This window comes from Aricia agestis, chromosome 19 (genome assembly GCF_905147365.1).
Source record: "Aricia agestis chromosome 19, ilAriAges1.1, whole genome shotgun sequence".
Classification (NCBI taxonomy): Eukaryota; Metazoa; Arthropoda; class Insecta; order Lepidoptera; family Lycaenidae; genus Aricia; species Aricia agestis.
The window spans coordinates 9,172,947-9,749,662 of NC_056424.1; the positions used below are offsets into that span (position 1 = coordinate 9,172,947).

Sequence of the window (576,716 nt, forward strand, 5' to 3'; positions counted from 1 at the left end):
GGTTGTAGCTGGAGCGGGCTCAGGCTAGGGCCTGAGGCTGACCGTCTTCCGAGTGTGTGAACCGGTTGGAGCAGGCTCGCGCAGAGGTGCGGAGGCTTACTGTCGTCCAAAAACGTGGTGCGGGCTCGCGCCTTCGGTGGCGGAGTCTTACCGTCGACCAAAAACTTTAAAACACGGGTGCCACGGGTTCGTGATCCCTGGTCTAATTTTCTAGACTTTTTACGGGATCAAATTACATCCCACTTCTGACACCAATTTGTTTTGCAGCACCCTCTAAGTCAGTTTTTAAAAAAAACCCAAAAGTTCACCCTAAACTAATTTATTAACCCAAAATTAAATTAGTTACATTTAAGCTATGACTTCCCACACGTTACTTGCCCGGCTTCCAGAATCTAACTGCACGATAAATTGAAGTAGAATGAATACTAAACGAAAACTGCAACGCAAACGGAAAAATATCGAGGAATAATAGAAATGCTTATTAAACGGAATGTACTAACTAACTAGGGATGTAAACACAAATCAGAAATAAAACCGCCTTCGGAAAAAATACCAGTAAATTATTCCTTAAATTAATGATGGTGATTTTAATAAAGTTTTGAGCGTGGGCCGCGCTTGGAATATTAATCACTTTTTATTTTGATCGCATCCTGAATCAATAATGGTTTAGAGGTTGTACATGCCATCTATTTTAGTAGAAACACGTGAATAGGGTGTATGTGGGATGATAGCCTTGATATCAATAGGTAGATGAGTCTGTCTCTCTGTTACCTTTTTACGTAAAAATAGAATACATTCATACTAATTATATTATACATGTGAAAGTGTGTCTGTTTGTCTTTTACCTCTTCACGCCCAAACCGCTGAACTGATATTGCTGAAATTTGGTATGGAAATGCTTCGAGTACCGGGAAAGGACACAGGATAAGGATATACTGTACGCGATAAGTTATCTAGTAAAGATATATTTTGAATAATAAGAATATAGCGGTTCGTCGCGCATCATCTCCGTAATCTATATCTATATATATATATAAAACTCAAAGGTGACTGACTGACTGATTGACATAGTGATCTATCAACGCACAGCCCAAACCACTGGACGGATCGGGCTGAAATTTGGCATGCAGGTAGATGTTATAACGTAGGCATCCGCTAAGAAAGGATTTTGATAAATTCCAACCCCAAGGGGTTCAAATAGGGGATGAAAGTTTGTATATAATAATACTTCTTAACGCGAGCGAAGCCGCGGGCAAAAGCTCGTATTATGTAAAACTCGAAGGTGACTGACTGACATAGTGATCTATCAACGCATAGCCCAAACCACTGGACCGATGGGGCTTAAATTTGGCATGCAGGTAGATGATATGACGTAGGCATCCGCTAAGAAAGGATTTTAATCATTTCTACCTCCAAGGGGTTAAAATAGGGGATGGAAGTTTGTATGTAATAATACTGCTTAACGCGAGCGAAGCCGCGGGCAAAAGCTCGTATTATGTAAAACTCGAAGGTGACTGACTGACATAGTGATCTATCAACGCATAGCCCAAACCACTGGACCGATGGGGCTTAAATTTGGCATGCAGGTAGATGATATGACGTAGGCATCCGCTAAGAAAGGATTTTAATCAATTCTACCTCCAAGGGGTTAAAATAGGGGATGGAAGTTTGTATGTAATAATACTGCTTAACGCGAGCGAAGCCGCGGGCTAAAGTTTGTATGATAATAGATCTAATATGTCTACAGATGGTACAAGTACTAAAGAGGCAGTCACATGCTAGCTGCAAGACGTATGTTATGCTAATAAAATTTAACCCTCCGCTGCACGCTGGTGGACACAAAGAGTATATCTGACGAATATCCATAAAATACCCACGGAGGATTTTTTTATCTTTAAACGGCCTTTATAGTTATTATTATAAGGCCTCGTTATAATTAAGTGTTATAGTTAATTAGGCCGCATGTTTAAGTGCCAAAAAACAATAAGTTGCATTCCTGGAGTGCTAGCAAAAGCGGAAACGAAACATCAGGTTAAGCATACATTTCCGCCACACGATGGAAAGAGAGTTTTCTACTCTCCTTCCGTCTTAAGAATTTCGAAGACGTCATGTGACGCTTAAGGTGGCAAAAAAACTTTTCTTTTCAAAAGTGGAAAACATTTTAAAGAGAAACAATTTATCAGTTGAGTTTGCAGTAATGAAAAATAATATTTCTCCCCAATATGACCGACTGCATTTGCCGGTCGCATTTCTTACGGCACTCATTTGACAAAATCTACCTCGACATTAATAACCTTCGTTCGGTGTTAAATTTCGATTTTTCTTATTATAAACAATCACGCGAAAACCGACCCTATTCCCACTACAAAAAACACTTATTTACCTTTCAATACATTCGAGCTTTGTACTAGCTAATATGAGCCGTGGAAAGCAAACACTATATTCAGAAAAATGGCGCCGACACGCGAATATGCCCCTTACAATTAGCCGCATAAGAACGATTGTTACGTCGAGCTTCATAACAATTATAACGTAATCGAATTCGGACATTTGTGTTCGATGCACACATTTGCAATTTTTCCTCATCTCCCAATTATGATCATTGAAAAATGAGCTCTAAATTGAGGGAATACAGTTGAAAATTACGTAAAAGGAAAAATATACTGTAAATGTGACTTGTGAGACTGTTAGCGTGCATTCGCTTTCCCAGCTTACATTCTTAGGGTTGGAAAATCATACGAATTAGCGCTCCAAATTGATTCGTATTAGCTCACATTAGGGTCCAAATTCCATTGACGGTGTTAGCGGAGTTAGGTCGTGTCGGAGGTCACGGGGAGCGGCGGCCGAGGGCTCAAAGGGGTAGGGTAGGGGGAGGGGAGCGCGGGGCAGCTAAAGGCTTTCCAGGTCTACTACGTTAGTGGGACCGCGTCCGTCGAGTCGCCCGCACGTATGGCGCGCTATGGAACGCGCGGGCAAATTTCGATTTTTTTTAAGTATTATATTTATATACCCTAACACTACCCTTAAGACTCTGTGTGTGTGACTTGGACGTATTTGGGATTGGTAGCGGGAGGTAACACCCACGACTATTATGACCTAGTTATAACTTAGTTATAATGTAACTTATAAATATTGATACTATAGACGTTGTGAAGGCGCCGTATGCACAAATTGTATACGAAATTGCAGTTTTCGTATACGATTTGGTGTTTGTGCTTCTTATGTAATCGCAAAATATGTTTAAGTCCAAACACGTACAATTCTTTGAGACACACGTAAGCATACATTTCAGCTTACAAATGTTGATTTAAACCTGAATGTAACTTTATATTCGATTAAAATATTTTATTTAAAAAAAAAAACTTAAGGCTGTTTAGCATTATATGTTTGCATGTTAGGATTACTATTGTGAAAAAAAACATTTGGCGCGCGGCAAACCCCTGGTACACCAATGGCGGGAAAAGGTGTACGTATTAAAATTTCATTAAGCCTGTACTACCAACAAGATCCTTTATTATGAAACGGCTAACCTGAACTTAGAGCGTTGACCTATTAACATTAAATTTTATTTGGTAAAACGTAATGTCAACATAAGAATCGATTGAAGTTAAATTTAAGTTGTCTGGGATGAATGTTACATACGGGTTTTGGCGGTATACTGTAGGTATTTTAACAAGGATAAATAGATCTAAAAGAATCTGGTATATAACACTCTTATGTAACGGTTTTTGTTCAAACTCCTCCGAAACGGCTGGACTGATTTTAATGAAAGTTTGTGTGATTAGACTGGGTAGGTCTCAAAATCGACTAACATGTATTTTTCATACCCCAATACTCTATATAATATAAACCATTATGTGTTGAAGCGAATTATATAAAATAGCCAAGCAATGGATTATTAAAATCCCAAACTACCGAACAGTCTAGTTAGAGCAGAATATACATAGAATAATAAAGAATCCTAATGGAAATTCTTATTCGGAAAGTTGCAAACTTGTACAACGTAGATCTACGCTTAAGCACTCCCAACTAAAAAGATAACGGGAACAGGAATGCTGGCGCTAATTATGATTAATGAAATAAAATATCAATCTTTGCTGTGGGCTTCAATTCTAGTTTCAAAACTCAAATATGGGAGAACCGCGGTAAGTCCGCCATTTTTGTTAAAATTTACATATTTTTGTAATACTTTTATTTCTGTGCAAATAAAGTGTAATTAATAACTTTATCCTTTGACGAGTTTGAAGCTATGATGATCGATGTTTGCAATTTTGTTACATCGCAATTTGTTTATTGCAAAAAAATTTTCTGGGATAAAAACTATCCTACGTCTTTTCCCAGTATTTATTCATTAGGTTGGGAAAAAAATCGCATTTCTTCATTATAATCACTCATTTTAACAATAAGAAAAACAAATGAAATCTCATAATTTACCTAATTTGAATTTGGAATTGTCTTCTGTAAAATTAAAACTTTTTAATGATACCAAAATCAGCCAGATACAATTGGTATAGCCCAAGAGATTTTATGACAAGTTCATACATACTTTAATGCGAAAAGACTTTTCCCCAACCTATTAAAATATGTACAATATTTCGTCAAAGTCCGTTAAGCAGTTTAATCGTAAAGAGGTAATAGGCAGATGGAACTTGTCTATGTCCTTTCTCGGGACTCAAAGTATCTCCATACCAAATTTCAGGAAAATCGGTTCAGCGGTTTGGGCGTGAAGAGGTAACAAACAGACAGACAGACACATTTTCGTATTTATAATATTAGTATGGATGTTAATCTAGTTTATATAACACATTGTCGGCACAAATCGATGAGCAACAAAAGTTTGTTTGAGATTAAATCGAACTTGTTCTCAAAGGATAACGACTGCCGTTAAAATAATTGCATTCTAACGGTACAGCCTCTATAGCTCAGCTACTGGCGACTGGCGTGCTATATAATTGTTCTATAAAAACCAGATGAGATGAGAAAGCGCCTTCGTGGTCTAGTGGTATAGAGCGCGGCTCTTGACTCGGAGATCGTGGGTTCGATTCCCGCGTTGGAAACATGTTATTTTCAAGTTTGGTTAGAACAATGCAGGCTGAGCACCTGATTGTCTGACAAGTAAGATGATCCATGCGTCGGATGGGCATGTAAAAAGTCGGTCCTGCGCCTGATCTCTCGCCGGTCGTGTCGGTCTTCCGTCCCACTGGGTTATGAGAGTAAAGGAATAGAGAGTGCTCTTGTGTACTGCGCACACACTTGGGCACTATAAAATTACTCCTGCATAGCTGACCTGGTTTCAATGAAACGGGCCACCGTCACCGAAACCGGTGTGGGAGCTATTATTATTATTAAAAACCAGATCCAACTGTTTTTTATCAGTGGATTGTATAGCTACAAAAATTATCTGATAAAAACAGTTGGTTAAGCTGTTAGGTTATATTTTCAGTTAGTGCAAAATATGCAATTAGTATACAATATTTAGAGCCTGTTTCACCACTTCCTGATAAAGTGCCAGATAGGCTATCCACAACTTTTTTGACAGATTCTCCATACTCTAACTGTCAAAGTAATTGGTGGATAGCCTATTCGGCACTTATCAGGAAGTGGTGAAACAAGCCCTTATATTGTACATTATATTATGTACACCGACAGCCTACAATCCTAAAAGTAATAGTTATTATTCATCAAATCGAAAAAATAAACACGATCCAAATTAGGCCATACATTCTCGGGTACAAACGAGACAAAGATTTTTTTTTTTTATGAAATTAGGGGGCAAACGAGCAAACGGGTCACCTGATGGAAAGCAACTTCCGTCGCCCATGGACACTCGCAGCATCAGAAGAGCTGCAGGTGCGTTGCCGGCCTTTTAAGAGGGAATAAGTTAATAGGTAAGGGGAGGGTAGGGATGGGAAGGGAAGGGAATAGGGGAGGGTAGGGAAGGGAATAGGGTAGGGGATTGGGCATCCGGTAAACTCATTCACTCGGCGAAACACAGCGCAAGCGCTGTTTCACGCCGGTTTTCTGTGAGGACGTGGTATTTCTCCGGTCGAGCCGGCCCATTCGTGCCGGAGCATGGCTCTCCCACGTCAAAAGATTTGTTCTTTGATCCAGATTGTTCTTACTATCTGAAAATTTTATTAAAATGCAATTTTATACAATTTTAAAAATATGCAAAAAAGTCGCCAAAAATAGCTAGTTATTGCAAACTTCTACGATATTTCGTAGCTCGTAGCACTCGTAGCTATTCGTAGAGGCTCTACGCCGTAGCACCGTAGCTCTACGGGATGACGTAATAGTTGGTTTTCGTGATTTAATATGTCGAGCTGGCTAATATAAATGACAACTCGTATTTTTCCTTATACTATACTAAAATAAAATACTGCTTTCACTCGTTTTTAGTGACTTAATATTAATTGATTTTGAAAGTAATAAAATACATAACATTTCGAATTTATGACATAAAAAAATTGTAAGTATATTTTAGCAATTTTGTGAATTATCTTTTAGTTCTAAATGTGCCTCTAGAGTCTAGGACGATCAATTTTAATGTGCAACATCATTGAACAATTTATTTGACAATAAGATTGAAAGGCGGGCGTTCAATATTAACTGTAGACTGTCAATATTATTGCATAATACGTGATACTGCGCAATAAAATTGGTTGTCCAGGGCCCCGCTAAATCAATATTCTAAAATAAAACTGAAAAATCTTAGTAAAAGTTTCAATTATTACCAAACTAAAGTAAAAATTGATATTTTAACATTGGTTAAGTTAAAAATTGGAAATATATCTGTACTTTTTTATAACGTACACTACTGAATAACAATTTTACTATTCTATTGTTATTTAGCATTTAGGACCTGTTTCACCACTTTCTGATAAAATGCCTAATAGGTTATACACAACTTTTTTGACAGATTCTCCATACTTGACCTGTCAAGTTAATTGGTGGATAGCCTTATCAGGAAGTGGTGAAACAGGCCCTTAGTCTCACGTAATATTATTAGTGATAGCCAAGGGTAATATTGCACTGTAACGCAGGCTTTTTGTTCGGGTCTAGACCTGTCAGTATCCAGCTCAAATGTTCCCCAATTTCCCAAAGAAAAACGTCACTGATAAAACAACTGTGCTCCGAATTTGAGTGAATTTTTATTCTCACTATTATGACAGGAATGTAGGTTGCGTTAAATTTTTTATGAGCCCTCCTTTTGTATGATTCGAGCTTGTGTAGCGACGGAATAAATTTATAGTTATTTATATATCGCTTTATCAATCAGAACCTGCGTGACATAAAGTTTATTATCAAAGTTTCGAAATTAGATTTATGCTCGAGTATTAAAAAAAACTCAAGAAAAAGTTGTGATGAAACAAGAACATAAATTCTAATATTAAACAGATATAACAATATTGTAGCACTAATAATTCACTTTAATCCAAATTAATCGATAATAATATTATATATGTCGTAGGATGATTTGATAAATCGAATTTTCGCGAAAATTCTAGGGATTTCGCGAAAACACGGATTTATCAAATCATCCTACGACATATATATACGTAAGTGTGTCTGTCTGTCTGTTACCTCTTCACGCCCAAACGGGATGCTTTTTCGGTCCCAGGAACCGATTTTGCTCCAATTATTGACATCTAATAATTTCATTCTGATTAATTTTTCTAGTTGTTAAGTCTTACCAAATGCTGCATTGTGTTTTAATAATAATGTTGTGCATGTCTCTAATTGATATGAATGCTGTAAAAGGACCCAGTTGTTTGCCTAATAAATAAATAAAATAAATAAATTTGGTATGGAGGTACTTTGAGTCCCGGAAATGGACAATGGACATAGGATACTTTTTATCCCGAAAAAATGTACGATTCCCGTGTGATAAATGAGTTTTGGCGCAAAGGAGTTGCAGGCGTCATCTAGTATTTATCTATATATATGAAATTTAAAGGTGACTGACTGATTGACATAGTGATCTATCAACGCACAGCCCAAACCACTGGACGGATCGGGCTGAAATTTGGCATGCAGGTAGATGTTATGACGTAGGCATCCGCTAAGAAAGGATTTTGACAAATTCCAACCCCAAGGAGTTCAAATAGGGGATGAAAGTTTGTATATAATAATACTTTCTAACGCGAGCGAAGCCGCGGGCAAAAGCTCGTTTATCTATAAATGTCATTTATTTATACAAAGATCAAAACATATAACGTAAGAACTCTTTACTGCGAATTCTTTATTCAACGTTTAATGTTCTCCTTTTTCTATCTCGTTTGCGAGGGCTCTCTGTAAAGACGAACCCGATTCATCCGATCGAATTAAGCCACGACTTTAAACCTATTTCTCTAATGAGGTAAATAGAAGTATTGAATTTCTGTAAACTATCAAAGAGTCTGCGAGTGTATGCTTAGAAAGGGGTCAGGAAGTTTGCTTAGTGATATATCTATAGTGGTAATAAGTGTAGGTATAAATTGATATTTATAACTCAGGCCATATTATATTGAATTCATTTTCATTTTTTTTAAGTTTAAAAAAAATGAAAATGAATAAAATGTAGTTAAACTAGATGACGCCCGTAACTCCATTGCTCAGAAAGTCATAATATATCACGTGGAGACCGTAAATTCTAGGATAAATTGTCCTACGTCCTTTTCCGGGACTCAAAGTATCTCCATACCGAATTTCAGCAAAATCGGTTCAGCGGTATGGGCGTTAAGAGCTAACAGACATACAAACCAACAGATAGGGAGACAGGAACTTTCGCACTTATAATATTAGTATGAAATATCTATTCACCTCATTCAAAAATCTAGGCGCTACCGTTTAACAAACATACAGTAAAATTGATACATATTTCCATCCGACCTAAAATATTAAAGCATCGATAAACAATATACTGATGAAATTTTTCATTCATTTTAAAATAAACAGCAAGCATTATTGATAACAATCTATTCAAAACAGAGAAACGCTCCGTTTAGTGAAAAATGTTTAGTAAATACCAAATTCAGCAGTTCCAAATATTATGGAATATAGCCCAGAATATATTTTGAAAATATCCCAAACTTTTATCTAATGAAAGACGACCATTGGATGGAGTCCAAAAATAATTGGCTATGTGCTAGTTTCAAAACGCCGAGCGATGTAGTAAGCTCATAAGGTCCAGTTTATACTACTATCTATGTCTGTAATATGCATACGTGCAATAGGTCTACCAGAATCTCATGGCAAATTTAGATGGGAGATTTTCAAAAAATATGCTTAATCATTGGATATTTTTTTACATTTGCATGTATCACACACATAATCACCCGCTATAAGGAAAAAAAAGTATCAAACGTTTTGCTCCAATTTTCCCAGTATTGGTATTTGGTAGCGTCAAACTCCGTGGTGATATAATGTTACTATTGTGCGGGAACCGTACATTTTTCTGAGATAAAAAGTATCCTATGTCCTTTCCCGGGACTTAAAGTATCTCCATACCAAATTTCAGTCGTCGCTATTTGTGCGTGAAGAAGTTATAGTTGGACACACTGTCCCATTGTTAATATAAGTATGAATAGATCTTAAGCTCCCAATTATACCGAGTCAAGTCCTAAACTGAAATCGTAATTTATTTAGCTAGCTTGAGTTAAATCAATTAGCTAGTCCACTGACAAATGACGTCACGATGACAGTTGAAACGTGCGGGCCTGGCTCTAAACTGTGTGCTCGACATTAACAGCACAAAAGACGGCAAATAGCTCATTATCGTCATTGTTAGCGACACAAAGAAATGTGTTTCGTATCACTGTAGCGGGAACCCGCGACTAACCGTGTTTTTTACAAATAAATATTATAATGATAACAAACTTTATTCCCTTTTTGAAAACATTACACAACCATACTTAAAACAACAAAAAAAACTTAACAGGTGTCAAGGGACACCCGAATGGAACGAAGTTATTTGCTATGTTCAAAAAATAATATACATATTATACACTCAAAAAATAAATTAAATAATCTGCCAAGTGCGAGTCGTACTCGCGCACGAAGGGTTCCGTACTGTTATAAAGGAAAAATAGGCGAAAAATTGTGTTTTTGTATGGGAGCCCCCCTTATTTTTTATTTTATTTTAATATTATTCTTAAATATTGAAGTAGACATATAATTAAGGCCTTTTTGAAGATATCAAGTGCCTACCTATTGCCATTATTGATATCGAGCAAAAAAGGCCAAAAAAAATCATGTTTGTTATATGGGAGCCCCCTTTAAATATTAATTTTATTTTGTTTCTAGTATTTGTTGTTATAGCGGCAACCGATATACACAATCTGTGAAAATTTCAGAACTCTAGCTACAGCGGTTACATACAGCCTGGAGACAGACAGACGGACAAACAGACGGACAGACAGACAACGAAGTCTCATGAATAGGGTCCCGTTTTCACTCTTTGGGTGCGGAACCCTAAAAACGCCATCTATTGAGGCCCAGGAATACTAACAATGCGTCGCTGCTTATTTAAAAAAAATGCCATCTAGTTGACGTACAGGAATACTTGCTATCAACGCCCTCTGCCCCTAACATGCAGGTACTTATAAAAAAGTGTCGAGGTCAAATCAAGGTCAAATATCGTTCTATCTAGCCTTTAGATTTACGCCGCACACGCGATAAGGAACTTCGTTCCAGTAAAATTACAACTCAATAAAAAACAAAATAATAAATATTATACAGAAATTAAACAAACAAAAGAAATAATTAAAATAATAATAAAATATTTTTTTAATTTATGGCAGTGTAATGCCAATAATAGGTAAAGGGCGAATTACCCCACCTTTGGCAGTCATCCCGTTATTGGCACCTTAGATTTTAACAGGATTCTAAATGCATCATCCGATAAAAACTTTGGTGTATGCGAGGTGAAAAATACGACAGTAAGAGCAGGGTAAGATAAGAAGTTATGAACTTACACAGATAAACTTTTGCGGATTAATTCTATCTTATTTTGGAATATTTTGCGGCGCGAAAAGTTCATAGGAACAGCTTAATGAGGTTAATTTTAAACATAAACAAGGCTCTCCGTTGTTTAAATTCTAGGAATTTTATTTCAAACTTCGGTTTTTATTCAGTTTTAGATGCTCTTAAAATCTAACTTATATTTTATTTATATTTTTACTAATTTCATACCACGGCTGTAGGTACTTTTTTACCCTTTAAGGAGTGAGCACACTGAGACGGGCCGTGCCGGGGCTCAGCGTGCCGGGGCTCATCGCGAAAATCCGCCTCCATACAATTTGTATGGAAGCGGATGCGCGTATCGCACACTGTGTCGGGGCGCAGCGAATTTCCGCTTCCATACAAATTGTATGGAGGCGGATTTTTGCGATGAGCCCCGGCACGCTGAGCCCCGGCACGGCCCGTCTCAGTGTATTCACTCCTTTAGGGGTGTCAAATCACACAAGTTATCGAGAAATTACAACGGATCCAGATCTGACCAGTAAATTCATCCATCTACATAAAATATGAAAATGAATTCTTTTTAGTCTCTATAAAACTCAAGAATGTCTGAACTGATTTTGATAATTTTATTCTTGAAATATTTGTGGAAGTCCATTTTTTCAAGTTGGTTTAAAATGCGGTGCAAAAATTCAGATTTTAAGAAGTTAACGGGTCATCTAGTTACGTATTATATAGCTCTAACTGCCGCAGTCAGAGTGGAACATTGTTATTAATTCAAAATTTTGACATAAGCCCCATACATTATCTGTCAAATTCTTCATTAAATTCAAGGTTAATCGTAATTAAATGTCTCTGAGTACGGCGGATAGTCTCTATATTCCCCCATCAGCTAAGCTATAGAGTATAGACCATATTGTACGCGAGTGGTCTAAATATAAACCATTGATGTAGGACCCTCTAAGGTTAAAACTTAGTCATGAAAGAAAGGATAATGTCCAAAGTCAGCTTACTTTCAGCCTGGCGACAGATCAATGACTTATAAAAGACCATACCATAAATAGCGAAATGTCAAATCATGCCCACATTAGCGTGGTGCGTGTGTTGACCGGAAGTCGCCATATTTTATTAATAGCCGACGAAGGGGTTTGGCATATTGATATATTACCGGGAAGTGTAGAAACTAGGTTTAGGGAATTTGTATCGAAAATCTCGAAAAGCCTGCTGGAACAAAATGGCCAGAACATAAACCATACTTATATACTTAACATTATAAATGCGAAAGTGTGCCTGTCTGTCTGTTACCTCTTCACGCCCAAACCGCTGAACCGATTTTGCTGAAATCTGGTACTCTCCATACCAGATTTCAGCAAAATTGGTTCAGCGGTACTTTGAGTTCCGGGAAAGGACATAGAATATTCTTATCCCGGAAAAATAGACAGTTCCCGCGCAAAACTGAATTTTGGCGCAACGGAATTGCAAAATCTTGTATTTTATACTGTCGAATTGAGAAACCTCCCCTTTTTTGGAAGTTGGTTAAAAATAGAATTCTCTTTTTATGTAGCCTCGGCTTTGTTCCTGAATATTTAACTCGTGATCAAGTTTAGTGAGATTAATTATAAAATAATTCGATTTCGTCTGCCAGTAATTAAATTCGGGTTTGGCTGGAAGTGCCGACGTTGGCTAACTTGGTACTGTTAAATGCATGTTTTTACTCGCGATTTTACAATGAAAAAGCCAATCCATACTAACAATACGAATGTCTGTTTGTATTACCTCTTCGCGCCTAAACCGCTAAACCACTTGTGATAAATTCGGTATGGAAATAAAGTTACGGGAAAGAATATAATAAAGGGAAGGAACATTTTTGTATGGAGCCTGGCATCAATCTAGGCCGCCGCCATCTTGATTTTTTTCATTTTTTGAAAAAAAAACCAAGATGGCGGCAGCCTAGATATGCCATTAAGGTTCGTACCCCTTTGAAAAAAACAGCAAAGTGCGAGTCGAACGAAAGCAAAATAGGCCAAAATGTTTGTTTTTTCTATGGGTTTATATATTATGGTTTCCCTTAAATTTTAATTTAATTACCATCCAACGTGGCAATGCTGTCAGCTTGCTGGGCACTCTGCCAGATGGGGACGACTTGGGCAAGTTTTTTTTTTTATAGTTTTATATTTAAAGTTTGTATATATATCTGTATATATTTTAGATTGTATCTGTATATATTTTAGATTGTATTTTAGTGCTTAGATTTCTATCCTATTATTCTTAATATTTATTATTATGTTGTTCTCCAATAAACTTTTTATTTATTTTTAATTTTATTATTATTTATTAAAGTACACATGTAATTTAGAATTTTGTGAAATTTTGTAAGTGCCTATCTGTTGCCATTATTGACATAGAGCGAAAAAGGCCAGAAAATCCTTGAATATAAATATTATTTTGTTTTTAGTATTTGTTATAGCGGCAACAGATATACACAATCTGTGAAAATTTCAGAAGTCAAGCTATAGCTGTTCTTGAGATACAGCCTGCAGGAGACAAACAGACAGACAGACGGACAGACAACGAAGTCTCAGTAATAGGTTCCCGTTTTTATCCTTCGGAACCCTAAAAATACAAAAAAAACACTACCCTAAAAATACAAAAAAAAAACACTATAAAGCAAAGGAAACAAACCTCAGATTTGATTCGAATAAATTAATGTTTCGTAATAGCGTTATTCGAACATTGGATTTTTATCTCGTTGAAGAAAAAAGAATAATATAAAAGTCTTTATTGTTCTGGTTTTAATGAAATTTCCCCTAAAATTGAGGAAGTTTCGAGAACCGAAGTAATATACATTTTGAATGACGACAAAGTTAAATAGCGTATTAGCGAATTTGTTTAAGGCTTTCTTAGATTTTTGTATCTTTCATATTATTATTAATTATGTTAATATTTATTTAAAATACAATTTGGTTGAATTTGATGACATATTTGCCGGCATGGAACGGAGTTGCATTTAAACTTGAAGTTAGCAAAATGATCACTTTCTACGCATTTTTTATTATATTTTGGATTCTAACATAGGCTACATTTCATTACACTAATGTGTCAGTTCCAACATTTAGGTCTAAATAATAGTTTAAGTCAAGAGTACCAAGGTTTTAGAACCCTACTACTATAATTTAAGCTAGATTTTACATTTTAAAACTTATCTCGTGAGATCCAAATCTACTTAAGAGAGGTAAAAGAGTAATTACATTAATGTACAGAGGCGTCCAAGTCACATAATATTACACAAAGTCTACAGAGGGTACAAAGCATAATTTTTGTTTGTTTAGTTTTGTAGCTAGGAGTTATGTTTATAATTTGACCAGTTTGGAAATATACTAGAAAATATCATAAGAATTTTTAATTAAAAATATTTATAGCATATTTGGATAAGATTTTCAATGTTACAGTGTTTATGATTTGATATTCTAACTCCCTCATTATTGAGAAGATTAATACTGTGTAAGCTAACATAGTATAATCTACCCAACTAGGATAATAAAGTTATACAATGTTCTGTTTTAGTCTAATATGTTACAGAAGTGGCATTATAGACAAGGACAAAACGATCACAACTATAAAGTCAGGGCCCCGCTACCTTATGTGCAATGTGTGCAATGCACACGGGCGCCGTCCTCTTGGGGCGCCAAATCGCCATCATTAGGGGCGCCAAAACCAAGGGCCCAAAAAATTTTCCTTAGAAAGGGGCGCCAAAATTTTTTTTTTTGCACACGGGCGCCAGAAGCCCTTACGGGGGCCCTGTATAAAGTATACGTATACACAGCGTATATTTTAATTAGTAGATTACTAATAAATAATAATAATATTACACATCGTAATAGTGGTCTGGTAGTTGTTAAAATATGTCGAACGAAAATGCTCAGACTGGTCATTTTATTCTTGTTATACAAACCTGAAGTAATAAATTTCTATTACTTACCTTTTTTGTTATTGGTGGTAGTTATATGTAGTTAATTTTGTCCTCAGGCATAAATATTATTGAATATACAAGTTTTCGGTACACATACAAGTCAATTATGTAAACATATCATTAAACATAAGCGATAGATGAATAACGAAAATGACACGGGAATGGATGAACACTTTCTACGAGTGCCAAGAATGGGGGTGATCCTATCGATGCTTGGACTATGGGGGCTGCGGTGTCCGGTGCTGGGACTGTGGGGGTCGCGGAGTCCGATGGAAGGACTGTGGGGGTCGCGGAGTTCGATACGGGGACTGTGGAGGTTGTGGGGACTGTGGGGAGTGGGGCTGGGGCTGATGATGCTGGCGGTGGTGGAGGGGAGCGAGTTTCCTGAGCGGGAGTGCTGTGATCCTGTGTATCCACCGAATACAGCGACCACGGCGGCGGCGCCGGTCACCCATCCTGTCAGCAAGGTTTCAGGTATGTTGCTTAACTTTTTTGTAATATAGGGACCGTGCCCCACCGTTCAGACTATTGTTGCCAATCTTGTACTTGACCATTAGTGCCATCTTTAGTTTCTGCAATACCATTTGTTCATATTTTAGATACGCCTTTATTATTCTAAATATTAATGTTGTAAATATAAACATGTTGTTTTTTAAATTTCATTCTTAATATAATGTTAAAAATGTTGAGTTACATCTTCTTGTGACCTGAACTGGGCGACGGTAGTTGCTTACCATCAGGTGACCTGTCTGCTCGTTTGCCCCCTTATTTAATTTAAAAAAAAACTAAATATTTTAATTTGCGATGGCCGCGCCACAATTATTTTAAAATAACTCAGTGAATGTTTTTCGACAAATAAGTTTTTTGCAGTGTCTCTACAGTTTTTCTTCGAATATGTAAACACTTTATAAATTACCTGCGATTACTTCTTTAATATTAACCGACATTGTCAAAAAGTCAAAAATGCTTTATCATGCGCCTTTACCAAACAAATTGTACTTAATGAAGGCTGACATGGCACGGGGTTCACGCGTGTTGGGAATTTGACCCAAATCGGTGCTCACCACGTGGATAAAGACGACATTACCGACGGAAATTCATTAGCGATTTATTACTTACTAGCTATTTGACCGAGATTTGCTCGGTATTCGATAAAACACGAATTAAATGACATTTTCTAAAAATGATTCCTAGCTAGATCGACTTATCGCCCCCGAAACCCCCTATCTAAATTTCATGAAAATCGTTGGTGCCGATTCCGAGATTCCAATTATATATACAATAATTGCTCGTTTAAAGATATAAGATATAGTCATGAGCTATATGGATTAGAAATATTAAAATACGATAGCATAGAATGATCACTCTCAACTTGCATCATGACCTGCCCGAGTATGAGAGCTAAGAAAAAGTAGCTTTGGAGTGCATTTTGTGGAATCCTCAGTGGAATCATTATTTGACAATACAGTCTGTCAAGAAAGATTACACGCAATACAAAATTTTTTTGAAATAAGGGGGCTAACGAGCAAACGGGTCACCTGATGGAAAGCAACTTCCGTCGCCCATGAACACTCGCAGCATCAGAAGAGCTGCAAGTGCGTTGCCGGCCTTTTAATAGGAAATAGGTTAATAGGGGAGGGTAGGGAAGGAAATGGAATAGGGGAGGGTAGGGAAGGAAAGGGAATAGGGGAGGGTAGGGAAGGAAAGGGAATAGGGGAGGGTAGGGAAGGGAATAGGGTAGGGGATTGGGGCTCCGGTAAACTCACTCACTCGGCGAAACACAGCGCAAGCGATGTTTCACGCCGGTTTTCCGTGAGAACGTGGTATTTCTCCGGTCGAGCCGGCCCATTCGTGCCGAAGCATGGCTCTCCCACGTATAAAAATTCTAATCGTAATCACGCTCAAAATGTAGTTTCTTTTCTTTGTATTTCCATAGAGAACGCTTATACGCTTTAAATATTATCACCTTGCACATTTTTAACAAGCTTTGGTACACTGATGCCGTTTTCATAGGAATCGTCAGCTGACAAGCGTTCCATTGCATCCCACATGCAAAATGAAGTGAGTGTCAATTATCTATTTCTCAAGTGATATTTTACGTGCAAAACGAGCCTGTAGGTCTGTTTAGGGAAGATGAGTGTTATTTTTAAAAGAGGTGAGGAAACACAGGGTTAACTTCAATTTGGATGGTGCAAATCGGCCTTAATAATTTCATTACATTTCAATCAAAAAGTGATGAAACTTTTCGATCAATTTTCCAGCTCATAATCTGTATAATCCCAATTATCTAATCCATTTATATCAACATTAATCATAAAACAATAAACATTTGCGGACGATTCTCGTAATTACTGTAAAATTAACAGCAATAAAGCGACGGTCCGGTTAAAGTCCGGTTAAAAGTTAATTTTCATGGGGCGATTTGTTGGCGAATGACCCTTTAATGGCGTACGCCAAATTGCATACTGCACGTGCACATAATGGCGTTTACAAAGAAAACACAGATTAAATCTATTAATTTCAATGTTAGGACCTTGATGAATATAAAAAGTATTAATAAAGGCAAACGAGCAGATAAATCGCTAATTGTTAAAATGACGTCCTTTTATTTATTTTTATGATTGTAAACCTTTATTGCCACTTATTAACTGTCGATAAAAAATCCGACGAATTACAGCGGCCTATCCGAAAACCAGCGTAGAACATAAAGTTAATATACCTACGGACTAGAGGAACAAAGGCCTGAGCAAGAGAGATGTCACTATCAGTAACACTGCGTGGTAAAAAGAGACGTGTGATACATGACAGCAGCACTCTGTTTTTGACGTCCAATCGGCACGTGCCGCACGTTGACAACTTAATGTCATAGAAACCATGTTCAATCATGCTTGTGTAAGTGTATACGTACACATATTTTTACACACAGATGAAACCAATTTCGGTTACGTTTGACAGCTCGAGATTGTTGCTCTATTCCGCTAGGTATATTAACTTTATGGCGTAGAATCAATACGATTTTGTAATCTGCTGGGCAAGATTCTTATACGTAGAAAGTCACTTCGATTGCAGGCTGTGGATATGGCACTCATGTTTAAAGCTCATGAGACATCCTGCTGTCGCATCGACATTCGAGGTATGAGAATCCCCGGTAGGTATCAAAGTGTTCTCTTTTACTAGACGTTACCTATGGTGCTCCCACACCACCGTTAGAAAATGTTTACTAACATAAAAACATTTAATAACAAATGCTGTCAATTGTTACATTTTGTTAGGAACTATTACATGTTTTAAGTTCTCCTACACTAATAAAAAATGTTTACTAATGTTTACTAACACTTTATAACAATTTAAATCTGGTATTGGCTCACCGCATACCCCGTCGTCCTTTATAGAAGGTTTACAAACAAAAGATAACACAATATGTTTTATTTTGCTATAATTTGTTTTGCTATAATTTGTTAACATTTACGTTTACTAAACATTTTCTAACATGAAAACAATTTTTATCATTTTTTAACATTTGTGATTAAATGTTTGCTAACAAATGTTTACTAACGTTACAAAACATTTTCTAACTGCGGTGTGGGAGCACCATTACTTAGCGTTATTTCACACAGATTTTTGGGAAGACCGTATCTCTCCAGCTGTTTCCACTAGCACCTTTCCACGCTAAAATTCATGATATACTGCATTAAAATCATCAAATATTAACCAGAACAAAATTTCACAATTTCAATGCGTTCTTATGATGTTATAAAATAAAATGATGTTTTATAATGAGTTAACTGCTAGTGAATACAGCATAAGTACTGAATACTTATGCATTTATTTTGCATTTCCATTCTGCATAAAGTATTTCATTTTAAAATCGAAATTACCAACAATAACGCAACAATTCAAGTTTAAATTAGGTGTTTAAAGTATTTTTCTACTTTATTGAACTGTTTTAAAGTCATAATATTATGCATAAATAATAATAATTGTATTTTTTAACACGGAGAGCACCTGTGTTAATTTGGTATCTGTTACCACCATAAGATTGACTGATAGAGAAAATCCTATGGCTTCGTTACAGGCTTCAGCACTGCTACTTTCACAGTGATCTCTGCGAAATCTATGAAATAATGCCACGCTGTGCAAGGGACATAATATTATACACATCCTTAAGTGCTGTCACCTAATTTGCTACACCCTGTATACAAAATTGGTTTTTGAAGTAGGAACGTTATTTTACAAAAAAAAATGCAGAAATAAAATGATCTGTTGATTGTAGGTCGTGATTCGGCTAAGTTTTTGACCCAGTTGGGTAAGATGTGTCGAGTGCGCACCGCTCGTGTAACTTCGTAACGTCATATTATATTATGACCACTGAGATTATATTATATACATAATAAGTATAATTATTAATTATGTTATACTAGATTATTCCCGCGGCTTCGCCCATTCTAAGAACGACACAATTTCAGGAAAAAAAAATTGAGTATGTGAGAAAAATAAAATACATAATACATAAAAATAACTTTTTACACATAAAATAAAGCCTATGTCACTCAGGATACATTAGCTTTCTATCGGTGTTAAAATATTTGCAATCTAACCAGTAGTTTCAGAGTTTACCTCCTACAAACGAAAAACAAACTTTACCCCTTTATTATATTAGTGTAGAAATGTGTAGATCACGCGAGATATAAAAATAGTTAACAAATAATAAGCTTTAAAGACACAGGAAAAATATCTCATGTCTTAACTAATCAAAGTATCTCAATTTTAAATTTACCATTTATTAAAATTAGATCCGAACATTACAACAACACTTATAAACATCGAAGTAAAATGTAATTCTTATAGTGCCGCTACTTATAGCCCGGCCGCACATTGTCCGAAATTTCTTATCAGAAACAGTTGAACGTCCGCGCTGTCTCTTACATTTTGTACTGAGCCGAGTGAGCTTGAACTCGCCGGATATTTCGGATAGTGTGCGGGGTGGCGGTCCGGCGAAATTCAACTGATTCTGATCAGAATTTGGACAATGTGCGGCCGGACTTAAAGTGATCTATATATATAAGGGACAAATATACAACCTAAAGTATTATTTTTACTTTGTTATGGTGCAACAATACAATGAAGCGTGAAGGTTATTTTTTAGGTTGTGAAGAGAAAACATAGGTTAGTAAAAAATGGCAGATTATTTTAATGAACTGAAATAGGTCTAGTCAAAATGAAGCAAATTTAAAATGTTCATAGATTAAAATGTTATTTATGTTTCTTCTAGAAAATATCTTTATAAGCTTTAAGCTTTCGTTTAAGTCAAGTTTTCAAGCTTAATTAGTAACAAATTAAGCGCTATGTTGCTACTGAGAAAAAGCTTCTTGATATTAAAAGAAAATAGTATTTTAAATTGCACGTTTTAAAAAGGATTTTATCTAAATATTTTGTTTTTAAAGAAAAGTTTCAGTTATAACAGTATTTAAACATTTAATATCACTGCCTTAAATATAATAATTCTTGAAGTGGGTTTTCAAACATACATCTAGTATGTTATATTAATTATAATTATTATATAAATTGTATCGAATAGGCTCCACAACTCCTGGGCCGATTTTGATTAAATTTGGCATAAAATAATGGATATTGTACTAACTTAAACACGATTTATAACTCTATGTAGATTGTTATCCTCTGCACGCACCACAGTAATATTATAAATATGTGTGTATGTCTATCCGAATGTCTGTCTGTCACATCTTCACGTCCAAACCACTGAACCGATATTGCTGAAATTTGGTATGGAGATACTTTGAGTCCCGGGAAAGGACTCATTACCCCAAAAAAGTACGGTTCCCGCACGATAAACAAATTTTGGCTCAATAGAGTGGCGGGCATTATCTAGTTTAACATCAATTATTATGACACAGACTATAGAGTAAACAGTGTCACGGAGCTCACAGCAGCTCGTAGTTTTTCAACAATTTAACTCACAACAAAATAACACTAGTTTTTCTATTTTAAAATCAAGTCAAGTAGGGCAGTAAACGAGTTACAAACACTTTACAATGTCGTCGCCAACTTTATACCAATAACAAGACGGACGAACATTGCACTGTAGTTATAGGTCGTAAACTTGCAAAATTCTTATTACAGGTATAATAAGTACTCATAGCAATCACTAAATAAAAACAGTGGCTTGAGGTTCTTTAAATAATTTATATCGCCATCACATGGTATATCCAAATCCTGACATACAGGCAAGGGCTGTTAAGTATTGCCTTCTTCACTGCTGGCTAAAGGCTTATATTTGTAGATTTGAGGCTATAAAATATAAAAAATAATATTAATATACATTTTTGTTGTTTTGCAATTAAAAGGAAATTATGTGTTTTAGTATGTTTTAAAATGTTTTTTCTCCCCGACTTTTGCCCTTTACTTTATAAATCTGCTTGCAACTTCATAAAATTTGCCAAAGCAAATGAATACCTAGTACCTGGATGGCCGAGCTTTGCTCGGTATAGCAGACACTCATTGACTTCGTGTTACTTAATAACGCCATCTGCTGGTCGTTAAAACAATTAGTTGCTCACAAAATAGTATTATTATTCGCCAATAGATGTCAGGAAGAGTCATATTTTTCAGTTTATCGATTATCGATAAAACACGAATAAAAAGACATTTTCTGAAAATGATTCCTAGCTAGAGCGATTTATCGCCCCCGAAACCCCCTATATACTAAATTTCATGAAAATCGTTGGAGCCGATTCCGAGATTCCAATTATATACAGGGTGTAACAAAAGCAAGTGATAATACTTTAGGGTGTGTACGTGTTCCTTGTAGAGAGTTCACTGTGAAAGTAGCAGCTCTGAAAGACAAAATTCTAAGCTCTCTACGAGGAACACGTACACACCCTAAAGTATTATCACTTATTTTTGTTACATCCTGTATATATATTATATATATTATACAAGAATTGCTCGTTTAAAGATATAAAATAGAATAGCAAATAGATTCCTCGTATACTCTTAATTTAATTTAGAAATGTGTGTAAGTGAATTAAATTTATCTTTTCTGTAACATTAAAGAAATGTACTTTCATTCCGTGTTCAATAGCTCTTTCTTTCACTGCACTCATGTAAGTGAAAGGTTCGATCCTTTAATGTAATATGAGTTTAATCAAATTAAATTGGTATTACTTTTATACGTGGGAGAGCCATGCTTCGGCACGAATGGGCCGACTCGACCGGAGAAATATCACGTTCTCACAGAAAACCGGCGTGAAACAGCGCTTGCGCTGTGTTTCGTCGAGTGAGTGAGTTTACCAGAGGCCCAATTCCCTTCCCTATCCTCCCCTATTCCCTTCCCTTCCCATCCCTACCCTGCCCTATTACCCTGTTCCCTCTTAAAAGGCCGGCAACGCACCTGCAGCTCTTCTGATGCTGCGAGTATCCATGGGCGACGGAAGTTGCTTTCCATCAGGTGACCCGTTTGCTCGGTTGCCACTTCTTGCATTAAAAAAAAATTACTGATTTTGGTTGCTTTATACTATACTACTTTACTATAATATAATAAAGAGGTAAAGTCTGTTTTTTTGTTTTTAGGAGGTAGGTTATCTCTGGAACTACTGATATGATTGCAAAAATTTACCGCAAAATGTATTGCAAAAATCCGATTGAATGCTGGTGTATTCCTGAGTGACATAGGCTATATTTTATGTATCAAAAGTTATGTTTTCCTTTTTTGTGTCAGTTTAAGACGCCTGGCGCCGAATAAAACAGGACGTTTGGCATGTGGGTAGACTTAGATTAGGATGCACATTGCATATTATGTTTTTTTTTTCCTAAAATTATGTCGTTCTCAAAATCCCACGCGGGCGAAGCCGCGGGCAAAAGCTAGTTAGTTAAGATGTTATACTAAATTATTATTTATTTCTTTCTTTCTTTCACCATACAAGTTGGAAAGCCCAAGTGGCGTAGGCACAAAACAAATTAAAAATGTCTTTTGTATGAAATTATGTGCCTCGTTATTTCAATTTTAACAACATAATATAGCTCATGGTGAAAAAAACTCGCAAAATAGCATATCAATGATGATATATCAGGGTTCACCAATTAGTTTCGTTTGGGGTCCGTTTTAAGACATGAAATGACCTTCGCGGTCCACACATTTTATATAAAAAAAAAAATTAAACAAAGGTAGGTAATTACGAAAATTAGTTACAAACACTGACATAATATGTACTACGTAGTACTTACTACCTCAGTGGTTACAAAGGTATTTTTTAGATATCAATGAGAAAAGTAACCATTTTTGTAGCTAAATCTCTCTGAAGTTTGGAGTGAAATATTGGTGCAAGCTATAGATATTGACATTAAATCCTCGAGATGTTGAAGTCCTAAGATGAACGAAGATCATCTTCGAACATGCTTGGTCCGCACACAATGGGTCGGCAGTCCGGATGCGGACCGCCGTCCGCCATTTGGTGACCCCCGATATAGATAATGCCATGTATAAGGCTATTCCTGATCATCCAGCTTATGAATAATGAATATAGATGGACGGAATTATGCTGATACTTTGAGCTGCAATAAGCTAGTGAGGAGGCTATGGCGTATGATGTGGAATCTTGATGATAGTTGGCCACACAAGTCCTGCAGGTCCACGGGGCCAGACTGACGTGGTGTGAAGCGTCCATAGATATAATTTTAAACAAAAAAAAAGTCACTTATAATATTAGTATTAGTGACTTTTTTTTTATATCGACTAAGATGCTAAGGTAAATCTTATATCTTTAAACGAGCAATTCTTGTATATGTCGCAGGGAAAAGAAGATATCAGGGATATCCCGAAATCCCTAGGGATATCACGAAATCGCGGTAGATACCGAATATTCTTGTTTGTTACGTCTTCTTACCAAACAAATCTAGTGATATGTCATTTCACTAAACTAAATCTAGTGAAATGTCAGAAAAGCGAATATGGCCGAATAAAAATCGAGCTACGCATTTCTCTCGCTCGCTCTAATACCCTATCACTATCTTATGGGGGCTACTAACCCTAAATAGGGATGATGACAAGGTCAAAAATTAGCGAATTTTGTTAATAAAATAAAGAAATCACGGTAAAAAATAAGTGTTCCCAAAATTTCAGCTTTATAGCATTTGTATTTCTTTTGTTATGCACCTTTAAAGTTGGATATTCAAGTCGAATTTTTTTTCAATTAAATTTCATAATATTTGTATACAATTCGATAACTTATGCAATTAAAAGCAACTTTTGTTATGAAACCACTTTCATAAACGCAATATTTAATATACCTGTCGAACAAAGTTGTCTCCCGATGCGTACAAACTACGAAAGACTGACGTCAGTCTTTCGTAGCACTTTAGTATGGAGCGTTTCGGGCAGGTCTTTTTTATGAGATATTTGAATTGTCATATCTTGGTGAATTTTTAAGCTATCAGAGTCATTCTTTCAACGATGTTTCTATTTTTTAAGTGTCCTTTAATTACCGATAAGAAAAAAATAGTCATCATGCCTATTGACGATTTTATAATTCATTTTTATACTTGAAAATAAGCCCCGAATCGTTTCATTTTGTAGACATAGGTACTACATTATATTTCCGAGAATCAGACCTAGCAAAAACACGATATCTTAAAATTTTCTCGATCACAAAGATGCATCTAATTTTCACGAATTTTTCATATATTGCCATAACCGTGCATTAAACTAAGTTAATATTTTAACACATTGTATAAAATTCTATCATTGAGGAACTGACCTAGCGGATTTTTTAAATGTTACATATTTATCGAGTTATTAGGAAAAAAATAATTTTCTTTTTATTTAAATTAATCCGCGTCCTCCTTTTTCACCTGGCATATAAAAGACGGGCGTGAGTGTGAAGAGAGAAGGACGATTTTTTGCGTTAGTCGCCCTCTTAACGCGAATGGGGCATTATCAGCGTGAAGGGATCTTATTATCGGGATTGAGTTGTTAATATCCCCATAATATACATTTAACAGGCTATCGAACCATGCAAGTAACATGCGCGTAAGTCTGGAAAATATTAAAAAATGTTGAAACTCGAGAGTCGTAAAAGGTGATATTTAGAAAATCGCATTCAAACTTAACGTACACGTAATAATTTAACGACTAAAATCACACGAGCCGCGCCAGCTCGAGCGACGCATTTGTTTCACTCCCACTAGTGCCCGTGTGGGTATTAGAGCGAGCGAGAGAAATGCGTAGCTCGATTTTTATTCGGCCATATCCGCTTTTCTGACATTTCACTAGATTTAGTTTAGTGAAATGACATATCACTAGATTTGTTTAGTAAGAAGACGTAAGAAACAAGAATATTCGGTATCTACCGCGATTTCGTGATATCCCTAGGGATTTCGGGATATCCCTGATATCTTCTTTTCCCTGCGACATATATATATATATAATTGGAATCTCGGAATCGGCTCCAACGATTTTCATGAAATTTACTATAAGTATAGTAGTTTTCGGGGGCGATAAATTGATCTAGCTAGGAATCATTTTTAGAAAATGACATTTTATTCGTGTTTTATCGATTACCGAGCAAAGCTCAGTCAAATAGCTAGTATTAATTAAAGGAGAATTTATGAAATCCCAAATTTTAACGATTTTAATAAAAAAATTCACACATGTATAGAATACTTACAAAAAAGATATTGGTAATAACCTAACCTATACATTTATAGGTCCTACCTTCGAGAAAAAATAACTTTTCATACACGAAGTCTCCGACAAGTTATTAAAGTGCCATAAAAATTAAAAAATCTGAAATCCTATAAAGATAGTGCGAGGGTGAATCCTTTTAAAAATAGAATACCCTTTAACCTTGTTTCTTTTAAGTAACAGGGACCTTTATGCTGCAATAAACTTATAAAGAAAAGTGTGTAGGTTCCTGGCAGGTATTCAAATAATAATTCACGTGGTCTAGACCTAAGTTTTTTGTAGAACTAAAGGCTTCTTGCTTAAAATTAGTTTATTTGCTAAAAAACAACATCTTATATGTATATAAAATTCTCGTGTCACAATGTCAGGCCGCTTACTCCTCCGAAACGGCTTTACTGATTTTAACCAAATTGTATATGCATATTCCACTGAATATGCAAAAAAGTAACCAGTAGCCGATTCTCAGACCCACTGGTCTGAGAATCGGCTACTGGGTACTTTTATATTGATAAGTGCATTTGTTGAATAAATAATAGTAAATTATTACAACTCGAGACTGTTTGTGCGACGGGACAGCAGTGGACGTTGCCATGGTGACATACTTATTTAGTCACTTCAATAAAATAATACGGGCGAAATACTTTATAATATGGCAAAGAAACGTTTGCCAGGACAGCTAGTATTATCTGATAATCTTTAATTCCATACTAATATTGTTAATGCCGTCTGTCTCTCCGTCTGTCTGTTATTGTAACAATTTTGATGAAATGAAGTAAGTATATCATATCCCTTAGGATAGTTCTAATCTTATAACGAATTTTTATAGCCAGATTACAGCAGAGTGAAGTTGCAAATAATATCTAACATATAAAATTCTCGTGTCATTGTGTTTGTCACCAAACTCCTCCAAAACTGCTGGACCAATTTTGATAAAATTTTGTGTGCTGATCCTGTAGACTTGATAATCGTAAATTTTTCAAATACCAAAGTATATATTTAACACCCGAAATAACGTATACAGCCAGGGCCCCCGCTACCATATGTGCAATGTGTGCAATGCACACGGGCGCCATCCTCTAGGGGTATAAAATTGTCATCTTTAAGGGCGCCAACACCAAGGTCCCAAAATATTTGCCTAAAGGGGCGCCCTTTTTTTGCACACAGACGCCAGTTATAGCCCTTACGGGGGCCCTGTATACAGCCAAGAAACGTTTGCCACGTCATAGCAACTTTGTATGCCTTTAAAAATTAGGTTATTAACAAATTGCATTTTAATTAACATAATTCGCACAAAACCTCTCTCAAGGGAGGCTTAATTGTGGGGGAATAATGTTGAATTTCAAGTAGATAGACTTCCGCACATTACACATGCGACATTACGATGTTATTAAATTTTAACATGCGATAAATGTTCTATTAACTTCATAAGTTACCATCGCTTAAAACACCGGTTTCGGTGAGAAGGGTTCAACCAGAATACAGAGTTTTATATTGTCTAAGTATGTGCGCAGTACACAAGCTAACTCTCTTTGCCTCTGGGCAACAATGAGACCGATGATTGAGGCCACTGGCAAGAGATAAAACACATAGGACTGACCGTTCAATTTATGTCAATACGTTGGATTATTTAGTATTATTCATCTTTCTTGTCAGATATCTGTTGCATTATATCAAATCATTGCTATATTATCCTAACTAAACTTGGAAACATTTTTCCAACGCGGGAATCGAACAACCCACGTTCTAAGCCCCTAGAATACAGTGGCGTCAAAACCAATACCAAAAATCGATCGATTTTAAAAGGACAGTATTAAAAATGTAACGATTCGATTAAAAGTCAACAGAGGCCCATGGCATTTGCATCCCCTTGATCGCGTATGCCACACGATGCCTCCAACTTTACCTTTTAACTTTCACATCCTCAATATACATAACAAAACAGTTTAGTACGTGATACATAATATTATATTGAGCTGGCAAACGTTTTACTATAATTAATATTACACCATATTAATTATAGTAAAAGATTTTTTTGACGACCTCTGTGGCTCAGTGGTGAGCGCGTCGGTAGCTCAAGCCGGGGGTCGCGGGTTCGAATCCCGCCGACGGAACAAAAAGTTTTCAATGTTCCCGGGTCTGGATGTGTATTAAATATGTGTATCATATAATAAAAATCTTAAATATATGTATAGTATAAAAGTATTAAATATATTTCCGTTGTCTGGTACCTGTAACACAAGTCCTTTAGGTACTTAGCACGGGGCCACCGGGACTGACGTGGTGTGAAGCGTCCATAGATATTATATTATTATATTATTATTATATTATTATAATATACTGGATTTAATGATTAATTAATTAATATGATATACAATATACTAAAAAGTTCATCGTGCGAGTATCGTAAATTTTTTTTGCAGCAAAACCTATATTTTGGCCTTTCCCGTCCTTCAAAGTACTTTCGTAGTAGTTCGTAGTGATATAAAGTTTATAAAAGTATTGAAATGTTAATAAAACATAGAACAATTGTACTGCAATAGCTTTAAACAGCCTTCAGCGACCATAAAGAGTTAACACCACAAAATTCCCGTTTTAAAACTTGAGCGCTCGAAAAACAGTCCCGGAGGTTTTGTGCGGACATCTTTTAAGATTTAGATGCTGACTGTTAGTGGAATTACGGTGGAAGTCGGATCGACGAAATTGCTGGCGACCCCGACACGATGGAAATAAAAACCCCGCCTTACATACTCCTTTCAATTCTATACGTTAGGCTATTGGTGTAGAGAATGCTAGGCTACTTTTATAATATTAGGAGAGATTTGATAGGAATTAAAGTGGTGTATAACTGAAAAATGCGCGTTTTTCAGTTATTTACTGACACAATAGAAAATAATATATAAATCTCCTGTAAGCACTCCTTTCAATTCTATATTATGTTAGGTCATTGGTAAGGACTAAGCCAGAATGTTCTTCCTCTATTTACCTTTTGCCTTTGCACAAAATTTGAAGCGAAAAAATTGTAAAAACTAGTATGTATAAAATCACGATTATAAGAGACAGTTAGAAAAGATGCACATATTATTTTAAACCTTAACGTTAATTTATTAGTTTATTGATATTTAAATTCTAATTCTACTTTTAATTCTAAAACATTAACTTACGAATAAAATGTAAAGTTAAATGTTTAGTACCTGGATGACCGAGCTTTGCTCGGTATAGCATACACTCATTGACTTCATGTTACTTAACAACGCCATCTGCTGGAATAGCTTTAGCTGTTGTTGTGTCGTTAAAGTAATTACTTACTTACGAAATAGTATTATTATTCGCCAATAGATGTCAGGAAGAGTCATATTTTTCAGTTTATCGATTATCGATAAAAACACGAATGAAAATACATTTTCTAAAAATAATTCCAAGCTAGATCGATTTATCGCCCCCGAAACCCCCTATATACTAAAAATCCGAGATTCCAAATATATATATATATATATATATATATATATATATATATATATATATATATATATATATATATATATACAGTGTATAACAAAAATAAGTGATAATACTTTAGGGTGTGTACGTGTTCCTTGTAGAGAGTTCACTGTGAAAGTAGCAGCGCTGAAAGACGAACATTTTTTTCACTTTTCTATGGGCAGGGGCCCGAGCGTTCGAGTTTCTCCATACAAAAGTGAAAAAATTTTTTGATCTTTCAGCGGTGCTACTTTCACAGTGAATTCTCTGCAAGGAACACGTACACACCCTAAAGTATTATCATTTATTTTTGTTACGTTTTGTATGGGCAAGGGCCCGAGCGTCACGAGTTTCCCCATACAAAAGTGAAAAAAAAAGTTGGTCTTTCAGGGCTGCTACTTTCACAGTGAACTCTCTACAAGGAACACGTACGCATCCTAAAGTATTATCACTTGTTTTTGTTGCACCCTGTATATATATATTTATAAAAAGTTGGTTGAGACTTGAGATTCGAATTGGCAAAATAATTTAAATAATGGCACTCGAATAGTTGAACAGTCAATCATTGGCAGTCTGCCAGTAATTGGCACTCCACATAACGATATAAGATGCCAAAAATACAAATTTTGCCAGCAGTCGAGTAGATTAATTTGAATTATTTCAATGTCAAAAGTGTTTCGAGGATAAGTGGTTACTTTTGATATTGTTTTGTAATGTAGTGTCAATCCCTAAGTGTTGATCAAAATCAATATCATAAAATTTATACCAATATAAACATGTTTGAGAATGTAGAAGCTAATCTTTGGATCTATTGAACCAATTTTCAAAATTCTTTTATCAATAGTAAATCAAGTTATCTGTTACTGTAAGCAAAAGGCCATACAAATTTTGAAAAATTAATAATAACTAGAGATCGCCCAGTGGTCGAAATTCGAGCTTAGTTTCAACGACATTAGGGCTACTACCTATATTTTATAAAAAAATATTGACTTTATCATATTTTTTCAACTCTTGTCTCTGGGACTCAGCTGATCTCAGACTGGCTGTGTAAGCATTGTCTAATAGTATCTGAGATTCAATAAAAAAAACTAATAATGCATTTATAATTTGGCAACATGTTGTCAACAGACTTCAACCATAAATAAAAGAGTATAATTCGTATAGGTTTGTCACTCAAAAATCTGTCATCTTCTTGAGTGTGCGTATTGTAGTGTGTGTAATGTTTTATTTGTTAAAAAATCTATTATATCTTATATATATATATAAAACTCAAAGGTGACTGACTGACATCTCGATCTATCAATGCACAGCCCAAACCACTTGACCGATCGGGCTGAAATTTTGCATGAAGGTTGATGTTATGACGAAGGCACCCGCCAAGAAAAGATTTTAATAAATTCAAACCCCAAGGGGTTTAAATAGGGGATGAAAATTTGTATATAATAATACTTCTTAACGCGAGCGAAGCCGCGGGCAAAAGCTCGTAATATATAAAACTCAAAGGTGACTGATTGACATGGTGATCTATCAACGCACAGCCCAAACGACTGGACCGATCGGGCTGAAATTTGGCATGCATTATGTCGTAGGCATCCGCTAAGAAAGGATTTTGATCAATTCCACCTCCAAGGGGTTAAAATACGGGATGAAAGTTTGTATTTAATAATACTTCTTAACGCGAGCGAAGCCGCGGGCAAAAGCTCGTGTATAATAAAATATATATATATATATATATATATACAGGGTGTAACAAAAACAAGTGATAATACTTTAGGGTGTGTACGTGTTCCTTGTAGTGAGTTCACTGTGAAAGTAGCAGCGCTGAAAGACCAAAATTTTTTTTCACTTTTGTATGGGCAAGGGCCCGAGCGTCACGAGTTTCCCCATACAAAAGTGAAAAAAAAATTTGGTCTTTCAGCGCTGCTACTTTCACAGTGAACTCTCTACAGGGAACACGTACACACCCTAAATTATTATCACTTGTTTTTGTTACACCCTGTATATATATATATATATATATATATATATATATATATATATATATATATATTGTTACGGTACATGGTATACGGACACGTAGTGCCATCTAGCGACAAACCAGCGAAACTTACCGAGGGAGCACAGGCAACATAAATCCCCCTACTCAATACTAGATGGCATGAGGTGCGCAAGTACATACTCGAACCTTCTAGAAAGGTCCAATGTTTGTTTACGTGTTTACCGTTTATTTGTATGCGTGTTTACGTGTTTTAATTTAGACCTTATGACTGAGTCCATAAGGTCTAAATTAAATTTGCCAAAAAATTCAACTTACTGCACTTATCGTAAGGACGGCAGTTTTATTGTGGTACATGCTCGAGCCTCCTAGAAAGTTCCCATGGTTGTTTACTTGTTTACGTGAATCGGGAACTTTCTGGAATTCGTCTCGCCATATAAAAAGCCGCAGGCAGGCCCGGCGAGTTCAGTTTGTTTCGAGCTATCATCAAGGCGATTTCGGAGTGACAACAAGTGATCAATAGTGAACCAGTGAAACCTGCGACTTGGCTACGACCTAGGACAGTGATAGTGCTTAGTGATTTCACCTAGTGATTAGTGCTTGGACTTAGTACTAAGTGTTGTGACTTAGTGTTTAGTGCAGTATTAATAAAGTCTTCAAGAGAGTCACCAAGTCTTTCTCTCCAAATCCTCGAACCCTAGCACGTAACAATATGTATATATATTACTTTTGACTAGCTACGAAATATCATATGATATAATATAGCATTGACATACTGTATAAGAGGGCTAACCGATAAGGAAACACAGAAGTCGATATGTGGGATCAAATCGGTCGCAACGTGATGGTACACGATCCCTCCTACGTTCCACTTATTTATAGCGACCATGATAATTTCTCCTCGTCGTCATCATCACGTGTACGTTGATATTTAAAAAATATACCAATAATAAAAGATTTTTATTTCGGTAAGACTATAGCTAACTAGATAGCTTTTCAAATTCTCTTTACTTTACAATTGTCATTTAAAAAAAAAACGTTTTTATGGATCTTGGCAATTAAAACCTTTACCAGGACAATTGCAGGTGTTTTTACATGGAAAACAATTACTGAAAGCATTAAAACACTGCTTTCCCAAATATTCATTTTTAACCCCCGACAAAAAAGAGGGGTGTTATAAGTTTGACGTGTCTGTCTGTCGGACTGTCTGTCTGTATGTCTGTGGCATCGTAGCATCCAAACGGGTGGACCGATTTTGATCTAGTTTTTTTTGTTTGAAAGCTGACTCAATTGATTAATTTATTTTCTTAGAGTTTATTTAAAACTATTGTAAACGACGCCCGCAGATTCGTTGCGCAGAAGTTTGTTTATCGTGCGGGAACCGTACATTTTTCCGCAAAAAAACTATCCTATGTCCTTTCCCGGGACTCGAAGTAATTAGATACACAATTTCCCGGGACTCAAAGTATCTGGATACGCAATTTCCCGGGACTCGAAGTATTTGGATACGCAATTTTCCGGGACTCGAAGTATCTGGATACGCAATTTCCCGGGACTCGAAGTATCTGGATACACAATTTCCCGGGACTCAAAGTATCTGGATACGCAATTTCCCGGGACTCGAAGTATCTGGATATGCAATTTCCCGGGACTCAAAGTATCTGGATACGCAATTTCCCGGGACTCGAAGTATCTGGATATGCAATTTCCCGGGACTCGAAGTATCTGGATACGCAATTTCCCGGGACTCGAAGTATCTGGATACGCAATTTCCCGGGACTCAAAGTATCTGGATACGCAATTTCCCGGGACTCGAAGTATCTGGATATGCAATTTCCCGGGACTCAAAGTATCTGGATACGCAATTTCCCGGGACTCGAAGTATCTGGATATGCAATTTCCCGGGACTCGAAGTATCTGGATACGCAATTTCCCGGGACTCGAAGTATCTGGATACGCAATTTCCCGGGACTCGAAGTATCTGGATACGTAATTTCCCGGGACTCAAAGTATCTGGATACGCAATTTTCTCAATATCGGTTCAGCGGCTTAAGCGCGAAGATATAACAGACAGACAGAGAGACTGACGAACACACTTTTGCACTATTAGTATGGAATTATATTTTTTATCTTAATACAAGTCCTACTGAAATAGTCCAGTCGGAACCATGAACTAGCATAATAATAGTTCTAGCACAATCTGATATTTGCCCAGTGCAAGGATCACACGTTATTTGTTTAAACTTTCGCTAAACAAAACTTGGACGATTCCAACTATGCTGCGGTTAAGTAAAATGTTACTGTTTTTGGCAAGTTGCGTTTGTATTTTCAACGGTTCATTAAAATATAAGGGTATAGAGTATGAGTGTACAGTATAGTACAATACAGAATAGGAGCCTTAATAACATTTTTAATGGCACATTTTCAATGTAATATCAACAAAACTTGGTTGACTACGGAACTCTAAAACGGAAACCTAACCAGCTGATTTTTTGTATATTGGTAGGTTGATAGTTACTTATATAATTTAAGAGTAACATTGTCCTATAAAAAGAATAATCTATATTTTAGGACCATCAAATCAAAGTATGAAATCCTTTCTATCTCTGTTAGCTACCACTTCAAGATTTTTTGCAGATAAAATGATGTTTGTCTAACAAAATGAAGCTACTCACAAAAATTAGCTTGACAGTAATAAAAAAAATGTTCTAAGGCTCCCTGTACCACCTGCACCAAATTTTGGTGCAACGGGTTTGCGGGCGTCATCTAGCAGCCTTACAGCAGAACTACGAGGGGTATATTTTCGATTTGTCTGTCCGTATCTCTCAAAATTTTATCACTTTTCTACTAATCTCTTAAAGACCAATATACGGGGAGGCCGGTCAGACTGATCGCAGGTCTACCTGACTCGTACATACGCGAAAGTGCAAGAGACCGTTCAGTTCAGCCTGCGATTAGGCCAACCGGACCTTTCCGTATATGAAGGCTTTATAAAAAGGTTTGTCTGTCTCAGTTCAGTCACCTCAGGTCTCTGGACCGACGTCGAGGTGTGAAATTGACTTTTCCGCCCACTGGCTCGTCTGCCCTTCTGTGCAATGTGCACTATTTTGAAACAGTCCAGAGAACGAAATTTTACTACATCGAAAAGGGTATAGAGAATCGGTATAGTTGTTTGTAAAATTAAAACAGTTTAGCAATTCCAGTATTTCTAATAACTTTTTAGGGTTCCGTAGCCAAATGGCAAAAACGGAACCCTTATAGATTCGTCATGTCTGTCTGTCTGTCCGTCAGTATGTCACAGCCACTTTTCTCCGAAACTATAAGAGCTATACTATTGAAACTTGGTAAGTAGATGTAGTTTGTGAACCGCATTAAGATTTTGATACAAAAATGAAAAATTATTAAAAATTTTAGGGGTCCCCATAGGTACAACTGAAACAAAAAAAAATTTTTTTCATCTAACCTATGCGTGTGGGGTATCTATGGACAGGTCTTTAAAAATCATGTTTAGATTTCTAATATCATTTTTTTCTAACTTAAATAGTTTGCGAGGGAGACTAAAGTAGGGGCATGATAATTCTAAAAAAAATATATATAGTACATTACTATAAAAACTACCAACGAAAATTGGTTTGAACAAGATCTAGCCGGTAGTATTTTTATACGTCATAAATAGTAAACCTTAATTTAACTTTCATTAAATCAACTGAAATATAAAAATAAATCAAAAACCTTTTAATTTCATCATAGAAATAAACCTTATTGCTGCTGCGGAACCCTTCATGGGCGAGTCCAACTCGCACTTGGCCGGTTTTTTATAATTAGGCACTATACATGAGATATTAAAGTTATAATATTTTTCGTTATATTAAGAAATCAGTCACCACAGAAGACGGACCTACGTAATAGTAATTAGATTTAACATAACCCGACCAAATAACGGTCCATAATCTGCCAAATACCAATCAATCTATTTTTATGATCTGAAGGTCAACATGAAATGATAAAAATATCACCAGCCGCAAAAGGTAAGTAGGAACGTTGAGAAATCAATTTGCTATTATATGTGCCATTGGTTTCGATATAGACAAGGGTAAAAAATCCATTTACCATCGACCTACATCAATACAGAGCACTTCCAGTCTCGGGGCAAACGGGCGACCAACACGCAAGACGCACAGACATCTATACATCTATATATTAATACACAAGCGAAAAACTTTGTATCCCTTTTGACGAAAAATGCGGAAACGTAGGTGAATGAAATTTTGCACAGTTATAGTTTATATGGAGAAGGAGTGCATCGAGCTAATATTATTTTGAAATTATGCTTTTATAACACATTTTTTTAACAAATAAAACATTACACACACTACAACACACACACATGAGAAATGATAGATTTTTGAGTGACAAGCCTATACATACGAATTATTCTCTTTTATTTATGGTTGAAGTCTGTTGACAACAAGTTGACAAATTGAAAATGGATTATAGTTTTTTTTAATCTTAGATATTTAGAGATTAGACAATGCTTACATGGCCAATCTGAGATCAGCTGAGTCCCAGAGACGAGAGTTGAAAAAAAATAAGATAAAGTCAATATTTTTTTACAAATTAAACATAGTAAGTAGTCTTAATGTCGTTGAAACTGAGGTCGAATTTCCACCATTGGACGATCTCTACTATGAATAAAATTGGAGTTTCTGTTTGTAATATTTAAAGAACTTTTTTTACTACATGCATATTAATAAATACGGTACAGACACCAAAACAACATTTTTTAGAATTTTTGTCTGTCCGTATGTCTGTCTGTTTGTTCCGGCTAATCTCTGAAATGGCTAAAGCGATTTTGATGGAACTGTTTTTGGTAAGTAACTTAAGATAATTTTTGACCGACTTCCAAAATGGAGGAGGATATATTTAACTTTTTTATGTTTGTTCTTATATATAGCTCTGCCGTTAGTGGACCGTTTTTTATAATTATTTTTTGTTGTATAAAATATTTCAGTCATAATTTGGTGTTATGTTAGCAAAAGTGGTTTTGATGATCCGTTCTAATAGAATTCGAGGGATTGCATTAAAGTTTATATAGAAACATGAAGTGATTTTTTCTTTTTCTGGAGAATTTCAAGTGTATTCTACCAAAAACAAAAAATTGCACTGAAGTATACTTCAGTGCAATTTTTTGTTTTTGGCCAGAGTATACTCTGGCCCCGAAGTTGAAGTCTTTGAATTTTTTATTTTGTAGACGCGGACGAAGTCGCGGGCAACAGCTAGTATTATAATATATTCATAGATGTTCCCCACAACTTTGCGGAGATGTTCATTTGTCCTATCGTACGTTTTGTGTGATAAAATCGTAAGTACTTGACTAGGACGCATTATAAATAATTACGGTTTAGTGATTTAATAGACGAATAAAGAGACAGGCTGCCAAACACTTATTTTTTAACGGGCTTCGGGCCCACCACACATTCCCGCAGCTGTACCTCCTGTGTCGCCAGGATCGACAGCGGTATCCAACCACGAAAACCCTTTGATATGATCTCAGGGAGCCCGAGGGACATGCTAAAGCTGTCTTGGGACCCGCAACGAAATTAATCAGAAGAAAATAGGAGGAGTAGGAAGATTCCAGTTTCCCTCCCCATAAAAGCGGGAGACAGCACAAAGTTGCAATGACCGAAAGTCAAAGAACTTAAAAGAGAGCACCACGGAAATAAGGTTAATAATTGTGACTCCTAAGTTAGCTTAGCTAAGTTAGCTAAGCTAAGTAATTAATATTAGAATTTATTGTGTTTCACTGTTGCCAATAATAATTGTGACAAAAACGCTTGAAGTCACGGAAGTTCCTAGCGCTGTCCACGAGATCACCATATTAGTATGCGACTCCAGATGACAGAATAGGTTGTTTAGCATAGTAGTTCTTTCGACCTGCCAGAGACTGTACTCCCAGAGCACATGATGAGCTGTTTGTTCAAACATGTTACCTTCGGTCGAGCACTCGCACATAGGTGATGCTACTAGATTGAATCCGTAGAGTTTGGCCTTAAAATTTCCATGACCGGTCAGGAATTGAGAAACGCAGTGATCAATATCCATCCAATGTTTAGATAGCCGTTCACGAATATTAGGGAAAAAATTATAAAGATGACGCCCTTTGGTGGAACAGTCCCAACGCGACTGCCATTCGGAGATTAGGCTTTGCACACAGGTTCAAATAATCTTGCTATTTTAATTTTATCGCGAGCGATTGAACTCATTTATAATGGGCAAAATGAGCCAAACACATTTATAATAGTATTGATCAAATTATTCGCTATCAGTAAAAAAATCTACTAAAATTTGATGTTTTTTGACGTACTGCTATAAATAAATAACCAGCAGTTATCAAAACATAGTTTTAGCTAATTTAAAAAAACTCTTGACAATCGAAAATACAAATTAAAATAGTTGTTATGTAATTATCATAAAGTTACTACACCTAGCGGAATAGAGAAACAAAGGCCTGAGCAAGAGAGATGTCACTATCAGTAACACTGCGTGGTAAAAAGAGACGTGTACATAGCAGCAGCACTCTTTTTTGACGTCCATTCGGCACGTGCCGCACGTTGACACTTTAACCTCATAGAAATCATGTTCAGTCATGCTTGTGTAAGTGTATACGTACACATATTTTTACACACAGATGAAACCATTTCGGTTTCGTTTGACAGCTCGAAATTGTTGCTCTATTTCGCTAGGTATATTAACTTTATGGTAATTATTTAAAATGCTACTATTTTATAAAAGCTATTATTTCCTGTACTCGTAAATATAGGCAATCGAAGACGTTATGTCTTATTAAGCTAAAATAATCCCTACACCGTGAAACATAAAGTTAAAAATCATTTATTACTTTCTCAACTCATGTAACGGGACCCAAAAGTTTGTCCAGAAGTTAGATACGTTCATTATCATTAGCAAATTGCATTAACTGTCCAAGACGAGGCCCCGGGGGGCGTGTCAAGATTCCGATGGTAATTGGTCCTAAATCAACACTTTTTGACACTTCGTCTTACCACAATTTAGTGGCAGTTGGTAAGAGCCTCCGGAGATTTTTATAACAGTTTTTTTTTTTTTATTTAAGCTAAGCTTCTGCACAGAACTTTTATTTTTATTTTTTTTTTCTTTAGAAATAAGCAGTTCGTTTGTGTCGTCTCTCCATCTATTGTTTTAGATTAAGTTTCTTGTGTATAATAAATGTTAAAAAAAAGATTATCGTGCATATATAGTGAGCAGCAAAGTTGTAGCAATAGCGTAGATGGGTCGTAGCACGTCAATAACAAAATTGTAGGAATTCCGTAGTAAGTGAGTGGAACTGCTACGCCAACGCGTAGCAACATTGTACGTCCGTAAAAGACTACTAGCACGTGCTTAGAGGGTTCGTAGCACGTGGGTAGAAGAGTCGTAGCACGTGTGTAGAGGGCTCGTAGCATCTGCGTAGAGAGCTGGTAGCATGTGCGTAGAATGCTCGTAGCACGTGCGTAGAAAGTTCGTAGCACGTGCATTGAAGGCTCGTAGCACGTGCGTTGAAGGCTCGTAGCACGTGCGTTGAAGGCTCGTAGCACGTGCGTTGAAGGCTCGTAGCACGTGCGTTGAAGGCTCGTAGCACGTGCGTTGAAGGCTCGTAGCACGTGCATTGAAGGTTCGTAGCACGTACATTGAAGGCTCGTAGCACGTGCGTAGAGGGCTCGTAGCATGTGCGTATAGGGCTCTCAGGACGTGCATAGAGGGCTCGTAGCACGTGCGCAGGAAGCTGGCAGCATGTGGTTAGAAGACTCTTAGCACGTGCATAGGAGGCTCATAATATGTATGCAACAAGGATATAATATTATAATAAAGTAAGGTTGAATTATGTAATTTGTAATAATAATTAACATTTACTTAAAAGAACGGGACTGGGTTTGCCAAAATAATATTTTATTAAATATATGTATCATATATAATAAAAATCTTAAATATATGTATTAAATATATTTCCGTTGTCTGGTACCGTAACACAAGTCCTTCAGGTACTTAGCATGGGGCCAGACTGACGAGGTGTGAAGCGTCCATAGATATTATTATTATTATTCAACTTGCCTCGAGCTAAAATATACGTTGGTTTGAAATAACAAAATAAATAAAGTTTCATTTGATTTATGAATCAGATCTCAATCGATATGGAAGTTTGGGGTTCGAGTGACTTCTGTTGTTCCGTATAAGTGGTTTTTGTTGTTCTCTTATACTTCTAATATATTCTTCTCAAAGTTTTAGGTTAACTAAAGAGCCAGTTAAAGTTATACGATTTAAAGAATTTTAGTATGTTCTTTGAATAGTAATTTGTCTGTCAAGTCATATGTTGTGTTAATATCTTTATTAGTAAAAATTTTGACGTTGGAGAGCCATTGTTCGGCACGAATGGGCCGGCTCGACTAGAGAAATACCACGGGCTCACAGAAAACCGGCGTGAAACAGCGCTTGCACTGTGTTTCGCTGATTGAGTGAGTTTACCGGAGCCCAATCCCCTACCCTTTTTCCTTACCTACCCTCTCCTATTTCCTTCCCTACCCTCCCCTATTCCCTTCCCTAGTCTCCTCTATTACCCTATTTCCTCTTAAAAGGCCGGCAACGCACCTGCAGCTTTTCTGATGCTGTGAGTGTCCATAGGCGACGAAAGTTGCTTTCCATCAGGTAACCCGTTTGCTCGTTCGCCCCCTTATTTCATAAAAAAAATTCTTTGTCTCACTTTTCAGTCCCAGTGGGATTATGCATGTAAAAAAATTATAACATCAGTTGTTATAATAATAATTAATTTGTCACCGCTATCCGCTATATACCTACCAAGTATTAAATAGAATAAATCAATACACACCAATACAGAAAATGCATCCCAAACACTTTACAGACAATAAAATTAGTACTTCTTTCAACTTTACCATAGTACGAAATGATTTACCATTTTCTCGAACAACTCTGAAATACCTTACATAACCCTCGCGGGGTAATAATAACAAATTACCTGAAACTTGAAGGTAATGGACGATTTTATCCCAAGTCCGTGAAGTAAATTGGTTCCTAATAAGGACTTTGTACGGGTTAGAATGTGGACGACACAAGGTATTGTATAATGTTTGTGTAATGTTTTCATTCATTCATTCATTCATTCATTGGTCTTGTGACCTTTATGTGAATCGATAAATAGGTGGGGTTATGCTAAGATTTAATATATGAGGAAGAATTTACCTAAAGTAAGATCGTAATAATGTCACAAAATGTCAGGGAGATAGGCTGACATATTAGTTGGTTGGTGGTTGGCGGTGGTTTTTTAGATAATTTAGAATACATTTTTTTTTATAAAATAAGGGGGCAAACGAGCAAATCGGTCACCTGGAAAAGGTCACAATGGAAAGCAACTTTCGTCGCCCATGGACACTCGCAGCATCAGAAGAGCTGCAGGTGCGTTGCCGGCCTTTTAAGAGGGAATAGGGTAATAGGGGAGGGGATTGGGCCTTCGGTTAACTCACTCACTCGGCGAAACACAGCGCAAGCGCTGTTTCACGCCGGTTTTCTGTGAGAGCGTGGTATTTCTCCAGTCGAGCCGGCTCATTCGTGCCGAAGCATAGCTCTCCCACGTATAAGAAGAATTTGCAGTCTACATTCAAAATTTAACAAAAAAGAAAATTGTGGATTAGGACACAAATGCTTGCAGCGACCATTTAAACAATGTAAACTACGAAACCCTTAAAAAATTATATCTTCAAAGAAATTGAATTCTCATCACATCTATACTTCCATACTTACTAATATTATAAAGGCGAAAGTGTGTCTGTCCTCTTCACTCCCAAACCGCTGAACCAATAATGCTGCAATTTGGTATGAAAATTCTTTGAGTCCCAGGAAAGGACATAGAAAACTTTTTCTTCCGGAAAATGTCGCCGCGATAAATAAATTTTGGCTCAACAGAGTTACACGCGTAATATAGTATCTATCTTCTTATCTTATCTTATATATACTATATATATAAAACTCAAAGGTGACTGACTGATTGACACAGTGATCTATCAACGCACAGCCCAAACCACTGGACAGATCGGGCTGAAATTTGGCATGCAGGTTGATGTTATGACGTAGGCATCCGCTAAGAAAGGATTTTGATAAATTCCAACCCCATGGGGTTCAAATAGGGGATGAAAATTTGTATATAATAATACTTCATAACGCGAGCGAAGCCGCGGGCAAAAGCTGGTATTTTATAAATCTAAAGTGGGCAACATAACTTGGATTATAAATACGGAAGTTCCTTTTAGAGCTTTCCTCTGAAAAAGAACCAGTACAATATAACTCTACACTCCACAACAATAAAATTGTCATACCAAGATTTCCAATGCCCACACTCGACAATAAAGGCTCTATGTCATTAGCCTCTCAGCGACTATACCTGTCCCGCTCGCACTCACAATAACCCTATGTACAATAGGTAGTCCACTAGAGGGTACTTCTAAGAAAGGGTCTAAGATATTATCCGTATTCGAAGATTGGGTCTTACCTGACCACTCGAATATCGTTCCATGAATATATTTTGTCTTATTTTCCTATTATTGGAGTCTTGGAGTTGGAATTATGATCAAATGCAGAGCAATGAGTAGATAAGAGAAATATGTGTTTAGTTTCGCCTTAACATAATAATGGCTTATTTATAAAATACTGAGAATTTACGGAATATATTCGAAGTGAAAAAAGAAGCATATTTCATCTATAAGTTGAAAGTATTTTTGAAGGAAAAGTTTTCCTAAGATTCAAAAGACTTACCTTAATAATTATAAGGCGAATCTTATCTAAATTGATTCAGCGGCTGCAGCTTGAAAGAGTAAGAGAAAGTCAGACGCACTTTCACATTCAAAACATGAAGCATACCTCTATAACGTTTAACATTAGGTGTGAAGTGGGAAAGCCATGTTTCGGCACGAATGGGCCGGCTCGACCGGAGAAATACCACGGGCTCATAGGAAACCGGCGTGGAACAGCGCTTGCGCTGTGTTTCGCCGAGTGAGTGAGTTTACCGGAGGGCCAATCCCCAACCCTTTTCCCTTCCCTGCCCTTCTCTATTTCCTTCCCCATCCTCCCCTTTTCCCTTCCCAACTCTCCCCTATTACCCTATTCCCTCTTAAAAGGCCGGCGATGCACCTGCAGCTCTTCTGATGCTGCTAGTGTCCATGGGCGACGGAAGTTGCTTTCCATCAGGTGACCCGTTTGCTCGTTTGCCCCCTTATTTCATAAAAAAAGGCTATTAAAAATTATTATAAACTTGCAAGATCAAAACTTGCAAGTTTACACAAACTAAACATAAATCAATACTCGATACATTTGGGCACTTTTATCTATGGTAGTCTGTGGGGCCGATAAGTGTGGGCACCTAATGAAAGTGCCTCTAACAATCCCCCTGAGCCTGGGGCTCGTATTTCCTCTCAGCCGATTGCTAGACGATTTGAGCAAAGGCCGGGACACACATGCTTACTGGCTAGTACTCACATCATATTGTCTTCAATGCTTGGAGTTTTATACAATTTAAATTTAAACCTGTTTTTCTTGCAGAATATTCTTGAAATTTTTTCTAATGCCTAGTTTACATTATTCTTACCATTTAATAAAAACATTATAAAAATACCGTTATTGTAAATTCCTAAAACTATAAAAATATCAACGAAAATATTAGATTAACTTATTTCTATACGCTGAGAAAATTTACGCTTAACGTGAGGAAAATTATTTAAAACTACGTACGTTTTATGGAAAAGCTGTGAGCATACGGACGATATTATTAAACTATAGGCAGCAAAACTTTATAAAAGTGTTTCTTAAAAGCCGGTGTATTACAGTCTTAATGTCGATATATTTTTACAGCAAATATCGTCTGAAGTGGTCAGACGGACGACAGCGGTCAGTGAAAAAGCCACCAGTGACCGCCGGTCACTGGTGGCTTTTTCATAAAACGCAACAAAATATACAGACAGTTTATATATTACTAGATGACGCCCGCAACTCCGTTGCGCCAAAACGTATTTATCGCGTGGGAACCGTACATAATTCTGCGACAAAAAGTATTCTATGTCCTTTCCCGGGACTCAATTCATTTCATCAAGAATTTCAGCAAAATCGGTTCAGCGGTTTAAGCGTCAAGAGGTAACAGACAGACAGAGAGACACATTTTCACATTTATAATATTAGTATGGATAAATAAGATCTGTTTGTCCTGCAGGCACCATGTATTTTGCGGAGCCGATGTTTATTCATCCAGGATCTTTTTATGAAGTCATTCAATAGACTTTTAAATATTTCACTTTTTAATGTTCAAAACGCGCAAATTATAATTTTACGGTAATCGTATTGGTTTATCCATATATAAATGTGAAAGTGTGTATTTTTTATAAAATAAGTGGGCAAACGAGCAAACTGGTCACATGATGGAAAGCAACTACCGTCGCCCATGGACACTCGAAACATCAGAAGAGCCGCAGGTGCATTGCCGGCCTTTTAAGAGGGAACGCTCTCTTCTTGAAGGTTTGCAGGTCGTATAGGTCCGGAAATACTGCTGGTGATAGTTTGTTCCAGAGTTTTACAGTGCGCGGCAGAAAGTTACGCGAAAAACGCACAGTAGAAGACTGCCACTCATCAAGGTGATGAGAATGGTATATTTTTCGCGTGGAGCGATGGCGATCTTCTTTCCCGTAGTCTACTTTTTACCGGTGAAAAATTTCATTAAAATTAGTTCGGTAATTTCAGAGTCTATTTGATGAAAGAAACCAAGCTTTGTTCTTTAAAATATCAGGCCTAGTAGACAAGTGGCAAGCGATTAACGTAAACGCTAACAAAATGTATGCGATTTGACATAAGTCATCGCTTCGCTAGCGAATACTAATGTCAAATCCCATACATTTTGTGGCGTTGGCGTTTACGATAATCGCTTGTCGCTTGTCTAGGCCCTCAGGATCTATGAACTTTAGACATAATATTATTATACTCAATTCAGTATTTATTTTTGCCCCTACTATAAACTCACTGAACTTTAATCCTAAGCTTTTAGGGACATGATTCCATTTAATATTTTACGAAGTAAACTTATTACATGACCTCACCTAGCCTGACCCCTTCATTAGGGCAAATGTTTGTTCTAAAGAACGTGGAGGTCCCCTAAATGAGGCTTTGGCGTGCCCCAAACGCACTATACTCAACCTTGAACTTACAATAACTGGGACTTATTACTCAGACTAAGTACACTCGAGACAAAGTAATGATACACAGTAGTACAACTCTTTTTTCATTAAAAAAAACGTACATCTATGCAATAACAATTATTTAAGCTGATAAAATTAACTAGACGCCAATTAAAAGATTTTACAAATTACTTAAAGTAAAAATTTAACTCAACATACTACTAATAAGACACAAAAGAGCTAAATGGATTTGAATAATAAGTAAGCTAATCCTTCGGCAAAAACAAAAACACTTGTTCTTAAAATTTAATTTGTACAATTTGTATAACGTGTGCGTAACAAAAAAAAATTTTTGTTACGCACACGCCACGTGTAACTTTATTCTATCCCCTAAGTTACCCGAAATCTATATTATTACAATGTGTAGAGCGTACACTTGATCTCTATATTACAGAGTGGAGAGATGGTCTACTCCATGTAATATTTTGTACTGTGCTTGAGATATTATGACAAAACTTTAATAATTACTGGGTAACAGAGTTTGCAGCATACATCTAGTTTTATGTAAGTATTATTATATTTCCAACAGTCATAACACAAACACACATACATTTACTAACACAAAAGTAAACAACAAAAGTGACATGGATTCATATAATTAATAAAGTGACATGACTTACAAGTTACAGTATCCTATCAGTTTTACGGCGGTTCCCAATATTTGATCTATCTCTGGTTTGGCCCTACTAGAGATAGGAATAACTCACATTAGACATTAGAGACATATATTTTACGTCAATTGTGAGCTATTCCTATCTCTGGTAGGGCAAAACCAGAGATAGATCAAATATTGGGAACGGCCGTTAAAGGTTCGCAAATATTTACTTTTTCTTTCACGTCAACAAAATATCATAATATAGGTACTTATTAGCTTTAAAACCATAATCAAAAACTGTTTTCTTTCAATAAGTAACGTAGAAGTGACGTAGAACTCATGACTCATTTTATAAATATTATAATGTTTTGTACCAATTTAATATTTGATGCCTTATTCAAAAACTACTCATTATAAAGTGATTTTTATGGTTCTAATTTATTTTGATCCAAGGATAGAGTAATTTCGAAGAAAAAAGTTAGTTAGACCAGTCACCAGCCCAGCGGGCGCCGCGATCGATCATGTGTAATTACCTTTATGTTGTTTGGCCGCGTAAAAATTTGTAGCCATTTTATTACCGGCATGAACATTACCTGCCCTTTGTTGTGTGGCGTTACCTTAGTAATGCTAAATTAATTAAAGGTCAACGGGTCTGATATACAATATCTGGACGAGCCTCATAACTAATACTTATGTATAATTGCGAATGTCTGTATGGTGGTATAGAATTGTGAAACTATAATTAACAAGCTTTTGCCCGCGGCTTCGCTCGCGTTAAGAAGTATTACTATATACAAACTTTCATCCCCTATTTTAACCCCTTGGAGGTGGAATTCATCAAAATCCTTTCTTAGTGAATGCCTACGTCATAATATCTACCTGCATGCAAAATTTCAGCCCGATCGGTCCAATGGTTTGGGCTGTGCGTTGATAGATCACCATGTCAGTCAGTCACCTTTGAGTTTTATATATATAGATAATAACATTTATGTATTCAGATTAAAAATAAAGTCCTAATTTTTTTAATTTAAATTTTGTCTCTATTTGTCTGTCTGTCAGTCAGTTATAAACTTTAGGTTAAAACAGTTTCGCTTTGATTTAGATGTTTGCTATGGAGTTGTTTTAAGTCTCGGGAAAAGCAGTACGTTTTTATTCCGGCAAAAATGTACGGTTCTTGCGTTATTTCGGCCATTTATAAATATGTATCTATTAAATGAACCAAGTATAATTAAGTACTTACCTGTTTCCTTTGCAAAGACATTATTGTTACTGTACTGTAAATAAGAGTAAACGTTAATCGCTTATCCCGCAAAAACTCAACGAGTGACGAAAATATCAAAAATTCCTTTACAAACGAACATTATATTCCGCTTTCATAATACTCAAAATCCCTTTGTACGAGATAGGAGTTAAGGACGCTGCAGTTTCACACGGGATGTTTATTCGTGAATAAAATTTTAATATACACGCGCCAAGGTTTAGCCGTTTTTGTGAAAATACTTTTTGTACGTAATATGCGGTTAAACTTTATGTTTGTGAATAATACATCATAGATTTCTAAGCCTTAATAGCGTTTTTAAGGGTTCGTACCCGTAAAATAAAATAGAAAATAACCGCGCCATATTTTCAGTAAGGTTAAGGTAGACATGATGACGTCGGGGTTTCAAGGTGTGAAGAAAGGACCTCTAAAAAAATTTATATTACTTAAAAAATAGATATACATAGAATAGAAGCTGCACATAATTCTTACTTTAATAATATAAACGTGAACGTGTGTATGTCTATCTGTCTGTTACCCCTTAACGTTTCAACTGCTGCACAAATTTAGATAAAATTTTGTGTGAAGACAATTTGAATCCTGATAAAGGGCGTACTTACAATAGTTTATTATCACGAAAATATGTATATTAGCACAAAGAAGTTGCGGGCGACATTGTTAAATAAAATTGTGAGTTGCAATAAAATAGGCAGGCTTCTAATATAATTACAATGATTTTTTTTATGAAATAAGGGGGCAAACGAGCAAACGGGTCACCTGATGGAAAGCAACTTCCGTCGCCCATGGACACTCGCAGCATCAGAAGAGCTGCAGGTGTGTTGCCGGCCTTTTAAGAGGGAATAGGTAATAGGGGAGGGTAGGGCAGGGAGTAGCGGAGGGTACGGAAGGAAATAGAAGAGGGTAGGGAAGGGAAAAGTGTAGGGGATTGGGCCTTCGGTAAATACTCACTCGGCAAAACACAGTGCAAGTGCTGTTTCACGCGAGTTTTCTGTGAGCCCGTGGTATTTCTCCGATCGAGCCAGCCCATTCGTGCCAAAGCATGGCTCTCCCACGTCAAACATTTTACAAAAGTTTTACATTCTACACAGGACCAAACCAATTTAGTCAGTCTTTCTCTCTTTCTACCTCTGTCTACGAATCAAACAAACCACGTGCTAAACGACAAACGAAGAGTTTAAACTTCTCACGACACAGGTTATCCTACTGTGAGAACTACAGTTAATCTTTTGGTAATGTAAACAGCAAAAAATGTCACTGTAATGATTTTAGGAATTTTGTATGTTTTTGCTGAAATAAAGAATTTTATTTATTTATTTTATTATTTATTAAAAAAAAAAGCATTAGGTTCAGTTAGATGAGTAAAATGGCAATCTGCGCACTAATTTAATAGGAACAGACAAACGAGCGGATATTAGCAGATAGTGCAAGGCATAAGCGATAGCGATTTGAATTAAAGTTTCACGCTAAGGTGAAGTTAAGTAGCTTATCAGGTGTTGTCAGTAGTAAAGTTCCAGGAAATTCTGCATCTCAATTCTGTTCAACTTCTAATTAGTGTTGTCTGATTTTCAAACTTTTTTAATGCTTTTGGCTGACGTGTAAAACATCATCTAATTAATTAATCTGTTATCCTGTAAACTCCATTAAAAAAACCTCAGAATCCTGACGTAATTTTTTGTGTAAACGTTAACAAAATTCGATCATGTATATCGTGTAACTTATCGCTGCATCATTACACTTGTACCACACGTGGTCTAAGCGATATTGCTCCACGCCCTACATTCCATACGCTTCAGCCAACCTTGACTTTTCACTTTTATTTCTGGGTATAATATATACAGGAGTAGATTATGTTAGCATAGGTCAGTCTATACAATTTGCATATAAGGCAGATGAATTCATATAGACGTCTGTTGAAATGAAAATTTCCTTAGCGACATTGTGCGTTTTTGGGATTGGTGAAACCACGGTGAAAATCAAGTCTGGATACATTACCTGATCGAAAGTTCGTAATACGGAGGAAAAGTAGACCGTCGACGCGGCTTTGGAGAGGAAGTAAATATCCACCCTAGCACTTAGCCTATAAAACTTAACCCGAGGAGCATAAGTGTTATTTCTACTGAAAGTTCATAACTAAAAATTGGGTTTATATTAATTGTTACCTCTTAACGCAAAAACTACTGAACAGCTTTTAACCAAATTTGGTATGATAATAATTGATGCTTTGAGTTAAAACTTACACGCCATACTTTTTACATCTAAAAACTATAATGTTCCCGTGGGCATTTACTAGCTTTTTTAATCTTTCTAACTTAAATCTACTAAACTAAAAAAAGCTAATATAGTAGATGTAAAAACAGTCACTAAGCCAAACTTATTCCAACGCTTTCACAAATTCAAAATGGCCACCGTCCATAATATACCAGGGAAAATGAACCTTTTTATAACCACTTAAAGCAAGAAATAAGCTTTATTCAATCTTTATTAAATATTAAAAAACTCCCCATAAAAATAATTCCAACTTCTTACAAAGTAACATAAATTATTACCCCAGGTATTGCGTTATCGGAAAATCTTCCGACGGACAGGGGTTCTCAACCTTTTTAAGTCAAATTTAAATAATGCTTTTTTGTAACAACGCAGATTAATTTAATGACATCAATTAATAAAAGATAAAAGGTTAGAGCGAAATGGCGACTGGGAATATTGTGCGTTGGGCCATTTTATAAACTTGAAATGGCTATTTTGTCATCTGATGAGGATACTTAAATCATAATAATTGAGCTTAAATTTCGTTATGATATAATTTTAGTATTTTTTTACTAAAGCCTTCGTGGTCCAGTAGCTCAGAGCTTGACTTCCACGTTGAAAAAATGTTGTTTCCGTTTCAGACGCATTGTCGATTATATTATTACGTCATATTGTCTATTAAACTAAATATGAGCGAGTTTCCTACGCCTGTTCTTCTCGCCGGGTTAGTTCCCGAACCAGTGGTAGGCATCATGTAGACTTTCAGAGAAGATTTGCAAAAATTTATTCAGAAAAAAAAATTGAGTTTGAGTTTATGACGTAGACATTTTTAATACACGTGCCGCCGGTTGACAACGTCTGCCAGGAGGAGCGTACGAAGATGAAGTGGAGAAAGTTTTGATTCCAGCAAATAGATGTAACTTAGCATTACTTTATTTGTTTGTACCTGACATGAGGGCTCTCGGATTCATACATTTTCTTTGAGTATTTCAATGGTTGTTTTTATTATTTCCCGTGGCTCGGCTCGGTTTCTTCCGTCACGGTAAAATAAAATTATAGTGATATTAATAACTTAGCAAAAATAGATATTAGTATTTAAATGAATAATATTAAAAACCAACTAAAAGTGTAATAAATTCTTATTTTAATTATTTAAATGAATAGAATCCTTTAAAGTTGAAAGAAGCGACGATGGGAAACAATTTTATACGGTTTTCTGAGCACATTTTATACAAAAGTAAAAATAAACGTCGGATAGCTTTGTTCAAACAGATCCGCTCGTGTTGCGTAAAATACAAAACATCGGTTTTCGGCCCGAGGTGCCGGTAAATGGGAAATATCATATTGAAGCCTGTGACTTTACGCTGTGGAGTGCATTGACGGACCGTTTAAAAGACTTCCAAACGAAATGGAATACAAACATGATCGTTATCCAAATGATAAGATGCATTTCAAAGTTTGTATGGATATGACAGACTTCAATTGCCTGAGACGTCATGCAAGTCTGTCAATTCAATACAAATTTAGAAATGCATCTAGATGTCGCGTTACGGTCTAAACCATAGACATAATTACGACAGTATATATTATGTCTATGGTCTAAACCATAAAGTTAATATACCTAGCGGAATTGAGAAACAAAGGCCTGAACAAGAGAGATGTCACTATTAGTAACACTGCGTAGTAAAAAGAGACGTGTGATACATGACAGCAGCACTCTTTTTTGACGTCCAATCGGCACGTGCCGTACGTTGACAATTTAATCTCATAGAATTTATGTTCCATCATGCGTGTATACGTACACATATTTTTACACACAGATGAAATCACTTTCGGTTTCGTTTGACAGCTCGAGATTGTTGCTCTATTACGCTACGTATATTAACTTTATGGTCTAAGCTGACCAATAATGTACATTTCGTATCTCTTTGCTTCACTCTTCCATAGTATTTCACATACACAAGATGATTGTTCGCGTGTCAGTCGGTATCATTACTCACGCGATCCGCTGCCCCCTGCGGCGCATCGCTACGCGCGTCACGTCCTCCCCCGTTTTCAATATATCCTGACACATCCTGTCGGGTCTTGTTTAATGTGACACAGGATAAATCATACACAAGTGTCACGATACACCAAGGTATTACAAAAAATATATCTGGTTTTCTTGGTAGGCTTTTAACACGCTTATTAGCTTGGGCTGTATGTATGTAACGGAATCTTTGAGCACGATTTTACCTATCTCCAGTAGTCTAAATAACTCGAAACTTTGCATACGTATTAAGAGCCAATGACAATGCCATAATGGGTTAAAATTTTAGATTTTTTAAAAAGTTTTTTTTACTTTGATAACGATTCGTATTCATACATACATACAAGGCTGTTAAAAACATAGCTGATTCATGCTTGTAGGGTTAAATATCACAACCACTCTAAGCTTACTATATGAAACTAACGTATACCCTCTCTGATATATTATGAAATTGTCGTGTCGCTGTATTTATTACCAAGCTCTTCCAAAACGGCTGCATGGAATTTGATGAACTGTGCACTCATCGGGCATGTCTGATAAAAAGCCAACACCTATTTATCATCCTCGAAATAATGTTGGACCATACCAAACAGTGCACATGCACAATCCCCAATCATGGAATCAAAGTTTCTTAGAATTATTGACATTAACCACTACTCTAAGACAACGACAGAAATACTAAGAAATTTCCCAACACCGTTCATGACAAAACAACGTTTGCCGGCTCTATTTATTTTACAAAACATAGAACGCTGAACCCATTAAATGCAATTTTATTAACCCTCTGTCCACCTTTATAAATGTCCGCTGATGCAGCAATTCCTCAGATGACGTGCATTCCACAAAGGCGGGAAACAAGATTAAAGCAACAATGCATTTTATATTGTTTAGTGTCGCAGAGGTGAATGTATTGTGTTGGATGCTCAACGATTTTATATTACTACAAGTGAGGGGGATGGTGTTATCGATAAATTAGGTTTTTGTTTGTGGGTGGTGTAAAATGGTGTAAGATTTAAGATAATACATCGATTAAAAATTATTTTAATGCTACAATAGGGAAAAAACAGGTAAAATAAAATAATTTATTGTTAAATAAACCAAACGGATTAGTAAATAGAAACGTCTTGTCAAATAATGTCTAAACTGACTAAACTTCAAAAAAAATGTCTAAACTAATATTAATTAGAATAATAACAGCTGAAGATTTAGTTAAAGCTAGTAATGTACGTTTCCATTTCATTATCAATGAACATTTTAATAAAATATTATAATGAAATGGGAGCTAATCTTACTGCCTGCGATTTATACGGGCGAAATTGACAGCCTAATTGAAACAACGCAAGTACGCCATATCAGTAGTATCAAATGTAATCTGATGTAGCTTAGATTTCTGTGTTAGATTTCTTATTAAATCGCAAATCTTGCAGCAAATTCAGAGATTTATTGTTAGTTTTATAGTACAAAACAAATAATGAAACAAACAAAACATCGACAAACATCGCGCATCCCTCGCGGCGTGGAGAGCGCTGAAGTGCGCCTATGTACGTTTCATTTGTCTGAACCCGAGCACCTCGCACTGACACTCGCTACAGCTTATGAGGGACTCCAAATGAAGGAGAATGAGGGCTAGTTCTTTAGAGTTAGTAAGGACACGTAGGTTTCTTGCGCGAATACTGACTAATTTACTAGGACATTTTACTTCCAAAGATACAGACAGACAGGCCTACAAAGATATTGGCGCGTATTGGCTACACTCGCTACAGCTTATGAGGGACTCCAAATGAAGGAGAATGAGGGCTAGTTCTTTATTACGAGTAAGGACGCGTAGGTTTCATGCGCGAATACTGACTAATTTACTAGGACATATTATCACCGCATACACATCTACAAGGAATGAAGGCTTTGTCTTGGGGTGGATGCGAAGGCGTTATCATTTAAAAATTCTGCGCTAGTAATAATAGCCTTCTAAAGCTGTGTTTTTCCTGTCCGAAAGTGTAAAACAAGTGTCAAAGAATCGTAGTTGCGCCAGGTTTATGATTAAACTTTTGGAATTCTAATAATATTTTCTATTTCAAGTTATAATACCCAATACAAACTTACGTAAAAATGTTCAAACAAAATATGTACAAATGAGTTTTTTTAGTTAGTTAATATTTTACACATCGAAGATTAAAAGAGGTTGATATTTTCTTATTTTTCGTTTAAATATTTCGTAAGCGAGATTTCGAATTCTGAATCTCAGTCAAAGCGATTGCCTCATTACTGAATAAATCTCAAGACTTCAAACTAAAAAGTATAATCAAAATTTGGGTCACCTCTTAGACTATTTATTTCCTTGACGAATTCATGAAAAGTATAATAATTTAATGCTAAGCAGGTTCGTGCCATTGTGAATGCAATTGCGAGATTTTTATTACAGCGGAAATAATTTTTAGTTTTCCTTCGTTAGTTGTTATGCGAATATTAATCTGATTAACCTAGCCTGGCTTGTATCACAGCACTTCTAGCATATTATTCACAACATTGAAAGCATTTACCTAGACATTTACCTCTCATTTTCCTACACTCAAAAAAATCTAAAAACTATCTTGATTGATTCCTTTAGCCTATTTAATCTTGAATCTTGTGTCACGATGTTACTTGCCATACTCCTCTAAAACGACTGGGCAGAATTTGATTTTTTTATTAATTCTGGTATAAATAATCCCTAAGGGATTGTTTTAAATTACTACCAATTGTACCTAAGGTACAATTAGTAGCATTAAATTTAAAACAACATTATCAAATTCATTTCACTTGCTCTCAAAAATATTATATCAAAATATTTTCCCCTAAAACGCCCAAAATGGGAGTAAAATATGGCAACACTAGTAGTTATTACAAGTTATTGTGTCCACTCGCGTGGCAACACTAAGTGATTTTTGAAGCTGTTTACTCCAGTATGAAATGTTTGCGGTCACTTAGAGTACGTTGTTAAATGTTTTGCGAGCTCCGTGTAGTGGTATTATTTATTTTGAGGGTCCGTTAAGTGAATTTTGTCTTGGAGAATTGAGTGAACCTTTTGTTAAGTTCTCAGAATGAAATATAAAAAATATTAATTATGTACCACTATTCGATAAATTATAAAAACAATATATTGATTATAATATATTATGTAATATAGATAATAGATATACATTAATTGTATGTAATAAAGAATGGATAAAAATCCAAAATGTCCTTTGACGTCAAAACTAGTATTAAATATTTATGGCATAATTTAATCTCAACTCTGATTACTTTAATAAGATGGGGTTGTTCAAAGTAAGTTAATTACAAGCGCCGCCACTCGTCCCAATGACGTGATACCTCCCCCCCTCCCCCCGCCTCCCCTACACTCTCTAAGTACCCGCAGTATAATTGCGCCGGTGTTGCCGTGTGAAAAATTTTCCCCAAAATCGGAGAAGTTTTGTACATAATGTTATGTAATAGTATGTATAATATTTAATGCATAACGTTGTAGTTTTTAACAGTTGCCATTTTTTGCATTAATAAACAGGAATGTGAAGTAAGTTATTAAAAGTGTCCTTTGTGGTGAGAGTACCGACGAATCTTCTGTCGACTTTCGAGGCGCCGAAGTTCTTCCCGATGGATGTAGTCTATCGGAGGTTCCGAAGGAGACTCCGGAACGAAGCCAGTCGCGTCGCCGGCAAAATGTGACAGTGTTAGTTTATAAGTATATATAAAATATATTATGTGTTAGTTTTAAGGTTATATGGGCCTCTGATGCCCGAAATAAATGATTTGATTTGATTTGATGAAAAGAAATATAACAAATGTAGTACAATAATTATTTCCTGATAATTATTTAAAATTATTACACAGTTTCTGTATAATATAAATAAACAAGAAAACGACTTACCACTTATGCATATTTTTTTCATCCCAATACTTTTGCATTCGTCGATACCTGTAAGTAAACGAAATGATTTTGTTTGACATCTCAATCTGGCAAAAATAATTCATTGGCCGCAATTTATTTGCACAAAATTTTCCGCAGCCACTCTGCATTTCTCGGCGATAAGACCTATACTTTGGTATCATAGAATCTCCATACCTAACATGTCAACTCGTCCAGTGAAACATAAAGAGGTAACAACAACAGATAGATACACTTTCACATTAATATTAGTATGGACGTCGCATTAAATCGGCAGAATCGGCGAGTCCGTATCCAGCAATTTGGCAACACTCGATCGGGGTCTTATGCTGTGAACGTGTTTGGAATTAGAAAAAATCCTATTCACCTAAAATCCAGGGTAGGCGGGCATTCGGAGACAAATCGGACGTATTAAGTTAATGCCGTACAAAGCCGCCTTGAATAAAATCTTTCGATATACATTAACGCGCGCGGGTGAGGAATGTTGAGCGTATGTAATTACATTGGTAGCTTTTTGAAGAACCCGTAGGGGTATTCAAGGGTCCTATAATGTCGCTTCGAACAGAGGGTACGTCACTTGTACGTGAGACAGCATGTGTGCGTACGAGTGAGGCAGCCTGCACTCGAAGTGACGTGCAAGTCTTGGAAATAGGTCCCCAGAACTCCTAATCTAGATGGATTCGGAATTTACCGTGTAGATAATAGATACCTGTGACGCCGCGTTAAAGTAAAACCGTTTTGGATATGTTTTAGATTGTTTGTTTTCTTTTTGCTGTTCCATTGCTTGGAAACAAGCAATGGAACAGCAAAAAATGGAAAGGGCGTAAGCGACAAAACGGTTTTTGTCACGTAATTTAAAAACCATAAATACATTTCATATAAGCTATGGGCAAATTAAAGTGTATGCTTGAACCAATTTATGTACAAATTTTTGAAGCTTAAATCACTCTCCTCTGTTGGCAAAATAGGAATCCTTTTTTACAGAGGTATTTTCGATTGATTATTCTGGGTTATAAAAGTTAACCAATCGTGTTATGCTATGGGTAGTTCAAAGAAAAAGACATGATGAATACTGACAATGAACTATGATTTCTTAGCTTTAGTCATTGCTGAGAAAAATCGATATCGCTACAGCCAAATTATCAAGGTGTTGCCTTAACGATTAGGATTTGTTCACAATGCAACATGACGTGGCGATGCGATTTTGGGGTGCTGGGCTGCCTGTTGCTAATATGTCAATTCAAAGTGTTTTTGTGTATGAAATAAAATTCAGTTTTTGAATGACTTCCTTATAAATAAATCGCATTGCCTCATCACGTTGCATCGTCAAATATTAAGCTAACACATTTTTATCGGTTAAAATAATATATTTACATGAGAATATCTTCTTATGTACATACATACAAAACAGTAGCTTTGAGCCACAAAATTAACATTCACTAGTTAATATGATTCTCTTTACGTATTTACCGCGTACTTTACAAACATGAGCTGTTCCATACTAGGTCTCAAAGTTAAACAGCTTGTAAATTAACTAGTTAGTACTTTAGTCCTTTAACTGGATCTAGGTTAAATCTACAATGTTACACGTTTTCCTCTTAAGCCAAAGTATGAACGTTCTTTGAGGCGATGCAAAAATAGGGAGGTATTTTTCACTTATTACTGTATTTTGTCAGTAGCACTCATATATTGTAGCTCTTACGCGTCCTGTCCACGTTAGCCAGTGATGGACAAATACTACTGAAGTTTATCAGCCCGTCTGTTACCTCTTCACGCTAAAACCAATTTTGATGAAATTTGGTAGGCAGATATTTTATCTAGGTCCCGGGTAGTTTTTATCCCTAGAATATGTAATTGTAGAACACATTTCAAAATTATTACACCAATTTAATATTTTTCGAACAATAAACTGGGGTTATTAATTTCAGTAAGTTGCAGACGAAACCGCAACAAACAATCATTTTATTTTTTCTTCACCGCTACATATTTTTGCGTTATTGTTTTATAAGGGTTATTTTCCGTAATTTTATTCGCACTAAACGTTAAGTTTCTGTCCCACAAAAACCAATAATTTTGTTATCTTGATTGATAAAAGCCTTAATCCAAGGTGTCCCGTTCCAGTGTGTCTGACCCTGAGGATTAACATATTGATTTTCCAATTAATTACTTAGAAATTTCTGATTCAAAGAAGTCTCGAAACTTTGAGAAATAAAAGGAACATGATAGGGCTTAATAAAGTTCAGAAACTCAGCGGAGGTATTACACCGTCTTACAAAATTGTAATTAAAGATTATCATTACCTCAAGTTCGGTATGAGGTAAGCACACATTATGTCGGGATAAGCGGGCCGCATTTTTCATACACGTTTTATGACTTAGTGCGCGACTGGTCATGAAAAGTGTATGAAAAATGGGGCCCGCTTATTTGCACGCTGTCATAATCTGTCATAAAACCTTTAAAATTAACTTTCTTGACTTCCACATCATAGGACCTCTTCAAAATAGATTATAAAGTAGGTATTCTACATTTTTAACCGATTAAAAAAAGGGGGTTATCAATTCGTCCCGTACGTATGCAATATTTCCAGAATTGCCCAATTTTCATATATGTTAGTCTATATCAGCTTCTTAACAAATGTGTCAAATTTCAAAAGTGTATGTATACAGTATGTTTTTATGTTTATGTTCGCAATTCGCCGGAATTCTTGAAGTCGGTTTTTCTTTTTAAAATAAAATTATGGTAACATGAATTGACTCCTCGTCTCTTCGTCACTCATCTTGAGTTTCGAAACGTTATTTCAAAGTTTGGTTAGGACTTAGGTCTTAGGACAAGGCCGATAAACTAATTGTTAAAACAATAAAGGTACTTTATAGGAACGCCTACTTGATTCAAGTTATATAGATAAATAATTTTTAATGGTTTTCCATTTTTTAATTTATAAATTCAAGGAAACGTGAAATAGCCAAAGCTCCATATCATTTTGTTTTATCGTTATCTACATCGGCACGCTATTGGGTAAAGGTTTTTATGACTTAACTATAGGTAGCCTGAATAATTGAGATTGTTTTTAGAATTTTAACTTTTTAATCGCTTTTTGAATAGCTTCCGAGTGTGTTTTAATGTCATCTGACAGCCTTAGGTTCAGTTCACATTACAACTTTATTGACCTTTTTAGGCTCTAATTTGTAATTGGGTCATATAAAAATCATAAATCGCCTTGTCACGTTGCAATGTCAACGAATCCTTATATTGAATAGTGACTAAAAGCATATCCATGCCAAACATCCAAATCAGTTTAAAGACTTAAGAGAAACGAAATAGGTACAAATAAAGTTGAATGTATAGCCATACTGCTTTTAATAAAATTGGTCACAGAAATCATCATTTTAACCGACTTTCGAAAAAGGGCATCCTACGTAGCTTTTAACACCAAAGCATTTTGACTCAGACGAATTCCTTTGAACGTAACACATAGTTCAAGGCTATGAATTAATCAGGGCTTCGCAGGACGCATGTTAACATAATTCCTGATGTTTTATTCACAGACCCCCGACTCCTTTCCCGGGGATTCCCGGGAATGCAATATATTTGATATGAACACGTATAATCCGGTTAACTGGGATGCTTTCGGTTTGGCTAATTTACCGGTTACCAACGACCGGTGGTTTAGCGGGACGAGGTCGCAGTTTCGATTCTGGCAGAAAAAAATTATTAGGGAAGAGGGTTTTATGCCCTAGAACATGGAGACTTTTTGTAGCGATGCAATCGTACATTTACATTACCCTTAGAAAAGCAGGCTGAGAGTCTGATTGTCTTACAGGAATCCACGTATTGGATGGGCATTCAAAGAATCGGTCTTGTGCCTAGCCGTTTTCCCTTCTAAATTAAAAGACAAAATGAAAGAGTGAGATGTACAGCGTATAAAAAAATTATATAGAGATAGTCATGGTCAGACAAGTGACACTTTACAAAATGGTGACAAACATTGTAAGGCTCGATTTATATGTGTCCGCCCGAACGCACGGTTTAGCGGCTACAACGCGAGGTCATAAGCAATTACAGCGGCCGCGCTGCTATGTATATAATAATACGTGATCCAAAAACTTTGTATCTCTTTTAACAAAAATTAAATTAAGAAATTAAAAAAAAAAACCCCGCCAAACAACTTTAAAAAGTAATGAAATAATATTTTCTGCCTTTAAGTTCAAAATATAATTCCTAACTTGTGTAAAGTAATATTTTAGTCCATAATTGTTGTCACGGTGTGTCGGGGGACCGCCAAGTAAACAACAACCTACAACCGCCAAGTCGCTGATTGTCTCGATTCGGTTCGCTGTATCCTTAAACTATAATGTTATGTGAAATCAAACATCTACATTAACGGTCCCCCGACACACCTTGACAACAATTATGGACTAAAATATTACTTTACACAAGTTAGGAATTATATTTTTAACTTAAAGGCAGTAAATATTATTTCATTACTTTTTAAAGTTGTTTGGCGGGGGTTTTTTAAATTTCTTAATTTAATTTTATTTCATACTTTTTTAACTTGTGTTGGTTATAGTGCAGAATAATTCCTATCAATAGTATAATAATATTATTCTTATGATTACCATCTATCAATGTCCTTTTCGATGAGGCCGTTAATATGAGCATAAACATCAAAACCTCCACTTTGAGTTCATATGTACCTCGGTTCCTATAGAATTCAGGTGATGCTCTAGCAGCACCATGTAAATATTTACTGTCTATCTATTTCCTACTGGTTGTCGCAATTAAAATGAGCCCAAACACGAAACCTCTGCTCTAAGTTGGCGAGGAGTTGGATATCCTATTGAGTACCAGGTGATGCTGAAGCATCAGGTCAACTCTCCACTAATATGTGTATACGTATATTGTATATTCACAAATGTCACGTACTAGAATGAAATATAAAACCCCTCAGACGACTACAAGTTGCTAACGGCATTTCATGAATCAGATAATCCCTGATTGTCCAGCACTGAGCAGGCTGATGATGATGAATTATAGCTAAGAAAACTCTCGATCATATCAGCTTTCAAACAAAAAAACTAGATCAAAATCGGTCCACCCGTTTGAATGCTATGATGCCGCGGACAGATACACACACAGACAAACAGACAGACAGACAGACGTCAAACTTATTATAACACCCCTCTTTTTTGTCGGGGGTTAAAAAATGGGGAAACGCAGGTGAATGAAATTTTGCACAGTTATAGTTTATATGGTTTATTTAAATTTTATTATTAATTATTAAAGTATAAATACAGCTGAGTATTTTGTGTACATTTCCAGTGTCTACCTGTTGTCATCATTGATATCGAACAAAAAATGTTTGAAAAATCAAGTTTGCTGTATGGCACCCCCCTTAAATACTTAATTTATTTTGTTTTTAGTATTTGTTGTTATAGCGGCAACAGAAATACGTAATCTATAAAAATTTCAACTCTTTAACTATTACCGTTCTTGAGTTACAGCCTGGAGACAGACGGACAGACGGACAGACATCGAAGTCTCAGTAATAGGTCCCGTTTTTACCCTTTGGGTACGGAACACTAAAAAACGAGCCTCATAATGTTTGGCGCCATTTTGTCACTTGTCTGACCATGACAGTTTAATATAAATTTATTTTATGCGCTGTACATAATAGCACTCTTTCATTTTCTCTTTTAATTCGGTTCGTTCGGACGCATATAAATCCAGTTGACACTAAACATAGTCTAGTAATGGAATAAAAAGATTTAGAAGCGATAAAAATGAACCATCGAATAATTTGTCCAACTTGCGTCCCTGAACAGCTTTGTTTGAAAACTTGTTGTGCCTTCGGGGGTTTTACAAAAATGACACTTTGAGTACTTAATATAACATAAATCATTTTAACATTTTTATTTTATTTTACTTAGACTTCATACTCGTTAAGGTCGCACTTCACGTTGAGCCTATCTACCATGATTGTGGAAGTCTCTGTAGCTTGCACAATTGCAAAAATTTATATACGTGGGAGAGCCATGCTTTGGCATGAATGGACCGGCTCGACCGGAGAAATACCACGTTCTCACAGAAAACCGGCGTGAAACAGCGCTTGCGCTGTATTTCGCCGAGTGACTGAGTTTTCCGGAGGCCCAATCCCCTACCCTACTCCATCCCTTCCCTACCTTCCCCTATTACCCTATTCCCTCTTAAAAGGCCAGCAACGCACTTGCAGCTCTTCTGATGCTGAGCGACGAAAGTTGCTTTCCATCAGGTGACCCGTTTGCTCGTTTGCCCCCTTATTTCATTTAATAAAATCGGCGTTGGCTTTGAGCAGTCAAAAACAAATATGGCCGATGGCCATCTACACATTTGTATAGGTCTACCAGAGTCTAATGGCAAATTTTGACGGCAGATTTAAAAAAAATGTCCTTGATCATTGGATAAATTTTTATATTTGCGTGTTTCAGAGACAGAATCAGCCGCTATAAGGAATAACAGGATCAAAATATTTTATTCCAATTACCCCGGTATTGCTAGAGTCAATTTATTTTCTCACTTTTTGCCATCAGATTATGGTAGACCTATAAATATATAACTTCATGTAAATTTTCAATCATTTTATGTGAAAAAAGTCATTTGAATAGAAGAACTAGATGATGCACGTAACTCCGTTCTCTAAATTGGTTTATAGCGCAAGAACCATACCTCTTTCTGGGATAAAATGTATCATATTCCAGTACTTAAAGTATCTCTAAACCAAACTTCATCAAAATCAATTTAGTGGTTTATACCTGAAGAGGTAACTGACAGACAGATACGCTTTCACATTGGTAATATTAGTATGGATATAACATTATACTTTGTGATATAATTTTCGTACAAATTGGCAAGTTTTAAACTTCTTGTCATAACATTAAGTACTGAGTATGTAAATGATACGTAGGCGTCATCATTTGAACTTTCCAGAAGCATAAAACAAATGAAGTAATTTAATATGTACTCATAACCCAAGTTCAGAATATCTGGCTAATGAACTCTCACAAGTTTAGTATTTAAATCAGGTTTGGGAGCTTGCGAAGACAAAAATGTAGTCATTCTTCTTCATTCACTCTATCCATACTTCCATACTAATATTACAAATGCGAAAATGTGTCTGTCTGTTATCTCTTCACGATAAATCGCTGAACCTGCTTTGCTGAACCGATTTAGCTGAAATGTTGTATGAGGATACTTTGAGTCCCGCGAAAGGACATATTATGATACTTTCTATCTCGGAAAAATGTACGGTGCCCGCATGATAAACGGATTTCGACACAACAGAGTTGTCAAGAGTTAATATTATAATAGTTGTTTTTTGTTACTAACAAAAAGTTTCAGTTCGCACCATAAAATTTCTATTATCGTAGATTATATCATAATTGAGCATCCACCTTTTATTGTAAAAGTCCAAAGATTGAATCTTACTTGGCCTGAGACTTCAAACATTGCGTTTAACAAGTGTACTGTTTTTAGGGTTCCGTACCCAAAGTGTAAAAACGGAACCGTGTTACTAAGACTTCGTTGTTTGTCCGTCTGTCTGTTTTCAAGCTGTATCTCAAGACTTCTGAAATTTTCAGAGATTGTGTATATCTGTTGTCGCTATAACAACAGATACTGAAAACAAAATAAAACTAATATTTAAGAGGATTCCACACCGCCATTTTTTCCATACAAACGTTGTCCCCTGTTTCCTCCCTGGATAATGCTAGTAGAGTTATAATTTTTTTCCTGAATATCTACGGCCACTAATACAATGTCCGTATGTTTTCTTTTTTTTCATAATTTAATTATTAAATAAGATATAAACGTTCAAAAACCCAAAAAAATGGCCAGATTTTCCACTGTGTTCAAACGTCCAGAAAACAGATTTGGATAGATTATACAAAAAAAGCAAAACATAGGAACACAGCTCAAGCCTTTTTTTAATCTTTAATGAAAAAAGTACTTAAATCGGTTAAGTTTTGGAGAAGGAATTAGGGGACAACGAATCGTTGATTTTCTGGATTTTCTGCAGTTGTCTCTATCGCGTTCTGCGGTATAGGCTTGAGGTAAGGGAGACAGCTATAGATATTACACGTACTTTTTTTTCATTTCTCTAGCTGCTGTGGTATCCTCTTAAGGGGAACTCCCATACAATAAACGTGGTTTTTTCGGCCTTTTTCGCTCTATATCAATAATGGCAAGAGGTAGACACTTGAATTTTTTACACATTTTTTATATTTTATAGTTTCTCCAAACATAAAACAGAAATATCACAATAACGATGATGGATTATTTAAGCATTGTAAAATTTTACCGATTTTTACGAAATTTAAATATACTGTGTTAAAAGAACAATATTTTAATGATAGTTTAAAAGTATTAACCGAACACCCTGTAAGAACTCGAGCAGTCACACAAAACCGGCTCCTGACGACTCGAGCCTGCAATAGGTACGGCGAGCGAACTACTAGCTATATCGTTCCGCGCCTTATCAATGAGTTACCTAAAGATGTAACAAATAACTTAACTGAGAATAACATCAAATCTAAACAGCTAAAAACCTATTTTCTTCAAAGAAACATTTAAGTACCAAATATTTATCTATCTTGTTCCTAATTATTAACGTATAAAATAACTTTATAGTACCAACTGCTAATATAATATTTTGTAGTTTGTTTAACTTATACTTAACTTATATACCTGTGAATAGGACTGTATCGCAGCATTGCACAAACCTCATTGGTTTTTAATGCTGTTTAAATTAAGCTTAATTATTGTATGTCTTATTTGATAAATAAATAATAATAATATATGTTCTTTAATATTTAAAAATAATATAAAAATTTAAGGGAAACCATACAAAAAACACAATTTTTAGCTATTTTTGCTCTTTATCGGTACGGAACCCTTCGTGCGCGAGTCCGACTCGCACTTGGCCGATTATTATCCTGCCATGAAGTGCAAAACAGATTAGAATAAAACTTTATACCCAAAATCAGTAGCTTACAGTGACAAAATATACAACAACCGCATGTAGAAGAAACTAAAAGCTAGTAAATCATTTCACATTTCCAACAATCATCCCCCAAGATCTTATATAACACAACGCATTAATAAAGCAGTGAGCGTTGACGGGTGGCCGCACACTACACGGGCGGCTTAGGGTGGGCGCACACTACGGGATAAGGGTCAACGCACACAAGCTCATTTCGTGAATTATTTATCTCAAACTTCCACTCTGGTATATAACGCAAAATAGTTAATAGATTTGCGAACATATTTTAATAAGTGATGAAAAGCCGTGAAAAATTCATGCTTATTATAAAGTAGAATTGGTTGTATATTTAGTATTACGAATAAAATATAACATAATATTTATATAACTTAAGATATTAGCTCAGCTATATATTATAACGAGCTTTTGCCCGCGGCTTCGCTCGCGTTAAGAAGTACAAACTTTCCTTCCCTATTTTAACCCCTTGGGGTTGGAATTTATCAAAATCCTTTCTTAGCGGATGCCTACGTCATAACATCTACCTGCATGCAAAATTTCAGCCCGATCCGTCCAGTGGTTTGGACTGTGCGTTGATAGATCACCATGTCAGTCAGTCACCTTTGAGTTTTATATATAAAGAAGATAAAGCTAAGTAAATCAAAATTTGATGTTCTTTAAAAAAATTATCTGTCGTGAAAAAGACTTTATCACTTTTACGTCTGTACAATCAATGCACTCATCTCCATAACTCTTAATGGCGCCGCGTACACGCGTTTAATTATTTCAGCGGTCGTACACTACACCCGAAAAAATCTCAAAACCTTCACACGATCCTTTTGTGAAAAAAAAACCTTTAAATATTTTAATTTTGTTCTACAAAGTTTTCGTTAAATAGACGTTCGTACCACTTGTCAAATGTAGGTCAGGTCAAAACGCAGTAAAAATTGAAATATAGAAAAGAAAACGCTTTTTACTCACCTTTTTATATTGGCTTTTGTATTGTATTTTGCATTTTTTCTAAAACGTTTAGTTCTAGACCAAATCACTTAACATAAATGACGATATTCATTTACTGATAATAATTATAATAAAAAATATGTCGTTAAACCATTACTCTGAACAAAATACATTAATCTCTACGAAAAAAAATCCAAGAAGTCTTTATTCGTTCTCATAGTAGCTTCGTAGCCTGTGTTAACCGTCTCGTAGCTTGTTCGTAGCAGTCTCGTAGCACTTTCGTAGCAGCCTCGAAGCACTTTCGTAGCAGCCTCGTAGCAGTCTCGTAGCACTTTCGAAGCAGCCTCGTAGCAGTCTCGTAGCAGCCTCGCAGCACGTTCGTAGCAGCCTCGTAGCAGTCTCGTAGCACTTTCGTAGCAGCCTCGTAGCAGTCTCGTAGCACTTTCGTAGCAGCGTCGTAGCTTGTTCGTAGCAGTCTCGTAGCACTTTCGTAGCAGCGTCGTAGCTTGTTCGTAGCAGTCTCGTAGCAGTTCCGTAGCAGTCTCGTAGCAATTTCGTAGCAGCCTCGTAGCAGTCTCGTAGCACTTTCGTAGCAGCCTCGTAGCAGTCTCGTAGCACTTTCGTAGCAGCGTCGTAGCTTGTTCGTAGCAGTCTCGTAGCACTTTCATAGCAGCGTCGTAGCTTGTTCGTAGCAGTCTCCTAGCACTTTCGTAGCTTCTTGTTCGTAGCAGTCTCCTAGCACTTTCGTAGCTTCTTGTTCGTAGCAGTCTCCTAGCACTTTCGTAGCTTCTTGTTCGTAGCAGCCTCGTAGCACTTTCGTAGCAGTCTCGTAACTCTTGCGAAGCAGAATCGTAGAATGTTTGTAGCAGTCATTGGTTTTTCGTGGCAGCGCGTAGAAAGCTGCGTCATAACACGCGTTCGGCCTCCCCGTATATAAGGGCCTTAAAATGGGATTTGGGTTAATAAATGCTTATCTTTATAATATTTGTATTAGTCTAAATACTTACACTCATTAATAACATTTGTCTCGATATTCGGAATAAACGGGAAAAGTGCAGACGCGCTGAGAGCAGCGCCATCTTTTCGATAATCCATACACTACATAATATGAATACTAACAAGAAATAATAGTACAAAAAGGAAGCAAAGGAGCAAATTGACAACCAAACCACTGCTTATGGTTGTTAAATTTTGTTTAACAATGCACTTACAATCACTCCAGAGTAATTTAATTTTTTGCAGTTTGTAAAACAAGTAGCAAAATCAAATAAAAATATATTAAAGTTAATAAATATTATTTTAAAAACATAGCTAAAAAGACGACATAATTTCTAATAAATAATCCTTTAAACAACTCCATTAAATAACCTCAAAAACCAGATGTACGTAATAATATTTTAATTAGCTGTTAATGATATTTTGTTATGAATACGAAAAAAAAGGCTGACGAATCGATTTTAAATTTTATTACGTGGATACAGAATCTATATTGCTCCTAAAATGTTTTTAAGCCAAAGCCATGAAAACCCAATTTCAACTCTACGAATATATTACTAAGGCTTAATTTAACTAATCAACATCGCTAATGGGGTCTATACATAGTAACTTTAATATTATTGTCAACAACATTTATAATACTCAATGATGACTTACTTGATGAACTTTTAACTATAACACGTTGTAATAGAATTCAATTTCCTACAATGTTTTTAAGACAATTATTTAATTTGGACTCTATGTGTATATAACTAAGAGCTCATTTCAATAATAATGGTCCATCGTATCTACATATTGTGCATTTTACAGATTATATTATAAATTAATGATAATCACTGTTAAATTCTGATAAATCAACTTTAAGTTTTAATCCCTAGTAAAAAATAAATTTAGTCTCTACGTTTATATAATTAGAGTCTCATTTGTCTTATCATAGTTTATCTATAGGGTGTGCATTTGATAGCTAATATTTTAAATAATAAACCTCAATTTAAATCAATTTTGATAAGCACACTATCAATAATTAACTTTAAGCTTTGATGCCCAATATCTTCATTCAATCAACTTTAAACTTTGATCCATTGTAATAGAATCTAATTCTCCAAACACATTTCTAATCCTAACTTAGGATAATTAAATTTAGACTCTATCTGCATATAATTAGAGCCTCATTTCACTAATCATGGTCGATCATGGTGTATCTACATCGTGCGTATCAGGTAGTCGGATAAATATCTTAAGTGTGGCGTTGCGCGGTACCGGCCTCCTAGCGCAGTAGGGATACGTCCACAATGGTTTAAATTTAGAACATTTTAATTTTTTTTATTCGGAATTCAAAAATTTGCAGGGAGAGCATTTTTTTTTTCAAAATTGGAATTATATGTTTTGTTTTTTTTTCTATGGGACGCCTTTAGAAACTTCTATAGAGCATGAAACTAATTAAATATGATACAATATATTATATTTTATGAAAAAAAAGTTCAAAACAAGATTGGGCTTAAAATAAACAATAAACAATAAACATAACATAAACTATGTTTTATTCAATTTAGTATGCAATATCTCGCTTTAATCATTCTTATCTAATTTTATCCATCCATACAGCAAAAAAATTAACTCAAAGATATTAAAAATTGCATAGATTACTATAAAATCTTAAGAATACTGAAACTTCCCTTCGTACATAAAAATTCGATTGTGATTTTAAGTTCCAAAAGCTAATAACTCGTTTCCAACCGAAACCTTTCGATTCCTACCTATTGTATAAAATTTGGAATTATTTAAACAAAATTAAAAGGTTCTTCTAAGAATTTTCGCTTACACCTTTGATTCTTTTATTAAAAAAAAAAAAATATTAATTAACATATTTTGTATAGAATTGTGTGCACTTAATTTTGCTTCAACAAGCACTTTGTAGTATATCATCACAGTCCTAATTTCGTGTATATTTTTGAATATTCAGCAAGTAAAAATGCGTGTAATTTTATTTTATTCATTTAAGTTTTTACTCAGAGGAAATCGTTAGCAATTTGAGCCCTAATTTTACCTAAATGTAATTAAAAAAATGAGGGTTTCTTTTTATCCCTTCACTAAACTGTAAAAACCATAAGCAAAACTAGTACGAGTATGTGCGTTTTCATAAACAATCACAACCACTGATACCTACATAGCCCCAAAAAATAATAATTATACACCCTTACTCAAAATTTACAAGTATGTTATGAAGCGAGCCTCAACAAAAGTATATCACGGGTAACCACGGCTTAACAAAGTACGCATACGGCAGTCGACACTGCGCATGCTCTGTCATTCCGGACTATTTGTTTTGTCGTTACACTATCAAAACCCATTGGATTGCGGAAGGAACATCTTCCTGGTCTTCCACTGGCTTCCACCTTCATCCTCGGCCTGTGCCTCAGCTGGTGCAGTGGCAAAAAGCCCCGCTGCTACCTGTCAAGAGTTCGCGCCAAGTGTTGACATTGACGTGTTCCAAATTTGAACAGTTTTTGTGACGGTGACTTAGTTTCTAAGTGCAGTGCTTTGGTCGAACTTTGCTGTGTTTTGAACTTTGCTATCTTTAATAAGAAGGCGATAAGGAGACGTCAAGATGAATTTGACTTCGACGGATGGTAAGAGCTCCAATATTAAACAGTAGTATTATTCATATATCTAGTTATTACTCTTAATTATTACTACGTTTGAGAGCTAGAGGTACCTATACTGTTTAGGTTATGTAAAAGCACCTATTTTAGAGATACATTTTTCAAAAATATTCTGTACAGCATATGTTTCAATTAAAATTTATATACTAATTTCTGTTCCAAATAATGTATTAAATTGAGTATTTTAAAGCACATAACAAAGCCAAAATGTCAAACAAACACTAAAACAAATGTCCTGTGTATATAGCCTAAATCATACTAGATACGAATTTTTTTTAATAATATAGAGAAACATTTTAAACTCATCAACTATCCTGAAAATGAGATAAACTATGTTAATTTAAAACCAAATCACGGAAAAAATTTAGGTTAGTAACTCATTAATAAATAATAAAACTGCCCATTAGGTTCATAAGTATCTGCAATATGAAAACCGACTCGATTGCTTGCATTTCAAAGATGCGTACCATTGCGGACTTTATGGAGCGTTCGATATTAAACTCTATTACATCTGCGTAAGCTCCGAAATCCACTAGCAACCACTACCAAACCGTTACTGTAACGGTCAAGTGATTATGGACTTATTGGTGCTGAAATTTGGGTCCGTTTTTGAATGAACACTATTGTAATATAGTTCATGATGAGGTGTTAAACATGTTTTTCAGTGGTACCCGTATCTGAATACTAATGTCGGTGTGATGGGAGAATTTAACGGGATTTTGCATAATTGCTGCTTTTCAGTGACCAGTTATAAATCGTTAGTATCAGCGCTACTTTGCGACGTATTTCGTACAATGCGACTATCGATTATATTTTAATGTTTACTATCTATCCTTATAGTTACGGGCTATCTATTTGTACTAGAGATCGCCCAATGGTCGAAATTCGACCTTACTTGCAACGACATTAGGACTACTACCTATGTTTTGTAAAAAATATTGACTTCATCATAGTTTTTTCAATTCTTGTCTCTGGGACTCAGCTGATCTCAGACTGGCCGTTTAAGCATTGTCTAATAGTATCTAAAATTAAATAAAAAAAACAATAATCCATTTTCAATTTGTCAACTTGTTGTCAACAGACTTCAACCATAAATAAAAGAGTATAATTCGTATGTATAGGCTTGTCACTCAAAAATCTGTCATTTTTCCTAGTAGTAGTGTCGTAGTGTGTGTAACGTTTTATTTGTTAAAAATATACTCGTATATGATATAAAAGCATCATTTTAAAATTATATTAGCTCGATGCACTCCTTCACCATATAAACTATAACTGTGCGAAATTTCATGCACCTATGTTCCCCATTTTTCGTAAAAAGTTTACAAAGTTTTTCTCTCACGTATTAATATATACATATAAGAAACAAAAACCCTGAGTTAAGCCGAAATGTCACTTGATTGTAATTTGTATGTAACAGCCTAGGGCATTTGCATCTCTTTCCATCTAACTTTTTTTTAAATGAAATAAGGGGGCAAACAAGCAAACGGGTCACCTGATGGAAAACAACTTCCTTCGCCCATGGACACTCGCAGCATCAGAAAAGCTGCGGGTGCGTTGCCGGCCTTTTCTTAAAAGGAATAGGGTAATAGGCGAGGGTAGGGATGGGAAGGGAAGGGAATAGGGGAGGGTAGGGAAGGAAATAGGGTAGGGGATTGGGCCTCCGGTAAACTTACTCACTCGGCGAAACACAGCGCAAGCGCTGTTTCATGCCGGTTCTCTGTGAGAACGTGGTATTTCTCCGGTCGAGCCGGCCCATTCGTGCCGAAGCATGGCTCTCCCACGTATAAAATAACTGGATAACTGGATTAAAGTTAATATCAATAATGTTATTAAAACGAGGCTTATTCAAACTGGCAGTGATGTGGTATCCTATGATGAAAGTAATCGCCCTCGATGACTCCTCAGCTCATTTTTCTTATTATATAAAATCTTAATACAAAAATCATACACTATTGTTTGAAATAAAAGTCACTTAAAGCAGAGTAACCGCCATGCATTAATGGCTTAAGTTTTCGAAAATCACATCAAGATCCATGCATCCGTTTCTACTACGAAGACACTCTCATGTTACATACAGTGGTATATATTGAGTAAAAAGTTATAAAGTGACCTAATTGTGACCCTTGACCCTAAGGTCAGTTGGCCAAGCGACAGTTGGCATGACTGCAGGTGCTCTGCGACACTAACTTACTAATGAATTGACTAATTAAATGGCACAGGGTCGAGAATACTTCAAAATTCGATTTCATACGATTGTATTTAATCGTATCGTATCATTATTTTATTTTGCCATTTATATCAGATGGCTTGGACTACATAGAAAGTACCTTACGGACTAATAACTTAAAAATAATTATATACGTCTATACTAATATTATAAAGCGGAAGTGTTTGTTTGTTTGAACGCGCTAATCTCAGGAACTACTGGTCCGATTTGAAAAATTATTTCAGTGTTAGATAGCCCATTTATCGAGAAAGGCTATAAGCTATATTTTATCACGCTGAGATTAATAGGAGCGAAGAAATGGAGGAAAATGTGGAAAAACTGGAGATAATTATTTGAAAGGGCTTATTTAATCGCGTTAATCTCAGGAACTACTGGTCCGATTAGAAAACTTCTTTCAATGTTAGAATATATCCCATTTATTGAGGAAGGCTATAGATTATATTTTATCACACTATGACTAATGGAAGCGAATAAATAGAGGAAAATGTGGAAAAAAACGGGAGAAATTATTTGAATGTGCGATCTCTTGCGATTGTGACTGGGGGGAAAAAAATTGCTAAAGATCACAAATCGCGGTCGATCTGCTAAAGGTTTATTTGGCAGAAATAGATATGCCATAATATCCAAAGAGGGGTTAATTTTGGCAGTTGGTTTTTACTTTAGAATAACGAGCCTGAGCAATGAGAAAAACGCGACGAGGAGAAAGGAAGAAAGCTCTTCTATCTTCTGACGAGATGCTAGGACACGTCATAACGAATTTTCGATTGAAAATTCATTTTTTTTTTCTTAATATCACTTTTGAAGCTAAAACCCATGAGAGTAACAGAGAAAGGTGGTAAAATTGTATAAAAAATTTAGTCACTCATCTCGTTTTAACCACACGTTATTTTAATCAACATTTCAAAGGGTACATGGAGGCGGATATGTCAAGACCTTGACTCCACAGGTCAGGGTCACCGAACACGGTATATAAATATACCACCCATGTTTGACCTTTAGAACATTCTGCAATGATCCCTAAGTCCTTAAAATCCTCTGAATAACCTAAAAATATATTTGGGGGATATTCCATTCATGTTGAAAGGTCAATGAGGGTCAAATTGATTTCCAACGTTTAATTTTCATTATATTGAATAATGGTATAATTTTGTACCGAAAGGTCAGTAAGGCTAAATAGGTCACTACGAGAAAGTTCGAATCCTGAGGCTTAATATGATTAAAAAAAACTAGGTCTTTGCATCCGTTAGGGATGATTTATACAGTACTTTCAGAGCGTAATAACTACTCCTTAAATACTGTAGTGCCTGGGACAGGATTTAAATGGCCGTATGGTTTCCTCTAGAGGAAAGAACAGCTAGTAAATACGTCCGGGACCAACTATGTGCCGGTTTCCTCGCGATGTTTTCCTTCACCGTACGAGCGTCTGTATTATGTACTTGAGATCAAAAAATGACTCATTGGTACACCGCCTCCATCCGGGATCGAACTAGCACCATCTACGAGTGCGAACCAAAGAACCCATTAGGCCACGGACGCTCTTTGATATGACAAGAGACGGAGTAATTCCTTCTCCTATTTGCTTCTGAAAATTTTGGCTGGTCGAGGTCCCAAAACAGCAATAGCATAATGTTCTCGTGGTTGGTTACCGCTGTCGATCATGGTGTGTGTCAAGATGCAGTGGTGGGCATGTGTGGTGGGTGAATGCCTATTACTATGTCATATGGAAAAAATGCGCTAAGTGCGAGTTGGACTCGCGCGTGAAGTGTTCCGTACAAGACAGACAAACTTACAAGCACAGTTTTGCGTTTACAAAATTTACTAGATGACCCCTGCGTTGCGCAAAAAATCGTTTATCGCACGGGAACCATATTTTTTTACGGGATAAAAAGTATCCTATTTCCTTTCCCACAACTCAAAGTAACTTCATAGTTCATAGTTCTAACGCCTCCGTGGTCCAGTGGTATAGAGCGCGGCTCTTGACTCGGAGGCCGTGGGTTCAATTCCCGCGTTGGAAACATGTTATCTCCAAGTTTGGTTAGGACAATGCAGGCTGATCACCTGATTGTCTGACAAGTAAGATGATCCATGCGTCGGATGGGCATGTAAAAAGTCGGTCCTGCGCCTGCTCTCTCGCCAGTCGTGTCGGTCTTCCGTCCCACTGGGTTATGAGAGTAAAGGAATAGAGAGTGCTCTTGTGTACTGCGCACACACTTGGGCACTATAAAATTACTCCTGCGTAGCTGGCGGTTTCAATGAAATCGGCCACCGTCACCGAAACCGGTGTGGGAGCTATTATTATAGTTCATACTACATTAGAGCAAGATCGGTTCAGCGGTTTGGCCGTAAAAAGTCAAACACACTTTCACATTTATAATATTCATTCATTGATTGATTGATGATATTATTGAAATTAACAAAAACTTTTACAATCAACTAAAAATACTATATGACCTTTTTTATGAAATAAGGGGGCAAACGAGCAAACAGGTCACCTGATGGAAAGCAAATTCCGTCGCCAATGGACACTCGCAGCATCAGAAGAGCTGCAGTCGCGTTGCCGGCCTTTTAAGAGTGAATAAGGTAACAGGGGAGGGTAGGAATGGGAAGGGAAGGGAATAGGGGAGGGTAGAGAAGGGAATAGGGTAGGGGATTGGGCCTCCGGTAAATTCCCATTCGGCGAAACACAGCGCAAGCGCTGTTTCACGCCGGTTTTCTGTGAGAGGAGGTATTTCTCCAGTCGAGCCGGCCCAGTCGTGCTTCGGCACGAATGGGCCGGCTCGACCGGCCATTGCTCTTCCACGTATAAAACTATCACTTATCTCACTCTCTCTTTATTAAATCTCTACCAGAACTACATAATAACAAAATAATCACAAGATGAAGTTTCACAAATAGCCGCCAGGGGTCATTCTGACCACAGTAATTACAATTATAATCCTCTAAACTACTTTTAGGTTAATTTGCTAACGGGTTAACCCTCTAAGTTAGACCACAGTCAGTTTATTATGTAACTTCCCATTTAAGCTTATAACTCATAAAGTCTGCAGAACTTTTAACCTGGAACCATGAATTCACGAAAAACAACCCGGTTTTATGTAGGTTATAAACGTATAATGTTTTATCATAATAGAGTTTTATCCTAGGAATATTTTATTATATAATCTTATAAAAGAAAATTTATGTGTCGCGTTGTTCGTTGCTATAATCTTTCCGGAAGCAGCTGGACCGATTTTTAACAAATTTTGTGTAATTTTTGCTACCTCCACTACCAGTAAACTTTTAGGCCTTCAAAAACAAAAGTGTGTGGGTGCCAATAATGCGAAAAGATAATAAAAAAAATCTAAATTCTTAGGTTGGGTTGCATCAGACGCGTGGTTGAAGTTATGGTCAAAGTTATGCTTATAGTTAAGTTAATAATAAGTTAATTTAACTTTAACCTTAACTTTGACCACAGAATTTGACAGAAGACCGACAAGGCTTTATAAGAACGTAGGCAGGGGCGCTGCTGATAAAGGAGAACTGTCAAAAATGGCGTTTTTGTATGATGACAGCGTTAGTTTCTTTTTTCTCCACGTGCATTTAAAGCCTTATCGAACTCTATGGTAATCGTTAAATATGGCGTCTTGATGGCGTCCATTTTTACCTTTAACCAAAGATTTGACATTTAGCATTGTAGTTAAAGTTACAGTTATAGTTAAACTAAGTTGGTGCAACCAAATCTAAGTAAACTAATAAAAGCTTTAACGATAACAGTATACAGTTTACATCCCATCTGTAACACCAACGCTAGCCGAACCAATTGTTTTTCTACGCACAAATATTGAATGGGGAACAAACAAAAAATCAAAAATAATTGTCATACGACAAGATTTACATAAGTAATCGTACAAATCGTTTGAAGGGTGGTAGGAGGAGAGGGAAAGGGGGGAGGGGAAACAATGCCCTGACCTATATCCGGGTGTAAATATTTGATTCGCCCTCATACATGTCTCTTAGGGGCCTTCGATAAATATATTTAAATGTCCCCGATTATACCTTTTGTTGCAAAAGGCAACACTAATTCTAAAGGTAAGGTTCTGAGGTACTGATACAAGTATATTTCGCTTACATACAATATTAAGTAGCTAGGTACTAACTTACTAATGACAACTATCAGGAACTATAGAACAAACTCAGAATTTGGCAAATGAATTCCTTGTATTTTGTATATCCCACCGGCTAAGAATAGATTCTACCAAAATCTAGCCCTGAGGGATAAAAAGGGGGTTAAAAGTTTAAAAGGGGTAATATAAATTAATGTAAAACTTTAATTTTATATAATCCAAATAAGATGTTAAAAAACCGAACTATGTAAAAATATAATCTCAATTCGTTCACATCTCACACATCATGATCTATTACATAAATAATAACTTCATTTCGCTGTGTTTGATTTAACGCAACATTCCAACATAAACGAATGCCGCTGTATTATACCCAGGAGACCAGGCAAACAGAAAAAACTAGTCAAATTACTGGTAAATCATAACGCGCATATTATTATGTAGGTAAAATCCTAGGGGTAAAATGTAAAGGTGGAATGAACCAAAATATTTTTAACAAAGCTTTATTATTAGCATTAATTACAGGTTAACGATAATAATCCATACTAATACTAATATTATATATGTGAAAGCATGTCTGTCTGTCTATCTATCTGTTACCTTTTCACGGCCAAACCGATGGACCGATTTGGCTGTTTGATATGGAGATACTTTTAGTCCCAAAAAATGTAAAGATCCCGTGGGATTAACGGCTTTTCATTTAGTAGACCTATATTTAATGGTTATCTTCTGGCGACGATAAACTCTATTAACCGCCTTAATTTTCTTAAAAACACATCAATATCCGTGAACTAGGTAATAATTTTGGGGTCCCGGGAAATTGACAAGTTGGCAATTAGGCGGGCACATTTTAATACGGGGCCGGGTCTACACTCCACCCCAATTCACTTTACTCATAGATTATTAAGATCAGGACGCTTATCAAAATTTTATCGATGAAATTCTTGGACGAATTTCCTTGCGGGGACAAACTTGATTTAGTACTATTATCATCAGGACTTACGTGTCGCTTAGTGAAGTAACGCACTCAGATATATATTTAATTAAACTTCAATTTCATGAAGCATTTGACTTTAAATAATGTATGGGGCTTATGTCAAAATCTTCTACAGTTATGTTATCAGGGCGACCGATGTGAGCCCTAGTATCCCACAATCAGCCCTAGTAGACAAGTGGCAAGCGATTAACGTAAACGCTTACAATATATTGTATGCGATTTGACATAAGTCATCGCTTTGCTAGCGAATACTAATGTCAAATCCCATACATTTTGTGGCGTTGGCGTTGGTGTTTACGATAATGGCTTGCCGCTTGTCTAGGCCCTCTGCACATTTGTGGTACACTTTACGAAAAAACTATCACGCCTATTGATTTATGCTTTGCGATAGTAATTTTTATATGAAGATATGTGCAGCTATCATCAGTCAGTCAAGGTTTTTTATATATGTAGATGTGTAATCATCAGTAGTCAAGGTGTGACGACGCGAGCCCTCACAAAGCTCGGCGTTTAGCTTGTTAATATTCGTCTCTGAGTCGGCAGTTACCCAGAAGGAAGCAACGTATTTTTGCAACTACGTTTTAGTTATAACATGTCAAATGTATGGAAGCTCAAACTATTCATAAAAAGCCTTTTTAATAATGTCACTTGAACTGAACTACTATGTAAAGCCAAATTTGAAATTACCAATTTACAAGATAATAATCAGTTGAAGATTGTGCACTAAGCCCGTTGTTTATTGTTCTATAGAGCGTCTAGACATTTGACGTGGGAGAGCCATGCTTCGGCACGAATGGGCCGGCTCGACCGGAGAAATACCACGTCCTCACAGAAAACCGGCGTGAAACAGCGCTTGCGCTGTGTTTCGCCGAGTGAGTGAGTTTACCGGAGGCCCAATCCCCTACCCTATTCCTTTCCCTACCCTCCCTTATTCCGTTCCCTTTCCATCACTACCTTCCCCTATTACCCTATTCCCTCTTAAAAGGCCGGCAACGCACCTGCAGCTCTTCTGATGCTGCGAGTGTCCATGGGCGACGGAAGTTGCTTTCCATCAGGTGACCCGTTTGCTCGTTTGCCCCCTTATTTCATAAAAAAAAAAAAAAAAAAAAAAAAAAAAAAGACAATCTAGATAGTCTAGACATTGATGCCTAATGACACAAGTTCATAAACTAAGTTCATCATAAACTAAGAGCCTATATACACTATGTTTCAATTCGTTTTCATCTAAATGTAAAAAAAATAACCAAATGAATATACTATTTACTACCAACACAATCCTGAATTGCGCTATAGAAGTTTCTAAAATCGTCACCAACGTCTGAAATGATGATAGTCGGCCACATATTATTACGCCAAAACACACAGTGCATAAATGAAAATAAATAAATGAAACCTCTATTTCTACAAACTAATAAAATATAATATTTTATTATCGTTAGTAAAAACGTTTATAATATTAATGATGCGGCAGCCATCTTGTCCGAATTAATCTTACAACTCTTTGGAAATTCACTCATTAAAATGTATGTGTAAGTTGTTTTTTTTTTTTTTCGTTTCAGGTAAGTGCAGCCTCGGTACTCGCCGACTTAAATTTTAAAGTTTTGAAACTCCGCGAATTTATAGGTAAGTTTTAAATGTGTTGCATTTAAAATACCGTAATTGTTGGTAAAGATTTTGAGTGCGTTATATAATAGAAACAATCTAAATTATAGTATATTTTATTAAGCAGTTTCATTTAGACACTTTATTGTGTATTTCAGGGTCAGGTCAGTCCTAGACTAGTCCTTGTGTTCTCGGTGTGACGGGATCTTTTTAACATTCCGATGTGACATTGAAATCATAATTTAAATCCATACTAATATTATAAATGCGCAAGTGTGTTTGTATGTCTGTCTTTCTGTCTTTCTGTTACCTCTTCACGGCCAAACCGCTAAACCGCTTTTGCTGAAATTTGGCATGGATGGCTGAAATTTGCTGAACTTTGAGACCCGAGGAAGGACATAGGATACTTTTTATCCCGGAAAAATGTACGGTTCATGCGCAATAAACTCATTTTGGCGCAACGAAGTTGCGAGCGTCATCTAGTTAAAAATATTTTCGACACTGGCAATTTTTTTTTTCTAACAAAAAGACAACAATTACTACCACGAATCTCGATTCTTCCAATTTCAATATAGTTTTGATACAGTCTAGATTTTATTAAAAAGCATAATAGTATGCCTCCATACATCAAACAAATATCAATATTAATATATAATATATTCATTTTTCGAGTGATATTCATTTGACCAATCAAAAAACATTGTATTCCGAAATTCAACATTGTAATACAGTTCGAGTATACAGAACGAGCACAACTTTAATATGACTCAACATTTAGGTTTATTTTTACGTCTCTTTGGTGGGGCGAGGAATGTGTGGGGCGAGTAAGATTTGAAGTACCTGACATGACGCGTTACTGGTATTTATTAAATATGGTTCTATACCACATATCGTATCGATTGTGTCTCCAGTTTTATCGATCTAAAAGTTAGGCGCAGCCTTTTTGCAGTTTTATTACAATCAAAACCTAATCCAAGTAGTATTTTTTTATTTCCTACTTTTCTTTTGAAACTGTAGAATAGGGATATTTCGCCATAATGATTTTCCCATTTGTCATACAATTTGTGGGCAAAAAATTGCTTTGGGAGTTTAATTGTTTCGAGTGCTTGGTATTTGTGGGTGCATAAATAATGTTGGTTTAGCCGGCGGTCGCGAATTGTTTCCAATTCCCTAGCGTGATAAAATATTACTGTGACATGCTGGCTTATTACGGCGATGTGGATGTTAGGTAGTCTAAGGCCCTGTATTCCCAGAAACGGACGATTTTCAAGATTTAAAAGTGACAGAAGACATAAAAATATAGTAATTTAAATTCTGAAAAAAATATATGTGTCAGTTAAGGATCTAACACTGTGGAATTTATATTCCATCACACAATATCATTAACTTCACTCGATAGAAAAAAATCCCAAAGTAACCTCTTCTTTTAACGAAATTGCCATACTATGTCCAAATTATTTGAAATTTTCAGATAATTTTTGTACTGAATGAAAGACAAAGAATATATCTAGGGTGTTTCGTTTTTTTGATTCGATTTAATTGATGTATAAAAAAACGACGATCAAAAAACTATAAAATTGCAGGCGCAAAGTGTGTGACTGAAAGCGTACCGGCCGATCCTTATTTCATACATTTTATATTTTGTTCTATCAAAAGTCTTATTATAATAGCACCAACTTATTATAAACGTATCAAATTAAGCACCAAATGGTGGTTTTAAACGGCTTTAAATACAAGCCGTTTCAAATAATAACCATCGACATAAACGTTTAATTACTTTTAATTGTTATTACTTTCATTTGATGGTTTCAAGGATAACGGTGTTTACACAAACAGACTGTATAAAGAAGCTATGAAGCTAGAATTTTAATAAAGTAAAGCTATATTTAAATTAATCAAGACAACAATTCATGCTTGTTCAATCTTCGCATGCAAACATTTATTACACAAAGCAAACAAAACAATAATTCTCATTCCATTAGTCTACAAAAACCATAAATGCCAACCCTAATGATATATCTAAAATTAAGGGCACATGACATGCAAACTATAAATGCACGGCGCGGTGTATAATATAATATAAATGCTCGAAATATGACGTCATTGCTTGTAGGGCTGTGCCATCGAGAAATGAAAGAAAATTTGTCAAAACTGGTTTATCGAAAAGGCCTCTGTGTTAACTAAAATTTTAAACATGAAATAAATAATATCTTGTTTTAAGTTTATTTTTATTTTTATTTTTAAGGTATATTTTATATTATTGAAGAAGAATGTGAATGAATTTTGTGATGTTTTTATGGAGGGGGTCACTTTACATCAGGTAAAAGAAATTATAATTTAGAGTCAATTCAAAGATTCATTTCTAAATTTGCACTGAATTGACAGTTTTCAATTGCGTGAGACGTCTTGCAAATTTGTCAAATCCATACTTTAGAAATGCATCTACGCGTCACGTTGCGGTCTAAATTGACCTTTACTTTTGCATGCGTAAAAAGAACCAAAACCAGAACGGTAGATGTATGATATTTACGTTTCCTTATTATCGTATTTCCATTAGCAAGGTATAAAAATTCTTCGAAAGTAACGTCACGTTTACAGGGCTGTGCATTGTTAATAAAATTAAAGAGTAGCTATTTAGGTCAAACTAGCGCTTCAAGTTATAAATAGAAAATACGATTTCCATGAATAAAAATATACAATTTATTTTTTACTTCGTAACTAAAGGATAAAATTAATTACCTTTGCTGTGTTCCTGTTTTTTTTACAATTACTGTTTGCATAATTACTATAATAGGTCCACCAGAATCTGATGGCAAAAAGTGAGAAAATAAATTGACTCTGGCAATACCGGGGTAATTGTAATAAAACGTTTTGATCCTTTTTTTTCCTTATAGCTTTTTTATATTAGCATGTTTCACGCACAGAATCAGCATTATGTGTGTGAAATATGCAAATATAAAAATCTATTTAATGATCAAGGATATTTTTTGAAAATTTTCCATCCAAATTTGCCAACAGATCCTGGTTGACCTACAGATTTATATATTGACTTAAGTCAAAACATTATAGCCAGTAAAAAACGCAGTTGAATGATAAAGTCCGTCAAGACACTTGATCCAGAATTCTAGACAATGACAACTACAACACTGTAGTTTCTGCTCGTAGTTGACTATACCCGACGTAGACAAAAAGAGGTCCAATCTTTCGAATCAAAGTTTACTGATAAAACGAGTTTTTAAGTTTTTTAACGAAATCGCATCGATTTATTACGTCCTGTCGAGAGTTCGCAATATTAGATTAGGGTTGCCACATACAGAGAAAATAATCAAGATTCGATCAAAAGGCGTAGTGATAAGCCATGGTAGCAGTTTTGACAATGCCAATTTAAGAGGAAAAAGAAGTCATGTAGGTATTTTCAAAGTATATTTACTTCGATATTTTCGTTAGACATTAAAATTGTATTAACATTGTTAAAAAAATAATAATTTGGTATGACATTTTATGATGGCTCATAAGGAGTAAGGGTAAAGGAAGGTCATCTTGTACTGCATATATATATTTTTTTATGAAATAAGGGGGCAAATGAGCAAACGGGTCACCTGATGGAAAGCAACTTCCGTCGCCCATGGACACTCGCAGCATCAAAGAGCTGCAGCTGCGTTGCCGGCCTTTTAAGAAGGAATAGGGTAATAGGGGAGGGTAGGGATGGGAAGGGAAGGGAATAGGGGAAGGTAGTGATGGGAAGGGAAGAGAATAGGGGAAGGTAGGGATGGGAATATGGTAGGGGGTTGGGCCTCCGATAAATTAACTCACTCGGCGAAACACAGCGCAAGCGCTGTTTCACACCGGTTTTCTGTGAGAAAGTGGTATTTCTCCGGTCGAGCCAGCCCATTCGTGCCGAAGCATGGCTCTCCCACGTATAAACACAAAACTAAGTAGCTAGCCAGGTTTCAATGAAACCAGTAACCACTGTCACCGAATCCGCTGTGATAAGCATTGTAGCTCGCATTTCACTAGCACTTTCACCATCAGGCGATCCCGCCGCTCGTTTTCCACTGTGAACACCACCTTACTTCATTAATATGCTCCAAGGGAGCGAGGTCGGAGTATTTGACGGTATCCTGATTTATGTGCCGAGTCCGCTGGTAATGTAATGGGGAAAAATTGACTCTATAGATGGGGCTCGTTTGTAGGGATTTCGGTGTAATACCCCATATTGATGGCCAGCCAGGGTACTCGGTTAGAAAAGTCCCTTTCATAATCAAATCCTATTTTCTTTAGAATGTAGTCAAAGTACCTATAGTCAATTTATTTTCTTTAGAAAGTATGGTTGATTCCGTTGTCAGTCCTTATGAATACTGTCGGTGCTGACACCGAAATGTAAGAAATAACAGCGCAGTATCAACGCGACATTAAATAATCGGCCAAGTGCGAGTCGGACTCGCGCACGAAGGGTTCCGTACCGTTATAGAGGAAAAATAGGCGAAAAATTGTGTTTTTGTATGGGCTTTATATTTTTTTAGGCCTTTTTTTTGCTCTATATCAATAATGGCAACAGGAATTTTACAAAATCTTTAAATATATGTGTAATTTAATATTTTATAAATAAAATATTAAATTACACATAAACATAAATAAAATTTAAAAAATAAGGGGGGCTATTAATACAAGAAACACAATTTTATGGAACCTTTCTTCCATCCGACTTGGCAGATTATTTTAAAATTAAAAGAGTGATTGATTTAAAATTAAGGTTGTATGAATTTTACATACTGTATGATAATATTATGGAGAAAATATGTCCTTTTAGAGAGATAACTAATTCTCATCAGCATTAATCCCGTGAGAATCCGTGGCAGATAGCTAGTTCTTATAAACTTTACTTCCTAAATTGGAACTTACAATTTAAGAACAATTTTTCAAAGTCAGCGCCGTTCTACGCACTCCCCCGGCGCTTAATAATCCTATTAAAAAGTTCCTTATCGAAGGCTCTTGAGGTTAATATTGGTCATTTATTTCACCGTAATGGTAAAAAGGGTTATTAAGATTTTGGAAACCTTTAAATATAATAATAAAAAATAAAAAAATCGGCCAAGTACGAGTCGGACTCGCGCACTCGGGTTCCATACCGTCGTAGAACAAAAATAGCCCAAAAACTGTGATTTTTGTATGGGATGGGAGCCCCCCTTAAATATTTATTTTATTTTATTATTAATTATTAAAGTATAATTAATATAATTAAGAATTTTGTGAAAAATTCAAGTGCAGTATAGCTAGTATAGCCATTATTAAATATGGAGCAAAAAAATCTCGTTTGTTGTATGGGAGCCCCCTTAAATTTTAATTTTATTTTGTTTTTAGTGTTTGTTGTTATAGCGGCAACAGACATACACATTCTGTGAACATTTCAGAAGTATAGCCGTTCTTGAGATACAGCCTGGAGACAGACAGACATCGAAGTCTTTCTATACATATTATAAAACAAAGGCGCTTTTTTCCCTCATGTCCCTTTGTTCCCTTTAATCTTTAAAACTACGCAACGGATTTTGATGATTCTTTCAATATTAGATAGCTCATTTATCGAGAAAGGCTATAGGCTATATTTTATCAGGCTAAGACTAATAGGAGAATGTGGAAAAAACGGGGGAAATTATTTGAAAGGGCTTATCTCTCGAACTACTGGAGCAATAATTTGTATGTTATTTGGCACAGATAAGAAGTAGACCACGTGAAGGATCATAGGCTATCGATTTTAATATATTTTTTTAGTGTCTATATATTTTATACCGACGCGATGCCGGGGCGGGTCGCTAGTAGATTATAAAGGGACAACGGGACCCTTTAATAGGGTCCTATTTTTACCCTTTTGGTTTTTTTTTTAAAGAAGGCAGGTTGCTGTAGCCCTGACGTCACTGCGACCCGTTGGGTACGGAACCCTATTAAAAGGGTTATCAAGATTTTCGAAACCATAAAAAATATGAAAGGAATAGGTTATATAAAAGCTCATTTATAAAGGCTTGGCTGGAAATAATACATACTCAAGATATTAATATTTCCTTCGGCCGACCTTGCCTCGAGCTAAATCACACACAGATATCTCATCAATGGGTTTCTTAGGAGTTTTCAAATTGATTAAAACAGTTATTCAAAATTACAATTGCACACCTTTATCTAATATATTATAAAATTCTCGTGTCACAATATTAGGCCGCGTACTCCTCCGAAAAGGCTTTACTGATTTTAACCAAATTTTATATGCATATTCAGTGGGTCTGAGAATCGGCCACTGGCTACTTTTTATACTAATAAGTGCATTTGTTGAATAAATAATAGTAAATTATTACAACTCGAGACTGACGGCTACCATTGTTTGTGCGACGGGATAGCGATGGACGTTGCCATGGTGACATACATATTTAGTCACTTCAATAAAATAATACGGGCGAAATACTTTATATGGCAAAGAAACGTTTGCCGGGACAGCTAGTTATTATATAAGAATATAGTCTATAGTAGATCATAATTAATATACATAGTGGAAATTATTACAACTTTTATAATAAGCTATATTGTGTACTTTTAAAGTAGGTAAAGGCTTACAATACGAAATAGCTAAAATAATTTTAAAAATCCTATTCAGTACTTACCAAATCGGTTCAAGTACCTGAAAGAAAATAATGTACAATATAGTGAACATTTTTCATTAGTTTTCAGTCCATTACCCGTAAGAGTTAATAGCCAATGCGTGCACAGCTTATCACACGCGACTCAAGAGCCAATTGTTTTGAGGTCACTATAGTAAGCGATCAATATCTTTACTTTAAGAAATGTTGACTTTTTAATTTCGTTTTCGAGCGCATAAAAAATGTATTTTAATCCATCGAAATACAATAACGATAATTATATTCATTCATTCGTTTACAGCCGCTATCCCCAACCCGCGGCCCGCCGGAACTTTATTTGTGGCCCGCGAGATGTTAAACAATATTGAAATTCACGCCCACCGGCAAAATAACGTAAAGTCTACGTGATAGTCGTCAAATTTTTTCCACTTTGATGTCGTTAATTTTGAAGAATGTTATTTTTAACCCTAAAAAAAATTTGTTGCGGCCCGCGACACCAAGACCAAAACATGTTTGTGGCCCGCATAAAAAAAAGGTTGGGGACCACGGTTTAAAGCTTCAGTAACAACGGTAGCTAGAGAAACGTATGAGCAACCCCAGTATGACAACTGCAACCTGCTAAAAGTACACCTTCTTGCGCAAATCATAGATTTTTTTGACTTTACTCTTTCAAAGTGTCAACAAAAGAAGACGACACACTTTTCTTTGACTTTGACGACCTCTGTGGCTCAGTTGGTGGGCTGTTGGTATCTCAAGCCGGGGCTCACGGGTTCGAATCCCGCAGACGGAACAAAAAAGTTTACAAAGTTTCTGGGTCATGGATGTGTATTCAATATGTGTATCATGTAATAAAAATCTTAAATATATTATGTATAAAAGTATTAAATATATTTCCGTTGTCTGGTACCCGTAACACAAGTCCTTCAGGTACTTAGCACGGGGCCAGACTGACGTGGTGTGAAGCGTCCATAGATATTATTATTAGTATGTATGCAGTGCGAAACAATATAATTACTACTTACTCGTATTTTAGCATATGGCATACATTTAGCCAAAATATAATAAGCTATAATAGGTACACATTATAATTTATAAAGCTTTTCTATAGGCTTTATAAAGCCTATTGATATATTTTGTAAACAAAGATAAAATCGAATAAAATACTAGCAAATACACCCATTAAGTGCCACATAATATTTTGTGCCGGTTTTAAAATGAATATGTATTTCTGGTCCGACCGCAGCGTGCCTGTATTGAATTATATGTTGACCACATATGAGATCGTTTTCACGTTAACTTTTCACGTGTAAAGTTATTTTTATGGAAAAACAAACTACCAGACATTTTTTTTGACGACCTCTGTGGCTCAGTGGTGAGCGTGTTGGTAGCTCAAGCCGGGGGTCGCGGGTTCGAATCCCGCCGACGGAACAAAAAGTTTTCAATGTTCCCGGGTCTGGATGTGTATTAAATATGTGTATGATATAATCTTAAATATATGTATAGTATAAAAATATTAAATATATTTCCGTTTTCTAGTATCTGTAACACAAGTCCTTTAGGTACTTAGCACAGGGCCAGACTGACGTGGTGTGAAGCGTCCATAGATAGATTTTGCTAAAGGAAGGTCTAGTAGCCCTGATGCCACTGCGACCCTTGTACTCTAATGCGAAGGAGTCAGAATAGATCCTCTATTGTGACTCCTTCGCATTAGAGTACCGTCTCCAACCCAATACTGCTCATAAATTGAACGATGTGGTTGGGGTTGGTGCCACGAATTTCCTCGGTGGATGTGTATTCGTAGCAGCCAAGGTGCCTGTTCCTGCTCTGTAGTAGAGCAGGGCAGTCAAGGAGAAGGTGTATAGGTGTTTCATCCTCCTGCTCGCAGAATCTGCAAGTCATTAAGCTACTAACAAATACTACCAGACATACTATACCAGATATATAGAAAAGTTTGAAGTTGTTGGATGTTTTCACCATTTTTACCAAACTAGATGACCCGTAAACTTCGTATCACGTATCTCTATGTATGAACCTTCCATTTTTCAAGGAATTCCACGAATATTTCTAGACTACAATTAGCCATATCAGTTCAGCCGTTCTCGAGTTTTAGTAAAAAAAAAGTCTTAGATTTCACCATAGAACTGCCTAGTGGTTAGATTTTTTTATATCTATACAGGGTGTAACAAAAATAAGTGATAATACTTTGGGGTGTGTACGTGTTCCTTGTAGAGAGTTCACTGTGAAAGCAGCAGCGCTGAAAGACCAAAATCTTTTTTTTACTTTTGTATGGGGAAACTCGTGACGCTCGGGCCCTTGCCCATACAAAAGTGAAAAAAATTTTGGTCTCTCAGCGCTGCTACTTTCGCAGTGAACTCTCTACAAGGAACACGTACACACCCTAAAGTATTATCACTTATTTTTGTTACACACTGTATATTAATACGTGAGCCAAAAACTTTGTATCCCTTTTGACGAAAAATGGGGAAATGTAGGTGAATGAAATTTTGCACAGTTATAGTTTATATGGTGAAGGAGTGCATCGAGCTAATATTATTTTGAAATTATGCTTTTATCATACATTTTTTAACAAATAAAACATTACACACACTAGGAAAAATGACAGATTTTTGAGTGACAAGCCTATACATACGAATTATACTCTTTTATTTATGGTTGAAGTAACAGACAACGGTTGACCACAAGGTGACAATTTGAAAATGGATTATAGTTTTTTTTTATTAGACAATGCTTACACGGCCAGTCCGAGATCAGCTAAGTCCCAGAGACAAGAGTTGAAAAAAATATGATAGTCAATATTTTTTTTTTTACAAAATATAGGTACTTAGTAGTCCTAATGTCGTTGAAACTAAGGTCGAATTTCGACCATTGGGCGATCTCTAGTTCAATTAAATATGCCAAACAATAGATCTAATATGTGTCTTTCTCAAAGTTCATACCAATTAAAAATAACAAGTACTGTCGGCGAAGTTGATTCCTAGACAGATGGGGGACCTACGTAGTTTGGTCGCGTTACGTCAAACCCAGCCGACGGATCACAATTAACATTGAATTGACATAATCTGACCAAATGACGTTGGTCTATCAACTGCCTAGGAATCAATTTCCTCGATGGTACATAGGATATGCTAACGTTACGTTGACTGCTTCTAAAGTACTGCTCCTAAAGTTTTTCAAATAAACAAAAACTATTTTAATACTTCCTATGTATAAAAAATAATAGTTACTTATTAAACAAAACATTAATTAATTAACCTCAAAACAGTTAATAAGTATAAAGTACGTCGAATAGAAGTTAATGACTTATTACTTGTAATAGAAATATTGAAAGGAATCTTCTGAATAGATCCCCTGCAGTCCAAACAAAACCGATACGAACCAATAAAATATAGAGACTTATTGAAAACAAGAAAGGTAAAATAAATGAAAGGAAATATCGAAGAAAGATATAACTTAGCCCAGATAAGGGGAGTTACGTTATGATTTTATATAATAGCGGGTTTACGTTATTCCCATCCAGTAATCCAATGTAGCGCTGGATTGCTACTGGATAATGTACTGGAATGCACTGATTTGCAATCCGTGTTCAGTTACAATCCAGCTCTGGATTGGAATAATGTAAACCGGCCATAAACAATGTTGTCATTTTGGCACTAAGTTCCGTATCGCGCGTTGCGAAAGGGGGCTAGACGAAAAGTTGTAACGACACAAAAGTGTCGTATGTCGCGTGACGCGTCACACTCGAAAGTGTGTGCCGCGTATTCCTCTCTCAGCCTCTCTCTCTCTCTTTCTCTGGCATTTAACAGTGTGGTGTAGCGACGAATTTTGTTTTTGAGAGTATAGAGGTTTTTTACATAAGAAATAACTTCGTTCCATCATGGTTCCATCCCGGTGTCCCTTGACACCTCTCAAGTTTTTTTTCATTTTGACGGTTTTTATACTTATAGGTCTACTAGAGTGGCAAAAAATGGAAAAAAGAAATTGACGCTACCAATACTGGGGAAATTGGAGCAAAACGTTTGACACTTTTTTTTCCTTATAGCGGCTGATTATGTGTGTGATACATGCAAATGTAAAAAATATCCAATGATTGAGAATACTTTTTAAAAATCTCCCATCCTTGCCATGAGATTCTGGTAGACCTATACTTACCATCAGAGAAATTGATTATGTCATGTTGATGTCAAATGTGCTCCCAGGTCAGAGTAGACAGAATTATAGAGTATACCGACTTAGAACTGAGGTTGAATTTTTTAAGTTTGACGTATTATGACAAAAGTGGTCGCCAGGGTCGTTACCTACTAATTTAGTTGTTATTTATATTTTGGCACGTGCAAAGAAAACTGTCAGAATTCAATTTCAAAATCTTCATTTTAAAAATAAACTATATCAGCCAGCGCGCCAGCCCTTAACTTATCCTGGCGAAACCCGAAAGAAATGACAGGTTTTAATACACGTCCGTCTCTTAGCAGTTGAAGTACTGATAGTTATGTCTATTGTGGCCAGGTCGTGTCGCTATGAATACTTGAAATTTTTCATAGCACAAGGCCCTTTCGCATTTACGATATTTTAGTATGGACCATAAAGTTAATATACCTTATATAAACTTTATGGTATGGACATAGATTTTTCTGTTAAATAACCAAACCATCCATTTAAAACCCAAGAAACATTATCTTAATTCAATATATTCTACAAACAAAGCCCCTCACTTTTAAAAGAAGACGTACAAACAAAAAACAAAGAAAGTGAGAAGTACAGGATTCTGTTTTGTATTCATGACTTTCAATAAATAACGATTTTTGCACGAGAGGTACGGCCCTACCGTTGGTTTTCGATAAATCTTGGGATAAATTGTACTGCTTTTTTTCTCATATTTTATTAAAATTATAATATTATTCATTTATTATAAGTGGATATAATATAAATAGTAATCTAGAAATTGGAATTAAGGCAATGTAGTATTTATAAGTTTTACAATGAGTCATTACTCATTACCCACTAATAATAATGATTATCAATCTAGTCCAAAATAGATTATAATATATTATCATATGGACGCTTCACACCACGTCAGTCTGGCCCCGTGCTAAGTACCTGAAGGACTTGTGTTACGGGTACCAGACAACGGAAAAATATATTTAATAATTTTATACTATACATAATTATAAGGTATTTAAGATTTTTATTATATGACACACATATTTAATACACATCCATGACCGGGCGGGATTCGAACCCGTGACCCCCGGCTTGAGCTACCAACAGCCCACCAACTGAGCCACAGAGGTCGTCAAGAGATTAGGTAATTTATTTGGTACTAGATGACGCCCGCAACATCGTTGCGCCAAAATTCATTTGCCGCGCGGGAACCGTCCATTTTTTGTGACTCGAAGTAGGTATCGCCATACCGAATTTCAGCAAAATCGGTTCAGCGGTTTCGGCGTGACATACACACTCGCATTTATAATATTAGTATCGATTTAAATATCGGTTAATCTTTATCACTTCGCGTTAGGTTCTGATGGATTGCCATCATGATTGTGTAGATTTCTGTAGCGCAAGCAATCGCCATCGATCATCAGTAATCATTGACGGATATTCACTACTGCAGGTTCGTAACCGCTAGTATTGGTATATCATTCGCCATGAGAATGCCTCATTAAAAACATTGTAAGTGATATATACGTATTTAGTTTTCAACAAGATTTTAGACATTTTATATTTAGGCGCTTAGCGCGAGACCAGACACATGTAGTATAATATTTAATACTAGCTGTCCCGGCAAACGTTGTTTTGACATAAAATGATTTTACCTGTTTTCCTGCTTTTCTCTTGAAGTATTTTCTGATTATTTTTTCTATAGACCTCACGGAGCCTTTCCAACGAATGCAAAACCGTGGAAATCGGTTCGTGCGTTCTGGAGTTATAGCGTCAGAAAGGAAAACCCGACTTATTTTTATATATTAGATAACAAATATAATATGGACACAAACAAATAAGAATTCATTATTCCTCGCTAACAAGTTCTTCGAAACCTCGTCTCTAATCACGAATAGAGAACCCGTAGTAGGTCGTTATCGCGAAAAACATAAAATACTCGAGAATCGAGTTGTATAGTTTCAATACAATCGAACACAATGTGCTGTTATTATCTTATTTTGTAAGTTACTGAGTAACAAAAGACGCAGGAAGTCGATAAAGTTTTTCTCCGGTACGAGCAGAAAAGTAATATTTCTTTTATGAAAATTGAATGTGTTCAGTATTTAGTATCATTGAATATTTTTTGTTGATTTGATGATGACAACTGGTCTACTGGACGACGTTTCGGCACGAATAGTCCTACTATTACCATACACATCAATCCTGCTGCCACTTGGGGATTAATAATCTATTGTGTCTGCGACACCCACGATGGAGGTGCTACACAGCTCATGAAAACCAACATATTTTATAAATTATAACATACGTTTGGGCGTAAGGAGGTAACAGTCAGACACAACTTTCGCATTTATATAATATAAGTAAGTAATATTAGTTGCTAAGTAAGTATGGATATTCTAAAACCTTTTTAAATCACTCAATCAATTTTAACAAAAAGTGGTAAAACCTTAAACTGCGATCGATGAATTAAAAAGATTGTAAGCAACATTTGCTTAAAATATTAATATAGTATGTAATTAAATTAACAGCTTTTTTAGAGATGTAACAGCTTACCTTATCAGGCAAGCTGCTATCATGTAAGTTCTAAGCTCAAAAGCATCAGTATATCAACATTTTCACGTTGATAAGAGTGGCAAAGCTCGCGCTAGATTACTTTAGTAGGTCAGCGCTGAGAGGAACTATGGAATTATATAAACCCAGTCTATTTTATAATGATATTACCTGCGTTATAACCACAGCTAGCTCGTGTAGATTACGGATTAATCTTCCTAATATTAAGGGGAGATTAAAGTATAATATAATGTATACTAATATAAAAATTGTTACAGTTGTGCGAATGTGTAATAGACCAATTACCTGTTTTAAAATATATGTACTTTATTTTTTCTATAGAATTTATGTTTTGCCATATAAATTATTTCGCCTATATTATTTTACTGAAGTGGCAACGTCCATCGCTATCCCGTCGTACAAACAATGGTCGCCGTCAGTCTCGAGTTGTAGTAATTTACTACTATTTATTCAAAAAATGCACTTATCAATATAAAAAGTAGCCAATAGACGATTCTCAGATCTGATGAATATGCATATCTATATATATAAAACTCAAAGGTGACTGACTGACTGATTGACATAGTGATCTATCAACGCACAGCCCAAACCACTGGACGGATCGGGCTGAAATTTGGCATGCAGGTAGATGTTATAACGTAGGCATCCGCTAACAAAGGATTTTGATAAATTCCAACCCCAAGGGGTTCAAATAGGGGATGAAAGTTTGTATATAATAATACTTCTTAACGCGAGTTAAGCCGCGGGCAAAACCTCGTATGCATATATAATTTGGTAAAAATCAGTAAAGCCGTTTCAGAGGAGTACGGTAACTAACATTGTGACACGAGAATTTTATATATAAGATTAATTAAGAATATACCCACAAAATAAAAGGAATTTAATGACTTACCCGGAAGAGAGATCCGTTATCAATTATAATACAAACATAAAAATGTCATTAGAACAATTAATTGTTATTAATGACAACATTACGGTGACCTACTTCACCGTCATTATTTCGAGTTATATAATTAGATACGTTTTACCGCTTTTCTTTTATGAACGATTAACGAATATTTTAGTACCAAAATTCGATTACTTATTAAGATTACATTTATTAATTTCTGTACTAATTTTTCAATAATCTCTGCCAACAATGCAAAGATAATGTTACCTATATTGTCATGAATAAAGCAATATTTAATTTAATTTATTAAGAATCATAATATTGAATCTTAACACAAGCACTGTGCCAATTTTATTTTTTTAATTCAATGACTATTAAAAAATTATAATTATAATGGGTTACAAAATTAGATATTATCTAATTATTCTAAATAGTTAAATAAAATTAAAAGGTTCTAAAACAAGCAGTAACCCACGCATAAATTATTCGCTCTTTAGTTACTTAAACAACATTCCCTAAGGACAAACTTTTTATGTATTTTAATGATGTTATGTCTAGGAATTTGTTTTTCAAGATATATTTTTATATTTAATCAGTCATAATTCAAGGTAAACGTAGATTGGCCTTTCCGCACGTGTCGCAGAAGTTGGGAGCAAAACATTCGAAATTTGTTTTTCAAGATATGTTTTTATATTTAGTCAGTCATGATTCAAGGTAAACGTAGAATAGCTTTGTCCACACTGTGCCTTTTTCTGTTCGTCAAGGGCATGCGCTATAGCGCAGTCAACAGCGAACGTGAGGCATGCCCGTGACGCATGCCCTTTGACCGTATCTAAAACTTATAAAAAATTACAATATTGGCGTTGCATTCCTCGACGCATTCAATTATTGAATGCGCCAATATGAAAGTTGATGACGAAAATTGAAGATGAAAGTGCACAGTGTGGACATAGCTATTGGCCTCTCCGCACGTGTCGCAGAAGTTTTGAGCAAAACATTCGAAATTTCGGAATTGATTTTTTATGCAAGCTCGAACTACAGTAACATCAGTTAAAGATAGGCACTTTTTATTCGACTGGTACTTTATTATGACGGGATGCAGCGGAACAGGTTGCATTTCCCGTAGTTTGAAAACGCCTTTGGTCCAGTGGTTTAGAGCGCGGCTCTTGACTCGGAGGTTGGTGGGTTCGATGGGTATCGTGAAGCACTTGAGCACTACCTATTCAATTACTCCTGCGTACATGGCCCGGTTTCAATGAAACTGTACACCGTCACCGAAATCGGTGTGGGGCGTATTATAATTTATAATGGCCGAGTGCGCGATATGTCATGACAGGTATGAAAAAGCCGCCATGACATAATATGCGCGAACCTGCCTGCCTAGCATACTGCATACGCCAACGAGATATCTCACTCTCGAGATAATTAAAAACTACTCGTCTTATAATTTCAAAATCTTGACATTATCTCGACAAAACTCTAAAAAAATGTGTTATTTCGATGATAGACCTACGCGAGAAAAAATGTTTATCATTCCAGGGTCAATAGAGATGAAGAGACAAACCATCAAACATCGAGATAACATGTGGATAGAGATATGTCGTAGGCGTATGCTAGGCAGGCTGGAAAGCAGTAAAGATGAAGTAATAAATTATTTGGCCTTGCAAGTTGGTATTCACTGCCGTCAAAGTAACTGTTAATAGTAATTCTCGTTGCGTGCTTAACCTTGCAGCTTCCTGTGATGGACGATAAGATTGAGCCTCCACAAATCGATGGAGACTTTAATTATATGCTGTGTTCAGTTTATAATGTAGCACCACGCGTAGATCTTGATTCTTATATACAAGATGGACTAATATTATATATTATAGCTAAAGAGTAAAGGTATAACCTTCTTCATGAAAGACGCTTTAAAAATAAATAAATAATAATAATATCTAGGGACGCTTCACACCGCATAGTTTCATTTTCATAACTATTTTTAAGTAATATAATGACGACTTCTGTGGCTCAGTTGGTGGGCTGTTGGTAGCTCAAACCGGGGGTCGCGGGTTCGAATCCCGCCGACGGAACAAAAAGTTTTCAAAGTTCCTGGTTCATGATGTGTTTCATATAATAAAAATCTTAAATATATGTATAGTATAAAAGTACTAAATATATTTCCGTTGTCTGATACCCGTAACACAAGTCCTTCAGGTACTTAGCACGGGGTCAGACCGACGTGGTGTGAAGCATCCATAGATATTTATATATTATTATTATAAATATATGAAATAAATATTTTATGACTTTTAGTTTTTTGGCAGTTTCTATTTTCCGTGCAGACTACTAAAATCGAGTGTGGGCAACGATAACAATAAATAACTTTTAACATATTTTGTGGTACAGACACAGAGATATAGCGACAAAAGAATAAATATTATTTTGTGTTGTAAGTTTAATTAATTATTAAATAAATGTTTGCTCGTCATTTCACTACTACTTGACTAACTATAATACAACTAACTGGTACCTACTTTAAACAAACTCTTAATATTTTATCAGCCATTTTAAACTGCCTGAAGCTACTAAAAGAATCTTTAAACTGGCTTTTATCCTTTAGCTTATAGTTTAATTTATTTGATTTTTCACTTCGCTGAGATAATTATTCCTCACTAGCTTTTATGCTAGTTTTTCACAAAGTGCATCCTTTAGACTATTTTCAAAGCTGTAAAGCATTTAGCACACTTTAAATTGTTTTGTATTTAAAAGCATCTCAGTTTTTACTGTTTCTTTTTGTTTAAAATGAGACTCCAATAGAATAGTAACCATTTATTTAAAAAACAACAGATGGCAAAACAGCGGGTGTATGTACTATCGAGGGAAATGATTCCTAGGCAGTTGACGGGCCTACGTCATGTGGTCGGCTTATGTCAATTCAACGTTAGCTGTGATCGGTCGGATGGGTTTGACGTAACGCGACCAAATTACTTAGGTCCCTCATCTGCTTAGGAATCAACTTGTATGATAGTACTTTTATATGTACATTTTCACCGCGTGGTTGAAAAGAAGTTGGTGGTGGTGGGAAAATATTACTTTCAATTCTACGCCGTACCGGCGGTCTACTCTTCCTACTAAAGTTCACAATGGCGCCGCTAAAAAGTCAAAAGACTTGACACAGAGTGTGGCATTGCTCTTTTAAGTATTAAATAAATAAAATATATTAATACTAGCTAGCCCGGCAAACATTTATTTTTTTCATATAAATTATATTTAGTATCAATATAAAAAGTAGAAACCTATTCTCAGGCCCAGCCCAGGCCCAATATACCTACATACAAAATTATCTAAATACATTAAAATCGGTTGAGCTATTTTGGAAGAGTTCGCACACAAACACTGTGACACGAGAATTTAATATATTAGAAGCTACGAATAATAAAAACTAAGGAAAGTAAATCCGCCAAAAATATGTTCTAAAATACTTGTCAAAAATGTGTACCTGGTACACATTTCAATACATTTGTATTATTTAGGTGGCCTTGAGTGGTATCAGGCTGACATTACATGACAGATCGAAAGGAACCAAATTTAAAACGGGAGTTACGTTTCCTTAGTTTTTAGGGTTCCGTACCCAAAGGGTAAAAACGAGACCCTATTACTAAGACTTCATTGTCTGTCAGTCTGTCTGTCTGTAGCCTGCCTGTATCTCGTAGAACCGCTATAGCTAGACTTCTGAAATTTTCACAGATTGTGTATATCTGTTGCCGCTATAACAACAAATACTAAAAATAAAATAATATTAATATTTAAGTGGGGCTCCCATACAAAAAACATAATTTTTGGCTTATTTTTGCTCTATAACGGTACGGAACTCTCTACGGACTCGCAATTGGCCGATTTTTTTTATTATTCTTAGATTAAAATAATTCAAAAGTGAGAGTGTTTCCATACACAGTCTGTGGTCAATTTGTCGCTGGTGGATTTCTGAAACCTTTGAAAAGTTTATTGAAATGCAAAGTTATATTAAAAATTCACATCCCATTTTCTCACACAAACATACGAATAACGTACAAAATGTCCACCTTGGGACAACTTGTTGCATATTTATAACATATACTATCTGATTTCAGTATATTTGTACACAAATAATGATAATTCTATTGTATACCACGCACCTACCGTACACCGTTTTAGTAAAATTAAAATATATATTTTATTAATGTAGGTTCCGAATATACTAGTTAATTTTAATGAGTATATTGCAAAGATACTATAGGATTGGAATAGAAAGGTACGGACAATGTAGACTGATTATTTATTTTTTATTTCTATCAAGCAAATTTTTTGTGAGTAGCTATGATAAGACGGACAACAATTTTATTTGCGAAAAATATTGAAAGTGGTAGCTGACAGAGATAGAAAGGATTTCATACTTTGATTTGATGGTCCCAAAATATGGATAGTTCTATTTGTAGGATAATGTTTAAATTACATAACTATTAACCTATCAACTACGAATAATAAAAACTAAGGAAAAGTAACTCCGTCAAAAATCATGCTCCTCAATACTTGTCAAAAAAATGTATCTTAGGTACACATTTCAATACATTTGCAATATTTAGGTGACCTTGAGCGGTACTAGGCTGACGTTACATGACAGATCAAAAGGAACCAAATTTAAAACGGTAATAGCACAATAGACATATAATTCTGTCTACTCTGGTAATAGTATGGGAGTTAAAATTCTATAGTTTTTATTATTCGTAGCCTATCAACATACAAAAAATCACATGGTTAGGGTTTCGTTTTGGGTTTTAGGGTTCAACTAAGTTTTGTTAATTACAGAACCCTAAAACGGAACCCTAACGAGCTGATTTTTTGCATATTGATGGGTTAGGATCCATGCGTCAGAAGAGCAAGAAAGTTTTGCACCCGATCTCTCACAAGTCGGTTGGTTTTTAGAGTAAAAGAAGTGAGAGTGTTATTGTCAACTGCGCAAACACTTGGACAATAAATAAATCATTCCCCGGTGTCCGGTCTGGTTTTGATAAAACAGGCCAGCGTCACCAAAACCGGTGTGAGCGCCAGAAGGCAAAACGTATAATAAACTAAATGACGTCCGCAACTCTGTTATGTCAAAATTCGTTATTTTTTTTATGAAATAAGGGGGCAAACGAGCAAACTGGTCACCTGATGCAAAGCAATTTCCGTAACCCATGGACACTCGCAGCATCAGAAGAGCTGTAGGTGCGTTGCCGGCCTTTTAAGAGGGAATAGGGTAATAGGGGAGGGTAGAGAAGGGAATAGGGTAGGGGATTGGGCCTCCGGTAAACTCACTCGCTCGGCGAAACACAGCGCAAGCGCTGTTTCACACCGGTTTTCTGTGAGCCCGTGGTATTTCTCCGGTCAAGCCGGCCCATTCATGCCGAAGCATGGCTCTCCCAGGTCAAGTTATTGTCTATGTCCTTTCCCGAGACTCGAATTATCTTCATACCAAACAGCACAATCGGTTCAGTGGTTTGAGCGTGAAGAGGTTACAAACAGACACACTTTCGCATTTATAATATTAGTATGGATTGACACAAAAACACACTCTTTCAGTTCATGGGTAAAGTTTACATATTAAAACGTCTTCTCATTAGTGCCACCGGGACTCGCACGGTATAAAAAGACACCTCGTAAAATGTACACTCAACTTTCTACGGGGAAAGTTTGGGTGTGTTGCCAGGATGAGGCAGATTTCTACCATTTGTGGGAAAAATTAATAATATTTTTGCTGTGACAATTTTAGTTACTCAATAGAAAAGTAGACTTTGTTATAATAAATATTGAAGATCAGTTTTATTTTAAGGCAGTGTAACAGTGACATTTTTAAACAAAAAGGGGCCATCTTATTACAATGTCACACAAAATTTTTGAAATGGCCCTCTTTGTCGGTTTTTGGATAATGTATTGTCACATTTGGTATGACCCCCTTAAGCTGCGAAAGAAAATATTTTTACTTAAAAATTACATACAGTAATCAAAACTAGCTCGTACGTTGCGTTGAATAATGCCTCTGTATATTTGTTCATTCACAAACCAATGAGCGCAGCAAACAGGTTCGAACCTACGTTGAAATAGACTAAACATGGTAATAGTGTTGTTATTTCGCAAACAGATGAGATAGAGTAAGCTTAGCAAGACCATAATTTATTATTATATCTCAATTAACGAAGTCATTTTAATATTTTCTGCTGCTTATGTTTAAAAAGAAAAGAAAAAAAATCTGGTTTTGGTGACGACGCGGCAGTCGGTTTTATCAGAAGCGTATTTGTTAGCTGTGTACGAGTGATATTATAGCTCTCCAGCTTATTTGCAGTAATAGAGCACTCGACTTCTATTTTCATAACTCAGTGGGACGGATGACGCACACGACTGGCGAGAGATCAGGCGCAGGACAGATTTTTCACATGTCCATCCGACGCGACGGAAATAACACGTTTCCAACGCGAGAATCGAAGCCACCACCACCGAGTCGAGAACCACACTGTAAAATACATCATATAAACATTAAAAAACCACAGCCGAAAATCGAAGCTCCGTTTTGGAAGTCGATTAAAAAATTTTACCAGGTGAAATTGTAGTCGGCAAAACATTAGGTGATGCAAAAACAAAGTGACTTTTGTCACCACAACTGGACCGAAATTCCATCACAGGATAGAACGATGCGCAGTTTAGTTGAAAAAACGACAAAAAGTGCGTTAAAACGAAATAGATACGAACACCAAAACCTTTTATTGAGCGACGAACTTAGCATTTAATTTCTGTAGTTCAAAAACCTAACACGCGGGAACCGTATATATTTCTGTGACAAGAACTATCCTATGTTCTCCAACATGCAGCTTCACACCTTGTATCAAATCGGTTCAGCTGTTTAATCGTAAAGGGGTTGCAAAACACATTTTATTTTATTTTAAATACTTAAAAAGTGACTGTGGCATACGGACGAACAGACGGACAGACATGACGAATGTATAAGAATTCCGTTTTATCGCCATTTGACTACAAAATGTTAAAAATAATTTATCAACGTTAAAATTATAGTAAAAAGCAAAGTTAAATATTACACAATTAGCATTACTACTTGCTTTTAGAACGCTAACTTTACTTTGAAATCCTTTGTCTGATTAATACCAGTCTCTATTTACTCGCCTTGAATACAGCGGATTTAACGAGAACACAATACCTGTAATAGTATTCTTATTAGGAATCCTAGAGTAGCAACACAATCCATACTTTTTTTTTTATGAAATAAGGGGGCAAACGAGCAAACGGGTCACCTGATGGAAAGCAACTTCCGTCGCCGATGGACACTCGCAGCATCAGAAGAGCTGCAGGTGCGTTGCCGGCCTTTTAAAAGGGAATAAGATAGTAGGGGAGGGTAGGGACAGGAAGGGAAGGGAATAGGAGAGAATAGGGAAGGGAATAGGGTAGGGGATTGGGCCTCCGGTAAACTCACTCACTCGGCGAAACACAGCGCAAGCGATGTTTCACGCCGGTTTTCTGTGAGAACGTGGTATTTCTCCGGTCGAGCCGGCCCATTCGTGCCGAAGCATGGCTCTCCCACGTGGCTCTTCCATGCTTTACTAATATTATAAATGCGAAAGTGTGTCTGTCCGTCTGTCTGTCTGTCTGTTACCTCTTCACGCCCAAACCGCTGAACCCATTTTGCTGAAATTTAGCATGAAGATACTTTGAGTCCCGGGAAAGGATATAGGATACTTTTGGTCCCGGAAAAATGTACGGTTCCCGCGCACTAAATGATTTTTGGCGCAACGGAGTTGCGGGCGTCATCTAGTAATAATATATTTTTTTATTTTATTTAAAAGCTGTTTTATTAGCGTTTACGTGAATAATAAAGCAATTTAAAAACAATCCCCAATTCATAATTTTGAAGTATTACAGATAAAATCAAGAAGTTCAGTACTGAGCATGATGATGATGAACTTTAGCTAAAAACACTCTTGATAAAGTCAGCTTTCAAATAAAAATCGGCCAAGTGGGAGTCGGACTTGCGCACGAAGGGTTCCGTACCGTAATATAGAGCGAAAATATCCAAAAAATTGTGCTTTTTTTGTATGGGAGCCCCCCTTAATTATTTATTTTATTTTTAAATACTAAGGAACACATATAATTGAAGATTTTGTGAAAATTTCAAGTCTCTACATGGTGGCATTATGGATTACGAGCCAAATAGACCAAAAAAATCACGTTTGTTGTATGGGACCCCCCCTTAAATATTAATTTTATTTTGTTTTTAGTATATGTTGTTATAGCGGCAGTAGAAATACACAATCTGTGAAAATTTCAGAAGTTTAGCTATAGCGGTTCTCGAGATACGGACAGATGGAGAGACAGACGGACAGACATCGAAGTCTCAGTAATCCTCCTCCTCCAGTCGTGTTCCTCATGTCTGAAGGTGGTGACCTCCCCCTTCCATGACCTTCCTTCTAATGGTCTTACGCCAGCTGTTCCTATCCTCGGCCACTCGAAGAGCATCGTAGACGGTGGACTCAAGTGTGGTGCGGATTTGATCGGACCAACGCATGGGACTGCGACCTCGTGGTCTTTTTCACTCAACTTGCCAGTTACCATCAGTTTTTCAAGATTGTGCCTCAGTAATAGGATCCCGTTAATTTTACCATTTGGGTACGGAACCCTAAAAACTAAATACTAAAACTAGATGCTACGATGCACACACAGATAGACAGACAAACAGACAGACAGACACGTCAAACTTATCACACCCCTTTTTTAGGGGGTTAAAAAATGAAGGAGAAACGGCGTGCATGTCCATGACAGTACTAATGGTTGGATAAAGCATGGTTTTTTGACAAACTACTAACACACCAAGGCTCTGGCTTGGAAAACTTGGCACCACCTGCCTCACTACTGCCAACTTTAGAGTGATAATAACATTTTATAGTAGACGCTTTTTCCTTCCTTAAATGATAAACTTCTACAGATAATAGACACTAGGAAAAACGTAATATACAAAAAATCATATCGGAAATAAAAAAAGAGCAAAAAAAATACATTAATAATAATTTGCCACTCATAGGGGAGATTTCTAACAGTGGCAACACTGAGGTGCTCAAGCCGAGGACTGTAAGTAAGCAAGGACATGACACTTTTATGGAATGGCACAATAATGAGTTGGAATACACCCTGCGGGTTCATTACTTCTTACTCCTGTACAAAATACGACTGGGCCACTAGTCTTCTGGGGTATCTTTGGGGTACTTTTTACCCCCGACGAAAGAGGGAATCAGTTTGACGTGTTTCTCCGTATGTTCTTAATGTTTTTGGATACCTAAAAATACTATGATTGAAATAAACTGTTGCTTGTCTATTTTTACTCGACTGCGCGGGAAGTGGGTTGTTGCAGAGCATGTACGAGTAAGTATTTATGTTTATAATATAATGTACAAACATCTTAATATATATAAAATTCTCGTGTCACAATATTAGACCGCGCACTCCTCCGAAACGGCTTTACTGATTTTAACCAAATTTTATATGCATATTCAGTGGGTCTGAGAATCGGCTACTGGGTACTTATTATATTGATAAGTGCATTTGTTGAATAATTAATAGTAAATTATTACAACACAAGTCTGACGGCGACCATTGTTTGTGTGACGGGATAGCGATGGACGTTGTCATGGTAACATACTTATTTAGTCACTTCAATAAAATAATATGGGCGAAATACTTGATTTATATTATGGCAAAGCAACGTTTGCCGGGACAGCTAGTAAATACATAATAATGTATGTTTTATACACGTGAATATATGCAGCTTTAACGGCGGAATTTAAGCTTAAGAGATCTCGCAATATTCGTGTTTATCTATATCCTTTAGCCCAAACATTAATATGTGGTTTATTTCATGGTACTCTTCCAGTACATATAGACGAGTAAAAATTATTATTAATGGCTGCACAGTTTCTAAAACAGTAGCAAAAATAATTTAAAAACAGATGACATTTTAATCGTTCTAGGAAACAAGGTTGCAATAAGAATCTAACAATAGATTTCCACGTAAGCCACTAATGACCATAATGAATATTTCTTACACACGTGCATTCTGAAAATAAATTATTGCAGTTTTAATTTATTACGTTTTATAACATTGTGCGGTCCGGTCAGAGTTTTTCTACCTCAGAATTCACATGACAGTGAAACTTATGCCTTCGACATAAAGGTCCTCTAAATACATAGTTTAAGAATATGGCTCTACCCGGGGTGTTAAAAAAAATCGAGCTCGTAAGTCGTAACATTTTAAATTTATTATCATACAACAACACAGGTTAAAAATAATACTACGTGTTTCTAATATTGCTTTCAATTTCCATATATTTTCCTTTTAAAACCTTTTTTTAACATTTTGTTTAATACAACTTCTCAATAGCTACATACAAAAATATGGATCCTTTAATTTTTTTTTTTTTATGAAATAAGGGGGCAAACGAGCAAACGGGTCACCTGATGGAAAGCAACTTCCGTCGCCCATGGACAATCGCAGCATCAGAAGAGCTGCAGGTGCGTTGCCGGCCTTTTAAGAGGGAATAGGGTAATAGGGGAGGGTAGGGATGGGAAGGGAATAGGGGAGGGTAGGGAAGGGAATGGGGTAGGGGATTGGGCCTCCGGTAAACTCACTCACTCGGCGAAACACAGCGCTAGCGCTGTTTCACGCCGGTTTTCTGTGAGAACGTGGTATTTCTCCGGTCGAGCCGGCCCATTCGTGCCGAAGCATGGCTCTCCCACGTATAAAATTTTTTTTATAGATATGTAAATATCTTTGTTAGTAAAAGGGATATTATACGGAATTATAATAACAATATTTTGTCCTAATAGGTCAAGATTCGTAATACCTCGATCATGGGAATGGCAGACACAATACATTTTCAATTGTTATGCGGCAGCCGGGTGCCGCTTGGGGATAATGGGTTAAAAATGTATCAGACAAAGACGATCATAACTATTACTATAATTAACAGAGCGGTTTTCGTAGTAAGGACAAACTGCATTCGAACACAGTTTTATAGTACAAGATAGTTATCCTGCGACAAGATTTAAAGGTTATGCAAAAACAGATTATACAAATCGATATCTCTATAACCTTTCGTATAATGACGTCACCCCAACCTAGGTCAGCCCAGGCCACGCAACCGCACGAACCCTTATTTGTGAGGCGTTAGATAACTTTTCGAACGCCCCAACTTTTGATTAGTTTTGTTAGCATTTCGAGTGCTATTGTATAATGTTACTGGTGATTGCTTTGAATATACAAGTGTATACAGTGTTTGGATGTTGTTAAGGTGGGGAGATTCTTCGTCAATAATTTCAAATGCCCGTATGGTTGGACATACGACATTCTTGCAAAATTCTGGCCCCTTTGTCAAATTCATTCGCTAGTTACGTATGCGCCATGAATTGAGAGAATGCAGAATTCTTAGTCAAAATACATTCGACAATTTCTCTATTGAAGCAAGATGTAAAAAATGTATGGGATTTGACATAACGCATCGCAAGCACTATGACACTTACCGATGCATTATGTCAAATCTCACATTTTGACATATAACTTCGCCAACGAAACAAGTGAATGCCATATGACTAACAGAGCAATGAGCAGGTCCATACGTCTGGGACCAACCTTGTGCTGGTTTCCCCGCGTTGTTTTTCTTCACCGTACAACGTATTATGTACTTCAGGGCTTCCCAAACTTATTTGTACTGTGACGCCCTTGGGACTTTGCCATTTCTTTACGACGACGCCCTTCAACCCAACCCCCAAAAATACTTTCTAATTTTAGAACCAGCCTACATAGGTTATCATATAAACACTATTTGGATATTTATCAACAATTTATCAAAACATAAGCATAAAAATTATTTATAAAACATATTAAAGCCAGCAAGGCTGGATAATGTGAAGGCTGCGCTTGCTTTTCTGAGCATAGCTTCTGGAACCGGGGATTTAGGGCCGTTCTACACCGGATTAGCAGCGGCGAGGCGAATGGAACGAACGAATACATAGTATCGCTTGAGAAATCGCGGCCGCCAGCGGCCACGAGCGGCCACGAGCGGCCGTAGACTTCTCAAGCGTTACTATGTATTACAATAATGAAGATAAAGTAATCATATGGCACTGAAAGTGCTCGCCTCGCCACTGCAATTCCGGTGTGGTGCGGCCCTTAGACAGCCCGGGAATCCCGGGATGTATGATTGACATAATGCGCGCGGCGCTCACTCGATTTGGCTGTGTTGACATGCGACGCCCCTGGGACAGTGTCACGACGCACAGTTTGGGAAGTCCTGATGTACTTGATATCTGAAAATACCTCATTCGTAGCTCCTAGGGATCGATTATGCTGCACCCTCTCGAGTGCGAACCAAAGGTCTGTCCACTAGGCCACGGACGCTCCAAGCTCAATAAACTCAATAACTCATACAAAGCTCTTGGAGTACATCCAAACGGCCTCCGTCATATATCGCTAAGCTGTGCCAATCGTGATTCGTAATAAAACACATAAACTTTATAGGCTAAAAAATTCGAAATGGTTTATATTCTGTTCGTCATCGTAGAGTTAACCAAGTTTATGGTGTAACAAAACTAAGTTGTAATACGTGTTTAAAGTGTAAGTAGGATGTGTACGAGTTCCTTGTAGAGATTACACTGTGAAAGTAGCAGCGCTCAGAGGCCAATTTTTGGAACGAAGTTCCTTATCACGCGTTTAGCGTAGTAAGTAAGAAGGCTAGACAGAACGATATTTGACCTCGACACTTTTATTAGTACCTACATGGTAGGGGCAGAGGGCGTTGATAGTATTCCTGGGCGTCAATAGATGGCGTTTTTGAGAATAAAAAGTGACGCGTTGTTAGTATTCCTGGGCGGTAATAGAAGGCGTTTTAAATACATTTTTTGAGTGTTTAATATTATGTATACAGGGGTTTTGAACGAAATAACTTCCTTTCCATTCGGGTGTCCCTTGACAGCTCTCAAGTTTTTTATTTTACTTTTGTATGGGCAAGCGCCCCAATGTCATTCGGTCGGCTCAATCTGCCGCGGAGACGTAAAGCACAAATATGAACCTTTTTTTTCCCCATGAAAATAGAAAGTTAATGTTTGTGCCTCGATTCGCCGTTTGAACTCTAGCATTACCAATCATAGAACATAAAACATAGTATGCAGATATTGGGGTGAATGAATTAGTCCATTAGGAACGTGCCGAAGAGTCTATCCCTGACAAGAGTCCATATTCTGTCCATACTCATTTTACCCCTCACAAAACCTTTGTGTAAAGGACATAAAGACTATTATAGACGCATAAATAACTCCATAGTATACTGTGTGGGTATTCCATGAATTTGTATTTATTTATAGAGACATTCTGTATGGTTAAAAATAACTTGCCTATTGCTCTTAGAAATAGGGAAGTTATTATAAAGACAGAAATATAAGGATGATAGCCAATTTTGTAATTGAAATGTCATGGCCAGTTTTTTTTCTGATATTTTTATATAGGGTATTACAAAACAAAATGATACTTTAGGGTGTGTATGAGTCCTTTGTATAGAGTTGATTGTTAGAGTATTAGCGCTAAAAGAGTAAAAAAAATGTATGTATTTCTATTAGTCTTAATAGGTAGGCTCGAAAACTACGATTCCTAGTGGCGTATACCTTTTCCAGATCTTAATTCCGTTTTTATTCCATCAGTAGATTTTTGTATTTCAAAACAATCTATTCAGAATTATTTTACGCTGTTACAATATGGTTGAGCCTTATGTCGGTGGCATAAAGATCAAATGGAGGAAATAACTCTGAACGGATTGTAGTTAATGTACTGGCAATTTGCAACGAAATGCATTGTCATTAATTTAACTTCTAACCTTAAAAATAGCTAATATATTGAGATGAACAAATTGCTATAATTTATATTACTAACTAGCTGTCCCGGCAAACATTGTTTTGCCATATAAAGTATTTAGGCGAAAATCATAAAGGTTTATCGTCCGGGAACTGGCGCACTTTTGCAGACGTTTCCCATATTATATTTTGAAACAAAAATCCTTTCTATAAGTACATGTTTTAATAATTTCAACACTGATGATGATGAATATAAAATCCAATTCGTATTCCAGGAAAGTTGCGAATCCTCTCTTAGTCGAGTTAAAATATTATTCATAACAATACAAAGAAATAGAAAAAGAGTTTTGTTTTTCATTATATAACCAGCGTATTGATAAAAGAATAGAAAAAGAAATAAGTATAATCTTCATTCATTTTCATCAATCTATATGCTGATTTTATTAGGAAATATATTATCTCAGTTTATCTTTTTTCTATCTCGATTTTTCTTCACATTTCTCGGCAATCGGCATAGATAAGAAATTTATTAGGGCATGTAATTCTTAATAACTTATTATCTATTATTTTCATGATTAACGTATTATTATAGGTCAACTACACCGTACAATGTAAGTACGTACATTATATTAAGTGTTATGCACTTAACAAGATGTTCTTAGTAACTTTTTATATCTGTTATCGTTTTTTTTTTTTTTTCAAAAAGTTCAGTTCTAGCACGTTTGCAAATTTCGTTACAAAATAGTTGATGGTGACACCTATCTCCTAATACAGCCTTTCCCAAAGTGGGCGATAACGCCCCCTTGTGGGCGCTGAAGGTCTAAAGGCATTTTAAATTGAAACAATAGGGGTTCTAAAACATAATTTGTTCTCGAAGTGGGCAGTAGCTAAAATAAGTTTGGGAACCCCTATCCTAATATTTAAAAAAAAACACAACATATTATATGTCTATTTGTTATTTTGACGACCTCTGTGGCTCAGTGGTGAGCGCGTCGGTAGCTTAAGCCGGAGGTCGCGGGTTCGAATCCCGCCGATGGAACAAAAAGTTTTCAATGTTCCCGGGTCTGGATGTATATTAAATATGTGTATGATATAATAAAAATCTTAAATATATGTATAGTATAAAAGTATTAAATATATTTCCGTTGTCTGGTACCTGTAACACAAGTCCTTTAGGTACTTAGCACGGGGCCAGACTGACGCGGTGTGAAGCGTCCATAGATATTATTATTATTATTACTATTATGTTTTAAACAAACATAATATTCTGATAATTATAAGTTTTCGTATTAGCTGACTTAAACAAAACAACACAGTAATTATATTATTTGTAATACTATCCTAATTATTGGAATACAATCATGAAATTCCATAATCGAATTATCCAAAATATAAATGATACGCCATAATTACGATATCATTAGTGGAATAGCTATACCAATTATGTTTAATGTTTTACGTTTTGATCGTTTAGAATTTTAAATGCAATCATATGATCGATATAACGCTCTTAAGTGGGCGACTGACCCAAAATTGACGATTATATAATTCATTTTTACACTTGAAAATAAGCGCCGAATTGTTTCATTTTTTAAACATAGATACTACATTATATTTTCGAGGATCCGACCTAGCGAAAACACGATATATTTTAAAAAATTCTCGATAGAAAAACATCACAAATATGCATCTAATTTTCACGAATTTGCATTGCACGAACCGTGCATTACATCATCATCAAAGGTAGAGATCGTGTTTTGTGTCCTACACATACGCACTATATACAGGATGTAACAAATCTAAGTGATCATACTTTAAGGTGTGTACATGTTCCTCGTTGAGAGTTAACTGTGAAAGTAGCAGCGCCGAAAGATACAATTTCTTTTTCATTTTTGTATGGGGAAACCCGTGACACTTGCCCATATAAAAGTGAAAAAAAAATGGTCTTCCGTACAGTAAACTCTTTACAAGGAACACACACACGGATGGGCATGTAAAGTCGGTCCTGCGCCTGATCTCTCGCCAGTCGTGTCGGTCTTCCGTCCCACCGGGTTACAATTGTAAGGGTATAAATCGTGTTCTGTGTCCTACACATACGCACTATATACAGGGTGTAACAAAACTGAGTGATAATACTTTAGAGTGGGTGTGTTCCTCGTAGAGAGGAAACTGTGAAAGTAGCAGCGCCGAAAGACACAATTTCTTTTTCATTTTTGTATGGGGAAACCCGTGACGCTTGCCTATACAAAAGTGAAAAAAATGGTCTTTCGGTGCTGCTACTTTTACAGTAAACTCTTTACAAGGAACACACACACTTTAAAGTATTATCGCTTAGTTTTGTTAGTAATCATACCTGCGCCGGCCTAATTTATGAAAACGTCACTGAAACTCATAATATGGGAGGTGTTTATTATTGTCCTCTATTATTATTGTATTATAATATTGGTTTGACGTTTAACAAACGACGGGGGCGGGCGGGGTGATGTATGGGGCGATTACGACGGGGCTCAACACACGCTTGTCCCAAATTACCCAGTACTAACGATATTGTTACGTGCTAGGGTTCGAGGATTTGGAGAGAAAGACCTGGTGACTCTCTTGAAGACTTTATTAACACTGCACTAAACACTAGGTCACAACACTTAGCACTAAGTCCAAACACTAATCACTAGGTCCAATCACTAAGCACTATCACTGTCCTAGGTCGTAGCCAAGTCGCAGATTTCACTGGTTCACTCACTATTGATCACTTGATGTCGCCTTGAAGATCGCTCTGATTGAACTGACTAGCCGGGCCTGCCTGCGGCTCTTTTTATATGGCGAGACGAATTCCAGAAATTTCCCAATTCACGTAAACAAGTAAACAACCGTGGGAAATTTCTAGGAGGCTCGGGCATGTACTACAATAAAACTGCCGTCCTTGCGATAAGTGCAGTAAGTTGAATTTAATTTAGACCTTATGTACTCAGTCATAAGGTCTAAATTCAAACACGCTAACAAATAAAGGGTAAACACGTAAACAAACATTGGACCTTTTTAGAAGGTTCGAGTATGTACTTGCGTACCACGTGTCCGTATACCATGTACCGTAACAATATTTAGATTGAGTATTATATTAATCACTGATTTTATTGCGGGTTTGATTCCGACTAACGAACAAAATGTACTTGGCAGTTGGCTATATTGGCCGAGTTTAAATTGGACAAGCATGTACAAAGGAACGTCTAATATCAAAGTTCTAAATTCTCGTTTGTCTTTCTTCTTGCGTCTTCAAGCACAGAATATTGTTCAAAATTTAGAATTGTAAAGAAATATTTTTATTGGTGAGTATTTAAAATAAACATGTTATTTTTATTATTTGTATCTAAAAAGATAGCCTTTGCGCAGCTGTTAGGCACGATTGGCTAGCAATAATCACAAAAATTTATAAAATAAATAATGATCATCGCCATGAGCCATTACAATAAACGATACTTCTATTTCCAATGTAATTACTCGCTGGCTTCGTAGCTACAATTTATCAAGTGCTACGACTGCTACGGCGTAGCGCCTCTACGCCGTAGCAGGTGTCTACGAGATATAACCGTCAAACGGAAAACGGAGCGATAACCGTAAAAATTGAAGCACCGATAAAATCTTACGGTTATTGTTATTATTAACAATCACAAATTACGAAAACGCCGCCATTTTGTTAATTCTGAGTGCGTTTTAATGTATTGTAGACTTTGTATAGTTAGGGAGGCGAGGTAGCTAAATGGCGTAATTCAACGGCGCTGTCGAGACCTATTAAAATCGAAAGATAAAATAATTTCGAAAAGAAAAGCTCGTATGGTAAAAACCATTTTAGCGGTGGGTTTGGCGTGTACGGTTTTTCAAAAATGTTAAAAAAAACAGTTACTTGGGCATTCTCGAGCGCGTCAGATATTCATACTACGTATGCCCCAAGTGCCTCTGATAACATCGGTATACTAATCTGCCGGTTTGCGTGGAGGGGTAGGCATATAAAGTAGTCAAAAATGCAAAAAAAAATTACTCAAGCGCGTCAGATTTTCGGAAGGGGTGTTAAGTAGGCCCCAAGGAAGCTCCCTTTAAAAAAAACTGATGATTTCGGCGTGACGATAAGTTACGATGAATTTTTGAAAATGCAAAAAAAAAGTTTTTTTGAAATACTCGAGCGCGTCAGATTTTCGTAAGGGTGGTTTATCTCGGTATCCTGAAAGCATATTTTCTCAATCTGACAAAAATGTTGGTGGGTTCTCTTAATCTGACCGGAAAGGTTTTTTGGTTTCTTTTTTTTCCTTTCTTTCTCCTTGATAAAACGGGGAATTTAAGAATGACTGACTGATTACTGGTAGGACGGCATATTTCCGCGAAGCGCTCAGTCTGCCCAGAATTTGCCATAAACATGTATGTTTATGGCAAATTCCTCTTTTTGCTTCAATTCTTCACTTCGTTTTGCTTACGGTACGTCCAAAAAACAATTTGAGGATCAACAGGCTATTGAATAATATACATACATGAAACTGTACATGTTAATAATACTTTTGTATACAGATACGCGTAACTTTTTCCGAGTCCACGAAAATTGTCGAGAAGCTTTAGAAAAAAAAATTTGAGATACTTATAACAAAAGTCACATAATTTAATCATCGTTATTTCATATCAATTTTTTAACACCCTCAGTTTTCGAGATATATATTACTTATATTATACTCAAAAAACCGGGAGTTTGAGTTTTTATGATGCTCCAAGTCAAAAAGTTTGAACTTTGGACAAAAATGTAAAGTGACCTTTTTTGTGTAAAATAAAATTAAGTACCTTTTTTGTTTATTTAACCCTTTTTTTTGTAAAATGTATCGTTCGCGACTTATTTGCCGCAACGCGTTTTTCGGAAGACGAAATGGCTCCTCCACACTTCCGGTCATGAGGAAACCGGCAGATTTTGTATTTTTAGTAAGTTTTAGATTATATTCTTCAAAATAAAAAAAATAAAAATCGCGCTCGAGAATGCCGGATTAACGTTTTTTTTTACAAGTTTGCGACCTTATAACTCGGCGGCGTCAAGGACTTATCGTCAGATTAGTTAAATTTAGTCTTAAAACACTAAAATCAACCCCCAATATCTTAATCTGACGCGCTCGAGTATTTCAGACTATCGATTTTTTTTTTACTAATCTGATCGTCTATCCTAGGCGCGCGTCACTACATATAAAGCTAAATACTTTACAAGGTTGTTCTATTAGGGCCAAGGTATCTCTCATATCTTAAACTGCCACGCTCGAGTATTACCGAAAATTCCCCTATTCGCCTCCCTAACTAGGAGTCTGCTTTATAGTTCACACCCCCTTACTAGTATCTGTCGGGCACAATAGTAAAGTCACATGACAGACAAAAACAGCGGACGAAATAGCCATACGCTACATAAATTATTATGATTTAAGTTTGAAGTATAACTTAGGACCGGCTACTTTTTAACGTTTTATATTATAACTAGATAGAGCTTAAATTTTTTTTGTACATAATTTTTTTTATCACGTGGGACTGTACATTTTCTGTCGTAAAAATTATACTCTGTTTTTTTTTCGGGACTGAAAGTATCACCATGCTAAATCTTAACAAATGCACTTATCAATATAAAAAATAGCCAATCGCCGATTCTCAGACCTACTGAATATGCATATAAAATTTGGTAAAAATCAGTAAAGCCGTTTCGGAGGAGTACGGTGACTAACATTGTGACACGAGAATTTTATATATAAGATAAGATAACGTAATGTATCGTTATTTCATAAATATATGACTAACTTCACAGCTGTAATGTAGTAAATAATTCATATGACCTTCGCGATAAAAAGATTTATATCATACCCCCTCTCCTCCCTGGCTTTCCCCTCCCCCGTCTAGACGTAATCTAATATTAATTCCACATCTAATGTGACGTATGAGATCGGTTCAAAGACGTTACGAGTAGTTTTTATGTGAAGGTGTGAAATTGATCCATATTTTTATATCCATATTATTTTTGTTAAAGAATTTTGTGAATTTTTGTTCTTAACTGCTAAAACTAAATTTTGTACCATAACACTTTAAACCAATATTGCAAAACGCCAGATCTGTGTATGTTTGTTATTTCTTCACGAAAAAACTATTGAACAAATTATTAATGACAATATGGCATCAGTAGTTAAGGCGCTGGATATAAGTTTTTTAATGAAATAAGGGGGCAAACGAGCAAACGGGTCACCTGATGGAAAGCAACTTTCGTCGCCCATTGACACTCGCAGCATCAGAAGAGCTGCAGATGCGTTGCCGGCCTTTTAAGAGGGAATAGGGTAATAGGGGAGGGTAGGGATGGGAAGGGAATAGGGGAGGGTAGGGAAGGGAATAGGGTAGGGGATTGGGCCTCCGGTAAACTCACTCACTCGGCGTAACACAGCGCTAGCGCTGTTTCACGCCGGTTTTCTGTGAGAACGTGGTATTTCTCCGGTCGAGCCGGCCCATTCGTGCCGAAGCATGGCTCTCCTACATGGTTTCGTCGGGTAAAAACTAATTATATTAAGTAAAGGTGTATAGCTATGTCTCTATAATACCTCTTCACGATAAAATCTATGTATGCATTGTGTGTGTAAAAAAATTGATACTTCCTACTCCTCCTATATTCTGATCTGATTAATTCCTTTGCGGGACCCAAGACAGCTATAGCATGCAGTCCCTCGGGCTCCCTGAGATCATATCAAAGGGTTTTCGTGGTTGGATACCGCTGTCGATCCTGGCGGCACAGGAGATACAGTGGTGGGAATGTGTGGTGGACCAAAGCCCGTTTAAAAAAATGTATGTACCCGCGTTTTAAACTAACTTTAAATTAAACAACTTGCCGGCAACATTAAGCTACAATATATTTATGAAGGGTAGATGGAGGAGAACTATCTTATATGGGGGATATTTGAAAAAGTGTCCAGCTGTACGCAGTAAATAACAGTTGAAAAATCCTCCAAGAGTGGCGCTAGCTGCAGCAAACGGTATGGAATGAATGTAGCCGTTGGTGACAAAATATAAATTGAAGTTAGCCGAATATCCGAGTTACAGAATTACTGGGTTAATACCAATATATTTTGAAAAATATAACCTAAAATAGCTGAAATAAAAGCTGCTAATGATTTAAAATTTACCCTGTTGCTACTGTAGCGCCACCCTAATTTAACGCATTTCAGCGGACACTTTTTACATACAGTGATAGTTCTCCTCCATCTACACTCCATAAATATATTCGCGTAAGCGAGGTCAATAATTGATACAAACGTCACTGAATATGTTCAAACTCTTATTGATCTTACGTTTGCACGAAAACGTGCGTGACCTTTTTGTTTAGAGAAGTCGCAAGAAAAACACGTTCACCCCCATTTTCTTGGACTCTATTACGAGGACCGAAAAGGTTGTTATCGCATAACCGTTTAACCCGCATTGCGGCACAATTACATGTTTGACAAAGTTAATGGCTAAGTCGAAATATTGTTAAAAATGCTTTAAATAATCGTTTCTGGTATTTCTTCCTGGTTTGTTAATTATGTTGTACACCAGTATTGCTTACGGTGAAATAATATAAGGCTATATTATAATACCTGTATATATAATTAAATATAATATAAAAGTGATGTTAAAAGGTGCCCGTTTTCACCAAACGCACCTAACGTGTCCCTTAGCGGTCTTTAAAAGTCATGTATCAGACAATAAATATTTACCAACCCAAACTTTTGCGGACGCACAACTTTGAGTTTCCTACGATAAAATATGCTCTGGTGCAAACTTAAGAAATTACCACAGCACGCGAGAAAGAAGAGAGATATTGTTTTATGGGACTTACGCAATTTGGTCAGGGTATTTTAAGCCCAGCCGTCAGATCACGTGGACGGGACGCTGCTGGTAAAGGAGAACTGTCAAAAACATGTCAAAAATGGCATTTTTGTATGATGGCAGTGTTAGTTCCTCTTTTCGCCACGTTCATTTAAAGCCTAGTCGAGCTCTAATATTGACTTGACATAAACTTGCCAAATACCATAGATTCGCCATCAGCCTATGGGCATGATTATATCTACCGAGTAGAGTAAGACGGTGCCCTCGGCCGAGCACATCCATAATAAACATACTAGAATGCTTGGTCGAGAGTACTGTCTGCCACTATACTCGGTGGGTGTAATCAGACCCTATGATTAATTTTCTTTGGTGGTACCTTTACACGACTGTAATAATAATATAATAACTCCCACACCGATTTCGGTGACCGTGGCCGGTTTCATTGAAACCAGGCCAGTTACATAGGAGTAATTTTATAGTGTCCAAGTGTGTGCGCAGTACACAAGAGCACTCTCTATTCCTTTACTCTCATAACCCAGTGTGACGGAAGACAGAGACACTACTGGTGAGAGATCAGGCACAGGACCAACTTTTTACATGCCCATCCGCGCATCGATCATCTTACTTTTTTTTTAAACGGGCTTTGGCCCACCACACATTCCCACCACTGTATTTCCTATGTCGCCAGGATCGACAGCGGTATCCAACCACGAAAACCCTTTGATATGATCTCAGGGAGCCCGAGGGATATGCTAAAGCTGTCTTGGGACCCGCATCGAATTTAATCAGAAGAAGATAGGAGGAGTAGGAAGTATACATTTATCTTACTTGTCAGACAATGAGGTGATCAGCCTGCATTGTCCTAACCAAACTTGGAAATAACATGTTTCCAACGTGGAATTGGAAACCGCGCTTTAAACCACAGGACTGTTCTATAGTTCAGAGGCTGATGATGATGATGTCAATTACACGGTAACCGTTTTATCGAGCTGTAAATGTATGCATGGACTTGAAATCGAAAATCAATTGAATTCTGCCGGCGAAATTTTGGACACAAAAACTTTGTTTGGATTTCAGTTATGTCGCTAACGTGTGGTACGCTTTTCCTGCGATACAAATGGTGAAATACAACATTTCTTAGGTTTAACGAAATTCATAAATTATCATTCAAATCAGCTAAGCTTCAGAGATGTGAAAAAGAAACCAAGTTTCTATCTATACGGTGCTATTAATACAAGAGTTTTCATGAATATAACATAAGGCTTCGTCCACATTTGTATCATTTGCACGATCAGATCTCCGTCGCGTATCATCGAAGCGTATCAAAATGATACGCGTATCATGATACGCCCCGATCACTATTATCCGCGTATCTGATACGTGTCGTATCAAATACGCGCATGATCGGCAGAATGATCTAATAGGCGTCCACACTATGATACGCATACTTGATACGGCGCGATGATCGCGACGGAGATCTGATCGGAGATCTGATCGCGCAAATGATACAAATATGGACGAAGCCTTATGTTATATTCATGAAAACTCTTGTATTAATAGCACAGGGCCTCTATCATGAGCTCTTAAATCCATTCTTTTTACGTCCTTATCTGACTGTATAAGGACGTAAAGTGAATGGATTTAAGAGCTCATAATAGGGCTCCAGTATAGATAGAAGCTTGGTTTCTTTTTCACATCTCTGAAGCTTAGCCGATTTGAATGATAATTTATGAATTTGTGCCTCCACAAATGTGGAGGCACCTTAACATGTCTGGAGTGAAGCAATAATTTTAGTTTTATTAGTAGTTTGTATTTTGAATTGAAACGTCATAAAATCTCGTACTGCGTACAGCGTTTTAAATTGGTTTATCCATATTCCATACTAATATTATAAATGCGAAAGTGTGTTTGTTACCTCTTTACGCCCAAACCACTAAACCGATTTTGCTGAAATGTATGGATATACTTTAAGTGCCGTGAGAGGATGTAGGATGCTTTTTATTCCGGAAAAATGTACGGTTCCCCACGCGATAAATGAATTTTGTCATCTTGTATAAACGTGAATTTTATCTCCCTACAACATGAATCAGAAAATATGATGAAATCCATTCCAAGGTTCCGGGTTTTTTACACCCGGTTAAAACGGTTCCTGTAGACTTCCGCCGGATAATCGATGGCGGATTACCCGGTAATACCCGGTATTACAGCCGGGACTAGACGAATTAAAACAAGATTTTATCTTACGAGTAATAGAAATGTGATACTCGATGTTAAATAGGATTTACTTTTTATAAAAATTGAATAAATTTTAAGATATAAACGTGAATACTATTTTAATAATATGTAGATAATGGACCTACATAACCCGATCAGATTATGTTAACCGCAGTCAATAAATCAATTAAGGGTGGGTTGCACCAACTTACTTTAATTATAACTTTAACTTTAACCATAACAATATGTCAAATGAACTGTCAAATCTCTAGTAAAAGTCCATAATGGACGCCATATATTTTGACGATACCCTTAAGCTTAACTACGACTCTGGTGCAACCCACCCTTACTTGACATAATTGATTCAACCAAATTATTTAGCTCCACCATCTCGCTATGAATTATATTCTCACATACGCTGAAAAAAAAACTGCCAAACCTTACTTCCTTCTCTGCAATAGTGCGTCAAGAAAGTAAAGAAATTAAAAAGTGGCAACATCGTAGTGTCCTCCCTTTCAAATCAATCTAAGAAAAAGGGATAGCACTACGATGTTGCCACTTTTTAATTTATTCACTTTCTTGACAGACTATACGTCTTATATTCTGTCAAGAAAGTGACAGACTCATAGATAATACAATATGATATAGAGAGTCCACGAAGATGCGCCCCACTACTCCTCTTAATCGTTTATAGTGTGCAAGTTTTCGCCAATGTTTGAGTGTGCTACAGTAGTGCTACTTTCGCAGTGAACTGTATAAGGGACACATACGTCATACACACCCTTATTTTACTATCCTTGATAGTCTTTCTATAGAATGATGTAAAACATCAGAGTTCACCGCAGCGGCAAATCAACGCACCGCAGTGGGCTACCTATCAGACAGAGAGCGGTCACGCGTTCGAGCGTTCTACATTCGCATTCTACGTTCTGACCGCGTCAGAATTGCTCATGTGTGACTGACCATCACGCAGGAGCAATTCTGACGCGGTAGGAACGTCCCCTGTGTAAGTATATTTATTTAACGTAATACAACACAAAAAACGTAAAACTGACCCCTTGAACGCTTGACCGCGTAATCGCTCTCTCTCCCTGATAGGCCCCATAGCTACATGTGACTCGTTAAAATATAAAATGTCGTTAGTCTATGTACTAAATTATTCAGCAGCCACTAGTCAGTATCGACCCAGTATTTACGAGTTAATTGGTCTAAATTAACCGAAATTGTAATATTTGGGAGTGTAAAATTATTATAAAATACAATATGTTAATCGAATACCATTTATTTATCAGCAAATAATTTAAAAAATTAAGATATTAGACGTTATGTATTTTAGCTTCAACTATTGGAAAAATCAATACCGATCTTAATCAATACCAATCTTATCTTTAAACGAGCAATTCTTGTATTTCTTGTATACAGGGTGTAACAAAAATAAGTGATAATAATTTAGGGTGTGTACGTGTTCCTTGTAGAGAGCTTACTGTGAAAGTAGCAGCGCTGAAAGACCAATTTTTTTTTTCACTTTTGTATGGGCAAGCGCCCCAGCGTCACGAGTTTCTCCATACAAAAGTGAAAAAGATTGGTCTTATATATATATATATATATATATATATATATATATATATATATATATATATATATATATATATATATATATATATATATATATATATATCTTAATATATATATTTCTTGTGTGCGTGTGTATGTGACTGAACTCCTCCTAAACGACTGGACCAATTTTGATGAAATTTTTTGTGTGTGTTCGTGGAGATTCAAGAATGGTTTAGATTTACAGTTTGGTCTACTGGAAAATGTTTTTTCAATTAATTTCTTATTTATAAGGAGTTGTTGATTTTGGAATGTTTTACATTAGATCCGGCGGACGGCGCTATCATCGCATTCAATATTATTCTATTTCAATTTTAGTTTGTCCTGACAGATGGTGCTACGATTAATTTGAAAAAAATGTGCTGATTAAAATATTAAATAAATAACACATAGGCTACAATTTTAACCGACTTTCAAAATGGGGGAGGTGTTATGTTCGTTTTCTTATATTCAACGATTACTCCGCCGTTTGTTAACCGATTTTCAAAATTTTTCTTTTGGTATATAGGGTATCATCCCAATTTGGTATTATATTCAGAAAAGTGGTGATCTGATGAAGGATCCATAAGTAATCGAGGGAACTCCTCAAAACTTATAGGGAAACATATGGTGACTTCGGTTTCGTGAGAAGTATTCTAAGCATATGCTACCAACAAGTAAGATTTTGCACCGAGATATACCTGGTATACCGTGGTTCGGAAGGTGCTGAGAGAATTCCTGATTCTTTATAGATACAAGTTTGGGAGTTTCGGCGTTGTTTTAAGAACAGAAAGCATATGCTACTATGCAAATTACATTCTTCATCATCATCATCATCATCATCATCACTACCATATTATACCATTTCATAGTCTTTTAGATCGAGACTCGAGTTTGTCAAGCGATAATTAAAAAAAATATATATCTACCTAATATTATAAACCTGAAGAGTATGTTTGCTTGAACGCGTCAATCTCAGAAACTACAGGTCCGATTTAAAAACTTATCTCAGTGTTAGATAGATCATTTATCGAGTAAGACTCATCATTTATCGAGAAGGTTATATTATATTATTACTCTAAGACTAATACGACAGAAGAAACTCAGGAAAATGTGGGAAAAACGGGGGAAATATTTTTTATGGGAAAATGTACCTACGGATTCTGTAAAATTTCTAATTTACGCGGGCGAAGCCGCGCGGGACATCTAGTTATGATATAAAATTCTCGTGTCACAATGTTAGGCCGCGTACTCCTCCGAAACGGTTTACTGATTTTAGCCAAATTTTATATGCATATTCAGTGGCTCTGAGAATCGGCTACTGGGTACTTTTAATATTGATAAGTGCATTTGTTGAATAAATAATATTAGGTAGTAAATTATTACAACTCGAGACTGACGGCAACCATTGTTTGTGCGTGCCATATGGCAAAGAAACATTTGCCGGGACAGCTAGTATATATATATATATATATATATATATATATATATATATATATATATATGGAATATATGAATCTCGGAATCGGCTCCAACGATTTTTATGAAATTTAGTATACAGGGGGTTTCGGGGGCGATAATCGATCTAGCTAGGAATCAGTTTTAGAAAATATCATTTTATTCATGTTTTATTGAATACCGAGCAAAGCTCGGTCAAATAGCTAGTACTACTATAATACTACCAATTTAATCAAAGCAAAACTCTTTTATATTGAAATGAATAATCGGAAATTCTAATCAAAATATTTAACGTTATAATCCCACATAATTAGAAGTACGGACGATGCCACCTATACATTATCTTGCGCGTTATACTCTGATCTTCAGTTGGTGGGGTATTTATACAAGTCATCGACTGTACCCGAAGGGTCTTATCCTGGGAATTTCGTGATTTTTCCTACCTCCTGTTGATTATCTGTGGCCGGCTAATTCAGGGACAGCACACAAAAGGCGACGAAATTATACAATGTTTGATCAACATTTTTCGATCGAATAATGCTTGATGTTTCCCGCAATTTTTTGTGTAAAAAGATTCGTTTATCGCACAAGAACCGTAGCCTATGTCCTTCCCCGTAATCTAATCTACGTCTGTGTCAAATAAGATATAATACTGCAATGTTTTCACGCCAGACGGCAGCAACAGCACATACAGACAGTGAATTATAATGAAATTATATTCTGATAAGTTTTTTTTATGAAATAAGGGGGCAAATGAGCAAACGGGTCACCTGATGGTAAGCAACTACCCTCGCCCATGGACACTCACAACATCAGAAGAGCTGCAGGCGCGTTGCTGGCCTTTTAAGAGGGAATAGGATAATAGGGGAGGGTAGGGATGGGAAAGGAAGGGAAGGGAATAGGGGAGGGTAGGGAAGGGAATAGGGTAGGGGATTGGGCCTCCGGTAAACTCACTCACTCGGAGTAACACAGCGCAAGCGCTGTTTCACGCCAGTTTTCTGTGAGAACGTGGTATTTCTTCGGTCGAGCCGGCCTATTCGTGCCGAAGCATGGCTCTCCCACGTCTAATTACACGTCGGATTTTGGGTGGATTATTTACTGTATGTGCTAGTAACGCCCTCTGCGTAAGATTCCTTATTACAGAAAATTCTGTCCAAAAGTACCTGAGATTTACTTATTCAAACAAAGTCTTCAGCTTTATATTATTTAGTATACATTGTGCAACCTCTGCTCAAACTAAACGCCTGAAATGTACTACAACCCTCAACTATTTGCACCCTATTACTGTAATAAAGTGTTCAGTCGACTGTCGAGTCGAGTGATCATCGAAATTAGGGAACAGTGAGCATCGCAAATTCCACATAATGACGTCATGCCCCGTAGTGCTGGCCGGAATAGAGAACGCGGGACTATTCTGCCACGTTACGTAATACCGAGACAATGTCGCTCCAATATCGCAGTAAAAAACGTCGAAGTAGATGTAAATGGTGATTGGTGACACAGAAATTAGAGAATGGGCATGGCAGGCATTTGGCAGTCATATAGCATGAGCTCATGGTGGTAATTTAGCCATGTTTTTGATATCGAATTCTTTGAACACAGAGCATAAAGTTAATATACCTAGCGGAATAGAGAAACAAAGGCCTGGGCAAGAGAGATGTCACTATCAGTAACAACTGCGTGGTAAAAAGAGACGTGTGATACATGACAGCAGCACTCTTTTTTTGACGTCCAGTCAGCACGTGCCGCAAGTTGACAATTTGATCTCATAGAATTCATGTTCAATCAAGCTTGTGTAAGTGTATACGTACACATGTTTTTCACACAGATGAAAACCAATTTTGGTTACGTTGACAGCTCGAGATTGTTGCTCTATTCCGCTAGGTATATTAGCTTTATGACACAGAAACAAGTTTTACGAACAAGTGATACTGATGTTTTCTTTTATTAAGACGGGTGTCTAGTATAAAATTTGTCTGTGTCAGTGTTAAATTTTAAATTATGTGGTTCAAATAATACACGCTCAACTAAAAATTTATTTACTATACATTCCTCCTCATCTCGCCTATTATTACGCGGATATTTCAAAATAAACCTCCGAAATATTCAAGCGAATTAGAATATTCCAGAATAGCGGTTCGTCTTCAGCTGGCCCGGTCAAGTCGGGGCTTCCGATTGAGTTACAGCGCAGTTCTGACGCTCGGTGCTCGGCGGGATACAACAAATCCAATGTGGATTCTAACTTATTTTCATGTGTCAGAATAAGCACTTGTAAATGAAGAATATGTTTACGAGAAAATATGAATATGTGCATATTATGTGCGTATGACTTTTTAAATCAAAACTGATATAAATATAAAAGTATTCATGGGCCTCTCTGTTACCTCTTCGCTTAACAGATTTTGATGAAAGTTTGTGCGACAGTAAGACAGTTCCTACGCGATAAGGGAAGTTGCGGGCAATATCTTTGTTGCCAAACGTCCTCCAAAAAGGCTGGAAAGATTATGATAAAATTTGGATGCTTATCAAATGGTTCTTAAATTAGTCTTTTGTTTTACATACTCAAAATAACGTAAATGGCGAAATACGATTAATGGGTCGGCTAATATTATTGTATGTATGGTCAAGGTCGGGATGGGCTGCAATTTACTATTAGAAAAGAAGGCAGCAACGCACTTAAAACTACCCAAGTATTAGTACAGCCTTAAGAGGTCTTCTTGTTTGTAACGAATCAGGAGAAATCAGTGGAGCCGAGAGGGCAAACACAATCATCAAAAGACTAAAATGTTATCTCACATGGAAACACGAGAAAATTTTCTGAGAGAAACTATAGTCCAAATCATGAGATGAGTCTTAGAGTTGCATACTTGATTGTGATTTGACGTTTCCTTATCTTAAAAGTATAGGAATTACTAGCAACGTGAATAGAGAGATAGGAGAGCTCCATATCAGCTAGAAAGCTATATCTCTTTGTCAGTGTAGGGTGATTATACTATTTTACGACAGCAATAGAAGTTATGGAACATGTTGCATGAGTTTGACAGCATACATTGCATTCCAGACTGACTCATTGCAGGTCTACCTGTTGGGACTTGTTTAATACATTTCCCCATGTTTGAATCTAGTCAGGTCGGCCTGAGGTCAATGCGATCGGTCATTCGGCCTCACCGCGAGGCCTTAGGACATTGAAAAATATATAGATTATTTAATACTCAAATCATTATAAAATTTTACATTATGACGAATTACCAATGCTATTATTAATACGACAGGGAAAAGAAATAATTGCGTTTAAAATTCATTTCAAACATCCCCCGCGTTTGATAACTCACAAGCAACCAAATTCCTTCATAATAAAGTTCATTTTCGAGTACCACCGGATTATTGGTTTGACCCAAATACATTATTTTGCTTATTAATTACGTTAATTGTTTATTTCAATTATGATAATAAAAATGGAAACACTTCATTTTTCTTTTATTAAGGTAAAATGTCGACGATTGTTCCGATTGTAGGAAAACGGAAAACAAAGAGAAAAGGAAAATAAGAATAACCAAGGTGCTCTGAATCTTATTACCAAGGTAAGAAAGATCAAAATATACCAGACATATCCATGAACGAACCAAGTCACACCAAAACAGAACGAGATTATGATAATATAGTATGACAATCAAAATAATATTTTTTGTGATTTTGTGGGTTTCAAATAAAAAATAAATAAAAAAAATCACGTATAAAATATCAATACGTTTACGCCTCACGGTAGAAAGAGAGAGAATGTAAATTAATATCCTACGTCGCACAGCGATCTACTCTCTTTCGTCTTACGAATTTCCGATGAGGTCAAGTGTCCTGATCAGAAATTTAACATTTCTGTCTATCCCAAAAATTGCATAATGACGTTATAATCATGTTATCACTTCAAAAACTATAATTTTTACCTACACTCGATTATATTCACAAGCGAATCCGCAAGATATTATAATGTGAGGACTGTGCACATTAGCCCAGGTACAGGCAAAGTTTAGGATATCTAACATCCAGACCCTAAAATAGCCGTAAGTAGGTCGTGTCTGAGCTAGATATCTGGATGCTGCAATTTGGCCTCAGACCCAGACCAAGCTGGACTGATATAACTTTGTGGTACAAGTTATAGGGTAGAGCGGGTTTTATTAACATGATATTATGATACACATAGAAATAACGACATTTCTCTGCCGTTAAAATAATTGTTATTTTGCTATGCCAAGGAAAAGATTGTTGCCAAATGGATGGTTATAATTACCGACTGTAAGTACAGTGTTTATAGCCATATAAACTGTAGAGGTATATTTATGGCAAGCTCTAAACAAGAATTTAAAAAGCTGGGCGTATAGTGTTAGGTCTTTGAAGATAATATCATGCTGAGTAAGCACCTATTTGGTAAATTTGGTTTTAAATTGTTTTTTATTTCTTTAAACTTTTGTATTGTTTTTTGTATTTTGTTATAGTGGTGAAAGAAGTGCGACCCGTTATATCAGTGTGTTAAGTTAAAAATTTTTTTTGATGAAATAAGGAGGCAATCGAGCAAACGGGTCACCTGATGGAAAGCAACTTCCGTCGCCCATGGACACTCGCAGCATCAGAAGAGCTGCAGGTGCGTTGCCGGCCTTTTAAGAGGGATTAGGGTAATAGGGGAGGGTAGGGATGGGAAGGGAAGGGAATAAGGGAGGGTAGGGAAGGGAATAGGGTAGGGGATTGGGCCTCCGGTAAACTCACTCACTCGGCGAAACAAAGCGCAAGCGCTGTTTCACGCCAGTTTTCTGAGACAACGTGGTATTTCTTATATATAATATAATATCCGGTCGAGCCGGCCCATTCGTGCCGAAGCATGGCTCTCCCACGTATAAATCATAATATCATTTTAGCAACCCATTTTCACAAAACTCGTAAGTTCATAACTTGAACCAAACTAGCCCCATTGTGTACAAAATATGCTCAAATAGTAAAACTGAATTCATATTTTATTAACTACGGAAACTTCGTTCCTGAGCAAATAGAATAGAATTATATTCCACACTTGAATAAGGCTATTGTTACTTATAATAAACGCTAGAATAACTTTTGAATTCTAGACTTTCTAGCTACTTGTAGACGCATTCTTCTGATACGTAATATTATAACTCTTAAATTAAAAGGTTAAAGTTTTGTTAAACATTTGATAGGATAATCCCACTTTTTATAGTTCTAACCATTAAAGGTAAACCAAACCAAACCTTCAATGAGATCATATTATATTCCCTCTTAAATGCCGGGAACCTACTTTTTAATATAATATATATAAAGTAAGGAGGCAAACGAGCAAACGGGTCACCTGATGGAAAGCAACTACCGTCGCCCATGGATACCCGCAACATCAGAAGAGCTGCACGTGCGTTGCCGGCCTTTTAAGAGGGAATAGTGTAATAGGGTAGAGAAGGGTAGGGAAGGGGATTGGGCCTCCGGTAAACTCACTCAATCGGTTTTCTGCGAGCCCGTGGTATTTCTCCGGTCGAGCCGGCCCATTCGTGCCGAAGCATGGCTATCCCATTATAAGACTCTACTTGCAACTCTTCTGATATTGCGAATGTCCATGGGCGACTGTAGTTGCTTTCCATCAGGTGACTCATTTGCTTGATTGCCCCCTAATATAAAAAAGCAGTGACCATAGCAAAAATGCCTTGATCTAGATTATTTAGGCTAGATAGACTATAATATTATCGTACACATACATTTTATTCATTTATATTTTGTTAAGAAAAAGGATTTTTTTTTTTGTTATTTCATTTGTTTTCTTTATGTAAATTGTTTATTTTTGTTACTATTGTTGTTAGCCGCAATTCTTACACCTTGTACTCTTAATAAAACTCCCCCATAGGACAGGCCTCGCCTAGTTTGGGACCGTTACTTGTAAAAATGCTTGTAAACTTATATTTTATGGTCAATAAACTATTTCTATTTGTTGTATTTTTTGCACTGACCTCCATTATACAAGTACGCTGGACTGATGATACCCAGATATATTTTGTGCCTATTTGAAGCGGAATCAGCTCCCCCAATTTTCGGGAAGAGAACTACTTGTTGGGAAGAGTACTACTAACTAACTTGCAAATGGCCGCTCAATCGCTATTGGTTGTAGAAACTACAGATAATAGTATACCTCCATGGTAGAAACTAGTATTAGTTCCAAATACTCCCACTACTGCTATCAGCGCCAATATGGCGACTTTCAAACATCATTTTTACGTCAAATTTAGTTCTCTTCCCGAATATTGGGGGAGCTGATTCCGCTTCAAATAGGCACAGAAAATAGCTGTCATTTCAAAGGGTATCATTAGTCCATTGTACTTGTTTAATGGAGGTCAGTGATATTTTGTAATTAATAGCAAAGGCTAACTGACCATAATTACTGCCATATTGACGCAACAACGTTGAGGTCTTCCGAAGACGCAAAGTAGGTACCTAATAAATAAATAAATATTTTAGTCAATTGTATGTGTGTCTGCGTTAACCTGTTTTCACTTAAGAGGGCGACTAAACCAAAAATTCAAACATCGTCCTTCACTCTTCACACTCACGCCCGTCTTAAGCCAGGTGAAAAAGGACGACGCGGAATCATCGCCAAGTTAGTTTTACTATGAATAAAAGACGAACTATAATGATTATGAATAAAAGTATTTTGAGCAAATTTAGGTTTATGATTTTTAGATATTAAAAAATATTATAGAAAAGACAGCAAACTTCGAAGATCCAAGCAAAAATGTTCAAAAACAAAGTTTTTTGTAAAAAAAAAAAAAAACTACCGAGCAATTTTTAAGTAATCGTGTTTTCGTCTTGAGCATATATCTTCATAAACTGAAGTTACTTGTATAAAAAACAGTTTTCTAGACCTTACAGATTTTGAGATCTAGTTTTAATGTAGTCAAGTTAGGGTCAAATGCATTCTTAAGTATTTATTGCATCTAAATTGAGATTTGAGACATATGATCTTTTTAATTACTTATTACTTGATTAACACAGAAAGCATGTCCATACAGATTCTAAAGATTTGTTTACGTTTAAATTTAAAATTAGTTAAGGCGATGTATTATATAGAACCAAATACACCATTTTCATATTATGAAAGGACATACATAACTAAACAGTTGTTTAATTATTTTGTTTTGGGGGTAGAACGCCATAGAAAGATTCCTATCGAATAATATTTAATCGATGTCGCTCGGCCAATCGTCGGGAACAATCTTGTCTGAATTATTTATACAATCGATCTCCGTTTATAAACTGGTTAAATATCATTCCATATCGATTTTGTCTTTAAGGTCAGTACCAAGTAAGTATACGGGTATTTATGTAGTACAGAAGTAGTATTATAGGTATGTAAAGGTGCTTCCTCACCGGGAGCATTCGCTTGTAATGTATCGTTACAGAGTCGAGTATTACATCAGTAAGGGAGGAGAGCCGAGCATTACAATGCGCACCTTGTAATGATACAGCAACTACAACATCAACTAGCTATGGAATGCTCAAAGTCGAATGTTCCATTTAACATTACACACAAATGCTCGTCAGTCAGGGAGGTAGTACTGTAATATAATGCTCAAATGTCGAATGTCGAATCTACAATGTTATATTATAGTAGAGGAGGGGCGGTGCTATCTTTGTAGTCACTCGAGCGTCATGGAGACCTAGTAGGTTAGGTAAAGCTGATTAAAAAAAATAAGAGCGTTTTTTTTATTTTAGCGGTGGGTTCAGAAAATGCAGCCATTTTAAAGTTTTGAAAAAGAAAATATAGTTAGAAAATTGCTTATTTAGGTAAATTATAAATATATTTTAGACAACGAGGACTAAATCATTAAGTTTAGAACAAAATTAAATATCTGCGAAGCCACAGAAAATGGATATGGAAGCTTCTTTGGGGTATACTAAACATCCCCTATCTTAATCTGACAGATCCGACGACATTTCAATATTTAAAAAAAAAATTTTTTACCCATCACCTGAGAAATCTGATTTCTATACCATGATAACTAGACACATGTCGGAAGCCTATGCAAGCTTAATCTGACATGCTCGAGCTACTCCCGAAATCCCCTCTTCCCCTCCCCAACTATAAACGAATCTATAATGTTAATATATTACACGTGAATGCTCCCGGTGAGGAGGCAACTTAAGGACACACAGGTACTTTTATTTTACAGGAGTTTATCTATTGAACAGTGTTGTTGATTGGTTAATAGCCAAAAGAGCTAGTCAATAGATAAACTTAAGTAAAAAACCCTTTGAAACGAGTTGCGAGACATTCATGTCATGTACTTTTTACATCGAAATTATTTATTCGATATTAACCACTTTGCTTTAAACGTAAGGTATTCCTTGCTATATTATGATTTATGGGTGAACCAAAAAGAAACAGTTTTACGAGAATTGTGTTCGAAGCATAAAATTAATATACCTAGCGGAATAGAGCAACAATCTCGAGCTGTCAAACAAAACCGAAATTGGTTTCATATGTGTGTAAAAATATCTGTACGTATACACTTACACAAGCATGATTGAACATGATTTCTATGAGATTAAATTGTCAACGTGTGGCACGTGCCGACTGGGCGTCAAAAAAGGGTGCTGCTGTCATGTACCACACGTCTCTGTTTACCACGCAGTGTTACTGATAGTGACATCTCTCTTGCTCAGGCCTTTGTTTCTCTATTCCACTAGGTATATTAACTTTGTGGTTCGAAGCACGGACGTAAAAAAAATACGGACGGATCGCCATTAAGAAATGAGTGAAGCACCCTTAATTAGCCCAGGCGATCATATGTACACATCTTGCACAAACACTCGCACTGTAATAAGCCAATCGTACCGCCATTACGCAATTAGACTACATCGCGGTGACACGTCTTTGTCATTCATAAATAAAAATAAATATGCCATCTTGTGTTGTAAAATGGTGCAAGAACAATACAACCTTACACAAAAAACATCAAGGAATAATATTTCATAGGTAAGATAACATATTTTTAAAGTATTTTGATAAAATAATGTAAATATTAATTCAACTTCAACAGATCAGTAATGTCCATAACAAAGTGGGGAAATTTTCCCCAAACCGGGGAAAATTTTAAATTATTTTTAAATAATCAAATAATTAATTTTATTGTCTTTTATTAGTGTCATGTAAGTATTTAGCATACTATTGACCAGTAATTAGGCAGGAATACAATAATAGGGGTGTAGACAGTAAACGAAATCTAATACAAATTATTGTTTTTTTTGAGAGTTTGTATTATAGAATTACCGAAAATGGACATATTTTACTTAATAACTTTATAATATAACGTTGGTCTGTCAATTGCATAGGAATCAACTTCCTTGATGGTACATCTGTAAAATAAATATATTTCCTAAAAATAGTCTACACCCCTATTAATTTCTTAATTTACAAAAGTGGATATAATTGTTGTTTGACGACCTCTGTGGCTCAGTGGGTGGGCTGTCGGTAGCTCAAGCCGGGGGTCGCGGGTTCGAATCCTGCCGACGGAACAAAAAGTTTTCAAAGTTCCTGGGTCATGGGTGTGTATTAAATATGTGTATCATATAATAAAAATCTTAAATATATGTATAGTATAACAGTATTAAATATATTTCCGTTGTCTGGTACCCGTAACACAAGTCCTTCAGGTACTTAGCACGGGGTCAGACTGACGTGGTTTGAATCATCCATAGATAAAATTGTTGTCTTAGATTTCCTTCAGTAGTAGGGGAGGGAAGGTGCTATTGGTGTAGTCACCCGAGCGTCATTGAGACCTCGTAGGAATGAAAATATTGAATGGACCTCTAGACCAGGAATAAATTTAACACCATGTTTTTTATTATTGTAAATGTTTGTACATAATTATTATTACTAATAATGTTATGTAAATAACGTTTAATAAGTGTTTTTTTTCTATCTATAGTGTCATAAAAATAATATTTTCATTATGATATCTTTAACAACCGCTTACATTTCTGAAGCGAAAAAAACATAAAAATATGTTTAAGTATAAAAAATACATTTAACTTGTCTGAGTTTACAAAATTTAAAAAGTAGGGAAATTTATGATTTATATGGCAACCCTCATATCACGCACACGTCCTACACGGGCGGCCATAACTAGGCTTCACTCGTGATTAGAGAAGGTTACGTCCGTACTTTTTTTACGTCCGTGGTTCGAAGTATATTCGTCTTAAAATGGCCATTGTGCTTACTGTAAACTGCCGTAAGCATGGTGGCATTTACGGTTATCCAGCATGGTCTTAGTCTTAGTTAGAGGAGACGACTTAAAAAGGACGAAATAATTATAACCAAAAGATTCCCTGTACTAATCAAAATAAACACCACAAAAACGCTTTCAAATTTCAAGTCAAGAACAGTCAGTTGTTGTCATGTCAATTTGATCTTGATTTGATCTTTTAATAGACAATTTCTTTTTTTTTTAAGTTAGCGGCAAAAGAATCCATAAAAAGTTCAAACATGAAATCGTAAAGTCAATTCACAAGCAAATACCGAAAACCTCTGAGGTATAAGTTCTACGTACGTAGTACTTATATGTCAGTGCCGAAAACTGAGTAAAATTTTCGACAATTTACTTAGTAGTATACAAGAAATATTAAATTAAATCACAATACAAACCAAAAAAATAAGCACCCTCAGTAAAATGCGTAGAAAAAAGTATATTATATAATTATTGTTTGCATGAAATTGCCGTCTCTTAGTCTAATTTTAGTCCAAGATCCTCGGGAATGAAACAAGGGCCCTCGAGAAATAGGTTAAGAGCCCGCTGTATTATAGTTTCTTATGTCCTTTTTATTTTACATCCATGTCTCATTCGCATTTTGTCCTTTTATTGACGACGTAAAGGCGAAATGTTCATAAGGGTCCCGTTTGTGAATTTACGATCCAAATATATGTTTTGTATTTTTGGTAGCTTTGGTAGGTAATATGGTTGATTACTTTTAAATGTTACCTAAGTTTATATTTAAATCTCGTAAGAAACTTTACAATCCTAAAAGAATGTCTTGGTGTATGGTCGAAATTAGTACCAACACCGCCATCTTGTAAAGTCACTTTAAAAATAGCTATTTCATGTCATCCAAGTGGAATGCTTGTGAAAACTGACACCGCTAGTGTCAAGACAAATGTGCGATCAGCTTTATGCCCACGTCCTTACAACAATATCATTCATTGATCCCTGTATTTGTGTATTCTTTATTGACTTCTCATAATATTTTGTAAATGTACCAACACTCATAGGAGCCAGAGAACGCAGTATTGCTGAATTCTGATAACTTCCGCCATTTCCTGGTGTCATCCCAGACTTAAAGAGCGTCATACAAATCAGGAAACGCAACGGGACTGAAAACCTCATATTTTCTAGTATTTTCCATTTACTAGTTCTCGCCATTTTTGGTGTCATCCCAAAGGGCCTCATACGAGTTTTTTACTTCTAGGATGTTCTCATGATCGCCAATTTTGGTGTCATCTAATACCTTCAGTATTTAAAAATATTCCTGGTATTTCCCGCCTCCCGGTATTTTCCGTCCCCAGTTCTGGGATGTCACACAACGATGATGGAGTAAAACGATCTAATTACCGTGAGTGTTGGCGTCGAGCTACAATCAATAACTAATACATTACTGTGATTGATCTAGACTGGGACAAACATTTGGAGTACCGAAAGGGTGAAGTCAGGGAATGCTAAAGGTGCACTAGGCGTGATTGCATTGGATGCGGCACTTAAGGTACAATTACGCGCATCGCGATCGATCGCGGTCGCGCGCGGCCTACGACTGTTGTCGTCGGTGTGCCTGTCTGTGATCTATCTGTTACCTCTTTACGTGCAAAGCCTCTAAACCGATTTTGCTGGGTGTTCAGATACTTTGAGTCCCGGAAAAGGACATAGGATATTTTCTTACCCGTAAAAATGTACGGTTCCCGCGCGATAAACGAATCTTGGCGCAAAGGAGTTGCGGGCGTCATCTAGTAACACTATAATTTGCGATTGGACTCCCAAAGCCGACGATGCACATCTCTGGTGGAAACACAGACTTATTACGAAGTAATGTATTGATAGTAGACACAAATTAACTCATAACCACGGAGCCAGAGTAGACAGAATGATAGAGTATGCCGACTTAGAACTGATGTTGAAATTTTTAAATTTGACGTATTATGACGAAAATCGTCGCTAGGGTTGTTAACTTGTCACCTACGAATTCAAAACTATGACATATTCGCTGGACGTGTTCCTCATTGGTCGTATTGTTGTTTGTGTTTTGACATATGCGATTAAAATTGTCAGAGTCCAATTTTGAAATCTTTATTTTAAATATTTAAAAATAAATTATATCAGCCAGCGCAAGGCACATTCCGTTCATAATCCTAGTGAAACCCGACGAATTTGACAGATATTGAAACCTGTCCGTTTCTTTGCAGTCGAACTACTGGTAGTTATGTCTATTGTGACGGAGCTAACTCCGTGCTCACTTAAGGGGGCATTAATCACAAAGATGCATCTAATTTTCACGAATTTTTCATTTATTGCCATAACCGTGCATTGAACTAAGTTAATATTTTAATACATTGTATAAAATTCTATCATTGAGAGATCGACCTAGCGGATTTTTAAGGGTTGTATATTTATCGAGCTATTGAGAAAAAACTAATTTGGCGATGAATCCGAAGTGTGTGTGAAGAGAGAAGGACGATGTTTGATTTTTGGGGTTAGTCGCCCTCTTAAGACGCTTCGGAAAAACTTTGGATATCTACAACTGTCTACAAGGTCCAAGGATGCTTTGACATTTCGATGACATTGTCACGGGGTGTGGTTAGGAAGTTGTCATTCAAAATGACACCAGTGACCAGCCCCGCGTTCCATTTAGCGTTAAAAACTATCAAAACGCTAAAAATAGGAGGCATTTTTATCGTTTTTAACGCTAAATGGAACGCGGGGCAGCATTGGTTTATATTTGGGCCGCATGAAAATAGACATACTTACTTAAAAATACTACTTGGATGATTGGATGACATTGACAGGAAGGTCTCTCAAGTGTCATTTTACAATATGGCGGCATTAGATCTGATTTGGTCAAGCGGCAAAATAAAATCTCTAAATATAATATAATCATATTATATAGACTGTAAAAATCACAACCTTTCCTTCCAACTTCGCAGTAGGCAAATAAAACCAGCAGTTTAAATAACTCCACGGTTAAAAATAGTTTAAATCTGCCGATTAATTATTTCAATTCGACGATATTCTGATTCATTTCAGTTCAATCACCTTTTGAAATGTTTTAACAAAATCCGCCGAGCTCGCTTGTCAGCCAAATGAAAGCCTTATCAGATCAATCAAGCTAATGCATGCCTATTCACAGTATATAATAAAAATCAATGCCTCTAATACATACATACTTACCTGTTTTAGAAGGAAACATAAAAAGTAATAATGCAAAGAGGTGTATTGTATTTGTTTCTTGGAATTTTCTTGGGCCATTTGAACAGGAAATTCTTTATTTAAAAACATTTGAATTTGAATTGGGAATAAACGCAAAGAGCAAAGCAGAGGGCGCCACTAGCTCATAGTGTCGCATAGTGGTGCAATGCAATTACTTATTGTGTTATTTCCGATGTCGTCTACATTTTTTGCCCATCCTAAAAACTACTAAAAAGTGCACAATGACGCGCCCGCTTAAAATCTTCAAAAATAAATAGCTATCGACCGCAATCATAGATATTAATGATCACTTAACTTTAAGTACCTGGATGACCGAGCTTTGCTCGGTATAGCAAACACTCATTGACTTCGTGTTACTAAAAACGCCATCTGCTGGTCATTAAAACAATTAGTTGCTCACAAAACAGTATTATTATTCGCCAATAGATGTCAGGAAAGTCATATTTTTCAGTTTATCGATTATCGATAAAACACGAATAAAAATACATTTTTTGAAAATGATTCATAGCTAGATCGATTTATCGCCGCCGAAACGCCCCATATACTAAATTTCATGAAAATCGTTGGAGCCGATTCCGAGATTTCAATTATATATATATACAAGAATATTTTACAATATTTTATACGTGGGAGAGCCATGCTTCGGCACGAATGGGCCGGCTCGACCGGATAAATACCACGTTCTCACAGAAAACCGGCGTGAAACAGCGCTTGCGCTGTGTTTCGCCGAGTGAGTGAGTTTACCGGAGGCCCAATCCCCTAACCCCTACCCTATTCCCTTCCCTACCCTCAACTATTCCCTTCCCTTCCCTTCCCCTACCCTCCCCTATTACTCTATTCCCTCTTAAAAGGTCGGCAACGCACTTGCAGCTCTTCTGATGCTGCGAGTGTCCATGGGCGATGGAAGTTGCTTTCCATCAGGTGACCCGTTTGCTCGTTTGCCCCCTTATTTCATAAAAAAAAAAAAAAATGAAGGTTTGACATTAACTCTGTTTTGCCAAACTCATGTTAAATTATTATGGTAATCAATAAATGTCCCTGAGTAAGGCCACAAGAGTCAATGTGCGATATCCAGATTGAATAAAACCAGATAAAAGTATGACTTATTCAGTGGTTGATGCAAATTAAATAGAAATCCGTAATAAAAATCCAAGTGAGTTTTTGTGTCAACTTGTAATAAAGGAACGCTGCAGAGGCCGAGTGCTCTCGAGCCCGCTATAAGAAACTATATCTTTGACTAGGCTGTGCGTTGTAAAGATGACATTTTCTAGGCTTTTCCTTTATAACTGTTTATTATCTTCTAGAGTTTATTTAAAACAAATTATTATTTTAACATATAATAGCAATTTATGTGGTTAAAGCAGTTAATTACATAAGCACTCATAAAACAATTTATTTTAAGTTTTAAAATCTAAGGCAGGTCGAGTCTGCTAAGTTTAAAAATGTGATTTTGGTTCGGTTTTATTATAATCAAAATACGTTTTGGCATTCTTATGTCACGCCGATGTACAGACCGACAAGGCTTTAATGAACGTGACGAAAAAAGAAACTCACCGCCATCATACAAAATACCATTTTTGACATGTTTTTGACAGTTCTCCTTTGCCGGCAGCGCCCCCGCCCACGTTTATTTAAAGCCTTGTCGGTCTATAAAATGGGTTCTAAATTGGAACCTTACGTTAAGTTCTATAGTTTATCCTTTGTTTTACGTATATGAGAATACTAATTTCTTGTTGTAATAGCTAGTGTCCGCACTAAATCGAAACTATGCTAATGTCGGATTACGCTATCAAAATCTTTGTTTTAAATGCTATCAGCTTTCAGTGCTGAAAACTGGTCTATTTTCAGCTCGTTCTATTCAAAATAAACCCAGTAATTGCTTGAATGATTTTTAGTCACGTCGTCATGACGTAAATGGGACCAAACAGTGGTGGCTCGTCAAACATGGACTAATCACCTATTCGGACTAAAATACGAACGTCCCCAAAGGCCGCTCAATTTTGAATCTGATTGCAACTGGACGTGTGGTCGTGGGACGGAAATATCTGTGTTTAGCTATTTCTGAGGTATAAAAATGGGTTGGGATCAATGATGTTTTATTAAAGATGGCGTATGCTCATACAAAGCGGTCCTCAGAATTTGTTCCTGTACGACATATAAATACCTACCTCTGGTATATCTATAAATTACAACAATGAATGCGATATCTACCTTTTTTATAATAGAATATCATACGTTGGGATAATATGTATCTCCTCCTTTTTAAAATGTCAGTTAAAGAACCTTGAATATGCTAGTCTACTTGGATGATGCGCTAAAGTCCACGTTAGTTTTTCCTATGTCAATGGTTTTTCCTCATCTTTACAACGCCGTTCTAAAACCCGCTTGCGTATTGAAAAAGTGTTTGTAAGAATAATTAATAATTGTTTATTATTAAGATACTGCTACAAAAAAAAACTCACAAACAGAAAGCAGGGTAGACCGCGTCTATTTCAAATAGTTGCAAATAAAAAAAGGAAAGACGATAAACTCTTTTAACTTTTAAAAATCGCGCTGGCACATAAGAACAAAATTTAAATTTGAAAGCTGAACAATTTGAATTTTGAAATATTGCATTTATTTTCTTCGTTCTAGTAGGTCGTGGAATTTGGTTCGGAATTGTCGGGAGGAATTATAAGTTTTAATTGGCGCGATGAGGGAGATTGTACACATCCAGGCTGGCCAGTGCGGCAACCAGATTGGCGCTAAGGTATATTACTTGGTTTTCTTTTTAAATAAACATAGATTTTTTGGCAATGTACGTATGTATTGTATGTATGTTTTATTCTGTTAGGTCTTCACGCTTAAGCTGAACTTTAACTGAACTGATTTCAATGAAATCACTTGATGCTTTCAGTGTAGTTTTTATCACAAAAATATGAACGGTATCCAGGCAATAAGCCATATATTCCTATGTACTAGTATTAACAACTACATAATCGCATAAAATATTCTACCTATAATGTAAACGCGCTTCATACATTTTGAAGCTACATAACTAAGCACAGGCAATATTCCAATATTGGATGATCCACCCTAAGATGAGAGCGTACGTAACGTATTGCAGTAACATAAATCGCACATTTTCAGTTCTGGGAGGTAATATCGGATGAGCATGGCATCGATCCAACTGGCACCTACCACGGGGACTCCGATCTTCAGTTGGAGCGGATCAACGTGTATTACAACGAGGCCACGGGTGGGAAGTACGTGCCCAGGGCCGTGCTGGTCGACCTGGAGCCAGGGACGATGGACTCCGTCCGGTCCGGCCCCTTCGGACAGATATTCCGGCCGGACAACTTCGTGTTCGGACAGTCCGGTGCTGGCAACAACTGGGCGAAAGGACACTACACGGAGGGCGCGGAGTTGGTTGATTCGGTGCTCGATGTTGTTCGCAAGGAGGCGGAGGGCTGCGACTGTTTGCAGGGATTCCAGCTGACGCATTCGCTTGGAGGCGGCACCGGAGCTGGTTTAGGTACTTTGCTGATCTCCAAAATTAGGGAGGAGTATCCCGACCGCATCATGAATACGTTCAGCGTGGTTCCGTCTCCCAAGGTATCTGATACGGTCGTCGAGCCCTACAATGCGACGCTATCTGTCCACCAGCTCGTAGAGAATACTGATGAGTCTTACTGCATCGACAACGAAGCCCTCTACGACATCTGCTTCCGGACCCTCAAATTAACAACACCAACGTACGGTGACTTGAACCATTTAGTATCGGCGACCATGTCTGGAGTCACCACCTGTCTGCGATTCCCTGGTCAACTGAACGCTGATTTACGAAAACTGGCAGTCAACATGGTTCCATTCCCGCGTCTCCACTTCTTCATCCCCGGCTTCGCGCCGCTGACGTCGCGGGGCAGCCAGCAGTATAGAGCGTTGACGGTGCCCGAACTGACGCAGCAGATGTTCGACGCGAAGAACATGATGGCCGCCTGCGACCCTCGTCACGGGAGATACCTGACCGTGGCCGCCGTCTTCCGAGGCCGCATGTCCATGAAGGAGGTCGACGAGCAGATGATGAACATCCAGAATAAGAATTCTTCGTACTTCGTCGAGTGGATACCGAACAACGTCAAAACTGCCGTCTGTGACATTCCGCCCCGTGGGCTTAAAATGTCGGCGACCTTCATCGGGAATTCAACGGCCATCCAGGAGCTGTTCAAGCGCATCTCGGAGCAGTTCACGGCCATGTTCAGAAGGAAGGCCTTCCTCCACTGGTATACGGGGGAGGGGATGGATGAAATGGAGTTCACTGAGGCGGAGAGCAACATGAACGACCTGGTGTCGGAGTACCAGCAGTACCAAGACGCGACTGCAGAGGAGGAGGGAGAGTTTGATGAGGAGGAGGAAGGCGGAGACGAGGGGGATTAGCTCGTTTTATAAGACGTTTATAACTTTAATTTGTAATTTTGATTTAAATATATTTGGTTTTTTATACTTGGGTCTTTTAATTTTAATTAATATAATGTTGATACAGAGCTTTTATCAGATGAACCTCTGCTCATACTATTAGTATGTATTTAAATAGTCTTATCAGTAGGTATATTGGTATTATTGTTTATTTTACTTCGCTTACACGTATGTAATATTTTGTATCGTATCTCAATTTGTATCAAATCATAATTATTATCTATACTAATATTATAAAGCGGAAGAGTTTGTTAGTTTGTTTGTTTGTTTGAACGCGCTAATCTCAGGAACTACTAGTCCGATTTAAAAAATTATTTCACTGTTAGATAGCCCATTTATCGAGGAAGACTATAGGCTATATTTTATCACGCTAAAATTAATAGGAGCGAAGAAATAGAGGAAAGTGTGTAAAAAACGGGGGGAAATTATTTGAAAGGGCTTATTTGAATGCGCTAATCTCAGGAACTACTGGTCCGATTTGAAAAATTCTTTCAATGTTAGATAGCCCGTTTATTGAGAAAGACTATAAGCTATATTTTATCACGCTGAGTCTAATATACGCGAAGAAATAGAGGAAAGTGTGGGAAAAAACGGGGGAAATTATTTAAAAGGGCTTATTTGGACGCGTTTATCTCAGAAACTGCTGGTCCAATTTGAAAAATTATTTTAGTATTATTATAGCCCATTTATCAAAAGAGGCTATAAGCTATATTTTATTACGCTAAGACTAATAGAAGCGGAGAAATAGAGGAAAGTGTGGAAAAAACGGGGAAAATTATTTGAACGCGCTAATCTCAGGAACTAGTAACTACTGGTCCGATTTGAAAAATTATTTCAGTGTTAGATAGCCCATTTATCGAGAAAGGTTATATTTTATCACGCTAAGACTGATAAAAGCGAAGAAATAGAGGAAAGTATGGAAAAAACGGGGGAAATTATTTGAAAGGGCTTATCTCACGAACTACTGGAGCAATGTTTCGGTTATTTGGCACAGATAAGAAGTAGACCACGTGAAGGATCATAGGCTGTTTTTTGTGGACTAATTTGTCTGTGAAATATCTAATTAACGCGGGCGAAGCCGCGCGGAATGTTATATTTCGCGTGGTCACGACATCACGCGTAAACGGCTGGACCCGTTTTGCTAAAATTTGGTATAAAGATACTTTGAGTCCCGAAAAAGAACATAGTATATATTTTGTTCCGGAAAAATGTACGGTTACTGCACAATATACTTTTATGATTTGCGCGTAAACTATTTAATCTATTTTGATGAAATTTGGTATGGGGATACTTTGAGTTTCGGGAAAGGACAAGGAATACTAAATTTGTCCCGGAAAATGTACGATTTCCGCACAATAAACTTTAAGGTTTATCGCCTAAGCCCTAAACTATTTAATCTATTTTGATGAAATTCGGCATGGAGATTGGAGATACTAATTTGAATCTGGGACAAGGAATGCCTTTGTCCCGGAAAAATGTGCGGTTCCCACACAATATACTTTTCTGGTTTGCGCGTAAACGAATCAATCGATGTACGGGAACAACTATAAACTAAAGTCCACGCGGACGAAGTCGCGGGCAACAGCTAGTTGCTATTATAATCGTTGACTAAAATAATTCTCGGATAACCCTTCTATAATTTTAATTGACCGCAGATTTGATTTAAGGTTTCCACGCTTATTGGATTTGATTTCCTATGAATTATTGGTCTTAAAAGACTTTATTAGGTACTTTATTGAATAAGGGTGCTAAAACCTAATTATTTAAGCAAAATTATTGTTATTTTCATTTCAATTAAGTAGGTAACAAAACAGTGCAGAATAAAATATTTCATTGCAAAAATATGTAGGTAGGTATAACGTCGTTTTAAGGGTTCCGTACCCAAAGGGTAAAAACGGGACCCTATTACTGAGACTTCGTTGTCTATCCGTCTGTCCGTCTGTCCGTCTGTCTCCAGGCTGTAACTCAAGAACGGTAATAGCTTGAGAGTTAAAATTTTCTCAGATTAAGTATATTGTATTTCTGTTGCCGCTATAACAACAAATACTAAAAATAAAATAAATTAAATATTTAAGGGGGGCTCCCATACAAGAAATGTGATTTTTCAAACATTTTTTGCTCGGTATCAATGATGAAAACAGGTAGGCACAAAATGTGCCAAAATGAAATTTTCACAAAAGCCTTAATTATATGTGTACTTAAATAAAAATTTATGATAATATTTAAATAAAATAAAAATTTAAGGGGGATCCGATACAATTTTTGGTCTATTTTTGCTCTATAACGGTATGGAACCCTTCCTGCACGAGTCCGACTCGCACTTGGCCGATTTATTTGGAAAACTCTTTGTTATCGCATACCGTACTCGCAAATGTAATAATAATTAGAATCGTGAGATGAGTTTAAATTGTACGACTAGGCTCATTGTTTGGACCATAATATTATGTAAGTACCTAATCTAAGTTGTTACCTTATCATTAATTTAGTATCGTAGTTAAGTATATCCTGTAAGTTGTAACATTTTGTGCAATATCCGTTTAAAAATAGCAAGGCGAGATTCAGTATTGATCGCGGTGCATTTGAATATTGTACGAGCTGATTCGGCAGTCTGTCTGTACAGTTGTAAGAAAGAGATAAGTTACAGTTAATTGCACACTAAAGTTACTAAGCGTGGGTTGCAACAACTTACTTTAACTATAACTTTAACCTAAACTATAACAAAATGTCAAATGAACTGTCAAATCCCTAGTAACGCCATATTTGACGATAACCTCTTAACCTTAACTATAACTACGCCTCTGGTGCAACCCACCCTCAGAAATCGCCAACTACTCTAACCTTATTTAATTTAGTATATAGGGGGTTTTGGGGGCGATAAATCGATCTACCTAGGAATCATTTCTAGAAAATGTAATTTTCATCGGATACCGAGCAAAGCTCGGTCAAACAGCTAGTTAGTAATTAAGTAGTCAAAATTCACATAATTATATTCTTCAATTTTAATTCAGTAAGTATTATATATTTTTTATTTTATTTTACAATTTATGTAGTTGTACACACAAAATAAGGTTAACCAACCAGCTTAAAACTAGAAATGTGTTTTGTACAAAGGTATATTATTAATATCAATTGGTAAGTAATCAAAAATGTGTGTGTCAAAAAATAAAAAATAATACTATCACCTGCAACTACTTTTACATATAATCCATACTAATATTATAAATGCGAAAGTGTGTCTGTCTGTCTGTCTATCTGTTACCTCTTCACGCCTAAACCAAAGAATTCTATTTAAACTGAGGGCCTTAACGGCTACACCGATTGGGCTGAAATTTGGTACAGAGATACTTTGAGTCCCGGGAAAGGACATAGGATATTTTTTTATCCCGGAAAAATGTACGGTTCCCGCGCGATAAACGAATTTTGGCGCAACGGAGTTGCGGGCGTCATGTTGTATAATATAACGTACAGGAAATTATCTCTTTTTAAGTAGACAATATAATATTGTTGTAGTCTTCATTCATCGTAACTCATAAGTCTCATTATGTTAACTGGAATCTTATCTGACTAGTCCTTCTGTAAGACCAAATATTATCGTCAATATTTGAAATCTTCGCAACACATCCAACTTCGTGGATCCGTCGATAATCTCTTATACGGGGATCAAGTAACTCGGAAACTTCCAATATTACGTATCTCATTAGTTCTCCAAAGATTATTGGGAATCGCCACATGAATATTTGATGTACTCAAATATTGGATAGGTAATTATATGTTTTGTGTGAAAATGACTTCCGCCAAAAGAAAAAAGTCAAAGGCAATGCTACTGAGTATTCGCTGTGGAGCAATAAGGTACGCGCCCACTTTGTCGGCGCGTGCCGGGGCGTGTCGGGGCGGATCGGGGCTCAGCGCAGCGCAAAATGCGCTATAGCACACTATTGCCGGGTCGGGTCACATTGCATTGACGAATTTCGAGTAATTTGGATAGCTCCAGAGTGACCACTCTTAAATCACTCGTGACTCGATGTATCAAAAACGTCGATATATTTTCCATCAGGTGACCCGTTTGCTCGTTTGCCCCCTTATTTCATAAAAAAAATATTAAGCAATTGCCTAGGGCATCACGTCTGAGGAGGCACCAGAAGAGTAAAGGTTTAAATACCGATTCTAGTTGAGATACGGATAGGGGGCCCACAGGCATGGATTACTTAGGGCATCAAGTAGTCTTAATCCGTCACTGCAAGAATGTCAATGGAAGGGCGGGGCGGGGCCGGGCCGCGCATGTGTCCATATTTTGTATTGTTTGGTAGGATAACTTTCAGAGGCTATTTCTTAAAATTTTAGTACTGAGTGATTATAAAAGAAGAAATACGTGTATTTTTATTTTTAACTAGGATCAATATATCCAAATTTGGCAGGAAGGTTAAATTGCACCCTTTATACGCTGCCGTATGAAATACCAGCGCTGACCGCTACGCGTTATTCAAAAACGCTTCCTAGAATTTCGTACATCTCGAGCCATCAGCGCCGACGTGTGCGCGTGAGTTCGGCGTAAGACTCAAATCAGCCTGAAGGCTCCCCTATACGAGAGCCAATCGAATCCAATAAGACTGACACGCCGCAACGCAAGTGATTTCATCGGTTAAATATATTTTAACCGATGAAATCAAAGGAACGAAGTTTCTTATCGCGCGTTGCGAAAGGAGGCTAGACGGAATGACACTTGACCTCGACACTTTTTTTTAGTACTTACCTACGAAGTAGGAGCAGATGGTGTTGAAAAGTATATTGAGTGGTACTTAGTATTCCTATACGTCAACTAGATGGCGTTTTTAAGAATAAACAGCGACATCTACCGGACGTTTAAATAAACTTTATTACAATTCCACTAAATTGTCGCTGTTAGTATTCGTGGGCATCAATTGATAGCGTTTTTTTATATAACTTCGTTCCATCCGGATGTCCCTTTACACCTCTCAAGTTTTTTATATTCTGATTCCTGATTAGGAGTTTTGAATCGGGGGTTGTTTTTCTTTATAAGATCTAACTAAAGTATTTGTTCCAGGTCCAGGGCTGAAGGGCACGATGACGATTCTGAACTGCCTGATGGCGCGGCAGCTGTGCTTCGAGGATGCCTCCTGCTCCGCCATCCTCGAGATCATACCGCGCGTCTGTGGATCTGAACTTGGTGAGTGCATACACCACTATAAAAGGGGCAAAGTCCTACAGTGACTTTGGGCTGAAATATTGGGATTAGCGGATAGGACGTACTTGCTCGATGTGATCGTGTTGACTACAGAACAGCCATATCCAAAATATGCTCCGCGGAGCCGCGGCCCGCGGGCCTATGGTGCTCCGCAAAGTCTTTATAGAGTTCCGCGAGCGTAGACTCAAAATTCGTGATGAATATCCACTTTTTGCGACAGTAGGTTTTTTATTTTGGGGTTCAGTGGAGTGTTTTGCTATTCCAAAGGATTCCACCACCAAAAAATTTAAAGAGCCGCTGCTATAGAATTTCTTCCTCCACACTACAATTAAATTATTTGATTGCTTACACTGATATGAATATTACTACGACGGATTTACCGACGCTGGGTCCAGAAAGTGAATAAAAACGAAAAAAAGAGGCCAAACCAAGAGAGAGTATCCTTGTGTACTGTGCAGTGTGCATCATTTGGGCACTATAAAATTACTCATGCGAAGGTGGCCTGATGGTTTAGATGAAACTGGCACCCGTCACCAAAACCAGTTTGGAGAGCATTATATTACCTGTCAAAACTGGTACAGCAGTATACCAATACCCTCTAAAATACTACCCTCAAAAGCAAGCATGTAACCTTGACTGCAAAAGCAGCTGGTATCATCCAGGTCACGGGCATTGTCATTGTCAACTTTTAATTGCTTATTACCAACTCTTTGATATAATTCGTACATTTTTATATAACGAGCTGTTTGTTAGGAATACGAAATCATTTCTATTGTTAACCAGAAGCTATTATGCATGAGAGAATCTCGCTGGTACGGGCCGGCTGTTACACCGAACTGTAACAGAATAGTTATTAGATTTTTTTTTATTATCTTGCAGGTTGATTATTATTGATTGCAAAATATCTGCTGTTTAACTAATATTTCATATAAAAAGCTTCTGACAGACAGCACGTACTGTATAATTTTTGCTGTCTAATTACTGTCGCAAATTACATACTAGGCACCTGCACGTCAAAGATAGATTTTGACGTATTTTAATTGTATTTTAAAATTGATAGGAACATAACTTAGTATTTGCTTAAAAATACAAGAAGGTAGAGCTTATCTAATTTGCAATGACACACCGCACCACTTCACCATAGTTGATATAAATGAAAAATCGGTCAAGTGCGAGTCGTTCCGACGACCACGAAGGGTTCCGTACCGTTATAGAGCAAAAATAAGCCAAAAAATGTGTTTTTGTATCGGAGCCTCCTTAAATATTTATTTTATTTTAATATTATTTTTAATTATTGAAGTAGGTACACACATATAACTAAGGGCTTTATGATCATTTCAAGCGCCTCCCTGTTGTCATTATTGATTACGAGCAAAAAAGGCCAAAAAAATCACGTTTCTTATATGGGAGCCCCCCTTAAATATTAATCTTGTTTTATTTTTAGTATTTGTTGTTATAGCGACAACAGAAATACACAATCTGTGAAAATTTCAGAAGTCTAGCTATAGTGATTTTTGAGATACAGCCTGGAGACAGACAGACAGACGGACAGACATCGAAGTCTCGATAGTCGATACTATCCAAATAGGGTCCCGTTTTTACCTTTTGGGTACGGAACCCTAAAAATTTTGTACTGTGAATACGAGGGAGGGGCGTGTCATTTTAAGTCAGACAAGCCCTACGTTTAAATATTAATTGATTATTATATAAAATACAATGTGATATTAATTTATCAAAAGATATTACAGTTTGGACTTGTAATGGTTGACGAACAAAATACAAACATTTGGAAATCGGCACTTTATTTTTATTTTTGCAAGTTTTTAGTAATAATCGCATTTGAGTTTCGCCTTTATAGGGGATTTACATTATTTCTATCCAGTGATCGAATCCACCGCTGATTTATTCAAGTAGCAATCCAGCGCTATATTGGATCACTGGATAGAATTTTTGTAAATCGGTAATTACTTCCCTAATGAAACTTTCACAAAATATTGTCTAACTAAATTACGGTAACGGTGTAACAGGGTGATCCTCGATCTCTTATCACATTCATTTTAAATAGCAATAGTATAAAATATGAAAATGTGATATAAAAAATGTGGAGAGACAAACTAGAACCCTTGTAAGTGATGTGTTACGACTTACCGCGCCGGAGGAATTTGTCGCAAATCGTAACTGAATACGTTAGCATAATATGACAAAGCAGAAAAATGAAACAGTTTCCTGACTATAACAAAAGTGGTAACTTGCTTTCTAATAGAAATATTGATAAAGCGAATACTAGACATGGTCTGCTTGTATTTGTCTCGAATATTAAGAAATTCACACGGTGGACAAATACATCAGACTTTGTGTAGTTATGGCACGCTTCGAAAATAATATTGTCTTCATAAGTTAAAGAGGCATTGATAATATTGTTTGTAGATTTTTTAATATATATTTTTTAATATCGTTTGGCGGCTACGCCGCGAGATTACAAGCAAAAATGCGAAAATCTGTCTGTCTGTTACCTCTTCACGCCCAAAGCTCTAAACCGATTTTGCTGAAACTTGGTGTGGAGATACTTGAGTCCCGAGAAAGGATATAGGATACTTTTTATTCCGGATAAATGTACGGTTCCCGCGCAAAAGAGTTTTGGCGCAACGGAGTTGCGGGCGTCATCTAGTAATACTAAGTAATTATTACTAATACTATCGTCGTAATGAAGGTTCGCTCTGATTGAATCGGCGCTGGCCGCCTGCCAGACTACAGTGTTTGAGTTCTGCCCTTTTTATTTCACTAGCTCGGTCTAGCTCTTCTTGATACATTTTTATCATACGCTTATTGCTGCTGCTGGAAATTGAAGGATTTTATTAAACTTTTTCCAATTAACAGCGTTTTGAAATTGTTAGTATAGTAATAAAATTTTTGTTTTCCGCGTGGATGTGCTTGTGCATCTTCTTGCTAACTTTATACTCTCTGTCGCATATACAAAAGGACAGACTGAAAGAACCCTAAAAACTGTTGGTCTGTCTGTCTGTAACGTTTTTACGCCGAAACGGCTGAACCGATATAGATGAAATTTGGTAGGGGATACTTTGAAAGACGGGAAAAGTGGGATAGATATTGTTACGGAATAATGTACGATCTCAGGCTGAAAGAACCCTAAAAACTAATGGTCTGTCTGTCTGCAACGTTTTTCGCTGAATTGGCTGAACCGATTTAGATGAAATTTGGTAGAGGGATACTTTGAAAGACGGGAAAAGTGGGATAGATATTGTTACGGAATAATGTACGATCTCCAAACGATAAACGAAGTGTAACGCAACAGAATTGCAGCTTTTTTTTAAATTAATACGTGGGAGAGCCATGCTTCGGCACGAATGGGCCGGCTCGACCGGAGAAATACCACGTTCTCACAGAAAACCGGCGTGAAACAGCGCTTGCGCTGTGTTTCGCCGAGTGAGTGAGTTTACCGGAGGCCCAATCCCCTACCCTATTCCCTTCCCTACCCTCCCCTATTCCCTTCCCTACCCTCCCCTATTCCCTTCCCTTCCCATCCCTACCCTCCCCTATTACCCTATTCCCTCTTAAAAGGCCGGCAACGCACCTGCAGCTCTTCTGATGCTGTGAGTGTCCATGGGCGACGGAAGTTGCTTTCCACCAGGTGACCCGTTTGCTCGTTTGCCCCCTTCTTTCATAAAAAAAAATTGAATGTCAGCTAATAAGGACATACAAACACATTAACAGTATTACCATAGATTATCTTGAAAAAGTTTTCAATAAAGTCAGTAAGAAGGTTCGATAGCGTAATGGTCAAACCCAACTTCGGATAAAAACCACCACGATATATGAAAACTATAACAAGTAACACAACAAAAGGTCCCTAACAAAAGATGGCCCATATCGCAGGTGAAAATCGTTGACGCTTATCGCGAGGGCGTAGGGGCGACAATCGCACAGCACGTCGACCGTTTTAACAATAGGGTAAAAGGAGGTCACGGTAGCAATAAGTTTAGACACTTAAACTCGGAATCAAATATTGATTTTACAAGGCTTAGGGCCTGTTTCACCACTTCCTGATAAGTGTTGAATAGGCTATCCACCATTAACTTGACATATTATGAAGTATGGAGAATCTGTCAAAAAAGCTGTGAATAGCCAATAGGCTATTCACAGCTTTGTTGCCGAATATGGCACTTTATCAGAAAGTGGTAAAACAGGCCCTTAAGTGTGTTACATTAAGCGGATTTCGTTTCTTCAGATTTACGAAAATCTTTTGTTATCCTTACAGCATCTTACAGCATCGTGACAAAAAAAATGTGAAATTGTATCCCATATATTTATATTCCCATATAGTTTAGTGTAAAAGTTGAAGGAGTAACTTTTTTTAATTTGTATGGGCAAATCGCGACTGGGGAACTTCATAGAAACGTAGCTAAGTTAAAAGTGGTTCTTTTAGTTACCACTTTCACTGTGAACTCTACACAAGAGACATACACACCCTAAAGTATTACTTTGTTTTGTTACAAAGTAATACTTTAGGGTGTTTCCGGGTTTCGTGGGCGATAAATCGATCTAGCTAGGAATCATTTTTAGAAAATGTCATTTTATTCGTGTTTTATCGAATAACGAGCAAAGCTCGGTCAAATAGCCAGTATTATTAAAGCAACATTTTGACAAAGCGTGCCCTTTACCTGTCGAGACGAACACCTATAAGTACAGGAGCCCTAGAACATTTTTTTTTTGTGACTATTAAGCTAATTTTGTGTGAGTAGCTTCATTTTGATAAGACGACTTTTTATTTACGAAAAATCTCGAAAGTAGTAGCTAACAGAAATAGAAAAGATTTCATACTTTGACAACAAAACAGTCCATATTTTAGGACCATCAAGGTCCTAAAATATGGACTGTTTTATTTGTAGGACAATGTTACTCTTAAATTATAATATGACTATTAATCTAGCAATATACAAAAAATCAGCTAGTTAAGGTTCCGTTATAGGGTTCTCTAATCAACAAAATTTATTTAACTACTGAACCCTAAAACCAAACTAATAGTTATATAATTTCAGAGTAACATTGTCCTACAAATAGAATAATCCATATTTTAGGACCATCAAGATTCAAGTCAAAGTATGAAATCCTTTCTATCTCTGTTAACTACCACTTTCAAGATTATTCGCAGATAAAAATGTTGTTCGTCTTATCAAAATGAAGCTTCTCACAAAAAATTAGCTTCATAGTCAAATAAAAAAAAATGTTCTAGGACTCCCGTACTATATCGTCTAAACCACGACAGAAGTCAAAATTATCAAATTATGGCTCAATTCATGGCTTGTACCATACTTAACACCTAAAATATCTAACTCCTATCCAATGAATGTAACATAAATGAATGTAACATAATACATCTTGAGTGTAAAGGCCACATGCTCCGATGGTTACGCGGCCCCGAAAATGTTTGAGGACCCTCAACGCCCACTCAACGTGTCCTCAAATAAAGAGTCCTTAGGCCAGATTTGTCCATAGCCGCTATCAATATCTCTGAACTCGTGAAGCGGATATAAGATCACATTTTTTCGGGGCTTTTCAGTGCTACTAGCACAACATAGAGAGAATCTTTCGGTGTTTTGGATTTTGTTGGCGTTGAAACATAAAATGTTGGAGCTGGGTATGCCTGATTTGCGATCAAAGATGTTTCATATTAGGGTTCCGTACCCAAAGGGTAAAAACGGGACACTATTACTAAGACTTCGATGTCTGTCTGTCCGTCTGTCCGTCCGTTTGTCTGTCCAGGCTGTAACTCAAGAACCGCTATAGCTAGACTTCTGAAATTTTCACAGATTGTGTATGTCTGTTGCCGCTATAACAACAAACACTAAAAACAAAATCAATTAAATATTTATCCCATACAACAAACGTGATTTTTTGCTATTTTTTGCTCGATATCAATAACGGCACTTGAAATATTCACGAAATACTCAGTTTTATTTGTACTTTAATAATTTGTAATAAAATTTAAATAAATGAAATAAATAAGTGAGGCTCCCATACAAAAAACACAAATTTCAGCCTATTTTTGCTCTATTGTGATTTGTGGTACGGAACGCTTCGTGCGCGAGGCCATCTCGCACTTGTAATGTTTATTTTTCTCTATGGATGTTTCATATTGTGTCATGGATGGATGAGCAATAGGGATGATGACAAGGTCAAAGATTAGCGAATTTTGTTAATAAAATAAAGAAATCACGGTAAAAAATAAGTGTTCTCAAAATTTCAGCTTGATAGCTTTTGTATTTTTTTTGTTATGCGCCTTTAAAGTTGGATATTCAAGTCGAATTTTTTTTCAATTAAATTTCATAATATTTGTATACAATTCGATAACTTATGCAATTAAAAGCAACTTTTGTTATGAAATCACTTTCATAAACGCAATATTTGATATACCTGTCGAACAAAGTTGTCTCCCGACGCATACAAACTCAGTCAGTCTTTCGTAGCACTTTGTATGGAGCGTTTCGGGCAGGTCTTTTTTATGAGATATTTGAATTGTCATATCTTGGTGAATTTTTAAGCTATCAGAGTCATTCTTTCAACGATGTTTCTATTTTTTAAGGGTCTTTCAATTACCGATAAGAAAAAAAAATAGTCATCATGCCTATTGAGCATGTAAAATTGTCACGGAAACTCTACTTCGGATTTCGGAATTAATTATAATGTCCTACGTCTTTATCTAACTAAACCTTGAACTACTAACGCGCCCAATTATTATCAATTTTGGACATCTTTTTTATCTTTATTTAAATAAAGGGCTTTTGCCATATTATTACATAGTATGCTAGTCCCAATTTTCAATATCGATTTTTGAACTTAAAATATAATTACTTGGATAATAGATTTTCTAATGCGCATTTAATTGAGAGATTAATATTTGGTTTAGACAATATAATATTCTAGGTCTAGAATTAATTTAATAAGTTAAACCGTCAATTTTAGTTAAAATAACAGAATTAATTTCAAAACCGACTAAATAATTAGCAGGGCTTAATAGATAAAGGTTTGATCTGATTCAGTGGCGGATTTATTGGTAGGCCGAGTAGGCGGCAGATTTTAAGTGTCTAAAGAGTAAAGACACCATGCCGAAGTTCCGCGGCGGAAGTTTGGAGAAGTTTGACGACAAACAGCGCATCACGAGAATTTTTATTTGTAAGAAGCAGAAGCCTACAGGCGGTACAGTAAATCCGCCCCTGATCCGTTTTAATAATTAACGTCTTGAGTAATAAACGTGGTATTTAACTATTAAATTGAAACCCTTAATTCTATTAGTCTTTAGCTGGATTTAGTTTTTAACCGACTGCGATAACTTAAAGAATGAATAATTTTCGGGCAATAGGATATAACCAGCTCATATTGAAATGTTGATATAAAGATAGATAACTTTGGAAAGTCTGAAAAACAAACATAGACAATATTATGTAAAGATCGGAGCAGAGGGCGCTACTAACACATAACAAATAATAATCTATCAAAATCCAACAAGTTGCACATGTCATAATGTCAGCTTATTGACAGAAATGTCGAACGTCGAACGAAATTTTTTGTTTACTGCCTAGGCCGGTGCTGCCTTTAGCGTGAAAAAATTGCAGTAATAATATATCCTATTGTATATTCCAGTAGCAAATATTAACACTGTCTTGAAAAGTACCCTTAAATGGCCTTTAAATAGTTAATTTCAGTATCTCATCGCTGACAGTGATAAGTTGTCCAAACTTCACTAATTGTGATGGAGGAACAAGTATTGTTTCCCGCCCTTTTCGTTACAAAAGGACCTCTTAAACGGACATTATTAGGACACATACAAGTTTTGGAAAACTTCGCGCTTGTCGTTGAATGTACAATGGTACAGAATTATTCGATAATATCATTTTATTTGCGTCTTTAAAACTTTGTCAAACTGTCTTTGTAATTATTATGGTTTTATAGACTGTAATAAAAGAGGAGAAAAAGAAGGTTAAAATTAATTCATTATATATTTATATGGATACCGGCAGAAGCAGGGCCCAAGATGGCGATTTGGCGCCCCTAGAGGATAGCGCCCGTGTGCATTGCACACATTGCTCATAATATGGTAGTGACCCTGGGCCAGAAGTGCCAAGAATGTAAGTGTCCTGCCACCGGCCTTGTCTCCCTCAATCTTACGTATTTTTGATCAATTCACATGTCCTGACTTAAGTTTATTTTTTATACGTTTATTTATCAGATCTTGATATTGCATCGGTTTTACCTTTCATATAAGGAACTTGCGCAAAGAAGCTGCTACTATCTGGTTTCGTCAAACCGAAACTTGACTAAAACCTACCTATAGGCTTGTAAAAGTGTATAGTGTATACCGGGCCTTTTAAATGACAAAATGGCGGCGAACCTTCGTCCAAGATACCATTGTCCACAGTGACAAGCCTCACAAAGTCTCGAATCCTGATAAATTATAAATCGCTTGTTTGAGCCTCACAGATTTCGGTTAAAGATTCTCTCATTTATCTTATAATACTAGATGATACCCGCATTTCAGTTGCGTCAAAATTCGTTTATCGTACGACTATCGCATTTTTTCCATAAAAAAAACTATTCATATCTACCTGATCAAAGTATAACAATCATCCAAATTGGTTCAGTGGTTTAAGTATAAAGAAACAGACAGATTAGTTTGGATTTCTCAGTAAGAGCGCTTACAGACGAACGGCACGTGTCGGTGGCAGTCGGCGACAGTCAGCGACAGTCGACGGCAGCCGACGGCAGCCGTTGACAGTTTATGACGCTTGCAGGGGGCCTACCACGACCTTTCCTAAAACTATCATGTTTCCAGAACACCTTGTTGTAAGATTACAATAACATTACTGTACTCACTCTTAAACATTATTTTACTAAAAAACATTAAAAAACATTATTAAATCCGCTGGGAAATATCAACTTTTTTAAGATCGCTTACTTGACGTTAAAGTAATAAATGCTTATCTGACAAACGGTGTCGCTTAGTAGAGGTGGTGGTAGGCCCCCAGTTGTGACGTACCGCCTAAAGGTAAGCGCTCATTTTCATTGGTCGATAGGGCCCGCATGCGGGCTGCGGGAGATTTCTGTAACGCATGCCACAGGGCCCGCATTCGGGGAACCGTTTTCATTAGTCGATAGGGCCCGCATGCGGGGTGCGGGAGATTTCTGGAACGCGTGCCACAGGGCCCGCATCCGGGGAACCGTTTTCATTAGTCGATAGGGCCCGCAGGGCTAGGGAGAACCTCTGTGTTCGTCGCCAGTTACAGACGTTCTTGCCATGGAACAACAATTGATCTTACGCGGAGCAATCTTTCGAGCGGTGGGAGCCGCAGAATATTATACAACACTAGCTGTTGCCCGCGACTTCATCCGCGTGGACTATAGTTTATAGTTGTTCCCGTACATCGATTGAGTCGTTTACGCGCAAATCAGAAAGTATATTGTGTGGGAACCGCACATTTTTCCGGGACAAAAAACATTCCTTGTCTCAGATTCAAATTAGTATCTCCAATCTCCATGCGAAATTTCATCAAAATAGATTAAATAGTTTAGGCGAGAATCATAAAAGTTTATTGTGCGGGAACCGTATATTTTCCGGGATAAAAAGTATCCCTTGTCCTTTCCCGAGACTTAAAGTGTCTCCATACCAAATCTCCTTTGCAGTAGTATGGCGGCCATTGGGAACTGTCGGAAACGTGGCAACTCGCGTCCCGCAAGCTGTATATCGACCGATGAATTTCATTGGTCTATATCACGGTCGGTATAAAGCATGCGGGCAATCCCTGCAGGCGGTGTAACGAACACGTATCGACTTGTAACTTTCATTGGTCGTTATCTCGGCTGCGGGGACTGCCCGCATGCTGTATAACGAACGAGTTAACGACCAATGAAAATGAGCCATAAGGTTACAATCATTTTCATAAAAAGTATACAGTTCGTGGTTGAAACCTTAACATTTTAAAGGTAGGTAAAAACTACGAAATTATCAAAAACTATCGCAAATTGCATTATTAAGTCCAACTTCCCTCTGCATCACTACACGGGTTTTCCTTGGAACACTTCGGCAGTGTTGCCAACTCTTAAAAATATTTTTCCCTTTAACAACTTATTCTTTGAATCATATTTTTTGAAAATCACCTTAATATTAATATATCGACCCCTCTGGGTAGAAACGTCGTAAAAGCCATTTTGGCCAAAATGAGTTTTTGACGGTTTCTTACTCAGAATCGCGAGCTCTATCGATCTATATATTCGAAATGTTCAAATTCGCAAAAAAAATGGCTTTTACAGCATTTTTTAACTCATTATAAACCCAATTTTCTTCTTTGAAAATGTTGTAAAGCGCAATTTTTTCAATTAATTTTTAAAATTTATGTAGTAAGCGACATATTTATTATTTTTAATTTCGTGGTTAATACTACTATCAAACGTAATAATAATGTTACTGCAGTGATGAGTGAGTTGACTGAATAACAAATTACGTATGTCGTTTATTTTTTGTTGGTAAGTTTGTATACAATAGCCAAAAGATTTCCAAAGAAATTTCCAAAGATATCTTTAAAAACTTTCATGTTTTAGGGTTCCGTACCCAAGGGTTAGAACGGGACCCTATTACTATAAGACTTCGCTATCTGGTCGCCTGTCTGTCTCCAGGCTTTATCTTAAGAACCGCTCTAGCTAGACTTCTGAAATTTTCACAAATTGTGTATATCTGTTGCCGCTTTATTGATATGCGATTTTTTTGGCCTTTTTTGCTCGATATCAATAATGGCACTTGAAATTTTCAAAATGCCCTATTTACATGAGTAATTTAATAATTAATAATTTTTAAATAATAAGCTTTGAAGGGGGACTCCCAAACAAAAAAACACAATTTTTGCTCTATAACAGTACGGAACCCTTCGTGAGCGAGTCCAACTTATATTTGGCCGATTACTTTGATAATTTTATTAAAGTTTGTCGGAAAAGTACAATTATACATTAAAATAATGAAAAACTATAAAATAGTTTGATATTCGTCACTAATGTTTGTCGCATTTAATACACAAATTACACTTTCTTATTATTACACTTGTCTTTTAATTCAAAAAATACCTTCAATAAAAATTTGTTTTAAGTCTAATACAACCAAATGAATAAATGTTTATAGTCGTGAAGCAAAAAAAAATGTTTTAAAAGCCATTTACAACTAGATTTTTTGTAGTAAAAGCCATGCGATCTCTGAAACTATTGAATGTAGAATATTTTGAGTTTCTATATAGTAAACTACCCGAAAATCTAAGCTTAATGAGCTGTAGTGGTTTATTATAGCTTCAAAGAATAAAAAAATATGCGTGAAACAAAATTATGATTTTTGTTTTTTGGCTGTACTGTAAAATGGCTATTTGGCTTTTACGACGTTTCTACCCAGAGGGGTCGATATGTTACCTTCAGTAACATGTATGATGAAGTTAATTTTATGTTAAGTTAATTACAACAATATTAAACAAAGTGTTTGAACTTTGAACTGAAACTTTTATGTACTTTCAACATTAAGTAACCCCCGAAACCCCCTATATTATAAATTAATTTAACATATTTTTATGAATATATTATATATACAATAATTGCTCGTTTAAAGATATAAGATTTAATAGTGTGATATTATTGTAATTTATTATAAAGCTTATAATGAATTGCAATGGTATTACACTGTCAAAACTATTCAGTAAAATTATATTTAATTATATAAACTTTTAGTAAGTGTACCTATTGTAATATTGTTTTAATTTCTTATTTAGCCTAGACTTGCATGGTGAATGTCGCAACTTAAAAACATACTTATATAGGTATTGTCTTGATTTATCTGAAACTATTTTAAAGTATTATTTTAAAATAATTTAACTTTAACACTAATTATTTCTAATTAGCATAAGTTTTCTAAAACTAGCTATCAATGATACATAATATTATGTGCCATTGATGGCTGGTTTTAAGAAGATTTTTTTTTTTTTTTTTAATATGATATAAGGGGGCAAACGAGCAAACGGGTCACCTGATGGAAAGCAACTTCCGTCGCCCATAGACACTCGCAGCATCAGAAGAGCTGCAGGTGCGTTGCCGGCCTTTTAACAGGGAATATGGAAATATGAGAGGGTAGTAAAGGAAAGGGAAGGGAATAGGGGAGGGTATGGAAGGGAATAGGGTAGGGGATTGGGCCTCCGGTAAACTCACTAACTCGGCGAAACACAGCGCAAGCGCTGTTTCACGCCGGTTTTCTGTGAGGACGTGGTATTTCTCCGGTCGAGCCGGCCCATTCGTGCCGAAGCATGGCTCTCCCACGTACAAGATTTGTCTAAGAAAAGTAGTATTTAATTATAATAGTAGTTATATTTCTTAAAGGTTATTATATTATTATTTACAGTATATTTCATTTCACTTTAGATATTGTGTTAGTGGAAACTTATTATTGGCTGGCAGTTGTTTGGAATAGTAAGTTATCCTGTTAAATAGAGCTGTAAGTATTCTAAATAAATAAATAAAAATAAAAAAGAATAAGTTTGGATGCTACGATGCCACCAACAGACACACAGACAGATACATATGAAACTCCCATTCCACTTAATTTTTCCATTTTAGGGGCAAAACTCTAAGCTGGCAACACAGCACCGTGGAATAAAATTCATGACGTTTTTAGTAACACCCTTTACGGTCCCCTTTACTCGATAAAGAAGAGAATTTGCATGAAATGTGTAAAATGTGATACGGGAATTTGTTCCAGAATTTTCGTGTGTCACTGGCCTATGAATAAAGTTTATCGTGCGCCGTTAAATGTGACACTAAAAAGTGTAGAATTCACAGTGATGTTACTGAGTAAATAGGTTTTATTTACTTACAAACCACTGGTACTAAACACAGGGTCCCAAGTTTAAAAATAAAAACAATGGAAAGAAAAAACTGAAAAGGAAAATGCAGAAAAATCAGCCAAGTGTGAGTTGGACTCGCGCACGAAGGGTAGGGGTAGGTTTTTTTACCAATTTTGCTCTATAATGGTACGGAACCATTATAGAGCAAAATTGGTAAAAAATTGGTGTTTTTGTATGGCAGCCCCCTTAATAATTTATTTTATTTAAATTTTATTATTAATTATTAAATTATAAATAAAACTGAGTATTTTGTGAACATTTCAAGTACCTACCTATTGCCATTATTAATATGGACCAAAAAATAGCAAAAAAATTACGTTTGTTGTATGGCCCTTAAATATGTAATTTATTTTGTTTTTAGTATTTTTTGTTATAGCAGATATACACAATCTGTGAAAATTTCAGAAATCTAGCTATAGCGGTTCTTGAGATAAATATAAGTCTTATATAATATAAGTCTAAATAATAGAAGTCTTAGTAATAGGGTCCCGTTTTACCCTTTGGGAACCCTTAAAAGCATTTATTTTCAGCGCGTGGAAAGAAGTAAGTATTATAATTTTCCTCTTCTTCGCCGCACTGGCCTACTCTCCCTCTATCTTACGAATTTTCGATCAGCCGGCAGCCCTTAGGCTGCGTCCCCATCAGACACGGCACGGTGCCGCCACCGTGTTACGGCACGACGCTGCCACCGTGATACGGTACGGCGCCGCACCGTGACACGGTGCCGTGTACGGTGGCGGCGTCGTGCCGTTTCACGGTGCCGGCGCCGCGCCGTGTCTGATGGGGACAGAGCCTTACGCGACTTAACATTTTATAACCATTCCAAAAAACGCCACATGATAAGTTTTTACTTCAAAAAGCACAAAGTATAGTTATGTCTCTAACATAAGACAACTACATATATTATAGCCTTGATGCTCTGAACCTTAGATATCTTAAATTGCCCTTAAAGCGCTAACTTAACACCTAAACGTGATAATGATGACTCTTCAACGTTACCTAGGTAATTTATATGAGTTTTATTTCGACGAGATATCCAGATTTGGCTCTCAGTTTAACCCAGTTCTCCGTTTTTTCGTTTCTAACTGTTACTGAGTCGAAATATCGGCTATCCCAAACTTTAGCCTCGAGAATTCCGTTTGGACTATTTATTTTGCTAATGCTGTAATAAAAAAATGTTTCCCTATATATTTACATTTGTTAGATATTTCATAAAACTTTCCTAGATTTTTTAATTTCACGTGTAAGAATTATTTTCTGTCTAATCGTATTCATGTAAGCAGTAGATCGTATCGCAAAAAATTTCATACTTTTAACAATTTTTTATAAGTTTTGTGCGTCATCGTTAGAACTTTAAACAGCTAATGAACTATGTATATATAACTAAAAGTTAAAGCCCGTTAATTTTCGTAACGTAATTGTTATATTACTAGATGACGCCCGTAACTCCAAAAACCGTACATTTTTTTTTTTTGTTAGCCTATACTATCCCACTCTCACAGGGTCTTCCAATGTTCTCGCTCCAGCGCCACCGTTGGCTAGCCCGGCTGGTTCGCCTCCAGCTCATCGCGCTATCTTTTCCTAGGCCGACCACGGTTGCGTCTTCCATCTTCAGGTACCCACTCTGTCGATGTCTTTGCCAAGCGGTCTGAATGCATACGGCTAACGTGACCAGTCCATATTTATAATAGCAAAAAATATCCTATGTCCTTTCCCGGGACTTAAAGTATCTCCATGCCAAATTTCATCAAAATCGGTTCAGCGGTTTGGGCGTGAAGAGATAACATACAGACACGCTTTTGCATTTGTAATATTAGTACGGATGGATACTAACTTTTAACCCCATAATAAAGGCTTAAGAGGCCGGGTGCCATCGAAATTCTCATACAAAAAAATATGTTTAGTGTTTAAATATTTTGTAGTAAATTTACTATTTATTTTTATATATTTTAGTGTTTTAGTATATTTTTAGTATTTATATAATTTTGTGCAGGAACCTAGGTAATTACTATTTTAAGCTGAAACATGTCAAATATTTTCGTATGAGAAAATGATTTTGGTATTACGTATGTATGATAATTTCGATGGCACCCGGCCCCTTAACATTTTTAACGTGAAAAAGCACTTGGGGCGAAGGCCGATCACTTACGATGGAGTGTCCCACATCCATTGTCAAGCTTACACTATTATTTTCATATAAACTAGAATATAAAGTCTAAATCGATTTCCATTTTTCACGAACAATTCGTTCGAGCCTTTTGTTATTCGCTTCAAAGGCTGGATAGAAAAGTCTATTATTTCTCATAATACAGTTTGATTTAATGTACCTTGAGGTATAATCTTTATGTTTATATTTAGGTCAGCGTGAGAAATGTGCCTAAATGATAAAAAAATGTGTATAGATCGTACACAACTTTTAGATCGCTTGCAAGCGTCATGTCGCTTGGCGTTGTGTCGTCATCAAAGCGACTTAACTAAAGTTAAGTCGCTTTGATGACGGCACCTTTAACCTTAAGGCACGCTTATACGGGCAACTAAAATTGCTCCACTCCAGTCAATTTTCGTCGACTATGACGTCACGAGTACATCAAGCAATTTTCGGCAACAAGCAGCAATATTGCGCAATACAGCGCAATACAATTGAGCGATATGGCGCAACTTCATTAACTAGTTACTAGGCGACATTAAGCGATATGAAATATCTGGAGCAATATCGCCGAAATAATCGCCGCAATTTATTAAAATTGCTCCATATTGCTCCACTAATTGCTCCAGATCACTCCATTCGTGTCGCCGGGCAATTATTGCCCGTGTAAGCGCTTCTTAATATAGGCCTTCGCGTTCAATTGCGAACTTTACCTTTAAGAATTTGTAGTCCCAGATTTTTTACAATATACCTATATAATAGGAAGGGTTATGTTTTTAGCGCGTATCTTGTATGTATGAAATATTATTTATTACCTTGTTAAATGACTCAAACAAGGTGTAACAAAATCACTTTAGTTCTACTTTAGTTTTTACTTTAGGTTGTATATGAGTCTCCTTTAGGTTGTCTATGAGTCTCCTCTCCTCTGTATTGAGATTGTATATTGTGAGAGTAGCAGCGCCAAAAGAGCATTTTTTTTCCACTTTTGTATGGGGAAACTCGTAACGCTGCCCGCTGGGGCGCTTGCCCATACAAAAGAGAAAAAAAATGTTGCTTAGTTTTGTTACACCCTGTTTTAACAATAACAAAAAATTCCCCGCGTTTTATTTTTAAAGTAAAAATGTCTATATAAAATATAACTGTTTTGCATTACAACAAAACAATTATTATGTGCCAAATAAAACACAGTGTTGAGTTGAAGAAGCGATTCGTAATCTTAGCCTATATAAGTGTCTATGGATTAAAAACTTACCAAATAGTCTGTGGTTTCTCTTAGTTCACTGCTTTACTCACCAGCTGGCGCCCTCTTCTATGAGAATAGGCGCGACGTCATCTGTCAACTTCATAGTGTCTTCACTCACCAGCAAGACCTTGCTGCAACACTGTGTTTTATTTGGCACATAATAATTGTTTTGTTGTAATGCAAAACAGTTATATTATGTAGCCTTCCTAAAACACAGTGTTGAGTTGAAGACGTGTCTGATATCTGCTGGTGCATGAACGCTATGTGATAAATTGTTAAATTTGATACTACAAATATTCTCTATTACTTAAATTATTATTAACAACTGAAACTCACTCTTCTATAAGAAAAACTTTTATTCTGAATATTAAATTATTATTAATTAAAATTTAACTTGTAACAAACAAATAAAATTATATTTATTTATTTATTTATTTATTTATTTTTTTTTTTTAAACAAAACAAATCAAATTCTTATCTTAAAACATAACAAATTGTGAATAATATTGAATTATCAAAATGGCACATTACAAACTTATTCCTATAGGAACTCTAGGGAGATAGTAATTTAGCTCTATTCTAATAAATTACTCTGTGTGAGAGAGATCAATAATTTCTTATTAAACAAACAATTAAAAATATTATAAATTGTCAACTTGTTGCTACAAACAAGAAAAATTATTATGTAACAAATCAGCTGAAGTATTATTATCATTACTGCTTTGCACAGAGCGACAATAATATTTACTAAAAGTTTGAGCACTTTTCCAATTTCCCCTACTCAAAATTTCTTCTACAGGTCTATTTTCAAGCCATCCTCTTGAAGCAACGGCTGAACGGATGCTACCCGGAGAAGCTCTTATATCAATTTCTTTAAATATTGATTTGATCCATCCAGTAATCATGGTTCTTGATGCTGGCTTAATAGGTCCAGTTACAGATAAAAATAAATTAGTAAGATCCTGCTGCTGTGATCTTCTATTCTGAGATTTTGAAATAAGAGATTTTATATGTTTGACAGGGCAGATTTTTTCATCAGGATGCTGTAGAAGGCACCAACCAGATTGTCTATGTGTACCGGAATCAGTTTTGGAGCCAAATTTAGGAATTAATGTGATTTTATCCTCATCATTATGAAAATTATTTTGTGAAATATCCAGTAAAGTTAAATCGTGTATACGACGCCCAGATGCCAATAAAAGAATGAGAGATGTTCTCCGGGAAATGTCAAATAATGAATTATTGGAGCTAGTACTTTTGAGCCAATCGAACAGTATTTTTATGTCAAATATTGGAGGCTTAGGAGCTGGCGGTTTAGCGATGGATATAGCTCTCAAAACCTGAGTAACAAAAAAGTTTTTAGAAAAATTTTTCACAGATGTAGCACAAAATGTTGAAATTGCTGATTTGTGCAACAAGATAGTACTATAGGCTAATTTGTCTACTAAAAATAGCTTTGCCAAAAATCTTGCCACTGTGCTACCATCTGGTGTATTTGGGTTTATATTCTCAGACTCACACCACAACAGCCATCTATTGATAGGTGCTTTGTATGTAGTAAGGGTGGACTCCCGCCAGCTTTGTTTTAATAAGTTTTGTTCGTCTAAACTCCAGTGTCTCACTTTGTCTGCCCACCCCCAACCTTCCAGGCTAGAAGAGACAACTTGTCTATCTGTTCCGGCACTCTGCCTGTAGTCTGATCTATCAAGGTCTTCCGCAGATCCTTGATTATTATTGGCTCTCCGAGAGCCCTCGCCTGTAGGTCTGGATGCCAAAAGCACCGAGTCCAATGAGGTGCTATTAGAACATATGTTCCCCTCGCCTTGTTCAGATGGGCCAATACTCGTGGGATGAGGTTTGGGGGGGGAAACACCCAGGCCATCTGGTAATCCCACTGAAGGCTGAATGCGTCGCAGAAAGTTGCGCACCCATCTGTTGAATCCAATGTGGCGTAGCTTCGCACGACGGCGGTCTCTTTTGACGCGAACAGGTCTATATCTGGGACCCCCCACTCTTTGAATATGGCTTCCGTGGCCTGTGGAAGTAGGTGCCACTCTGGGACTGGGCGACCCCTCGAGAGACGATCTGCTATTCCGTTTAGCCTCCCTGGGAGGTAGCAGGCCGACAGCGTTATATTGAGCTGCTCGGTTAACTCTAGAACCCTGCCTGTCAGTTCTAATAGGGCTAGTGATCTTGTGCCCCCCTCGTTCCTTATGTATGCAACGAGAGTACGGTTGTCGGTCTGCAACAGTATGTGAGCTCCCTCTAGGCTCTCCTCTTGGCACTTTATTGCCGCATATACTGCATAAAGTTCTTTTAGATTTGAGTGCCACTTCTTTTGGTAAGGAGCCCATTTGCCTGATAGAAGTAGGCTGTTTAGATGTGCACCCCATCCCGCATCTGCTGCATCTGTTGTAAGAAAGTGTGTTACTTCTTTCTGATGTAATGGGGCCCTGCTGTTGTTTACAGCATTTAGCCACCAAGTCAAATCCTGACATACCGAAGGTGGTATTACTTTTTTGTCTCTGGGTCGGTTCTGATGAAATTTTTTCAAAAATATTTGCATCTTGCGGCAATGCAGACGTCCTTTTGGAATTGAGTAATTTGCAAAATTTAACATGCCTAATAGACTTTGCATCTCTTTCAGGGTGCAGCATCCTTTTTTTAGCAGACTTGATATGATATTCTTTATTTTCATTATTTTCATTTGGGGCAATGACAGGCAATTGATTTCGGTATTCCAGGTAAGTCCTAGGTATTCCAACTCGTGTGTTGGTATGAGACTGGACTTTTGATAGTTGACATGCCAACCTAGTGATTCTAGAACACTCAGCGTTTCCGCAACCTGAGTGACAAGTTTGGCACGATTCTGATGCGCCAGGAGGTAATCGTCTAGATATGCAAGCAGTCGCACCCCCTTTGTCCGTAGGATTTCCGCAACCCAATTGGACACCGCTGCAAATAAACGGGGGGCAGACGATAGGCCAAATGGTAGGTCAGTCAACTGTAGCACTTCGTTGTTGTATATCACCCTCAGAAAGCGCCGGTGTTTCTCGTCGATTGGCAGGTGAAAATATGCTTGGTGGAGGTCGATCTTGACCAACCAATCCCCATCCTGTAAGAAGGTTATCACATCTGCCTGTGAAATGAGCTGAAAGTGCTTTACGGCGACATGTGCGTTGAGGCCCCTGAGGTCGAAGATCGGGCGTATTCCTCCATCTGCTTTGGTTACAAGAAACATCTTTGAGTGGAAACCTGCATTGAGTACTGGAGGGTGTTCTAAAATTTTCTTTTCTTTCAGCTCTTTGATCACTGCTGACATCTTTGTAGTTACTCTTGTTGAGAACTTGTTTTGGATACTCTTGTTGGGGTAATGTAGAGGAGGTTTTGTTTTGAATGCTATTTTGCCATTGGATATAATTCTTAGGATGAACGGGTTGGCACCTAACTTCTTCCAAGCCTCTACATGTTCCCTCAAACATCCACCCCTGAACACCCTCGTTGGATTGTCACTTTTGTTTAGTGTGGGAACTTGTATTCTCTGCTTGGTTGTTTCGACGAAAGGGCCGGTTCTTTTTGGGCATAGTCTTTATTTTTCTCTCCTCTTTATAAGATCTAGTAGATGGAAATCTCTGTTTCTTATTTGAATGTTGATTAAATGGAGTACTAGACCTCTTTTCTTTTAAGTAACTTGGCGTATTCAACCAAGTCTGTGAACCACCTAATGACTGAATAATAGGCTGTAAGCCCTCTCGACTAAATAAGTATTCCGAGCTGGGTGGAACGTTTTGTAAAGTAGCTCTGAGGTTTGAATTTGCTATTTCTTTAAGAATGCGATCCCGCCTAACTTCAATGCACTCTGCCCTTTTTCCACAGATTATCTGCATGGACAGCTCAGAATTCTTTGATATACTAGATCCGGGACCAAATGTTGTTAAAAATCTCTCACAGAGAGAATTGGCATTAAGATTTTTTGCATCCGCTGAGGCCCAGTCAACAATCCCCCGCAGTCCTGTTTGCAGTAATTGTCTTTGTTCAAGTAAGACATGAGATAAGCTAGCTAATAGCTGCTCTGTAGATGCTAAATAGTCTTTATTTTTACTAAAATGACAAAGCTCTTCATTTATTTTAAGACCTATAAACCCAGGTGTTGCAGCATAAGACTGCATCGCTTTTTTATAGCGAATGCCCTTCCAGGCTTGAGTGTTGAATTTTTGGTACTTTACCAGCTCTAATAGGCGGTCTTTATCAGCAGAAGGTATAATCTTCTTGTCATCATAATCAATGTTTAATTCACCTAAAGTGAGGTTATTTGATGAAGTACATGGTCTTTTAAGGAAAGTTGACTCCAAATTACTAGACTGAACAGCGTGACTAGGGCCTGGTAAGCAATTATTTATGATCTGGTGAGTGTTGGTGTTATGCATTGTTTGACTAGTTAGTTCGGAAACGAAGTTTGAAATCCGACTTACTTGATCCATTAATACATCGACGCGTGGATCGGCATAAGGATTTTGTACATACCTACGACGACGCTTGTTAGGTGGTGGAGAAGCAAAGCCAGCCTCATCCTCCGAAGATGAGGAGCCTGCATCGGCCCCGCTGCTGTTACAAGCCTGTCCCTCGTCCGAGGCGACAGAACTTGCACATTGTGTATTTCTATCCACACTCATTTCACCTTGAAGCACTTTTCTAACACCAACACTAAACACTGTGTTTTATTTTAACAATAAAAAACACAAGAAAAATTTTTACGGCTTGCGCGGTAAAAATTTACGAACGCTATGAAGTTGACAGATGACGTCGCGCCTATTCTCATAGAAGAGGGCGCCAGCTGGTGAGTAAAGCAGTGAACTAAGAGAAACCACAGACTATTTGGTAAGTTTTTAATCCATAGACACTTATATAGGCTAAGATTACGAATCGCTTCTTCAACTCAACACTGTGTTTTAGGAAGGCTACATAATATTTAAGTTATGAATATTTTTCCAGAATATCGCGATAGTCTGTGGAGAGATGATGATTATAATTATACTACTTACATTAAATAAAACGGACTTGGGACTAATATTTTTATAGGCTTTATGATTCATGAAAAACTTAATTAAGCTGGACCTAATTAGAGCTAGAATTTTTAGCAGTCTGAATGCCTTGTTTTATTTCGTATATTAATGTAGGTTTAATTCTGATAAAGTTCTGTAAATAGAGATTACAAACCTACCTCGTCATATAACACGTCTAAACTTACTAATTTATAATATATGCGAATTGCGAATACTTTCCTGTCTGTCTGTCTATTGCATCTTCACGCTTAAAAGTCTGAATTCATTCAAATTAAATTTAGTAAGTTATATTAAAGTTTAAAATTTAAGCGTGTTAAAATAGGTTAATTCTACTCAAGCGTTAGGACTTACGGTGGACATTCACCATTTTTACATTATCAAAAAAGATTGGACCTCATGGACTTCAAGCCATAGTTGGTACAACTAATAATATGTATTCTGTGGCCATAGCTTAGTTTAGTTTGCATAAAAAAATATAAATGTCAAAATTGACAACTTGTCATGTTGGAGTTTTGCCGGGAATGTGAAAGAGTGCTGTTGTGAGTTGGGGTTCCGTACCCAAAGGGTAAAAACGGGACCCTATTACTAAGACTTCGATGTCTGTCTGTCCGTCTGTCCGTCCGTTTGTCTGTCCAGGCTGTATCTCAAGAACCGCTATAGCTAGACTTCTGAAATTTTCACAGGTTGCGTATATCTGTTGCCGCTATAATAACTATAAAAGGGGGCCTCCCATACAATAAACGTGATTTTTTTGGCCTTTTTTGCTGGTAATCAATAATGGTAGCAGGTTGGCACTTGAAATACTCACAATATTCTTAAATACTTATTTTGTACTTTAATAATTAATAATAAAATTTAAATAAAATAAATAATAATTCCCATACAAAAAACCACATTTTACCTATTTTGCGCTTTATAGCGCATCCGTACGGTTGGGTTTTTCATTTCATTGGTACGGAACCCTTTGTGCGCAAGTCCAACTCGCACTTGGACGATTTTTATTGTAATTATTATTTTCCTAAAATTGTGTTATTTGGGTTGTTAATGTGTAATATTAGTAGAATATTAACCATTAGATATTCGTTATCGTGCACAAGTGTAGGCAAATGCTGCTACTTCCAGAAACCTTGTTTTTTTATGTTCCCTCTAAAACTCCGTCGAAAGTTTCAGTAAAGCGTTTACCACTTTACTGAATTGACCGTCTTGACTCCTTGACTTTCACTTAGACTTTGACTAGACTTTAGACTTGACGATATAGTTAAACGATGATGAAAAATATTGTAAGAAGAATATTATTACCCTTGTATGTGGCAAAGTACACCCCCGGTGTCAGTGCCAAAAGCTGCCAAAAGCCAACAAAGAAAACTTGTCACGTTAGCGCCTTTTTTCTGTCACTTTTCGACATAGAGAAATATAAACTTCACAGATAGAGTATGGAGAATCTGTAATAAGTTGTGAATAGCCTATCCGGCACTTTATCAGGAAGTGGTGAAACAGGCCCTTAATGATTCTTCCATTCTTCCAGGAATATCTTTATTATATAAGTATAATATAATAATGAGGATCAGGTGGCGATGATGTATGGGCGGGTCACGTGACTAGCGCGTGGGCAGTGCCCATGCGTCGGGGATGATCAATTATTATACACTGTGTTGTGTTTTGTACTAAACAGTCGATAAGGTTGAAGTTACAAGGCGGCTTAAGGATGGCTTTGGAGTATTTTTCTTTACATGTACTATCGAAGTTGATTCCTAATCAGATGGGGGACCTACGTAGTTTGGTCGCGTTACGTCAAACCCAGCCGACAGATCTGAGATCACAGTTAACGTTGAATTGACATGATCCGACCAAATGATGTTGGTCTGTCATCTGCCTAGGAATCAATTTCCTCGATGGTACATTTCATGCTTGTAAGGTAATCGTTGTTATGTTTATGGTGTTTGTTATCCATACTAATACTATAAATGCGAAAGTGTGTCTGTCTATCTCTCTGTTACCTCTTCACGCTCGAACCGCTCAACCGATTTTGATGAAATTTGGTATAAAGAATACTTTGAGTCCCGGAAAAGGACATAGGATACTTTTCATCCCGGAAAATGTAGGATTCCAGCGATAAACAAATTTTGGCAAAACGGAGTTACAGACATGATCTAGTACCTATTACAAGAAGAAACATAAAATTTTCTTAGATTGATTTGAAAGGGATGACACTACGATGTTGCCACTTTTTAATTTCATGACTTTTTTGATAGACTGTATTTGAGTTTTACAAATCGTTGTTATCTTCACATTACATCATTTACGATTACATTTTGCGATGAGATCGGTGAACTAAAGTAATAGTCATGCTCCCTATGTCCGTCCCTAATGACAAAAACCAATTGTAATGATCTGCCCAATCAGGGAAATTGAGATCGAGGGTGGACAGGGCAGACCTAATCATTGATTTCGATTCTGTTGGACAAATGTGGAAAAGTCGGTGGGGTAGGACGAGATTTTTATGTTAATTTCGGAATAAAAAATATTAATAAGTTTAATATAATGAGATAAGCGAGTATATTACTTAATTTTTGGAATGAAGTTCCTTATCGCTCCTTCGGCGTAAAGGAGGCTAGACAGAACGATTGTCATCTTGTCTGTCGTCTTCTGTCTTGTCACGTCGCCTTCACGTCGATACAACGCATATGACGTGGTACACAATGCGTTATGCGAACGCACCACAACGGAAGCAATCTGACTTAGGTCTAATTTGTACAAACTATTTTCGTAGCCGGCAGGAAGCGAAAACCTTTCGCCTTTCATCTTTTGTTTGCTGAGGGAGCAGGACAAAGTGAATGGTACATTTTTCAAATTTCCATACACCTTTGATGTTCAAGGAGTTCGATTGGGGAGAGTGAAGTGTTGAGAAAGGAATTTAATACTAGGAATTGGCGAGGAATTGTGGTGCAAAATGTTAAGTATGTTCTGATTATTTTTCCTTAGAACTTGGGTACCTTACGAGTACTATTACTGGAGTCTCAAATATTATTATATTTCGTTTTAGAATGGAGTCTCAGAATCTTACTAAACAATAGTTAAATCATAGTAAAAGGAGGGCAAGTAAGTTATCTTCATACAAAGGCACCGCGCGCGGCTAGTATGTGTGCGCCATATTATCAATGCGTCGCCACGAACGACACACTCGGCCAGTTTAGCTTCGTGGCGTGGGTACCGCCGAGATTTTGTTGTATGCGGTACGTGGCAACGCATTGATACTATGCCGCACACATACAAGCCGCGCGCGGTGCCTTTGTATGAAGATAACTTACTTCCCCTTCTTTTACTATGGTTAAATTATAATTAAGGAATTGAGCGTCTTACTCAAAATGTCTTGTACAAAAAAACAATTATTGTGGAAAATTGTTCGACTCTATCCAATTTGAAATCCAACAAAAATTGTAGGCGACGGAGACATTATGTACTAAGTAATGCACGGTATTTTAGCTGGGTGTAAAAATCAGTGTGTCACCTGAGCCCGGTCCGGGACAATAAAAATTGTACTACAGAGAAAAACAAAAGGAGATTAACAAATTACATTGATAGCCTTGATAATTTGGCTGTAGCGATACCGATTTTTCTCAGCAATGACTAAAGCTAAAAAATTGAAGTTCATTGTCAGTATTCATGTATTCATCATGTCTTTGTCTTTGAATTACCCATAGCACAACATGATTGGTCAACTTTTATAACACAGAATAATCAATCAAAAATACCTCTGTAAAAAAAGGGATTTCTATTTCGCCAACAGAGGAGAGTGATTTAAGCTTCCAAAATTTGTACATAGATTGGTTCAAGCATACACTATAATTTGCCCATAGCTTATATGAAATATATTTATGGTTTTTAAATTACGCGACAAAAACCATTTTGTCGCTTACGCCCTTTCCATTTTTTGCTGTTCCATTGCTTGTTTTATCATGTGCTCATAGAAAACAAGCAATCTAAAACATATTCAACACGGTTTTTTACTTTAACGCGGCGTCACCTTAAATTAGATAAATACTATCAGAAAATTGATTCACAGACCGAGTTGCATCAATCACGTCTAATAATGACATGCAAAAATTAGGGGCGGCAAAATCGACTTATTCTGATCTTCCAACCTAGCCAATCCACCAACCATGAAAATTTTATTTCAAACATTTTACGCTCGTTTTAGTTGAAAGGTAACATTCGCATTTACGAATATTGAAGACAATTATTCGAATACGCATTCGCGTTGGCGAATGTGAAAAATCCAACAATCAACGTAGCATCCCCCAACAAAGCAAACTCTTAACTCATATGGTTTTCTGTATGTAAAGGGCGGCGAAAATAATCTTTGCTCGGAGAGGCTAAATATTTAGATCCCACAGACATAGATCAAGATAGATACCGCATGTGTAGCTCCATTTGTATGAAAACGAGCGTGCTACTTGTTTATAGCTACAGTGTGTCGTACCAATGATAAGAAAAGTGCCCATTATCTATGCCAACGTTTCGACTTGAATTTCTACAGCTCAATTATACGGCCCTATTAGGCATTAAAGCATTTTTAAAATTCCGATTGACGTCCGATTCCGATAGCAGACTAAAGAACAGACTTTCGAAAGACGAGCATTGCTCGTTGTTTGGGAGCGCGATATGGCACGCGAAGTACCATCGAGGAAGTTGATTCCTATGCAATTGACAGACCAACGTTATTTGGTCGAATATGTCAATTCAATGTTAATTGTGATCTGTCAGCTGGGTTTGATGTAACGCAACCCAAACTACTTAGGTCCCCGATTTGCATAGGAATCAACTGCTCTGATAGTACATACACATGCGGTATCTATCATGATCTATGTCTGTGTTAGGTCCCGATCTAACTATTTAGCCGCTCCGCCCCTGTGCATGTGAATCTACTTATCTGATATTATTTTTCTCTAAACTTGTCATCATCATTACCAACTCGTTGTTACAGTTGCCTGCTCGACCGTGACCGTGACGAAATGCCAAGCCGCCCTCCGCACTCTCCAAGCGTTCCCGTTCTTCAAGCCGACCTGCCTCTGTCGCGAGCCGAACGTCGATCCTGAATGTAACTCCTTCCGAGACTTCCTCTTCGACCATCCCTGCGTCTTCGTCATGAAGAAAGGTGAGAGAAAATAAACTCTTAATCAAGCTGCTAATAATAAAAACTAAGGAAACGTAACTCTCATATTTCAACCGTTTTGAATTTGGTTGCTTTACGCACACTAAAATACAATGAGTTTCTAAAATACTAGAGTAGCAATGTCTTACAAAAGATTCTCAGAAATGCGTAACCACTTTTTTGTTCAAAAGACAATGTCAATTCATATATTCGTTATGTCATTATGTATGTGAGATATGCCTGCAGGCATCTTCGAAGTGGTAAACTTCCAATCTAGTTACGTTAGTAACATAGAATATCATTGCTAAAATATGGCAATAGCAACTAAACACTAACACTCTTTACGAAATGAAGCCGTTGACATTAATTGTGACTTCTGTATTCACACAAGATTGTGTACCGAATACATGCATAAAGTATGTATGTATTCAAGTCACATTTTGTAGATTTGTGGACAATTTTTTTGATACAATTACTCTTCCTTAGTTTTTATTATTCGTAGTAATCAAGTAACAAGAAGTAACGAAAACTTATATTCGATACTCTTAACTTACCGTTCCGATAAACGAGACAAGCGATCGCGAACGACTAAAATTAAAAATGCCACTTTATGACGTCATGGGTTATCCACTATGGGTTTCATTTTTTACCGACCCGTGTCGCTGCAGCTGCTGAGACGCAGCAAAATGAAGAATTAGGCCCCTAGGTCACAAAGTGGCATTTTGTTTTTTTGTCGGTCGCAGTCACCAGCAAAGATCGGAGTGCTGCCTTTAGTGAGTGGTGATATCACTTTATGAGTACATAAGCTATCTCTGCGGTATCGAAACATCGAGCTTCACAGAATAAGTGACAAAAACTCATGTTAATCACTCAAATTCGCTAGCCGTTGTAGAGACATTAATTACTGAAAGTAAAGAAGAAAACCCTAGTCATTTTGTATGGTAAATAATCTTAACTTATTTGATGCCAAATGTTTATTTCTTCGAGACATCGTCGTCGTTGCGTTAAACATATCCGACGAAGCAACGCATCCGTGTTTCCGTTGCGGCATAGTAATAGGAGGGGAAGTAAGTTATCTTCATACAAAGACACCGCGCGCTGCTTGTATATGTGCGCCGTAGTATCAATGCGTCGCCACGTACGGCACACAACAAAATCTCGGCGAGATTGAGAGGCTGGTACCGCCGAGATTTTGTTGTGTCACTTGTGCCGTACGTGGTGACGCATTGATACTATGGCGCACACATACAAGCCGCGCGCGGTGCCTTTGCATGAAGATAACTTACTTCCCCTCCTTTTACTATTGTTGCGGTGCAACGCAATATGGTGTTACCTCTCATAGCCAAAAATTGTAGCATTAAATTATGTTAGATATCCATCAAATCCAATTTATTTTATTGTAATAATGTAATTAACAAAGGTATTAAAAATTAATCAAATAGCGTGATTGAAACACGAAATATTTTTGAAAAAATAAACGTATTTTATAAAGTCGTAATTCTAATGACTAAGGACGACCCCCTAAGGGTTCCAAGTTTGAAAAATAGCTTTATTTATTAGTATGTTAATTTAAATTAAAGAATTAGTTAAATTAAAACCGGTAAAACACGAGTCAGGTTGCACGAAGGTTACCGTATCAGAAATGTATCAAAATTTTGATGATTTTTGTACGGGGGTCCCATTTAAAATATATTTGTTTTATCTTGCACTACAATTCTGTTACGTCTTCACGCCTAAACTGGTAAACCGATTTTGCTCAAATTTGGTATGGAGATACTTTGAGTCTCGGGAAAGGACCTAGGATACTTTTTATTCCGGAAGAATGTACGGTTCCTTCGCGATAAACCAGTTATGGCGCAACGGAGTGCCGGGCGTCATATAGTCTAATATATTATCTATGAAAAATAAAAAGACAGTCAAGTTATTTAACCTTTTTTCCCTTCATGTATGAAGATATAAACAAATACAAATACATAGAACCCTAAAAAGAAAACATAATATTTTATGTGAAACCAAGTCTTTTCCAAAAGGCTTCATAGTTTACCAACTTGTGATCGCGAATGTTATATTATTAGAAATGGCGTATTGATTTTGTACTACAAATAGAAAATAGGCTGGCTGCAACTAGCTGTACGAGTTTGCAATCCGTGGACTGTTTCTTTCTTGTCAAACAAAAGTTTTATCTTTTGATAGTTTTTAAAAAGTTACAATGATTATTTTTCCGACCCAAATATCGACCAATAGAATTGCACCATTCGACGTCACGTGGTACAACCTACATGGTATTATACTGATAATTTTTTGAAAATTTTCTCTGGTAGTTGCTATATATAAAAAACAAATTCTAATTCTATTAGCCGACATTTGGGACGGAAAAATAATCCCCCGAATACCACACGAGCTTCAAAATTATCTGGCATTTCCCTCAAGGTTCCCTGCAAACAAATAAAGTCGTCAAGTTTTTCAGGTTAAAAAATCACGAGCGCGAAGCGCGAGTGATTTTTCCTCCTTCATTTGTTTGCAACGAACCTATCGGGAAATACCCGATAATTTTGAAGCTCTTATGGTATTATAAGTGAATATATTATCTTAAGTTGCATAATATCTATTGTTCCAGTGTTTACCAAAATCCGTTTAGTAGTTTTTGCATGAAAGGGTAGTTTATTACTTGCCTGGAAATAATATTTTTAATAAGTGGGTAACTTTACTGCTATGATAGTCCAACAGACGCACACGGCACACAGAGACATAATATTTTATTGATTACTTAATTTTAAAGTGGTGGACAGTTTGACAGAAAACGTATTGAGTTCAACCCATCAAACCCCAAGCGACAGCCGGCATAACAATTGAATATCTAGTGTGTCTGCGATACCCACGATGTAGGTGTAAGTGTTTAAACACATTATGCCGAATTTCCGCGGCGGAAATTCCGCATGATTACATCAGCAATGTCAAACGCATACAATATAACGCGACGGAATTTCGGCATGGTGTGTCATCGGTAATTTAAAATACATTGCAGGTGGAATCAAGCCGAACTTCCGCCGCGGAATTTCGGCATAGTGTGATAAGACATTTAAGGGCCCACTAAAGAGATATTCAATATATGGCTCCCACACAAAACTGCAAACTCGCATTGCATCGCATCGAAATGTCATTTTTAGGATGAGTTTTGTCGCAGATTTTTGCAATGCGATGCGAATTCACCGTTTTGTGTGGTGTGTGAGTGGAAATTTTAAAGTCTTCATTACATTACATTAAATTTTTCCGATTTTTAAGTAATTCATACTTCCTCCTTCCAGAGAAAGACCCGTATCCCGTGGAAACCCTGCCGACATGCACCTACGCGCTGAGCGTGTGCCACAACGAGAAAGCCTGCTCCGTGCTGTTCGACCGGTTCAAGAACGCCTGCAAGGTCCGCGACGGAGAGTGCCGTATGGAGGACAGGTGAGAAAAAAAACTTTAAATATTTTTAACATATTAAAGTACATGTTCCTTAGAAAGAGTTTACTGTGAAAGTAACAACGCTGACAGAGCAAATTTTTTTAGCGATTTGTATGAGCAAACCACAAAGTTAATATACCTAGCGGAATAGAGCAACAATGTCGAGCTGTCAAACGAAACCGAAATTGGTTTACATCTGTGTGTTTTTAGGTGTACGTATACACTTACACAAGCATGATTGAACATGAATTCTATGAGATTAAATTGTCAATAAGTGGCGACTGGACGTCAAAAAAAGAGTTCTGCTGTCATGTATCACACGTCTCTTTTTACCACGTAGTGTTACTGATAGTGACATCTCTCTTGCTCAGGCCTTTGTTTCTCTATTCCGCTAGGTATAATAACTTTATGGAGCAAACCCATCGCGCTGGGGCGCATGCCCATACAAATCACAAAAAATTTAACTCTTTTAGCGCTGCTACTTTCACAGTGAACCATAGGTATACAAGGGGCACTAGACGATTCAAAATATAACTTGATATATTATTACTTAAGAAGATACTTATAGACGGTATTATTCCAATAGTTTAAAGGTTTAAAAGCTTTTAATGCAAAATATACCGGAGTTTGTGTAGATAAAGTTCAATTTTAATTGATTAAATATGGCCTGTGTGGATAGGGTCTATGCACTGATCTTTAGGATCTATTTAAAACTTTCAGACCTTTCCAATATCAAATATGCAGTTACGTAGGCTGAGTCATAGGTTCAAGGGCGAAGGTTAGGGCGAATCAATGCAGTGAAGGTAAGCTATTTAAGTAAATAGGCGTGGCCGATTATAGCGCGCCATTATCGAGAAAAATGTAATAAAAAAGCTAGATAATGTAAGTTAATAAAAAAATTAAAAGCATGTACAGTGCGTATATATGTATAATGCGCATAGAAATTTTCGTAATTTTTCGGCAACGGTCGTATTTCCCGAGCGTCGGAAGACGTCGCTGCAAGCGCTGTTTTAAACTTAACTTTAAGAAAAACAGCGCTTTGCAGCGAAGTAGAGGCGCCTAACGTTGCTTGGACGTTACCATGGTAACGCCGCGATGGCTTCCCGGTGAGTTATAGCACTTATTAACGGACGTCGACGACAGCAGGCAGCCACCGGTTATATGATATTTACTTCTATTTCCTTTAAACAAGGTGCAAAATGCAAGTGCATTGTTTGGGGCTCTTACGTTTCATAGATTCGTGTATTTTCGTGATTACGACAATCGGCGAAGATTTCCATGCGCAATATTAATTTGGGAGTACTGTATTTATTTATTACATCAGCATGGAATTGGTTTCACATCCCTCACAAAAGGGCTAAGTAGTAAGTATACATTTTGTTGCTCCAAATATTTTCTGTCAAACTGTTCGTGGTTTGGCCCTCAGCAACATAAATTGTACACTAGATTTTGAAAAACAACATCTGGAATTCTGGATGCTGCTAGCAAAGGCCTACTGTGTAATGGGTGAAAAGGTACAATTACACTTGCTTATTTCAAGCACGAGGGCATGCTTCAACCGAGCAGTTGCTGCTTTCGAGCGCGTGTGTCCATGCATTGCTCAACATAAGGTCATGCTTATTTCGAGCATGCTCAAAAATCGACAGGCGTGCTATTTTTGAGCATGCTACCTGCGACGCAGGGGGCGTGGTTTAACACGTGCGGACAGGTTTGTGTTAGTATCGATCAGTTTTCCTCTTATAATAAGCATGCTTAATAGAAGCAAATGTATCGATTTCAAACAGCATGCTTGTTTTAAGCATGATAATAAGCATGCTATTTTCAATGTACTTCTGACTTCTGAGACACAGAGTTTAAATTTAACTGCAATTTTTAATATAGAAAAACTGATGAACACCTCAAATGTTCAATGCAATATAACAAATATATTTTCAACAGAAATTCGCAATTTTAATGCTTTTAATTTTAATTATTGGATATTTACCGGCCGAATTGTATGTCACTGGCGATCAGTATGTCCGATTGCTGTTTCATTTAAGCTTTTGTTTTGTGAAAAGCCGAAAGATGTGGGTTAATATAGCGGCTCTGTGGAGATTTCACAAAAATGTATAGTTCTAGGGTTGGTAATTTTGATGTTAAGGCGCCTAATTAAATCCCGTTGTACACATTGGACCTACGCATTGAGCCAGCGCATTGGGCCAGCGTTCGGTATTTGTACTGAATTGGCAGATATCGTCGTCGTCGTCGTCGTGCAAATCTGTCAAATCCATAAATTTAGAAATGCATCTACGCGTCGCGTTGCGGTCTTTTTTGACCCTTTGAATTGACCCTAAGGAGGCTTCTCGTCTGGGTCTAAAAGTTGTCATAAGTGAACTCCTATCAATTCTGTCAAGTCCTAAAATGCCCTGCAAATATTTCTAGTTGTCGGTTTTAAAACTCGACAACCCTAGCTCCATAGAACTAAAATACTGTGCTAATGGATATTTGAATAATGAATACTCGAAATGTTGAGCAGAACCCGGGTATTTTAACCCGAGCCCGTGTCATTTAATAGATCTCTCTTCTGTTTTATTCCATCCGAAAATAGTGGAGATGCTACATACTACATTATTGATGCGATGTAAAGTTGTAGGGCTTAAAGGTTATTAAGGAAATCGAAGAATTAATTCACCGGCAGTTTACGGATCTACGTCATTTGGTCAATTCAGTGTTAGTTGTGATCTGTCGGCTAGGTATGTGTGGTAGCGGTATGTCAAAATACCGCTACCAAATTACGTAGGTCCACCTATGAATCAACTTCTCTGATAGTTGGTACGAAAATGTTGACGTAATCACGAACATTATGGCACAACTTGTTTTTCCTTGAAAGTTAAAACCTACGCGACCAAGCGAGCGTCAAGTTGCGTCAAGTTGTCAAATGTGTGTTTTGAAGTGTACATAACTAGACTTCTTTTTTAAAACCATTTGACAACTTGACGCTCCCGCTTCGCAGTCGCTTGGTCGCGTAGGTTTAAACAAATTAATTTTAAACTTTCAAGGAAAAGAAAGTTGTGCCATAATGTTCGTCTGAATGTAAGTTTTTGGCATTCATCCTATAGTTTACGCTTAGGACAACGATAGATATTTTAATTCATTCAATTAACTACATATAAATAATTGTAGAGCCAAAAACCGTGATAATTCATAACCACCATTAGAATCTATCACAAATATCAATTTCACGTCGTTAAAGGCGGTTTATTGGGTTTTATAAATTTTATTCATAGTATTTTAAGTAACCTAAAGGGTGCTTCCATTAGCAATGCATAGCTTAGCAGCTACGACAGGCATGATTTTAAAGCGGGCTGTATCAAGCACAATCGATGGCAATGATGGGCAATCATAGAAGTATATTTCTTCAGTCCGTACCAGCGCCTACAACTCTACAAGGCGCAGGTTCGGCCTCATATGGAATATTGTTCTCATCTCTGGGCAGGGGCGCCAAAATACCAACTGCTCCCTCTGGATCGTATCCAACGAAGGGCCGCTCGAATTGTTGACTGCCATAGTGTTTCAAACAGCTTGGACCCCTTGGAATTACGCCGAGATGTAGCTTCACTCTGCATCCTCTATCGGTTGTATCACGGGGAGTGCTCTGAGGAATTGTTCGGAATCATACCACCTGCAACTTTTCGCCATCGTCCCACGTGAAAAATATACCATCCTTATCACCTTGATGAGTGGCAGTCTTCCACCGTGCGTTTTTCGTATAACTTTCTGCCGCGCACTGTAAAACTCTGGAACAAACTGTCACTAGCAGTATTTCCGGACCTATACGACCTGCAAACCTTTAGTATTCCCTCTTAAAAGGCCGGCAACGCACCTGCAGCTCTTCTGATGTTGCAAGTGTCCATGGGCGACGGTGGTTGCTTTCCATCAGGCGACCCGTTTGCTCGCTTGCCCTCTTATTTAAAAAAAAAATATGGCACTCGTAGCGTTCATAATCTCCTGTGCTTGTCCAACATGACCCAACGTAGAGAGGCCACTTTATATCTAAACGTAACAGTAATTTAACTAACACTGTAGAACAACAAACAAACAGTTCCACTTGTGTTGTAATATACCATTCGCCAAACAAACTCACTAAACTAAAACTGGTTGTTGGATCACTGTCAGAAACTTTTACGTGTCTATGAATTGGTGGACTTGGATTACCTGAAATAAGTTAGCGTTTACAAAATCATTTTTGATTTACCGTCAACTGTCTATTGATTATAATAATATTGATACTTTTCTAAAGTGTTAGTTGTAACTTATAATTATAGTCAAAGTAAAATTGTTGTACATCTTTCTTGTAAGTTGTATCTGAAAAAATCTTGAGTCAGACATAATAAGATCAACTAACTAGGATCAAATCTTTATACTAATATTAATAATAGATTTTCACTGTATCAGCCATATCGATTATAGAGGCTTAGGCTAGGGTCAATTGATACAGACTCCTACTTAGTTTTTCGTAGAATCAACAACCAAACGCTAGTACCAGGATATTCTTGCATATATAATCTTTATGCTAAGAGAATCTTGTTTTTCGCAGACATATGATGACTTCGGCAAGGTTCTTGGAATACTGTGTGAATATAATTATCAATAAAAAAACTACTTCAAACAGTATTTCCTTACCGTAGGACCACCTGTAAAATAATCGTTCCAAAAACAGCTTATCGTCAAAATCGGTTCATAAACGACAAACCCACAAAACCCACAAAAAAGCATTCAAACGGTCGAATTGTGAAACCTCCTTTGTTGAAGTCGTATAAAAAAAGAAATGTTGCGTTATATTAATCCTTTATCTGTACCCAGGGAGTCCTGCCGCGAGGCCTGGGCCGGGCTGCGCCTGTCCCCGCTGTTCGGCTGCATCTGCCCCAACACCCACATGAAGAAACGCTGCGACCGCATCTTCGCCGTCGTCAACCATAACCCCTGCGTCGGTAAGTGAAGCACATGACGCCATGTCACAGCGAGTTTCGAGTGAGATGTTCCAAATTTGAAAAGTGACAGTTAATTTTTTTATAATTCGGATTTTAAGCAATGACTGGCAGATTGGGGTTTTTGTTTTTTTACAATTCAGATTTTTGGCAAAAGATATCCGCGACTAATTTTTGAATTCTTATTGATCGAAAAAAGCAATCGTTTTATCGTGAAAGCCGTTGAATTTGAAACTTATGAGTAACTTTGTTAGAAGTAATCGAATATATCACTTCGGTCTGACCAACTCAATAATCTCGAATAATGCTCGGGCGATACATCGCATCCAATAATGCCGTATTCAATATATGTACGAAAGTTTGATTCATTCTTGTAATCTCTACGAAGCTCTTATTGTTCGAGTTGCTAGGGGTGGCGACGCAAAAAAAACTTTAAAAACCTTTTACAACATAGAAATCACAGAATCTAATTATTTATATGCGTTATTTATTAATCTTTTGTAAACAAGATACACTTGTGACACTACAATTATTGAGAAAAGCATAATTCGAAATATCGATCACGTGGGAGAGCCATGCTTCGGCACGAATGGGCCGGCTCGACCGGAGAAATACCACGTTTTCACAGAAAACCAGCGTGAAACAGCACTTGCGCTGTGTTTCGCCTAGTGAGTGAGTTTACCGGAGGCCCAATCCCCTACCCTTTTCCCTTCCCTACCCTCCCCTATTACCCTATTCCCTCTTAAAAGGCCGGCAACGCACCTGCAGCTCTTCTGATGCTGCGAGTGTCCATGGGCGACGGAAGTTGCTTTCCATCAGGTGACCCGTTTGCTCGTTTGCCCCTTATTTCATTAAAAAAAATCATGGGATTGAAGTAAAAGCTAGTTGGTAGAGTAAACTAGTTGGTAGAGAAACCTATCGCCTATGTCATAAAGTGGCATTTCGTTTGAATTTTCGTCGGTCGCGGTCGCTCGCGGCAAAGATCCGAAAGCCACCTTTACAAAAATCTTTCCATTTATGTTATTTACATTATGATCCAAATAATCAAATCGATCGAAAAATCAATTGATTCAAATTATTTTACTGACTTCAAATTGCCACAACTATCAGAAACTAATCCCGGGATTCCGATATTGTCTAAGCAATCCCGTTATCCCCGTATAAGAAAAACCAGCTGAGATTGTGTTCCGTATTGCACTGAATGTTCCGAGTATAAATATTGAGGGTATGACGTTTGGGCGCATACGGCCGTTCATACGTCGCTAAAACCGATTAATGGAACTTCAATTCGGTTATGTTCCAGCTTTATTCACCGGCAATCGAATCCTGATGAATGATTGAACGGTTATCTAGTATTTTGTACTATTTAAATGCTCTATTACATAGTTAATCTATGAACTTATACTATTTATAACAAGAACTAGATGACGCCCGCAACTCCATTGCAACGAAAGTGGTTTATCGCGTGGAAACCGTACATTTTTCGGGGATAAGAAGTATCCTGTGTCCTTACCCGGTACTCAAAGTATCTCCATACCAAATTTCATCAAAATCGGTTCAGCGGTTTGGGCGTGAAGAGGTAACAGACAGAGAGATAGACTGACAGATACACTTTCGCATTTGTTACAAGCAATTATAACAGTTTCGCATTTATGTCAAAGAAGCAACAAACAAGCTTTTCCCCGTTTACGTTTGTATTTATTATGTTTCTTTCCATCGAATATTATAATCGAGATAAAGTAGAAATACATAGAATACTTTTTATCGCCCAAAATGTATGATTTACTTTCTCTAGTTTACTGTTTTTACGCGAAAGTTGCCGCATGCATATTCTAGTATTATCTAAAAAAAAGGTTTTCAAGAAGCAATAATAATAATAACTCCCACACCGGTTTCGGTGACGGTGGCCGGTTTCATTGAAAGCAGCTACGCAGGAGTAATTTTATAGTGCCCAAGTGTGTAACGCATGGATCATCTTACTTGTCAGACAATCAGGTGATCAGCCTGCATTGTCCTAACCAAACTTAGAAATAACATGTTTCCAACGCGGAAATCGAACCCACGACCTCCGAGTCAAGAGCCGCGCTCTATACCTCTAGACCACGGATGCGTTGCGTGCAAGAAGCAATATATTTTGGGTGACAAAAAATTGATAGAATTCAAAGAAACATACCCATTCAAATTACTTTATTTTCCTTACACAACTACAAAAGAATATTAAGTTAATTTATACGTGGGAGAGCCATGCTTCGGCACGAATGGGCCGGCTCGACCGGAGAAATACCACGTTCTCACAGAAAACCGGCGTGAAACAGCGCTTGCGCTGTGTTTCGCCGAGTGAGTGAGTTTACCGGAGGCCCAATTCCCTTCCCTATCCTCCCCTATTCCCTTCCCTTCCCTTCCCATCCCTTCCCTTCCTATCCCTACCCTTCCCTATTACCCTATTCCCTCTTAAAAGGCCAGCAACGCACCTGCAGCTCTTCTTTCATAAAAAAAAATCTTTAAATAAAAATTGCCATCAAAAGAATCATACTCCTTTTTTTTACAAAGTTTCATTTTCCCTACACAACTACAATAATATTAAGTTGCTTAATATTTCTTTCAATAAAAATCGCCTGTGAAGAAATCATTTGCGCCAAACACACTTATGTTTATTGCATTTTCTATTAATAAATTATTTTTTAAGATGTTGTCGCATGTTGCCGCCACATAGTAGGATGTATGGCCAATTAAAATGTTCGGTGTAGCGTGACTGGGCGACATTTTTCTTCTGCGACATGTTGCCAGCACGCTGCCGGTACAGTGTTAAAACCGGCTAAGTGGACTTAACGATTTTTCAATAATTATAGCACTTTAACTGTATTTTTGTTAATGTAAAAATAACCGTTTTAGGTGCAGTGGTGAAATTGTGCTTTTGTATAATTGTTTACAAGGAATCCTTACAAACCTTATATTATAAAGGCGAAATTGTGTCTGTCTGTTACCTCTTCACGCCCAAACCGCTGCACCGATTTTGCTGAAATTGGAGATACTAAGTGTCCCGAGGAAGAACATAGGATATAATATGAAGTCCGACAGTTTTTTTTTTTTGAAGAAAGTTAAAAACATATCAATTTATATATAAATGAACGAATAATTAATATTGTAATATTGTAGGAAATATTTCCAAATGAAATAAAATTTTGTTCACGAATATTGTTCATTTACAAGTGATAGACAGTTAAAAGCATTCTTGGCAAATTATATAATGTTTATTTACATAAATCTTATATTTCTTTACTTTATAAATAGTAAGTCTTGCAAAAATTTTGTGCTAATAACATTTTTCAGTTTCATTTTAACGCTCTATAGTTTTACTTATTTTGTTTCTAGATTAACAAAAACATAATTCATAACATACTTTTGAACTATAATGGAAATCGATTTATTGTCAGATGACGCATTCACGTTATTTGGTCGGGTCATAACCCGAACAATTACCGTTCCATGTTAGTCCTGATCTGAGCTGACGTAACCCACCCAAATTTAATAGATCTGCTATCTACCTATAAATCAATTTCATCGTGAATATTCACAAAAAAAATAAAAATAATCCAAAAAAAACTCTAACGTGCCAGCCCTATAGGCCCAAGAGTGTTTTAATCCCAGCGGGCGCAAGTTCGACCGACGTCAACTTTTCGTCTTCACTAAGCCCTTTAATTCTATAAATCGAACGTTATCAGATTTATTACATCATCCGTCTCCCTCGCACACCTGCTGTCTCCCTCCCCTCTCATATATAAAGTAAACACAAGAAATTACCTACTTATAAAGTTTGTAAGAGTCTGGAGTTGTGGCGTATATAAATTGCTGAATTATTATACGTAGAAATTATATTCCAAGTACATGTAGAGGAGAATGAGTAAGTAATACGAGTAATTCAATAAATTTATTATTATTAATGTAATGGTTTTTAAAAAAGTTCTTAAGGCGTTGTGGTTGTTGCAACTACGTAAAATGGGTTTTTTAAAACACTTTTTTAGTAAAGGAAATGTCATTATTTAAGTATAAAATAAGTACCGTTTTAAAATTGAGAAAATTTGCTATACGCAAAGGTATATCAGTACACAATTTGAAAAATTCTGCTCGATAGAAAAAAATCTCAAAGATGACTGTTATAACGCTGTTTTTCATAATTAAATCATTTTATGGCTAAATTACACACTTTCTAGAAAAAACAAAATATGTAGTATAATACGAGTATGTGTAACCTAACGTAAACGATTTGATATATTTGATTTGTGTAATACTAGAAACAAAAGATTTTTTCTCTTATTTTCTATCATCAAGGCACGCGGCGAGCGCGTAACAGCCACTGTAAAAGGCGCGCTGATATGAATGTTATTTTATTGTCCTTTACGTCGATATTCGTACTGACAGACATCGACCTGCTTATTTTATGGACTACTGGGCCTTAAGGAAAAAACTTTTTTCTCTTATAATACTTCCTGAATGGTCAGCTGATCATTTAAGAAATAAGATCGTTTCGAATTTAAGGGTAACTCTACATTTGCAACGTGATGCTTCTATGTGAAGCGATGCATATTCGTCTGTCCTAAATCCGCTGCGTCAAGGTATACGGCTCTACGTACCACGTAGCGCGGCGAAGCGTAGCTACATCGTAGGCCCGAGTTTACAACACTATTCGTTTTTAACTACGAATAATAAAAACTAAGGAAGAATAACTGTATCTAAAAATTTGTCCGCGAGTCTACAAAATGTGACCAGAATACATGCATACGTTATGCATGTATTCGGTACACAATCTTGTGTGAATACAGAAGTGACAATTGTCAACGGCTTTATTTCGTAAATTTGAGTGTGTGTTTCGTTGCTATTGCCATATTTTAGGGTGCGAAAAGGAACCAAATTCAAAACGGTTGAAGTATGGGAGTTAAGTTTTTATTATTCGTAGGTTTTTAACTACTAGCTTATTATTATTTATATCCATACTAATAACATAAATGCAAAAGTGTGTCTGTCTCTCTGTCTGTTTGTCTGTTACCACTTGACGCCCAAACCACTGAACCGATTTTGCTGAAATTTTGTAGGGAGATACTTTATAGTCCTAGTAAAGGACATAAGATACTTTTTATTCTGGTAAAATGTGCGATTCCCACGTGGTACATGAATTTTGGCGTAACGCTGTTGCGGGCGGCGTTCTAATAATAATTTTTTGTCAATATAATTTAATTTATTAATCTATTCCTGAATTATTTTTATGGAAATCTAAATCGCCAGCCCTACTAAATATTCTAACATCCTTAAGTGCCTGATGGACGCACGAACTTAAAGTACGCGGGTTTTAAGTTCGCGAACTTACTCTGCTCGCGTCGGTGACACACGAGAATCGCTCACACTGGATTACCATGCCCCCAGGCTCGCGGCTCGCGGCTCTTTGGTGACACACAGGCGATTAAGATTGTCGAGTCATAAGTCCGCGTACTTACTCGCACGTCTGTCACCCCATTTAGAATAATGTATAACCGAATCTTTGAAGCGTAAAATCAAACGGTCTGCGAAGTTTTGTCATATTTAAATAAACGTAAATTACAGAAATTAAGAGCGAATTCCCAACTTCTGGAATTATTTAGTTTGTCAATTGTTTCGTCTTTACCAGACCAATAAAGCTACGGTGAAAGGTTTCAGTAAAATTCATCATCATCAGTACTACTCAGTAAAAAGATAACATATATATAGATATACATTATATGGATAAGGAGAAGCTAACATGGTAGTCGTCAGCGGTTATTGAGCCCAGAAAAAAAATAGAAGTCTCTAAAAAAAACTTTATGTAAATATTTACAAAGATAACGTCTTATGGCATTCTCTACCAACCCTAGGGTGACAGAGAAGGAAGTGAGCCTAGGGTACAAAGAAGGTAGAATAGGCGCATTCCTAGCCTTCCCCTTTTGAGTATAGATAGCATTATGGTAAATAGTCTTCTAATATATTATATAATATATCTGTGACATTTTCAGACTTAAACCGCTCAACCGATTTTGATGAAAATTCGAAACTGATAGTAAGGAAGGACAAAGGATTGTTTTTATCAGTACAAAACTACCAACGAAAAGCGGATTTTCAAACAGACAAAATTGCAGGAGAGTCTAAACTAAACATAAAACTCTAGAACCTCTATTTTACGTCGGTTAACAAACACAATTATAACAATAACCTCAAACGGAAAATAAACACGAAAAACAGTAACCGAAAACAAATCAGCGAGAATCTAATTTCAACACGGAATCTACAAATCTGTTTTCGGAACGGAATAATCCGCCAGCGGATGAGGTGTTTGCCCGACATATAGTACATATAGCATACAGCATATTATAGCACATACAGAAATAACCTTTGTTGTCTAGTCTGAAAACTGGAATTCTGAATATCTTTGTTAGGGTATTGGAGTATTTTGTCTAATATTCTTGAAGTTATTGTTTGTGTTGTGAATGTTTTTGGCTGGGTATTATATGTTTGTCTAATATCTCTTTTAAAATGTTAAAGTGCCGTTTCATGCAATTGTTTTTCTGTGGCGACAGCTGTACACGGCTATGTCGAACTTAAAATTTTATAATAATACGTAGGTCACACTGAAAGTTTTGCGTAACTTAAAAAAACGACGTGTTATAACCAAAATATTATGTTTATTGCTTTTCAAAATACTCTCCTTTACATTCTAAACTTTTTTTTATGCGATCGAACCATTTTTTAAAACAGGAGGACCACAGATCTGATGGCATGTTTTCTACGTGCTGATTGAACGCTATCACTGCCTCTTCGGAGTTGATAAAAGTGAAACCTCTCATTAAATCTTTAATTTTGGGAATAATACAGAAATCACAGGGTGCTAAGTCGGGGCTATGTGCAGGATGGGTGACGAGTTGTGATTTTTCGGAACCTAAAAATGACTTTGTTTTGTTGGCCGTGTGTGAAGAGGCGTTGTCGTGATGTAGGAGAATGCGGCTTTTTGGTCGTCTTTCGCAAATCTTTTCTAATATCCTGGGTAAATAAATGGTAGTATACCACTCAGCATTAACACTCTTTTGATCTCCAAGTGGAATTGTACAGATGGGATCCGTAGGTCAGATAAAAAACGCGATCATTTTCTTACCAACGTTTCTCGCCCGCCTCACTTTTGTTGGCTTGTTCTCATTTTCAAACACCCACTCACAATATTTCTGTTCTTTTTCGGGTTCAAAACAACAAATCCACGTTTCGTCTCCTGTGACAATGTCATAAACAGCATTAGAATGTCCGTGGGCGTGCTGCAGTAGCATCTGTGGGTACCATTCCACGCGAGCCCGCTTCTGCTCCGCTGTCAGTTCATGAGGGGTCCAACGACAACAAAGTCTTCGAACTCACAATTCTTCGTGTAATTTTTTTTTAATTTAGCTCATACCAATCCCCAACAGTCCTCAAATTGTCTCATAGGTAATCTGCGGGTTTTCTTCAATTAGCCGCTAAACAGTAGCCACATCAATTTCGTTGACGGCAGTTGAAGGCCGCCCTTCACGAAATTCATCATGTAAAGAAACTCGACCTCTCTCAAATTCAGTATACCATCTCCTCACGGTGCTTAAACAAGGTACTTTCTTCGCAAAAGCATTTTGACGACGAGCAGCACAGTCTTGCGGAGAGAGAGAACTTTTAAAATCATAAAAAATAATCGCTCTAAAATCTTTTCGACCTAATTCCAATTTCGTTGCGTACGTAGAACTTTGATGCGTGATAAAAAGCAATTGACAAATGATTTCCCGCCAATTTTTTTTTAAGTTGCTAGGAAGGTTGCAAGGTTTAAAAAAATATAACATTCAAAACTCAAATAGTTCCAATTAGCTAGAAGTGTAAAACTTTTAGTGTGCCCCATGTATTATAATTTACTAGGTACAGCCAGGAAATGTTGGTATTGTAAAAAACTCCATTTCAGCGTTAAATTCAACGCATTATATATGCCTATATATGCCTATACAGGTGTAACAAAAATAAGTGATAATACTTTAGGGTGTGTACGTGTTCCTTGTAGAGAGTTCACTGTGAAAGTAGCAGCGCTGAAAGACCAAACATTTTTTTCACTTTTGTATGGGGAAACTCGTGACGCTCGGGCTCTTGCCCATACAAAAATTAAAAATAATTTCGTCTTTCAGAGCTGCTACTTTCACAGTGAACTCTCTACAAGGAACACGTACACACCCTAAAGTATTATCACTTATTTTTGTTACACACTGTATATAATAGGCATTCAATTCATCAAGCCCCATACGGTCATCGGTGACCGAGACACAATAGAAATTCTATTGTGTCTCGTTTTTCCACGATCGACGGGTTAATTTATAAAATTACTACATGACCCGGTGATCTGTATATCACGTCTCTCTTTATATAAACCTTCCCTGGATTCCCACGAATATTTCAAGAGTAATATATATAAACTGAATCCGATTCTCTAGTAGTCAGATTAACAAAATTGAAAATTCATTTTATTTTCAATGTTTTAGCTCAAAGATTTTATTTGGCTTGAAAAACTTTCATGCAATATCATTTACGCTATAATACTATCCAACAATGCCTTTTACTAAATTGTACAAGAGACCTGTCTTCAACTGCCACGAACAAACTTACAAACTTAGGACTTGGAAAATCTCTGGTATTGTTCGACCAAGCTACACTTGTTCTTACTAATACTAGCTGTTTGACCGAGCTTTGCTCGGTATCCGATGAAAATGACATTTTCTAGAAATGATTCCTAGCTAGATCGACTTATCGCCCCCGAAACCCCCTATATACTAAATTTCATGAAAATCGTTGGAGCCGATATATATATATATATATATATATATATATATATATATTTAATTTTTGAATTTAATGAATTGCTCGTTTAAAGATATAAGATATTGCAGTGCACATAATATAAGTAAGGACTTTTGAAAAATTCAAGTACTTACCTGTTGCCATTATTGATATACAGCAAAAAAGGCCAAAAAAATCACGTTTGTTGTATAGGATACATCAAACGTATTTTTTTTAGCCTTTTTTGCTCGTAATCAATAATAGCAACTGCTAGGTACTTGAAATTTTCACAGCATCCTTAATTATATTTGTACTTTAATAATTAATAATAATATTAAAATAAATATTTAAATTAATATCCCATACAAAAAACACAATTTTTGCCTACTTTCGCTCTATAACGGTACGGAACCCCTTGTGCGCGAGTCCGACTCGCACTTGGCCGATTTTTTAGGAGTTACGTCAGCACTCAGCGCTCGCCAGGGTCGTCAAAAAAGATTAGGATTAAAAACACTTTTGCTACCTACTTAGGGGAGATTGGTGTTATAATATTATGTAAAGCTCTAATCTGGATGCTGACTCATGTTTCCATTTAAATGTCACCTGCGATAGGATCACGAGATTTTTTTTATCTTCGCACCCAAGAAATTACGGTATTAAAACATTTCATGTGTAAAAAGTAAGAGTTATTGGCCTAATATGATGTTAACAATGATGGTAGAAATGAAAATATATGAGCATATGCATACGAGCTTTAAAAATAAATGCAATTATTATTCTTTAAACACGTCATAAATACTACAACTAGATGAACTAAATGAAACATAAACCTTTCCTGGTCTTTCGCAAACATTTCAAGATTAAAATTGGTCGGTTCAGCCGTTTTCGAGTTTTAGCGAGTATAGACTAACATAATTTAAACTTCATTTTATTCATACAAGGTGTAGCAAAACTAAGTGATAATACTTTAAGAGTCCGGGTGCCATCGCAATTCTCATACAAACGTAATACCAAGATCATTTTCCATACGAGAATATGTACCATATTTGAGTTATTATTCAGCTTAAAATATTCATTACCTGGGTTCCTGTACAAAGATTCACTGAAAAATATTTACATACAAAAAATATGATCGATTACAATATTTGCATACTAAATTGTAATCGCCCATATTTTTGGTATGTAAATATTTTTCAGTGAATCTTTGTACAGGAACCCAGGTAATGACTATCTTAAGCTGAATTATTATTCAGCTTAAACAATTCTCATTTGTGATGGCACCCGTACTCTTAAGGTGTGCGTCCTCTGTATAGTGTGAACAGCGGGGCTAAAATGGTCACATTTAGCAATTCCTCTCAATCAATTCAGCAAATGAATTGTCAAAACTGTCAAACTGACAAATGTCAAATAAGTACAAAAATACAGAAATGAATTGCAAGTAGAGTTGCACTTTGCGATTTTAGAAAAATAAATCATATTATGATTCATATCATGACTCTTCAAAGCGACCATTTTAGCCCCGCAGTGAACACTGTGAAAGTAGATAATATTAAAAATGCGAAAGTCAGTCTGTCTGTTGCCTCTTCACACCCAAACCGCTGAAACAATTTTGCTGAAATTTCGTATGAAGACACTTTGAATCCCGGGAAAGGACAAAGAATAGATTTTATCCCGGAAAATTGTATGGTTCCCGTGCTATAGACGAATTTTGGCGCTACGGAGTTGCCAGCGACATATAGTCAAACATTATAATTTAACTCGTGGTCACTGATTAGTTAAAACTACCGTGTACACATTTAAAACACAGTTATAACTTTTTAATGAGTTCAACAAAAATAGTGGTCCAACTTTAACCGGCGCAACCAGGTAACTCGAAATGCAGTCGTAACACAAAAGTTTAAAGTTCATTTTCGTCTGGTACAATTAAAACTCACTTTGTAGAATAATTAATGCGCTTTGCAGAGCTCTATATAATGGGTGTAATTATAGATTTATAATTGGTAATGTCTTGTTACATCTAATCGAGATTAAATGCGGTTAAGTTAATCGGTATTTAAACAGTGTTTAACTCAATGTTTGCTTTATGCCTGTGGTTACAATAGTGACGTTTAGTCTAATGCGGTTATAGATTTACTGATACGTATGTATACAACCGCGATAACAATAGAATACAATATAATTTCCAAGAATCCGCGATCGAGGGATTAAACTGTAATAAACTAAACAAAAATCATGTTTCAATTATAATATTATATTATAAAATATAATAGATTCATTATTATTTAGATAACACCGGCATATCCGTTTCGAAAAAAAAGTTTATCACGTGGTAACCGAACATTTTCGGGGATAAAAAGTATCCTATGTACTTTCCCGGGCCATAAATTATATCCATACCTAATTCGTACCACAATTTTTTTCTACTTCAAAGAAAACCTAAACGCCCTAAAGAAATTCCATAAAATCTACCAAACTAAGACAATAAATCCTACAACAATACCTATGAATCAACAATCAATGCGGACTGATGTTAGTGCGTCCTTTGTCCCAGCTTACACTTCAATTACTACCGAATATACCGGCCGGATCCGATTGTAAATTGTTGTGATGAAAACTCCACCTGGACTTCGAATTTGAAGGCTTAGGACCGTATCGAATGGGATGTAAATGAAACTCGTGCGTTTCAGTTCATTTCGATCCGAATATACACAAAGCTTTGTATTTGCTTAAGGGGGCGACTAACCCTAAAGTGTCGATTTTATAATTCATTTTTATACTTGAAAATAAGCCCCGAATTGTTTCATTTTCTAATATTAGATACTACATTATATTTCCGAGAATTCGATCTGAGCAAAAACACGATATCATAAAATTTTCTCGATAGAAAAAATCACAAAGATACATCTAATTTTCACGAATTTTTCATTTATTGCCATAACCGTGTATTGAACTAAGTTAATATTTAAACACATTGTATAAAATTATATCATTGAGAGATCGACTTAGCGGATTTTTAAAATGCTGTATATTTATCGAGTTATGGAGAAAAAAACTAATTTGGCGATAGATCCGCGTCGTTCTTTTTCACCTGGCATATGAAAGACGAGCGTGAGTGAGAAGAGAGAAGGACGATGTTTGATTTTTGGGGTTAGTCGCCCTCTTAAAGCAAATCTATATTATAAAGCTGAGGAGTTTGTTTGCTTGTTTCGCGCTAATCTGGGGAACTACTGGTTCGAAGTGTTTTTTTTTTTTGTTATGGAATAGTCCATTTGTCCAGAAAGGCTATATAAATCTGTAGCCAATAGGAGCGAAGAATCAGAGGAAAATGTGAAAAAAACGAGGGAAAATATTTGAACGCGCACAGATATAGAGTAGACTACGTGAAGGGACATACGCTATTTTTGTCGGAAAATGTACGGTTCCCGCGCATTCCTTACGTGGCAGTGCCATGTTTCGGCACAAATGGGCCGGCTCGACCGGAAAAATACCACGTTCTCACAGAAAACCGGCGTGAAACAGCGCTTGCGCTTAGTTTCGCCGAGTGAGTGAGTTTACCGGAGGACCAATTCCCTACCCTTCCCTTCCCTAAATGTGAACCAAATTTCAAGAAAAATAATAAAGAAGATTTTTTATAAGTAAAGTACTGCGCTCGCACAAAAAACCCTGTACAACGGCACATTTTCTATTAGAATTCATGAAATAAATTAGAGAGGTATCCTATATATAATATATATATAGGATACCTCTCTAATTTATTTCATGAAAATCGATTCAGTAGCATAGGCATTTATAATAGGAGAGAGAAATTAAATCCAAGTTATTAACTTTTATTTGATCAGGTTTTTTAATCTTGGAACTGTTTTATTCCACGTCTTTGATAAAGTTGTTATGTTGAAGTTAAAAAATAATAAGGTCAAGTTTGTACTTCTCAAGAAACAGAAAAGCTAACATCATTTCACAAGTTTAATGTTTCACGGCCTTGAAGAAATCGCTTAGGTTACTTATTTTATTGGGTTTTAAGTCTGGGCCACTTTCGGTTTTTGACGACCTCTGTGGCTCAGTGGTGAGCGCGTTGGTAGCTCAAGCCGGGGGCCGCGGGTTCGAATCCTGCCGACGAAACAAAAAGTTTTCAATGTTCCCGGGTCCGGATGTGTATTAAATATGTGTACGATATAATAAAAATCTTAAATATATGTATAGTATAAAAGTATTCAATATATTTCCGTTGTCTGGTACCTGTAACACAAGTCCTTTAGGTACTTAGCACGGCGCCAGACTGACGTGGTGTGAAGCGTCCATAGATATTATACTTTCATTGAGTAATAATGACCAGTGCTAAAACAACAAACAACAATAACTCTAAAACCCCTAAAAGTGTACTTTTTGACCATTTTTCAGTTTCAATGTATATTGTAACTCCGTTACCTATAAAAAGTTTTCCCATTGACCGATAATAATATAATCTACGACATACTTGTCTATTCCATTTTCACGGTTAATAGTTGCATAATAGCCATATTTTTTTTATTGAAAGAGATAACAAGCTATAGATCAATGACCATCATATCATACGTTTATACCATAAAATTAACAAATTGGTGTTATCAACAATACCGATATCATATCGAAACTATCGGAACAATATTCGCAATTAATACACGTCTCACAACATCCATGTAGTTATTGTCCGAGAGGACACGTTTACGTTTAACTGGGTCGCCGTGTGAGAACCGACAACTGGTAAAATTACCTCAGGTAGAGCCCAGTTACGCCAGTCCGGGTTTAAGTTTATCGCATTGTCTCTCTGTCTCAAAGTGTGTGAAAGAGATGGCATAATGTTTTGACAAACGGTTCTTACTTTCCCAACGTAGCGCGACTGGGCCTCACAGGAAAATATTTGACAACGCTAAAAATACTCGTATAATACTATATCTGCCAGGACGACAACGAAATTCTATTAAATGTGATGGAAAAATAACGCCGCTTATTACGATGAACGTAATCGGGGGGACTGTTTTGACGGGCGCAAAACGATATTAATGTTTGTCGTTTATTATCTCACTCGAAGCTCATAATGTTACGATTAGAATAGCTTTAAGTGTTAATTTAAGTACATTGGTGTAACGCATACCGAACCAACGATATAACTATGAAACAGTATGTAGCCCAATATTGTGCCTTGTGGGACACCAAACACCTATTTGAATGTTTCGACACATCAAAACGATCACAAGAGAACACGTCAACCAAACTAAACAAATACAACTGACACGAACTAAAATGCTTCTAAAGAGTACTAGACTCGATTCGAATAGCGGTCGTCGTTTAGTTCTGTTTCGTAACCTTTTGTTTTCATGTTCCTTTCTTATACGTGCCTATTTTATTTGAACACTTTCTAGATGCATAGGCCTTAGGAGTTAGATCACTACCACACGGGGCTGCGAACCTTTATGTTTCACGACACTCAGCTTCCTAGTACTCCTACCTACACAACAGATGCCCGCAGTTACCTCAACTCTTGGCTTCACACCTTCGGTCTTAGATCGGTACTAACGCACGCTTAGGGGACACGACGTCCACTAAGTGTGTTCTTGCGGTTCGGCACGGGGTTAACACGGCAGCGGCGGCGGGGGGCGGTTGTCCGGCCGCGGTGCTCGCGCTGTTCGTGCCACGCCGGCCGCCGGCACGGGCGCCGCCGGTCACGCGGTATGCGGCGCCGGACGGCACGATCCTGCTGCTGACGGAGAACGGCACGCGGCTGATGACGCGCGCCGCCGCCGCGAGCCTGCTCCGCGCCGCCCTCCTCGCCCCGCGCCCCCCGCGCCCCCGCCACGGTGAGCCGCCGTGTCTGTCGGTGCTGTCGATACTGTCCGCAATGCACGCTTCGCTCTCGCTTCCGTAAGGTAGGAGCGCAGAGATCTGCTGCCGTCCCGCCTCTGCAGGACTTCAAAACCAGACACTATAAAATGGCTCAAACCGTACCATAATACGGACCAGACAAATCAAACAGATTGAACCAGACAGTTCGTGAAATAAACCATCAGATACAGACGAATGATATGATTTTGGATGGATTTCTCATAGACGTTCTACTTTACAAGTCACACAACATGAGATAGTACGCCTAAATACTTTTTATTAACAGACAGTGATTTGTGACGTAAGAAAGAAATAAAAGAATGGACATTGCAACAATTGTTGACGGTAAGCCTAACATGAGGCATATGTTATTAACTTCTTATCTCTTGAAACAACTATAATACTCAACATAATACAATGTTTGAGACGTATTTATTTTTATAAAGTAATTTCTAAATAGAATTGTAAATAGTAAAACTGTAAAATAGCGTAGTAAACAAAGGGATTAAGTACCGTAGGAACTAGTGGAGTCCCGAGTCCCGACACAACACTTCGCTCCTACTTTATGTTCGCATGCTTCTGCTACTTTTCCTTGTTTTCTCCCACTCTAGACTTTCATTGAGTCAACGCATATCTTCACCGACGCGGCACCCTTCTCTGAGAGTCTAAAATGGATTTTCCGTAAGCATGTGCATGTTTTTCTCTGCATACTATTTCTACGATCTCTATGGTTACTGCGCGGCATAGACTTGGCTTATAGATCAGCAACCGGGGTACGGCTTTGCAAAATTACCAATTTTGAATTTTATCGATTTCCGTTTTGAATGTCGTTTTCGATATCGTTGTTCATAACTAGGTTGTAGTCCGCCTCGGGCTCCTCGGAGGCCGCAGGCGTAGGGGTGCAACCGCTAAGGCGTCGGATTCAATTCCAGTAAAGCTGATGTCCGACGGCCGGACGAATCGGACCGCGTCGGGTGCGACGTCCTGGATCGGCGGTATGTCAATAGCGCAGGACGTGAACCTTATTGCCCCGGACAAAATTATGGGCCACGTGCACCGATACTCGAGCCCGCACTTCAACCCCCGCGGCCATCATTATCACCGCTGGAGCCCGGACCCCGGCAGCGAGGATCCCCAGTACGCCACCAAAACCGTCTACGGCCCCGGATACATTGATGACCACCGTACGTATACGTTCACTACTACATACACGGCCGGATAGTCGAGGAGATAGATGTAGGTACACTAACTAACCATAGATATCGTAAGGTACACGGCTTCGGATGTACAGCCTAGGGGGCTTAGCTAAAGTAACAATAGAAGGCGAACTTAGAATTTGAATCGACGAATTTCGGTGTCAAGAAATTTGGAAGTTTTTCTTAATATTTTCTAACTTCGTTGTCATTTCGACTTTGTATTTTGACTAAGCCCCATATCAGAGTCACCATCGATCCCATAGCACTCATGGTGGCCCTCCACCCATCGAGACCAGACTCATACCCGTAGCCGGACGACATAGAAGACCGAGCTTAACGTAGAACTAATATAGGGATAGAGCTTTAGAATATTTAAAATCTGCTTCCTATCTCCCTGATCCGTAGAAGTAAAGGATTAACGAAAGGCGCTTAAAGACGTAAATCCCAGCGAAGCTTTGCAATGCTGGATATAGATCAGATAAGGTAGCTTGGAGCACGGTGAGTACCATCGAGGGGTCACCCATCTGATCATCCACAGAATCACATTCCGAGCTTCATTTTTTATATTTTGTGGTCAAAGTGGAAGCATGAGTCGCCTGTAATCATGAATCATCCGAATAAGATTCGGTTTTTTCGAGTTTTCTCACTAGTAAAGTATACGTATTTTATTACACTTTGTATTAAAGTTTTTGAAGTATTTATCTTAAGCATGTCCCATTGTACCCGTATTGTACACTTTTTGTTTATTTCGGTTCACCGTCACCTGAGTTGTTTTTTGTTTAAATGTTTTTTTTGTTTATGAAATAAAATGTATTATATAATATGAAGCACAGTTAATAGTCCTCGAAGGGCTTAAATCATCGATATAAACAAAAATATTTATGTTTAATTTTCGCAATGAAACAGGCTATATTAAATTAAGCGATTCTAATCTAAGCATAAGAATTACCCAACTAACACCTCGCGTAAACCAACAGAGAGGATTGGGAAAGAGAGTAAGGCAGGTCATGAGAAGGTGGCGCTGCAGTCGACTTGCCACGTAGCTTTGGACTCGTGCATCAAGAACGGGGACTGCATGGCTTCGCTGACGCCGGTGCTGCAGCGGTGCCACGCGACCGAGTGCGACAGAGAGGGGTGTATGGCGGCGCTCAGAGGGTTCTACCGGAAGCCCAACGTGCCATGGAATACGGAGATCGCGTTCTGTTTGTGCAAGTAAGTAACGTTTGTGATTTATATTTTATGTAATAAGGGAGCAATCGAGCAAGCGGGTCACCTGATGGAAGGCAACTTCCATCGCCCATGGACACTCGCAGCATCAGAGGAGCTGCAGGTGCGGAATAGGGTAATAGTGGAGGGTAGGGAAGGGAATAACGGAGGGTAGGGAAGGAAATAGGGGAGGGGATTGTGTTCTACGCTTGTTATGTATGTTTCGACTCGAGCGTCAAAAACAGCTGGAGTACAAAGCCTTGCTCATGTAGGTAGTAGGTACCTGCGACAAAGGTGTATGCCCAGTATCCCTCAGAATTGTATCAGGCCTCAGTTATCAGTACCATCATTACGGTCGATATGACTTGAAAATTATTAATAACGATTTGATCACGATTTCGGGTGAAATAGGTCCGGTATCATATTCACAAAAACCGCAGCATTAATAAATTCATTATCAGCTGAATGAAATAACAAGATGAGGTACTATTTTCGTAGACGGATTTGAAATAAATAAATATTCTGCAATCTAAAGTTTATGTTTTATAGCAAAAAAACCTGTTGAAAATGTTTAAACGAGTGAAATAAAAGATGATGTTAGTCACATTGTCGATTCCCGAGCCGGATTGGAATATGAATGTTACAAAGCAATCAATTTCAAAGTTTTCGAATGTGTGGAAAACATGTTTTAGGTTATAAATTCCGCTGAATATGATGAAGTGGAATCCATTTATTTATTTTATTGTTTATGAAAGTTCATTTATATTATACGTTTATCATCCTGCGTCAGCAATAAATTCAAAAAGCTTTGAATTTCTTGGCTTACTTGTCGTAACTATTTGTGGCAAAAGATCCTATATTTTCATTTTTATTCATTAACTATTTTTTATTAATCAGAAATCAAATACTACTGGTTGTTTGGGTGAACACCGTTATCCTTAAAACCATCAAATGAGCCCGCTTGAATGTAATGATGCTATGAAGACGGCTTTTTTTGAGTTCGCAGTATTGTTCTCACACAAAAAAGTTATTCATTTTGACGGACTTATTTGATGGTTTTAAGGATAACGGTGTTCACTCTAACGACCTGTATAACACTGTATGTATTCATGTTTTATTAACAGTATCTACTTGAGAGTCGACATGACCGCTTACCAATTTTAGACAATGGATTGTTAGGCCATTATAAATAGCCAATAAAATACTTAGTCGGGTAATAGTAAACTTTTTTATTCGTATGCAACAGGAAAACGGACAACAAGGAAGACTCGTGTATGAACGCTCAGGAGCGGCTTCATCCGTCGTGCGCCCAGCGCCCACCGGTGGGCTCCCAGCTGCCCGCCTGCCACACTCTCGCCCACGCCTGCCGAGAGGAACCCGAGTGCAGGTTAGTACCGAGGCGACTGGATGTTGCCCACAATTCCGTTGCGCATAAATTAAATTATCGTGGGAACCGTACATGTTGCCGGATTATAAACTATCTGTGTGCGAACAGATAAGTGCGTCTGTGCAAAAAAATTGTGGTTGTTCTTTCGAAACAGAAAAAAAATGGCTACGGATCAACCCCTTAGTGCTTGGACCAAAAACGTGTTAGCAACTCAGAATCTGCAACGTTAAGCAAGCCTCATGCTCGGCAAACTCCAAAAGCAAATTAATAAAACCAAACAGATCTAGTAATTCTCTTAAGCTTGTACAAACGAGCGCTCAAAGACACCTGATTGCGATCGCATTTGCGCTAGAAAAACCGTTTAGCTGCGTTAGCTCAGCCAATAAATTCGCCCAAATAGATGACTTAACGAGAGCATACGTTGCACTGTTTTGTGCTTTTGATATAGCAGTTGAATAACAATTTTTACTGAAGACAAAAAGGAGGATATTTTGTTTTAGTATATGTATTTCGAAGATCCTAAAGCCTAATATAGGATGTAATTGATTTTTTGCTTTAACGTGCACTGTAAAAATAGTGCTTTCTTCGTATTTCAACTATTTGACATGCTCATTGCACTCCTAAACTGCAAAGAAAAAATAATGTTTTTAGTGTTGGTCACGTAAAATGATTTATCGATATTTTATATTTTTGTTATTTATGTATATATATATATATATATATATATATATATATATATATATATATATATATATATATATATATATATATATATATATATATATATATATATATATATATATATATATATATATATATATACATATATATATATACAAGAATTGCTCGTTTAAAGATATAAGATATGTTACGGTATGATACTCATTAATGATCTTTATAACATTGTAAAGGAAATAATAAGATATACACAGATACTCAAACAAAGATATATTATTAGATTTATTATTAGTGAACACAAATCCTCTTCTCAATTACCTTAGTACTTTGAAATTAGAATTAAATATTAATTAATATTTCAATATTCAATACGATATAATGTTGGCTGAAAGTGACATTCCTATAAACAATTAAATATATTGCATTGCAATACATACAAATATCTTTTCACCCTTTGTTTCGTTCAATTAAGCCGTCTGTTCCAATTTCGTGCCGAGGATTTTGAGTCTTACATCCTTGTAACAAAGCGGTTTTCTGTGTGTATTGCGAATAACAAGTAAACATAAAGTAATTAAAGTAACACCGCAACATATTGTTTAGCTAGTGATGTAGCAACATACGATTGAATAAATATCTAAGATATCTAAGTACTAGATGACGCCCGCAACTCCGTTACGCCAAAATTCGTTTATCGCGTGGGAACTGCACATTTTTCCGGGATAAAAGTATCCTATGCCCTTCATCAGGACTCAAAGTATCTCTATGCCGAATTTCAGCAAAATCGGTTCAGCGTGAAGGCGTGAAGAGGTAACAGACAGACAGACATACTTTAGCATTTATAATATTAGTCTAAGTATAGTGCAAGTATGATTCTTCATACTACATTTGGCAGTGATCAAAGCTGTCCTATATATTTTCCCAGGCCATAAAGTTAAGTATGAAAATTCATACTTAATTTTATTAAAATTAGTTCTGCAGAAATTTTATGGAAGAGGAGAGGTCGACAGACACATTTTCACATCTTTATAACATTACTTTCTCTCATTCTGATACAAACTAAGTAATATAACAATATTTTTAGGTATTATACAATCATATCTTTCTTTTCGTATTAAAAATTTTAAAATAACATTAGTTTTTTTTTGTCGAAATGACATATAAGTCATATAACGTAAATATTTTATCTTAAAACAACAGCTATCAACATTCGTTAATCATTGTCATAGGTAATCCTGTCAGTACGATAGACAATAAATTAATGATTAATCGTTACTGTTAATTCTCAACAATTAATTATTATCGATGTCGATTATTTAATTATTCGCATCACTATTTCCGGATTAACAGAAGCAATCCACGTAACTAGTTTCAAACCATACACCTTGAGATTTGACTTGTTTAGTTTAAGTGTAACTTCTTAAAAGTCTTATGGAATTGTAAGAAAATAATTTGGCTATCTATTTTGTGTTTCACTTATTCCTAATATTACCTAAATAATAATTAACATGAAGCAATCATTAACATTAACATTCCGTCGCCCATGGAAACTCGCAGCATCAGAAGAGCTGCAGGTGCGTTGCCGGCCTTTTAAGAGAGAATAGGGTAATAATGGAGGGTAGGGATGGGAAAGGAAGAGAATAGGGCCTCCGGTAAACTCACTCACTCGGCGAAACACAGCGCAAGCGCTATTTCACGTCGGTTTTCTGTGAGAACATGGTATTTCTCCGGTCGAGTCGGCCCATTCGTGCCGAAGCATGGCTCGCATGCATATTATATCATTATATAGAATATATTATTCAGGAATCACAGCTGAACATAGATCCTCATCCTTTTCTGTAAGGTTAATAAATCTCAAACTGCTAGATTTTCCAAACAAACTCATCAACAGATGTCGAGATATCTGAGCACTGAGACTCGACAGTGACAGGCTCTCAGCGCCTTGATACCGAGCAAATGATCCTTATGTTGAGGTGTTAAGTTTCGTTAAGAGCTTCTTAAGCGGTACTCAAATATAATCAATAATTTTAATGATAGATTTTTTCGAAGTTGGTCTGCCGCTTTTCAGCACAAGTGCGTTAAGAGGGCTATGCTTTTTGAGTGTAGTCATCATGATGATACATGTGTACAGATAACTTATTTACATTTGGTAGATTGGGAATTGTAACCATAAAACTTCGTATACCTATATATGTCGCAGGGAAATGAGTCTATCAGGGATTTCACGACATCCCGGCAGATGCCGAATATTCTTGTTTATTACGTCTTCTTACTAAAAATATCTAGTGATATGACAAAATACCAATTTATCGTAAGTGATATTATGTCCTTTCACCAAACCTCCTCATTTCCCTACGACAATATATAAATCTAGTCAAAATTCCCTTATTATCCCTATTTGACGGCCTGTCGCAAACTTAACTTTAGACCAAAGTTTCGACGTCGAAACCGCTGAATCGATTTTGATGGACTTTGTGTCCTGGAAAAGGACATAGAATACTTTTCCCGGAATCCCCGATCCCCGCGCGACAAACGAATTTTCGTCGTCATTTAGTTAATCTATAATAATAACGAAAATCTTATAAGTTAAGGTTAGGTTAGGTTACATACAATATTTAGAACTTCTGTAATATTTTACCGAAGTTTTAAATATGGTATGTCTTAATAAAATATACTAAAATAAATATACTTGTAATTTGTTATAAAGCAGCGTTTCAAGTTTAGAGTTTGGCCAACAAAACTGGAAACTGCCAGCCGCAAATCTTTACAAAACGCACAGCAAATATTGCTAATTGAAAGGGTTGGAGTTGAGGGTTAAAACTCCGACGGAATAAGTTACCCGTGGGTTAATACGTGATTATGGCGAAAGATCTTGTATCTATATCTATACTTATTATAAAACAAAGTCGCTTTTTCCCTCATGTCCCTTTGTTCCCTTTAATGTTTAAAACTACGCAACGGATTTTGATGATTCTTTCAGTGTTAGATAGCCCATTTATCGAGGAAGGGTATAGGCTATATTTTATCACGCTAAGACTAATAGGAGCGAAGAAATAGAGGAAAATGTGAAAAAAAACGGGGAAAATTATTTGAAAGGGCTAACTTGAACGCGCTAATCTCAGGAACTACTGGTCCGATTTGAAAAATTCTTTCAGTGTTAGATAGCCCATTTATTGAGAAAGGCTGTAAGCTATATTTTATCACGCTAAGACTAATAAGAAAAGAGAAGAATGTCCGCGTTCTCCTTTTTTCCAAAAACGCGGGAAATTATTTGAAAGGGCTTATCTCGCGAACTACTGGAGCAATTTTTATGTTATTTGGCACAGATAAGAAGTAGACCACGTGAAGGATCATAGGCTATCGATTTTAATCACTTTTTCAGTGGCTATATATTTTATACCCGTGCGACGCCGGGGCGGGTCGCTAGTTTACTATAAAAGCTGATGTCATTTATACAGATTGTAACATAAGTAAGTGATAATACTTGAGGGTGTGAATGGGTCTCCTATCACCTATGTAGTTTGCTGTGGAAGTGGCAGCGCTGTAAGAGTACTATGTAACTTTTTAGGGTTCCGTACCCAAAGGGTAAAAAATCGGCCAAGTGCAAGTTGGACTCGCTCACGAAGGGTACTATTATAGAGCAAAAATAGGCCAAAAATTGTGTTTTCGTATGGAATAAAAATTTAAGGGGGCCCCCTTTTTTATTTCATTTTAATGTTATTATTAATTAAAGTACATGTTATAACTAAGGATTTCGTGAAATATTCAGAAAGTGTCTACCTGTTACCATTATTAATATAGAGCGAAAAAGGGCAACGTTTGTTGTATCGGGGCCCTTAAATATTTATTTTATTTTGTTTTTAGTATTTGTTGTTATAGCGGCAACAGATATACATAAACTGTGAAAATTTCAAATCTCTAGCTATTACTGTTCTTGAGTTACAGCCTGGAGACAGACAGACAGACAGACGGACAGACAACGAAGGCTTAGTAATAGGGTCCCGTTTTTACCCTTTGGGTACGGAACCCTAAAAACGGGACCCTATTACTAAGACTTCGATGTCTGTCTGTCCGTCTTTCTATCTCCTGGCTGTATTTCAAGAACGGCTATAGCTAGATTTCTGAAATTTTCACAGATTGTGTATATATCTGTTGCCGCTATAACGACTTATTTAAGGTTGACACAATAACTTTTAGGGCGAGCATTCATATTTTGAGACTACATAATATTATATCAATAATACTTTGTATTATAAATTCCGAATTTGAAATTCGGAAGTGTATCCTTCAAAATGTCTCAAGACTGTCGCATCCCGAGTCCTAATTCTAGACACATCATAACACGTTTTGCTCCATCCTAGAAAATAGTTAAATTGATTTATTTTTATAAAAATTAATTTATTCTTTCGTAGATAAAAATAACTTTTGCGGCAATACTTTTTACAGTTCATTACTCGGGTGTAAAACCCGAGTAACCTTCGTATCTACGATGTATGAATCGTATTTTAAAATACGTAAAAATTGACGAGGCAAAATTGTGTATGAAAAGTTATTGATTGAGAACCAATTAGCTGCGAAACCGGCGCTCGTGCGGTTTACTCCTCTCATTTTATTGTCATTTATCTGCGATGAAGCAAATCATTCGTGATTAATTTTCATATTCATCATCATCTACGTTACTTGGATTTAGGTTAAAGGACAATGGTTTTTTAGGAATATGCGTGGCGGCCGAAAAGGAAGACCTTCCGCCCGAGCGAGATAGCATGCTCGATCAGGCCGAAGCCTACTGACGTCTTTTCAGGATTTTTAGTAGGAGTAAATTATATTTACTAGCTAAAAGCCGAGATTTGTGAGGGCTCGCGTCGTCACACCTTGACTGACTGATGATATCTACATATTATAAATAAAAATTACTAAGTATGTTAAAGCAAAAATCAATTAGGCGTTATAGTTTTTCCGTAAAGTGTACCACAAATGTACAGTGTGGGATATACTAGCTGCTATTACTCATAAACTTCGATAGCGCGATTAGGCCTACTACGAAACTGTTTTGAGACTCAAACAATCGGGCGAGAATGCCGCGTCCTGCTCTAACACGTTTGTTAGAGCAGGACGCGGAACAAGGCCTGGATTGAGGCGCTAATTGTACCGCCACAGTTTTTATGTTTTACGTTTTCATAAAAGTATTTGAGAGCTCAGCATTGCTCGGAAGTTAAAAGTAAGAAAAACATAACTTACAAATATGGGTGGTTTATGTAAACCTATGTAGGTTTACAGAACTAGCTAGATTTTATCTTCTTATTAAGCGCCATATCTAATTTAATTATCGATGTGTTGTATCATAGCCCCAAACATTTTTGATTTATTTTTTCACCGTGGAAATTATACAACGTTAAATAGGTCTGAAGGGACAGTATTAGTGATTAATTAGATCTACCATATTGCTAAGTGATAATATATTCTAGATTATTGTCCTCAGGAATAAATGTTTCTATTCCTTCCCTTTCCCGCTTATTAACCCATCAAAACCTCTCATCTGCAGGATTCGTCTGGAGAACTACGAGCAATGGTGCGCCGTGGACGCTGTCACCCAGGGCTGCGCGGGCTCCCCCGCCGCGTGTAGGGCTGCCGTGGTGGCTGTACTGGGAACCCAGCTGCGAGCAGCCTGCGCCTGTCGAGGGACAGACTTCGCCCAGCTGTACGACTGCCTCGGCTGGCAGAGGCTGCTGTGGCTGAATCCTTGTGTCGGTGAGTGATCAACTGTGTAGATACTAGATAGTAAGGTCGCTGTGGTGGCTGGGGCACTCAGCTGTCGGGGGACCGACTTCGCCCAGCTTTGTGTTGGGGAGTTATGAACTGTAAAGATATTATGTTCAATGAAGATGTATTTAAGAATAAATTTCTTTAGCACATTTTGGATCCAAAAGTTTAGGCTACGAAAACTGGACAGTTCTGAAAATATAACATACATACGGGTCGAATTGATAATCTCCTTTTTTTGAAGTCGGTTAATAAACAGACGCGACCGGCAATTCCCAACCCCACTTCTGTCAATCGTGTCAATTTATTCGTCCCATCGATTTGTGACAGAGGAGTAGAGTGTCCTCTCGCATCAGCCTTGGATTTATAATGAATACTCCGTACTACGGGCGACAGCGTCCATAGGGGGGCGGCAGATTTCGTTTATATGAGGAGCCAAGCGGCCAACACACAATGGCCTACATAGTAATGTCATATTGTGCCAAATTAAAGTTTATTTATAAAAAATATAACTTCGGCGCTGTGTCGCATACATGGCCACTATAAAAATATGACTGAAGAATAGCGAGGGAGTTTTTATTATCGACTTGTAAGGCATAAGTATACATCCATACAATCATACCGTAACATATCCTTCAGATGTAGCTTACAAAAATACCAAAACGTTTTACCTACGTAAAAGTTAGTAACACCCGTCATCGATCAGCCCTAGTTTCGTATTGCCACACGTCGACATTTCCGGCGAAACTTTAAAATTGGTGGTTGCCTCCTTGAAGCACGTAGTAATAGCTGTATTGGCCGGGTTCGTTCGTCAGCACGCGTATACCTCAGTTTAAATAGAAGTTTTTGCGCGTATACGTTACATGAATGTTTTATGGAATAGTCCATATTGGGTGACTGTATGGAATTGTGAGTAGACTGGTCTAAATTGATGCAAATTTTATGTTAACGAGAATTTTAATGGTTAATGGCCAGATCTGTAGTAATGTAAGTACATAATAGGATATTTTTTATATATTCCAGTACATTAAAATTGAAACTCATAGAAAAAACAACAAGTTACGTAACTAGAATATTATTTTACATGTAAAATGTAAATCTAAAGTTTCATAACATTCAAGCGAAATATCAAAATAAAGGTTCGCATATTGAATCAGAATATAAAACGTTTAGAATAAAGCAATTCTCGTGTTTCCTTTCTAACGTGCGCTATTTTAATATAGAATGCGACGCGTCGATGCAATTTTACACTGAATATGAAACACTACACAGATATTACGTAAGTGACAAAGGGATGGCTGAATTTGATAACAGCGTTGGTTCGTTTTGTAATCATACGGGAATGGGATGCATAATTTTATATGAATATTGCAGTACTTATACTAATTTTAAATTTAATTTTATTTATTTAAATCAGGCATCTTGGCCCATATTATTGGCATATATATACCTTATAGACTCACAAACATAACATATAAACTAAAGCTAACACTAAGCACTAAACACTAAACACGTATTGTCTGCGACCTGGGGCGCGACGTGTTCGGAAGTCGTCTTCGGAACCTCCTGTAGACGACTCCAATCGGCCAGAACTCCTCCTTCTCGAAGGTCGGTAGATGATGCGTCGGGACCCTCACCACAAAGGAGCTAAAATTGACTCCTGATGTAGTCCACGACCTGCTCGACCGTCGTGGACCACTGCAGCCTGGACACGTACAGCGGCGTCGCGGGAGTCTCACGCCGCAACAGCTGCTCGGGACCTTCGGGTGCAGTGCCGCGATGGTTGCGGACGACTGGTTTCTTCTTCTTCCTCTCCACTCTTATAAACCCGTCATCATCGCACTTTCGGTCCTTTTTGGAGGGAGGACACTCTTCTGCAGGAGCCTCCTTTTTCCCTTTGTTTTTTGAACGCGGGGTAGGAGGCGGGGGGCAAGCGGCGACACTTGCGTAGTTCGACCGCGGCTCCGTTGCAGGCGGGGAGCGGGCGGCGGGGGCAGCGGCGGTGGCGGCGATGACGTGCTCGAGCGTTGACCCGTCTGAAAGTGCTGATGGGCTGAACGTGATCGCCTGTACACCACGACGGCGAGTAACGAACGCGGCATCAGGTAACCTACATATTGAATTACCACTCTTTAATTGTGATAATTCATTACGTAGATCGCTGATCGTAGACTCTGATGCCTGCAGTCTACCCCGAACTTCGGCCAACTCTTCTTTGAGGAACCTGATGTCCTTTAAGAGGGTGACGACGTGGTCCAGCGTCACGGGCGGCAGCTTGTGCAGTTTTTTCGCCACAAAAGCCGGCACCTCATCCGGATCTGTCTGCTTCAGCAAGGATATTATATCCTGCACGCTTCTTTCGGTTCCTTCCCTCCGTCGCGATGGCATATTCGCGCTCTGACCGAGCGTCTCGTACAGCAACTGCTTTCCCTGGGCAATCTCCTCGCTGGTGAACGAGGACTTGCAGATCTGCAGTATGCTGATCTCGTCCATTGTGTCGATGGCGTGCTGGATGAACGCCAGCAACTCATTCGCCACGAGCGCCATGGTGACATGCAGCGGCAATCAGCCGCGCGATTCGTGAAAATATTAATTATTAATTAATATTAGCTGCGTATGCATAACGTGGAGCGTGACCGTACGCCGACCGTACGGCACATTACACACTGAATTTAACCTAAGTTAAATTTAACCTAAGCTTCCGATAAATTAAAATGGTTAGTCCGCACCCAATTGGTCGGCGGTCCGGACGTGGACCGCGGCCCGCCTTTGGTCACCAAATGTGTGAAACCTGTAATTCTAGAACCTGCATGTTCCAAAAAAGGACATCATAAACGTAAACGTTTTCAAATTCCAGTGGAATCCCAAAGCGACTACCATATCAAGACGTACGGTGCCCTGCTCACCACGACGCCGTTTGACACCGGCGTGAGATACATCACCACCGCGCCTGAAGTCCGCACCACCCACCACCGGCACACCACGCAGCACGGGACCTCGGTTGACGTTAGCCATGTAAGTTTCATAAGTTATAGTACAAACTAGCTGACCTGGCAGACGTTGTTTTTCCAAAAAGTAGATTTAAAAAAAACTTGTCTCAGGCCTAACGAATTTCGGAAGAGTTCGCGCACAAATACTGTGACACGAGAAATTGATATATTAAACTAGGTGACCCAGCAAACGTTGTTTTGTCATATAAACGATTTCTAGTATCAATTTAAAAAGTAGACAGAAACCTATTCTCAGGCCTAACGAATGTACATACATACAAAAATTCATTAAAATCGGTTTAACCCATATTGGAGGAGTTCGCGCACAAACACTGTGACACGAGAAATATATTACTTATTAGATAGTCCGAGTCTGATTCACAATTCGACAACTTTTTGCGCGACGACATGCGTTAACCAATAATAACAACCGGGATTCGGGGGCTAAGTTTTCGAATTCGAGTGAAATGAGAATGTATAACATTCCTTAAAGGCCATTTAAAACGAAAAAACTATAACTAAGCCAGGCACAATAGCATTTTGTAAAACATGTGGCGTTATTTTCCGAAGTAATTCAGTTATAACTTATTGGAACTAATTAACCTAAATTATCACTTAAGTAACAACTAATTTCAGTTTTTATTTTATTCAATCTAATATGTAAACTATATGAAATAATTATTTTATGAACAATAAAATTCCAGGAGAATCAAGAACTGAGCCCCATCACCACTATGTCCGAGCAGACCGTCGAGCCGAACGAAGTAGCGCAGATCCTGGAACCGATCGTCGAAGCGACACCCGAGACGACGGTCCCGACTACTACGACGACGACGACGACGACGACGACAACCACGACGACTACGACGACGACAACGCCCCGTCCGACGACAACCATGGAGCCGACGAAGTATTGCATCGTCAAGAAACCGGAGAGCGACGATCAGGCGCAGTACATCAAAATGGGGGAGACTCGACGAGTGAGTTTGTATCAATTAATAAGAAAATAGTTATATTTCTTTTATACATGCAACAATTTTTTTTTAATTTAAAATAAGTAGACTAAAGACTAAAGGAGAACTCTCCAAGTTGGGCCGCAAAGAATAACCAAACACGATTGTGAAGCTAAGTTTATGTCATGCACAATTATTATTGACATCATCATGGATATCTGATCATCATGGATATTGACGTCGATAGGCTCTACATTTTTTTTTATTAAATAAGGGGGCAAACGAGCAAACGGGTCACCTGATGGTAACTACCGTCGCCCATGGACACTCGCAACATCAGAAGAGCTGCAGGTGCGTTGCCGGCCTTTTAAGAGGGAATACGCTCTTTTCTTGAAGGTTTGCAGGTCGTATCGGTCCGGAAATACTGCTGGTGACAGTTCGTTCCAGAGTTTTACAGTGCGCGGCAGAAAGTTACGCGAAAAACGCACTGTGGAAGACTGCCACTCATCAAGGTGATGAGGATGGTATGTTTTTCGCGTGGGACGACCGCAAAAAGTTGCAGGTGGTGTGATTCCGAACAATTCCTCAGAGCACTCCCCGTGATACAACCGATAGAGGATGCAGAGTGAAGCTACATCTCGGCGTAATTTCAGGGGGTCCAAGCTGTTTGAAACACTATGGCAGTCAACAATTTGAGCAGCCCTTCGTTGGATACGATCCAGAGGGAGCAGTTGGTATTTTGGCGCCCCTGCCCAGAGATGAGAACAATATTCCATATGAGGCCGAACCTGCGCCTTGTAGAGTTGTAGGCGTTGGTCCGGACTGAAGTACTGTCTCGCTCTGTTAAGAACACCAAGCTTTTTCGAGGCTAATTTGGCCTTACCCTCAAGATGATATCGGAACTGGACTTCGCTCGATATGTTGACGCCAAGTATCTCAATGCTAGGGGAGATGGTTAAAGATGTGCCCTCGAAACGAGGATAAACGACCATTGGTGACTTTTTAGTGGTGAACGCGCAGACTTGTCTTTTGGTGGGGTTGAATTGGACTAAGTTACGTCTACCCCATTCAGAGACCTTCTCCAATGAATTCTCCACCTTAGACACAAGTTCGTTTCGACTCTCAGTGACATTTTGCCGAGAAATAGGAGCCGGTATATACAGCATCACCTGTACTATCATCCGCATAGCAATGAATGCCGTTGGTTTGTAACATGTCATTGATATGCAGTATAAATAGAGTCGGCGATAGCACACAGCCCTGAGGGACACCAGCATTAACAGTCTGAGTTTCCGAGCATTCGCCGTCAACTACGACCTTTATGCTTCTGTCTGCTAAGAAACTAGTGACCCACTTACATAATTTCTCGGGCAGCCCGTATGATGGAAGCTTTGATAGCAGCGCTTTATGTCAAACCCGATCAAAGGCCTTCGCAATGTCCAAACTAACAGCCAATGCCTCTCCCTTCGACTCAATTGCCTGAGCCCAACGATGAGTCAGGTATGCCAAGAGATCACCAGCCGAGTGACCCTTACGGAACCCGTATTGTTTGTCGCTTAGCAATCCCTGGCCGTCCAAGTATCGAAGAAGCTGGCTATTGATAATGGATTCCATTATCTTCGAGAATAGAGAGGTTATAGCGATTGGTCTGTAGTTGGAAGGATTTGAGCGGTCACCTTTTTTGGGGATCGGGTGCACCAAGGCTGTCTTCCAGGAAGCCGGGACGATGCCATTGGAATAGGAGAGCCGAAAAAGACGCGTCAAGACCGGAGTCAACTCTGGAGCACACTTTTTCAACACAATAGGCGGATTCCGTCAGGCCCACTCGACTTTTGGATATCAAGGGAACAGAGGGCTTTTCGCACTGAGCGCTGATGAAACCGAATATCCGACATGATGCTCGTGCATCGCGGTATGGTCGGCGAATTCAGCCCCCCGTCATCCAGGGTCGAATTTGACGCAAAGAGCTTGCCCAGAAGATCGGCTTTGTCCTTTGCGTCCTGGGCCAACGATCCATTTCCTACGTGTAGGGATGGTAGGGTTGGCTTGCAGAAATTTCCTTCAATAGCTTTGGCCAGAGACCAGAATGCACGGGTTCCCGAGGGGAGGCATACAGAGGTCGGAATGAAAAGTTCCATCCCCTGCATCACCACATCGGCAACAGAGTTGGCAGTGTTGTCGGGATCATCCGGCGAGAAGCACACGTGCCCCCAAGGATAGGATGCAAAAAACGACCGCATCCCATCCCAGTCTGCTGACTTGTAGTGCCACACACGACGGTATTTAACAGCGCGCTGTCTTAACACCGTCGTAAGTGGCACAGAACTCCTAACAAGGCAATGATCCGATGAACCAAGTGGTGCGGTTACGGATATTTGGTAGCCGTCAGGATTTGAAGTCAGTAGGAGGTCCAACAAGGAAGGATTCTGACCATCCACATCTGGGATTTGCGTAGGCGAAGTAACCAGTTGTGTCAAGTCGTTCGCAAGGGCAAAGTTGCAGACAGATCTCCCCGCATGATCAGTTTTACTGGAATTGAGCCAGTCGGCGTGGTGGGCATTAAATTCGCCAAGTATTATGATCTCTGCGGATAGGATCTGCTGCTGCACAAAATCTGAAGCAGCTTGCAGGTGCTCCAAGAGTCGGTCCGTCTCGGGGTCACCACTATGGGACCTATATAGGCACGCATAGACGCGAGGGTGGTCGTCGCAATCTATGCGGAGCCATAAGTTTGATAGGTCCATGACCTCAAGATTGCTGAGGCGGCGAGAGCTGATATCATCTCTGATATACACACACATTCCAGCTTTGGGTAGAAAGGAGTGCTCGAGGTAATAAATACCCTGGGTGGGAAAGGTATGATGTGTAACTCGGAGATGATATCTGCGTCTCGGTTAAAAAGAGCAAAGCCGGCTTTGCCATCTCAAGGTGGTAATGGACGGCATTAAGGTTGGACTGTAATCCCCTGATATTACAAAAGTCCATGTTTAATATCGAGGGGGGTGCCTTTGTGTGTTTGCTCTTGCCCCGAGCAGATTGGAGCGCAGTTTTGCCCTCCCCAGAATACGAGGGGCAGCCTGGACGTCCACGTTCAGTTCCAGGACTTCCTGAGCCTGGACGTCCAGAGAGGGATTCTCCAACGCAGTTGGTACCCTCCTGGGGTAACAAATTGTTTTTCAACTGCGGCATTTCTAGGGGGGTAGGGGATGGGGCCTCCGGTAAACTCACTCACTCGGCCAAACACAGCGCAAGCGCTGTTTCAGTTATAATATAATATATATTATTATTATTTGCACAAGTATATTTAAGATGTCAATATAACCAGTGAGAGACTTTAATAAAATATACTAACATTACCAGATTCTACAAAATAGATACATATTTTGTATACTAACGTTTATTCCAGCTGTACCGTTCAGCCGAGCTAGCCGAGTGTACGGATCTATGCGTATGCGAGGCGGCACTGCAGGTGTCATGCAAGGTGGCGTGCGTGCCCCGCGCTCCTTGCTCCTCCCGCCTGGCGCATTACTCCCACGCGGCTCCCGCATACCAGGCGTATAGAGGACGGTGCTACTGTTACTCCGGCTCGTTTATATGCATGCGACCTAACCCTGGTGAGTGAAATATGGGATGGTCCATATTGCCGTACTTTAGAATGTTTTCCACAATATGTATTCGTTATGGTTGATGCTCTTTTTATTCATAAGTCTTCTGTCCTATCTTCATAATATTCCTAAATAAATTGATTATAAAAGCCGATCACAACTAAAATTGACTTTACGTAACCAGACCGAATGTCAAGGACCAAATGACTACCATCCGCCTGCTAATCAATTTCACTGCATATTAACATTATGGTACCGTCGAAGAAATTGATTCATAGGCAGTTGACAGTCCTGCATTTTGGCTGGGTCTGAAATAACGCGACCAAATTACGCAGGTTCTCAATCTGCCTGTGAATCAACTGCTATAGTACATTTTCAAACGTCATTAATGTAATTTTTCTCTTTTACAGGGGAATACAAGCTCCCCGAAGGTGTGTACTTGCTGCTCGGGTTCAGCGCGGTGGATGAGGCTCTACTGAGGCCGCATACCGGTCTTGGGGCAGAGGACGTGGTGCGGCTACTGCAGCAGTACCTGACTACTGTTGATCGCGGAGACGTAAGTGTACATTGCCATCGTGTTATGTTATAGGTACTAGATAATACCAGCAACTCCGTTTCGCCATAATTTATAAACGCAGGAACCGTACATTTTTCCCGGATAAAAAGTATGCTAAGTCCTTTCCCGGGACTCAGAGTATCTCCATGAAACATTTCAGCAAAATCGGCTCAAGCGGTTTGGGCGTGAAGTGGTAACAGACAGACAAACAGACAGACTTTCGCATTTATAATATTATTAGTCTGGATAACGAAAGTCCAGCCATTCTCAGTGTGTTCTGCGGAGCCCTGGAGCTTTTAGGGGCCGCGAGCGATAGCGATTTTTTGGTACAAGTTTTTTTTTATGAAATAAGGGGGCAAACGAGCAAACGGGTCACCTGATGGAAAGCAACTACCGTCGCCCATGGACACTCGCAGCATCAGAAGAGCTGCAGGTGCGTTGCCGGCCTTTTAAGAGGGAATAGGATAATAGGGGAGGGTAGGGATGGGAAGGGAAGGGAATAGGGGAGGGTAAGGAAGGGAATAGGGTAGGGGATTGGGCCTCCGGTAAACTCACTCACTCGGCGAAACACAGAGCAAGCGCTGTTTCACGCCGGTTTTCTGTGAGAACGTGATATTTCTCCGGTCGAGTCGGCCCATTCGTGCCGAAGCATGGCTCTCCTACGTAAAGTTATTATAATACAAGTAAAGTTTATTTAATGAACAAAATTATTATAATTATGCAACATGATGCAACTTATGCACAATGTTATATTTCCAGAACAACTGCACTCTGACTCTGTTCAACATCAGTAACGAGAACGTGATAATATCCGCCAGCGTGCCGCCCAAGGAGCAGGAGGCGCTCAAGGAGGCGGGAGAGGGGTTGCTAGATAAAGAAAAGGTAAAGAAATGTCATCTGATTTTGGAAATTTTAATGTTAGGGCCAATACAAAGTACTAAAGGCTGCAGTTTTCATACTAAATTCATATCCGCGATACACGGACCGCTCGACGAGTTCTTGATCTCTGTACACATTTCAACGCGACCGCTCTAGAGCAGTCAGTCCTGACTGGCGACTGCAACTTACGGTCAGTCTATGGCCAGTCTTAAGAACGAACCAGTAGGCCTAATTCAAACTGACGAATCGACGCGAGAACCGCAGCTGTTGTCCGCTGTACGCAAGCTACGAATAGCTGAGCAATGCGACGCAGTCACGGCGCGCGCCGGCCGATATGTCAAACGTATAAATTCGAGAACACGTCATCGGGTCAATTCAGACCGCAACGGCGCGACATAAACTTGTATGGATTTGACAGAATATTTCAATCGCGTGAGACGTCTTGCGAATCTGTCAAATCCACCGCAACGCACGACGCGTTGCGGTCTGAATCAGCCCTAAGTCGGTCTACTGCTTCGTTCTCTCTGTTGGTTAACGAGTATACGGTGGCTAACAAGGACTTAAATGATTTTTTATCGCAAAAAAAGGTATTTGACCAATAACTGATTCTAGAAATAAAATTTCAAAATGTCAGTGTTTTTCAAACATTCTCTCGCGACTATTTCTTTTCTTTGCAGAGGGTACAGCCAGAAAAGAAATAGCTGCGAAGAAAAACAGAATGTTAATAAAAATCATTTCGATCAAATTTAATAAAGAACATAAACTATGAAGACTATAAACATTACCAAATCAATTAGTATGTTTTGGAAATCTCATTTTTTGCTTACCGTTAAATGTAGTTCTCGTGATATTTCACTAATACTGAATACTTGTTTTAGCTATGACTGTTATTTTTTTCGGTAGTCAGTTTTTGTTGAAATGCGTAGCAAAATTCGCCCGTATGTGTGCAGTTTGACCTCTCTGCGTTGATTTTTATTAGTTTTATTATAATACACAACTAAATGCTTTCAGGAGGCCTGCATCGACGTCCTAAAGATCGTGAAGAGCCGCATCAACTCCCAGCACGAGGACATCTCGTCGCACCTGCTGCTCTCTATCCTCAAGATCGCGGAGGTGGATGTGGTGTACCCCAGCCCGCCCAGCTCCGCTATCGCCGCCCACAGACCCCACACCCCACTCTACATCATAATACTTATTTTTACACTGATCTATCATTTCGATACCTTTATATCTGTGGGCTCGCTCCTCGGAGATTTGGTCAATTTTTTGTCGAATTTAATCTATAGATGTAGCACTTTAGACGTTCCTTTCGCAGATAATATAAGATATTTTGGATCTATTTTGAGATGTTACGAAGAATTTATCGTAGTTGTAAATCACGACGCACTCGCTTTAGATACCGCACGAGACACCGGAGATATTACATTAGACGTAAGAGACGTAGGTGTAAATATATATAAAGAAACGAAACATATCATAAATGCTGTGAGTATTACAATATGTAATTATTTAAATGGACTCGTTGCTAATGCGATACTTAAATATTTTTCTAGAGATGTGTATTACAAGAGTACTATTGATTCAGAGAAGCTTTTTCGTGAGTTACGTTTTGGAAAAATCGCGTCCTCTTCTTATGGGATTGTAAAATCCGTTAGCTTAGGACTAACTCTAGTAGTAGTATGAAGACTGAGACGATAACTAAACGTATCGTAGTTAAGTGTATTTCGTTTTATTTTCGACTTAGAACTGGTGCTTGTTGGTCGATCTCAAAGGCTGGGTTTTGTAAATAAGTGTTCTACGCGTTTTACACTCTTACACTTCTGTTCTAACTCGAGAGTTTGTGTTCCATGTTTTTATTGCAGATTTATAGTCCGTCAAGAAAGTGAAGAAACTAAAAAGTGGCAACATCGTAGTGTCATCCCTTTTTTCTTAAATTGATTTGAAAGATATGACAGTGCTACGATGTTGCCACTTTTTAATTTCTTCCCTTTCTTGACAGACTATACCTACTTTGTACAGTTTTTTTTTATACTTAACACTAAGGTAAAGGACTACTAAGAACATGTTGCATGTTTTTTTGCATGATTTCATTTTTAAAATGATACATGGGCGTACCCAGGTTCTGGGCCAGGGGAGGGCAAAATACCCAGGTTCTGGGCCAGGGAGGGGGCAAATTACCCAGGTTCTGGGCCAGGGGGGGGGCAAATCAGATATTTTATAATATAGGTGTTTATAAAGAATAAAAAAATTATAATTTTTAGTTGTAAAAATATTGTATTGCAAACAAATGGCAAAAATTCGTTTTATTAATTTTTGATTTTATAGATTAAAGTACTAGATAATATACTTAGTTGGGACGTCAACATGATCCTTGCAGCTGCCCCCCCCCTGCCCCCAACACCCCCTCGGTACGCCCATGAAATGATATAAGTATTTTCATTTTAACATTATTAATTTATGAAATTTTATCGAGTGTTAACTTACGTATATTATGATTTAATTATTCTTACAATACGTTATTTGCATCTGTGAGAAAAATATGGAACATTAGTTTTAGAATGTCGTCGTAGTTCATGCGCCTTTCTGTTAGGTTAGAGTAGTGGTTGGTCATCAATGTGAACGCACTTAGAACACGCGGGCAAAATTATCGGCAATTTATTGGATGTTTTGTCTAGTTTTATGTACTTTAGTCGTACTTATATTATTAAATATTGTACTGAATGGTCCGGTCGAGGTCAAAATCGTTAATGGAGAGAAGAAATATACAATGAAACTGCAAAATTGGGACACAGAAAAAAGCATTATTTAATTAATTAATTTAACTATTTGACCGAGCTTTGCTCGGTATTCGATAAAACACGAATAAAATGACATTTTCTAAAAATAATTCCTAGCTAGATCGATTTATCGCCCCCGAAACCCCCTATATACTAAATTTCATGAAAATCGTTGGAGCCGATTCCGAGATTCCAATTATAAGTTATAGGTATATATACAAGAATTGCTCGTTTAAAGATATAAGATTATATCATATTTTAAAGAAAGAAAAACCATAATGCGACTACATAATAATGATTATAAAAATCTTATTATATATTATAATATAGGTAATCAATTATGGACCACTCCATAATATGAGACACTGAAATATGCTTGAGGATATAGAGATACTTATTACAAATAAAGATAAAAAGTATATAGGTAATTACTTCAATTACATTTTACATATTCTTGCTTTGTGTGCTCATTATAATATAAATTACGTTAAAAATCTTTTTTACTTAATTGGAATTTTTTTAAATACCACATTAAAAGTCTTTAATTTTGCCCGTGCTCCTAGCAAAGACAAGTAGTATAGTTGTATTTCTGAACATTACAATGGGTAATGCGTTGAATTGGTAATAAATAAAGCTTTAATTTGAAGTAGACATAGATTCTTGTGTTCTAAAGAGTTTTAACGAACTAGTAAAGTGTAGATATGTGTTGTCTAGATACCTATTCGATGTACAAACTTACTTTCAGCTTGTTCAGTCTTTAAAGTATAGAAATCATATGATGAAGATGTTTTAGGGTCTCCAACATCAATAAAATATTATATCTCATACCCATTAGTCCAATGTCAAGTCCAAACTATAGTAGTAAAGATTGATAAATTGGAATATATTATTTATGATCCTATCCTATCATACATATTTAAGCCATGATTGGCTGCTCTAGTAAATTTCGTTTTTGTTTCAATGTTTATTAGTATTTGCATTGTGATGTTCTCTTTAATTTTATACGTTTATCGTAAACTTGATGTCGGTTTACATTATAATAACATTGTTTTTGACTTTTTTATACACATGCTAAATGTGATTATTTTTTAAAGTTTAAGTATTGTTACTTGCTTGATATGACCTAAGTAATATGTTGTAGTAAATATAAACATTTTTAAGACATACTTTACAGGACAAATACTTTTTATTATTATTTGTTACGATATAAAATATCATTGCAAAATAATTTCATTTCAATGTACACTTAAGAATAAATAAAGTGTGTTTGTACCTTATAAGTTGTTGGTATCCTTTAGTTAATTATAGTAATCATTAATAAATATTACAAATATTTACTTACTTATTAATATATAGTTCTTAACAATTTTTGTTGAAAGTTTAAAGTATATACTTAATTATATAAGTAGTATAAATGTTGGGATAATGAAAGCACCAACATGTTTGTAATCATGAAGTAACAAAATATATATTTAAAAAGAATACAACAAAAATTACAACGACTAAACAGTATAAACCTAGAAACCTTGTAATAATATGTTAAAAGGGTAGAAATTGAATTTATTATCAGAATGTCAATATACATATCAACTGGTTGTGATAACCACATTAAAATTAGTATAGTGAAACTTTGGAATGTTGAAGAAATTTTTATGGTTTATACACAGTTGCATAATATTATGACGAAATGTGTCATAGAACACAATATTATAGTATCTTAAATATTTTAATGGTAAATATACAATCATTGATAATAATTTAAATGCACTTTGCTTATAATATAGGTACTAATATAAAATATTAATATCAGATATAAAAATAAAAATCCTATGGAAATAAAATCGTAGTGGCGGTAAGTAGTCCGTATTTTGTTTGAATCAATTGTCAAAACTTTCGTATTTGATATTATTTAATAAACATTTTGTTCAACTTTTATTTAAATTTTAATAAAAAGAAAAACAACAGTCGTGTTAAAAGTGCAGCTTTTCATTGTGATTATAAAAACAAAGCCTTGTAATTTTCGCAGGTGATAAAATTATTTTTTAAAATTATATATTATGATTTATGACTAACTGCCTCTCTTAAGGCCGTACTCAGAGACATTTAATTATAATTAACCTTCAATTTAATAAAGGGTTTGACAGATAATGTCAAATTTTTCAATTAATTAAATTTAAGTAAGTAATAAATGTTCCACTCTGAGTACGACAGAGAGATATATTTCAATGATTACTTAATTTCAATTTAATGAAGGATTTCATAGAAATTTTATCTCTTTGAATGCGGCCGTCAGTTTTTCATACGAGTACTTATTGCCTTTACATCGAACTTGTAATTTTGTGTTTCCAGTCAGCATTAAACATATTATACATTTTTAAAGAATACTGGTAACAATGAAAGGCATCAGTTTAGTAAAACTAGTAACATTTCATTGGTTAGAGTGCACTGAATGCTAATAATTGTAGCAATTAAAACGTGTTTTTTTCTTGCGATCTTCACAATATTACTTTGCTGTATTTATAACTTTCAGATTATCCTGATTATACATACTTATAGCTGAATCCCCGGCATTATATGCTGATTGTTCCTTGTTACATTATTATTCACTTTCAAGAAAATATATTGTTAATAGCAAATTGTTTTACGATACACAGGAATAAGCTAGGGCCGCTAAATACTGAAATTTACTTAAACTTATGAAATAACATATCAAAATTGAAATCTCGATACATATCAATAAAGCTCAATTTTGTACTTACTATATTTTAGGATTAGATGCAAATGGCGTACATATCTATATATAGCTACTAGACACTAGTGATAATAGATAAATATAATAGGTAAAGTGTTAAACTTGTGTTAATCGAGTTTCATTTTTCTTTTGATATGCAAAAATATTCTTGTTTGTCGTTAGAATTTTATATTGCAGTATGTCTTGTATTAAATACATATAGTGCACGCCTCATGCCTTCCATGTAAATAAATTATAGTTATAATATATTGTAAACAATAAACTTTTGAAATTAGGTAAAGCAAATTATTTGTAAAGCACCGCACACATTTCAAAATATATAAGAATTTAATAATGTATTTAATAAAGATTTAAAAGAAACTTATCAGAGACAAAGCAAAGGATTTTAATAAAAGAACACTAAGTATAAGAGTATTATGCTGCAGATTGTATGATTGAGCTAACGTACATTATAAAGGCGAAATATAATATGAAAAATAATTGTCTGTTTCTAGACTTTAGCTTAGTCATAGTACATTCCTTTGTATTCTGAGTTAACTTAAGTATAAGAATATTTTCTAGTATAATTTGCTTCTTCAATATTGCTATTGTACTTCATTTGTATCACTGTTTTGTGTCACAGTATTGAGTGTTAGCCGGTCGATGTGACTAGACGCATTGTATAGCAATATAATCCTAGTGACCATATTTAATATCGGTTTGGAAATCACTTTATACTTTATAGTTAATATGCTTTATAATTCACTAAAATACGTCATGACACGGAAAAAAGTAAATCTTTCCAGGTTCTAATTATGTGCAGTGCATTTTTTTAAATAATTATAAGTGTTTTTTTACGCGTCAAATTTTAAACCGATATTGAAAAACTAATTATATGTGAAAACCGCACGTAGATGTACGCGTTACAGAGCTTCTACAGAGTAATGTTGTTTTATACACTATTACAGTACATAATGTATTATTTATTTGTCCCACGACGTGGTTCTGTAATTTTGTTGTAGCTAATAAAACATTCGTATACTTGCTGTTTCATTTTGTAAAAGATAATTCACTGAGGTGTTTTCCTACTGTAATGTACCGATGGAATTGTCTTTAAAGTGAAGGAGATCTCTAGGGAGACTGGTCTTAATGTGTAATTAAAGAGTTTTACTAATTAAATTAATTGAGTATAAATTAGTATAAGATTACAACAAACAAATGACAGATTTTCTGTAAAAATCCATAATATAGAGACTAAGGGCTCCTTGCTATATTAAAGATGAGAAGATAATTATTCCAGTATATTAGTTCCAGTATAGGTACGAAATATGGACATACTAGAAGGGGAACTGGGAAGAAACATAAACAAACATTTTATTTTATACAGTAACTAATTTTATTCGATAATCAGTCTTACAAATTAACACGAGGTTAAAAATAACGTTTTGTTTACAAAAAACTGTTGGCATAGACATGAAAATAAACCTTTACAAACATTTGAGAATTTACAAAACAAAAATTTTGTATCTTAATACTATTTGGCAAAAAGACAACTTGGAAAGTACATCAAAAGTTTAAATCAAGCGAGAATATTTCGACAAAAATAAAAAAATATAATATAATAAGTGTATTCCTCTATTGGTTTCTAAATATGGACTATCCCAAATTAGAAACCTACGAAAACACAGTAGAAAAGATGACAAATTAAATACTTTACCAATCTGTCGAAATATCCCGCTGTTTTGAACTTTTGAAGTACTAAGTTTTGACCTATTTTGACAGAAAATTACATTTTACTCTTCACTTGTTTGTCTGTGCCTTCCCTTTGGTCCTTTATCTCCTTACGGACAGGTCCAGTTGACGCGATTGGCACCTTCCTTTCGCCCTTGATAGCATCTGGGACCACCTTCGGAGCTGTTATCGTCAACACTCCGTCCGAAGACAGCTTCGACTCGACCGACTCAAAGTTGGTGTTGTCAGGTAGAGCATACTTCCTGACAAAATGGCGCGTAACAAGGCCGTGTTGGTCCTTCTTCTCCTCGTGTTTTCCCTCTATAACGATGTAACCGTCCGCTGTTTTCACCGTAATTTCCTCTGGAGAGAACTGCTGAACGTCCAGGCTGACTTCGAATTTGTCTGCGTCGTTCTTTATGCTAGATCCCAGGTCCTTCGTCGCGGCGACCAAGCTTCGCCAGGGTCGGTAGTAGTCCTCACTCAGGATCGGCGAAGCCATCATCAGGACATCACTCGGAGCCAATCCCAGTCCAAAATGCTGATCCAGAAGCCTTGAAGGTCGTCGCAGAGGATAATCATCGAACAAGTACGGTAGTAGAGACATTTTTGTTGAAATTAATCGCCTTTTATCGCTTGGGAGTTGTTAAAAGTGTGAACAAGTTCGCGCTCGATATTTGAATCTGGCGCGGTTTGACTTTGAGCCGGTATTTATACTCACTAAGCGCCATCTAGTATCGAGTAGAACGTTCCAGTAAGTTCGCGTAGTAACTGCGATAACGCGCACGTCAGTTCTGCTCAAGTATATTGATGCTGTGTCGCTTTCTTGTTTTTATGTAAAAGTGAGAATGATAATAATATTATGATAATAAAATTATTTGAATGACAGAATTTAAAATATTTTAATGGGAGTATAATAAAATATGTCCGTCTTTTGCCCTATTTACTAGTTAATGCCCGCAAATCCCTACATTTTCCCGGGAAAAAAAAGTATTTTACTCCTTTCGGGAAAGCGGTTCAGCGGTTTAAGCGTGAAGAGATAACAGACAGACAGACATTGACGACCTCCGTGGCTCAATGGTTAGAGTGTGTGGCAACTCAAGCCGGGGGTCGCGGGTTCGAATCCCGCCGACGGAACAAAAAGTTTTTCAATGTTCCTGGGTCATGGATGTGTATTAAATATGTGTTTGATATAATAAAAATCTTAAATATATTATGTATATTATAAAAGTACTAAATATATTTCCGTTGTCTGGTACCTGTAACACAAGTCCTTCAGGTACTTAGCACGGGGCCAGACTGACGTAATGTGAAGCGTCCATAGATATTATTATACTTTCTATCATTCATGTCATATTCATAATATGGATTGACGATAAAGAAAAAAAAACAATTTGTTGAAATTGGTTCATACTTTGATTTATTGATAAACAATGCTAAGGACAAATCTCAAACCGGCTTCAAGATACGTCTTGTGAGTGCGATTTGCGTAGATCAGAATTCGTAACACATTATTATAATAATAACTCGCTTGTGCCCGCGGCTTCGCTCGCGTTAAGAAGTATATTTAATTAGGTATCAGACCGATCGGTTTAAAATTAACAAAGTTTCATACAAACTTTCATCCCCTATTTTCTAATTTAATAAACTTCTTCTTTATTTAATAAACTATTTCTTTATTTAATAAACGAGAATTAATATAAGGATATTAGTGTAACTAGGATTTAATTGTAGAAAATGGTACAGTCCTCGCGTGATTAATCATCGAAATTATGAGCAACATCTAGTTTTACAAATTAAAACATAAATAATTCGACCCTTCGCCCTTCAGTAACATTTATACATTTTACATACGAATAAGGACAAAGGTCCAAGGTCACAGCGTCCTTCAGAAGGTTCCAGAGTTTCTCGTCGCTGATCAATACTCGTGTCTGGACCTAGCTATGTAATATAAAATATGTAGGTTTGTAACGATGTAATGTTAGGGCGAGTACAGCAAGGACGAAGACGATATAGCGTAATTTGGTATAAAATTTGACATAATTTGGTGATAAAAGTTTATGGTACTTAACAGCTGTTATGTGATTGACTAGAAGTTCTTGGAATAAATAGGTATAATATTTTGTTCTTTTTTCTCGACATTATATTATTTAAAATAACATTTTCTGATAAAGAGATATATAATAACAAACCTAGATGTACAATTTCATCGAATAAGAAATATTTTTATAAATCCCCGAGAAACTACATAGTATTATTACCTGTCATAATACGGTACAAAATCAAAATAAGTGTACAATGTAGGTACATACTATTATTATTCATATGATCATTCATCATAGTATTATGTGAAATATCATTCTATTATCAAATCACATCATACAGTGTGCACTACGCCTAAGATCATTCGTAAAAAATGAGTGACCTAGTTATTTATTGTAATTATTCCACTCGCCACTAGATGGCGCTGCTGTAGCTAAATAACTGGAACATCAAACAACCTTGGATGAACATTCGCGACTTGTTTTCTAGAAAATTCTACTGCTCACTAGGTGGCGCTCTTGAGTATATAAATACGCGCCGCGCGCTCGTTCCGTCAGAATTCAGATCGAAATACAACTTACAAGACAGTGTTCTACATCCGAACGCGCTCTCGTACGAAAGTACCAAGCTAGCTCGCGATATTATCGTGACTTTCGACTGCGATATTTCAAGTTTTATCACAAGTTATTGAAGAATACACAATGTCACTGCTTCCATACATGTTGGGCTACGACTGGCCTCGCCACCGTCCCAGTCACCTCTTCGACCAAGACTTCGGCTTGGGGCTGACACCTGACGACGTTCTCACCATCGTGGCCGCTCCCATGCCGTCGAGGAACTACGTGAGACCGTGGAGACAGCTGGCACAGGCCGCCCGCGACGTGGGCTCCAGCATCAAGGCCGACAAGGACAAGTTCCAGGTGAACCTGGACGTGCAGCACTTCGCCCCCGAGGAGATCTCCGTCAAGACCGCCGACGGCTACATTGTGGTGGAGGGCAAGCACGAGGAGAAGCAGGACGAGCACGGCTACATCTCCCGCCAGTTCGTGAGGAGGTACGCTCTGCCCGAAGGCTGCAACCCTGACACAGTGGAGTCCAGGCTGTCATCCGACGGGGTGTTGACTGTGACAGCTCCGAGAAAGCAGGCCGCGCTGAAGAACGAAAAACCTGTGCCCATCCAGCAGACCGGTCCAGTGAGGAAGGAAGTGAAAGACCAGGAAGAAAAGAAGTAAAGTGGAGGAAGTTACTTCCTTTAGGTTAAGTAGTAATGTGACTCGCCTAGATGCCCAAGGGCACATCAACTAGTTGCATTTTGTAACATTTCTCTTTTTTTTTTCAAAATGCTTCTGACTGAATTGCCATATCCGGGCGCGTCACATTATATTTTTCTCTACCTCGAAGACTGAGCTGCAGAGGATCTCCCAGTGTGCATTGAGAATTTCCATGAAAAAGAGCATAGTATTATAATATGTAAGTTACTTTTAAGATGTGTCTAGAATAAAATAATATGTTAATTAATTTTAATCTGTGTGTTTTATTTTTATATTTTTAAAATAATTAAGTAAGTAGGAGTTATGTGACATAAGCTAAATTAGCCATGGGCGTAGCCAGCCTTGGGCTCAGGGTGGGGCAGGGGCAGCAGACAACCTATCCCCCATTTGGTACATTTGAATACATTTCTGTATATAGTAAATCTTGAATTTTTTAGATGTATAGTAATACATCTCTTCTGTTCATAGGAAGTTCAAAAATTTCTGTGATTATATTATAATATTATGTGTATCAGTGTATGATAGACAGATACACACAGCACACACACAGTTTTGCCACTTGCCACCTTAGCACAGGACTTCGCAGCAGGGACTGCAGGCAGTCTGTTCCCCAGAGCCTATATTTTCAATCAAATATCTTCAATCCACATCGTTCTTTTTTTGGTACAATATGTTGGTGGCACAATCCGAATCATCTTCTGATGAACTATCTACTTAGTTATAAAATTAAATTAAGAAATTTAAAAATAACCCCGCCAAACAACTTTAAAAAAAAAGAAGTACTTAACATATTTTACTGACTTTAAATAATTCAGGTGTAACTTGTACGTGATATTTTAGTCCATAATTGTTGTCACGGTGTGTCGGGGGACCGCCAACAGTGTCTTTTGCATTTTGTATCGCCATGTCACTGATTGTCTCGATTTGTTTCGCTGAAAATTTACCCTTAAACACTATGTTATGTGAAATAAAACATCTACATTAGCGGTCCCCCGTCACACCTTGACAAAAACTATGGACTAAATTAATATCACTTTGCACTTAGGAATTATTTAAACTTAAAGTAAGTAAAATATAATATTATTTCATTACTTTTTAAGTTCTTTGGCGGGGTTTTTTTTTTAATTTCTTAATTTAATTTTATTTCATGCTTTTTAATGATTATAATGCAGAATTATTCCTATCAACAGGATCATAATATTATATCCCAATGAATACCATCTAGGAATGTCCTTTTGGATGAGGCCGTCAATATGAGTCCAAACATGAAACCTCCACTTTGGGTTCATATGGAGCTCGGCTCCTATAGAATCCAGGTGATGCTGCAGCAGCAGCATGCAAAAATTTATTAGTTATCTACATCTTACTATTCGTCGCAATTAAAATGAACCCATAAACGATGGATAAATCTCAATATCTTGCCAAATAATAAAAGGAAATTTCTAGCTACCCCATAGCAGCGACAAATATATTTTTTTAGTGTAGTGACTAAAAGTCCTCGGTGAAACGAGGCGGTAGCGGTCATTGCTTCATATTCAGTTCACATCGAGTATGCAAAATACCATATCGCCCTTAAACTAGGAACATCTGACACTTCATTGTCAATCGCGGTTTCTAGATTTCATAGAAAATGGCAAGTTTTTTGACAGGGAGACAATGACCGCTACTGTCTCTCCCCCCCCCCCCCGCTACTGTCTGACCCCCTCCAAAATTTTAGGCTGCGACCGCGCCTGAACACATTAGCAGCTGAAAGGTGCGTCGAGCGGAGCGGCTACCATTCTATAATTTCTTCGCTGAAAATCTGAAATTATCTAGAGACGGGGATACTATTCGTCCTGTAATTGAGGACATAATATCTAAAGACATCGAATTTAGACGATTATGACTTTATTTTGTTAGACCCTGAAAATAAAAAATGAATTTTAGATGTTGTTCACCGGATCATCTAGTAATTATTAGTGATTTATAATGGTTTTTTTTTATAAAATAAGGGGGCAAACGAGCAAACGGTTCACCTGATGGAAAGCAAGTTCCGTCGCCCATGGATACTCGCAACATCAGAAGAGCTGCAGGTGCGTTGCCGGCCTTTTAAGAGGGAATAGAGTAATAGGGTAGGGGAGGGTAGGGAGGGAAATAGGGTAGGGGAGAGTAAGGAAGGAAATAGGGTAGGTTTGGGCCTTCACTAAACTCACTCACTCGGCGAAACACAGCGCAAGCGCTGTTTCACGCCGGTTTTCTGTGAGCCCGTGGTATTTTTCCGGTCGAGCCGGCTCTCTCACGGTAAAATGATAAAATGAATGATGACTTGATGAGAAATTAAAAATTGTGGCCAGTATAAATTAGTACTTAGGACTTAGGAGTACCAGGAGTACCATATTAATTAGTGGTCCTTGTAGTTTTATTGTAACATCAGCATTGTTCTTTTCAGCAAGATATAAATGTGATTTTAAGCACATTTTACACATAAAATCTTGCCGAATAAACTATCAGAGATTTCTTTTATGTGAATATTCTAATTTTTGAGATAAATCTGAATTTTAAATACCCATTGATAACGCCTTATTAGACCGTTAGGTTTCTGTGCCTAAGGTAAAACCTCAAAAGTCTAAAAACCCTTTTGATAACAAGATTTCGCAATTCGCAGTGTGTCCCAAGCAAAGATGTTCTACTTATACAGATATGTTACGTCCATACTATTTTCCGCCTTAAATCTCTTCCGAACAATTTTCAAATTCAAAATTGCAAACATTGACAAATTTGACAGATAAGTGAAACAAAAGATACGAAAAACCATTTACATAAAAGAGACAGTTCTATTTTTAAACGTCGAATCGTATCGCTGTCTCTTTTTTCGCCTGAGCTATGACGAAAATTCGATTTTTTCCAGATTGTTCCAAAAAATTATTGAAAATGTAAATAATCGAGGTATTTATTGCAATCAAGACATGTGGTAAGAGATTCCATGTGTTTTGTTTACTTTCGAGTCATAATTGGTGCATTTTCGAAACACGCACGACGTCATTTTCAATTTATTTAGGTAAGACAAGACGCGACACGTTCGTGACTGCGCTCGATGCAGACTAAACAACAGACGGCCCAATTGGGCCGTATTTGAATCTTCACAACGCGCGCGGTAGTAACATATTATCTGCTTTGAGTTTTTCATCATTGATACTAAATACGTAATTTGTGAAAATATTTAGCGTCTAGCTATTGAGGTCCTTGAGATACAGTCTGGTTACTGACAGACGGACAGACAGACTGAGTAATTTTTTATTATTAAATATTAATTAGTTTTTAATATTCGTAGACTTTTAAGACTTTTCGTAGATTGTAGAACTCTGAGCTGCTCTACATCTTTTATAAGCGCCATCTAGCTTTATAAAGCGACAATAAGTAAACGCCCACGGCCCAGTGACGCTCGAAGATCGGAGAAATTTCTCGGTATAAAGCGCCATCTACAATTCAATAGAAAAATCTCGAATATGAAAGATTATTCTACATAATATTATGTTCTGTGATCAATCAGTTTAGATATCTTATTTAAGCGCCATCTAGCGTTGTAAAGCGACAACGCTCGAAGATTGGAGAAATTTCTCGAGATCTATAGCGCCATCTACAATTAAAGAGAAAAATCTCGAATATGACAGATTGTTCTGTGATCTTTGGTATTTAACTTTAACTTTAGCTTTTAATCTTGGAAGAACTCAAAATAACAATAATTTAATATTTTGTAAAGTAAAATTTAATTGTTATCATACTTAATAGGCAAACAACGATAATGTTTTGCCGGGAATTGTGTTTGTCAGGGGCTCAGGTCATTGGCACGAGGGCAGACAAGGACAATGAATCAGTCGTTACCAAGTGCATGGATTTAGGATGAGTGTACACATGCGAACTATTTATACTTTTATTTATAATATTAATATTGATGAAAATGACATCCTTTTCATTAAGCTAGCATAGTAGGAAATAAGTATTGACATATTAAATTTATTATAATATTTTTTCATTCATTTAACTTCCTTTAATATATTATTTAAACAACTGGAACTGGAGAAGTATAGTATTTTTCAACGCCCTCATGTATTTCACGGAGAACATCTGGTAATCTCGTCCTTGGGACAATTATCTAAAAATAGAACTCTCTGCCGTTAGTCTTCTCCCATTTCCGGTAAAGTATTCCGTTTTGAAGTATCAGACTGTCCCATTGCTCCCAGTACGCCTTAGTGACAGCGCCAGTGGGTGCAACCTCACTCCAGACTGGTTTTACGTCACCCCGTTTCTTCCGAGGCGTGCCGAAGATCGTCATCTCTTTTTTGAGCCTTCCTCATACCATCATTCTCCAAGTGCCCCAAATTACTTGTTCTCTTTAGCTTTGATGTTACCTCAGATTATTGTTAATTAACAAATTCCAGGGTATTAAGATTAACCCATCAATCCCCAAGCGGCACCCGGCTGCCGCATAACAATTGAAAATCTATTGTGTCTGCCATTCCTACGATCGAGGTATTTGTAAAAGAAATTATTACATATTATTTGATATAAAAAATCTTGCCCTTACTGAAAATTTGTAATCGATTAATGTTTTCTCGTAGCATCTACGCAGAAGAAAGTCTGTTACTTTCGTTTTCGCGGTCAATTCAACAAATCAAGATCCCACCAAAAACATTTTCATGTAAAAATGTTGCCAAGATGAGAATATTTATAGTTTGTCGTGTCAAGAAGTAGTGAGATCTCATGTAGAGCCAAGTTTCTAACCTTACATACTCAGTCCTAAATCTAAAAACCTTAATTTTACACTAAAGCGCGGCAAAATATTTGATAATAATATAATGTATCAGCCGTACGAGAAGAATCTAAAAACTCTACTCATTAGTCAAAATCGGTGGCCTGGCCATTTTTTATTAGTTACGACTTACGGTATATTAAGTTCAAAGCCCTGACTGATTTTTTCTCAAAGTCCTTAGTTATATGTCTACTTTAATATTTAATAATAATATTAAATTAAAATAAAAAATTAAGGGGGGCTCCCATACAAAAAACACAATTTTTTGCCTAATTTTGCTCTATAACGGTACGGATATAGGTTAAGTTGGGTTTGATACTTTTTTATTGTTTCAGTACTAATATTATGCTACATACCAAATTTCAGCTTTCTAAGACTTCAGGAAGTACCCTAACAGTTTTGATGATCGGTGAGTCAGTGACCAAATTGTGGGTTTTTGGACACCTATAAAATCTAAAGTATAATAGCTACGCTATTCAAACTTTGCGCATTTAATAACTATACCCATATTATTATGTCTTAAAAATTTCAACTGTCTGGCATTATTCAAACCAAAGTTACGAGGGTTCAAAAATACGACGAAACGTTTCGAGAAAAGGTAGGTAGTGCCCTTGCGCGCTTCGCTTGGCTCATCTTGGCGGGGACACTCCCGTGCCCCCAGATCCTAGTTACTATTATTATGGCGTCGTATGATATGTTTCAGAAATTCTCTTTAATTTATAATTGCGCTTGTTTGTGAATTGAAATATTCACGAGACCAATATTCATAATTTTTTTTTATTTTCAATAAGTCCATACTAATAATACTAGCTAAAAGCCGAGCTTTGTTAGGGCTCGCGTCGTCACTCACATCACTCACACCTTAACTGACTGATGATGACACATCTACATATAAATAAAAATTACTATGTTAAAGCACAAATCAAAATGTACAGGTTGCGAAATATACTAGGGCTCGCTTCGCTCGCCCTGATAAACTTACAAAGTAAAGAAGAACAGCAGAAAATATAATGTAAATAATAAAAAAGATACAAAAAAGGATAACCACGTGAAAAGCCCAAATTGACAACTCTTTATGTTAAAAAATACAAAAGTCTTTGTCTGTTTGTTGATTACCTCTTCATGTTCTAAATAATGGCGTAAAATAGTCTTTATGTATAAAAATGTACAATTCTAACGCAATAAATAAGTTTCTGAGCGAACGAGGTTACAGTTATTCATAAAATTCAATTTCACATCGGTATAATATTATTACGTTAAGCGTTAGTGTATACTCAGCCTAAAGAACCTAATTATAGCGCTACCAGCTGTTTCGCGAAATTTCTACTGCTCGCTAGATGGCGTTGATCGGTATAAATACTGAGGCGACGCGCGGCAAGGCATGAATTGTAAACAAACTTTCGAAGCGAAAAGTGCTCTCAACTCTCGAGACTCGAGTCTCCGTGTTCATTGCGATTAATTCGTGAAGAAAAAAAGCAAGATGTCTCTTCTACCGTACGTTCTCGGCTACGACTGGCCTCGCAGCTATAGACCCAGCCGTCTTCTAGACCAAGACTTCGGCTTGGCGTTAACACCTGACGACCTACTGACGGTGGTCGCCGCTCCTTCCCTGAACAGAGACTACTTTAGGCCGTGGAGACAGCTGGCGCAGGCCGCCCGCGATGTGGGATCCAGTATCAAAGCCGACAAGGACAAGTTCCAAGTGAACCTGGACGTGCAGCACTTCGCTCCCGAGGAGATCTCCGTCAAGACCGCCGACGGCTACATCGTGGTGGAGGGCAAGCACGAGGAGAAGCAGGACGAGCACGGCTACATCTCCCGCCAGTTCGTGAGGAGGTACGCTCTGCCTGACGGCTGCAATGTGGACGCTGTTGAATCTCGTCTCTCATCTGACGGCGTTCTGACCATCACCGCGCCAAGACAACAGACAGCCCTGAAGAACGAGCGCAGTGTCCCAATCCAGCAGACCGGTCCAGTGAGGAAGGAAATTAAAGACGAAAACAAAGAAGAAAAGGAAGAGAAGAAATAGGTTTCTTTCGTGATTTAAGCCAAAGATTCAGGCCATATTAATACTAAGTTTTATTTGTAAGTATTATGGTGTAGTTCCAGTGAAAATGTTGAGACTGAATTTATAATTTTATTAAATAAACATTAATTACGTTTAAAACGAATTTATTTTATTTTTTACTGCTACTTTTATAAAATTGAAAAAATCCGTAGGTAGTACGTGTGTAAAATGTCAGACGCGTAAAATGTGTGTCCGTTAAAAATTTTAATATTTTTGTGTAAGTACTTACTTAATATAATTATAGTTAATTAATAATTTGTTTGAACTGCTAAAAATATGTACCTACCTACCAATAAAAACTACATTAAAACATGGACCTAAGAAGTAGGTGGTACTCGAGTGGAGAATATAAAAAGAGATTTAAATTGATCCATAGAAGACTTGCAGGCCTTCAGTCTAAGCACTTTTCTCAGCTTTTCTCAAATAGATCATTTAAAATAATACACCGAATAATCGTAGAAGGCTTGCATAATATTATTATAATATTTTCGAAAGCTGGTTCTCGATTTTGGAGGCTCAGAAATAAAACGAATAATATTATCGTTCCCAAAATTTTCAAAAAATATGAATGTGAGTACTTGTACTACTCATTACTCAACCCGCTAATACCAAGAATAGGTACTTATTATACCACAGTTTGCTAATTTAGTAACTGCGTAAATTAGGTTATCCAAACCTGCATGTAGTTTTGGATTTCATTTCAAGGGTTGTTCAGAGAAGTACTAACGGAGTTTAATTCAGCTGAACCTTCTTTTTTTTTCTTTTTTTTTCCCCACCCCACTACTCCTATACCCACCGCCCACGGCCTGCCAGCACGCAGATTATCCAGAAAGGGTGGTTCAGGGAAGTAGCTAACGGAGTTTTAATTCAGCTAAACCTACATTTTTTTTTCTTTTTTTCGCCACCCCACTACTCCCACACCCACCGCCCACGGCCTGCCAGCACGCAGATTATCAGAAATAGTTGGGGAAGAGGGGATTTCGGTGCAAGCTCGAGCGTGTCAGATTGAAGCTTGTATAGGCTTCCGACATATCATAGTATAGAAATCAGATTTCTCACGTGGTGGGTGGTGGTTAAGAATTTATTTTTTTTAAATATTGAAATGTCATCGGATCTGTCAGATTCAGATAGGGCTGCTAGGGCTTCCATATTTTTTTATTTTTTTTTTATTTTAAAGCTTCATATTTTCCTAACTAAGCGTCGCAGTTATTTTATTTTGCACTAAACTAAATGATTTAGTCCTTGTTGTCTAAAATATATTTATAATTTACCTAAATAAGCAATTTTCTGAATATATTATTTTCTTTTTCAAAACTTTAAAATGGCTGCAGTTTCTGAACCCACCGCTAAAATAAAAAACGCTCCTATTATTTTTTTATCACTTTTACAAAAAATCTACTAAGTCTCCATGACGCTCGAGTGACTACAGTCTACAAAATTAGCACCTTCCCCTCCCCTACTAAAAGGGTTGTTCAGGGAAGTAGCTAACAGAGTTTTAATATAGATTAAGTTACATGACCGATTTGGTCGCCAGTTCTGCGTCGATTAGTACAACAAACAAAGAATCATTTAAATCGAACATGCAGTTCCGGAGATATTATGCGAACACAAACATAAAACATGCATACATACCATAAACTTATAATATTACAAACTAATACATAAGCCTAAATTGTCTAACGGCCGCACAAATAATTTATTTAACACTATGATAGTGTTTGATTATATTATTTTGGAAAATATGGATATGGATCACTTGGAATTTTTTTAAAATTTAATTGTTTTTTTTATGAAATAAGAGGGCAAACGAGCAAACGGGTCACCTGATGGAAAGCAACTTCCGTCACCCATGGACACTCGTAGCATCAGAAGAGATGCAGGTGCGTTGCCGGGCTTTTAAGAGGGAATAGGGTAACAGGGGAGGGTAGGGATGGGAAGGGAAGGGAATAGGGGAAGGTAGGGAAGGGAATAGGGTAGGGGATTGGGCCTCCGGTAAACTCACTCACTCGGTGAAACACAGCGCAAGCGCTGTTTTACGCAGGTTTTCTGTGAGAGCGTGGTATTTCTCCGGTCGAGCCGGCCCATTCGTGCCGAAGCATGGCTCTCCCACTAGGTTTTTTGACATTTAACACAATTGCAATGTTTACGACTTGACATTTAACACAATTGCAATTGGGTTAAATGTCAAGTCGTAAACAGTTGTCGTTGCCATGGCATGACATGATTTGGACATGCGCAATAACGAGGTTTTGCAGCGACTGCGCTAAAAATTACGCCGACGAACACGGCCTAGGTTTTGCAGCGAATGCGCTAAAAATTACGCCGACGAACACGGCCACTGTATACAGGTCGAATTGATAACCTCCTTTTTTGAAGTCGGTTAAAAATACTATGATTACAAATATTACGTCATTTGTTTACATCACGGATCGTTAACAGGTGAACAGTATAATGACGTGTTTTAGTGGTATTTTTAATTTTATACCTAAGTGTTTGGAGGTGGGTTGAGCGTAGGATGGCGTTTATTTCAGTGCTTCGCGTTTGCATCTTGTCCAAGAAACAGCCGACAAAATATGATACTTAATTATAATTGAATACAAAAAAAAGTTAATCTATACTATCTATACTAATATTATAAAGAAGTAAACTTTGTTTGTTTGTTTGTTTGTTTGTTTAATTGTAATAAATAGGCTCAAAAACTACTGGACCGATTTTAAAAATTCTTTCACCATTCGAAAGCTACATTATTTACGAGTAACATAGGCTACTTTTTATTTTGGAAAATATAGGGTTCCGTAAGATATTTCAGTTTTTCGGAAACAACCAGAAAATTTACTTATTTTGCGTACGCTGCCTAAACTATAAAAGATAGAACTATACAATGTTGTAAGTAAATGTAGATCTTATAAATATCTACAAAAATGTCCGCGACACGCTATACCTATCTATGTCAAGTGAGGCACAACAACCATTTTTTTATTTAAAAATCTTGATTTTTATTGATCTACATTTAAACGGATTTATTTTACTCATGCTAATAATCCTTATCAAAAGAAATTATTTCATCACTAAGTACAGTTTAAGTAGAATATATTTGGTCTTTGAATTATTAAAATTTGATGTTTGGTTTAGAAGTTATGGCGAAATTAAAATATACATCGCCCGCGTAATTTAGGAATGTCACGGAAACCATAAATTTTTCCGCAAAAAAGAAACCTATGTCCTTTCACGTGGTCTATTCTTCATGTAAATAATGTACCAAGTATTGTACACATTGAAAAGGTCTGCAGAAAACACGATAGTATATACGAATAAGGATATCCCACAATAACATTTTTTTGTCATTTACTTTTAACTTCAAATACCAATACGGCAATAATCCTTATTCAGTTAAATACTTTTAATAATTTATTGATTATGGCCCTTTACAGCATTTTTTTTAATGAAATAAACGAGCAAACGGGTCATCTGATGGAAAGCAACTTCCGTCGCCAATGGACACTCGCAGCATCAGAAGAGCTGCAGGTGCGTTGCCGGCCTTTTAAGAGGGAATAGGGTAATACGGGAGGGTAGGGGAGGGAAGGGAAGGGAGTAGGGGAGGGTTGGGAAGGGAATAGGGTAGGGGATTGGGCCTCCGGTAAACTCACTCACTCGGCGAAACACAGCACAAGCGCTGCGCCGGTCGAGCCGGCCCATTCGTACCGAAGTATGGATCTCCCACGTATGAAAGCGTACAAAGCATATTATGATTTAAATTTTAAATGAATATTTTCGAAGATATTACAGATTTAAAAATTGCGGGACGTAGCTTTTGCGGCAGTAGGTACCGACCAATGCGGGCCACGGGTAGTAATGAATATAAATTAATTAATTATTTGTCAAAACTACTGAATCGATTTTAATCAATTTTTTTAGTGATATAGGCTGTAATATATTTTATACCCGTGCGAAGCCGGGGCGGGTCGCTAGTGCTATTATAAATTAACTACATAGATGACCCAGTGAACTTCGTATTACGTTCATTCTAATATAAGCCTTCTATTCCCTGGACTTACACGAATATTTCAAGACTCGCAAATTGGTTCAGGAGTTTTAGCAAGAAGTAACAAAATTATAAATTCATTTTTGTTATTTATAAAGATAGATATATAAATCATATAGTAGTTTTTAAACTGATCCCAAGACAATAGTCGTTGGGCTGGGGTGTAGGGTGGTAAGTGGTAACTTCATTTCACACATTGAATAATAATATATTATATTACACACACAGACACACACACACACACAAACACAAACACACACACACGTCTTATAAAATGCTCTCACAACCTGTGACTTACCTGATGTTAATCACTATTTTAACTGAATATATTACCTTCTGGTGACCCCTTAACACACGGCAACCTAGTAAGGGCACCAGTCTCCTGCTATAATATTTTGTAACTTGGTACATCAAAATAATTCTACATCTTGTTTTGTATTGTGGGAGAAATCAATAAAGAATCATAGCTCAGCTCTCAAGTAAAGAAATTAAAATGTAATTAGATGGTCTTGACATTCATCAAATTGACAATAAGTATGACATTTTAATAGAATTTTCATGGATCTTCTAAGAAATTTTTGGAGGTTATACAAATTACAGTAACCAAAATATGCTTACTCCAACAATTCGTCTTATTCCTAAATTGAAATCATGCTATCAAATAAGAAATTTAAGACCTACAATAAAAATAGATAAAGAAAAATTCAAACTGTGTATAGACGTTCATCAGTTCACTAAGGAAGAGCTACGAGTGAAGGCCAGAGAAGAACACGTAATAATAGAAGGCAAACAAGAAAGAAAGACTGATACTGGTTGTATACAGCGGCATTTTGTGAAGAAATTCAGGCTGCCTGAAGGATGTGATCCAAGCAATATGGAATCCCAACTGTCTGATGGGCACTTGACTATTACAGTGCCTCGAAACACCTGCACCCCCGATTTGCCTTGCGAAAGACTTATACCTATCAAATCGGCAAGTGATAATGACGACAAAATTTTGAAAAATAAATAAATTGAACTCAGTTTGTTTTTACTTTTTGCTTGTTTATTTATTAGTACCTAGCTACCTACTGTATACTGAAAATTCCTATGGTTTGGTTCTTGGTTGAGTTCAAAAGATAGTATTAAGACATCTCAATGGTATTAAGTTATAAAAGCTTCAATATTATTCTGTTAGTCTTGGTTCAATCAAATATTATCTACTGCTTGGATACAGTCAACACAGCTGCAGTGGATAATTTCTAGAAAATGGCTGTTTATCCTGATTTTACATTTATCCGTCGAGGATAAAAATTATCACTCATCTGTTATCTGTTTACTCCTCTTACATCATCGATTTAGCGCCTTACCTCTAATGCATGAGTAATAGGATCGCAAATACATAGTACATCGACTATAAATACAGCTCGGAAGACGTAGTTCATGCATCAAGTATTGCTCAATGATATAATTAGTGTTCGATATATCATATAAAACATAGAAGCTCCGTGAATCATAGTTAAAACCATCCCAAATACATCCCACCTCGAACGTTCTAAGCTGGATATATAAATAGAGGAATCGCGTCAAGTTCCACACAGTTTTCGATCGCCATATCGTTCTCATGCCTACACCTGATCATTTCTTCGACTCCGACATGCCCGAGTGGGCCAGACAATCCTTCGAACGAAATTTCGGTCGCACGACCCGAAATGAATACTTCAAAACACCATTCCAGAGGTGGCTACCACGGGACGAGGGTTCCTCTATAAAGATCGAGGAGAAAAAGTGGCAGATCAACGTCGATGTCCAGCATTTTACTCCGGATGAAGTGACTGTGAAGATAAACAACGGCTTCGTGGTGGTGGAAGGGAAACACGAGGAGAGGGAGGATGAGCACGGCTACGTCATGAGGCACTTCTCTCGCCGGTTCAGGATACCTGAGGACACCAACTGCAACGCCATAGAATCTAGACTGTCGTCAGACGGAGTGCTGTCAGTTTTAGCCCCACGCATGGAACCACCAAAAGGCGAATGGAACATACCAATATCTTACACGGGACCAGTACGTACGGAAATCAAAGAACCAGTTAAAAGTTAAACAACAAATCAATGGAATACCCTTTTTAGACAAGTAACTAAAACAGTTGGTAATTTTATAATATTTGTTGTGATGATAGTGTTAAAAATTAAATTATTTTAGGTAGTTCAGCTAGCTTTAAATAAATTCGTTGTTGTTACTGTTAGTTTAATTCATATGGTATGTGATACTAACGTTAGATATACTTAGGTTATAAGTAACTTATATTTTATAAGACTGTAGTTTTTGTTGTTTAATTTTAACTAGCTATTTGACCGAGCTTTGCTCGGTATTCGATAAAACACGAATTAAATGACATTTTCTAAAAATGATCCCTAGCTAGATCGATTTATTGCCTCCGAAATCCCCTATAAACTAAATTTCATGAAAATCGTTGGAGCCGATTCCGAGATTCCAATTACATTATATATTACATTATATATATATACAAGAATTGCTCGTTTAAAGATATAAGATAAAGTTCATTATTTTTATGTTTATTTTTTCCAATTTACTAATAACAAAAACAAGTGATAATACTTTAGGGTGTGTACGCGTTCCTTGTAGAGATTCCACTGTGAAAGTAGCAGCGCTGAAAGACCAACATTTTTTTTCACTTTTGTATGGGCAAGAGCCCGAGCGTCACGAGTTTCCCCATACAAAAGTGAAATTTTTTTTTGGATTTTTCAGCGCTGCTACTTTCACAGAGAACTCTCTACAGGGAACACATACACACCCTAAATTATTATCACTTGTTTTTGTTACACCCTGTATATTTTATTAATATTATACAGGTACGTCCATGCTATTCAGCGCTATTTTTGGCCCATTAACTTTAAAAAAGTGAGTACCTACTGAGCCACGTGGCCCGTAGGCCGTACCCTAATCACATCACATAGGTGCTTCCATTATTGCCAGGTGAGGATAATATTTACCGCCAAGTGCTTGTTCAGACACAGCGGGAACCGCGCGTTGGCCGTGTAGAATGTGAACGCTGTAAATACAACGCCTTTGTAATAAACTGGGAGCGAACCGCGCGGTTCCCGCTGTGTCTGAACCAGCACTTATATTCGTTCAAAATAAATGGGCCGACAGATTGCGTCGTCCGACAGTGCCGACACGTTACGTCTTCGGACAGTGCCGACACGTTACGTCTTCGGACAGTGCCGACACGTTACGTCTTCGGACAGTGCCGACACGTTACGTCTTCGGACAGTGCCGACACGTTACGTCTTCCGACAGTGCCGACACGTTACGTAGTTCGACGTGCCGACACGTTACGTCATTCGACAGTGCCGACACGTATGTCGCTCGACAGTGCCGACACGTTACGTCATTCAACAGTGCCGACACGTACGTCGTTCGACGGTGCCGACATGTTGCGTCGTCCGACAGTGCCGAGTGCCGACACATAACGTCGTTCGACAGTACCGACACGTCGTCGGACAGTGCCGACACCTTGCGTCGTCGTCTAGTCTAGTACCGACACATCGTCTGAAATGACAGTGCTGACACGTTGCGTCATCCGACTCGGTACTGTTCGGTCTATAGTCTGTCAAGAAAGTCATAACAGGCGGGAAATTTTTTAAATGAAATAAAAAATATGAGAACTTTATTAATTCGAGATAAAAATGTGCAAGGTCACAATATTTAAAATGTAATAAGCGTTCTCTGTGAAAATACAAAGAAGAAAATACACCATAAAAGCGTGATTACGTTTAGAAAATTTTACCGCCTGTCACGACTTTCTTGATGGACTATATTTCTTATCAGTTTTTCAAAGGGGGGAAATTAAAACAGTTTACGTAAAGAAATAAAAATTATTTATTTTGAACTAAAATTATTTATTTTGAACTAAAATTATCAGTCTTGTTAAAAAATTGTGTAATGGAATCTTCAATGGAATGAACAAACAAATCAAGTACTATTCACAAACACTAATTAATTTTCCTTATCACCGTTAGCCTGGTCCTTTACTTCCTTCCTCACTGGTCCAGTCTGGGTGATGGGCACACTACGCTCGCCCTGCACAGCAGGAGGCACCTTCCTGGGCGCGGTCACCGTCAGCACACCATCAGAGGACAGCCGGGACTCGACAGTCTCCGGAGTACAACCCTCAGGGAGAGCATACCGCCGCGTGAACTGCCGCGAGATGTAGCCGTGCTGGTCCTTCTTCTCCTCGTGCTTAGCTTCCACCACGATGTAGCCGTCGGCGGTTTTGACACTGATCTCCTCTGGGGTGAAGTGCTGCACGTCCAAATTAACTTGAAACTTATCTTTGTCGTTCTTGATGTTGGATCCGAAGTCGCGGGCTGCGGATGCGAGGTGCCGCCAAGGCCGGTAGTAATCCCGCGAGGCCAAAGCGCCGGGTCCAGCCAGAGCAGTCAGAATGTCCTCCGGAGACAACCCCAGGCCAAAATGCTGGTCCACTAGCCGCCGGGGGCGCTCCATCTCGTACTCCAACAGAAACGGTAGCAAAGACATTTTTATTTAAGTGTTTTTATCGCTTGTTTACAAATATGCGCGACGCGTTCGTCCTTGGTCGATGTCTGGATTTCACTGACGTAGCGCCGCTCGCGTGCAGTTTATATTTTGTGTTTTGTTTTCTGCCCTAGACGAGAATATTCCAGACGCAGGGCTACGCAACCAGCTCCATAGTGTGCACACTCAGCAGTTATAATATAAATTTTATTTGCACTTGCAAGTTGCATGAATCAATTTATGAGAAATATAGTTCTACTTGGTTCTACTAATAAATATCATATTATAATAATAATGCGAAAGTTTGTGTGTATGTTTGTTACTGGAGCGCAATGATATTCTACTTATACAGAGATGTTACGTCCATACTATTTTCCGGCTTAAATCTCTTCCGAACAATTTTCAAATTCAGAATTATTGCAAACATTGACCAATTTGACAGATAAGTGAAACAAAAGATACGAAAAACCATTTACATAAAAGAGACAGTTCTATTTTTAAACGTCGAATCGTATCGCTGTCTCTTTCTTCGCCTGAGCTATGACGAAAATTCGATTTTTTCCAGATTGTTCGAAAAAATAATTGAAAATGTAAATAATCGAGGTATTTATTGCAATCAAGACATGTGGTAAGAGATTTCATGTGTTTTGTTTACTTTCGAGTCGTAATTGGTTTAAATTTGAAACACGCACGACGTCATTTTCAATTTATTTAGGTAAGACAAGACGCGGCACGTTCATGACTGCGCTCGATGCAGACTAGACAACAGACGGCCCAATTGTGCCGTATTTGAATCTTCACATCGCGGTAGTAACATATCTGCTTTGAGTTTTTCATCATTGCTGGAGCGATTTGGGTTGGCATTTGAATCACGCATTATAAGGAGAGGGGAGGGAACGGTGGAATTTTATATGGGCTAGTAATAGTTACCCCTTTCAAATGACACAAAATTTGTGTCTAGGAGACGCATAGCTTTTTTTTAATACGTGTTTGAAGTTACGTGTGACGTAACATTATTTTTTGTTAACGTGTCTTTAATATTAATTTTACATTATAGTTACGTTTTGTTTTACGCGTAATTTGTTGTAAAATGTTTTTAAGTGTCATAAAATATATAAGAACAGTATACAATTCTTAGGTAATGAATTATAGCAATGTATCGTGCTGGCCCAATACGACTTGGTTGGGTTAGGTTAGATGGCTTCGGTGCGCTACGCTCCCGCCTTAGCTATCGCGGTTATTTTTAAATAAATTAGTGCAACGAAGTTTCGGGTAAAATCTAGTAATTAATATCCAGGGTGTGAATTATATAAAAAAATTGTTTAGTTCTGTTTATTTAAGGAAATTACAAATAATCGGCCAAGTGCGAGTGGGACTCGAGCACGAAGGGTTCCGTACCGTTATAGAGAAAAATAGCCCAAAATTTGTTTTTTTGTAAGCCCCCCCTCAATTTTTTATTTTATTTCAATATTATTATTAATTATTAAAGTACACGTATGTGTACTTTAATAATTAATAATAATATTGAAATTTACACAAAGGCCTTAGTTGTATAACTAAGGCCTTTGTGTAAATTTCAAGTGCCTAGCTGTTGCCATTATTGATTACGAGCAAAAAAGGCCAAAAAAATAACGTTTGTTGTATGGGAGCCCCCCTTAAATATTAATTTTATTTTGTTTTTAGTATTTGTTATTATAGCGGCAACAGAAATACACAATTTGTGAAAATTTCAGTAGCCTAGCTATAGCGGTTATTGAGTTACAGCCTGGAGACAGACAGACAGACGGACAAACATCGAAGTCTCAGTAATAGGGTCCCGTTTTTACCCTTTGGGTACGGAACCCTATTTAAAGAATTACATTGAAATGTGAACTGGTTTTAAGTCTTAAAAATCATTATTGGCACTCGAGTTGATTCTAGGAAGAGAGTCCTGTTATAGAAGTTCCCAATTTACTAGTATTTTCATACGAAAATCCATGACAATAATAATTATAATTATAGCATGACTGCTAACGATGGATATTTATTCGGCATCCAGAAAAAATGTTCATCACCTCTGTATCGAATTTTCGGGAAAATTCTTGAACTCATGCTGACTATGCCATCTAGGTTGGATTCAATGTTCTAAAAACTTCTTGCTTCTCAACAACAGATGACGCTACATGAAGTTAAAAGTGCCATCTATTTTATGTAAGAGAAAGTTTGGACTTTTTCAGCAACCTCACAGATTAAAAATGTACAACAAATATTATAGAAATGTTGAATAAGTTTTTAAATGTAATATTTTATTTTTAAAAAAGATTCACTATTTTTGCATTAGTTATAAATTATAATGTATAAAATTATAAATTTTGCTGAGATTGAAAACATAAACAAACATTTATTTGCTTGGCTACATTGGTAGTGAAATTCCAGAAAGTTACCAACAACGAAATATTTTCCTACAAGTTGGAAAAATAAAAAATGGGATAGTAATACCATTTATTACAACGTCAATTTCATGAATATATTTTTATACGGATTTCGAGTGTCATTTGATTTAATAGGCTTTCGTCTCCTACGTGTAACTGCGCTGCAGCCTCAAAAAGATTGGAAACTCCTGATACACTCTAATATAGCCTACCTGGGTAAATGGGTTAAGATTTTTTTTTAAAAATTGGATCAGTCGTTAACGAGATTAGCGTGTTCAAACAAACAAACTCTTCAGCTTTATAATATTAGTATAGATGTGCCGCCCGTACGTCCCGTCCTCCGTCTCACAGTCCTTTACACTGCGAAATGTTGGAAATCGTTTCACAGACAGCAAAGTTAATCATAAATCATAAAAAAATCACATCTGAACATAAAATATATTTTTTTATCTCCTTCGTTATGGAAGTCAGTTAAAAACAATAGCATAATATGACAGGTTAATCAACTTCAAATCAAAAATTGATGTTTCCGATGATCAAACTCAATTCATTTTGTCTCTAATTACCAATTAACTATTTACCTATTATTACACAATTTAGTTTACCTAATAAATCGCGGGTAACACCGCGGGGCACAGCTAGTGTATTCATAAATTTGACGTTGTTTTTACCAAACCAATTTTATAGTTTTCTGGATATTGTTTTCAATATCCAGAAAACTTTAAAAATTCTGTTGGTAAAAATGTCATAACAACCTGGCAACACAGCGTGGCACTTCAATCTTTATTGAATGAAGTTGCAGCAGTCAAATGACAAATCACAAATGGTAGTCAAGTTCGCTGTTCAATCGTGTTTACAGTGATTTGTGTTTAATTATTAGTTTATTTTTCAAATACAACGTATAAATCGAGTTTTATATGCAGGAAATATTTATTTAAGTGTGTGTTGTGGCGTCGTGTAAAAAGTTATCAGTGTAAGCAAGTGAAGCAAACTATTGTTTTTTGCTCTACGTGTACTTCTGTGGATGTTGTGATTCTTCTTGTGGAAGGAGCTGTGGAAAGATGGCAGATAATTCGAAATTAACAGACGAGGAGCGGGCGGAGATCAGGGAACAGTTCTCACAGGTATGTTAGACTCTAGTAAGTAGGTACATGTTTTGTACCGGCTAGCGGCTATAATCCGAAACGGTACTCTGTTTCGTACATAAAACAGTCCAATAGTTTTATTTCTTGGCAAAAAGTACTTGTTTTTTGATTATTTAAATTTTGAACACCTTTGAAACAAGAAATACTTAAAATCCACATGTGGTTCACAATTTTCGCAGGGTTTTTTTTAAATGTTATTATAATTTTGTAACTTTGGTAGAGAACATAACATTAATAAAAAGCTACGAGTAATAAATACAGACTTGGATTAATGGATAAAACTTGAACCAAAATTTATCATTTGATAAACTAATCTTCCAAGTTTTGCTGGTGCTTCATTATGCGACAAAAGAGTATTGGAAAAAGTAGATTAAAAACTTATTAGAAAAGAAAAACAAATCTACAAACTTGGTTATATTTTGATGTGCATTTTTGTCTATATCTTCCAATCGTAGTAACTATAGGTCTACCAGAATATTATGATGGCAATTTTTGACAGCAGATTTTCAAAAAATATAGATATTTCATCATTGGATAAATTTTTATACTTGCATGTTTAACACACATAATCAGCCATTATAAAAAAAAATAAGGATCAAAATGTTTTATTCCAATTACCTCGGTATTGCTAGACTCAATTTATTTTCTCATTTTTTGCCATCAGATTCCGGTAGACCTATAGTAACTCAAAGCCACTGTCAAAATATGGCCACTAACATGTCAAAATAATATGGCACCTTGGATTTGTCGGCAATTGTACAATGTACATTGACTGTATTTAACCTGACTATGTAATAAACACTCATAAATTATTGTAATAGATAACTGATAAGAATTTTCATATTGATAATGATAATACTTGATATAAAAACCTAATACTTCATTATAATTTAGTTTAATTTATAATGAAGTATTAGGTTAGCATAACTATAATTTAGTGACTTTTTTTTTTTTTGTGACTTTTTATACGTGGGAGAGCCATGCTTCGGCACGAATGGGCCGGCTCGACCGGAGAAATACCACATTCTCACAGAAAACCGGCGTGAAACAGCACTTGTGCTGTGTTTCGTCGAGTGAGTGAGTTTACTGGAGGCCCAATCCCCTACCATATTCCCCTCTCTTCCCTCCCCTATTCCCTTCCCTTCCTTACTATATTAACCTATTCCCTCTTAAAAGGCCGGCAACGCACTTGCAGCTCTACTGATGCTGCGAGTGTCCATGGGCGACGGAAGTTGCTTTCCATCAGGTGACCTGTTTGCTCATTTGCCCCCTTATTTCATAAAAAAAAAACCTTATTTATGGGGACTCAGCCCTCTTGTATCTACTATCTATATAAAAAAAAAAAAAAACTTGGCCAACTTTGTTGCATGTTGATGTGGATAGCTACATTTGGAGATATTGAATGATAACTTAACTTTAATGTAGCACCTCCATCGTGGGTATCGCAGACACAATAGATTTTCAATTGTTATGCGGCAGCCGGCTGCCAGTTGGGTTTACTAGCCAGTTACACAAATATTGTGTGCTATTAAAATATGATAATATGTACCAAAATTCAATTGTTATTTAAGCTGAGGTGAATGAAGTAATTAACAAATAATAATTAATTCATGTTTTATCAAACTAAAGCAAAGCTAAAAGGAAGGCTATTAATTATTAATTTTGACAAACTATGTGTGGGTTTGTGTTCAATATTTTACCAGGTTAGTACTAAAATGCTGGTCTGGTGATTGGATGGAAAAAAAAACAATCATCCAAGTAATTCACAAGTTAGGGCCTGTCCACATCTCCACGTCACGACGTCGTCAACGTGGAACGGTGCAGTAATGTGGCATGGTACGTTGACGTGATGTGCAAATTTACATTGTACATTTGCACATCACGTCAACCGCTATGCCTTGTAAAACTGCTAACATTCTTCACTTCTGATCTAAATGTGGACCGCACAATACGTATTCCGCTTTTGCTATTGTTAAAAACTGAGAAAGAGAAGAAAAAAGACGTGTATTTTTATTGTTGATGTTAAATTTACACATCACGTCAACGTACCATGCCGTACCGTACGTTACCGCACCATTCCACGTTGACGACGTGACGTGGAGATGTCGACAGACCCTTAAAGTTTGTAATGTTTGATTGTTTTTTTAGTAATAAAAGACAGGTAAAATATTCTGAAGCCATAATGTCCATGATTATGGTGTCAAGGCGACGCATGGTACATGACTAGAATATGTGATAACATTACCTCATGTAAAGACTATGTGGCTTTGCCTGTGCAATATGACTCTTATGTTAACTATGACTAATGTCTGATTCCTCCGATTTTCATTGGCTGACGTCAAAATATTAACCAATCAACATCACTGTTGAATAGATAAACTGCTGTAAAAAACTTGTCTGGAATTGGTCATGAGTTGATAATCTACAAATACAACTTGAAATAGTAGGATAATTTTGAATGATTATATCAGGAAATAAAGTTTATAATTAGGGAAGTAATAAATACTTTAAGGTGTAATCACTAATCATATTATAATCATTTTATAAACAAAATATTACAATACATTTTAAATTATTTTAAATATTTGTAGGAATAATTTTAGTAAGTTCCTACTGCACACACTAGACATTTTTTGAACTGAATATGTTGCAAAAAAGTTTATTTGCTAAAATTGTCTTGACTCTAGATATATAGGATTAAAGTACATTATTGTTTTTAATTAACATAAGTACATTACGCTTAAAGATATGAGATGTTAGGAGAGTGGAGACACTCATATATATTATGAGTGTCTCCACTCTCACATCCTGGCAATCCTGCCCAAACCTACATGATTATTATTTTCAGTTTAACAAGTTACTTCCCGAACCAGTGGTAGGCATCAATAATTGTAGCCCATGCTTAAAATGTTTAATACTTCCTAGATTGGAAAAAAAATATTGCAATGAAAAATCTTTTAAAAAAGAGTCTAAAAATTATAATTGTCATTAATTTAAGTTCCTCAAATCATAATATGCAGGAAACTGTTAAACCAATTAAATTATTATCTCAATAAATTTATGACTCGGGAAAGGTTCGGTCGACCGATCGTGAACTTACGAGGTCGACTATTTTCCGGTATCTGATTCATTGTTCAGGCGTGTTCGACCTTTTTTTTCGCGAGGAATGTGATTCGTAACGGTTACTCGCAAAGGGACCAATTTGCGTGGTGTAATAAAAACACCTCCCAAGCAAGAGTTATATTAAAATACTGGCACAGTTACCAATAAGACTGCAAACCTTCAAGAAAATTGCGTATTCCTTCTTAAAAGGCCGGCAACGGACCTGCAACTCTTCTGATGTTGTGAGTGTCCATAGGCGACGGTAGATGCTTTCCATCAGGTAAACCGTTTGCTCGTTTGCCTTCTAATTTTATTTAAAAAAAAAGTTAGGTAATGCTAATTACCCAACTGTTTTTGGAATGTACATGCAAGTTTCATGGCTCACTCTGTAGCATAAACAGTTGATTGGATTGTGAAGTGAAGATTCATGAGATCACCATGCTGCATCACAGTAGGACCAAATGCCATCCATCTGTCACTTAGAAAACCAAAATTAACACAATATGGCAATATAACATATTCTATTTCATTCAATTAATTCTATTTAGTATAATTAAAGAACTTGATCGTAAGCAATAATATGTCCTTTTATATAAATTTACATTATTTATAGTTATTCAAACAATGTTCTCGATTCTAGAATATCTAGACGCAATACAGGTAAAGACATAGATCTAAGAAAAGTTTAGACACCGTGTCTAGTCGCCATATCAATATGATAATATTCTTTAGTTACTGCATCTTGCAGTAGGTACCTTGTGTGTCGGTAAAGCAATTTTTAATTATCGTAGGTATTACGATTATACAGTTGTATCATTTCTTGACATGTGTTGTGGCCTGCTGCAGTGGGCGATGTGATGCGACAGCAATGCAACAGATGAATATTGTACCATATATTGTCTACTCAAACGCCTCTCGTCGAGTCTTATGCTGTCACAAGATACCTAGTCAATAGGCAGGCAAGAGAATAATGTAAAAAGTGTACGGTTACCGCGCGATAAACTAATTTTAGCGCAACGGGGTTGCGGGCGTCATCTAGTTCCTCTATATCAGGGGTTCCCAAACTTATTTTTTTCTACTGCACACTTTGAGAACAAATTATGTCTTAGCGCCCCCATTGTTTCAATTTACAATGTATCTAGATGAAATTAATCGCCCCCCCAAGCCTCTACCGTCTTTTTTCAGAGACCCACACCGCCCCCCTTAACCCTAGAGTGAGCGCGCTATGAGCATTTTGCCGCCTGCGCTGAAAAAACGTTAATAATTCGTGAAACAATAGCTCATTAGTCTTGCACTTTATAGTAGCCGCCCCTAATCTCGTTAGGTATACGTGCTGAAAAACTGGACATCGTCAGTACACGGGGGCCCGCTTAAAGTTAAGGTTCTTACCATCAGGTGTCGCGGGGCGGCAAATTGCTCACCGCGCGCCCACTGACGTAGGTAAAAATTTTGACATTATTTTTTTCCAAAGTTGCAATACTGACTTTACTTTATGGTGGATTGATTGTAAAAACAATTTTAATTATACAATTTAAAAGTATTAAGTAAAAGCAACGTAGTATTTGAAAGATTTATTACAAATACTAAATTAATTGCCAAAAGGCGAGTCATGTCATAATATATGACCACAAGGTCTTCTATTTAAAACACATTTCATATTTCTTTGAGGAACTCGATTTGTACAAGCAGACCTAGTATCATCTTCCAAGAAGGTAGATGGATCTTCCATCGCCTATTTTTCTTTAAAAATAAAATATAATCTTAGAAAATATGTGCACTAAAAAGGTTGTTACAGATGGCCAAAGTCGCTATGCAATGAACATTGCTTATACTTTTGTGAATACTGTTCAGATAAAACATATCCTGCAGATAAGGAAAACATATAATTTTGATCCTTTCTTATCAATTTTTTCAATATTATAAGGTATTATTTTGGACAAAGTAAAAAAAGTCAGTAAAAATATTAAGTTTTCCAAAATGTTTTGTAAGCCAAAGTCCTTAAAACAGATTTTAATAAATATGGTGAATTTTGAACTGTTATTTGTGTTATTTAAATCGTTTGAAAATAAATTAATGGTATAACTTAATTCCTACTAAAAATAGCTAAAGAAAAGGGGTGGCAAAATGCTCCACACGCGCCCACTGACGTTTCACGGAATAATGCGCCCACTGTAGGGTTAAGACCTTCAGCGCCCACGAGGGGGCGTTATTGCCCACTTTGGGAAAGACTGCTCTATAGTCTTTATTCTCAGTTCTAAAAACTAGCTCTAGCAGTGCTAGACCAGCGCCCATCAGGTTTAAGTCCATGTGGCGTATCTGACATATTTGTACATCTGCGGGAGTATCGACCTTGGTTGGGAATGTGGTCTTTGTCCCGTCGTGACGTAATGGATGGACTTGTAAGAAGTATGCTTACTCTGTTTATTGCTCTATGCCCTATGGTATCTACAGGGTGTAAAAAACTAAGTGATAATACTTTAGGGTGTGTACGTGTTCCTTGTAGAGAGTGAAAAAAAATGTCAAAAATTGGTCTTTCAGCGACCAATTTTTTTTTACTTTTGTCTGGGCAAAGGCCCGAGCGTCACGAATTTTCCCATACAAAAGTGATTTTTTTTTGTCTTTCAGCGCTGCTACTTTCACAGTGAACTCTCTACAAGGAACACGTACACACCCTAACGTATTATCACTTAGTTTTGTTACATTCTGTATAAACAGAGAAACAAAGACCCATACATTTCGTTACTGGCTTTTGCTCGCAGCTAAAACCTTGTGAATACTTACCCTATAGCGATAAAAAGTTTCCTATGTCAATGTCCCTGGTCTGCTCTATGTCTACGCTAAATTTTATAGAAATCGATCCAGTAGCCAGCTGTTGGTCCTTTATAGGCTGCCTTCACGCGAGTAGTGCGGCAGCCGTGCGACTTCTATACTAAAACGAGCCGCGCGGCAATATGAGCAATAGACGAAAATTTACTCTCAACAAAGAAAAATATTGAGATTCTAGAATAGAGATCTCGAAACTTCTCGATAAATGTTTCGATTGAGTTCTTTAATGTTTCTATGTAAATATTATGTACAGTCGCGTAGGTATATATGGTAGCTTTAAATATAATATGCATAAACCTGCCTAGTAAAAATTGTTGTTTTCGGTTTCGAATAGACATTCTTGCCGTCAAAGCAATCGGATACACGACAGTCGTAAAGCATCCCGTTTTTTGTATTTTCTAATCGATATTTGATACATAGACATTTACACCAACGTAAACGTATCGAGTATCAAACGTACGTTCAAAATTTTAACTTGAAATTCTGATCTTTGTTCCCGCGAGATAAGAACAGGTAGGCATCTGATATTTTCACTAACTACTAAGGCCTTAATTATATATTTACTTTAATAATTTTTTAAAATGAAATAAGGGGGCAAACGAGCAAACGGGTCACCTGATGGAAAGCAACTTCCGTCGCCCATGGACACTCGCAGCATCAGAAGAGCTTCAGGTGCGTTGCCGGCCTTTTAAGAGGGAATAGGGGAGGGTAAGGAAGGGAATAGAAAAGGGTAGGGAAGGGAATAGGGTAGGGGATTGGGCCTCCGGTGAACTCACTCACTCGGCGAAACACAGCGCTAGCGCTGTTTCACGCCGGTTTTCTGTGAGATCGTGGTATTTCTCCGGTCGAGCCGGCCTATTCGTGCCGAAGCATGGCTCTCCCACGTATAAAAATTTAAGGGGGGCTCCGATACAAAAACACAACCTTTGGCCTATTTTTGCTCTATAACGGTACGGAACCCTTCGTGCGCGAGTCCGACTCGCACTTAAGCCGATTACTAGTTAATTAATAAATATTAAAACACGTGTAGAGACACATAAATATCACTTTAACTAACGTACATTATATTCTTCTACTGTTTTATAATATAACGGTAGATACTAGGTAGTAGTTTCTATGGCGTAACCGAGAGCGAAAATTGTTTTTCCGGTTTCTAGAATCTTAACTAGTTGACCCTCGATGTATTATGACGTCAGATGATGGAAGATTAAGTTGTCATCAGCATTGAGGCTTGAATCTTTTCTTTAATAAACTAGATTTATATAGCGACCTTCGCTTACAATGAAATTAAAGGTGTGTCTAAGGTTCAACAATGGTTTTCAGGAAAAAAAGGATTTCCTTGAAATTGGTCTTAGTTTTGTCGTGAAAGAGTCAGTTTAAAATTAACATACATCCATCCACATTTATACAGTTAAAGTACTTAGTAGGATTTGAAGAGGGAAAGAGCAGGTTTCACCGACTCAGGTACGTTTTTCGTTAACGGGGCTCTGGGAGAGGATGGGAACCTTCCCCGGCTTAGCCAGTCCCGGCGCCGAGGGGAACGCTTCAGTTTGCCGAAGCGTTCCCTAAATTTGGTGGAAGTCCGGTCCCTTCTAAGGTAGACTGGCCGGTCGTGGAGGGAGTCCTGTGTTTGTTAGATCCGGGACGTCCCTCCTTTACACGGCTGAAGGCGCACCGCAGGTGGTTTTAGTGTGTAAGAGTCTCACATACCCCCGGGGTGCTTTAGCTAACTGAGGCACATCCCCAAACCGGGACACCCATGATGGGTTTCCCCTGCGCATCAAAAAAAAAAGGTATGTTCTTCGTTGAACTTCCTATCACTTACCTCCTAATATAAACCTTCCCTGGACTTTTGCGAATATTTCAAGTCTAAAATTATCAAAATTGGTTCAGCCGTTCTCGAGTTTTAGCGAGAGTAACAAAATTAAAAATTCACTTTTGTTTTAAATATAGATTTATGTAAACAAAGTCAAAGCTTGTAATTTAGGAAGCATGAGAATCATGAATTGTGAGAGTCAGCTTCTGTTGTTTATCTCGGGTTTCATCACGTTACATCTTCATAGATAACATTATCCGAAGACAAGTCAGCTGTGCAATTTCGATGTAGACGCGACATAACTCGAAATAGTTATTTCGTACTCCAAAAGGTTTTCTCAAATAATTACATAGACAACACCTACAGATGTCAAAAGAAATAAGTCTAGTATAATAGGCCGAGCACCGCTATGAGATTGCTCGGTAAAAAGGGAAGATCATCATTCAACTGCGCATGCAGTGTTCGATAATTACGTCATTCTTATTGGTAACATATTATGCGTGGATTGTCCGTTCGTTTGGCATAGCAATCTCATACTATAGGGCCTGATTTCACCTACCGAGTAGTCGGTGGCTCGGCCGAGCATATCCATAATATACATACCGAGTGCTTGGCCGAGAGCAATGTCTCGCCACCCTACTCGGTAGGTGTAATCGGGCCCATAACGAGTAAGATTCTGCATAAAAAGAACAACCTTAAAAGCTAACTATCAATCAAAATCCTATCTCCATCATTGAAATATTAATGATCAATTGACATGTGATACATTCGTGCCAATGACCGATACATAACGTTATTACCACAAAGTACATAACATACAGTAGGTAAGTAAACCACCCGCATGAGGTACACGCATGCATTACAATGAATCTGGAATAACTTTAAGTTGCAAGAGCAGCGTCGGTGATGAAGTTTCATTTCATTATATAATTTTGACTGAGAAGTTAGTAGTGTCATGACTCATGGTACTTGTCTTACCTTTTAAAGTCGAATCCCAAACATTTAAATTCGACGTCAAAAGTAATTTGAGGAAAAAAAGGGCCAGCTAAATTGTCCATTATGAGCAAGTACAATTTTGAGTGTTATTCTACTGTATAATATTTATACTGTGTTACTACTGCCTCGTTAGTTTGTTCAGAGTTACAAGAATCAGTACCTTATGTAAACAACATAAGGATCAACTCCAAGGTAAAATAAACGTAGACGGACCACAGACTACCGAGTTGATCTCATTATCGGATAATGCTACTTACTTATGTTTATGTTATAATATATCAGCTACGCCTACAGTAGTTGAATATAACAGTTACAAGTAGCTACTGCATAGATTCAAGACTAATAAGTATCAGCAATCCCTTTACAGAAATATTGAAGCGATCAAATCACTTGAAGTTGCTTACAACCATTCTTGAAATGATTGTGCTGCATTAATTTTAAATAGTATTGAGGAATCAGGGGGGTTTGAAGTGACTATTGGCCAGCCAATCTCAAAGTGTGCTACAAGTGCTACAACCTCTAAGGCCATTTCAGGGCTTCGCGAGCGATACATAAATTGTTTTTGGAAATGTCATCAGACACCAGGATGGAGACAAAACATTTTTTTTTGGGGTCCATCAAAATTGACATGCCACCCAAAAAAGTTTGAGAACCACTGCTGTAGGAGGGCCTAATATTATGAGTAATGTTTATTGGCAGAGATAACGTGTCGCCACGTTTTGAAAGCTAATGTAAGTGGGTCATATACAGTGTGTAACAAAAAATATAATAATTGATAATACTTTAGGGTGTGTATGTGTTCCTTGTAGAGAGTTCACTGTGAAAGTAGCAGCGCTGAAAGACGAATTTTTTTTTCACTTTTGGTCTTTACTATACGCTGCTACTTTCACAGTGAACTCTCTACAAGGAACACGTACACACCCTAAAATATTATCACTTATTTTTGTTACACGTGTATAGTTTCCTTGTTCAAAATGACTCACCGGACCTTGGGGTATATATGGAATTAAAACGCAATAACTTCAGACTTTAAGAGGTTAAGATAATTTTAATTTTTGTATCCGTAAATATTAAATTTAAATCTGTATAATATGTACAATTTTTAAATTTTATTTCTTTAATTTATTAGTAAAATTATTATAGAATTTCTAGGTATTTTATTTGAAATTCTCAATTATTTCGACACAATTACAATTTACAAAACTCAATTCTTTGTTCGGAGAACAAAGCACGTTTTAATAATTAATTGTTTGGTGTTTTTATCTAGGTTATTTTTCCGACCCAAATATCGACCAATAGAATTGCACCATTCGACGTCACGTGGTACAACCTACATGGTATTATACTGATAATTTTTTGAAAATTTTCTCTGGTAGTTGCTATATATAAAATACAAACACGTCAAACTGACAGGTTGAATTCAATTGTGTCTCATGGTGCAATTATATTGGCCGACATTTGGGACGGAAAAATAATCCCCCGAATACCACACGAGCTTCAAAATTATCTGGCATTTCCCTCAAGGTTCCCTGCAAACAAATAAAGTCGTCAAGTTTTTCAGGTTAAAAAATCACGAGCGCGAAGCCTTCATTTGTTTGCAACGAACCTATCGGGAAATATCCGATAATTTTGAAGCTCTTGTGGTATTATAAGTGAATATTTTTGGTAAAAAATTAAAATTACCATAATATAATATTCTACTCGTATTTAAAGTATTTAAAAGGATTGTTGTTCACTACAAAAAGCAGAAATAAGCTTGGCACCTAATTTCATACAGTTTCTTTAAACGAACGCAGAAGTTAACCTACTTAAGTTCTGTGTGTTATAATATCTCGATTCTCGACTGACGTTATAGGTAAACCTGAAAAAATTGTTTGTTTGATCGCCCTAATTTAGGAACTACTTATTCGATTTGAAAAAAATCTTTTTGTGTTAGGTACTCAATTTATCGAGGAAAGTTATTTCTTGTATCACATCACGCTGCAACCAATAGAAGTTTGACGCAGATGAACCAAAGAGATGAACGCTAGTGTTAAGAGGAGTCCACACCGCCCTTTTTTCCATACAAACGTTGTTCCCTGTTCCTCTCTGGATAATGCTAGTAGAGTTATAATTTTTTTCCTGAATATCTACGGCCACTTATACAATGTCCCTATGTTTTCTTTTTTTCATAATTTAATTATTATATAAGATATGAACGTTCAAAAACCCAAAAAAAATGGTCAGATTTTCCGTTGTGTTCAAACATCCAGAAAATAGATTTGGCTAGATTATACAAAAAAAAAAACATAGGAACACAGCTTTCTTTAATTTTTAATGAAATTTCTTTAATCTTTAATTAAAAAAGTACTTAAATCGGTTAGGTTTTGGAGAAGGAATCAGGGGACAACGAATCGTTGATTTTCTGCAGTTGTCTCTATCGCGTTTTGCGGTATAGGCTTGACTTGAGGTAAGGGAGACAGCTATAGATATTACACGTACTTTTTTTCATTTCTCTAGCCCCTGGTGTATCCTCTTAAATGTTTAGGGGTATGCGCCATGCGCTATGCCCATTGTCCATAGCGAAGTCGTTCCTGTTACAAACAATTTGATTTATTCGTTTTATGTAACTAATAAATAGTAACTAATCCTAGTAAGCTATTGTCTATGACTAGTAGTAACTTATATTATTATATTGTGTAGCGGTTAACCAATACCACATTTACGTCAACGACTGGCTGTATATCTCTGTTGCAAGTCATACAATGGTAGAAACTAGAATCATCAGGCTCTTATAATACAACGAGCTTTTGCCCGCGGCTTCGCTCGCTTTAAGTATACAAACTTTCATTCCCTATTTTAATCCCTTGGGGTTGGAATTGATCAAAACCCATCTTAGCGGATGCCTACGTCATAACATCTACTGTCAAATTTCAGCCCGATCCGTCCAGTGGTTTGGGCTGTGCGTTGATAGATCACCATGTCAGTCAGTCACCTTTGAGTTTTATATATATATAGATAGATGAGTTTTATTTATATAGATAGATGTATAGAAAATCCATTAGCACTTTTGATGTGTCAAGTTAAAGTAAATTGTCGATATCATGTTGTCTTTCTCTCTTTCTTTGTATTTATGGAAAAAGCATGAATGATATTTTAGTTCGCTCAGAAATTTGTTTGCGTCCGTGATCTTTACCGAATGTCCATTACTTATGGACAATCTCAGGAAAGAATCGCACAAAATAAAAAAATAAAATGGTTCAGAAACCTAAGAGTAAAGAGGTAATAGAGAGACGCACTTTCAAAGACCTGAACTTAACATCTAGGGTTCTTTGAAGTGCTAAACAGTCACTAGCTACTTGACAGTCAAGTCACTCGAATGGTCAATAATTCTCATAACTGGTGACTCATGTATGATTTCTCTTGGAGTCTGATTGGTGTCGAGGCTTATTACCATCGTGTAGTTCGAGGAATATTTGTAGTCAACTTGACGTCAGTCCTGGTTCCATGACAAGTCAGACTGACGTCAATTTGGAATTTCCTATTATATTATTGACTAAAATACGAATTGCGACTAAGTTTGGTTACGTGTAGTTAATTAGCCCGTATTTAAAATGAACTGTTCCCTCGGCGGGATTCGAACCCGAGTCCTCCGGCTTGAGCCGCAAACCGGCTTAGACACAGAGGTCAAAATTCAAAAGTCAGTTTGATAAAAAAGTGGATTCCATATATTCCGAATACTACGGTCTAATTAAGAAGCCTCCTCCTTTTTGTCAAACCGACTTCCAAAAATTAGGAGGTTGTATGTTGTATGTTCTTCTGTATTTTTTTTAATACTAGAGATCGCCCAATGGTCCAAATTCGACCTTAGTTCCAACGACATTAGGACTACCTACTACCTATAATATTTTGTTTGTAAAAATATTGACTTTATAATCATATTTTTTTCAATTCTTGTCTCTGGGACTCAGCTGATCGCAGACTGCCCGTGTAAGCATTGTCTAATAGTGTCTCAGATTCAATAAAAAAAACTATAGTCCATGTTTAATTTGTCACCTTGATGTCAACAGACTTCAACCATAAATAAAAGAGTATAATTCGTATGTAGTTATGTACATAGGCTTGTCACTCAAAAATCTGTCATTTTTCCTAGTGTGTGTTTCACCTACGTTTCCCCATTTTTCGTCAAAAGGGTTACAAAGTTTTTGGCTCACGTATGTATAATGGATAATACCTGTTAAATAGCTTAAAGTGTTAACAGCTGGTCGGACAATACCGCCTAAATGAGCCAATGACATCATGACGTATTATATTATATATTATTCACGATATTGAATATTAAACCTTGATAGCTGCTATCGGTGTGCACTGTGCGTAGGCACACAATATACATAATCCAATGTATCCGTGGATAATCTTGATGATTACTATTGTATGCTGTTATCCGTACTAATATTGTAAACGCGAAGTGTGTCTGTTTGCCTGTTACCTCTTCACGGCCAAACCGCTGCACTTTGCTGAAATTTAGTATAGAGATACTTTGAGTCCCGGGAAAGGACATAGCCCATAGGGTACTTTTTATCCCGGAAAAATGTACGGTTCCCGCGCGATAAACGAAATTTGGCGCAACGGTGTTGCGGGCGTCATTTACTTAGTTATTTTAATATGTAGTCTCGGAATACGAATACCTCTTACCTTTTTATGGTCTTGAGCAATTTCTATTTTTGTAATAACTTTTAAATATAAAATTGAGTTCAATTTCTCCTCTGTGAGCCTAACAGTCAAAACCTAGCAGTGTTAGGGCAAGGCGAGCTATGACATAGCATAATATAGGGGGCCACTATACTGCCCAATACCATAAAAATCTTGGCCCAGAAATAAAGGTATATGTTCCCTTTTCCCATTCTACTGTTCTTGCTTATTATTTTTGCAAACACAAATTTTTGTGTCGGCATCTCTTAAATTAATAATTGCTTGATTAAGATCAATAAGATTACGTTTCTAATCTGACATCGATTAACATGGTCAAATTGAATTAATTTGACCTAGTTGTAATGTACATAGTTACTGCATAGAGCATGCAATGTGTTGACGGATTCCTTTTTGATACTGTATAGAAAATGTTCTAGATATATAATATTATGTCCTATATTTTGTCCACTCAACAAAATTATTAATAATTACAAGACTGTGTTGTAGATAAGAACACACGTAATTGATATTTGTATCAGAAATGATAAGATAGCATCTATCGTTGACTCTATATTTTCTTTGAAAATGTGTCTATATCTATATCGATTTTTGTGTTTGTGACAAGTTTTGGCCTAAACGGGCACTGGGCTACTGGGTGACGCGAATAAGGGAGCTCCCACACAAAACTACGAAATCGCATCGCAATGGCATTTATATTATAAAATTTGTCGCAGATATTTGCGATGCGATGCAAATTCGCAGTTATGTGCCCTTAATTACATTAAGCAAACAGCATGCACTGCATTATTTTGATATACAAGTTATTAGAAGTCATGCTTTGATACAGTTTTGAAGATCTACACGTATGTTTGCGTCCGAAGTTAAGATCTCTCGCCAGTCGTGTCGGTCGTCCGTCCCACTGGGTTATGAGAGTAAAGGAATAGAGAGTGCTCTTGTGTACTGCGCACACACTTGGGCACTATAAATTACTCCTGCGTAGCTGGCCTGGTTTCAATGAAACCGGCCACCGTCACCGAAACCGGTGTGGGAGCTATTAAAAAAACATATATAATAACGGGTTTGTGCCGTCATAGTAAACAATATGGTCAGCGTGAGTCATGGACCTAGCTCAGAATAGTTTCTGACCGGTTTGACCGAAGGGGCCCTAATATGCATACGGGAAGGGTTACGAATCGATATTGCGAAAAGGGTGAGGGTCCCTTAATCAAATGAAGTGTTGCATATTTTAAAATATTTAAATCTAACTTTTTGGTGTGGTTTAAATTCTTAATTAAATATTTAAACTTGAGTGTTTTCAGTTTTTTGCCGATTATTATATTGAAAAGCCTTTAGCAGCTTTTAATCCGCCTACAAACTTCTGTGCTATATTCATATCCATACTTCCATACAATTATCATAAATTCGAAAGTAATATCTGTCTGGTTGTTACGTCTTCTTGCCGAAACCGCTGAACCGATTTTGCTGAAATTTGGAGTAATTTTACTCCGGAAAAATGTATCCCTGGCCCTCGCGATCTAATTTTCTCGCAACGGAGAATTGCACTCTGGGCGTTAAGAATTTTAAGTTATATTTTAATTATAGACCACTTATTTCTTGTATAAGATCGTATTATTTGAGTACTTATTCAGCTAAAAGTTTTACCGAATTATTTAAAACTGTACCATGTATATTTGTTACGTAACTACGAACAGCTATCCCAGTAAAATATTCATAAACTGTAGACTCATTTCGCGTTCTATTCAAAATGAACGATCATTATGATAATGAACTCTCATTTGTTTTCATTTAAATACAATTCACTTTGAAATTACACAGGATCCAAGGAAAACTTGCAGATTTATTCTACTTTATTTACTTGGTTTATCCAACAGGAATGTTTTATCGACAAGTATGATAGTAATCTACATTAAAAACTTGAGAGGTGTCAAGGGACACCCGAATGGAACAAAGTTATTTCTTATGTTCAAAAAACCTGTTACATACATAATACATATTATTATTTATTATACACTCAAAAAATTATTAAAAAACGCCATCTATTGACGCCCAGGAATACTAAAAACGCGTCGGTTTATTCTCAAAAAAAACGTCATCTAGTTGACGCACCAGAATACTATCAACGCCCTTTGCCCCTACCATGCAGGTACTAATAAAAAAGTGTCGAGGTCAAAATATTATATCGTTCTGTCTATAGATTTACGCCGAACGCGCGATAAGGAACTATACGTTCCAAAGACTTAACCTGCTGGCACAAGTAATTAGTTCTCGTGCTTTATATCTTCCTAACACCACAGGCATTTTGCTCTATCAAGCAGTGGCGGCATCGGTCGCTAGACCAACGTCGCGTAGCAAATGAAACCTAGTATTTTAATTTAATTTTTATCGGTCGCGGTCGCGTGACGCGAGCATCGAAATTTGAAAGCCACCTTGACTGTCTCTGCTTTGCTTCTGTCAAAATATGGAGAGTATTTGAGTGAGAGACCTTCAATTTAAGTGTTTGGACTTCGGCCATGTTAATCCACCGTCTAGACGCGCTTACAATACTTATCCCAAAGCTTATAAAGTCCATAAGCTTCGCCGCTCAGTGAAATATGTACTAGGATCGCATAAGTTATAAGGTGGTATGAGTAACAAAGAGCGGGCTGTCCACGCACACAGAGACGCGGTTTTGTGCCGCGTAGGTCAACATTCGCTGATGGCTGAGTCACTATTGCGCAGCGGGCTAAAGGTGAGAAGTATGGAATCTTAGTACCTAAACGCATAAATATAGAACCTAAGGTTACGGTAGCGTATCAAGGTATTGAGGTCATAAAGAAATGTGTGAGACTGAGGTGATGTTAAAAGGGGTAGTGGTTTTGGCAGTATCTGTTCACATAATGCTAAGTACTCACAAACAGTTTGGCTCGATAGTTTTACTCCGAATCGAAGGAAATGACATATTTGACATATTTAATTCTATCAGAGCCGGCTCGAAGCGAGCCTTCGAGCTGTCAGTTTTGCGGTCAACACGGTGGTTATTGCTCGATTTGGAGTAAAACTATCGAGCAAAACCGTATGTCAGTACTTAGCATAATACACAGATACTGCCAAAATTGTGTGAGCTCGCTACACCATACCTTAACTACCAAGATTTGATTTTAATGATAGGGATCGCAAAATATTCGTAATAAAGTCCCAGATGAAATTGATTTAAATTATGCTTAGGTACAATTTAAGAAGGTATTATAGTTTCTGTTGGTTACGTAAAATTCAAGTAAACAACTAAGTTTTGTGTAAGCATAAAGTACTAATTGAAACTAATCCATTAATCCTGTAGTCTTTAGTGTTTAATTTAATTACTGTCTACAAACTCTACGAATACAAGTCTAGAGTCGGCCCACGCGGTAGGGATGTAAGTCGAAGGATATCGATATTTGACACAACTTTTAAAAGTAAGTATTTGAAGGTTTGCTTTATGCTTATAGTACATTGCTGTGATCAATATGTGGATTCTGCTGTATACAACTATTTTTCCACTGAGCCTTCCCCCCTACAGGTAGCAGTGTGATTTCTATAGCCTAAATAGAAATCCATTTATATAAATTAAATTCGAACCAGTGGTACCGAGATAAGCGCGATCCAACAAACTCAACAGATTCCTAATATTAGTACACATTTGCACGTTTATTTCAATATCGACGGTCCACAACCCTACCGAACCCGGTTCTAAATAGCCCTTTATCGTGCAGCGTGCAGCCTGCAGCTAGCTGTCACCGCGTTTCGCAGTCGGCAGCGCACGTGCGCGAATCCCGAAATAGCCATCGGCTATAACCGCCATATTTGTTACCAGTTACCACAGACCTAGACTACAAACGAAATACTAGATGTTGCCTCGGTAAGGAATGATAAAACTAGGTATTGCCTAGGCTAGAAACGATAGAATGAGATGTTGCCTCAGGCTAGGAACGACAGAACTAGATGTCGCCTAAGCATGGAAAGACATAACAAAATGTTGCCTAGGCTAGGAACGACAGAAAACTAGATGTTGCCTTGGCTAGGAACGACAGAACTAAATTTTGCCTAGGCTAGGAAAACTTTGTAGAGCGAGATCGTATATTTTTCCGGCGCTATTGTATTATTCTATCTATCTATCTTATCTGACAGATACTCCATCCTCTATCTGTCAGATAAGTTGTGGATAGCCTATCCGGCACCTATCAGGAAGTGGTGAAATAGCTACTGCTCTCTAAATGTAGAGCTACTAGCGATAGTAACATTTAGAGAGCAGTATTTCGCATAAAGTTTATTTTATGATATTTGAACCAAAGGTTAACTAACTCAGATTAGCCTTACATTGGTTTTATTTAACCCAGGAATTCAGACCATTGTTTATTAGACTATCTATCTTTTATCTAGATCTATCAGAACCACAATGGTCTAACCTGAATTCATAACAAAGAACCCGATTGCTTTGGGCTAGGCCCTAAATTGTTTTGTTGAAAGCTAATGTTCTTAGAAGTAGGCTGGGTAGACTTCCTGCGTGGGTAATTAGCATATTTATTACTAGACCAGCTGTCCCGGCAAACATTGTTTTGCCATAAAATGATTTTCCTTGTTTTTCTGCTTTTCTCTTGAAGTATTTTCTGTTTTTTTTCTATAGACCTCACGGAGCCCGAGACCTTTCCAACGAATGCAAAACCGTGGAAATCGGTTCGTGCGTTCTAGAGTTACAGCGTCAGGAAGGAAAATACGACTTATTTTTTTTATTACTAGATAACGCCCGCCATTCCGTTGCTCCTAAATTCATTTATCGCGCGGAAACCATACATTTTTCGGCATAAAAAGTATTCTGTGTCCTTTCCCGGAACTCAAAGTATCTCCATATCAAATTTCAACGAAATCGGTTTAGCTGTTTGGGCGTGAAGAGGTCACAGACAGAGAGACACACTTTCGCAATTTATAATATTATTATGGATTTTGTAGATTGTAGAGGTACCTATGTTACAATTCGTTGTTGGTCATGAACTCATGACTCATGATCTTCGGATATATATTAACATATAAAATTCTGGTGTCGCGGTGGTATTCAAAATCCTCAGAAAAGGCTGGACCTTGTTTTGGGTTGGATATGCTTTGTAGGTAATTCGGTTTTTAGACCTTAAAATAACCTAACCTATTTACTGGCATATATACATATTTTATTAGCTGAGTCGGCAAAACGTTCAAATCAAATCATTTATTCACACAATGTAGTTTACTAAGGTGTCATCTTATATATCTGATTTGTGCTTCTGCATTCTATCATTAAAATGGTGTGTGAAACTTGTTTAATAACCACTAGGTCAGCTTGTCAATTAATAAAATAACATATTTTATTAGGAAATAATTAAATTATATTAACTAAATAATATAATTATTAAATTATATTATTTTATTAGGAAATAATTAAAACGAGATTATCACGTCGAAATAATAGCCGTGGTTAATTGCTGAAGCACACTTTATAAAGCGTTAAATTGATTAAAAAGTGTTTATGTTTTTATTTTCTTCATAGACTTATTATAGTTGAATTAAATTTATAAATTATGAAATATTCAAAAATATTTAAATCATTACTGACTAGCCAAATATATTTTAAAGCTTGATATTAGGTGCATTCATCTGGGTTTGTGTTAGGGACCGTGCAGGAACTTATAGGTGGTAAGACATGTCAATTGTCAAGTAAACATCAATTTTTATTTTCGGGCTGGCGACACCTTTTTCCCTATGGTTTTTTTTGTTAGCCTTTACTGTCCCACTGCTGGGCAGAGGCCTTCCCCAGGACCTTCATCTGTTCTCGCTCCTGCGCCACTGATGGCCAGCCTGGCTGGTATGCCTCCAGGCTCCAGCTTGTCATGACACCTTTTTCTGGGCCGGCCACGGCGGCGGCATCCATCTTCGGGTGCCTCTGTAGAGACCCGTTCTCCCTATTAGTATTAAATATAATCTCATATGCAAATATTCATGGGAAAGTCTAGAAGAATCTGAAAGCGTGTCGTTGGACTTATGTTGTCTGTCTGTGCGTCATTCAGGCGTGCTCACTGCTCACCGCGATGTCGCGTGAACGAGCCTCGTTAAGATGCCGACCAGATCTGAAATCGAAAAGAAAACAACGATTTCATAACTGTATTGTTGTGTAAAATATGTTTTAATTGCTCTTATAATAAGTTTTAATAGATGCTGTGGCAAAAACACGGATTTACTCACTTGAGAATGTGATTATGAAGTGTTAGATGTTGCTTGCAACTTTGGTTCGCCTAAATTCGTTTATCTTATGCGCTAAGGCTATGCAGTTTTCGATAAAAAGTGTCTTATGTCCTTTTCCGGTTCTTGCTGTATCTCGCTGCTACATTTCGTTATAATTGCTTAAAGCGTTAAATTTTAAAAGGTGGGAGACACACAAACTACCCCATTTATTGAATTGTAAAAGGCGTTTCTAAAGCACAGTTTCCTAAAGCTCATGTTGAAAGCCAACTACAATTTTGAGGAGCTCTATGTCCATAGCCCGGTAACCGAATGTTTTTTTAATGTTGCAGCATCTTCGTTATCATCTCTTGGTGTATCTTTGCTTAAAATTTCTACGTGTTCACTGACTAGGCTATATGAACAAGGCCACATATTACTAAGGCCACGATCCCACAATAAATACAACAGTAGCTATTTAACGAGCATAATTTTATTACCTGTCTTTTGTTCGAGTTCTTCTCAGCCAATCAAAGATTTATTACGCCGTTAATAGCTAGATAATAAACTTAATGTCCGTGATTTATAAGTGAATAATGATTGATGAGATTCACATAAGAGCAACGGAATCCATAGAGGTTTTATAGACCAACTACATTTTGTAACACTGTATCTGGAGTAATTTTTAGATAACATTAAAGCATCTTTCATGCCTGCCTGCCTGTTTTCACCAACCGCCTCCTAAAGCTAAGTGGTCCCCTAGCGGCCATTAAGGGTACATATCCTTTAAGATTTCACTAATTTTTGTGTGTCACGTGCGTCCTTAGGGTGTAAGAACTTTCGCAAAACATTACTTTTTTTAAATGTGTTTGTTTTAAGAGATATTTGACCCGCAAAGATCGCTAGGGAACACTTAGCGTTAGGAGACCGTTGGTGAAAACAGGCATAAGAGTCCATCCACATCATAACACGTTGCAGCTTAGGGGAGAACGGGGTTTCATACAAAAAAATTGATGATGGTTTTGCTTAAACTCTACACTTTTCCTTTTTTATAGTCGGTTAAAAATCCGGTTAAATCGTATTATACAATCAATAGCGATTTACGGCAGACAGCGCGAGCGGTTTCGCCTGGCCGTCTAGCCTGGTCGATCGGTGACAGACAGACGGAACGTAAACAATTTATATTTTATATTATACTAGCTGTTGCCCGCGACTTCGTCCGCGTGGACTTCAGTTTATAGCGCGCGATGTCAACAAAATTGGTGTCAATAGCTTTTATAAAAAAATACCCTGGTACCCTTTAAATCAAAACAGCTGTGCAGTGTGCACATAATATTTAAATTTTTTAAATTAAACTTTATATTTTATGCCAAAATAATATGCCTATTTATCAATTATAGGTTTAAGGTTACGTCACTGCATAGATAAAGTACTGATTTATTAAATAACGTAAAATAGAAATAACAATCGAAAAAAAATCGAAAATCGAATATAAGATTATACCACTTCTTATAGAAAGACTTTTGGGCAAGCGTTAGCGCGATGTAGAAGACGCACGGCGCCATCTATTATAGATTTTTGGAACTAACTTAATTTGAACAAATTTACGCATTTTCACCCCCTTACAACGCTTTTTTTCAGTAAAAAAAAGTAGCCTATGTCCTTTCTCAGGCTTTAGACTGTCTGTATACAAAATTTCATTACAATCGGTTTGGTAGTTTTGGCGTGAAAGCGAGACAGACAGACAGACAGAGATACTTTCGCATTTATAATATTTGTATAGATATAAAACTCAAAGGTGACTGCAACTGACATGATGATCTATCAGTCCAAACCACTGGATGGATCGGGCTGAAATTTGGCATGCAGGTAGATGTTATAACGTAGGCATCCGCTAAGAAAGGATTTTAATAAATTCCAACCCTAAGGGGTTAAAATAGGGGATGAAAGTTTGTATATTATTAATACTTCTTAACGTGAGCGAAGCCGCGGGCAAAAGCTCGTTCTATATTTAAAGTGTGGTTTTGGTCTGCGGCCGTCAGATTTGGTGGCAGTTTTCTAGAATGTTATGAATTAAATCTTGTACGTGCCAGTTTACATTAGTGGTTATTCTAATCCAGTAGATCAATAATCAATCCAGCGCTAGATTACTGCTGGAATAATGAAAAAGATCGCTATATATGTGTCAAAATGTTTTAATTATTGATATTTCAATTTGAGATTTAATAATAAGATTGCATCGAAACTTTAAATTTTATTTATTATTGTGTTATTATTGAGCTCGATTGACCTACTGACTAGAGGAAAGTTTTGACACATCACACAACAGCTGGGTTTAGTAAACAAGCGTTATCACCGGTAATACGCAGAAATTAACTTGACACGTTCCTCCCAAGAGTTTCCTTAGAACGAGGCACCTAGTTCTGCGTGGGTTAGTTCATATTGCAAGGTGTGGCTTAACTTGCAAAGGAACAACCTGCCCAAAACTTTGAGCGACAAGTATATCAATTCAATTTGTTACATATTGTCGTAAAGTCTAAACAGTTTAGTTTTGTATTATAGGTTTAGATGGCGTCGCTGCGTTGCAATGTTAACTGACCCCAAGTATCGATTCTCTATGCAAATATTGTGATGTCTTCCCTTTAGCGGATTACAAGGTTTCTTTTATTTACATAATATTGTTTATTATACATACTCATTGTAGTTGTACAATGTACAAGTAATTAAAACAAATTCAATTAAATAAAAGCTCCTTTGTATTTGACGATACGATACGATGTCGCATAATATGTGGAGGTCTGAAGGTTGAAATAAAATTGTAATTAAATCGTTTGATGTGAAAACTTATCTAATAATTGAGAAATGAGAAGCCTTGGTGCTCCACTCCCCTCTGTAGGGCCTTCCCCTACGGAGATTCCGTAATTGACCGTATTTAGAGCCTTATAAACTCATAATTTGAAAGCTACAAAGTTATAATAAAAATACAGCAATAATCTTCAGTATATCAACATTCCTTTCCCCGTTTTAAATGTTCTATTTTTGTTTATTATACTCATGATATCAGCTTCCAAAGTAAAGCCAATTTATTAAAATTCAAGCATACATTCAGCATCTCCTTAGTATTTACAAATTACTTTTATTTGAAACACACGCCAATAGATCGACATTTTCATTACTACATATTCCTCGTTTTAATTTTTTTTAGATCAATTTTGAACTAAGATAAGTAAAAAAATAGTATAAATTTTGTGCAATCTCGGCAACGCGTTAAATTTATGGTCAAGGTCGTTTGCTCGGGGGATAGCCTTATGCACAGTTTCGGGTTAATCTGCGAGCGCTAACTAGCCTAGGATTTAAAAAGTATTTTTACTATTAAGTACTATGTACTTATAGTAAATCCTAGAATGTTTGGAATATTAAGTAGTTAGTAGACTATAGCTTATCCGGCAAATTTTCTTTTTGTTCTATCTTTCTCTTAAATCTTACTACATATTATTAAATAAAATCAGCCAAGTGCGACTTAGACTCGCGCACGAAGGGTTCCATACCACAATAGGGCAAAAACAGGCTAAAAATTGTGTTTTTTGTATGGCACCTTGCCTTAATTTTTTTTTTAATTGTATTATAAATTATAAAATATAAAACTGAGTATTTCGTGAATATTTCAAGTGCCTATGTATTGCCGTTATTGATATCGAGCAAAAAAATCACGTTTGTTGTATGGGATATTAAATATTATCTAATTTATTTTGTTTTTAGTATTAATTTTTTTGCTATAGCGGCAACATAATACAGATATAATACATAATCTGTGAAAATTTCAGAAGTCTAGCTATAGCGGTTCTTGAGTTACAGCCTGGAGACACACAGACAGACAGACGGCCAGACATCGAAGTCTTAGTAATAGGGTCCCGTTTTTACCCTTTGGGTACGGAACCCTAAAAACCTCTCATTCATAGGGACTGACAAATATTAAAAGACTTTGTTTTATGCAGTGATGAAGTATCTAATTTAAGAGTTGAAACAAAACTTATTTTCTGATATAAAACAACACAACTGCGACATCTCACTATCAAGTATCAAGACTGTAGTAGTACTGAGTACGGAGTAACGATAAGCTATTTCTGTACCAAAACAATGCATGGACACAGGCATGGGCTGTTAAAATAGAACTCAGAATGGTATTCGCTATCTTTCACATCCGTCGCAACTCGCAAACGACCCATATGTTGTACAGTGTAAACAGTATTATTCATCATTATCACAATATGAATAATATGTATATATACGGTAGCGGGTAGACCACAGATATAGATCAAGATAGATACCGCATGTGTATGTACTTCGCGTGCCATATTCGCGTGCCAAACGACGAGCAATACTCGTCTTTCGAAAGTCTGGTCTTTAGTCTGCTATCAAAATCGGACGTCAATCGGAATTTTAGAAATGCCTAAGTGCCTAAAAGTGCCGTATTGAGCTGTAGAAATTCAAATAGAAACGTTGGCCAAGATAATGGACACGATTTTTATCATCGATACGTCACAGTAGGTAGGAAAAAAGTGATACGCTCGTTTTCATACAAATGGAGCGTCATGCGGTATCTATCTTGATCCTTGTCTGTGTGATAGACCGTATTCAGCATTCATAGTTCATGCTAGAACTCCTAAGCGGGCACACGCATTAGCGTGATTCTAGATAACTCGAAGTAGCTAAATGCAGTATCACCCACGCTTGTAACTATAAAAAACGCTTGTATTTTAAAAAAATCGGCTATATAAAAATTTACTTCTGACAGATGGTTACCGTGGGGTGAAAGGGCTCAAAATGGATGAAACGTCTCTTAGTTATGTTACGTTCCCTGAGCAGTTCTATGATCTATGATACTGTCTGTACACAAAGGTTCTTTGGTCGTTGCCTCTGTATGCCACTGTAACTGATATGTACTATTGTCATTCAGACTCCTGATGATGAGCCGGTTCCACCGCTCTAAATTACAAGAACGGTTACACAAACCGGTCTTCAGTCCATGAGTCATTCATTCATTTTGACTGGGGTTTAGACAATTGTTTTCATTGTTGTAAATTGTAGTAGATTTCTAATCTTAAAAGTGATAGTAAACACAAATGTTAAACTTTAAACACATCTAGACTCATAACTTATTTAAAAAAAAAAATTACAGCTAAATAAGTAAAGAAACTGTTGTCGGACTTTATGTATTATAAATGAATTTTACGGTTTCTTAATTTCTTTAGGTCTGACTACAACAGCTACAAAATTGTATATTTTATGACCAGACTCGCAGTAATATCTGAGGGGGAAAGATACTTTTGAGATGAATCATAAATAATGAAAAGCTATAAAATGTTTAGGGGTTACATTTTTCTCTACCCCAAGTTAATGTAGACGTGGGAGAGCCATGCTTCGGCACGAATGGACCGGCTCGACCGGAGAAATACCACGTTCTCACAGAAAACCGGCGTGAAACAGCGCTTGCGCTGTGTTTCGCCGAGTGAGTTTACCGGAAGCCCAATCCCCTACCCTATTCCCTTCCCTACCCTCCCCTATTGTCCATGGGCGACGGAAGTTGCTTTCCATCAAGGACCCGCTTGCTCGTTTGCCCCCTTATTTCGTAAAAAAAAATATTTAAGATTTTTAAGATGACTTTACTATCTTTGCCGGGACTGATAAAAATTCAAATAAAATGACCTTATGACCTCCTATCCTAGGCTATAAGTTTTATTTTCTTTCTTTCTATCGACATTAATCTAGCGACTTATGTTGCCGCTGCTTTATGCTTTATAGTGGCGTAGAGCGAAATGAAACCTATAGCATATCATTATGATGTAGTTCATTTTGTTTGAATTTTTATCGATCGCGGCAAAGATCGATAAGCCACCTATGGCGAGATGCACCGATGTGGGTTAGTTCACCCCTGGGTCAAATGGTAGGTATGTCATCTTCTTTATATTTGTGAAATGAGACAACATAATATTAAGTCCAAGTAGACTAATTTTGTTTCTTTTAAGTGTCAACTATTTGCCTATTAACTCTTAATGCAGTGCAGTCTCAGTGTTATCATAGCATGTTATGAGGCATTAAGGTCTTGATTTCTTTGACGCCATACTAAACGCACTTGACATCTCTCGAGTATTGACTCTTGAGTCTTGACCGAGCTCCTTTAAAACTAAAGCTGCCTTTGATGAAAAGGCCCAGATATTTTCTTATATATTTTACTGGATAAAACTGTTGGTAACGACATTTTAGAATGCTTTTTTTCTTTTTTTTTAATAGAGGAAAGAATGTAGAAGAGCTTACGTCTCTGCTCTATCAGTATTAATTATTAGATATACCTAAGTACATTCTCTAAAAGTTGAATCCATAAAATTTTCTCGTCTACCGCTCTTTCTTTCTATTAAATTATTCTTATTTAAATTTGTAAATTGTACTATTTGAATCGTTATAAAAACTTTAATTTAGGATCTGTCAAATGATTATATTAATAAACCGTACTGTCTCTACATTGACTTTCTGAGCTAACCATGTTATAATATACTAGACGTTTCGCGCGGCTTCGCCCGCGTAAATTAGATATTTCACAGACAAATTAGTTCACAAAAAATAGCCTTTGATCCTTCACGTGGTCTATTTCTTATCCGTGCCAAATAACAGAAAAATTGCTCCAGTAGTTCGTGAGATAAGCCCTTTCAAATAATTTCCCCTGTTTTTTCACATTTTCATCTATTTCTTCGCTCCTATTAGTTTAGCGTGATAAAATATAACCTATATCCTTCCTCGATAAATGGACTATCTAACACTGAAGTAATTTTTCAAATCGGAACAGTAGTTCCTGAGATTAGCGCGTTCAAACAAATAAACAAACAAACTCTTTCGCTTTATAATATTATAATGTAATAATATAATATTAGTATATAGATAGGTTCTTTCAGGAGTAAATAATAATAGAGATGAACCCATCAATATCCAAGCGGCTGCCGCATAACAATTTAAAATCTATAATGTGTCTGCAATACCCATGATGGAGGAGCTTCTCTAAGACCAAATAAAAATACTTTTTATTTGGTCTGAGGTGCTACAAATGATTTTAATAAAAGTTTACTTGATCAATATGAGTATGACACTAATGACAAACAATTAAGTAAAAGTATGACATAGAAAACTAGCCTCGTTTATCTTGTAATAGTCATTGGAAACGATTAGTGTTAATTACTAATTGCTTTTTAATTAGGTTACAAGTTCAGTTGATGATAAAACTATGCTACTGCATATTCATGTTAACTGTATACCAAATATGAAATGCAGTTACTAAATAAACTACTGGTTGCTACCATATTCGTATTATTGCATGGGCTAGGTGTTAAGCTACACAAGTTTTTCTTGCTACGCATCGACTCACGTAGCAGGATGGTGGTAACACGCAACCAGGGAAATGCTGCGGGTGAAGAGGAGTGTCAAGACACAAGAACGAGCAGGTCGGAATGTGAGTACCTGCAGCCGGCTGCAAGTAGAGCTGCGGTGCTAAAATGGTCGCTTTGGAGAATCATACAATTAATCATAATATGATTAATTTTTAAACTCCACTTTGCATGCAATTCGTATAGTGATTCACTTAGATTAATGATTGGTCCCTCGAGCGACGCTCGCGCGCGGAGTCCAATCATTAATCGAAGCGGATCATTTTTAAACTCCACTTTGCGTGCAATTCATAATATAATGATTCGCTTACATCAATGATTGGTCTCTCGCGCGGCGCTAGCGCGCGGCGACCAATCATTAATCGAAGCGAATCACTATATCAATCAGCTGAATACAGAGCGGAGGGAAGTCCCTCTGCTCTGTCAAACACAGGGCTCCGTCCACGACCAATCGGTCTACCTCAAAAGGTACCGGACTTCCACCAAAGTAAGGGAACGCTTCGGCAAGAGGGAAGTTAGACCCACAAATTACTTTAGGCCAAAGTTCTAGAATCTAGAGAAACGTGAAGTCTCTGTAGTTCTCGTGTAAACGGCCATAAGTTAAGGTTTTCACTTCATGGATATTAATTATTACCTAGTTATTACTTTTTTATTTTATTTATTTACCATTTAAAAAAATACACATTACAAAACATTACATAATATATCACTGAGAAACCACAAAGGTTTATTAAGATGATATAAGTTAACACCACTAAGTTTAAGTTGTACGTAGCCTATTACCACCCTATTACAGTAATTCACTGCCAGAATGAGCCGAAAGTCGCAATGCGCCGTCTAGTCTGTCAGCTGTCTGTCGACTGACACGCGATGGTAGTCGCGACGACAAACCATTTTGATAAATTGTCGGTGACTCACATAATTGCTTTTCACTTTTTTTCGTTGCAATATTGTTTTAAACCAAAAACTTGCGGACATTTTCGGACTTTTTGTCGCATTTCTAATTTAAAGATAATCAGAAAAAAATACTCCTTATCATTATTATGAAATCGACTAACAGATTGGTGCGCGTATCAACCCCAGCTCTTCTACTCTACATAATATTTTTCGCCCGAGATCGCCTGATGGAAAGCGGTTACCATCCCCAAATCCCAATGGACACCCGCAACTCCGAAGGTGCTAGTGCATTGTTTTTAAAAGAACGCTGCAGTAATTTTTAAAGCAATTAAACTTTTTGGTTGCGTGAACCTTTTATGTTGCAAAAACATTTTTTGTTGCATTTCACCGGTGAATCGGTGGCATCCATCAAATTCCGTATTTAAATGGCGTGCGAATTATCAGCATTGATCGGGTGTACCGCTCGCTTCCCATGGCCCGTTTCTCAGACACATTGTAAGTTAATCGTCGTGACCTGACCTCTAAATCTTGTGCATATCTAATGCTAGGCTGCTGTGGACGAACTCAGCTTAGATCAGAAAAGTTGGGTAGACCAAAAAAGTTGGAAGTTCTGAGAAATGAATGAATATATTCTGCATCGAGGAGTTCTGAGAATCTATGTTTCTCCATTATCCTATTGCCTTTATCAGCCGATTGACACACACAGACTCTGGCTAATGGCTATCAGTGTCTTGATTTTTTCTCATCATCTTGTCAACTCGTTTTGCATTAAAATGTTTCGTGAGAGAAACACATTTTCGCAGCAAATATAGAAATTTCAGAATAGTAATCCTTTTAGCTAGTACGAGTACAATACGATACTACAAAAAGTCATGAATAAACAAGATTTATTTTACTTTAACACATTTTTATATCAGTGATAATATTATGATTGTCCAGTAACAGTTCACAATGAGTATTGTATCATTTATTAAACAACGCAAAATGATTTCATCTGTTGTTTTATGAGATCATATTCTAATTGATACAGCACTTGGCCAAATCAAAAATGTTTTGACTGGGGCACTTATTTACGAAAACATCCAGTATAGATTTTTTCCGCGACTCGAAAGATGAAATCGAGCAGGAACCATAAGTACATTATATAATCTGCAATAAAAACTAGGTTCTTTGTTTCGCTGTGGTCCTTTTTATGTCTGAGCCAAATTTTATGAGAAACGGTTCAGTCGTTTCGAAGAATATAAAATACTAGCTGTTGCCCGCGACTTCGTCCGCGTGGACTTCAGTTTATAGCGCGCGATGTCAACAAAATTGGTGTCAAAAGCTTTTATAAAAAAATTATACGTGGGAGAGCCATGCTTCGCCATGAATGGGCCGACTCGACCGGAGAAATACCACGTTCTCACAGAAAACCGGCGTGAAACAGCGCTTGCGCTGTGTTTCGCCGAGTGAGTGAGTTTACCGGAGGCCCAATCCCCTATCCTATTCCCTTCCCTACCCTCCCGTATTCCCTTCCCATCCCTACCCTCCCCTATTACCCTATTCCCTCTTAAAAGGCCGGCAACGCACCTGCAGCTCTTCTGATCCTGCGTGTCCATGGGCGACGGAAGTTGTTTTCCATCAGGTGACCCGTTTGCTCGTTGGCCCCTTATTTCATAAAAAAAACCCTGGTACCCTTAAATCAAAACAGCTGTGCAGTGTGCACATAATATTTCATTTTTTTAAATTAAACTTTATATTTTATGCCAAATTTTAAAGCTTACTTAGCCCCCCAATTATACAACCCATAAACTATTTATCATTGATAGGTTTAAGGTTACGTCACTGGAAAGATAAAGTACTGAGTTATTTAATAACGTAGAATAGAAATAACAATCGAAAAAAATCGAAACCTGAATGTAAGATGATACCACCTCTTATAGAAAGACTTTTCAGCAAGTGTCAGCGCGATGTAGGAGACGCACGGCGCCATCTATTATGAGTTTTTGGAACCAACTTACAACCCTTTTTTCCAGTAGCCTATGTCCTTTCTCAGGCTTTAGACTATCTGTATACAAAATTTCATTACAATCGGTTCGGTAGTTTTGGCGTGAAAGCAAGACAGACAGACAGACAGAGATACTTTCGCATTTATAATATTAGTATAGATTATATAAAAATAAATCTTACCTCTGTTTAAGTTTAATATTAGTGTTGATGATAAACTATGTTATAGTGTTGATGATAAATTATGTATTAGTTAATACTTATTAGTTATTAGCAAGTACTTAGTAGAATTGGAAAAAAAGGAAATTAATTTCCAATTACAATGTAATTAGTTTAAGAGCGGAAACGAAATGCGCTAAAGTCGGTTTCTATTTTTAATTTTTATTTTTTATACTTTCCGACTTCCATTTTTGCATATCCGTTGAAAATTAAAAAATCTATTACCAGCAAAAGAAATTAGAGAACTTATTTATACAGCGTTAATGTGTTTATGTAAATGTAGAGAAAAAATTAAAACTGTATATTACTTACTACAATGTACAAGGCCTGTTCTGTATTATTCAAACGTATAGTTGTTTTTAATTAAGTTTTAAAGTTTTCTGAGACTGGAAAGGAGTAAAAGCAAATTAGAGCTGGGGCTCGATTAATGAGATTGAGTATATAAATGAATAATGGCTCTTAAATTTGGTGTTGTTGATACATTTCCAAGCGAAATAGAGGTATTTTATTTTCAACGGACTTTTAAGCCCACAACACATTCCCACCACTGCAACTCCAGCTGTGTCGCCAGGAGTGACAGCGGTATCCGACCACGAAAACCCTTTGATATGATCTCAAGGAGTCCGAGGGACATGCTAAAGCTGTCTTAGGACCCGCAAAGAAATTATTTAGAAGAAAATAATAGGAGGGAAATCGAGGTGTAAGAATCGGGCCCCTGTTATTCCTTCGTCGCAATTTTTTTCGAAAGAAAATAGACAGATTGTATAGCCATTATATGAAGCGAAAAGCCCACAGGATTCGTATTGAATGATGTCTGCGCGGCTGTAGTTAGGTTTTATGTAGGGGTAGAGTTTTCACGCTTTTGCCAAAGTTTTGTATAGAATTTTCCTCTTTCAAGGCGGACTAAACTTTTAATTCCACTCGGTGTGGCATTAAACTGTGATATGGAATTACTAAAACTAAAGTTTTGTGATTTCCATGTGAAAAATTCGTGTTGTTTCCATCGAGATGTTTTCTTCAATAAGTGGCCTCGAAATTAAAAAAAAAGTCGTGAATAAAAACTATCTCGGGACGCAAAGTATCTTTAGTACTTTCGCATTTATACGTTACGAGCTTTTGCCCGCGGCTTCGCTTGCGTTAAGAAGTATTATTATATACAAACTTTCATCCCCTATTTTAACCCCTTGGAGGTGGAATTGATCAAAATCCTTTCTTAGCGGATGCCTACGTCATATCATCTACCTGCATGCCAAATTTCAGCCCCATCCGTCCAGTGGTTTGGGCTGTGCGTTGATAGATCACTATGTCAATCAGTCAGTCACCTTTGAGTTTTATATATTACTAGCGGTTGCCCGCGACTTCGTCCGCGTGGACTTTATAGTTGTTCCCGTACATCGATTGAGTCGTTACGCGCAAATCAGAAAAGTATATTGTGTGGGAACCGCTCATTTTTCCGGGACAAAAACATTCCTTGTCCCAGATTCAAATTAGTATCTCCAATCTCCATGCCAAATTTCATCAAAATGAAAATATATTAAATAGTTTAGGCGAGAATCATTAAAGTTTATTGTGCGGGAACCGTATATTTTCCGGGATAAAAAGTATCCCTTGTCCTTTCCCGAGACTGAAAGTATTGCCATACCAAATTTCATCAAAATAGATTGAATAGTTTAGACTTTAGGCGATAATCATAAAAGTTTATTTTGCGAGAACCGTACATTTTCCGGGACAAAATTAGTAAGTATTCCTTGTCCTTTCTCGAGACTCAAAGTATCTCCATACCAAATTCCATCAAAATAGATTGAACAGTTTACGCGCAAATCATACAAGGAAAATAATTTTTCCGGGACAAAAAGTATCCTATGTTCTTTTTCGGGACTCAAAGTATCTTTATACCAAATTTCAGCAAAACGGGTCCAGCCGTTTACGCGTGATGTCGTGACCACGCGATATATAATGTTCCGCGCAGCTTCCAATTAGTCCACAAAAAATAATGATCCTTCGCGTGGTCTACTTCTTACCTGTGCCAAATAACTGAAAAATTGCTCCAGTAGTTCGTGAGATAAGCCCTTTCAAATAATTTGCCCCGTTTTTTTCCACATTTTTCTCTATTTCTTCGCTCTCATTAGTCTTAGCATGATAAAATGTAGCCTATAGCCTTTCTCGATAAATGGGCTATTTAACACTGAAATAATTTTTCAAATCCGACCAGTAGTTCCTGAGATTACCGCGTTCAAATAAGCCATTTCAAATAATTTCTCCCGTTTTTTCCACACTTTTCTCTATTCCTTCTCTCCTATTAGTCTTAGCGCAATAAAATACAGCCTATAGCCTTCCTCGATAAATAGGCTATCTAAAACTGAAATAATTTTTCAAATCGGACTAGTAGTTCCTGATATAAGCGCGTTCAAATAAGCACTTTCAAATAATTTCCCCCCGTTTTTTCCACACTTTCCTCTATTTCTTCGCTCCTATTAGTATTAGCGTGATAAAATATAGCCTATAGCCTTCCTCGATAAATGGGCTATCTAACACTGAAAGATTTTTTTTAAATCGGACCAGTAGTTCCTGAGATTAGCGCGTTCAAACAAACAAACAAATAAACTAACAAACTCTTCCGCTTTATAATATTAGTATAGAATTATAGATAGACTAGTCGATGTCATGCTACTACGAGCAGAAATTCGTTTATCGCGCGACTCTCCATACCAAATTTCAGATATCGGTTCAGCCGTATACGCGAGAAAAGGTAACAGACTGATAGACATACACTTTCGCATTTATAATGTTAGGATAGATATTAGTACGATACTAGATTCAGAGTAAGGATATAAGTGATCATGATCTAGCGTGATCTAGTTTCGCATCCGGCAGGTACCAGATGGTTTGTAACCCCTGAACCGGCTGTGACGTCTAACTAAACGGTTACTGACCAGTGACCACTGGCTAGATTGACCCCCAATAGAAGCTGATTGTTAATAGTACTATATCATGAATCATCTGATATGATGTAACTTAACTAGATGTTCTCATCTTATTCATTTATAATTCATATAATATAGCTGGGACTGATTAAAAAAACTAAAGACTTTAGACGGAATTCGAAAGAACAAAGTAAGGGTATTTTTATTTACTTATTGTGATTTGTGGTAAGTCTCCAACGTTAGTAAAATAATTTATTTTTTCATCGGATCCCGCAAAATTTTAAAGTGGTCTATTCTAAGCAAAACAGTTTGGGATTTGGGACTACTCTACAGTGAAAGGTTTCAGAGAAAGTCTGGGTGGGCCTAAATTGAGGATATCCGCGCCAAATATTCGAAGTTGAAAATATGTAGTAGACTAGACACTCCGTCTACGTTCATAGGAAGAGTCAATTGCTATGATATCCGCAATTAAACTGTGGCTGCATACATTACGAATCACACTTTGAGAATGGCTGGACTAGTATAATATTCTAGTCCCTCCTCCTCGCGTCGTGTTCCTCATTGCTGAGGGTCGTGATTTCCATTTTGGAGTTTAGTGACGACCACATTACGCCATCTCTGGCGATCATTGGCGGAATGGAGAGCATTATAAAGGCCGGTACCTAGAGTTGTCCGCACTTGGTCAGACCATCTAATAGGGCTTCAGTCTCTTGGGCGGCGACCGTCAACTTTGCCTGTAACCACAAGCTGTACGAGCTTATGGCCATCCTTCTATGGGCTATTCTAGTCCAGCTTTTTCAAATTGTGCTTCGCGGGGCCCTGCGGGGCTAAAATGGTAACGTTTTGCAATTCCTCCAGAAAACGAATTGTCAAAACTGTCAAACTGACAAATGTCAAATTGGTACAAATTGTGCAAATTACTAGACAATTGAATTGCAAGCAGATTGATATGCAAATGATTTTTAAAAATCGAATCATTATATATATTTTTAAACATCACTCTTAAATCATAAATGTATAGTTATTTGCACAATTTGTACTAATTTGACATTTGTCAGTTTGACAATTTTGACAATTCATTTTCTGGAGGAATTGCAAAACGTTACTATTTTAGCCCCGCTGGGGTTTCTTCAATGGCATATTGTAAGGGCTACGTAAATTTTTACTCTAAACCGTTTTAGATGAAATTTGGTTCGCTTAACGCATTACGCGTTAAGCGAACCAAATTTCATCTAAAACGGTTCAGCCGAAACGTTAGAGGTTAATTTTTGATATTATTAAGCAAGGATAAGAAACAGTTCCGGTACAGATTTTAACAAGCGCAGGTCAAGGACCTCTGTATTTAGAGGGCGTTGACCTCGTCGCGATGTGTCGGAGGTGCTAAGTTCTGTATCGATTTGCGGTTGAGATTTAAAATTGTACTTTTAAGACTTTTTAGGGTTTGTCTCCAAAATGTATACGGGACCTCGGAGACTTCGCTGTATGGCTGTCAATTGTCATGGACTATCGACTCTGTTGAAGCATTATAAACTCATTTTAATATAAAACATTTTTTTTAGAATGTTCTGTAGCATAATATGCTATATTTCATTCTTATTTCTTAATAGTTGTTAAAATATTTGTATTTTACATAACATTACATTTTCTTAAATGTTTGCACCGTGTACGATAGTAGTGGTTTTGTGACAAAACCACCAGCTTTATCAGCATTTAGTCGATCATCATCATAATATTAATACGCGAACGAAAAACTTTGTAACCCTTTTTACGAAAAATGGGGAAACGTAGGTGCATGAAATTTTGCACAGTTATAGTTTATATGGTGAAGGAGTGCATCGAACTAATATTATTTTGAAATTATGCTTTTATCATACATTTTTTAACAAATAAAACATTACACACACTACAACACACACACATGAGAAATGACATATTTTTGAGTGACAAGCCTATACATACGAATTATACCTACTCTTTTATTTATGGTTGAAGTCTATCAATAACAACAAGTTGACAAATTGAAAATGGATTATAGTTTTTTTATTGAATCTTAGATACTATTAGACAATGCTTACACGGCCACTCTGAGATCAGCTGAGTCCCAGAGACGGGAGTTGAAAAAATATATGATAAAGTCAATTTTTTTTACAAATTTAACGTAGTAGTCCTAATATCGTTGAAACTAAGGTCGAATTTCGACCATTGGGCGACCTCTAGTTTACATAAAACTGAGTGATTCATCCATAATGATTACTCAAAATTTAAAAAAAAACCGCGATTCAGGACCACTCCGTTTGATATATTACGATGTAGCATATCAAACGGAGTGGTCCTGAATCGCGGTTATCCAAGCACAGTAGTAAGTAGGAATTTGATATACTGGACTAATAGTTGTCGTCATTTGGATAATCATCGGAAATTCGGATGATGGAATGTATGAAAAATGGTCGGTAGTCGGTACTCGGTGCATACAATGCATTATGGACGCTTATGTACCTTATGTAGTGTTTAAAAACTACTTACTATATAGTCAGAGTAGACAGTAGTTATGTCTATTGTACTATAGTGTTACGTTTTCGTATATTTGTCATTTCAAAATATGAAAGCATCATAATCATACAAATTCGTCCTTGTGTCGAAAATGATTCTTATTATTTATTTTGCTTTGCAAAGTTATTAGCACTAGTCTAAGATGCCTGCTCCACCCACGTCTTAACTATGTCCATTGTAATTTGTAGGAGTGACAAAGTGTTTGCGCAATTTTGAGTCTCGGCAACTTTACACAATATTCTTAAGTGTTTAAGAACATTTTGTGCCTTTTCACATGCACCGGAGACTCTCCGGCGGAGAGTTAGAAAAGTTGCTTACGGAATACGGAATTTAAAAAGTTTACTGTAAGTAACTTCACTATCCATTTTTTTAGGGTTCCTTTTTTTATGAAATAAGGTGGCAAACGAGCAAACGGGTCACCTGATGGAAAGCAACTTCCGTCGCCCATGGACACTCGCAGTATCAGAAGAGCTGCAGGTGCGTTGCCGGCCTTTTAAGAGGGAATATGGGTAAAAAGGGGAGGGTAGGGAAGGGAATAGTGGAGGGTAGGGAAGGGAATAGGGGAGGGTAGGGAAGGGAATAGGGGAGGGTAGGGAAGGGAATAGGGGAGGGTAGGGAAAGGAATAGGGGAGGGTAGGGGATTGACCCTCCGGTACACTCACTCACTAGGCGAAACACAGCGCAAGCGCTGTTTCACGCCGGTTTTCTGTGAGCCCGTGGTATTTCTCCGGTCGAGCCGGCCCATTCGTGCCGAAGCATGGCTGTCCCACGTCAAAAATTCTTCCGTACCCAAAGGGTAAAAACAGGACCCTATTACTGAGACTTCGATGTCTGTCCGTCTGTCTCCACGCTGTAACTCAAGAACCGCTATAGCTAGACATCTGAAATTTTCACAGATTGTGTATATATCTGTTGCCGCTATAACAACAAATAAACAAAAGAAAAGAAAAATAATATTTAAGGGGGCTCCTATACAACAAACGTGATTTTTTTTGGCCTTTTTTGTTCAATATCAATAATGGCAACAGGTAGGTACTTGATTTTTCTCAAAGTCCTTAGTTATATTTATTCTTTAATATTTAATAATAACATTAAAATAAAATAAAAAATTAAGTAGGGCTCCCATACAAAAACCACAATTTTTGGCCAAATTTTGCTCTAAAATGGTACGGAAGGAACCCTTCGTGCGCAAGTCCGACTCGCACTTGGCCGATTATTTAATCTTTACGTGACCTAGCCAAGCATTCTTCTCTCATTAGAGTAGTCTACTTTATTTTAGTACAAGTGGCAAATTGAATACGACACAATATCAGGGGAAACGACTGATAACAAAATAATAACCAGTTCTGTCAGTTTGTCACCCACGTATACTACAGAGTACAGAGAATACCATTTTAATACTGAATACACACAAATACAATGTAAGTCACTACATAGCTGACTGTATGCTACTGATATAATATTATACTACAATATTATGTAAATTAAATGGCTTAAGCCCGGCCGCACATTGTCCGAATTCTGATCAGAAACAGTTGAATTTCGCCGGACCGCCACCCCGCACACTATCCGAAATATCCTTCCGGCGAGTTCGAGCTCACTCGGCTCAGTACAAAATGTAAGAGACAGCGCGGACGTTCAACTGTTTCTGATCAGAAATTTCGGACAATGTGCGGCCGGGCTAAGCCAAAAATAGAAGTCTGTAGTCTGCTGTCTGTGTTGGACATTTAATCTAGTCTTAGGCGTGGGTCAGACAGATCTTATTACTTTCCTGCTAGAGTTTAACGGCCACACTCAGAAATATTTACTGCATTAACTATTAAGTAATCTCAAATCTGTAATACATAATTATTAAATGGCAAAAGTTAATGTTTGTAAAACATGTTAAAGACCGTATCATAAATTCATATCATAAATTTCAAAAAGTGTATCATGATACCCATTTTGAATAAAAAGATATTTTAATTTATTTTTTATTTTTATAGTATTAATAACGTAGGCTATGGTCGGCGTAACAGAGGCCGACCCAAGAAAAGGTGGCACGACGAAGTGTATGCGTTCGACAAATGTGGCCAAGCATGATTATATCACAAAATCTATGGACAAACGGGAAGGCCTTTGCCCAGTAATTGGGACACTGTAGGCTGCTAATAATAACTTGTAACATGGGGTTTTGTATTTTGTTTAAGAAAAGGAAAATGAAATAAGTAATTGATTTATACAGGACGATTAAGTTACAAATTCATTCATAAGTGTTTTGAGGAAGGAGGAGAAAGGAAATATACGATATTTTGTGGTTTTTAATGTCTACCTATGTAGTAAAACGTAGTGTTGGCTAAGCCATAATAGATGAGTCAGATAGTGGTGACTGGTGAGTCATAGGTTTGTTTACATAACTCGGTTTTGTTGGACGCCTGACCGTTTATAACTAGGGGCAACAAAATTGATAGATTATCATGTTGGTCATGTTCACGAGGAATTTACAAATTAAGTTGAAAATTATAGGAGGGGAGGCAGCTCATACCTTCGAGAAGATGGTCTGTCTAGTGTCTGGTATATTATAACAAAAAATAATGAAAATTGACTTTTATTAATGTGAATGAAAAGATATTTTGTTTCCAACACTTCATTTTGCGCAGAGTAGGTAACACGTTTCTAATTCCCATTTGTCAGGAAAATTGACGTTTACTTCCGACTTAGTTTGGATTATTCACGCTTGTGCAATAATAAGTCATATTTAATTGCCAGTACCACTGACATAAAATTATAACGTGATAGAGGTAGAGCATATTTGGACTTAATGAAATTAATCCTTATGTAGTTGGCATAAGAACTCTGACAGGGGCATAATAACTGCGGGCGGAGTGTAGCGGTAAATTTTTACGATAACTACGTGACCGGGTGCTTCGCTGACTGCCTAGGCCTGGCTATAAACGTCCCATGAGCCTCGTAAACGGAGCACCCTGTAGTACAGGGCGTTATAGAGGATTAAAATTTAAGGGGTAACGCTAGTACTCTTACTAGGCGATAGCCGATAAGATAACCAATGTACCAATATTATAAATGCAAAAGTAACCTCGTCACGTCCAAACTGCTGAACCAATTTAGCTTTTTGGGATGGAGATCCTTTGAGTCTCGAGAGAAGACAGGACTTTTTATCCCGAAAAGTGTACATGAAAAATGTACGGTTCCCGCGCGATAATCGAATTTTGTAGCAACGGAGTTGCGAGCTGTATCTAGACTAGTAGAAATATTTCTCTACACATTCGTAATTTCCGATATTTGTCTATCATAATTCATAGCCCAACGTAAAGACAATTTTTTTTAACGAGCAAAAAGATAAGTCGCAAGTGCGTAGCCGGTCTTTGATAATATTATGTCATAATGTACCAGCATCATTTTGTAATATTATTGTGTTAGGTTATGTCTCCCATGGTGTATCCTTTATAACACACACTTGGCGTCATAAAATCCTAAATAATTCGACCAACGCGACGTATAAGTTACGAAATATTTAGGCGTAGCTTGTATGTACAGGTGGTCTACATAATATTATGCGACCTTGTGTACGCCGGCATAGTATGTATGTATGTATGTATGACACTTTCTAACCGATTATGTAATGTTTTAATTACTGATGAATATGTCATAATAGTTAACTGTACTTTTCATCTTAATCGGTGCAGCGGTTTGGGAGGTTTTGTTTATTCAAAATTCAAATTATTTATTTTAGACTTTTATCCATATTTTAGTGTTAGTATAATAAAGTTATTTTGAGGTTTTATGATGATTAGAGATTTCTGCGAATAAAGATATATTCGCTACAGTTTTTTTAGGTGAAACAATGATATGAAAGTTGAAACAGTATTTAAAATAGTAGTTTTTATTCGTGGATCTTTAATTGAGTGAACTTTGTACTATAACATATAATAGTAGATAATAATGATTAAAGCTATTATACTATTAATCATCATATCGATATTATGATAAAACTTCTGAGTATTGAAACGTAAATATAGCGTTAAGTAGTAGTTGTGTATTTTAACATGTTATTAACTTTTAAGTGTTCCAATTTGAAGAGTGACATTAACAGTCTCTAACTCAAAAGTCAATGAGTATCACAATTCACAACACTAGGTATATAGTAAATAATTAATAATAATTTGTTTAAAATACTCCCTATAAATTATTATTCTCTCTCTATCTACAAAACATTACTTAGTTTAAACACAAACAATGGTGTAAACTTAGCTTTGTAATAAAATAATTTATTATCATTTAAATATTTTTTAACTTATCCAGTTCAATCGAAATTGTGAACCTTTCATGTGGATTTTATTTATGGTTACATAACTTACTAACTATACTATATACGTTACTAACATAACTAACTAGAAACTAAATTTTAGTATCCCTACCAAGTTTTTCAGAAATTACGTTCCAATAGATGTACCTACCTCTAATACTTACCATCGCTGTAATTCTTTTTTATTAAGGGCTAGTTCTCAACTAAATGAATTCTTGAGAAATAATCCTTCCTTTGATGTATTCTATACTAAGCCTTATAAGATAAGACAGTCGTTAAGAGCTCACCTGACTCTAAAAATCAAACATCGTCCTTCTCTTTTCACACTCACGCCCGTCTTTCATATGCCAGGTGAAAAAGGACGGACGGAAGAAAAGACGAACTATAATGATTATGAAAAAAGTGTTTTGAGCAAATGTAGGTTTTATCAATACCTTTTAGATATTAAAAAATATTAAAGAAAAGACGGCAAACTTCGAAGGTCCAAGCAAAAATGTGTCTAAAACAAGGTTTTTTGTAAAAAAGAAACTATCGAGCATTTTTTGAGTAATCGTGTTTTCGTCTTGAGCATTTAATCTTTATGAACTGAAGTTACTTGTGTAAAAAAATCAGTTTTCTAGACCTTACAGATTTTGAGATCTAGGTTAAAGTATTTAGTCAAGTTAGGGTCATATGGGCTCTTAACTAGCTCATTTTTTGAAACTTGGTAAACTGTCTCTGAACTATTTACGGTTATTAATCTAGTTTAGTGATAGCCTAATTATAACCTTAAGCTAAGTTTATTAACATTTTATTTACATTAATATTGACTATCTATTGTTAACTTACTTAAACCATGAATAGTGAATGCTCTTTTTCATCTAAATATTAATTAGTTTGTAATTTTTCTTTGTTTGTTTTTATGTGCTTGGTTAACTCGGCAAAATAATTTGTTTACACTTTTATTTTCAACTATTTGCGAAAACTTTTAAATGGCTTATAGTAACGATAATTAGCTAAGTTAATTTATAATAATAGCTGTAAGTTTTTCGAAGAAATAAAAATAAAAATAAATAAATAAAATAAAAGCAAAAGTTTCTCTTAATAAATACTAAAAATAACAGATTCTAAATACTTATTATTTAAACCTGAAATATCCACCAACAATCCCTAAAACTGCATTATTTTAATTGCTTCATATTGAACGCTAACTTTGCCGCAAACAAGCGTTAACAAGTACCGAAGAACTCGCTAATGACCCTTAACGATCTAATGAGTGACCTCTGATGCATTAAGCCCTATTGATTGACCTAATGAATGACCTCTAATGCAGCAATTGACCTTTGCAGCTGGACACGAGCGGGAACGGCTACATCGACCTTAAAGAGCTGAAGGAGGCGCTAGACAGTGTTGGCTACAAGATACCACAGTGGAAGGTGAGTGTTTCCTTATTGCTTACTAACTGTTGCCTGTGACTTCGGATGCGGCAGCACATAATAATAACAATAAGCCCGCAGGGCAGCTTGTGGCGAACTGTTGGGGAGTAGCGACCCAACGAACCCGAGTGCTCCCAGGGAAGCCCCTGTTCTCCACCTCCGGCTTGCCTTCACCAGCCGGCCGGAGTGAACACTGACGGAGAATCAGGCCCTACCTCTGCCTTGCCTTAACCGGCCGGTCAAAGTGGAGTCGCAAGAGCTTCGGCTCGGAGGGAGGATGTGAAGCGTAAGTGGCGAGTGGGCGACGTGATGGGACCCTCTGAGGGTGCAAATGATCGGCGTTTAAAGTCCAGCGACACCTCTCCTGCCTCAAGCCGCTCTGTCAATGTTGCCGCCTCGGTGCACCGTGCGTGCGGCCATTTTGAGGGGCCCATTCAAAGAGTTGGCGAGTCACCGTCTGCCAACTTTATGTTACTGTTTCCACGATGTATCGGCAGACGACATAGTTCTTCCATAATCCATAGTCCCAGTTACCCAATCCACTAGCACCTCACCCTAGGGTTGCCAACCATACTGTTTTAAACAGTATTATACTGTTTTTCATTAAATTATACTTTTTACTGTTGAAGAAAAATAAAGTATACAAAATACTGTTTTCAGCATCAAAATGTCAACACTTTATTATGGCGTATTAAACCAAGACGCTCAGACTTTTTTTTAAATTTCAAGTTAGTTTTGACAGAAGCTCTAATTAATTCCTCGATCGTACTGTTCATTTTACTAAAATACTGTTGAAAATACTTCAGAGATCTGAATATACTTTATTTCTTGCCAAACAAGATGGCAACCCTACCTCACCCCCATAGCCCGGTATAATTTCTAATATCCATTCCCTGTAATGGTCCTACACTGGCCGCACTACACACTAGCTTAGGTACAACATAGATTTATCAAATTTTTTATTAGTTTCGTAAAAGACTTAATGCAGTAAGAACACTGGAACTGTTAGAACATTGGTAAAAAATCCGATCACTGAATCTACATTTTTTTGGCGTTGAGTGTTGACTGAAAATAAAACTCTAAACAGATAGCATAGAGTCGCAAATCGAAACGTTGAGGGTTTCTTTCCTACTTATTTTTTAACCTTTCTACCATGTTGGTTCTCAGGTGCGATGTATGATCGAGGAGTACTACGACCAGAGCGGTCCCCGCGGCCGCGGCGTCAACGGCAACGTCAACGGCGACTCCCGCCGCAACGGCATATCGCTGCACGAGTTCGAGGAGCTCTGCGCCAACCTCAAGACACAGCAGGTGAGTAAGAGAGAGAGATGGATGGAGGGAAAGAAAAAAAAAGTGAAGGAGGTGGAGATGAGGAATTATCGGGTTCAGATAATATACGACTCTTTTCGTAAGGACCAAGCCTGCATTGTGGCGTTGCAAAAACAATTGTAATGCTGATAAGTTGTAACGCGGTGTTGTGGCTTGGCCCTATGGGTACAACTACAGAAAACATAACATTAGTACAAGTCGTAGGTATAACCTAGAAATCATAACTCTGTAACTACACTGTGAATGGAAACATAGTGCTTTTTGTTGTCCATGGATGGATGTAGTGTTGCAAGATGCCTTGATAAGAATAGCGCATTTAAAAACAGATATATAAAATCTTTGAGAAAGGCTAGCTAATCATTGACAGACACCTGCAAGCTATTAAACGCCGGGTTAATAGCTTGACATTCGTTAGTTTTACAGCTAAGTAAAGGCAGTTTAGTACCGAGCACCTTTCTATAATCTGCTCAATGCTGTTTGTTCAACAACGGTTTTTATCACACCGCACCAAGATTTTCAACACGGCCGTTAATTTTCAAAGTCGTAAAACAGCGTTCAAACTATCAAACTATTTTTCCTGTAACAATACCTTTATGACAACCATATAAGGATCAATTCTGAGGATAACTTTAAGTCTTAATCCTCTGTGCTCTTAGGTCACTTAACCCAATTGAGATGCTGGCCGCGTTCGCTTGGTCTTGTCCTTGAAATACGTTGTCGTATGTCCAATTGAATAGCCACATACTTAAGTGCCACTTAATTTGATGTAGAGGTCGTAATGTCGTAAGATTTGTTCTGACAAGATTAAAGGATATCGTAGATCCCATTTAAACCAGATGCTCATGTTTTGGTCAAAGATTTTCTAGACAATTAATTCTTAATATAATGTTTGGTAACAATGATTTTCTATACTGGATATTATACTTTTATGTATAAAAATAAAACGTTACGCAGAAAATTTAATTGTCTCATTTAAGGATTAAGGGTGACTTCGCTAAGACATTTGAGTAGATAATTTTTCCGTTTCTATCAAGAAACTCTCATTCGGTGTAAAATTCTCTTACCAGGGCTGTAGCTAGAGTCAAATTTGAGGTAGGGCAGCATTGGTTACAGGTAGGAAGTAAAAAGAATATCATAATTATTGATCTATCCTCGGAGCATTAGCCCCTAAATCAATCACCATTCACCATGTACACAAATTTTTGCTTGCTACAATAATTTCTTTTATCTCAAAGTATAAACAATGTAATAATAAAAATTATTCTTCGTTTTTGGTAGGTATTTTAAGGTAGGGCATTGCCCCACAATGCCCCCCTCTAGCTACGGCCGTGACTCTTACCCATACAATAATTTCTTGTGTAATTCCATAATAGAAGGTCTTCCATCTATTAGCTTTATCTTTTCTAACATTTTTAATATATATTTAATTAAACTGTATTACGCAATTCAGATGATGGTGCAATAGAAAAATACAAATAAGAGTCATGACTCATGACACACATATACTCTCATTCATTGTAGTCTTCCTTCCCCAATTATGTTTTGGTCACGTTTTGTGGAAATATGAATTGGAATGCATGTTTACGCGCGTGCTCTATGCCTCTACTGTTTATAAGATGGGGACTCATTTGATATTACATCCAAATATTCTGCTCCCTTTTAGACGTGGGAGAGCCATGCTTCGGCACGAATGGGCCGGCTCGACCGGAGAAATACCACGTTCTCACAGAAAACCGGCGTGAGACAGCGCTTGCGCTGTGTTTCGCCGAGTGAGTGAGTTTACCGGAGGCCCAATCCCCTACCCTATTCTTCTTCTTCCCTACCCTCCCCTATTCCCTTCCCATCTCTATCCTCCCCTATTACCCTATTCCCTCTTAAAAGGCCGGCAACGCACCTGCAGCTCTTCTGATGCTGCAAGTGTCCATGGGCGACGGATGTTGCTTTCCATCAGGTTTTTTTTTAATGAAATAAGGGGGCAAACGAGCAAACGGGTCACCTGATAGAAAGCAACTTCCGTCGCCCATGGACACTCGCAGCATCAGAAAAGCTGCAGGTGCGTTGCCGGCCTTTTAAGAGGAAATAGGGTAAAAGGGGAGCGTAGGGGTGGGAAGGGTGACCCGTTTGCTCGTTTACCCCCTTATCTCATAAAAAAAACATCTTCATCATTTCTGATATCCGAAGCAGCCAATGGTGTTTGGAAAATTCAAGATTCTCTACCTTTTTGTTAAAATCGGAATCGTTTTGTGCAGTCCAGTGTGTGTGCCACCGGTCAGGTCGGCCTGCGATCAGTTGGACTGAATCGATCGGCCTCATTGTATTTAGTAACTTTATGGCCGTGTTCAGATGTTAAAATGAAATTCATTTTACGAATCACATTTGATAATGGATTCATCGCCAATTTGGTGTCATCAATGCTTGTAATATTCACAATATCAGACATTCATTATAAGCACCTACTCTCACACCTACATTCCAAGTATATAAATTAATATTTCTCGCGTGCAAAGTAAATAAGCTGATAATTACATTCCTCGATGTGACGCAAGTGAACCTCAATTAATTGTGACACTGTGACACAAATGTCGAACTGCTGAACACGGTTAATCGTAGCGACAGCTCACGAGCTGTATCGAATGGATTATGGGTCAAGAGTTGGGAATTTGTGTTGACTTGTCATTTGCGGAGATGTGGGTTAGTTAACCCTGGGTTATATCATAATTATTGTAACCCTTTTTACGAAAAATTGGGAAACGTAGGTGCATGAAATTTTGTACAGTTATAGTTTATATGGTGAAGGAGTGCATCGAACTAATATTATTTTGAAATTATGCTTTTATCATACATTTTTTTAACAAATAAAACATTACACACACTACAACACACACACATAAGAAATGACAGATTTTTGAGTGACAAGCCTAATGTACATACGAATTATACTCTTTTATTTATGGTTGAAGTCTGTTGAGTGTTGACAACAAGTTGATAAATTGAAAATGGATTACTTATAGTTTTTTTTATTGAATCTAAGATACAATTAGACATACACGGCCAGTCTGAGATCAGTTAAGTCTTAGAGACAAGAGTTGAAAAAAATGATAAAGTCAATATTTTTTACAAAATATAGGTAGTAGTCCTAATATCGTTGAAACTAAGGTCGAATTTCGACCATTGGGCGATCTCTAGTTATGACTTAATATATTGTGTTTAACACTGCAGTACACGCGTGGACTACCATGCTAGACCAGGGTCACTTTTTAAGCAATATTTTTTGAGTCAAGCGTTCTAGAAACTTGCTATTCGAGGTAATCCTCCTTTAATAAATTTGACAAAATTCACAGTAACTCCTGCAACCGGACAGTTGATAGAAATAATAGTGATTTAGCATCAAAAACGCTGGACGCTGGCTAGTAGTCCGCGCGAGCATTGGTGTACTAAATTCAACCATGTATGTTTTTATTAATTATTGATTTATAATGTTTTTATTGTTTTTGATTAAATATATTATGCATTATTACTAAAATGCACTTATGATAAATCGATTACAAATACCAAAATTTGATTTTTTAATAAGATATAGTGACCTATATAGATTGACGTCCTAAGTCCTAACCATATTATGACTCACCAGAAACATAGGAAAGCTAACCTAATTGTAAAAAAATAATTTAAAAATAGATAAAAATTAGATATTTAACTTGTGTTGAGTAAAAAATAAACTAAGTATATTGTAGTTTTTACAATGGAAACCTAGCGCCACCAGTGCCAAATTTCTAATTTCCTTGTCAGGCTTTTTATGTAAGTTTTGAAATAGGAAATTGTTATCTAAGTTGGTTACTGTAATTAAATAACCGATCAACAGTCATACATGTGACAAATATTATCCTGTTTTGCGAACCCTGGTCTGGGAGTCACACTTGTATGAAAATGTGCTAATCCGGTGACTTCTGAAGTTTAGGGTCGAATATTCTTAGAAAAAAATAATCAAAATATAAAAATAATTGAGTTTATAAATAGAAGAGGTAACTAAATTTTATGTAGTATAGTTTAGGATGTTGCCACCGATTTTGACTAATGTGTAGAGTTTTTAGATTCTCCTCACACATAGAATAGACACATTATAATATTATTATCAAATATTTTGCCGCGCTTTAGTGTAAAATTAAGGTTTTTAGATTTAGGGTTGAGTATGTAAGGTTAGAAACTTGACTCTACATGAGATCTCACTACTTTTTGATACGACGAACTATAATATTATTATATTCTCATCTTGGCAACATTTTTACATGAAAATGTTTTTGGTGGGATTTTAGTTTCATGAAAGGAATATACATGTTTGATTTCAACGGTACGATTTTTGTCACATTTTCATAGAAATTTACAAATTTGTTTATTTTTCAGTAATTTAATAAATAATAAAATAGTTTTTAGTTTTAAAAGTAAGTTAATTAATTACATTTTTAATTGTATATGTAATTTTAATTAAAAAATAATTTATTATGAATACAATTAAGATTTTTAGGCCTACCATGGTAGGCCACGCGAGTACTCGAGTAAAAAACAGGGGCGCGTGTACTGTAGTGTTAAAGAGCCAAAGACTCAACAAAATGTTAAATGTTGTACTAATGTAAGCGTATTTTAGGAATGATAAATAATACGAAAAAGTAACTGACCCAAAAAATGCTGTACCTATGGACATTGCACACAGTTTACGTTACTTGTCTGAAATCTGAATACCCTAGTCCAGAGATGGCGAACCTTTTCGTATACATGTGCCCTTTTTCTGAAGAAATCTTCAGTTAAGTCACAAACGTGCCATTAATATTTATTGTAATTCTATTTGATTTTAAAAAAAATCTAATTTGGTGCCCACCATGCACAGTAGGATCTATATTCACTGTTGGTTAAAATGATGTCAATACTAGTTTTGGGACCAGTTTCGTGCTCTAAATATTTTATGTCGTTGTCCTAGCTACGTTTTTATGACAGCAACTCGCTAATATGGCTCTACCCACATACATAGATCAAGATAGATACCGCATGTGTATGTACTTCGCGTGCCATATCGCGCTCCCAAACGACGAGCAATGCTCGTCTTTCGAAAGTCTGTTATCGGAATCGGACGTCAATCGGAATTTTGAAAATGCCTAGATGCCTAAAGTGCCGTATTGAGCTGTAGAAATCCAAATAGAAACGTTGGCCAAGATAATAGACACGTTTCTTATCATCGATACGTCACAGTAGCTAGGAAAAAAGTGGCACGCTCGTTTTCATACAAATGGAACGACATGCGGTATCTATCTTGATATATGTCTGTGGCTCTACCATATTTGAGCAATCAAGCATAATTGTTATTATTCTATATTTTGTTCTTGCCGTTAGTATTTAAAGTGACTTTTATGTATATTATGCTACGAAATATTATGTATTCATTTAATTAATTTATAACTATGTATTTTTCAGGTCGCGTCCACATTCAAACAGGCCGTCAGTAAAAAGGAGAATCTGGAACACCTGGGCGGCATGAGCGAGGCTTCCAGTGATGGTGAGATGCATTACTATTGACAACATCGTAAATTAGTAACCTAAATGACGAATGCATCATCAACATCGTCATAATCATCAGGCATATCAATCACAACTCAAAACATAGTCCTACCCACAGAAATAAATCAAGATAAACGGCGACGGCGTGCGTTGCTAAGGAATTGATCGTGTCAATGTTTGCTTTGCTTTTAGGAACAAATAACTTACCCGTGGAAAGAAATACCTCCTTTTGACCGATTCACTTTCGTACTTCTATTTTTACAATTAGACTGCACAATGAGGCATTTTTGCACAACCGCTCCGGTATAATCAAGTCGAGACGTGCGCGCTGATAAAATGAACATTCAACAAATCTTGCTCACTTGTGCAAGATTGAAACACGCGTACTCCACCCGCTTAGCCGTTCTATCTTGATTTATTTCTGAGGTCCTACCCAACCATACCAAATCTTGGGCAAGAACCGTTTGGGCAGCCTTTATCCATCTACTGCCACTTGCCAGTCCTCTTAGGGTCGTCGGTGCATCGAACCGCAAAGCACTACGCCATTGACCAAAAGAAGTTAAGGGTGGGTTGCACCAACTTACTTTAACTATAACTTTAACCATAACAAAATGTCAAATGAACTGTCAAATCCCTGGTAAAAGTCCATAATGGACGCCATATTTGACGATAACCTTAACCTTACTATAAATACGCCTCTGGTGCAACCCACCAACCCTCACTTTTATCAATTATCTGTATATTAGTGATCGAAGATTATCTGCTCAAAATAAGCTGAATGAAACCTTATTATCAGTGCTATATAGTTTCCTTTCTTTTATTATATAATTTGATACCAACATCTTAGGCCAAACCTTATTTGCAAGACAATAAAGTCCACTTTTCTCTCCACAGGCACAACCCACTCCGTCCGGCTGGAGGAGCAGATGGCGTTCTCCGGGTGGATCAACAGCAACCTGGAGCACGACCCCGACCTGCACCACCTGCTGCCCATCGACCCCGAGGGCAAGCGGCTGTACGACAAGCTCAAGGACGGCCTGATACTGTGGTGAGTACACACGACTTGGAGGTCGCTTGACAAAACTGGAGGAGTCCAGTAATGTGTCCCGGACCACAGTCTGATCAGTGATCATTGATATATTAATAGCGTGACAACGTTGTACCCGCCCCGCTTACTCCTTGCCCGAAAGAAGCCTAAAAATCCCGAAAGAAATCTTGATAAACCGTTTATGTCCTTGAGCGTATTTGCATATGTCGGCGTCCTTCAAAATATATATTAACTGGTAATCACTAACCTAGTAACATTCTTACTGCCTAGGACTAAGATCTAACCTTGATTGATAAAAGATTCGACTCATCTCGTATCAAGATTTACGCCCGCACTCAGACATATATTTAGTTATTACTTAACTTTAATTCAATGAAGGGTTCGATAGAAAACTTTTGGAGGATAACTCAACATTTTCATTTTATTAAAGACAAATAAGTTTTAAATGTCTCTATATTGCGGCAATACAAGTTCTAATATAAAATCAATATTGAATATACTAACATTCGATTCAAATTTTCCAGCAAAGTCATCAACCACTCGTGTCCGGACACGATAGACGAGCGGGCGATCAACAAGAAGAACCTGACACTGTACACCAAGCACGAGAACCTCACTCTGGCGCTGGTGTCCTCGCAGGCCATCGGGTGCAACATCGTCAATATTGACGCACATGATCTTGCTAAAGGTATTGTCAAGTTTCTGAGGGTTTTGACAGAAGTTTATCTATTCAACAGCGTTGCGGATTGGTTAAAAGCGCTAGTAAATAAACTTTAGTCAAGAAACAGGGTTGATGGATAAGGCAATGAAGCTGCATGTTCAAATTTTGTGTGCACACATGCACACACAATTTGAAGATATGCAGCTTCGTTCATTTCATATTAAATTGGGGCAAAAAATGAGCAAGCAGGTCACCTGATGAAAAGCAATAACCGCCGCCCATAGACGTATAATACGTTCTCTTCTTGAAGGTTTGCAGGTCGTATTGGTCCGGAAATTTCGCTGGCGACTGTTCAGTGTTCATACCCGAGATTTTTTAGTCCTATTTATATTTAGTATTTCTTTTATTAAAGTGCAAATTGGTATTCTCGTGAAAATTTGATGTTGTTGGTTTGACATATTGAGAACATCACAACACAGTACAATAAGGAACGAAAATAATTTCAAAATCATGTCTCTAACTTATCAATATCATGTTCATCATGTTATCATAGTAACTAAAAGTTATAAAAAGTAATAAAATTATTTTTATTGCCTCGACTGTTACTCGTGTACATATAGTTCCATGTAAGTTTATACTTGTTACCAATAAAATGTTTCAGAACTATAAATTAAAATTTTGTGCATAAACATTAATTTTTACGTTGGTCTTGGCCTTATTCTTATCAGGCAGATCTCAAGATCGTTGAGAACAATTCACACAGATACAGTTATAAATATAGCAGGGTTGACCTTAGAGCATCCACTTTAGTAATTGTTGCAATCTTTTCATTGTATGACGAAGTAGTAATTTACGTGACATTACAATAAAATTATGTATACCAAGGAACATGTATAAGAAGTTTGCTTATTTCTGTACAAAAAAAGATTTTTAACAATACACAATTATACTGTATTGTATACTGTAAGTCAGAGCACCTAGAATAATACATTTTTTTCTTATAATAAATATTACTATCGCGCTTATATGGCCAGTCACGTAAGCAAATTTGGAAGTATTTTTAGGGTTCCGTACCCAAAGGGTAAAAACGGGACCCTATTACTGAGACTTCGATGTCTGTCCGTCTGTCTGTCTGTCTCCAGGCTATAACTCAATAACCGCAATAGCTAGACTTCTGAAATTTTCACAGATTGTGTATTTATGTCGCCGCTATAACAACAAACAAAAACAAAATAAAATTAATATTATAATCCCGTACAACAAACATAATTTTTTTGGCTTGTAATTAATAATGGCAATAGCTAGGTTCGCCGTACGTGAAATTTTCACAATATCCTTGATTTTATCTGTACTCTAATAATTCATAATAAAATTAAAATAAAATAAATATTGAAGGGCCCATACAAAAACACAATTTTTCGCCTATTTTTCCTCTATAATGGTACGGAATCCTTCGTGCGCGGGACTCGCACTTGGCCGATTATTATTTAGAATAATAGCAATGAGAGTGAAGAAAACAAGTCGCAATAAGCCAATCTATTCCTATTCTCCAACTCTGCCATTTTATTCAATATTAATCCAGCTTTTTTTCGAACAATTAATGTAATGTAAGTTTTACATGTTTTGTGAATACCAATTTGCGAGTTTGATATGAAAAAGACTGAATCAAACTAGGAACAAAGCTACCATTACTCCGTATCCATGCAATTACCACAGCTATTTGATAATGATGTTCTAATTTTAGGCAAGCCCCACTTGGTTCTGGGTCTGCTGTGGCAGATCATCCGTATAGGTCTGTTCAACCAGATCACCCTGGAGCACTGCCCTGGACTCACCGAGCTGCTCAATGACCAGGTAAGGGCAAAAGTCAAAAGGGCTTTGGTTAGATATTATTTTACTTGTAACAAAATTATGTAATGTTTGCTCATGTTTGCGTATTTTGATTTTTCTTTTTTGCACTACATATTTATTTTTAAAAAAGGCAAGTCGCTGTAGCCCTGACGTCACTGCGACCCATGAGGATCTATTGTGACTAACCTTCGCACTAGAGTATCATCCCAAACCCAATACTGCTCATAAATTGAACGATATGGTTGGTGTTGGTGCCACTAATTTCCTCTGTGGACTGTGGATGAGTATTCGTGGCGACCAAGCAAGCACTACATATTATACAATATACATGTAGTCATGTATTGTAAAGAAATGATAATATTTATACATAGAAGCGCCTTAAAATCGCTTCTTAAGTAACACGTTTTTTACAAGCGCATATTTCTGCAGAGTCGAAAATATATTTTTCGTATTTAACATAGTTATTATTTAACGTAGTTATATCTTAGTGAAAGCTGCGTGGAGTTTCTAACAAACCTCACTTATAAAACACAAGTGTGAATTACGTAATGTCCAATGCAAGTTGTTTTTTTTTATTATAAAATTGTGGCCGTCTATGGACTGTTCGTCCATATCCTTTTTTTGTTATTTTATTATTTAGATTTTTCGCACCAAGGATAATTGAAATAATAATTTTTATTTCAATGCAAGTTGTTAAGAATTGTTACATTACATAAATTGTACTTCAAACTTACTATTCACCATTATTCTCACACCTTGCATATTATATAATTAGTTTTTATTATACGTAGCATATAATATATCAAAGTATTATATTACTTATCGCCATCCTTCTCACACCTTACACCTTATACTTATTTCTCAGGAGCGCATAGAAGACCTTCTGGCCTTGTCACCAGAAGCGATCCTGCTCCGCTGGGTGAACCACCAGCTGGCCAGCGCGGGGGTGACGCGGCGCTGCACCAACTTCCAAGCGGACGTCGCTGACTCCGAGATATACAGCTACCTGCTGAAGCAGATCGCGCCTGATGATGCTGGAGTCACGTTGGATGCGCTACGGGTTAGTATACACCTTCCTTCTCGAGATATACAGCTACCTGCTGAAGCAGATCGCGCCTGATGATGCTGGAGTCACGTTGGATGCGCTACGGGTTAGTAACACACCTTCCTTCTCGAGATATACAGCTACCTGCTGAAGCAGATCGCGCCTGATGATGCTGGAGTCACGTTGGATGCGCTACGGGTTAGTAACACACCTTCCTTCTCGAGATATACAGCTACCTGCTGAAGCAGATCGCGCCTGATGATGCTGGAGTCACGTTGGATGTGCTACGGTATACACCTTCCTTCTCGAGATATACAGCTACCTGCTGAAGCAGATCGTGCCTGATGATGCTGGAGTCACGTTGGATGCGTTACGGGTTAGTATACACCTTCCTTCTCGAGATATACAGCTACCTGTTGAAGCAGATAGCGCCTGATGATGCTGGTGTCACGTTGGATGCGCTACGGGTTAGTATAAAACTGTGTGCATAAACTCCACTAAGTTAAGCTGGTTAGCACAAAAAGACGTTAGTAGAAAAAGCAGACAACAGTTAAAAAAATGCCGTTTTATGCATCAATGGAGGCGGCCGGAAAAATGATTTGATATAAAAAAAACTGGATTTTATGTGTAGCCAGATATAATATTAGCTACCTAGATGATGAAATAAGTTACAAAAAATGAGCTATTGACCTTATGTTATAAATTAATTATCTGAATTTTCCACTTAGCGTTTGTCTGAAGCAATACATTTGTAGCGGTCCCGTGACGTGATATGCCACAAACAATGACTTCCAATATAATAATTATTCTTCAATAACGTTGTTGTTACTGAAAAAAAAAAATATTCTTATTTTTTTGTTATTTGGATTCTTCTTATTATTATAAATATAACACGACCATTTACAGGAGACGGACCTAATGCGTCGTGCGGAGATAATGCTGCAACAAGCGGCGCGTCTGCGGTGCCGCGCGTTCGTGACGCCGGCTGACGTCGTCGGCGGGGTTTACAAGTTGAACTTGGCCTTCGTCGCCAACCTGTTCAACCAGCACCCTGGGCTACAGCGGCCTGAGGCTGGGGAACAGGATTACCACCAGCTGGATGAGACCAGGGAGGAGAAGAGTAAGTGGTTTTGTAAAATAAAGGGGATGATTTTTTTTAGTTCTTCGTGATGTTTTCAGTAGACAAATAACATTTTTAAGTGAAGAAATATATTAGAACTATGTTGCAATCGCTAATTATAAAGCAAAGCCGAAAATTATTACAAAAGTATTTTAGTTTTGAAAATTCGACGTACTAATGACCACGTCGAATTTCCTTCACTAAAATAATTAGGGCAACTTGGCTATCGACTTACGGCCGTTCCCAATATTTGATCTATCTCTGGTTTTGCCCTACTAGAGATAGGAATAGCTCACAATTGACATAAAATATATTATGTCTCTAATGTCTAATGTGAGCTATTCCTATCTCTAGTAAGGCAAAACAAGAGATAGATCAAATATTGGGAACGGCCGTTAATTGACGTATAACATAATATCTTTATCTAAGGGTGTTTTCCGCCGTTTTATACGGCCTCTTTGCGCCGATTCGTGATGGGCAGATCTAAATGATTACAAGTATTACAATTTTAATTATAGAAAATTCTATGAACGACAAATAATAATTACTTGTGCATGCTATAGCAAGCTTTGCCATTGTGGTGCCCTATATAAACGAATCTAAAACCAACTCTAGTCTCTCGAACTAAAACCCTATGAAATCTCAAATCTATAATATAAACTCTTCACAACATATCTTTCTTTATTATGATTTCTTCTTCAGCTTACCGCAACTGGATGAACTCTATGGGCGTGGCGCCGCACGTGAACTGGCTGTACTCGGACCTCACCGACGGCCTCGTCATATTCCAGCTGTACGACATCATCAAACCAGGCATTGTTAACTGGAAGAAGGTTGGTGTTTGTGGGATTTTGTAATAAAATTATAGTTTTGGTAGGAAAAAATGTTTCAAATACAGCACAGTGCCTCGCTCTGACCATATTTTACATACATACTTTTTGATATGCTGCAGCATACTTGCAGCCTGCAGTATGCATTACGTTGTCGAACATAGTGTAACGAATGTTGTGCTTTCACCGACTTAAATTGCTTTATCGCGCTTTTGCTGCAACGCAGCTAAGCGGCATAGCTGGGCATTAACTCGTTAATCCGTTAATCGTTAATTAACGAAGTTAACATTTTGATTAACGGATTAACTTTTAAGTTAACTTTTAAAAATATTAACGGACTGGTTAACTTCCGTTAATATGTAGAAGTCCGTTAATCGTTAAGCCAATGCCTACAATTTACCGCACGGCACCGCGGCGCGGCGCGAAAACAGGTTCAGACTTCAGACGAAACAAAAACAATACTAGATATACATTTTCTGGCGCATGCGAGTGAGAAGAGATTTGTTTCGTTTTATCTTTTCATTACTCAGCGCCGGTGCTTAATAGAGAGAGTGATTTGTTTATTATATTTGAGTATAATTTAGTTACCTAACTAAATTATACTGCACTCTTCTTTATCAACATGCAAATGATTTATAATAACAAAATACTTCTATAATTATTGTATTCTGCCTAGAATACAATAATTATAGAAGTATTTTGTTTTTCCCTCACCTGTTAACTTCCAAAACCTTAAACCAACAGGTTTTGTACGTACACTAACGCAATGGTATGAGTTACAACAAAGCCATATTACACATATTTACGGATTAACGATTAACGTTAACTTGCGTTAATTCGTCCGAAATGTAACGCTTTAACGTTTAACGAAGCTAACATTTTTTTTAAGGGATTACCGATTAACGAAGTTAACTATTTGATTAACGGTGCCCAGCTATGCAGTTAGCGGTGTGGTCTCGCACAAACCTTTAAATAATAGTCGCAATGTGCTCATACAAAAAATGCTGACTGTCATTATCTTTTTTTCCATTTTGTTTTCGTCGTAGTTTATTCAAACCTACGTCAATTTCAGGTGCACCGTCAATTCTCCAAACTGCGCAAATTCATGGAGCGGCTGGAGAACTGCAACTATGCAGTGGAGCTCGGCCGGCAGCTCGGGTTCTCGCTGGTGGGCATCGCGGGCGCTGACATCAACGAGGGCAACGCCACACTCACACTCGGTATGTGTACATCGTGCTGCGCCAGTTCATGGAGCGGCCGGAGAACTGCAACTACGCGGTGGAGCTCGGCCGGCAGCTTGGGTTCTCGCTGGTGGGCATCGCGGGCGCCGACATCAACGAGGGCAACGCCACGCTCACACTCGGTATGAGTACATCGTGCTGCGCCAGTCCATGGTGCGCCCGGAGAACTGCAATTGGCAGCAATGCTGCGGAGCGATACGAAAGAAACGTCTGGGCCTTATCTTATATCTTTAAACGAGCAATTCTTGTATATATCTATATATATAATTGGAATCTCGGAATCGGCTCCAACTATTTTCATGAAATTTAGTATATAGGGGGTTTCGGGGGCGATAAATCGATCTAGCTAGGAGTCATTTTCAGAAAATGTCTTTTTATTCGTGTTTTATCGATAATCGATAAACTGAAAAATATGACTCTTCTTGACATCTATTGGCGAATAATAATACTATTTTGTTAGCAACTAATTGTTTTAACGACCAGCAGATGGCGTCATTAAGTAACACGAAGTCAATGAGTGTGGTCATCCAGGTACTATTATTTTAAATATAAAATTTTATGAGCTAAATCACTATACGCAGCATCGTTTAGCGCGTCGTTTAGCTGCAGAGTAATTACGACTAGAGAACTATAAAGCAACCGGGACACTTTACATCCTATAGTGCTAGAGTTACGTGTCCTGTTACTCCGCAGTAACAGGACACGTAACTCTAGCACTATAGGATGTAAAGTGTCCCGGTTGCTTTATAGTTCTCTAGTCGTAATTACTCTGCAGCTAAACGACGCGACATTTCACTTCTCATAGCACTGGACAATCTCGCGTTTAGTGTCAGGCTTGTATAGTGTTGCCTGTAATCCTAATTGTAATTAATAAATAAACTTATTTAATTTTATCATTTCAGCACTAATTTGGCAGCTGATGCGCGCGTACACGCTGTCTGTGCTGACGCGGCTGGCGAACACGGGCAACCCCATCATCGAGAAGGAGATCGTCCAGTGGGTCAACACCAAGCTGCAGGCCGCCGGCAAGGCCAGCTCTATTAGGAGTTTCCAGGTTTGTTGATAGATTACGTCATAATTTACAGTCTAGAAGCTTCAACTACCTTTTTTGGGCTCATGAATCCGAAGTTCTCATCGCAACGCAGAACAAATATATGAATAAAACCACACCACACAGAAAAAGCGTGGTAAAAATATTCATAGTAATCTGCCAATGGCGTTTAAAATGACCCCATTGGTAGATCTATATATGTATATAAAACTCAAAGGTAACTGACTGATTGACATAGTGATCTATCAACGCACAGCCCAAACCACTGGATGGATCGGGCTGAATTTTGGCATGCAGGTAGATGTTATAACGTAGGCATCCGCTAAGAAAGGATTTTGATAAATTCCAACCCCAAGGGGTTCAAATAGGGGATGAAAGTTTGTATATAATAATACTTCTTAACGCGAGCGAAGCCGCGGGCAAAAGCTTGTAATAAATATGATTGTTTGAAGAATGTTTCTTTGTTCAAATGCCTTAATGTTGTTAAACGTTAAGGCATTTGCGTATAAAATAAGTTCACAATATTTAATGATGGCATACTGACATGTAAAAAAAAAAACAAAAGTTTTGTTCTGGCACAACCGCTAAACTACTAACTCATTAATTTCAGGACGAGGTGCTGGCGGACGGCAAGGTGGTGATCGACCTGATCGACGCCATCAAACCAGGCTCCATCAACTACGACGTCGTGCTGCCCGGCGGTAACGAGGAGGTAGGTCAAGTTGCAATGTCAGCATCGTAAATGTCCAATTCACCCAGTGACGAAATTGAAGACGTGAATTTAAGAACACAATAACCTAAGCCTCATAAGGACACCGGTGGCCGCGACAATAATAGAATAACAATAGATTTCCAAGAATCCGCGATCGAAGGAATAACTAACATTTTGTAACATACGGACTTCACTAAATTTTTCCCTTATAATTTGAACAATCTTTGTAACAAATATCTACTTCATCACCTGGATAATGTATCTGGATACACATAAAATGCTTTTTTTTATTTCAGATCTTTAATCGCATTTTTTTACTGTTAGTTATTGTATGCTTCAACTCACGTCTTCAATTGTTACGACAATTTTACGTCTGTTATAAAGAACTAAGCACCTAGCCAACACGTTTTCTTTATCGCTTCTTTATTGAATCATGTATCAACGATCAAAAATATGTGATGAAGTCGACGTTTGCCTAAACGTGTTGGCTACAGGATCTGATTGATTTTTATAGCTATAGCAGGAGTTTAGAGTATTGCCATGTTGCTTACGTTTAATAATAATTTTAGGATAACTCAGTGGCATAATAATATACTATGGTACTGGTTAAAATATTCTTTGTCGATTAATAAATTCTAATATCATAAAAATGGATTTATATGAAATAATTACAATATCATTTCTGTATTCATACTTGTTACACGGTATAGTTAAAGATTGAAGTAATAAAACTTTTTATATTTCAGGAGAACCTAGCGAACGCGAAATACGCGATATCGATGGCGCGGCGTTGCGGCGCGCGCGTGTACGCGCTACCCGAGGACATAACGGAGCGCAAACCCAAGATGATCATGACTCTGTTCGCCTGCCTCATGGCCATCGACTACATACCCACCATGGACGCGCCCGTCACCGCGTAAGTCGCACACCGCGATAAATACCGTGCGTCGCGATTAGTATCGTGATGAATACCGTGCGTTGCGATTAGCATCGTGATGAATACCGTGCATCGCGATTAGCATCGTGATGAATATCGTGCATCGTAATGAAAATTATACATCGCGATTAAGATCTTGCATCGCGATTTGCATCGTGATGAATACCGTGCATCGCGATTAGCATCGTGATGAATACCTTGCATCGCGATTAGCATCGTGATGAATATCATACATCGCGATGGAATACCGTGCATCGCGAATAGCGTTAGCCGCGATATAACATAGTAACGATATGCAGGACATACATCGCGATGGGTATTTATACCACGATATAATTTTAGGTTATAAGTGCAGGACATAAGCAGATAAGCGCCGTTAGTAGTAAAAGTCAGTAAAAATATTTAATGATCGAGATGAAATATTACTCATCGCGAAGCAACTGACTCGCATTTAAATTAAGAATCGCGTTTACACGTCATTTTTTAACTTATTGACATTTTGTAATATCATGTAATATTAACTGAATGGGACTGCATGAAAAATTTAAATGCAGGATACACATGCACGTATTACGCATGGTGCATTAGTACAAATATTCGCAAATTTTTGCATCAACTTTTAAAAGACATAAAGGACCATTATATTAGGCCAATCATTCCAGTATTTTTATTGTTTAAAGTAGGTTTTTTATTGCAAAGCGGGTCGCATGCATTTTATGATCGTCTGAATCGTCCCACCTGGCGGTACAAGTTTACAATATAAGATTGTTCAGAGTATATAATGTAAAATAATTGCAATCTTTGCGTTATGTCCTCTGTTCTTACAGCACTAGCAATATGTAATACATTGCCTGAAAGCCTAATGCACACTAAGGGCCGCGCCACACCGGAATGGCAGCGGCGGGGCAAGCACTTTCAATGTCATATTATGCTTTTAAACTTTATCTTCATTACTGTAATACCTATTATCGCTTGAGAAATCGCGGCCGCCAGCGGCCACAAGCGGCCACGAACGGCCGGGAACGGGAAAATAAAGTTTAAAATCACATGACACTGGAAGTGCTCGCCTCGCCGCTGCCATTCCGGTGTAGCGCGGCCCAAAGGATATTTGTCTGAAAAACTGTAACATTTGGAGAAACGCCTGTGAAGTCATAGCCATAAAAACCATAAAATATTTCTAATATTGTCTATGACTTGTGTCAACTAAAATACATTCCAATGTGGGTGTAACGCCACAGTATAACCCCCAGTAGGTCAACCGATAGTTTCGGCTTCTCTCTCCTACCACAAGCTTGTCAATGTAAATATCACTCTCTCGGCTGATCTACTGCTTCCTTATACTGTCGCCTGGTGACGGAGTTGTGTTGTCCTGTCATGTGTCAAATGTAAGTGGGGTTGCCAGATAAAAAACTGTAGGACTGCAACTTAATTATTCGGAATTTGAACGCTAAGAAAAGATTCCTAGCGCGCAATTGAGCACTATAACAGTAGAAGCGAAAATTGAATAGGTATATCGAGCCGAATTGTCTTTCATTTGTCTAGAGTTCCTTTTTTAATGCTCTAAATTTTAAGTATTTAGATTGTCATGGTATTTTGAAGATAATATTGTAAGTTGCAGCAAAAAATATGGCACTGAAAAAAAAATCGTATATCTTGTTTTTAATCTGGCAACCTTCGACTTGGGACTCATTTAAGTATTAAGTCAACAAATATATCTGAATAACTTGGCGGGACCGAGCGACTCTTTGTTAAGATTTTTTAGAAACTTTTTAGTAAATTTGATAGCCAAGTTTATTCAGATGTTTTGTTGAGTTTGTAATGTAATTAAGCGTAAATAATGTTTTAACCGTACTTATGTGTTAGGTTAACGGATTCAACGATGTTTTTGTACGTTTTATATACAACGAAAAACTCGGGAGCCTAGGACATCTAAGCATCTCTGGTACCGACCAGATGGATAGTCTAGGCCTAAATGTGAATAACTTTTTATCTATACGTAAATAAATCTATTAATCGTATATTTTATTTAATACTTTTATAATTTAATGTACGTGTTTCTTTAATGTTTTAACTAATTTTACGTTGACGTCGTAACGTATTACGTAACTCTTGATTTCGGCCATTTTGTTTTAGCTTAGAATTTACAGATGATTTATTTTGATATAAAATTTTATTAATTTCTACATTCCCTCCCGTTTAGGCATTCCCTATCGGCATTTATATTATAACGAGAAGCTAATTTTCTAGAAATGTATATTTTATAAGTTATTATTTTTAATAATAATTTTTGAGAGATTATTTTAGTAACATTCCTTTGGGAAACGACAACGATTTTATTTCCATTGTATTTTTTTTATTTCGTTAGACATTTTAGACGTTATTTTTTATTGATTTTAAATATTTTTATGAATCAATTACTGATCGCTAATCCTAGTTGTAATCGAACTAAATATACCCCTTATGAACAGATATGCTAGCTGTCATGTTGTAAAGGCGTTAAATGAAAAAGGTATTCCTATAGAACGATTTGTATTCAATAACCAAGATACTTAATTAGGAACTTGACAAAATATATTTTTGGAAAGAGAGAGAGAGAGTTCACACGCGGCGCTCTGGCTGGCACAAGTACCAGCCAGAGCGCGGAAACGAAAAGGTCAATGTCAATGCAAGACACAGATGATGGCGCCTACGCCGGGCGGAAGCGCGGTGTTGCCACTTCACATATTATTTTATTAACTTAAGTTTGCTGCTACTTCACATGCTGGCCCCGTTGGAAGCGAAGATTCCAAAACAGGTAGCGGGCAGAGCCGGTTGTAGGCGCGCCGTAGAGTCCCTGAGGTCGTCTGGATGTCTGCTACTCGCGCGATGCCATCTGAGCCAGGGTAGAGGTGGACCACACGTCCAAGCAGCCAGCGGTTCGGAGGCAATCGATCGTCCTTGACCAACACCATCTCGCCTAGATGAAGTTGACTGTGATCACCTTTCCATTTTTGGCGGCATTGCAGCTCAGCAAAGTATTCTTTGTAGAATCGTTTCCAGAAGTGGCCCTTTAATGTGCTTATTCTTTCATATCTAGTCTGTAGGTGTAATGGCCTCTGATCATCTATTTGCTCTGGAATATTGGTCATTGTTCTTCCGATCAGGAAATGGGACGGTGTAAGTGGGATTAGGTCAGTGGGATCGGAAGAAAGAGGAGTTATGGGCCTAGAATTGAGTATACCTTCTATCCCTACTAATAGAGTATACATTTCTTCGTATGTTAAATTGGTAAGTGTTAAAACTCTTTTTAGATGATGCTTAATCGACTTTACTGCTGCTTCTGCTAAGCCGTTAAAGTGTGGTGAATACGCGGGAGAAAATTTAAAATTAATCGCTAACTCTGATGCCGAGACACCTATCTCCTCACCACTCGCCTTCAAGAACCTAGCCAGATCCCTGCTAGCCGCAGTAAAATTGGTTCCATTATCGGAATAGATACTGATGGGCTTTCCCCTACGAGCAACGAATCTCTGCAGCGCTGCGAGGAAGCCCTCTTTTGACAAGTCTGTCACCAGCTCAACGTGTACAGCCTTTACCGCCAGACAAACAAAAACGCAAATCCACGATTTAATTAATTTGCACCCTCTACCTTTCTTGTCAGCAATCAAGATTGGGCCTGCGTAATCGACTGCTACATTTAAGAACGGATACGTCATAGAAAGACGTTCCTTTGGCAAGTTACCCATGACAGGTTGGATTGATCTACCTGCGAAACGACAGCACTTAATACAATCATGAACTGTTTTTCTTGCTAGATTACGACCTGCGATTGGCCAGTATTTTTGACGAATAGTGGATAATAAATGCTGTGGTCCCGCATGCATAGTGAGTATGTGATAGTGTTGGAAGATTAATTTCGTAAGATGGTGTGAAGCATGAAGTATGATAGGGTGCTTGGTATCGTAACAATATTCCGAATTTGATAGTCGTCCTCCGACGCGTATCAGACCGTCATTATGCATAAACGGTCGCATATTCTGTAAACAATTTTTTGCAGGTAAGTTATTATTTTTTGATAAAGTGGAATATTCTTTAGGAAATATTTCCATTTGTGCTAATTTACATAATGTTTGATTAGAGGACACAAGTTCCTTGACTGTTAGATGTCCATTGTATTTATTGTGTGAGTGACGGCAGTTATATATGAAGCGCTGAATATATGCCATGACTCTCTGTAGTTTGCAAAAATTTGAAAACCTTTCTATCCAATTTCCCATCTCACTAGAGACGCTGGAAGTTACTTGAGATGACAGTGCGACATCGCAAGGAATGGACGAAGCTAAATTTCTTTTATTTACCTCAGGTAGTAATTCTTCCTTTATTTTTACAGGATTCTCTGGCCATGTTGACTCGTCGTATTTAAGGAAAGACGGGCCGGACCACCACCTCTGCTCGTGCAGAAGCTGAGTGGCATCGAGGCCTCTACACCCTATATCGGCTGGATTGAGAGCTGTAGGCACGTAACGCCATGACAAAGGATCAGAACATTCAGCTATCTCGTCCACTCTGTTCCTAATATAAGCCTTAAGCTTTGAAGACTCTGTTTTAATCCAACTAATAACAATGGTAGAGTCACACCAGAATACCACCCGGTCAATGACCCTGTACAAACTGAGCGCCTTATTCACCTTTTTTGTAAGTCGTGCCGACAGTAGAGCTCCACAGAGCTCTAACCGAGGTATAGTAGTCTTTCGAGCTGACTGAACTCTACTCTTAGCGGCAGCTAAATGAACAGAGAATGTCTGATCACTAGAGAGTGTGCGAACATATATGCATGCACTGTACGCTTGACCAGATGCATCACAAAATGAATGAAGTTCAATTTTTGCCGAATTCCCTAACATACGTCTAGGTATTTTAAAATTGTTTAAGTCTGGCAACGCTTTAAGAAATTTTGACCATTCTAATTGAATTTCTGGAGGTAGTGGGTCCTCCCAGCCTATTTTACACTCCCAGACCTTTTTTAAAATAAGTTTTGCCTGTAATATATATGGATTTATAAGCCCCAAAGGGTCGAAAATCTGAGCTAGCGTGGACAAGATTGTCCGTTTCGTCGGCATGGACTGACTATGTGAAATGTCAGGAACTGTAAAATACAATTGATCATCATCACATGCCCAACGCAAGCCTAAAGCCTTTGTACTATTATCATGAAATTGGATTGATTCGTTCGCTCCAATTGCACCTTGAATTTTATTTAAAATTTGCGGGCTATTAGACCGCCATTTCCTTAGTTTAAATTTTGCGGATTCTAATTCATTTATTACACCCTTTGCTATATCTACCGTCTGACTTATGGAGTCAGCACCCGAAATGTAGTCATCTATATAAAAATCATTAGCAATGGCTTTGCTAACTTGAGGGTCATTGCACTCCTCAGCAAGCTTTCTTAAGCACCTTGTGGCTAAGAAGGGAGCCGATGCTGTGCCATATGTGACAGTATTCAAGGTATATTTTGTTATTGGGTCGTTCGTGTTAAAACGCCATAATATATGTTGCAGATGACGCTGCGAAGGACAAATTAATATTTGCCTATACATTTTTTCAATGTCCCCACAAAGAACATACTTATGCAATCTAAATCGGATTAGAATCGAGAATAAATCATCTTGGACAGTTGCCCCTACCATCTGTAAATCATTTAAGGATTTCCCATTTGATGTGGGATTTGAAGCGTTGAATACAACTCTTAGTTTTGTACTAGTGCTCTCCTCATTGCACACAGCATGATGAGGCATGAAATATGGTGTGGGCCTAGTAATATCATGACCTACCTCACTCATGTGACCCATGTCATAGTATTCTTTAATAAAGGTTTTGTACCTTTCCTGTAAAATCGGCTGTCGCGCCATCTTTCGTTCTACTGCTAAGAACTGAGCCCTAGCAGAAATGTATGAGTCCCCCAGTGTATCTGGATCCTCTTTAAAAGGTATTTTTACCACAAACCTGCCCTCACTATCTCGCCTTGTATTGGCAACAAAATCTTGTTCGCACTGTTTCTGTTCAGGAGTTAAACTCTCAGGTCTATTAATTGTTTCAGACTCGAAAAATTTAGACATCTCAAAGTGGAGTTGATTCTCACACAAATGATGGCAGTGGACGGTGAAGTGCTTAGGGATACCTTGATAACTCGGTACAGAACCTGAGACCAACCATCCCAGCTTCGTATCGCTAAGTGTGGGCTTGTGCTTACCCAAAGAAATGTTGTTATTCAATAAAACATTCCAGAATATATCAGCACCTAGCAGCATTTCGATTTTTTCAGGGGTGTGGAACATCGGGTCAGCTAAATTCAATTCAGAGGGGATTTGGAATGATGAGACATCAATTATCATAGTAGGTAAGTTTTGAGTTATGTGAGGGACTATAAAACAACTGACATTCGCATTGTATGGATACATGCGTGAAGCAATATTTATTTCACAACGTTTAGTTATACGTGAAGACTGATAATTTAATCCTTCTACCGACGCAGCAGTAGAATAAAATGGCAATTGCAATTTAGTGCATAAGCTTTCTGTTATGAAGCTTGCCGTGCTTCCATTGTCAAGCAAAGCCCGCACATGGTGTTCCTTCCCATACTTGTCTTTAACCTTTAGCAGAGCCGTCGAAAGCAAAACAACTTTACCTCCTGTATTCGACAGAGTTATGTCACTATGAGACGAGACAGATGCGGGGGGTGCGAGCGACGGTGCAGGGGCAGCGGGCTGTGGTGCAGCCGCTGCGAGCACTACGCTGGACGAGGTATTTGCAGCTGAATCCAAAGTAGAACTTGGCTGCTGTCCATGTAATAACGAGTTATGTCGTTGCGAGCAAATACGACATGGCCCTAATTTGCAATCCCTTTCTTTATGTCCTGAACGCAAACAATTTATGCATAAATCTAATTGTTTAGCCTTTTGAATTCGCATAGGAGTGGAAAATGATTTAAATTTAAAACATTTATAAATTGAGTGCTTGTTTTTACATACTGGACAAGCAAACCTACTAGTACTAGTATTAGCATTGCTCTGCTGCAGAGAGGTAATAAACGTTTTATGTTGTTTAGGTTTGAGGTTTGTCTCACCCATAGCCTCCAGCATGTCTGCACGAGATTTCAAAAATTCATAAAAATCTTTAAGGGTCGGAAGAACTTTCATTTTGTTTCTCTCTTCCTCCCATTCCCTATTTGTGCTAGGGTCCAATTTAGCAGCTACAAAATGAATAATGAGTATGTCCCACTGATCTGTAGGCAGCTTCAGGGTATTTAGAGCCCTGAGATTTTGATTAGTACTATCAATTATGCCCCGCAAAGCCTGGGCCGATTCCTTGTAAATTGGTTGCATATTAAACAAATTAGTGATGTGACTGTTAACTAACACTCGATCATTATTAAACCTATCACACAGCAAGTCCCAAGCAACTTCATAGTTTTCCGAGGAAAATTCAAGAGAACGTATGACTAAAGCCGCTGTATCCTTTAACGCAGCCCTCAAATAATGAAACTTATTGATATTTGGTATTGTGTTATTGTTGTGTATAAGAGAGGTAAATGTGTCATGAAACTCAAGCCAATCTTGATACTGACCAGAAAATGTAGGCAACTTAATAGTGGGTAATTTCAGACCTGTTGGTGCGGCAAGTACTGTACCCGTCTCGCTGCCCGTAGTGTTGCTCGTAGCATTAGCCTCTGCATGGCGGCCGCTCAGCTCGCGTGCAGTTGCCAATGTTTCGAAATAAGTGAGTTCGAACTCCTCCCGCTCCGTGAACTGATGCTCTGGAATTTGGGAGATAATTTCGATTTCAGATTGGATGAGATCAAATTCTGTGTACAATTCCTCTATTTTAGATAATCTCAAATTTAACTCACAAATCTTTACAGCTGAAAGAGATGACTCTAATGTTTCTAAATATTTTTTAAAATGTGTTAATTTTTGTTTACAAATACCTCGCTTCCTGATAAGTTTCCTTTCATTTTCCTCCACAGTGAGCTTACTAGAATCCTCACATGAAACTGACATATTTGGAACCAATAATAATGCAGCCAACAAAAATCAAAACAATACTTAAATGCGAGTGATGACGATGACCGATGATGATGAGGTGCCCGATGTAGCAGCAAGATATGAACACGAAGCTTGTAGACTTGTTGCAGTCTCACTCCGCACAAAGGTGCAGTCTCGCACGTATGCCACACAACTGGAATTAGCAGTTACCCAATGTATAATATTTGTTACAGCAATTGACATGCAAACTTTATACTGCAGCCGCTGTCTCGACAAAGAAATGCAATTAATGCAATATTTATAATAAAATTAGATTGAGCTTACAAATACTCAATGATTTTAATGAAACAATATTGAAATTTGTGCTAAACCACTCAATAATAACTAAGTAACCTACTTTGTATTATGGAAAGGTATTTTGTATTGTTTACCCTTTAAATTAGAATGTAGAACCAATATGTGCTTAGTGCATAAACTAGGCACAAAATATGCAACGTGTTTATCAGTATTTAAATCCAAAACTGAACCAATCTAGTACTCAGTTCTAGGTGTTAGGATTGGAATATGTATATGGAATGGATAAGTGAATGAACATCGGAATAAATGGAACAAACTGACCAAATTAACTGCGTGATGGGCCTCCGCCGCTTGTTGCCACGCGGTGTATCAGTGTCCTGGTGCCTCCGAGTCGTACGTTGTAGATGTGCGCCTGCACAGCGTGGTGGGCCTCCGCCGCTTGTTGCCACGCGGTGTCTCAGCGTCCCGGTGCCTCCGAGTCGTGCGTTGTGGATGTGGATATGCGCCTGCACAGCGTGGTGGGCCTCCGCCGCTTGTTGCCACGCGGTGTCTCAGCGTCCCGGTGCCTCCGAGTCGTGCGTTGTGGATGTGGATATGCGCCTGCACAGCGTGGTGGGCCTCCGCCGCTTGTTGCCACGCGGTGTCTCAGCGTCCCGGTGCCTCCGAGTCGTGCGTTGTGGATGTGGATATGCGCCTGCACAGCGTGGTGGGCCTCCGCCGCTTGTTGCCACGCGGTGTCTCAGCGTCCCGGTGCACCTCTTTTCTTCACGCCACTTTATTCCATTTAGCTGGACTGGTGCGGTTGTGATCGTCGGCAACGTGATGGGCCTCCGCCGCTTATTGCCCGTCGCCTCCACGCCCTCGAAGTAGATAGTGGAATTTGAACAAAATGGCGTGCTTGCTTCCGCCACGCCGCGCCTTCGTGTATAACTCGCGTGTGAAACCTTGTAAAGGCGTTAAATGAAAAGGGTATTCCTATAGAACGATTTGTATTCAATAACCAAGATACTTAATTAGGAACTTGACAAAATATATTTTTGGAAAGAGAGAGAGAGAGTTCACACGCGGCGCTCTGGCTGGCACAAGTACCAGCCAGAGCGCGGAAACGAAAAGGTCAATGTCAATGCAAGACACAGATGATGGCGCCTACGCCGGGCGGAAGCGCGGTGTTGCCACTTCACATATTATTTTATTAACTTAAGTTTGCTGCTACTTCACACATGTCAATATTAAACTTTGTAAGCAAATAATGAATAAATCGGAATTGATATAAAACTCTTTTTATTTTAAACCTTCGTCAGTAAATACACCTATTTAAGGCGCGAAAAAAAAAAGGTATTGTGGGGTTTAAATATTTTCTTCATAATACTCTTGGTGTAATAATTACCTTTATACCTCAGACCAAATAAAAAAATACATAGTGTTGCGAAACAAACAGCTGTTGAGACTACGCCTTGCCGTCAAAATTACTTGTGATGTGTAATGCTAAGTACTCACATACGGTTTTGCTCGATAGTTTTACTCCGAATCGAAGGAAATGACATATTTGACTTATTTAAGCGAGCCTTCGAGCTGTCAGTTTTGCGGTCCACACGGCGGTTATTCCTTGATTTGGAGTAAAACTATCGAGCAAAACCGTATGTGGGCGCTTAGCATATTACATGTTTATGTATATAGGTATATGCCTGAAATAAATACCATTTGTTTTCTATTTTTATACGTCTTGCTACACGCGCTCAACAAGCTTTTTTATTCGGTCTGAACTCTACACTGATCACTTTTATACAAATTTTCATGTCTCTGATAACATGGGATTATTTTTCTTTGTTAATGGTGCATTTTGTGTTGGTGAATGTTTGGTGATGGTAACCGTGTTTGGTCTATGGTCGGGTTAACTTCACTCTCGGTAAGACTAACACTTATTTAGCTTAAAATCTGTATTTTTATTATTTATGTCTGATTTACTTTTACTGTAGTGTAGTATCATTTTAGTTACACTGGAAGTAGTAAATTGATGTGTTATTTTCTATCCTATTTCTTCTCTTTGCCCATATACGTTTGTGTGCTAATTGCATGCAAAGTTACCTATTTAGACTTATGTGTTTGTCAGGTCGAAACCATCATTGGACAACAGCGCGGAAATACAAGACGAAGATTTGGACGACTCGGGCTTTGGTCCCCAGATTGTGGAAAAACCAGCCCTGCCGCCGAAACCTGAAAACCTGGTGCCACTACCACGGTCCATATCTGTAGCTTCTGCTAAGGAATAAGCGTTACCAAATATTGTATATTGACGGCTGCACTCAGAGACATTGGTAAGGTCTGCTTGTCTATGTCTGGTATATTGGAAACGTCATAATATTATGGCAGATAAAGCAAATCTTAAAGGGTCAATTTATAATAGAGCAGAGTCGAAGCGCATCGAAGCGTCAAATTCGCAACAAGTCGAACGAATGCGCGCGGATTCGCCGAGTGCCTACAGTGGTGACGCGAAAATTCGCTTGTAGGCGCATGAATGCGCGGGCACCAAAAAGCGTCGGTCGAGCCTTTTTAAATTCTCAGAAGTAATATTATGTGCGTTAATGCTTTGGATTTAAGGTTATGTTCAGTTTTGATAATTCACTTCGATGCGTTTCGACTCTGCGCTAGTACCTATAAATTGACCCAAATAGTTGTATGCTGCGTAAATTTACTTATTAGTAAGGGGTAAATCATTACTTTAGAAGGTCAGTGATTAATTAAGTCTGAAGGTTCTAAAACAGAGACCCTATTAAAGTTTTCAAAAATGACTACTTAAGTAATCATTAAAATGTTTATTGCGTGCGGCCGTAAGCTCCACTTGAGCCAGCCTAAAATTTAATAGTGAATTAAATAATATTTTACTCTCTCACTAATTAACATATTTACAACAATAGATACGCACGATGTTTTGTTTTTGTCTAACATATTTAAAAGTCACTCTAAAGACAAAGACAAAACATTAATCGTTTTGTAATATTTTTTATTATAGATGAGCCTAGGCTGGCGCAAGTGGCCCAAATTAATTTATATTTTTGTCTATTTTTATAAATAAATATTTTGCGTTCAAGAGCTGTTTGCGTTCAATTTTTTCGACCTACCCACTAATTTTTAGATTATTCTTCTCTGCAGTCTTAAGGAAGGAAAATGAAACAATATAATAAATAGTATTGTGATGTAATTCAAATCATAGACGGCAACAAAAATCGAACAAGTCAATTACCATCCATTATTTTACCACTGAGTTATACGAATATAAACCTTAAGCTGTTAGCATAATGGTCAGGGATAAAATAAGTAACGGTAGACGTATACATCGTTGGGATCGTATAAAGACATGCGTCTATACACGTATAATAATCCTATTATCATGCTTTTCAATTGACACGTTGTGCAAAACAAACGATATTCGAAAAGCTTACAAAACCTTTAAATCATGCATATGAAAACATACCCTAATTTTGTTTTTAAAAAAATAAATATATTTCAAATCAAGTACGGCACAGACAATACATATATACAACAATGTATACAAAAGATTGAGAAATGTAACATGAATCTATACAGCGAAATTTGGAATGTCTTTCTATAATATACATTGTCCTAATGATTATTCATACCAACTATTTGAAATTAGTATTAGGGCAGGCCAAAATATTACAAAAATTAATTATGATAGAGGAGCGACAGGAAAAATAGTATATATATTCATTTTTACAAATTACAGCCACATATAGTATCGATTATCAAACAATAATAATATCGCTAAATATTTATAAAATTACAAATTTGAAAAACACTTTTTCCAGTGTGTATAAAATTTTGATAATAATAAAAATTGACGAAAACGTTCAACATCAAAAGAATTTTAAAAGATATTATCAAGTGCCGTAATCTTAATAATAAGGATAACCCCGGAAAGGTAGGTATGAGCACATTACAAGAATGACAATTTTGTTCGATACAATTATTTTAATTGAAACTTTGTAAGTTTAGTTTGCTTTCGATGAGAATGTATTGAGAGTATAACGGCTAATTTAAAAAGGTACAAAACTGGATCCAGACACTAACAAAATGATAATTTTATAATACAATAAGTCGACGGGACAATCATTACATACACTACACTTTTATGGTACACCTGCCGACAGAAGTGTTACAGAAAATTGCTACTGTAGTTAGTGCACACGCCTTATTCACGCCACAAAATAAAATATCACGAATTTTCTACGGATACTTTGCACAAAACATGACAGAAATAATGCTATTTTCATCGTTTTATGATCTCTGAGAAGCTTAAATCATACCTTTACAATAACAATATTATATACTATGTACAATGTGCATCCGAAGAGCAACTAAAAATTCTAACACCCTATAGGTATATTTATAAGCTGTAGCTCTACCATGAGTTTAAAGCTATAGTATAGCGATACTCGATACCGACTACGTAAATATTTAGTATGGCAAATTTTACAGCGCCTCTAGCGGTTACTTGCGGAAGTAAAATCGCCATACTAAATATTTACGTAGTCGGCATCGAGGTATCGATAAACACTATAGCTTTTAACTCTTGGTAAAACTACTGATTCGAGTCCTTTCAACCAAAATTTACAGAATAGTATCACTCACTCACTTGAACAAGTCATTCAAGTTTCGATATACAGTCAGCGAGAAAAATTCTACGCATTCTAAAATATTATTTCTTCCTCATAACAATTTTGCAAAGATTTTTTCTTTGTAAAATTTTGTCCCTGATTGTACACTAATATAGACAGTTAAGAAATTTTAGAATAGGATAGAAAGTTTAGAAAATCTCTAGCTACTTATTCTTGTATACATTTATTGCTTTGTTTTAAAATGAGTATGATTTTGCTAAGTAATACTTAGGAATAGAATCTATTGACAAATTATAAGTTAAGAAAGTTAAAAAAACTCCTTCGTATCACTAAGTCGGACGCTCGTCTGATTACACTTAAAAATAACAAGGAACAAATATCGCTTCACCATTTTCATAACCAATTTATTCCAAACAATAATTTAATTTCAATTTATTTACAAATTTTGCTATACGTTTTACAATCTAGAAAAATAAATATATCTTGATGCGTATTAGTAGCATAATTTAGTTAAAATTTCCCCTGGAATGTTTCGAGCATCGACAGTGTTTAATATTTATTTTTCTCCGTGTACAGTCAACTTAACACAATTTCTGACTGACTGTGTCTCGTACGTCCAGTTTCTTCACAAATGCTGGACATTTCGTTTGCTCTTTCGGACTACCGAGGATAAAATTGCAATATCACCGTTTCAAAACACGCCATCGATTCGTCAACCACACAACGACTTGCATTCATACCTGAAGTAACAAAAAAAAAACAAATTAAATAAAAAAAAATAAACAAAAATATTGCAATCACATCCAACACCCAAGAAAGAGACCCAAACAAAATAGTATATTTTGTTAACAAATTATATTTATTGTATAGTATTCTATACAGTTTGATACAGAATAAGCTTTGATATATTATAATATTATAATAAGGTTGTACTTGCAAGCGTGTTTAGTATAAAATATAATACAATGTTAAAACAAGCATGAACTGTTAGGACGATATTCTTCGTGTAGTTATATAATTTTTTAATTAATTTTGAGAACGAAATGCTTTATTAAATCATTATATATTATAAAAACTTTATTTTGAAGTCTTTTGAATTTAAAAAAAAGAGACACTGTGCACAATTAACGTCAAAATACCGTCCACAACATGTAACAAAATGCGATTAGTATATTATTCAACTTTTATATATCTTTGGTTTACCTACATTATCTTAGACAGTATATTTACATACATAAGAAGAAAATGACAATTATTTCACTGTGAGAAATGTATCAGTATGACTAGAATATTATTCAGGACACATATACTTAGCAGTGTAATTATAGTTTGTGCGTTTTAAGATGATATGGGTGACAGTTTTCATGTTCCTTGCTACGGGTTTTTTTTACAAGAAAACAAAAAAAATCTAAATGTAATAAATTATATTCCATCTACAAAAACAAATGTTTCCTATAATTGTAAATGAATAAAAATGAAAAATTGCTTAATGCTAACTTATTAATATAAAATTAGAAATTTTAACTGTGAAAATTATTATTACGAAAATATTTGAAAAATGTCAGATGCATGAAATGGAACATAAGCCAATAGAGATTGACACTGTTGAATCGAAATCAAATCGCTAAAAAGGGCGGCCATTTTAAATCGCCGGCGCCACTCTGAAACGTCAGTACGAAATCGATAATTTCGATTGCAATTCCTTTACGAAGTGATTCGATATTTTTAAATTATCGATTCATTTTCTTAGGTAACTTCCCTACTATTGTCAATTATAATGTGTCACCCATATCATCTTAAAACGCACAAACTATAATTGTGATCTGTCAGCTGGGTTTGACGTAACGCAACCAAACTACTTAGGTCCCCGATTTGCATTGGAATCAACTTCTCTGATAGTATATATTTTCTACTACGTTACTACGTTAATATTTTCAAAGCTGGGCTTTGTTAAATAATTTATATAGATAAAACACTGAAAAATATAATAATGTATTATGTACCCACTTAAATAGAAAAAGTTATACAATAAATAAGCTAAACAAAATTTTGTGCTTCTGTCAAGCTACTTTTTCAACATATCAAACAAGAATAAAACATGCTTATTCGTTGTACAATTTTTTATTAGTATGTATAAAATAAACGTTAGTACATATTAATTACATAAATAAATTAGTAAATGGTTAATACATTGCACAACCATGGAAAACGAATGCTGAGAATTTAATCGTTTAGTAAGAATTCTTATAGAAGTTTTGGTTATAATATTACCAAACAATAAACGTCCTTGGTTATAATATCTCACAGTAAGACAAATGCATGAATCGAAGAGAGCATTGTGATAACTCATGCACTAATACCACAAGTCCGTGCAATCCACGAACTTCGCTCTCAACAATCACTTTTTGGGTGAGCATTTTTCCCTTTGACCGTGACGCTTTTTCTTAATTGGTCTATTTATTGTAGTGTGAGCGTGCACTCATAGGTAATTAGAGTGTACCGATAACACTCAAACATTGGCGAAAGCTTGCACACATATACTATAAACGATTAGGAGGAGTAGTGGGGCGCGTCTTCGTGGATTGCGCGGACTATACAGGGTGTAAGAAAACGAAGTGATATTACTTCAGGGAAAGTACCTAATAGAGAGTTCACAGTGAAAGTAGCAGTACTGAAAGATCATTTTTTTGTGATTTGTAGGGGCAAGAGGTCCAGCGTCATGATTTTATTCATACTAAAGAATAAAAAAGCTAAGCTACTATAAACGCTGCTACTTTCACTCTATAGAGAGGACTCATACACAGGGTGTGTGAGTATTATAATTTATAACAAAACTAAGTGAGTTTTGTTACACTCTGTATATACCTCTTACTAAAATATCAACACTGTGAATACCAAGAACGAAAGTTATACAATATTTTGTCCTTATCTGTCAACTTTTGTAACATATCAGACACAAACAAAACATTGTTAATTAACGTCTGTATACGCAGTGTAAATATTTTATTAGTAAGTTATATTAAAATATTTATCGCACGAATTCACACAATACCCAAGACAGAGAGGAGAGTAAAAAGGGACGTCTATACTAAACAGTTATTACAAAACACTATCTCACTATTTCACATTACGCCGAACTTTACCGACCGTACAATCACAACACGTCGCAAAAAAGTCTGGATGTTTAATTTAATTAAAACATCTGTTAGTTCAAATTAACTTAACGAGTAAGTATCTGCATAAAAGAACAGTAATTCGGCCTCCGATTTTTGTCGGTAGTAGCCGTCTGAATTTTCAGCGAGAATTGTCGACGAATGGCCATGTTGTCGGCAACAGGCCCGTATCGACCAATATTGTCGGCAATCTGACGGCCAATATCGTCGGCCACTCGCTGGCTAGTCGGCTAATACAGTCTGATCGATACCGTGTCGGCCACCTTCTCGACTTTTATTGGCCAGTTAAGTCGGCAATCTGTCGGTTAATATGGTCTGCATTGAATACCAGTAGGCAGGCAACAATTTGCTCTTTTCGGCCATTTTTGTCGGCTACCAGTCGGCTAATGTGGTTTGATCGATATCGTGTCGGCCACCTTCTCGACTTTTTTGGCCAGTTTTGTCGACCAGTCGGCCAGTTCCCCGGCATTATTACCTGTCGTGGTGCTTGTCTAGCAAGTACTCCTTGAGCCTGCGAACCAAGTGCTCCGACAGTTGGGACACCTCCGGCCACTGCTTCAGCACCATCACGCCCACCATCACGCACAGGCTGGTGGTTAACACTCGCACCCTGGAAATGTAATGGCTAGTAAATAAAATTATCAGAAGCGTACAGTGCTCCCAAAGTGAAAAAAAAATCGAAAAATAGGCAGCCGGTCTATTTCGATCCAGTGCTGGATACTGGATGCTGGACTGGATTGAAACATGATTACATTGATACAGTGCTGATCCAGCGACGGAATCCAGTGATGCTGGCGCCAGCTACTGTATCAATGTAAATTAGCCTTGATAATGCGCATAGAAATTTTCGTAATTTTTCGGCAACTGTCGTATTTCACGAAGACGTCGCTGCAAACGCTGTTTTAAACATAACTTTAAGAAAAACAGCGCTTTGCAGCGACGTAGAGGCGCTTGACGTTGCTTGGACGTTACCATGGTAACGCCGCGATGGGTTCCCGGTGAGTTAGCGACAACGGACAGCCACCGGCTATATGATATTATATACTTGGTACTTCTATTTCCTTTGAACAAGGTGCAAAATGCAAGTTTCATTGATTCGAGTGTTTTCGTGATTACAATTAGCGAAGATTTCCGTGCGCATTATTAATTTGGGAGTACTGTACGCTACGAATAATAAAAACTAACTGTACGTTAATATGACGTTCACTCGTCTTATGTCAATTCCATACTTTTTGATCGGCGATTCTATAAAGAAGCGATAAAGACGTCTCGGCTATAGGCTCTAGACTGAATGTACAACTTATATATGAAAATTAATCTCCTTTTCGCCTGGTGTATTTTTATCCAACTGCTTCGATCCAGCCCAAATCATCTAGCACCGAACAGCCAAATAGCATTCTCTTAAACGTAAAACGATTGAATTTTTAGAATATTGACCAATAACAACGCGTTTGACGTTGGTTTCACTTAAAAAATGTTTGCAATTTATTAAACTACATCGAATACTACATTTTAGACGTGGGAGAGTCATGCTTCGGCACGAATGGGCCGGCTCGATCGGATAACTACCACGTTCTCACAGAAAACCGGCGTGAAACAACGCTTGCGCTGTGTTTCGCCGAGTGAGTGAGTTTACCGGAGGCCCAATCCCCTACCCTATTCCCTTCCCTTCCCATCCCTACCCTCCCCTATTCCTTCTTAAAAGGCCGGCAACGCACCTGCAGCTCTTCTGCTGCTGCGGGCGACGGAAGTTGCTTTCCATCAGGTGACCCGTTTGCTCGTTTGAGCGAGTTTTTCTGACTTCTCATCATGCTAAGAATTTATTTAGTACTATACAGTGCACGGGAAGGGCATAGCCACGCCGGAGGCAGTAGATACCAGTAGCAAAGGAGCAGAGCGTTGCTACTGGTGGGTACTGTCTACTATTAGGGACGGGACACATAAACACGATACGACGTCGTGTCGTACCACGATGCGGCACCATCTATGAATTTTGAATAACAACTGAGGCACTGACACAGGAACACATCGTGAGTTTCTACGACGCGACGTCGTGCCGTGTATCGTGGCACGTTACACATTTACGATGCTAGACGTAGATTCCCACGACGCGACGTCACATCGTGAAACGACGCCGCATCGTGGTACGACACGACGTCGTATCGTGTTTATGTGTCCCGCCCTTACGTTAATGCCACGTCAGAGCCACGTTAAACACTAGCGTTAGGGTGCGTTTCCACTGACGCGGAGCGTAGCTTAGCGGTGCCCGAATTGACCAATCGTGCTATTCCAGCGGAATGACAGCGAAGCGGAGCGAAGATTTCGAGCATGGTGATTGGTCAATTCGGCACCGCTAAGCTCCGTCAGTCGAGCTAATTCAGCTCAGGTTAAACTCGAGTTACACCACTATATCTGATCTGTCTACATACCTGGTGCGTAGGAAGGGCATGGCTACGCCGGCCACGGTAGCCACGAGCAGCAACGCCAGCTGCAGCAGCGTCAGCGCGACATTGATGAGCTTGACGAGCAGCAGGCGCGGGGGCAGCGCCGCCGCCTCCCCGCTGCCGCCCGCTCCACCCCCCGCCCCGCCCCCCGACATGTACTGCTCGAGCTTGCCGATCTAAAGTGTTAAATTATTTGGCATTAATAATGTTAAATGATATTAGAAATGAGTCCTTTCATTATTATTTACGTATCGAATATAAGGTTTGCTGTATTTGCCTGTTATTTTTTTTTTTATGATATAAGGGGGCAAACGAGCAAACTTGATGGAAAGCAACTTCCGTCGCCCATGGACACTCGCAGCATCAGAAGAGCTGCAGGTGCGTTGCCGGCCCTTTAAGAGGGAATAGGGTAATAGGGGAGGGTAGGGAAGGGAAGGTAAGGGAAGGGAATAAGGGAGGGTAGGGAAGGGAATAGGGTAGGGGATTGGGCCTCCAGTAAACTCACTCACTCGGCGAAACACAGCGCAAGCGCTGTTGCTGTGAAGCATGGCTCTCCCACGTATAAATGTTACCTTTATTCCAATACCGCAGACAAAGACAATCAGACTGTATGTGAGGTCAATGAATCGATTCTATTGGTACTTAAAAACACTCGCCACGCCACTCTATTAGTCCTAAATTTTTATGTATTTGAAAGTAAGATGATGCTAATAAACTTATTTTATGTTCATTAATTTTTTCATAGGTAAGGGGGGTTGTTTTTAATTATCTAGTACTAAGTACTTTACTAGTTGAACTTATTAATCATGTAACATATCTGCGGTGACAAATTGTCTACTTCAACTGTGACCGACTGGCACTCACCTTAGTCTGGCACAGGTCGAGCGCCTCGTGTATGTCGCGTATCCGCTCTTCACTCTGATACTGCACCTTCTCCTCCACGTCTGTCAACGCCTGCTTCAAATTCTCCACCTGGAATTAATGTTAGAGTTGTGTTATGTAAGGATTTTTTAAAACTGAATTGTGTTTATATTGAAGTAACTTTTTCATTCTTTATAATACTCATATAAAAAACCGACTTTACGGACAAAACCTAGGTTAGGACGTGGATTTTGGTCTTGTTGCCATCCAGAGGACACACAAAAAATTATCTCTTGCTTGGAGTTATACACGAAGATATAGGTAAGCTGCTCACGCAAGTAACTAAATACCAATAAATTTCGGGTAAGTAACAAAAATATTTATAGTGTATAAGAGCGATAGGCCAATAATTAATTAATAGGCCAATTAAGCAATGAGTCGAATTTTTCTGGTTGGCATGCTACTTTTATTCCAGAGGGACATATAAAGCCCCGTCGATACACTTGACAAACAATGGCAAACATCAAACGCCTAAATGTGGTGAGTGTTTGTATGAGTTTGCCTATTCCTGTTTGTGGTTGCCACTGTTCGGCGTCGGTGTCGGCTTTCCTTCACAAATCAAAAAATATTTGGCGAACAGTTCGAGTGTTCGCGGTGTTTCCATACGCTTGGTAAACATTCAGTGTTGCGCGCTGTTTGGTGTTTGTGGTGTACGCCAAGCGTGAGGACGGGGCTTTATAGATGAATACCTCGTTTTGATGTAGTTCTGTGAGATCGTTGATCTGCTCCTCGAGCCGCTCCGTCCGGAACCGCTCCTCCTGCAGCGCCGCCGACAGAAAGGACACCTCTTGTGATAGATTCTGAAAATATAACATTCAATCATTCAGTCTTGATTAAAACAAAATTAAGAATTTACCTTGGGGTCCTTGAAAAGACACGGATAGTTTTTTTTTCGGAATATACAGTGAAACACAGTGAATCTGTATTTTCACTGTTTGCGGAGTAACGCAAACAGTGAAAACACAGATCCACAGTCTCATCTTTGAGTCATGACTTATGTTGCGTCTAATTCGATACTGTCCATAACTTTCCGCCGCTTTTTGGAATATCTAAAATGAATCTTCGACATTCGAACCTAACCCTTATGTAGTAGACATAAAGACCAAAAAGCTATACTAACTTTAATCGCCTCGACCTTCTCGGCGAGTCGCTCGTAGTCCTCCCGTCGCTCGCGCAGCTCGTTCAGTATGGGCTTGATGCTGAACGTCGCCTCAGAGATGTTGTTAGAACCGCTTTGGGGTGGATACCTGAAAATGTTGGAATTGTATTTTTTTTATAATAAAAAAGGGGGCAAACGAGCAAATGGGTCACCTGATGGAAAGCAACTACCGTCGCCCATGGACACTCGCTTGCCGGCTTTATAACAGGGAATATGTTATTTTCTTGAAGGTTTGCAAGACGTATGTATTAAAATCAAGTTAAAATATTTACAGAAAGATATTTTAATATGACTTCTAGAGACGAATAGACGTTACCTATCTAAGTTTTATCATGCACATTATAAGACAGGCAGAAGAACAGACACTGGTGAAAATGAACGTACGCACTTAGATGAGTTACATTGTTACACTCGCGTACGCACAGAAGTACGCAAGAATGTCCATATGCACGCACGTACGTACGAGGGCTGAATATGTACGCAACTGTGCACGCCCTTACGCACATTAACATGCCCACACGTACGCACATAACTCCCTATCTCTCTTACACACACAATACTCACGGCGCGCCCTCGCTAGTGACCGACGAACTCGGCGAGGCATCTGGCGAGAACTTGTGTGCCGGCGACGTAGCGGGCTGGCTTGTACACACGTAAGTATGCTTGAACGCCCGTACGTACCTACATTCACACACATGTCTTGCTCTCATCTTATCTCTCTCACACAATACTCACGGCGCGCCCTCGCTAGTGACCGACGAACTCGGCGATGCATCTGGCGAGAACTTGTGTGCCGGCGACGTAGCGGGCTGGCTGGTGCGGGGCAGCGTCGAGCCGCGCCCCTCCCCCGCGCCCGCCTCGCTCGCCCGGGACCCTTCCGACGACGCGTTCGCTGCACGTTGTAGCACAACTCAATACGCATAGTTGGTAATAACATAGGCATGGAGAACGGACTGAGCGTTATATAACAGACAAGATTTGACTACCGTAACGGCACTGACTACAGTTTAGGAACACATCAACTGTAAAATAACACTCAGTACATTCTCTATGAAAATAAACAACAGTATAATATAAATTTAAGGATTTCGAGAATTTCTGTTGTCAAAATGAGACAACAGATTGTCGTAATTTAACGTGTTAACATTTTTGTCTCATAAAACCAAAATTTTAAGTTCGTTATTTAAATAATAAAGCTATCGACAAAGCGTTTTCGTGTTTTTACAGCTAACCGCTTAGCTCTTAAAGCATTTTATAGCAAACAAATCAAATGGGTTAAAATAAAAACGAATAAAGCTTTAAACAGACAAGTGTAAAAATGAAATGTAAAGAAAAACAATGAAAAGTACGCAATAAGAAATAAAATTTTGTACTATCAGCGAAACTATTTTACAAGCAGAGAGAGAAAATGATCTACGCATCACGCGACTGGGACCGACAAGTATTCAAATAAAATTTCACTTTATGAACTAGGCTACAGGTTTCATTTTGCTTTACGCCACTACAAAGCAGCGGCTGCTGCGGTCGCTAGACCAATGTCGGTAGAAAATGAAACCTACAGTCTAGGTCATAAAGTGACATTTTATTTGATTTTTTTTCGGTCGCGATCGCGTACTACGATGATCGGAAAGCTACCTTTAGCGCCAGCGGGCCCCTAGACGAGCAATTTTATTGTGCAATATCACGTATTGCGTAATATTATTGACCGTCTAGGGTTGATATTGAACATCGCGCGCCTTCAATCTAATTGTCAAACAAACTATTCAATAAAATTTAAGCGTAATATTGCACAATAATATTGCTCGTCTAGGGGCCCGCTTAAATCACTTTACTTCTTATAACTTATTTTGCTCTGATAGTACAGTAAATGAAAGAACGTTCTATGATTCTATGTATATATTATTTACCTCGTAACTCCGCGTGTTGGGGCGCTAGCGTGCAAAGGCAATGTACATAGTTTACATAATGTAAAATGTTAGGTTATTACGTTGTAAGTACATACTACACAATATGATGAATAAGGATAGGTAAGTACAACCCGCAAAATATTTTTAGACTCGGCTGAGTGCTTAATATTGCATTCGCTAATTTCTAAAGAAGCGCTTACACGGGCAATAATTACATACTACATCAATAATTGTTCGGCGACACGAATGGAGCGATCTGGAGCAATTAGTGGAGCAATATGAAGCAATTTATTTCATATCGCTCAATGTCATATTCGATGGCCACATCACTCAATATTGTATTGCGCAATATTGCTGCTTGTTGCCGCAAATTGCTTGATGTAGTCGTGACGTCTAATTTGACGAGAATTGACTGGAGTTGAGCAATTTTAGTAGCTCGTATAAGCACAAAATAAGTGTCATGGCGCTTGCAAAGTGTGATGTCAAATTCTATACATTTTTATTTAATTTCGAAATCGAAACCACAATAGACATAACGACCAGTAGTTCGACTGCAAAGAAACGGACAGGTTTCAATATCTGTCAAATTCGTCGGGTTTCACTGGGATTATGAACGGAATGTGCCTCGCGCTGGCTGATATAATTTATTTTTAAATATTTAAAATAAAGATTTCAAAATTGGATTCTGACAATTTTAATCGCATATGCCAAAACACAAACAACAATACGACCAAAGAGGAACACGTCCATCGAATATGTCATATTTTTAAATTCGTAGGTAATAAGTTAACAACCCTAGCGACGATTTTCGTCATAATACGTCAAATTTAAAAATTTCAACATCAGTTCTAAGTCGGCATACTCTATAATTCTGTCTACTCTGTCGAAACTATCCGATGCAATATGTCAGAGCACTCTAGTCAGTGTCAAATTTATATTTTTATGAGTGTAGGCCACTTTATTTTCGCCGCCATCGCCGCCGGCAGATGCCGTACATGGGTACGGCATCTGGCGGCCCCTATGGACACTGCCGCCTCTAGGCCCAGGCCCATACGGCCTATTTACAAATCCGGGCCTGACTCTGGTACGCTATAGCATGGCCGCGTCATAATGATGCCTTCGAATTTGGTACGTACTTATACAGATATTTTGACCGGGTTGTACGGTAACAAAGAGTTAAATCATAATCATTTGAAGTTTATTTCTATGGTGAGTGTGAGTATATTTGTCTTTCTTTAACTCTATGTTCAATTATAATAAACTTCAATCATTTAAATAAAAACATTTAATTGGCTGAAGTAGGACGGTTACTATGATTATGAAAAGTTACTTAGTAATTACACGTAATGACTTATGAAATATGAGATGCAAAGGTGTTTATAGTCAAATCGTGAAAAGTAGCACAAAACTTTTTATTGATTTGAAGATTTTGACTATATTATAGTAGGTATAGGGTATATCTTAGGTGTCAAGATCTCTATTAAGTTTTGTGACATATCTCAGGTTTTTAAATATGTAAGGCGTAGAGTATTTATAGCAAAAAGTAGCTGCACTGGGACAAACATAGACACACAATCGTAAATTGTTAGATCCTATTGTACCAAGTAGGTAAACTTATTAATAGGAATTAATAAAAACACAATAAAAAAAAAACCACAGCAGACTTTATGGACGAAAACAATCTGATATTTATAAGACCTAGGCCGTAATAACTTTAACATAACGTTTCTTTGCAAATAAAAAAAAAACGAATAAAAAGGTTTATAAATAGTTATAACATATTCATGATAATTTTGAAGGTCTTCTTCAAACATCTACAAATTAGGTACCAGACAAGTAAATTTTAAGATTTAATAGATATTATTTTCGTTGATTAACAAATAGCACATAAAACATTACAAAAAAGATGTTATGTTTTTATAGCGTTTAGATGTTGCATATTAATTACCTATTGTTATGATGAAAACGGATAAAAACAATTAAGACATACGCTCATAACTCCGTTGTGCATTTGGTTTTTTTGCGTCGGAACATCATCATCATTTCATGCGTTAATTTTTCCGAGATAAAAGCGGTTTAGGCGTAGAGGTATCAGACAAACACATAGACAGACACTTACTCATATATAATATTAGTATGGAACTACGGATGGCATAGCTTAAGATGAAAAAAAAATTGAACTGAGTAAGATACTTGTTGCTGGCAATTTCATGTTTTTTTACTGTCTAATTTTGTGTAATTGTAAAGTTATACAAGGTGTAACAAAACTAATAATACTCAGGGCGTGTATGGGTCCGGGTATCTAGAGTTCGCTGTGAAAGTAGCAGCGCTGAAAGAGTAACTATTTTTTTCACCTTTGTATGGAAAAACGCATGTCGCGCGGGCGCTTGTCTATACAAATGACAAAAAAAAATGTTTGGTCTTTCAGCGCTCCTACTTTCACAGTGAACTCTATACAAGGGACACATACACACCCTAAAGTATTCTCACTTAGTTTTGTTACTAATTGTAAAGTTATATAATAATTGTTGTCCTTTACTGCTACTTTACTTCTAAAGTTGTCCTTTTGAAAATATGTTACATCATTATCCTAGTACTTGTGAATTATTTGCAATAAAAATTTTAAATTTTCCTCAAATTATTATTAATTGTGTGGTAACATGAGGAAAAATTGCTTTAATAAGCTTTACGATTTTTATAATAACGCGATTATTTATTGTTCAAAACAAAAAAAAGTCCACTTTAAAAAAAACCCTACGTTTTTCAAACGATATATTAGGACTTGTGAACGTCTACACAAAATACTAAAATTGCAAATCCCTACCTCACTAATCCAGCAAACTGTTAGGCGTTAGTGTAACAATAACAACACACTATTATATAAAAATATATTTACATTTCGTCCTACACCGTTTACACTTTTTGAAGAACATCACTTTTTATTTTCACCTATTTATTTCATTTTCTTTCAATCGACACACAAGTTCACACAACGCCCGGCAAGCAACTTTGATTTTTGCTATTATTTTCACTCATTTATTACATTTTCACTTATTTCTCCCACACAACCGACTCCAACAGCGTCCAGTGAGCAACTGAATGATTTATCTGAAGATTATTATCATTTGACCTTGAATTCGTGATAGTATTGTTGGAGGAACTTGTATGTTTATGTAATAACACTACTGTATAGGTAATTTGTATGTATTTTGTGTTATTTGCATAATGTATGTATCTTCAGCTATTTTAAGTATAGTAATTATGTGAAGGCACGAGGCCAAATGGATTTCAAGATATAAAAAAAGAAATACATATTATTCTGTGGTTATTCAGGCGAAAACAATAAAAGCACTGACAGGTTTTAGGCCAGTATAAATAGTCATTACTCAAGATGCATCTCGGTCTCAAGACGCGGTTCGGCTCTATGATTGGTCCAAATTATGGCAGCCAACCAATCACAGAGCCTAAACCGTGTCTTGAGACCGAGATGCATCTTGAGTACTGACTATTTATACCGGTCTAAGATTGGTCCAAATTTTGACAGCCAACCAATCACAGAGCCTGAACTGTGTCGTGAGACCCAGATGCATCTTGAGTACTGACTATTTATACCAGCCTTAGACTGGGTTGCACCAACTAACTTTAACTTTAACCTTAACTATAACCGGAAAAATTGACAGATGTCGTATGAGAATATGGGGTGTTTGGACGCCATATTTAACTTTAACTTTGGCCCACGCCTCTGGTGCAACCCAGTCTTAGAGTTAAAGTGACAGTTTTTCTTTCTTCCGTAGAAATAAACTTTCAGTGGCTATGCGTGATAAAGGGGTATGAAGATTTTTGTATGGAGCCTGGCCGACCTACTGTCCGCTAAATGTGTTTTTTCGCGTTCACGAATATTATTTTCAAAAATGGATAGCTAACATCAATACAAACAAAAAATAATCTTGGACAAAACCGCGTAAGGTGTCACATCTCGAAGATTTGTGCTGCCAAAGTTGCAATATCTTAAATTGGTAAAACTTTAGCAGCTCATATTTTCGAAATGTGACTCTTTACGTAGTTTTGCCTAAGATTATTTTTTGTTTGTATTGATGTTAGCTAACCATTTTTGAAAAAAATATTCGTGAACACGAAAAAATACATTTAGCGAAAGTAGGTCGGCCAAAATCTTCGTACCCCTTTAGTTAGTTTTAAACTCGTAGTTTAAAATAAAGATTGTTACTTTTTCTATTAACTAGAGATCGCCCAATAGTCGAAATTCGACCTTAATTTCAACGATATTAGGACTACTACCTATGTTTTGTAAAATATATTGACTTTATCATTTTTTTTTCAACTCTTGTCTCTGTGATTTAGCTGATCTCAGACTGGCCGTGTAAGCATTGTCTAATAGTATCTTAGATTCAATAAAAAAAAAACTATAATCCATTTTCAATTTGTTGTCAGCAGACTTCAACCATAAATAAAAGAGCATAATTCGTATGTATAGGCTTGTCACTCAAAAATCTGTCATTTCTCATGTGTGTGTGTTGTAGTGTATGTAATGTTTTATTTGTTAAAAAAATGTATGATAAAAGCATAATTTCAAAATAATATTAGTTCGATGCACTCCTTCACCTTATAAACTATAACTGTGCAAAATTTCGTTTCCCCATTGTTCGTAAAAAGGGTTACAAAGTTTTTCGTTCGCGTATTAATATTATAATATCTTAAAGTGTTATACATATATATATATATACAGCCTTGGTGAATAGGAATTAAAATAATCCAATTAGAGACAAAATATAAAAACCAAACGGGTTATGATCAATCAGTGGAAAAATTATTAGAAATTAAGTAAGAATTTTCTAGAAAAAATAGAATTTTGTGACGATGGTTTCTACGTATACTTACAAGGACCCGTGTTTTCTGCGAGACAAAATACATCATAAATTTCATTGTATAAAATACACCTTATCCAATAAAATAAAAATCTACAAATACATACTAATAATTTTCGTACATTCTTTCTTTTCTCGCAACTTTAGGTTATGGCCTAGAGAAACATGTGCCATAATTGTACTTTATCAAGATTTTAACCATAAATCGTTCAATATTTAGATAAAAAGTAAGGTAAGTCATAATATGTCCAAAGGGTTTCTTCACACAATCACAATGAGCAGGGCTTGTACCACGAAACCGTTTTGAGACTCAAACAATCGAACGAGAATGCCGCATCCTACTCTAACAAACGTGAAATGACGTTGTTAGAGCAGGACGCGGCATTCTCATCCGATTGTTTTGAGTCTCAAAACGGTTTCGTAGTAGGCCTACATGTGCGTCTCAAATGCGTGCAAAACGTACAACTGTGCGTACACATACGCAAATGTGCGGATAGCGTGTGAAATGTACGTATAGCGTGTACCAAACGTTTGGAAATGAGAGTAGTGATTGTAAAAAGCTTGTACCATATTATTATTTATAAAAATATTTACGTTACTCCATGTAGCTGTCATGTTGGCTAAGCCACTTGACAATGATAGCATCATAGATAAGCGCAAGCGTGATACCTTTTAAAAAGAATGCGTAAACGGTAAATACGTTTGGCATTTTTAAGTAGCTTTATTACCATGATTGTTCACGTTCTTAATTGCATGTCCCTTAAATTTTGAATGTCAAAGTTTTTGGAATAATCAAATTTTGTGTGCCATGGTGATTTTTGAGTTACGATACTAAATTTATTTTAAGATATTGATCCATTAACCAGAGTGATCTAAGTGACATTTTAAGCAATAAGTGACTAGAGGCAAAAATGAATTTTATACACAATTCATAATTCTTTCAGATCACGTTTCCCACTAGTTTCTTCTTGAGTCAGTATTTTCTTTCATAAGTATCGGAAATTTTATTGGGCAAAAATGTATAAAAGTCCACGTGCGGCAATCGAGGTACAAGCCTTCATATTATAACATGTCAAAATAAATGTTATTCTGTGCCCCGTTATTTTTTGCCCCCGCCGAAAAAAGAGGATCATAATGGATGGACCCGTTTCGGTCTAGCTTTTTTAGGGTTCCGTACCCAAAGGGTAAAAACGGGACCCTATTACTAAGACTTCGTTGTCTGTCCGTATGTCTGTCTCCAGGCTGTATCACAAAAACCGCTATAGCTAGACTACTGAAATTTTCACAGATTGTGTATATCTGTTGCCGCTATAACAACAAATACTGAAAATAAAATAAATATTTAAAGGGGGCTCCCATACAACAAACGTGATTTTTTCGGACTTTTTCGCTCTATCAATAATGGCAAGCGGTAGGCACTTGAATTTTTCACACATTCTTTTGTTATATGTGTACTTTAATATTTAATAGTAAAAATAAAATAAAAATTTAAGGGCCCCCATACAAAAAACACAATTTTAGCCTATTCTTGCTCTGTATCGGTACGGAACCCTTCGTGTGCGAGTCCGACTCACACTTGGCCAATTTTTTATTTATGCTTAAACATCACTTAGACCACTCTACTCGTATAAGGTCAGTAACACACCGGTAGCCAGCTGCGCGATGTTGTCGGCGGACCCGAAGCGGTTGGACCGCGAGAAGAGATGTGCGAACTCGCGCGGCGCCGCCATCACGCTGCCGCCCAGACCGACCATGCCGTCGCGGATGTTGCCGCCAACGTTCCTGTAATTGTTAATAATATTATTAAAATAATTGGAAAATATACGTTCCTGCGGCCACCAGTAGAAATGCGAAAGTATGGACAAACTGTGGACATAAACTAAAGGTGCCGTTCATTTTCCGAACTGAATTTTTGTCGGTCGCGGCCATAAAGTTAATACACCTAGCGGGATAGAGAAACAAAGGCCTGAGCAAGCGAGATGTCACTATCAGTAACACTGCGTGGTAAAAAGAGACGTGTGATACATGACAGCAGCACTCTTTTTTTGACGTCCAGTCGGCACGTGCCGCACGTTGACAATTTAATCCCATAGAATTAATGTTCAATCATGTTTGTGTAAGTCTATACGTACACATATTTTTCACACAGATGAAAACCAATTTCGGTTTAGTTTGACAGCACGAGATTGTTGTTCTATTCCGCTAGGTATATTAACTTTATGGTCGCGGCCAATCGCGACCGACAAAAATTCAGTTAAAATGCCACTTTATGACCAATGTTTATGACAGACTATAGTATATGTCATAGAGTAGGATATTATTTGAATTTTTAGGACTATAGTCTGTCATAAAGTGACATTTTAATTGAATTTTTGGAAACGAAAAAAGATCGGAACGCTACCTTAAGTTTATCTCCACAGTTTGTCCATACTTTCGCATTTCTACTGGTGGCCGTGCTAGTCCGGCTGGTGTATAATATAGTAAGTTGTAAATATATAGACCGATAATAAGCTATTGGATTTTCATGTTAGGACCGAGAAAAAAGCCCATACAAATAAAACAAAGCTTCGACTCGACTTGCCAGGCGCCGCAGTGCTTACAACATACTTGCTATATTATGAGATGAGATTGCTATTAAGATACGCCTTTTTGAAATAAACCGTTTTAAATCATAATATTATGACTTAGCAACACTGGTAACATCTGTGATGGGTAAGCCGTAAGTGACGAACAAAATCTCTATCACGTAACGCATTTCTAACAGTAGCATATGAGTACGATATAACATAATATTATAAACTTCATATTTTCTCAGTAATTTATACCATAGTAATTGTCTTCTTGACTTTTTGCCTATTCTCCAACATTTTATTTATAGCTAGACGTTCACGCAGTTTCCAGGAATTTTCTTGGAATCTAATGTCAAATAAGCACTAACCCAGCGCAATAACGCATAGTAGCAGACAAGAATTTTCACATGTATGATGTATTAGTATAACAGACAGACAGACACTTTTTCACGTTAGTATGCAACTCACTTGAGCCCCTGCCCCATGTCCCGCAACACCTCTCTCGGCTGCCGGTGTATCTGCCCGCTCGTGCCGTGTTGCTGCAACATATTAAACTATCGATTAATGATCATCTGTTCAATTACGCCATCTTTATATTTAGTTTCTTCTGAAAAAAATATATTTGAAGCTATTGTTTTTATCGCGCGCGGCGGACTTTTAGTTCCGGAGATGTGTGAACTCAAACATAATAAATATACATACATACATAATTACGCAGATTCTGGGCCAGGGGGGGGCTAATCAGATTTTTTATAAGCTAGGTGCTTATAAAGAATAAAAAATTAACAATTTTAGTTGTAAAAATATTGTATTGAAAGAATTGTAGATGAAAGTATTAGATAATATACTTAGTAGGGACGTCAACATGATCAAAGGGGGGGGGCAGCTGCCACCCCCCTGCCCCCACGGTACGCCCATGAGCGAGACTCCACTATGTGATATGTCACTTGATTAAATAAACTTTTTCATTTCATTTCCACACAACATACCTCCCAGCTCTTGATCCTCTTGTTGTACCCCTCCAGCTTCTTCTGCAGCTGGACGATGCAGACGGCGCTCTTCTGGTTCTTCTTCTCGAACACCGCCTTGATGCGCTGCAGCTGCTGTTTATCTGCATGCGCTGCTAGCTTGAGGTATTCGTTTACGTTGTCTGAAAGAAGGTAATTTATAGAGGTATAATATTTATTTATTCCTATAAACAGCCAACAAAAGTTACATTTATATAAATTGGGATTATAATATTTGTCACGGTTATTGCACTTTAAATTACAGGCTTATTACAACTATGAAAAGGATAAAAAATAAATAACATTGACATCAGATTTTGAAGTTAAACTTATACCATAAAGTTAATATATCTAGCGGAATAGAGCAACAATCTCGAGCTGTCAAACGAAACCAAAATTGGTTTTTATCTGTGTGAAAAATATGTGTACGTATACACTTACACAAGCATGATTGAACATGAATTCTATGAGATTAAATTGTCAACGTGCGGCACGTGCCGACTGGACGTCAAAAAAAGAGTGCTGCTGTCATGTATCACACGTCTCATTTTACCACGCAGTGTTACTGATAGTGACATCTCTCTTGCTCAGGCCTTTGTTTCTCTATTCTGCTAGGTATATTAACTTTTTGACTTATACTTACTATAAAAATTCTATTGAAATTGACAATCGTGGATTTAAACATTTTCAGGCTATCATGATTTTACTCATTTTAGTCTAAATCTGCTATCCTCAATAGTCAATTCATTTATTGTTTATTATAGACAAAAGTAGTCTGTTTTTGGCTTACGCCCATATCCTAAGATTTAACAAGTATTCTTCAACTGAAGAATCAACTCTTTAAAATCACAGGTTATATTTTTAAATGTCCCCTCATCCGCATAGTTGCCGAAGGCCGAAGCACACGCGCACGCTTATTTTCGCAAGTCGCAACATGAAAGACTTATTGGGTAAAATCAAAATAAACAAAAGGTTAATTCTAGAATCTAGAGATATTGTTCGATGAACTTTAATAGATTATGTGGGCCGATCCCGGCGGCACTGCAATGCCGGGCCAACCCGTGACGGGAGTGGAGCGAGCCCCGAACATCCCGTCGTGGTACAAAAATCAGTTTAATATACTGGTCCCGCAGTGCGGGAACTTTCAGATATTAAGCTGAAAAGAACAGATACTACACTTTGATCTTAGCCAAAAGGCCGAGAAGCGATACCGAACTGGTAATACGCGACGGATGTCATTCCAAGCGCTACGTTTTCAATAGCGCGATGTAGAAAACGGACACAATCTGACAGTGACATCTAGCGGCGAATTTTGGAATCAACTTCTCACATAGTACTAATTGCTATATAAAGGTGGCAGCACTGGCCTCCACAAGTAGCATAAAAATAATTCAAAACACCGCTTCGGCACAAGCGAGTCATATTGATCAAATACCATGGCCACACAGAAAACTGCTGTATGATAGTGCTTCATTGACGCTCTTTTTAAGCGTAAATACATCAATTCGCTTGTTACTAGAATTAATTTAGCATACAATCATGCGATCCGTATGCTTGTTTATAGGTATTATAGCAAAGAAATTACCATCTCGTATAGTCTGTTCTAGACGTATCAAGTCCTTGGTGCGTTCTATTTTGCTGTTGAGATGCGCGATGGCCGCCTGCGCCTTGGCCGACACATTCGCGCCGCTGTCGTCGTCTGAAACGAAATACATTCAAATTTAATAAAAAATTTAGCGGAACCGTGCTCTTTACTGCGAATAACAGTACGTTAATTTCGAGTCTAAACTAAAAAAGCAAGATTCATAAAAATCTTCTGATCTGAGAATATGAAAATAAGACAATAGGTGTCGAGAGGCAGGGTGCAAAAAAATATGTAAAAGGCGGTTAGTTAGGAGAAAATATGACCTTACTAGTCTTATACGGACACAAAGCTAAATTTCATTAAAACATTGTTAAGAAACCGATTATGTAGAAGATTGATTATTGACTCGTTAAAATTATAAGATTTATTTTATTGTCAAACTTGACCTAAGCCCCTTGACAAATAACACAAAAAATTACCTTGATTCAAATAATCGCCGTCTTGACCTGCAAATTAAAAAGAATGCAAATAATAATACGTTGTCGAGGCACTATTATTATACCGTACATCTACGAGCTACGCCAGACAACTGACAAGGTCCTTTAATTTCAAACTAAAAATTTTACAATACTACGATTTACATGCCATACTTTTGAAACAAAAAATCTTCTACAATTGGGACTTAGGCCCACTTGCCTAGATCTAAGATAAATTAAGCGTGGATTTAATATGACTATAAAATGAGACTACTTCTATATCTACAATCTCAGTACGTTTCACAGACATACTCCTCTGCGGCGAGTCCCCCCCACTATACACTGTACGCGGTGTGTACTACGTCATGACACTACCTCTATAAGCCGGCGAGCCGTACTCGTCCGCGGAGGAGAGCGCGTACGACACGTTGGGGCTGTACACCGCGCAGCCGTACTCGCCCGGCCCCATGATGTTAGACATACTCTTCTGCGGCGAGTCCCCCCCACTATACACTGTACGCGGTGTGTACTACGTCATGACACTACCTCTATAAGCCGGCGAGCCGTACTCGTCCGCGGAGGAGAGCGCGTACGACACGTTGGGGCTGTACACCGCGCAGCCGTACTCGCCCGGCCCCATGATGTTAGACATACTCTTCTGCGGCGAGTCCCCCCCACTATACACTGTACGCGGTGTGTACTACGTCATGACACTACCTCTATAAGCCGGCGAGCCGTACTCGTCCGCGGAGGAGAGCGCGTACGACACGTTGGGGCTGTACACCGCGCAGCCGTACTCGCCCGGCCCCATGATGTTCGACATACTCTTCTGCGGGGAGTTCCCCCCACTATACACTGTACGCGGTGTGTACTACGTCATGAAACTACCTCTATAAGCCGGCGAGCCGTACTCGTCCGCGGAGGAGAGCGCGTACGACACGTTGGGGCTGTACACCGCGCAGCCGTACTCGCCCGGCCCCATGATGTTAGACATACTCTTCTGCGGCGAGTCCCCCCCACTATACACTGTACGCGGTGTGTACTACGTCATGACACTACCTCTATAAGCCGTCGAGCCGTACTCGTCCGCGGAGGAGAGCGCGTACGACACGTTGGGGCTGTACACCGCGCAGCCGTATTCGCCCGGCCCCATGATGTTAGACATACTCTTCTGCGGCGAGTCCCCCCCACTACACACTGTACGCGGTGTGTACTACGTCATGACACTACCTCTATAAGCCGGCGAGCCGTACTCGTCCGCGGAGGAGAGCGCGTACGACACGTTGGGGCTGTACACCGCGCAGCCGTACTCGCCCGGCCCCATGATGTTAGACATACTCTTCTTCTGCGGCGAGTCCTCCAGACTAGAAAAAGAAGAAGAAATAAATCGGCATTTGTCATAGAACTACAAGATCGTAGCAACTAGCAGCAAAAGACGTGTGTCAGTTTCTATGCCATTCCCTCGCTTCACGGCGCTAGCTACGGCTAAAGTATTTAATTTTTTTTTCATAAAAACCAGTAGTGAGGCTGTAATAAGCCGCGTTCGCTATAGCTTCATTTCATCCGATTTGATATTGTTACCTCGACAAATGTAGAGACGAATTGAGATGCCAATATGTCTCAACTCATCACAAGTTTAAATACTAGCCCCCTTACTAATAAACGCTGTATAAGCTTTGAATAGTTATACAGTGTTTTGTCTTCTTCAATCCAATTAAATATGTCACTTGTGTGACAGGAACAAACACTGTATAACTATTCAAAACTTATACAACGTTTATTAGTAAGGGGGTAGATGTTTTAAGGTTTTTATTAGCAAAAGGTAATAAGGAGGGAAATAATATTTTGACGCAGTGTATTCATATTATAAATATTGAAACAGATATTGTGTTCTTAACGTCATAGAAAGTAATTGACTACTTTACCAACTTTGTATCCAAAATATTATCTCACTGTATACTCTTAGGGCTCTCATTCTTCTTCTATTATCTCTTAAACGCACGTCTGATATATTTTTTTAAAATATACACTGATAGACGAGCTTTTCGAATGGAATGAAAAAAGAGGAAATAGAAGACTATTTCGTTATTTCCATGACTTTACATACACTCAACACGAGACATGTAAATGATACAAGGAATATGTTTTCTGACCTAATAAACAATTAATGCAAATACATAACATCATCCTTATGACCTCATTTTTCCTATTTTGGGTGAGTATTTTCCTCAACAAAATATTAACTTTCCATGGTAAACAATCAATTTAACGCTCCAGATACGTCACCATCAGAATGTAAACAATTAAGAGAATGTACTATCAGAGAAGTTGATTCCTAGGCAGATGGCGGACCTAAATAATTTATTTGCGTTACGTCAAACCCATCTGACCGATCACAGCTAACATTGAATTTACATAAGCTGACCAAATGACGTAGGCCCGTCAACTGCCTAGGAATCAATTTCCTCGATGGTACATCAAATGTTCTTTTAGTGTCTTATCACACTGGCGATTAGCGAGCGATTTGAAAGAGACGCGACTGCGCAGCGCACACGCCACGATTGCGCGGCGTGCACGTCGCGTCGTGACAGCGCAGCATCGTCGCGGCGTGGCGTGGACGCCATTTTGTACACTCGTCTACGCAGATTATTATTATAATATATATTATAGTAGACTCGTCTAGGGTGTGACGTCAGAATGCATTTTGCTGCTGAGTGTCCAAAACGCCGAAGGCAAGCTGCGTGCACGCCGCACAATCGCGGTGTCATCGCGGCGTGTGCACTGCGCAGTCGCGTCGCTTTCAAATCGCTTGCTAATCGCCAGTGTGATAAGGCCCTTAAATACCAATTGATGTTTCGAAAATACTGGATAGAAGTGCGTTTATAAGTGTATTATATAAACGGTGGGCAGTGACCCATCCTCATGTAATCCTCGGAAGGAGCTACGCCTAGCGGCCTATGTAAAGACTCAGCTGTATCCCCATGATTTAAACGTATATGATAACGATTAACGTATGTAAGAAAATATCCACTTAGGCTGTGGCCATTTAAACTGTTTTGAGTCCTAACAGTTTTAATAGGCTCCTAAAGGTGCGCTTCCATTTTCCAAAGAAGCCAAGCTAAACCGCATTGTGATTTGCGAGAAAAGTGTTTTTGAGATCCAATAGAATCGCCTCATTTGCATGACATCGCTTAGCACAACGGAAAAGCAGCTTAACCCATCAAATCCCAAGCGGCACCCGGCTGTCGCATAACAATTGAAAATTAATTTTGTCTGCGATATCCACGATCGAGGTATTACAGGTGACTTTCTGATCCTCGCGGCAAACGACCTGGACCGACAAGATTTCAATTAAAATACTTTTATGAATTAGATTGTAGGTTTCATTTTGCTCTACAGTCTACACTCTACGCCAATACTAGTACAAAGCAGCGGCGGCATGGGTCGCTAGACCAATGTCGGTGGAAAATAAAACCTTTGACGTTGTTTATAAAGTGGCGTTTTGTTTAAAATTTTGTCGGTCGCGTGCCGCGTGGATCGGAAAGCCAACATTAGGGTTGCTAAATAACTGCTTTTGTAGCAACAAAGAATAATATTACTAACTCTCTAGAGCTGTTTGCAGTGGTGTTGGCTGACAGTGGACTGTTGCCCAGATCTCGGGAGTGGGACTTGACGTGGTGGGCACGAGGCTCATGGCGTGTGGGCTCCTGAAATAAAGAGTGCTGAGTATAACTTATATTATAAGCTTATGTCACTTAAGGAAGTTATAATTTGTATTAAAGTTATGGCATTGAAAGAATGCTCCTATTCATATCTATATGATATTGGTAATATACTGTATGATCACTGTAGTATAAAAAACACGAAAAATTTCCACCAGCTCTGTGTCTAACTTCGTCCTATTTAATTGTAATTTTTTTTCACAGTTATAGGTTAAATAAGATTCTGGAACTGAATCTACATAGACAGATTTTGGAACTTTGTATAATGATATTTGAGCCTTTTTTTACTGCAAGGTTAATAAACTCTTTTAACACTAACTCCTTTAAATCCTTCAAAATTAATGTTAATTTTGTTATAAATAAATTAAAATACTGATTTATAATAAACATTACAAATGCCATTAAGTACTTACTTAAAAATTACAATTTTTTTTTGCAAGACGCAAATATATAATATTTTAAAAAAAGCTCAAGTAAAATTACTTTATTTTTAAATTTATATATATGTATAAATGTTATGAAATAAGGTATTTAGCATAAAAATAAATATTTAAATTGTTTAGGGCAATTTGCTTTGGAATAGTTGTATCTAGCGAATAATTTAGAGGTTAAAATACACAACTTTTTCTTCCAAAAATGTTTGTATTTTGCACGACACTTTACTAAGTGCTGTAAAAACTTGTTAAAAGGCCAATGTTCAAAGTTCAATGACGTTCAAGATCACTAAAAATATTATGTATTTATTATTTTGGAATCACGTACTATACCGAAAGCAGTTTAGTTTTATACGTGGGAGAGCCATGCTTCGGCACGAATGGGCCGGCTCGACCGAAAAAATAACACGTTCTCAAAGAAAACCGGCGTGAAACAGCGCTTGCGCTGTGTTTCGCCGAGTGAGTGAGTTTACCGGAGGCCCAATTCCCTTCCCTATCCTCCCCTATTTCCTTCCCTTCCCATCCCTACCCTCCCCTATTACCCTAATCCCTCTTAAAAGGCCGGCAACGCACCTGCAGCTCTTCTGATGCTGCGAGTGTCCATGGGCGACGGAAGTTGCTTTCCATCAGGGGACCCGTTTGCTCGTTCTTTCATAAAAAAAGCATTTTTCTAAAACCTAGGTAATTTGGGAACATACGGTTCCTGTACTCTTTTATGTACTAATTAATGTACTTATCACAAAAATAAAAGTTTCTTTTGTTACTACAGAACTTTGATGTAAAAATGTTTTGAAATTGTGAACACTTTTCCCTCGGGAAAAGAGAAAAATTTGAAGTGTTTTCCTCACATCTCACCTTTGGCTGCTGGATAAACTAAATATAACTTTGAGCTGAACAAACTTATCGGAAACATTGATCTTACTTATGTCGCAAACTTCGGAAAATCAAAGTTTCGCTCTCGCCTCTCCGAACTGTAATAGATTTAGGTAGAGTTCTCGGAGACTAACATAGATCATAGAATAAAATAAAATAAAAACAATTCAAGACGTGAGTGGAAGAATAAGGAAAAATTTCCCGTTTTTTTGCTTAAATGGAGGCTTTAGGGCCGGAAAAATTATTTGAAATATAAAAAATATGGATTATATGTGTAGCCAGATATTTTATTAAAAAAATTAGGGAAAAAATGAGTTATTGTCCGTATGTTACGAAATGTTACTTGTTCGATTCTTCCACTCACGTCTTCTTATTATGACGTTGATGCGTTAACCATATTATCATTTTAGACTCTACATCAGGGGCGTAGCTACCGCCGTATCAGCCGTATCAATTATACGGGGCCCCGACCTACGAGGGCCCCCCAAGGTGCGTAAGCAAAAATTAATAATTACTTCCCAAATTTTTTAAATTTCAGAAAAGAGAAAAGTAAAAAAAAACGATTTCTTTTTTCCCGAGTAAAGCGTGCGTTCAAATTTTAAGAACTTCGGTCAGACCTGTCACTATTGTCCATAGAGGCAGAAACTTTAGAAAAACTAAAGTTATCATCAGCTATGAATGATTTAATTACTTAATCAGTTTGCCGAAAAAGGGCAAGGAGAGTTAATATTTAATTTGAATTGTTTTTAAATAATGTGACAGATAGATAAGTAATTATTATGATGAATAAATATTTCTTTTAATTTTATGCAAAATATGTTTTTTTCTTTTTTGAGAAATCTTTACCCTTCCTATGGGCCCCCAAACAAATTTTTATACGGGGCCCCGCCAAGGTACGCTACGCCCCTGCTCTACATATTTTAAAGAGTTGTTACTTGGCTCAGAAAAACCTGTAGGTACAAAATAATATAAAACGCATGCAATGGCCTTACTGTTTTAGGCAGAGATCATGGGTTTGACCCAAAGGTCACGTCTATTATGTCTTTGGCGCTTTATTTGGATCACTCTTCAGGTCCAGCTCTCACGCAATGTAGACACGAAAATAGCAGGGGATACACCAACGGCATGGTGTGCTGGAGCCAGGACCCCTTGCTGTACCGCATGTCGCAGGCGTCATCCAGCCCTCAGGCAATATAGACACTAGTACACTCACGACATGGTGCGCGCTGGACGGACTCTGGACGCGGGAGCGGATGACGTCGTCGGTGACGACGGCCGGGTCGCGCAGCTCCACCGCGGACGGCGACTGGCTGCGGCTGGACCCCTTGCTGTGCCCGTGGCCGACGTGCAGCGTGTCCATCGTGCTATCGCGCGACGGGCTTCATCTCGATATGTGTGACAGCCCCATTTCTCGAATTCACTGGAACAAAAACGTTTGCCGTTAGAAAAAAATGCATGGAAGCCGTTACGATGTTATTACACCTAACCGACGTTGCGAGCCACGAAAAAGCGGCTAAAAGTGCTTCGGTCCCATCTTTTTGGTTTCGCCGTAGGCGGTTAAACAAGTAGAGGTAATTTTATAAAATTTTCCAAAGGAAATAATTTAATTATCCGAGAAGAAAAATCGTTGTGAAAAAGGCTAGACAGGAAATCTAATAAACGTTTTACAAACAAAAAACAATGATTTTTAATTTCATTCCCAAAAAAATACTCTACCTAATTACATCGTGGCCCCTTATAGGTAGCATTTGCAAATTATTCTAACAACGAAAACGATGAGCTCCTTAAATTCACCAATTTATAAAGCGAATCCTACGAAAATTCAAGGATCCATTACACTCAACCAACTAAAGTGTTTTTTTCGGTTAACAATTTTCGGCAAAATATCTATACGAGTATCTATATTTTATATAAGTATATAAAACTCAAAGGTGACTGACTGACATGGTGATCTATCAACGCACAGAGCCTAAACCACTGGACCGATCGGGCAGAAATTTGGCATGCAGGTAGATGATATGACGTAGGCATCCGCTAAGAAAGGATTTTGATCAATTCCACCACCAAGGGGTTAAAATAGGGTATGAAAGTTTATATATAATAATACTTGTTAACGCGAGCAAAGCCGCGGGCAAAAGCTCGTTCACAATAAATTACATTACGTGAGGTTGTAAAGCTCATAAAACAAACTTGCGGATCGAAGCAAATTACGGAATGAGCATCGCGTGTCCGAGTTATAAGTTTACACAACGTATAACCACAGTAAACAGAGATATAAGTGCATAGCTGTGTCAATTCATTATTAGCCGACTACGGCGGAGCTAAAAGGAAGTGAAGATTTTGGCAGTCTTTGTATGCTAAACTCTTGGTCAGATCCTAATTAGTAATTACTTATTAGATGTACATATAGATTGTGATGATGACACGCCTATATATTTTTTTCTTGTATTTTAAACTGAAACTACACAAAGTAACCATAGAAATGTGCGAATGAATTTCTTTATAACGCAATTGATTGTGACATTTATAGCACGTACTAAATATTGTTTACATTTAGATTATTCAGATCATAATATTAATTTATTGAAACAGAGTCTTTTTAAGAAATACCACAAATATAATGCGTCTAAATTCAAAGGTCTACTCTAAAATAAACAAAATTATTATTTCATTAACAAACTGATATGAGATTCGACCTCACCAAGGCTGTTCACATAACATTCAATTCAACAGTTTATGCTAATTAATTTTAAATTGGTTTATAATGCTTATTATACTGAGATGTGTCAGACAGATTTTGTTTATTTAAGCTTAAATCAGAATTTAAAAAAGCCCTTTTAATAAACAATTGAATATCGATAAGTCTAATAGTCCTTTAATGACTTAACATAATTTTTATGACTTTCTGAAAATCGGATAACTCTAACTGTACCATTTAATAAACAACGTTAAGCCCGGCCGGAGTCCGAATTTTTCTGATCAGAAATTTCGGATAATGTGCGGCCGGGCTTGAACATGCGTAAATATTCCATCGTCTATGTAAACAGGAAACATAATGAAATTCCTCCACAAAACAACCACATAATATCGTTTGAGAGGAACTTGTATATTTTCTTCGACATTTTCCTTCCTTCACGTGCCTCGAGTACACTTGAAGGCATTAATTAGAATCCCATTAAAATCTAGGCCAGGCTGTATCCTAGGCTATAAATATACTTTTTCAGCTAATACTACCGCCCTCACAAATAAATATTATTTAAATGTAATTAAATGAAGAGTTTGATAATGTATGGGGCTTATGTGAAAAATCTTCATTTTATTACATACATATATGTAAGTAATTAAGGTAACGCCGCGTAAAAATCGTTTTGGATATGTTTTAGATCGCTTGTTTATTTATTTATTTTGTTCAATACTGTATACAATAATATTATAAAAAACAAGAAATCTTGCCGCAAAAACTACAAAGAGTTCATCTGGACAAGATGTGTGTGTTAAATTTACTCAATAGATGTTTTTTAAGTTGCCGTTTATATTTACACTTGTCCCGATAAAACTTTTGTAGGTCTTCTGGCAGCTCTTCTACAAATGAAGGTATTAATGTCTTAAGCATTCTGCTTCCATAATAATTATTACAGATCGGCTTAACAAATTTTGTTTTACAGGTTTGTTTTCTATGAGAGGCCATCACGATATAGCAACATTGTATGTCGCCATGCCTTGTAAAACTGCTACATACTTCACTACTGATCTTGATGTGGACCGCACAATACGGATTCTTACTGCATACTGCTTTTGCTATTGTTAAAAACGGAAAAAGAGAAGGAAAAAGACGTGCTTTTTTATGTTACGTTGATGTAAATTTACACGTCACGTCAACGCACCGTGCCGTACCGTACGTTACCGCACCGTTCCACGTTGACGACGTCGTGACGCGGAGATGTGGACAGGCCTTACAACATGAGAAATAGCTGTATGAAACTCGATGTCGTCGTTATTCAAAATCCGTCTAAATCAAATTTATTTGCCACCTAACGGTGGGTCTTTCATAAATTTTTCAGACAATAATATAAATAATTCTTATTTTCTTTTAATAACGGAGGTCACATGACAGAAAATATGTTACGATATTATTCGTACAAGGTATCGATTTTTTTTGTATGAAATTGACTTACGATATTATTCGATAACTTATGTTCCGAGAGAATTATGGCAGTACATGTGACTCATGTGAGGATATCCCTGGAGACTGGCTAGCTTTATGGTACAATAATGTATTTTTGTACACATTTTTCTCCAGCGTCGCTTACTCTTCTTAAAGTTGTGCGTGGCCTATACCTTAGTACTCAATTTGTAAGCATGTATCCTACTAATATTATAAAGGCGAAAGTTTGTTTGGATGTATGGATGTATGGATGTGTGGATGTATGGATGTTTGTTACTCTTTCACGCAAAACTACTGAACGGATTTTAATGAAACTTTACAATAATATAGATTATAGATCAGAATAACACATAGGCTACAATTTTAACCGACTTTCAAAATGGGGGAGGTGTTATGTTCGTTTTCTTATATTCAACGATTACTCCGCCGTTTGTTAACCGATTTTCAAATTTTTTCTTTTGGTATATAGAGTGTCATCCCAATTTGGTATTATATTCACAAAAGTGGTGATCTGATGAAGGACCCATAAGTAATCGATGGAACTCCTCAAAATTTATAGGGAAACATGTGGTGACTTCGGTTTTGTGAGAAGTATTCTAAGCATATGCTACCAACAATTAAAATTTTGCACCGAGGTATACCTGGTATACCGTGGTTCGGAAGGTGCTGAGAGAACTCCTGATTCTTTATAAATACAAGTTTGGGAGTTTCGGCGTTGTTTTAAGAACAGATGCTTTCTGTTCTTGCTACTATGCAAATTACATTCATCATCATCATCATCACTACCATATTATACCATTTCATAGTCTATTAGATCGAGACTCGAGTTTGTCAAGCGATAATGAAAAAAAAACCACAGCTACCTAATATCAGGAACTACAGGTCCGATTTAAAAACTTATCTCAGTGTTAGATAGATCATTTATCGAGTAAGACTATAGGCTATATTATATTATCACGCTAAGACTAATACGACCGAAGAAACTCAGGAAAATGTGGGAAAAACGGGGGAAATATTTTTTATGGGAAAATATACGGTTGCTGTAAAATTCCTAATTTACGCGGGCGAAGCCGCGCAGGACATCTAGTCTATAATAAATTCTTCCGTATGCTCTTCGTGTATTCCTCTGCGTCTTATTTTTGCCTCACGTCCTGCATTAATTATTAGCATGCAAATTAAGTACGCAGTTCCTTATATGGCACCAACGAAGGTTTCTCAATGTCAGATATTATAATTTTGATTTATTTAGACCCTAGAGTTTATAAGGAAACTAATATGGCTCGAAGGACCAAGATCAGAATAACCAAAAATATCTACGAGTACTTAACACTCAGTTTGAGCTATACAAGTGTACTTTAATTTTTTGTTTGCATTTACATCGGATTCATAACGGAACTGATAGAAAATCACAATGTACTGTAATCCTAGGCTAGGTTACCGTGGGTAATTTGTCTAATTGTAGGTCATCCGATACGTGAAATTAGCTATTGTATTTTAAAGCAGGTAATGACTGATAGGAAGTACGGATTTCATTGAAGACAGTTGTACGCTATTGTCGAAGAAAAAGCTTTCTACATTATTCGACCAGTATTCTGGACTGAGGTGTGAAAAAGCAGCCAAATTATTTTAGGGAAAACGGTCAAAATCTTAATTCACACACATAACTTCGTCTCTAAATCATACTAAGTGGTAAAATTTTATTTTACCACTTAGTATGATTTATATAGTGAGCTAAAAACCATTATATAACTTAAAACCAACCAAAGATAAATAATATATGTATTTACAAAAGTAAAAAATCAAGAAAGCAAATAGCAATACATTTCACACCTATATCGGTACACCCTGACAAATGACCACTATCTATTATACAAAAGACTCAACCGCCAATCCCACCTTAAATCGTAGAACCATTAATATCGACACATAAATTATCCAATCCAATTACAGTATCAGGTGGTGGCTTGTTTTCCAGTTTCCATTACGTACAGAACACCCGAACCGCTGCCAAATTTCTTCCGATTGTTATACGGATTTGATTCCCGCATCTGCATGTATTTCCGAATGCCAATAACTGCGAGTATTGCTACACATTAATTTAACAAGCCCAATTCAATTTAAGGTGTAACATTTTTGAGAAGCCACATAAAGTTCGTTTTAAGTACTTACTTTCAAGACAAAGAACTCTGAAACTCTACCGAGTAAATCTCTTTCGTAATTTCTTGTTTAAGCTTATATTGCGTCGAATAACATTGTTTTTGTAATTTTGATTGATAAATAAAGAATTAAAAAAAAAAGATCAAGTTGCTCATAAGAAGCATCATACAGCTTTGTCTATTATATTATCATAAGCATATAATATGTACTATAACTACTAATATTATATGTAAATCCGAAACACTCAAAGTATCTTCATACGAAATTTCAGCTAAATCGTTTGGGCGTGAAGAGGTAAAAGATAGACAGACAGACAGATAGATTATAGATAGACACACTTTCGCATTTATAACATTAGTATAGATTTATATATCGAAATAGTATCTAAACAGTTATATTGTGCATAAAATACTAGATTCGGGGTTTATCATTCATTTCATGAACTCGTAAATAACAATCTGTTCCCGAAGCATTTCATAACGAGTATTCATATCATAGTTTACAGTTGACATTTACATAATACGCTACACACAATTCTTGTTCAATATTATTCTACCTCTGAGAGAGCCATTATGTCGTCAACATAAGGTTCACTCTAGTACAACTCAGAGGAAAATTATCTGAACAGAACAGTCGTTACCGTACATGCAGTACTGTCTTCGGTAATCCCCTCCGAGCCCCTCGAGTTATGAGATTCATACGACGGAGTATTGAGTATAACAAAATTATACGTGGGAGAAATTTATACGTGGGAGAGCCATGCTTCGGCACGAATGGGCCGGCTCGACCGGATAAATACCACGTTCTCACAGAAAACCGGCGTGAAACAGCGCTTGCGCTGTGTTTCGCCGAGTGAGTGAGTTTACCGGAGGCCCAATCCCCTAACCCCTACCCTATTCCCTTCCCTACCCTCAACTATTCCCTTCCCTTCCCTACCCTCCTCTATTACCCTATTCCCTCTTAAAAGGCCGGCAACACACTTGCAGCTCTTCTGATGCTGCGAGTGTCCATGGGCGACGGAAGTTGCTTTCCATCAGGTGACCCGTTTGCTCGTTTGCCCCCTTATTTCATAAAAAAAAAATGAATTACGCATACAAGAACATGTCGTGGTGGTAGTAGGTACCGAGCTATATCTACATTCTACATCATGAGAAGTTTCGCCTTTAGATAATCTGCTAGAAAGTCAATTAAAACAATAGATGAGAATGATAAGAAGGGGTTCAGGAATCCAATTTCAGAGTATCTGATTGCATTAAGTTGATAATTCTAAAGGAGGATAACTGGATATAGATGGGACCAGATCTTTAAGAAGTACAGCAGTACAGTAATGGCTTATTTATTTTGAAGTATAAAAATATACGGGATTTCGTATTGAATTTCTTATAGAATCCTCCAAAAATAGCTTTGACATTTAGTGAACTTGCCTTGGACCCTGGTACATACTCGTAAGACAGCAAAATGCCTGCTCATGGATTAATATTGCATAAAAAGTTAAGCTTTGGAAGTAACTAATAAAACTTTGCTAGTTGCTACACCAAAGTTGGCGTTTACCTAATGTGACTTTGATACATTTGCAGCCACCCAAGAGGGGTCGAATCAACAACTTCCAACTTTTGTCTAAACCTAAATAGATTAAACTAAAAGCAATTTCCCACCGAAAGTAGAAGTTTTACTAAAATATTAAAATGAGTGCCACAGACGGGAAAAACATGACGCTTTACTTACATTTCTAGCAACCAGCTCCTAAAAACAATTAGGAAATTACCAGGCTGCTTCGTCAAATGTGCCTAAGGTTGACTTTTAACCAGTACTTTGACAGTACTGATGTGATGCCGTTAGATGCGGTGGGCGTGCGCCTACGATTTCGCTTATTTGGGTAAGAAGACCTGCACCTCTAAAGTTCAAGGTCCTGAATATTTAAGGTGAGTTTGGAACAAAGTCGCAAATCGTGTGCATTACAGAAAGCTTCATGCTTTCATTGCTTCTAAAATAACGTAGTTTTGTGTCAAACCCTAATTAGAGTTTCAAAAAATCTTTATATGGACTGCCTGTAATAATCGGTATCAATAAATTATTCAAACATGAAACAATCACACCAACAAAGCTCATCACGCCGAAGCTGCAGTGCTATAAGGCCATCAATAAATCATTCAAACATGAAACAATCACACCAACAAAGCTCATCACGCCGAAGCTGCAGTGCTATAAGGCCATCAATAAATCATTCAAACATGAAACAATCACACCAACAAAGCTCATCACGCCGAAGCTGCAGGGCTATAAGGCCATCAATAAATCATTCAAACATGAAACAATCACACCAACAAAGCTCATCACGCCGAAGCTGCAGGGCTATAAGGCCATTATTATGCCCTATAGGCTATACCAGGTTTTTGCATCATGACTAACACGATACACGTTAATGCTGGACCTCAACTGGTATGTGACGCAGAGTTCACTACCTGTTGGAGGTCGCCGATATACTCGCGTGATATTGTTTAGCCGAGGCTGTGAGAACAAATGCCATCCGCGCTCTGTTTGATATTTTACCATCCACCATTGAAAATGTAACTTCGACAAGAAGAACTCCTGAAACTTTAGGCTATTCACATAAAGCTACTTCTGAAATTGGTGTCAACTGGTAATACTACAACACCTCGGTAAAGCACAAAGCAGCAATTTGAAGATGAATCATACACTCAATTTAAAATGCTATCACAGATTCCGATTAAAATTGCAGAAAAGCAATGAAAAACGCCAATAAATTATGACACATGGTTTGATACTCGTAAAATTACTCATCGGCTATCGAACTTCCGTGTTTATTCATCTGAAAACGTACTCCATCTCGCTAATTAAATTTTAATAGCAGATAACACGTCATTAAGAGTATTGATGTTTTAAGTTTTTCCAATGTTTTCCTGACGCCTCTTTCTAACAATCAAGCTGTAAAATGTTGAATTTCCAAAAGGAGTTCCAGGAAGTAGGAACCATTACTACTAGTGGTTACTAGAACTCTTTTGGACATTCAACATTTTGGTTCCTACGAACCTCGATGTTATTCTCATAGGAGCTGCTCTATCCCCCCAAGGGTCCACACACTCGTATCAATAGATCATTAAAGTCGTGAGTCAGTTATCGTGGGGCCGCGACGACCTTACTCGGGTTCATCACCCATTATACACCAATTACACTTCCGACAGATGTTTTTGTAACAGATACGAGGACCAATAATACATATCTGAACTAGTCTACAACTTTTCTTATGTTGCTTCTAAGTACAATCAATTTTATAGGTTTTTTATCGTGACTAGTCCAGAAAAAAATTCTTCTGAGCACAAGATATAGATTTTCGTTTACAAGTCATAAAACTTTATTTTGAATATCAACTTTTTATGAAAGTATACTAGCCAATAAGGTCAAAGTTTCCAAAGGGGTTTGGACCACAGACATAGATCATGATAGATATTTCGCGCTCTCAAACGATGAGCAATGCTCGTCTTTCGAATCAGTTCTTTAGTCTGCTATCGGAATCGGACGTCAATCGGAATTTTAAAAATGCGTAAATGCCTAAAAGTGCCGTATTGAGCTGTATAAATTCAAATAGAAACGTTGGCCTAGATAATTGGCACTTTTCTTATCATCGGTACGACGAAGTAGCAATGAAAAAGTGGCACACTCGTTTTCATACAAATGGAGCAACATGCGGACATCTATCTTGATCTATGTCTGTGGTTTAGACTAAAGTTCTTAAATCGGCAATCACTTTTTTCTTCAAATGAAACTTTCACTGTTGCCTGTTGGTCTCTCATGACGTCTGGAATTTAGTTCGCATCCAGACATCCTCTTTCGCTTTTCCTTTCGTAACCCTATTACGCGCTCACTGGTTTTGGGACTGACCTTTAAGAATTTCATTAATTACGTCCCCGAAACTTCGTCTGGGGCTGTAACTTGTAAGCCCTCATGACTCACGAAATTAGATCTCCTAAGGGTTCGGTTGGCAACTAAAGAACCATAGAAATCCAGATTTATAAAGCTTTTTTCCAGAAAGGTCATGTAGATCAATTTCCAATATTTGTACCAAACAATTCAAGGCCCATACCTCACAAATCATTCAAATCGAACCTCGAGAGAGCTTCGGCTTTATCACTTGGGTAAACCTTTTCTGGAGTGGCCCCGTTCCTAAAAGTGTTTACTTTACAAGGGGAGGTATTTTAAGAATTTCCAGCTTTAATGTAATGTAGTAGGTATAGACAGAAAAACATTATCGAAAATAAATTAAAAAGCACTAGCTGTCCCAGTGAACTTCGTGTCACTTTAAAACCTTCCCTGGACTTCTACGAATATTTTAAGACTAAAATCAGCCCAATCCGTTCAGCCGTTTTCGAGTTTTAGCGCGACTAACACATTTGAAAATCCATTTTTATATATAAGATTTGCTACAGTCATTTTGGGTAACTTTGACTTGCGGTTAAACTAAAATAAACGTAAGCATTCGTGGAAGTTTCAATATTTTGAATCATATCATTAATTTTTCGTCTGAGTATAATACAGTTTTTGTCAATGTGAGAAACTGGAAATAAAACAATAGCAACTGTTGACGACCTCTGTGGCTCAGTGGTGAGCGCGTTGGTAGCTCAAGCCGGGGGTCGCGGGTTCGCGTCCCGCCGACGGAACAAAAAGTTTTCAAAGTTCCTGGGTCATGGATGTGTATTAAATATGTGTATCATATAATAAAAATCTTAAATATATGTAAAGTATTAAATATATTTCCGTTGTCTGGTACCTGTAACACAAGTCCTTCAGGTACTTACCACAGGGCCAGACTGACGTGGTGCGAAGCGTCCATAGATATTATTATTATTATATTATTAAAACTGTATAATATGTAATGTATTAAAAGTATTAAAACATAACGTTGGTCATTTGCCAAAGCGTATATTACGTAAACATCACGTTCCCATTGTTATCGTACGCATATCATTTACGTGCATGAACGTAAATACGTATATCACGTTGCACGTTTGCCTTCAATTGAACGCGGCACAGAACACAAAAAGCGAAAGATGAGGACTGAAATACGTGAAGAAAGGGAAGATAATGTAATATGAAAATGCAAATATCTATAAAATTTATTTTAAGTTTATATAGAACATAGATTCAGTTTTCGACTAAAATTTCACTGTATTAAACTTATGTGCAATGTTGATAAAAATAAATAAATAAAAAAAAAATAAAAAAAGAGAATAAACATAGTCGTTGTGTTAAAAATTACTTAATCATTATTAGTTTTATTGCTGTCATAACTAGCTATATTATTAAAATGTTATCAGTAGCAATTTTTCGATTCGAAAATAATTTAAACGACCGTTTGACATGAAAATTGATGAAAATGAATATTTTCACAACCTTTTATAATACAATCATTTTCATAAACGCTAAATACGCCCACCACGGGTATGATTGGCAGCGACATTATTCGAGCGTATTGAATATATTTTCTGTACATTAAATATTCATTTTAATATCGTCGGTAACATCGATTTAGCATTTGCATGTGAGTAGAGCGTGTGGCGCCTACTTATATTTTTTGGGGATTGGCCAAATTTCATTTGCGGTGTAGAGCACATTTGATAATGTGCTCTACGCTTCTTCTGTTACGGTTTAATGTCGCGTGCCAAGTTGTGAGACGTTTAAGCGGTAATTTGGCCTGCATCCGATCCCCTGTGTCCTACCGGATATCACTTTACCTATCCAATATCCACGCTTTGTTGTCACATCAAAGGCTTTTAATACGAAGAAACCTTTTCTGTACAGAGGGTTGACTTGCAACTTGCAAATCGCTGGCTAACCTAACTGGGAAATGACGAGTTTAGTACATTTTCTACGGCGAGAACAGCAAGAGGATCGTAGTAATAAAATATTCTTAGATCAAGAATTCTGCTGGAAATAAAGGGACCATCAGCATTCAGCACCGTTGCATGGCTACAGTAGAAATACGAAAGTATAGACAAACAGCGAAGATAAACTGAAGGTGCCGTTCCGATCTTTACCGCGGCTAGCCACGATCGACAAAAAATCAAATATAATTCCACTTTATGACATAAACTATAGTCCTAAAAATTCAAATAAAATCCTACTTTATGACGCGGACGTAGAGTGTAGACTACAGTCTATGTCATAAAGTAGCAATTTCATTGAATTTTTGTCGATCGCGATTCGCGGCTAGCCGCGGTAAAGGTCCACTGTTTAGTTAGTTTATTTCTACTGTAGCCATGCTACGGGTGCTGTATTATACAGGGTGTAACAAAAATAAGCGATCTGTATTATACAGCGTGTAACAAAACTAAGGCAAGGGCTCGAGCGTCACGAGTTTCCCCATACAAATGTGACAAAATGTTGGTCTTTAAGCGCTGCTACTTTCACAGTGAACTCTCTACAAGGAACACGTACACACCCTAAAGTATTATCACTTAGTTTTGTTACAGCCTGTATAGGTCTGTGGTTCAACGTGTTTCTAGGATTATAGATTTGTCGTGACTCGTGACTATAGTTGCAAAACTTCTGAAAAATTCCGAATAATTCCGGAATACTTCTGGGAAAGTTTCTTTAAATTTGAATTATTCAAAATGAATTTAATAAAAAAATATGATTTTTTATTATTTATGCTGAAAAATCGTATTTTGCATCAATCATCGATCGCCGCCGCGCATAGAGCGTCGCCCGCCGGCCGCTATCACCGCTTCGCACGCGCCGACTGCCACATATTTCGCCGGAATAATTCAATGGAAATATACGTTTGTTTGTGGTGGTTGAGTGAATTATTTGTTCAGTGGCACATTACGTACTTAAGTAAAATATAAATTGTTTATCTATACCTACTTCTAGGTTTAATATTATAAATGCGAAAGTGCGTCTGTTTGCCTGTCTGTCTGTTACCTCTTCACGCTCGAACCGCTGAACCGATTTGGCCGAAAATTGACATGGAAATACTTTGAGTTCCGAGAAAGAACATAGGATAGTTTTTATCCCGGAAAAATATACGGTTCCGACGCGATAAACGAATTTTGGCGCAACGGAGTTGCGGGCGTCATCTAGTTTTATCATAAATTAGTAATGGCCAATGGGATTGATTAATCTATACTTACCTACTTATTACTTACTTATATCCATACTAATATATCCTATTGTAAGTAAATCAGAATAAAAACCATAAAAAATAAACGAACTTATATGATTAGGTATTATCAAAGAAAAGTAACAAGCCGTTACCAGCCGCTATTTATCGCTAGTAATGATAATAAGCCAAAAAAGCCGTTTCTCGCCGCTTGGCTAATAATGTTAATAACCGGCATCACATATTCTTAGATACACAACTAAAGATAAATAGTTTACAACTTCCAAGCGCAATTTTCCTCGTTATTTTTGACAGTTGAAATATTCCCAAAGTTTCGGAATATTTCGGAATACTTCCGAAGTATTCGACGGGAATAATTCGGAATCTTTCCCGCCAGCATCTATACTCGTGACCCGAAGGGCACTTTGAATAATTCCTCTTTTATCTGTAATAATCCCAAGGCTAAAGCTAAATCAGCTATCAAAACATCAGGATTCAGGGGATATAAAAATACCACAGCATTTAAGTTGGAGCTGCCATATTTATGGCAATGAGCCATAAATATTATAACGGCGATTTCGATTTTATGGGAAGTTATGGCGACATCATATTGCCCAAATAAAACTGATGATTTTGGGTTTTTTTGCAATAAATCACATATTATATGTCCCGAAGCATTTCAAACTTAGTAGCGACTTTTTATCTACATGGATAAAAGCGGGACATTCTTCGAATTGGGGTCGATGCGAATTGCTTTTACATCTGGCTATTGTCGCTATGAATGGTGTTAGGAGGTCTTAGGCTAGAGCAGCGATCATAGCGATTATCTTTTACCAGGACCTTTGTGTCAGCGACATAAGGATCACTCTCACAGAAACTCCGACGTAAAACAACTCTGAATTAAATATTCCAGTAACTTATTGTTTCTAATACAAAAAAGCTAATTGACTTACAGACTAAACTCAAGGACTTCTAAGAGCAAGCAACTTGAAATTTCCCACACGTTATAAGGATTTTTTTTTATGCTGAATAGGGGATCAAAGATAAAAGTGGCAAATGTTAGTCCATTCGTAGTTCAATTTGAAGCCTAGCACTAATTCGCGAATCTCCAAGTGGGACAAGGCGCGTTACGTCACCAAATAGCTGAGGAACGTCAGTGACAGTAATTATGAGATTATGTCCGATCCACCGATTAAAACGAGAAGTCAGGGTCATATTGAATTACAAAGTCATTTCAACTCAACTGACTGACTCTATTAATATGCGATTTGCTGGAATCATTGAATTTTATGAGCTGGATGGTAAACCTTTTATGATTTCAACGGGACAGGTTCCATCATAAACACGTGGACACAAAAAGCGAAGCCGTAAACTTCGGCCTTCTTCTGGTATTGCTTGAAGCCATTTTAAGTTGAAAGTGTAATTATTGATCTAAGCAACGAAACGTTTTCTCGACTGAAAATCTTCTCTAACACATGGTGCCACGATATCCTGAGTTTTAAAATGTTTCATCATCATCATAGTTCCTCATTCTCCGAAAATAATCATGTATCACTAAGCATTGACGTAATGAATTTCTCTACTGAAACTTCGACCACTGGGACTTCTAGTAGCAATTGAACTTCGTATTGGAGAGCCATAAAGTTCGTACGTGCACGAATCTATTGACTGTTTTGTAGGCGAACTTCTATTGAAGTTGCTCTGCAAATCGGATATGGATTTTGCTTTCAGACTCTGCATGACTCATGCAAATATTTCGTGAAGTGAATTATCAAGATTAGCTTTGAAGGAAAACCCTTACTATCTTTAAAGAGAGCTAGCCAATGAATCTACAGTTGTTAGGCATCAAAAAGAGAGAACTTGCAACTGTTCACTGCTAGGTTCTCGTATAGAGCTAACTCCTTTACGGCTTTTTGGAAAAAACTCAAAAACTGCACTCAGCCCTTGTGCCTATATCCTTTAGAACCGTTAGTTCGCAGTGGCGAAGACAAAAAAAAGTACCTACTACTGAAAGAAACAAAAACAACTATTTCTACGTCATAACAGATTCCTATTTGAGAGATTTGCGCACTTTTAAGGCATTTCAGACGATCGCAACCTTCAGATAGTAAATAACAAAATCGTGAGGTTTCAATTACCATCGTCTTTTGTGTACGCTTCGATGGATTCGAGCGATAGTTCATAGGTTAACCTGACATTCAGGCTTTCGTCACATTGTGAGGGTATGGGTATGACGCACAAAGTCTTAATTTAGGACTAGGTACCATTGGCGTGGGGTTCCCATATCTCCACTTCTATCGGCTTGTCTGAACTCCTACATTTAGAACATCTTCATTCAAACCCGTACCAGAACGGACCAGACCTTCCAATAATTACTAACTACCCCATAACCCCAATAACGGCCTTTTTGAAAAAGAACTAAATTCAGAGTTACCATTAATTTCAATCAATTTCTTTGAAGTAAGCGTAGTTTATTCTAGAATTTAGAGATCCATTTTTTTTATATAAAATATGGGGGCAAACGAGCAAACGGGTTACCTGATGGAAAGCAACTTCCGTCGCCCCTGGACACTAGCAGCATCAGAAGAGCTGCAGGTGCGTTGCCGGCCTTTTAAGATGGAATAGGGTAATAGGGGAGTTTAGGGAAGGGAAGGGAATAGGGGAGGGTAGGGAAGTGAATAGGGTAAGGGATTGGGCCTCCGGTAAACTCACTCACTCGGCGAAACACAGCGCAAGCGCTGTTTCACGCCGGCTTTCTATGAGAACGTGGTATTTCTCCGGTCGAGCCGGCCCATTCGTGCCGAAGCATGGCTCTCCCACGTATAAATGACTAAGGATAGGGCCTAGTGATTCTGAAGTGACACTCATTCGGACTCTTATCAGTCCCAAACCGTCGAATTGAAGAAACGTTCTCAAATCTCCATGCAAACACTTGGCATTGGCATAGCAATAATGTTAACAACTACATAATATTACAAATGTTCATAAGGTGTACTTAGCTAGATAGAGCTACATTGTAATTATATGCGCGTGCATTATTTTTGGCAAGCGTTTCTCTTACTACGTCACATGTCTCGTCCTGTATATTAGAACTAGGTACCTTCAACCAATTGACATCCCAACACTATTTTGTCTTTCTTATTAAGTACTTCTCGCATTTCAAAGTCACCTTCTTATTTTTTTATCAAGAAAAACGTCAGCGTCTTTAGATCTAAATTTTACAACATCTAAAGACGCAGATGAAAAACACTTGTGACCCTCGGCGAGTCCTCGATTTAACGATCCTCTTCGCAATCTGCATACATTATATAGTAAGAACAATAAAAATAGCTCGCATAAAAATTATTTCATTGGCAAATTAAATTAAAGATGTTGGAAAAATATATTTTGCCACGTGCTCTGCCCGTGTCAATATTAAATTCAGTGTCCTACGAAAACTGTATATTTATTTACTTTTTTTTGGAATTCTTAATTTGGAATAAAAATTAAAACAGATGGTGTTGGTCCAGAGTCCAGACCCTAAAGTACAAGCATGCTAAATTTCGTTGACAATATATTCACAGGTAGACACTAATCTTGTTAAGTACGCCTTTATAATGAGATGTTATTTTGAAGCAGTTGAAGAAAAAAAGAAAAGATGAAGAAATTAACGTCATTTAAAAACTAAAAATCTAATAAACTATAATAATAGTAAAGCATCAGGGTCAGTAGTAATATATCAATTGTTATCATAGTATACGATAACGTTGGTAACATAGGATCGTCTGAACTCTGACTCCGTCTGAGTCAATGACATCAATTTAATTGTCTTCAATGTTCAGTTTCCTTTGGCTAATTGTGTCTGCACTTCGCCGCCCCATAGGCGCGAGAGAGGAAACAAACCCGACAGTCAAAATGAGGAATATTATGCTACGGTCGGAGCAGAGGGTCCAACTAGCACAGTATTTCCCAAAGTGGGCGATAACGCCCCCCTGTGGGCACTGAAGGGCTAGAGACAGGCGGTGTGGGACCCAGAAAAAAAATGGGGGTGTTGTGTAGAGGCTTGGGGGTGATGTATTTCATCGGAATGCATTTTACATTGAAACAAAGGGGGGGGGGGGGGGGGGCTAAAACATAATTTGCTCTCAAAGTGGGCAGAAGACAAAATAAGTTTGGGAACCCCTGATTGCACATACAGTAAAATACGACATGTTGCACACGTTTTTGTTTACTGTATGTGCTGGTGCTGCTTCTAGCGTGAAAACATTGCAGTATTATATCCTATTGTCTGCAAGGGAGAAAACAAAACCAACAATCGAAGTAACTTCAACTCCTTATTAGCGTTAGTCAATCAAACAGTCAAAAGAGGTTTTTTGACTTTTGCTTATATTTTCATAAGCGCTTTTGATTGGCTAACGTTAAATCATTCACCAATCGTTGCAAAGCAGCGTTGTGCTGCTGAATAAAATATAACTTCAGATGAAAACGTTCAGACCGGGCGGACCGACCGGTCTTGCATTTTTACACCTTTCTGTTATAGCCTAGTAGTAAAGTGATTATTATTTTATTATTACAGCCACCATTACAATTATAGTTAATGGGTAGGCAGTAGATACATTTGAAGCCCAAGGGGCCATGACTCAGTTCAAAATATTCCGTCATTGACGACAACAATAAACTTTCACTGGACTCTTTTCACCAAGGAATGAGTCATACCTATAAAAAAAGTGAACCTCGATTTAATTCTAAAACTATATTTAGACCTCTGACCTGTTGATATCTAGATTCTAGACTTATAACAGATACTAGATCGAGCAGGTGTATTGTCTATATTAATTAGAAAGTTCTAGCTCGACGCAGACACTATATATATCCTTGAGTTTATTGATGACCTGCTAGGCCTATATGTATAAGTCTGCTGCCATATTTAGAATTCTTTAGAATTTATTGCAGAGTATAATATATTTTATTGCTCGGTAAAACCAACAACCCTTTCCTTATAATAATATCAACATTATGGATAGTGCTGTCATCTTGTTCCATTAGAAATAATGTCTTGAGTCATGATAGAAAACGATAAAGCATTGTAAACCTACTTATTCAAAACGTTCAAACGTGTTACAACTTACACCGTGTGATAATGTTTATGATTAAGAGGATACACCAGGGGCTAGAGAAATGAAAAAAAAGTACGTCTAATATCTATAGCTGTCTCCCTTACCTCAAGCCTATACCGCCGATAGAGACAACTGCAGAAAATCAACGATTCGTTGTCCCCTGATTCCTTCTCCAAAACCTTTGATTATTTCAAAACTTAACTGATTTAAGTACTTTTTTCATTAAAGATTAAAGAAAGGCTTGAGCTGTGTTCCTGTTTTTTTTTGTATAATCTAGCCAAATCTGTTTTCTGGATGTTTGAATACAGCAGAAAATCTGGCCCTTTTTTGGGTTTTTGAACGTTCGTATCTTATTTAATAATAAAATTATGAAAAAAAAAACATAAGGACATTGTATTAGTGGCCGTAGATATTCAGGAAAAAAATTATAACGCTACTAGCATTATCCTGGGAGGAAACAGGGGACAACGTTTGTATGGAAAAAAGGGCGGTGTGGACTCCTCTTAAGAGACTGCAGATATTTTAAAAGGAAGACTAAAAGGAATCAAAAAAGGGGCAAAATAGCAAAATTTCGAAGATAAAAAATATGAAAGTAATTTAAACCGTTGTTCAAATCGACGAATCGACGAAAGCCCACAATACCTGAGTTTAATCCGAACATTAAGGTCGGTGGGCACGGGCGATAACAATACAAATAAAAAGTTACGCCCAAAAGAACAGGTTGACCTTTGAAAGCAATACAGCCTGACGACACCGTTTGGAACCTTTCACGGTCCTTACAGCCGGAGAATTGCCTGAACCGCCTTATTATACTAATCCCGTTGCGACCTAGACTTGTTAAAACCTAATAAACTAAATGTAGGGTCTGGTGTTTTGCGGGCCATTAGAGGCTTTTAGTCGCAATGTTACTGAAACAGTTAAAATGATACTACCCCTATAGAGTCTTGGGTATAATGTTGGCTATATAATTTTCGCCTTACGTCTGCAATAGCCCTTATGGCAAGGTTTTTAAGAGTACGCAATATTGTTTCTAAATTTTCCAAATTCCGAATGATAGAAATTATTTAAAAACATTGCTTTTTTTTTATTAAACTGCTAAGTTCTTATCAACATAAAAAAGTATTGTGCCAAACCCCAACAGTTAAACTTAAGTAATATATTTTCTTAAAGGCCAAACAAACAGCACCATTTCAAGATCCATTATTTATAACAGAATTAAAACTTGATAATGACCCTATCAACAGCTCCTTAAACGATGCCAATTCAGAAGTTTATTGGCTTATCGGACGACTGACGCTCAAGTCAACACTTGGCAAACTTCCTAGACGAGATTTAAATATGAAAAGTCTAAATAAAAATGCAATACTCATCTTGTGTGCCTAGGAATTTAATTTTAAAGAATCTGAGCATTGGATAGGTAAGGAACGGAAAGTCAACGATGAAATCGAAATTTTATTCAAGAAGGAGCTAATGTAGCAACAAACAAGATATGAGAAACTTTGCCAAAGCCTTCGCTAATTTTACTATTAATGTCCTAAACTTCACGAATATGTCCTTATTATCGATATATAGCGATCACGCTAACGTAAAACATCACGATTTACAAGACTGTTATATTTACAGTAATAGTGAGGAATTCACAACATCAAGTGCAGTTTCTTCTCCATTGACGCAATAAGTATGAATCAATGTTCCCCAAAGAATTCAACTCCCGAAACATTTCAAAACTTTAAATACGATTTCCCTAGTTCTGTATTTACAGTGACAGGTGTATTTCTAGATTTTTAAATTAGAGTACAGATAAGTATGTACGCTAGTTTTTCGCGATACCATCACAGGCCTAAAAAGTAGTTTCCAAACTTTAAAGAATGCTTATCTCAAACAAAAACGGTACCGATTTCTTTTAGACCCATGGGGAAATGCTTTACGCATCCTGGGCGGATTGGGGATATCAGCCGGGGACTCCCTTTGCGTAGGGAGTAGGGACTACCCACTAAAACCCCATGGTGCTCCACTCCACGCTTAAGGCAGAGTTGCAGAAGTACGATGTAACTTACCAGAACTCTAACCAAGACCCTTGAGACCTGGGGTATGTTTTAAGACATTTTAAGTATTCATAGAAAAGCAGGTTTTACCTTTTTTCATTAGACGAGCTGCATCACTAATATTTCACGATCAAGCCTCACCGATGCATCAATAAAATTAGAACACATCCCTCTCGATTACAGAATTAAGGTCACTGCAAAAAGTGGATAAAGTATGCACCATTTCATCGATCCCTATAAAAATAACTCAGACAAAGCAACCGTTACAAAAAAATTGTTACGTCTGCTTCATGGAAGCAATTTACAGTTTTCCACGGGTCATTTATTATGACAAAACATTACGTACAATAAGAACTACGAGAAGTTAAGAAGTAAAAATTGGTTTTTCAGACTAGTTGAAAATAATATCTCTTGATCTTTTAGACAATGAATATATGGGTAAATTAAGTTCGAAAATATTAATTTCACAGTAATAAATCGAAAGAATATATAAATGCAATGCTGAGGAGAAAATTAAAAGGATGAACGGATGAAGGAAGGAGGGAAGGAGGGAAGGAATCCTAAGTTTTGATGACAAGACAGTATGAAAGAATGGAAAAATAATTTCACATTTCGATGAACATGAAAGCATGTCGGGTTTGATATGAAATGCCTTTGGAATTTCGATTCAAATGTTGACCCTTCTTGGGCAATGACGATCCCATTCTTCTAATCAGACCAAACAGTACTTCTATCCATAACACACGGTTCTGACTTTTGACCAACAGAAGACATAAATCAAAACGAATCCAGCTTTGACGACTTACATTAATAAAAACCACTCCAAAAATAACAGCGCATTCCGTATTTAGAGTCGGAGCCAGAAATGGCAAATGGTTTATAGTAAAACGAGAATGCCAATAGAGATTTGGCACCGTCACTGGCACATTGTACCATGTTCGTTATTTATAACGAACAAACAAATCCTGCAACGTACTATAATATGTATAGTTTTATCGGAAAATAAATAAAACTAGAGATCGCCCAATGGTCGAAATTCGACCTTAGTTTCAACGACATTAGGACTACTACCTATGTTTTGTAAAAAAATTTTGACTTTATCATATTTTTTTCAACTTTTCTCTGGGACTCAGCTGATCTCAGTCAGGCCGTGTAAACAGTGTCTAATAGTATCTAAGATTCAATAAAAAAACTATAATCCCTTTTCAATTTGTCACTTGTTCTCAACAGACTTCAACCATAAATATAAGAGTACTAGCTGTTGCCCGCGACTTCGTCCGCGTGGACTTCAGTTTATAGCGCGCGATGTCAACAAAATTGGTGTCAAAAGCTTTTATAAAAAAACCCTGGTACCCCTTAAATCAATACAGCTGTGCAGTGTGCAAACAATAAGTACTTCATTTTTGTATGTTAAACTTTATATATTATGCCAAATTTTAAAGCTTATTTAGCCCCCCAATTACACAACTTTACCCATAAACTATTTATCATTGATAGGTTTAGCCCCAATTTCACCAACGTCTGTTAGTGTTAACAGCTTGTTAAAATATCCTGTCTTCTCTTTCATTCATATGAAAAACGAAACAGCTAACGTGATACTAATTCGAGCATTAACTTTAACAGTCGTTGGTGAAATTTGGTCTTAAGGTTACGTCACTGCCTGCACAGATAAAGTACTGAGTTATTTAATACCGTAGAATAGATATAACAATCGAAAAAAATCGAGACTTAAATGTAAGATGATACCACCTCTTATAGAAAGACTTTTGAGCAAGCGTCAGCGCCATGTAGAAGACGCACGGCGCCATATGAACGCCATTATGAATTTTTTGAACAAATTTACGACCCTTACAACCCTTTTTTCCAGTAAAAAAGTAGCCTGTGTCCTTTCTCAGGCTTTAGACTATCAGTATACAAAATTTCATTACAATCGGTTCGGTAGTTTTGGCGTTTGGCGTGAAAGCGAGACTGACAGACAGACAGACAGACAGAGATACTTTCGCATTCATAATATTAGTACAGATTATGTGCACACTGCACAGCTGTTTTTGGGTATTTTGATTAATTAAGGGCCGCGCTACACCGGAATGGCAGCGGCGAGGCGAGCACTTTCAGCGCTGCCATTCCGGTGTAGCGCGCTGCGCGGCCCTAAGAGGGGTACCACTTACCAGGGTTTTAAAAAGTTTTTAAATTTGACACAAATTTTGTTGACACCGCGCACTATAAACTAAAGTACACGCGGACGAAGTCGCGGGCAACAGCTAGTTATGAATAAAAACAATAATATATAATAAAGTAGGTATGATTAGTTCTGTTATAATAATGAAGTAAAAAATAAAGCGCCATCTGTTTTCATATATTAGAATTAAAATGTAAAAATATTTTCTGGATGGAATATAGGCCAACACAACACACTCGAACTCCTTAGAAATGCAGTAGGAGTTCTATAAGATCAGATAGATTGATTATTATTATAGCAAGTGATAATATTATTAAACATAATATTCTAACGTATTAAAAACTATAAACAAAAACATAATAACTAATAAGTATGATTAGTTCTATGTTACAACGAAGTAAAAAAAAAAAGCGCCATCTGTTGAATCGTATTAGAACTAAAATGTTCATTGCATCGCGTCGATATATTTCTGGATTTTTTATAATATTATACATAAAATATATTTAAGATTTTTGAAATATTATTTTAATACACATCCAAGACCCAGGAACATTGAAAACTTTTTGTTCCGCCTGCGGGACTCGAACCCAGGACCCCCGGGATGAGCGCTGGCCACGCGCAATGCGAAGTAATTTTCATCGATATTTTCATGGAAATAAGATATTTTCCCACATCAAAATGTAGCCTATGTCCTTTCTCAGACTCTAGAATAACTGTGTACAAAATTTCATTGCAATCGGTTCAGTAGTTTTGGCGTGAAAGCGAGACAGACAGACAGACAGACAGACAGACAGACAGAGATACTTTCGCATTTATAATATTAGTATAGATAATTCGTATGTATAGGCTTATCACTCAAAAATCTGTTATTTTTCCTAGTGTGTGTGTTGTAGTGTGTGTAATGTTTTATTTGTTAAAAAATGTACGATAAAAGCATAATTTAAAAATAATATTATATCGATGCACTCCTTCACCATATAAACTATAACTGTGCAAAATTTCATTCACCTACGTTTCCCCATTTTTCGTCAAAAGGGATACAAAGTTTTTGGCTCACGTATTAATATATAGATGTGCCAGTGTGTGTACATAAGCTAGAACGCCCAAGGATGCTTTAAGAGGGACGCGAAAGTAGGAAGCTCTTGACTTCGAACAATCTCTTGAAAATAATATTTGAGACTATGATTTTATTACTTTACTAGATGTTCTGCGCGGCTTCGCCCGCGTAATTTAGGAATTTCACGGAAACCGTACATTTTTCCGCAGAAAATCGCCTATGTCCCTTCACGTGGTCTTCTCTTCATGTGTGCCAAATAACAAAAAATTGTTCCAGTAGTTCTTAAGATAATAAGCAATTTCAAATAATTTCCCCCGTTTTTTTTTACATTTTCTCTATTTCTTAGCTCCTATTAGTCTTAGCGTGATAAAATATAGCCTATAGCCTACCTCGATAAATGGGCTATCTAACACTGAAAGATTTTTTTTCAAATCGTACCAGTAGTTCCTGAGATTAGTCATTAGCGCGTTCAAACAAACTCTTCCGCTTTAAATAATATTAGTATAGATGATTTTCCTTTCCAGTAGCTCTACCATGAGTTTAAAGCTATAGTATTTATCGATACTCGATACCGGCTACGTAAATTTTTAGTATGGCAAATTTTACAGCGCCTCTAGAGGTCACTTGCAGAACTAAAATCGCCATACTAAATATTTACGTAGTTGGTATCGAGTATCGATAAATATGTACTATAGCTTTAAACTCATGGTAGAGCTACAGATTCTACATACTAGTGATGATCGATAACGGACGTTGCAAAAACCAGTTTCTATATTATTTTTTCCATTGATTGATTTGCTATTAGCTCGTCAAGGCTGCGAGCACAAGTGCACTCTCTCATACAACCAGTATTTACATCAGAAATATTTATTTTGCAAATCCATACTAATATTATGAACGCGAAAGTGTGTCTGTCTGTTACGTCTTCACGCCCAAACCGCTGAACCGATTTTGCTGAAATTTTTTATAGAGATACTGTGAGTCACGGAAAAGGAGATAGGATTTTTTTATGAAATAAGGGGGCAAACGAGCAAACGGGTCACCTGATGGAAAGCAACTACCGTCGCCCATGGACACTCGCAACATCAGAAGAGCTGCAGGTGCGTTGCCGGCCTTTGAAGAGGGAATAGGGTAATCATAGGGGAGGGGAGGGATGCGAAGGGAAGGGAATAGGGTAGGGAAGGGAATAGGGTAGGGGTTTGGGCCTTCAGTAAACTCACTCACTCGGCGAAACACAGCGCAAGCGCTGTTTCACGCCGGTTTTCTGTGAGAACGTGGTATTTCTCCGGTCGAACGAGCCCATAGGTGCCGAAGCATGGCTCTCCCACGTCAATATCGTTTTTAGAAGAGCTGCAGGTGCTTTGCCGGCCTTTGAAGAGGGAATAGGGTAATCATAGGGGAGGGTAGGGATGGGAAGGGAAGGAAAGGGAATAGGGGAGGGTAGGGAAGGGAATAGGGCAGGGGATTGGGCCTCCGGTAAACTCACTCACTCAGCGAAACACAGCGCAAGCGCTGCTTCACGCCGGTTTTCTGTGAGAACGTGGTATTTCTCCGGTCGAGCCAGCCCATAGGTGCCGAAGCATGGCTCTCCCACGTCAATATCGTTTTTATCCTGATAGTTTTTATCCCGGAAAAATTTAATGTCATCTAGTAAATAGTTTATTTATAGTGGTAGTAGCGCACTCGCCAAGACTGGATAATCACAGCGCAAAAGACAATCACTTTTTGAGGAAGCACTATGGCGATTTTTATAACTTTTGTTATTTTGTTTAAAAGCGCCAAAATTGCCTTGGAACTAAAATCAAAGTTGTAGAGTACAGCATAGGATGTATCTTTTGCTATAAAATGTATGCGTTTTATTTTGAAATTCATAAAAAATATATATTTTTACGAAAACTATTAATTATTATTATTCTTTATTTACTAGTATAATGCTTTATAAATTATAAATAGCGCGACATTTCACACGCTTTTTCTACATTGCGAAATCGAAACTGTCCCACGGTAGAGAATAGCGATGGCTATCTTACAGTAGAAAGCCTATCTAGGCTATTGTAGTGCCTATATTTATTTCATTTTCGGTGAAATCACGTTTTATTTTAATTTATCGTTCTATCTCAGTATTGTTTTTAAATATAAAAAACCTAGATTGTATAGTTTTAGTAATATTTTTTTAATAATGTTATTGTTAACAACACTCTTTAACTCGGGCAAGTGTTTTCTCACCGACAGCTAGGGTTGCCAGGTCGCTTAAACGAAAATCTGGACAAAGCAGCCAGCTTGGCCGGACATTTGTATAAAAAGTTCTGCTATCGATACTAAGAATGAACTCTTAGTGTAGGAATACTGTCGTAATTTTCTGTTTTATTAAAACAATAATTTTCATACAATTTTACACTTCATTAGGTGTAAAACCTTCTAAAATTAGTAGATTTTCATATAAAATTATTGATTCAAAGCTCTACAAAAGCCGGACTCCTCTTAATTTTGGTCGGACACGCAATCAAAAAGCCTGACTGTGTCCGGCTTTATCCGGACGCCTGGCAACCCTAGACAGCGATTTATGAAGTAGGAGCTAATATAGTTATTAGTTTTGTTAACTAAATCTAAATCTCGACAATATCATACAATATCAAACGAATGATAAAAGAAAATCAGAAATCGATTTTGTGTAGGCTACTTAATACAGGCACAACAGACAGCGACAATCTGATAACGTACAACAAAAAAATATTCATGACTATCAGACAGAAACGTATGAGCGATTATAAATTATAATCGTATTCATACGTTTTTTTTTCTCGACTAGGAGAATAGGTTTGCAAAGCTTTTTTAATATTTTTTTTATTTTATTATTCTTGTCCCCCTAACGGTGTCAGGGCTTGGCTTGTACATTATTATGTACTTTTAACATTATTTTTAGTTGGCAACATCTTATTTCTCTACAAAACTTTATGATGTAAAATGAGAGACCAAGACTATGTAATTTTGATGAACATGAACTTCATTGCTTATTGTCACAATTTCGACGTTTGAACTTTTAAAAAGCCAATATACAACTTTTTAAATTGTGTTTTAAAATCGAAGACAAAGTTATACATATATTATGGGGGCAGGCTGAACATTTTTAGTTTTTACAAATGTAACTGTGCCTTAACAAACGGCCTTTGGCTTGGGATAATGTAAGCTTTGCGATTCGAGATGAAAGCGAGTCTGGAGCGGCCTACATTCAGCGGATTTAAAGATTTGTCTCGACAAAGAACCAACTACATAATAATATGGGCATTTGCATGTTATCAACTTGAAGCTATGTTCTTTTATGTCAACAACAGAACTTTATTTACATGACTGTCTCTAAAAAGGCTATTTTAACAGAGTTTTTTTTTTACTAAAAAGGACAAGTTAGTTTTCCTTATAATTTTTTGTGTAACTTGGCACTCTCTGAATTTGTATATAGTGAATAGTTTCATCTTTTCTGGAGACAGTAAAAATGCCTACGTAGTAACTTTATGCCTGTATTACATTTTTTTTAATAAGCAACTTCAATTATTATACAGCCAAGTCAAAGTTAAAATCACTTTCGCTATTCGGGCAATATTCAAAGGGCCGTAAAGTTTGCTCATTAAGTAGTCGCCTTTTCACCTTTATTGCCAAAATAATAAGGTATAAAATGTGATAGAAATGTGGCCAAGTCTCTCATGTCCGCACTAGTACGTAATTAACCGTAAAATAGATCTCGCTCACTCACACAGTTTAATGGCGATTTGAAGTGACCACATCACGGAATATATAACACTGACCACATGGTCTTGATTCGTCGTACACACGCAATGATAAATATAGACCGTGCATGATAACATGAGGGTTGCTAACTTGCTAACCACATCTAAATCTATTATACACAAAAAAAAACTGTGAAACAGTTTGGTGAAAGAATATAGTGTTCTGTGTGTTTCGATACGCGGCGTAATGTTTTTCTTATAAAATAAGGAGGAAAACGAGCAAAAGGGTCAACTGATGGAAAGCAACTACCGTCGCCCATGGACACTCGCAATATCAGAAGAGTTTGCCGGCCTTTTAAGAGGGAATACGTTGTCTTCTTGAAGGTTTGCAGGTCGCAATGGTCCGGATTATATTAGTAAGGGGGGTATTACATTATCATATATATTGGATCATTTTTATGATCATATATAGGATCCAATATATATGATCATTTCATCATATCTGCGAATTACATTATCATATTTCATTGATCCTATTTTACGTCATATGTGGTTTCAATAGCCAATGGAGAGCGCTAACGCTGACAGGTATTGACGTCAGGGTTACTAGATCTCAGAGAATTCGATTTGTCAAAAAACATCGTCATTTTAAATATGGCTTATTTTTTGTTATTTCAGCAAGATTATCCAAGTATATAATTAGAAAAATAATTACATTACATTATTTGAAACATATTGACGAACAAGAAATTAAAAACTCTTTTTTATATTAAATAACTGGCAACACCTATTTCTATGACCGTATTGGATCCAATCTCTCAGCAAATGTCAAAAATCTATGATCAAGGAAGAAATGAATCATATGTCTATATTACATTATCCAATATCATCGACTCAATGATCTCGGATTCAATATATGCGATAATCTAATATCCCCCTAAGTGTAGGCGCACACTAGGCGACACGCGTCAGCGACAGCTCGGCGACTAGACGCGACGTCAAGACGTTAGATGCAAACGACAACGCCGCGTCTGACGCGGCGACTAGACGCGACGACAAGTCGCCCTGTTTGCGATTGTTCTAAGGCCGGTATAAATAGTCAGTACTTAAGATTCGACCCAGTCTCAAGAATCGGCTCGGGTCTGTGATTGGTCCAAATTTTGACAGCCAACCAATCACAGAGCCTGAACCGTATCTTGAGACCGAGATGCATCTTGAGTACTGACTATTTATACCGGCCTAAGAGAGTTACAGTAAATTCGATGCTCTATGCTTAGTAGTTAGTACTTATAAACTCGTTCGTTAGTCATTACTCATCTGCATCTGCAAACTGCATCTGCATTACAAGTGTGTTTACGAGTAGTGTCTGTTTTTAACACTACCTTTTCAAAGGAGATCTTAGTACAAATCCAAACTAATATTATGATGAAGGCGAAAGTGCGTCTGCCTTTTACATCTTAACGCCCAAACCACTGAAGCGAATTTGCTGAAATTTGGTATGGAGATATTTTAAGTCCCGGGAAAGGACATAGGTTACTTTACAAATTGACGACTCCAGCGCGTTAAACGAATTTGAGCGCAACGGAGTTGCGGGCGTCATCTAGTAAAAATAATACACAGAAAACCACGAGCATTAAATGTTTGTTGTTTCAAAGATTTCAATTTTTGACAACCCTATAGAAAAAAATCAGTACACTGTTGTTTTCCATAATTGCTGGACTAGTGGGCCGAGATATCATCTAATAACCAGGTAGCTATTGCAGATGGGAGAATGCGAAGTGGGTCACATTGTCGTCCCGATAACTCATCAGCGGGGCTAAAATAGTCGCTTTGGAGAATCATAATATTATGAATCATAAAATGATTCATTTTTTTAAAATCGCAAAATTGACACTCTATTTGCAATTCAGATGTCTAAATTCATACTAACTTGACATTCGTGACTGACAGTTTTGACAATTCATTTTGTGAATTGATTGAGTGGAATTGCTAAATGTGACCATTTTAGCCCCGCAGAGCTATAATGTAGATTCGTATCTGTACTAACGGCCGACTTAATGAATACTTAAATGAAGCAATCAGCTCCATACATTTTCTATCAAATTCTTAAAATAATAAATCCGTAAGATTCCAGTGGATTATGTATGGCTTGATGTATTAATAGTCTCATGTAAGACTGCAAATAATGCAATTATGACGATTTTCATGGAGCTCAAACTGTTCGAGGTACGCTGTCTTTGTCATGGGACATTTCCAACATGCTACTCAAAGACAAGATCTTGAATAATTATTTGCTGTATATTTTTATTACTTAAGATTACAAAATATTCTTTTTAGGTGCCATTGCAACTATGTGATCGGTTTCATTGCAACCTGACTGCATTTTAAAGCACTTTATTCAACGAATTAATAGTTTAAACCTATTTAAACGAACGATGACAAATTTTGGTAGCAATACATCGGCTACAATGTCTACATAGGGTGCGTCAATCTTAATAATTTGTATGAAAGGACTGATCAAGTTCTTGTAATCTTTATCGGTTAGATGCCAAAGATAAGGGACAACATTTGGGCTGATAAAATTCCAAATAGCTTTGTCATTTAAGTGCTATCAGCTATGAGCTAACCTTTGATAAGAACGCTTGACAAACATGAGTAGAATAAAGTTTATTATTAAGTATATTATACTTGCAACTGATTGACGTCCTAAAATCCGATGCGCCAAAATTCGTCTATCGCGCGGTACCCGTACAAAAAGTATCTTAAAGGATCTCCTACCAAATTTCAGCAAATCGGTTCAGCGGTTTGGGCGAGAAGAGGTAAGAGACAGACAGACACACTTTCGCAATTATACCTATTATTAGTTTGAGTATGTATTCAAACAAGTGTAGTAACTTTTGTAGAGAATAGAGGTAAATATTGGTATTTACCTCTACTCTCTACTAAAGTTACTATTATGTTTATGTAGGTCTTTTTGTTTATACCTCAGAACTCGTTAACAGAGATAATTTCTACATAACAAACGTGTAAATAATTTTGGGATGAAGGCAAGCCGCAAGGGTTAAATGATAAGGGCATGTAAAGCACAAGTTTTTGCTTGGCTCTACATACATAAAATCTCATAACTTTTTGAAAATCATGATGATTTTACACTGTCCAAAATCCAAATTGTCTGGTTGTTATCCAGTAATCAGTTTTGAGCCATATAAATCTTCATACAAAAGTCAGACATTGGAGAAATTTTTTAAATGTCAGCGGGGCGACGCGTTATGGACTATGGTGCTCCCACTGCCACACTGCCGTTAAATATTTACTTAGTATTCGTAGTAAACATTTGTTAGCAAACATTTAATCACAAATATCAAAAAATGTTTTCATGTTAGAAAATGTTTAGTAAACGTAAGTTAACAAATTATAACAAAACAAATTATAAAAAAATAAATCATTTTGTGATACCTTTTGTTTGTAATGACGACGGGGTATGCGGTGAGCCAATATCAGATTTAAATGTTATTGAATGTTAGTAAACATTAGTATGTAGAAGCACTTATAAGTTATAACATGTAACAGTTCCTAACAAAATGTAACAATTGACAACATATTTTGTTAGTAAATGCTTTTATGTTAGAAAATGTTTACAAACATTTTCTAACGGCCGCGGCAGTGTGGGAGCACCAATGTTACTCGCTAGCCCTACGCATCACATAAAACAATGGGCGAATCGATTCGCGTCGCAGTGGGCAGAGCAGTGATTACATATCAGGTTCTGCGCTCCACGCCGACTGGTACGGACGTTTACTATCAGTGTAATGTATCATACAAAAAAAAGTACATGAGCTTGGCTATTTTGCTACATTTACATAAGTGGCGTCAAAACTGTCTTCAAAGAGTCAATAAAACAAAATTAAATTACAAACATGAGTTTTTAAATACATAGTGCCTGTTTTCACCAACCGCCTCCTAACGCTAAGTGGTCCCCTAGCGGCCATTAAGGGTACATAATTATCCTTTAAGATTTCATGAATTTTTGTGTGTCACGTTCGTCCTTATGGCTCTAAGAACTTTTGCAAAACATTCCTTTTTTTTAATGTGTTTGTTTTATGAGATATTTGACCCGCAAAGATCGCTAGGGAACACTTAGGCTCTGTCCCCATCAGACACGGCGCGGCGCCGGCACCGTGTTACGGCACGACGCCGCTACCGTGATACGGTACGGCGCGGCACCGTGTCACGGTGCCGCGTACTGTGCGTCCCTATTCAGTCGATATTTGTGCTCGAACGAGAGTGTTTGTCTGGATAATGGATATGGATCGCGAAAAAATTATTCTCTTGTTGTTACTAAGACGAAGATTGAAAAAGAATCATTAAATATTTTTTGAAGTCGGTTAAAAAGAAACCGAGGAAATTTTATCTATTATTTATTACTAGCTGTTTGACCGAGCTTTGCTCGGTATCCGATGAAAATGACATTTTCTAGAAATGATTCCTAGCTAGATCGTTTTATCGCCCCCGAAACCCCCTATATACTAAATTTCATGAAAATCGTTGGAGCCGATTCCGAGATTCCAATTATATATATATACAAGAATTGCTCGTTTAAAGATATAAGATAGATAAAATTTCCTCGGTATACATGACAATATTTGCATTACGCGACTTTGATATGTATTTTCATATTATGCCTCGTTTAAGTTTGGACACAAATTTTGTTCGGAAGTTTCACCAGAATAGGGGCGCGCGGTGCACCGTACACGGCACCGTGTCACGGTGCGGCGCCGTACCGTATCACCAGAGTAGACAGAATGATATGTCTATTGTGGTATCACGGTGGCGGCGTCGTGCCGTAACACGGTGGCGGCGCCGTGCCGTGTCTGATGGGGACGCAGCCTAAGCGTTAGGAGACTGTTGGTGAAAACAGGCAGAATACTTAAATAACAGCAAAGGGCGTAGCTCAGCCATGCGTAAACAATTTTTATTATAAACAAACATGGCTTCAGAATCAATAAACTTAAGGTTAGATAACACCCAAGACATGAATTAATTTGAAACACAGTAATTGAGTATATTTATAAATGAATTTTAAATTGAATGAAATTAGTTAACACCTCAATCGTGAGTATTGCAGACACAATATAATATGTAGCTGAGTTGCCGCTTTGGGAATGATGGGTTAATCTTACTTCCAAATGCATAATTATTTATCTAATAATCTGACATCTGCAGCTAGTGTTAATAAATTTTTATTTTTATTATTATTTAAAACCTATATACTACGAATAATAAAAACTAAGGTTTCAATTCAATTTAATGAAGAGTTTAACAGATAATGTATTGGGCTTATGTCAAAATTTTGAATTAATTGCAATTAAGTAATTAATGTTCCACTCTGAGTACGGCAGTTAGGTACACATTTCAATACATTTGCAATATTTAGGTGACCTTGAGCGGTACTAGGCTGACGTTACGTCATGACAGATCAAAAGGAACCAAATTTAAAACGGTAATAGTATTGGAGTTATGATTCCTTAGTTATTATTATTCATAGCCTATGAATAATAAAAACTAAGGAAACATAACTCCTACACTTCAACCGTTTTGAATTTGGTTCCTTTTCAGTTTTCGCACACTAAAATATGACAATAGCTACGAAAAACTAACACTTTACGAAATAAAGGCGATTATCACTTCTATAAACACGCAAAATTGTGTACCGAATAGGGATTGCAATCCAGTGCCATTTTCAATCTAGACCGGATTTGACCGGATTCATATCAATCCGGTCCGATTGATGAAACTAACTACCAAATACATGCATAAAGTATGCATGTATCCGCGTCTCATTTTGTACACTTCCGAAACATATTTTTGATACAGTTACTCATCCTTAGCTTTTATTATTCGTAGTTTAAAACAATACATTTCTTTTACTCAGAGGAAGAGGAAGAAAATATGATATGAAATTTACTGTTAATTATAAAACTATAAAAATTGTGAAACTACTCGTAGTAAGTAATCACACACACCTATATAAGAAGAGAAGATATAATTATATTGAGACAAAAAATTTACTTTTATTAATTATCTGACTGAAAAGATATTTTCTTTCCAACACTTCATTTTGCGCAGATTATTTTATTTTCGGGGCAGCCCCCTGCCCCTGGTCCCTGCTACCTGGGTACGCCCATGATCATACCTATAAAAAGATATTTGTGATTCTGGCAATAACTGTTTTGTTTGTCTAATTGGTCCAAAGCTTGGCTGTTTAACAATAAGATGTAATGTCAAATTGGTTTCAACATTAAAATATACACACAAATAATGTAACATAATATAACCTGCTATAAAGAAATCATACAAATGATAATCTTATCACTACCACGGAATGGAGTTATAATCTATAACAGTGCAAGTGTAGTCATTTTATCAGCAAATTGTTAAACAAAATATGGAAGTGATTAGGCTGTTATACATGTCACAAATTTGTGTTGAGTTAAATATTAGTTTTGATAATAAGGCCCTAATGTGTATCCGGAGTTAACTGTCACTCTGTGATTAGTATTGTTTTATCTTTTTGTCTGTAAATATGGAGAGTGGTTATGACTTATGATTAGACATCGGATTATATGCACGATAAAATATGGTGGTGGAGCACAGACTGAAGAAAAGACTTTCGAAAGACGAGCATTGATCGTCGGTTTGGGAACACGATATCTTAATCTATGTCTGTGGGTACTAATCTATAAGTAATGAGATTGCTTAGTAATCCCTCTATTGTGGATTCCTGGACATCTATTGTTGTTGCAGTCGAATACGACCATTTGGAAGTTGAAGCATTAAATATTATATGTTATGTACTTTATGTAAATTATTCTTCCATACATACCAGAGAATCTAATTATAAAATTGTCAATACATTTAACATTGTTTATTCAACTCAAACAGAGTAACTGTGGATTGTTTGCTTATATAACCTTAAAGCGTGCTGAGATGACTAATACTACAGCAATCCAAGTTTACCACCTAGTGTACTACGGGTAGAATCAGCCGGTTGTAAAATAATAAACAAAGAACTTTTATCCGCAAACATAAAAGGTATTACACTACTGGCTATATTACAATAAAAAAGGGTTTTACTTAGAAATTTATAGGGCGGATCATGCACAGACTCTTTCTGATTATTATTCGGTACGATACAGAGATCTACAGATACTACTATCATTTATATTATCGTTTTAGAAAAAGTTAGCAGAATCCTACTAGAATTATCCTCTCCCATGTCGCTCTCAGTACAAAATAAATGCAAAAAGAAACCATAGAACGTTGAAACAATAGGGTTACGGAGTGCATGTACCGGAAATATCGCGATTTTATTATCGAATCGCTTACAAAATTACTTGGAACAAATGGAATCTGCAAATATGTAATTAGGTAGTTGCCTATCAAATATAATAGGAATACTTACAATAATTTGCCAAGGTAGTAGGGCTATCTTCTATCTTTTCGATATTCTTGTCACCACACAGTAGTCTTTGCACATATTTTATAGAAAACAAAATAAAATCACCACTGACTTACGACTAATAAATGACAGAAAACAACTATAGTAAAAAAACACGTCTTCATCGGATGGATGATGCACTGTTCAATAGACAACTTATCCTCGTTAGATGGCGCCACCTATGTCGATCCATAGAGAATTTGTCATTCTTGGAGACCGATTTATGAAACAGATAATAAAATTTATAGGTATCAAAAATTTAAGAGTCCGTATACGAAATTTTGCCGAAATTTTGAAGAAAACGACAGAAATAATCTACATAGATAAAATTCTATCCAATTTGAGAAAAAAGAAAAAATAAAAACAAATTGTGCCAAAAAACGCAATTCAAAACAACCTAAATCTCACATTATATTACTCGCCGCAAGGCTAATGTGAGATTTAGGTTGTTTTGAATCGTGTTTTTTGGCACAATTTACTTTTCTTTTTTTTTTTCTTTTTTCTCGAATTGGATAGAATTTTATCTATATATTATTTCTGTCGTTTTCTTTTTATGAATTACAGCTCCAAGTTGCCGAAATTAACAGCAATTCTTTGCCCATTTTCTCTAAAATTTTGCCGAGTTACATATTTTTTTACTCAACTATTTCATATTAAAGTGGTAAAAACTAATTCCAACATTGTATAGACGACATTTTCAACAGTACATTGTATTTTTTTCATACCGTTAAGACGTCAATACAATCCATAAAAAGGTGATATTCTAAACCTTTTACAGCAAAAATCACATAGCTGTCGCGGGTTTGAGTTGGATTATTTAAAAATACTTAAAAAAAAACAAAAATCTAGCTCCAACATTAGATTATAATTGAAATGATTTTACATGTTGTGCATTAAAACTTATAGAAATACTGTATTTTAACTGTTAAATCACGTCTGTTAATCAGCAAAATCGGCAAAATTTCGTATGCGGACTCTTAAATCATTGAAGGATAAATTATTATTACATATATATTAAATACAAAGAATAAAAAAGATAAGTTGAGTGCAAGTTGCAAATTATACTGTTTATTTCACTAAACTATAGGGGGTTTTACTGTGAATGCGAAAAATATATCATTGCCCTTTTTTCAATGATTGTACCATTTTAGGAGTTCAATTTTGCCTGCAACTTTATTCGTTCTCTTATTAAATATTCCAAATCTTTTGAAAATAATAATAAACCTCAAAACAAAATGTCTTTTTTGAATGAACTTAGCTTGTGGGGTGAAAACAATGTATGGAGAATGGTATTATTCTTATTGAATAATGTTAAATAATATCGTACCTATATTTAAATGTTAATTAAATAAAAATATATTTTTAACAACTTTTGTAGCATTTAAAACATAGTTTATTTTGATTTCAAATTAAAATTAATAAAACTAACGTGGCAATATTGGATTCATTAGGGTGGGTTGCACCAGAGGCGTGGTTATAGTTACAGTTATGGCTTGCCTCATACGCAATGGGTTGTTTTTTTTTAATCTCCACCAGACGGCGCGACGATAGAAACTAGCCGTGTTCGTTTCACCTTTTAGCACCAAACAAATTTAGCACCCCATCGAAGAATTTTTGAAATCAAAATGACCTTAATCGATAGGTCTACATTAGGTCTGTATAGGTCCACCATAATTTTCGTTAGGTCCCCAATAGTTTTTTTTTATTTTTTTTTTAATTTTGCAAAAAAAAGGTATCTTAGCACCTCAGCTAAACCGAAACTGATTATTTTTTATATTTTTGCATTCTTTATCGTTAGGTCTGTATAAGTCCACAATATTTTTTGTTAGGTCGCCTATAGTTTTTTAATAAATGTTTTTTTTAAATTTTGCAAAAAACAAATTAACAGAATATAGTGCCAAGAAAAAAAACAATAGATTTATGTTTTTAAAAGTAGTCAAAAAGGTAATTTTTCCGAAAACATTTTCTCTTTTTATTTACCAAAGCTGCGTGAGTAACGTAAACATCACTTGGTTGCTAGATTAATTTACTTGGTGCGTTGAGCGCATGCGCTGCGAATAAAAATAATCAAATGAATAATATAAAAGCAAAACCTATAGAGCAATACTGACCTAACGATAAAGAATGCAAAAATATAAAAATTAATTAGTTTCGGTATAGGTGAGATGCTAAGATTCAATTTTTTTTTGCAAAATTAAAAAAAAATATTTATTAAAAACTTTATAACTAACCTAACAAAAATTATTGTGGACCTATACAGACCTAACGATATAGAATGCAAAAATATAAAAAATAATCAGTTTCGGTTTAGATGAGATGCTACGATGCAATTTTTTTTGCAAAATTTAAAAAATATATTTATTAAAAAACTATAGGCGACCTAACAAAAATTAGTGTGGACCTATACAGACCTAACGTAGACCCATCGATTAAGGTCATTTGGATTTCAAAAATCCTTCGATGGGGTGCTGTGCAGGTCTTTCATTTTTTCGCAGCTTGGCAGCTGACTGTCAACTTCATAATTGAGTGTCATGTTCTAAAATACCAATAATTTCTGACAGATTTTAGAACACGACACTCACAATGACACTAATTTTTTACTTTGCGCATGCGCAATGTGCATTGAAAAACGAAATGAACACGACTTCTTCTAGATTTTCTATTGGTTCCTCACCGATCTGAAATTATCTGCAGGTTGGCGTCACTGACTACATATGGGTTGTGTTTCCAACAAATATCAGTGTACTGTCAAGTGTCACATAAATCAAAATATCTGAAACCTAGTTTTCGTTGGCATAATATTAACATAAAACTGTATGTATTTATACATATTTTCCATATATTACTATATTTTTTGCTTCGTCCCTCTAGTTTAAATTTCACGAAGAGCATTATACGCCTAAGCGATTAGGCCAGTATATTGGTAACAGTTTAGGAACACGCTAACATAATATTTGTCAAACTGAAAACTGACAACTGAAAGAGTTTTGGCGGACATGTCACTTTCAAACTTCTTCTACTTTTTATTGTTGATGTGGTTTTTATTATTTTTTACCAAATTGTGTTATTTGGGTTTTTGATGTTCATTATTGGTAAAATATTAGCCATTAAATATCCGTTATCTTGCACAAGTGCAGGTAAGATGTTATCAAAACCAAAATGTATAATTCCTGTGACAATTGGTGTGAATATCGGTAAATAGGGCTATTTCTTCCGTGAGTTTTAACTAAAACATCGTTATAATAACTTTATTATCCTATTCATTGGAATATTATTGCGTATCGAAACAAGCGAGACATAGACAAAGACAAATGTTGCTATTTTATAAAATGGGGTCTCTCGTAATGACAACATCGACAAAATCGCAAAGCGCCCTCTGGATGTAGACAACTCAATGCTAAAATCAGTAGTACTTTCTCACTCGCACTTGTGTGTCGCTCGCAGTCGAGCGGTTCAATGACTTTAGCGACCAGTTTCTATTTTCTCTCTGGTTCTGTCGTCGGGTCGACTCGCAGGAAGGGGTCTTTGTTTGCGTTTCACGTTCGCGTCGCACGGTGTCATCTGTGATCGTTCCATCGTATCGCGTCCGAGACGGAATGTGCCTTCATAAGTGGAAGCGTGGTCGTATCAATCGTCGGTTTATGTGAAATGACGTGTAGTGTCCTAGGGTGGCGCCGTCTAGCAGCGCGAGTGCAGTGAGGTGCAGTGGGGTGGACGGGCGAGCGTGGGTCGGTTCGGCCACGGCGAGCGAGGTACGCGGAGGTGGCGGCGGCCGCTCGGCCATGACCGGCGACATGCCTCTAGGGAGCGCGCACGCGTTCGGGCGCGCGCTGCTCCGGGACGGGGCGCTGCCGCCGCTGGAGCCCGGGCCGCCGGCGCCGCCCGCGGCGAACGCGCAGCCCCCGGACAAGCGCCCGCCGGCCGCGGCCGCCAGCCCCGAGCAGGTGATGAAGCTGTACATGAACAAGCTAACGCCGTACGAGCACCGGGAGATCTACGACTACCCGCAGGTGTACTTCATCGGCGCCAACGCCAAGAAGCGGCCGGGGATCGTGGGCTTCCCGAACAACTGCGAGTACGACAACGAGCAGGGCTCGTACATTCACATCATGCACGACCACATCGCGTACCGGTACGAGGTGCTCAAGGTGATCGGCAAGGGCAGCTTTGGCCAGGTGGTGAAGGCGTACGACCACAAGAAGCGCGAGAACGTCGCGCTCAAGATGGTGCGCAACGAGAAGCGCTTCCACCGCCAGGCGCAGGAGGAGATCCGCATCCTGGAGCACCTGCGCGACCAGGACAAGGACAACACCATGAACGTCATCCACATGTTCGACTCGTTCACGTTCCGCAACCACACGTGCATCACCTTCGAGCTGCTCTCCATTAACCTGTACGAGCTGATCAGGAAGAACAAGTTCCAAGGATTCTCGCTGCAGCTGGTCCGCAAGTTCTCGCACAGCCTGCTGCAGTGCCTGCACGCGCTCAACAAGAACCGCATCATTCACTGCGACATGAAGCCCGAAAACGTGCTGCTGAAGCAGCAGGGCCGCTCCGGAATTAAGGTCAGTATCTCCTCTGTTTGTTTGTCTACTTGCTTGGGTAAAAAGTTAAAACGCACCACCTGTTAGGAGCGGGCCGGCCCGGGACAAAATCGATAGGCTTCATTAGTAAACAGATGCCTGTGTGCGATCAGCTGGCCGGCCACACCCGACATTGTTCTCGCGTATTTTCGAGTTCCCAACCAATTTCTAACATAAAACCAGTCGGTTTTCTACGTTTTCCAGTATTATTATGTGTATTGTACCTGTTATGTTAAATACGATAGTATGATTAAGTTAATATAAATACGGTAACTTATGAGTTATGACAGTATGAGTAGAAAAACTCTCTTAGTTTATAATATTATTGTGAGGCTCGAAAACGTAACAAAAGAGGTCTTGAATTTTCGTTTGTTATTGTCAGTGAATGGTGACCTATTAAATACTGAATCGTTGGTCTGATATCTGTGATAGCGAGTGATAAGATACGGCGAACCGCGTCCGCGGGGCGCAGTCGACGAACATAATATTAGTTCTATTTTAAACGCATCCCGATTCCCGATACGTTTTGGTTACGATGCTAGAGTTGCGTCACCAAATTATTTGAGCTATAATATAGCGGCTTAAAACCCTGGTTAAATTGATACTGTTTATTTGGTTAATCGCGTATTAGGTAGAATAAGTAAAGATATAGGAAATAATGTCATGTTGTAGAAACAACTCAAGGTGTCCCGTTATCTATAAAACAATAATTAATTCAAAAGCGTTTTAATTTACAAAATGTTGCAAGTCGAAGCTCAAACTCAAAGCATTAAAATGAAGCAATTACGGCGTGTTATTTCATTCTAGACTCAAATGATGATTTTAATAGTGCACTTACTCTCGTTTTTTAACTAGTAGAAAGTTAAAACATTTTGTTACATATAAAATAAGTCTCATTTTAGAGCGAAACTAGAAATTTTATAACGAAATTTCTTTTCCATTTTGCACTTTCTAAGCATAGCAATTTATGCTTGCTTTACCATCCAGATTATGATCGTAATATCATTAGATTTTGTAGCGTCGGCGTTTTCGAGACTTTATATTTACGTAATATTCCACTTTACAAAATAGGTACTGGTAGGCTTTCAATGTTAATCTTCAAAGGAACTTATTGAATTTATTTATTTTGAGCACGAAAATATTTTAACCCTAAAATGAGGGTGTTAAATTATTCCCTTTATAAAGCGGCTATCTGCCAGTGGATGTTAATAATTTAAAATCGCATCTAATATGCATAACGCTGTAGTGTATCGATGTTTAATATTACACGATACGTTTAATAACTACAAAATTTACCCATAAAGTTAACATGATCGTGAGCGTGGTGGCGGTAATTTAGTTTGCAATAAATTATCCATCTGCGTTGCATCTGGTGGGTTTTTTGTGAACCAGTTTTAGTCATTTGCATTCCGAGCCGAGCCGGGAGACGTAATTAGTTTACCGTTAAGTTTTCTTCATTTAAGTATCGTTTGCTAAAATCTTTGTTTAAAAGTGCAGTTAGATGTACTTTTGATGCAGAAATGTTGGCAGATTTCGAGAATTTTTATTACTGCATCAGCTATCTTTTAGTGGCATTTTAGCGGTTTTATCCGTTACGAATAAGGCAATGTTGACATATCGAAAACATGCCAGGTTACGTCTGACCGGGTAACACAAAAACTGCACCTGTGTTCGCAGGTAACACAGCCCCGTGAACTGGTTCTGTGAACACTATTGTTGGGACTGCATGGTTCTTTGTTTTATTTCCTAAGTCGGTTAAACGCGAAATCTGCGAAGGAGTTAGGTGAAACTTGAGATAATTACAAGCTTTAAATATTATGGTCAATTGGTCACTATATTTGCCTGAAATTCTTTGTTCAAGTAATGGTGTTTTATGTGCCTGCTGTAAGTAGGAAATTGTGTTTCTTCACTGCTTGTGCAAAAAGTTATATCTTTCTAGACACATGTTGTATTTAAAATGTTATTATCATGTATTTTAAACAGATTATCTATTTTGATTTTTGACACAGATTATATTTATTTTGGCCAACAAAAACTCGACCTTTTGATTATAAAAAAAACTCAGGTAAAGCTTTTTGTGTTTATAAAATCATCGCAGGCATCTGAGGGTTAGGTTGCCTGTCCTTTTACTTTCCTCAATATTAATGGTTTTTAATTTTCATTAATAAATTAACGGCAACATTTACTGTTTTCTCTTTAATTAAGGTTTCAATCGGGATTTTAATTAATATTCGTTATCGTTGCGCACATTTTATCGTATTTAATGCAAACGGCATTAATGCGGTAAACAATTTTAAGTGATGTGCGATCGGTTTAAGGTTTAATTTAAATTAGCAATTAATGGAATTTATGTTGCATTATGGTTGTAATTTGGTTACTAAAGTCCAAACAGCGAATCAAGGCACGAAACGGCATATAAAATGCCAGTATGATATTCTTTGCCTCCTTACTTTGATTATTTTTATTATTAAAGTATATATAAGTCATAACTATTATAGTATGGTACAAATTACAATTATAGTACTACTAATTCTATTTTATAATAAATAAAATACTTAATATTAGTACTAGGAAAACTTTTTTGGCGGCTACGATAGGTACTATGACTAGTATAAAGTCGCCATGACAGGTAGTAGGTACTAGGTACACCTTAACCTTTGTGCTATTTAATTCGTAGAATTTACACAATAAAACGTTACACCTCACAAGCAAATCTAAACCTCAACGCCACGAATAAAAGGTTTAATTTCGTTTAACCTATCAGTAATTCAGCATGTCTAATTAATTTAAATATGCCGTAAGTAGTTAAAATACCGCTCGGTTACCGAAATCCGCCTCGGTTGACATTCACACTCGAGATAAATTGGGTCAAACAGTCGCGACGGATCTTATCGATTCTGCCATCTTACGCAGCGAGCGGTACGAGCGATGAGCGGGGGCGATTTCATTGTGCGTGCGTTGAGAATATGAGATAATTAAAATACTGTCGTTTGTTGATATTTGCTTGGAAATAAATGAAACTTTTGAGAAAATGCAACGTCGTATATTGTATGGAGTATGGACTATGCACAGATATTTTATTGTATTGTATGACAGAAGTGCCAGAGAAGAAAAAGAGAGCGCCGGCGGTGAAAAACTGCGACTACAGACTAGACTAACATACTTTTTCAATCTTAGCTATCGAGTTATTGTATACTGTTGTTTTACAACTTACAAGCCATTAAAATCGGTAAGTGTCTAATGATCTAAGTATTAAATCTGATAAATTAAATATTAATTAAGAAATAAACATTCATGTGGCATTTATCGTGTTCTTACTTGGAAGGTGTTTTTACATACGGAAGTGTTACGGTAATAGGAAGTAGATTTAGTAATAGGAAGGCTAATTTTGGAAAGCCCCAAAGATAGATTTTTTATTTGTTCTCGAGGTGACATCCTTGTTTTTACTGCACGTGTTTTTTTGTATGATATTTATTTCAAACGTAATTTATTTAAGAGTAAACACTAACCTTGAATCGAAATGCGTCTGTAGACGCTACTGATATAAAGTTGAACGCGGAAATAACGTTAATTAATTGCTTCTAATTTATTACAATTTAGATAATTTTTACTAATGAGACTTATAATTTGTGAATTATTATTTTTATAAAATCACTAGAGGTTCTTAAGTTCTATTTCTACGAACACACTTCAAAGAAAGACCGATGTCTGAACATGATATCCAATGTCGCCATCATTTAATCCAGAAGAATCACATTATATTTAGTAAAGCTAAATTATCATTCCAAAACGGGCACGTTTGCTAGGTATTATATTTCTGCTAATAAGCATAATCGTTCTATCCACCTTATATTACGATTTACGAATGCAAAAGTCTGTCTAATTGGTCACCTCTTTACGCTTTGACAGATCAGCGGGGCTAAAATGGTCGCTTTGTTGAATCATATTGTGAATTCTAATATTGTGAGTTTGACAGTTTTGACAATTCATTTTGTGAATTGATTGTGACTTGAGAGGAATGGCTAAATGTGACCATTTTAGCCCCGCTGATTTTGATGAAATATGGTATGAGGTAAGTAGTAGGTAGAGTTTAGGGAAGAGGAAATATAACGCAAAGGTCGAAATAGAGAGCGCTACTGGTAAATAGGTAATAATCCGACCAAAATCCGACATGTTGGACACGTTATAACAGAATATTGTCAGAGACGATGTCAATCGTCAATATACAGCTTGTACAATATTGTAGGGAGAGTAAACTAAACACAGAATACTGTTATATCACTCAACACTACCACTCGGGCTCGTAGCTGATAGAAGGGAATGTCGAGCGACCATCCCTATATAATATATCAACCCCACCACAGCTAGTGGGCGTGTTTGACTTTATTTATCAATACACTACAGTCAAACAACACTTTTTGTTTACTGTATGTGCTGGTGCCTTTATCTTATGCAAACGGACTTAGCGGGACTTCATTACAAATGCGTTGTTTTCATAAAGAATTACGAGGTTTTTTTCTACCTACATTTACAACTTACCTTACTTTCCAAACGCCCTTTCCTGTACCTTGCGCCCTGGAAGGCATTATAAACTCCTTTCAAAGCATGACTCGAGGCACGTGGTCGCCAAAGGAGCCGATAGTTCTAGAACCTGTTTATGAACAATGGGTGTCGAAATACTGAATAATTTAGTGCCAAGAATAAATTTAATACTAGCACTAAATTATAGGTTGCGGACGGAGGTCTAGATTAATGTACGCGGATATTATTTTGGTATAATGACTTTATTTAATAATTATGTGCACTAAATTTTAGTTCTAATTTAGTTGTGAGGTACCTAGTCATGGTTAGGTCGGTACCTAATTATAGCAGTAGCAGTTGCTTAGGAATTATAGGTTACTAAAACTGTAGTAGGGTAAGAAGGTAATATTAGAAACTTCCTTACTGTGATTGTATATAAATATATATATTCTACAGCAGCAGCAGCAGCCATGGGGCTCCGCAAAGGTCTTGTAGAAGCTCCTACTTTGTTTTTAAAAAAAACTTCATATAGGTACCAGCATGGAGAAAATTTATTTAAAGACATTCTCTTATTTTGGGTCCGTAAAATTGTCGCTTCTTAAAAGGGTTTCGCCGCCAAAAGAGTTTGAGAACCACTGTTCTACAGTATCCCTCCCTTTTGGAAGTCGGTTAAAAAGGGGCAAGAGTCAAAGGTTTCGCTTTTAAGTCCTTAAAATTTTCATTCAGAGATGTTTTGAAAAGTTTGCCATTTAGACTTCTTAAAACTTTAGGGTTGGTTTAAATTAAGTTTAATTAAACGCGTAATTACTTTTTAAAGGTGTTTTGGTCTAGCTAGATTTAACTATAAATTACTTGAAGTTTTGACCTTTTCGTTACTGAAAATATCTAAAACTGGATTGTAATTTGAATGTCCGGTTAAAACTGGAGAATGGCTGGACCGATATTGATATTTAAAACAGTCTTAAAATAATTGTATCGGAACACTTTTAATTAAACCAATAGCCGCGCCATCTATCTGCTAGGAATTAATTAATGGGCCGCTTAATGACATATTTCATTCAATGGTTCCACACTAATATTGTATATGAGAAAGTCTGTCTGTTACCAAACTGTTAAAGCGGGTTTGCTGGGTATGGACACACCAAAGACCTCCAGGGAAGGTCCCGGGAGTATCTTCATCAGTGTATGAACGTATGAACACACTAAGCTTTATAAATGCCCGAAAAATGTACGGGTTTTTTTTTTTTTATGAAATAAGGGGGCAAACGAGCAAACGGGTCACCTGATGGAAAGCAACTTCCGTCGCCCATGGACACTCGCAGCATCAGAAGAGCTGCAGGTGCGTTGCCGGTCTTCTAAGGGGTAATAGGGGAGGGTAGGGAAGGGAATAGGGGAGGGTACGGAAGGAAGTAGGGGAGGGTAGGGAAAGGAAAAGGGTAGGGGATTGGGCCTCCGGTAAACTCACTTACTCGGCGAAACACAGCGGAAGCGCTGTTTCACGCCGGTTTTCTGTGAGGACGTGGTATCTCTCCGGTCGAGCCGGCCCATTCGTGCCGAAGCATGGCTCTCCCACGTCAAAACTTCTTTTCGGTTCTTGCACGATTAACGAATTCTGACGCAACGGAGTCCCGGCCGTCATCTAGTGCAATATAATTTGTCAATTGTGGTCATTGACCTCTTTTGCGAATGTTCGTATTGGTACTTGGCACTATTGTCAATGAATTGGAGCATAATCAGTGCTAAATTGCTGTCCTAATGGTGACCCTATTAGGACAAGATTCGATTGTTATCTTACAATGAAGGAGATTGGATAGCGAAAAGGGCGTTTCTTTTGTTGCGTTATGTTTACTAAGGGCCTGTTTCACTACTTTCTGATAAAGTGCCTAATAAGCTATTCACAACGTTTTTGACAGATTCTCCATACTTGACCTGTCAAGTTAAGCGGTGAATACTGAATAGCCTATTCGGCACTTATCAGGAAGTGGTGAAACAGGCCCTAAGAAACATAAGATACTAGCTGATGACGCCTGCAACAGCGTTGCGCCAAAATTCGTTTATCGTGCGGGAACCGTACATTTTTCCGGGACGAAAAGTGCCCTTTCCCGGGATTCAAAGTATCTTCATATCAAATTTCAGAAAAATTCTTTCAGCGGTTTGGGCGTGAAGAGGTAACAGACAGACACACACTATCGTATTTATAACATTAAGGGCCTGTTTCACCACTTTCTGATAAAGTGCCGAATAGGCATTAATAAGTCATAGTCTGGAGTCTAGACTTCTCACAAGTCTAGCAGAGCTCGCCACAAATGTTTTCACAAAAACATAATCCAAGAGCCAGCGACAGATATTAAATGACAAATGAGCTTTTATAAAATGACAAATTTTGTCATTTTATAAAAGCTGAATGTTTGCTTGTATATGACCCTTAAGGGTGTGACACACGTGCGAGTAAGTACGCGGACTTATCTCGACGATCTTAATCGCCTGTGCGCCATCGTAAAGGGCCGCGAGCCGCGAGCCTGGGGGCATGGTAATCCAGTGTGAGCGTTTCTCGTGTGTCACCGACGCGAGTAGGGATTGCAATCCGGAAAACAGGGTCCGGTAAACCGCCGGATCCGGCATCATTTTACGGGTACCGAATCCGGTCCCAATATACCGGATCCTAAGACCGGATCCGGTGTTAGCAATTTGTGGCAAACTGATATGGTTCTTGCATGAATAACTACTTTAAATGCGTTGCCTTGTGAAAAAGCCTTTTCTCACTTTTTATAATCATTCTATTTAGCTGACAATAAGGCCGATTAGTACACTAGTCTTTCAATAGAAGCTGAAATGGCCTTTCAGCCATTAGCAGCTATTAGATGTCGATTGCTATGTGACACTTTGGTGGTAACCCATTCGTTACTTTTAAATGACGAGCAACAAATTGATCTATATCGTTAAATATTATAAGCTTTGAAAATACTGAGCAAGGGACGCATAGGCCTTGTTTTTTAATTAAAAAGCAAAAATATAATGATTTTCGTTTTTTAGTTCAGTTTCATCAATCCGGTCGGATCCGACCGGATCCGGCCGGATTGATAGAAATCCGGTCAAATCCGTTCCGGATTGAAAATGACGCCGGATTGCAATCCCTAGACGCGAGCCGAATAAGTTCACGAACTTAAAACCCGCGTACTTTAAGTTCGTACGTCTATCGGGCACTTTATATAGGTAATAACGACCAGCAACTAAGGAGTTTCGGTCGCGGCTACTTTAGGAGGTAATTCCAGTTCTGAAGGTCTACGTAATCTTCGATAGTGTAAATCTCAATTTTTTGATCATAATACTAGCTGTCCCGGCAAACGTTTCTTTGCCTTCTTATAAAGTATTTCGCCCGTATTATTTTATTGAAGTGACTAAATGGTCGCTGTTAAGCATTAGTGTCCTAACCCACAATTTTTTTGTCGTTAAATTTTGAATGCAGTCGTGTTCTACATCATCTAAAGAACATAACTGCATTCATAACTCAATACGTAATTTTTGTGTGGGTTAGTACACGAATGCTTAACAGCGTCCAAATATACTGTCACTATTGCAACGTCCATCGCTATACCGTCGCACAAACAACGCGAGTACGCGGCCTAACATTGTGACATGAGAATTTTATATCTTAGATTTGCTTCAGGATAACTGTAGGAAACTCGTATTCCACTGCCGGACATTTTTTAAAGTTGCTTCCCACTGTCAGATGTAACCTCTAAAGTCTAAACTGAAGGCATAAAGACTTTGAGGTGGTCCGGCAATGGGAAGCAACTGTCGTTCGTGCCCAACAGTGGGACCCACAGGTTTAATTTAATGGATTAGATAAATAAGGTCCAAGCCAATCGGACTGCCCTTTAACCAACATAGCAGGATGCTGTAGCCGGAAGATTTGACTCATTGTGTGTTTATTGTTGGCCAGTGCCTGAAAATAGGTTGCGACCTCCGTGGTCCATTGTGGTTTATTTACATGGTAAATATTTAAATAATAATATAATTTAGTTTTATTTTTAAGAGAGAAGACTAGAAAGTGATCTGAAATTTTTAAGGTAAGGGCTCCCACACAAAATTGCGAGTTCCTGCGAATTCGCATCATGGGCGCCAGCAGAAATAATTTCCAAGGGGTGCAGATTTTAGTTTTCTTTCTGTTGTTTTTTTTTCACTTTTTACGAACAACAGTGACTACATTTAAAACATTTAGTGCTGAAACATTACGAACTATCCTTGTACGGCATGGTAATAGGGTTACAAAATGCTTTTTATTTCAATAATTCCTGTTGATCCCGAGATTCCCAAGGGGTGCAAGTGCACCCCCTGGCACCCCCCTGCCGGCGCCCATGAATTTCGCGTCGCAATGTCGTTTTTATTATGAGTTTTGTCGCAGATATTTGCGATGCGATGCAAATTCGCAGTTTTGTGTGGAAGCCCTAAAGTTAGTCAAGAAAAACCTCTTCGTTTTTATGAAAAATGTGTACGGTCTATGTAGATGGTACCGATCCTAATATGCAGATACTTGTAGAAGTATCTGGACTAGTCCCAGAATAGGACACAGGGTTATTTTTGGTTTCAGTTTTTATCACGAAAAACGTACGGTTTCTCCGCGATAAACTAATTTGTGTTCGTTGCGGGCAATATTCAATAACGTCATGTCCATTATGTTATCATCTGGACGCGGTCCTCGTTAACGCTGACCTTCGGCTCTCTGCCAAGGAGAAGGATCGTTATTTTCGGGAGATCATTTAGAGCTTATAATGTAATAGCTCCTTAACGCTGTTATAGCATACGTTTGATGTTATACAACGACGCTGAAAATAATAAAATGTCGGATAAAGGTGGTCGCACATATAGCAGCACGCACGCGCCGTACGCGCCGCATTTTAGAATTCGTTGTATGAAATGATGTGAAACCTCGCACATTCCTCCGCACCGTACACGCCGCATTTCGTGTTTATGCGGTGCGTTCGGCGCGTACGGTGCTGACAAATGTGCGGTCAGCTTTAGGGCTCTTTCGGACGTGCGCATTTTCTGCGGTCGCGGATTCGGCTCGCTTGTTTTTCCCAACTCTACATCAGAAAATGCATCTTCATTACGCACCTTTATTTCTCAGCACGCTGCGCGTACGTTCGGGCTTTCCCCGAAAAGGACCTGTCCCGCGCGGGACATTTAATTTTGATGGAAAAATCGGGACGTCCCGTCAAAATCGGGACGTCTGGCAACGCTGGTCAGTATGTATGCGGGCGTCGGATTCGACGGCGATGTTAAGGCGCTGTGGTTGTTGTAAGTTGTAACTACGTAAAATGGGTTTTTTAAAACACGTTTTTACTAAAGGAAATGTCATTATTCAAGTATAAAATAAGTACCGTTTTAAAATTGAGAAAATTTCCTATACGCAAAGGTATATCAGTACACAATTTGAAAAATTCTGCTCGATAGAAAAAAATCTCAAAGATGACTAACAGTCATCTTTGAGATTTTTTTCTATCGAACGCTGTTTTTCATAATTAAATCATTTTATGGCTAAATTACACACTTTCTAGAAAAACCAAAAAATCTAGTATATGTGTCGTAAGCTAACGTAAACGATTTGATATATTTGATTTGTGTTATACTAAAAACAAAAGGTTTTTACTCCTATTTTCTATTATCAAGGCACGCGGCGAGCGCGTAACAGCCCCTGTACATTGTACAAGGCGCGCTGATATGAATGTTATTTTAATGTCCTTTAACGTCGATATTCGTAATGACAGACTACTGGGCCTTAAGCGTTTTTCATAGTTATTTTTTGACAGTCAATGTCAAAATATCTGAAGCTTTTGGGACTGGTACCGACTTCAAAGTAATGAAGACTATGTATGTACAGAAATAGTTGAGATTTAGACGAATTCTGAAAAAGGCACTAATATAGAGTAAGAGTTATTTAATACTTTTTTGTTCATATTATTATTGTTTTTACCTTGGAAGTCGGTTTTAATTTTTTGTTAAAAATAATAATTTCACTCTTTTTAGTTATCTACAAGAAATGGCTTTATGCGTAAATAACCACTACGAATGTTAACTATTCACATTATGTTACTGTACGCGAAATTGTGGTAAATGCTTGCAGTTATCTAAGCAAAAACCCCACCACACATTCCCACTTCCAATTCCCAATTCCAAGTGTATAACAAGCAAATCTGAAATTAGACGAGTAGGAATTTTGTCAATATTGTATTTTAGAAACCTAAAAAAAAACAATACTATTTGTTCCTTAAATAATATATTATGTAGCCGAATATAGAACCTTCTCCTTTTTGGAAATCGGTTAAAAATGTAACTTTGTTATTTGTTATTAAAATGGAATCAGTAAAATACGGATCTCTGAAATCTTGTTATTCTCTAGAGTCTAGAGTCTAGAGGTAATTTAAAATTCAAAGAAAGAAAAGCAAAGTTAAAACAAGCGGAGTTGGTTTGAACAGTTGAAGTGGTCCGATAAGAGGTCGCCTAGGGCTTAGTCTAGATAACGCTGTGGACTGTGGTTCTATCATATTCAATTATACTTTGTACGGAACCTGTTGTTTTATCTGCAGATTTTATATCAACAGTATGACTATTGAATATTGATAGAGGATCTTGATTAAGCTGGGATTTTATGTAAAGCTTTTTTGTTGGCTTAAACCTGGGAATAGATGTTTAAAAATGTTTTAATTACTTACGTATTATTTTAAGCCCGGCCGCACATTGTCCGAATTCTGATCAGAAACAGTTGAATTTCGCCGGACCGCCACCCCGCACACTATCCGAAATATCCTTCCGGCGAGTTCGAGCTCACTCGGCTCAGTACAAAATGTAAGAGACAGCGCGGACGTTCAACTGTTTCGTATCAGAAATTTCGGACAATGTGCGGCCGGGCTAAAGGACTGCATTCTCAATTTGTACTAAGGTTAAAAGTTCAGGGGTTCTGGAAAGAATAATGTAGTGAACATCTCTTTTCATTCGTTATTGAGAAGAAATGTTTCATAATTCTTCTTTCGTATTGTAGGTCAAAGGGCAGAGCAATATTCTGTGTGTTCTGTTTGTAACTTTAGCCTAGTTACTTCCACTGTAGGATGACAGGCACCATGGACATTAAATAGTCGGGCTATTAAAAAAAATCAATATTTGAAGATGATAAAGAAGTTCGTTTACCGCATAATACTAAAACTAATAAATTATTCCTGACATTTTGGCTATGGTCACGGACGCACAACAATTATTTTTTTATCATCCAACTATTGGTAATCCTGCAACTATTAGTGTTATGCATATTCATACTTCAAGGTGAGAACGACTTAAATTGAGTAGCCTTGACCTGTCGCGTTTTTGCCTTATAATAATAAAGAAAACTCAGTTGTCAGGGTCAATACAATATGCTTTTGTAAGTTGCCGTACTGGATGTTGCAGACTTGGTTCATTTAATAGCGCGGGAACCCTGTATTTTTTGCTAGGATAAAAATTGTCCTATGTCCTTTTAAAGTAGGCGATACAGAGTCCAGTTTGACTTTCAAGCGAGATAGAGTCAAGTTTGAGACATTTCTTGGATAAATTATTATGCCTTTTTACCGACTTCCAAAAAGGAGGAGGTTATACGTTCGGCTGTATGTATCTTTTTTTTTTTTGTATGTTCAACGATAACTCAGCCGTTTGTGATCCGATTTTCAAAATTCTTTTTGTGTTGTATAGGGTTTAACTCGAATTTGGTACCATGTTCACAAAAGTGGTGATCTGATGATGGGATCCTGGAGGAATTGAGGGGACTCCTTGAAATTTGTATGGAAACATATAGTGATTTTAATTTTTTCTGAAACATTCGAGGTAAATGCTACCAAAAAGTAAGATTTCGCACCAGGTTATACCCTGGATCCGAAGGTACCCAACAGAACTTTTGAATCCTTATAGATACAGGTTCGAGGATTTCGGCGTTATTTTAAACAACTGAAAGCATTAGCCAACACATCAATTTATTTAATCATCATCATCAAAATCATAATTATGCGATGGGTCATCACATTATGACCCAATTATTGATGCTTTTCGTGATATTTTGCATCGAAGCAGATGTTTTTGATCATTATTTCGCTGTTTGTGGACCGATTTTCAAAATTCTTGTGTTGTTGTATAGGGTATAATCTTGATTTTGTTTAATAATTACGAAAGTGGTGAGCTGATGATGGGATCTATGAGCAATCGAGGGAAATCCTTGAAATTTATCAAAAGACTCATAATGGTTAAAATGTTGTTTCTAGTAACTTAAACATATGTTACGAATATGAGAAAGTTCATACGAAGGCGTCTCTTGGTCTAAAGACACTGAACAGAACTCCTGAACCATTAAAGATAAAAGTTTTTAAATTGCAGCATTACTTAGATAACTGCAAGCCTTTACCACAATTTCGCTTACAGTAACATAATGTGAATAGTTAACATTCGTAGTGGTTATTTACGCATAAAGCCATTTCTTGTAGATAACTAAAAAGAGTGAAATTATTATTTTTAACAAAAAATTAAAACCGACTTCCAAGGTAAAAACAATAATAATATGAACAAAAAGTATCTATTAAATAACTCTTACTCTATATTAGTGCCTTTTTCAGAATTCGTCTAAATCTCAACTATTTCTGTACATACTAGTCTTCATTACTTTGAAGTCGGTACCAGTCCCAAAAGCTTCAGATATTTTGACATTGACTGAACTCACGATAAAATTAGCTGGTACCGACTTTAAAGTAATGAAGACTGTAGTATGTACAGAAATAGTTGAGATTTAGACGAATTCTGAAAAAGGCACTAATATAGAGTAAGAGTTATTTAATACTTTTTGTTCATCTTATTATTGTTTTTACCTTGGAAGTCGGTTTTAATTTTTTGTTAAAAATAATAATTGTAATACAAATGTTATATAATTATATCTGTAAATAAAAATAAAATTTGTATCTGAATTTGATAACTTACACGTGCTTGGTTGCACGTAAGTTGAAAATTTGAGTCATCAATTATTCTCATGTTTCAAATGTGTGACTTGTGAGTATGCAAACTAATAAATAGTATTCCTTTTGTCTCTTACCTTAGCAATTTTACTTTATTTTCAACTGGTTTTATAAAGTTTTACTTGTTTATTAACATAGCAAATGACTAAGAACTTACTGTATATCGGGCACCGTTAAGGCACTTTGCAGACGACGCGACGGGGCAGGGCGGGCCGGTCAATTTCGCCGCGAACGATATTACAAAAGGAATCCTATATTACCAACGCACACGGTGGGAAAAAAGACCGCGCCGCAGGTGCCCGGCGGGCACTGGCGGCGCATGTCCGCGGCTGCCCGCCGTGGATCACACAAACCAGTTTAGATGCAGTAACGCAGACGGCGTGTGCTTTGTGTACGCGGCGCGGGCAGCAGCAGACATCGACAGGCGTACGCGTTGTCTCCAAAGCGTCTTAGTGATTATGCCAAGAGCATACTCTCTATCTCTCTCTATTTGCCCTGCTAAGTCCAAAACCTATCGACCAACACTCCTAGCGAGCCGCAGGAGTCAGGATCGTTTAGATGTCATATATTTTGTCAGACTATCAGCCTGCATTATCCAAAGACCAAACTTGAAAACAACATTGGCATTGCACCGCGAAAATCGAAACCACAACTAAGTTGAAAGTTTAGTACTCAACATGGGACCAGGACCGAAGAGGGTTCTGCCGACCAACATGCTTCTGCCTGGTGGTCGGCAGACACCTCTTCGGTCCGCAACTCCACCGCTGGTGGAGTTGCGGTCGCGGTGTCGTACCCGTGCCTCCGTTGCCGAAGAGAGGACGCACCGCCAAGTTTTAGCGGGTAGGGCTTTCGAGCGAGTCCCACATATCCACGTCAGGATCTCCCTCATCCCCCGCGGAATGCGTAAATGTATTTCTTGGCGTTAAAAATAAAGGATCTTATTATGCTCGATGATGATGAAGAAATAACTCCTGTGCAGCTGTGCATAGCGTTCGGTGGCAACATTGTGCAGCACTCGTAACATCCGACGCGTTTGTCAGGATTCCGAGCGAGGCGGAATGAAATTCATACGTGTAGTACTTTAAAAATATTTTTCATCGAGTTTTATACAAGCGTTTTGTATGTTTGTACGTATACGTACAAACTTACTAACTTACAAACATAAGCTCAAGCATAAACATACATGTTTATGTATTATGCATAAGCTATGTTTAAGAAGCCAAGGGGTTTTTTGATATTTCGTCGTCAGTTGCCTGATTGTTCTAGCACTGGTAGAAAATCTGCAGCATGACCAAAGTAGAATGTGAAGCAATAGAATTACTGACAGATTTTAGGGACTTACAGATTTCGTTTACCCACTTTGTCTATTCTGCCTAAGAAACACTTTTAAGGGATCCTCTTCTATGTTTTCGATAGAAACAATTTAGAAATTCTTTATGTTCGCCATGAATCATGATAGATGCTGGGGTTCAGCTGGAGATGTAATGTGGACTTGAATGTAAGTAAGGGTTGTGTTTTGTAAGTAAATAGAGCTTTCTATTTGAATATTGATTGACAAGCAACAATAGCATTATTGCATGGCAGCTATAGGTGCTATAATTGATTACGTGGCCTTGAGCTCGAGACAGGATTACTCAATACCAATATCGTCCGCTCTCCAGCCTTCGTGTGTTCATTGTTTTGTTGAGTTGTTTCTCAGTTTTTAGCATAAAATATACAGTAGCTTGCAAGTTGTAATTAGATGTTGCTAACAACTCGAACCTATTGATTAATACAATGTTCTACATTTAAATTAAAAGACTTGAAATTACTATAGGTCTACCAGGATCTGATGCAAAATTTTGATGGCAGATTTTCGAAAAATATCCTTGATCATTGGATAAATTTTTATATTTGCATGTTTCACACACAGAATAGGCCTCTATAGGGAAAAAAAGGATCAAAATGTTTTATTCCAATAACCCTGGTATTGCTAGAGTCAATTTCTTTTCTCACTTTTTGCCATCAGATTCTGGTAGACCTATACTAGCTGAAACGTAGTCATTGCTTTGTTCAATAATACTATACGTTTCTTCGGGTTCGAATCGAAAATAGATAATGGTCGATTCTCAGATCTATCACCTACCCAATAAGCACATAAAGTTTCCGTTCTGAAAGGTTTGGCTACAAACACCGCGACATTCACACAGACTACAAGGTGCATTATCCAAATTTCTCCATATAACCGGTACAAGTCGTGTTAAATATAGTTAACCCATTAAAACCGATTGGCAAAGCAGGAAACATGTGGCGGGTGTAATGGTCTTTTTGAACTTGGAACGAAATGTCAAGATCGAACTGAACTCCGCGGCCCAGTGATAATTCGATATTGTTCTCATTGTGAGTGTTGTTATGTCTGAATTAAAAGGAAAAGTTACATTGTTGAACTGTTAAATTTTATAAGGTACAAATGTGATTTGTAGTTTTTTTCCTCAATTTCGATTGAAGACGTTAAAAAATTTGTGAGAATACTATTTCCTAGTTTTATCATAACGGGACAGCATCGAAAGACAAAATATCAAAAATCTATTGTCGAAGGCAATTTTAGCAACGATTGAAATTTTTGGAGAATTTGCCGTTGCCAAGTTGTATCATACCGAAACTGCATCGCCATCATACCGAGTATAATATTACTGAAGATTACTGTTTACGTAATATGCATGAACATTGCACATATTACTAAGATTGTGCATGTAGCATACAACTTTCCGTACCCCGTATTTGCGGATAATTCTCGCTCCGAGGGCAAATAGTGCCGCGTCCATACAAATCTGCAGTCATCTCGACACACGGGCTCGGGAGGCCCCGGGCCACTTGACCCGGCATAATCGTTCCCCATGCACTTGCGTGTAAATGCATGCCCCATATTTTAATATTCAAAGTGTGGGTCGCCCGCGCCCGTTACAATGTTCACTTGTGTTTTCGTGTACCGCGCGCGTTTGAGGGTTAATGTGCAGCGTGGTGATTTTAACTGACTTCCGAAAATGAGGTTAAATGTTTGGTGGTCGATATTTTTTATCAGTAAGGCCTAAGGATCTGGGTTAGGGGTAACTCTGGGTTAAAATCATGTTTTGAGTTGTCTCTTTTACAATGAGCTGAGCGAGGGTGATAGCATGCTAAACTTAGAATTCATTTTGAAAGATTTATGAAATTAGGCCTATTTTTATTTTGACTGCTTTTATAGTTCTACGTTAATTGGTTTAGTAGAATCATTAGACCACAATATTCTAGTATTGCTTACTTAATTTTATTGCTTTTAGATTTATGTCTTGCAATTAAAACATTGTAACATAAAACAAGGTTCTATTTTGTAATACCTGGTTTTGCATACAAACTTTTTATGCGTCTTTCGTCATCATCTCTAGTTACTCGTCTGCAGAATTAGGTCTAGGCTAGAAACTTTGTCTCTGGGTGACTGCCTGTTTCACCACTTTCTGATAAAGTGGCGAAGAGGCTATTCACAACTTTTTTGACAGATTCTCCATACTTGATCTGTTAAGTTAATTGGTGGATAGCCTATTCGTTAGTTATCAGGAAGTGGTGAAACAGGCCCTTAGTCTTGTCTTTTTAAAGTAGATAAATCTATATATTAATAAGTGAGCCAAAAACTTTGTATCCCTTTTGACGAAAAATGGGGAAACGTAGGTGAATGAAATTTTGCACAGTTATAGTTTATATGGTGAAGGGGTGCATCGAGCTAATATTATTTTGTAATTATGCTTTTATCATACATTTTTTTAACAAATAAAACATTACACATACTACAACACACACACTAGGAAAAATGACAGATTTTTGAGTGACAAGCCTATACATACGAATTATATATATACTCTTTTATTTATGGCTGAAGTCCGTTGACAACAAGGTGACAAATTGAAAATGGATTATTGTTTTTTATTATTTGATTTTAGATACTATTAGACAATGCTTAAACGGCCAGTCTGAGATCAGCTGAGTCCCAGAGACAAGAATTGAAAAAAACTATGATGAAGTCAATATTTTTTACAAAATATAGGTAGCAGTCCTAATGTCAATTAATGTCGAATTGGGCGATCTCTAGTATCTATAATTATATAAACTTCCCTGGCGATGCATTAAGTTCTTAACAACCTTAAGAAATCTTGTTCTTAAGGTTGTTAAGAACAAGATGACGCCCGTAACTCCTTTGCGCAAAAATTCGTTTATCGCGCAGGAACCGTACATTTTTATGGGATAAAGTATCCTATGTCCCTTCTCGGGACTCCTTGCTGAAGTTTCGTATGATAATGGCTAAAATGGGTTCAGCGGTTTTAGCGTAAAGAGGCAACATACAGACAGAGACACAGGAAAGAACAAAGGATAATTTTATCCCGGAAAAATGTGCAGTTCCCGCGCGATAATCATCTAGTTGTTGTACATTTTATAAACCCAGCATAATATTATATCACTTAAAGCAGTCTTCCCCGAAGTGGGCGATAACGCCCCCTTGTAGGCGCTGAAGGTCTAAAAGAGGGCGGTGTGGGTCCCAGAAAAAAAATGGGCGTTGTGTAGAGGCTTGGGAGATTGATTTCATCTGGAATCATTTTAAATTGAAACAAAAGGGGCGCTAAAACATAATCTATTCTCAAAGTGGGCAGTAGAATTTGGGAACCACTGAGTCTTAAAGTTTATCATTCAATTTATCTTTGCTCTCAATATCATACGGGGAACGCGTTTTATATTCCACCAAAAAGTTTATATACGCCAGAAATCTCTTAAGTCCGTCGGTAATAAAAACACCATAAAACAGACATGGATGGTTGTGATGGTTATCTGAGGTCGTTGTACTGACTTTGGGCAATATTAGGATTGTGTATTTGCATTTTTTAAATGCGCGTGTGAGGAATTTTAAGCCCTTTATGGACCTATAGTACGGGCTATGGGTACTAATATTATAAATGCGAAACTGTTACCTCCTTTTGTATAAACGCGTGAAGAATTTGGTATGGACATAGTCTGAGAGATGGTAAAGGGTAGTTTTTGTTGCGGAAAAATTGTCGGTTTCCACGCTATAAGTAGCAGAAGGCGCAAGGAAGCTGCGTCATCTCGTAGTAGGGTATAAACATTTTCCCGTCACTTCTTCGCACCAAAATTCTTATCGGAAACGTACATTTTTTCTAATAATTATGTGATGCCCTTTTTCCGGAAACAAAAGTATCTTTACAAAAACCAGTTCAGTGGTTTAAGCGTGAATAATAACCATCGGAAATCACGCATTTATGAAGTATAATTTACAACAATTCCGAGCAAAACTGTGTCCCGGCTATTTGTTAAAACGTAAACAAAACGACATTTGACTGAACTGCTCATGAATCAGGGGCGTATTAAATGTCAACGGTGCTGAAATAATAAGAGGCAACAACCTTATTCGATGGGCTCGCGTGCGATCGATCCGCTCCTGTTGTGACCTACTTGCTGCCCGCGTCACGTGGCCCGCGGGTACTTAGATGTAGTTAGTTGCATTCGATACTTAATCGAGACGGCGAAATTGGGAATTGATTTTTTTTTCTTACAATTCGGTGATGCCTTGTCTCAAATACAAGATGATAAAATTGGTTTATGGCACGGGAATGGTAAATTCTCATCTTATTTCCTTTTTGAACCTATTAAAATCCGCTTTATTCAATTCAGCTGTATAATCATGAAGGGGTAATGGACAGATGCACTTCGCATTTATATTATTAATAAGGATATTAAGTGTAAGTACTAAGGATTTTGGTGTCGTCCACGGTCCAGGTGGCCATAGACTGAATAATATTTAGATAGGACAGCGCAAATCTTAATTTAACTAAACATAGTTTCTGTGCCGTTATGTTGCGGAGTTCAGCTAATTTTACCATCGCCTCGCTAATTAATCTACAAGGTGACTGAACTTGACGATGATCTATATTCGACGATCGAAATAGATCGCGTTTATTGACTTGTCTATATCGGGCGTTAAAAATAGGCAGGATTAGTTAGGGATTTTCTAGGAAAGTAACAAGGAAAACGAAGCACAGTAGGGATAAAGCTATTATTCAAATATAAATAGAAAGGAATATTAAAAAGTAAAGCTTTTCTTAATTTTCACTTTTCCTGAGCGTGTAGTTCGAAAACGGATGAGAATTTGGAAAAAGTGTATAGAATCTAATTTATAGAGAATTTAATAAGCTTTAATGTCGTCATAGAATATTTTTTGCTACAACGCATGATTTTTAGTTATTGACAAAAAACCAAAAATTTGAACCTTTGTCGCCCTCCCCTCCATCCGGCTCACCTGAATAACCCTGAATAAGTTCCAGCAGAAATCGCTTAGGTTCTCGCTCAGGCACTCTATACCCTCTTTTGAGTCATTCGTTAACCGGACTATCATAATTTTCTTTGTTTTTTTATTGAGATTTTTGTAATTATGTTCATTAAGAGTTTTACACGAAATAAAACTACTTATTAAAAGTTTGTCTATTTATTACCACTTTTAATTGGCACATTATGTCAAGATATTAAGCAATCAGCAACGCTGTTGTATGTCTTAATAATAAACTTCAGTCAAAAAATCTAAGAAACTGGGTATTAGAATATCTAGATTCTAGATGAACTGTTATCAGTTCGAGATAGCGCTGTGCTCCGACTGTCGAGTACTCTGGTACAGTAACTGTACAGCTATAAATCTTAATAAATCTTGTCTATACGTTATCAAGATATATGTGACACTGATATAATCTGTTGGTTTAAATGTATGGTGAGTTTGTGGGGTTTTTGCTTAAATAGTGTCCTGAAACAGAGGCCTTAAAAGTGCTCGGAATTGGTAGCGCTAACGCGAAAATGCCAGGCGTATAATTGTAGGGCCCAAGCTTTTTAATTCGAAAAAAAAAGTGAATGTAGAATGTAGATAATCCATACTAATATTAGGATGTTTGTCTCTCTTTTACATCTTCACGGTTGAACCGCTGAACCGATTTTTATGAAATTTCTTATAGATAGACTTTGAGTCCCGGGAAAGGACATAGGATAGGTACTTTTTATCCCGGAAAAATGTACGGTTCCCGCGAGATAAACGATTGTTAGTGCAACGGAGTTGCGGGCATCATCTAGTAAATTATTTAAGTACTAGTTAGTCGCTAAAAGTCATCGCCCTTATCTATTTATTTACAAGTTTGTTCTGGTTTCGTAATGAGCTCTCCTTACCTTATCATAGCAATTCCTTATCAGATAAAGGTTGATAACCTATATACGGTATACCCAACGCAAATTTTTTTGATTTTGCGTCTGGTTTGTGTTTAATAGGAGTTTCAAATCTTGATAGACGTATGATTTTAATTTACCATATAGTTAAGTGGGTATTGTATTTTTAAACCTAATTCGCGATAGGTCATAAGTCATAACTCATAAGTCATAACATTATAAAATTCATTATAAAAAATGGGCCAAGTACGAGTCGACTCGCGCGTAGGGTTCCGTACTGATGCAGATCAAAAATAGGCTAAAATTGTGTTTTATGTATGGGAATTTTTATTTTATTTTAATATTATAAAATATTAAAGTACTCATATAAAAAAAGAATGTGTGAAAAATTTAAGTACCTACCTCTTGCCATTATAGCGAAAAAGGCCGAAAAAATCACGTTTATTGTATGGGAGCCCCCCTTACATATTAATTTTATTTTGTTTTCAGTATTCGTTGTTATAGCGGCAACAGATATACGCAATCTGTGAACATTTCAGAAGTCTAGCTATAGCGGTTCTTGAGATACAGCCTGGAGACAGACAGACGGATAGACAACGAAGTCTTAGTAATAGGGTCCTGTTTTTAACCTTTGGTTACGGAACCCTAAAAAATAATAAAATGCGACTCGTTCCGTTGCTTCCCGTCGTAACGTACGCGTAATAGTTTATTTGCTTCAACTCGGGTGCTCTAAAATGTTCATTGTTTACGCGAGATGACCGCAGATGTGGCAATATGCTTGGACGTAAACTGGAACAACGTCTACATTGTACATTCTACATAATGCATATTATGTGACATTACAACAGCGTGTTGTAATTGCGACCTTATCACAACTGGATATGGTGCAGCGCGCACTTTTACCCGTATGTGTTGATTTACGGTGACGTTTCAGAACTGGATGTTGTAAATTGTTTTCTCTATGGGTGGACTGAATATTACTATGGTCTAAGTTAGGCATATATAATAACTTCATCATGTCAAAATTTATATGGAAGAGTAGCTTTATTGTTTCGGCCATAGAATGACATAATTACAGTTTAAAATAATAAAAAATGCATCATACATTTCATAACTCAACGGACAAAAGAAAAAAGAACAACCTTTGAGAGGAGAGGCTAGCCCCAGCAGTGGAGACCAATTAGTGGTCGACGATGATGACATTTACCATCACACCGCGCACAATTTAAAGATCCCTCGGCGACACTGGAGGGGGCAATCGGATGACGAATCGTGTCACCGTCTGACCGCGATCTACGTCTAATTTCTGATCTACCAATAGCTTGTCTAGTTGCGTTTAACCTCAACACTGCGCCATCCCCTTCCGTTTCTGCCATCCGATCTTAAAGCTTTGTGCGGGCTATATTAGATGTAGGTAAGCAGGTTAAACCATACTTCATGTGAAACTTACGACAAGGCTACATTTTTTAATAAACAAAGTATTTTAATGCACTCCATTATCCGCACTCGGGTCTAATTGATGCACTTTTTAATGAAAATTCACAACGCGATGTGATGGCCTTAATTATGATTTATTCGCATTGTACCTGATGGTTTATTGTAAAAAAGGTGCAATTTATGATTGAAAAATTTGAACGAAGAATTCGACTTCCATTAAAATATATTAAAAATGCGAAAGTGTGTCTGTCTGTTACTTCTTCACGCCCATACCGCTGAACAGATTTTGCTAAAACTTCGTATTGAGATATTTTGAGTCCTGGGAAAGTAGGAAACTGTTGGCTGGCTGGGTTTGGCTGTTTCGTTACTTACTTCAAATCAGAAACTAAATATTCGCCTCACCACCACGACGGTAGCGAAACAGCGAGGCCATACATACAACAACATAATATGTAGAATTTGTTGGAGTTAGGGTCGATAGAGTTAGGCCGCGTAGATTCAGAAGCTTGGCTCTACATTAGATCTGATGTCTTTTTCACAGGGCAAACCTTTTGTGGTCGTCTAGGTAATGAAATGTTTTTGTTGGGATAATATTAGTAATTAGTATGGATATATTAAGTCCACAATCTTTATGTAAGAATAAGTCAGGTTTTTCTCCATATTATATTTCATCAAAATTGGGCTTAAGCGTGGGCGCGTTTGCGGGTGCATTTCTAGGGTGCGGTGCGGTGAAGCCTAAAACACACGTACTTTCATACACAAACGCCTCCGTGGTCCAGTGGTTAAGAGGATTCCACACCGCCATTTTTCCCATACAAACGCTGTCCCCTGTTTCCTCCCTGGATAATGCTAGTAGAGTTATAATTTTTTTCCTGAATATCTACGGCCACTAATACAATGTCCCTATGTTTTCCTTTTTTTCATAATTTAATTATTAAATAAGATATGAACGTTCAAAAACCCAAAAAAATGGCCAGATTTTCCACTGTGTTCAAACGTCCAGAAAACAGATTTGGATAGATTATACAAAAAAAACAAAACATAGGAACACAGCTCAAGCCTTTTTTTAATCTTTAATGAAAAAAGTACTTAAATCGGTTAAGTTTTGGAGAAGGAATCAGGGGACAACGAATCGTTGATTTCCTGGATTTTCTGCAGTTGTCTCTATCGCGTTCTGCGGTATAGGCTTGAGGTAAGGGAGACAGCTATAGATATTACACGTACTTTTTTTTCATTTCTCTAGCTGCTGTGGTATCCTCTTAAGAGCGTGACTCTTGACTCGAAGGTTGTGGGTCCGATTCCCGCGTTGAAAACATGTCATTTCCAAGTTTGGTTAAAACAATGCAGGCTGATCACCTGATTGTCTGACAAGTAAGATGATCCATGCGTCGGATGGGCATGTAAAAAGTCGGTCCTGCGCCTGATCTCTCGCCAGTCGTGTCGGTCGTCCGTCCCACTAGGCTATGAGAGTAAAAGAATAGAGAGTGCTATTGTGTACTGCGCACACACTTGGGCACTATAAAATTACTCGTGCGTAGCTGGCCTGGTGACAATGAAACCGGCCACCGTCACCGAAACCGGTGTGGGGGGGGGGGGGGTATTATTATACAAAATATTAGTATACATTATGCTTATTACATTGCATTGTGTCCCGGGAGCGCCGAAATGTGACCCAAGGACTCACCCACTCGCGTTAGTCACGAGTTAACTAACGCCGCTAATCTCATCCAATGCCGTTTAAGAATAAACTGTTGCGGTAACCGAGATTGCGCATGTTGGCGGTGCTTTTTAACCGACTTCCGAAAAGGAGGAGGTTGTATGTTCGGTTGTGGTTGTGGATATATACATTTTTGCGTCTATGGTGAGATAGAAGGTTTGATTTGTTTGAAAGCTAAGTTGGTGTTACAGTTAATTTTAATTAACTAAGGACTTGTAACATCAAATGATTAAATTATTATTATTAATAGCGTTTTCTGAAGTTCTTTGACATAGCCCCTTAATTATCTGTCGAAATCTTAATTTAATTATGATTAAGTAATTAATAATGGTCTTTGAGTGCGGCGATAACAGTAGCATCGTTGAACATAGGAACTTTATGTACACTGCAAATATTTACTTAAATCTGGTTCTTGTTTGTCTCTATGACACTTTTTATGACTGCGCCACCCTGTTTTATGTTCTTGCTTGCTCATTTACTTATTCAGTTTATGGTCGGCAACCACGCATCTGCCTTGTCTATACCCTCAAGTTCTCTGTGAGCCAAACCCACATAACTAATACTAACAGTATTCTAATTTCACACAAATGCATGAAATGTAAGCTAAACTTACGCGTCTCGATCTCAGCATGCGTTCAGAAACCAAAAAAGAAACTCAGTTATCTTATATATTAAAATGCTTTAGGCCTAGGGGAAACGTGCAAAACGAAGGTGCTGAGAAACTAACCTGCAGCACTGTTGTCGCCTATCCGAAACTTAAGGTTTTACTGACTTTTCTTGACATGACTGTATAATACCTTCACCATCACGTTACAAAAAGTGTTGGCTACAAGTGCCTCAAATCCGAAATCTATGTTATTGATTTGACTTATGCTGCAGCCTGCAGGCTGCAACCAATTCTATGCACATTTTTGCTTGGCACGCGGCTGTAGGCATTATATTTCGTAAACACGACCGAGTTGCATTACTGTATGTTAGTATTACCGTGCCCACACTGTCGCTAGTCGACTGATTGACGCGAGAACACCCTATTGTCTCGCGATTTTTCGTGGCCCGCGAAATGAGGTCGCCAAAGGTCGAATGTTAATTGTGGTCGTGCATTATTTTTAGCGGAGCTATCTGCATCTGGCGCAATTGTTTTGCGCAATTTTGCGAAAATTCTGGCACAAATTTGGGACGCAGAACGACCTTTGAACTTAGTCGGAAATGTTGATTGAAGTTTTTGCTTTCAAGCTACAAGTCTATTATAATCAAAACTTCATGATCGTTTTACATTTTCTTTGTGTTCGAATGGTTCACCTTTATCAAAATTGTGCTTTATTATTGAGTTAAGAGTTTAGATTTCTTAACCGCGAACACACTTTTTTGCAATTGCGTTGTTTCAAACAGACTTAAGGGGGCGACTAACCCTAAAATGTCCATTTTATAATTCATTTTTATACTTTGCCATAACCGTGCACTGAAGTAAGTTAATATTTTAACACATTGTATAAAATTCTATCATTAAGAGATCGACCTAGCGGATTTTTAAAATGTTGTATATTTATCGAGTTATTGAGAAAAAACTAATTTGGCGATGAATCCGTTATCCGCGTCGTACTTTTTCACCTGGCATATGAAAGACGGGCGTGAGTGTGAAGAGAGAAGGACGATGTTTGATTTTTAGGGTTAGTTGCCCTCTTAAGATTGAATCTTTAATTTTTAAACAAGCTTTTTAGTAACCTGACTTAAAATGTTTGTACATTTTCGTTTATTTTGCTCATTAAACTTTAAAACAACAATGTTGAGTCCGCGCAATGCTCTGTTATGAGTTTATGACCAACCTCACCTTCGAGATAAGTAGAATTTGATACGACGCGGTTCGATTGCCATTCGGGTCGTTTACAGAAAGTGGGTCAATATTCTCGTAATTAAAAAGTACGGGTAACGACACTTGGACCCACGAAATTCGCCGAGTGGAAATTATTTGTAAAATTTGTTTTGCAGTCCTGGCTCTTTGGGCTCGCGGCTCGCCAGGACCTGGCATCTTGGCTGATGCGTTGTGCGACCTGATTTAATATAGGAATGAATGGAATAATAGTTATAATTTGTTTCCTGGTATCAGTATAATACATGCTAATGCTATTATCCTATTTTCTAGGGAAATCCTCCGTTTCTAGGTGCGGATATTAATTTAATAAAATTAAATACTTTATCGGAATTTCATATCATTTCTGAGCGACTTCTGTATGATAGTAGGTTTTTTTCTATTGCACAGTGCATTGTTACAATGTGCAATTTCAACGTTTTCTTTCTCCTACCAAAATCGGCCACCGACTGGATCGGACGTGGGGTGTTCACACTTACACAGTTTACACACGAAAAATTAAATCGGTATAAAGCACACACTTAATATACCTACTGTTTAGGCGTCATATAGACGGCTAGAACAAATGTCACGACCCAATTACACCGTGTCGTGTAGGCAGACGCTTATAAAATACATTATACAATGTATGTGTAGAATGCCGTTAATTGGCCTGTTCTCTTTCTTCCGGCCAACGGCTTGGCCGGCACTAGATTGACGCGCTTTGCCGAAAAATGTCGAGTCGCCGTCTGTACGGTTACTGAAGGTTTGTACTTTGTACCTACTTAAAAACATCAATTTTAAGACCAACCATGGCTTTCCAATAAGCTTGGAGCCACTATGGCTAGAATGTTATGTTCGTTGTAGGACTGAGTATAAGTCGATATTATGAGAAATATAAATTTTTATATAAGGCAATCTTTTATATTTGTTATTTGTCGGTTTTTCTGCAACGGTTGTAAGTAGCTATTACCCCCGTATCACCTCTTATGTCTTATCTTAAGGAACTCTATTTTAGAGTTTTTTTTTATCTTCCTCCTTTTTATCTTACTCCGAGCTTAGCTTCGTCTCCTAGGCCCTATTTACTAAGCACTTTGTATAATGATTCACCACAAAATTATATTTTTTTATGTATTTCTAGTTATCTATTCGAGACCTTAGCTAAGTCGTGACTAGGAGGATTACATTACGAACGTTGCATTAGAACAATTTGAGTTGCAAGATATTGTATTACCACTATACTATTGTATACAGTAGACTAACTCGGCCTTATTCTAGAAATTCGTGCAAGACTGGTACAAAAAAGATCATAAGGGGAGGCCGACGACGACCGAGTCCGATCAGACTCACACAGTTAAACCTCTGATTCCTTTTGTTCATTCCGGTGCTTGATTATATTAAGTCCAGTAAGTTTGGCTTGCCATCAGTCCGGATTAGATTGGCCTTCCCTTGTTTAGCAACTTAAACAATATCTGAAATCTCAAATCTTGCTAACGCACCCTTTAGCTTGTCGTCTAGTGTGAAGATGGTGACTGGTGTACTGTATACAATATGTACTTTGGTATTACTTTACAACATTATATTTTATACCCAATGTTTTGATTATTATCAGGTAATTTAATGTGAAATCGCTGTAATTAAATAATATGCACGATCTTAAGATTTGGTTAGTAGTTACGAGTTAGAACTAACATAAGCTATCTACTCTATTATCTAGAACTAACTATACCTATAGCTGTAGTAGTGGTTAACTGGTTATATCGGTTAGACTATGTAGATTTAATTTATTACGTATTAAGGTCCTGTATTCCCAGAAACGGACGATTTTCAAGATTTAAAAGTCACAGTAGACACAAAAATATAGTAATTTAAATTCTGAAAAAATTATATGTATTAGTTAAGGATCTAACACAGTGACTCGATTTAATTGATGTATAAAAAAACGACGATCAAAAAACTATAAAACAGCAGACGCAAAGTGTGTGACTGAAAGCGTACCAGCCGAACCTTTGCGCCTGCTATTTTATAGTTTTTTGATCGTCTTTTTTTTATACATCAATTAAATCGAGTCAAAAAAATGAATCGCCCTAGATATATTCTTTGTCTTTAATTCAGTGCAAAAATTATCTGAAAATTCCAAATAATTTGGACATAGTATGGAAAATTCGTTAAAAGAAGAGGTTACTTTGGGATTTTTTTCTATCGAGTGAAGTTCATGATATTGTGTAATGGAATATAAATTGCACTGTGTTAGATCCTTAACTAATACATATATTTTTTTCAGAATTTAAATTACTATATTTTTGTATCTACTGTCACTTTTAAATCTTGAAAATCGTCCGTTTCTGGGAATACAGGGCCTTAAAATTCCTATACTCTGCCCATTTTCATGTTCTTCATTTCTTAGAGAGTCTTAACTTTACGGCAGTTTGCCTTGTCCCTTGGGCTTCCTAAATCCTAATATTATAATATTTTTAAAGGGTTTTCGTGGTAGGATACCGTTAATCGGAAAGATTTGGGACTGAATCGTAGATGTAGTACATCGTTGTATTAATATTGCATTAAAATGGCTAAGGGCTACAGAAGTCTGGTTCTTATTTGAATCTTTAAATGGAAAATTCTGCATTCAACGAGTATCACAATATTGTACCCTCACAAAGAACGCTGCAGTAATTGTTCGGTCAATACGTTCAATGAATTCATTTGATTGATTGATTGATGCTAATATTGAACGAGTCAATCACATCTGATTAACGATTGTGGGTCTTAATTTGTACGTGTAAAGTTCAAATATGCGTGACAAACGTGTCTTTACTTTTGTATTGAGCTAAATGTTACTTACAGTGATGTAACCGGCGTAGATTCATCGCGCGGAAACTGTGCACTTTTCCAGGATAACGCCGCGTTAAAGTATAAAACCGTGTAAGATATGTTTTAGATTGCTTGTTTTCTATTAGAGGCCGCCCCAGCCTCTCATAGAAAACAAGCAATGGAACAGCAAAAAATGGAAAGGGCGTAAGCGACAAAATGGTTTTTGTCGCTTAATTTAAAAACCATAAATACATTTAATATATTTATGGTTTTTAAATTAAGCGACAAAAACCATTTTGTCGCTTACGTCCTTTCCATTTTTTGCTGTTCCATTACTTTGCTATGGGCAAATTAAAGTGTATGCTTGAACCAATATATTATGTACAAATTTTGGAAGCTTAAATCACTCTCCTCTGTTGGCAAAATAGGAATCCCTTTATTTACAGACTTTTATAACACAGAATAATCAATTAGAAATTCTAATTGGTTATTCTGTGTTATAAAAGTTGACTTTTATAAAAGACAAAGACATGATGAATATTGACAATAAACTTTAATTTCTTAGCTTTAGTCATTGCTGAGAAAAATCGATATCGCCAGTACAGCCAAATTATCAAGGCGTCGTCGCGTCCCCTTAATAATCCTTTCACCTATCTCCTTTATGGGACTCAAAGTATCTCCGTACTTTTTCATGAAAGCGAATTTTAGAGGCTTAGCGTAAAGACAGACACACACCTTCGATTTTATAATATTAGCTAGAAATAAGGATGGATTCAAAAACATTTCAATCACAGTTTAGAACTTCGAAGAACAATTTAAAGTTCAAACCAATTTCTTTGAAATCAGATTTAAATAATCGTAGAAAAAAAAACACTAGATAGTCTCCCCGCGGTGTGAAAATCAATTTGGATCGTAGTTCCGGTAATTGTGTACCGGCTTAGCATCACAAGAACAATCTACGGAAGTACACAAATATACATTTAGGAAACAAAACTCAGTAATAATGTATAATTAACTAATTATTGTTGTAAAAACTCTCTCTCATGTTTTATATAGCGATATATTTGATTGTTAAAAATTATGTTTTATACGTAAGCAATTCGATTATGTAAGTTTTTAAGTGAAACGTCTTTTATTGGAAGGCAGCCTCTGGTTGAGACCTGTAGCTTAAATCTATACTAATGTTAATTTAAATGAATGTGTGAAAATGTTTATTAAGGGGGCGACTAACCCTAAAGTGTCGATTTTATAATTCATTTTTATCTTTGAATATAAGCCCCGAATTGTTTCATTTTCTAAAATAAGATACTACATTATATTTCCGAGAATTAGATCTGAGCAAAAACACGATATCTTAAAATTTTCTCGATAGAAAAAAATCACAAAGATGCATCTAATCTTCACGAATTTTTCATTTATTGCCAAAACCGTGCATTAAACTAAGTTAATATTTTAACACATTGTATAAAATTTTATCATTGAGAGATCGACCTAACGGATTTTTAAAATGTTATATATTTATCGAGTTATTGAGAAAAAACTAATTTGGAGATGAATCCGCGTCGTTCTTTTTCACCTGGCATATGAAAAACGGGCGTGAGCGTGAAGAGAGAAGGACGATGTTTGATTTTTGTGGTTAGTTGCCCTCTTAAGAGTCTCGGAAAGGGTTATAGCCTATAAGGTTTTGTACGCTTTTCGCCCTTCAAACGAATTTCAGCGCGACAGAGTCTGATTCCTATAGTGCCTTTAGGCAATAGGTAAGCGAAAAAAAAACATAGCCGAATCCTTCTTTTTCGAAGCTGACTCCTTCTTTTTTTGAAGTCAATTAAAAGCAAACACAAATAACGAAATTCTCGACTTTACCCGCTGGTATTTCGTGACAACCGACAGTTCTGACTACCTCATAAGTCATACATCAAAAACATTGAAGTACGACTGCGGTTGATATGGCATTTGTGCGGTCGAATCACTGGTAACTTTAAAAAATGAGTCACATTAGTTAGTAACTTAGTAGAATTTGGTCTTCGTTGGGTTGATTAATCGGTGATTAGGCTTTGCCTGTTTTCTTATGGCTACTTGTCATTTTTACTCGCATTGGAATATATTATGACTATAAAGTTAATATACCTAGCGGAATAGAGGCTCGAGCTGTCAAACGAAACCAAAATTGGTTTTCATTTGTGTGAAAAATATGTGTACGTATACACTTACACAAGCATGATTGAACAGTACATGATTTCTATGCGATTAAATTGTCAACGTGCGGCACGTGCCGACTGGACGTCAAAAAAAGAGTGCTGCTGTCATGTATCAGACGTCTCTTTTTACTGATAGTGACATCTCTCTTGCTCAGGCCTTTGTTTCTCTATTCCGGTAGGTATATTAACTTTATAGTCATAATATATTCCAATGCGAGTAAAAATGACAAGTAGCCATAAGAAAACAGACAAAGCCTTTTTTATTTAAGTATTTTCGTTCATAATAATTGACGTTACTTATATCTTAAACTACATTACATATATCTCGATTATATCACGGGGCCGAGTATATCAAGTCAAAATCTGTCAGCCAAGCAGAATCAGGCATGAACCAATGGGCGCTCCATTGGTTCAATAAACAATAAAGCCTGGCAGACAGAAAGTATTGGATCATCATGGTAAGATATATAGACATAACTACCAGTAGTTCGACTGCACAGAAACGGACAGGTTTCAATATCTGTCAAATTCGTCGGGTTTCACTAGGATTATGAACGGAATGTGCCTCGCACTGGCTGATATAATTTATTTTTAAATATTTAAAATAAAGATTTCAAAATTGGATTCTGTCAATTTTAATCGCATGTGCCAAAACACAAACAACAATACGACCAAAGAGGAACACGTCCAGCGAATATGTCATAGTTTTAAATTCGTAGGTAACAATTTAACAGCCCTAGCGACGATTTTCGTTGTAATACCTACGCCAAATTTAAAAATCTCAACATCAGTTCTATGTCGGCATACTCTATAATTCTGCCTACTCTGATACCGGCATGTTGGTTGATACAGTGACAGCTCGTGTGAAGATTATCTGGAAACGGAGATTTCTAAACTGGTTATCACGCCAGCGCTAGCCTGCTTGTGTCGTCGAGCGTGGCAATCCTACTTGTGTATGTGGATTACAGATTACAACGATTAAATTAAGAGAATATTAAACGTTAAGGTGACGTCGCGTTAAAGTAAAAAACCGTATTGGATATGTTTTAGATTACTTTAAAATAATAATAATAATATCTATGGACGCTTCACACCACGTCAGTCTGGCCCTGTGGTAAGTACCTGAAGGACTTGTGTTACAGGTACCAGACAACGGAAATATATTTAATACTTTTATACTATACATATATTTAAGATTTTTATTATATGATACACATATTTAATACACATCCATGACCCAGGAACTTTGAAAACTTTTTGTTCCGTCGGCGGGACTCGAACCCGCGACCCCCGGCTTGAGCTACCAACGCGCTCACCACTGAGCCACAGAGGTCGCCTTCTTGCTTGTTTTCTATGTGTTGCTTGTAGCAAAAAATGGAAAGGGCGTAGCGACAAAATGGTTTTTGTCGCGTAATTTAAAAACCATAAATACATTTCATATAAGCTATGGGCAAATTAAAGAGTATGCTTGAACCAATCTGTACAAATTTTGGAAGCTTAAATCACTGTCCTTTGGCAAAATAGGAATCCCTTTTTTTACAGAGGTATTTTTGATTAATTATTCTGTGTTATAAAAGTTGACCAATCGTGTTATGCTATAGGTAATACAAATACTAAGACATGATGAATATTGACAATGAACTTTAATTTCTTAGCTTTACTCATTGCTGAGATCTAAAATCGATATCGCTACAGCTAAATTATCAAGGCGTCGTCGCCTTAAATTAAGAGAATATTAAACGTTAACTCTGTTTTAAAAAATACGTTATACGACATAACGTTTGGTGCTAGAAGCCCGTTAAAATGTCATCTTCTCTTTCATTCTTAAGAAGACCGAAAGAGGTAACGTGATACTAATTCGAGTATTAACTTTAACAGTTGCTGGTATAAAATTGTGTCTTATGCCACGATATTTAACGCGGTGTAAACTTCACCAACTCAAAAATATTATTCCGCCAAAGTTTATGACATTATGATTTATGTCCTTACCTACCTTAGGGTCGAGGGACATAGTTTCGAAAATTGGATAGAAGGGGTATATTATGTAGTAGGAAGGACATTGTTAAAAGGTTTCACCGCTTGATGATGCGTGGGACTAGAAAATTTTTGGTGAAAAATGTTATAAGAAGCGTTTAAAATTCATTCATAAGTCACTCATAACTTCTAAATGTCTAGAGTCTAGACACTCAATTACGGTCCATCAATGTCCGTGTCAATAAAAATTAACCCCATTAAGTACCTACCGATGTAACTTTAACTAATACAGCTAACAAATGGGTTAAGATTATACCAAAGATAGTTATGTTATATGTGATTAATGTATTTGATCCTTATCTACGTAATGGACATCTGCGATATTTTTTGTTAGTCTCTCATAGACCATATTTAAATAATATGGTCTATGAGACCATCTTAGATGTGCTATTCGCCTGACCTTCGAAATGTTCTGTGCGATGATCGCCACGATAAACTTTAAAGTGTAAAAAGTAATATAAATATATAGTTGAAGCGTCAAGGCGAGGCGACAGCGGTCATTGACCTCCTGTCAAGTCAAGAAGTGACAGATGATTCTAGTTGGTTATGAGTTATGACCAGTTTTTGGGTTTTCATGTCTATTAACTATTTATATTGATGAGAAAATGCCTGGTTGTTTAAGGCATATATTATGCTGTGGTGGTTAGGTCCATCTCTATAATCTGGAAACTCTCATCCTGATGATGACGAGAGTTCCTCCAAGCTAATGAAGCAGTATGTATGAGGATAATAAGCCCGGATACAATGACCAGCGTTCAAACACCAATAGATCAAGTGGGAACGATATCCGTTTCCGATATGACGCACGCTCGTATCGATAGTAATAATAATTAATATTTTGTATTTTATCCTTTAAAAAGGAAAGATCTAGTTAAGAAAAAAAAATAGAATAATGTCTTTGGCCCAGCTTCCAGCTTTAGATTTCGAATTTATTCGCTGCAAACAAACGAAAGAATTTATCTTTACCTCTTTATTTATTTACCAACTTTATTCATCACATAAATCAGATTTTATCTAAGAATAATTACACTTTATAATAAGTGTATTTTCATGTTTTTCTTATTTTCCGAGTTCATTGCCCCGTCTATGTAATTTACATTTAAATGCTCCAGTCTAGTGTAAATTAGTTTTCCTAATAAAATAAGTAATAACGTAATCACTACGAAAATAATTTGTAGAGTCAACGAACTTTGTGGTCGTGTGAAATAAATGTTTGTATTATGTGGTTTATTTTTTTTAACATCGTGTGCAAACTGAATGATTAGTGATCTTACAATACCTAATAGACCAGGGGTTCCCAAAGTGTGCGCCGCGACACCCTGGTGCGCCGGGGAAAGGCAAGAGGCCTTGAATCATTGTCCAAAACCACAAATATTATGAAATAAAATTATAATATTAATTATTTAAAGCCGGTAGATCATTAAATATTTATTAATTACTATTTACCTTTTTTTTATGAAAGAACGCTTGAACGAAACTTCCGTCGCCCATGGACACTCGCAGCATCAGAAGAGCTGCAGGTGCGTTGCCGGCCTTTTAAGAGGGAATAGGGGAGGGTAAGGAAGGGAATAGAAAAGGGTAGGGAAGGGAATAGGGTAGGGGACTGGGCCTCCGGTAAACCCACTCATTCGGCGAAACACAGCGCAAGCGCTGTTTCACGCCGGTTTTCTGTGAGAACGTGGTATTTCTCCGGTCGAGCCGGCCCATTCGTGCCGAAGCATGACTCTCCCACGTATAAATGACGCCAGCCAATCAAAAAAGTGTGATTCTGACGACATCCTAATTCTACCGAGAGAAAAGCGAGAGTTTTTACATGATTTTTTTTTTATGAAATAAGGGGGCAAACGAGCAAACGGGTCACCTGAAGGAAAGCAACTTCTGTCGCCCATGGACACTCGCAGCATCAGAAGAGCTGCAAGTGCGTTGCCGACCTTTTAAGAGGGAATAGGGTAGTAGGGGAGGGTAGGAAAGGGAAGGGAATAGTTGAGGGTAGGGAAGGGAATAGGGCAGGGGTTAGGGGATTGGGCCTCCGGTAAACTCACTCACTCGGCGAAACACAGCGCAAGCGCTGTTTCACGCCGGTTTCGCTCGGAATCGGCTCCAACGATTTTCATGAAATTTAGTATGTAGGGGGTTTCGAGAGCGATTAGTCGATCTAGCTAGGAATCATTTTTAGAAAATGTCATTTTATTCGTGGTTTATCGAATACCGAGCGAAGCCCGGTCAAATAGCTAGTAGAACATAATGTGATAATAATTAAATGCCAGTGTGGAGTGGAAAATGTGTGGTATTAATGGTGATTTGTTTGTTACAGGTAATTATTATCGTCATCCTTGTCACTGATTTGAGGCTTCGTGAGTCGTGAGTAACACTAAGTACAGTTTCCGATACCACTTGTAACCACATCAGAATGTTGTATATTTTTATTGTTAAGTACTTACAGTATTATTTTTTTTCCATGTTATTATTACTTAATATGTAGAGGCGGGTCGATCGCGTCAAATTGACGCAGGCTGACTCATAAAGTTAATATACCTAGCGGAATAGAGCAACAATCTCGAGCTGTCAAACGTGACCGAAATTGGTTATCGTCTGTGTGAAAAATATGTGTACGTATACAATTACACAAGCATGATTGAACATGAATTCTATGAGATTAAATTGTCAACGTGCGGCACGTGCCGACTGGACGTCAAAAAATGAGTGCTGCTGTCATGTATCACACGTCTCTTTTTACCACGCACTGATAGTGACATCTCTCTTGCTCAGGCCTTTGTTTCTCTATTCCGCTAGGTATATTAACCTTAAGGGCTGACCTGACCGGACTCTTTTTGTTCATTTTACGTCGTGTATACGAGTCCGGTCAGATCAGCCTGCCATCAGTTCAGCTGGAACGATCAGCCTCCGCGTATGTATGCCTTTAGGCTATTGTAGTTAGCTGATAGCCGTATTAAGGGTTTTTACGCTAGTTCTACTTCCCTATAAGTTTGAAATTTTAGTACCGGACGTACTTTTCGCAAAATAGAGAGGGAATAAATTCTTTACCACCTTAATAATGAAATATCGGTCTTTTATTATTAAGTATCCCCACTTAATTATAAAATAAAATATCCACAATGTGTATGCAGACAGTATAGTTGTACATTTATCCTTGTCTGATTTAGAAAAGTGGTTTGACAGACGAGATATGGACTAACGAAATCGATACATCGACATAGGCTACATTCCGTCTGGCTGATAACAGTCTAGCACTATAAATACCCGCTGTGCTGCGTTTGCGCAAGTGCTGCCTGACATTTTGACGGACAGAAATAGTGGCCTATCGACCCATTTCGACGCCCCCCAAAATTGCGCGGTGCTCGAGCTGTTATGTAATTGATGATGATGATGAACAGCATCAGACTAATTGGCTCCTTATACCGTCATTAAATATTGCTAACAACAGGAGTCGATATGTGTGTAATGACCGGTTTTTTTTAAAAGAAATTTATCTTTTCAATAGCGTTGCTGATTGGTTATCATGTTTGACGTCAGCCAATCAAAAAAGTGTGATTCTGACGACATCCTAATTCTACCGAGAGAATAGGGGAGAGTTTTTACATGATTCTGTATCCCCGATTAACTTCAACAAACGTCGGTGAAATTAACACAAAATTTACCAAAAAGTTTTAAGCAGTAAATGAACTGATAGTTGGTTCTTTCTCAGCTTTACTTTTTCTTGGCAAGGCAAAGCAAGGCAATTCAAATTCTTCAATTTTTAAAACCCTGTGACTTTGATAAGCCAAACTCTGTAACTTTTGAATCTTGAGGACGCCCTTTGCTCTTCTTTTAAACCATTCCCTGTAAGTCCTGTAACATAAAGTATATTAACATAATTAATGAGTAATGTCAGTTTTATATCGCTGCACGTACTTACTGATGCGAAATGAATCAGTCGTTTGTGAAGTTCATCTGTCCAGCTCGTCTCTAATGGAGCTTGTCTAATGTCTACCCAGATATATTTAAAACTGCCCCGTCTGACATTTATTAGCTTTGTCCACACTGTGCCTTTTTCTGTTCGTCAAGGGCATGCGTTCTAACGCAGTCAACAGTGAGGCATGCCCGCGGCGCATGCCCTCAAAACTTCAAAAATGACAATATTGGCGTTGCGTTCCTTGACGCATTCAATTATTGAATGCGCCAATATGAAAGTTGATGACGAAAATTGAAGATAAAAGTGCACAGTGTGGACATAGCTATTAATACACAGTTGTTTTAACATAACCGAGGTATGGGTTTCAAAAAAGTATTGATTCGTGTGACGTGCCTATGTGAAGTTTTGTGCCTCGTTTCATTGTTTGGACTTTAGACGAAATAATATATGAAATGACTGCGTTGTTCTTATTCTGACTGCCAACTCGGTGTTTACAAAAAGCCTCCTTTCATCGCAAACGCACACGTCGATTAATATACTTAAATTAATTGAGTGCTAAAGTGATAATTTAATTAAATCATAGAAGAAGTGAGTAGAAATCGTCGTGTTGTATGACAATTTCCATTTTAAAGACTTTCTCGAGAGTCGAGACCGCAGCATGGGAGACCGCATGTTTTCTAAACTATAAACTGTGGTGTATTAGTTTGTTAGTGATGTAGGAGTGGTGTATCTTTCACAATAAGAAATGGCAAAAATGCCCATTAATGTTTAAAAATGGCCAAAAGGACCGGCCATTTTCTCATCTAGAATCTAGATTGATAGTTATCTAGTCGGATTGGTCAGCCATCTCAAAGCTTAGAGTTTAGACTCTAGAGTCTAGACCGTTTAGGAGCTGCCTACAAAACAAAAACTTGTTCAGAGCTCCTACAATTTCCTTACGCTAAAAATTTTGCTGCCCCTACCTTTTTAGTTTTTCTATTCAACCAATATTTGACTGCTACGTAAACTTTGTCGATCACACTATTTCTTCTTTAAGGCTTTTACAAAGGACACCGAACCCGCGACCTTTAGATGAACTTTACCCACTGAACCACGAGGTGGCAACCGAGATAGTGCAATGATCGATGGTTTCCGTTCAGCCTCAACAGTATCTTGGCATTGAGCTGCCGTCCTAATTGCATATTGTATGTTATTATCGTATATTATGCTATGATATTATCAACATAGTTACTTATTATTGACTAGATGACGCCCGCAACTCCGTTGCGCCAGAATCGTTTATCGCGCGGGAACCGTACATATTTTCGGAGTAAAAAGTATCCTATGTCCTTTCCCGGGACAGGAAGTATTCCCATATCAAATTTCAACAAAATCGGGGGCGCGGGACTATCATCTTCGCCGCGGCGAGCCCCACATATCCGCAGCGGGAGTCCCCATCAGCGGTTTGAACGTGAAGAGGTAACAGACAGACAAACACACATTCGCATTTATAATATATATAATAGTTCCCGAACCGGTGGTAGGCAACATGTAGTTCAACGTTCTGAAAACATTTGATTCAAATTTATTCAGAAATAAAACAATTTTTATTTATTTATATTTATTTATTAATATAAATATGGATAAGGTTATGGTTTGGATTCTTTGTCAGAAATATACATTTAATATTTTTGTCTCTGGATTCTGGATTTTGTTATGTAGAACTGTCAAATGCGAGTTGGATATCGAAGTATCTCTCTCGAGCTCTAATTCAGCCTTAGACTATGCGATTTCGCATAATTACTCAATTTTAATTTTATGTAGAGTTTGACACAAAATGTATGGAGATTATGCCAAAATCGTCATTAAGTTAAGTAATAATTAAATCTCGCTGTGAGCAGCCGTTAAACTCTCGATTTAAAGAAATACCAACATAAATCAATTTTGCCATCGCAAGCTGTAGTTAGACAAGCAATTATCCAGTCGATATCCAGTAGATAATAGTGGTGTATTACAACAGGGTGATGCAAGCGACTTTCAACGGTTAATCAGTCTAATCACCCATCGCGGGCTAACGCCGTGAAATTGCAAATATATGATAAACGACATGAGTTGAAAAACCTCCAGAGTCCAGATGGATAGTGTTACGTGTAGAAAAGTTATGTGAGTTGAGGCAGGAAACTAAGTATTAGCCTATTAGGAGCTCTCGCTTAGAGCGCTTACAGACGAACGGCCCTTGTCGACGGCAGCCTGTCGACGGCAGTGCCATCGACAATTGCTGTTGTAAGAAGCCCTCGAGATATGAAAGTTTTTAGGCTGGATTTATATTTTATATGCGTCTGCCTAAACGCGCTGTTTTGGTCGCTACAAAACGAAATCACAAGCAAGTCGCGCTGTCGCATGACATTTGCTTGTCATCTTGCGATGTGGCGGACGCATATTAATCCAGCTTAAAGTCGAAACTGCGGGACGAGCCCCAAAGCTTTTCAGTGTCAAAATTTGTATGAAATGTTTTTGAAGCCTAGCCATAGTTTTCGGCTTTTGAGTGGACACTATACCGGTCATATTATAAAATGGCTGAAATGAAAAACGCATCAAAGATTTTGTTTTGATGTTTAGCAGTTTCTAAATCAAGTTCAGTGTACAAAATGAAGAGACTTCTCGATAGTAATGCAAACACTGTTGTATGTCTATTTCTTCCTATTTTTGCATGCCCCTAGCTAGCCAGTACTCGTGCAGTCCACTCGATATCGAAAATTTCTGTTTGCACAAGAATTGGATGAGCGAAAAACGAAGGCTGGTTCTAGGAACTGTAAATAATCTAGTCTGCTATCTGTTGTTAGCCTTTCTAACAAAAAAATAAAACTTGGGACTTTATATTTCCTTACATAATACCGCGTAGCGTAGTTTTATGCATGTGTGTGCTGTAAAAGGCCTGATGGACGTACGAACTTAAAGCACGCGGGTTTTAAGTTCGCGAACTTATTTGGCTCGCGTCGGTGACACACGAGAATCGCTCATACTGGATTACCATGCCCCCAGGCTCGCGGCTCTTTGCTGACATACATGCGATTAAGATCGTCAAGCCATAAGTCCGCGTACCTACTCGCACGTCTGTCACCCCTTTAAGCGCGTGTCCTATAATCTTTATAATATTAGCTTCGTGCGCCGTGCGCTATCATGCTTTTTGGCTAAGTATTGGTTTTTATAATAAATGTTTTTCAATAGAATGCCAAGCTTCAGCACGGACGGGTCAGTAACCAGACAGCTTTACTCAATCTAATGTCTAGTTTCTTGTAAACAAATATTCAATACTGTGAATAACGAACGACATTCCTAAGTCCGTAATACATGCTAATCGTGAATTCTAACAATTTAATTGCAATGTTGTATCGGTTAAGGCATAGCAATTATGCACCTGGCCCGTCTGTCGTGTCATATGTTGGTTAATATAGGTTTTCATATCGGCGACCGGTTGTGCTGTGTGCAGTTATGTTTCACCATAAAAAGTACAGCCTAATGAGGTGGATGGAGTGTTGATGCGGACGAAGAAAGGTCGGAATTAAATGCAGTTTTATCAACAGTCTGATTGTAGAGTAGTTTAAATATAGATGGTATGTTTGTTGCCATTAGATGTTGCCATTTTATGTAAAAGAAACCGTACATTATGCCTCTATTTTTGTGTCCTACCGTCTTTTTTTTTAATTCTGGGGACCAAATTGGTTTAGCGGTACATTGTACCTATATCCGAAGCTTTTAAAATTTTAATATCAATAATTAACAGATTACAAATATGACAGGTGTGCACAACAGTTGGCTTCGAGTATAATTAATAATATGATTAATATAGCCACAATTAGCGAATACAAATTATACGTCCGCTAGTATTAATCAAACTGTACTTTCACTGGACACTAAATTTGTTAATACAATCGCTAAACGGACCAATTGAATAGGCATTGAGTTCGCAGCTGGCCCGGCCGAGTGCTTGACGCTGATTTATCACAATTGCACTAATATCCCACCCTAAATAATATTAAAGACACACATGAAAGAACCGGGTAACTGACATTTTGAAAATGCTCGAAAATTTTGATTTTTTTTTGCATAATTGGACGTTTTAGGACCGGGGAAATGATTTGTAATAGAAAATGTGGATTTTATGTATAGCTAGATATTATGTTAGCCAGATAATGAAGTAGGTAAGCTACTACTGCTACTTTTTATTTTTATGAAATAAGTGGGCAAACGAGCAAACGGGTCACCTGATGGCAAGCAACTTCCGTTGCCCATGGACACTCGCAGCAACAGAAGAGCTGCAGGTGCGTTTCCGGCCTTTTAAGAGGGAATAGGGTAATAGGGGAGGGTAGGGATGGGAATTGGGAAGGAAATGGAATAGGGAAATGTAGGGAAGGGAATAGGGTAGGGGATCGGGCCTCCGGTAAACTCACTCACTCGGCGAAACACAGCGCGCAAGCGCTGTTTCACGCCGGTTTTCTGTGAGAACGAAATATTTCTCCGGTCGAGCCGGCCTATTCGTGCCGAAGCATGGTTCTCCCACGTCTAAACTACAAGGTTTGTTCAAATTATAAGGGGAAAAATGTGTAATGAAACTTATTAACCCCCGACAAAAAAGAGGGGTGTTATAAGTTTGACGTGTCTGTCTGCCGGTCTGTCTGTCTGTCTGTCTGTCTGTCTGTCTGTCTGTCTGTCTGTCTGTCTGTCTGTCTGTCTGTCTGTCTGTCTGTCTGTCTGTGGCATCGTAGCATCCAAACGGGTGGACCGATTTTGATCTAGTTTTTTTGTTTGAAAGCTGACTTAATTGAGAGTGTCCTTAGCTATAGTTCATCATCATCAGCCTGCTCCGTGATGGCCTCATCCAAAAGGACATTCCTAGATGGTATTCATTGGGATATAATATGATCCTGTTGATAGGAATTATTCTGCACTATAATCAACACAAGTTTAACTAAATTAAGAAATTAAAAAAAAAACCCGCCAAACAACTTTAAAAAGTAATGAAATAATATTTACTGCCATTAAGTTCAAATAATTCCTAACTTGTGTAAAGTAATAATATTTTATTCCAAAATTGTTGTCACGGTGTGTCGGGGGACCGCCAAGTAAACACTAACCTACAAACGCCAAGTCGCTGATTATCTCCATTCGGTTCGCTGTGAACTGATCCTTAAACTATAATGTTATGTTAAATCTCAAATAAAACATCTACATTAGCGGTCCCCCGACACACCTTGACAACAATTATGGACTAAAATATTATTACTTTACACAAGTTAGGAATTATTTGAACTTAAAGGCAGTAAATATTATTTCATTACTTTTTAAAGTGGTTTGGCGGAGGTTTTTTTTAAATTTCTTAATTTAATTTTATATTGTAAAATGTTTGTTACCCGGTTCAACTTACTTACTTCATCATCTATCTAATATATTTGGCTATACATGGAATCACATTTTTTTATTTCAAAACATTTTCCCGGTCCTAAAGCCTCTATTTAAAAAAAACAGTTTGCAAATTGTTAGTTACCCACTTCTTCCAGTCATGTATTCAATTGCTCGAATATACCACCCTAAATAATAATTGATTGTGTTCAAGTGAATTTCGTGCAATTGTTTACGAGTGGTCTGGTGTTTTGACTTTATTGATTGCTTCAGATTGAGTCAAGGATTTAGCCCGGCCGCACATTGTCCGAAATTTCTGATACGAAACAGTTGAACGTCCGCGCTGTCTCTTACATTTTGTACTGAGCCGAGTGAGCTCGAACTCGCCGGAAGGATATTTCGGATAGTGTGCGCTGTGCGGGGTGGCGGTCCGGCGAAATTCAACTGTTTCTGATCAGAATTCGGACAATGTGCGGCCGGGCTTAGTAAGAGGTTGTACCAAATCAAAAATTTATTTATGTCTGTCTGTGCAGTGCAAGAAGTTTGACTTTTGAGTTTTATATACAGTCACCTTTGAGTTGTATATATATAGATTACGAACCTATTTCAATTTTATAGAGAGGTATACACAAATATTATAATATGCAGTAAGTCTCAATAATATTTTGTCCAACAATGTTCATTACATGTGTAATCAACTTTTCCTATTATTCTGAATAAAAAAAACATTTTGTTATAATATATACTAGGTCAACACGACAAACGACTATTTAAATTATATGCTACATAAATTCTCTATGTTATAGTGCACGGTAAACAATACTAACAATATCCGAAATGTGATCGCATCCGCATCCGGCTTGCGCAAACGCAGATCATCTTGTACATTGTTAGAAAGCGGCCATTGCGTGACTTTCGGTTTTTATCTATTGCGGCTCAGCAATCAGCATTCAGCACCTCGTCATTGATTCCAGTTTTGACATTCTGACGTGATAAGCTCGTGCGCACACTTTTGACATGCGATTTGAGAATTGACAAGGAATGATAAAAGTTTGGTTTAAATGGGAAATATGGAATTAGTTTTTCCACGACAGAATTAACAGATTTATCTTTAAATCAAAATTAATCGAAATTTTCAGTTTCTAGCGAATTGTAAAGTTTTCTCATAATTGCTGCAGCTTCCTACCCATTATTTTTAGCCAACCGTGATGTAATAGTTAATAAAAAAGATAAATGCACCGGCGACGTCCCACAGATATATAAACTATTAAACGGAAGAAATTAATCGCTCTCCGACATTTATTGCAGATAAAAGTTATTTATTTAAAATTTCCTACGATAATATTTCTGTCGTGGCTGTAATGTGCGCGGGGTCTTAATGTTATGACATATTGACGTGTGTGTTTTACAGCTAACGAGATTTATTTGCGTCGAAATCGTCGTCGTATCGTCGTCGTGACATGTGGAAAAGTTTGTTAATGTTAGGTAATGAATAATGATTGATTGCTAAATGTAGTGTGTGATTAAATGTTTGACACACCTGACATTCTGCTAAATGTGATTCCCACGCCACGCGAATGTCTATTTTTTATCTTGTTATTTGCTTTTAGAGAGAAATTTTATAGTGAATATTACCTAATTAGTCATTCTACAGTGTGTAACAAAAATAAGTGATAATACTTTAGGGTGTGTACATGTTCCTTGTAAAGAGTTCACTGTGAAAGTAGCAGCGCTGAAAAAAAAATCACTTTTGTATGGGCAACGGCCCGAGCGTCACAAGTTTCCTCATACAAAAGTAAAAAAAAAAATTTGGTCTTTCAGCGCTGCTACTTTCACAGTGAACTCTCTACAAGGAACACGTACAGACCCTAAAGTATTATCACTTGTTTTTGTTACACCCTATATATCAATTACTCGTGTACCTAAGCTCTACCTACCTGTTTAAAAAATATGCTTTGACTTAAAAAATCTTCTCCAGTGTGTGCTCCGTGTTATTTTACCAATTACTTATTGGGCATAAAGATTTTTTTACAATACAGTTTTTTTTTAATATTTCAGCAGTAGAAAGGATGCGAAATCCAACAAGATACAGCGCACACTCTTGAATAAAATACCTGACGGCCGTGAAACGGAACGTGCCATTTCTACGTGCCATATCAATTTCAACCTTATTGCACAAACACAAATGTGTTAGTTGTATGTTGATTTCAACATCGGGGATACGTGCTTCCGCAAATTTAAAATTGGGCGCCAAATAGGTTTCCATTTTTAAATTTTTGCTAGTTCGTATGAAATTTTTTTTCACATTGTATAAAAATAAAAAGTTAACATAATACTGTTTTTTTCATACTACAGTTAGGCGCTGAGTGGAAAGTAAAAGACGTAATGCTTATAATATTATGTTATCTTAGTTTAGTAGGTACAACATAAACCTTCTTTGTCTTACCTTTTATAATTACAGGCATAATAGAAAAAGTATTATTATATACTTAATCATTGTCTGTAAATATAGCCTTTCAAATAACATAACAAAGAACAAAGAAATTGTTTGTTGTATTAGTTACTAAGGAAAAATAATTACATTATGAGCACATATTATAGAGACTAGAAAGTGGAGAGTATTGAATAATTTGTTTTGATCTTATATATAAAACAAGATGATGCCCGCAACTCTGTTGCGCAAAAACTCCGCAAAGAAACCGTACATTTTTCCGGGATAAAAAGTATCCTATGTCCATTCCCAGGTCTCAAAGTATCTCCATGCCAAATTTCAGCAAAATCGGTTCAGCGGTTTGGGTGTGAAGAAGTAACAGACAGACAGACGGACAGACAGACAGACACACTTTCGCATTTATAATATTAGTATGGATATTAGTATGGATTCTCGTGTCACAATGTTCATTCCCGTACTCTTCCGAAACGGCTTGACCGATTCTTTTGAAATTTTGTGAGCATATTGAGTAGGTCTGAGAATCGGCCAACATCTATTTTTCATACCCCTAAGTAATAAGGGTTGTTCACCCTTAAATTTTTTTAAATTTTTTACGAAATTTTTTGTTTTTATTTTTTTATAATGTGGCATTAAAAATACATACATGATACAACCCTACATTTTTACTTTTTTTATCACCAACCCCTATTTTTATAGCCATTTTAGTACTTAATTGAATCATTGTTCATCCCCGGTTTATATGGCAAAACAACGTTTGCTGGGGCAGCTAGTGTTATATATAAGTGTCCCGAACTTTTATTTGAATCCAATATAGCCTTAGTACCATGTTTAAGGTAAAGCAAATTAGCATTGAGTGAAAAGCAACAGACTACCTAGGTAGTTAGGTACCACTATATAAATAACATACAGTAGACCATCATTATAAATAGACTGCTATTGGGCGCTCGCACACATTAGCGTGATTTCAGATAACTGGAAGTGGCAAAACAAGGCAGTCTAATGTCGCGCGCGCTTCGTTAGTAAAAGTAGAAAATTCTTAACACAAACTGATATCATATTTGTAACGATAGACAGTGCAGTTCATTGTAGTATAAGAAATGCCTTTGTGCCGCTATAGTTATAAATAATAATAATAATAATAATAATATGTTTTTAGCTATTAATAATAATTAACACATCACCTGTAGTTTTTTTGGCCACAAGCCCGTAACTTCAGTAAAACATGTAAAACCCTGTAAAGGAGAATAGAAATCCAAAAAAAAAAACATAATAATAATAATACTTGTATATTCAGCGAGTTTTATTCCAATGCCACGGCTCAGATACACTACTGTTTAATATTTATACTGTGTATGTATCCTTGAACTTGGTACGTGCGGACTACCGGATCGATTTTACGACTTTCGTCAGGGGATCTCGGCTCATCTCATCTGTCTTAAAACAACACAAAGGTATTCTGTATCAGGCTAAGAAAATGAGGTTTTGCAGGATAAACTTTTTATAGATTAACCCCCTTAGGTACTAATAAACGCTGTATGAGCTTTGAATAGTTATACAGTATTTTGTCTTCTTCAATCTAATTAAAAATGTCACTTGTGTAACAGGAACAAAACACTGTATAACTATTCAAAGCTTATACAACGTTTATTAGTAAGGGGATAAAAGTATATTTTCTAAATTCAATAAATATGTTAAAAAAGTAATAATCATAATAGGAGTAAAAGCTTTTTCACCTCTTACAGCCAAAAAGGCTCAACTCCACTCCATAAAAATGGCATATTGTATAGCATAAAATATTTTGTGGATCTTAATTCAAAATGCTGCATTAATTTTGCCTTACTTTGTTTTGAGTAATTTTGACCTCAACTCTTCACGACTCTAGAAATTCCTCCCTTGTAAACTTTGAATGCATATACAATTATTTATTACTAGCTGTTGCCCGCGACTTCGTCCGCGTGGACTTCAGTTTATAGCGCGCGATGTCAACAAAATTGGTGTCAAAAGCTATTATAAAAAATACCCTGGTACCCCTTAAATCAAAACAGCTGTGCAGTGTGTACATAATATTTCATTTTTTTTAAATTAAACTTTATATATTATGCCAAATTTTAAAGCTTACTTAGCCCCCCAATTACACAACTTTACCCATAAACTATTTATCATTGATAGGTTTAAGGTTACGTCACCCTATGTAATATAATGTAAAATATATAAGGCTTATTAAATAACGCAAAGAAATAACAATCGAAAAAAAAGAAATCTAAGTGTATGATGTTACCACCTCTTATAGAAAGATGTTGGGCAAGCGTTAGCGCGATGTAAAAGACGCACGGCGCCATCTAGTATGAATTTTTGGAACTAACTTAATTTAAACAAATTTTCGTATTTTCACCCCCTTACAACCCTTTTTTCCAGTAAAAAAGTAGCCTATGTCCTTTCTCAGGCTTTAGACTATCTGTATACAAAATTTCATTACAATCGGTTCGGTAGTTTTGGCGTGAAAGCGAGACAGACAGACAGACAGAGATATTTTCGCATTTATAATATTAGTATAGATTAGTATAGAACGTGTATAACGTGGGAGAGCCATGCTTCGGCACGAACGGGCCGGCTCGACCGGAGAAATACCACGTTCTCACAGAAAACCGGCGTGAAACAGCGCTTGCGCTGTGTTTCGCCGAGTGAGTGAGTTTACCGGAGGCCCAATCCCCTACCCTATTTCCTTCCCTACCCTCCCATATTCCCTTCCCTTCCCATCCCTACCCTCCCCTATTACCTTATTTCCTCTTAAAAGGCCGGCAACGCACCTGCAGCTCTTCTGGTGCTGCGAGTGTCCATGGGCGACGGAAGTTGCTTTCCATCAGGTGACCCGTTTGCTCGTTTGCCCCCTTATTTCATATAAAAAAAAAATATGGTACTACCTCTTATAGAAATACGCATGAGCAAGCAATAGCGCGATCTAGGGGACTCTTGGCGCCATCTATTTTGAGTTTTTGGAACTAACTTAATTTGACCAAATTTACGCATTTTCACCCCCTTATAACCCCCTTTTCCAGTTAAAAAGTAGCCTATGTCCTTTCTCAGGCTTTAGACTATCTGTGTACAAAATTTCATTACAATCGGTTCAGTAGTTTTGGCGTGAAAGCGAGGCAGACAGACAGACAGACAGATATACTTTCGCATTTATAATATTAGTATAGATAAGATTCTAACGTATTAAAAACTATAAATAAAAACATACTAACTAATAAGTATGATTAGTTCTATGTTACAATAAAGTAAAATAAAACGCCATCTGTTGAATCGTATTAGAACTAAAATGTTCATTCCATCGATATATTTCTGGATTTTTTATAATATTATACATAAAATATGTTTAAGATTTTTGAAATTTTATTTTAACACACATCCAAGACCCAGGAACATTGAAAACTTTTTGTTCCGCCTGCGGGACTCGAACCCAGGACCCCCGGGATGAGCGCTGGCCACGCGCAATGCGAATTCATTTTCATCGAAATTTTCATGGAAATAAGATATTTTCCCACATCAAAATGTAGCCTATGTCCTTTCTCAGACTCTAGAATAACTGTATACAAAATTTCATTGCAATCGGTTCAGTAGTTTTGGCGTGAAAGCAAGACAGACAGACAGACAGACAGACAGACAGACAGACAGACAGACAGAGATACTTTCGCATTTATAATATTAGTATGGAAGTATGGATAAAATATATTTAAGTAAAAAATAAAACGCCATCTGTTGAATCGTATTAGAACTAAAATAAAATAAAACGCCATCTGTTGAATCGTATTAGAACTAAATTGCATCGATATATTTCTGGATTTTTTATAATATTATACATAAAATATGTTTAAGATTTTTGAAATATTATTTTAATACACATCCAAGACCCAGGAACATTGAAAACTTGTTCCGCCTGCGGGACTCGAACCCAGGACCCCCGGGATGAGCGCTGGCCTGCGCAATGCGAATAAATTTTCATCGATATTTTCATGGAAATAAGATATTTTCCCACATCAAAATGTAGCCTATGTCCTTTCTCAGACTCTAGAATAACTGTGTACAAAATTTCATTGCAATCGGTTCAGTAGTTTTGGCGTGAAAGCAAGACAGACAGACAGACAGACAGACAGACAGACAGACAGACAGAGATACTTTCGCATTTATAATATTAGTATGGATTATTATTCAAAGACGATAAACCCGAACCTGTGGTCAGATTCCAATAGAAAAGAACTAAGCCGTGGAGAGTTTTTATGTATTTTCTGAATGGAATCTGTCGCAAGTCTGGTGTCGTAAAAAGTCAGACGGCTACTGAAGCGTGGCGAGAACCGAATTGTTTTTCCTAGATATTTCAAAGCGCTTTCACACTATACGAACCGAATTCCGATGTCGTTGTGTCGTTGGCGCATGTGTCTAAAAATATGTGTTAGTTTAAATTGTGTTTTTCTGATATCTCAGAGCGCTTTTACGTTATACGATCCGATACCGAGGCGAGGCTCGAATTGTTTTTCAGATATCACAGCGCTTTTATACTATACGATCTGATATTGTTGGCCGATAGTCGTTAGTGCGAGTATCTAAAACCAAGTTCAAGTTGTGTTTCTCTGATATCTCGGAGCGCTTTCACGTTATACGATCAGATATCATTTGCCATTGTCATTGGTACAAGTATGTTAGGACTAAAGATACGTTCTCTAAAATCGTCTCCAACGCGACCAATCGCAATATTAGATCGGATAGTAAGAAAATGCTCATTGCTCTTACTATCGCTTCGAAGAGATCGATACATTAAGGAAAATATCCACTTTATGACGTACGAACGTTTCCCAATTTAGTTTAGATGAGAATGCAGTATCGGAGACTGCACATCTAATAAAAAAACTGCATCTATCTGTAATAATCTGAAAATGACGACCCCTGTGGCTCAGTGGTGAGCGCGTTGGTAGCTCAAGCCGGGGGTCGCGGGTTCGAATCCCGCCGACGGAACAAAAAGTTTTCAATGTTCCCGGATCTGGTTGTGTATTAAATATGTGTATGATATAATAAAAATCTAAAATATATTTCCGTTGTCTGGTACCTGTAACACAAGTCCTTGAGGTACTTAGCACGGGGCCAGACTGACGTGCTGTGAAGCGTCATTTAAAAAAAAAACTATATTCTATCTAGAATTATCTTAGCTACGAAATGTTTGCTAGCTTTACTTTTTCTTGCTGATAATATAATTTTGAGCGAGGGAAAGTAAACAGGCGGAAGATAACTTCTAGGTACCTTAGTTCTAGGAAAACTCTACGGAAGCCAAGGTCATTAATTATTCATGCTAATTACACTATATTTTGCTATAGGTATATCATAGATGTGCTTTAAAATCGTATCCGATTTTTACATCCTTGTGGCATACACGATAAGAGTCTTCAGTGTATTTTGGAGATGCTTCATATCACCTATGTTCCGGGTTCGAGGGCCCTCGTCTTGGTACGTAGCGCAGCATTATGTGAAGTTAGTATACTGTATACACGCATATATTATTACTTTATACTTACTTGCTTTTCCATGGCTTTGCACGCTTGAAGTAGGATACCTGGCACACAAACTTAAATCCCCAGTTTTAACCCCCGTAGGGGGGGAAATTAAAAAAATCTTGCTCAGTGGATGCCTAAATAACAGTAACTTCAAGTTTCTAGCCGATTTTAAAATCTTTAAATTGAGTTGAAAAAATTTAAAGTTTTTTGCTGATTTTAAAAACTTGTTCAAAATTATTTTTATACAAATATTTTCCGAATTCTACATTATACGTACCATTGGTTCGGGAACTAATCTAACTAGAAACGACGCGAGTAAGAAACTTATAGAGAGCCATTTATTATGTCGCGCGCGGCTTCGCCCGCGTAAATTAGGAATTTTACAGAAACCGTACATTTTCCCATAAAAAATATTTTCCCCGTTTTTCCCGCATTTTCCTGAGTTTCTTCGGTCGTATTAGTCTTAGCGTGATAATATATTATATAATATAGCCTATAGTCTTACTCGATAAATGATCAATCTAACACTGAGATAAGTTCTTAAATCGGACCTGTAGTTCCTGAGATTGACGCGTTCAAACAAACATACTCTTCAATGTTATTATATTATCTATGGACGCTTCACACCACGTCAGTCTGGCCCCGTGGTAAGTACCTGATGGACTTGTGTTACAGGTACCAGACAACGGAAATATATTTAATACTTTAATACTATACATATATTTAAGATTTTTATTATATGATACACATATTTAATACACATCCATGACCCAGGAACTTTGAAAACTTTTTGTTCCGTCGGCGGGATTTGAACCCGCAACCTCAAGTTTTGAGGAGTTCCCTCGATTACTTATGGATCCTTCATCAGATCACCACTTTTGTGAATATAAAAATCGGGTAACATACGGCGGAGTAATCGTTGAATATAAGAAAACGAACATAACACCTCCCCCATTTTAAAAGTCGGTTAAAATTGTAGCCTATGTGTTATTCTGATGTATAAGCTATATTATTGTAAAGTTTCATTAAAATCCGTTCAGTAGTTTTTGCGTGAAAGAGTAACAAACATCCATACATCCACACATCCATACATCCAAACAAACTTTCGCCTTTATAATATTAGTAGGATGTAGCCTATAATATATTATCACGCTAAGACCAATAGAAGCGGAGCACCAATGAAGAATGTTTCAAAATCGGGTGATTTTTCCTATTGTGCTGCGTAAACGATAAAAGTTTTGCAAAAATTGGCAGAATTTTCTTTATTTACCCATGAATTAGTTACTCTCTCGGGTCTGTGGCTGTTTGGTTGTTCGTTTTGTTCGGTGTTGCTATGTGTCTGTGCGGATGATTTTCTTGCTCTCTGTATTCGATGCCTATCCCTATCCTGGCTGAGGCGAGCCTCACGCTCTACAGATGATTCTCTTTCTCTCTGTATTCGATTTCTATCACTATTCTGGCTGAGGCGAGCCTCACGCTCTACAGACGATTCTCTTTCTCTCTGTATTCGATTTCTATCACTATTCTGGCTGAGGCGAGCCTCACGCTCTACAGACGATTCTCTTTCTCTCTGTATCCGAATTCTATCATTTTTCCGACTGAGGCGAGCCTCACGCTCTACAGACGATTCTCTTTCTCTCTGTATCCGAATTCTATCATTTTTCCGACTGAGGCGAGCCTCACGCTCTACAGACGATTCTCTTTCTCTCTGTATCCGATTTCTATCACTATTCTGGCTGAGGCGAGTCTCACGTTCCGTTGACGATTCTTCATCTCTTGCTGAACGTGCTCTTTTGGAATTCACTGTACTACGACCTATGTTCGAACGACGACGTCTTCCAGGCATGGTCGTATAGTAATACCCACAAAGCAATAAATAACCCAATCGCAAAGCAAAAACAAAAGTCCGTTTTTCTAACCAAGTCAAATATATTTTTATCGACAATTCAGAAACCAAAGAACCAGAAACAATGAATATCTGAAAGAAAGCGCTGTGGTTGCTCCTCTGCGTTACCGTCTGCACAACCACACAATGACGAAATACACTATCTACTACAATAACATAAGACCGAAGCTTATGAGAGCCCCCGGCCGGTTCCGCCGTAACCGCTATGTCCCTCGGCCGCCGCCGCGCGACATATTTTTTGATTTCGCGTAAGTTTATACGTTTGAAAACTTCTAAAGTATTGATCGAAATTGTATAGTGTAAAAGACAATTATAATCTACATTTAATGTCTTAGCTTCCAAACATGTTTATTTGGATAAGGGTTAATGTTGTAAATTGTTAAAATCGCTTCGTAAATAAGCCATTATTTTTCGTAAAAAGTAAAGAACAAAAATGGCTATTGTGAGTTATCCCTAAGAAATAGACATATACCATCGCGGACTTTTTTGTTTACCTTATTAAGGTGTACAATACTGTAGTACATTATTTTGATCTATCTCGTAGGGTTTAGCCAGTTTGCAATATAAACGCAAAAAAATGAATTTATTTACGACATAACATTAGAAACCTCTAAAATTATCAGTGTTTCTCTACCATATTATGCATATGTTATACATATAAACCTTGCTCTTGAAACACTCAATCTATTAAAAAAAACCGCATCAAAATCCGTTGAGTAGTTTTAAAGATCTAAGCATACATACACACACACATACATACAGACAGCGGAAAGCGACTTTGTTTTATACTATTTAGAGATATGTTATCAAAAAGATAGAGACTTTTATGTGCAAAAGTCTCTATAGGTACAGTATAATATAGTGTAGGTAGATTTTATAATTAGGCGTTTAACGGTATTATCTGATGAAATTATTGATCAATAGAAATGTCGATGCCCTTAAAATTCGTACCTACAAAAACTTCTGACTACCACCAACGTCGTTTACATGTTTTGAGTCATTAATGGTGATTAGCATATTATATTCATATCATGGCTTGTATCTGTTGGTACTCTGATTTTGCAATTCAATCCAATATTAATGCAGCTTCGATATTGTATCGATGCTGTCTTGCAGGTGTAATAAGCTGCTTGGGTGTCAATGCCAAAGGCGTCCTCTGATTCTTGATTGGTGAAAACTCCAAGCGATGTAAGTTTGTCGTTTGTTCAAAGTATCCATACTAATATTAATAAATGCGAAAGTATGCCTGTCTGTTACCTCTTCACGCACAAACTGCTGAACCTATTTTGCTAAAATGGTTTATGGGGCAACTTAGAGTCCCGTGAAAAGACATTTTATGATACTTTTTATCCCGGAAAAATGTTTGGCCCCCGCGCAATATTTACGAATTTTGGTGCAACGGAGTTGCAGGTGTCATCTTGTATAAGAATATTATTTTGCAGTTTGATAAAAACGGATTGGATCGAACATGAAACGAAGATGTTAAACACATCTTCGTTTCTTCTTTCGTTGAATCGTAACAGCAGAATAGGGGTACTGTTCTATGACGTATCCGTTTTGATGATCGTTCGATGCCCGATCAGTGGCCGATAAGGGATGACACGGTTTTTTGCCAAGTCAATAAACTATGTATTCGAGATTATCTATACGCCTATACCCTATTCAATTCAAATTTTCATCATTAATTTGTCATATAAGTACTTGGCTGTAAAATAATCACTCAACCTGTCATAAATCATAATGAAGAATTAATGGATGATCACAGAAACGTTAGGTTAATAACTTTTGTAACTGAAAAGTTTTGTTTTCAGAATAATCCTGCTTTTAGGGTTTTAGAATGAGGGACAAATGGCGCTATGTAGCCGTATGGTCTATCATGTCAAACTGCTGTCACGAAATAGCTTCCACATATTATTATCACGATATAGCTATTAGCTGTAATAATATGACAGCTATCGATTACGTAATGTCTGACACGACATTTGACACGAAATACCCTACTTTTTGGTGGCAAATGGTATATCGAAAACCCTCATTGTCATACGTCTCTCACCGGTTCGGGAACTATCCTATAAAAATACTCAAAGTCGAACATTATATAACCATTAACCACCTCCTTTTTTAAAGTCGATTAAAAAACGTAGGAAACTCGCGACTTTTTATGTTGGAAGATTATGAAAAATAAACACTTTATAAAAATGTAAAGATAGAGTACGTTAACATGAAGACACTAACATTGAAACCTCGTATTTATTTATTAAATTATAAACATCATTACATTATAAATACATTCGATTTATCCACGTTTATATCTGGTTATCTGGTCCCTGATTCTCATACCTCGAAATTCGCTTCTATCGCTTTACTTTCGCAAACACAATATGTCTCATGCGCGAGAAAGACGTATCGTAATCTTCAAAAACCTGATCGAAGCAGCAATCGAGGTATTAGAATGGGACCCCATGGAAAAAAAACAGTGAAGATTACGATACGCCATTTTCTCTTTAAAATAAACTCAAAGTCACATTTTCTCTATAGCTTATGTATAGAATCTCTGATAATTTTGTATCGAATTAACATGACACGACTCGAAAATCAACTTAATTTTAGCTAACGCTAATGTCAATTCCATAGATTTTTGATCAGCGAAAGAAGCGATAAAGAAAACGTGTTGGCTAGAGGCTGCGAAGTATGTTTTGGCGCGAAGCCGATAGTGTCGTTATCATAAGACGCGATCGCGTTGTTTTGTAGATAAATCACGTTACACATGCAGGTGATAGTGCAGCATGAGTCAGGGTGCAGGTATACGGAAGACGAGTCATTACATTCTAGGAATACCGGATTGGATTATTGGAGACTTATGAATATATTTTGATGATGATTTTCAATTGACTTTCGCTTTTCTAACTAGGATCAAATTTCTCTAACAGACTAAGGGCCTGTTTCACCACTTCCTGATAAACTTTTTGACAGATTCTCCATACTCTATCTGTCAAGCTAAGTGGTGGATAGCCTATCCGGCACTTATCAGTACCAGTATATTATGAGTTGTGACATACACTTGCACATACGTGATACGAGTACTTACTATCAGTAACTAACAAATATGCGTTTACGTTTGTAATCACTTGTAATTTGTACTACTCCATCATGCTAACGTTAAACGTTTTTAACCTGTGGCTCGCGACCCCCTAGGAGGTGGTGAAATATTAAGTGGGAAAATATTTACTAATTGATGTAACCTTTGGTTTTTTATCATGTACCTAATATGAAAGCAAAAAGGGGTCGCAAAATATTTTGTCATACTAAGGTCGTGGAATTCTTAAAAAAAGATTGAAAGTCCCTGCCCTAGTTAAAAACATTACAAACTGACAGAATATCATAGCACCTAACGGGTAACTGCAGCGTTGCCAGATTTTTTTTTGTGCCAAGTCAGGACTTTGGAACTTTTTGAGTGAAAAAGCGGGATTCTTCAGTCAAAAGAGGGACAAAATAAAAAAAGGTATAAAATCAAAAGTTCTTTGAATGTTTATCTTTTTATTTGCGTTAAAATAACGTTTACGTGACAATAGATAGCCAAAGTAGCCAAAGAAAATCCACCCCTCTACATGCCTCCACATCCCACACTCATCTTCATTACGCATCTTTTTTTCTCAGCACGCTGCACGGGAAGTCGTAGTAAAGTGTAACTAATTTAATTTTGGGTTATATAAGTTGGGGTGAACTTTTGGGTTTTTTTTTTATAAACTGACACTGAGGGTGCTGCAAAACAGTACGTTCGGGCTTTTCCCGAAAAGCGGGACTGAGGCTGTCCCGCGCGGGACATTTCATTTTGATGAAAAAATCGGGACGTCTCTGGCAATGCTGCGGTTAAGGCAAATGTAAAGAAGTGTGATTCGTATCAGCTGCGAATTGCAATGTAACTCGTCGCGTCGCGAATTCCGTATATTTTCCCAGCATTATCGATGTATGAATTAGTATTTATTTATGCGTACCAACTACCAAGTAATTATACACTGCTGATTGTGTCAACAAGCATCGATCTTATCACAATAGGAGTAAGGACGAAAATACACCGTGTTGGGCTACAGGGAAGTATGAGTCAGCGGGCTGATGATAATTAGTGCGTAAATGTCATTGTAATGTAATATTATGTTTGTTGTCTAGTTAACTTAATTTAACTTGTATGGCAAATATCAAGAATACTTAGTCATCAAACGTTATTGTCTCGTTTCTGACGGGAGTTTATCTATTCAATAGCGTTGTTGATTAGTTTATATTATGATATAAACAAACAATCTCTTCAGCTTTATCATATTAACTAGATGACGCCCGCAACTCCGTTGTCCCAAGATTCGTTTATCGCTCAGTAACCGTACATTTTCCGGGATAAACGGTAACTTATGGCCCTTCCCGGGACTCTATCTCCTTATCTTTCAGCAAAATCGGTCCAGCGGTTAGGGCGTGAAGAGGTAACAGACAGACAGACGCACTTTCGCACTTATAATATTGAGTATGGATATCAGTATGAATATAGATTAGAAGGGACTTCCAAACTGAGTTTGGTTACTGCCTGCTGGTGATACTTACATTACAAACAAGACAAACGACAAATTATAACCGACGCCCATGTTCCTAGATACTGTAGATAGTAGATAGGGTACCGATAAAGTTTTATGTTCCCCGACACGGTTCGCTATCTGCACTGGAGGTTCCCAAACTTGCTGCATAACTGAACCCCTTAAACACTTTCTTTTATGGAACTCTATTTTAGGGACATAGGTTTAGTCTTGGCTGCTTTCGCGCCAACTACTGCATAACATAATATGTATTGGAGGTTCTCAAAGTTAGCGTCTGGCTAGCGAAAGATGAGACTGGAAAAAGGCGGCAAATTAAAAAAATCAACATATAACAACCCTGTCTATAGCCGGAATTATAGTTTTGATCTACGAACTACGAATAATAAGGCTTCTTAGTTTTATTTTTCGTAGTTCGTAGAACAAAACTATAATGCCGTCTATAGACAGGGTTGTTATACGTCGATTTTTTGAATTTGCCGCCTTTTTCCAGTCTCATCTTTCGCTAGCCAGACTCTATGTCCAAACGGCCGGGTCAACCTGTTATTAGGTAGCCCATTGTCATGATTGTGGCGTCTCGTTTTTATACGTGTATTGTTGATGTTCATGTTTCCTCCTGTAGTTTGTCTTCCCCACAAGGAATCATTTGGGAATCAGTCACCTACCGCTTTACATTGATGTAATAAATTAATAATCATTTCTTTTATCACATAATTTCAAGTTTGTGAATTGATCACCACTTCACGGGACCCCCTAGTTTGACCAACTGGTTTGAGAACCCCTGATCTGCACTATCGACATCACAAGCAATACTCTGACAAATGTCTGCCGTATTTCTCCCACAATATCGGAAATATTCTAGTTAGAGCGCTGTGTTTTATACAAATAGCGAGATTTTCCGCGACCACTACAGAATACATAATATAATAGTAAGTAATGATGTCATAACATGAAAATTTTAGTTAGGTTTATCTAATAAGTAATAATTCTAAATTTGGCCTGTATTTAATATTACTAGAGATCTCCCAATGGTCGAAATTCGATCTTAGTTTCAACGACGTTAGGACTACTACCTATATTTTGTAAAAAAAAATTGACTTTATCATATTTTTTCAACTCTTGTCTCTGGGACTCAGATGATCTCAAACTGGCCGTGTAAGCATTGTCTAATATTATCTAAGATTCAATAAAAAAAAAACTATAATCCGTTTTCAATTTGTCACCTTGTTGTCAACAGACTTCAGCCTTAAATAAAAGAGTATAATTCGTATGTATAGGCTTGTCACTCAAAAATCTGTAAATTTTCCTAGTGTGTGTGTTGTGTAATGTTTTATTTGTTAAAAAAATGGATGATAAAAGCAGAATTTAAAAATAATATTAGCTCGATGCACTTCTTCACCATATAAACTATAACTGTTCAAAATTTCATTCACCTACGTTTCCCCATTTTTCGTCAAAAGGGATACAAAGTTTTTGGCTCACGTATTAATATATAGATGTCGGCTTAAATACATACTATTAATTGACATTTTATTATTCGTTCTTGATATTATAAAGCCCAATTCTATGTTCTCATTTCTCTACATTTGATGTTGTAAACTTTATGTTGGTTTGTTTCTTTATTTGTATCGAATAGGCGTCGAAATCACTTGACCAATTTTGAAGACATAATAAGTATACATTGTAGAGACCACGAAGGAAATCATGATATTTTTTTAACGTGCAAATCCTCGGAAAACTGGTTTAAAAGATGCACGAAATGTTTGTTCTCCGTATTGTTTTGTTTAGTACAAACAAACAAAAAATCACGTCCCAATAAGTGGGAGTGCGTTGACTCTAATACAGTTTGTCACGATTAAATTTGTGTACGGAGTCACGCTAACTGGGCCAAAACAACGGTGAACATGTCATTACACATCCTCCCGCGTAGAGCGGGACGAATTCGGTGAATTCGGTCAGTATTCGGCTAATTATGCGGTCGGAAATATTCGGTCAGTATTCGAATAATCACTAATGTGAGGTTTGATGCGGTTGGAAAAAGACGATATAATGTTATAGTTAAAATACGAGGCAAAGTTTGTGCCTCGATTTGGACTTTAGATGTAGGTAGAGATTTAGTTAGATCTTTACGGTATGTATTTTTTAGTATCGCCGTCGCTTAGTAATAAAAGTGTGACTTCTCATTATGAGTTTTGGTAAGATTTTTTAGATTTCAATTTATATTAATAAATTTATGTTACAGTGTAACTATATTTTTTCAGCGATTTCTGCCGCGTAGAATATGGTATTTGATTCCCTAAATACATATTATGAAAATTTCAAGCTTCAAGCTCCAAGTGTTGGAAATACGTCCTTCGACTTGATGGCAGCCATCAAATGCCGAATATTCGGTCACCCATCTCTACAGTCATTAACCTGAACACCCACTTTCGTTTCGATGGCCCAATCAATTCGTCATTATAATGCGCTCGCAAAAAATTACGCCCACGCGCTTTACCGAATACGGCGCGGCGTGAGAAAAAACAATGGGTCATAACGGCGTATGTCCACGGACAATGTCACATGTAAACGACTTTTTGTACACATGATTCACTGCTTGGTTTAATGTAACTGTTATAGCTATTATGTACTGTCATGGACATTTACATAGAGTCACAAAAACAGTTGAAAATTGCTAGTTACAGGTGTCTGCAAAAGTGCACCCCACAAAGGAACCGTACATTTTGCCGGTATGGGGAAAATGCGGCCCATTCCGCTGCGCATTTCTGTTGTCATTTAACAAACTAGCCGCCGCACCTGGATACATGATTAGTAATTACAAACATATAATTAAATAATGATTTTGACAAAAGTCCGTGCTTTTTAGGGTTCCGTATCCAATGGGTAAAAACGGGACCCTATTACTGAGACTTCGATGTCTGTCCGTCTGTCTGTCTGTCTCCAGGCTGTAACTCAATAACCGCTATAGCTAGTCTTCTGAAATTTTCACAGATTGTGTATTTCTGTTGCCGCTATAACAGCAAAAACTAAAAATAAAATGAAACTTATATTTAAGCGGGGCTCCCATACAATAAACGTTATTTTTTTGGCCTCTTTTGCTCGTAATCAATAATGGCAGCAGACGGACAGTTATAATATATCTAGTTAAATAATAAATAATAATATTTAAATAAAAGAAAAATGTAAGGGGGGCAATAAAATCTCATACAATAAAAAAAAACAAGTACCTGGATGACCGAGCTTTGCTCGGTATAGCAAAATAGCAAACACTCATTGACTTCGTGGTACTTATTAACGCCATTTTGTTACACACTGTATATATATATATATATATATATATATATATATATATATATATATGTACAAGAATTGCTCGTTTAAAGATATAAGATTTTTGGCCTATTTTTCCCCTATAACGGTACGGAACCTTTCGTACGCGACTCCGACTCGCACTTGGCCGATTATTATTCTGTAGAACACTTAATGTTAGTTTATCATTTAATATCAAAATCAGACTGTAAGCTATCATGGTAAGCAGTCATTGCACGCGCGAAACAAATCCGGTATAACATTCGCGTGACGTCGGCGACGGCACCGTTACTCTGCTCAGAAGTGTACAATAACGGAGGTGTTTAAAATCAACTTTACGCACTAGCACTCGCTAAGGACCATACGGTGAAATACTTGACCGAATAAGTGGCGTCGAAGATGCGGACAAGGATGTTTTGAGTATTTTACTTAGAACGAAGTTCTTTATCTCGCGTTCGGCGTGAAGGAGGCTAGACAGAACGATATTTGACCTCGACACTTTTTTATTAGTACACCTGCATGGTCGGGGCAGAGGGCATTGATAGTTTTCCTGTGCGTCAACTAGATGGCGTTTTGAGTGTATATGTATACAGGTTTTTTTGAACATAAGAAATAACTTCGTTCCATTCGGGTGACCTCTCAAGTTTTTTTTTACTCTTCAAATTGGTCTAAAATTTGAAATTACAAGCAATTACGAATTTATAAAGGAACCTATTCGTCTATGGTTGCCTATGATCGAATACGCATGCTTTAAAGCTTCACAAGCATCACAAACACCATCATGGCGTAACGTGGAAAAAAGGTCCCTCTTTACACTCTGGGAGTGTTATCCTCTACTTCATTATACGTCACCTATATAACTTAATGCTGTAAGAAAAGAGTTTAGAATTATTTATTATTAGTTTAATTCAAAATCATACATTCTGTATTTATAACAGCATGCAGTTTGTGTGTCAACATCTATGGCAATTTAGCAATAAGCCAGGAGCAGGCCAGTAAATCTTTGCATATCAAATGGCCACAAGTCACTTGTTAATAATTGAACATAATGTGTGTCATACGATACGTAAATGGAGCAGTTAGTAGTGTTGTACATTCCCGAATATTCGGGAGTATCGAATTTCCGAATATTAAAATACTTAACGGCACAAAAAATATATTTATGACAAAGTTACGATTATTGATATTGAAAAACTCTCTCACTACTCTATATTAAGACGCTCCCCCTACGGAGATGCCTTAATTTACCGTTTTTAGAGTCTTATTAAACTCATAATTTGAAAGCTATAAAATTATAATAAAAAATATAGCAATAATCTTCAGCATATGAACATTCCTTTCTTCGTTATTAATTTCCTATTTTTGTATTATATTATACTTTCGGCTTCCAAAGTATTATACCAATTTATTTACATTAAAGCATACATTCAGTATCGTGTAATATTCAGTATCGTGTAACAGTAACGTCTCCGTGGTCTAGTGGTATAGAGCGCGGCTCTTGACTCGGTGGTCGTGGGTTCGATTCCCGCGATGGAAACATATTATTTCCAAGTTTGGTTAGGACAATGCAATCTGATCACCTGATTGTCTGACAAGTAAGATGATCCATGCGTCGGATGGGCATGTAAAAAGTCGGTCCTGCGCCTGATCTCTCGCCAGTCGTGTCGGTCTTCCGTCCCACTGGGTTATGAGAGTGAAAGGAATAGAGAGTGCTCTTGTGTACTGCGCACACACTTGGGCACTATAAAATTACTCCTGCGTAGCTGGCCTGGTTTCAACGAAACTGGCCACCGTCACCGAAACCGGTGTGGGGAGTATTATTATTATTATTAGTATTTACAGATTACGTTTATTTGAAACACACGCCAATAAATCGACAATTTCGTTAACTACATATTTGACGTTTGATTTTGTTTTAGGTCAATTTTGAATTAAAATACTTATGTAAAAAAAACAGATAGGATTTTGGTGCGATCTCGGCAATGCGGCAAATGTATGGTCAATGTCGTTTTCTGTTTTTGTTAATCAAATATATATGTTATTATTATAATATTTGGGACTACCTAGTATCTAGTCTGCATTTTACTTCTCAAATGTTACTTTTAAAAAGGCGAATGTGTTTCGCTTGATGCGGTTTCGTCGCATAAATTCGGGGACATCACTATTCGGTTTTGTGATAAGCTCTTCAATTTACACTTGTTAGATACGGTGATTTAGTACTAACTGTTATTGGCATCGTAATGTTTTCAGACGACTTACTGTTCTAATTTTCTTGATTATGATACTAGATGTTGCTCGCAATTTCGGGACAAGACTTCTTCGTCCATTCCCTGGACCCTTAGTAACTCTATAACAAGTGTTATCGAGAACGGCGAGGCAAAAATGGTCACATTGAGCAATTCCTTTCAATCAATTCAGCAAATGAATTGTCAAAACTGACAAATGTCAAACGAATTGCAAGCAGAATTGCATTTTGCGATTTAAAAAAAATGAATCATTTTATGATTCATAATATGATTCTCCAAAGCGACCATTTTAGCCCCGCGATTCAAATGCTTAGTCGTAGTGTAACATACAGACACCCAGACAGAAAGACAGAGAAATTATTGTATGTGTATATTCTGCCCTACTAACATAATATTTTGTATCCATGGATATTGGATACTTGGATTTCGTTATACTATGTGCAATTTTGAGCCTTTACAATTCTTTGTAAAGACCTATTTAAAAAATAATTTTCAATTTAAAAAAACCATTCAGCACATAACGAAATTTTAATACACTTTTTTTTCCATTACTTCCCTTTTCAATACCCAAAGGATTTCCAATGAAAGCGCTCGATGGAATGTCTATAATTTTATCCCACCAAAAACATTTTCATGTAAAAATGTTGCCAAGATGAGAACATAATATTATAGTTCGTCGTGTCAAAAAGTAGTGAGATCTCATGTAGAGCCAAGTTTCTAACCTTACATACTCAACCCTAAATCTAAAAACCTTAATTTTACCCTAAAGCGCGGCAAAATATTTGATAATAATATTATAATGTGTCAGCCGCACGAGGAGAATCTATAAACTCTACACATTAGTCAAAATCGGTGGCTTGGCTATTTTGTTATTCGCCAGGGCTTTGAACTTAATATACAGTAACTAATGATAAATGGCCAGGCCACCGAGTATGTAGGGTTGAGTATGTAAGGTTAGAAACTTGGCTCTACATGAGATCTCACTACTTTTTGACACGACGAACTATAATATTATGTTCTCATCTTGGCAACATTTTTACATGAAAATGTTTTTGGTGGGATTTCATTTCTTTTTGTAAGCTGGTTTACGTTGTTTTTTTCTTTTAGTTCATTTTTTAGGGTTCCGTACCCATAGGGTAGAAACGGGACCCTATTACTGAGACTTCGATGTTTGTCCGTCTGTCTGTCTCCAGGCTGTAACTCAAGAACGGTAATAGCTAGAGAGTTGAAATTTTCACAGATTATGTATATCTGTTGTCGCCGTAACAAGAAATACTAAAAACAAAATGAAATTTATATTTAAGGGGCTCCCATACAACAAACGTGATTTTTTTGGCCTTTTTTGCTCTATATCAATAATGGCAACAGGTAGGTACTTAAATTTTTCTCAAAGTCCTTAGTTATATGTCTACTTTAATATTTAGTAATAATATTAAAATAAAATAAAAAATTAAGGGCTCCCATACAAAAAACACTAATTTTTGCCTAATTTTGCTCTATAATGGTACGGATATAGGTTGATAATTTTTATGTTGTTTCAGTACTAATATTATGTTACATACCAAATTTCAGCTTTCTAAGACTTCAGGAAGTACCCTAACAGTTTTGATGATCGGTGAGTCAGTGACAAAATTGTGGATTTTTGGACACCTATAAAATATCGTATAATAGCTACGATATTCAAAATTTGCGCATTTAATAACTATACCCATGTCATTATATCTTAAAAATTTCAACTGTCTGGCATTATTCAAACCAAAGTTACGAGGGTTCAAAAATACGACGAAACGTTTCGAGAAAAGGTAGGTAGTGCCCTTGCGCGCTTCGCTTGGCTCATCATGGCGGGGGGACCTCCCGTGCCCCCAGATAACTGGATCAAAGGCAGTTGCGAAGTTAAATTGATAGCGATGTTGATTTAAAAGTACAAGATGTTCCGATGTTGGAGAAACTTGTGGTGCAGGGGTTCCCAATATTTTCCAGCCTGCGCGCAGTTACACGCGCCCTACTCTACCTAGCTATTAGAAAAATAAACATAAATAAACACCTTTAATGATTATAGTTAAGAGGAGTCCACACCGCTGTTTCTCCATACAAACGCTGTCCCCTGTTTCCTCCCTGGATAATGCCGGTAGAGTTATGATTTTTTTCCTGAATATCTATGGCCACTTTTAGCATGTCCCTATGTTTTCTTTTTTTTCATAATTTTATTATTAAAAAAGATAAGATAACCCAAAAAAATGGCAAGAATTTCCTCTGTGTTCAAACACCCAGAAAACAAAACTGGCTAAAATATACAAAAAAAATAAAGCATAGGAACACAGCTCAAGCCTTGCTTTAATTCTTAATGAAAAAAGTACTTAAATCGGTTAAGTTTTGGAGAAGGAATCAGCGGACAACGAATCGAAGATTTTCTGTTCCTTTATTAGAACTTTTGTCGTGTTGTCTCTATCGCGCTCTGCGGTGGGAGACTTGAGATTGGTGAGACAGCAATACATTTTCAAATACCTTTTTTCAATTTCTCTCGCCCCTGGTGTATCCTCTTAAGCAAATAAATGATAATTATTAACAAATATTCAATTATTTCAATCATCTATCTGCTTTACATAATTAATATTAAAATTATTTAATTTTATAATATTTGTGGTATCGGATAATGAATCCTCCAGATCGACTCACGGCGCCCCTCTTGCCTTTCCACGGCGCACTATGGCGCCGCGGCGCACAGTTTGGGAACCCTTGTTGTAGTGGATTAATATTGAGGGTCTGCGGAGTACTCCAAGTTGGTCAGTTAATATTTGTGATGTTTCTGTTTGTTTTGGAATAATTTATATTTTGTAGCCTTCAAGCGACTTCCAAAAAGGAGGTTTTATGTTAAGTCGTACCTATGTACTACTATTTTTTAATCATTCGTTTAAAGCCAGACGCAATTAACAGCACATCAGGGGTGTCCAGGGTAATCTTCTTGCTTTTAATTCATGATCATCATATTAGATTCTAAAACATGGTCATTGTGTGAAGTTTAGGTTTATATAACGCAGGCGTTTTCGAGACCTTATAGAAAAATCTCGTGATACTGCCATGTCGTGATGGGAAGGTTACTTTAGGGATTGAGGGTGCTTATAAAGGTATAACGTTGTTTTGCCGAAGCGTTCCCTCACTTTGGTGGAAGTCCGGTCCCTTCTGAGGGAGTCCTGTGTTTGTTATATCCAGGACATCCCTCCTTTATACTGCTGAAGGCGAACCGCAGGTGGTTTTAGTGAGTAAGAGTCTTACATACTTCCGAGGTGCATCAGCTAACTGAGGCATGTGCCTCAGTTAGCTGATGCACCCCGGAAGACAACGTTATACCTTTTTTTTTATGCAGGGGAAACCCATCATGGGTGCCCCGGGTTGGGGATGTCCCCAACCCGGGGCACCCATGATGGGTTACGTTCCCTTAAGTTTTAGAAGTCTCACTCAGTGATTTGTCGGTATGCCATAACATAACTCATATTAGGTGTCGCGTGAACTGAACCACTAAAAAAACAAAGGCACGCAAAGGTCAACAGTTTTCATCGCACACCGGCGCGTCGGAGCGTCGACACCACGTTCGTTAGCACAGAATCCGTGAATTCGGCCAGAGGTCAAAACACCGGAGTCTGACACGCGACAGGGTTAACGTGTGATGTGGATTCGGTGACTGGTCATTAAATGGCCACACGAAATACTGGAAGTATATTTATGGATCAATCGACTAGACAACCGACAGGGTTAGTCTACGTGTCGTTTTGTAGACTAGGCTAATCTACGCTATTTCCCTAGCTAGTGGATAGTCTCCCTCTATTACTCACATCTTTATTAAAAAAATGGGGGAAAAACGAGCTAATGGATCGCTAGACGGAATCACCGAATCGGCGAAAGAGTAGTTAGACTAGTTAGTCGCAGTTTATTTGAAAACCATATATAAATGTGGCATACTTCTAATGTCCAAATGTCTCCAAACATTTGATGGCAACAATTTTTGGCCACTTCTTACCCCTAACATGACGTCATGTTTATGAACTATCTACTGAATATTGAAGAACTATCCACTCTGCAACAAATACGAAGTCATTTAATAAAGGAAAATATTAGCACAACAGTAGCAAAATGACTAGTATTTTATGGTAGGTAACTGATTTCCCATAGTGATTCATTGTCACCTTCACCGAAAGCGAAATCTAACTGTACATTAGCATAACCTTATGGTGTTTTGTACGAAAGTGATGGCACACATACCTGCCCAAGTATAGTCACGAGTCACGACCACATGGCGTGACTTATGTACTTTAGTAAATGAGACAGAGATCGCCTGTTTGTAAGTGGTTAAGTTCAAGGAGTTTTTACTAAGTGCAACCCATACAAATATTATGAATGCGAAAGTGTGTCTCTCTGTTTTCTCTTCACGCTTAAACCGCTGAAGCCATTTTGATGAAATTTGGTATGGGGGTAGTTCCGGGAAAGGACATAGGATACTTTTTATCCCGGAAAAAAGACACTTTCCGCGCGATATACAAATTTCTATTATACTATATTTTCTAGTATAGATTATCACATTTACTCTATAAACACAAAACTTCAACACAATCGATGCAGCCGTTTCAGAAGAGTTTGGCAGCAAATACGACACGAAGATTTTATAACATGAGCGTACAGTGTTTGATAAACAGGATACAGAAATATTAGAAAAATGTTCATCTAAGTCTCGACAGGACGCTTATGATAATTAAATTTAGATGATCATTCGAACAGCTGGTATAGTTCGATGACCCCTGACTAACGTTAGTGCTAATGTGCATTGTAATTTGTAATGCGATGGCCGATGACATGAACATTCTTGGAATATCACAAAAAACATCAAAGAATTAAGGTGGATTTTTATGTCGAAACAAACAGGCGATTGTTTTAATTTTGTGTTTATGAGATGAGATTTAATGAGTGATGACTGATGAGGCACAGAATGAGTATGTCTGCATCAAATATGCATAAATATATTGTATGAATATGCGTTGTTTGGTGCCGTACATTCCTGTTTCCTATAACGTGTTTATTGCTTTGTTCTCGTAATTAGAACGTCATTTAGGTTATTGAATTCCAGCAGTTTTCCCTCATGCGAGTATACAAGTAGGTTACAGGGAAAGCTCTACCCGCTCTACTGTACTAACTCTTATTTGTTAGTAATTTCTATCCTGTTAACACCTTTGATGTGCCGTGCTGATGAGCTACAAAATAAATAAATAAAAAATATTTTTATTGAAAATGGGAATCATGATACACTTTTTGAAAGTCGAACGAAGAAACTACGTTGCCTACTATTAAGGTTTAACAACGATGCAAATAAGAAACGAAATTGCTAAGAAATTGCGTAAATACCATTTTTCCTGAAACTACACCTACGTATTACTTCATACACCTACTCGATGCTGGTATTGTTTCCAAGCAAAGTTTATTGTCAGAAAATATATTTTTATATTGGTTTGATCAACCTCATAGCTATTTGCATAGTAGCTTGCATGCGTTTTGGTAAATCCCATTGGATTAAAGGCCATGGGCGTAGCCAGAATTCTATATAGGGGAGGGCCATAGGTCTTTTTGGGGCAAATTAAGGAAATCCTATGAGTATATCACAATAGTATTGAATGTGAGGTAAAAATGAAAAACAAAATATGAGCAAGCGAACTGGGATTGCATGCCTCCCCTCTTTCTTATAGGGCACCGCTCTTGTAGGGGGGGGCAGCTGCCCCCCCCCCCCCCTGTCCGTACCTCCCTACGCCCATGTTGAAGGCCCTGCCCGGAATCCAGTGGTACTGGCACCAGCTACTGTATCTATGTAAATCAGCAGTAATATTGAGTGTCTGTGCAATTTTACAATCATAGGAGTTGGGTCAGAATTTGCATTGCGTCGGCGGTCGTCATAATTGCATACTCTCGGGGGATGTTAAGTAATTTTATTGACGGGGCGTGCGGATTCCGGTGTGCTAATGCAGGAAGACTTGCATAAAATAATACTATTAATTGACCCTGTATGCCTAATGTACAATTAATGTTTATGTGTAATCCGTTGCGCTAAATTCGCTTATCGCGTGGGAACCGTATTTTTTTCCGGGATGAAAAGTGTCCCATGTCCTTTCTTGGTACTCAAAGTATCTCCGTACCAAATTTCAGCAAAATCGGTTAAGCGGTTTGAGCGTGAAGATGTAACAGATAGTCAGACACACTTTTGGTGCAGAAGTTTTAAACTTGTCCTTTCGCCTTTGGGCTTTTTACTTTCCTCTCAAGAAGAGTTCTCGACATTACTGTGACATTACCACCTAATGCGGTATATTGTGTTATGTGATGTATATGTACTGAAGGTGTAAATATGTAAGGGCCAGGCCACAACACTGCGTTGCGGCGTCGCATCGCAAAAACAACATTGCACAGAAATGCGATGCGTTGTCACAACTCACAACGCAAAAATGTCATCGGAAATTTCGCTGCCGCGTCGCAAATATCCACTATGCGTTCTGCGACGTTGTAGATTTTTACGATGCGACGCAGCAACGCACTGTTGCGGCCTGGCCCTAACTTCGTGCAAGGTCTCATGTATCATATATCAGTACGTGATTGTCGCAACCGGCGATTGTCTCCAAGCCCATGCATATCGATCCACCGTACAACCTGCCAATTATCATGCAACCAATTAGTGCACAACAATATAGCCCTTATGTTTACAGCATAAGTGTCACAATGCGACGCACTGTTCTTGTTGAATCACACCATGAAGCTTCAGGATGTTTTTGCTCTCTGGAAAACCCGTAAACATGTGAGTGCTGATTGTTTGTGGTTTTTGTTGTTAATTGTAATGTGTTTAATTATAATTTTGTACTGATTCTTGGTAGAGGTTCAGTAGTAAAGTCATTTGGTCGGAAAAGCAACTTACTTATTTGAGTCTAGTGGTACGATTTGCGAAGAAAGCTCAATATTATGGGCAATTATAACGCTACCGATTGTAATATCATTAGCGCAATTAAGAAATAATGGAACCTGAATAAATTTTATTGACATTTGGATTAAAATGAATTGAGCTAAAGTTGATAAATAGTCGAGTACCTAATAGCTTTGTCCACACTTTGCCTTTTTCTGTTCGTCAAGGGCATGCGTTATAGCGCAGTCAACAGCGAACGTGAGGCATGCCCGCGACGCGTGCCCTCTGACCGTATCCAAAACTTCAAAAATGACAATATTGGCGTTGCGTGCCTTGACGCATTCAATTATTGAATGCGCCAATATGAAAGTTGATGACGAAAATTGAAGATGAAAGTGCACAGTGTGGACATAGCTATTGGAAAATTAGAAATTAATTCATATGCATAGAAACATTAATTTAATGGCCGTCAAGTTGGAAAGCACATGTGACGGAGATATTTATGGTGTGTAGTGGGGGTCCCGCGTCATCCGTGTCACAAGTGTCACGGTGTCACAAAAGTCACAGGCCACTTCGTCACTGTCCACCGAAAAAAGGGAAACGCTGTTCCATTGAATAATACAGCTGATGGGTTACATCATGCCTGTCGGTTTTTGTACGAAAGTTGGTGTTTGATTAGGCGGTTTTTTAGGTACTTTTCTTTTTTTTTCGTCTTGTTGGTAGAGCAAAGGCGGAAGCTTTCACGGTTTCAATACCAATATGTATAGGACATTGAACTTGGTTTAAAAAATTATTCAGTGCCAATTTCTTGGCTTCAAAGTAATTAAAATCAAAACTACATCAAACGACAGTGTTTTTCATGTATGAAATTTGAAAAGAGAGACCATCCCCAAATATGATGTATTATGTCGTTATTAGATAGATTTTGATAGCTTTTTTTTTTTTCAATTTAATTCAGGCATCTTGGCCCATATTATAAATACCTTATAGACTAACATACATACAATTATACTAAAAACTAACACTAACACTAAAACACTAAACACGTATTGTCTGCGACGTGGGGCGCGACGTGTTCGGAAGTCGTCCTCGGAACCTCCTGTAGACGACTCCAATCGGCCAGAACTCCTCCTTCTCGAAGGTCGGTAGATGGTGCGTCGGGACTCTCACCACAAAGGAGCTAAAATTCACTTTGTGGCGGGACTCTAAGCGCTCGACCATCAAGACGAAGTGGGTCTTGCTCCTGATGTAGTACACGACCTGCTGGACTGCTGCTTTGTTGTAAAGATGCGCTTCACACCACGTCAGTCTGGCCCCGTGTTAAGTACCTGAAGGACTTGTGTTACGGGTACCAGACAACGAAAATATATTTAATACTTTTATACTATACATATACTTAAGATTTTTATTATATACCCAGTCATCCCAGTGGGACGGAAGACCGACACGACTGGCGAGAGATCAGGCGCAGGGGCCGACTTTTTACATGCCCATCCGACGCATGGATCATCTTTAACTTGTCAGACAATCAGGTGATCAGCCTGCATTGTCCTAACCAAACTTGGAAATAACATGTTTCCAACGCGGGAATCGAACCCACGACCTCCGAGTCAAGAGCCGCGCTCTATACCACTAGACCACGGAGGCGAAACATACATATTACATAGTATATATAGGGATTTAAAAAGATTACAATAGATATTCGTAAGAAGAAAACAGGAAGTGTTCTTATTGTTAACGCATTTCTCTCCGTGACAGCACCATCGAGTGTTACCTAACACCAATCTGCGGACATCGGGAAGAGATTAGCGCTGATGTGCGCTTTCATATCCGACTGTGACCCGGTTACGATTTACTTTCTATGTGGCAGGAACAATTGTGAATTGACAGTATTGGTTGCGTTATGGAAATTATGACAGCGCCCATTCATACTATTAATATACAATAAATGCGAAAGTCTGTCTGTTACCTCTTCACGTTTAATCCAATGAAGCGTTACTATATTTGACATGAAGGAGGGTTTGGCAAGTCGTTTGACATTGCAAAGAGCTTTGATGCAAAAGACGACAGTTTTCTTTTTTTTTTTTTTATTAATTAAGGGGCAAACGAGCAAACGGGTCACCTGATGGAAAGCAACTTCCGTCGCCCATGGACACTCGCAGCATCAGAAGAGCTGCAGGTGCGTTGCCGGCCTTTTAAGAGGGACTAGGGTAATAGGGGAAGGTAGGGATGGGAAGGGAAGGGAATAGTCCCCTATTCCCTTCCCTTATATATATATATATATATATATATAAGATATATAAGGATAGGTAAGCGAATTGGGCATCCGGTAAACTCACTCGGCGAAACACAGCGGTTTTCTGTGAGAACGTGGTATTTCTCCGGTCGAGCCGGCCCATTCGTGCCGAAGCATGGCTTTCCCATTTTTTTTGCAGTAAGTATCATTATACTTGGTTGACAATTGACATAGACAGGATCAAAGTCTTTCAGTTCTTTTACAACGTAGCGGTATTTATCTATTTTGATTTTTAACCGACTTCCAAAAAACGAGGAGGTTATATTATATTCTTCTGTGGATATATTTTTTTTTGTATGTTCGACCACTACTCCGCCGTTTGTGAACCGATTTTCGAAAATACAACCGAATGTATGCGATTTGACATAAGTCATCGCTTCGCTAGCGAATACTAATGTCAAATCCATACATTTTGTAGCGCTAGCGTTAGCGTTAGCGTTTTGCCACTTGTCTACGGGGGCTGGTCCCGGCCCGTCGGCTTGACATTTCCGAACGCCGTATAAATAATACAAAGTTAAGTCATGTCGGCAAAAAAGAGGGTCAAAAATTAAGGTTCCCAACCCAAAAATTCTTTTCAAATTTGTAGAAAATTAGTAAAACTTTTTTACAGTGTTGGCCGTTGGTAAAAAAATATTTGATTGCGCACCTATACTTATTGGCTTGATAATATTTAATCTTTTTTCTCAAATCATTTTTTCGGTTCAGAAAGTTCAATGTAATAAAATTTCAAATAAATTATACTTACAGATATTATTTTGAATTTTAATGTACAGAATGGAGTGTACATTAATTCCATCACAATACTTTCGCTGCACTCGATTCTGCTCTATAAAGTAAAGCAATAAACGTACTCGGCAGTAAACGAAAGCAATTTTACTGTAAAAGCCAGTACTTTTATGCATTTTCATCTTTTACAGCGTAATGGCGAATTTTATCTATGCGTTAATAAATAACTGCTGCAATAAAAGGTGAAGTCTTTAAAGTGTTAAAGTAAATATATAAAGTTATGACTCAGGCCCCATAGATGATACTAGTTCCTTAATATAGAATATTATAAATGGGAAAGTAAGAGGGCTACTGACCCAAAAAATCAAACATCGTCCTTCTCTCTTCACACTCACGCCCGTCTTTTATATATGTCAGGTGAAAAAGGACGGCGCGGAATCATCGCCAAGTTAGTTTTACTTGAATAAAAGACGAACTATAATGATTATGAAACAAAGTATTTTGAGCATGTAGTCAAGTTAGGTTCAGGTGCATTCTTAATTGTCTGTCCCCCTGTTTTTTTCCCCAGTAAAGTACATACGAAGCATTATCGTTTTACGATAAAGTCCTTTAATTAGAATAAAAAAAAAGTTTTAATCCGGGAAAAGTAAACTAATATATTTAACTTTGTTACGGACAATCTGGAAGGTAATTTTGTTTTATTCATTACATATTTCTAAACTATTTTTAATGCACTCTAGTCTCTATCTAAAACCTAAATCTACTAGTTCCGTTTAAAATAGCGAGAGTAAAAGCTAATATATACAATGAAAATGTATTGTCTGTCTGTATAATATAAGGCGTACAAAAAGCGAGCACCGTTAGTCGCTGAATGATATTTGTACAATACGCGGTTTTGTGTATAACGGAGACTGGTTTCACACACGATAGCCCGCGACACGTTCATGAGCGGTAGCGATTTTAAATGCGAAATTTAATATCGCTGGCGCTATTATGAAAAAATGTAAGAGAGGAGCAGTATATGACCATAATAGTTCTTTTTACACACAGTTCTTTTTACAGTTTTTTAATTTTTTTTTATGAAATAAGGGGGCAAACGAGCGAACGGGTTACCTGATGGAAAGCAACTTCCGTCGCCCATCGACACTCGCAGCATCAGAAGAGCTGCAAGTGCGTTGCCGGCCTTTTAAGAGGGAATAGGGTAATAGGGGAGGGTAGGGAAGGAAAGGGAAGGGAATAGGGGAGGGTAGGGAAGGTAATAGAGTAGGGGATTGGGCCTCCGGTAAACTCACTCACTCGGCGAAACACAGCGCAAGCGCTGTTTCACGCTGGTTTTCTGTGAGAACGTGGTATTTTTCCGGTCGAGCCGGCCCATTCGTGTCGAAGTGGAAATACGTGGGAGAGCCATTCCCACGTATTTCCACTAAAATCATAATTGTTTAGTAAACTTTCAATTGTATGCCATGATAAATTGGCTGTTGCCCAAGTAATCTTTATTATAATATACGTATTCACCCAAAAATTAGTCACACTTTAAAACTAGTTTGTTCTCTACTAATTTTATTATCCATTTAAATGACACGTTTCTTAGTACCTACGTAATAATTTCAAAGAAATGCTAACATAGCAGTTTGTTTGTATGTTTAACATTAGTATCGTTGTAGGTAAGGACGTTGTGTAACGTAGCGGCCGTAACTTTTCTACATGCCTATTATGTTCATCTGCATCCATTGTTTTTCATAAAACACCGCTGTCGCTCGTATGTGTGACCTCTGCCTATTCTCACATAGACTCTGTGTGTCAGTCGACTACCGTTACACTTACAGTACTGAAAAAGCACACAATGCGATTACCATGTCTATTGTGCTACTGTAAAAGTGCTCTATGTTACACGCCTAATCGATTATTTTAACATTATTTCGAATTGGCTACAGTGACTTTGTTAATGAGGTATTTTTGAGTGAAAACTTAGCGGCTTTGTTTTTTTTTTTAAACTCGCGTCAAAGTCATGAAACCTATTCGAAAATTCGTAATCGTCATCTCCTTTCATTCAACTTTCGTTTTGGCGCATTCAATAATAGAGTACGTCAACGAACGCAACGCCAAAATTGACATTTTTGTTTTTGCCTTTTGGATACGGTCAGAGGGCACGCGTCGCGGGCATGCCTCACGTTCGCTGTTGACTGCGCTATAACGCATGCCTTTGACGAACAGAAAAAGGCACAGTGTGGACAAAGCTCTATAGCTAGAGCTAATAGAGGTAAAACTCTATAGTTTTACCGCCTGCGCTGCGTAGAAAAAGAAGTTTTATCCACCTCTCTTTGTACCGCGTGTCGAAAATGTATGGCTGCTTCTTTACTTCTGACGAGTGACGGCACTCCCGGACAACCCGTTCTTTGAAATATTTACTATGAACGTTGCACTGTAAGCAGATATATAGGAATGTAGTACATTTGGTACTTAACATGCCAACAAACAAAAGGTACTTTAATGATATATTTTTTTCTTAAAGTTTTAGTTAAGTCCAGCGAATGTCGAATCGATAGTGTTGCGCCGCTATCGATGTTTGGTATGTCGATGGTGCACTCGAAACTCGGGTACAGGTGGTGTGTGACGTCATGACCCATATAGCCGGGTCGTCGGCCCGCGCCGGTTCAGAGTCCGACACTGATGGACGGCCAATTAGACACGACAGATATTGTTGAATTTACTATACTAGATAATTGTTGCGAATTGTGCCGGCGCCGAACTGCAGATTATGATTAACGACTGTATTTAGGGTCAGTTTTGCAATGCGATGAGGCGATGCACTTTTATTTGAGCCACTCAAAAGTGAACCTTACTACACGAGAATACAGCTGGCCGCGGTGTTGGGTTGTCTGTTTTTATTCTAAATAACTCATTTTAAAATTTTACCAAAGAATCGACTCCAAACAGTATTTCCTTAACCATTGGGACCATCTTTGAAATTTCTTTTTGTAAACAAAAAAAGAATTATGAAAATCAGTTCATTAACGACGAAGTTTTCAGCCAACAAATGCAAAAAATAACCGAATGGAGAAACCGTCTCCGTTTTGAAGTCAGTTAAAAAAATGTATCATCGTCCCGTCGCGTAGCAATATGAACTGACCCTTAGGTATTGTGAGTTATTGGACCCCAAAGCGATAACATCCATATATTCATGCCCCGTTACTTCACAAATCCCTATCGCGAAGGTCCATTCCGACGGTGAAAGAATTATGGAGTTAGTTTCCCTGTTATCGAAGATTTATCGATGCATCTTTGCACTTGTGATGCGGAGTTTGTCGCGAAGGAAACGCTATTTGTTGCTAGATGACCTGGCAAATGTTTTACCATGTAATTTAAGTTATGGATGTTTTGTACATAATTTTCTCTTGAAACTCTTATAAAAAATCGCATCAAAGTCCGTTGCAAAGTTTTAAAGATCTCAGTAATGCAGATAGCGAAAAGCGGATTTTTTATAGAATGTAGTGATTTTTTACAGGATTTGGTATTAAACTCTATCAATTATGTAGGTAAATATTTTCTCGTATGACATATTATATCTCCTATCATTGTAAAATTAATTAGGTACTTTATACTTGCGTACAAAAGCAATACATTTATTATATTGACTAAAGCACATATTAAATTATCATTGCTACTACGTAAGTATACACTATACAGTATAGTCACAATGATAAAGTTATGAAGTTTATTTTTAATGCATTTATCAATGACAGATAAATACAGGTAAACATTTAAGATGTCTCTACTATACGAGCTACTGATGTAATGTTTATTCAATTTACTGTAATGCAGTTGACACTATATAAATATTCAGCACTATTGAGTAACGACACTTTATATGGAAGCGATAAACATAAATGCAAGTCAATAGCACGATCGTTAATACGACAGAACGGATTATAATGTGTTTATTTTGTTTACAAAATAAAAGTATCGATAAAATTTATCGACAAGTGTGGTTGACAACCCCACAGCTCTACATTTTTGTTGACTGTATGCAATATGCAAAATGACGATATTGCAAAGTGTTCAGGATGTTAAGATCAGTACTTATCAATTGAAATGTTGTTAAAAAAAAGTTAGCTGACATAGCTTTATACAGACATAATCAAACTTTATTCCTATAGTGCTTCTCTTTACTTCTATGACTTTCGGTCAATGTAATTTCCATTTTCTGTACTCCTCCTATTTTCTTCTGAACGCCTCCGTGGTCCAGTGGTTAAGAGCGTGGCTCTTGACTCGGAGGGTCGTGGGTTCGATTCCCGCGTTGGAAACATGTTATTTCCAAGTTTGTTTAGGACAATGCAGGCTGATCACCTGATTGTCTGACAAGTAAGATGATCCATGCGTCGGATGGGCATGTAAAAAGTCGGTCCTGCGCCTGAACTCTCGCCAGTCGTGTCGGTCTTCCGCCCCACTGGGATGACTGGGTTATGACTTATGAGAGTAAAGGAAATTAAAGAGTGCTCTTGTGTACCTACTGCTCACACACTTAGGCACTATAAAAATACTCTTGCGTACCTGGCCTGGTTTCAATGAAACCGGCCACCGTCACCGAAACCGGTGTGGGGGGTATTATTATTATCTCCTTCTGATTAATTTCTTTGCTGGTCGCAAGACAGCTTTAGTATGCCCCTTGGGAAAGATCATAATATCAAAGGATTTTCACAGCCTGGTTTAACACAGAAGATACAGTGGTGGGAAAGTGTGGTAGGACCACGTAGGACCATGCCCGTCAATAAAATGAATATCGATTCCGATTAAATCAAGTTCAGGTTTAATTTAGGTATCGAACAGTATCGTCTTCTTTAGAGGGTCATTAGCGGCGGTCAATGATCGTGGACAAAAATCCTCGTTATCGGCCACCGATCGATGACCGATTAAAATTCGTCTGTGGGGCCTAAAGACGCGGATACACCGCCGAATGCTTTATTATTTTGATTGAGTTAAGATCTGTTCGCAAACCACGGGCTTTATACACAACAGGGTTGTGTATAAAACCCAGGTGAGAACGCAAAGTATAAACACTGATCTCAAGGAAAAAAGTTTTTTTCTTTACAATTTAAAATAATATATTAAAATTATTTTCGTCTAAAATGTTCCTTACATCAGAAAACCCCGTGTGAAAATTTCAACTACCTTCTGATTTTTGAGATACAGCTTGGTGACAGACAGACGGACAGACACCGAAGTCTTTGCACTTTTTCACCCTATGTACGGAACCCATAACTAAGCGGATAATATTGTACTTATCATGTATGTTATTTCGTTGGTAAAACGTTATTTCGTTTTGGAATTCCCAATTGTTATACGCCATGTTGAATAAACGATTTGTTTACTTTTATTACGTACATATATACTGCATCCGATATTCCGGTCCGTACGTATATCACAAATATCGAATGTGAATATATTAATGTCGGGCACATTTATCGAGGCTCGGCGCGTATCAGGTATTTTGTATTGATGTAGAGTATACGAATACATATTCGATTATGGTAAACGATAATGCGTCGCGACGGTTCGTTTATCATCATCATTATTATGTATGTCACCCGCTCTCCCAAATGAGATCGGTGAGATTTGTCCGGAGTCTGGACGTCTTCACTCTTCCCCCTAAATAGCTCGCGTAATTTGTGGACGGCCCTAAACACCTCGCGTGATTTGTAAGCGTCTCATAACTCATTTCTACCGACTCAATATGTCAAACGAAAGTAAAGCCTATCTTAGTAATTTTTTTAAGCTTATATTCTTACCTCTAATTTGTTGTGTAGAAAACTTCTACTCGAGTTGCAGTCTGCAGCATGTTGGCGAAATTAAAAGCCAATAGCTTTTAATTATGTTATCCTAGAAGGGCTAAAGTTTTTTAGTCCCCCGATTTAGTTAAAAAAGGCTTACTATTTTTGAGGAGAAACTGAATATTTCCTTTGTCCACCAGCTATTGCTGTATGCGCTAGTTTTTAATCCGTAAAATGATGTTTTAAGTTGCAAGATACCCCGACAATTGTCGTGTCATCCATTGAGATTAATGCTAGGAAGTGCATCAAGTAAGAACGTCTCAATTAATAACAGTAGACGGTGCAGGTCGTCGACCAATGATGGCGTCTAGACCGGGCGACGGCCCCCGCGCCGGAGCGGCAATACGCCACTGATTGAGGCGATAGGGCTGCCCCTAGAGAGTTTTGTATGACCAAAAAAGTGCTAGTTTAGCCTGATATTTGAGTGAAATGCTGCGAAGTATAAATTAATAGAAGAATACCCAAAATTCAAAAGCTAGAAAAGCTAGCTATGTACGACTAAGCCTGGTTATACCGTATTTATTATCTTAGCGAGTGCTAACCCTAGCGCGTCGGTGGTACGATTGGGTTTTATGACTGTCCCTTTAAATCGCGTCTCGGTTGAAGTGCTAATAATGATGATTTCACTTAATTTTATTAGTTTGAGATTGAGATTAATGTAACTGCGAATGAGGTTTCTTTATTGATTGTAAGATATTGCTTTATGATTGAACTTTTTCTGAAAATTGCCCTGAGAAAATTTGTTGTTCGTCAAGGTTAATATTTTTTAAAGTTACTAAGAAGTAAGAAATAACTTCTACTAAGAAGGTAAGAAGAACCTCTAAAGCTTATCATTACTAGTAATTATGAAAGTAATTATAAGCTTAGAGGTTGTTAGTACCGTAGCTATTTCCAAATTGTTTATAGTATAAATTATAAATACATAAATAGTTTCATCAGCCTTTGTAAATATTTTTATATCCTGGATAGCCTTGTACATTAACAATGTTTTGGTTTTATCTGTCAAGCAAATTCAAACATAGCTTACAATGACAAAACATTATATAAGTTGTCTAATATACTTAAATATAATATTTTTATAAAACAGTTATAATATCATTGCATAATATTTTGAGATGTCTTAAAGACTTAAGGCAGCTTTAAATTTTTACAGCTCTTATTTAGAACTTAGACAGTTTTTATTTCGGTCTGTCGGAGTTAGACAGTAAGTAATTAAGCGGCGTGGAGACGATAAAGTGGCCGAAACCTGTCTGACAGTCTCGCCTTGTGTAACGATGGCCGCCCCATTCTAAGAAACGTGAGATGGCACTATCAATTTTTAGGGACCTTTTCCTCAATAAAATATTACTTCCATCGCCCGCATGTATCCTCAAGGGCCTGATTCTCATTTCTCGAATGTGATTCGAACGTTTTTAGGCAGCGGCGTAGGGTTTTTATTCCAATCGCTTTCTCTTATTGCTTTCAACCAAATTATTACTTATCCTACAGGCTCGAGCTTCCGTTTTAACTATGTACTGTCCTTTGACACTAATTTTATGCATAGCATATTATAAGTATGTGAGATTGCCCTCGCTCGTAGTACGAGAATCGAACCCCGGTATTTATGTTCCGAATATTAAAGTTACATCCTCAATATTCAACGCATCGAAATTGTTCACATTAATTTTTATGTTACTCTCTATTATGTTTTTCGTCTATTATGTTTTTTTTGACCGTGTCCTTATTTTTTGTTGCAGGTAAATGAACTTGGTTGTTGGCAATGAGAACAAGAACACAAATTATTGTAAACCAGTTAATATTTTTTGGTAAGTCGTTAGCTGGTTGTTAGAGTATAATCTAATATGCTGATATGATCTCAAATATGGTTCGTAGACAAAAAATATGCACTACCGTGTGAACATAAGCTAAATATTGACTGATTTCGTCATTAGTTTGCACTTTGCATATTTTTAGGTTTTAACCGGCTTAAGGGTGAAGCCAAACGAGCGTAATTTGTCAGTTGTGAGTTGCAGAATTTCGGCTGGCAGAAATTCTGCTGCATTCAGTTTCATACAAAAGTCATGTTTGATTTACACGAGCGTAATTTTGTAAGTCATGATTTGTATGAAAACTGAAAAGATAATATTTACGCGACCGAAATTCTGCGACTCACAATTACTCACAAATTTGAAATTACGCTCGTTTGGCTTCGCCCTAAAAAAGGGGGTGAATTTTTTACATGTAAATTGGGCTTGTACTTTGTATATTTGTTTGTGGAATCTAGTTTCTGGCCGACTCAAAAAACCAGGCGGTTATATGTATGTATGTATTTTAATGTCATATCTCAGGCAGGTGTGGGACAGGTGGCATACAGGCTGGTTCTACAGTGAACTGGCACACAATATACCTGTTGTTTTGCCTGTAACTTGTTACATATTTTCGACCCGATTTTTTCGAAAACTTGCCAATGTATTGGTATCTTTTATTTTTTAAGTAATTTAAAGCTATCCTTTTAATAACATGTTCTTAAGAACACGTCACTTTCTCATAACGACGTAGAACACATCTACTACAAAACGGTTTTTAATATCAAAAAATTAAAACCGACTTCTAAGGTAAAAACAATAATAACATCCTTATAATATGAACTAAAAAGTATTAAATAATTTTTCCTATCTAATAGTGCCTTTTTCCGAATTCGGCTAAACCTCAACTATTTCTGTACTCAATCTTCATCATTTTGAAGTCGGTACCAGATAGCTGAATCCAAAAGTTTCAAATATTCTGTCAGAGAACTAAAGATTCAGCTATTTGGTACCGACTTCAAAATGATGAAGATTGAGTACGAGGGGAACCCATGTCACCAACATTTAATTGACGTAGGTTCCTAATTAGCCAAATTTTTCTAAGTATTTTCGCCTTACTAACGAGGTTCGTATATCGGCCTGTATCTGGCCGGGGGTTGATTTTTGAGAAAAGTTTATTTGAGCTTTCTTACTCCCCTTGGCGCCCCCTATCGATTGGTGTATTCAAAAGGGGTGGTTATAAGAGGTTGAATTTTTTCGTCCAATTTTTAAGTATTTTCTCCGTACTAACGAGGGTCACGTTTCTGCCTGTCTTTCGACAGGGGTTGATTTTTGAGAAAAGTTTATCTGAGCTTTTTTGCTCCCCTGACGCCCCCTATCGATTGGTATATTCAAAAAGGGTGGTTAAGAGGTTAAAATTTTGACGAAAAATTTTTCTAAGTCTTTTTTCCATAGTGCCCCGTTTCCTTCAGTCCAACCCAAATGTGTGCCTTACGCTCTGGAGTCAAGGCTGAATTTGTTACTTATGATCAATTTTGTGATACTTGAAATATTATGTAGTTTGAAACAACATTAAGAGGATACCACAGCGGCTAGAGAAATGAAAAAAAAGTACGTGTAATATCTATAGCTGTCTCCCTTACCTCAAGCCTATACCGCAGAACGCGATAGAGACAACTGCAGAAAATCCAGAAAATCAACGATTCGATGTCCCCTGATTCCTTCTCCAAAACTTAACCGATTTAAGTACTTTTTTCATTAAAGATTAAAAAAAGGCTTGAGCTGTGTTCCTATGTTTTGCTTTTTTTGTATAATCTATCCAAATCTGTTTTCTGGACGTTTGAACACAGTGGAAAATCTGGCCATTTTTTTGGGTTTTTGAACGTTCATATCTTATTTAATAATTAAATTATGAAAAAAAAGAAAACATAGGGACATTGTATTAGTGGCCGTAGATATTCAGGAAAAAAATTATAACTCTACTAGCATTATCCAGGGAGGAAACAGGGGACAACGTTTGTATGGAAAAAATGGCGGTGTGGAATCCTCTTAAGTATATCTTTTTGTATTAAAATCGCTTTGAAATGTACCAAATAAATAAGGACATAACGTGATGACTGATGATATTTTATGGTGTTGTGTGTATATTGTATCCATAATCAACCATGTGAGTTGTGACATTGGTGACCCTGACATGGTAGTGATGATGATGATGATGATGATGATGATGATGATGATGATGAATGCAATTTGCATAGTAGCATATGCTTTCAGTTCTTAAAACAACGCCTAAACCCCCAAACTTGTATCTATAAGGAATCCGGAGTTCTCTTAGTATCTTCGGAACCATAGTATACCTTGGTGCAAAATCTTGCGTTTTGGTAGCATATGCTTAGGATGCTTCTCATAAAACCAAAATCACCATATGTTTCCATATAAATTTTGAGGAGTTCCCTCGATTACTCATGGATCCCATCATCAGATCACCACTTTTGTGAAAATGGGACCAAATTGGAGTGAAACCTAATATAACAAAACAAAAATTTTGAAAATCGGTTCATTAACGGGGGAGTAGTGGTTGAACATACAAAAATAAAAAAATAAAAAATATCCACAGCCGAATATATAACCTCCTCGTTTTTTGGAAGTCGGTTAAAAATTCCACCCCTAATGGGATTAAATATGTTACAGTAATGAAAAACCTGTGTCATACACTTAAATTATACTTAAACAATTATTATTATCATTAGAAATCACTGTGATTGTTATAATTAACTGTTGGCTTTCAACGATTAATTAATGATGTATCAATGCAGCGTGTTATAGGCGCTTAACACGGCACGATCGCTCTTGGCCGAGTTTCCCGTTTTCATTGTATGGCCTTTGTTGGTAACCTTACATACAATGTACGATTTTAATATTCAAATATTAATTTCAGTTTTTAAGGCTCTAATGCCAATTGCCAATGATTCGGAATATGTTTGGCGAACAATCTGTGTTATCGTTTGCTTGTCAAGCTGTAAGTCTGCGTGTATGTGCTAAATAACAGATGTCTTGTTTGCCTAGACTCTAGATCAGGGGTCACCAACTAGTTTCGCTCGGGGTCTATTTTGGGAAATGAAATGACCTTCGCGGTCCGCACATTTTGTAAAAAATATATTTTATTTGACTATCAATGGGAAAAGTGATAATTTTTGTTGCTTGTTTGGTGTGAAATTGGTGCAATCTATTGATATTAAATCCTGGAGATGTTTATGATATATGAGTGAGAATAGAGCGAAATTGATTTTAACGAAGTTCATCTTCGAAGATCCTTGGTCCGCAGTCCGCACACAATGGGTCGGCGCGGCGGTCCGGATGCGGACCGCGGTCCACCATTTGGTGACCCCTGCTCTAGATGGTTAATCTAGCATAACATAATAAAACTTTAAATCTATCATTCTTATTAGTTGCGCTTTGTGCTTAACTTTTTAATGGACCAATTAGAAAACCGGTCCTTACAATTATTACATGACTGACGGACAGGTTTCACCAATTACTTACTTTAAGATTACGTCGTTATTAAATTGTTATATATGTAATTGTAGAGTCCAATGCCAAGTAGCCCATTTACAGTAACAATAAAATGTATCCAATTCAGAGTATAATGTTTTTTCTCAAGCGCTGTTATATCACAAAAATGTTATATCTGCGAGTACAGACACCTGAATATATTTATATGAAATGAAATGAAAAATATTTATTTCTAAGTAGGTTAACAAAGTTAACACAAGGCCTACCACCGGTTCGGGAACTACCCCGCCGAGAAGAACCGGCGTAAGAAACTCACACGGGGCCACCTTTTACCAAAAAGGTGGAAACTATATATGTTTATAACTTTTTAAATATTAAGATAGGGGTATTTTTTTAACCTAAGTATATTTATTTAGGTATTATTATCCGGATAGGAAGATAGGGGTTGAAACCAAATGTTTAAATGCTACTACTACATATTATTTATTTGAATTATTTCTGTCAAGCTTGGCTTAAACGTGTAAAGGTGCTGTTGGTTTTATCAGCTTTTTATCTTTTATGTCGGGACATACAGCTGAAAAGTGAAAAGCTGGGGTTTCAAATCTAGCTACATCAGACCATAACGTACTTCGTTTCAGAGCTTTTTTATTTTATTTATGCCTACGCATATAGAGCATAATGTTCGCACATGAACCACCAAAGTCAATGAAAAGGAAAAGTGTAAAAGCGAAAACGAAAATGTGACGACAAGTGTACCGCCTCAAACGCCGTTACAAAAACACAAAGCCCATATTATTCACATATTACGACATTTATGTGGCCGCACAATAGAGTTTTAAAAATAGCCAATTTTACCGCCTCTATTCAATATAGTGATATAACGGGGAAAGTTACAATAATTGACGACGTCTCGTATTTTTGAGGCTTTTACGAGGATAAGTGTCTAAGCACACTAGGCCGAAGTTACGCGGCGTAAATTCCGCATGATTGTGCCCGCAATGTATTTTAAATTACCGATGACACACTATTCCGTCGCGTTCCGTCCGTATTTTGTATGCGTTTGACATTGCGGACGTAATCATGCGGAATTTACGCCGCGTAACTTCGGCCTAGTGTGTTTAGACACTAAGATTTTGATAGGCTGACGGAACAATGCTGTTAAGGTAAAAATCCTGTAGAAGTAACTAGTAGCATTATTAGTAGGAGTAGTCTCTATGGTCCAAAGGCCAAAGCAAAGTGTTGGTGTTAAAACGTCATATTAAATGTTGTTTGAAAAGTGACAAGTCGGTTTCTAAAGAATACCAAAGCCTCTACAACACTGACCTCCATTATACAAGTACGCTGGACTAATGATACCCTTTGAAACGACAGCTATTTTTTGTGCCTACTTGAAGCGGAATCAGCTCCCCCAATATTCGGGAAGAGAACTAAATTTGACGTAAAAATGATGTTTGAAAGTCGCCATATTGGCGCTGATAGCAGTAGTGGGAGTACTTGGAACTAGTACTAGTTTCTACCATGGAGGTATACTATTATCTGTGGTTTCTACAACCAATAGCGATTGAGCGGCCATTTGCAAGTTACGTCAGATTTAGTTCTCTTCCCGAATATTGGGGGAGCTGACACCGCTTTAAATAGGCACAAAATATATCTGGGTATCATCAGTCCAGCGTACTTGTATAATGGAGGTCAGTGCTCTACAATGACATGTGGACAAACTGTTATTAATCTACCTTTAGGTAAGAAAAGGTAAGATTTATTTGATTGCTACGAATACGGTCCAGTGTCTAGACTCCAGTACTTATTCGTAGAGCCTCTACGAATAAGTACTGGAGTCTGGACACTGGACCGATTTCAATAGCTACACATTTTTAGGTTAGATACAGGAAAAAAACGAAAGTCAAAATGTGCTTATCATGTTTATTTTAATTACACTGTACCTGAAATATTCGCCCCGAAGCTCCTGTGTCCCGACAAAGTCAAAGTTAATATTTAATGAATTTTCCCCGCTTATGGAAATTTTCGCATCATTTTTGTGTTTGTTTCATATGTTTGTTTTTCTATGAAAACGAGAATTTCTACGTAGCTCCGAGCGTAGTGCGATAGCGAAATGTAGTGAAATTCTTAGTTTATTCTGTTTGCTATGTGACTATGTTTTCTTTGTTCATTATGCTTAGCATGCTGGCAGCTGCTGCTGGTAGCTCTGATATGTTTGTGAGAGTAGGGAGAATAAAAGTGTCTTCATACAACGTTAAAATCAATGTTGCTTATTTAATTTGTATTTTTTGGGAACGCAAGTTTAAAAAGAAAAGTTTTTTTCGACTAAAATAAACGTAATGACTCCAATATTTATTATGAAAAAAATGTGTGCAATCCGAATCCAATATACAACGAAATTAGTGAGCCGATTTCAAACTAGCGAACTACTGTAGTAATTAAACCTATTAGGAACTACATAATTATAGGCTATTTTGTATTTTGGCAAAATGTGCGGTTTTTGCTAAATTGTCTTTTATCCGTACTCAGGCGAGAAAGACGCTTATAGGATTCCTTACAAAAATCCTTGATCCTCCGACTTGAGCGTGTAGAGGGCTAAAGGGTTCGATGGCTGTTACGGCAGACTTGTAGTGCTATTGTCGTTATAGTCTAGGATTGTAGGTACAGTCTTATTGAACCTTATTGCGATCGTCATTAGGTCGAATATGCAATGAATACATTAGGAAAGAACATATTATTTTATGCTCGATTTGGAAAATTTGAAAGCTTATGAGATTACTATTAGTACAGTTAATGAAGGCAAAAATCAGGCACAACCTCCGATTTCGTTGAACCTCGATCGATTTGGATGAAATTTTGGGATTGAGTATGTTTTACCCTCTACTTTAAAAGTGACATACGGTCGTATTGCCCTTTTTGTATTTTAGGGGTGACATTCACCCCTTTTTCAAAAAGGAGGAAAAATGCAGAATTAAGCATTCTGGCTTAAGTAATTGTGTTTAATTAGATAAAATAAACGTTTTTTCAATATTTTTATGCCTGATTTATGATTCTAATAAATTTTTAACCCTTTTAACAACCATAAATGAAAAACTATGAAATAATCATTTTTTGTATTTCTGAGTTTCTAAATATTACATACAGGGTTTGTTTCATATTTATGATATAGTTTTTGGTTGACGATGAAATTTCAACACTTACAAACTACTCTCTTGATGCAAAATCACTGTATAACTATAAATACTCGCCGAAAAAAGTATACATATAATCATCTATATTTCACTTTAAATTAAAATTAGAAGGTTATTAAAATCAGGCATTTATTTGTTATTTTATTGACTTTATTTAAGTTAAAATACATTTTCGTAAAAACGTATAGTTTTTGAGTTAGGTATTTATGAAAAACCGTTTTAAAACATGTAGTTTTATCTCGAAAAATCACAATCTTCGATCTTTAATTACTCAGAAAGTATTGATTTATTCCAAAAACTTTATAAAACAAATTTTGCTTAAAATTTGTCTGTTTATCGATTTTTGCGGTTTTTTTTATTTAAAAATATTTCACCCCCCGAGAAGGGTTGGTATCCACCCCCAGGGCAAAAGCGCAAGTTGGCACTATGTCACTTTTGTTTCTTAGGGTATCCCCCACCTACTCACCAATTTTCATGAAAACCGATCAAGGTTCAACGAAATCGGAGGTGAAAACCTTCAGTGACTCCACTATATAATGTTTGACATCTATCTATATATTAATACGTGAGCCAAAAACGTTGTATCCCTTTTGACGAAAAATGGGGAAACGTAGGTGCATGAAATTTTGCACAGTTATAGTTTATATGGTGAAGGAGTGCATGGAGCTGATATTATTTTGAAATTATGTTTTTATCATACATTTTTTTAACAAATAAAACATTACATACACTACAACACACACACTAGGAAAAATGACAGATTTTTTAGTGACAAGCTTATACATACGAATTATACCCTTTTATTTATGGTTGAATGAAGTCTGTTGACAACAAGGTGACAAAATATACCTAATTGAAAATGGATTATATTTTTTTTATTGAATCTGAGATACTATTAGACAATACATACACGGCCAGTTTGAGATCAGCTGAGTCCCAGAGACAAGAGTTGAAAAAATATGATAAAGTCAATATTTTCTTACAAATTATAGGTAGTAGTCCTAATGTCGTTAAAACTAAGGTCGAATTTCGACCATTGGGTGAGCTCTAGTATAAATAATTATAAATACAAAAACAGCCGCTTCTAACTCTTGAACTCTATAAAACCAATAAAACCTTTGATAGAATACTTACTTTACGTGTGAAAATGCTTTGGTCCGAACCAAGAGTATAGGTACCTACTTAGAAAAATACAAATATTTGATTTTAATATGAAATTTTGTAGTTCGTTTCTTTTGTGGAGCATAGTGATTTCATGTTCAATTAGTCTAGAATTTTCGTTATAAAATTGTTGGAAAAAGTTGAAATAATAGCACTCCTATGCGAGTGAGCGATGGAGAATGTTTATCTCAAAACGTTCATTTCCCTTGAAAACACAGACCCTCATTAAATACACGCTGACATTCTGAGCTAGAATAAAAATGTACGATGAATTCTATGAAACATCTAGACTGCTCACAACGATCACTTCTACTGTAGTTAGGTATAGTTCTGGGAAACTCTAGCTTCTTAAGCTTTTTTTCTTACTACTGAAATGTAAAGTTACTATGGAAAAAAAAGTATCGTTAGTATCGAAAAGAAAATAAAATCTTCTTTTTGAGTGTAAATAGAAAGTGCAAGAAAATATAAACACATAATATATTTCATCAGTAGTGCTACATTAAGCTTACGTGTCTTGAGTCTCTTGACTCTTGGGACAGCTAGATACTATAATATTGTATTATAAGTTGCAGGAAGGATAAAAAGGATAAGACTTAATTGTTGCGGTGCCGGTGGGTAATTTTGTTTGCATTCATAATGGCCGGATTGATCAAGGGAGTACAAACCGACGAACAGAATTATATTGCAAGAATTCCCTGACCCCAGCGGGGCTGAAATGGTCGCTTTGGAGAATCATATAATTAATCATAATATGATTAATTTTTAAACTCCACTTCGCGTGCAATTCATATAGTGATTCACTTTGATTAATGATTGGTCCCGCGAGCGGCGCTCGCGCGCGGAGACCAATCATTAATCGAAGCGAATCACTTTTAAACTCCACTTTGCGTGCAATTCATATAGTGATTAGCTTATATCAATGATTGGTCTCTCGCGCGGCGCTCGCGCGCGCCGACCAATCATTAATCGAAGCGAATCACTATATGAATTGCACGCAAAGTGGAGTTTAAAAATGAATCATATTATGATTCAATATATGATTCTCCAAAGCGACCATTTTAGCCCCGCTGTTAGTTACATTTTACAATAAATTTATGAATGAGAAAGTAAAATTTATAAATGAAGAACTTTTAAGTAAGAAGGAAAATGTAGAGTACTTATTAGTTTCAAGATATTAATAATAGTTTTATTTATGAAAGTATGATACAACTATAGGATGTTAAAACGTAGTAATGTTCAGTCACTTCAGTAGTGGTCAGTGGATTTTTTTTATAAAATAAGGGGGCAAACGAGCAAACGGGACGCCTAAAGGAAAGCAACTACCGTCACGTTCATACGTGGGAGATCCATGCTTCGGCACGAATGGGCCGGCTCGACCGGATAAATACCACGTTCTCACAGAAAACCGGCGTGAAACAGCGCTTGCGCTGTGTTTCGCCGAGGGAGTCAGTTTACCGGAGGGCCAATCCCCTGACCTCTATTCCCTTCCCTACCCTCAACTATTCCCTTCCCTTCCCTACCCTCCCCTTATTACCTTATTACTTTTAAAACGCCGGCAACGCACTTGCAGCTCTTCTGATGCTGCGAGTGTCCATGGGCGACGGAAGTTGCTTTCCATCAGGTGACACGTTTTGTTTTTTTTTTTTTTTTTTTTATTAAATAAGGGGGCAAAAGAGCAAACGGGTCACCTGATGAAAAGCAACTTCCGTCGCCCATGGACACTCGCAGCATCAGAAGAGCTGCAGGTGCGTTGCCGGCCGTTTAAGAGGGAATAGGGTAGGGTAGGGAATAGGGGCTCGTTTTTTGCTCGTTTTTTTCGTTTGCTCGTTTACCCCCTTATTTCATAAAAAAAAAACATGGATGGACGATGTACATGGATATTAGATGTAGTGATGTAAAAAGTAATACATATTTCATCGTATCGAACCGTGAAGTTGCTGAGTCATTTCAATTAATGACAAAACGGCAGGAGAAAGTTGCTCAAAAAACTGTAACGCGTCCAACCGGACGCTGTTTTCAGAGTTTACTGAAGTGCTTTTTTTATGGTAGAGTTGTGTTTTGTAGTACATCGATATCGATAAATATCGTTGAGTCGAAATCGTAAACGTCCTTTGAGAATAAAAGGTAGGAATATTGAAGGTTTTTGTTTATAGTACTATTACCATTAAAGGTTGCTAAAAACGTTGCCGTCAACGAAAAATTCGTGCTTGATGTTACTAGAGATGATGTTGTCCGCAAACCTGAAGTAAATGTCACTCACCTCAATCACTTGATTAAACCTTTTTAGTCCAAATTTCTTATTAAATTAAACATTTTCATAGGGCACAGGGGTAACAATATTGACAGAGTAGAAATAAAACTTATAATTGTGTCAACTTCTTAAAACTTTAGTCAATAATAATATTATGTCCTCTCGAGATGTCTTCTAGAGCTTGACAAGAGATTTTGGTGTAGGTCCACGTTTATCGAATGCAAACATAATTTACGTCGTCGGTTTTGTCAATTCGTATGTCGATTGTCGATACGTAAAATCGATAAGTTAACATACATCACTAGCAACTCGACCACCGAAATGCGCGTGCGTCGGACGGAAATAGCATGGTCACGTGTTTCCTCCACACTGGCGCAGCTACTGGCGCAGTCGCCGAGCGGTGGTCGCTGTGGAGTGTGGTCTATTAGGCATACGTGGCAATTTTCATACAAATTTGCATTCGTGGTCAAATTAAAGGCTTCACATGGGTTTTTCTTCACAAATGGAAGTATGACATTGATCTATTTACTCTAATCTATAGATTTTTCTGTCAAATATCTCCACGTAGGACGTGCCATATCATACATATCCTGTTATCCGTACTAATATTATAAATGCGAAAGTGTGTCTGTCTGTCTGTATATTACCTCTTCACGCCCAAACCACTGGACCGATTTTGCTGAAATTTGGCATGGAGATACTTTGAGTCCCCTGAAAGGACATAGGATACTTTTTATCCCGAAAAAATGTACGGAGCCACCGCGATAAACGAGTTTTGGCGTAACGAAGTTGCGGGCGTCATCTAGTCTAAAATATTCTTCTGGATATAATATTACCTTGAAAATTGTTCACATTCATCATTCACGTCGTGCCAGAACAGTTACGAAATCTTCAGCTGTATAGTTTAGAAAATTATTCACATACCCTATGTTTTGCTATGCACAGTACTCGATGTAATTGTTTCTGAATTACACGTTCGCCCTAGGTCTCCCCTGTTTTAGGGGCTAGGGCGGACAATCGATACCGACGCCCTAATGTCCCTACGTCTTGCCCACTTGGGGTGTCACTGTATACCTAAACGAGGGGATGACTCATGATTGAGATTTTATTGATCTCGTGATAGAAAAAAAATGTAAAATAAACTGTTGTAGTAGACTGGTTGTGTTTAAAAATTGTGATAACTAATATTGTCTCTAAATAGAATCTTCGAGGAGTGCAAAGGATAACTGATTAAAGTTGAAAAGGTGACGACGTGGTGAGCTCATAAAGCAATAATTCAAAGTAAGAGTCCATAGCAAAGTTCGTGCGTCCAGAAAGTGTGATAGTATTCGAAGTTTGTCAAACACGAATCATGGTACGTGATAAGGGTGGCAGCTATACAAAGGGTTTTTACGGACAAATATACTAAGTGACAGACTGACAAATGAAGTGTCTCATTTTGTCCCTAAAACTGTCAGAATTTCTTTGCTTTCGAATTCCTACTGCGCTCATGTTAAACCTAGGATCATTAAGGGCGGATTCGACCAAACTGGAGTAAAATTTTACTCGAGTATAACTGTCTCCTAATCTAAGTAAGCTGGTTTTGCGTTTTTCCAACTTCTAATCCAAGAATGAGGTAATTACACGGGAGTAAATATTTACACGGGCTATTTTGGTGGAGTAAATATTAAACTGAGAATAGTTACACAACAGGGTTCAACTGTCACGGTCGGTGTCATTGTGAACTATAATTGACATTTTATTTCATACTCTTTGAGTAACTTGGTAAAATGCAAACGATAATACCCTAAAGTAAATTAAAGGAGTAAAATTATTCTCATGATAGTTATACTCGTGTAACTTCAAGTTTGGTCGAATCGGGCCTAAACATATTATTTTATCACTACGTTTTCGTTGTTTAGTTTAATATGTATATAAAAACAATTAAGTATACTGAAGTTTATATATCTCCAGATTTAATTGATAAAGATAAAATATCTCCCCGTTTCCCGTAACGACCGAACTTGAATGTTCTTAACCAGCTGGTGGCATTACTTAACAAGTGTAATGACCTGACATAACGGTTCTCTGTCCAAACCCGAATGCACTCGCCTTGATGGAACACAAACAAAAACAATTTGTATATATGTGTTTGTATTGATGATTTTGCGACTGAGTTGTATGATGCTTAGGGTTATTGCTAGTGCTCTCTCTTTCATATAATATATAGGTAGAATGAGAGAGATAATATGAAAAATCAAATATGATATAGATATGTGTAACTTAATGGAGTATAATAATTAAGCAAATTGCTTAATATTTATTCGCTTATGGTTCGAAAGATATTATCTTCGTTATCAAAATCAAGGCAGGTCAAAACTCAAAATATTATTGACTATCTAAGGATATTATTTATATCTATAGGTATAATTTAACGCAGAATGAAATCATAATAAACTATACACCTGCACAATGCACTATAGGAACTCCTTTCGCGTGCATAATCTTTGTATCTTATTTTATTTTTATGTCGACGACCTTTCGGGGACCGCGGGCGATCGATTTTCTCTCTTTGTCCTTTGGGCCTTAAATGTTTCTATCTCGTTTGAGCCTAATTTCATGTTTTCGAGCTGCTCCAATCGATTTGTCTCGCTTACACCCCAGAGATTGTAATTTATCCGTCTCGTTCTAGTCCCTGTTGCGTTCGCCTTTTTGCGGTGATAATGTTTGAGCGTATTATGTATGCAGTTCTTTGTACTGTATTCTAATAGAATAGTGCACTGTGCTCGCTGGTTAACTGGATTTTCTTCTTTGTGACCGACCTTGCGGATAGAGTTTCAGAATTTTCTTTCTCAATAGAGTCTAAAGAGGTGGATGGTTTAATTACATAACATGTAAGTAATTAGTAGGATGCCACGAATAGTGAATTGGCCCGAATATCGAATATTCGGTAACGCTGTCGGCCGAAAGCCGATCCTTACAAGTGGTGTTTTTTTAGGAGCCTATGCTGTCCCACTTCTTGGTGGTTAGCAAACGAAAAACAATATCCAAACCTTTCGGCCAAAGTTTATCTGGAAGTAGCCGTGTATAGTGGCTGTGGGAGCCTCTGGGAGGTTATTTCCTGAGGCTGGTAACATTTACGATGTAAAGCGTAATTGTTTGCTACCAAAAATGCTAAAAAAGCTTGTTTTTATCCATTACAACTTGCCACTGATCAATTTTAATTACTAAAGTGTTGTATAATTTAGAAATAAATACATAATTTTGAGTAATATAACGTGTATTTTTTTTATATGTTTTGGTATTCGGTATTTGGCCGAATAGTACCTAAAAGTACGTATTATTCGGCCGAATACCGAATATTTGCCGAATATTCGTGACATCTTTAGTAATTAGGCCCAATATTACAAGTAGGTTGATGTACTACATTCTACAATATAGATAGAAAAATGTATACGTTAATATAATAAATGCGAAAGTGTGTCTGTCTATAACATTTCACGCTTAATCCTTTGAACTTATACAATATATTAAAGATTTGTATGGCGATTTTCTGAGTCCGAGGAAGGAGATAGGTTGATTATTTGCCTCAAGCAACGCTCATTCTGTTTTTGTGTTAAACATTTAAAAAGCCACTTGCCAGACAATGCAACTATTTAGATATCTATAGAACCCGTCGCACCGGTTCTAAATTCTAATTATAAATATTTATATGTCTTTAATGATAAGAGATGGCCGGAAGCTTTTATCCACACATGCCCTCCGCGGTCGAGCGCAACAACGCGTGGCGGCGATTACCAGTGGCGGAGCTAGACTTTCGGTGCCTTTCGTGAGGCTTCCTTTAGTCCTAGTCAAGAAACTGGGAAAATGAGTGATGATCAAAATGGAAGATCTTTTGAACGAACCCAAGTGGTATACTCGATCAGCCGGAGCCCACTAGATCTCAGTTGTATGAACCGACGCACTTAAATGTGACACACGACGCGATGCAGGATTGTGGCAAATTATAGTTTAACGAATGAGTAAAAGAGTTTTATTGCTAATCAAATAATTTCACAAATAAAAATTAAAATAGACTGAGGGCCTGTTTCACCACTTTCTGATAAAGTGCCGAATAGACTATTCACAACTTTTTTGACAGATTCTCTATACTTGATCGGTCAAGTTAATTGGTGGATAACCTATTCGTCACTTATCATCAGTTATCAGAAAGTGGTGAAACAGGCCCTAACATTTCGGCTTTTGGCCTTAAAGGACTTTTCCAGGATTATGTCATTACCTAGTCTCTATATCAGCTTCAATTGAAAGAAATAATAACGCAGATAGTCTTTGTTGACTCATCTAAAATAGGTCTACTCATTTAAAAGATCAAACATGAAAACTAACTTTGGAGAGGCCCCCAAAAACGCCATGCCGTCGCCGTCGCCTAGCGCCGCCACTGTCAATTACTCGTGTCTTCCGTCTGAAAAAGCCTCAATAGCCGCTTATTATCTTCATCTACCAGCCTATTTTCTGTAATTAAGTGTTCAGGCGCATCAAACGCTTTTTACTGGCAATTTTTGTGCTACACATCTTATGCTGGCTTCTCATGGCGCGTAATATCACGAGCCGCGCCGCGCCAGCTCGAGCCACGCGCCGTGTGAAGGGGGTGGCTCGAGGTGGCGCGGGCTGGCTCGAGCATGCGCGTCCGAACCGATTGAAGTCGGCAAATTCAATGGCGCGGCTCGGCGTTTACGAGTTTTACGAGTTGCGTAATATTACGCGCCGCGCCGTGAGAACGAGTTGCACGGACTCGCCTCAGGTTGGCTCGTGCTCGCTCGTAAAAATCGGCTCGGTGCGGCACGGCTCGTGATATTACGCGCCGTGAGAAACCATATCGGTAGAAATTGCAGTCTAAATTATTCTTTGACTACGTGTCGTATCTTGCCTCTTGTCCAACTGTCACAGTATTCTGAAAAACATTATTTGCGTAAAAATAAAATACATAATGCGTTTTGGCTTTTGACTAGTGTTACGAGAATTTTTAGCTGCTTTATGTATCTAGATGGTATCGTAGCTGTATTAATGGTGGATTAAATAGTAGAATCGTCAATCGTGGTAATGACTACAGAAAAGGATATTTCAGTTCCGCTTTGAATCTTCTACGGAATTTGTTATTTGTTTACTTTACTTACTTCAGGACATAAGTATCATTTTATGGCCGTGGTGGGATTCTGATGATGCACTTTAAATTCTTTTGTCTAGATACGATCTACTTATTGGCATATTAGGATCCCACCTACGAAATGCGTAAAAATGTGGGTGAGAAATGAGAATCCTTTTAGGCGTGACGGTTTTGTCGAAAAGCGTACGATAGATTTTGGAACAATACTTGTACACGATAGATATTCGATCAATCAACGATAGGTTTTCGATCGACCTGCGATAGGTTTTCTATCGGTGTATCTACATTCTACATAGAGAATTGAGATGTGGATTGTGGATTGTAATTTGTAGAAGTGAGTTAGGACATAACATCATAAGTTTCTTTTCTTTGTTACTACTGAAATAACTGGTTTGTGGAACGAAAAGCAGTAGTATAATTTGATATTTTATAATATCTTTATAAAAATCTGAGTAAGTGGCGAAAGAGAATTAAATATGAAACAAAGTCCATTTTAAAATAAAAACACGATAAGCTATGAATTAATTTAAATAAACAAAGTAATTAACATACACGAAACAATAAATATAACAAAGCCATTGTATGAATTATAACATGACATAAAGTACTTAAAATAACTACAAGTATCTATACGGTGTGTAACAAAAATAAGTGTTAATACTTTAGGGTGTGTACGTGTTCCTTGTAGAGAGTTCACTGTGAAAGTAGCAGCGCTGAAAGACATTTTTTTTTTCACTTTTGTATGGGGAAACTCGTGACGCTCGTGCCCATATAAAAGTGAAAAAAAAATCGTACACACTGTTTAACATATTATAATATTATAATACTCGATGAAATTCGTTAATCGCTCGCGAACAGTATATTTTTCGGGGGTAAAAAGTGTCCAAACACTCAGAGTATTAAACCCAAACCACCAACCAAACCCATCACCACCAACCAACCACCAAACCAAACCACCAAATTTCAGCAAAATAGGTTCAGCGATTTGAGCGTTGTTTACATTTCAATCAAATTTAATATTCAACAGAGAATTCTTTATTTAATTGTTATTTTCGCTTGTAGTTGATATCCTTTGTGCAAAATCGTTTCTTTTGTTTTTTTCTGTGGTTTTTGTCTGTTCTGTATTTAGCCATGACCAATTAAGCTTTTTATATTAGTTAACACGATTCAGCCATTAAAGCCACGGTTTTAAACTGCACTAATCAGCTCTATTTATATCCCATGGAAACTTTGTAAGGGTTCCTTTGATGAAATAATTATATATTTGCCTCGTGTCTGTTTTTGTTAATAAGTCGACGGGACAATGGTTAGATTTGGAATAAGGAAGCGATGACAGATCACATTTCAGAATAAGGACATCAAAGAAGCTTTGAACAAAGCATGTTTGTTTTGCGCAAGCAAATATCGCCGTGAATAAATGAGGAGAGGCTTAATTGCATGTAATATATTTATATTATAAAAAATCTTTGTGTCCTGACTCGTGACTGACTTTTTATTTTTATGAAATAAGTGGGCAAACGAGCAAACGGGTCACCTGATGGAAAGCAACTTCCGTCGCCCATGGACACTCGCAGCATCAGAGAGTGCGTTGCCAGCCTTTTAAGAGTGAATAGGGTAATAGGGTAGGGTAGGGAAGGGAATAGGGTAGAGGATTGGGCCTCCGGTAAACTCACTCACTCAGCGAAACACAGCGCAAGCGCTGTTTCACGCCGGTTTACTGTGAGCCCGTGGTATTTCTCCGGTCGAGCCGGCCCATTCGTGCCGAAGCATGGCTCTCCCACGGACTTGACTCCTGACTTTCTGAGACAGGAAACAGGATATAAGATAGTCTCTTACTATGGTTGATAATAATTAGGGATTTCAGCGTTAGATCATCTTTGTTTCTTATTTCAGTTTTATCGCATTCGGCTATCAGGTAAATTGAAAGTTCATCATTAACAGAGCTTCGATGAAGTCTAAATGCTATCTGTATCAAATGGCTGATTTGTGAAGTTGTTCAGAATGAGTGCATTGTCCTAACCAAACTTGGAAATAACATGTTTCCAACGCGGGAATCGAACCCCCGACTTCTGGAGTCGAGAGCCACGCATGAGAGCGGAAAGATATTGTAGCCAATGGCCATTAAAAACCTTTAAAACTTAAATTAATTTGAAATATGTAATTAAAGAACGAAAGAACTTTCTCGAATTATATGTCGACAGTTGAGAGGAGAGATGAGAGAAAACATGTTTATGGCGGTAATGAACCAGCTGATAAGGTCAACGGCTCGAGTCGATGACATTTGCCGCTGTAGGCCACTAGAGCTTTATTGATTTTCCGCGAAATCAATGGTATAATACTTGCCTTTTTATATTAAGGTACCTGCCTTACTATATTAAGGCTTTCGTGGCAGGCCAGCTTGCTGATTTGATTGATCGATTTATCGCGATTGATTGATCGCGACATCAAATTTTTTTTAGGTCGGTTACAGTCTAGCTGAAATCCATATTATACGCGGCATAATTTTGACAGATTTCAATTGCGTGAGGCGTCTTGCGAATCTGTCAAATTCATATAAATTTAGAAATGAATCTACGCGTTGCGTTGCGGTCTGAATCAACCCTTAGTCAGTTCGGAGGCAAAATCTTTACTACATAAAACTGGTTTAGTACAAATATACAATTTTATTTAACCGCTGAACCAATTTTCCTGATAGGTATGGGAATATTTTAAGTACTTACCGGGAAAGCACGTAGGATACTTTTTATCCCGGGCAAATGTACGGTTCCCGCGCGATAAACTAATTTTGGCGCAAAGGAGTTGTGGGCTTTAGAAATAGTAAAGATAAATGTAGGGGAAGTACTAAATTGAAAATCAATAATGTAATATCTTCCATATAAAGATCGTACAGTATGTCGTTAGTGTTCGCGTTTTCTCGCCAGCCCGCTTCTTGTGACCCAATGACTTAATTAGTATAACCCGCCGACGTCGATGATCTCGCCAGATAAACGAAAGTGGGACATTGTTCGATACATTAGATTAGACCAAGTGTACACTGTTGGGCGGAGTACGGTAGCCAATGGGTGTGGCAGTAAATATAAGCTGTCAGTAATGGCGGCAGACAGTGTGTTCTAGCCTAATGTTCATTTTGTGAACCAACTTTTTAACGTGGGAGAGCCATGCTTTGGCACGAATGGGCGGGCTCGACCGGAGAAATACCACGGGCTCACAGAAAACCGGCGTGAAACAGCGCTTGCGCTGTGTTTCGCCGAGTGAGTGAGTTTACCGGAGGCCCAATCCCCTACCCTTTTCCCTTCCATACCCTCTCCTATTTCCTTCCCTACCCTCCCTTATTCCCTTCCCTACCCTCCCCTATTACCCTATTCCCTCTTAAAAGGCCGGCAACGCACCTGCAGCTCTTCTGATGCTGCGAGTGTTCATGGGCGACGGAAGTTGCTTTCCATCAGGTGACCCGTTTGCTCGTTTGCCTCCTTATTTCACTAAAAAAAAAACTAACAAGTGTCTAGATATTAAGCTTTAAATCTCCTCAAAGTCTTATACTTTAGGGATGTCTGACACTGGAGTGCAACTGTCAAAAATATCTGGCAGTGGGAGACGACATTCCAACAGTTATCCAGAAGTAAATGAGATAAAAAGTTGAGCTTTATATGTTATTGAAGGTAGTTTGGGTGGCCAATGATGAAGGTTAGCTTCATCATTGGCCTCTTCATCAATTACTAATGATTTAGGTAGGGGTCATATTATGAGTGCAAACTGCAAGCTTCTGTTTCAGACACTTCTTTTGATGGCTATAGTGTCCAATTCTCGATCGACAAGACCGTCCGCAATTTATGGACAAGAGAGCATTGTTTGATGGATGAGGTTGTGAATTATCGCTAGCTTTGACACGCCTTTCAGCACACCTGTCGAACCATTTTCGATCATGGTACCGGACTCCCTGAGCTATACTTTGCCTCCACCTGTTTCTGTCTTCGGCGAGCTCGTCCCATGCATTCTGCTTGATGTTGAAGGAGGCAAGGTCACGTTTAATACAATCTTTGAAACGTAGTTTCGGACGCCCAATGCCCCTCTTTGTACCGTAGTAACCGCGACCAAAACTGTAGTTGCTGGTCGTTCTTACTCATATGAGGGTCATGTACAAGAAACTCACTACTTTCAGCTTTTATGAAATGACGAATGTCTCTAGTCTCTACCTTTGAACGAAAAAATTATCAATAATATTTTCTTATAATATTAGGTTAGAATTTATCACATATCATGCATCTCAAAAATACCGTAATTTTCGGCACGCGGAATAACGATTGGAAAAAGCGTACCCGGGCCGTGATTTATGCGGAGTCGTGAGCTATCTCTCAAGAACAGCCAGTAATCTCTGCCTAGACTAGATCTATTGTTCTACAGACCAATTATCTATGGCCAATGACCTGGACATTCGTGGTATACTCGATACTATCATAACGAAGTGACAAAACATCCGGCCGGGGTAGAATATACCGTAGTCCCCGGTGGTAGGGTTGAATGTTGTTTGATATAGCTTCGCAGCGCAGATGTAAGTGGATTTCTGTGTAAGTCGAGTTATTAAGCGAACAAGTATACATGTAAAAACTTTATGCCCCTTAAAGTAATTATGAGTTAAGTGTTTTCTATTTCCCACTTTGAAGATACATATAATTAAGTTACTTGATATGCGTAATGTGAACAGAATTTTCTTATCATCATCAAGTTTACTTTAGTGGGAAGATGTTGACATTACATTGGTTCATATTGTAAAAGCGGCCCATCGATTCAGTCGGATTTTTCTCAGGCTGATCTGACCGGATTCGTCTTGTGCATCATCACAATATGTATGAGCCTGCGATCGGCCTGCAATCATTCCGACCCGATAGATCAGCCTCCCCGTATTTGAAGTCTTTAATGTAGAGTCAGGCTAAATAACTAACTAACTAAGACTCTATTGTAACGATAAACAAACAAACCATATTTTAGTGACATTCTAGAATCTAGAGTTTAGGATTTATATTCTCAGCAGGATATTTCGTTTTCTTTTCACAACAGCCTTTGGTCTTATAAAAGTCACTTGTTTCGAGCAGTTGATTACAAAGTGTGATGGCGGATGCACAAAATGAGGTTTTTCCACTCAATCCGACGGGCAGACAACAAAGATGGGAAGTGTGCTTGAACCCAGCACGGCTATTTCCTTGCTATCCTGTTTTAAAATGTCAGGGAGTTTAGTTGTGTCTTCAACGTGTTATGGAGTGATTACTTCTTTCTATTTTACAATCGCTGGATTTGACTACTGGAATAACTTAAACGGGCACTGGAATGCACCGGAGTCTGGAATGCAATTTTTGCAAAAAAAAAAACAGCCAAATAACGTAGATTTATTATCTGCCGGTGGATCAATTCGAATAAACAAGAGCAATGTCATTGCTAATCCCTAAGGATTTATAGATGACCTCACCATAAACAATGTGCCAAGACGTTCCCATAAACAAAGGGCCACAGGACGTCCTTATTATGGCGATAATGTGAGTCAGTATGTTGGGTGTACCGCTAAACGTAGTTGCAACACCATCTGGTTCAACCTACATGTGGTTAACTAGTAGGGTGTTGATTGGCGGATAATTTCCCTCATGACAATAAGGGAACCTCCATTTTATAGATTCTTTTTATGAACCAGCTCTACTCAACTCTAATGAATCTACTTTTAGACCAATTGCTGGTGATGGTGATAGCCGCTGTGTATAGATAGTTGTAACACTTTACACTAGTGAAGTTATTTTGTAACTTTTCTGGTGTTGTACGTTCCGTTACTGGACTTTAACACCCCCATCCCTCTTCAAGCCTTCTAGTCCTGTTATCTCAATCATTTAGCGAAATACAACGACATATGAACACGATATAAAATATATAATACGCGAAATACACGAACCGGTGGTAGGCCCCAGTAGCATCAACGTTCAGAAAGTGTTTGAAAAAAACTTATTATGAATAAAAATTGTTGACTTCAAAAGTCAAAGTCAAAGTCATTTGACTTTGACTCTATAATTTCATTTACATGGGTCTTCTGAGAGGCTCTGGCAGAGACAGCTCGTTGGTACCAACTACCAAAGTGGCTCCATATTTGAGCTTTGGTTTGAAAAGCTTACATTAAAACAATAAGCGATGTTTATTTTCGTTTGAAATACAAACAGCCGGAATAGACTTAAATATTTGTTCCCAGTTGTTGCCCGTCTAGTCGGTAGTCCATATTGCCTATTGGTTTAAAATTCCGTTAAGTGTCTATTTTTCTCAACGAGCCCCCAAATTCAAATCATATTACGTATGCGTGTTCAGCTGAGTGAATTAAAATCGATACGGGCCGCCTATCCCGCGCCTACCCCACGTTATGTAACGATATTAGCTTAATGTAATGCGGTTTCGCATAGTAAATAGGTTCTATATTTAAGGTTGTTGCCAATTTGTAGCAAGGAGCCGGTATGTGACTTTGGGAATTTGATTTTGACCCTATCAGTCAAATTGGCTCTACCAATCCACGTATTGTTAGTTAATAAATTGAAGTTGGCACACTGTAATTTTGCAACATATTTCCGTCCTATTATGTAGAGTTATATGAAATTCCCTTTTAGCTTCTCCGAAACTAGAGTTATTTACCCAACTCAAGTGACTATGTATTTACTAGTCCTGTAAAGCAGACACCGCGTCGCTAAAGTTCTAGGTACGTCGTAGGGTATCGCTTCAGAGAATTTCCCGTCGAGTAAACGAACTACCTTACAACTGCGACCGGTCTCGAATCCGAAGCTATACATTTCAACGATGCTACAGAAAGTGTCCTATGAGCTGTGGACTGTGATGCTGTTTTCCCCAGAACATGTTTAGGCAATTTAAAAACCTACCTACATCTCTAATTAAAACTTCTGTGGATTGCAAATGAAAGGCTGAGCGAGGCTTGTCTTGCTTAATTTCAAAACAAATATTATGAGAATATATAGAACAGTTTACTTTAAGTTTAGAAATAGTTTATTATTTAGACGATTTCAAAAAAAATTGTGGCGGTGGCGACTTACTGTGGTGGTCAGTGGCCAGTTTGCGCGAAACCTCAAGTTCTAGATACGCTCGAAGTGAACTCCCACTTCTGAGAATTTCGTCTGCCTTAAAGGTTACGCTCGCTTTGTCCATTCGCTTCAATACACTTCAAACGCTTTACAACTTTAACAATCGGATAGCTTATTTTATGTATTTTTGCTACTTCTAAGTTCTAACCTTGTCTGACTTTGTGGAAGGTCTGGGCTATTTCCTTTTAACCCGCTGACATTCTTGCGTTTTTTATAGGTGTTATTAGTTTTTTTTATTGGAACTATGCATATTCGCTTAGCTAAGTAATAAAGGTAAATGCCTAGGTCGCCTTTGTGTTGTTGCGTCTTTGATAATTTTGTATGTTGTAATTTGTTTGTGTAACTGATTGTGCACAATCCATATCCGTACTAATTAGTGTGTCTGTCTATCTCTCCGACTGTCTGACTGTCTGTCTGTTACCTTTTCACGCCTAAACCACTTTTGCTGAAATTATATACACATAGGATACTTTATATCCCGGAAAAATGTACGGTTCCCACGCGATATACGAATTTAGGCGCAACGGAGTTGTGGGCGTCATCTAGTAAATTATATTTTCTTTCTTTCTAAAATAAGGACAAAGTGGTCTTCAAGTTTTAACATTATTTAATCGTTTTGCGTGTTGCATACTTCTGTACTTGTTTCTGCCATAACGCAATGTTGTTATAACATTATGCGTAATGTTGCTTATGCATAATTGTTTTCTGATCACGTGTGCCACGAGCCTTGAACTGCACTTGTGCCTGTGATGACGCATGCGTATGAGCTTCCTATGTGCGCAGAAAGAGCCCTTATCGTTGAACCAGTGAGGTTTGTCTGTTTGTTTGACTATGACTTTCCTCATGCAACGATCTTCATCGGTGTACATCCTTCAATAGAACTTCTTTGAAGTCAGAATCGATGCAAGCAAAAAGCCTTGGAATATATCTCCTGGAATGTCCCTGGTTCATCATAAGTCATTCATATCTTGGAATGCACAACTTAATTTTGACCTTGCGAATTTTCTTCGTTGTATCCTGCAATTACATCAAGTTAAAATTATCATTTAATTTATATCCTTTCATTTAGTGGAAACTGTAATGGTTTATGTTCGTGTGTTACTAAGAGGAAAAACACTTCAAACATTAATCATAAAATGCAGTTAATAAACGCACGAGGTTTACCCGTGACTATAAATTGTCTAATAAAAGCACATTAACATGATCACAAAGGGAAGTCGCTCGCAATTTCGCGAGAATGTGCACAATAAAAGAAAAGCCAGGAGACAAAGGCTGATGCTGTCGCGGCTGCCAACTGCACAGTGCCAAGCAATTACGTTACAGCTTAAAGCCATGCATATTTTATCCTCATTACTTATACGCTGGGTAGAAAATAAAACATATTTGGAAAGCAAAAGTCTGAAAGAAAATTTAGAGCAAGTTATAAACGAGATTAAAATAAATTAAGAAAATCATGTAATGTTACTGTCTTCTGGTAATATAATTTTACATAATTTCACATTATAATTTTGTCGTGAAATCGATAAACTAGAAGACCGATTACGAAATTATATTATCTCGATGAAGTAAACAGTCTAAATATATAATAGATTTAACCATAAAGCTACGTTTGCTCTAATTAAATTTTTATATTACTCATCCATTCAATAAAATTAAATGTAAGCAAATATCCCCACGAAAGCAATGCGTATTAATAGGACCAATAATTTCACCCTGAGGTACTCCCCCTAAATAGAAGCTAACTGCTATTAGTAACGATATCGGGACGCTTCAGAACCCTACACATAATATTCCCACGGGTAGAGGAGTTAATAAAAAGCGTAATTTATGATATTGAACATAGTTATACGGGTCACACAATGCAACTGTTCTTAATGAGGCCTTTGATATGATTCTACATTTGTGTTTATGGATATAAGTTTGTTACAATAAACGTTTTAAATGGATGATAACATAAGTAAGTTCTTGTATATTTATGCGGAAAGAGATTAAGGTTCCTTCTGTACAGTTTTACTTTATTATTATCTAAGTTAAATATCATCAATTAATTGATGACATTGACCAAGATTTCATCTTCACAAATAAGAGAAAAATAATAATCAAAGAAACAATCTATTATTGCAGATTGATAAAGGAAATGCTACCGAGGAATCTAAAATCCATTCTCCGGTATTCCCATAATCTGGGAAGTAGGTCAGACGTTTGGATTAACGATGCCCGTAATTACTGCGGCTCCCGAATCAATTAAGCTAAAACTGCACGCTTTGTCTAGTCGAATAATAAATATAAATGAGGACAGACACTCATGCAGAGTTGACAGAAAGTGTTGTGGAATGTGAATGTTATGTATACTCTAGCAGGGTAAATCTAAAATATATCTGATAATAAATTTATGCCAACTGCCAGGACTATATGAGTGTCCAAGGGACGCGCCACCGCTGCAAATACTGATTGCCACCGCCACGGGTGTCCTCATGAAACAATACCAGTACTTGTTATGGTGTTTAGCTGATGCATGGCTGACCTAACTCGTAATCTTACAATGGTCAATAAATATGTTGAATATACGCTTCTCATAAATAATCCATAGCGCCCTCACCGAACAAAGCAGCAGTTACGGGTAGACAAAGAGGCAGACGAACAGACAAAGCCAGTGTGCGGTCCTGGATGTGTGCCAAGAGTGTGAATTGTGAACGCATCAAACGAGTACTTGGTAATCATGCGTCCCTTAAAGGAGTCCATTGTTATGCCATAAACGCGAAATCGTAGTATATTTGGCTTGCTGGCAACCGGTAACTTTACGATTTAAACTGAAGGCTTGCTAGAAGCTTCGATTGGGATTTTCTTCTTATATTATCTTTGCGGCCATCAAATTCAGTGCGAATTGTACACTTTACATCGCAGTTCACCAGCGTCTGTAAAAGTTTATCTCTTCCATTTCACAGTAATAAGACTTGGTATTACATTTAAACGAGACGATAACAGGCGTTGATAAAATCAGAACTTAGTTATAGCACAGAATATATATTAGGTTATAGCGGTTTGTGGGAAAGATGTTAAAATTCCCTCAGTTAATGACGTGGGGTGGATAGCAATACGACAAAAATAAATGAAGGGACATACACGAGTAACACCCTCGGAAACGTGTCTCATCCTTCATTGTGTGGGCTTGACGGGTTCGGGGCTCTGTTATTGTTATTGCTCCTCTGTTTGATAACATAAAAGCGAATTTAATTATGTTTGTTACGATGGATTATTGTATTTGTATAGTTTAGTGGTGTGTTAAGTTCGTGTATTGTTTTAGGAACAACGATGGGTCAAGTCCTATAATGTTGTATCATGTATGCTATTGAAATTTGAATATAATTTGCGTGTAATACATTTGTTATTTTATAAATTTTAGGTAGGCAAGCATATTAAGTAAGTCTCTAATTCTACACAACATAATTTGTGTTATCTTATCCAAATTCAATAACGTACTTACTTTACTCTCCTAATTCGTACTTAACGGCTTATGCCCGGTTCCTATATCTAACGAATCGTCACTGTACATCAGCTACCAAACGTTTTACACTTACGGGTAACGAACCGTTAAAGGCGTTTCACAAAGTTATTTTAGCTTCTACCTGCTACGAACAGTCGTTAGTAACGCGCTAACCGAAGCCCTCCCGACGGTAATACTTCGTTTTGATATTAAAAACCTACTCATTGCAAATTTATGGTAACTAATGTTTATTAACGGCTTGATCACTTAAATAATCCGCGTTTTATTTAATTTGGTTTGTTACGATGAAGAAAAAAAACATTTTAGTAGAAAATGTAGTTCGGCAATAATTGGTAAAACTTGGTAAGTTTTACCAATTATTGCCGAAGAGAACAAAACACAAAATACCTATTATATACTGTGATCATTGATTTGACATTTAAAATAATATTTAAAATTAAAATTTAAAATGCTTAAAATAATGAAATCTAAAATTAATAAATAAATTAACATACTACTTGATCACAGTAGGTTAACCAAATTTGGAAAAAAGTATAGTATTAAGTGTTTATTCAATTGGTATAAACAAAAATAATGTTACTTGATTAGTTTTTTGTAAATTAAATTTTTTTGCAAAATGACCCGGATAAAGGCCAACTTTGACTCTCTTTAAAAAAAAATTACAAAGAATATCGATCTCGGAGTTTTACTCTAATGTTTATATAGCTATCAACTATAATATTTTGAAAGAAAAACAAGGTGGAACAAAATTGAGGTTTTTATCACACTGTGCATCGTAAGTAGGTTCCTTTCCAGTCACCAAAAGTAAAATAATTTTGATCATTCTATTTTTAAGCAACAAATTAAAACAGTCACTACATACATACCTGCAGGTTCCCTTCACTTTTAAGTAAGGGTATATTATATTTTCAGCAAGTAAGCTTTCAACGCACGGTTTATCTAGTCGAAATCTAAGCTAAAAATCTGAATGATCCTATGATTGTTACCACTATTTTCGTCGGAATCAGATCCATTCCAGTCTGATAAAATTTCTAGATCACTAAGATCAGTCTGATCACTGTCTGAATGAGACATAATGAGTATTTCTCACAATATTAAAGAACACAACAACGTTCAACCGCCTGATTTCGCGCGGTATGTAAACAATTAACGTCTAGTAAACTTGGACGTAACAAAATAATTTATAGAAACGCCACATGCTTCCATGCCCATACAATAACCTAACGGTCCGTTATAAAAGCCCTCCCTACCGCCTACCATCCGCAGGTACCAAGCATACGGTAACTTTGCTTACGAAACGTTTTTTATAGAAACACTTTCGGGTTACGCCTCGTCCTCGAATCTACCATCCGTAAGCAAAACGATTCGTTTTGTGTATATTGAAACCGGGCATTAATAAGTAGCATCTTTATCGTCCTATGAATACGGGGATTGTTTTCCTAATAGCAATGTAAACATGCATGCGGCAAAAATAACTGTTCGAGCATACCTTTTACCGTTAATGGCGTAGGGTTCAAGACCCTTCCTTACTCGATAATGCGTATGTAGATTGAGATGTCGATTGGCACTGTTGTTACTTGTTGCTTGCTAAGTGGTTACATGCTAGACCTTGCTAGATGGAGAGTAGCTCCGAGTTATGGGAGATTTGGGATAGGTCCTGTATCCTAATGTTTTTTTTTTTTATTTCTAAAAAGGACGAGGTTCTATTTTATTCGGCTGTATGTTTCTTTAAATGTTCTTATCAATACTAGTACGGGAGCCCTATAACCATTTTTTTTATTACTATTAACCTAATTTTTTGTGAGTAGCTTCATTTTGATAAGACGAACAACATTTTCATTTACGAAAAATCTCGAAAGAGCTAACAGACATAGAAAGAAACTAGCTAACAGAGATAGAAAGGATTTCATACTTTGAATTTATAAAATATGGCTGTTTTATTTGTAGGACAATGTTACTCTTAAATTATATTATGACTACATATTAATCTATCAATATACCTGCAATTTGGTTGTGCCATAATTTGTTTATGACATGGGAATATTTTTTCCGAACTGAAAATTGTTCTGAGTTCTCTTCCGGGATTCAAAGTGTGGAAATACGTGTGTGGTGGCCAAAGGAAGCTCTTCCGACCGAGCGAGGTGTTATGCTCGGTCAGGCTGGAGCCCACGTGATACATTTCAGCTGTCGTATATATACCGACGCGCTTAGAAAACTTCGATAGTGCGATGCAGGAATGTTAGACGAATTGTGGATACCGCCACAAAAGTATCTCCATATCAAATATCATAATAATTACTTTAGCAGTTCCAGAGTGACAAGGTAAAAGATAAACAGACGCATAAATTGCATTTTTAATATAAATATTAGTATATTATTGTCGGCACTACATATAGGCGAACGCGTTGGCCGGCGCGCTGGCCCAATGTGTAGAACGGGCATTCGCGCGTTGGCGATAGGTATTTCGCCGGTTCTACACATTGGCCAGGGCGCCGGCCAACGCGTCCGCCAACGCGTTCGCCTATATGTAGTGTCGACTATATGATGTGTGTTTGCTATTTGTTTATTTATTGCTCCGGCATGGCATACTGGGTGGTAGCTTCTATTGTCATTGTCCCATCAAAGCCACAACTCCTGGCCACACTGAAGCTTTCAATCCAGCCCCTACAATCGATAGTTCCTTTGTGGGTTCTGTAAACGCTGGTCTCCTGGAGTCCCTTTGTCATGGTAATGTCCTAATCTATTCGTGTTTTCAATTTACTTAAGGACTATGGTGTGTAGCTATTTTGTTTATTTGAGACTCGATGTGACCACATGGAGTCCAATGTTAAATTTAGGAAACTGATAACTATGCAATTATTTAACGATACTTCTAATGTTCTAGTAAATGATTATGATACCCAAAATAAAATGAGAGAGAGTTTGAAACAATTTTTAACCTTTACTTTTTATTTATTTAATTTCTCAGGTAAATTTTGTAGATTCCTGTAGATTTTAGTTACATATTATAGTAAGATTTCATTATTTTCACTATTACTGTTACAATATAATATTATATTGGTATTAAGTACATATTTACTTCACAATTTACATGAATAGTGTGTTTCTATATACGTGACGTTACTCCTTTGAAATATATTAGTATCATCGAAAGTCCATGTATCTTATTTGAACCCTATACAAAAGTTATTAAGGTATATTTTAGAGTACGCATATCCATGTTGTCCTCAAGAGTCAAGACTTACGGCTCCATAAAGTCCCGGATACGGGAAGGCTAGGGTTGCCATCACCCAAATTCCCTTCGCCGGTCAGGCACGACAATATTCCCGGACATTTGGCCGAAATGTGGTTATTTCCCCGGACACCTCTTAACAGTATTTACTATAACGTCTTGCCATTTTTTGCTTTTCCAACAAGAATTTGTAAAAATCTGACTAACTCAAGTCCGTGCAAGAAACCGTGTGTATACTTAGCGAGTTTTTATCTTTCGTTTATTGCTGCATGACTTAAAACTTAAAAGTTAAATTTCTCTCATCAAAAGTGTCTGGATTTCAACCGGACACTTTTCAAAAACCCGGCCGGACGCACCCCGGACGGCCTTCAAACTAGGACAAATCCGGAGAAATCCGGACGGATAACAACCCTAGGGAAGTCTCTACCATTCAGATATATTTTACCTTTGCTAGCATCTTTATGTTAAGGATATAAGGACCATTTTCGTAGAAATAGAGAGAGAGAATGTCTCTGAACGGGCGATAGACGAGGTGCCAGACTAGAATCTTCGTCTAGACGCGAAGGTACCGACTTTCTCCCATACAAATGGGAATATAATGGCTAAAGATGTAGGGAATGGAGATATGGCTGAGAAATATATGGCACTCTTTAGCTCAGCTTTTGACTATAGATACCTTGTAGCCTTGTAAAAAATATAAAAAAATCCAACTAACTAACTATATTGATACAGTTTTCTGTTTCGCATCGGCAAGTAAATACGAAGCTGTGTTGAATGAATATGAAAAAGATGTGCTTTTTATTGTTTCATGTGAAATAGGTATGTGTTTTTGGCCCTACAGGCTAAACGTTATTCCTCCATTTTCTATGCTCCGTTTTATTCCGTTGAGGGTTAAGACGCTCTAAGGGTCTTAACAGAATTAAAATGGACCATATTGTTTACATGCAGTGATTTTGTCTGTAGCTTGTAAGAACTACTAACCATAATCTATTTGTCGACTATTGTATAAATCATATCATATTGTTTTTTCTTGTCTTTATAGGTTCGTATTAAAATTCTGATGGTTCTGTAATCTATTTCATGTGAGTCGGATAATTTTACTGAATTATTTATTGTAAAATATCACAATGTAACACATCTCTCCCATTCTTATATCTATGTTTTGGCCAAAATTACTGCGGGACAGCGTGACATTTAGGTGGTGAGAGAATGACCGATTATGAGTGATCATTTGTGGCTTTGCTACTTTTCAAATCATTAACAAATATTGATATTAGCGTTTAGAACTTAGAATGCTACCAGTTTAAGTGGTTATAAAAAAAAGCTACACACTTTTGAGTTATGCTCATAATATGCTAGAAATACGAAGGATGCGATTTGTTCTTTTATCTTTTTTTTTGCACATTTATGCTTACATTCATGAAGATATTTACATTTAACATCACGTTCTCAGCTGATTCACGTGTGAGTGTTAACATAATAAAGAAAACTGTATCAATACCGGCTCAGCCGTTTATGGTACGCGGAAACGGTAAAGATAATTTATGGGCTTACGAGTTCATAATAAGAGCATTATTTGTCGATATACATACATCAGAATTACTATGTGATCTATATTGTAGAGTTCTGGATACTTCTTTGTTATTTTAGAATTTAGAGCCTTACTGCCTAGGATATAAAGTCGATAAGTTTTATTCGATTTTAAAGAGCTATGACCTATGTATACGTAGGCTAGGTTTATTTTTGCGATGACGAATATATACCTTTTACGTTACTCTTACGATTGTTGACAATATTACCTATGTATTGTGTTCTTATGTGCCATTCACTTTTAACACATTATTTATTTCATCAAATCTTCATTCATTTAAGTCTAATGAATTGTTTTTCTTTGTTTACAGGTAAGAGACAGCTAAGGATCTGAATGACTAGTGGCTACAGCCACAGTGCGGTATGTTTGAATTAACATTTTGAGCCTGTATTATATTGCGACTTTGGTCTACGGAAGGATAGACATAGTGACAGGTAGACAAAGGCAATCCTTTTTTTTTCTTTTTTATGAAATAAGGAGGCAAACGCGCAAACGGGTCACCTGATTGAAAGCAACTTGCGTCGCCCATGGACACTCGCAGCATCAGAAGAGCTGCAGGTGCGTTGCCGGCCCTTTAAGAGGGAATAGGGTAATAGGGGCGGGTAGGGATGGGAAGGGAAGAGAATAGGGGAGGGTAGGGTAGGGAGTAGGGTAGGCGATTGGGCCTCCGGTAAACTCACTCACTCGGCGAAACAGCGCAAGCGCTGTTTCACGCTGGTTTTCTATGAGAACGTGGTATTTCTCCGGGCGAGCCGGCCCATTCGTGCCGAAGCATGGCTCTCCCACGTATACACGCGATCCACGCGTCCCACGTATCCGCCATTTTGTCACTAAAATCTGTCAGTATGTCCATTCTTCCCTGTTTCTAATGTTGTTATGCTAAGCCTACAGGAATAAGATATAACAGCTAACGTCTTAAACTCCTACGGTCTTACCACAAAAGATTTAAACATCTATTTGAACAGTTGTTTTGAGACCATTTTGTACTGAATTTTTTTCTAATCAACTGTTCAACAGGTGCTTAAATCTTTTCTAGTGAGACCGTTAGCCTTCTTTTACATTTCCCTCGATATTTAACTCGCGTCGCGTATGTTGCTCGTATCTTTCTTTCCCAGTTTTTTTTTTTCACATTTTCCACTGACTCCTCGCTGCTATTGGTCCCAACGTGATGTTACAAGCCGAAAGTTTTCTTCGATAAATGGATCATCCAATACACTTCTTTTTAATTCGAAATCTGCCTTTTCTGAGATAAGCTTGTCCGCTTTATGAAATTATAGTTCTAGATGGTGCCCGCAACTCTGTTGCGCCAAAATTCGGGAAAAAGGTATCCCATGTCCTTTCCCGGGACTCAAAGTATCTTTGTACCAAATTTCAGCAAAATCGGTTCAGCTGTTTGGGCGTGAAGAGGTAACAGACTGACAGACGGATAGACAAGACAGACAGACAAACAGAAACACTTTCGCATTTATAATATTAGTACGGAATATGGATGGATTTTGGTAATTTGCAATGCAGAGTCTGATGTTTTAGTGTTCTAACTTCTAGGTCCTAGGCATAAAGTTAATATACCTAGCGGAATAGAGAAACAAAGGCCTGAGCAAGAGAGATGTCGCTATCAGTACTGCTTGGTAAAAAGAGACGTGTGATACAAGACAGCAGCACTCTTTTTTTGACGTTCAGTCGGCACGTGCCGCACGTTGACAATTTAATCTCATAGAATTCATGTTCAATCATGCTTGTGTAAGTGTATACGTACACATATTTTTCACACAGATGAAAACCAATTTTGGTTTCGTTTGACAGCTCGAAATTGTTGCTCTATTCCGTATAGGTATATTAACTTTATGGTCCTAGGATATAATTGCGGTATTGGGATTTTGGGTGGTATCGGGTGGTATTGGGTGGTATCGGGTGTGTCGAATCGTCGTAACGCGATATGATCGTTGCCATGGCGGCAGACTGTTATTGAACTTATTGAAGTTTTTCGACCGCAGACCGTCGCGGAACTTCTGAACATCGATTCTACTTTTTTTCGATGGTCCGTTTCCTGGCGAGATGCAGAATATTTTTGGATATGTTCAACCAAAGTGATTCTTTCACTGATGCATGATTAGGGACCGTCCATAAAGTACTTAACACGATTTTCATGATTGGATATAGCTAGATTATGGACCTACGCTATTTAGTCGAGACTCAGGCTATTTTCACTGTCCAGCCCTGTCAAACATGTAGTTTGATAGCGCAAATAAAAACTTCGGTATCAACCATAAACTCAATATACCTAGCGGAGTATTAGGTAGGTATATTAACTTTATGGTATCAACGCATAAAGATAAGGAAATAAATATCACAAATCTTTATAACTTTTTGACACTTGATAACAGACATAACCTTTTAGGGGATATATCTCAGACAAAATGAAATATTTATCATCAATTAAGACTGGAAATTTATCTTTGTCGTAATCGATGCTATCCATATTATAATTATGCATTCATTAAATGTGACCGTTAGATTTTACAAATATGGGAAAGTCTTAATACAACCTTATTTAAGGATAATAACCTTTAGGAAAATTACAAAAGAGCAGGTTCATTTGAATTGAGAATTACCTATATTTTTCTTAAACGAAGCACTTTACACAGATAGAAATTAGAAAAGCTATCAAAAATTATTTTCATAAATTCATATAATTAATAATAGTGGTATGGAGATACTTTTGAGTCCCAGGAAAGGACATAGGGTACTTTTTATCCTGAAAAACTAATTTTGGCACAGCGGAGTTGTGGGATACATAATAATATCTATGGACGCTTCACACCACGTCAGTCTGGCCCCGTGCTAACTGCTAAGTACCTGAAGGACTTGACTGTGTTACGGGTACCGGACAACGGAAATAATATATTTAATAAACGTACTTTTTATTCTATACATTTATTTAAGATTTTTATTATGTGATACACATATTTGATACACATCCATGACACAGGAACTTATAAAAAGGTAAAAATATATATTTTAATATATTTTTACCCTTTTCAGTCGATTTCGTTACGAAAATATTTTTCTCTTACGTATTCGTGCTTGGGCAGAGGCCCAGTGGGATTCTAGCTAGTATCTTGAGATACTTCATATTACTTATTAGTTGTTAGTTATTACTCAGTGGTGACCAGTGAGCCATCAAAATTATAATATGATTAAACGACCATGACACAATACTAAAATTGCTTACAATTTGCTACGTTAGACGAGAGAACGTAATCCATTGTAAATTATAAGATAATGACACTGTATTAACTAAAATGTTGTTATTTAATGTGATGTTTGATTTTAGACAGTTAATTAATAATAATAATTGATAACAATTATTTCCACAGTCGTTTAACTACGAATTTACGGTGTCTGGGAAGCACCATATTGAATTTTATTTCTTATTTTTATGTTGTCTATTTTTTAGCCATCTTGTAGGCTTTTTTCCATTGGGCTTATCTGCGGACATGTACCTACTATATAACATAAGTAGAACAGTATCCCACGGGAAAACTGCATCTTTTCGGGGTAAAAGTTAGCTTAAGTCAATCAAAAGACTATCTACAGTAGTAATGTATCTTACCTTCGATTAAAAATTGAATCAGTAGTTTTTACGTAAAGAAACATACACGTACAATGTACATACCTTCGCCTTTGCAATATTAGTGTAAAAGCAGTATCCCATTGGACAACTACATCTTTTCGGGAAAAAAATGCCTATTAAGGGTGGGTTGCACCAGAGGCGTGGTTAAAGTTAAAGTTATGGTTATAGTTAAGGCTGAATTTAGTTTTAACCTTAACTTTGACCGGAGAAATTGACAGATGTCTGTTGCGTTTATTTTTTTATTCAAGCTACAGGTAACGGGATTGAGAGTATAAAAAATTTTATTATCCGTAAAAATCGACAGGAAAATATTTCTTATAACGACACAGTAAATTTTCACGAAAAAAATGTGGATTTAAGTAGGTATGAGCGATTATGGTTAAAGTTAAATATGGCGTCCTTAACTAGAGATTCGACATTTCGCACTGTAGTTATAGTTAAAGTTATAGTTATAGTTAAAGTTAGTTGGTGCAACCCACCCTAAGTTAATCAAAAGTTACAACAGCTACTACCTTGCCTTTTATTAAAATGGAATCAGTAGTTTTTGCGTAAATCACTAAATAAAAACACACACACACTTACAACATATATTAGTGTAATTTACAATATTAGTGTAATTAGTATTATTAACGATTAACGATACACATTGCGTGATTCATAACAAGATTAACGTTATTTGTAATACTTTTATGTTTTTATTTGTTTCTTTTTGTTTTAAGTACAATCAAATATATTGATACAACTTCTGTTTGCTACTATTGTATGGGGTCAAACAGAATAAAGCTAATTACGCCTTTGATTGGTTCCACTAGAGGTCACCGTTTGACCTCGTCTTGTTCAACAAAAAACCTCGCCCGGTGAAAGGTTACAAAAACTGTTAATTGAACTTGAGTGTTTTTGGTGATTTGGTTGGGCTTACGTGGAAGTATTAATAATATCGTTGGGAAGTTTGTTCAGTTTTCTGAATATAATTGAACTTTGAGAAGTTTAATAGCTGCGTATTTGTAACGCAATCGTAGGATAGGAGTTGAGGGTCCTTCTCTGATCTAAAATGTAACAACTCTACCACAGCTCTGTACTACATTTAGGGCCTGTTTCACCAATTCCTGATAAGGCTATCCACCAATTAACTTGACAGATCAAGTATGGAGAATCTGTCAAAAAAGTTGTGAATAGCCTATTAGGCACTTTATCAGGAAGTGGTGAAACAGGCCCTAAAACTCTTAAAATGTTTATTTACAGTTTTGTAAAATATGGCTTTTGCCTTTTCACAGGTGAAACCTAGACCACAGCTGCTCTTAGAGTTAGGGCCTGTTTCACCACTTCCTGATAAAGAGCCGGATAGGCTATTCACAACTTATTTGACAGATTCCCCATACTCTATCTGTCAAGTTAAGTGGTGGATAGACTATCCGGCACATATCAGGAAGTAGTGAAACGGGCCCGACAATTAAGAATATCCAGAAATCTGTCTGAAGGTTGACTCTTACTTTAAAAATATTTTTTTATCTTTCGTAGTGTATTTTTGAAACGAAACCTTCAACTGCCTCATTAACACTCGCGTAGATCAAAATTAATTCTTCTTAACTGCGGGGTTATCTATAAGCCAAATTATAAATAGGCGGCTGCGTGTGAGTTCTCTTGTTACAGTTACTTTGACAGCTTTATGTCCAATACTTAAGGGCTATATTCGTCGAGGAGAAGAAAAGGTAGCATTGTATAGACATCCCACCGCGGCCAACGGGACTACAGCGATCGATCCCAGACGAAACAGTTCCGGGAAATTCCGCTAGATGGCGCTAGTGGCTGCGGGAGTTTTTTTGATTCGTCGAAAAGTTAGGTACTTGAAATCGTTGTAAAATTGGTGGAAGATGAATAATTGTGTAGTCTTTTTAGGTAGAAGAATGTTTTGTGATATGAAATCAGCGCAAGGTATTCTGTATTTAAATTTAATTGTTGACCCAAATTAATGTTTTCGGGAGAAAATAGTTCATGAAAATCTTACAAGATGGCGCTAGCTATATGTTAAAGCTATAGGTTTTGGTATAGGCCAGTATTTTGCTTAGTCTATGTAGTTGTACTTGAAAAATTCTAAAAAAATTAAATATCAAGTAAGTACTACGAATTACAATGTATGCCAGCATAATATTTTGTCGCTTTTAAAATGGTTTTCACTTTTAGCATACATAAGTGAAAGTTAAAGAAACAAACGTGTATTTCCGCTTTTTATTTACAGTGTCGATCGAAATTGAAGATTTTTGTTGATGTTGCAAAAATAATTTTCCGTTGACTTTAAGTATGTAACAAAGTCCTGGGATTTCAATAATTAAAATATATCATGTATTTTTACTGTATTATATTCATACCTAAATTAATACTCTAGACATGTCTCATATTATTATGACAAACAAGCAGTAAGGGTCTATACAGACGGACTGCAATCCAACCGCAAATTGCAGTTAAAGTGCAGTTTGAATGCAAACCAAACGTGCAGTCGGATTGCAGTTCAGTTGCAGTTGGCGTGCAGACGCTGCAATGCGACTGCGCGTTTGGTTTGCAGTTCTATTGCAGTCGTGTCAACTGCATTCCAACTGCACTTGAACTGCAATTTGCGGTTGGATTGCAGTTGAAATGCGGTCCGTCTGTATAGACCCTTAAAAATTCGAACATACCAAACCTATTGTTTTGATTTAAAATTCGAACAAAATTTTATGCAAAACAGTACCGCAGTTCTAGGAAGGTTATCGATTGCGCCGAGTGAGCCGACTCAAGGGCAAACACACGCTTTCGTTTTCATACATTACACGATGCGTATGGTGTTTTCTGAGCTACAATTCAAAGCTATTTTACCTCGCAGTTACTGGATAATGAACCTTATTTGGTTGGTATAAGGTCCTGACGTAAAGGGAGAAAAACTGGGTGTACCTTGACCTCTTTGGTATTTAAGAATGCAGATATGATTGAAGGCATATTGTTTCAGAATGTTTGGATGTTGTTTTGGAACCGAAAAATATGAAAATGATATTTTTAACACTTGGAACTTCTGAGGGCTTGTAAGAGGATGTCTTTTTTCGAGGCTGATACTCTCTCTAGTCTCTACTTATACCAAGCAAAATCTGTTATGCTGCTACAAAGGTTACAGATAGACGATGCACGATGGCAGTAGTTTTCAATGTTAATCATACTCATTTTATGAATGCAAAGGTGGTGTCTCCAACAAATGCACTTATCAATACTGGTTCGGTGCACTTATCGATACAGTCTTCAAAACTGGTTGTCACCTCTTTATACTTAAGGTGACGCCTTGATAATTTGGCTGCAGCGATATCGATTTTTTTTCAACAATGACTAAAGCTAAGAAATTAAAGTTCATTGTCAGTATTCATCATGTCTTTATCTTTGAATTACCCGTAGCATAACACGATTGGTCAACTTTTATAACACAGAATAATCAATCAAAAAGACCTCTATAAAAACAGGGATTTTTATTTTGCCAATAGAGGAGAGTGATTTAAGCTTCCAAAATTTGTACATAGATTAGTTCAAGCATACACTATAATTTGCCCATAGCTTATATGAAATATATTTATGGTTTTTAAATTACGCGATAAAAAGCATTTTGTCGCTTACGCTCTTTCCATTTCTTGCTGTTCCATTTCTTGTTTTCTATAATGAGAGGCCGGCCCGGCCTCTCATAGAAAACAAGCGATCTAAAACATATCCAAAACGCTTTTTTACTTCAACGCGGCGTCACCTCAAACCATTGAACCTATTCACATAAAGCTCTATAGAGATACTTTGGAAATCTGCAAAGAGCATAGCACAGTTTTAGCCCGGCCGCACATTGTCCGAAATTTCTGATCAGAAACAGTTGAACGTCCGCGCTGTCTCTTACATTTTGTACTGAACCGAGTGAGCTCGAACTCGCCGGAAGGATATTTCGGATATTTCGGTCCGGCGAAATTCAACTGTTTCTGATCAGAATTCGGACAATGTGCGGCCGGGCTTAAACATGTTAAAATCTACGACTTCTGCTGCGAAACTGCGCGAACGAAGTCGCAGCAACAGCTAGTTCCTACAGCACACTCCCTTCAAGTTCAAGGCGCGATGGACCGTGACCCAGCACTGGCGTGGTACATGGCACGGGGATTGTGTCGTTCGCACTTCACACGTACCGTGTATGTATGTTGGCCGTGTATGGTTATATGGTTAATGATTCTATTGTAGGAATGTTATAACTTATGACATGTGGAACGAAGTAGTATATCTTATATATAAAATTCTCGTGTCACAACTTAAAATGTTAGTTATCGTACTTCTCCGAAATGGCTTTACTGATTTTTACCAAATTTTATATGCATATTCAGTAGGTCTGAGAATCGGCTATTGGCTACTTTTTATGTTGATAAGTGCATTTGTTGAATAAATAATTAGTAAATTATTACAACTCGAGACTGACGGCGACCATTATTAGTGCGACGGGTCACGGCCCACGGGATAGCGATGGACGTTGCCATGGTGCCGTACTTATTTAGTCATTTCAATAAAATAATATGGGCGAAATACTTTGTATGACAAAACAACGTTTGCCGAGATATTAATACGAAACAACGTTTATTCCAAACGTTTATCAAAAAACCAAACTTAATTATAATATTATAAATGTGAAAATGTCTGTCTGTCTGTTACCTCTTTACTTAACCCTTAATGTGCTGAACTAATTTTAATGGAATTTGAAATGGGGATTCCTTGAGACCCGGGAAAGGACATTGGATAGTTTTTGTTACGGAAAAATGTACGGTTCGCGCACGTTAAAAGATTTTCGGCGAAACTCCGTTAGTTACGGGCGTCATCTAGTATCAAAATATAATTTGGCGTCATTTATTTATACATTACTCCCGAATAGTAAATTTTATTGATCGATAACTCATATCCCCAAAATATTAGGGTCAGTCTGTTTTGTAAACAATCAGCCCTTGTCAATAGAGTGTGACGCTCCCATCAGTACCTGGTACGACACCATGGGAAATTGGGAAGTTATTTTGGCAAATTCTACTTATACAGATCTGTTACGTTCATACTATTTTCCGGCTTAAATCTCTTCCGAACAACATTGACTTTGACAGATAAGTGAAACAAAAGATACGAAATGCCATTTACATAAAAGAGACAGACTAAAAAAAAGACGACCCAATTGGGTCGTATTTGAAGCTTCACAACGCGCGCGCGTAACATATCTCCTTTGAGTTTTTCATTATTATATCATTGGTCTAAACACACTATTTCGCCCGCAATGTATTTTAAATTACCGATGACACACTATTCCGTCGCGTTCCGTCCGTATTTTGTATGCGTTTAACATTGCGGACGTAATCATGCGGAATTTACGCCGCGTAACTTTGGCCTAGTGTGTTTAGACACTAAATACATATAATAAATGCGAAAGTGTGTTTGCCGAACCGATTTTGCTGAAATTTGGTATGGAGATACTGTGAGTCCCGGGAAAGGACATAGGATACTTTTTATACCGAAAAAAGGTACGGTTCCCGCGCGATAAACAAATTTTGGTGTAGATGTAGTTTCTCTTCAGAATTCTCCTCAGAATCAACCTTTCCTTGAATATGTACTTGGGCAGTGGGCTCTGCAGTCGCAGTATTCGCAGTATCTTCCACCTCATGAAGTTGTTTATTTCAATACACTCTGTGCACAGAAGTAATGGAATGAAATGAATATGAAATACAGAATTATGTATACCTCTTATATAAAGTATACGTGCAACCTTTCATACGCTGTGCGATTATTTTTATCTTAGGGATTAACTAATAACTGATTTAGTTATTTTCCAAACACAGTTAACCCTATGATATGGTTAGAATTGGTGATGATGGCCAGGCTAGAAGCAAGTTGCACAAAAGATTCTACTGCAGTAGTATCAAGTAGGTATTATAAGTTGGCTATGGTTATGGTTATGGCTATATTCATAATAATTAAATATACTTACATACATTTTACGTAAAATGTATGTATTATATTTAATTAATCTCCTACCCATTCTCGAAGTGATCTGGTCGTATTGTACTTTGTAGTGACATAACGAACCTGTCTCAGCCCTCATTAACATTCAGCCATTTATCGCGTCCCAGTTGCGAATAAAAGGATTTTATTTCGACTCCCCCCTGCAATGTACTGTTCCAACTTCCAACTTCTACTTATTTGTTGAGATGACTCTGCTCTTCTAATTATTATTACTAGAGATCGCCCAATGGTCGAAATTCGACCTTAGTTTCAACGACATTAGGACGAATACCTATATTTTATAAAAAATATTGACTTTATTATTTTTTTTTCAACTCTTGTCTCTCAGCTGATCTCAGACGGGCCGTGTAAGCATTGTCTAATAGTATCTTAGATTCAATAAAAAAAAATATAATCCATTTTCAATTTCTCAACTTGTTGTCAAAAGACTTCAACCATAAATAAAAGAGTATAATTCGTATGTATAGGCTCGTCACTCAAAAATCTGTCATTTCTCATGTGTGTGTTTTGTAGTGTGTGTAATGTTTTATTTGTTAAAAAAATGTATGATAAAAGCATGATTTCAAAATAATATTAGTTCGATGCACTCCTTCACCATATAAACTATAACTGTGCAAAATTTCATGCACCTACGTTTCCCCATTTTTCGTAAAAAGGGTTACAAAGTTTTTCGTTCGCGTATTAATATTATGATTATCATGACATCGGTTTAATTGAATCTTGTCTGCTAAATGCCGTAGCAAGCTACGCAGGAGTAGTTTTATAGTGCTTGTGTGTGTGCGCAGTAAATATCACTTCCTCATCCATTTCTCCCGTAACCTACGGAGATAGATGTCCACCTAGTGAGAGATCAGGCGCTGGACTTTATGTCATACATACATGTCCATTACCTATCCGGCACATAAACACACCGGCAAAATTAGAGGAACATAACAAAATTTTCAATTTTTTTTTAATTGTTCACTGATTTTTATATATTTATTTATTTATTTACTAATTGATTATTAAAAAATAAATTTATTATAAATTTAGGGCATAAAAACGTGAAAAATAGAAAAAAATCAGCAAAAATAAAAAAATTAAGAAAATCTTATAAATTTCAGTAGTAAGTTTTTAAGATAAATTCTTCATTTTTATTAAAGAAATGCCATGTTAAAAGCGTGTAATGCTGGTGTAATGCCTTCTATGGATCTCAAGAGGGCCTGGATACGCCATTCCATGCTTGCATTTTAATTGTCAATCATTTCCTGTGGGATATTCTCCTACTCTTCCAGTAGCGCCAACTCGAGCTCCTGGACTCATTTTGGAGCTGGAGTTTTAACTCGTACCGTTCACCCATTGATGTGCCACACATCTTCAATCGGATCCACATCCGTAGACCACGCTGGCCTCTCCACCTGGGCTACGCCAGCATCGTTTAGGTAATAATGCCCGATTTTCTTACTCTATGGACGCACATAAAATTGAAAATAACTACCTAAAACTGTGTAAAAGGCACACCATGCAGTTCCAGGATGTCGGTGCTATAGCTCTGTACTGTCAAAGTACCATCATCTATAATCATCAGCTCCATGCGGGCTCCAAATCATATGCAACTCCAAACCATTACGAAGCCTGCATCATAGGCCACTGTTTCCGGTAAGTTTGATGGCCTGTAGCTTTCCTTATGATTTATCCACATTCTTTATCGCCTGTCAATACAATGTACACAGAATTTGCTCCCATCACTGTACAGCACAAGATTTCACTCACTTGTCTAATTTTGATGTTCACGCGCAAATCTTAGCCTGGCTCTTCGGTGTCCTGTCTCAAGTTTTGGTGCCCTTGCTGGCACTTTTGAGTTTAATTTAACTTATTTGAGTCTTCTTCTTACTGTACAATCACTTACACGTTCATCTTGGACCTGTTCCGACAGGTTTCGTGTCTGCATAGCAGTTTGAGGTCGATTTCTTAAGTTTTGTTTCCTTACAAAATGGTCATTCTGAACCATTGTCACCCGATATCTGCCTTGTTCTCGTCTCCGAACGTAAGATCCAGTCTCTCTGAAGCCTTGAAAGTTACGATGAACCACGGAAGCCGACACACCTAAGGCCTGACTGACCGAACGGTAGGTGTGACCTTTCTCTATCGTGGTTACAGCTCTAGCTGTCGCAGATGCTGGGAAATCACTAATTTTGTATCTAAGCAATGTGTTCTTCCAAAAACCAAACAATCAAATGAGCTGAGCATACCTTGCACCCCGCTAAAACGCCATTCTTATCAGGAACACTTACAACGTCAATAATCGAAAAACACTTATTAGGGTATAATTGCTATAAAAACCTGTCAACTTGCCAGTTTTGTTCAATATTTTATTTCTTGAATGAGCTTAGAAGCTATAAAAAAGGCTTTCAGACAGCCCGGCCCAGTTGAGTTCAAGTTTTGGCCCTTTTTACCAATGTTCCGCTAATTTTGCCAGTGTGTGTAGATCATCAGTTTCTTATCAGGCAATCAGTTGATCTGGATTCAGGATGCATTTTCCTAACCTAACTATAAAACAAAATGTTTTCAATGTGGTAATTGAACCCACGTCCAAGTAAAGAGCTAAACTCCTAAAAACTTGACCTTTTATTCGTTTAATCTCAATTGGGGTAAACTGTCCCGTTATTATCACCTATTTACATTTATTTGTTGTTTCGTTCTTTTCATACTGATAAGTCTGAAAGCCTGATCAGAATAGCTAAATAGGCTTAACAAAGATTTTGTTTCTCCCATTTTTTGGGTTTGTTCAAGTTTCTTTTACAATAATATGCAAAACTAGATCAACTTCTTGTTGACTAAGTTTTTATGCAATTTTAATTCGTCTGTCACGCGCGAACCGTATGTTTTCAGTAAAACAACAGCTATATGCATATCCCACGCCCTTCCCAAGTAATCTCCATATCTGATCTTATTAAAATAGGTATAGTGATTAAGTCTGTAGAGGTAATTGATAGATAGACAGGCTGACCAACACACTTTTGAATATATAATATTAGCAAGGAATTAGGCATAATATTATAATTATATATTTTCAGTTTTACACCCAAACATTTTTTGTGTTCAAAGAGTGTCAAAGAGAGATAAATTTCGTAGATGCAAATAAGTCACCACCGCAGGTGGTCAATTATAAGTTTTCTTTTTTTCTAAGCCAGTAGATTAGAAACTACATAATAAGTATAATATGCTTAGATAGCATCGGGCAGCAGGCTGTCGTGCGTGATCTCTATCGCACTTCGTGATGCTCAGACCTGATATAATTACAGTACAGTAGCATAAATATGTATCTGTGACAGTAGCTAGATGGTGTGATAAGGTCTAAAAGTATGGAGGAAAGACCTCAGGGATGTAGGCTTTTATTTCGCAAAAATGTACCAATGTATCATAAAAGCCCTCATATAATAGAGGGCCGATCGATTCGATCCAAGTTCCAACTGATTGCAAGCTAATCTTCGCCACGAGTCATCGACGAGACGAGTCCCGTCAGATCGGCCTGCGATCAGGCCGACTGAAACGATCAGCCTCCCTGTATATATTGTGGCCTTAAAAGTTACACTTGTATGTTTTGTATCGTCACAAAATTAATTTTGCATAATTCTTTGAAAGGCAGCCGCTCAAATCGATAACCACTTTGCTTCAATTTATGTTAAAAACCCTAGTTTACAAACTACACTCTCATCTCGTTCGAAATTAGTTTTTACGGTGTCGGCCTAGGGTATAAAATCAAATATTTATTAAAGTCGACCGACGTGACGCCTACTACGTTAAAAATGGTAATTGGTGTAAGTCCGCTGGAGGGACCATTTCGCATACGATTACCCTATTTACCCACCGCCCCCTAAAGCTGGTATCTGGTACCTTAAAGGTACCAGGTACCAGCTTTACAAACAACAAAGGTTACCTATTAATTAGCATATCTATGCTAATTAAAAATTTTGCTTTGTAAATTTTGTTATGTTGGTTTCACTGGTTGCAAAGGTACATCTTAATAGAATATACAAAAGCGAGAAATAACTATGAAGCTATCATATATTATATGTACTGTATATTAAAGATGCCGACAAAATGGTATATAAGATCTTTAAACATTTTTTTTTAGTGAGACCCTACACATTAAGCGGGGATGATTACCCTTTTTTTCGCGTCCACCCCACCGTGTGGGGTGTCGTTGGATAGGTTTTTTTAAAATAATACGAGTATTCATGGATCATTTTCCGATTTAGTGATCCATTTGTGAAATATGAAGTTTTAAAGTGGAAAAAATCGTTACAGTCCAGTTTCCCCCCTGCTACAAGCTAAACGGTTGCTTTTGGAAATGTGAAAAAATTCACGGGAGTAGGAAATATGCTGAATTTAAAAAGAAAACTATCACGGCTAAGAAGACTTCATCAGTTATTGAGTAATAGTCGATCAACTAATAAAAGTATAAAGGAAGTTTTCGTTCAAATTCCTTTAAACGTAACTGAGATGATGTTGTTAGTGGTAATAAACATGTTATAAATGAATGTACATTTATAACGTGTTTATTCCTATCGACCATTTAAAAAATACCAAAAACTAGCGGAACCCTAAATTGCGCGTGGGCCGACACGCACTTGGCCGGTGTTTTATTTTATAGTAAATCCTTTGAAATTTGGTTGCAAATAAACTTTTTTTTTTATTTTTCTTAAAGTCAATGCCAAACAGTGCAAAAAAATTTTATTGTACAAAAGTTAGATGTTTGACTGTTTCATTATTTTACGAATTAAAAGTAGGAAAAAAATTAGTGGGGCGGCACTGTAAATAAAATACAATGTTAAAATAACGTACAAAAGTTTATTGTATAATCAATAAAATAATCTTATTTTCTACTGATTTTCTTCTTTAAATAATTGCCTACCTACTGTTACCTTACAATTAATATTTACCATAATATTATGAGTTAGATTACATTTTTGTAGCATCATCCTAAAATTATTTGATAATTTTATGGTCCATCAATCTATTAGTAAAATAATATTAAACTTTTTGAATGATGATAAAAAGTAACTTTTACAACTCAATTATTTTTTCTTCTTAAGTTTTTGATTGATGCTACTTTGGTCCAAATTAATAATTTTAATGAAGAGTTTCTTCAAAATATAACTAATTTCGCTATCATAAAATATCTTAATGTTTGAAAAATGATAATTTATTGTAATATTTGAATAAGACATAAGACTAGCAGTTTATACAGGAATGGACTAAATACTTAACTTAAGCTTTATTATATAAAATATGCTCAGAATTAAGATACACATGCGTACTAACGTTAAATTATATTTAACTAATCGTTAAATAAATAAACGTATTATAGGTTATGCACTGACTGACTACAAAATGCGTCTTTCTATAAACGATACAGTTTATAGAAATGGCAACTCAAAGTCAGGTCAAATTATTGTAACTTAATCATAACATTATAATCCTAAATTAAATATCACAACACACAAAATATCACAAATATTATAATACTTAACTAAATAATACTATAAATAATGTTGACAACACTATCTTACTGTGCAGAAGTTATTATTAGAGGTGCTGCATTGCATAAGATTTAATTTTAGAAGTCGCTTGTTTGAATACTAAAACATTTGCATTCAAAAGTTTCTAACATTAGTAGCGAGCAACTTTTGCACTTTATTAAACACATTACCAGTTCCAATGCTAGAGCAAAAGGTACTCCGTATTCAAATTACAAAAGTGCATACTTTTCTAAATTAAATTACTTGGCAGTTTTCAATTTCTAACTAATTTGTTTCGCCTTTCAGGCTTCTTAAGAATTTATATATTCTAAGAAAATGCAATCAATTGAGCAACTATATCCCTAATCAATTAAAATATGTCTAACTCTTGGACGAGAAAATGTTCAAGAATTTAGTTTTGATGCTCAGCAAGGTGGTGATGGATCGCTTGACTTTCTTCCTGGGCTTCTTCTCCGTCAGCAGGAAAGGTTCAGAATGACACTTCTGTATGCTCGAATGCACCGGCGTCTCTGTTTCCTTCGGTAGCTGGTACTTGTACTCTTTGACCACCTTTTCCTGGTGGGGATCGTACCGATACAGGACGGAGTACGTCCTCTTCACCTTCTTCTGTTCGCGAGGGATGTTAGCCGTCCTCTCGCTCTTGCATCTCTTCACCTTGTTCCTGCCGTAGTAGTCCTCGTATTTGTCGGCGTCGATGTAGATTATCCTCTTACCCAGCGCCTGCTCGCGCTCCTTCTTTAGATTCTTCCAGGAGGCGATGACCGCCTCTCGCCGGAAGGTCTTGTTCGGGTTGTGCCGGCTCAGGATGTACGGTTGCTCGTCCTGGATGTTCGAGGTATCCTTCAGCGGAGATCCCCTTGGACTCGGGCTGTACTCGTAATCGTAGTCATCTCGCGAGACCTGAAACGAGGAAAGGGAGTGTTATTGATGAAGCGTAAGGCAGTCTAAAATTGGGACGCGCTAATTCCAGAGGGCTATGTGGGAGTGTGTCAAGATTGTCCTTTTGTTATTTTCGGAGTAGTCGGCGGCTTCGTCGGTAACCTTCGGGGCGCGGGCGATAACACCTGTCAGCTAAACCCACCGCGCTGGCGAGAATGCAGATATGCATAACGAGTAGGTCTTTAGGAAGTTGTGTGATTTATCGCTCTTGTCCAAACATTGACTGAGCTCAGCGGACCTTATCGACATGAACGGGGACTGTTGCAAAATATCGAGTTATTATTACGTTAATTACTTCGCAATTAGTTCAGCTATTTGCTGATTTATTTGATAACCCATAAACTGTGCAAAATGTTGCGTCCGATTCTACAAATGAGATTTACAAGTTCTATTTCGGTGCATTGCACACAGATACGTCCTATGTTTAGGTTCGATGTCATACGCGTAAAATAACAGTAAAGTTTGTTGATCTAGAATCTGGATTCTGTATATAAATGTCATTGGACGCGTTCAACGTTTCAAACAGAATTAGACATTAATTAGCAAAGGGTTCAGGTTATTGGGTTTCTAAATTGTTGAATTTTCTTACGGAATTTTAAAAGTTTGTTTAGCAATTTTGTATGTGTTGTTTGCTTGCGTAATCTTTGTTTGTTTTAATTCTTTGCTTGATGCGTTTAAACGCAAAGCTGCAGTGGAATTTCAACGCTTACGTTGTTTTATTATATCTGGTAATATCATTAATTTTTTGCGATAACATTTTTATTTGAATAACCATGTCCTTGCGTGCTCTTTACTGCCTTGTCATGTGAGTCTTATATCTTATAACTCGAGTAAAAATTTTCGGAAAAATCTTAACATGTTACGAAGTGTTCGCCCGAGGCAACGTCTCAAATTTATTTTGACTCTCGTGTTTTGTAACGTATTTATTTACAAAACCTACTGTCGCGAATTTAGGTCGCGGAAAAAATGGGTCATCGAAAATAGATGGTTTACACGGGATTTAATTACAATGTTACTAGACGTCTTAGCTCATTTTACGTAATCTTCTACGTTATCATCATCATCAGCTATAAAATCTGCATTTATGTTGTGAAATATGTCAAATTCTAGGATTTTTGTAGATTTTTTCTGTAAAGCTGCTTTTAATTGCTGCTTAATTGTTTTTTTTTCGTGTTTTAGATGGAGATTCAAATAATTTATAATGTCTTCTGTTATTGTTTTCCCTGGTCTTTCTAGAATTGCCTTCAATCCTACTCTTTGTCTTATGTAAAATATGCTAAATAAACCAAAAGTTATTTTTATTGTTCTCAGGTAATTATGGTCACGTAGCTTGAACCATTTACATCGTCCCTAAATGCAACGTGTGTAAAGGTGAGCGCGTCTTATTTCTGTCCCGTGCATTCTCTTCGTGTTATTAATAACCGAAGGTGATAATACTAAATGGTTAAATTTATCGTCGGCTATTTCGATGCGTTTGCATAATTATATCGTCGCGATTATTTTCGGTTCTGTTTTATTCGGAATAGATGCAATATTTTAGGGTTAACGGTGGCCTTTTTGTTTTTGAAATCGATGTTTTTTTATGAAAATCATGTTCATTCTATCATTCTGAAGAAAAAATTCTTCTTGCCGGTCTCGAGACAATTTGATTCTCGGGAAAGGACACGAGACACTTAAATTAATATTTGTTTAATATTGTAGTTATAATTTTATAGCTTTGAGACCTAAGCAAGTTAACATGTGTTTTTAAACATTGTCTAAATGCAGTAAGATATTATTTGGTTTCCATTTTAAATAATAAATGGGACGAGACCAAAACATAAAATATCTTTATTTATATTCACGTCTGCCCTAGTGTTTATTATCAATATTTTCTCTGTATACATTCCAAATCGCTGATATTTTGTTTACAATGTGTTAGGGGTTAAATTTAGATGCGATAGAAGATTTATGATATCAAAAATCTGTTTGCGTTTGTTTTGGGTCTTCCATAGTAATATGAGTAGGAGAGTTACAGCTATTACGCCTTAAATATTGGTCATTATATTTAATTTGGATAATAAAATATTAGGGTCCTTTAATTTCTGATCATTGAGATTTGAGACTTGTGCATTTTTTTTTATTAGGTACTTCTCTTCGTTCCACTTTCTTACTTTGATTCTTATACCTTATTACGTCTTATAATGGTTTGCAAATGTAGATATTTTTTTTGTGTGTCGTACGTGTGTGGATAGCGGTATTCTAATTTTTGCAACACCATAATATTGGCACATATCAAATACCGTACAGCGCTAGTGGTGTTTTTTGTCGAAATTAGACAGCATATTTCATATTGATACCTCGACCACAAAAAACTACGACATACAGTTGTTTTTGGCGATATTCTTTACCGTTAATATTTGGTCTGTGCTCACGTGTTTTTTTTTTCGTAATTTACACAGCTACATACAGTGTATGTAGCTCTTACGGCGCCATTTTTAATTTGTTTTTTTTTGTGCGTGATTGTTGATTCTTTAAATGTATCATTAACACCATTTCCAAAGGTTTCTTGAAATACTAATAATGGCTCCCTCACCGGTTTCGGTGACGGTGGCCGGTTTCATCGAAACCAGGCCAGCTACGCAGGAGTAATTTTATAGTGCCCAAGTGGGTGCGCAGTACACAAGAGCACTCTCTATTCCTTTACTCTCATAACCCAGTGGGACGGATGACCGACTCGACTGGCGATAGATCAGGCGCAGGACCGACTTTTTACATGCCCATCCGACGCATGGATCATCTTACTTGTCAGACAATCAGGTGATCAGCCTAACTTGGAAATAACATGTTTTCAACGCGGGAATCGAACCCACGACCTCCGAGTCAAGAGCCGCGCTCTATACCACTAGACCACGGAGACACAGCTACATATAGTGTATGTAGCTCTTACGGCGCTATTTTTAAATAGTTTTATTTTTTGTGCATGATTGTTGATTCTTTAAGGTTTCCTTAACACCATTTCCAAAGGTTGATTCTTGAACCACTATTACTCCATTAGCATTAAAGACAAAACTATTTTTTTTTGATAAAAAATGTATTCCCAAAAATTATTCTTTGATGTCAGAGAGATTTATATGACGATAGGTGTTGTAAATTTAGTGAGTCATTTAATACTTTGAGCATTTTTTTACATAGAATGACTAATTTATCATTTTTTGCCCCGCGACATAAATCATTTAGGTCATTTTCACTGAAACTGAGGTTTGTTCGTAGTGTTAGTATCAAAGAACTCAAAAAGTGCGGTTTGCTTGGAATATTAATTTTTCTTTCATTAAAAATTACTTATTAATATTTTTTTAGCGGCCCTGTCTAGAAATCTATTAATAAACATACTAGGTTGTCACAATTATAGTATGTTAATTTGGTTGTTAATATTATCATGTGATGACTATAAATATGTACTAGCAATGCCAAATAGTGCGTCGTGTAAAGTGCATTGCATACCACGTGACATCGAAGGTCGTTAACCGATACGCGTGACGTGTGGTGACGTCACGGCCTCTCATGTCGCGCCCACTGATGACATGACATGTTGCAATATCAAGCGTGACGAATAGGTGGATGTACCATAGTTTACTGTATTTGTGTTATACTATGACTAGACCATGCGGCATGGATGCCATAGAAAGATTCTATTCAACGAAGAATAGACTAAGCAAGAGATTAACTAAGGAAACTTATATTCTGTCACTTTGTCTATATAATCTGTTCTGTCACATTTACATACTGAGGCCATGCTAAGCCTGCTGAAGACTTAAAAAAAATGACGTTTTGAAATGTTTTCATGGTCGCATTCTATTTTTTTTTAAACTTAGGAATTAAGTGGTTTAAATATTACAGACCGTAACAATAACAATGAATTATAAAACTATTTGAAAATTAGAACAATCGTAAGTTTCTAAGACCACTTAAAGTTTTAATTGATATAAACGTCAAAGCTTTAAAAGTTTTAAGTCGAGCTTTTAACTTTTAACATTTAGCCAAATACTTTCACTCGATAAAGATAAGTGATGTTCTATTTGCAAAATTAATTTGTAGGCTTGGCGGATCAATGTAATTTGGTCGGATTATTTCAAGTCAAGTAAAAAAAATCACGTTGAACGTTGACTTGACTTAATCCGACTAAACAACGTTCGCCATTCTATGGATCAATTTCTCTGACGGTTAAAAATATTGATAAGATTTCGCTAAGTCCTTATGTCGAATAGAAACCTATAATTAATTTAAATAGGACCGGTTTTTTAAAACTTCGTTATCGTTATCGGATAGAAGCTATTTATTCGCTTTCGAAATATTCGGCTGAATGTCAGATATGCAGGATTAAAGGGGCTTAGTAAAAATTGTGAGATGAACTTTCTCCTTAGTGTTTTTTTATGATTTAAAATCCATACTGACATTATAAATGCGAATGTGTTTCTATGTCTGTTACCTCTTCACCCCAAACCGCTGAACCGATTTTGATGGGTATGGAGACACTTTGGGTCCCGGGAAAGGATATAGAATACTTTTTATTTTGGTTAACTGTACGGCTCCCGCACGATAAATGAATTTTGCGGAGATGCGGCCGTCATCTTGTTTTAAAGAATTTGAATTATGTTTCATATTAGGTCATATTTAAATATCGTGGTGCCTGCAGGCAAAATGCTGTAACGCATAAAAGTAATAAATTTAACATACCGGCCAGCGGTTGTTGTTAAAAATGACAAAAAAACGCTGTCCACTGTTTGTTAACTTTTAGTTTCAATTTTAATTTTCGCAACGCTGTGAAAAGCTTTAACGGATAAAATGTAGAGCTTTTGTTGTGCTTTTAAAATAATTACGTGTTGGTATTGAATTAATGTTTTTGAATTAATATACAAAAAATGTCATTAAAAGCTAGACTAGAAATTAAAATAAAACGTTTTATAAACTCAGATTTATGGACACTTTAATATAAGATTGAATATTAAATTGAAAGTATTAGGGATATAATACGCGAGCGAAAATCTTTTGACAAAAATTCGGAAACGTAGGGGAATGAAATTTTGCACAGTTATAGTTTATATGGTGAAGGAGTGCATCGAGCTAATATTATTTTGAAATTATGCTTTTATCATACATTTTGTTAACAAATAAAACATTACACACACTACAATGTGCACACTACCATCTTTTTGAATGACTAGCCTATACATACGAATTATACTGTCTGTTGTCAAATTAACGGGGAGCCAAAAGAAGAAGATAATTAAATTTAAGGTCGAATTTCGACCATTGGGCGATCTCTAGTTAGGAATAAAACTGTGTAGATATAGAAACGATATCTCTACTATTATAGATAAAGCTGCGTATACTTTCGAATGTGGTAACTGGTAACCAGTGTTGCCAACTTTTTTTTACTAACCCACCAAATTCAGCAGCGTAAACCACCAGAAACCGCTAAAACCTAAATGGCCTCTCAAACCACCAGAATTCCACTAAATAAAGTAAAGACAACAACAACCTATCTGAATATAATTTGAAAATAATACAACAACAACGTTATTATTATTATGAAATAATTATTTTTGTTACTACAAAAAGGAAAACTTTAGTTACCTATATACCTATGTATAAATAGGTACTTAACTAAAGAGTAAAGATGAACGTCTTCAGAGGAATCATTGTCATTTACTTGTTCAGTTTGTGAAGAATAAATTTCTTAAGTTCTAATTTTTGTAATACGGTTTTTGGTATTACGAGTATGTTGTTATTACAGCATTTGCCTTCGCGTGCTAACCTTGCAGTTTGCACGAAAGAAAGGCGATCAAACTTCATCCGGTTTCTCTGTTAAGTCTTGACAACATTCATCGTGCTAAATAATCGCTCTATATCAGCGTTAGAATGCGGCAAAACGAATAAAGATAATAAAAATAATATAATTAAGTTTCCAGTGTGCGTCTTCAAGGGTTAGAAACATAATAAAAAAACTAGTGGTTTAACGTCGAAGCTACCACTAACTTAAATAATCGAATCCACTAAGAAATCCACTAGCCACTAAAACCAAATTTTTCCCGCGGAAAGCTAAACCACCAGATCTAGTGGAAATTCCACTAAGTTGGCAACACTGCTGGTAACCCTCAAACCGGCTGACGGCGCAATGTCAAGAGCTTCGCCACAAAAAGAACGTGATTCCATATTCAAACGGCGCGCAGTTCAATGACAGCGACCATAGACAAACCACTGCCTTTTAAGCGCATTATACTGGCCGTGCACTTGTGCAATAGGCCGGTTCTGGAGACGTTTATTCGATTTTAAATAGATGACCCGGCAAACGTTTTTATGCTTTGGACATGTAAAAATTTCTCTTGGATCATTATTAAAACATTTCATTATAGATTTTAAAAATGTTTTTTTTTTGTTTAGGTATAAATATGTATTAAGGCGAAATTTTATATATCTAGTGATACTTACAACGCTCTCCCAACTACCACCAACGATGCTTTTGTCCAACATTATGCACAACACTGTCTTGAAAGAAAGTCTAGAAAAAAGTTTCTTTTACGAAGTTTTTGTCGATGTAAATACGAAGTTTACGCGATGTGCGATTTTTGGCACGGTGCTCACTTTGGGGTTTAATGTACGACTGAAGTAAGATTGTTTCAGCGGGATATATATAGGGCGGGCGGCGGGGCGGGGACGGCGGTTTCAGGAACTGATGCGTCTTCGGTCCCGCCCTCGTCTTCAAATGTGTTACATAGTTCGGGGAAGCCCGAGTCGATTTGGCTAGGTGACATAAATTATGGATTTATGACTTACACCTCTTTTGGTTTTTTGCTCTTTGATTTTTTATGATGGATTGTCTCATGTATGACAGGTTTGTGACTTCTAAACGATGTTGCGGTTTCACACCATTTTTTGGGTTCCGTACTTCCGCAGTAAGTAATAGACTAGGACGAGTCGGCGCATGAGTACCGAAAACTATTCCACCTCAATTTTTTTATACGATCCTCTTCAAATTGCCCTCCTGATGATATAAATGCATGTTGCCAGGGCGCAACCCGGTGCCATATTGTTTAAACAATTGCAAGGAATTGTTATTTTTCAACCGAACAATTTTTTTTTATACTTTATTGAAATACCAATAAAAAGGTCCTATGACTTTTTACGATAAAGTTAATATTTTTTAGATATGAATTCTTAAAGGTTCGAAAAACCTCAAATTTGGGTACTTTCGACCCAAGAAAAATATATTAAAAAAAATAATAATGTCAAAGTAATATATTTGTTTAAATTCTATATACAATAGTTAATAATATTGTTAAAAGAGATTTCAAAAAATTTCATTGTTTGTATCTTTTTTTTATCTTAGCAAAAGTAGACAAAAAATTGTGTTTTTTGTATGGGAGCCTCCCCTTAAACAATCACTTTATTTTAATTTTATAATTAATTATTAAAGTACAAATATAATTAAGGATTTCGTGAAATTTTAAAGTGCCTCGCTGTTACTATTATTGATTACGAGCAAAAAAGGCCAAAAAATCACGTTTCTTGTATGGGAGCCCCCTTAAATATTAACTTTATTTTATTTTTAGTATTTGTTCTTATAGCGGCAACAGACTTACACAATCTGTAAAAATGTCAGAAGTCTAGCTGTAGCGGTTCCTGAGATACAGCCTGGAGACATATAGACAAACAGGCAGACGGACAGACAACGAAGTCTTAGTAAACCCTATTATTAAGACTTCTGAAATTTTCACAGATTGTGTATATCTGTTGGCGTAATCAATAGTAGTACTTGAAATTTTCATAAAATCTTTAATTATATTTGTACTTTAATAATTAATAATAAAATTAAAATAAAGTGATTGTTTAAGGGGTGCTCCCATACAAAAACACAATTTTTTGTCTACTTTTGCTAAGATAAAAAAAAGATATAAACAATGAAATTTTTTGAAATCTCTATTAACAATATTATTAACTATTGTATATAGAATTTAAAAATATACAGTGTGTAACAAAAATAAGTGATAATACTTTAGGGTGTGTACGTGTTCCTTGTAGAGAGTTCACTGTGAAAGTAGCAGCTCTGAAAGATGATTTTTTTTTTTCACTTTTGTATGGGCAAGGGCCCGAGCGTCACGAGTTTCCCCATACAAAAGTGAAAAAAAATTTTGATCTTTCAGCGCTGCTACTTTCACAGTGAACTCTCTACAAGGAACACGTACACACCCTAAAGTATTATCACTTATTTTTGGTACACCCTGTATATTACTTTGACATTATTTTTTTAAATATATTTTTCATCGGTCGAAAGTACCCAAATTTGGGGTTTTTCGAACCTTAAAAAATTAATATCTTTAAAAATATTACCTTTATCGTAAAAAGTCATAGGACCTTTTTTATTGGTATTTCAATAAAGAATATAAAAAAAATTGTTCGGTTGAAAAATAACAATTTCTTGCAATTGTTTAAACAATGTTTGTTTAAACAATATGGCACCGGGTTGCGCCCTGGCAACATGCATTTATATCATCAGGAGGGCAATTTGAAGAGGATCGCATAAAAAAATTGAGGTGGAATAGTTTTCGGTACTCATGCGCCGACTCGTGCTAGTCTATAAGGAAATCTTATAATTTCGCTCTGTCCGTCACTTCGTTTATCCTTGATAACTTCAGTAATATTATGAAGAAGTAAATTGACGAAATTTTCCTATTTAGTAAAATTTTTATACCTGTACGACGCAGTTAAGAGGCAGGTTAACGATTTTTACAGCGTGCGTGTTTATACCACAGCTGCGCAATTTTTTATTGGATTTTATCAAGGACACCAATTTCATACGTGGGAGAGCCATGCTTCGGCACGAATGGGCCGGATCGACCGGAGAAATACCACGTTCTCACAGAAAACCGGCGTGAAACAGCACTTGCGCTATGTTTCGCCGAGTGAGTGAGTTTACCGGAGGCCCAATCCCCTACCCTATTCCTTTCCCTACCCTCCCCTATTCCCTTCCCTTCCCTTCTCTACCCTCCCCTATTCCCTTCCCTTCCTTACCCTCCCCTATTACCCTGTTCTCTCTTAAAAGGCCGGCAACGCACTTGCAGCTCTTCTGATGCTGCGAGTGTCCATGGGCGACGGAAGTTGCTTTCCATCAGGTGACCCGTTTGCTCGTTTGCCCCCTTTATTTCATAAAAAAAAAACACCAAAATTTTGTAGACCTACTAGGTATTAAGGGAGATATAATATAACAATATATTTATAAGTCAAAGATAATAAGTCAAACTTTTTTCTGGACAATAAAATCTACTAATCTCGCCGGGATAGTTCCCGAACCGGTGGTAGGCACCGTAGCTAATATTAACATTCTGAAAGTATTTTCTTAAAATCTACTCAGAAATAAAACATTTTTTTTATTTTTTTTTATTTTTACTGCTCCTTTTGTACACGGTACACCTAAAGGTGTAAAAAGTTGGGAGCTTAATTAAGAAATGCGACCTTAGTGTCCGAAAGTTTGACGTTTCTCACTTTCTTCCTTATTAATTCTGTTAATTAATTATTATCTACAACGACTCATTAAAATTCTTGTCAAATTCCTGCGAAATGTTTTGGAGAGAAATCGTCAAAGGAAGTTATGTTTTGATTAATTAAACACATAAAAATACAACAAAAAAAAAGCATTGAAAGATGCAGAAGTTGAAGAATCCACTCTTTTTTATGCAACATCTTGTAATCATTTAATATTAATGTAGGTACTAAATATTATAAAGCTTCTAACCATTCGATGCTAATGTACCGTTAAGCATAATGTATACTCGACATTAAAATATTTAAGCTCGTTCTAAGACATTAGAAATTCTCTCTTTGAAACCAGATAAGTGAATTTCGTTGTAAGTCTCTTTGATAATGTAAACGTCCGTCTTGACATACCAATCAATTTCACACAACGAGTCGAAAACTGTGACTCAATATGACACAATTTTGTAAACGGGCGACGACCCAAAAATTTTTACGACGAAAATATTGTGTAAAAATGTTGGCCGCACATGACACAGTGTTCCGAGCTGATGCAGCCGAGCGCATATTTCAGGGGTAATCAACTTTTAACGAACATTTTTCATGATGACAGATTATTATTATTATGCAAACGATAATTTTCAAAAGACCTGATTAAACTCATACTTGGCTGTTGAGTGGTTACTTCCCTTTAATAAATAATGTAATATGCTGTATTTGGTTATATACGAACTTTCCGAAAGTTAAAGATCAGGAATTGGGAGCGCTATTTATCAAACATTCGGTTAATTAATAGATTAATAGTCATAACTTATAATATAATTTAAGAGTAACATTTTTCTACAAATAAAACAGTCCACATTTTAGGACCATCAATTCAAAGTATGAAATCCTTTCTATCTCTGTTAGCTACCACTTTCGAGATTTTTCGTAAATAAAAATTTTGTTCGTCTTATCAAAATGAACATACTCACAAAAAATTAGCTTGATAGTAAAAAAAAAATATTTGTCCAATATTATGTCCTTTCCCGGGACTCAAAGTATCTCCATACCAAATTTCAGCAATATCGGTTCAGTGGCTTGGGCGTAAAGAGGTAACAGACAGATAGACAGACATAATTTCGCATAATTATTATAAGTATGGATTGATTGTTGACTGTGCCTATTCTTGTAAGTAGTGACTAGTAAATAAATTTATTTCGGACACAATACAACCATTAATTACAGTTGCCCTGATATAAAGCTCCATGGTAGTATACTCGTTATGACCCCGGAAACGTATATTTTATGTTTTACTGTAATAGCTGCTGTATTAACTTTAGCTTTACTGCTGTGTTAGATTTGTGTTGAGTGTTCGGTTAAGGTGCGACTATAGTATAATATATACTAGCTTTTTCCCGCGGCTTCGCTCGCGTTAAGAAGTATTAATTTTAATTAGGTATCAAAGTCTCAGTCCGATCGGTTTAAATTGACAAAGTTTCATACAAACTTTCATCCCCTATTTTATCCCCTTGGGGGCAGCATTGATCAAAATCCTTTCTTAGCGGATTCCTACGTCATAACATCTACCAGCATGCCAAACTTCAGCCCGATCCGTCCAGTGGTTTGGGCTGTGCGTTGATAATAATAGCTCCCACACCGGTTTCGGTGACGGTGGCCGGTTTCATTGAAACCAGGCCAGCTACGCAGGAGTAATTTTATAGTGCCCTAGTGTGTGCGCAGTATACAAGAGCACTCTCTATTCCTTTACTCTCATAACCCAGTGGGACGGACGACCGACACGACTGGCGAGAGATCAGGCGCAGGACCGACTTTTTACATGCCCATCCGACGCATGGATCATCTTACTTGTCAGACAATCAGGTGATCAGCCTGCATTGTCCTAACCAAACTTGGAAATAACATGTTTCCAACGCAGGAATCGAACCCACGACATCCGAGTCAAGAGCCGCGCTCTATACCACTAGACAACGTTTTGAGTTCGAATCCATCGATTTTTTAGCTAGAATCGCAGACTTATTTGGAATGATTTTGCTTTGACTGGGAATTTGGGATAAGGTAGTTAAAAATCAAGAGGTGCAATGATTTTTCTTTAAAACCACTTGCGTATTTCGGAAGATTGAAGACTTATTTGAAGAAATCTCGCGTTGGCTTTAGGATAAGGTAGCCAAAAAACTCAGGTACATTAATATCAGTTTCCATCCATTATCCTATTTAAGAGGATTATGCGAGGGAGGGAGGAAGGGGACGCAGTTACTACAATTTCCTGCGAATCGTTCGAGTGTAATCGAACCTCCGTTTGGATGCACTCGAGTCCTCTGACGTCAATTCCACGCAGACGATATGGTCACTGACATCATATAGCGCTTGACTATGGCGGCTTAGCTGGTTATGATCTCGATATTCTCAGCTTATATTTGCACTTTACTGTGCGCTAAAGTGGGTGTGTGCCAATGCAGGGTTTTGGTAGTAAACAAGAGACCAGTGCGCCTAGCATGCGCATAACGAGAAATTTTTGTCTACATGTTTTTATTTCTCGATGTTTGTTGGTTTGTTTTTTCATCTCTATTGACCCTAACATGACATACATTTTTACTCGTGTAGATGTGACGTCAAAATCTATCGACATAATGTCAAAAATGATTTTGACATTACGTCGATATCGACAATATAACTACACTCGAGAGTGAGATATCTCGTTGTATGCGCATGCTAGACGCACAGGCTTAGCGCGGCTACAGTATAAATGCGAAAGAATAGAAACGCTGACAGTTTTTGCGGACAATCTGACAGATTTCCTTTGTAAATCCATCACTTTGTCAACTTTACCGTAAGAATAAACCTTTCTATGGTGGCCATGCTAAGCCTGAAGGTGTTTCTATAGTTACTGAGTTTCATATTGAAACTCAATAAGGGCTTTCAATTTAGTCATTTTGAAATTCGGCGCTTTCGAACTTGTAGAGCTTCTGGTTCCAGATGAGAATTCTAATTGAAAGCTGACTTTTCTCCTGACCAAGTCATGAATGGTATAAATAATACGTTAAATGTAAAAGCTTGTGTGGATAGATTACTCCTTAATGCCTTAAGCCAGGTAGGGTAATAGTGGAGTGCCGCCGAGTTTTTAGGGGGTAGGGGCTACGTCCACTACCATTATTCGGGCGCAGCAGGACCTCCATCCCCCGAAAGATGCTTAAGAGCATTTTATCGGCGAAAAAAAAAAAGGGATCTGTAGGTAACCTTTTTACTCCAAAGTACTGAGTATTTTGTATGTTCCCGTGTCACACCGTAGGATACTGAAACACACTGGAACTTAAGCGAAGTCGTGGGCTAAAGCTGAACCAGAATTGCGTAACCACTTGGAGTAGGCGATATCGCCAATAAGCGTTATTGATACAAGTAAAGATATGGTTTAATTACCACGGCTCTGACGTCAATGCTGGCCACACAGCGAAAGCTATTTGTGATTTAGGCTGGCCGCATACACACGTTTTGCGCATTCGATTTCCTTATGGGGAATTATTGGGATTCTGTAAGACTAGCGCAAACGTTAGTTTTTTTCTTCCGCCAACTCGCCGCTTTGCACTTGAAACGTATGTGCTGAATTCGTTCCGCACGAAGATAAACGCACGTGTGCGGTAGTTAAGATATTTTCTACTGAATCCATGCATTCCGATTTCCGAATACGGAAAACGAATTCGGAAATCGCATATGGAAAACGTGTGAATGCGGCCGGCCTTAGTGTTGAGTGTTTAGTCAACCGATTAATATTATGGTGGTGGTATCCATACTAATATTATAAATGCGAAAGTGTGCCTGTCTGTCTGTCTGTCTGTTACCTCTTCTCGCTCAAACCTCTGAACCGATTTTGCTGAAATTTGGCAAGGAGATACTTTGAGTCCCGGGAAAGGACATAGGATAGTTTTTATCCCGGAAAAACGTACGGTTCCTACGCGATAAACGAATTTTTGGCGCAACGGAGTTGCGGGCGTCATCTAGTTGGAAATAATTATAGTGGTAGAGGGGTGAAGGTTGATTCTGAAAGGTAGCCTTAGGCAGTAGGTTGGTGTTTGGGTGATGGGATTCCAAACGTAAGAGGAAAGGCTATAGAAGTTGGGTGAGGTCCCACGCCACTCTTCTATATCTATATATGTATATACATATTATAAAACAAAGTCGCTTTTTTCCCTCATGCCCCTTTGTTCCCTTTAATCTTTAAAACTACGCAACGGATTTTGATGATTCTTTCAGTGTTAGATAGCCCATTTATCGAAGAAGGCTATAGGCTATATTTTATCACGTTAAGAATAATAGGAGCGAAGAAATAAAGAAAAACATGGAAAAAAACGAGGGAAATTATTTGAAGGGGCTTACTTGAACGCGCTTATCTCAGGAACTACTTGTCCAATTTGAAATTCTTTCTTTCAGTGCCCATTTATCGAGGAAGGCTATAGGATATATTTTATCACGCTAAGACTAATAGGAGAATGTGGAAAAAACGGAGGAAATAATTTGAAAGGGCTTATCTCGCGAACTACTGGAGCAATTTTTATGTTATTTGGCACAGATAAGAAGTAGACCACGTGAAGGATAGGCTATCGATTTTAATCATTTTTTTAGTGGCTATATATTTTATACCCGTGCGACGCCGAGGCGGGTCGCTAGTATATTATATACCTTAGAATAAAGTACCCTTTACTTGTTGCACTTTGTTGAATACCCACAATTTCCGCCATTTTCGCGAAGTCTATCTATAGCCTGCACGTACGATGTCGATCATAGGCTAATACGTCTACATGCTCGTAATCACTTGTATTTGTCCATCATCCAAACGTCCAAATGTCCATTTGTCCCAGTTGCTTCCACGGCCGCATTCCGAGACAAGACTACAAACTTTAATGACGAGTTTGATGGAAAATGTGTGCACGTCAAAATCATCATAAAATTAAAATTAGGTAGTAAAAAATTAGTTTCTCTGAGCGCGGCCATTACAGTGACAACACTGGTCACTGTGACTGTGAGTTAGGGCTCCCGCACTAAACTGCGAATTCGCAACGCAATGCCATTTTTATTATGAATTTTGTCGCAGATATTTGCGATGCGATGCGAATTAGCAGTTACATGTGGGAGCCCTAAATGCTGTCCAAAACAATACCGAACCTATCCCAACTTCAGTGAACCTCCAGCGACCGTCCGGCTTATTGTGAGGCCAGGAAGTGCATTTCTAACTTGGCACTCTACCAGCGTCTAGTTTATGATAACAATTATACTTGGAGCCCTGAAATGGCAGTAAAGATTGGCCAATTAATTTTACGTTTAGTGCGCAATTAATGGGCGTTTTAGCGGATGGATGGGTGGAGGCATATGTCATAAATTATGACTTTAAGAGGTAATTTTGAATGTGTATGATGGGTTACAATGACAGATATTAATTGAAGGTCTGTTTATTGTTGTTTGACCATGACCTACAGACAACACATAAAATGTTTTTTTCTTTATTAGATAAAAGGCCACATAATTATAGGTTTTGTTGCTGAAAAATTATGCACGATAAACGAATTTCTTGTCATACAAATAATTATCTTGTAGGTATGCTAGAAATAATACTATTCTCAAACATAGGTATTCCATATTAGAGTCACAGAAAAGGGCAAAAGTATTTTTCATTACGATCCCTTTGATTGTCCCTAGTTAGGGCAAACGCTATTCTCTACCCCACTTCCTATAATCTAGACCTCACAAAGCCAAAGGGCTGAGAGTCGCGCCCTTTTCGAACAATTGCTGTGTTCGAGAATGCTATAGTGCTTTGAGTATGTTAGCGGATTTTTTGATTGCAAGAATAGGACCTACATAGTGTTGTAGACTTTAGATGATTTTAATATTACTACAAAAAACAAAATATTATATACTTAGGCCTCAAATTATACCCTGTATATTATAGGAGGTCGCGTCGTACACGATCAGGTCATCCTGCCTGCATTGTCCAAATCAAACTTTGATATAATATTTTCCAACTCGGGAACGAACTCTGAGTCAAGAGCCAAGTTCTAAACCACGAAGGTGGCCACCAGTGGCCATGTATGCGGCACCTGAAACTGTAATTTGGGTTGGAGTTGGCCTACTAGAGATGTTATTGTTAATTAGCCAGGCAACCGCCAGGAAGCGAGGTGTGTTTGTTTGTTAAACAGTTTGAGACGAACAAGACGGACTGCAGTATGGCAGACATACGAAAATAAACATTTTAAATCCCGTTGAGATGTTCAAAACTGGCGATTTTGTAAATGGGTTGCAGAGTGTTTACTAGAGAAGCTGTTTTTTGCTACATTTCGACTATATAACCACATAGCTCAGCGCCAATCAAATGTAATTTGTTGATTATAGGCCTCTTTAATTGATGGAGGGTTTAAAGGACAGCCACTTATTTGCAATGGATCGTTTCGATACATCGCAAAAGAATTGGGTTCTTAGAAATCAGGAAACCTATATCAGGAAACCTCTCAGTCTAAGGGCTTCACACATCTTTCGGCATCTCTCCGGTCAAAAGTACAAATTATGTAGTCCGAACCTAAACAAGTAGCTGTGATAGCAAGCAAGTCTTGCGTAAATTCGCTGCACTGTGATGTGTCTGTTACACGCAATTGACCGACTAAAACAACTAGTCAATAAACAAACAGTTCATAACGAGATCCGGTGTTACCGTCAAGTCAATAAAATTACACAATATCGACCGTTTCTGGCGCCCGTCCAGCACCGACGTAGTGACAGCACATAAAAACCGTTAATGAATCATTTTTTTGTGTACGTATCACTATATCAGCTATACAAGGTCGGAATTGCACATTAAAGTTTGCACAAACAACGTTTCTGCCCTACATTACTTTAGGGCACGCCTTGTTTAAAACGTATGAACATTTTTATAAGACAGTTCGCACGAAAAGCGCGTTCTACATTCTGTTGTTCCATATAAAAGTTTTGTATATCGAGTATCGAAAACTTAATTTCTTCTTTTTTTCTGTTTAAAGAAATGCTTGATTAATACGTAGACTAGCATAGTTTGCTTTTTTTATTTATTTATTTATTTAATTCAGGCATCTTGGCCCATATTATAAATACCTTATAGACTAACATACATACAATTATACTAAAAACTAACACTAACACACTAAACACGTATTGTCTCCGACGTGGGGCGCGACGTGTTCGGAAGTCGTCCTCGGAACCTCCTGTAGACAACTCCAATCGGCCAGAACTCCTCCTTCTGGAAGGTCGGTAGATGGTGCGTCGGGACTCTCATTTTATGCTTGTCTAGATGGATTTATACTTAGACGAGCATAGTATGTAGTATGTTTGTTGCATTAGGTTCTACCGTCTTAAGCGGGGAGTGCAGGAGCACCACGGGGTTTCAGTGGGGAATCCCACATACCCAAACCGATCACCCCAATCAGCCAGGAATGAGTAAATCATTTCCCCTTGTAATAAAATAGTAGTAACTATACTCCACTCGGGCTAACTTGTCGCTAGCGGTCATTGACTCCCTGTCAAAAACTTGTCATTTTCCATATAAACCGCGATTGACAATGAAGTGTCAGAGATATTGTTTATCGTGGTTTTATATGGAAAATGACAAGTTTTTGACAGGGAGTCAACGACCGCTAGCGACAAGTTAGCCCGAGTGGAGTATTATAGTAGTCTTCAAGCTCATGTAACTTAAAAGTTCGGTATTGCAGAGTTAATTTGGTTAAATGTTTCGTTGTCTATATGCTATATTTTCTTTTGCGTAAAAAGAACCAAAATTAAAACAGTAGATGTAAAGACCTACCCTTCTACAGTGTGTAACAAAAATAAGTGATAATACTTTAGGGTGTGTACGTGTATCTTGTAGAGAGTTCATTGTGAAAGTAGCAGCTCTGAAAGACGAATTTTTTTTTTCACTTTTGTATGGGCAGGGGCCCGAGCGTCACGAGTTTCCCCATACAAAAGTTAAAAATATTTTTGGTATTTCAGCGCTGCTACTTTCACAGCGAACTCTCTACAAAGAATACGTACACACCCTAAAGTATTATCACTTATTTTTGTTACACCCGGTATAGTCTCGTATTTCGATGGGTTCAAGGCAAAAGCTGGTAGGTAATAAAGTTACCGTTGTAACGGTACATCAATAAAAGTCATGACCATCAATCCTTAATTAAAAATCGCGAATATAAGAGCAGTTACTCGAGTGAAAGTCGCTTTTGTGCTTAGTCATAGTTTAAAATACTGTACGACTCACGATATATCGCGAAAGACCGTTTCCACGAACATTATACTGTAGGAGGTGTTTTATATATATAAAACTCAAAGGTATATATAAAACTGACATGGTGATCTATCAACGCACAGCCCAAACTACTGGACGGATCGGGCTGAAATTTGGCATGCAGGTGGATGCTATGACGTAGGCATCCGCTAAGAAAGGCTTTTGATAAATTCCAACCCCAAGGGATTAAAATAGGGGATGAAAGTTTGTATATAATAATACTTCTTAACGCGAGCGAAGCCGCGGGCAAAAGCTCGTATATTACTATGAGTATACTGTATGTCTTGTTTTGAGAAGTTTTTGTATAATATACTTGAACAATTACGATTTACGACTAACGCTTCTTACAATAGCTAAAAAATAGCATCAGGCCGATGCATCGGCCTTCCACTCTACATCTCTGCCAAATGCCATAAAGTTAGTTCAATCTGTTATGCAAATATTAAAATCTTACCTCCATATTATGTTGAAATACATAAATTGAGATACACAAGCTATAAAGTCATTATTGTCTTCATTATTTATTATTTATGGCTTTTTATACTTAGTCAAATCAGGATACTAGATAAAAATTTATTATTTACTTTGTTATCTCTACTATGTTGTAATACTAAACGTCATTTGTACGTTGTATGTTACGGGTTATCACATGACGCATAGATTTATATATGCCCTGATAAGGATGAAGTAATGAATATAAGGAAGAAAAGTTTATCTAGCAGATGAGATCGTATTTTCAAGACTTTTGCCTTAGAATACTGCGTGCAATTCTATAATTATATTACTATTAATTCTGTTGTCTGGCTTCGCCCCCATAAAAAAGTATTCCTGAAATACAAATTTTGACTTAAATCCCTAGCATATAATAAAGTACTCTGTGATCCCTAATAAGGGATATTAGTAAGGGATCCGAATTGTGTTTTGTTACAAATTATATCATACCCCGTTTTAATTCCAAAAGGGGTTGATTTCTAGATATACATTATTCCCTATTATTCTGCACTATCCATATGCTTAGAGGGTACAATTTAAATTTCAAGTCTCTTACTACAAAATTTCAACGCCCGTTTTACCGCCTTAGGGTTGGAGAGTAGTCTACGTAATACTCATAAGCTTAAACCTAATGGCGAATTTTCCTCCAAAATGAAACATTTAATCTTCATTAAACGTGGTTAGATGACAATTTTATCGTATTCACGTGAAATGAAATCTCCATACACCGCGGAAAGTTCGTTAGCGCCATTATGAGCCGGATCCGTGGTTCCGAGGCGTTCGCACTTGGTGGCGTGAAATTGGGGCTGAACCTGCAATTATCGTTCAGGACCGCTTGTGACAATCTGATAGTTACCTTTCGATAAGGCTAGGCTTTTTTTTATGAAATAAGGGGGCAAACGAGCAAACGGGTCACCTGATGGAAAGCAACTTCCGTCGCCCATGGACACTCGCAGCATCAGAAGAGCTGCAGGTGCGTTGCCGGCCTTTTAAGAGGGAATAGGATTATAGGGGAGGGTAGGGAAGGGAATAGGGTAGGGGATTGGGCCTCCGGTAAACTCACTCACTCGGCGAAACACAGCGCAAGCGCTGTTTCACGCCGGTTTTCTGTGAGAACATGGTATTTCTCCGGTCGAGCCGGCCCATTCATGCCGAAGCATGGCTCTCCCACAAAGTTTATGAATCGTTATATTATTGTATTCGTAGGAGCTACGCCGATTTCGTTGTCTGAGGCCGGTTTCATTGAAGCTAAACCACACAGGAATAATTTTGTTGCAACGTAAAAATCGGATCTTGCATAAACACGGAGGCTTCCGTCAAGTTCATAATCTCAGAGTTTGGAATGTAGAGAGTTCAGCCATTAGATACGCGATTAATGAAAATGTAGGTAATTAATATTATGTTGGTATTTTATTCCGATATAGGTATCTTGCCTTTTACTATTTGTGACCCCCTAAATCTCGTGTTAACTGCTAAGAAGACATTTATACCCACCCAGAATTTCGAGGGGAACAGAATAGAATAGAAGGTCTGACGATCGGTCCCCCAAATTTTAGGCTGTGATCGCTTTTGGATACTGAAGTATCCAAGTCTGTACATCGGCACGGCGCGGCGGCGCAGTGTATTGTTTACAGTGTGTGCTGTAGTGACGCGGGCGCTATGTATGTATTGACCTACTTGCTGTTAAGATTTTTGCACGACCCATCCATCGGTTCATGGCCGTGGTTTTTTTTGGCCGTGGTTGGGCGTTTGGACAATTCAAAGGGGCATGTCAAAGAGAAGAGTCTTCTGATTGAATAAGAATGTTGATTGTGCTGTTGCCGGCAACTTCGGTACCTAAATTGAAAGGCATTTGTTCTCTTTTACTGTCCATACCAAGTTTCATTAAAACCCGTTTGATGGCTTAAGCATTAAGATTTAAATATCTAACAGACGGACTTTCGCATTTGTTAAGTACGTATACCTACATAATATGCACGTGTAAGAAAATTTTGAGACATGTCTCGTTTCTTTGACCATATAATAGGTACTTATAATTGTTTTAAAGTTACTTGATATACATTAAACGAGCAATTTAAAAGCCTCCAATCTGCTGGTCATATGTCTCGATTTCACCACAAACGGCTAAATATAAACTCGTTTTACAGTTAGAATCTTAAAATAGATTTTAATAGTTTCACCTTTGTTTCCGTCGTCTAACTTTACCAGTTGTAAAAATATGAAAGGTATAAATATTCAGTGATGCTTCGAGCGTTCTCCGTGTAGAGTCAGCAAGTTTTGTTGTGTTGTGACTTGTGGAATAGAAACAATAAAATACTACCGTGGTAAAGCTAATGCAGGGGTCACCAAATGGCGGACCGCGGTCTGCATCCGGACCGCCGACCCATTGTGTGCGGACCAAGCATGTTCGAAGATGATCTAGGATTTCATGTCAATATATTATAGCTTGGACCAATACTTCACTCCAAACTTCAGAGAGATAATAGCTACAAAAAATTATTACTTTTCTCATTGATAATATCTAAAAATACCTTTGTAATTTCCGTAATTAAGTACCTTTGTTTAAATTTTTTTTATATAAAAATATGTGTGGACCGCGAAGGTCATTTCATATCTTAAAACGGACCCCGAGCGAAACAAATTGGTGACCCCTGAGCTAATGTATAGCATGTTTTATCAACGTATGCAATTATAATTTGCAATACGTCTAGTCGCACGCACACACACGCATGTGTCTGTCTGCTGAAAAGTTAGTCTGAACGTTAGTAGATGCATGGCAACGCTCCACCGCTTTGTTGTCGGAGGGGGGGGGGGGGGGGAGGGGAAGGGGGGGGGGTGTGTTAGGTTTATTTTCGTTACGAAATTTCCTGGTTCCGTCGCCGCGCTCGAAGCCCGCGATAAAAGCTATTCAATAGCTCAAACACATTATATTGTATGCAAGATAGACATAAAAACATTAGGATTTATTCGTATTTAAATTTTAATGTTCCACAAATAAGAATTTACATTATTTATTGCAAACAATTGTCATCATTTAGTTCTTTTATGGCTATATTTGAACTCTATTGTTTAGTTTCTAAGGCATTTTAACACAATTTTATTAATGAACAAATACGTACCTCAGAATCTGCGCAGAAGTCGGCAACATAATTTCTACCGACGACGCGATGTACACATATTCTACGTAGGTTTGGGAACTTTCGAAAGTTTTAGCCTTTTCTGCTCACCGTATTATTTGTCTTTGTAAGTTGGTGCGCCTGACGAAGGGTCACCGTTCCTGTCACATATATAACCCAGATTGGATGCAGCCGACCTATATCGCTCAACAAAATACGGCTTCCCTCGCACTTTTATTACGTAATTTATTAATGTGGCGCTCGTGTTTTATGTTTTTGTAAACATAAAAGTAGTACATGTTGTATGTTGTATGATTTACAAGAATTTGTGAGAGTCAATATTATTATGTTTCTATAATTTATATTACGTCTCTTATACTCTGTAAGATTTCGAGGGTAGAACTGAAAAATCTTCTCTATAGGGAGAGAGTTCCAGAGGATTTCAAAGAGAACTTTGTATTTTAAAATTTAAATATATTATGTCTTTGCTTCACGCAGTACAAAAGTGAGAAACATTAAAAAATATCAGTTATCCTTTACCTAATGAAACTCTTTGTCTTCTAGTTGTCATCTAATAGCCTTGTCCACGCTGTGCCTTTTTCTGTTCGTCAAGGGTATGCGTTATAGCACAGTCCATAGCGAACGTGAGGCATGCCCGCGACGCATGCCCTCTGACCGTATCCAAAACTTCAAAAATGACAATATTGACGTTGCGTTCCTTGACGCATTCAATTATTGAATGCGCCAATATGAAAGTCGATGACGAAAATTTAAGATGAAAGTGCACAGTGTGGACATAGCTATTTGGTTTCTATAACTGTGCGTTTTGTAAAAACGCAACTAAAGTCTATGCTTATCTCCATTAATGTAATTCTAGGGTGGCGAATTTCGCGTCGGTATTTTTTTCATACGCAATATGGTGATTTATTTTTATACGCACAAAAAATATCGACCGAGCCCGAGTCTGGAATCTGGAGGCCTACTCTGGGCTTGTACTACGAAACCGTTTTGAGACTCAAAAATTGGTACACATAAAGTATTAGCTTCGGTCGACTTACGTAACGATTAAGGGCTTTCATCTCAATTGTATGATTTATCGTGTTATTTTTATCGGAAAATGTTGAGTTGTGTTGTGTTATTTGAAGGTTTTTGGGTTATGAGTTCAGTGTAAAATCAAATCTAATATTCGTTTTCTTCTTTTACAGGTAAAGACTACTCTTCTTCTCTGTCCCTGATGGGCGCAAAGCGGTTTTTTGCGTCCAATTTTGGTAATGTTAGATCAACTTTTAATAATTTAATAATTTTCGGTGTTTGTTTTTGACTGGAGTTTATCTATTCTCAAGCAGTTCTGTTTTTTTTTTTTAATGAAATAAGGGGGCAAACGAGCAAACGGGTCACCTGATGGAAAGCAACTTCCGTCGCCCATGGACACTCGCAACATAAGAAGAGCTGCAGGTGCGTTGCCGGCCTTTTAAGAGGGAATAGGGTAATAGGGGAGGGTAGGGATGGGAAGGGAATTTGTGTTTCGAAGCATGGCTCTCCCACGTATAAAACGTCAACCAACCAGCAACGCTGTTGATAAGGTTAAAATTTGTTGTTAAAATTTAATGAAGAGTATAGTGTGTATCAAAATTTTGATACACACTATACTCTCCATTAATATTCGATTACGTTTATAATATTATCTCTCACGATAAATATGAGACATTTAAGGTTATTGTAACGTGTACACAAACGCGACTAAATTAACAATGAGCAGATGCAGACTTTTCTTCGAAATCTGTACATAAAGTTGTTAGATCAATGTCCCTAAAACGGTGTCAAGACTAAACAGAACTATTATTTAACCGCCCCGGATAATATGTTTATTAGTTTATGCGTACAACGCGCGTCTGTACCGAGAATTTGAACGGAACGATGAAAACGATCTTGAAAATTTACAAATTAGAATTGCCCTACTATTGGTTCAAAACATCCGTTAGATTCAAAGGATGGATATTTCTGATGCAAAAAATATTGCTGTGTAAGATGGTAGCGGGTAGCCATAATACATCTATAGAGTGTATTGTGTGTATTGTATAAGTAAGTATAATTTACCTAGCTTGAAAATCATTGCAAGATTATAAACAAAAAATCTCGAGAGAATCGTAGATTTTGTAACGTTTTAAATAGCCTCTTCTTTCCTAGTCCTCCTAGTGGTCGACACTATTTACGACAAATTTCATCAAAATCTATCATCTTTTGGAGTTAGTTCGAAATGAATAATCGGCCAAGTGCGAGTCGGACTCGCGCACAAAGGGTTCCGTACCATTATAGAGCAAAATTAGGCCAAAAATTGTGTTTTTTGTATGGGAGCCCCCCTTAAACATTAATTTTATTTTGTTTTTAGTATTTGTTGTTATAGCGGCAACAGATATACACAAATCACCATCTGTAAAAAATTCAGATGTCTAGCTTCTAGTTCATGAGTTACGGCCTGGAGACAGACAGACAGGCGGACAGACATCGAAGTCTCAGTAATAGGGTCCGGATTTTACCCTTTGGGTACGGAACCCTAATAAACAAACCTTTTCTCTTGTAAGCAGTGGCGTTAGAAGTAAGAGCACACTCATAATCTCAAATTAATGTCATCGTTTGGAAAGTAATTTTCAAGTAAAAAGTAAGAGCCTGCCGCCTGCCGGTAATTGTGGTAATTGTGTTACCATTGCCCACACTAATTGTGCAGCGGTGGGCAGAGAGCGGAACCGCCGTGTGTTCCTCTCGTGGTGTCACCGCTGTTTGTTTATTTGCTAGAGATTGGCAACTCTGAAATAGCCAGATTTGGGCCATCTTAAATGCTGAATGCCCATTAGTCTTCCATTCCATGTGTGTTTTTTTATCAGACAACCGCTGTCCAGACTTGAAACAACATTTTCTGTGGGATTGCTTAAATGAGAGTCTGAGGAGGTTCCTTGTGTGAGTCTCAAACTAGGCTGTTTAGATTTCTAGAGTCTAGACTCAGCATTATGTAGAGTGCAGAGTGTTCTCTTCCTTAACTCTTATTGCCATTTCTGTGATGCACTTCTTTAGAATGACCAGTACATATTGTAAAGCACAATGCAAGACAACGTTGTTTGAGTATATATTTTGTGCCAAGTAGCCTGCTCCTAGTAGGACTCCAACACCGTCACAGTTTTATAAATAATGCATTTCAATGCGAAAGACACAAAGGTATATTTCGAGTTTGGATATAAAACCTTTCTTACCCAAGAGTTATAATTGCTGCAACTCGACTTTGAGGGAAACCGCAAGAAAACCCTTTCACTTGTCCTCTGTGGGACTTTAGCATAAGCCACTGAATTATGGTTTAAAAATCTTATTTAATTCAAGTTTTTTTTTTAAAGAAATTCTATAGGTGCATATTATGACATTATGAGAAGATACTCGCAAGTCGCAACTCTATGGGTGTGTGATTGTAGATGACACACGCAACTCCGTTGCGCCAAAATTAATTTATCGCATGGGAACCGTACATTTTTTCAAGATAAAACTATCCTATGTCCTTTCCTGGGATAAAAAGTATCTACATACCAAACTTCAGCAAAATTGGTTCAGTGGTTTGGGCGTGAAGAGGTAACAGACAAACACACTTTCGCATTTATAATATTAATTATATTTAAAATATTTAAAATTTATACTAGTATAGAAGTTTAGATTTTAAATATTTTGATATTCGGATAGTTATGAATCATGATCTAAAAGCTAGATTTTTTATAATCTAAATGTTACTAGTTGCAAATTCTTACTTTCGTTTTGATATAAAAGTAGGTAAGTTTTAGACAATGTGGAGACAAAAACTTACATTAGTATAAAGTACGCGTTAGAAAATTTTATTAATTTCCTAAATAAAAATCGAACCTGTATTAAGCCCGCTATACACATTGGGCCAACTCATTGGAGCATTGGGCCAACGTGTAAAGTACAGAATGTCGCTCCCAACTTATGGCTAAGTAGGCCTCTATACGTTGCACTGGCTCCATGCGTTGGCCCAGTGTGTACAGCGGGTTATTTGGCCGTTTTCTTGGCAAAGTCGTCCTACACATTATGAAAATAACCGTATTGTGACAACCCTAAATCCCACAAGTAATGTTACGAGCATTGTAAAGAATATTATTGGCGATAGCAACACTTTAATGCAGGTCATGATATTGATCCCATTTTAAACACGTATACATAATAATGTTTATTTCCATCCCGATACACTTATCGGCCTTTAATAATTTTTAGATTCAGATATTGTGCCTAATGCCATTAGATTCGATTCGTTTTCTAGGTCAGCCATTGCTAAAAGTTAAGGTTAAGTTGTTAAATGTTTTGAAGGCGAAGTTTTATGGGTTAACAGACTATTTATAATGGTTCAAGGGAGCTCTACATGCTGACTATACCCTTGGATACGTAATATAATATGAACACATTTGGATATTGCTCTACGTACGTAATATATATTCACATTTGGATATTTCATAATTCATACCTTTGGCACGTCTTCACGCGTACATTTTTCATGAATGTTCTACTGTGAGCCTCATCTAGACTGTTATCTAAGCATAAGGGTACCTAATCTAAATATAAGGTTCCTTGCACTTTGACATCCCCTGCTGTAACCACTCTGGTCATTACCCCCAAAATCTTTCATTAGAATAACGAACTTTTCCTGTTCTCCGATGAATCCAAACCTCTACTTCCATGAAAAGATTAACGAAAAAAACCTTGTAAAATAGTCCAAAAATATGGTGCGCGTAAGTCCAGTGGGCAGCCGAGACGGCGTTTTCTGTGAAATTCTAAAATATAATAAGCGATCTTTCAACGCGACTTGGCACGATCCGGCGCGCCAGTTGGCTAAGCGAAATCCAGGACTCTAAAAAGGATTTGTCTCCTTTTATTTTGTGTGTTTTCTGCGAATTTTAAGAGGAAAAGTAATTCGAGGTGAAGTAAACGGAAGTTCGGTAAATTTTTTAAGTTAATAGATACGTTTAACCATGTAAAGGGCCTTCTCCATGTCCAGCCAAGATTGCAACCAAGATTGCGAAGTTGTTACTGTTATGTACAATCGACGCCGATCATGTCCCACTTTACGTTTATTATCGTCCATCGTTTTTTTTTATAAAATTAAACCTTATCATGCGTTAACAATATGAATCATTCCTTTGTAGATGATAATTATAGCGTATTAATTATCTTGTTTGTTTTGGTTGAAAATTGGCACGTATCTTAAAAAAGTATCAGTTTTGTGTGACCATAATCACGTACACCATAGTACCTAACGCATTAGTAGATGCTCTATATTTAACATATTATTCTACTATGAATAAGTCATAAAAGTTCATAGAACTCATAGGAATAGCTTTGAAATTAATGTTCGTTTAATGAAGTTATTTCCTAATTAAATTATAACCTACAAAAGTTTTAGTTTGAACTCATAAACTATAAACTTTGGTCTCCCGAGGCCAACTTTCATAGGCATTATTTTGTAGAATAATATAAATTATTCTTGTCAGTTAGATTATAATAACCGTACTGTGTGTATATCCCTCTGTCTGTTATCTCTTCACGCCCAAATCGCTGAACCGATTTTGTTGAAATTTGGTATAGAGATACTTTGAGTCCAGGGAAAGGACATAGAATACTTTTATCCCGGAAAATGTACGGTTCCTGCGCGATAAACGAGTTTTGGCGCAACGGAGTTGCGGGCGTCATCTAGTAGGTGTTCATACTGTGTATGTTTTAACTTTTAAGTACTTAATTACGGACGTGTAGAGGCGCATATTCATATTATCTGATTAGCGATTGCCCAAGATCGTTGTCGATTGTCCGTGCTACACTCTACAGAGTACCGGCAGCCGCGCTATCTTGGTGGCAATTATCCATCTTGGCTAACGTGGAAAGGAGGTTTAAGGGTACTTAATACTTCAAAACTCTGTGTGACGCGACGTACATACATTTTTAATTGCCTAATTCTCCCAAGACGTTACGAACAGTTTTGCATAGATGTTTTGCGAGTCGAAAGTGCTAGGGTTACGGTATTACCATGTTCAACACACAGACGGAACTGTTAATTGCAAGTATTAATAGTCTGGAATTATAGCCTTTTTACGTGAGCCTTTTGTCAATGGAAATAAGGCTCAAAGTGGCAGTGGACTGAGTGTTAATAATAGTGTGATGTACTAACATACTCTGATTCCTTTCGCGTGGTGTGAAACGATTAGATGTTTTTGCACGTGTGAATTATATGGACTGTGACTTGACTCGTGCACGATGCTGGATAGATTGGTAACGGATGTTGGCTATCAATGAGTGCCTGCGTCCTAGGTGGTACATGCTTGGCTTGGAGTTGGAGTTCAAAATAGAAGTATACTATATAAGTCTGCATAATTATAAGCTAGTGATGACGAATTGTGGCCAAGATCTCAATCTTTCAAGATCGCGATCAACACATCAAACAAAAAAACTAGAACAAAATCGGCTTAATTGTTTGGATGCTATATACCACGGTCATCTACACAGACAAACAGACACACGTCAAAATTATATTCCTAAGTTTTCGTTGAATTGTACTAATATTATGCATTCTGTGGTTGAAGGTAAAACTGTCTAATAGTTTCTACACCAACAGAATCTCCCAACCAAATAAGCCAACAAAAATACAGCCGTAGCAAAGATACCTGTAATTTTCTTCTTCTATTCTGCTAAGTTCTCAGCTAAATTAAATCTTATGATGGCGATGGAAACGGGCGTCTTTTTCAATGGTCACTAACTACGCAAGCACTAATGTCAACTCGATGGCCAGCGCCGAAAGATCTAACCAGCTAGGTGTCAATGTCATTCCGATGACAGGTATCAATGTCATCTCCATGACAGCCTGAGCCGCGCATCCTGTGTGCGGTGAAATCGGGAAAAGGAAGTCCGCGAAGGAGAGAAGGTTATTCACTGCAGCCGCAAAAAATATTGTGAAGTTAAAAAGAACTAACCCAAAAAGATTGGGGAGAGGTGTAAATAAATGAGCAGATAACAGAAACAGATTGGTTTTACATACAAGTCTATCTTGAATCTACTTTACGACTATCTTTCGTCACTTGTCGCTCCTAAACGGTGTAGTGCTCCTTTAGTCTGTGATGATATTATATTTGAGGAAAAAAAACATGGAGATTGTCTTAAAATTTGTTTTGTCTCAGTTCGGCACGCACTTAAACGCACAGTGCACACTGTATTGAGAATAAGGATCTTTGTTCAACTTCTTTTAATTAAAGTTATTGAAGGGTTTCTAATAACGGCCTATATTCAGATTTCAGGTTCTTCGGACATATCGTATGCTGATGTCTAATACTCATAACGGATTGTTACATTTCGCTTAAGGCCGTCCCCTGAGAAAACGAACGTGACAATACATTTGCCGCGTTGTCGAGATCGCACCAAAATCCAATTTTTTTTTACTTAGCTTAATTCAAAATTGACCTAAAAAAATTCAAACGGGGAACATGTTATTAATGAAATTTACAAATTATGTTTATTTGAAACACACGACAATTGATAAACAATCTATTGTCGTGTGTTTCAAATAAATATAATTTATAAATACTATGGAGATGCTGAATGTATGCTTGAATTTAAATAAATTGGTGTTACTTTGGAAGCTGATATCATAAGTTACATAAACAAAAAATAAATAACAGAGAAAGGAATGTTCATATGCTGAAGATTATTGATGTACTTTTAATATAATTTTGTAGCTTTCAAATTATGACCTAATAAGACTCTAAAAACGGTAAATTACGGCATCTCCGTAGGGGGAGCGTCTTAACTGGCTTTTCTGGGTCACAGGACTTTCTTGTAGCAGGAAGTCATAATTTAATATGTTTCACTTTTCTCAACAAAACATAAATAATGCGTTTTTGTAATAAAAAGAACGGTTATCTTGTGATTTAGGGTCGCATAATTTTCTTTGCGTTTAGTTGTGGATTCGATACTCGATATTTACCGATCCCACCTTTGTTAATATTTCATCTTTAAAAACAATATTCTGTGCCATATACGAGGGCTGCTATTTATGTATCCGGAACTGGCCACTTACAAGAACAATATTTAAAAAGTAATTACAACATTTGAAAATAGAACTCTTTGGTTGAAGAATACATTTTGTTTCATGTGACTGTCAATTATTTTTCCATTGTGGCGTCATTTTGAAAATTGCGTGTCTTCATTTGCCATGGATTTAACGCGTGAACATTTTCGTGCAATGATTTACTACGATTTTCGGCGTGGGCTAAATCAACAACAGTGCTTTATTCAACTCACCGCAACTTTTGGAGATGAAGCACCATCAAAAACCACTGTTTATCACTGGTACAGTGAGTTTAATCGTGGGCGGTCTATGCTCACGGATGAAAATAAAGAAGGTCGCCCAAAAACAGCTGTTGTCCCACAAAATATAGATGCTGTGCGGGAACTAATAATGCGTGATCGTCATGTTACATATCGCGAGATAGAGGCGTCCTTAGGCATAAGTATGACGAGCATACATAAGATATTACACGAACATTTGGCTGTAAAAAAATATGTTCGCGTTGGATTCCGCACAACTTGACAATCGATCAAAAACGGGCTCGTGTCGATTGGTGCAAAAAAATGATAAAAAAATACAACCGTGGTACGTCAAAAGTCGTTTATAATATCTACACAGGTGATGAATCTTGGATCTATGCATATGAACCCGAAACTAAACAACAGTCAACGGTGTGGGTGTTCCAAGATGAGCCGAAACCAACAAAAGTTACTCGTGCAAAAAGTACTTTGAAGCAAATGGTCGCCTGTTTTTTTGGAATTAATGGACATGTGGCTACAGTGCCATTAGAGAATCATTAAACGGTTAATTCTGAATGGTATACGACCATTTGTTTACCAGAAGTCTTTGAAGAAATAAGAAAGGACAACCGACAACGCAGAATCATATTACATCACGACAATGCTAGCTGTCACACCTCAGCTGAAACAACTCAGTTTTTGGAGGGTCAAAAGATCGAATTGACTGGTCATCCGCCGTACAGCCCTGATTTGGCACCTAACGATTTCTTTTTATTTCCATACGCGAAGAACAAATTACGTGGTCAACGTTTTTCGAGCCGCGAAGAGGCTGTTGATGCGTTCAAAATGCACGTTTTGGAGATACCTCAATCAGAATGGAAAAAGTGCTATGAAAATTGGTTCCAGCGTATGCAAAAGTGTATCGATCATCGCGGCGAATATTTTGAAAAGCAATAAAACCATATTAAATGATATATGTTTGTTTCTTTTTTTAATTCCGGATACATAAATAGCAGCCCTCGTACGGTGAGGCAGTTGAGGTGTGTGTGTAATTATGTTACGCGACAATGATTCTTAGATCCCTGTGTTTAGCGTGTGTTTGGCGTGGATGGGTTTGTGGTTGTGAGGTCGGAAACCGGATGATGTCCAGCCAGGTATTGCATATTAATGTGTGCTATTTTTGTGCCTCTGTTGCGACCACAGTTTTAGATTTTATATAGAGATATGTTTGATTGCAAGTAGGGTTGCCATCCGTCCGGGTTTCCCCGGATTTGTCCTAGTTTGAAGGGCGTCCGGGGACCGTCCGGCCGGGTTTTTGAAAATGTCCGGGTGAAATCCGGACACTTTTGTCGAAAAAAATCCAACTTTTTAGTCATGCAACAACAAACGAAAGATAAAACCTTGCTAAGCATACACACGGTTTCTTCTTTAATCAAAAAGTACGAAAAAAAGTTTCAAGGATCAATTCTTGTAATTGGAAAAGGAAGATGTTTTAGCAAAAATTGGCAAAACATAATTGTAAAATGTAATTTATACTTTTTAAGACGTGTCCGGGGAAATAACCACATTTCGGCCAAATGTCCGGGAATTTTGTCGTGCCTGACCGGCCAAGGCAATTTGGGTGATGGCAACCCTAATTGCAAGGATAATGTTATAGCCTCCTATGTAACGCCTCCGTGGTCTAGTGGTTAAGAGCGTGGCTCTCGACTCAGAGGTCGTGGTTTCGATTCCCGCGTTGGAAACATGTTATTTCCAAGTTTGGTTAGGACAATGCAGGCTGATCACCTGATTGTCTGACAAGTAAGATGATCCGTGCGTCGGATGTAGGGCATCGAAACCCGGATCCAATTTTCAAAACCCGGGTTTTCGGGTTTAAATATGATTTTCAGCGATTGCAAACACCTTTCCAGAAAAATACTATTTAAATACCATAGTGTGCGGTCACATACTTTTAAAAAAGCGACTACTTACCTTTCCTATTATATATATTGGATCTTGTCAAAGCTAGGGATTAAGATTTTCGGGCCAAGATTAAGTATTACAACAAGCTTCACCTCCAAAATACATAATTATATTATTAAATGTATTTATATTTTATGAAATATATAAAAATCTATCAAGATTTTTTTAAGATAGTAAATGGAAGAATAACCTTAAATATAAAACGTATTCCAACAAATCTTTATTTAATCTTTTACATTTTCATTGCTGATTGTCACGTTATTAATAATTATTTGGTCCTAATCCATACTAATCCATACTTCCATATTAAATAAAGGGGGGGGGGGGGGGGAAATAAAGGGGAAGGGGAATAATTAAATAAAGGGGTCCACGGAAGATCAGGGACGACAGTACCGGTCGTCTTAACCTGAGTGGTCTCCGTTTCTGCACACTTGGGTGTTATACTGCCGTTCTATTGTCATAATATTAATTCATTTATGTTTTAGCTGTAGATTAGGGTAAATATGCTTTTATTATTACTGTGCTTGTTAACATCAGTTTTGTATATGACCTATATTATGTGTAACACTTAATGGTGGCAGAATAAACGTTTATTTATTTATTTATTTATATTCATACTAATATTATAAATGCGAAAGTGTGCCTGTCTGTCTGTCTGTCTGTTACCTCTTCACGCCCAAACCGCTGAACCGATTTTGCTGAAATTTGCCATGGAGATACTTTGAGACTCGGGAAAGGACATAGGATACTTTTTGTCCCGGAAAAATGTACGGTTCCCACGTGATAAACAAATTTTGGCGCAACGGAGTTGCGGGCGTCATCTAGTTGATGATATACCTGTAATTAAATTTTTGTGCCTAGTTTTTACTTGAAATTGCCTTTTGTCTACCTTGCTACGGTATGAAGCCGAGTATTTTTTGCAATTTAAGGTAACTTTTCTGTTATCCAACGAACTGGAAAATCTTACATTACTGAAAAACCTTACATTACACTATCTCAAAGCTTTTTGTAGTCATTAGTTCTAGTCACAATAGACAAAATTCATGTCAGATTACCATATAATTGATCAGACCAGACCATAATATTATGGCAAATGCGGAATGTTGCTATTAATGAATTTGGAAGATTAACAATGGTCGCATGCTGTTACACACAAGAAATTGTCTCTGGCGCTGGTGCTGATAAAAACTCTGCTTGTTATATTTCATCTCGATTCACTAAAATCACGTGTTTTAATAATTCCGCAGTGAGTATGACATCCACGGCCGGCTAAAGAAAGCCACCATTCGTCCTATTATGTGTTACCAACATCAGTCTCTCAACCAATAAAAAGCAATCTGCCGCATTTGTTAGACCGCAAAACAAAAATATGGATTCAAAATATTATACTTGATGGAAACTCCCCGGCATGGTTTTGTCAGTTTCTAGGGGCTGGTTGCTCACCTGGAACCTTTTTACTGATTGCATTGTCTTAGTATTGTCGTCTTTTGTTATGTTGTGAATATAACAAATATTTAAGTGTTTTTAGTAAGTTAGATGACTGAAAATAATGACTTTAAATTGCAAAGAAGACTGGGTGTCATACCGCAGGAGGACACAATAAATATTTTTTTGTAAAAATACTGTATGCAGCCAAACAACGATCAGTATAAATTATTACTATTAATTTGACAATCAGCAATAAAAATATCTCATTCGAATAAAATTTTCAGTTTATGAAACGAAATAAAGATCTGTTGACTTATCATTGATTTTTTGTGACTGTAGATACCTGTGATTGCTTTATTAACGATAAAATTTGGAAAAGTGTTTTAATAATATGTTTTATTAAATATTAAAAAATAAGCTATCATTATTCCATACACTGTCTTCAAAAATTCCTGACAGGTTTTTAGATATTCCAAAAATACAAATATCCCGAAGACTTTGTTGATGGGTGTATTTTATCACCAAGTACCAACGGTCCATACAAGTTTTAACGTTTTGTCACCTAGTGGGTGACTTGCGCATCATCAAAAGTCTATGGTACTTTCAGCAGACTTAGAAGTTAGAACCCTTTGAAGCTGTCCACACTTTTTTTTTTATTAAATAAGGGGACAAACGAGCAAACGGGTCACCTGATGGTAAGCAACTACCGTCGCCCATGGACACTCGCAACATCAGAAGAGCTGCAGGTGCGTTGCCGGCCTTTTAAGAGGGAAAACGCTCTTTTCTTGAAGGTTTGCAGGTCGTATCGGTCTGGAAATACTGCTGCTGCTGTGAGCCTTTGATCACATAATAAACAAAACTGTAGTCAATCACTGAATGTTGATTGAAAACTATAAAATAAATTTAACAAGACTTGGCTTCTATGAAATTTAAAAACTTTTTGCGAAGGATAGATTGTTTGAAGAGACGTGGTTTTTTTACATTGAATAGTTTTGGTAGGTTTTTTAAAATATGTATTATTAATTATTATTAATAAATATTTTTATGACAATTAGTCTTTAATGCTCCTAAAACGAAACTTTTCCTTAAAAATATTATATTTTGTTTAATTATGACCAATATAAATAATGAAACTTATACAATATGCTATAAAAATAAATAATTTGCATGTTAGTTTGTTATAAATATCATTAAATCAGGTCGGGCCTTTAATAATTATCAAAAAAAACGAAAAACCCCAAAAGCTCGAAAAACCCGGGTTCCATTTTTGAAACCCGGGATTTTTCATGATCCCCAAAACCCGGGTTTTCCCGGGTTTTCGGGTTTCGGGAAAACCCGGTCTCGATGCCCTAGTCGGATGGGCATGTAAAAAGTCGGTCCTGCGCCTGATCTCTCGCCAGTCGTGTCGGTCTTCCGTCCCACTGGGTTATGAGAGTGAAGGAATAAATAATGCTCTTGTGTACTGCGCACACACTTGGGTACTATAAAAGTACTCCTGCGTACCTGGTCTGGTTTCAATGAAACTGGCCACCGTCACCGACATCGGTGTGGGGAGTATTATTAATGTTATAGCCAAAATAATAAACGTGTGCGCTTGCGCCTGTTCCCTGTATTAGGAGAAAACAGTAGAGATTTTCTCTACTGAATGTCTTGCTAAGGGCCTTTATTGGCTGAAAGCACTGTGAGCAGCTGCTCACAGTGCTTTCAGGCAGTGCTAACTCTTAAATACCCAAAGAACAACGGGTTTCACTTCAATGCGTGTAAAAAGAATATTAGCTATGTTCACAGTCACACTGCAATTTCATCTTCAATTTTCGTCATCATCTTTTTATTCAACTTTTGTTTGGAATATTCAATAATTGAATGCGTCAAAATCCACCCGCGTTGGAAAGAAAAGTGTTATAGCGTCGCGGGCATGCCTCACGTGCGATGTTGACTGCGCTATAAGGCATGCCCTTGATGAACAAAAAAAGGCATAGTGTGGACAAAGAGTGCCGTCTTTACTCGGCGCGGCGGTCTGTCTTATAAATTTTCGATCATGTCTCGTGCCCTGACTCCTGAATCCTGATACATGTCTAACAATTTATACCAATTCCAAAAAGTGCGCGATCCCGCTGCTTCAATAAAATTATATAAGAGTATCCGTAATGTTGGAGGGCAGGCACTTATCATCATAATTTCTTCAATCTTCTGCGTGTTGGAGCCATGCAATGACACTAAAATCCTAGTGCCGTATAAATAAATGACTTTATCGCTATGCAGCCCGCAGTATGCGCTAACGGTACGTTTATAACTTAATTACTTGCTGAACTCTGCGGTATCACTAATTCCAGATAATTGTATGTCAATCATCTCGCGAGATTTCCTGTCGAGACATAATTATGTAATGCCTGGAATCAGACCCTATAACTATAGGAGTAAGACTCAAAAAGGAAAGGACGCGAGTGCCTGCGACTGTACAGTAGCTAAGGAATGTCATTTAGACCTTATTATGATTGGTTTAAAGTTTAAAGTGTAATGACTAATGACAGATCTGATAAGGAGGGTAGCCCCCATATTAAGGAGTGTATACCGACTTAGATCGGTATCTTACCGATCTAAGTCGACAACAGTTTTGTTTTTCTTGGCAAGTTTGGTAGCAAAGGTTTAAAATAAAGTAACTGGGAAGAGTCAGGCTTGTGCATATAACTGTAATTTTAAAGCGTCTCCCAGACAGACGCGGCCTGCGGTGGCGGCGGCGGTGGCGGTCAGTTGGATGACTTGAGAGTTCTAGGAACGACACAGACACACGCGGCCACGTGGCCAAGCCATCCAACTGACCGCCACCGCCACCGCAGGCCGCGTCTGTCTGGGAGAGACGCTTAATGGGAGCTAGTTTAGGCACACTGAAGACCAGCCTACACGTCATCACGTCCTACGTGTGGCTAAGCTGCTCATTCCTTCTTCTTTTGCCTATCCTATTAAAGGTAGACAAACTTTTTCCTGTGTGTCTCAAAAGCCCTGGCACGTTCAAAAAGGTACTCAAAGCAATTCTTATGACAAACAAAAATTCACTTAACTTTATGTGTCTTTTACCGGGAATCCTTGGCTTTTAACAGGATTCCCGTATATTTAGTTTGTTATTATATCCTTTGAAACCGAAGATGCGCGTGAGTGCTGCAAGTCGTGATTTTTATGTACACGTATGTATGTTTATTTATGTATAAATATGTTTACACTCATTAACCTTAAATATAACATTTCCGGCAGTATCAATATTTTGATGTTGTACCTTGAGTCTTGACTGTGCTGTATTTACATATTAAAATCTGTTTGCATTTAATATTTTTGTGAGTAAATACGTCATGAATAAATATATATTTTGGGGCGAGTAAAGAATATGAATACCACAGTATAAATATTATAATATATAGAGTAGGTATCTCGTTTAACACATAGTATGAACTCTAATATTTCTAATTCAAGTTATAATAATATATAATCGCACTCCTTTTGTATAAGTCTAACTGCCGCTTTCAGAGTGTAACATTAATTACTTAACTGTAATTAAATGAAGATTTTGACATAAGCCCCATGTATTATCTGCTAAACTCTTAATTAAATTGAAGTTTAGTCATAATTTAATGTCTCTGAGTGCGGCGGTATGATAGAGAACAACATTGTGTCCGTGCAAGTTACGCAGGTGTACAGGTTGTTTTGTTACATCCATACTTCCATACTAATATTATAAATGCGAAAGTGTGTCTGTCTGTCTGTCTGTTACCTCTTCACGCCCAAACCGCTGAACCGATTTCGCTGAAATTTGGCATGGAGATACTTTGAGTATCGAGAAAGGACATAGGATACTTTTTGTCCCGGAAAAATGTACGGTTCCATCGCGATAAACGAATTTTGGCGCAACGGAGTTGCGGGCGTCATCTAGTTCTGTATAAATGAAAATATTTATTTACTAGATGTCCCGCGCGGCTTCGCCTGCGTAAATTAGGAATTTTACAGAAACCGTACATTTTCGAATAAAAATAGCTATAAATACTCCTTTCACGTGGTTTACTCTATTTAAGTGCCAAATATTGCTCCAGTAGTTCGTGAGATAAACCCTTTCTAATATTTTCCCCGTTTTTACCACATTTTCCTGAGTTTCTTCGGTCGTATTAGTCTTAGCGTGATAATATAATATAATATAGCCTATAGCCTTACTCGATAAATGGGATATCTAACACTGAAATAAGTTTTTAAATCGGACCTGTAGTTCCTGAGATTAGCGCATTCAAGCAAACATACTCTTCAGGTTTATAATATTAAGTATAGATTTTTTTAAATTATCGCTTGACAAACTCGAGCCTCGATCTAAAAGACTATGAAAAGGCTCATAATCATGGGACGATGCATGGTATAATATTATGGTAGTGATGATGATGATGATGAATGTAATTTGCATAGTAGCATATGCTTTCCGTTCTTAAAACAACGCCGAAACTCCCAAACTTGTATCTATAAAGAATCAGGAGTTCTCTCAGCTCCTTCCGAACCACGGTATACCAGGTATACCTCGGTGCATAATCTAACTTGTTTGTAGCATATGCTTAGAATACATCTCACGAAACCGAAGTCACCACATGTTTCCCCATAAATTTTGAGGAGTTCCCTCGATTACTTATGGATCCTTCATCAGATCACCACTTTCGTGAATATAATACCAAATTGGGATGATGCCAAAAGAAAAATTTTGAAAATCGGTTAACAAACGGCGAAGTAATCTTTGAACATAAGAAAACGAACATAACACCTCCCCCATTTTGAAAGTCGGTTAAAATTGTAGCCTATGTGTTATTCTGATGTATAAGCTCTATTATTGTAAAGTTTCATTAAAATCCATTCAGTAGTTTTTGCGTGAAAGAGTAACAAACATCCACACATCCATACATCCAAACAAACTTTCGCCTTTATAATATTAGTAGGATGTACTAGCTGTCCTGGTGAACTTCGTATCACTTTACGAATATTTAAAGACTAAAATTAGCCCAATGCGAGTTTTAGCGTTACTGACACAATTATATATATATATATATATATATATATATATATATATATATATATATATATATATATATATATATATATATATATATACCGTCGCCCATGGACACTCGGACATCAGAAGAGCTGCAGGTGCGTTGCCGGCCTTTTAAGAGGGAATAGGTTAATAGGGGAGGGTAGGGAAGGGAAAAGGGTAGGGGATGTGGCCTCCGGGGATTTCTAAATAGGTTAACAAAGTTAACACTTTTAGAACGTCGCGTCTACATGAGGCCTACCACCGGTTCGGGAACTCACCCGGCGAGAAGAACCGGCGTAAGAAACTCGCACGGGGCCTATAATTCTAGCAACTATAGGTCAATGATTTTTATTTTTGTCCTGCGACCAGATTATAGTGAGTTCGTAATTTAGGAAGCCTTCTATTTTGAGACGTACTTACTTACTTTGCTATCCGATAGTTTTTTAGCAGAGTATATTTAAAATGCAATCGCGTGAGTAACGTTGACAAATTAAACGCTATGGTCGAAATGGTAATCGTTTGCGATGGAAAGTTTAGCTGCACGCTAATGGGATTACGGTTTAGGAATTAGGATAAAGGGAACGTGCAGGAACTATAGGTGGCAGATGTCAAGTAAAAATTCGAGCCAGTTTTCCGTTGGGCGCAGGAACCCAGTTTTTTTCATAGCCTTAAACTACTAGCATACCAATTACCATGTACATGAATAATTTAAATCCATCTCTCCTTATAAATATTATACTAAAAAACATACTACGATAAAAATTCTTTACATTTCGGTTACGAAACTGTGTTTTTGTTTAAAAAATTTCGACACTCATTAATGAAAACACGCCAGTTTGGGCGCAATTTTCCTCGTAATTTTATTGTAAAAATTGATTTTTTCATTTAAAGAGAAATTGCAACATGTCTTTTCGTTATATAGGTTGAACATGCTTCATCACTTTCTTCGGACTGTGTCACATTTATGTCACGTATTAATATTACAGCAACAGATATTAGCAGATTCCGATGAAAATCAATAAACCTCATTATCAGCGTGTAAAACACCTATAAAATCGCTAAGGATGTGGTGTTTCTGGGTATTTGGGATGTGGTGCCGAATTGGCGCGTGGGGCTGCTCTAATAACATTTTAATACGTTGATGTTAATGCCGACGGTAAGGTTGTCTAGTGTAATTTTAGACAAGGACACAGCATGAAGAATGGAGCAAGTGCAACGCAGCATTGAAGATTTGCCATTATTGTGACAATTTCGTTAAGACAGTTATAGAAGCAATTACTTTAAATAACAGAGAACATTTAAATACTTGAGAATCCGATTATTTTAAGGGTATATGACAATATAATATGTATTATGTACATGATCCAGGGGGGCAGCAGCCGCCCCCCCTGGATCATGTTGACGTCCCCACTAAGTATATTATCTAGTATTTTATCTATAAAAATTAAAAATTAAGAAAACGATTTTTTGCCATTTGTTTGCAATACTTACAATATTTTTACAACAAAAAATTATTAATTTTTTATTCTTTATAAACACCTAGCTTATAAAAAATCTAATTTGCCCCCCCCCTGGCCCAGAACAAACTCTTGACAAATTCACTATAAATTACTATAAAGTATAAACAATACCCGAAGCTGATAAGACATTCCCTGTTTTCATCCGCGCGTCGCTGTGGGCGTGTTATCGACGCGCGCGCAAATAAATCTCGAACGCATGTCATGTTGCGTCATGACATGGTCATGACACACGTGCGCGCTATCGCTGCCGTGTAGTGTGGGCATAACAATGACATTGCTCAAGAAACAATACCGGCTAGTGGTAGACGAGATGGCTTTTAGAAAATTGTGTTTCTCTGCATCTCTACAGAAGTAAAAGTTTTAGCATTATTGGAAAATGCATTTAGAAAATTAAAAATATAGAGAAACTTTTTATAATAGTTGGACAGTTATTGCAAAGTCGGAAAGTTAATTTAGATGTAATAATATTTTTTTGAGCTAAATTATGTCACATTGGGTGGATGGGTACGTTGTCATGTTACATCTATAATCGTAATATTTTCGCGAGTAAAAATCTAGGTTGTAATTTGTAATATGTGGACGCTAGACAAAGATAAGTAGATGAACCCACTTTTCAAACTGGAGTAGGGGATTATATTATGCCACATGCCACATGCCACATACAAATGCACCACAATTATTTTTCATTTAGAATTCGGTAATTCATTATGCGTGTTCGTTTTTCGCGAAATGAATTTGCAGAAAGTGATTTTTTTCTTTCTTTTTTTCAACGCAATCTGGGTCAGTATTGTTCGTGGAATTTATCATGAGTGAAACGTTTTGTTGATGTTTTTTTTTTTAATCTAATGACACCGATCTCGTCTCCCGGGAAGCGTCTTAATTACGGCGTATCGTTACAAGCGAACGGGGTCGGAGTGACCATACGATACGATATGTGAGGACTGGGTTCGATTGATTCGAAAATCGGTCCACAAACGCCGGAGTAGATAACCGTTGAACGCACGTATAACTCAGAAGAAGTCAGTTAAAAGGTATCTTACATAGAACCAATTTCTTTTTTTGAAGTCGATTAAAATATGTTGTGACGTGACAGAACACCTCCGTGGTTTAGTGGCTAAGAGCGTGGCTCGGTGCCCTTACGTTGGAAAATTTCGTTTTTAAGTTTGTTTAAAACAATGTAGATTGTAGGCTGATCACCTAATTATACTGGTCTGCAAAAAAGTCGGCTCTGCATCAGTTGTATCATAATTTCAAAATTAATAACTTTCTCATGAAGATTTGCGTACGTAACGTGGGCACTGTCCCGTGAAAATCTGTCAGAAGTATCGTCACCCTAAAAGTAACCCACATCTGTCCGCTGATTACCGACGCGACGTAACACCACACGTCTAACAATATTACTCCACACAAATGTGACCTTTATTGTTATCACATTTCATATAAAAGTAATTCTAAATTCATTAACTCGTTACGTAGGCTCTCAAGGCTGTGCTCGCTGTTTTTAATTTTCTTGACCCGATTTTCGTAGACCGTATGTCATAATGTAACTAGTGATTGCTATTTGATATTTTGCGGACATAATCTGTTTTTCTTTGCGTCGAAAATCTCATTTGATCTTATGTTTCGAACAGTCTTATCCGTTACATGAAAAATCTCTTAACCTACATAATTGTGCTGCAGATTATTTATTGCAAATATAATATTATTATGTCGCTCGTCTTTTAGTGCTGGTACTAGTTCTCGTTCAGAGTTATTTTACTTCTCCTTATATCAATAAATAACAGTAGATATATTCCCCTGGAATTTCCTGCATGTTTATAACTAAAATGTACTTATAAACGTATTAAATAATCTCTAAAAAGTTCATACGTGATTGCTATTCCAAATCAAGTTTTTCCATACAATTAAAAAATATCATTCAATCTTCAAACTTTTGTCGGCCCATTCGTGGTTCGCTTTCAGAAATATTATGCGAGAAAAGATTTATTATGATCCCCTAACACTTACGCTGAGATCCACTATTGGTGCCAAGAGTATGGGTTATTGGAGTCTACTTCAATCTTCAGACGTCTGTCGACACAAGAGAAAATCAACAGTTTATGTTGAGAGACCACACAGCATTTAAACCACAAATTCTAAATAAATTTTAAACTATAATTGCAAAAACCTAATAAATTATACACACTGTGTATACGTTGCAGGTGTACAATGCTTTGGACTTGTCTGATACGTTGGAGAAGTCGACAGACACAAACGTTCTAAAACTTTGACGACTGTGTGTGTCATAATTATTGTGGTAGGTCATAAAATTTTATAAAGTTAAGTTTGCAAAGTGCCTGAATTAGCTTATGGTCACTCAAGGAGCGTATTCTGTACCTAAAACTTACGATGTATCTATTATTATTATTGTTCCTTTACTAATAAAAAGATCTACAATATGTTTATTTTCCAACTTCTTGGTATATGCTGGCAAAAAATGAATTTATTGCATGATTAATATAAAGAGTAATGGTTCCATTTATCTTATTTTGTTTCTGAGATGTGTACATGAGTGGCCGATTAATTTTATCGACGCATTGGTTAATGTGCAAGAAAACTGTGTTCAAACCAGGGTACCTGCTTTATGTTGTAGTGGCTATACGTTTCGTGTAAATAAAATATTACAATACCATCGTTACACTATCACTGACATTTTTTTACAAAAAAAAGAAAGAATTCAGAGTGCTATCAGAGGGCTTAGGTTATTACATTTTAAAGGTTATTTTTACGTATTTATTTAGTCAACTTATAAAGCATCTTAAATCTAGATCCCATCTAAAAAAGGCACCTAAAATATCTATCATAAATAAAATATACGATATTGACATGAGTGACATGCGATTCGAATCATACTTTCAATGAGACCGTCCGCCGGGATTGGAATGTCTGGTCACATTAGCGTTGAATGAAAATCCAGTCTATCAGTGTTTTTCAACCTGTGGGCCGCGAACCTTTGGGGGGTCGCCATAGGTCGGAAAAACTTATCCATTGAGCAGGACAATTTTAACAAAAAGAAAAATTCATAAACTTTACTTTTTAAAAAAGCAAAGGGTCGTTAAGTCGCGAAATTTTTTTCATACCAGGGTCGCATCATAAAAAGTTGAAAAACGCTGGACTATCAAAATAGTGTTCTATTTCCACTAGTAGACGGGAATAGTTGTATTGATGAACTACATAATCCGATCGAAATTAGATTCGCATATTTGTTTATTTTTAGACATTTGTACCTATTTGATATGTTAAGGATAAGTTTTGGAATCGCAATAAATTGTAAATTTAATAAAATATAACCTTGATTAATATTAACAATGAAACCTAGTGCTCTACATGTTTTTGTGTATTTTGATTTAAATTAATATTGTGTCGATTGGCAGCGTCAATCCGAATTGTACTATTAACACCAATTTCTCTGTTACTTATAGTTCCTGCACGTTCCCTATTATTGTTTTATGACACTGAAAGCCTAGCCTACACTAGTTCTCTACGAGTTTAGCCTCTCTTATCGCCTTTGTAGATATTTGAATAGACTATGGTAGAGAAATGAAAATGATGATGATTTTAAAACAAGGAAAATGTGTTTCATGTAATTGCTTTGTTTCATCGGAACTCCTCGCGGAGATTATGTTTAGTGACGTTAGCGGATTCAGAGTAAGAGCTTTTGTTTTGTGGCTATAAGTGGATAGTGATGAACTATGGTCCAAACCATGAAACAAGTCGAAAACTTTATGTTAAGGTGACGCCGCGTTAAAGTAAAAAACCGTGTTGAATATGTTTTAGATTGCTTATTTTCTATGAGAGGCCGGGCTATCAAGAAATGGAACAGCAAGAAATGGAAAGGGCGTAAGTGACAAAATGGTTTTTGTCGCGTAATTTAAAAACCATAAATATATTTCATATAAGCTATGGGCAAATTAAAGTGTATGCTTGAACCAGTCTATGTACAAATTTTGGAAGCTTAAATCACTCTCCTCTGTTGGCAAAATTAGAATCCCTTTTTACAGAGGTCTTTTTGATTGATTATTCTGTGTTATAAAAGTTGACCAATCGTGTTATGCTATGGGTAATTCAAAGGCAAAGGCATGATGAATACTGTCAATGAACTTTAATTTCTTAGCTTTAATCATTGCTGAGAAAAATCGATATCGCTACAGCCAAATTATCAAGGCGTCGCCTTAAGGGTACTAGTATTGTTAACTGCCGCAATAATTAAATGAAGATTTTAACATAAGCCCCATATATTATCTGTCAAACTCTTTATTTATTCACAGTTAAGTGTGTAACAATAACAAAGTAATTAATCGTCTCTGAATGCGGCATGTCATGTATGAAATTATGACTGGTTTCAGGATTTGAACTATAATTACTTTTTAAACTATTTAGTAAGATTATACGCTAATAGAGTTTCCTAGAAGGTTTTACTCTTTTTTTTCTCTCTCTCTTAGGGCGTATTTCATTTAAATTAAACAAAGCTCTTTGCAAAAAATTTTAAAAATGATTGTCATGGAAAATAATATGTTTGAAAAAAATTTACTAGGTCTAGTTTTTTTCGAATAAAATCGCCAATAAAATTTACTTTTTACACCGTGTAAACTACATTTGACAGCTGTTAACGAAGAAAGTAGTCTTTAATATCAAAGAGATATTTTTGCGATATCTCAATACGTTGAAATGGTTATGTAATATTGTGTAATTTATGTGTGTTTCTTTGCGTTTGATGTTTTTATTTGTGTTATAATGTCTTCTATGATGTTTTCTCAGTAAGTCACCTATTTAGATCGAATGTTTCACGTTTCATAAGCTTTTAACGTGTCGAAATATCACTTTGTTAAAATGCGTTAAACGAATGAATTATTATTATATTTTGAATCGTAAGAAATAAGATTTGTGTTAAGTATAAAATGCATTCAACAAATTATGTTTGAATTTGATATTGAAAATTGTGGATTCTTAAGGGCCTGTATTCACAGAAACGGACGATTTTCAAGATTTAAAAGTGACAGTAGTCACAAAAATATAGTAATTTAAATTCTGAAAAAATATATGTGTTAGTTAAGGATCTAACACAGTGGAATTTATATTCCATTACACAATATCATGAACTTCACTCGATAGAAAAAAATCCCAAAGTTACCTCTTCTTTTAACGAATTTGCCATACTATGTCCAAATTATTTGGAATTTTCAGATAATTTTTGCACTGAATTAAAGACAAAGAATATATCTAGGGCGTTTCATTTATTAAATTTTTACTTACTTATCGGCAAAACTGTTTTAAACTCCGTACTGTATAACAAAATAACATTTGGTCGTTAATTTTAACGTGCTACTCATGCGTTCCATTAAAATCCAATGAAATTGACGTAAAAGTCTCTTTGATATAAATACTTGAATCTGTGTTAACGCGCCCCTTAAAATCGCATTGTGCTTGTTATCTGTCAGCTGGTATACAAAATAAAGAAAAGTTTTGATAACCCCAATATAAATAATGTGTTTGTTAAGCTTTAATGCCATTTGATGTTGCGGTAGAGGACGTATATGTATAAATGAAACTAAAATAATTTTTGCAAACTACGCAAATTACTTTACTATACAGAGTATAACAAACTGTGAGAGTTACTTCTGACTTCTGTGTTATTATGAGAAATGTCAAACGACGTCATGAATTCGCCCATACAATAATTTAAAATTAATGAGCCTTTTTTTAAGCTCTGCTACTTTTTATAGTCAACTCCATAACTACAAGGAACACACATCTCACACACACCCTAAAGTGTTAAACAGGGCTAAACAAAATTCTGTTTTGTTTAGCCCTGTAGAAAGTCTTTTAACCCATCAATCCCCAAGCGGCAGCCGCAATTGAAAATCTATTGTGTCTGCGATACCCACGGTGGAGGTGCTACATTGTAAGAATTTTACTCATAAGGACATAATAATTCATCCCTCGATAAACGGTTAGATCTACACGGGACTCGGGAGTATTAACTGGATCCTAAAACGTTCCAAACGTTGTTATGATGTTTTACTTCCTCCAATAAATACACCTGAACACAAGTACTTCCCTATTAATTACGTCACTAATTATATTAATCATCGGTTCGCCGTATCCAGTACATCATTGTTCTAAGGTGGAAACCCTGGCCGGCTGCCAGCGATTCGCTGAACGGCGATCTGGGCCGGTAGGTAGGTACTCCGTCGACGGTGTAGGGAGAATTGGAAAATCTTAGGTTTTTTCAGTTCTAAATTCTTATTAACACTCTTTTGGAAGTATTAGTGGTATCTCAATATAATGTTTATGTTTTGAAGTGTTAGTGTGGTGTAATATAACTGGAAGTGGTGTAACAAAATAATGTGCAGTGTTTACTACGCGCGTGAGTAAAACTAAAATAGAAGAGCCATTTTTCAGCTCTAGAACTGTTTTTTAACCAACTTTTTTGGAAGTTCTATGTTCAGCTGCCTGCTGTTTACATATTTTTATTCGCCGAAGAAGTTAGAAGTATAGAGCTTTTGTCAAAATCTTCGTTAAATTAAACTCAAGTCATCTTTAAATCTAAATGCGGTCGTTAGCAAAATACAGATAAGGCGATTTCAAAATCTAGTTACTTACTTAATATTACGTAAACTATCTGAAAAGTGAACATAGGGCAATAACTTGAAACTTAATAAGTTTATTGTATGGTTGTATTGTGTTTTGACAATAAAAGGCAATTTCAACATAAGGCTACACAGTACACTATATTTTGATCTTATTACTTTATATGAGATGTTATTACTTTACAAAGTGGCTAAACACATGGCCTCAATATAGGAATTTAAACAAGATTTTATAGATAAACAATAATATCTAGCTTTGGTATGAAATATCGACTGATTTAAAAGTTAATCCATAGCCTGAACTACCCTATTGTTTAAAAGGCAAAAAATATTTGCGTGAAGATATAACCGCACAAACTTTATAATAAGCTCTAAAAATAATGTTACTTTTAAAGCAAAAAAGTATTTATTTATTTAGGGGTAAAAATAAATAGTGTACAAAAGTAGAAAATTACATACTTACCTCTAAATTCCGGAAAGCCAATATGTTCATGTTGTCCCAAATATAAACAAGTCAAAACACAGGTGTAAAAAATCACATAGGGTAGGTAAAGTAATATGTAAAGAAATAGGTTACTGGTAAAAATCAATTGAGGCCATGTCCTAGTGGCGTAAATATCATATTTTTTTGTCAACTGACTGAAAAATCATTATAAGTCAAAAGTATTTGATCTAAATATTATAATTCCTAGAAATGTTCAAAGGGTAGGTGAAAGTGGTAATAGTTTTACATATTTTTTCTTCAGTTATTATAAGTTGAGCTTTGTGAGAATTTGTTGGATAGTAAAATGATTTTGAATGTCTGTCTGGATAAAATACAATACAGAATTTTCAGCATTTATTAATATTAAAATAATATATGTAATTATTTTATTACCTACTTATTATTTATTAAATTATTACATATAAAAATGATTACATATTATTATAATTATTATAACTAACTACGGGCGAACTGATCGCGCGGCCTATGTGTGGATGGAGTGCGAAGCTTGCGAAAAATGTCCATTGATATTTGCCGACATTTCCGACACCACGCGGCAAGCTCGCAAACGCGTCGGCCAACGTCTAAATACCTACGGCCACAGTATAGATATATATTGTGCTACGGCCAACGCGCGAACGCCCGTTCTACACATTGGGCCAACGCGTCTGCCAACGCGTTGGCCAACGCGTTTGCCTATGTCGAGTGCCGGCATAAGATACATGTAGGTATTAGTCAAAGTTCGTCGTGATATTCCTGTAGCTTTTGTAACACGGTCATTATTCACGGTCATTCATGCGTATTATTAATTTTGGAGTAAGTACTGTACCTACCTGGGAAATCGAACGTTGCTCAAAGTTAAAAAATGCATTCCCATGACCTTAGATTTTAATACTTACAGCCACTGCTGAAAATATACATAAATAGAAATGATTGTTTCGTTTAATTTCAATCGTATATGTATTGTGTACAGTTTAAAGCTAAGCATGGTAGGTTGACTAGCAGCAGGGGCCAGGGAGTAGAAAACAACATTTTTGTCACCGTGCCAAAATCATCAGAGAATATGAAATATAGCACTCATTTACAATTCCTGAACTGTTTAATAGAGCGTATCAATTACTTAATTATGGTCATTTTTAATGTGGGACTCGGTTTTTTTTTTCCACAAAAAATAGATTTAATTTTTAAAGCGGTCCATATTTAGGTCACATATGTTTTTGAGACGTTATGAAATATTTAACATATTTTTTATATGAAAAATAAATGTACTTAATAATTCTCATATTTTACTAAAGTGTTATTGTACAGTTAGTTTTATGTAGAGTATTTGAAGATGAAAACTATTCCCTTTTAATAGAATCCTTTATGTTGTATATAACAAATCTGTTGTAGGATTTTTTATTTTATAAACCTTCAAAAAGAGAGCGCTTGCCCTCTTAAAAGGCCCGTGTGATCAAAATATGACCCGTTTGCCCCCTAATTTTATATAAATAAAAATCGGCGAAGTGCGAGTTGGACTCGAGCGAATAAATAGTGTTTTTTGTATGGGAGCCACCCTTAATTAATTTATTTTATTTTAATTTTATTTTTAATATAATTAAGGATTTTGTGAATATTTCAAGTGCCTACCTGTTGCCATTATAGATTACGACTTACGAGCAAAAAAAGCAAAAAAAAAAAACACGTTTGTTGTATGAGATAATTAAATATTCACTTTATTTTGTTTTTGCAGGCAACATATAATTATGACACAATCTGTCTAGCTTTAGTTCTCGAGATACAGCCTGGAGACAGACAGACAGACAGACGGACTGACATCGAAGTCTCAGTAGTAGGGTTCCGTTTTTACCCTATGGGTACGGAACCCTAAAAAAGCCATGTGTCATGGTTTAGTTCGCAAGAATGTAAAAACTTTAGCGAACTGTTAATATTATTTGGTGGAACTATATATTTATGAAAGCGACTAAAGTGGTTGTAAATAGGTGGCTTGATTATTATAAGGCTGTTAGTTTGGGCGGATAACACCTGGTACCCCGCCTTAAGACTCTAAGCTCCAGATTACATAAATACTGTGTACTAAATTGTAGTGTAGTTGTAGTGTATAATATGTTGTGTAATACCTGGGCTAATATCATAATATTGTAGTTAAAAGTTTTATTATATTAAAAGGTAGCCTACCTCTACCATAGAAGAAAATCAGACCATTATGATTTATGATTCTAATTTCTATGTTGTCCTTACCATTGTGATGCGAGATATCAGTAATCACAGTAAGTCCAAATAAGTTTAGTATAGCCTTTTCAGTAGCTCTACCATGACTTTAAAGCTATAGTTTTTATCGATACTCTATACCGACTACGTAAATATTTAGTATGGCAAATTTTACAGCGCCTCTAGCGGTCACTTGCGGAACTGAAATCGCAATACTAAAAATTTACGTAGTCAGTATCGAGCATCGATAAAAACTATAGCATTAAACTCATGGTAGAGCTACAATAAAAACACAACATGAGACACGGAAGGATTCGGAGTTGGAACCACCTCGTAGAGCGTAGTGTTAAAGATTTCTAGCGAAGACAGTAATGTTAAGTAGGTATACTAACACTCAGAAAATCCTTTGCCTTTTCTTAAATTCTAAATCTACTTGGTTGCAGCAAAACCTGTCTCTTTTTTATTCTCATCACCAGCAAAATTCTGCTAATCTGACAATTGCTAAATGTTGGTCATTGTTCAGTACTTGGCAGTGAACTATAAAGTTGCCACTTTTTTGTGAACGGCTTGTTTAGTGTTTACAACTACCTACAATGGCTTTTGCAGTCCGAGAAATTTGCGTCAATGGTGTACGGTTTATGGCGGTTTTACACTATACGATAAATAGGATAATTTTGGGAGGATTTGAGTTGAAAGACAAATATAATATATTTTGCCAAAATCTATTGCCTCGTCGAGACTCTAATGTTGACATTAAAACACTACACGTCTTATAGAATAGTACTACGTTTGTAATAGTAGAGGACGAGTGATGTGTCATCGTTAAAAAAAAGATAACAGTAATGGCGAGATAATTCATACAAATTGTGACAGAATGTGAATAATCGCGAATGAATTATGTGACATCGCGAACATCTTGATAGTTTGGCTATTACGTTGTTTACATTAGTCATTTACGCGATGATAAAATAAGTATTTTTAACTGCTTCTTTCACACTCGTTTGTTAATGAAAGTCGTGTTCTTTTATTTATGAAATAAGGGGGCAAATGAGCAAACGGGTCACCTGATGGAAAGCAACTTCTGTCGCCCATGGACACTCGCAGCATCAGAAGAGCTGCAAGTGCGTTGCCGGCCTTTTAAGAGGGAATAGGTTAATAGGGGAGGGTAGGGAAAGGAATAGGGAAGGGGATTGGGCCTCCGGTAAACTCACTCACTCGGCGAAACACAGCGCAAGCGCTGTTTCACGCCGGTTTTCTGTGAGAACGTGGTATTTCTCCGGTCGAGCCGGCCCATTCGTGGCGAAGAATGGTTCTCCCACGTATAATACCAGTGCACCGATTCTACGATTTAATTACGACATTGTTGCATCTTCCTTTAATTTTCGATTCAGTCCGTTTCCTATGAAACTACGAAAACGTAACCACTGTGTCAAAAACAATTATATGCATAAAATATATATAAATAAACTTATTTCAACTGCGATTTAAATGTTTGTAATGGTATCATGCGCATGTCGGATAGTGTATAGCCGGCATTACGCGCACGCGCCGGCCGGTGTGGTCTAAATTCTGACTTACACACTACAGTCTACACACGTGTATACAAACATTGACGTGTACACACTCTTAATTGATTCCTAGACGCCGACTTGTTTGCGCCCAAACTGCTTCGTTCCACAAATACATGTCTAAATATTTGGACGACTGTTGGGCAAATATTGAATAATTTACGCTATTAGATGTTTATGTAAGGTGAAGATGTTTCGTAGCTATAAATGTCTTCTACGCGAGTACCCCTTTACGGCGCTACTCGTTTAAAGAGTACATTGGCATTACTTGCCAATCATAAACAAAGTAATATTTGTCCTACAACAAATTATTAACTATAACCAGGACATATTTAAAGTATAGTATTTTTATTATCCAATAAAAGTATTATATTATGAATAACTAGATTAGGATAGCAACTTTGTTGCGCCGAAAATAGTTTATCGCGGCGAAACTGTACATTTTCTGCGATAAAAGCTGTAAAAGTGTATGCTGTTGCATTCCAAATTTCATCAAAATCAGCTAAAGTGCGATTTAGGAAGCGATAACATAATGTAGCCGGGCAGCTTCGCTTTTGTTTACTAGGGCCTATCTTTCCTTCGAAATTATTACACGTTGCTGTTTACGCTGGTTCTGTAATATTGCACGTTAACACCGGATGAAGTTGGGTAAAACTGTAAACAGTAAATAATAATTTATATTGTAACTGGGTTACATTTCTTTGATTACAGTTTTACTATCAACAATGCGAAAGAAATTATGTGCAGTAATTTTGTTATTCAATTTCATTCAAGGCGTTTTAATTTAAAACTTATGAATATATAAATGTTCAAGCTTCTCGTACAAATAAGTTTGATTATATAAAAATCTCTGTATAAAAAAATATAAACAGACGAACATATAACCTCTTCCTTTTTGGAAGTCGGTTAAAAAGTAACGCCACTAACGTCAATGTGTGTCAAAATGGTCCAAAATAATAGGCCCCAACTCCCAGAGGTCCAACTTTTTTGGACTCACCTTTTACCGAGACATCCTATGTCGATTTTTGTCGATATGTATTATTTACCTAAATATGTAAGTAGAGATAATATTCAAGTAGATAAATAAATAAAGTTTTTTTATTATCTTCATCTTATAAGGCTTAGATTAACTTGCCAGTAGGAAAAATAAGACAGTAAATTGTACGAGGAGTTACGCGAATTCTACGCGAAAACATTTCTACGGATTGCCCAATAAACGTATATTTAGTTTGATATAAACATAGTTATAGTATACTCCCAGGGTTGTCAAAAGAACCTGAAACAGATAGATAGCATGATGGTGATATTTGATGAAAAACGTTTGGTAAAATGAAACAGAAACTGTAGCAGATTCTGCTAAACAATTTTACTATACCGTTTTGATGCAGACTCGATATGTTGCAAGTGTAAAGTTATATCTTCATAATATCACGACTTCTTCGCTGGCCTACGATGGCCAAATAGGCAACAACGAACTTCTAAAGGAGCATTTTCGTCTGTGATCATGGTCGATTATAATAAATCATAATATTGTAAAGTGTAGCTGCGTAATCATTGTACCAATGACTTTAACAGTCTAAAATGGTTCTGATTGGTTATTATCAGGCAATAAGTCGCGCTTGTTGGGTCTCATTAAACATGTTTGGCAACCCTAACGTCTGAACGTCTAATCGGTGTTCTGTACACGCACAAGCTAGTGTTTTTGTTTTCATTCCCTCAGTGGAAGGTTGTTATTGTGTGGTTTTTATTTTGGCCAGCACTGCCTTGGTAAAGAGTTCCGCTTCGGATTCATTATAAATTATAACACAACTTCCTTTAATTAAAAAAAGCAGCTAATACCGCATAACCGATTTTGATGAAATTCAAATATGGACTTTGAGAAGGTACACCAGAATTATTATTATCAGTGTGTTCTTATCGTCAAATTCCGAAAACGTTGCCACGAGTTATGTGTTGATATCCGGCATTTGAATTTTCAATTTTAACCTTCTGAAAAGCAGAGCATTTTCTGCTCGTCAACAATAATAATTATTGTACTGAATGTCTTACACAGTATTCTACCTCATTATAACAAATATCTTCGTTCTATAACTCCTCTTTTCTCTTCCCCAGGTGATAGACTTCGGCAGCTCGTGCTACGAGCACCAGCGCGTGTACACGTACATACAGTCGCGGTTCTACCGCGCACCAGAGGTGATGATGGGCGCCAAGTACGGCATGCCGATAGACATGTGGTCGCTGGGGTGCATACTCGCGGAGCTGCTTACAGGTGAGATGTAGTTTGATAGTTGGTCCTTCAATAAATATGGAATGGTAGCATATATATATTTTTGGGAGTATTTTGCATGTAAAAAGTGAAGAGAGAGAAAAAGAGAAAGAGGGAACTTGTCCCTTTAATCATTAATGGATAAGTAGTCAGTAGATAATCTCAAGTGACCATAGCTTAAGGAAGGCCATTAGTGTAGGTATGAGCTCATAAAAAACTTTAGTGCGTTCTAAAATCTGATGTGACAATGATAATGGCTTCGGTCCATTGCCTATTTTATATGGATCCAAAGGCAAGTTATAAAACCTTAGAAACAGTATAGAACAAAGAAGTTTTGTGACTAGCAACATGATATTATTATGAGGAAGAGCTTGTCCAACTTTAAATAACGGCCCCTCCCTCGTATTTACGGTGTACCTATACCCATTTATATCGAGCTGAATCGACTTGTAAAGTAGCGGGGCATATTAATTTTTAGTTAGACAAGCTCTATATTTCTTTTGAATTACGATATATCCTGCTCTATCGAACAATCAAATGGTACATTTGCTCACCTTTTCCCCAACCATTTCCAGGCTTCCCGCTGCTCCCGGGCGAGGACGAGGCGGACCAGATGGCGTGCATCATCGAGCTGCTGGGCATGCCCCCGCAGCGGCTGATCGAGCAGGGCAAGCGCTCCAAGAACTTCATCAGCAGCAAGGGTCTCCCGCGGTACTGTACCGCCACCACGCTCGCTGATGGCACTACAGTGTTGAGCGGAGGTACGTTGTGCCTTCAAACGGGCATTTGTCTACTACAGAACCTTTTATGCAGCTCCTATAAGCAAGGTTCGACAGACTCTTCTACGTGATTTTAGGTGGCCTAAGGGATACGACGACGGCATTATACGGTCTATAAAAGGGCCTTTAATCACACTTTCCCACCATTTCAACTCCTGTATATAAGCGGTAACCAACCCCGAATAACCTTTTATAATATGATCTCAGGGCGCCCGACGTGTGTGACTTTATTAGTTTAGCCACAGTATTGTCTAATTTTCTATAGCATTCATAACGTAATATAACTTATGACTGGGAGAGTGCTCAGATGTCTACGAAAGACTAGAGATAAACTCACAGAAAACCGATATGATATCAGTGTTGTGCCAAGATTAAGACAAAATATTTTGTATCTGGCGTTACTTTTAATTTGAACTGCCCAATAACTACATATGAGTCGGCGTAGACACGTCGCTGAGTCAAGTGTGACGACGCGACGTACAGACAGACGCCGGGTGTGACAGTCTATATATATAAATAAACAGATGACACTAACTGAACGGTTAGACATCGTGTGAATCAGGGGTATAAGTCATAAAAGTAATTCGGGAACGTGACAAACTTTAAGAGTAATGCTCCAAACAACCAACGCTTTAATGTCTGGTTTCTTAGAGATAGGTGTTTATCGGTACAACAGTGCTGTTGTTTATTCAAGGGATATGGGCTTGAGGTCAGACAATCTAAAGCAGCGGTCGGCAACACGCGGCCCGCCACGAACGTCTTACTTGCGGCCCGTGAATGTGTTATGAATAAGTTATAATATGACGTATCAAAAACAGTGTTTTCTAAGATTGCCAGTAGTGATTGCCTCTTCAGAACGGAGCTGTTTGTGTCATTTTATAACAAACACTAAACTTATTTCCCTTCATTATGTGTAGGTATACTGAGCTTCTAGGGTTAATACGAGTATGAGGCCTGCGGCCCGCCTTTAGTTTGTTTTGCCACCTTGTGGCCCTTGTCTGCCAAAAGGCTGCCGACCGCTAATCTAAAGCATTGTTGCGTGAATAAAGTTCTGTCGAAATTTTTCAGAAACCAAGCACAAATAAGCCTCTGTCTCCAATGTGCCTACATAGGCTTTTGGCGTTTGTTTGGGTTTATGTTATTCGTTTGGCAATCTTTCATGCCTTCTCTTTCATAACATTGAGAAATGTGGAAGATAACATGATTAATCAAGGATTAACTTTAACACTTGCTGGCACAAACGGTCACAAAAGCTCTAATGAAATGAATAGATAATATTTTAGCGGTTCATTTTGTTTTATACTCGAAGATTCCAAAATTGTAATTAAGTCCGATGACTGGTTCCTGCGATTCCGAGAATTCATAAACATTCTGTCTGGACGGGTGTATGAGTCAACTAAACGACAAACTCCACGTAACAAGGGTTAAGAGAGAGATAGAGAGAGAATTTATTATGTGGACTTGTATACTTACTTGTATCTTATATTACACTTGGCATAAAGACTTTATAAGTTGTAACTCATCTTTTAAAGATACTATTTCAAGTACATTTTAGCTAATGTAGTAGAAGCAAAGCTAGTATATTCTGCCGTAAACTCTTTACACTATCAAGCATATTATCTTATATCTTTAAAGGAGCAATTCTTGTATATTATATATAATTTGAGTCTCGGAATCGGTTCCAAGGATTTTCATGAAATTTTGTATATAGGGGGTTTCGGGGGCGATAAATCGATCTAGCTAGGAATCATTTTTCTTTCAATCGAAATGTCATTTTATTCGTGTTTTACCGAGCTAAGCTCGGTCAAATAGCTAGTAATAATAATAAGGACAAGGGTTAAATACAATCCCTAGCCTAGTGCTTCCAGTCGCTCGGGTGCCCTCCGTTCTCCGCCCTAGGACGCCCTACGCCCTAAACTTTAGCTACGTAATTGAGCGTGAATTACGTGTAATCGTTTGATCCGATTACGGGCAATATATATACGTTACGTACTCGTGTAGTTTGGTAATTAAAGGAAAGCTCTCATTAGAAAAATAATTCACGTTCAAACGGAAGTTGTGAAATATACCTACGCCGAAATACAAAGAATACGTTAAATATTTTTGGCTGCGCGGGAAATGGGAATAGTGCATTTATTGGGATAAAACTTATCAGTTATCACATTTCCTCGGGACTCGAAGTACATTTATATCAAACAACAGTTCAATCAACATCAGTTCAAGCGTCAAGACACACACAGATAGACAGCTTTCACATATGAATGATAACGTGCAAATAGTGTTTAGAGTTAATACAGTGTCTGTAGGACCTAGATTTTAGGATTTTTATCACTGTATGTTTTGCAAAGATTATAAAAATGTATGAATTATTTCATTATGCATGTAATGTAACAGTCTAACCGTGCATTTTGCAGGCATGTCGCGGCGGGGCAAGCCGCGCGGTCTGCCGGGCTCCAAGAGCTTCGTGACTGCGCTCAAGGGCTGCCAGGACAAGTACTTTATCGACTTCATCAGACGGTAAGTGTCAACACACTGTCTCCAAGGTCTAAAGACTAAAAAAAAACTTTAAGGAATCCAGTGGTTTAGGCTTTAGAGCTTGGTACTTGACTCGGAGATCAGTTACTTTACTAAAAGCAAATTTCGGATGTCTTAGATAGAAGCTGAAAGCGCTCCTAAATACAAGCAACATTTTCGATTCGTTGTTACAAGTAACAGTAGTTTTTAACTAGTTAACTACTCTTTAAAAAATCTGCTGTTTCATACTAAAGTGCTCACGCTATTTGTTAGGCAAGTAAGAAGTTGCTCCCAATGAAAAAAAGCATAATATTATTCATTCTGCTGAGTCTCGAAACAGGATAAATATTCATTCTGACATGACTTGTGGTAGGTAATACACGACCGCTCTACTGTTACTGCTTATGATATTATGCTCATTAGTCCCTCATTAACACATCGGTTTGCTTAATCAAGTCTCCAGCTGGTACTAATATAGTAAGATGTAAATTCTAACATATTTCCTAGTAAGTACTAAGTGAGAAAATTTAGTTCCATGGCAAATGCTCCTGGGTACTAAGTACAGGTTTATCTGGTTTTAAGTTCCTATCATTTTTAACGTAGCGGGTAGCTGCCGTATGTTAAGAATATATTATTTCGTATTATTACTTCGTATTATTTTTGTTCTTAGTAAAATTATTGCGGCAATTTTTATAATAGTTTCAAAAGAAAATACTTATTTGCATCTTGTTTACTGATAATAATCAGTATAATATTATTTTAAACAGTTGTAGAAGTATACTGCAGGAACATCAATAAATAAAGTGTTTATAAAAGAGCCTTCTCACTCGACTTAGAAACGCACGCTTACGCTTCGCAAACATTTGACAAGCTTTCTAATTATTGTAAAAAATATATTGGATTTTATTATTAAAAAGGATAAACCTTCGATGCAGCATTTACTGTTAAGCTTTAGAGCCCTCTAACGAAGAACGTTTTTGTTTAAAAAACTTTATTAATACTTAATAATTATGTATAACCAGAAAATATATTTACTTATACTGTCTTTGTGTAGCGACACTATACTGCAGCGGAGTGACGCGACACATTACGTTCCATAGTACTGATAACTGACGTTTCGTGACGCGTAAGCTACGTTGGCGCGTAGTGCGATGTGGCTTTGCTAATACGATTTCACACAAAGAATATTAATTGGCCATGACGACATACGACCGCTGGAGCGTAGTGTCGCTTAATGCGGTCTCACCTTTAAAGACCTCCGCTAGAGGGCTCTAAAAGACGATTTTACTTGTATTTATATCAATAATTTCTATATATTATGCTAATAAAAGTTCCGTTCAAATTCCAGCTGCCTAGAATGGGAGCCCGAGAAGCGACTAACGCCGGCCGCGGCGCTGCGACACGCGTGGCTGCGGCGCCGCCTGCCGCGCCCGCCGCACGACGACGACAACCACGTTAGTATCGCGCACCACGTCAAACGCCAGACCAAGTGCACCGAATAGGTTTGTGTTGAACGCTTCGTGTTGCGTGCCGCGTGCGTATTGTGTAGGCTCCTTTATAGTGGGGGAATTTAAAGTAACTTTAAATGCAAGGTATAACAAAACTAAGACATAATACTTTAGCGTGTGTATGGGTCCTCCATAATATAGTTTACTGTAAAAGCAGCAGCGCTGAAAGACCAATTTTTTTACGTTTGTATGAAGAAACTCGTGACGCTGCGGCGCTTGTTCGTACAAAAGTGAACAAATTTGCTCTTTCGGCGCTGCTACTTTTACGTTGAGCTCTCTACAAGGAACACATACACACCCTAAAATATTATCACTTAGTACCTATTTATACAGCGCGTATTTGGGAGATTTGGAGTATAAAATTAGGGTGACTTTATCTAACTTTTTACTAAATTGTGGTCGCGGATGACACAGAATTTCATACGTTGACTTATTTGGAGGAATTTGTTTCTATTGCTCTCATATCGTGCACTTACGGAATATGTGCGAGTGAAAAGAATAATAATAAGAACATTTTTATTTTGTCACCACACAACACAATATGTAAAACACCATACATACCTACATAATAGTGTGTGATGTCGAAATTGGCCCAAGCTCAGTATACGCAGCAGCCAGCAAGCTAGCTCGCTGCACTGGTATTCTGCAAGGGCCAAAAAAAAAGAATAATTGGGGATGAGTCAATGTACGAATTTCTACCCCATCTGCCACTTCTTCATCAAGTTAAAGTTTAATGTTATAAAATGACAATACCGTTATATTTTGCTGTAAATAAAACTATTTAAAATGTATTTCATCATCTACAATACGCACGTAAACGCTTATATATACAGTCGCTTGGTGCTTTTGGTTTTACAAATATTAGATTGTGTGTCGTAGACAGACAAGCCAAATCATAATTCACCTTACTAATAAAAACATTTAAGGCTTGTTTTACCACTTCCTGATAAAGTGCCGGATAAGCTATCCACAACTTATTTGACAGTTTCTCCATACTCTTATTTGCCAAGTTAAGAAGTGGATAGTCTATCCAGCACTTATCAGGAAGTGGGTGAAACAGGCCCTAGCACGACGAATAACTATACAAGCTTTTTTTTGTCTGGCATATACATAACGTGCTATGACTGACAGAGACAACGGACTTGAATAGTTATACGCTCTGTAAATATTTTTATTTGTAAGTTGGATTATGGCGATACAAACTCGAAGTATTTTTTTTTAAAGCTGCACAATTTTACAGTCATCTTTATTTACAAAACATTTGCTAAATTGAACCTAATTTTAAAATACATGATCAAAATTCCATTTCACATTTTAATTTTATAGTTGATTGAATTATGAAATTTATTTAAACTTTACATACAAATTATACTTTCAATTATACTCATTTATCACTACACTGTTTTATTGTTTAATAATTAATTTATTGTGAACCATGAGCACCACGGCTGTTTTTATTTTTAGTTTAATTTATTTTCGATTTATCTTATTGTTTAGTTGCAATTTTTTATGATTTATATAATATGAGTTCCTATTTAATTTATCAGTGCAATACTTGGCTGAAGAGTATTTTAGCTTAAAGCTTTTGCTAAAGCTATACAATTTTTATGATGTTTATTTAAGGTCGTGTAAAGGAGCTTGTACACTAATAGTTGCTTTGTCGCTGGGCATAGCACATTTGGTGTTGACTACTTTTGTAATTTGAAATTAAAATAATTTGCAGGCTAAATTATAGTAAATAATAACCTACAATGTACAGGTATTGCAAATCTTTAAAAAAACTCTGTAAGTATATTTGTGATGCGATGCGATGCGAATTCGCGGTTATGGGTGGGAGCCCTTAATAATGAAAAATGCCATACTCAAACTGATACCATCTAGTTTTGATGGACTAATAACCTATTACCTACGTTCCCGAATTATCTTTTACAATTATCGACTTAAAATATTTTGCCAGTGATAAATAATGAAATAAATGTTATCGAAAGACCTACATAAATCTTATTGACCCACGATCATAAATATTATTTTAGTCCATCAAAACTAGATGGTATCAGTTTGAGTATGGCATTTTTCATTATCAAATATCTGCGAGAAAATTCATAATAAAATGACATTTCGATGCGATGTGATGCGAATTCGCAGTGTTGTGCGGGAGCCCTAAAGTAAAAAAGTTAAACATACTAGGCAGGTTAATCATTTAATATAAAAAACTAAAAGATAAAGAAAAGATAAGATTTGCGATATCTGTACTATGTATGCATTTTACTTATCCCCTCTCGGTACACAGTCCACTAGCGTGTCGGTGGGCGGGGCGGGCGGCGGGCGCGGCGGGTCGCTGCGGACGCCGCTCGCGCGCACACCGGTCACCTTCAACGCGTCGCAGGTCGCCAGTGAGTATGCTCCCTTATTACCAGACTAGGCCAAAGCGAGAAAGAGTTTTTTAACCAGACTACGTTAAGTCAATGAATGGATAAAATTAAATTTTAATATATAAAATGTTGGTAACATAATATTATGTATTTGTGTTTGTATGTAGGTATTGTTACACCTACTGAAATTATAATCATAATAAGCGAAATTCCGAAATTTTTATGTTTCAGTTGATTTAATGAAAGTTAATTTAAGGTTTACCATTTATGACGTATAAAAAAACTACTTGCTAGATTTCGTTCAAACCAATTTTCGTTGGTAGTTTTTATAGTAATGTACATCATATATATTTTTTAGACTTATCATGCCCCTACTTTAGAAATTAGAGGGGGGGGGGGGCACACATTTTACCACTTTGGAAAAGTCTCTCTCGCAAACTATTCAAGTTAGAAAAAAGTGATATAAGAAACCTCAATTTTTTTTGTTTCAGTTGTACCTATGGGGACCCCTAAAATTTTTAATAATTTTTCCATTTTTGTATCAAAATCTTAATGCGGTTCACAGACTACATCTTCTTACCAAGTTTCAATAGTATAGCTCTTATAGTTTCGGAGAAAAGTGGCTGTGACATACGGACGGACAGACAGACAGACATGACGAATCTATAAGGGTTCCGTTTTTTGCTATTTGGCTACAGAACCCTAAAAAGCAAGAGCGCAGTTGTATTGTCGAAACTCGCACAGGGCGCAAAAAAGACTGTTTACGGCACTGCTAGGAATCACATGCATCCTAGGTACCTAAAATATCTTAAGTACGAGCTTATTACGCTGAATCCCTCGATCGCGGATTCTTGGAAATCTATAGTTATCGCGGTCGGATTCGACCGCTTGGGGCTTGACGGGTAACCGGTGGTAGGTTACACATAGACAATTAGAAATTCTGATGTTTGTTTCATTCATAAATAAAACAGTTTTTTTTATAATTTGTTTTATTTTCAACGCCAATGCTGACCATTATAAAACTATTTCCAGAAGCGAAACTCCAAGCGGCGTTATCCGAGGAGAGCAGCGGTCTGAGCGGCATGAGCGGCGTCAGTGGCGGAGCTAGCGGCGGCGCGGGGGGCGCGGGGGCCGCGAGCGCGCGGTACTGGGCGGGGGGGAAGCTGCCCCACCTGCCCGCGCCCTCCTAGCGCCCGCCGTCCGCGCGTCGCCTGGCCAAGGTATTACACTTTTACATTGGTTTTTTCTTCTGCTTTTATAATACGTACTATCAGAGAAAATAAAATGATTCATAGCCGATTGCAGACCTAGTTATTTGATCGTGTTACGTAAAAATAATGTTAGGCGTGATCTGGGCTTGATGACCGAGTAAATCATGTCCGCGTATACCTTTATAGATATATACATATAAAATATAAGCAATAATCAATGAGATGTGAATGCCGAATTATTTACCTCGACTTGACTGAATACTGTGACTATTCGATATTGATATTTTGTACATTACATTATGACGTGGTGATGCTCTTATTATAATTTACCTTTTTGTTTTTCCAGGTATCGTCCCTGGAGGCACCGCGGCGCGCGGGCGTGGCGGGCGCGCGGCTGGAGCTGGAGCGGCGCTCGCTCGACCTCGAGCGCGAGCTGCGGCCCGGCGCGCGCTCCGACGCCTCGCTCGACGACCGAGACCACCTCGTGTGACCCTCCGCCGCGCCCCCAGCGCCCCCGCCCCGCACGCTAGCTCCGCCCCTGACAGACAGTTCACCACAATCGAGGAGTGCATCGGAAGGATACAGGAAGTAGTGTAGATGAAAAGCTAATCGTTTGCATCTAGAAGGAAGACCAAAATAGTGTTGGCAAGAAAACGGTGCACTTTTGGTGGTGTTCGTACTAGCAGCGCCATCTAGTATCGTCTATGCAGCTTTTATGAAGAGTGCGCGATACTGTGGCATGCAGCGACATCTAGTGTTTGTGATTGTGAAGTGAACGGCTCCTGAACCTCGGTTACGGTTCTCCGGCTACCCTCATTCGACTAAACTCGTTAGTCGTTAGGTGACCCCACACTGCCCTACTCCGACTCGTTCGAGCGTTGCGTTTCGGGGATTACAATCCCCGAAACGCTTTAACGAATGCATTTAACTACATCGAATGTCGAACGTAAGTTGTACAAATTCCCTCCAAGCGACACGGCGACCAAATTGTGTTCTTCGGACGGACGTTACACGCGGAATGTTCCTACAGTCGTGAGGGTGGCGGCGGCGACCGGCGGCGAATATGATCTCAGTTATTTAAAGACTTGACGTTGTAATACGGACCTCTAGTGGAATTGTGCGAGTATTGTGTTTGTTTTCTATGTATTATATGTCGAGGACGGTGTTAGTGCCTGCCGAGTCTGGTGTAGTTGTAGGTTTCGACCACTCTGGACGTTTTACCGAGCGACGTGATCTTTCGAGGGCGACTCGAATACTTCGACTGATTCGCGAATCGAGCGCCCCCTAGGTTAGTGCGATATCGATTTTCTACAGGATCAATTGTCATTTTATTTTGTAGCTCGACGTTAAGTATAAGTTTATCCCCTCAAGTGATATGTAATGACGCTAATCGGTGACCTTATATTCGGAATTCTGTAAGGATTTAAGGGTAGCTAGTTTACAAGGCCTTTTAGATAAGATGCTAAGCGATTTTTTTCCGATATATCTATGTATAGTGAATGTTGTGATGGGTATATGTTTACGGATCCTAGATTGAATTACTGTTGCTACCCATTTTTACTTCCTTAACTTTTGACAAAAAAAATATACAAAATGAGCATTTACGGCGATGTTACGGTTTACGTAACGCAAAAAAATAGTGCAAATTATAGACGTCCTACTGCAACTTGTCTATGACTTTGCCAAAAGATTTTAAAACAAAAGATAAGTGAAGTTGTACAGTCTGGTCCTCCGCGTCGATTCGTACATTGTATAGTATTTACTAGGAGGTTCGTTCGAACCTTAAGTTTGTCTGACAAATGTATTTTAATTTACAGAACGGATGCATGATCAAAAGTATTGCAAGTCGTGAGCCCGGTAGTTTTATATTCGAATCCTTCGACTCGCACGTCAACTTTGCTCAGTGTGTAAATATAAAATGAACCAATCGTTCGAATTCAGTGTTAAGTAGATTTTTTAAGGATATTTCGATAGTGAGCAAAGTTACGAGCGATTACGACGGATTCGGAGGCGGCCATACAGAGTTACATTGTCCAAATGGGTACAACGGTAGAACTGTTCGCACATAGGTGAATATGTAAATTATTCAACCAATATGTATATCGAAAGATACTTATCGTAGAACTAAAGTATGTAGTATTTTGTTTTGAATACTAACTTGTGGTTCCTTTATTTAGCGGAGCATATCAGTCCCAGCGCCAGATGTAATGTCACTGTAATATCACTTTCGAAGTGGCCGAGTGATATTACCTCAAACACATGTAATGTAACTGTAATATTGCACTTGAAGTGATGAAGTGATATTATTTTTGATGTAACGAAGTGATATCACTTCAAACACAATATGTGTAATGTGATGTAACTGTAATATTACAATTGAAGAGATGAAGTGATCTTACTTTCGAAGTGACGAAGTGATATCACTTCAAACACATGTAATGTAACTGTAATATTGCACTTGAAGTGATTGAGTGATTTTACTTTCGAGTTGACGAAGTGAAATCACTTCAAACACATGTTATGTAACTATATCATTACACTTGAAGTGATGAAGTGATCTTACTTTCGAAGTGACGAAGTGACATACTTCAAACACTTGTAATGTAACTGTAATATCACAATTGAAGTGGCATTAAGTGATATTACATTTGGTTCATTAATGCTTTGTCACAGTACTCAATAAGTTTGGTATTATAGAGATGTATGGGAAATTAACTCAGTGCAATATGTTGTATAACATATTATATAATATATATATTTTACTTTGTCTTCCTGAATGTCAATGCAAGGGCCTATTATGATAATCGCTGGTTGCATTTCTATTTTCAAATAGTTTTTAGTTGTTTTTTTTATGTTTATTATTTTGTCATATCGAATTATTTGACATTTTAATTGACAAATGAAATGTTTACGATCCCTTATTGTTGTGTAAATGTTGAACTGTAATTGTAAAGACTCAAAAATGCCAGTTTTTGACAAAAAAATCACCAGTCAAGTATTTACCTCCAAATCTAAAATCTTTCATAACTCTCTTTCTAACTTTTAGTTTTCAATCTCTCTTCCTTTCGGTCATTTGAATAAAGTTTATCATTTACACAGTCGATACTGGTGAATATGTTCGATTCGATTATTATCGACTACAGATTATAAAAACTCGAAATTATTTGTACGTTTACGAAGTGTGGTTGTTTTACTTAATCGACAGTAAGCTATACTCAATCTAGCATTTTATTTGGCTGATCGTGTTGGCCGACTGCCTCTCGTTTATATGCTCAATAGTCGTATGTGGCGGTCTGTACGTACTGACAGACTAGTTTATTTTTGCCCCGTAGCAGTTTAAGGTATTTAGTCAATTATTGTATAGCTTATTTTTTATTTACGATTGTGCTGAGACGCTAATTTCGAAATGTGATAGCCGTTTTGTTTGACTGTCCTGGTCCGCGCACAGGTTTGACATTGACAGATGTTTTTTTAAATTTAGCGACAATAAACAGTTGTGATGCCACAGACATTTGCTAGATTGCCTTTTTACGTGTAAAAAGGATGTCATAGGCAGATGTAGTCAGAGTCCCGCGCATGACTTGGCAATCAGTATTAAATTCGTTCGTCGAGTCTCTCAACTGCCAAGTACATTTAGTTGTAAGTATATTTTGCTATCAGTATAGCATCTCTAGTTACTATAGCTTTCTTTGGACCGCTGCATTTCTCTTTATATCTAGTTATTTTGTGAAACATTGTGTTCTCTTATTGTATGTACAGCTGGTGTTTCTTGTTATGAAACTCGTAGCGACAATGTGAATACTATACAATTTAAATAAATGAATTATATAAAATGGGTACAGTGTTTTTATATATCCTTAAATTACCTTCATATGGACCTGTGTCCTGACTCCTGTAACATACTTATACTCGATATAATCTTATCTTATATCTTTAAACGAGCAATTTTTATATATATATCTAATTGGAATCTCGGAATCAGCTCCAACGATTTTCATGAAATTTAGTATAAAGGGGGTTTCGGGGACGATAAATCGATCTAGCTAGGAATCATTTTTAGAAAATGTCATTTTATTCGTATTTTATCGAATACCGAGCAAAGCTCGGCCAAATAGCTAGTAATTCATAATTCGATGCATACAAGATGATGCATAAATAATTTATTTATTTATTTATTAAAGTTAATTACAACGGGTTACCCCAATTACAATAATTAACTACAATCTTGAATAAAATTAGAACTTAAAACTATTTATGACAATGTTACAATACATTCACAAATTAAATTAAATAGTAATACATATAAGAAACCCTTTCATACTAAGTTTCACAGAATCTAACAATTGCTCTCTTCACAAACATCCACTTATCAACAAACACATCACATTCAGGATTCGCTGACAGAAGGGCGTTGAGCAAGTTTAGTGCTCGGTACAGCGGGGACTCAGCTCTCGCGACAGTCCGACAAGTCGGCAGTGCGAATAATTTTGGCCGACGGCTCGGACGGTGATTTAGATAGTTGTCAGGCACATACAAGCGGCACATTAAGGCATGGAGTTCAGGGCAATCGATTATATTGCGAAGGATTTTTAAGGCAACCAATATTAGGTCTACCCCTCGTCGGACCTCTAAAGATTGGTAACCTAAGGTACCCAAGAGATAGCCCGTTGGGTATATGTAAGGGTAGTATCCGTATACTTTCTTAAATAAAAATCTGAGAAACGCCTTCTGGATTTTTTCCAGCATCAGAATCGATGTAGCTGTGTAAGGAGCCCAGACACACGCATCTGTTTCTAGCTTGCTGCGTACTAGTGCATTGTATAGCAGTTTTATGATGGCGGGATTTTTAATGTCCTTAACGTTCCGAAGTACAAAACCAAGACGTTTGAAACTGTCTTAAGCTGTGGCATGTATGTGGTCTTTAAACGTAAGAGTTTTGTCAAAGTATACCCCCAAGTCTTTGGTACTATGGACACGGGAGATAATATTAACAAAAAAGTTGTGAAGCAGCTAAACCTCTAGTGGTCTTCATTTTCTTATCGGTTACGCACCAAAATTCATTTAACATCCTTGTAGGATTGTATAACATAATATACTACATTAGCATTCATGTCACGCGCTATTAAATTCGTCATTCGCTTTATAGATTACAGCAACAATTAGTGAAATGTCGTTATATACTCGTCATTGTCTACTGTCTTGACGCCAGATTCCAGAAGCCTAAACTACGAAAAGAATACCTATTGATCCTAAACAGGAGGTTGTTCGCTCTAATAACAGAATCCAACTTTGATTAATTATTATTTTCAAAGTATTTCAAAGTAAGCAATATCATCAAGCTGGTCAAAGTTCGCACCTATTATTTTCTCAAACTGCGACTGGATGAATCCATCTAAACTACAGCCTATCTAAGTCTTTGATCGTCTAGAAAACTATTGTCGCAATACAGCAAACAAACATTTTCTATGTAAGTAAAAGGCAAAGTTTACGAGAGAGCGGTAAGCGTTACCTGCACTTACCGGTCATTTGCCTGCAGATTAGGAAATCAAAGCATAAGAGTTAAGACTATTATAGCTATCTAGATGTAGGTACCTACTACAGCTGTTTTAGTCTGGGATTAATTTTTATTTTGTAGCTTAATAGCTTTGTCCACACTGTGCCTTTTTCTGTTCATCGAGGGCATGCGTTATAGCGCAGTCAACAGCGAACGTGAGACATGCCCGCGACGCATGCCCTCTGACCGTATCCAAAACTTCAAAAATTACAATATTGGCGTTGCGTTCCTTGACGCATTCAATTATTGAATGCGCCAATATGACAGTTGATGACGAAAATTGAAGATGAAAGTGGACATAACTATTTAGTGAGGCCACAATGTTTCGTTGTTGCGTCGTTGGAACTGCGTTGCGGCGACGCGCGACTGGGCCTCCGTAAAGGCTACTGGCGCCTGAGTGCAAAAAAAGGGTTTTGGCGTCCCTAAAGATGGCGATTTGGCGCCCCTAGAATGCATTTCACACATTGCACATATGGTAGCGGGGGCCCTGCGCGCGACAACACTACACTATACAAGGCGGTGACCCCGCAGCGCGACATTCACCCTAGGTTCATCTCCTGTCCGTTCGTGAAAACATCGCAAGTCGTAAGCGACGATGCAACGACTCGACGCAAAATATGTGGCATATCGGTACTATTCATTAGCAGATGGCGGACCTGCGTAAATTAGTTGCGTTATTACTTATTTTAAACCCAGGCAATAGGTTACGACCAACATTGAAGTGACATTACCCGACCAAACAACATAGATCCGCCATCTGTCTATGCATCGAATTGTTTGAAGGTACTAATAGAGAAGTTGATTCCAAGGCAGATGGGGGGCCTACGTAGTTTGGTCACGTTTTTTTTTTAATTTTTTTTTTATGAAATAAGGGGGCAAACGAGCAAATGGGTCACCTGATGGAAAGCAACTTCCGCCGCCCATGGACACTCGCAGCATCAGAAGAGCTGCAGGTCCGTTGCCGGCCTTTTAAAAGGGAATAAGGTAATAGGGGAGTGTAGTGATGGGAAGTGAAGGGAATAGGGGAGGGTAGGGAAGGGAGTAGGGGAGGGTAGGGAAGGGAATAGGGTAGGTTATAGGCGAAACACAGCGCAAGCGCTGTTTCACGCCGGTTTTCTGTGAGAACGTGGTATTTCTCCGGTCGAGCCTGCCCATTCGTGCCGCATGGCTCTCCCACGTATAAACGTTACGTCAAACCCAGCCGACAGATCACAAATAACATGACCCGACCAAATAACGTCTGTCAAGTGCCTAGTACCTAATCAAGTTCCTCGATGGTACAATATAGTAGCAGTTAAAACGTATTTTGTAGCGTAATGAACATTGGACAATGAGTTATACAGATGCAAATTGCAACGCGGATGGTGGGCAGGCAAGCGTGAAATCAATGCTATTCTGTCCACAGAGGCAGTCCACAATGATAGCAAGTGTGTTAAGGTTACATCGAGGTAATGATTATCCTTTTTAGGGTACTGTACTAAAATATTTAATAACAGTTTGATAACGCCCCAGCACGACTTAAAAATAAAACATAATGAATACAGAATAACTAGAGTACTTAACTTTATTTATAGTTAACAAGCACCGTTATAAATACAAGTAAGTAGATAGAAATTTCCCACGCTAGGTTACTTTTATTAAGATACAACCTAATAGCTTTACCTTCAATAAAACGAGCTGTAGCTACGGGACCAAAAATCATATTATGAATACTTTGCACTTGTATTTTATATAGTTTGGTAAAATAGGTATGTACTTATATGTTGTAGAGAAGATTATAGTGCGTCAAGTAGGCGTCAAGAAAGTGAAGAAAATAAAAAGTGGCAACATCGTAGTGTCATCCCTTTTTTCTTAGATTGATTTGAAAGGGATGACAGTACGATATTGCCACTTTTTAATTTCTTCACTTTCTTGACGCACTATAATTACTTTACGTTTTACAACATGCCACACGATACTTAAATACATACATGTCATATTTATATATTTAAATTATAATAAGATGTAGGTACCCTATGATATTCTATTATAAAAAAGCATCATTGGATGTACCCTACATTACATTTTATTATACGATACGTCATTTTATATTATTTTTATTGCTTAAATGCGACTAATGTTGATTACGTCTTGAATCTTGATATTTAAAATAGTTTACCCAAACGATATCAGAAATGCAGAGACATAACCGAAGCATGCTACATAATATAACATAACTAGCTGTTGCCCGCGACTTCGTCCGCGTGGACTTTAGTTTATAGTAATTGTTCCCGTACATCGATTTAAGTCGTTTACGCGCAAATCAGAAAAGTATATTGTGTGGGAACCAGCAAAAAACATTCCTTGTCCCAGATTCAAATTAGTATTTCCAATCTCCATGCCAAATTTCATCAAAATAGATTGAATAGTTTAGACAATAATCATAAAAGTTTATCGTGCGGGAACCGTACATTTTCCGGGACAAAATTAGTATTCCTTGTCCTTTCCCGAGACTCAAAGTATCTCCATACCAAATTCCATCAAAATAGATTGATTATTTTACGCACAAATCATAAAACTATATTGTGCAGTAACCATACATTTTTCCGGGACAAAATGTATCCTATGTTCTTTTTCGGGACTCAAAGTATCTTTATACCAAATTTCAGCAAAATGGGTCCAGCCGTTTACGCGTGATGTCGTCACCACGCGAAATATAACGTTCCGCGCAGCTTCGCCCGCGTAAATTAGATATTTCACAGACAAATTAGTCCACAATAGTTTATGATCCTTGACGTGGCTTCTTATCTGTGCCAAATAACAGAAAAATTGCTCCAGTACTTCATGAGATAAGCCCTTTCAAATAATTTCCCCCGTTTTTTTCCACATTTTCCTCTATTTCTTCGCTCCTATTAGTCTTAGCGTGATAAAATATAGCCTATAGCATTCCTCAATAAATGGGCTATCTAAGACTGAAATAATTTTTCAAATCGGACCAGTAGTTCCTGAGATTAGCGCGTTCAAACAAACAAACAAACTCTTACCAATTATAATATTATAAATAATAATATGACAGTCACTTTGGGTAACTTTGAACTGCAATTTAACTTTGAACAATACAATAATGTATTGTTCAAAGTTAAACCGTAATTCAAATTACCCAAAATGAGCGTATTAGTATTATAGATAGATATGAGAGACTGATTACTGCTGAGAAGTTAAAATTGCCGATCTTCGAATATTCTCATTTTCCGGTTTTAAATTTCGACTAAATGACTCGTCAAACAAGCCTGTAATGTTTAAAACAGACAGCTTTTAGAAAACCTTAACGCTAAATAATATCACACGTGCTATTGCTAAAGTTCTAATTTTGTTACATTGGTAGTATTAAAGTAAACAAAATAACATTAAAGTTAGTAGAACTCATTAGTGATCTACTCTACATAGAGCGAACTAGTTTTAATGGTTTTAACCATGATACAGTAATGCAATCGCTAGTTATCATTAATATATTCTCTTTGGTTATCATAAACACACAACTTTGTCAATAAAAAGAAAGCCGCTGTAATATTCACGTTTATTTTTTCACACCACTTGAGATTGCAAGCAAAATACTTGAAGCCAGTTGAGTATCGTGCCCGTAGCGGCCGCTTGCGTTTTGTGATTGTCATTCGTTCGAATTTCGATGTTTATTTAAATTTCGAATGTTTATTTTTTAATTTATTGTTTATTCGCGGCTAGGCAGTGGAGTGAGTTAAGTGTTACGTTATCTGTGAAGTGTTTTCACAGGCAGGTTATCTGCGAATGTAAGTTGATTTTTTTAATTTAATTTTATTCAAAATAATTATATGTCTACTAATAATAATTATTAAAATTTATAAATTTTGTAATTTATCTATTTTCGTATTAAATTTAATCATGTTTATTTATAAAACCTTCTTGTTTTAAACCTGTTTACCGTGTTTAGTTTGCTAAAATCCCGACGAAGGAGATGCAGGGATGGGGTTCGATGATCGATCTTAATAATAAGGTATTTTTAAAGCTTAAGTACCCACCTGCATATTTCTTAAGTGCCTGACAGACGTACGACCTTAAAGTACGCAGGTTTTAGAATTTAGAATTTATTTATTTTCCGTGAAATTTGTTACAAGGTGGTATAAATTGTTTATGTGGTACAAAATTTCTGCCTCTCAGGCGTGGAAATATTGTCAGCTTTACAAATTTAAAATTGTAATCATAAATATATAATAGTTTAATCCAATTATTTAAACAAACATTTGGAATCTCAAAACAATGCTTAAAAAATTTAGCGATATTCAGCAGTCATAATTATTATTTTTGATGCAAATTTATAATGTCAATCACACATACAAAACAATTATTATAATATTAACGTCAAGATGATAAGAAAATAAATGTTTAGACCACAAATCACAATACATAATGAACAGTTAATAATCTAGAATATAATTTTGTTATGTCTGTCAAATGACCAAATGTCATACAATGCAATATGAAAACGAAACATAATAAATTATTATTAGTACAAGCCAATATAGCCGGAGTACAATGTTTTACATCTTATAATAACTTAGTTAATGTCGTCTAAATTATTGTTATACAATAATCAAATTATTTATACAATATTATAGAAAAAAGAAGAGATGTCAAATGGGTAAAGTGTCAAGTGTTTTATTTCATTTTAAACTTATTTGCAATCAATATGTCGTTAAAGTAATCTTGAATTGTATAGTAACATTTTTCTAATAACCAATTAAATAATTCTTTTTAAAATTTGTTATATGTATCACTATCGTTTTTTATCTTGTCTGGGAGACTGTTGTATATTTTTATTGTCATGCAATATGCGTTTTTGCTGTTGATTGCTAATCTCTGTGTAGGGATGTTAATTTTATTTCTATTTCTATTATTTCTAGTTTTTGTTGTACCTTTTTTTTCAAACAAAAAGTCATATTTCTTTACGAATAGACATACCTCATATATATACAGGCAGGCCAGGGGCAAAACTTTAAATTTTTTAAAGATTGGCTTACAGTGACTTAAATAGCTCGAATGCATTTCTTTTGTATAATAAAAGCTCTGTTTACGTCTACCGAATTCCCCCACAGAATCAAGCCGTATCTTAATGTTGATGAGACGTAGCCGTGGTAAGAAGTTAGCGCCGCTTCAGTAGATACAATATTTTTTATCCTTCGTAACGCAAACACGAATCTATTCAATTTGTTGCAAACGTTATAAATATGCCTTTTCCAATTTAGGTCTTTGTCAATATCAAATCCTAAAAATTTTGTAGACGATACACACTTGATAGGACTGATCTTTTCCTCTAATTTTATATCATCATCCGAAGTTGTTTTATAAAATTTTATAAGCTTTGTTTTTTCTAAATTGACAGCTAAGTTATTATGATTAAACCATGAAATCGCGTTATTTATTTCATTTTGTATTTCATCGTTATTTTATTTTTTTGGCATTTTATTAGTAATGTAGTGTCGTCTGCGAACATAAAACTTTCATATTTTGTAGCTTTTGGGAATTCATTTATGTAAATAAGAAACAAACCGGGACCTAACATACTGCCTTGGGGTACCCCGCAGTCGTTACTATCATCTTCTGATGCATAGACGACTTCTTTGTCTTGTTCAATATTAGATATTTCTACTCGTTGTTTTCTATTTGTAAGATACGATTTAATCCAGTTGTACGCTTTTCCCCTAATACCATATTTTTCTAGTTTATTTAATAGTTTATTATGGTCAACAAAATCAAATGCCTTACTGAGATCGAAGATTGCCGCTACAGCCAAGCCATCATCAATTGCTCGCGTTATTTTTTTGACCAAAGAGAAACCGGCTAGTGTTGTCGAGCTGCCTTTAGTAAAACCAAATTGTTATTCACACAAAATCTTATTCGAGTTAAAGTAATTTACCAACTTAGTCTGCATTGCTTTCTCAAAGATCTTCGAAAATATGGGTATAAGTGTTATAGGTCTATAGTTAGACGTATCCTTCTCATTACCCTTTTTGAAGAGCGGTTTTACTATGGATATTTTTAATTGTGATGGGAAGTGCCCTTGTTCGAAAGACATATTTATTATGTGGCAGATTGGGTAACATATATATTTTGCCGATAATTTAATTATTATATGATAATTAAATTAGTGTTAATATTATCGTATCCCGTGGATTGGGTATTATTTAATGCATTTATCATTTTGCAAATGTCATTTGGGAGTAAAGGAAATAAGTTTAATGAATTTAACTGATTATTATTATTTTGCATGTCATTTTGATTATTATCATTTCTGTGTTTAGTCTTAGAATTAATATTTAAATTATTATTTTTTGTCATATTAATAAAATAGTCATTAAATAATTGTGTTATGTCGTTCATTCTTGTATATAATTTATTATTTATTTCAATTGCAGAAATGTTGTTACGTGTATTTTTTAAGTTCGCGAACTTACTCAGCTCGCGTCGGGGAGTACACTGGGTTACCATGTTGTCGACGGAAGAAGCTTTGTGTTATTTAAGAATAATATCATATGATTACGTTTTAAAAACTAAATCGAAAAGTTTAAGTGTATACGTACGTACATATTTTTCACACAGATGAAAACCAATTTCGGTTTCGTTTGACAGCTCGAAATTGTTGCTCTATTCCGCTAGGTATATTAACTTTATGGTACCAAGGAGATTAAATAGTTTGGACAATGAATTTTCTACGTCTACATGTAGGTACATCAGCAGCATCAGCTATCGATGAACACCAATAAATTAATATTATGTTTGATAACATAAAATAAATTGAGATTTTGTTGATTATTGATGTTATTAAAGATTTATATAATTAAAAAACGTTTTATTTGACTGAAAAATGTTAGCATAATTTTTAGCATTAATTTCAGTAAATTTTAACAGTAGCTTAGCAAATTTTGTATCAGTCGTGTTGGCAACACTGCCTGACGGCACACGGCTCGCGGCTCGCGACTCGCAGTGCTGCCAGACGTACGAGCTACGAGCAAAATTCCAAGACGGCGATCTTACGCGGCAATCTTG

At 37.1% G+C, this 576,716-nt stretch overlaps 10 protein-coding genes, 1 long non-coding RNA gene and 1 other non-coding gene across 20 annotated transcripts; 6 read left to right on the top strand and 6 right to left on the bottom strand.

Moving 5' to 3' along the window:
• The first annotated feature begins 2,931 nt into the window (after positions 1 to 2,931).
• Positions 2,932 to 212,006, top strand: LOC121736332. 4 transcript variants are annotated; one of them, XM_042127448.1, is made up of 16 exons: positions 2,932 to 2,993; positions 14,968 to 15,385; positions 141,317 to 141,439; positions 167,832 to 168,002; positions 171,305 to 171,449; positions 176,289 to 176,416; positions 192,037 to 192,288; positions 193,278 to 193,512; positions 194,753 to 194,893; positions 201,111 to 201,316; positions 204,186 to 204,343; positions 205,023 to 205,298; positions 208,678 to 208,885; positions 209,287 to 209,432; positions 210,192 to 210,314; positions 211,323 to 212,006. In XM_042127448.1, the coding sequence occupies exons 2-16, from the start codon at positions 15,049 to 15,051 to the stop codon at positions 211,992 to 211,994; spliced, it is 3,321 nt and encodes a 1,106-aa protein (XP_041983382.1). In that variant the 5' UTR covers positions 2,932 to 2,993; positions 14,968 to 15,048; the 3' UTR covers positions 211,995 to 212,006. The 4 variants fall into 4 exon arrangements, with proteins under 4 accessions (XP_041983382.1, XP_041983383.1, XP_041983385.1 ...); XM_042127449.1 differs by lacking the exon at positions 192,037 to 192,288; XM_042127450.1 differs by lacking the exons at positions 2,932 to 2,993; positions 14,968 to 15,385 and adding an exon at positions 67,781 to 68,043.
• LOC121736333 (tubulin beta chain) lies at positions 134,404 to 136,250 on the top strand. Its single transcript, XM_042127452.1, has 2 exons — positions 134,404 to 134,548; positions 134,929 to 136,250. Exons 1-2 carry the CDS (start codon positions 134,492 to 134,494, stop codon positions 136,213 to 136,215), a joined length of 1,344 nt encoding a protein of 447 aa, XP_041983386.1. The 5' UTR covers positions 134,404 to 134,491; the 3' UTR covers positions 136,216 to 136,250.
• A 5,379-nt stretch (positions 212,007 to 217,385) lies between the features above and the next one.
• LOC121736839 (protein lethal(2)essential for life-like) lies at positions 217,386 to 218,216 on the bottom strand. The gene has a single exon (XM_042128268.1). The coding sequence runs from the start codon at positions 218,155 to 218,157 to the stop codon at positions 217,606 to 217,608; it is 552 nt and encodes a 183-aa protein (XP_041984202.1). The 5' UTR covers positions 218,158 to 218,216; the 3' UTR covers positions 217,386 to 217,605.
• Positions 218,217 to 220,151: 1,935 nt separating this feature from the next.
• Positions 220,152 to 227,818, top strand: LOC121736843 (protein lethal(2)essential for life-like). Its single transcript, XM_042128273.1, has 4 exons — positions 220,152 to 220,821; positions 221,467 to 221,469; positions 223,808 to 223,835; positions 227,296 to 227,818. The coding sequence occupies exons 1-4, from the start codon at positions 220,295 to 220,297 to the stop codon at positions 227,680 to 227,682; spliced, it is 945 nt and encodes a 314-aa protein (XP_041984207.1). The 5' UTR covers positions 220,152 to 220,294; the 3' UTR covers positions 227,683 to 227,818.
• Positions 227,819 to 233,295: 5,477 nt separating this feature from the next.
• On the top strand, positions 233,296 to 233,982 carry LOC121736841 (protein lethal(2)essential for life-like). The gene has a single exon (XM_042128270.1). The coding sequence runs from the start codon at positions 233,367 to 233,369 to the stop codon at positions 233,841 to 233,843; it is 477 nt and encodes a 158-aa protein (XP_041984204.1). The 5' UTR covers positions 233,296 to 233,366; the 3' UTR covers positions 233,844 to 233,982.
• A 1,707-nt stretch (positions 233,983 to 235,689) lies between these two features.
• Positions 235,690 to 236,410, bottom strand: LOC121736840 (protein lethal(2)essential for life-like). Its single transcript, XM_042128269.1, has one exon. It carries the CDS (start codon positions 236,304 to 236,306, stop codon positions 235,764 to 235,766), a length of 543 nt encoding a protein of 180 aa, XP_041984203.1. The 5' UTR covers positions 236,307 to 236,410; the 3' UTR covers positions 235,690 to 235,763.
• Positions 236,411 to 239,514: 3,104 nt separating this feature from the next.
• On the top strand, positions 239,515 to 309,989 carry LOC121736834 (plastin-2). Its single transcript, XM_042128256.1, has 15 exons — positions 239,515 to 239,838; positions 281,136 to 281,222; positions 282,390 to 282,533; positions 288,015 to 288,096; positions 288,993 to 289,146; positions 289,671 to 289,834; positions 291,552 to 291,661; positions 292,524 to 292,718; positions 293,610 to 293,823; positions 294,526 to 294,656; positions 295,726 to 295,873; positions 296,797 to 296,948; positions 297,556 to 297,657; positions 298,404 to 298,573; positions 309,026 to 309,989. The coding sequence occupies exons 1-15, from the start codon at positions 239,776 to 239,778 to the stop codon at positions 309,183 to 309,185; spliced, it is 2,076 nt and encodes a 691-aa protein (XP_041984190.1). The 5' UTR covers positions 239,515 to 239,775; the 3' UTR covers positions 309,186 to 309,989.
• Positions 309,990 to 311,816: 1,827 nt separating this feature from the next.
• On the bottom strand, positions 311,817 to 371,900 carry LOC121736835 (transmembrane and coiled-coil domains protein 2). Of its 5 annotated transcripts, XM_042128258.1 has the most exons (18): positions 371,707 to 371,900; positions 337,920 to 338,126; positions 335,281 to 335,384; positions 332,908 to 333,041; positions 331,681 to 331,707; positions 331,202 to 331,315; positions 329,599 to 329,759; positions 329,078 to 329,148; positions 327,685 to 327,821; positions 326,053 to 326,067; positions 321,157 to 321,180; positions 319,985 to 320,141; positions 319,211 to 319,337; positions 318,780 to 318,890; positions 318,034 to 318,141; positions 317,155 to 317,345; positions 315,201 to 315,335; positions 311,817 to 312,292 (listed from the first exon to the last, which is right to left on the bottom strand). In XM_042128258.1, the coding sequence occupies exons 2-18, from the start codon at positions 338,064 to 338,066 to the stop codon at positions 312,265 to 312,267; spliced, it is 1,791 nt and encodes a 596-aa protein (XP_041984192.1). In that variant the 5' UTR covers positions 338,067 to 338,126; positions 371,707 to 371,900; the 3' UTR covers positions 311,817 to 312,264. The 5 variants fall into 5 exon arrangements, with proteins under 5 accessions (XP_041984192.1, XP_041984194.1, XP_041984193.1 ...); XM_042128260.1 differs by lacking the exons at positions 321,157 to 321,180; positions 326,053 to 326,067 and having other exon boundaries at positions 319,985 to 320,123; XM_042128259.1 differs by lacking the exons at positions 321,157 to 321,180; positions 326,053 to 326,067.
• On the bottom strand, positions 330,633 to 330,825 carry LOC121736889. The gene has a single exon (XR_006037077.1). It is a non-coding gene; the product is annotated as a U2 spliceosomal RNA (small nuclear RNA).
• Positions 371,901 to 375,161: 3,261 nt separating the features above from the next.
• LOC121736836 (dual specificity tyrosine-phosphorylation-regulated kinase 2) lies at positions 375,162 to 567,939 on the top strand. Of its 2 annotated transcripts, XM_042128264.1 has the most exons (8): positions 375,162 to 376,307; positions 555,566 to 555,722; positions 556,295 to 556,480; positions 558,913 to 559,015; positions 560,361 to 560,466; positions 562,811 to 562,913; positions 563,925 to 564,112; positions 564,450 to 567,939. In XM_042128264.1, the coding sequence occupies exons 1-7, from the start codon at positions 375,525 to 375,527 to the stop codon at positions 564,080 to 564,082; spliced, it is 1,596 nt and encodes a 531-aa protein (XP_041984198.1). In that variant the 5' UTR covers positions 375,162 to 375,524; the 3' UTR covers positions 564,083 to 564,112; positions 564,450 to 567,939. The 2 variants fall into 2 exon arrangements, with proteins under 2 accessions (XP_041984198.1, XP_041984199.1); XM_042128265.1 differs by lacking the exons at positions 563,925 to 564,112; positions 564,450 to 567,939 and having other exon boundaries at positions 560,361 to 560,514; positions 562,811 to 562,880.
• LOC121736838 lies at positions 501,872 to 509,481 on the bottom strand. The gene is made up of 2 exons (XM_042128267.1): positions 509,322 to 509,481; positions 501,872 to 502,811 (listed from the first exon to the last, which is right to left on the bottom strand). The coding sequence occupies exons 1-2, from the start codon at positions 509,361 to 509,363 to the stop codon at positions 502,272 to 502,274; spliced, it is 582 nt and encodes a 193-aa protein (XP_041984201.1). The 5' UTR covers positions 509,364 to 509,481; the 3' UTR covers positions 501,872 to 502,271.
• Positions 537,046 to 560,778, bottom strand: LOC121736844. Its single transcript, XR_006037069.1, has 4 exons — positions 560,593 to 560,778; positions 557,256 to 557,261; positions 551,988 to 551,992; positions 537,046 to 537,055 (listed from the first exon to the last, which is right to left on the bottom strand). It is a non-coding gene; the product is annotated as an uncharacterized LOC121736844 (long non-coding RNA).
• Positions 567,940 to 576,716: the final 8,777 nt, after the last annotated feature.

Excerpts from the sequence above, each read along its gene's own strand:
- LOC121736332 (XM_042127448.1), top strand. The coding sequence starts at position 15,049 with ATGAATAACGAAAATGACACGGGAATGGATGAACACTTTCTACGAGTG. Across the intron at positions 193,513-194,752 it reads ATCGCGTTCTGTTTGTGCAA|GAAAACGGACAACAAGGAAG; the intron begins GTAAGTAACGTT and ends CGTATGCAACAG. Across the intron at positions 194,894-201,110 it reads CGAGAGGAACCCGAGTGCAG|GATTCGTCTGGAGAACTACG; the intron begins GTTAGTACCGAG and ends TCTCATCTGCAG.
- LOC121736333 (XM_042127452.1), top strand. The coding sequence starts at position 134,492 with ATGAGGGAGATTGTACACATCCAGGCTGGCCAGTGCGGCAACCAGATT. Across the intron at positions 134,549-134,928 it reads GCAACCAGATTGGCGCTAAG|TTCTGGGAGGTAATATCGGA; the intron begins GTATATTACTTG and ends GCACATTTTCAG.
- LOC121736839 (XM_042128268.1), bottom strand. The coding sequence starts at position 218,157 with ATGTCTCTACTACCGTACTTGTTCGATGATTATCCTCTGCGACGACCT.
- LOC121736843 (XM_042128273.1), top strand. The coding sequence starts at position 220,295 with ATGTCACTGCTTCCATACATGTTGGGCTACGACTGGCCTCGCCACCGT. Across the intron at positions 223,836-227,295 it reads TAAGAGATTCCATGTGTTTT|CTGGCGCAGGCCGCCCGCGA; the intron begins GTTTACTTTCGA and ends CCGTGGAGACAG.
- LOC121736841 (XM_042128270.1), top strand. The coding sequence starts at position 233,367 with ATGCCTACACCTGATCATTTCTTCGACTCCGACATGCCCGAGTGGGCC.
- LOC121736840 (XM_042128269.1), bottom strand. The coding sequence starts at position 236,306 with ATGTCTTTGCTACCGTTTCTGTTGGAGTACGAGATGGAGCGCCCCCGG.
- LOC121736834 (XM_042128256.1), top strand. The coding sequence starts at position 239,776 with ATGGCAGATAATTCGAAATTAACAGACGAGGAGCGGGCGGAGATCAGG. Across the intron at positions 289,147-289,670 it reads AAGGACGGCCTGATACTGTG|CAAAGTCATCAACCACTCGT; the intron begins GTGAGTACACAC and ends CAAATTTTCCAG. Across the intron at positions 298,574-309,025 it reads ATGGACGCGCCCGTCACCGC|GTCGAAACCATCATTGGACA; the intron begins GTAAGTCGCACA and ends TGTGTTTGTCAG.
- LOC121736835 (XM_042128258.1), bottom strand. The coding sequence starts at position 338,066 with ATGGACACGCTGCACGTCGGCCACGGGCACAGCAAGGGGTCCAGCCGC. Across the intron at positions 333,042-335,280 it reads ACTGCAAACAGCTCTAGAGA|TCTGGAGGACTCGCCGCAGA; the intron begins GTTAGTAATATT and ends TTCTTTTTCTAG. Across the intron at positions 315,336-317,154 it reads ATGCCCTTCCTACGCACCAG|GGTGCGAGTGTTAACCACCA; the intron begins GTATGTAGACAG and ends TTACATTTCCAG.
- LOC121736836 (XM_042128264.1), top strand. The coding sequence starts at position 375,525 with ATGACCGGCGACATGCCTCTAGGGAGCGCGCACGCGTTCGGGCGCGCG. Across the intron at positions 376,308-555,565 it reads AGGGCCGCTCCGGAATTAAG|GTGATAGACTTCGGCAGCTC; the intron begins GTCAGTATCTCC and ends TCTCTTCCCCAG. Across the intron at positions 556,481-558,912 it reads CACTACAGTGTTGAGCGGAG|GCATGTCGCGGCGGGGCAAG; the intron begins GTACGTTGTGCC and ends TGCATTTTGCAG.
- LOC121736838 (XM_042128267.1), bottom strand. The coding sequence starts at position 509,363 with ATGTTGGACAAAAGCATCGTTGGTGGTAGTTGGGAGAGCGTT. Across the intron at positions 502,812-509,321 it reads GTGGTAGTTGGGAGAGCGTT|GTCTCGCGAGATGACTACGA; the intron begins GTAAGTATCACT and ends TCCTCGTTTCAG.